Source organism: Bos indicus x Bos taurus, chromosome X (assembly GCF_003369695.1).
Source record: "Bos indicus x Bos taurus breed Angus x Brahman F1 hybrid chromosome X, Bos_hybrid_MaternalHap_v2.0, whole genome shotgun sequence".
Classification (NCBI taxonomy): Eukaryota; Metazoa; Chordata; class Mammalia; order Artiodactyla; family Bovidae; genus Bos; species Bos indicus x Bos taurus.
Window position 1 is genome coordinate 963,197 of NC_040105.1, and position 576,187 is coordinate 1,539,383.

The 576,187-nt window shown below is 48.7% G+C and overlaps 10 protein-coding genes, 2 long non-coding RNA genes and 1 other non-coding gene across 50 annotated transcripts; 6 read left to right on the forward strand and 7 right to left on the reverse strand.

The window, feature by feature from the left end:
• Nucleotides 1-38,018: 38,018 nt before the first annotated feature.
• On the reverse strand, nucleotides 38,019-261,332 carry DHRSX (dehydrogenase/reductase X-linked). Of its 6 annotated transcripts, XR_003509863.1 has the most exons (10): nucleotides 261,141-261,272; nucleotides 220,316-220,423; nucleotides 213,286-213,354; nucleotides 155,825-155,926; nucleotides 143,123-143,330; nucleotides 133,740-133,947; nucleotides 119,791-120,034; nucleotides 80,293-80,382; nucleotides 44,750-44,834; nucleotides 38,019-38,230 (listed from the first exon to the last, which is right to left on the reverse strand). XR_003509863.1 is itself a non-coding variant. In XM_027535274.1 (8 exons), exons 1-7 carry the CDS (start codon nucleotides 261,247-261,249, stop codon nucleotides 119,810-119,812), a joined length of 1,029 nt encoding a protein of 342 aa, XP_027391075.1. In that variant the 5' UTR covers nucleotides 261,250-261,272; the 3' UTR covers nucleotides 112,401-113,879; nucleotides 119,791-119,809. The 6 variants fall into 6 exon arrangements, 4 of the variants coding, with proteins under 4 accessions (XP_027391075.1, XP_027391072.1, XP_027391074.1 ...); XR_003509864.1 differs by lacking the exon at nucleotides 44,750-44,834 and having other exon boundaries at nucleotides 38,020-38,230; XM_027535274.1 differs by lacking the exons at nucleotides 38,019-38,230; nucleotides 44,750-44,834; nucleotides 80,293-80,382 and adding an exon at nucleotides 112,401-113,879.
• ZBED1 (zinc finger BED-type containing 1) lies at nucleotides 244,222-261,335 on the reverse strand. Of its 2 annotated transcripts, none has more exons than XM_027535269.1 (2): nucleotides 261,141-261,335; nucleotides 244,222-248,471 (listed from the first exon to the last, which is right to left on the reverse strand). In XM_027535269.1, exon 2 carries the CDS (start codon nucleotides 248,459-248,461, stop codon nucleotides 246,338-246,340), a length of 2,124 nt encoding a protein of 707 aa, XP_027391070.1. In that variant the 5' UTR covers nucleotides 248,462-248,471; nucleotides 261,141-261,335; the 3' UTR covers nucleotides 244,222-246,337. The 2 variants fall into 2 exon arrangements, with proteins under 2 accessions (XP_027391070.1, XP_027391071.1); XM_027535270.1 differs by lacking the exon at nucleotides 261,141-261,335 and adding an exon at nucleotides 260,832-260,851.
• Nucleotides 254,752-254,880, forward strand: LOC113888302. Its single transcript, XR_003509938.1, has one exon. It is a non-coding gene; the product is annotated as a small nucleolar RNA U109 (small nucleolar RNA).
• A 13,085-nt stretch (nucleotides 261,336-274,420) lies between the features above and the next one.
• Nucleotides 274,421-276,344, forward strand: LOC113887515 (adhesive plaque matrix protein-like). The gene is made up of 2 exons (XM_027534686.1): nucleotides 274,421-275,170; nucleotides 275,301-276,344. Exons 1-2 carry the CDS (start codon nucleotides 274,421-274,423, stop codon nucleotides 276,342-276,344), a joined length of 1,794 nt encoding a protein of 597 aa, XP_027390487.1.
• Nucleotides 276,345-291,469: 15,125 nt separating this feature from the next.
• Nucleotides 291,470-308,353, reverse strand: LOC113887517 (basic proline-rich protein-like). Its single transcript, XM_027534689.1, has 5 exons — nucleotides 308,345-308,353; nucleotides 307,961-308,065; nucleotides 306,830-306,945; nucleotides 305,942-306,707; nucleotides 291,470-292,815 (listed from the first exon to the last, which is right to left on the reverse strand). Exons 1-5 carry the CDS (start codon nucleotides 308,351-308,353, stop codon nucleotides 292,732-292,734), a joined length of 1,080 nt encoding a protein of 359 aa, XP_027390490.1. The 3' UTR covers nucleotides 291,470-292,731.
• Nucleotides 308,354-318,557: 10,204 nt separating this feature from the next.
• On the reverse strand, nucleotides 318,558-334,202 carry LOC113886707. 2 transcript variants are annotated; one of them, XR_003509533.1, is made up of 3 exons: nucleotides 333,024-334,202; nucleotides 330,668-330,809; nucleotides 318,558-318,953 (listed from the first exon to the last, which is right to left on the reverse strand). It is a non-coding gene; the product is annotated as an uncharacterized LOC113886707 (long non-coding RNA). The 2 variants fall into 2 exon arrangements; XR_003509534.1 differs by lacking the exon at nucleotides 318,558-318,953 and adding an exon at nucleotides 319,423-319,677.
• On the forward strand, nucleotides 332,519-362,811 carry CD99 (CD99 molecule (Xg blood group)). 2 transcript variants are annotated; one of them, XM_027533050.1, is made up of 10 exons: nucleotides 332,519-332,806; nucleotides 344,026-344,055; nucleotides 346,167-346,205; nucleotides 347,907-347,954; nucleotides 348,806-348,871; nucleotides 350,232-350,279; nucleotides 351,172-351,240; nucleotides 353,772-353,885; nucleotides 359,191-359,244; nucleotides 359,437-362,811. In XM_027533050.1, the coding sequence occupies exons 1-10, from the start codon at nucleotides 332,740-332,742 to the stop codon at nucleotides 359,460-359,462; spliced, it is 561 nt and encodes a 186-aa protein (XP_027388851.1). In that variant the 5' UTR covers nucleotides 332,519-332,739; the 3' UTR covers nucleotides 359,463-362,811. The 2 variants fall into 2 exon arrangements, with proteins under 2 accessions (XP_027388851.1, XP_027388852.1); XM_027533051.1 differs by lacking the exons at nucleotides 359,191-359,244; nucleotides 359,437-362,811 and adding an exon at nucleotides 356,660-356,782 and having other exon boundaries at nucleotides 332,645-332,806.
• Nucleotides 362,812-365,641: 2,830 nt separating this feature from the next.
• XG (Xg glycoprotein (Xg blood group)) lies at nucleotides 365,642-396,675 on the forward strand. Of its 10 annotated transcripts, XM_027534666.1 has the most exons (15): nucleotides 365,644-365,919; nucleotides 373,473-373,517; nucleotides 373,908-373,931; nucleotides 374,914-374,976; nucleotides 376,563-376,619; nucleotides 376,961-377,020; nucleotides 379,011-379,052; nucleotides 380,342-380,386; nucleotides 382,556-382,597; nucleotides 383,897-383,941; nucleotides 386,125-386,166; nucleotides 387,447-387,491; nucleotides 389,651-389,686; nucleotides 391,933-392,043; nucleotides 393,199-396,675. In XM_027534666.1, the coding sequence occupies exons 1-15, from the start codon at nucleotides 365,859-365,861 to the stop codon at nucleotides 393,213-393,215; spliced, it is 735 nt and encodes a 244-aa protein (XP_027390467.1). In that variant the 5' UTR covers nucleotides 365,644-365,858; the 3' UTR covers nucleotides 393,216-396,675. The 10 variants fall into 10 exon arrangements, with proteins under 10 accessions (XP_027390472.1, XP_027390471.1, XP_027390467.1 ...); XM_027534671.1 differs by lacking the exon at nucleotides 374,914-374,976 and having other exon boundaries at nucleotides 365,642-365,919; XM_027534670.1 differs by lacking the exon at nucleotides 387,447-387,491 and having other exon boundaries at nucleotides 365,643-365,919.
• Nucleotides 391,688-393,004, reverse strand: LOC113887506. The gene is made up of 2 exons (XR_003509750.1): nucleotides 392,904-393,004; nucleotides 391,688-392,008 (listed from the first exon to the last, which is right to left on the reverse strand). It is a non-coding gene; the product is annotated as an uncharacterized LOC113887506 (long non-coding RNA).
• A 6,181-nt stretch (nucleotides 396,676-402,856) lies between the features above and the next one.
• On the forward strand, nucleotides 402,857-429,199 carry GYG2 (glycogenin 2). 11 transcript variants are annotated; one of them, XM_027534663.1, is made up of 12 exons: nucleotides 402,857-403,252; nucleotides 403,807-403,957; nucleotides 407,988-408,022; nucleotides 408,623-408,764; nucleotides 410,804-410,978; nucleotides 413,943-414,105; nucleotides 414,335-414,461; nucleotides 415,795-416,017; nucleotides 418,823-418,993; nucleotides 423,399-423,503; nucleotides 425,001-425,108; nucleotides 426,224-426,659. In XM_027534663.1, coding segments are annotated over exons 3-12 (1,377 nt in total). In that variant the 5' UTR covers nucleotides 402,857-403,252; nucleotides 403,807-403,957; nucleotides 407,988-408,021; the 3' UTR covers nucleotides 426,386-426,659. The 11 variants fall into 11 exon arrangements, with proteins under 11 accessions (XP_027390464.1, XP_027390463.1, XP_027390460.1 ...); XM_027534665.1 differs by lacking the exon at nucleotides 402,857-403,252 and adding an exon at nucleotides 403,281-403,394; XM_027534662.1 differs by lacking the exon at nucleotides 407,988-408,022 and having other exon boundaries at nucleotides 402,857-402,984; nucleotides 426,224-429,199.
• A 270-nt stretch (nucleotides 429,200-429,469) lies between these two features.
• LOC113887500 (arylsulfatase D-like) lies at nucleotides 429,470-449,344 on the reverse strand. Of its 2 annotated transcripts, none has more exons than XM_027534641.1 (10): nucleotides 449,238-449,344; nucleotides 446,209-446,358; nucleotides 445,161-445,282; nucleotides 443,541-443,663; nucleotides 441,218-441,641; nucleotides 440,213-440,349; nucleotides 439,404-439,538; nucleotides 438,570-438,732; nucleotides 436,556-436,677; nucleotides 429,470-429,615 (listed from the first exon to the last, which is right to left on the reverse strand). In XM_027534641.1, the coding sequence occupies exons 1-10, from the start codon at nucleotides 449,279-449,281 to the stop codon at nucleotides 429,485-429,487; spliced, it is 1,551 nt and encodes a 516-aa protein (XP_027390442.1). In that variant the 5' UTR covers nucleotides 449,282-449,344; the 3' UTR covers nucleotides 429,470-429,484. The 2 variants fall into 2 exon arrangements, with proteins under 2 accessions (XP_027390442.1, XP_027390441.1); XM_027534640.1 differs by lacking the exon at nucleotides 429,470-429,615 and adding an exon at nucleotides 434,100-434,709.
• ARSH (arylsulfatase family member H) lies at nucleotides 448,524-501,459 on the forward strand. Of its 4 annotated transcripts, none has more exons than XM_027534644.1 (12): nucleotides 448,524-448,617; nucleotides 478,214-478,303; nucleotides 482,391-482,429; nucleotides 485,162-485,311; nucleotides 485,997-486,118; nucleotides 487,205-487,330; nucleotides 488,524-488,947; nucleotides 489,577-489,713; nucleotides 491,674-491,808; nucleotides 493,263-493,425; nucleotides 495,213-495,334; nucleotides 500,032-501,459. In XM_027534644.1, exons 3-12 carry the CDS (start codon nucleotides 482,407-482,409, stop codon nucleotides 500,397-500,399), a joined length of 1,770 nt encoding a protein of 589 aa, XP_027390445.1. In that variant the 5' UTR covers nucleotides 448,524-448,617; nucleotides 478,214-478,303; nucleotides 482,391-482,406; the 3' UTR covers nucleotides 500,400-501,459. The 4 variants fall into 4 exon arrangements, with proteins under 4 accessions (XP_027390445.1, XP_027390446.1, XP_027390444.1 ...); XM_027534645.1 differs by having other exon boundaries at nucleotides 478,219-478,303; XM_027534643.1 differs by lacking the exon at nucleotides 478,214-478,303.
• Nucleotides 451,648-473,042, reverse strand: ARSE (arylsulfatase E). Of its 7 annotated transcripts, none has more exons than XM_027534648.1 (11): nucleotides 472,812-473,042; nucleotides 465,157-465,200; nucleotides 462,126-462,275; nucleotides 460,816-460,937; nucleotides 459,596-459,718; nucleotides 457,178-457,604; nucleotides 456,445-456,581; nucleotides 455,506-455,640; nucleotides 454,883-455,045; nucleotides 452,612-452,733; nucleotides 451,648-452,070 (listed from the first exon to the last, which is right to left on the reverse strand). In XM_027534648.1, the coding sequence occupies exons 2-11, from the start codon at nucleotides 465,177-465,179 to the stop codon at nucleotides 451,712-451,714; spliced, it is 1,761 nt and encodes a 586-aa protein (XP_027390449.1). In that variant the 5' UTR covers nucleotides 465,180-465,200; nucleotides 472,812-473,042; the 3' UTR covers nucleotides 451,648-451,711. The 7 variants fall into 7 exon arrangements, with proteins under 7 accessions (XP_027390449.1, XP_027390451.1, XP_027390448.1 ...); XM_027534650.1 differs by lacking the exon at nucleotides 472,812-473,042 and adding an exon at nucleotides 466,252-467,002 and having other exon boundaries at nucleotides 451,648-452,061; XM_027534647.1 differs by lacking the exon at nucleotides 472,812-473,042 and adding an exon at nucleotides 466,252-467,002.
• Nucleotides 501,460-576,187: the final 74,728 nt, after the last annotated feature.

Below are 576,187 nucleotides of genomic sequence, written 5' to 3' on the forward strand. Positions count from 1 at the left end.
CTTTGAAATATATGTATCACTTTGTATGGATGTGAGAGCTGGACTATATCATTTTGTACCGCTATGAGAGTTGGACTATAAAGAAAGCTGAGCGCCGAAGAATTGATGCTTCTGAACTGTGGTGTTGGAGAAGACTCTTGAGAGTCCCTTGGACTGCAAGGGGATCCAACCAGTCCATTCTGAAGGAGATCAGTGCTGAATATTCATTGGAAGGACTGATGCTGAAGCTGAAACCCTAATACTTTGGGCACCTGATGCGAAGAGTTGACTCACTGGAAAAGACCCCAATGCTGGGAGGGATTGGGGGCAGGAGGAGAAGGGGATGACAGAGGATGAGATGGTTGGATGGCATCACCGACTCGATGGACATGAGTTTGAGTAAACTCCGGGAGTTGGTGATGGACAGGGAGGCCTGCGTGCTGCAGTCCATGGGGTGGCAGAGTCGGAAACGACTGAGTGACTGAACTGAACTGTATTATTTTTAATACCACCAACAAACACATTCTTCAGGGCATGGGGGCTTTAGCAGATCCTCTGTACAAATGGCTGTCTTTGGTTCCACCAGACGCCCAGCAAGCTTGTGGGGTCGCTCACACCTTCCCGCATCCACTCCTTCGACACAAAGCTAAGTCACAAAACCAAAGCCCTTGCAGGGTCTGCTCTGGGGCCTCTCTCATCTCCACACCATCTGTGAGTACGCCTCATCTTCCAGAACGTTCTCTTAAGCGCTCAACCCAGTTGCAAAGCTCTGATCGCTAATGATCAGGTTGTTCTTTTTTTATTTTTAAATAAGGGGAATTTGCTGTAGGGCCCAGGAAAGTCAAACAGGGGCTCTGTATAAACCTAGAGGGGTGGGTTGGGTCGGGAGATAGGAGGGAGGTTCAAAGGGGAGGGGATATATGTTTACCTATGGCTGATTCATGTTGAGGTTTGACCAAAAACAGCAAAATTCTGTAAAGCAATTATCCTTCAATCAGAAAATAATTTTTTTTAAAAAAGAACATAAATGCAAAAAAGAAAGAAAACAATAAAATTCTGTAAAGCAATTTTCCTTTGATAAAAAAATAAAGAACATAAATGTAAAAAGAAAAAAAAAATCGATGCGTTCTCTGGCAGGTGCTGAGGGGACGCAGTTTCACGTCCCCATGTGGCTGCATTTTTTTTTTCCCCGTCTCGGGGAGCTCTGGGTTTCAGCTTTTGCCTCCCTCTGTCTGTCGGCTTCTTTATCTCTGCATGTATCTCCGGCTCTGTCAGGTTCTGTCTGCTGGTCTCCGTATCTCCCTGTCTGACTGTGTCTCTCTGGATCCCTGTTTCTCTGTGTCTCTGACTGTGTGTCTGTCTCTCAGCTTCTCCGTCTCTCTTCTCCTGTGAGTGTCTCTGCTTCTGTCTCTGCTTCCCTCTCCGCAGAGAACGGTCCCTCTACCTCTGTGCTTCCGTCCGTCACTCTGCTCACGCCTCGGTCTCTCTGCTTCTGTGTCTCTCTCTGCATCTCGCTCACTGCTGTTCTGTCTGACTCTTGCCTCCTCTGTCTGTCTCACTGTGTCCATCTCTGTTTCTCCCTTCTGACCCCCTGTCTCCTTCACTGTCTGTGTCTCTCTCTGACTCTGTCTCTCTGCATGTCTTTTCCGTCTGTCTGTCTGCTTCTCTAACTCTCCGTCTGCCTGTCTGTCTCCCCCCGTCTTTAGCTCTGCTCTTCGGCCCTCTCTGTCTTGCGAGATTACACTTCTCTCGCTCGGTCCCTCTGACTCTGTCTCTCCGCTCGCCTCCGTCATTCTGTTCACATGTCTGTCTGTCTCTCTGCTTCTCTGTCTCTGCCGGCATCTGACTCACTGTCTCTGCATCTCGCTCACCTTCTGTCCCTCTGACTCTCTGTCTCTCCGCTCGCCTCTCTCCCCTCTGCTCTGTCTCTCCCCGATTCTCTCCATTGGTCTCGATGCCTCTGAGTCTCTGCTGCCTCTAGCCTTTCCTCTCTGCGTCTCTGTGTCTGGCTGTCCTCCTCTCTCTGTTTATCTCGCTCTCTCCGCTCTCCTGTCTGTCTGTCTGTCTGCCTCTCTGCATCTCTCTCTCTCTGCGTCTGTGTGTCTGGCTCTCCTCTCTCTGTTTATCTCGCTCTCTCCGCTCTCCTGTCTGTCTGTCTGTCTGCCTCTCTGCATCTCTCTCTCTCTGCGTCTGTGTGTCTGGCTCTCCTCTCTCTGTTTATCTCGCTCTCTCCGCTCTCCTGTCTGTCTGTCTGCCTCTCTGCATCTCTCTCTCTGGGTCTGTGGATGGCTCCTTTCTCCGCTGTGTCTCCTTGCTTCTGTGTGTCTGTCCCCATCTCTCTGCTTCTCTGTCTGTCTCTCTGCTCGCCTCTCTCCCCTCTGCTCCATCTCCCCCCGATTCCCTCGCTCTGCCTCGATGCCTCTGAGTCTCTGCTCCTGTTCCTCTAGCCTCTTTTCCGCCATCTGCGTGGCTGTCTCTGTCTCTCCTCGCCTCTCTGCGTCTCTGCCCCTGCCAGATCTCTCTGATGCTCAGTCTTCTCCGTCTCTGCGTCTCTCTCTCTCTGAGTCTTCCATCTCCCTCTCTCTGTGTCTCTCTCTGCACTCCGTGGTCTGTGTCTCTTGTGTCTGCTTTTGCTTCCGTCTTTCTGTCTCTCTGTCAGTCTCTGTCTCTGCTTCTCTGTCTCTCCGCATCTCTCTCTGTCTCCCCTGACGTCTGTCTATGCTTCTCTTTTCCGTCTGACATTCTCCTGCATCTCTGCCCTGTCTCTCTCAAATACTCTGCTGCCTGCCTCTCTGTCTCTCTGTCTGTACCCCCTCTCTCTCTGCCTCTCCCTGTCTCTCTGTGTGCTGTCTGTATGCCTGCCTGTCTCTGCCTTGCTGCTTGTGACTCTGTCTCTCTCTCTCATTTCCCTCACTCTCTGTTTCTCTTTCTGCTCCTCTGTTTGTCCGGGTCTCTCTCCTTCTCTCTCTCTGCCTCTCTCTGTCTTTCTCTTGTCTCCCTGACTCTCCGCCTCTCTTCTCACACCTCTGATTGTCTGGGTCTCTCTCTCGTCTCCCTGGTTCTCCGGGTCTCTCTCTCCTTCTCCGTCCAACTGCGTCTCTCCCACCTTTTCCTCCTGTCTCTCCGCTTTGTCTCTCTGACGCGCTCTCTCCCCCTCTTGGGCTGTCTCTGTGCTTCTCTCAGTCTCTCTGCGTCTCCCCCTGTGTCTCTGTCTCTGCTTCTCTCTCTGTGTCCATCGCTGCCTCTTTATCTCGGTTTCTCCCCGCCTCTCGGGGACTCTCCGTCTGCCCGTGTCTGCCTCTGGCTCCTTCTGTCACTCTCTGTCTCTCCACTCCAACCTCTCCATCTCTCTCTCTGCTTGCCTGTCTCTCAGCTTCTCTGTCTCTCTCTCTGCCTGTCTCCTCTCCCCGCCTCTCTGCCTCTCTCCGTCTCCTCCTCTGTCTGACTCTCTCTCTCTCTGTATATATATCTGTGTGTCTGTATATAATTTATTTAGGCCTGTTTCCCTGATTCCTTCTCTCTCTGCTTTTCTCCATCTCTCTCTCTCTCTGCCTGTCTGCTCTCCCTGCCTCTCTGCCTCTCTCCGTCTCCTCCTCTGTCTGACTCTCTCTCTCTCTCTCTGTATATATGTCTGTGTGTCTGTATATAATTTATTTAGGCCTGGTCCCCTGATTCCTTCTCTCTCTGCTTTTCTGCATCTCTCTCTCTCTGCTTGTCTTTCTGTCTCTGCGTCTCTCTCTACTGCTCTACCCACCCGCTGTCCATCCGTCTCTTCTCTGCATCTCCCTCTATTTCCCCTTCTCTTACTCTCTGTTTCTCCACCTCTGTCTCTTGATCTCTGCCTCTCTCTCACTGTCTCCATCGCTCCTCCCATCTCTCTGTCTCTGCCAGGCTCAGTTTCCATGTGCATCTGTCTGTCCTTGGCGTCCTTGTCTCTCTCCGTCTCTGCTTCTCTCTGACTCTCCAATTCTCTCTCTCTCTCTCTCTCCAGACTTCTCTCTCTCTCCCCATGCCCCTCTGTCTCTGGTTCTCTGTCTCTCTCAATGCCGTATCAGGACACAGAGACCAGGCGGCATCTCGCAGCCCCCGACCCAGTCCCACCTGGGATACCTGTGCCCCCGTGGGGTGTCTGTCCGGGCCGCCTCTGCTGACGAATGCCCACACCTGTGCGTTCTCAGATGATGAAGCTGCTGGGAAGTCAGAGACGCTTGGAGAGAAAGGAGGATCTCACTGACCGAGGAGGGAACGCACAGTGATATTAATATAACGTTGCAACTACATGGAGGCTGACATTTTTACGTGTTGTATGTGTTTCTCTTGGAATTAGAGCATCTTTTAAGTTCGCCCAGAGCATACCCTACTAACTCTCATGATTTCTCTGGCTCCCTGTCTGTAATTATACAATAAAGCTCTCGCACTGGTGGCTCAGATGGTAAAGCGTCTGCCTGCAATGCAGGAGACCCAGGTTTGATCCCTGGGTAGGGAAGATCCCCTAGAGAAGGAAATGACAACCCACTCCAATGTTCCTGCCTGGAGAATCCCACAAACAGAGGAGCCGGCGGGCTACAGTCCATAGGGCCGCAACGACTCAGACACGACTGAGTGACTCACGCTTTCACTTTCACACATGCCCCTCATCACACTCCTATAAAAGCATCTATTCAAAGGATTATGCTGAGCCTTCTGGACTTTTTTTCCAGTAGCATTTTCTGAAATGCTTTTCCCTTCTTAATCTCATTTTCTATGGGAGTGATTCAATTCCTGGTCTTGGAAAGACTGATTTGAGTTTTTGGCGTAGAGACCCAGATATCTTCTTAAAAGATGGAGCTGGCTTTGCTCACAGCCCTGTCAGAAGTCAGCCCATACCCAGCTCCTCCTATGTGTCTGATGAGCCTTCCTGGCTCCTTGGAAGGTCAAGGGCAGAACCATCTTCACATGCTTCCCAGGTAGCTTTGGCATAAGCATCCTACCCCCAAGGGCTTTGCTTGTCCGGTAACCTCAGCTCTGCACTTTCTCTGAATTCCAGGGACAAGTTCCGGGTCACGGACAGAGTGCAGCTCAGCTCGGGGATGCTCAAGACGGTCCCTTCCAGGGCGGGGAGCGAAGGGAGCCCTCCTGCAGAGTCGGTGGGAATGGAAATTGGTGCCGCCATGAGGCAGAGAACAGCACGGAGGTTCCTTAAAAAAACTAAACAGAGAGGCACCACGTGACCCTGCCAGCCCACTCCTCGGCACAGACCCAGACGAAACTGATTCAAAAACAGATACACGCACCCCAGCTGTTCACAGGAGAGCTATTTACAATAGCCAGGACATGCAAAACAAGCTACGTGCCCATCAGCAGGTGAATGCAAGAGAGGTGGTACATAAAGACAATGGAATATTACTCAGCCATAAAAAAGAATGGCCATAATAGCTTTCGCAGCACCATGCTGGATCTAGAGACTGTCACACTGAGTAAGACAAGGACAAAAGTGATGATGTTACTTATGTGTGGAATGCAGAATATGAGAGACATTCTTACTTACATGTGGAATGTAAAATATGAGACCAAGGAACTGACTCACATAGCAGAAAAAGAGTCAGAGGCACAGGAAAGACACTTATGATTGCTAAAGGGATAAATGAGGAGCTTGGGATTAACAGATTTAATCTAGTATATATATACACCAGATTGCCAACAAGGACCTAGTGTACAGCTCACGGCACTCTGCCCAATGCTATGTAACAACCTAAATGGGAAAGGAATTTGAGACAGATTAGATACATATGTATACGTCTAACTGAATCACTGGGCTGTCCATCTGAAACCAGCAACACTGTAAATCGACTCTGTTCAATAAAAAAGTTAAAAATAAGTAACAAACGCTGAGTGGATTACAGATTAATGTCCATGAGAAGATTCTTAGGTCTCTATGGGCCTAGGGATGGTCATACTAAGTGAAGTAAGCCAGACAGACTAATACCATGTGATATGACTTACAAGTAGACTCTGAAAAAAAAATGATACAAATGAACTTATTTACAAAACAGACTCAGAGACACAGAAAACAAGCTTATGGTTATCAACCAGGAAGCATACATTAGGAAGCTGGGGTTAACAGATACAAACTACTCTATGTAAAGTAGATAAGCAACAAGGCCTTTCTGCATAGCACAGGGACTGTATATTCAGTTCAGTTCAGTCGCTCAGTCGTGTCCAGCTCTTTGCGACCCCATGAATCGCAGCACACCAGGCCTCCCTGTCCATCACCAACTCCCGGAGTTCACCCAGACTCACGTCCATCGAGTCGGTGATGCCATCCAGCCATGTCATCCTCTGTCATCCCCTTCTCCTCCTGCCCCCAATCCCTCCCAGCATCAGAGTCTTTTCCAATGAGTCAACTCTTCGCATGAGGTGGTCAAAGTACTGGAGTTTCAGCTTTAGCATCATTCCTTCCAAAGAAATCCCAGGGCTGATCTCCTTCAGAATGGACTGGTTGGATCTCCTTGCAGTCCAAGGGATTCTCAAGAGTCTTCTCCAACACCACAGTTCAAAAGCATCCACTCTTCGGCGCTCAGCTTTCTTCACAATCCAAGTCTCACATCCATACATGACCACAGGAAAAACCATAGCCTTGACTAGACAGACCTTTGTTGGCAAAGTAATGTCTCTGCTTTTGAATATGCTATCTAGGTCACAACTTTCCTTCTAAGGAGTAAGCGTCTTTTAATTTCATGGCTTCAACAGAAAAAGTAAATACACATACCGAAAGCGGAGTGGATTACAGAGAAATGTTCATGGGCAGATTCTTATGTGTCCATGGACCTAGGGATGGTCACACTAAGTGACATAAGCCAGACAGAGAAAGACAAATACCATGTCAGACCACTTATATGTGGAAATATAAGTGGAAAGTAATACCCACGAACTTATTTGTGAAGCAGAAACAGACTTGGTGAAACAGCAAACAAACGCGTGGTTACCAAAGTGGAAATGGGGAGGGAAAACTTAGGAGTCTGAGATTAACATACACACTCTACTCCAATCCTTTGGCCATGTGATGCGAAGAACTGACTCCTTGGAAACGACCCTGATGCTGGGAAAGACTGAAGGCGGGAGGAGAAGGGGATGACAGAGGATGAGCTGGTTGGATGGCATCACCGACGCAATGGACGTGAGTTTGAGTAAGCTCCAGGAGTTGGTGATGGACAGGGAAGCCTGGCGTGCTGCAGTCCATGGGGTCGCAAAGAGTCAGACACGACTGAGCCACTGAACAAGAACATACATACACAATAAGCAGTAAGGACCTGCTGTATGGCACAGCGAACTCCACTCAGTATCTTGTCATGACATATAATGGAAAAAAGAATCTGAAAATATATATATGTATCTGTATTCCTGATGTACTTAGCTGTACACTTGAAACTAGCCACGCTGTAAATTACGCTTCCATAAGAAAGTAAAATAAGGAATACCAGACTCTGGGTGGCCTGCAGAGGAACGTCCACCAGGAGTCCCCCCGTCTGTGAGCAGAGAGTGGACAGGGAGTCCAGGCGGTGGAGAGCGCGATGGAGACAGCAAGCGGGTTCTCATCAGCTGCTCCGCCTTCCGTGTTCACCCCCATCCCTGCCCCACAGAGCTCACCTCGGGCGGGCGACGGTGGACGTCAGCCCCGCGGGAAGGCAGAGAGAGACAGTGAGGGGATGGAGGTGGGGCTGTGTCTCCCCCGCGGCCCCATCTCCCGGGTCGCCAGGGCCCCTGCGCCTAAACCCGCCCCCGCCGCCTCCGGCCCCAGGAGCCTCGGACGTCCCGGGATGACCCGTGCGCGCGCGTGCTGTGGTCCTGGGCGCTGGCCCTCAGGCGCTGGGCCCCGTGAGCCCTGAGCAGCCCGGGTCCTTCCCCGATGCTGTGTCCTTGGCTGTCCTGTCGGCGTGCTTTCTGCTGGCCGCTCACCTGGTTCACGCGCAAGCAGCAGCGTCTGTGAGTCAAGGGGGCAGGAGGCAGCAAGATGGAAGGAGCATAAAAGTTTGATTTCAGGGAGGCGGGCGTGCAGGGCTTGAGGAGGGGGAAGAATCGCGGTGCGGGGGCGCTGTTCTTCCTTCTCTGCTGCACTGTTAGCCTCCTCATGCTGCACTTCGGCACAAATGATACAGAGTGATGCAATAAATTGACTCGTCAACTGATGCATCACTTTAGTTATTGATTCCCAAACGATGATGCAAAATAATATACGTGCAAAACTGATAACAATGATGTTTAAACGATAAGGCTCTTTAAAGGACAAGAAGGAATCAAAAATGACAAATTGGTAAGATGATTTTTAAATGATTTAAAAAATACAAAAAGAATAAAAGGAACTGGTAAGGGTAAGAACAACTTTCTAACACCATACACAAAAATACACTCAAAATGGATTAAAGATCTAAACGTAAGACCAGAAACTATAAAAGTCCTAGAGGAGAACATAGGCAAAACACTCTCTGACATAAATCACAGCAGGATCCTCTATGACCCGCCTCCCAGAGTAAAGGAAATAAAAGCAAAAATTAACAAATGGGACCTAATTAAACTTAAAAACTTTTGCACAACGAAGGAAACTATAAGCCAGGTGAAAAGACAGCCTTCAGAAAAGGAGGAAATAATAGCAAATGAAGCAACTGATGAAGAATTAATCTCAAAAATATACAAGCAGCTGCTGCAGCTCAATTCCAGAAAAATAAATGACCCAATCAAAAAACGGGCCAAAGAACTAAGCAGACATTTCTCCAAAGAAGACATACAGATGGCTAACAAACACATGAAAAGATGCTCAACATTACTCATTATCAGAGAAATACAAATCAAAACCACAATGAGGTACCATTTCACACCAGTCAGAATGGCTGCTATCCAAAAGTCTACAAGCAATAAATGCTGGAGAGGGTGTGGAGACAAGGGAACCCTCTTACACTGTTGGTGGGAATGCAAACTAGTACAGCCACTATGGAGAAGTGTGGAGATTCCTTGCAAAACTGGAAATAGAACTGCCTTATGATCCAGCAATCCCACTGCTGGTCATACACACTGAGGAAACCAGAAGGGAAAGAGACACGTGTACCCCAGTGTTCATCGCAGCACTGTTTATAATAGCCAGGACATGGAAGCAACCTAGATGTCCATCAGCAGATGAATGGATAAGCTGTGGTGCATATACACAATGGAGTATTACTCAGCCATTGAAAAGAATACATTTGAATTAGTTCTAATGAGGTGGATGAAACTGGAACCTATTATACAGAGTGAAGTAAGCCAGAAAGAAAAACACCAATACAGTATACTAACACATATATATGGAATTTAGAAAGATGGTAACGATGACCCTGTATGCGAGACCACAAAAGAGACACAGATGTATAGAACAGTCTTTTGGACTCTGTGGGAGAGGGAGAGGGTGGGATGATTTGGGAGAATGGCATTGAAAGTTGTATATTATCATATGTGAAACGAATCGCCAGTCCAGGTTCGACGCATGAGACAAGGTGCTCGGGGCTGGAGCACTGGGATGACCCAGAGGGATGGGATGGGGAGGGAGGAGGGAGGAGGGTTCAGGATGGGGAACACGTGTACACCCGTGGCAGATTCATGTCAATGTATGGCAAAACCAATACAATATTGTAAAGTAACTGCCTCCAATTAAAGAAATTAATTGTTTAAAAAAGAACAATTTTAAAATATTACTGTGACTCAAAATGATAAAAATGACAAAAAATATGGTTAGACTGTGAACTGGAATGATAAAAATATCAATACAAAAAGATGAAACAAACAATTAGCTGTTGCCAAACATGATTTAAAAATCAGAATCATTCAAAAATTAGTAAGATGACAAAAGACGCTAAAATGACATTAAAATGGTAATGATTTAAAGTGGGAAAAAAAAACAAAAAAAGTTTAAAAATAATATATAAGACATAAAAATGATTTAAAAATAGGAATGGGGTCTTCCCTGGCGTTCAAGTGGTTAGCACTCTGAGCTTTCACTGTAGTTGCCAGGGGTTTTATCCCCGGTAGGGGAAGCAAGACCCCACAAGCCACGTGGTTGGCAAAAAAAAATTAGAAATAAATGAGTATTTAAAAAATAAAGATTTAATATGATAAAAATGACAAATGTTGATAAAATTATTTTTTAAAAAATGATTTGAAATGACAATACAAAGATTTAAAGGAATTTTTAAGCGATAAAATGACTGAAAATGATTATGAGAAAAAGACTGTAAAAAGATTTTGATAGAAATAGGCTTTAAAAATAGATTTAATACGATAAAAATGACAAATGTGACAAAACGATGTTTAAAAAGTAATTTGAAATGATGATACAGTAAAGATGAAAAGAAATGTTTAAGTGATAAAATGACTTTGAAAAATGATTATAATGAGAAAAATACTGTAGAACGATTTTTAAATAATTAAAAATAATAAAAATGCCAGACGGAGGGATGTATGTACACCGTGTGGCCGAGTCACATTTTGCTGTACAGCAGGAGCTAACACATATTAACAGAAGAGGGGAGACTGAGGGAACTGCGCGACATCATTTCATTCATATGAAGCTGAAAACTTGGAAACCTACGTGACCTGTTTAGGGCTCAATATATAAGTCATCACAGTAGCTCAGGCCACATTTTTAAAACATAACAGCATGAAGTAAAATCCTTACACATTATTAAGTGAAAGAAACACAATAAGAAATTCATGCTTACAAAGAAAAACTGCATATCTCTTATTTGTAAAATGTATATGCTTCCCTCATTATAACAGCATGTAAATAAAACCAAATACTAATTTTTTACTCAAAAAAATATTTTGAAAGGGTTGAGAAGCAGCAAATCTGCTCAATCCGTTTAGGCTTCAATAAACACGTGATCACAGTAGCTAAGGCAACACTTTTTAAAATATAACAGGATAGAGAGAAAAACCTAATGTATAGTTAAGTTAAAGGAACAGAATCAGAAATGCACGCTTACAAAGAAAAAGTATTGTCATATTTCTTATCTGTAAAATGTATATGCTTTCTTCACTGTAGTAGAATATAAATAAAACCAGATACACATTTTTTAATTAAAAGATAAATCAATAAAAATGAGTAAATGATGCTAAAATTTATAATCATCCCCCAATAAATAAAGCAAACAGAAATAGATACTAAAATGATTTTTAAGGGACTGAATTAGACATTTTGCATCCTGTATTCCTGTGGACAGTGATAGTCATATAATAATATTTATTACATTTATTATTAATATAATTATTAATATCACATATTAATAAATAATAAGCAATTACAGAGTAAACCCCCAAAAGAAGAGAAAATCACCCCCAGCTCAAGACTTACCTGCATTTCCTTTGAACAAGATAAAAAACACAAGGAGAGGCCGGGGAAATTCACTCACAGGGCAATCTCACAGTTGGTTTTTGTTAACACATGGTAATGTATCTGTTTCAATGCCACGCTCTCAAACCGTCACAGCCTCTCCTCCAAATCCACCAGAATTGAAAAAGACACATCTGTGCTTGAGCTCAGTCGTGTCTGACTCTGTGAGACCCCCCCCCCGACTGTAGCCCCCACTGGACTGCTCTGTGCATGGAGATTCCCCAAGGCAATCATACTGGACTGAGTTGCCATGCCCTCCTCCAGGGGATCTTCCCGACCCAGGGATCGAACCCAGGTCTTCTATCATTGCAGGAAGATTCTTTACCATTGGAGCCACCCGGGAAGCTGAAAAGAGAGACACGGCCTGCAACGTTCAATGCACCTCTGTTTGCAACAGCTGTGACGTGGAGGCAACTTTTTCTTTCTGTACACTTTTCTTAATACAGCTGCCTTTGCTCATGGGTGCTGAGTGGATGGAGTTTGACGTCCCAGTGTGCTTGCCTTTTTTTTTTTTCTCCTCTTGGGTATCTATCCAGGGCACGTTTGATTTTTCTAGGAGCTCTATGGATGGTCTTGGGCTGGGAGGTTTCCCAGGAGGCAGAATGTGGGCTGGGATTCAGCGGGTATTTGGGGAGGGGGCTGCAGACAGCCCAGGCAGCTCAGTGGGGCGGGTTAGACTTTACTGCTCAGGAAACGCAGCGTTCTGTAAAGCCAGTGGGAGCAGCTGGCCGTGGGGCCAGGGGACTCCTCGTCCACCTCCCCTGGGGGGCTGGTGGGCCTGGATTCCAATCTGCACTGACCTCCTGCTTCCACGGTAGCCAGTGGGCTTAAGGAGGTAGCTTCAGTCACCAAATTGACTGTCACTCACTCGTGTCTGCCTCTTTTCAGATCCCATGGACTGCAGCCCGCCAGGCCCCTCCGTCCATGGGGATTCTCCAGGCAAGGATACTGAAGTGGGGTGCTGCTTCCTCTTCCAGGTCATCTTCCCAGACCAGGGATTGAACCCAGGTCTCTCACACTGCAGGCAGATTTTTTACCGACTGACCCACTGGGGAAGCCCAGTCACCAAAGCCAGAGTCAAGTACAAACTGCCCCTTACCACAGATGCTGGCCATCTAACTTCACAAGGATTAGACCAAGTGTTGCTGCAGCTGTTGACCTTCCACACCCCCTGAAGGGACCTCAGGGCGGACAGTAGAAGGCCAGGTCCTCAGATAGATATTTTCAGGAGCCCATTCTTTCAGAAGCCAGTTCTCATATCTCCTCCTACCTAGAGAAGCCCTGAAACCATTAATAGTGATAACTATTCCTCGGGACTAGAAGAAGTCCCTGTTCAGGCACCACTTGTCGGGGTCCAGCCCCGGGGGATCCAGGGAAATTTGAAGGAGAGACGGCTTCCGCGATCAGGATACAATAGCTTTAATTAAATATTAATTAGAGATATAAAGAGTAATAGAATAAAGATAGCTCAGTAGGAAAATTCAGTGGAGAAAAGAGGCCGAATAACTTGCTTTATGTGGAAAGCTAATAAAATTCTAAGGCAAAGAATTTACATCACCTACGTAGGCCGCAGGTGTCCTCCCGTTCTCCCAAAGGAGAGGAGACACTAAGGCCTCCTCGGTCAGATCTTAGAAGCCCAGACATAATTAGTAGGCTTGACGAGCCTCCAAGTTTCAGATGCAGATTCAGCCAAAAGGTGAGAGAAAAAACGACATGGAGAGACCAGTCTTTTGAGGAACTGATCCCATTTTTTATTTTTTCAGGCTGTTTTTATACACTGAGATGTTATACAAAAGTCATGTGGGGTCAACAGTCCTGACTTTTATCAAAGTCAGGTGCTTCAAACAAATGCATACAGAGGTCTTAGGGGTGTTACATCATCTTCTGGCCAGGGGGCCTGCTGACAATTTATGACCCTCTCCTTGTGACAGCGGTCAGTCAACCAAAACACTTATTTTTCCAGGGGTGATTATTTTTAAAACAGATGCCACCTTCCGAAGGTACCAGATTAAGTTACATTCCTATAAGGTGGGGGTGTAGTGGGTTTTATTTAAAGAAAAAAATTGCTTAGCTTAAGGTCCAACGTGATTAATATCAAAGATTAATACTTATTTTTTCCATATATTCATTAATGTGTATAAAAACAGGGGATGTAGAGATTTAACAGTAAACATTGGCTCAACAAATAAAAAACCCTTCACCAATACAATTTTTAATCAGCCCACTATACTTATACTAATAGTTTTCTAACTTCTCTAAAAAACCTATTTTTAAAAGGTTTAAAACATCTCATGCCTCTCATGGTTGAGAGGCTGTGAACAATCACATGTGGCCGGACAAGCCTGTCAGGAAGGCTAGAGAACCTTCAGAGAAGTTTGTAGGTTAAAACACTCTTGTCATGCCCAGGAGTTTTGATTAACTGGAGCTCTAAGTTAACTCCTTCTCCGAAAGAGGTGGTGGGGGACAGCCCCCCGGAAAGTCAGAGGTGTAGGTGAGAGCACAAAGTAGTAAAGTAGGCAGACTCTGGTTTTGGGGGTAGGTGCTCGAAAATTTCCAAGGGGACTCCTGAGGCTCGATCCCACCTTTGCGTATGTCAAGCCTCCTTCCTCATGACCTTTGCCATGGGCAGAGGTCCTCACGCTAGCGCCCGACAGTCGATGAGATCAGCAGAAACCTTTTTGCAAAATATTACCCCTTTGATTGCACAAACTCCCCATTTGGCTTCCCTGGTAGCTCAGACGGTAGAGAATCCACCTGCAATGCAGGAGACACGCGTTCGATCCCTGGGTTGGGAAGATCCCTTGGAGAAGGGCATGGCAACCCACTCCAGTCTTCTTGCCTGGAGAATCCCATGGACAGAGGAGCCTGGCGGGCTGCAGTCCAGGGGATCGCAAAGAGTCAGACATGACAGAGTGACTAAACCACCCCCGTTTACCAAAATCACATCTGTATTAACTTTTCCCCTCCCTGCCTCTTTGGAGCAGTTTCTCAGAGCTGTCTGAGGTGCTGTCTCCCCGGCCGCAGTCCTCATTTCGTACCCAAGTCAAACTTAACTCACAGCTCTCACGTTGCACTTGTTTTTTTAAAGTCCATGCCAGGTCCTGGCAGCTGGGATCTGGGTGGCGAGGCTGGGGACCGGGGCTGAGGGGCACAGCAGGGCAGTGGACCTGAGAGGCATGAAGGCTCTGCAGACACGGGGAGGGGCTGGGTTGGCTCCTAGAGACAGCAGGTTCCCAGCGGGCTGGGCGAGCTTCCCACTGAGTCACGGAATGAGGTCGGAGCTGAGCTTCGCGTGCTGGGCTCTGACAGTCCTGCATGGCTCTCTCAAGCCTGCTGCTACGGACAGCTTCAGTTCAGTCCAGTAGCTCAGTCATGTCTGACTCTCTGCGACCCCATGGACCGCTACGGACAGCTTCAGTTCAGTCCAGTAGCTCAGTCATGTCTGACTCTCTGCGACCCCATGGACCGCAGCATGCCAGGCCTCCTTGTTCATCCCCAACTCCCGGAGCTTGCTCAAACTCACGTCCATCGGTCCAGGTCCCTTCAAAGTTCATATGTTGAAGCCCAAACCCCCAGAGCAGCTGTATGTGGGGCAAACAATACATTCAAGTGAAAAGAGGGAATGCCTCTTACACTGTTGGAGGGGTTGTAAATTGGTTGCAGCCACTATGCAGAACACGATGGAGGTTCCTTAAAAAACTGAAGACAGAACTACTGTGTGAGCCAGCCATCCCACTCCTGGGCAGGTACCCAGAGAAGAATCATAATTTGAAAAGACACATGCACCCTAGTGTTCATAGCAGCCAGGACATGGAAGCAACCCAAGTGTCCATCAACAGAGGAATGGACAAAGAAGATGTGGTACATTGACACAATGGAATATTACGCAGCCATGAAAAGGAATGAATGCCCTTTGCAGCAATGTGGATGGAACTAGAGATGATCATATGAAGTGAGGTCCAATAAGTCAGAGAGAGAAGCGGAAGTATTGCGTGACATCACTTATACGGGGAATCTAAGAAGAAATGGAGAAGGGAATGGCAACCCACTCCAGTATGCTTGCCTGGAGAACCCCATGGGCAGAGGAGCCCGGCAGGCTACAATTCATGGGGTCGCAACTAAGCCATCACCAAGAACAAATAATACAGATGAACTTACAAAAAAGAAACAGACTCACAGATGTAGAAAATGAACATATGGGGGTAAGGATATGGGGAAGGGATAGTCACGGAGTTTGGGATGGACATGGACACACATCTGTATTTAACATGGAGAACCAGAAAGGACCTGCTGGACAGCACAGGGAACTCTGCTCAATCCTCTGTAATAACCTTACGGTTCCCAGGGGGGAAGGATGGGGAAGGGATAGTTAGGGAGTCTGGGATGGACATGGACACACTGCTGTGTTTAACATGGAGAACCAGCAAGGACCTGCTGGACAGCACAGGGAACTCTGCTCAATGTCATGTGGCAGCTTGGATGGGAGGGGAGTTTGGGCAGAATGGATCCATGTATACATATGGCTGAGTCCCTTTGCTGTCTACTTGCAACTGTCACAACATTTTTTAAATCAGCTGTACCCTAATATAAAATAAAACATCCACATAAAAAATAAATACAAGGATTGTGCTCCATCTTCTGAAATTTTTTCCAGTAGCATTTTCTGAAATGCTATTCCCTTAATCCCATTTTCTTTGGGCAGGATTAAATCCTTGCTGTTTGCAAGACTAATTTGAATTTTTGGCAGAAAGACCCAGATGTCTCTTTCTGGTCAACACTGAGCCGGCTTTGCACACAGCCCTTGCTAGGAGTCAATGCAGAGCCAGCTCTCCAGGCATTTCTGATGAGCCGTCCTGGCCACTGGAAGGTCAGTGACAGAACTGTTTCCATGTATTTCCCAGCTGGCATTTTGCATAAACATCCTACAAACTGAGGGTTTTGTTTCTCCAACAACATCAGCTCTGCGCTTTCTCAGAATTTCAGGGCCGTGTTCTGGGTCACAGATAGACTGCAGCTCGCCTTGGTGATATCAAGATGGTCCCTCCCAGGGTGTGGGGAGAAGGCAGTCCTCCTGCAGTGTTGTGGGAATCTAAACTGGTGCAGCCATGATGGAGAAAATCATGAAGGTTCCTCCAAAAACTAAAAACGGAGCTACAATACGGCCCAGCAATCCCACTTCTGGGCATATTTGTGGAGAAAACTATGGTTCAAAAAGACACACGCACCCCTATTTCCACAGCAGCACTATTTGCAATAGCCAGGACATAGAAGTGACCTAAGTGTACACCAGTAGAGGAACGGATAAAGAAAATGTGGTACATATATACAGAGTGGAATATTACGCAGTCATAAAAAAGGACTAAATGGTGCCACTTGCAGCGATGTAGATGAGCCTAGACAGAGTCACAGTAAGTGAAGTAAGTCAGACAGAGAAAGACAAATACACATTATCACTCATGTAGAATCTAAAATAAGACAAATCTACCAAACAGAAGCAAGCTCGTAGATATAGAGAACAAATATGATTACCAAAGGGGAAAGGGCTGAGGAAGAGGTAAATCAGGATTTGGGGATGAACAGAGACTTAATATAGTGGAAGGAACACTGCTGTATACGAAATATGCAATCAACAAGGACTGACTGGGGTTCCTAGGGGTCCAGTGGTTAAGACTCTGCACGTCTACTTCAGGGCGCTGGGGTTCCATCCCTGGGCAGGGAACTAAGATCCCACCCACTGACAGTGAGCAAAAATGTTTGTTCCTTCAGTAGCTAAGTCGTGTCCATCTCTTTTGTGACCCCGTGGACTGCAGCCCGCCAGGCTCCTCTGTCCATGGGATTCCCCAGGCAAGAATACTGGAGTGGGTTGCCATGCCCTCCTCCAGGGGATCTTCCCGACCCAGGGATCAAACCTGAGTCTGTTATGTCTCCTGCACTGGCAGCCTGGTTCTTTACCACTAGCATCACCAGGGAAGCCACAGGGAACAACAACAGTATTTTATAAAAACATGTAAGGAAAATAATCTGCAAACAATAACTGAGTCCCTCTGCTGGACACATGGAGCTAACACACGATTGCAAATCAACTATACTTCAACTGAAGAAAAGAACCTCTCCCTGGGACAGACACCACTGTCCAGCCCTGAGCCCTGAAAGGTAAAAGGCTTACTCACTCAGTTGTCTCTCTTTGCGACCCTGTGGAATGTATAGCCCACCAGGCTCCTCTGTCCATGGGACTCTCCAGGGAAGAAAACTGGAGTGAGTTGCCCTCCTCCAGGGGGTCTTCCAGACCCAGGGATTGAACCGGCGTCTACTGTATTGCAGGCAGATTCTTTGCTGTATAGTTCAAAAAATATAGAGAAAAGCTTGTCTCTGGGACAGAAACCACTCTCGAGCCCTGAGCCTTACTATCTCTGACAATCAGCATCTCGTTGTGTCAGAAAAATGCCCCGCGATGCTAGACTCACTCCTAGGATCACTGTTCCTCCTAGAGCTGTGTCTCCCAAGCCACATGCAAGGACTGTGAAATCCTGGCAGGGCAAGGCTGAAAGGCAGTGATGCCCCTGTGACACTGAGCTGTCCATGCTGACATCCAGCTGCACTCTGATGATGGCTCAACACTCACTTTCCCAGAAGGCTCTAAGACATGAGGGTCTGGAAGCTTTGATCTCATTTATCGGTGATGATCAGTTTGGGATGAAGGATCAAAGAGGAAAGACCTCCCTTATTTGCTGGCTGGATCTGCGCCAGAGGTGCAAAGAGGTACACTTTAGAGTATATTAGGTTTTTACAAAATCCTGTGTTAAGAGCTGTCCCAGACATCTCTCACGATGAGCCAACACTTTTCAAACATGTATCCTCAGCGATTTCACCTGATGCACCTTGATGGTTCTGGTCCAGGTCTGCCCTGGGAACCCACTGCTTTTATTCTTCCTGACATCGATCAAAAGCAAATCAGATTACGAAAATGGCTGAGCTGCCTGCAGAGTAGTTAGGATGGAGGGTTGGGCACGTGTGCAGGAATGCGGAGGGGGACCGGGGGGTGGTTTACAGGGTCTGTGGAGCTTGAAGGCTGCAGCAGGATTCGGGCTGGCAGGAGGAGAAGGCTGAAAACAGCAGTGCTGGAAAATGGGGGGAATGTGACGTTGTCGCATGTAAAGGTCACCCGAGGAGCAGTCCAGGGCTGGTGTCAGTCCTCAGAAAGCAGGGTTCTTGCATTTCCCTGCTCCCACACCCTGAGTTATGGTCCGTATCCTTGTGGTCCAGGGGGTGGATCCCCATTCCAGGGGCAAGTAGGGAGAAGACGAGGAGAGGAAAGGGCACGCTGCGTCTGTCTTTGAAGGACGGCTTCTGGCACGTGGTACGCGGATGGGAAGAGAGAGCCTTGCGTTGGAAGGTCTGTGTGTGAGTGACGGTGTCAGCTCCGTGACCGTGAGCGAGGCTCAACTTCTGTAACGCGATGATGGTGTCGGTGCTGCTGGTGATGACGGTGGAGGAGGTGACGGTGGACGTGATGACGCTGACGGTGGTGGTGGGGACGACGGTGAGCGTGACGGGGGGGACGACGGTGAGCGCGGTGCTGGTGGCAACGTGGAGGGCGGCGGTGAGCCTGCTGGTGACGGTGGCGATCATGATGTGAGTCATCACGGAGGTGACGATGCTGACGGAGGCGACGGTGGCCTCACTGATGGCGAACCTCGTGATGACGGCCGTGACGGCGCGGATGGGCAGGGTGACGGGGATGAAGATGGTGAGCGTCATGACGACGACGAGCGTCATGACGACACAGACGTCGTGACGTCATGACGTCATGATGGTGGGCGTCATGGCGGCGACGCTGACGACGATGGTGGTGAGGATGACGGCGGTGATAATGATGATGGTGGTGAATGTAATGGTGATAATACTGATGCCGGTGAGGCTGGTGATGGTGATGAAAGTGGTAATGGTTGTAAACGTTGATGATGGTGATGAACACGGCACAGCCACTATGCAGAAGAGTACAGAGGTTCTTCCAAACACTAAAAATCCATCAAGCAAGTCCGCTCCTGGACACACATGCAGAGGAAACGCTAATTCAAAACGATGCACGCACCCCACTGCTCACTGCAGCACTATTTACAACAGCCAGGACGTGGAAGCAACCCAAGTGTCCAGCGACAGACGATGGATCAAGGAGATGTGGTACATATACGCAATGGAATATTACGCAGCCATAAAAAGGGGAAGGAAGCCATGCCATTTGCAGCAGCATGCCTGCACCCAGGGATGATCCCACTGACTGAAGTGACTCAGAGGAAGGCAAATGTATCACTTATATGTAGACTCTAAAAAGCAGTACAAGTGAGCTGACTTACAAAACACAAACAGACTCACAGACATAGAAAACAAACTTATGGTCCCCAGAGGGGCAGGAGGGGGTGACTTTAGGAGGTTGGATTTAGCAGATACACACTAGTATATGTAAAATAAACAACAACCTACTAGTAAAGCACAGGGAACTTTATTAATAATCGATAATGGAAAAGAACCAAAAAATATACGTATATATTCATGTATAGACTGAAGGTGGGAAGAGAAGGGGATGGCAGAGGATGAGATGTTTGCATGGCATCACCGACTCGATGGACATGAGTCTGAGTGAACTCCGGGAGTTGGTGATGGACAGGGAGGCCTGGCGTGCTGCGATTCATGGGGTCACAAAGATACGGAGACCACTGAGCGACTGGACTGAACTGATTCACATATAACTAAATCATTTTGCTGCACACCTGAGACTAAGAATATTTTAAGTGAACCATACTTCAAACAGGCCAGTGGGAGTTTGATATATGAAGCAGAGCACCCAAATCTGGTGCTCTCAGACAACCTGGAAGGGTGGGGTGGGAAGGGAGATGGGGGAAGTTAGGAGGGAGGGGACATGTGTATGCTTATGGCCGATTCATGCTGACGTACAGCAAAAACCATCACTATACTATAAAGCCCTTATTGTAAAATTAAAAATTAAAAAAAACTACTCATAAAGGCAGACAGAGAAGGAGAAATATCACATAAAATCCCTTATATGTGGACTGTAAAAATAAATGAGACAAATGAACTTACAAAACATAAAGAGACTCACAGACTTATTAGAGAACGAACTTACGGTTGCCAGCGGGGAAAGACACGGTAAATGGATAGGGAGTGTGGGCTGGACATGGACACACTGCTGTATTTCACGTGGAGAACCAGCAAGGACCTCCTGGGCAGCACAGGGAAGTCTGCTCAATACTCTGTAATAACCTTCTGGTCACCAGGGGGAAGGATGGGGGAAGGGATAGTCAGGGAGTCTGGGATGGACATGGACACACTGCTGTATTTAACATGGAGAACCAGCAAGGACCTGCTGTCCAGCACCGGGAACTCTGCTCAGTGTCACGTGGCAGCCTGGATGTGAGGGGAGTTTGGGGGAGAATGGAAGTGTGACATTGAGAGTGTTAGTCGGTCAGTCGTGTCCGACTCTTTGCGACCCCATGTAGCCCACCAGGCTCCTCCGTCCATGGGATTCTCCAGGCCAGAATATTGCAGCACCTACCCATTTCCTTCTCCCCCAATACAAAATAAAAAGTTCAAAAAACAAAAACAAACCCCACTCCTCAGCAAAGACTGACAAGTTCTGTTTCCCCAAACTCACGCTCACAGGAGACAGACTTGGTACCATTTTACTGCACATCCCGATGATCTCTGGCATCTGTTCATCACACCTTGGGGCTCCGGCAAGGGCTCATTTCTGTCTGCCCGGTGCCTGGCTGAGTGTCTGACGCCTCCGCCACGCTCCACAAAAGCCTTCAATGGTGAGATGGTGTCAGTGAGCCAGACCGCGGTGACGGGTGTCAAGGCGGAGAAGCGGAGATGGCAAAGTGAGAAGACACGGAGTCATCGGGAACCGGAGAAGCTCCGGGGGGGGGGGGGGGGGAGGAGAAGGCCAGACAAGCACACATACTCCTTCCGTGTATGCATGTGGCTCATCAAAGCCCCAGAGAGGGTGCTTCTCCCTACCCGCCTCCATCTCCGGGATGCTCAAAGTACCAGCCTCTCTGCTCAGACGTCCTCTGTACGCAACACGGGCCATCTCCGTCTCCAGCATCATCATAGACTGTTCTCGACACAGCAGGTGGACGCATCCCGTCTCCACCGTCCTGCTTCCAGAAACTCAGCCTGGGTTGTGAGCTGCATGCAGGCTGGGACAGGGGGCTCTAGCAGAGTAGGTACGGAGGTCGTTTGCTGTTCGGTCAGCAAGTCGTGATCGACTCTTCGCGACCGCCGAGGGCCGAAGCACACCAGGCTTCCCTGTCCCTTTGCCATCTCCCGGAGTTAGCCCAAATATCACACCTGACTCACTGGAAAAGACCCTGATGCTGGGAAAGATTACAGGCAGGAGAAGGGGGCGACAGAGGATGAGATGGTTGGATGGCATCACAGACTCGATGGGCGTGAACTTGGGCAAATTTGGGCAAAGTCCGGGGAGGTCACACAAGGACAGAAACTGGCCAAGGAGCGGGAGGAATTACCGAGCCAGCCCCGTCAAGGTGACTGGGGAGGGTAATATCGTGGTGATGTTATGAGAAACAGTGTAAATGATTTCCCAGGGTGATCTGGGGACAGGTGTGGGAGGTGGGGTATTTATACTCCGTGTGCATTGGCAGGGCTTCCCACGTGGTTCCGACGGTGAAGAATTTGCCTGCCAATGCTGGAGACCCAGGTTCCATCCCTGGGTCGGGAAGATCCCCTGGAGGAGAGCATGGCAACCCACTCCAGTATTCTTGCCTGGAGACACCCTGGATGGAGGAGCCTGGTGGGGCTACCCTCTATGGGGTCCCACTGAGTCGGACACGACTGAAGTGACTTAGCACGCACAGATCAAATCTGGACTTGACACAGGAATTCAGTTCAAGAAGCTCTTGCAGGCTTCTACTGACGAGGCATATCGTAAGCTGCTCTGAACAGAACTCGGGTCCTACCACACCATCTGGTGAGAGAACCACCTTCATTCTCACGGAGAGCCCCTGAGACTGCCCGCCAACTGCGGTCCCAAATGCCTGCAGCTGTCACAGTGAGGAACGCTTTACGTTCGAAAGGACAAGTGATAAATCGATTAGAAAAGATGCTATGTAAGCAGTAGTGCTGGAGAAGACTCTTGAGGGTCTCGTGGACAGCTAGGAGATCCAGCCAGTCCATTCTAAAGACATCAGGCCTGCATATTCATTGGAAGGACTGATGCTGAAGCTGAAACTCCAATACTTTGGCCCCCTGATGCGAAGAGCTGACTCATTGGAAAAGACCCTGCTGCTGGGAAAGATTGAAGGCAGGAGGAGAAGGGGACGACAGAGGATGAGATGGCTGGATGGTATCACCGACTCGATGGACATGAGTTTCAGTAAACTCCGGGAGTTGGTGATGGACAGGGAGGCCTGGTGTGCTGGAGTCCATGGGGTCACAAAGAGTCGGATACGACTGAAGGACAGAACAAGGAAAATGTTAAGTCACAACTCTCAGGCTGTGCTTTTTTTGTTTGCTTCAGTTGACACTTCCTAAGAGGAATATTAGTGAATGAGCATAGAACGCAAAAGAAAAAGAGGTTTGTGCCCGCTGCGGGGTATGCGGGCTTCTCCCCTTGCTTTGTGTGGTAAGCACCCTCCAGCCGTCTTTTGGGCATGGGTCCAGTGGGATCCAGGTAAGGGCTCCCCGTTTCCTTAGACTTAACAGTTAACATGTGCGGCTTGCATAGCTCTGGAGCCATCTGGAATCACAGCACCATTTCCCCGCCAGCTTCGAAGTCCGGGTTAGGCTTTCTTGGAGAGGTTTGGAAACCACGCCCGAAAGGCTTCCAAAGCAAACCTGCCCGGACACGCCCGTCCCCCTCGCCTCCTGCTGCAAGCAGCTCCCAGGAAACACAGAGAAATCTGTATTCGGACTGTTCTGTTTCTCCTCACAAGCACTTAAATCACCAACGTATATTCTATTAGGCAGCTACGCCTGAGTTGTTGCTTAGTCGTGTCCAAGTCTTTGCGACCCGATGGACTTCAGCCTGCCAGGCTCCTCTGTCCGTGGGATTCTCCAGGCAAGAATACTGGAGTAGGTTGCCATGCCCTCCTGCAGGGGATCTTCCCGACCCGGGGATCGAATACGTGTCTCCTGCATTGACAGACATGTTCTTTACCGCTGAGCCATTGGGGAACTCATAGCTTATGCGTGTATTTCTGTGAGATTTCTCTCTGCTAAAATGTCTAGGTGGGGTGTTTGTTTCCAGGGGCTGTTGTAATAAAACACCCCAAAGCTGGTAGTTTAAAACAGCAGGAATTGACACTTCCTGATGGTCCAGGAGTTAACAGTTCGCCTTTCAATGCAGGGGGAGTGCGACTTTGGGGAACTAAGATCTGACATGTTATGGAAGACAAAACAGCAGGAATTGATTCTATCTCAGTTTTGGAGCAATGTGTGAAGTCATATATATTTATTCTCTCTTAGTTTCTAAAATCATATATATATATTTATATGTTTTTATATAAATATAACCAAATGTATTCAATATACATAATTATACATGTCAGTTGCTCAGTCCTGTCTGACTCTCTGCAACCCCATGGACTGTAGCCCGCTAGGCTCCTCTGTCCATGGGATTCTCCAGATAAGAATACTGGAGTGGGTTGCTATGCCCTCCTCCAGGGGATCTTCCCGACCCAGGGATCGAACCCATGTCTCTTGCATTGGCAGGATTCTTTACCACTGGGCCACTGGGGAAACCCTATTATCCTATACAACTAATATAATTTAATTTTCATGTGCATTATTTTGGAAAATAGAGGAATAGGAAGTGGGATAAATATTAGAACTCTTCATTTATCTCTTCAGTTTATCTGTACCAGGTACATGGGCTCAGAACTCAGGTCTGGCCATGACCTGGTCCATATAAACCTAGATAGATTTCCATGCAGCCCACCAAATTCCGATTTGTTTTTCCTCCTTTGAATTTGGTCATGGCTCTGTGCCATCCGCAGTCGATTGAAAAAACAGAACGCACAACTCAAAAGTAGAAAAATCTGTTTTATTTAATGACTTTGTTGTTGCAGTTCAGTCGCCAAATCGTATCTGACTCTTGCCAGGCTTCCCTGTCCTTCACCATCTCCCGGGGTTTGTTCAAACTCAGGTCCATCGAGTCTGTGATGCCATCCAACCATCTCATCCTGTCGTCCCCTTCTCCTCCCGCCTTCAATCTTTCCCAGCATCAGGGTCTTTTCTAGTGAGTTGGCTCTTTGCATCAGGTGGGCAAAGGATTGGAGTTTCAGCATCAGTCCTTCCAATGAATATTTACGATGGATTTCCTTTACGATGCACTGGTTTGATCTCCTTTGGTGACTTTACTGAGGACTATAGCCTAGGAAACAGCCTCTCAGAGAGCTTGGAGGGTCTGTCCCAAAGAGGTATGGGAGGGGCCAGGATGTATACGAATTTTTGCAAAAACAGGCAAACCTAAAACGCATGTAATCGAAATCAAAAGATTACTGTGCAGGTCACAAAATAGCAACATCTCAAGTGAATGGGTTTAGGGCTTTTCTGTGTCTAGGAAGCTGCAAGAATCTGGGCTCATTGAAATCATTCCTTTGATGGGCACCTCAGCGCTCTGGGGCCAGTCTCCTGTTTTCTCCACCCTGAGTCCCCCGAGGGTGCACCCTTGGGGGCGGCTGCAGTGGCTGAGAGTCTGACCCCTGCAGCTTCCTTTCTTTACTGAAAAGGCAGGTGGCCTTTGTCTGTGCACAGAGCGAAGCCTCCAGCTTTGCTCTTCCATGCGCCACCCCCCCCTTCAAAACCAATGCAACTGAAATCGTTCTGTAGGCTTCCCTGGTGGTGGAGTGGATAAGAACCTGTCTGCCAATGCAGGGAAGGGACCCGGCTTCAATCACTGGTCCGGGAAGATCCCACAGGCCTCGGAGAAACTAAGCCCGTGTGCCACAACTACTGAGCCTGTGCTCTAGAGGCCCGAAAAAGCTGCAAACAGGAGAAGCCACCACAATGAAAAGCCCGTGCAAGACAACTAGAGAGAAGCCCACGCTCAACACCAATGAGAGAAAGCCCGCACTCAGCAATGAAGACCCAACGCAGCCCCGCAAAGAAAGGAATGCAATACAGAAATCGTTCTGCAGAAACAGGAGTGGAGGACATGCTGGAGCCCTCTGGTTGGTTGTCAATGGACTGGAGTGGAAGCTGGGTGCTATGAGGGGTTCTGTGTACCTGGACCTTGAGTGTCGGTGGGAATCTGTCTACCTAAGCTGAGTGCCCCTCCTGGCTACCTTGCTTCTGGCTTTTTACGCTGCAATATGTGCCGGGAGCAGGAGCTCCACCCGTGGCAAAGGTCATGAGGAAGGAGGCTGGGCATACGCAAAGGCGGGATTGAGCCTCAGGAGTCCCCCTGGAAATTCTCGAGCATCTACCCCCAAAACCAGAGTCTGCCTACTTTCTGCTTTGTGCTCTCACCTACACCTCTGACTTTACGGGGGGGCTGTCCCCCACTACCTCTCTCTGAAAAAAGAGTTAACTTATAGCTCCAGTTAATAATATTTCTGGGTGTGATAGTGTTTCAACCTACAAACTCCTTTGGAAGTCCTCTAGCCTGCCTGAATAGGTTTTTCCAGCCACATGTGATTGTTCAGAGCCTCCCAACTGTGAGAGGCAGGAGATGTTCTAAACTGTCTAAACACAGATTCCTTTGAGTAGTTAAAAGATTGATTAGAAATTGTATTGGTGAAGGGTTTTTCACTTGTTGGGCCAATGTTTGCTGCTAAGTCTCCATATCCCTTACCTGCTGTGTCCCTGGCAATATTTGTAACCTTGGACCCTTGAGTTAATTCTTTGTCTTGATATAGCCCATCACACCTTTGCTCCGTAGGAATGCAACTTTATCTAATGCTTCTGGAGGGTGGCGCTTGACTAATCACCTTTAGAGAAAAATAAGTTTTCTGAAGAAAGGGTCTTAAAATGTTAACAGGCCTCTTGGCCAGAAGATGACGCAAATCACCTAAACTTTTGCATATGATAAGTTTGCAGGAAGAAAGCCTGGCTTACTGCATGACTCTACCCCTTCCCCCATTATCCTCTATGCACAACTTAAGGTATAAAAACTACTTTGGAAAATAAAGTGCGGGCCTTGTTCACCCCCATGTCGTTTCTTCTCTCACCTTCTGGCTGAATTATTCAGCCTCTTTTTTCCACTGAATTTCCTCACTGAGCTATCCTTATTCTATTACTCTTTATATCTTTAATTAACGTTTAAATAAGCTGTTGTTTCCTGATCGCCGATTCCATCTCCCCTTCGAAACCCCTGACTCCACCAGGGCTGGACCCCGGCAAATATGAGTACGTTTGAATAGCGTGAAAGCGTGAGTTGCTCAGTCACGTCTGACTCTTTGCAACCCCATGGACTGTAGCCCCACCATGCTCCTCTGTCTGTGGGCAAGGATACTGGATTGGGTTGCTATGACCTCCTCCAGGGGATCTTCCTGACCCAGGGATTGAACCTGGGTCTCCTGCATTGCAGGCGGATTCTTTACTGTCTGAGCTACCAGCATTTGAATAGGAGTGAATAATTTTGTTGAAGCCTTGGGAGTCAGCACCCACGGGTCACAACATTATCTCATGTGGTGAATGAGCTTCTTGGCTCATGACAGGAAGCTAACATCCCAGAGACTCGCCGTGGCTGACCGCAACCTTCCCGAGTACCAGGCCTCCGGCTGTAGGGCCAACACCTTGCTTTGATGATACCTAAAGACTTACAGAAGCTCAGGTGATGAGGTCTCATAGAAACAAGACATCAAGAGACTTGTTTGTGCCCAGTTTGGGTCCTGGTTTTCTAAATGTGTCTGGGCTTCCCTGGTGGCTCAGCTGGTAAAGAATCCACCTGCAATGTGGGAGACCCGGGTTCGGTCCCTGGGTTGGGAAGATCGCCTGGAGAAGGGAATGGCTACCCACTCCAGTATTGTGGCTTGGAGAATCCCATGGACTGGGGTTCAAAAAGAGTTGGACACGACTCAGTGACTTTCACATCCCTTTCTAAATGTGAAGATCTGTTTGTTGTTGCTTAGTTACTAAGTCGTGTCTGACTGTGACCCCAGGGATTGCAGCCCACCGGGCTCCTCTGTCCATAGGATTCTCCGGGCAAGAATACTGGAGGGGGTTGCCATTTCCTTCTCGGGGAGATCTTCCTGACCCAGAGATTGAACCCATATCTCCTGCTTCCTGACGCAGAGTGAATGCACACCTCCTGCTTGGCAGGCGGATTCTTTACTGCTGAGCCACATGGGAACCCAAAGGTCTATACGTTGATGGTATCACTGCGGTTCATGGACCACCATCAATGGTTTCACCCGAGAGCTCGTTTAAAATGTGAAAACCTCAGTTCCACCCAGACCTGCTGGATTACAATCTGTATTTTCACAAGGTTCCCAGGGAATCAAGTACCCAGTCAAGTGTGAGAAGCCTCAAAGTCTCTCATATCTTTTGCCCTGATTGTCCAAAAATAACCAACTGATGAAAAGTATTTGTGCCCCGAAACGCACCAGGATGTCATCATATTTTTTCAGACTTTGTAAGGAAGGCTGAACCCTGCGTCCATGAGGATAAACAACAGGCAGTGAGGGGTATACCTTGAAGCAGCTCGAAAATGCCAGGTAGATGAGGCAGAAAGGTGGGGAAATTCTACCTAACATTTAGCTTGGCAAGGAAACTTTAGTCAGTGAGGCAGACCCCTGTCGAGTGAGGAAGGCACAGCTGTGAAGTTTCTGTTTGAGAGGTGTTAGCTCCTATCCCCAGGTAAGACTTTAGTCATTCTATCATGGGTCTCTCTCTCTTTCTTTCCCTGAATTGGGCGTAGATTCAGGCTGTGTGAATGGCCTGTGATGGCTGGTTTTATTGGTAAATGTGGCTGAGCTGCAGTCCCCAGAGGCAATCAAACATAATTCTGGATGTTTCTGTGAGTTTTTTTTTTTTTTTTTGGTACAAGATGAATATTTTACTCAGTGAGCTCTGAGTAAAGCAGACTTCCCTCCTTGATGTGGGTGGGCCTCGTCTAGTCAGTTGAAGGCATCAATAGCCTAAGGGTTGATCTGCCCTGAGCAAAAAAAGGAATTCTGCCAGCAGATGGTCTCTGGGCTTCTTCAGCTGCAACATCAGCTCTTTCCTGGGGTCTTCAGCCTGCTGGTCTACCCTGAAGGTGATGGACTTGTCAGCTCCCACGACTGCATGAGCTAATTCCTTAAAAATAAAGCTTTCTTTGGAAATTAAGCCTGAATATTCACTGGAAGGACTGATGATAAATCTGAAGCTCCAATCCTTGAGCCACCTGATGCAAAGAGTTGATTCATTGGAAAAGACTCTGGTGCTGGGAAAGGTTGAAGGCAGGAGGAGAAGGGGATGACAGAGGATGAGATGGTTGGATTGCATCACCGACTTGATGGACGTGAGTTTGAGCAGGCTCTGGGAGTTGGTGATGGACAGGGAGGCCTGGCGTGCTGCGGTCCATGGGGTCGCAAAGAGTTGGATGCGACTCAGAAAATGAACAACAATAGGTAAAGATATAGACAGATGACTGATGGTAGGTAGATAATAGATACAGATAGGTAAACAGATGGAGGTATTGATATAGATGGACAGATGATTGATAGATATGGAGACAGATAATAGACATAGACAGATAGGTTGACAGAGATAGATAGATGATAGGCAGATGGATGGATGGATGGATGGATGACAGATATAGGTATAGGTACAGATACAGATAGATGGTTAATAGGTAGATACTATATATACAGATAAAATTATACATATTGATATAGATGAATAGACAATTGACGGATAATAGAGATAGATGTAGACAGTTAATACATAGATGGATGATACATAGATGATTGACAGGTAGATAATAGACATGGATGGATAGATGGGCAGACAGATATGATGGATGGATGGATAGATGGATATGATGGATGGATATATACATATGATGGATGGATGGATGGATAGATATGTGGGATGGATGGATGGATGGATAGATATGATGGATGGATGGATAGATGGATATGATGGATGGATGGATAGATAGATATGATGGATGGATGGATGGATGGATAGATAGACAGATACAATGGATGGATGGGTAGCCAAATAGATATGATTGATGGATGGATAGATATACAGACAGATATCACTGATGGATAGATGGATAGACAGACAAATAAATATTAAGGATGGATGGATAGACGCAGACAGATATGATTGATGGATGATGGATAGAGATATGATAGATAGATGGATAGATAGAGATAATATAATGCATGCATGGATGGATAGAGATGATGGATGGATGGATACATATGATGGATGCATGGATAGATATGACTGAGGGATGGATAGATGGATTGATATGATGGATGGATGGATAGATAGATATGATGGATGGATAGATATGACTGACGGATGGACGGGTGGATGGACACACAGGTAGATAAGTAGATACGATGGATGGATAGATAGATGGGTGAATGGATGGATCCTACCGACTGTGTTTCCCTGCAGAACCCTGGCAGACATAACACCCGCATCTACCACAGGCTGACATGAGGCAGTATACCTGAAGGGGTGACAGGTGACCCAACTGTCAGGATTCCAGCCCAGAACCACTCCCAGGTACAGCTAGAAGCTCAACATCTGTCACTTGGCAAGTTAGGACTAAAGGATTTTCCGGCTTAACACGGGCAATCAGCCACTGGGTGACCGAATGCCTGCCTTTTGCCCGAATTTCCTGTCTCTCTTTCCCCAGCTATTACTCTTCCCACACCCCTTCCTCCCCAACCCCAGACTCTTCCATGAATCCACCCTGAACCAGTCTGAACTTCTTCAGATTCTTAACAGAGGGGACCGGTATTCCTCCCTGGAATACCCTCCAGCTCGTGGCTGGCTATGTCCATGTCCCCTTCACGTGTTACGTTAGATGTCTCCAGATGGCCTCTTCTGACCTCTGAGTGCAGGGGAGTGATCTTGTAGACACCTGGACCCTTATTTCAAACATAAAAATCCATTGACTGATAATTCATTTTTCCAGAATTTTAAAGCAAGCAAAAGATGAGAACAAAATCAACCCACCGAAGATTCACTAGCCTTTTCAGGACAGGAAGAAAAAAAAAAAACAAACCCTAAATAGAATACCTGGGACGTCCCTGGTGGCCCAGCAGTGAGGGATCTGCCTTCTCTCTGGGGGCTCAGATGGTAAAGAAGCTGCCCACGATGGCGGAGACCTCGTTTCGATCCCTAAGTCATCAAGATGCTCTGGAGGAGGGAAGATCCCCTGGAGGAGGGAACAGCAACCCATTCCAGCATTCCTGCCTGCAGAATCTCATGGACAGAGGAGCCTGGTGGGCTACAGTCCATGGGATCACAAGAGTTTGGACACGACTTAGCAACTAAACCACCAACAAAGAAAAAGAATGCCCGCCGATGTTTTCTCCTTATCCTTAATGTCTGACTTGTCTCACTTTTTCCAAGAACCCATCTTTCTCACAGATTAGAGGGAAAAGGAAATTGTAGAAGACCCACGTGGGTTAATTTCGTGTTTCAACTCGAGAAGTCATGGGCAGCCTGGATGTTTGAGTCAAGTTCATTCTGAATGTGTGATGCCTAAAGGCATCTGTCTCTCATCCCAGGGGGCTGTGGACGGGGGTCCAGGGCAAAGGAAGAGAAAGACATTACATTAGTGATGGTACCAAATGCAAGAATCTTGTCCTTTGGGGGTGGTGGGGGTTTAGTCGCTGACTCATGTTTGACCCTTGTGATCTCATGGGCTGTAGCCCACCAGGCTCCTCTCTCCAGGGAATTCTCCCGGCCACAATACTGGCGTGGGTGGCCATTTCCTTCTCCAGGGGATCTTCCTGACCCAGGGATCGAAACCATGTCTCCTGAATTGCAGGCAGTCTCCTGCATGGCAAGCAGATTCTTTTACCGCTGAGTCATGGTCCTATGGGGAGCATGTGATAACTGATCATTGTCTTCTGAATGTCCCCACTTTTCCTACGTTGGAACACAAAGGGACAAGCTTTCTGATCCTACGTGTCTGGGGAAACGTGTATATATAATGAAATAGCATCAATATTTCAAAATGTGAAACAGGTTGTCCAGTGATTTCAGAAGACATCAAGACAGGTTGTCCAATGAGCAGATGCAAAATATACTTCTACTGACTGTAATGGTTATGCCTTTTTAAGAAAAGATTTATTTTATTGTTTAATTTTTGGCTGTGGTGGGTCTTTATTTCTGCACAGGGGCTGTCTCTCATTGCAGAAAATGGGGAGGGCTACTCTCCAGCTGAGGGGCATGGACGTCTCATGGCGGTAACTTGCTGTGAAGCATGGGCTCCAGCCGTGTGGGCTTTAGTAATTCTGAATGAGCTTAGCTGCATTGTGGCAGGCAGGATCTAACTGGACCAGGGGTGGAAATCTGTGTCCCCTGCATTGCAAGGCAGATTCTTAACCACTGGACCACAGGGGAAGCCCCAATAGTTATGCTTTTAATAAAGCTGAATAGACATAAAGTGCATTCATACATGTGTCTATGTCTGTGTGTACGTGTGGTGATGGGCACGTATGTTTCTATATGTCTGTATGTGTTATACAAGAGACCTCACTTTGGCAACGAGAGGTCCATCTAGTGAAAGCTATGGTTTTTCCAGTGGTCATGCACGGATGTGAGAGTTGGACCATACAGAAGGCTGAGTGCCCAAGAATTGATGCTTTCTAAGTGTGGTGTTGGAGAAGACTCTTGAGAGTCCCTTGGACTGCACGGAGATCCAACCAGTCCATCCTAAAGCAAATCAGTCCTGAATATTCATTGGAAGGACTGATGCTGAAGCTGAAGTTCCACTGGCCATCTGATGGGAAGAACTGCCTCATTTGAAAAGACCCTGATGCTGGGAAAGATTGAAGGCAGGAGGAGAAGGGGACGGCAGAGAATGAGACGGTTGGATGGCATCACTGACTCAATGGACATGAGTTTGAGTAAACTCTGGGGGTTGGTGATGGACAGGGAAGCCTGGTGTGCTGCAGTCCATGGGGTCACAAAGAGTCAGACACGACTGAGTGACTGAACTGAACTCAAGCCTTTATCAAGGGTAGTAGAAAAGCTTTTGCATATTACAGATAAATATGTATAATATGTGTGCTGCGATTCATGGGGTCACAAAGAGTCGGACACGACTGAGCGATTGAACTGAACTGAACTGATATGTTTTAGAAAACTTATAAATTTTTGCCTAACTAAAAACTCAAGACATTTTGATTCCACTCATTTGATTTAGTATGAATAGAATGCCAGATTTCTCATTAAAAATAGCTTTGCAGCAAGCAACAGAGGTTTAGTGTATAGCACAGGGAACTATAGGCAATATCTTATAATAACTTATGATGGAAAATAATTTCAAAAATAATATATGTGTGTATTTGTACAACTGAATCACCTGGCTGGGCACCTGAATCATTGTAAGTCAACTGCACTTCAATAATATGTATCTATTTTACAAAACAAACAGAAAAAAGCACAGCTTGGCTTGCCTGAAAATGGTGCTCCCCAAAGTCCCGTGAAGGTCACAGCACCTGCCATCCCGGTGGAAACCAGAGACAGGATCTAAGTCATAACGACCTGCACTAAGAAGATGCAAGCTCTGTCAGGGAGGCGGCCCCACAGAAGAGACAGCGCTGGGCACAAAGCGATGGGGCTGCCGTGTGCCAGCCTGCATGGGTGGGACTGGGAATTCCACCCCTGGGCTGGTTGTACACGCCGGGTACCAAATGGGGATGCAAGTGGGTTTTCCGTTAAGTTCTGAAGACGAGCTCTGATCCCAGAGATGCTGTGACTACTGGAGTCCCCGGCCTCCAGGATCCAATGCCTGATGCTCTGAGCTGACGTCCTAACAACAGAAATACAGTGCATGGAAGAAATGCCATGTGCTTGAATCCCAAAACCATCCCCCAACTCCCCGATCTGCGGAAACGTTCATCTGCTGTGAAACTGGTCCCTGACGCCAAAAAAAGGTTGGGGACCTCGGCTTTAAAGCATCATCAAGCCAAAAAGCTCCCCGGAGCTCCGTAACTGCAGTCACTGTGGTCAGGACAGCTGTGCAGGGGTGAAGGAAGAAATTGCCAAGCTGTGCCGAGTCCCATCTGGACAAGAGTCCGGTCCTAATGAGAAATGGAGTTTGGTGGCAAGGTGCCCCATGTTTAAACCGTCTTCTCAATGGTTTGTCACAAGCCTTCCCTTCGAGTATCTCTTCCATGGCAAAGAAAAACTCTAGACTTTTCTCCTGGACGAGCTCTAAATATAGACCCACGTGCGTCATCTCGAAGGTGCATGTCTTTGGAGGTAACCTCTTGGCTTGTTGTTCCGGGACATGATGGACCTCAGGGTTGGAGATTTTTTTTTTTAATTTGTTTTTAATTGGAGGACAACTGCTTTACAGTGTTGTGTTTCCAGGAGAATTCTTTGAGGACAGGAAGAATACCCCCTCCTTTTGTGTGGCTTTGGGTTTTTCTGTTTATTTTGTGGAAAGTGTGTTTTTGTTCCTTATCTCTGCTAAGTCTGGCAAAGCACAGAAGATGCAGGGGTGAGCCTCTGCGGGGTATGAGCTGTGCGAGCGTGGACAGGTCCCGAAGCCGCTCAGAGGAGGCGACGGGTCACACAGTCATCGTGAGGGTCCACCGAGCTTGTGCAGGGAAACTTCCTACAGCCAGACCCCACCCTCAGTACCGTTTACATGGAGGACCGTTGTCAGTGATACTGGCGTGGAAACCACTGTACGAGCACAGAGACTACTGCAGCTGGTGCTAGAGCAGTCACTTCTACAACGGTCAGCTTGACGACTACAACGGTAACAGTTACCGTGACGACTAGTGCTATGGCTGGTACAAGAGTGACCACTGCTACAATGACTATGCCAACTGGTACTAGAGCAGTCACTACTACAACCGTCAGCTTGACGACTACGACGGTAACAGTTACCGTGATGACTACTGCTATGGCTGGTATCATAGTGACTACTGTTACAACGACTATGCCAACTGGTACTAGAGCAATGACCACTACAACCGTCAGCTTTACGACTACAACCGTAACAGTTACCATGACGACTACTGCTATGACTGGTACAAGAGTGACCACTGCGACAACGACTATGCCAACTAGTACTAGTACAGTTACTACTACAACTGTTAGCTTTATGACTACAACCGTAACAGTTACCGTGATGACTGGCCTAGTGAAATTACTACTCTAACTGTTAGCTTTATGACTACACTTGTAACATTTCCCATGACAGCTACTGCTATGACTGTTATCATAGTAACTACTCGACTACGCCAGCTGGTACTAGTGCAGTGACTACTACTACTCTTAGCTTTCTGACTACAATGGTAACAGTTGTCATGACGACCACTGCTATGGCTGGTATCATAGTGACTACTGTTACAACGACTATGCCAACTGGTAGTAGAGCAATGACTACTACAACCGTCAGCTTGACGACTACAACGGTAACAGTTACCGTGACGACTAGTGCTATGGCTGGTACAAGAGTGACCACTTCGACAATGACTATGCCAACTAGTACTAGTACAGTTACTACTACAACCATCAGCTTTACGACTACAACCGTAAGTTACCATGACGACCAGTGCTATGAGTGGTATCATAGTGACTACTGTTACAATGACTGCCAACTAGGCCTAGTGAAATTACTACTCTAACTGTTAGCTTTATGACTACAACTATAACATTTCCCATGACAGCTACTGCTATGACTGGTATCATAGTAACTACTCGACTACGCCAGCTGGCACTAGTTCAATGACTACTACTACTCTTAGCTTTCCGACTACAATGGTAGCAGTTGCCATGACGACCACTGCTATGACTGGTATCATAGTAACTACTCGACTACGCCAGCTGGTACTAGTGCAATGACTACTACAACTCTTAGCTTTCCGACTACAATGGTAGCAGTTGCCATGACGACCACTGCTATGACTGGTATCATAGTAACGACTGTTACAACTAAGCCAACCAGTCCTAGTGTGATTACCACTATAATGATACGATTAGCTTTACTACGACAACTGTAACATTTACAGCAACTGCTACTGGTCCTGGTCCACCCAGTACTACTGCTGCAATGAGCATGGCCAAGAGCCCCACTATACTTACAAATCTTACTACCACAACTGTGATACTTACTGCTACATCAATTGCTGCTACCGCTGCTGCCGCTGTGATGATTACTACTACTACAGTGACTGCATAATTTGTACTACTACAACTGCCACTACTATCATTCCAAGTACAGCAATTCCAATGACAACAATGACAACTACTACAGTTATTGCTAGTGCTACAACTTACGCTACAGCAAATGATACTACGGTGGCCATGAGTATTAGACACTACTGTAGTAGACGTGACTTTCACAACTCTACTTTTTGCCACTGCTACACCTAAAGCTACAACAATTAGCACGGCTCCAACTGTTACTATCCCCACTTCCTATTACAACCACAACTTCGTCAATTGCTACTGCTACAGAAACCACTATTACAACCACTACCACAACTATTGCGTTTGCTCCTACAGTTGTAACCATTACGATAACTAACGTGCTTATAAAAGCTACTAAAAACATTCCTCGTGCTGCAACTGCGACAGCATTTGTTGTTTTTGTGAAGTGGCTCAGTCGTGTCCGACTCTTTGCGACCCCGTGGACTGTAGACCCCTGCCAGGCTCCTCCGTCCGTGGGATTTCCCAGGCAAGAATACTGGAATGGGTGGCCATTTCCTTCTCCAGAGGATCTTCCCGACCCAGGGATCGAACCTGGGTCTCACGCTTTGCAGGCAGACGCTTTTACCGTCCGAGCCACCAGGGAAGTGACAGCGTGAGTACTAATACAGTTACTACTACACGTACTGGGCTTTCCATGACAACTGTAACATCTCCCACTATGACCACTACTAACAACGTTACTGCTGCTACGATTGTGAGCACGGCTACAATGACTACAGAAATCAGGACTACTGCAATTACTGCTCCAACTATTATGGTTACTCCTGCTACAGTAATATTGACTGCTCTAACGACTATTGCTGCTTCTACAAGGATTACTGCCGCTACAGTAACTATAGCAATTAGTACTAGTACAACTGTTACTATCACCACTACAAGCACAGCATTTGTGGTGACTAAGACAACGATGACCACCAAAATTACTGCTGTGCTATGGCTATAACAACTGCTACCCCAGATACTACTGTGATTATCACAATTGCTGTGATAATAAACTTTTGCTACTGCTACACCTACTGCTGTCACAATTAGTGCTGCTACAGCTATAACTATCGCAACTCCTGTTACTCCCCTAACGACAGCAATGGCTACTGTGACAAAAACGTCTATTACAACCACTACTGCAATTATTACTCCTTCAACAACAATTGTTACGATTGTACCGCTACAACCACTAGTGCAACCATCACACTTACCAGGAGTGCAATTATAACAGTTACTACAACTACAAACACTACTACAATTATTACTAGTGCGACAACTGCAATTACTATAAGTAGTAGTATTGTAATTACCATGATAACTGTCAGATTTACTACAATTTGGGCTTCCCTGGAAGCTCAGTGCTAAAGAATCTATCTGCCAATGAAGGAGATGCAGAAAATAGTAGGTTCAATCCCTGGGTGGGGAAGATCCCCTGGAGGAGGGCACGACAACCCACTCCAATATTCTTGCCTAGAAAACTCCATAGACAGAGGAGCCTGGTGGGCTACATTCCACAGGGTCACAAAGACTCGGACAGGACTGAATCGACTTAGCATGCATCACAATAGTGCAAAAGAGACTTTTGATGGATCCAGACTCACCTCCCAAGTTGGCATGGGCAAGAGAGCATTTATAGCCAACGAGCAAGTGGGGGTCAGCGGATGGAGAAATCACTGGTTGGGGATTGTGCCTCAACTGACCTCACAGGTTTCCCGCTGAGGGCTGGGCAGGGTGATGAGATACCATTTGGGGTTGGTGGAGAACGAGGAACTCGATCAGATATTGAGACAAACTGATACAGATGCGGACTCTTCCACCCGTATGAACTGTGTGACTTGCGGGACACCTGACTCAGGCATTCTGCCTCAGTGTTCTCAGGTATAATTAACGGCCAGGGACTTCCCTGGTGGTCCAGTGGTGAAGACTCTGCTTGCCAATGCAGGGGACACAGGTCCCATCCCTGGTCTGGGAAGATCCCACATGCCGAGGGGCAGCTAAGCCTGTGCGCCCCAACCACAGAAGCCCACATGTGCCCCAACTACAGAAGCCCACGTGCGCTAGTGGCTCACAACAACAGAAGCCACTGCAACGAGAAGGCCGTACACGGCAACTACAGCGTAGCCACCACTCTCCTTTGCAACTAGAGAAAAGCCGGCACAGCAGGACAGACTCAGCACGGCCAAAAATACATAAAAATTATTTTTTAAAAAGTTCTTGAGAGAGGAAATCCTGAGTTCTCATCACAAGGGAAAAAAAAAAAATATATATATATATATAAAGAATCATGTCTTCCCACAAAGTAGTTCATGGAATGCACACAAATGTTAGTCACATGGACAAGCACACTCAGCAGGAGCTGATTCACCGATTCTAGAGATGGCGTGCGAATTTAGTCTCTTGCCGATTTGGATCACTCCACTTCCATTTTTGGGCTATCCACAAGGGCTGTCCGTAAAGTCAAGGGACTCTCCCGAGTTTCTGAAATTATGAAAAGGATAAAAACATTTCAGTAGAGGCATGGATGGTTGGAACTCTTTCCCAAACTGTAATTTTTTTTATTTTTGTAGTACATGCCAGTTAAGGGGATTTTAGCAAATACTGTAATGATGATGATGATGATGATGATGATGATGATTTTACTTATTTATTTGGTTGTGCTATGTCTTACTTGCAGCATGTGGAATATAACCCCCTGACCAGGGATAAAACCTGGGCTCCCAGGTATTGGGAGTGCGGAGCGTTACCCACTGGAGCACCAAGGAAGTCTCCGAATACTTTCATTCTTAAAATGGATTTCAATTCCACATTTTCATGTGAGAAGACCTGCCCCTCTTTCTGTTGTTTTTAGTCATCAAGTTGTGCCCAAGTCTTCGCAATCCCATGTACTGCAGCCCGCCAGGCTCCTCTGTCCATGGGATTCTCCAGGCAAGAATTCTGGACTGGGTTGCCATTTCTTTCTCCTGGGGTCTTCCTGACCCAGGAATAGAACCCCCATCTCCTGCTTAGCACGTAGACTCTTTACCACTGAGCCACCTGGGAAGTTCCATCCCACTTTTCAAGGCCACTAATTTACAGAGGAAAGTATCAAAGACATAATGATCAACTTTTTTTGATTTTTGTCCCTCAGAGAAGAATATGCAAACTATTTTGTCATTATTAGAAAATCCTATTAAAGACATTTTATCCGCGTTCCAGGGCTTGAAGGATCTGAAGGCAAGGATGACTTGGCTGTGACCTGATTATTGCAAAAATTTAGTAAATCATAATCTGTTTCGCTTCCTGTTTTTTTGATATTTTTTGAAGTGTGGATTAAGAACCAAACCCTCTTTACTCTTTCTAACTGCTCTGTAGGCAAAAAATTTGCATAATGCAAAGAATGTTCGATTTAGGGCATAAATCTATTTGGCTGTATATTCATTTGTTTATTTAGAAACTGGTTGCCTCTCTACACCCCAAGTCTGTAGCACTGGATGGTTGCTGACTGCAATACACTGCTGTTCATTCACTAAGTTATATCCGACTCTTTGCAACCCCATGGACTGCAGCACGCCAGGCCTGCCTGTCCATCACCAACTCCCGGAGTTTACTCAAGCTCATGTCCATCGAGTCAGTGATGGCACCCAACCATCTCATCCTCTGTTGTCCCCTTCTCCTCCCGCCTTCAATCTCTCCCAGCATCAGGGTCTTTTCCAAAGAGCTGGCTCTTCACCTCAGGTGGCCAAAGGATTGGAGCTTCAGCTTCAACATCAGTCCTTCCAATGAATATCCAGAACCGATTTCCTTTAGGATGGACTGGTTGGATCTCCTTGCAGTCCAAGGGACTCTCAAGAGTCTTCTCCAGCACCGCAGTTCAAAAGCATCAATTCTTTGGCACTCAGTCTTCTTTATGGTCCAACTCTCACGTTCATACATGACCACTGGGAAAACCATGGCTTTGATTATACGCACGTTTGTTAGCAAAGTGAGGTGTCTGTTTTTAACACGCTGTCTAGGTTTGTCTTCGCTTTCCTTCCAAGGAGCAAGCGTCTTAATTTCATGGCTGCAGTCACCATCCACAGTGATAGTGAGTACAATACTGTGAATTGTATGAACTGTACTGAAATTTATTTGAAAACTACTTTGGAAGTAAAAGATAATTCTACAGTACCTTCACTGTGGAATTTTTAATAATGATTTTTTTCCCCCTCATCAATGCTTGGCAGTCCAATATCATTGTGTCATTTCTTGCAGCTGAGATGAAATGAAGCCAAACCAATATTGGTTCTTCTGCTACTCTTTTCTTTCCATGAGCACTTGTAGAGGTTTTTTTTTTTTTTTAAGCGTTTGGACAGTGCTACCAGAACATGTGTAGAATTGGTTTTCTTTCAAATTTTCACTGAGAACTCAGCATGTAGTCGTTTTTCTATTGCTTGGCTTGCAACATTCATCTTTCATCATTTCTATAGTTAGTGTTTCTGGTCGATATAGCCCATATTCCTTTGTAGGAAATCCGGTTTCCAGTTTGGCTTTGGTGAGTGTTCTCAGTGTCTCTAAGTTGATGTTTTATCCCCATAAGCATTTTCAACTCTCCGCTGCATGCTGGAAACATTTTTTTTTTCCGCCTCAGTTTTCTATTTCACCAAAAATTGATTTCTCACCATACAAACTGCCTGCATTCACACTTTAAACTCTGAGGTTACGTTTATCTATTTCGTGCACACTATTGCATCTCTGCTTATTTCTCAGGATCAAATACCCCAATTTTCTCTGAATCCCAAAGGTTTTTAAATCACATTTTTGTTACGAAAATCTTTTCTTCTCACAGTTGGAATATACTCAGCTTACAGTGTTGTGTTGGTTTTGGGTTTATAGCAAAGTGACTCTATTACACATACATTTCTCAGATTCTTTTCCCTTATACATTATTACAAGACACTGAATATAATTTCTTGTTCTATATAGAAAGACCTTGTTAGTTGGTCAGTAGTGTCCAACCTTTGTGACCCCATGGACAGTAGCCATTCAAGGTTCCTCTGTCCATGGGATTCTCCAGGCAGCAATACTGGAGTGGGTTGCCATTCCCTTCTCCAGGGGATCTTCCCAACACAGGGACTGAACCTGGGTCTCCTGCATTGCAGGCAGATTTATCATCTGAGCAACCAGGGAAGCCCCTATATTTATCGGTGTGTATTATCTATCTTACATACAGTAGTGTGTATATCAGAGAAGGCAATGGCACCCCACACCAGTACTCTTGCCTGGGAAACCCCATGGATGGAGGAGCCTGGTAGGCTGCAGTCCATGGGGTCGCTAGGAGTCGGACACGACTGAGCGACTTCACTTTCACTTTTCACTTTCATGCATTGGAGAAGGAAACGGCAACCCACTCCAGTGTTCTTGCCTGGAGAATCCCAGGGACGGGGAGCCTGGTGGGCTGCCATCTATGGGGTCACCCAGAGTCGGACACGACTGAAGCGACTTAGCAGCAGCAGCAGCAGTGTGTATATGTCAATCCCAAACTCCAAATTTACCCCTTCCTCCTTTTTTCCTTCTTTTTCAATTATTCTTGTTTGTATTTTATTTGGTTTTGGGTCAGGAAGATCCCCAGGAGAACAGAATGGCCACCTACTCCAGTATTCCTACCTGGAGCATCCCATGGACAGAGGAGCCTGATGGGCTACAGTCCATGGGGTGTCAAGAGTCAGAGATGACTGAGCGACTGACACTTCTTTTTGCTTTCCTACTTAGCAATATGTATAGCAAAGTGTCTTCTGTAATTTTGGTATCAGAGTGCCGCCTAGACCATTTATTTAAGGCATGGATGACATTGACTTGTCCCTCTTTGAAACCCTTATTAGAGATTTTAATTGGAGATTGAATGTGAAGGAGGGAGTTACCGTCTGGATTAAAATTTGCTCTATGAAATCAGCCTTGGGGGATGGACTGTTACTCAGGGAGAGGAGCAGAAGGAAGACATCCTGGTTGGGGGTGGGAGAGGGCGAGATTCTGCTGATAGAGACGGGAGGCAGGTGAGACCGGTCACCCCGTCCCCCTCGTCACCCCCTCCCTCATCCATCTAACAAACTGCTCACTTGAGACGCAGGTCCTGGGAGGTGCAGACAGACTCCCAGCGGGGACAGTTCTTGCTCCCACGGAACCTCTATTGCAATAGGAGGAATCAGCAGTGAATAACAATAATAAGGGGCTTCCCTGGCAGCTCAGCAGTGAAGAATTCCCCTGCCAGTGTCAGAGACCCGGGTTTGACCCCTGGGTGGGGAAGATCCCCTGGAGGAGGGCATGGCAACCCACTGCAGTATCCTTGCCTGGAGAATCCCATGGACAGAGGAGCCTGTTGTGGCTACAGTCCACAGGGTCGCAGAAGAGTCGGACACAACTCAGCAACTAAACAACAACAACAAAAAGAAATTAAAGGCTAAAGAATGTGATGTGTGTATTAAGGAATTAAAAAGATGGTGAGAAAGGTCCCTGTGAATGGAAAGGTCAGGGGCGACCTAAGGGGGTGATATTCATCTTTAAAAAAAATTTTTTTTTATTGGAGAATAATTGCTTTACAATGTGTTGGCTTTTGCTGAACAATGAAGTGAACAGCCGTACGTGTACAGATACCCCTCCCTCCTAAGCCTCCCCCCGCCCCATCCACCCCTCTAGGTCATCACAGAGCAGCGAGCTGAGCTCCCCGAGCTACGAAGCACCTTCCCACTAGCTGTCGATTTTACACACGCTTGTGTATAGATGGGGAAACAATGAAACAGTGACCGACTTTATTTTCTTTGGCTCCAAAATTACTGCAGATGCTGACTGCACCCATGAAATTAAAAAACACTTACTCCTTGGATGAAAAGCTATGACAACCTAGATAGCATTTTAAAAAGCAGAGACATTACTTTGGCAACAAAGGTCCATGTAGTCAGAGCTATGGTTTTTCCAGTGGTCATGTATGGATGTGAGAGTTGGACTGTGAAGAAAGCTGAGTGCCGAAAAATGGATGGTTTTGAACTGTGGTGTTGGAGAAGACTCTTGAGAGTCCCTTGGACTGCAAGGAGATCCAACCAGTCCATCCTAAAGGAAATTGGTTCTGAATATTCATTGGAAGGACTGAGGCTGAAACTCCAATACTCTGTCCACCTGATGGGAAGAACTGACTCATTGGAAAAGACCCTGATGCTGGGAAAGATTGAGGGCAGGAGGAGATGGGGACGACAGAGGATGAGATGGTTGGATGGCATCACCGACTTGATGGACATGACTTTGAGCAAGCTCCAGGAGATTGTGAAGGACTGGGAAGCCTGGCGTGCTGTGGTCCATGGGGTCACAAAGAGTCGGACACGACTTAGCCACTGACCAACAACAAAAGTTAGGATGCCTAGGACACTCAAGGCTCTGGTCCACATGCACGATGGCGGCTGGGTCTCAGCTGGTGGCTGCCAGGGTGGTGACAAGTGGACACACAGCAACCGTATGTGATGGTCAGAACTGGCAAGGCTTGGAAACGTATTGAGTCTGGTGGAGAAGGAAGAATCAAGCTTCCGTCTTGTTTTGACCAGCTGAACGATGCTATTTACAAGGATAGGAAAGTCTGCATTGTACGGACCAAACGGTGTCCCTCACCTAAAATTCGTACGTTGAAGGCCTTGACCCTCAGTGCAATGGTGTTAGAAGCTGGGCGGTGATGAGATGTAGATGACCTCTTGAGGGTGGGGCTCCCATGATCGCCTTGGAGAAGGACATGGCAAACCCAGTCCAGTATTCGTGCCTGGAGAATCCCATGAACAGAGGAGCCTGGTGGGCTACAGTCCAGTGGGTCTTAAGAGTCTAACACAACGGACAGACTTCACACATACACACACATAAGGAGAGAAAGAGACCACATCTCTCTTCTCTGCACCACGTGAGGATGTGGTGAGAAGGCAGCCACGTGCCTACCAGGAAGAGAGCCTGCGTCGGGACTTTATCAGCCCACGCTGTGATCTTGAACTTCCAGAGCTTCCAGAACTGTGAGAGAATGAATTCCTGTCATTTAGCCTGGTCTCTGACGTTTTGTTACAGCATCTGGAGCTAAGGCACTGAGTCTGGTGGACTTTTGCTGGTCTTGCCTCTTCCAAAGTCCACACAGTTGCCTTTGTTTTGGGGAACTAACCCTCTTTTTCTATGCAGAGCGTTCTTCCATCACCAATGACGTTAGTCACGGATGGGTTACGGTGGATGACTCCGGTTTTCTGACCAGCTTTTGTTCGGAAAATGGGATTGGGACTGTTCATCCCAATTTGTTCCCACTGTTTAGTCGCTACCTCATGTCTGACTCTTTTGTAACCCCACGGACTAGGCTGCTGGGCTCCTCTGTCCATGGAATTCTCCAGGTAGCAATACTAGAGTGGATACCCATGCCCTTCTCCAAAGGGATCTTCCCAACCCAGGGATCGAACCTAGGTCTGTTGCGTTGCAGGCAGATTCTTTACCAGCTGAGCCACCAGGGAAGCCCAAGAATACAGGAGTGGGTTGCCTGTCCCTTCTCCAGGGGAATCTTCCTGACTCAGGAATCGAACTGAGGCCTCCTGCATTGCAGGCGGATTCCTTACCAGTTGAACTATCAGGGAAACCCCCAACCTCCACACAAAGGGGCTTTTTCTAAACCTGTTAAAATAATGCCACACATGTGCTGGTGACCACTGGTGCCTGATGCTTCTGTTACGTCGAGAAAAGAAGTGAGGATGAGGTGAATGGACCAGGTCAATCAACAGGATGTTCCCCTCACCTGCAGACCCCGCCCGTGTGAAGGTGGACTTGCTGAAGTTGTCTAATCGCCACGTGGGTTCATTCAGGGAATCTCCCTGCATGTGAACTGCCGTATCTGAATACTGAAGAGGCAACCTCCACTGTGAAATACCCCGGCTCTGAGACACACCAGAGACCTCAGTGGCACTTAACCCTGAACCGCTTTCTGCAGCCTCATGAGACCCATACCCAGGGTGGGGGAAGTGATCATGCTTCTGCACTCACCTGCTGTCCTGTTATTTCAGCTGCACACAGACACGTGCTGCCTGATTCAGACAGGTTTCCAGGGTCAGAGTATTACGTGTTTCACCTACGGACCATTGGGTTGAAATCCAATAGAAGAGTTAGCAGAGTCGATCGTGTTCGATATTTTAACCAGCTGTTAAGATCCATATTTTCCCCTGAAGGTCGAGTTTCTCTTGCACTTGGAAGAGAATTCTGCCTTCTAGCTGGCAGAATTCACCTTCTTTTAAATGTGGTGTGTGTGTGTGTGTGTGTATATGTATATATTTATAGGAGGTATAAGAGACGTGGGTTCAATCCCTGGGTAGGGAACATCCCCTGGAGAAGGAAATGGCAAGTTCCTTCTAGTTGGCAGAATTTACCTTCTTATAAATGTGCTGTGTGTGTGTGTGTGTGTGCATGTGTATATATATATGTGTGTGTGTATGTGTATGTGTATATGTGTGTGTCTGTGTGTGTATATGTGTGTGTGTATATTTGTGTGTATGTGTGTGTATATATGTGTATGTGTGTGTATATGTGTGTGTATATTTGTGTGTATGTGTGTGTATATATGTGTATGTGTGTATATGTGTGTGTGTATATATGTGTGTGTGTGTATATGTGTGTGTGTGTGTGTGTGTGTGTGTGTGTATGTGTGTGTGTGTATGTGCTGTGTGTGTGTGTGTGTATATGTGTGTGTGTGTGTGCTGAGTCACTCAGTCCTGTCCGACTCTCTGGGACCCCATGGACTGTAGCCCACTAGGCTCCTCCGTCCATGGGATTTCCTAGGCAAGAATCCTGGAGTGAGTTGCCATTTCCTCCTCCAGGGGATCTTCCTGATTCAGGGATCAAACCCATTTTTCCTGTGGCTTCTGCACTGGCAGGCAGATTCTTTATCACTGAGCCATCTGGGAAGCCCCGAGTGTGTGTGTATAAATATAAGCATAGAGACAGACAGACAGTGGTGTATTATTTAGCCATAAGAAAAACATGAAATAGTGCCATTTGGAACAATACGGATAGCCTTAGACAGTGTCATACTGAGTGAAGTAAGCCAGACAGCAAAAGACAAATATCATGTGGTATCACTTACATGTGGATCTATTTCTGTTTTGTACATAAGTTCATTTTTTGTCATTTTAGGTCCCACATGTAAGTGATACCACATGAACTTATGTACAAAACAGAAATAGATCCACTGACTAAAAAACAAACTTAGGGTTACCACGGACCTTGGTGGGCTGCCGTCTATGGGGTCTGATAGTCGGACACGACTGAAGCGACTTAGCAGCAGCAGCAGCAGCAGGGTTACCAAAGGGGAAGCAGGGGAGGGAATAAATTAGGACGTTGGGATTAGCATACAGACAGTACTGTATATAAAGTAGATAAGCAAGAAGGACCTACTGAATGGCACAGTATCGAGTCAATATTCTGTAACAACCTATAAGGGAAAAGACTCTTAGGATACACATTGTATGTATGTATGTGTGTGTGTGTATACACACAGGCGTGAGAGATGCAGGTCTGATCCCTGGGGTGGGGAAGAGCCCCTGGTGAAGGGATGGCAGCCCACTCCAGGGTTCTTGCCTGGAGAATAGATGCACAAAGGAATCTGGCGGGCTACGGTCCATGGGGCCGCAAAGCCCTGGACACAACTGATGGTGACTTAGCAGGCATGCATGTGTATATGTATGTATATGTATATAAAGCTAAATCCCTTTACCGTACATCTGGAACAAATACCACACTGTCAATCAACTCTACCTCAATTAATAAAAAAAAAAAAAACAACAGACAAAGCATTAAAAAAAAAAAAGAAGAAGCCATCATCCTTTAAAGGGCATTTCTGATGAGGTCAGGCCCACCACCACCCCTCTCCTTTTGATGGGCTCAACTTCACCCACTGCAACATGGTCACGGGGCGGGGGGTGGGGGCTGACACCCGCCGTGCTCACACTCCAGGGGAGGAGATTATACAGGGTGTGCGCACTGGGGAACAGACATCTTGAGGCCGCTTCAGAATCCTGCCTCCCACTGCTCCCTCCTACACAGCCTCTGCCTCCAGGGCCGCAGCGTGCCTCCTGGTGAACACACCTGAGATCTGACAGGGGCCTCATCAGATTTCCTGGGCAATTTCCGGTCCACTCACAGGGATATCCTGCCTGGTCTGTAAAGGGGTTCCACATACTCAATTGGGGAGGCAAGGTTGCACAGAGCAGTCGAATTTTCATGACATTGGATTGCTCTATGTTTGCAAAACAGTGCTTGCCTGGTGGCTCGGGGGGGCAAGGAATCTGTCTGAAGGGCAGGAGTCCCAGGCTCAATCCCTGGATCAGAAATATCCCCTGGACAAGGGCATGCTTCGCAACTCACTCCAGGACTCTTGCCTGGAGAATCCAATGGACAGACCAGCCTGGTGGGCTATAGTCCATCGGCTCTCAAAGACTCTTTATTTTTTTTCCTCCCCAGACTAGTTTTCAAAATATCCCTTATAACACAACACGAGTCTGTGTTAGGTTTAGAAAAGCATGTCTCCTCGGTTTCTCCCCACTGTGGGCTCAAGAATTGAGTCCCGACCATCTGCCCTGTTCCCCCCAAAACATACTCTTCCAATTACGAGGCCATTTTCTCTGCTTTCTCCCGAGAAGAAACAAGAGCCCGTCAATGCATTTGGCCGACTGGCACGAAGAAATCCTCATTTACCCGTCACAGCTTGGCAAGCTGTACGTCACTCAGTGGAAGCTGGCTGTACTGGCTTCTGCCCACCTGCTGGGCAGCCTCACGGAGGCTCTGAGGAACATGGGATCCACTTAAGGCTGACTTTTCTAGGAAAGACTGAGTCTCTGCCTTCTAGGAACTAGCCAGTGAGCTCCGAAGAACTTGGACAGCTTTATTGAGCCATTTTGAGTCCCCTCCCCACTTCTGTAAAACACACACACACACACACACACAAAACTTACTGTGGTGAACCATTTATAAAATAAAATATATAATTTTCACCATTTAAAAACATACAGTTCAGTAGCATTAAGTACATTCACAGGGTTCTGGAACTCACAGCACCACCCATCTCCAGGACTCACTGTTCTCGGAAAATGGAAAGGGTTGCGGTTAAACTGTAGCCCCATAGCCCCCGTCAACCAGCATCTTCCTGTCCTTTAAATCTGACTTCTCCAGGGAGCACACGAGTGGAACCATATAGTATGTGCCCCCTGCGTCTGGTTTATTTCACTGAGCATAATTCCGAGATGGCTCAGCAGTAAACAACACGCCTGCCAATGCAGGAGGTGAGGGTTGGATCCCTGGGTCGGAAAGACCCCCTGGAGGAGGGCGTGGCCACCCGCTCCAGTATTCTCGCCAGGAGAATCCCGTGGACAGAGGAGCCTGGCGGGCTGCAGTCCGTGGAGTCGCTGGGCTGGACACGACTGAGCGACTGAACAATCACAAAGTTCTCGAGGTTCCTCCACATCGTTAGCCTCTGCCGGAATTTCCTTCCTCTTTAAATGTAAAACCCTATCACTTGTGTCTGACTCTTTCCAGTCCCACAGACTGTATGTAACCCACCAGGCTCCTCTATCCATGGGATTCTCCAGGCAAGAATACTGGAGTGGGTGGCGGGGTCTCCCACATTGCAAGCAAATTCTTTATCATCTGAGCCACCAGGAAAGCCTGTTTAAAGGCTGAGTAATATTCCCTTTATGGGTGGATCACCTTTTCCTTATAAATTCATCCCTCCTTGGAATCTTGGTTTATTGGCACACTTCAGCAGTTGTGAACGGCACTGCTATGAACACAGGTGTGCAAATCTTTCTATAAGACCCTGCTTTTTGTTTTACTGCAGGCTCAGTACGCTCTCTGTTTTGGGATGGAGTCGATACGGCTCAAAAGGAGAACGTGGAGTTCATATCTCCTCACAGGGCCTCATCTCAGCACAGAGGCCCAGCTGCACCCAACTGCCCACAAGCCACACCACTGGACGCCTCAGGACAGACAACCAGCAAGACAGAACGATGTACACCAAGACGCAATGACTGAGAAATATGTTAAGATGAAAGAACATGGTCAAAACCTACAAGACCAAATCCATGCAGAGAAAATAGGTAATTTTCTACCTGAAAAAGCATTCACAGGACTGCTACTGAATTAACCAAAATTTCACAAATAGAATGGAGGGGTTTTGGAGAACATATAAGAAATGTCTCAAAGGACCTAGAAGAAAAAGAGAAAAACAGTGATGAACAGCACAATAACTGCAATGAAAAAAATATACTGAAAGGAACCAACAGCGGAATAACTGAGGCAGAAGAACAGGTAAGTGAGCTGGAAGAGAGAAAGATTCTGTATTCTTCTCAGGAGAATATGCTTGTCCTCGGAACATTCTTCTGAGGAGCAGAATACAGGAAAAAGAATGAAGAGAAATGAGGAGAGCCTCAGAGACGCCCAGGACGACATTCAAACGCACCAACACTCAAATGATAGGGGTCCCAGAAGGAGGAGAGAAAGGGTCTGAGAACATACTTGAAGAGATTATGGTTGAAAGCTTCCCTAACATGAGAGAGGAAATAGCTACCCAAGTCCAGAAGTGCTGAGAGGCCCACAGAGCATAAACCCAAAGAAAAAAGCGCTCAGACGCATATTAATCGAACTAACAAAAATGAAATTCAAAGGAAAAAAATATTAAAAGCAGCAAGGGAAAAACAGCCACACACAAAGCGATCTCCGTAAGTTTACCAGCTGATTTTTCGGCAGAAACTGTAGGCTAGAAGCGACTGGCAGGAAGCATTTAAACTGATGAAAGGGAGTAACCAACAAGCAAGATGACTCTACCCAGCAAGGGTCTCTAAGTCAGAGTCCACAGAGAAACAAAAAGCTTCCCGGACCAGCAAACGCTCAGAGAATTCAGCTCCACCAGAGCAGCTTTATAAAACTCTCTGCGACCCCGTGGACTATATCGAGTCCATGGGATGCTCCAGGCCGAATACTGGAGTGGGGAGCCTTTCCCTTCTCCAGGCGATCTTCCCAACCCAGGGATCCAACCCACGTCTCCCGCATTGCAGGCGGATTCTTCACTAGCTGAGCCACCACGGAAGCCCATGTGCATATCCAGATATTGCTAAGGGGACAGGCATACATATATATGTATATGTGAGTATGTGTGTGTGTGTATATGTACATGTATATGTGTATGTATATGTGCGTGTGTGTGTATATGTGTGTGGGTGTATCTCCAACAGTAACAGGCAACGTTCAAAGATACAGCACGGAAAGAGCAAGCTACTCCTGCAAGTATTGGAAAATTGCTCCAATTTAAATGCCCCCAAAAGGCAGAAGATCCACCTTTAGGAAAACTTGGTCAATGCATCTCAGAGAAAAGGGTGACGACCAGCCAACACCCACGACAGAGCTCCCCCTGTGCGCCATCTTGAATCCGTCCAAGAGCTCCCCCCGTGCGCCATTTTGAATCTGCCCAAGAGCTCCCCTACCCCGTGCGCCATCTTGAACCCGTCCAAGAGCTCCCCCCATGCACCATCTTCAATCCGTCCAAGAGCTCCCCCTGTGCGCCATCTTGAATCCGTCCAAGAGCTCCCCCCGTGCGCCATTTTGAATCCGCCCAAGAGCTCCCCTACCCCGTGCGCCATCTTGAACCCGTCCAAGAGCTCCCCCCGTGCGCCATTTTCAATCCGCCCAAGAGCTCCCCTACCCCGTGCGCCATCTTGAACCTGTCCAAGAGCTCCCCCCGTGCGCCATCTTGAATCCTTCCAAGAGCTCTGCCTGGGTGCCATTTTGAATCCGTCCAAGAGTTCCCCACCCCTGTGCGCCATTTTGAATCCATCCAAGAGCTCCCCCCGTGCACCATCTTCAATCCGTCCAAGAGCTCCCCTGGTGCGCCATCTTGAACCCTTCCAAGAGTTTCCCCCGTGCGCCATCTTGAACCCTCCCAAGAGCTCCCCCCGTGCGCCATCTTGAATCCTTCCAAGAGCTCTGCCTGGGTGCCATTTTGAATCCGTCCAAGAGTTCCCCACCCCCGTGCGCCATTTTGAATCCATCCAAGAGCTCCCCCCGTGCACCATCTTCAATCCGTCCAAGAGCTCCCCTGGTGCGCCATCTTGAACCCGCCCAAGAGCTCCCCCATGCGCCATCTTGAATCTTTCCAAGAGCTCCCCCCCCCACCCCGCCCTGTGTGCCATCTTGAGTCCGCCCAAGAGCTCCTCCCATGCGCCATCTTGAATCCTTCCAAGAGCTTGCCCCACCCCCGCCGTGCACCATCTTGATCCACCAAGAGCTCCCCCTGTTCGCCATCTTGAACCTGTCCAAGAGCTTTACAGACAAGCAAATGCTAAGATAATTCAGCACCACCAAACCAGCTTTATAAAACTCTTTGCAACCCCATGGACTGTAGGTAGATTCTCCAGGCCAGAATACTGGAGTGGGTAGCCTTTCCCTTCTGCAGGGGATCTTCCCAACCCAGGGGTCTAACCCAGGTCTCCTGCATTGCAGGAGGATTCTCTACCAGCTGAGCTGCAAGAGAAGCCCAAGAATGTTTTATAAAACAACAGATGCTGGAAGAAGTTCTCTATGCAGAAAATACAAGAAAAAGATCTACAAAAATAAGCATAAAACAATTAAGAAAACAGCAATAAGTACATCAGATCAGATCAGTCGCTCAGTCATGTCCGACTCTTCGCGACCCCATGAATCGCAGCATGCCAGGCCTCCCTGTCCATCACCAACTCCCGGAGTTCACTGAGACTCACGTCCATCGAGTCAGTGATGCCATCCAGCCATCTCATCCTCTGTCGTCCCCTTCTCCTCCTGCCCCCAATCCCTCCCAGCATCAGAGTCTTTTCCAATGAGTCAACTCTTCGCATCAGGTGGCCAAAGTACTGGAGTTTCAGCTTTAGCATCATTCCTTCCAAAGAAATCCCAGGGCTGATCTCCTTCAGAATGGACTGGTTGGATCTCCTTGCAGTCCAAGGGACTCTCAAGAGCCTTCTCCAACACCACAGTGCAAAAGCATCAATTCTTCGGTGCTCAGCCTTCTTCACAGTCCAACTCTCACATCCATACATGACCACAGGAAAATCCATAGCCTTGACTAGACGGACCTTTGTTGGCAAAGTAATATCTCTGCTTTTCAACATGCTATCTAGGTTGGTCATAACTTTCCTTCCAAGGAGTAAGCGTCTTTTAATTTCATGGCTGCAGTCACCATCTGCAGTGATTTTGGAGCCCCCCAAAATAAAGTCTGACACTGTTTCCACTGTTTCCCCATCTATTTCCCATGAAGTGGTGGGACCGGATGCCATGATCTTCGTTTTCTGAATGTTGAGCTTTAAGCCAACTTTTTCACTCTCCACTTTCACTTTCATCAGGAGGCTTTTTAGTTGCTCTTCACTTTCTGCCATAAGGGTGGTGTCATCTGCATATCTGAGGTTATTGATATTTCTCCCGGCAATCTTGATTCCAGCTTGTGCTTCTTCCAGTCCAGTGTTTCTCATGATGCACTCTGCATATAAGTTAAATAAACAGGGTGACAGTATACAGCCTTGACGAACTCCTTTTCCCATTTGGAACCAGTCTGTTGTTCCATGTCCAGTTCTAACTGTTGCTTCCTGACTTGCGTACAAATTTCTCAAGAGGCAGATCAGGTGGTCTGGTATTCCCATCTTTTCAGAATTTTCCACAGTTTATTGTGATCCACACAGTCAAAGGCTTTGGCATAGTCAATAAAGCAGAAATAGATGCTTTTCTGGAACTCTCTTGCTTTTTTCATGATCCAGCGGCTGTTGGCAATTTGATCTCTGGTTCCTCTGCCTTTTCTAAAACCAGCTTGAACATCTAGAAGTTCACGGTTCACATATTGCTGAAGCCTGGCTTGGAGAATTTTGAGCATTACTTTACTAGCGTGTGAGATGACTGCAACTGTGCGGTAGTTTGAGCATTCTTTGGCATTGCCTTTCTTTGGGATTGGAATGAAAACTGACCTTTTCCAGTCCTGTGGCCACTGCTGAGTTTTCCAAATTTGCTGGCATATTGAGTGTAGCACTTTCACAGCATCATCTTTCAAGATTTGAAAGAGCTCAACTGGAATTCCATCACCTCCACTAGCTTTGTTGGTAGTGCTGCTTCCTAAGGCCCACTTGACTTCACATTCCAGGATGTCTGGCTCTAGGTCAGTGATCACACCATCGTGATTATCTGGGTCGTGAAGATCTTTTTTGTACAGTTCGTCTGTGTATTCTTGCCACCTCTTCTTCATATCTTCTGCTTCCATACCATTTCTGTCCTTTATCGAGCCCATCTTTGCATGAAATGTTCCTTTGGTATCTCTGATTTTCTTGAAGAGATCTCTAGTCTTTCCCATTCTGTTGTTTTCCTCTATTTCTTTGCATTGATCGCTGAATAAGGCTTTCTTATCTCTTCTTGCTATTCTTTGGAACTCTGCATTCAGATGTTTATATCTTTCCTTTTCTCCTTTGCTTTTCGCTTCTCTTCTTTTCACAGCTATTTGTAAGGCCTCCCCAGACAGCCATTTTGCTTTTTTGCATTTCTTTTCTATGGGGATGGTCTTGATTCCTGTCTCCTGTACAATGTCACGAACCTCATTCCATAGTTCATCAGGCACTCTATCTATCAGATCTAGGCCCTTAAATCTATTTCTCACTTCCACTGTATAATCATAAGGGATTACCTTAAAGGTAAATGGATTAAATGCCCCAGTCTAGACACTAGACTGGCTGAATGGATACAAAAAATGGATACAAAACATAAATATGCTTCCTACAAGAGACTCATCTCAGAACTACAGACCAAAAGTGAGGAGATGGAAAAGATATTCCATACAAATGGAAATCAAAAGAAAGCTGCAGTAGCAATACTCGTATCAGATAAAGTAGACTTTAAAATCAACCCGATTACAAAAGAGAAGGAAGGGCACTACATAAAGAACAAGGGGTTATTCTAAGAAGAAGATATAATAGTTATAAATATTTATGGCCCCAACATATTAACATATATTCAATACAAAAAGCAAATGCTAACAGCCATAAAAGGGGACGTCAACAGTAACACAATTATAGTGGGGGGACTTTAACATCCCATTTACACCAATGAACTCATCATTCAGGCAGAAAATAGAGAAATACAAGCTTTAAATGACGCAACAGACGTGACAGATTTAGTCAACGTGAGTCAGTCAGTCATGTCCAGCTCTTTGCGACTCCACGGACTGTAACCCACCAGGGTTCTCTGTCTATGGGACGTCCCAGGCAAGAATACTGGAGTGGGTTGCCTTTTAGTTCTCCACAGACAGATTAATTGATATTTATAGACATTCCACCCGAAAGCAGCAGAATATATTTTCTTCTCAAGCGCACAGAGAACATTCTGCAGGATAGATGGCATCTTAGGTCACAAATCAAGCCTTGGTAACTTTAAGAAAACTGAAATCACATCAAGCATTTTTTCCAACCACAATCCTATGAGATTAGAAATCAATTACAGGGGGAAAATTATAAAAAACAGAAACACATGGAGGCTAAATAATACTTAATAACAAAAAGATCATTGAAGAAATCAGAGGAAATTTAAAAAATACCTAGAAACAAATGACAACAAAACCATGATGACCCAAAACCTATGGGATGCAGCATAAGCAGCTCTAAGCGTAAGTTTATAGCAATTCAGTCTCACCTCGAGGAACAGGGAAAGCCTCACATAAACAATCTAACCACAAACCTAAAGCTACTAGAAAGTGAAGAACAAACAAAATCCAAAGTTAGTAGAGGGAAGAAATCATAAAGCCCAGAATAGAAATAAATGAAATAGAGCCAAAGGAAACAATAGCAAAGATCGATGGGAGTAAAAGCTGGTTCCTTGAGAAGATAAACAGGATTAATAAACCCTTTAGCCAGACTCATCAAGAAAATAAAGGGAGAAGATTCAAATCAACAAAGTTAGAAATGCAGAAGGAGAAGTTACAGCTGACACCACAGAAATACGAAGAATCCTAACAGACGACTGCAAACAAGTGTATACCGATACAATGCACAACTGGAAGAAATCGAGCGATTCTCAGACAGATACAGCTTGTACGAACACACCAATCACAAGAAATGAAATAATAACTGTTCTAAAAGAAAAGAAAAAAAAAAACAAAAACCTTGCAACAAAGGTACAGGACCTGATGGCTTCAGAGGCAAATTCTATCAAGCACTTAGAGAAGAGCTAACACCTGTCTGTTTCTGCTTTATTGACTATGCCAAAGCCTTTGACTGTGTGGATCACCACAAACTATGGAATATTCTTAAAGAGGTAGGAATACCAGACCACTCGACCTGCCTCTTGTGAAATCTGTATGCAGGTCAGGAAGCAACAGTTAGAACTGCACATGGAACAACAGACTGGTTCCAAATAGGAAAAGGAGGACATCAAGGCTGTATACTGTCACCCTGCTTATTTAACTTATATGCAGAGTACATCATGAGAAACGCTGGACTGGAAGAAGCACAAGCTGGAATCAAGATTGCTGGGAGAAATATCAGTGACCTCAGATATGCAGATGACACCACCCTTATGGCAGAAACTGAAGAAGAACTAAAGAGCCTCTTGATGAATGTGAAAGAGGAGAGTGAAAAAGCTGGCTTAAAGCTCAACATTCAGAAAACTAAGATCATGGCATCTGGTCCCATCACTTCATGGCCAATAGATGGGGAAACAGTGGAAACAGTGTCAGACTTTATTTTGGGGGGCTCCAAAATCACTGCAGATGGTGATTGCAGCCATGAAATTAAAAGATGCTTGCTCCTTGGAAGAAAAGCTATGACCAACTTAGACAGCTTATTAAAAAGCAGACACATTACTTTGCCAACAAAGTATAATTATTATAATGACTTGTAATATGGAATTCTCCAGGCAAGAATACTCGAGTGGGTTGCCATGTCCTTCTCCAGGGGATCTTCCTGACCAGGAATCAAACCCGTAGTCTCTTAAGATCTCCTGTATTTGCATGCAGGTTCCTTACCACTATCGCCACCTGGGAAACCCCAACAATATATTAGTACCTGATATTAATACAACAATGTTTTATTTATTAATTTTAAATTAATAATTAATTGCTAATCAATTTTATTAATACAACAATACTTTATGGTGTATTCCTCAATATGCAAGTTGACAGGAAATGCCAGCCTGGTTTGATTACAACCCAAATGGACTTTTCAGCTTCAATTAGGGATTGGAGAAGGGCATGGCAACCCACTCCGTATTCTTGCCTGGAGAATCCCCTGGACAGAAGAGCCTGGTGGGCTGCAGTTCATAGGGTCACAAAGAGTCAGACACGACTGACTAAGACTTGGTGTAGGAGTTTTCTGCACGGATTTAATGACCTGGAAATGGGCCTCATCTCCTGTTTTTCTACTGCACTCAGACTCATGTCGGCTGTCAGCGGGGAGCTTCCCCTCCATGTGACACCAGGGTGATGGGGAGCAGCTGTTTACAACTGTCTAGTGCTGTTCTGGGTGGGTGCAAATGCAGAACTGAGCCCCACCGCTCCCGGAAAATGAACCCTGTGTCCGCCAACCTCATTTACAACCAGAACAGCGTGCCAACTGCCTACTGCAAGTTCCCTGAGTGTGAATGTGGTGCAGGCCGGCACAAACTTGTGTGCAGATTTTAAAAGGAAATGAGATGAAACGCAGAAAAACCCTGAAGAGCCCTAGACAGCTCTCCAGAACAGAATCTGAGCTGCATAGCTCGGAGGAGGCAGCATATTAGCTTCAAGAGGGCTGTGTATTACATAGAGAACAAAGAATATTTGGATTTTTCCACATAGGAGCATAGATATGAAGGGCCCTTCAGAGAATGAATGAAATCCCATCAACCATTTGAAAAATAAAAAAGAAGAAATTCAGCCAATTTGTTAGAGCCATGTTTATACTCCCAGGAAACCACAAATCCCATAATAATACAGCTTGCATCTTTCACTAAGAAGTAACATTCCGTTAACTTATTTGCATAATTAAGACACATTGTTGGATCTGAAGAGATGAACCAGAAATCCAGAACTCCGGAATAAAAGCAGAACGTCCCAATCCACTGTACAGTCAGTGAAGTTTTTAACGGGTGAGTCCTCTTGCCCCAACAGTCTATATGATGAGATATACAGTGTGCAAATATTTTTTCACGCATTCTGCAGAGATACAGAAAATGTCTCTTTGCTGTATTCATTGTTTCCCTTGCTATGCAGAAGTCGTGTTTTTTTTTTTTAATTGGTGCAAACCCATTTGTGTATTTATTTGCTTCTGTTGCTAAAGTTTTCATATCCGTTCTGTGAGGTCATTGCTGCTGCCTCTGTCAAGAAACCCTTTTAATGTGTTTTCGGTGTTTGAGGGTTTTCATATGGAGTGCTGAAGCTTTTACTGCATTTTGAGTTAATTTTTTAAAAACACTTTTGTCATATACAGCCTGCTGTATTCAAAATGGAGAACCAGCAAGGACCTGCTGTCCAGCACAGGGAGCTCTGCTCAGTACTCTGTAATCACCTTATGGTTCCCAGGGGGGAAGGATGGGGGAAGGGATAGTCAGGGAGTCTGGGATGGACAAGGACACACGGCTGTGTTTTACATGGAGAACCAGCAAGGACCTGCTGGACAGCACAGGGAGCTCTGCTCCATGTCACGTGGCAGCCTGGCTGGGAGGGGAGTTTGGGGAACAGTGGTTACATGCATATGCCTGAGTCCCTTTGCTGTCCACCTGAAGCCATCACTAAGTTTCAGGGATGGTTTGAAATTGGCTATGGAAAACTGGAAGTCTTGCAGTCCTGTCCGACTCTTTGCAACTATACTGTCCATGGGATTCTCCAGGCCAGAAAACTGCAGTGGGTTGCAATGCCCTCCTCCAGGGGATCTTCCCCACCCAGGGGTCAAACCCGTGTCTCCTGCATCGGCAGGCGGGATTCTTTATCCTCTGAGCCACCCGGACGCGCCGTCCCTCATCGATAGCTCACGGCTGACTGGGGAGCTGCAGGAATTCAGGAAGCACTTGGGAACCCTTCAGCAAGCCCGTGGCCACGGCCCGGTTGTCAGTCTGTTCTTTCTTAGTGCTTCCGTCTCCTTATCCTTCCGGGGAGGTTCTCGATTCTTCCGTGGAATTTATACTAACGTGTGAGTGTCTCTGTTTCCCCTTTTTCTCCTCTTTGCTTCTGTCTTCTCTCTCACTCCCACACAACCTATAAAACATGCAGACGAGCACACAGGGATGCTCACATACAGCTGATTTAAATGTTGTGATGGTTTCAGGCGTCCAGCAAAGCGATTCAGTTATACATGTTACTGTTTTAGTCACTAGGTCGTGTCCGACTCTTTTGTGACCCCCCATGGACTGTAGCCCACCAGTCTCCTCTGTCCATGGGATTCTCCAGGCAAGGATACTTGAGTGGGTTGCCATTTCCCAACTCCAGGGGATTTTCCCGACCCACGGATTGAACCCACGTCTCCTGCATCAGCAGGTCGATTCTTTATCCACTGAGCCAACAGGAAAGCCCTCAGTTATAGATATATGTGCACATCTGTTTGTTTCTACAGTCGTTTCCATTATAGGTTATTACACGATTCCCCTTCACTTTTAAACCTGGTCCTTGGGGGTCCCAGTCCTGGGTGGGGAGGGTCTCCTGTGAGCTCCCCCGTCCAGCTATGGGACTCAGGGGGAAGGGTCACAAATGCCCACCGTGGTTTCCCAACATCCTCACAGCAAAATGCGGAGACCGCTGTCTCCTGACCCTCATGGGTCCTCCCGTCCAGGTCCTCTCTGACTTTAGCTGAGTGCTTGATGGTTTCTGTCTGTTTCGGGTTGTTTTATTTTCTGTTCCCCAGCCCGGGATGGATTCCGTGGCCCCTGCAGTGGAAGTGTGGAGCCATAACCACTGGACCGCTCGGGAAGTCTCTGTCTTTAAATCCGGAATGATATGCCACGGTGTGTACACACAGAACAGGGCGTGTTGATGAACGTTCCGGAGCTAAGAAGCCCTCAAGATCCCAGTGGGCGTCTGAGCTTTGACAGAAGACTTCCCTGGTGGCTCAGACAGTAAAGCATCTGTCTGCAGTGCGGGAGACCCGGGTTTGATCCCTGGGTCGGGAAGCTCCCCTGCAGAAGGAAATGGCAATCCACTCCAGTACTATTGCCTGGAAAATCCCATTGACAGAGGAGCCTGGTAGGCTACAGTCCATGGAGTTGCAAAGAGTCAGACACGACTGAGCGACTTCACTTTCCCCTTTATCCAGGACATTCTTTCTGGAAGAGTCCCTCATCCTTCACTTCAATTGTCTGCCCTCACTTGACTCTTTCTTCTCATTCAGAACTCAGACTACATACTTTTTTAAATAGGGAAGCCCCTTATCTATTCCGTATCTAGCTAGCTATCAGATCTACCTACTTGTCATATCTATCAATCCATCCATCTACCCACCCACCGCTCCATCCATCCATCCATCATATCTATTAATCATGTCTATCTATCCATCCCCCCACCCCTCCATCCATCCATATGTATCTATCTGTCCATCCATCCAGCCATCCACCACCTAAAGGAGATCAGTCCTGGGTGTTCATTGGAAGGACTGATGTTGAAGCTGAAACTCCAATCCTTTGGCCACCTGATGCAAAGAGCTGATGCACTGGAAAAGACCCTGAAGCTGGGAAAGATTGAGGGCAGGAGGAGAAGGGGACGACAGAGGATGAGATGGCTGGATGGCATCACTGACTCGATGGACATGAGTTTGAGCAAACTCTGGGAGTTGGTGATTGACAGGGAGGCCTGGCGTGCTTCGGTCCACGGGGTCACAAAGAGTCGGACACGACTGAGTGGCTGAACAACAAGGATGTACCCCCGATTGCAATCACACACAGAGCCACGCGGTGGCCACTTCCACAGCACAGCCTTGGCCTGCATCCAAGGGCCTGGAGAGACTTGGACTTGGCGTCGGATACACTGGCACTCTGGGCTGCTGGCAAATGACCGTGACATCCGGGTGAGGAGGGAAGGGGAACAGAGGCTGCTGTTCCAACATCAGTGGGTGTTTAAAATTCGGAAATGCATTTGCCAGGGGGGAGGGCGGGCATTTCTTCCTGAGGACCGGCAACTGCAGGCGTGGATGAGCTCCATTATTATCGCCGATGCAGGGGTGAGAGGGTGCGAACTGCTGGGGGCGTGGGAAGCACCGGGGGTGGTGGGGAACGCAGGGGAGGGCAGCATGCGCTGCCCAGATGAGCCCTGGGGTACGACAACAGCCTTGCCATGCCAGGGAGATCCTTTCCTGGAAGTCGGCCGGCATTTCTCTAACATCGATCATCTCCGCTAAGTTGCACATACTGTGTAGTGCTGCTGGGGGGTGTCATTACAGATAATCGGCGGCCTCTGATGAGCTGAAGGTTTTGGAGGATGTCAACGGAAGATGAGATCATGGAAATGTGGTATCTGACTCTGAATGATACAAAATGCAGACTGCAGAGCCAAGACGGCAACAAAGAGAGAGCTTTCGTTCGCATAGGAGATCCCGGAACCAAATCTAACTTTGCCAAACAAATGAGCAAATCTGGCTAGGTAAAGCAATGTTGGTTTTCCCCCCTCTCCTAAGGATGTATGCTGTTGTTCAGTCACTCAGTTGTGTCCGACTCTGCGACCTCTGCTGGACTGCAGCACGCCAGGCCTCCCTGTCCATCACCATCTCCCGGAGCTTGCCCAAACTCATGTCCATGGAGACGGTGATGCCATCCAACCATCTCATCCTCTGTCATCCCCTTCTCCTCCTGCCCTGAATTTTCCCAGCATCAGGGTCTTTTCCAATGAGTCAGTTCTCCGCATCAGGTGGCCAAAGGATTGGAGTTTCAGCTTCAGCATCAATCCTTCCAATGAACACCCAGGACTGATCCCCTTTAGGATGGTCTGGTTGGATCTCCTTGCAGTCCAAGGGACTCTCAAGAGTTTTCTCCAACAACACAGTTCAAAAGCGTCGATTCTTTGGCGCTCGGCTTTCTTCATAGTCCAACTCTCACATCCATACATGACCACTGGAAAAACCATAGCCTTGACTAGACGGACCTTTGTTGGCAAAGTAACGTCTCTGCTTTTTAATATGCTGTCTAGGTCTGTTATAGCTTTTCTTCCAAGGAGCAAGTATCTTTTAATTTCATGGCTGCAGTCACTATCTGCAGTGATTTTGGAGCCCAAGGAAATAAAAATCTGTCACTTTTTCTATTGTTTCCCCATCTATTTGCCGTGAAGTGATGTGACTGGATATCTTGATCTTAATATTTTGCATGTTGAGAATTAAGCCAACTTTTAGCAAACGCAACTGTGTCATATTCAAGTCAACCCACTCATTAAAGGAAAATCTGTATATGGAATTAAAACCAATATACAGATTAGTCCAAGAAAGCAAAGTTAAAAATTTCACAACCAAGATTTTGGCAAACTCTCCATGACTCAGATTGTTTGAGGCACGTCCATTATTTTTATATTCTCCTCCATTTCTCAAATCTGTCCACTCAAAAAAAAGCATCTTGAAGGCTTATCCGTGAACAACTAGGCGTGATATATGAGGATTTTTTTGTTTCCTTTGTGGCTAATCTTATATTGAAAAGAATGTTCAAACTGCCTAAATCCAGTAACTTCAGATAAAGTGATGTTTAAATTAAAAAATGTTTTGCTAAGATCCGGGATTATGTTTTTGGGCTCCAACATCACCACAGATGGTGACTGCAGCCATGAAATTAAAAGACACTTGCTCCTTGGAAGAAAAGTTATGACCAACCCAGACAGCATATTCAAAAGCAGAGACATTACTTTGCCGACAAAGGTCCGTCTAGTGAAGGCTATGGTTTTTCCAGTAGTCATGTATGGATGTGAGACTTGGACTATAAAAAAAGCTGAGCACCAAAGAATTGATGCTTTTGAACTGTGGCAAATTCTTCTATCATTTTCTCCCTGGATCTTCAGTCAGTCAGTTCAGTTGCTCAGTCGAGTCTGACTTTTGGCGACCCCATGGACTGCAACACGCCAGGCCTCTCTGTCCATCACCACCTCCCAGAGTTTACTCAAATTCATGTCCATCGAGTCAGTGATGCCATCCAACCGTCTCATCCTCTGACGTCTCCTTCTCCTCCCACCTTCAATCTCTCCCAGCATCAGGGTTTTTCCAATGAGCCAGCTCTTCCCAGCAGTTGGCCAAAGGATTGCAGTTTCAGCTTCAGCATCAGTCCTTCCAATGAACAGTCAGGACTGATTTCCTTTAGGATGGACTGGATGGATCTCCTTGCAGCCCAAGGGACTCTCAAGAGTCTTCTCCAGCATCAGGGCTCGAGATTCCCAATGGATGGAATCTTGGGCAAATGCCAGGCTCTGTACTTCTTAGTTTATTCAGCCGGAGACCCTCATGTGCTGAGTTACACTGTAGCGGTTATCATGCAACGGGAATACACAGACATATACATACAGACGCCCACACTCATGTACATAGCTGCACAGAGGCTCTGTTATTTTGCAGGATGCTTCTGCTTCATTTCTTTCTGTGTTGAATACACTCCTAAAGTGTATCCAGTTCAGAACTAGAGAAAGTCAGTGGTGTGGAAAGTTGATGGTGTGCAAAGACCATGCCTCAGTGAGTAAGACTCAAAGTCCAGTGTCTTTTCCTTCTTCTCTTTTTATTACTGTCTTTTTAGGTTTGAAACTGTGTGAGTTATCAAAAACCACGCCTTCTGCCCACAGAGCCTGTGTGTGTGTGTGTGTGTGTTAGTTGCTCAGTCATGCCCGACTCTCTGTGACCCCACAGACAGTAGCCCGTCAGGCTCCTCTGTCCATGGGATTCTCCAGGCAAGAACACTGGGGTGGGTGGCCATTTGCAGATTTATGTTAATATCTTAATGGGCAAAAGGAGAAGAAGGTGGCAGAGGATAAGACAGTTAGAGGGCATCACCAACTCAATGGACATGAGTTTGAGCAAACTCCAGGAGCTGGTGATGGACAGGGAAGCCTGGCGTGCCGCACTCCATGGGGTCGCACAGAGTCGGACACGACTGAGCCACTGGACAACACCAATAACAGATCTGGAAGAAAACAGTTAAGTTTTAGGAACGCCTCTGAATGCATTGAAAATGTTGGATCGTGGATGATATTTCCAGTGGGTTTCTAATCAAATCCATAAAGTCTGCTTTGGCTGTTTGTTGGCAAGCTGCATGTGATGCTTCCTCAGCAAGACGGGATGTTTGGAGGCTGAACCTGGGGATCTGTGTTATTCCTCAAGGATGTGTGAGTTTCACTTGGTCACATGTCACATTCACCCTAGCTTAAAGGCAGCCCTGGGCCCAAATGTATACACACTGATCTCAGCTTGCCTGGCGGAGTAGACTGCTAACCCGTTTCTGAGGTTTCATTCACCATCCTGTTATCCGTAAAACGTAAAGGCTGGACTCGGTCATGCTTCTGGTTCTTGTCAGATCTGCCATTCTTTTCCCCTTCCTTTCCTCCTTTTCTTTATTCTCAATAAACAGCATTGCACTCTTCTTAAATAGGTGCTAGCTATCAGGGCAATTTGGAGAAGGCAATGGCACCCCACTCCAGTACTCTTGCCTGGAAAATCCCATGGATGGAGGAGCCTGGTAGGCTGCAGTCCATGGGGTCTCGAAGAGTCGGACACGACTGAGCGACTTCCCTTTCACTTTTCACTTTCACGCATTGGAGAAGGAAATGGCAACCCACTCCAGTGTTCTTGCCTGGAGAATCCCAGGGACAGGGGAGCCTGTTGGGCTGCCGTCTATGGGGTCGCAGAGAGTCGGACACGACTGAAGCGACTTAGCAGCAGCAGCAGCATCAGGGCAATTGACCCTTAAGTGTGCCTATATGCATGTCTTGGAGATGTTGCTAAAATGTGGATTCTGCTTGAGTAATTTGGGGTGCACGCATGGGCGCTTAGTCACTCAGGCATGTCCGAGTCTTTGCAACCCTGTGGACTGTAATCCGCCAGGCTCCTCTGTCCATGGGATTCTCCAGGCAAGAACACTGGAGTGGGTCACCATGCCCTCCTCCAGGGGAATCTTCCTGACGGAGCGATTGAACCTGAGCCTCCTGCATCGGCAGGACAGTTCTTTACCACTGAGCCACTTGGGAAGCCCCCCTGGACAACTGGGGCTCCACGCTTCTGGCAAGGCGACAGACGGCATGAGGCCGGGTTAACTGTTTCTTTTTATATTTCAGCTTCCTTTTAAAAAACGATTTAACTAATTTAATTCTCTCTGTAATCTTGTGAGACCATTTTTCAAGCGGAGAATGGAGTGACATCAAGTACCTTCCCACTGTTGCGGAAGCGTTCTTGGTGTTTGTGTTCAGAACATTTTTCATCCTCCCAAACTGAAACTTAAAAAAAAAATTTTTTTTTTAGATTAACTTTTTCATGGTGAATAAAAATAACACGTGATGGACAAAAACATATTCACAGGACAGGAAACTTCGGGTAGGGAAAGAATGCAATAATATTGTAATTGGGTAATAGGAGATACCACTAACATTACAGATACTTTCGTCTTAAAAATCCTAGGTAGTAGAAACAGCCTAGAAGGTGAATAAAACATGAACTGTGTCTCACCGCAGCCAACGACAAGCATGAGTCAGACTTTCTCTGTTATTATGAAACACTCCAAAGTGGTTAAGACTCAGAATTCTTTGTCATAAATATTTTTCAAGGATGGCATAGTCACTTCTAGAAATACACTGTTTATGCACACAATGCTTTTTACAGAGAGACTAAAATTTTCCTGTTCACTAGAGCATCGCATCCCAAACTTTTCAGCCCTAGGGTCCACTTTCACGGGAGACCATTTTTCCACAGACCATGGCTGGGGTGAGTTCAGTTCAGTTGCTCAGTCGTGTCCGACTCTGCGACCCCATGGGCTGCGGCACGCCAGGCCTCCCTGTCCATCACCAACTCCCAGAGCTTGCCTAAAGTCGTGTCCATGGAGTTGGTGATGCCATCCAACCATCTCATCCTCTGTCATCTCCTTCTCCTCCTGCCTTCAATCTTTCCCAGCATCAGGGTCTTTTCTAAGGACTCAGTTCTTCGCATCAGGTGGCCAAAGTTTCAGCTTCAGCATCAGTCCTTCCAGTGAATATTCAAGAATGATTTCCTTTAGGTGGTGGTGGGGGTGGGGTGGGGATAGTTTCGGGATGATTCAAGCACACTACATTATTTTGCACTTTATTGCTAATCTAATGTCGCTGCTCATCTGACAGGACATATTTGTCCCCAGCCTGGAGGTTGGGGATCCCTGCACCAGAGTCCCTGGGGAACCCAAAACACTTCCCTTTGCCCTAACCCTCAAGAGATTTTAATTCAATGGCCAGGGAAGATAATACAGGTATTGGGATTTTTGCAAGCTCTCTGGATTCTAAAGCCTGCAGCCCAGTTTCAGAATGACTGCTTCTTGGGGTCAAGCGAGATTCTAAAACTCTCCCTGGGGTCATCTCATAAAACCCAGAGCCTAGAATTATTATTTTTTTTTCAAAAGCAAATGTATTTTCTGTTGTCTCTCCAGCAAGCAGGAATGAACAAATTCAGATGGTTCTGTCCTTGTCCGCAGTGAACGGTGTTTGCCAGCGACTGAATGACAACAAGGGCGATTGCTGTCTGCCTCTCGGGAGACTGAACCCCGAGCTGCTGCAGCTTCTGACCTTCGACACCCCAAGAAGGAGTTCACGGTGGACAGCGAGGCACTCTGTGGCCCAGGGAACCTGGAGGAACAGGTCTCGGTGTTGTTCTTCAGTCGCTCAGTCGTGTCCGACTCTCTGTGACCCCCTGGACTGCAGCACGCCAGGCTTCCCTGTCCATCACCAACTCCCGGAGTTTGCTCAAACTCAAGCCCATCGAGTCGGTGATGGACCTGGAAATTTATGCTCCATGTCCCGGAGGGTTGACTGTCTACGTAAATTACCTATCTGAGTTTCTTCTCCTTCAAGGAAGATTTATCTATCCTCCCCATTATGGATTTATCTAATCACTTATTTATGTCCGCAGAAATGAATGGTTATTTGTTTTATACTTTGGGTTATAATCAAACCTTCCTTTATCTATTCTGTTGCACACACAAAAAAGTATCAATCACGACTCCCAAAACCCCACTGCACATTGCATAAGCCATTCTGGATTTTTACAGCTCAGGACTGTGATGGGGAAAAAAAAAGACAACGGGCATAGACTGCACAGTGTCCCACAGCCTCTATGCAGTGCTCCGTAATTAAAATAGGATGGGACATTGTTTGTCATTTATACTGAAATAATAATAAGGAAAAAAAAATAAACCATGCTGTGACAAACTGAGTCAGTGGGAACACATCTGATGAACAGTATTATCATGGGAACTTTCTAACACTCACGGTTAAGATCAGACTCTAAGAATGTTGGTGATGAAACAAAGACATATAACAGAAATATCTCCAAGACATCGAAAAAAAAAATTAGCTCTGGACATATTAGAGAACCAAGAGCGAAAAAAAATTAAATAATAAGAATTAAAAAAAACAAACAAACAGGTTTTCTAAGTCTTCTGGGTAGAACAGAAGTCACTGCCTTGAGCTTTCTCTGATGAGTGAATTCAGTTGCAAATTTAGCAAAGACTGAGTTATTTTATAAGAAACCTCTTAACCTACCAGGGGAAAAAAAAAACAAACTCACTCTAAGAATAAGATTGGAATCTATGTAAATAGAAACATATTTTCATGTTTGGTGGTTTAGTTGCTAAGTTGTGTCCGACTCTTTGCCACCCCATGGACTGTAGCCCGCCAGGCTCCTCTTCCCTGGGATTCTCCAGGCAAGGATATTACACTGGGTGGCCATGCCCTCCTCCAGGGGATCTTCCCAACCCAGGGATCGAAGCCACGTGTCCTGCATTGCAGGAAGATTCTTTACTGACTGAGATACATTTTTTTTTTTAATTGAAGTGTAGTTGATTTACAATATCATGTTCATTTCTGCTGAGCAACATCAAAACAAACCATGCAGTCAAAAAACGTGCAGAAAACCTAAATAGACATTTCTTCAAAGAAGACACACAGATGGCCAAGAGACACATGAGATGTTGAACACCAGTGAACATTAGAGAAACACAAATCAAAACTCCAATGAGGTTATCACCTCACACCAGCCAGCATGACCATCATCAAAAAAATCTACAAACAGTGAATGCTGGAGAGGGTGTGGAGAAAAGGGAACGCTCCTACACTGTTGGTGGGAATGGAAATCGGGAAACCATTATGGAGAACGGTATGGAGATTCCTTAAAAAACTAAAAACAGGACTATGACGTGACTCTGCAATCCCACTCCTGGGCATACACCCACCCGGAGAAAATCATGAGCCGGAAGGATACGTGCACCCCAGTGTTCACTGCAGCCAGGACGTGGAAGCAACCTACGTGTCCACCAACAGAAGAACGGATAAAGAAGATGTGGTACATTTACACAACGGAATACTACGCGGCCACGAAAAGACTGAAAGCATGCCATTGGCGGCAGCATGGTTGAACCTAGAAACGATCACACTAAATGAAGTAAGCCACAGAGAGAAGGAGAAATACCACGTGATGTCACCGATACGTGGAATCTACTTTCAGAAGAGGATACGAATGGACGATCTAAATGGGAAGGCAATCCAAAGAGGAGGGGGTCGGTGTGTCCGTACAGCGGATTCACTTTGTTGACGGCAGAAAGTAACACGGCACTGTAAAACATCTATACTCCAATAAATTTGTTTTTTAATGATACCAATGAACTTATTTGTGAAACAGAAAGACACTCACAGAGACAGAAAACAAACTGATGGTGACCAAAGGGGAAAGGGCAGAGGAGGGGAAAATTAGCAGTTTGGGATTAAAAGATACACACTGTGCTTAGTCGCTCAATCGTGTCCAACTCTGAGACCCCATGGACTGTAGCCCGCCAGGCTCCTCTGCCCATGGGGATTCTCCAGGCAAGAATACTGGAGAGGGTTGCCATGCCCTCCTCCAGGGGATCTTCCCGACCCAGGGATTGAACCCGGGTCTCCTGCATTGCAGGGGGATCCTTTATGGTCTGAACCACCAGGCTTCCCTGTCCATCACCAACTCCCGGAGTTTACTCAAACTCATGTCCATCAAGTCAGTGACGCCATCCAACCATCTCATCCTCTGTCATCCCCTTCTCCTCCCGCCTTCAATCTTTTTCAGCCTCAAGGTCTTTTCCAATTAGTTACGTCTTTGAATCAAGCTCCAGAGGATTGGAGCTTCAGCTTTAGCATCAGTCCTTCCAATGAACACTCAGGACTGATTTCCTTTAGGATGGACTGGTTGGATCTCCTTGCAGTGCAAGGAACTCTCAAGAGTCTTCTCCAACACCACAGTTCGAAAGTATCCATTCTTCAGCACCTACTATTCTTTATGGTCCAACTCTCACATCCATACATGACTACTGGGAAAACCATAGCTTTGACTAGATGGATGTTTGTTATTGCCCGTGAGCATCTCTGCTGGATGAGATCAAAGGGTTGCTGGCATCATCAAAGGTCTTCTCTCTTTTAACAAGTTAGCCTTGCTTCCCAGTGATCTTCATGCATCTTCACTTCCATCCAAAGGAGGCGATGTGGAAAATGCTTTCCTGTCCGCAAAGCTCACTGGACACACGCCCAGACCAGCTTTACTCAGGTTACTGAGGAAAGGAGGAAATGGACACAGAATTCTTTCTGACGGTGGCCAGGGATGAAGTTGGGATCTGAAACCTCCAGACAAGAGCCAGCGGTCGATGCGTGAAACCAGCAAAATCAGACAGACTGAGCAAGTCTAATCGAATCCTTCCCCCCAGCAACAAAACAAATAAAAAATCACCAAGGAAGCAACAGTGAGCAAAATACAGCCATGAATTATCTTTAGGAGAGAATTCTCATAAAGCCTCATGTTTTAAGATGACATTAAGATGACTTTAAGATGATTTTAAGATACTTTTAAGATGATATTAAGACAAGCCTCATATTTTAAGATGATAAATGCAAAGAAATAGTTTATTTTTAGAACAAAAAACTAGGGTAAGTTTCCTTGGAGATGTACTGTGGGTACCACCTTGGGGAAACGAACACCCCTGGCAACAAACATCGAGACTCCTGCACGCACATGTCCGGCCGGGCATGGAGAACAAACTCAGAACCAAATGCTTCGTCTCCGACCTCCACACTTGCGCGGATGATGAGACTCAACTCGCAAGGGCTTTGTCTCACTGGGGAGGCGTCGACCAACAGCTAAAATTACGGGTTTCCGCAGGCCCGGTGTTGTGCTCTATTTTTTTTTTTGCTTCTGGGAGATGAGGGATAGGCGTGCATAAATTAACCCAAAGGTTCATGGCAGACAATAATTAGCCACGGGCTCAGTGGAAATAGTAGGGGCCTGATGGCACGTGTCACAGAACATACAATTTTCTCTCCATCTAGCGCAGAGAACGCCTTGATTCACACTGCTGCTCCACTGTTGCGTCAGTCATGATGAGACGCAAAATCTACACCACCCCCTCCACCAAAAAAAAAGGAAAAGACACCAAACAAGAAAAGCTGGGCGTTGATTACATGTCCAGACGCATACCTGTTTGCACGGCCACCTCTTATTATTTCCGCGCGATGGGGATTTCGGTCTCTGGGTTAATTGATGGCGGGGAGGTGGACCTTCTTACTTCCAGGCTCTCCTTTAATACAAGAGCCCTGAAAAATGTGTAAAAGCGGTTTGGTCCCTGCAGGCTGAGCAGTTCTTGGATACGCTGATCGGGCTACGGGTTTCACTTGAAATTAATAAGAAAATGTGTCCATTGAGAACATTTGTTGTTCAGTCACTGAGTTGTGTGTGATTCTTTGCGACCCCATGGACTGCAGGATGCCAGGCTTCCCTGTCCTTCACTGTCTCCCGGAGCTTGCTCAAACTCATGTCCATTGAGTAGTGATGCCATCCAGCCATCTCATCCTCTGTCGTCCCCTTCTCCTCCCGCCCTCAATTTTTCCCAGCATCAGGGAAAGTGAGTCAGCTCTTCACCTCAGGTGGCCACAGTATTGGAGCTTCAGCTTCAGCATAAGTCCTCCCAGTGAATATTTGGGTTAATTTCCTTTAGGATGGTCTGCTTTGATCTCTTTGCTGTCCACGAGACTCTCAAGAGTCTTCTCCAGCACCATAGTTCAAAAGTACACATTCTTTGGCACTCAGCTTTCTTTGCAAAGGCTATAAGTAGCTTTCCCAGGTGGCTCAGATGTAAAGAAGCTGCCTGCAATGCAAGGGACCCGGGTTTGATCCCTAAGTCATGACAATCCCCTGGGGGAGGGCCATGGCAACCCACTCCAGTGCTCTTGTCTGCAGAATCCCGTGGACAGAGGAGCCTGTGAACTAGAGTCCATGGGGTCGCAAACAGTCGGACACGGCTGAAATGACTTGGCACAGCACCGCAGTGCCTAACATTAACCTCGCCTTTCCGTGTGTATTCTTCTTCTGATGTAGTGAACCCTGCTATCTGCTGCATTGATTTTCATGTTATTTGCAACCATATTCATATCACTTTGGAGTCTCTTTGCCTTGTACTACTTTTTTTTTCCTTTTTTAAAATTTAAAGATACATTTGTATTGGGGTATAACTGCTCTACGATGCTGTTAGTGTCTGCTGTACAGCAGCTGAACCAGCCATATGTCTACATAGATCCCCTCCCTCTGGAGCCTCCGTCCCCCCACCCAGCCCTCTAGGTCATCACAGAGCCCCGAGCCGAGCTCCCTGTGCTACGGAGCAGCTTCCCACCAGCTGTCTATTTCACACGACAGCCTATAGATCTCAGTGTGCTTTTTAAGTCAAATTTCAGAATGATTCTGAGACGTCGCTCACAAAATTACTTGGAAGCATTCCTCCTCAACGCAGTCTCTGAATAATATAAATACCTCGAGAATGACTCGCAGGTTTCAGAGAACCCGGTTCGGAATTCTGTGACCTTGAACGTTCTTATGCCGATAGCTCTTATTCAGCTTCTTCCTTAAAGCTGATATACGGACGCTTACTTTGTTTTTCTAGCTGTGGTAATGCATATTTTCCCTAGAAGCACCCCTTTTTATTCTATTTTTCAAAAATATCTGTATAAACCTCTGTCAGTCACACTGATTTTTGTGACGCGTGTACTGTTTTGGGGTTGATTGGGGGTTGATTTGGGGTATGTGCACTTCAATGTTCTTTTTCATACGCTTTGTAGTAGTGTAAGTCTAAGTGGCTCTGATGGTAAAGAATCCACCTGCGATGCAGGAGATCCTGGTTCGATTCCTGGTTTGGGAAGATCCGCTGGAGAAGGGATAGGCTACCCACTCCAGTATTCTTGGGCTTCCCTGGTGGCTCAGCTGGTAGAGAATCTGCCTGCAATGCAGGAGACCTGGGTTCAATCCCTGGGTTTGGAAGATCCTCCTGGAGAAGGGAATGGCTACCCACTCCAGTATTCTTGGGCGTCCCTGGTGGCTCAGCTGGTAAAGAATCCGCCTGCAATGCAGGAGACCTGGGTTCAATCCCTGGGTTTGGAGGATCTGCTGGAGAAGGGAATGGCTACCCAGCCCAGTATTCTTGGTCTTCCCTGGTGGCTCAGCTGGTAAAGAATCCACCTGCAATGCAGAGGACCCTGGTTTGATTCCTGGGTTGGGAAGATCCGCTGGAAAAGGGATAGACTACCCACTCCAGTATTCTTGGGCTTCCCTGGTGGCTCAGCTGGTAAAGAATCTGCCTGCAATGTGGGAGACCTGGGTTCAATGCCTGGGTTTGGAAGATCCGCTGGAGAAGGGAACTGGCTACCCACTCCAGTATTCTGGCCTGGAGAATTCCATGGACTGTATAGTCCATGGGGTTGCAAAGAGTGGGACACAACTGAGCGACTTTCACTTCACTTTCTATATGGATCCATGATCTCAGTTATTCAATTCCTCCATCAGTAACTGAAAAGTTTCATTTATTACTTTCTCGCGATGGATGCTTCTCTTTATCCACTTCCCAACTGAATGCTTAATTCATTATTTTAAAAGTAAACTCATTCCAGAAAAGGTCAGTCCCCTCACCCCACCCCACTCCAAGAGTACTTTTTGCCATACCCACAGAGTTCTGAAATGGTGATGAGTTTAAATCTTCTTCTTCCAAAAAGATATGTAAAAGAGAGTTTAAAACTATTCCGGTTGGAAACTATACTTCAAAAATATATTCATAGCAGAACTATGGACAATAGCCAAGACTCAGAAACAATGTAAGTGGCCAGTGAGAGATGAATGGATAAAGAAGAGGTGGTATAATGCAATGGAATATTACTCGGTCATCAAAAAGAATGAGCCAATGGCGCACAGCATCGACGGACCTGGGCAGTGTCGTACCAAGTCAGTCAGATCAAGAATGACAAGTGTATGACATTGCTCTTGTGTAGAATCTTCAAAAAGCGTACAGATGAACTCGTCTACAAAACAGAGTGACAGACACTTATGGAATAGTTACGGAAAACTCCCGTACGCCGTTGGTGGGGAGGTAAGCTGGTGCAGCCACTGTGGAGAGCAGTATCGTGGCTCCTCAGAAAACAAAGATAGAGCTAACATACGACCCAGTAATCCCACTCCCGGGCATATTCCCAGAGGAAACCATAATTCATAAAGATACACGTGCCCCAGTGGTCCCAGCAGTGCTGTTCACAACAGCTGAGATATGGAAGCAACCTAAGTGTTCGTCGACAGATGAATAGATAAAGAAGACGTGCTACCTACAGAGTGTGGAATATTACTTGGCCATAAGGAAGGTTGGAACAGTGCCATCTGCAACTACGTGGATGGACCTAGAGATGATCTTGAGAGTGAAAGTGTTAGTCACTCTATCACGTTCGACTCTTTGCAACCCCACTTTGCAAATGCATGGACTGTAGCCCACCAGGCTCCTGTGTTCATGGAATTCTCCAGGTAAGAATACCAGAGTGGGTTGCCATCCCCTTCTCCAGGGAACCTTCCTGACCCGGGGGTTGAACCTGGGTCTCCTACATTTCAGGCAGATGCTTTACCACTGAGCCACCTGTGAAGTCACAGAGATGATCTTACTAACTGAAGTAAGTCAGACAGAGAAAGATAAATGCCACATGATATCCCTTACTTGCAGAATCTGAAAATATGGTATAAATAAAGTTACCTACACAATGCAAGAGACCCAGGATGGATCCCTGCGTTAGGAAGATCCGCTAGAGAAAGAAATGACAAGCCACTGCAGTCTTCTTGCCTGGAGAATTGCAGACAGAGGAGCCGGGTGGGGTACAGCCCATGGGGTCGCGACGAGTCAGACATGACTGAGCACACACACACACACACACACACACAAACAGAAATAGATTTACAGATGCAGAGAATAGATTTCTGGTTGCCAGAGGAGACAGCAGTGAAGGAAGGATGGATGGGAGTTTGGAGTTAGCTGATGCCAACAATTGTATACAGGATGGATAAAACACCAAGGTCCTACTGCAGAGCTCAGGGAGCTAGAGTCGATATCCTGGCATAAACCAGCATGGGAAGCAATGTTTTAAAAAAGAATGTATAGATGTGTGTACAACGGAAGGGCTTTGCTCTACAGCGGACCTTGGCACAGCATTGACCATCAACTGCACTTCAGTAAAAACGTTCCAGTTGGACGATCGCGTTTCTTTGCAAATATTCTTGTTTTCAAATGTTGTCTTCATGACAGTATGGCCCCGAATATGGTTGACCTATTTATACCACTTGGAATTTTTTTTCCTTTCTGAGCTAATAGTTGATTTATCTATTTTTAACTGCAGGATAATGGCTTTATAATACCGTGTTGGTCTCTGCCATGCACCAGCACGAATCAGCCATAAATATACGCATGTTCCCCTCCCTCTTGAACCTCCCTCCCACCTCCCTCCCCACCCCAATGCTCCAGGTTGTCTCAGAGCACTGGTGTGAGTTCCCTGAGTCATAGAGCAGACGCTCACCGGCATCTATTCTTATATACAGCAGCGTATACGTATCCATGCTTCTCTCTCCTTCTGTCCCGTAGCTCAGCTGGTAAAGAATCCACCTGCAGTGGGGGGAGACCCTGGTTCGATTCCTGGGTCAGGAAGACCCCCTGGAAAAGGGATAGGCTATCTACTCCAGTATTCTAAGGCTTCCCTAGTGGCTCAGCTGGTAAAGAATCCACTTGCAATGCTGGGAGAACTGGGTTCGATCCCTGGGTTGCGAAGATTCCCCTGGAGAAGGGAAAGGCTACCCACTCCAGTTTTCTGGTCTGGAGAATTCCAAGGACTGTATAGTCCATGGGGTCACAAAGAGTCAGACACGACTGAGTGAGTTTCACTTTCACATTCTCCTCCTCCCACTGTGCCCACAAGTCTGCATCTCCATTCCTCTGCAAATGAACCGTATTATAGAGACTGACGTAAGTCAGAAAGATAAAACAAGGACTGGATATTAATGCGTATATGTGGAATATAGCAAGATGGAACTGACAGTTTGAAAGGTCATTTCTGTTTTATGGATATGGACTTTGTTACACACCCGTGAAATTTTCCTTCTGTTACATAACTTAAATCCTTAATTCCGATTTTCTTCTTGTCTTCTTAATCTGTCATGCTGCACTCGTTTAATATGCTTGCTATTTCTGGTAACATGGAAGGTTAACTCACTTGACCCACCATTCCTGCTGAAAGACACTGAAAAATGCCGGATGCTTGTATTTGTAAAGACTCTCACTACAAGCATCTCAAGACTGACGGGATAACAGAGCATCACGCCAGGATCTCGAAGGCAGCATAAACACGCAGAGCCCTGAAGCCACTTTTTCTTCAGAGAATAGTCGGCGAACTGGTCAGACTTGAGCCACACTTTGGATGTATCCTCTGATATCTCCCGAAACAGAAGACAAAGGTTTTCATGTCTTTGTTAAGGTCAGGAGTCTAGTGAGACATTTCCCTCCAATACTCTGGCCACCTGATGCAAAGAACCGACTCACTGGAAAAGACCCTGATGCTGGGGGAGATTGAAGGCAGGAGGAGAAGGGGGCGACAGAGGATGAGATGGCTGGATGGCATCACCGACTCAACGGACATGGGTTTGGGTGGACTGGGGAGTTGGTGATGGACAGGGAGGCCTGGCGTGCTGCGGTTCATGGGGTCTCAGAGAGTCAGACACGACTGAACTGAACTGAACTGAATAATACTGAGAGGATATGTGTCTTTTTCACCTTTAGTCTCTTACAAGAGTCCAGGGGAGTTTTCCAGCAGCTATATGCTGGATGAGAACACAAGAGACTGAACACAGAAGCAGATAGAGGAATCTAGCTGGACTTACAAGTATCCATTCTCCCCCAAACTCCCCTCCCATCCAGGCTGCCACCTGACACTGAGCAGAGTGCCCTGTGCTGTCCAGCAGGTCCTTCCTGGTTCTCCATGTTAAATACAGCAGTGTGTCCGTGTCCATCCCAGACTCCCTGACTACCCCTTCCCCCATCCCTCCCCCTGGTGACCATAAGGTTATTACAGAGTATTGAGCACAGTTCCCTGAGGTGTCCAGCAGGTCCTTGCTGGTTCTCCATGTTAAGTATAGCTATACTTGTTAATTTTAAGCTAAGCAGTCTTGGTTGGCTCTCTCCTAGCTTGATACACACCCACACTCAATATATGTTCCCAAGTTATTGATCTATGCTTCCTCAAGGGGTTCTCTGCTGCTGTTGCTGCTAAGTCGCTTCAGTCGTGCCCGACTCTGTGCGACCCCATAGACGGCAGCCCACCAGGCTCCCCCGTCCCTGGGATTCTCCAGGCAAGAACACTGGAGTGGGTTGCTATTGCCCTCTCCGCAAGGGGTTCTCAGCGGCGCTCAAAAAATGCTAGCCCTTGAGTTCACTCACTCCAAAGATTCCATCAAAGGTCAGATTGCAAAGTGCTGAGCAGTATGGAATATTCTGATTGTAACAGTTTCATCAGCCTGGTCCTAGGTCTTAGACAAATGTTTCAAACAGGGTTGCCAGCTTTAGCAAATTGAAACACAGGACTCATAGTTACATTTGAATTTCGGATTAAAAAAACAAATATGTGTTCTTTGGTATAAGTAAGTCACACCATAGCATGGGACATACTTTTACTAGATAAACTACTTGTCTGAAATATTGTATGGGAGTACTCTTGCCTGGAAAATCCCATGGGCGGAGGAGCCTGGTGGACTGCAGTCCATGGGGTCGCTAAGAGTCGGACATGACTGAGTGACTTCACTTTCACTTTTCACTTTCATGCATTGGAGAAGGAAATGGCAACCCACTCCAGTGTTCTTGCCTGGAGGATCCCAGGGATGGGGGAGCCTGGTGGGCTGCCGTCTATGGGGTCGCACAGAGTCAAACACGACTGAAGTGACTTAGCAACAGCAACACTTATACTAAATAAACTATTTGTCTCAAATATTACATGGGACATGCTTATACTAAGTTAACTGTTTAAATGGCTCAAATATTGCGTGAGATGTACTTAGACTAAATAAACTACCTGTCTCAAATATTGCATGGGATACTCCAACAGTAAATTAATTCTTTGTCTCAAATATCACATGAGACATACTTAATAAATTACTTGTCTCAAATATTGCACGGGACATACTTATAACTAAATGAACTGGAGAAGGGGATCTTCCCGACTCACGGACTGAACCCGAGTGCCCTGCACTGACAGGCAGATTCTTTACCGTCCGAGCCACTGCGGAGGCCCATTCAATGCAATACTTGTGTCAAATATTCCATGGGATCTACGTATATTAGGCTCCTGTGTATTGTTTCGGAGAAGGCAATGGCACCCCACTCCAGTACTCTTGCCTGGAAAATCCTATGGACGGAGGAGCCTGGTGGGCTGCAGTCCATGGGGTCGATAGGAGTCGAACACGACTGAGCGACTTCACTTTCACTTTTCACTTTCATGCATTGGAGAAGGAAATGGCAACCCACTCCAGTGTTCTTGCCTGGAGAATCCCAGGGACGGGGGAGCCTGGTGGGCTGCTGTCTATGGGGTCGCACAGAGTCAGACACGACTGAAGCGACTTAGCAGCAGCAGCAGCAGCATGTATTGTTTATTATACAATATTTGATATGTACTTATACTAAAAAAACTGTTATTTATATAAAAAGTTCAGGGACTTCCCTTGTAGTCCTCGAGCTTGATTCCTGGTCAGGGAACTGGATCCCGCACGGTGCAACTTAAGAGTCCATGTGCTGCAATTAACTCCAGCACAGCCAAATAAATAAACAAATGTTTTTTTTTTTTTAATAAAATATAAAAACTAAAAAAATGCAAATTTAACTGGTGCCTTGTAATTTAAGGGCTTCCCTGGTGGCTCAGATGGTAAGGAATCTGCATATAATGCAGGAGACCTGGGTTTGATCCCTGGGTCGGGAAGATACCCTGGAGGAGCGAATAGCTACCCACTCCAGTGTTCTCGCCTGGACAATCCCATAGACAGAGGAGCCCGGTGGGCTACGGTCCATGGAGTCGCAAAGACTCAGAAACGACTGAGCGACTGACACTTAACTCTCGATGTAGCGGGGCAACTCCACTTCCAAAGGCATAGCTTGATTTCTAGCAGCGGAAAAGAAGGGGACAAAGACAGTTGGTGTCAACAAAATGCCAAATGTCCATACCGTGTGACCAACAAGTCCTGTCAATGGGGTTTATTCTGAGCAAATAATACAATTATGAGGAGGAGGAAAGCACAAAGGTGGCGACCACAGCACGTTTTTATAGGCGGCTGGATACAGAGCACGTTGCATTGGATAAGACGCTAGGCTGTCAGCACAACTAATGGGCAAAGCCATACGCAAAATTTTCACGAATGAATACCAAATTAAATATTAGAACGCTATAATTACAAACACATTTGCACATCATAATTACTAAACAAAAGACTCAGAATGGCGGGGCAATTAGATTGTGCGTGGGAGATGTTTTATTTTAATATTCATGTTGCAGTGATCGTATTAGAGTTCTCCAGAGAAAAGGAATGAACAGAATGTGCATGGGTACATATGTGTGTATACAGTATACCTATGTATATGTGTGCACATAATGTACATGTGTGTGTGTATATACAGTATATGTAGGTATACATGAATATGCAGTACATGTATATGCATATCCGGTGTATGTATGTATGCGTGTATATGTGTATACATAGGATTTGTGTATATATGTACATATGCACACGCACATACAGCATACGTGCACACACTATATGTATGTATACATATATGCGTGCATAGTGTGCACACATGTGTACATATGTACGTGCACACACAACATGCGTGTGCATGTATGTACACGCGTATGTGTGCACACGGTGTGTGTGTGTGTGTGTGTGTGTGTGTGTGTGTGTGTAGCGCGTGTGTATATAGGTACACATGCACGTGCACATACAGCCCACGTGTGTATATGTGTGTGTATATATGCATATGTGTTCACAGTATATGTATATATGTTTATATACAGTACATGCATATGTGTGTGTGTGTGTATGTGTGTGTGTGCGGTATGTCATGTGTGTGTGTATATGTGTCTATACAGTATATGTATATATACATAAGTGTATATGCAGGATTTGTACGTGTGTATATATGTACGTGCATGTATACGTGTGTGTGTACATGTGTGTATATATGTGTTTGTGTGTGTTTACATATGCATGTGTGCCTGCTAAGTTGCTTCAGCTGTTTTTGACTCTTTGCAACCCTTTGTAGCCCACTGGACTCCTCTGTGTGTGGGATTCTTCAGCCAAGAATACTGGAGTGGGTTCCCATGGCCTCCTTCAGGGGGATCTTTCCTACCCAGGGATCAAACCTACATCTCTTATATCTCCTGTATTGGTGGGCGTGTTCTTTACAACCTGGGAAGCCCCTGTATAAAGACCCTGATGCTCAGCAAGATTGAAGGCAGAAGGAGAAGAGGGCGACAGAGGATATGGCTGGATGGCATCACCAACCAATGGACATGGACTTGGGCAAACTCTGGGAGATGGTGAAGGACTGGGAAGCCTGGTGTGCTGCAGTCCATGGGGTTGCAAAGAGTCAGACATGACTGGGCGACTGAACAACAACAACATATATATATGTGTGTGTGTGTGTGTGTATAGGGAGAGATTTTTTTAAGGAATTGACTCATGCAATTACATGCAGTTACAGAAGCTGGCAAGTTCAAAATCTGCAGGGTAGATCAGCAAGCTGGAGACCCAGGAAGGAGATGACGTTTCAGGTCAAGTCCAAAGGACGTCTGCTTACAAATTCCACGTTTCTCTGGGGAGAGCACTCTTTTCTTCTATTCATGCCTTCAACCGATTTGACCAGGCCCACCCATGTTATGGAGGGGCAATCTGCTCTACTCAAAGTCTAACAATTTAAAGGTTAATCTCGTCCATTAAACACCCCCATAGAAACATCCAGAATAATGTCTGACCACATAGCCAGACATGATGGTCAAGACAAGTAGACACAAAATTGACACAAGTACTAGGGCTAAAATAAATACTTAGAAATAAAAAAGCAAGAGTGAATGTAAGGTGGGAAACTGGAAGTAGCCAGAATATAGTTTTTACTTTTTTTATTTTGGGGGGGGATTTCCCTGCTTGTCCAATGACTAAGACTCCCTGCTCCCCATGCAGAGGGCCCAGGTTTGATCCCAGGTCAGGGAACCGGATCCCACATGCTGCAACTGAGAGTTAGCTTCCATAATTAAAGACCCCCACATGCTACAACTAAAGATAGCCTTAAGTCATGTTAAATAAGACCAAGGAGATCCTTGATGAAAACCCAAACTCAACTGTGTATGATCTGATGCTCTGAGCGTCATAGCTTATTAGCAAAAGCATCATCATCATCACCATCATGTGAACATCGCGGCCATTATTGTGTGAGAAACATCATCATCTTCATGCTGTTATCACCATCCCATCATCATCGCCACCATCACCATCATCGTCACACCATCATCATCAAGTCACCGTCAACACCATCATCACTAACGTCACCACCATCATGTCATCATCCGCACCATCACCTTCATCCCTTCATCACCAAGACCATCGTCACTATCACAGGACATCCATCACCATTGTCAGATCATCATCAACACCATGACCTTCATCCCTTCATCACCAGCATCATCATCGTCACTACCAGATGACATCATGACCATTATCGTATCATCAACACTATCACCTTCATCCCGTCATCCCCAAGATCACCATCGTCATTATCACAGGACAGCATCACCATTATCGTCTCATCAGCACCATCACGCTCATCCTGTCATCAGCAACATCACTATTATCATCACCATCACCTGACATCATCACCACTGTGTGTCATCACCACCATCACCTTCATCCTCTTATCCCCATCCCCATCACCACCACCATCAGCACCACCACCATTATCCACGAGGTTCTGAATCCCCATGGCGAGTCGTCAGAGCCTATTCAACTGACCTGAAAGGACTGTCTTCCTCTTTTCTTCATCCCAGAAGGACAGTCATCTGACGGATGTTTTCCTCCGGGCGGTGGAGCATCCTTGGTGGCCTGAAAACAAGGAAAAGTGATGATCGCATGTCCTTGTGAGACAGCCTCTAAGTGGCCTCAAAACAAATTGGTCTGGCTTGAGCCTCCTACATGATTTCTGTGCAGTTTCACCTCCCTACCCTCATTTGTCGTGTGTCACAGTGTGGTTCCTTAGGAATCAATTAAGAGAAATTGAAGACAATAAGGTCTCTTTGTGTCCTTTACGTTCCCTTCAACAGATACTGGTTTCTTTCTGGAGGAACTGACTGTCCTGAATAAGCAGAGGCAGAGAAATGTTCATTTCTGTTATGTTGCTCTTCTGAGAAAAATGACAGGCATGAGCCATCTCTGATGTGTCCACATTGAAGGTAAAACACTCTTGTGGCCCCATGCACTGATTTTTAAACAGTAGCTTTAGAAGTAGGGCTTCCCTGGTAGCTCAGCTGGTAAAGAATCCACCTGCAATCCAGGAGACCCAGGTTTGATTCCTGGATCAGGAAGATCCCCTGGAGAAGGGATAGGCTATCCATTCTAGTCTTCTTGGGCTTTCCTGATGGCTCAGCTGGTAAAGAACCCGCCTGCAATGTGGGAGACCTGGCTTCGATCCCTAGGTTGGGAAGATCCCCTGGAGAAGGGAAAGGCTCCCCACTCCAGAAGTAGGGTGTGCCTGTGTGACACTGAACTCAAATAGAAGTCAGAGAAAGGGTCACCCAAACAGTGCGAGGAAAACGTGCTGGGGAAAAGTGTTGGAAGAGAAACTTAAAAACAGTGCTGTTGCTTAGATCAGACATGGTTGCTCAGATAAGACATGGCTGCTCAGATCAGACACGGTTGCTCAGATCAAATGTGGTTGCTTAGATTAGATATGGTTGCTCAGATCAGACATGGCTACATGGGACTGAAGTTTTCCCTTGCCCATGGGACCCATGGAGGCACAACAGAAAATCAAAGACTCTAAATATGTCAGTATTTGAGCTGCTGTGGTGGATGGTTGCACTATGGCCTCATTAATGAGGGCTGGGCAGGGTATTGTTGGCCAAGCTAGACCCCAAGACCCAAATGTTAGTGAATCTGGAAGTACAGCAAGGGATCAACAAGGCCAGCTGGAGACTCCATGGGTCCGAACAGCTATTCAAGCAGACGAATGGCCCAGACTGCCAAGGTGACATGGCCAGCTGCCTGTTCAAGGCGGATGGAGCCTGGTGAACACCTCAGAGAGGAAAACTTTGGAAAATGAGGCGAGAGGCTTGTGCCATTGGAATGAGCCACCATCCACACACCCAACCACTCGCCATCCACTCATCTATTTATACATTCATTCCTCATCCATTCACTTACGCACCCATCCACAAATCCATCTAAGCCTCTAACCATCCATCCATCCACCTACCCAACCACTCGCCATCCACTCATCTATTTATCCATTCATTCCTCATCCATTCACTTACGCACCCATCCACAAATCCATCTAAGCCTCTAACCATCCATCCATCCACCTACCCAACCACTCACCATCCATTCATCTATTTATCCATGCATTCATCCATCCATTCACTTATGCAGCCACCCACAAATCCATCTAACCATCCACCCACCCATCCAACCACTCACTATCATTCATCTATTTATCCACCCATCCATTCATCCATATATTCATTCATCATCACTCACTTATGCAGCCATCCACAAACCCATCAAAGCATCTAACCATCCATCAATCCACCCACCCAGCTACTCACCATCCCTTCATCTATTTATCCATCCGTTCATTCATCCATGCATCCATTCATCATCCATTAACTTATGCAGCCATCCACAAATCCACCTAACCATCCATCCACCCATCCAACCACTCACTATCCACTCATCTATTTGTCCATCCATTCATTCATCCATCCATTCATTCACCATCATTCACTTATGCATCCATCCACAAATCCATCCATCCATCCATCCACTCACCCAACCATCCCCTCACCATCCATTCATCTACGTATCCATCCACTCATCTATTTATACATCTGTCCATTCATCCATGCCTTCATTCATCCATTCATTCATTATCCATTCATTTATGCATCCACCCACCCATCCACTCACCATCCATTCATCTACCTATCCATCCATTCATCTATTTATCCATCATTCATTCATCCATTCACTTATGCATCCATCCACTACTCCAGTGTTCTTGCCTGGAGAATCCCAGGGACGGCGGAGCCTGGTGGGCTGCCATCTCTGGGGTCGCACAGAGTCAGACATGACTGAAGCGCCTTAGCAGCAGCCACAAATCCATCCAAACATCTAACCATCCATCCATCCATCCACCCAACCACTCACCATCCATTCATCTATTTATCCATCCATTCATCCATCCATCCATTCATTCATCTATCCATTGATCATCCATTCACTTACACATCCATCCAGAAATCCATCTAACCATCCATCCATGTACCCATCCACCCACCCACCCACTCATCATCCATTCATCTATTTATCCATCCATTCATTAATCCATTCACTTATGCATCCATCCACAAATCCATCTAAGCATCTAACCATCCATCCATCCACCTACCCAACCACTCACCATCCATTCATCTATTTATCCATCCATTCATTCATCCACTCACTTATGCATTCATCCACAAACCCATCTAAGCATCTAACCATCCATCCACCCACCCAGCTACTCACCATCCATTCATCTATTTATCCATCCATTCATTCATCCATTCACTTATGCATCCATCCACAAACCCATCTAAGCATCTAACCATCCATCCATCCACCCACCCAGCTACTCACCATCCATTCATCTATTTATCCATCTGTTCATTCATCCATGTATCCATTCATCATCCATTAACTTATGCACCCATCCACAAATCCATCTAACCATCCATCCACCCACCCAACCACTCATCATCCATTCATCTATTTATCCAACCATTCATCCATCCATCCATTCATCATCCATTCACTTACACATCCATCCACAAATCCATCTAACCATCCATCCACCCATCTGTCCATTTGCCATCCATCCATCTACATATCCATTCACCACGCATCTATCTATTCATTCACCCAACCATCCACCCACTGATCCATCATCCATCCACTTGGACATTCATCTACTAATCCATCCATCCATTCATTTAACAAGCAAGCATGATATATGAGGAAATTCCCCAGCCTTGGGGCCTCAAAGGCATAAAGACGCAGTCGTCAGCAGAACTCCAGGCTCCCAGTCAAGGCTGAGGCTCCAAGAAGAAAGAGCCTGGAGACACAGGGGAAGGAGATGAGCTTGAGTGAGTCAAAGCCTAGGCTGTAGCAATCTCTCGCTGCAGAGGAACAAAGGCTCACAAGGACCGGGATGGACCGCGTCGTCGGGCTCAACCCAGCCTCCAGCGATCGGCACCAAGGCACCTCCTTCTCGGGCAGCTTCATGGGAATGCGGACCACAAAAGTGCTGCTTCAGAAAGGGCTTCCTCCATGGGGAGCTTTCAAACTCACTCGCGGTTTTTCCAGGACTCATTGGAAAAGACCCTGAGGCTGGGAAAGACTGAGGACAAGTGGAGAAGAGGACAACAGAGGATGAGATGGTTGGACGGCGTCACTGATTCAATAGACATGAGTTCGAGCAAACTCCGGGAGACAGTGAAAACTCAGAGAGATACTTACTGATGGGGAAAAATTAGCTCTGTGATTTGAGCTGTTAGGATGCAATCTCTGTGATCCAAAGCTCTTTGGAATGAATAACTGTGAACTGTCAGGCTTGGATAAGGGCAAGGTCAGAAAGGGAGAAGAGACATGTCTGGCTGACTCTCTTTGTCCATAAATATTTATGTAGACGGAGACAAGGAAATAAACTGTTTCTCACTTCCCAGGTGGCTCAGCGGGTAAAGAATCTGCCTGCCAAAAAGGAGATGAGGGTTCGATTTCTGGGTCAGGAAGATCCCCTGGAGAAGGAAATGCCTATCCACTCCAGTATTCATGCCTGGAGAATCCCATGGTCAGAGGAGCCTGGGGGGCTGCAGACTATGGGGTCACAAAAAGCTGGACACGACTGAGTGACTGAGTATGCACACGTGGTCAGGGGTTGGGGGTGGGCTTCCCAGGTGGCTCACTGGTTAAGAATCTGCCTACCCATGCAGGAGATGCAGGTTTGATCCCTGGGTCGGGAAGATCTCCTGGAGAAGGAAATGCCTATCCACTCCAGTATTCCTGCCTGGAGAATCCCAGGGACAGAGGAGCCTGGCGGGCTACAGTCCATACAGTCACAAAAGAGCTGGACACGACTTAGTGACTGAACAACAACACAGGCTAGGGAGAGTGTGAAAAACCTCCATCAACCTAGGAGAGGACGCGAGAAACATTAGTAGCTTCTCTCATGCTTCCTTCTAAAAACGGTGTTTCAGATGGGGCTATCGCAAGCCATCTTCGCTGTACAACCTTGACGGCACAAAGAGTAAGGCTGCCTGAGAATCAAAGCAGTGAGATCAGAGCTTCGTCGGTGCTCTGTGATGGCCTGGTGGAGCGGGATGGAGGGGCGGGACGGAGGCTCAAGAGGGAGAGGGTATATGTATACGTACGGTTGAATCACTGAGGAAGGCTTTCTGTTAAAATAGTCCAACTCTCACAGACGTATCCAAAATCACTGCAGATGGCGACTGCAGCCGTGAAATTAAAAGACGCTTGCTCCTTGGAAGAAAAGCTATCACCAACCTAGACAGCGTATTCAAAAGCAGAGGCTTTACGTTGCCAACAAAAGTTCATCTAGTCAAGGCTATGGTTTTTCCAGTGCTCATGTATGGATGTGAGAGTTGGACTGTAAAGAAAGCTGAGCGCTGAAGAATTGATGCTCTTGAACTGTAGTGTTGGAGAAGACTCTTGAGAGTCCCTTGGGCTGCAAGGAGATCCAACCTGTCCATCCTAAAGGAGATCAGTCCTGAATATTCATTGGAAGGACTGATACTGAAGCTGAAACTGCAATCCTTTGGGAAGAACTGACTCACTGGAAAAGACCCTGATGCTGGGAAAGATTGAAGGCGGGAGGAGAAGGGGATGACAGAGGACGAGATGGTTGGATGGCATCATTGACTTGATGGACAGGAGTTTGACCAAGATCAGGAGTTGGTGATGGACAGGGAGGCCTGGCGTTTTGCAGTCCATGGGGATGCAAAGAGTGGGACACGACTGAGCGACTGAACTGAACTGATCGCTGAATCACTTTGCCCTACAGCAGAAACTAACACAACATTGTAAATTAATTGTACTCCAATTTACAAAAAAACCCTGAAATCTATGCTCATCTCTTACTCCAGGGATGTAACCAGCCATCTGTTGAATGCAAACCAAGAGTCTGCCCAGAACTGCTTAATTGCAGAGCTGGGGAACACCCAAAAGTCTGATTAATGGAACCTGGCTCAGTTCTACTGCAGGCAGATGGAAACATGACTGAGACTTAATAAGCGGGAATCCAGTTAATCGTATTTTCCCGGGTGTGTAGAGAGACTGAGCTAATGTGAGAAGAAGCCGTCGGCTTCAGTGAACCCTGCCCAGAGTGTGTACTGGACAATGGAACAGGCATCTGATGGGTGCTGGTAGGTGGCGGACACAACTCACCATCCTCAGAGTCTCAAGTTAACGAGAGGGTCAATTCTTAGGCAGGTTGATGAGAAGTCCGGACTCCCAGAGGAGGAGGAGGAGGAGGAGGAGGAGGAGGAGGAGGAGGAGGAGGGAGGGGCCTGGGGATCTTGAAAAAGAGACAGGGGTCTGGAATTCTCAAAGAGGAGGAAAGGACAAACGTGTTTTTCTCTCTGCATTCCTTAGCCTACATTCCTTGGCATCACCAACTCGATGGACATGAGTTTGAGTAAACTCCGGGAGTTGGTGATGGACAGGGAGGCCCGGTGTGCTGCAGTCTATGGGGTCGCAAGGAATCAGACACGATTGAGTGACTGGACTGAACTGAACTTCCGTAGTCTTAGTCACATAAGTTTTTTTTTTTTTTTCTTTGATGATTATACAACAAAAAACTCAGCTTAAACTCTGTACTGGGGATTATATAAAAACAATGTATCCTGCTTGAGGACAGTTTCTCCTTCTGACTAAACCTGATGTCTTAAAATGTATATTATGGGAGTGGGTCTGGTAAGATCTTTCTACTGTTAAGTTCTAACCCTGCTATCTTAAAATGTAAATTGTGGGACTGGGTCTAGTAAGATCTTTACAACCTTGAGACATGCTTTTGATTTATTATATAACCAATTTGAAAAGTATATAGCTCCCTTGCTTAGATTAGGGAGGGGGCACGCTCTGTCTTCCTTCTGATGTCTCTGTCAGATGCTTTCTCTGACCCTTTTCACTGTAATAAAACTTCTGCCACACAAGAGCCCTTGAGAGATCAAGCCTGGTCCCTGGTCCTGAAGCTAAATCTTGTTCTTCAGAGATCACGAATCCAATACCATTCACTGTAAGCTATCATTAATACATGCAGAGCCAAAGTAGAATCATCCGTTGATAGGGGCTTCTGTGCTGCACCAGTGGTTAAGAATCTGCCTTGCAATGCAAGGGATGCAGATTCGATCCGTGGTGTGGGAAGATCCCACATGCAGTGGCGGCAGCTGAGCCCGCCAGCCACAGCTGTTGACCTGAGCTCTAGAGCCTGGGTCTCCAAGAACAGAAGCTACCAAAACGAGAGGCTTGTGCACCAAAGCCAGAGAGGAGGCCCCGCTCACCACAGCCAGAGAAAGCCCACACGCAGCACCAAGGACTCAGCACAGACAAAAATAAATGCTTTTAAAAACCACCAATTATAACAAATCTAGCCTTTTGGTGTGGGGTGTGTTTATAATGGAAGAGACAGTATATGCTTTGTTGAAAGTGAAAGTCGCTCAGTCGTTTTGCGACCCCATGGACTACACAGTCCGTGGGATTCTCCAGGCCAGAATACCAGACTGGGTAGCCTTTCCCTTCTCCAGGGGATCTTCCCAACCCAGGGATCGAACCCAGGTCTCCCGCATTGCAGGTGGGTTCTTTACCAGCTGAGACACCAGAGCAGCCCCTTGTACATGGTAGGTGTCTTCAAACTTGCTGTGAACCAAAACCAGCTCTAAAACATAGTCTGTTTAAAAAATAAGCAAGTAACAAATGGCATTAAGGACAAAAAAGCATGCATAACATCATATATATTAGTATTTGTATATGTACAAAGAGTGTATCAATAATATCGATAATAGTATCTATAATACCTATGTTATAAACATATATAGTAGTATAGAATATAAATCTTATATTAATATATCAGATCAGATCAGTCGCTCAGTCATGTCCGACTCTTTACGACCCCATGAATTGCAGCACGCCAGGCCTCCCTGTCCATCACCAACTCCCAGAGTTCACTCAGACTCACGTCCATCGAGTCAGTGATGCCATCCAGCCATCTCATCCTCTGTCGTCCCTTCTCCTCCTGCCCCCAATCCCTCCCAGCATCAGAGTCTTTTCCAATGAGTCAACTCTTCAAATGAGGTGGCCAAAGTACTGGAGTTTCAGCTTTAGCATCATTTCTTCCAAAGAAATCCCAGGGCTGATCTCCTTTAGAATGGACTGGTTGGACCTCCTTGCAGTCCAAGGGACTCTCAAGAGCCTTCTCCAACACCACAGTTCAAAAGCATCAATTCTTCGGCGCTCAGCCTTCTTCACAGTCCAACTCTCACATCCATACATGACCACAGGAAAAACCATAGCCTTGACTAGACGAACCTTTGTTGGCAAAGTAACGTCTCTGCTTTTTAATATGCTATCTACGTTGGTCATAACTTTCCTTCCAAGGAGTAAGCATCTTTTAATTTCATGGCTGCAGTCACCATCTGCAGTGATTTTGGAGCCCAGAAAAATAAAGTCTGACACTGTTTCCACTGTTTCCCCATCTATTTCCCATGAAGTGGTGGGACCAGATGCCATGATCTTCGTTTTCTGAATGTTGAGCTTTAAGCCAACTTTTTCACTCTCCACTTTCACTTTCATCAAGAGGCTTTTTACTTCCTCTTCACTTTCTGCCATAAGGGTGGTGTCATCTGCATATCTGAGGTTATTGATATTTCTCCTGGCAGTCTTGATTCCAGCTTGTGCTTCCTCCAGCCCAGCATTTCTCATGATGTACTCTGCATATAAGTTAAATAAGCAGGGTGACAATATACAGCCTTTATGTACTCCTTTTCCTATTTGAACCAGTCTGTTGTTCCATGTCCAGTTTTAACTGTTGCTTCCTGACCTGCATACAGGTTTCTCAAGAGGCAGGTCAGGTGGTCTGGTATTCCCATCTCTTTCAGAATTTTCCACAGTTTATTGTGATCCACACAGTCAAAGGCTTTGGCATAGTCAATAAAGCAGAAATAGATGTTTTTCTGAAACTCTCTTGCTTTTTCCATGATCCAGCGGCTGTTGGCAATTTGATATCTGGTTCCTCTGCCTTTTCTAAAACCAGCTTGAACATCTGGAAGTTCACAGTTCACATATTGCTGAAGCCTGGCTTGGAGAATTTTGAGCATTACTTTACTAGCGTGTGAGATGACTGCAACTGTGCGGTAGTTTGAGCATTCTTTGGCATTGCCTTTCTTCGGGATTGGAATGAAAACTGACCTTTTCCAGTCCTGTGGCCACTGCTGAGTTTTCCAAATTTGCTGGCATACTGAGTGCAGCACTTTCACAGCATCATCTTTCAGTATTTGAAATAGCTCAACTGGAATTCCATCACCTCCACTAGCTTTGTTCGTAGTGACGCTTTCTAAGGCACTCTTGACTTCACATTCCAGGATGTCTGGCTCTAGGTCAGTGATCACACCAACGTGATTATCTTGGTCGTGAAGATCTTTTTTGTACAGTTTATACATATTATATATATTAATATATAGCATAGTACATACTGGGCTTTCCTGACAGCTCAGCTGGTAAAGAATCTGCCTGCAATGCAGCAGACCCTGGTTTGATTCCTGGGTTGGGAAGATTCCCTGGAGAAGGGATAGGCTACCCATTCCAGTATTCTTGGGCTTCCATGGTGGCTCAGCTGGTAAAAAATCCACCTGCAATGCGGGAGACCTGGGTTTGATCCCTTGGTTGGGAAGATCCCTGCAGGAGGGCATGGCAACCCGGTCCTGTACTCTTGCCTGGAGAACTCCATGGACAGAGGAGCCTGGCCGGCTACAGTCCACGGGGTTGCAAAGAGTTGGACATGACTGAGTGACTGAAGACAGCACAGCACATCATGTACACCACTGTCACGGCAAAAAGGTAACAGGAATTAAAGAGCCTCTTGATGAGAGTGAAAGAGGAGAATGAAAAAGCTGGCTTGAAATTCAACATTAAAAAACCTAAGATCGTGGCATCCAGTCCCATCACTTCATGGCAAATAGATGCAGAAGCAGTGAAAGCAGTGACAGCTTTATATTGGGGGCTCCCAAATCACTATGGACAGTGCCTGCAGCCATGAAATCAAAAGACGCTTGCTCCTTGGAAGAAAAGCTATGACAAAGCTAGACAGCATATTAAAAAGCAGAGACATCACTTTGCCAACAAAGGTCTGTCTAGTCAAAGTTACGGTTTTTCCAGTGGTCATGTACGGATGTGAGAGCTGGGCCGTGAAGAAGGCTGAGCACTGAAGAATTGATGCTTTTGAACTGTGGTTTTGGAGAAGACTCTTGAGAGTCCCTTGGACTGCAAGGAGATTCAACTAGTCAGTGATACAGGAAATCAGTCCTGAGTATTCATCGGAAGGACTGATGCCGAAACTCCAATCCTTTGGCCACTTGATGTGAAGAGCCGTTGTACTAGAAAAGACCCGGATGCTGGGAAAGACTGAAGGCGGGAGGAGAAGGGGACGACAGAGGATGAGATGGTTGGATGGCCTCACCGACTCAGTGGACAGGGGTTTCAGCAAGCTCCAGGAGATGGTGATGGACAGAGAAGCCTGGTGTGCTGCAGTCCGTGGGGGTCAGAAGGAGTCGGATACGGCTTAGCTGAGCAACACTGAGGAACATCAACAAGTCCACCCCAGACTCCCGAACTATACTTCCTCCCACCCATCCCCATTAGGAACCACAAGTTCTTTCTCTAAGTCTGTGAGTCTGTTTCTGTTTTGTAAATAAGCTCCTTTGTACCATTTCTTTTTAGATTCTGCATATAAGTCATAGGAGCTCTGGGAGTCGGTGATGGATGGGCAGGCGTGGCGTGCTGCCGTCCACGGGGTCACAAATACTCAGACACGACTGAACTAACTGACCGATACGGTGTTTGTCTTTCTTTCTCTACCCTAGTTCCCTCAGCGTGACGATTTCCAGCTCCATCCACATTGCTGAAGATCAAATGCTGTTTTCTTTTTTAATGTGTGTGTCTCGAGTGTCTCTTGACTCCCGCCATCAGCATGGGGGCACGAGAGAGCCTTCCGAGCTTCCATGGCAACCACAATGTGTCAGCTTCACTCAGCATCCTCGGGTCTCCCCGGGGAATGGGGCGGGGGGGTCCATATCCATCAGCCACAAGAACCCGGCTGCCAAGGATGATTAACGGGCTGAGCGTGCCAGCCTCCACGTAGCCAGGTCCTGCCAAGAACCATAAGGCAGAGCCTGAAGGAGGCAGACACATCTGATCTGGCAAGAGAGCATGGAGGACATTAAAATTAACCTTGGGCCAGTCCCGGCAAGAATTAATTGCTTGTGACTGCGAGATTCCTGTCCGTGCCAGAGGCTGGCAACCGAACAGGACACATCACGGCTCTGAGCTTTGGCCGATCCGTTCCCTCCATGGACATTTGTGCAAATCTTGCTGGTTTTTTTTTTTTTGTCTGCTCAACATGAAGGATCTGAGTTCCCTGACCTGGGATTGAATCGACATCCCCTGCATTGCAAGGGGAAGTATTATTCACTGGACCACCAGGCAAGTCGCTGCAAATTTTTCCACACGCAAGAAAAAGTAAGCTTCAGGAACATCTCCAGTCATGTCCAACGGTCTGCAACCCCATGGACTTTAGCCTGCTATGCTCCTCTGTCCATGGGTTTCTCCTGGCAAGAATACTGGGCTGGGTTGCCATGCCCTTCTCCAGGGGATCTTCCTGACCCAGGGATCGAACCTGGGTCTCTTGCATTGCAAGGCACATTCTTTTTCAACCGAGCCACCAGGAAGTGCACTCAATTCGTGAGGAAGGCCAAGAATGTAGCTCTGTTTGTAGGATCATGGAAGAAAAGTCTATCTAGAAAATGCCAGCAAGACGCCAAATGGACAGAAGATTTAAACAGATGTTTCTCCAAACAAGACATACAGAGACGGACAACAGACACATGAAAAGATGCTCAACATCGCTCATGATATACAAGCAGCTCTTACAGCTCAATTCCAGAAAAATAAATGACCCAATCAAAAAATGGGCCAAAGAACTAAACACACGTTTCTCCAAAGAAGACATACAGATGGCTAACAAATGCATGAAAAGATGCTCAACATCACTCATTATCAGAGGAATGCAAATCAAAACCACAATGAGGTACCATTTCACGCCAGTCAGAATGGCTGCGATCCAAAAGTCTACAAGCAATAATTGCTGGAGAGGGTGTGGAGACAAGGGAACCCTCTTACACTGTTGGTGGGAATGCAAACTAGTACAGCCACTATGGAGAACAGTGTGGAGATTCCTTAAAAAACTGGAAATAGAACTGCCTTATGATCCAGCAATCCCACTGCTGGGCATACACACCGAGGAAACCAGAATTGAAAGAGACACGTGTACCCCAATGTTCATCGCAGCACTGTTTATAATAGCCAGGACATGGAAGCAACCTAGATGTCCATCAGCAGATGAATGGATAAGAAAGCTGTGGTACATATACACAATGGAGTATTACTCAGCCATTAAAAAGAATACCTTTGAGTCAGTTCTGATGAGGTGGATGAAACTGGAGCCTATTATACAGAGTGAAGTAAGCCAGAAAGAAAAACACCAATACAGTATACTAACGCATATACATGGAATTTAGAAAGATGGTAACAATAACCCTGTATGCGAGACAGCAAAAGAGACACTGATGTATAGAACAGTCTTTTGGACTCTGTGGGAGAGGGAGAGGGTGGGATGGTTTGGGAGAATGGCATTGAAACATGTATAATATCATATATGAAGGGAGTCGCCAGTCTAGGCTCGATGCACGATACTGGCTGCTTGGGGCTGGTGCACTGGGACGACCCAGAGGGATGGTATGGGGAGGGAGGAGGGAGGAGGGTTCAGGATGGGGAACACATGTATACCTGTGGTGGATTCATTTTGATATATGGCAAAACCAATACAATATTGTAAAGTTTAAAAAAAAAGAAAAATGCCCATCCAGACTACAGAGAGGTATTAACTCACACCAATCAGAATGGCCATCACCAAAAAGTCTACAAACCATAAGTGCTGGAGAGGGTGTGGAGAGAAGGGGACCCTGTGGCATTACCGGTGGGAATGGAAATTGGTGCATCTACTGTGGACAACATCACGGAGGGTCCTTAAAAAATTAAAAAGTAGAGCAACCATATGACCCAGCAATCCCACTCCCAGGGAATATATCCAGAGAGAAACATGGCCCCCAAAAGATGCGTGCACCCCAGAGTTCACTGCAGCGATATTTACTATAGCCAGGACGTGGAACCCACCTAAATGTCCATCAGCAGAAGAATGGGTAAAGAAGACGTGGAACATATACACAACGGAATATTACTGAGCCGTGAAAAAGAATGAGATAAAACGGGAACTCCGGCAACACAGATGGACCTAGAGGTTGTCATCCTAAGTGAGGTAAGTCGGACAGAGAAAGATAAATATCATATGATACCCCTTATATGGGGAATCTAAAAAAAAAAAAAAAAGGATACAAATGAACTTAATCGTGAAACAGAAGTAGACTCCTAGACATAGAGAACAAATTTATGATGACCAAGTGGGGGAAAGGAAGAAAGATAAGTTAGGAGCTTGGGATGAAAATGCACACACTTCTGGGTAGTAGATAAAGGGCAAGGACCTACTGCACAGCAGAAGACTCGGGGCTCAGTAGTAACCTATGTATGTAACTGACTCGCTTTGCTATACACCTGGAACTAACAACATTGTTGGTCAACTGTGTGTGTGCTCAGACGCTCAGTCGTGTCTGACTCTTTGAGACCCCATGGACTGCAGCCCACCAGGCTCCTCTGTCCATGGGGATTCTCCAGTCCAGAGTACTGGAGTGGGTTGCCATTTCCTTCTCCAAGGGATCTTCCCCACCCAGGGATCGAACCCATGTCTCCCAAATTGCAAGCAAATTCTTTACCACCTGAGAGAGACGCCCAAGAATACTAGAGTGGGTAGCCTATCTCTTCTCCAGGGGATCTTCCCAACCCAGGGACGGAACCCATGTCTCCCGCACTGCAGGCAGATTCTTTTCTGTCTGAGCCCCCAGGGAAGCCCTCAACAACTATACACTCCAATATAAAAATTAAAAAAAACTTTTTAAAGATGCCAAATGAGGCAGTGGGATGCTTTTTCGTATTTCACTCAAGTGTGATTTCTGCCTAGCTTACATCTGTCTCCTCCTCACCTCTCAGGTGGATGAATTCTGTGTTCCTTGCCCTCCTGTTCACTTTCCGGGGCTCCCTTCCCATTTCTGGGTCCTGACTGCTTAGGGACTGTCAACTCGCTCTGCCTCTGGGGGTCCTGAGGTTTCTGAACATCTCACGCAATGGACTCACATGGAGTGCTGCTCTTTGGTTTGCTGGGTTTTCAAATATCATTTATTTATTTATTGGCCATAACATGTGGCTTGTGGGATCTTGCTTCCCAGACCAGGGATTGAACCAGAGCCCTTCGAAAATGAACTCATAGAGTCCTAACCACTGGGCTTCCAGGGAAGTCCCACGTGGAGTCTTTTTTTTTTTTTTTGGCTCCTCAGCTCTGAGTAGATATTCCCAGGAGGCTCAGCGGTAAAGAATGTGCCTACCAAATCAAGAGACGCTAGGTTCAGTCCCTGGGTTGGGAAGATCCCCTGGAGGACGAATGGCAACCCACTCTGGTATTCTTGTCTGCAGAATCTCATGGACAGAGGAGCCTGGTGGGCTACAGTCCATTGGGCTGCAAAGAGTCAGACACGAGTAGCACACTCAGACACATCTGAGTAGATACAGTTAAAGGACTCCACAGATGGACAGGAATCCAGCCATTTTCTAGTTGAACCTCTGTGGCTTCCCTGGTAGCTCAGTTTATAAAGAATCCACCTGCAATGCAGGAGACCTGGCTTCAATCCCTGAGGTGGGAAGATTCCCTGGAGAAGGAAATGCAACCCGCTCCAGTTTCCTTGCCTGGAGAATCGCATGGACAGAGGAGCCTGGTGGGCTACAAGTCCATTGGGGTTGCAAAGATTCAGGCACAACTGAGCTACTAAGCACAGCACAGCACAGTTGAACCTCCACGCTCTGCAGAGATGGAGAAATCCATGCACCGCTTTGAGGAAAGAATTCTGACCTTGAAAAATGAAAGTTTTGTTGAAGAGCCTGGGGTGAGGGGGATGAGAGACGAGATGTCAAGAAGCAGAGCTGGGCAGCCGCCCGGGCTGCAGACACGTGGGGGCTGAGAGGTGCCAAGTTCAGAGCGGATGAACTGCTTCCATTCCAATGTGGAATTTCTGAGTTCGCAAATCCGATTACTGAATGTGGAGTAAAAACCCTTTTCCGTTTTCTGCCTTTAACGTAAGAGTGAGGGATGCTCAGTGAGACAGGACTCTGCAAAACGCAGGCTGTGCTGTTCTGATCTTCCCCTCTGGGTTTTGCGTATGTCTCTGTTTTTGCTTTGCCGACAAAGGTCCGTCTAGTCAAGGATATGGTTTTTCCAGGAGTCATGTATGGATGTGAGAGTTGGACTGTGAAGAAAGCTGAGCAGCAAAGAATTGATGCTTTTGAACTGTGGAGTTGGAGAAGACTCTTGAGCGTCCCGTGGAGTGCAAGGAGATCCAACCAGGCCATCCTAAAGGAGATCAGTCCTGGGTGTTCATTGGAAGGATTGATATTGAAGCTGAAACTCCAATCCTTTGGCCACCTCATGCGAAGAGTTGACTCATTGGAAAAGACCCTGATGCTGGGAAAGATTGAAGGCGGGAGGAGAAGGGGGTGACAGAGGATGAGATGGTTGGATGGCATCACTGTCTCGATGGACATGATTTTGGGTAGACTCTGGGACTCGGTGATGGACAGGGAAGCCTGGCGTGCTGCAGTCCATGGGGTCTCAAAGCGTCGGACGTGACTGAGCAAGTGGACGACAACATATACCTTGCAGTAAATTTTTTCCAACTTACTCTAGCTCAAATAGGGTCAGTTCTCTACTACTGAACACCGCTTACACACTTTTTCCTGTAAAGTGCACGAACAAAAGCCCGTTGATTGCACAAAGCAGTGTGCTGTCAGAGAAGGTCTCCACCCCTAGAAACGAATGTCCCCCAGGAACCTCCACTGTAAAGGGCACAGAAGCAAGTTCGCGGGTAAATATCCTAGAATGTCACCGTGCTTCTGATTTCATCTCTGAGGTGTCAACCAAGGCTCTGGGACTTAGGCTGCATAGCACAGAAAAATTACAGTTTTTCCACAAGAATATAAAATCCATCTCTCTAAGGGAACCATGTACACAGATGAAGGATTTCAGGACATTTCTGTTTGGAGATAACCGGGCTGGCTCGTTTCACTGTGGACATAAAACCCCTTTTCTTGGAAACTGCCTGGCAGAAAGCTGCTTCATAGACCCAGAGACTGTTGGCATATTTATAATATTCTATTTCCCCCCGAACAGGGCTGTTCAATTTGTGTCCAAAAGTTCCTAAGACCGTGTGGCTACAACCAGATGCTATCCATCTTGTTTTTTTTTTTTTTTTAACTTAAAAAATTTTTTCTTTAGTTTTTATTTTATATTGGAGTAAGGTTGATATTGGCATCCCTGGGGGCTCAGTCAGTAAAGAATCTGCCTGCAATGCAGGAGATGCAGGTTCCGTCCATCGTTTGAGAAAATTCCCTGGAGGAGGGCATGGCAACCCACCCCAGTCTTTTTGCCTGGAGAATCCCATGGACAGAGGAGCCTGGTGGGCTACAGTCCACAGGGTCACAGAGAGGCGGATGCGATTAAGCAGCTAACACTTGAAGATCGCAGTTGATGTACAATGTTTCCATAGTTTTAGGTATAGAGCAAAGTCATTCAGTTACACATGTACCTATTCTTTTTCAAATTCTTTTCCCATTTAGGTTGTTACATAATATTGAGCAGGGTTCCCTGTGGGGCACAGTTCAGTTCAGTTCAGTTTAGTCGCTCAGTCGTGTCCGACTCTTTGCGACCCCATGAATCGCAGCACGCCAGGCCTCCCTGTCCATCACCAACTCCCAGAGTTCACTCAGACTCACGTCCATCGAGTCAGTGATGCCATCCAGCCATCTCATCCTCTGTCATCCCGTTCTCCTCCTGCCCTCAATCCCTCCCAGCATCAGAGTCTTTTGCAATGAGTCAACTCTTCACATGAGGTGGCCAAAGTACTGGAGTTTCAGCTTCAGCGTCATTCCTTCCAAAGAAATCCCAGGGCTCATCTCCTTTAGGATGGACTGGTTAGATCTCCTTGTAGTCCAAGGGACTCTCAAGAGTCTTCTCCAACACCACAATTCAAAAGCATCAATTCCTCTGCGCTCAGCTTTCTTCACAGCCCAACTCTCACATCCATACATGACCACAGGAAAAACCATAGCCTTGACTAGATGGAGTAGGTCCTTGTTAATGATCTATCTTGTATGGAGTGGTGTGCACATGTTAACCCCAAACTCCTTGTCTATTCCTCCCCCCAGGTTTCCCATTTGCTAACCATGAGGCTGTTTTCTGTGCCTGCAAGTCTGTTTCCGTTTTGCAAATAAGTTCCTTTACATAGAACGTCATCTGATTTCCCTGTAGACGGGGAACACTGGGTGACAGTGAACGGGTTTCAATGTTTTCAAAAATCAAAAAAACAAGGCATAAGAAAGCCTTTATTCAAAGTCAGGGATCATTTCAGAAATTCTCCTTTTTAAATCATTATTTTTCTAAAAAATTTTATTGACGTATAGTTGATCTGCATTGTTGTTGCGGCTGCTGCCAAGCCACTTCAGTCGTGTCCGACTCTGTGCAACCCCATAGACGGCAGCCCACCGGGCTCCCCCATCCCTGGGATTCTCCAGGCAAGAACACTGGAGTGGGTTGCCGTTTCCTTCTCCAATGCACGAAAGGGAAAATGAAAGTGAAGTTGCTCAGTTGTGTCCGACTCTTCGCGACCCCATGGACTGCAGCCTACCAGGCTCCTCCGTCCCTGGGATTTTCCAGGCAAGAGTACTGGAGTGGGTGGCCGTTGTATTGTTGTTAATTTCTGTTAATAAGCAAAGTGACTGAGTTGTGTGTGTATTGGAAGGACTGGAATACATTCGTATATTTCAATTTATGTATACTGGAAATACATACACATAAATATATATATATATTTCCTTTTTCAGAGAAGTCCATGGCGGGGGTGGGGGAAATATATATATATATATACATCGCCCGGAGAAGGAAATGGCAACCCACTCCAGTATGCTTGCCTAGGAAATCCCACTGGCAGAGGAGCCTGGCAGACTACAGTTCATGCAGTTGCAAAGAGTTGGATACGACTAACACCTTCACTGCTTTTTCGTATTCTTTTCCATTGTGGTTCATCACAGGATACTGAATGCAGTTCCCTGGGCTCCACAGTAGAACCTTGTTGTTTAACCATCGTATATATAGTGCTGGTGGTGGTGGTTTAGTCGCCAAGTCGTGTCTGACTCTTGCGACTCTGTGAACTGTAGCCCGCCAGGCTCCTCTGTCCGTGGGATTGTCCAGGCAAGAACACTGGAGTGGGTTGCCATTTCCTTCTCCGTCCCGTATATACTAGTTTGCATCGCATTATTTTTTAAATTGAAGTAGCGTTTACTCGCAATATAGAAATTCTTCTTTTAATGACTTCTCAGACAACCACAGTAAGCAGAGAGATTTAAAAAAAAAAAAGAAAAGTACACATCTGCCGGACTCGCAGCAACCACGATAATGTGAGTCAGATACTTAAATTATCTATCGATCTATCTGTGTGACCCCATGGATTAGAGCCCACCCTGCTCCTCTGTCATGGGATTCTCTAGGGCAGAACACTGGAGTGAGCAGACATTCCCTTCTCCAGGGGATCTTCCTGACCCAGGGAGTGAAGCCAGGTCTCCTGCACTGCAGGTGGATTCTTTACCAGCTGAGCCACCAGGGAAGCCATCTATCTATCTATGATTTGTCTTTTCATTTATCTGTTATCCAATCTATCTATCCATCTACCATTTATCTATTCATTTGTCTATCACCCAGCCATCCATCTAACTGCCCATCCATCCATTATATCCACCAAGCATCGATTCACCTTATCTATTTATCTATAATTTACGCATCTTTATCCATCTAGCATTTATCTAAGATCTATTCATCTGTCTACCATCTGTGTATGTATCCATCCACCCATCTAATTTTCCATCCATCCCTTGTATCTATCAAACATCTTCACCTTATCTATTATCTATATATCTACGTTATCTACATATCTATGTCTATCTATCTCTATATTTTCCATTCACTTATCTATCATCTAATCTATCGATATATTTATCTATCACGTATCTATCAATGTTTCTATCTACCTACCTATCTATATTCATTTCTCTAATCACCTATCAATCTTTCTATCTAAATTCTTACAGAAAAACCTGAACAAACTTTGTAGCCAACTATCTGTCCATCCATCTGTCTATCCATCTATCTATACATCTACCCATCCATCCATCTAATCCATCCATCCATCAGTCTAATCCATCTATCCATTCATCTATCCTTTTATCTAATCCATCCATCCATCCATCCATCCATCTATAACCATCTATCCATCAATCCATCTATATCCATCCACCCACACATCCATCCATCCATCCATCTAATCCATCCATCCATCTATCCATCTATTTATATCCATCTACCTAATCCATATACCCATTTATCCATCTATCCATCCATCCATCTATCAATCTAATCCACCCATCCATTCATCTATCCTTTTATCTAATCCATCCATCTATCTATCCATCCATCTATATCCATCTATCCATCCATTCATCCATCCCTCCATCCACCCATCCATCCACCCATCTATCCATCCATCCATCCATCTATAACCATCTATCCATCAATCCATCTATATCCATCCACCCACACATCCATCCATCCATCCATCTATGTATATCCATCTGTCCATCCATCCATCTGTTTATCATCTATCTATACATCTACCCATCCATCCATCTAATCCATCCATTCATTCATCTATCCTTTTATCTAATCCATCCATTTATTTATCCATCCATCTATATCCATCTATCCATCCATCCATCCATCCATCTATCCCTCCATCCACCCATCCACCCATCTATCCATCCATCCATCCATCCATCTATAACCATCTATCCATCAATCCATCTATCTATATCCATCCACCCACCCATCCACCCACCCATCCATCCATCCATCTAATCCATCCATCTATGTATATCCATCTATCCATCCATCCATCCAGTTATCCATGTATCTAATCCATCCATCCATCTATCCATCCATCTACCTATATCCATCTATCCATCCACCCATCCATCCATCTATCTATCCACCTATCTTTCTATCTCTAGCTGGGGTTCTCAACCAGGGATGACTTTGCCAACAGGGGACATATGACAGCATCCAGAGACTGTTCTGGTTGTCACAGTTGGGGGGGCAGGGTGTTGTCCACGGCACGTGGTGGGTGGAGACCAGGGCTGCTGCTCCCCTCCCCAAGTGCACGAGACAACCCACAGCCCAGGGTCATCCAGCCGCAGATGAGAGGGGGGTGAGGCTGAGAAACCCAGGTGTAGAAGATGAAGCCATCTTAAAAGACGCAATTTCTGATGCAGAAGCAGCAGGCTGGCAGACAGCTCGCCAACAATCCGGGCTCCTGCACAGAACCACCTTGGAATCTGCCTGTCGGCCTCGCTTCCTTAGCATCACTCAGCCCTCCAGGGAACACACTGTTTGCCAGGTTCCTGGTGCTGGCTCACGGTCGTGTCTCACCCAACAGGGTCTTTGCAGGACCCTGACTTTTACCAAAATGCCTCCATTCCCCTGATGCTGAGAAAGGCTTCAGGCAAAAGGAGAAGAGGACAGCAGAGGATATGGTTGGACGGCATCACCGACTCGATGGACGTGAGTTTGAGCAGACTCTGGGAGATGGTGAAGGACAGGGAGGCCTGGCTTGCTGCAGTCCATGGGGCCACAAAGAGCCGGACACAACTGAGCAACTGACCAACCAACCAGCAACCATTTAAAAATTCATCTCGCAGATGACCTCAGGATGTAAGAAGCCTCTATTCCCCGGGGTTGAGATGGAAACATCAGAGAGAGACAGAGATCTTAAGAGTTCCCCCAAGGAAATGGCAACCCACTCCAGTATTCTTCCCTGGAGAATCCCACAGACAGAGGAGGCTGGTGAGCTACAGTCCATGGGGTCACAGAGTTGGACACAACTGAGGTGCCATTGCACCCACGTCCCCACCAGGCAACCAAGAGACCCAACACGGAAAAGCCAGTGATGCAGGCAGAAAAAGATGATAAAGCTGCACAGGGGTACCCACGCGTGGGCAAGCTTCCACCTACAGCTCCCTCATCTACAACCCTTCTGTCTCATTCCAAGGAAAACATCTTTTTTTTTCCTTTTCCTTCTCTGTGCTCTAGTTCATCCTTCACACGGACAAACACACGGACCCAGGATGACTTGCAGAATTTCCGAAGGACCCGGCTGGCATCTCCGCCCGGGGATGCTGGCTCGAAGCATCAATTACTAATGTGGTCTGCGGCACAGCCCTGGAGCCGGGGGGGCACTCGGAGTGCTCGGCGGGCGGCTGTGCCCTTGACCGCAGGCTAACCCTCTCCACCCGCCTCACCGTCGGGTACTTTAAAGTCAGAAGCAAAGTCTCCCTGTGAAGGTAACTAAATTAATTCCCAAGGGATGGGCGGAGATCCCGGTGCAGCTGTTATTAAATGGGTAGGAATTTGAAATGAATAGCTGAAGTGGAGACAGAGGACTTGATTGCGAAGAGAGGGAGAGACCAGGTCAGCAAAGGGAGCTTCAGAGGAGGCAAAAAAAAAAAAAGAGAGAGAGACAGACAGAGAGGGACCAATTTGCAATGACCAACTAAATAAAGGTTGCAGTTGACTCTGTGTGTGTGTGTGTTTTAACTGGAGGAGAATTGCTTTGCAATGTTGTGTTGCTTTCTGCTGCACACCAATGTGAGTCTGCGGAAGGCATACATAAACCCCCTCCCTCTTGAACCATGCCCCCTCCACTCCCCACATCATCCCCCAGCATCGCTCATTATTCCAGAAATGCAAATCAAAGCCTCAATGAGCTATCTGCTCATAAAAGTCAGAATAGCCATCATCGAAAAGCCTACAAACAATAAATGCTGGAGAGGGTGTGGAGAAAGGGGTACCCTCCTACACTCTGGGTGTGAATGCAAATTGGTTCAATCACTATGCAGAACAGTAGAGATATTCCTTCAAAAACTAGTAATAAAATGACCATATGACCCAGCAATCCCACTACTGGGCATATATATACCCTGGGGAAACCATAATTCAAAAAGACACCTGCAGCCCAATGTCCACCACATCGCTATTCACAGTAGGTAGGACATGGAAAAGACCCTGATGCAGGGAAAGATGGAGGGCAAAAGGAGAAGGGGGCAACAGAGGACGAGATGGCTGGATGGCATCACTGGCTCAATGGACATGAGTTTGAGCAAACTCCGGGAGCTGGTGAAGGACAGGGAAGCCTGGTGTGCTGGAGTCTGTGGAGCTGCAAGGAGTTGGACACGACTGAGCGACTAAACAAGCATAAAGGACATGGAAGCAATGCAGATGTCTGCTGACCGAGGAATGGATAAGGAAGCTGTGGCAGATGTATACAATGGAATATTACTCAGCCATGAAAAAGGAACGGGCTTGCATCAGCTCTAGTGAGGTGGATGAACCTGTGTGTGTTTTGACTGATTTCAATGCTGGGCTTCAGGAAGAAAGAGCAAGAAGTTCAGAAGTCGTAGGAGCTGTCCAGCATCAGGAGAGACGGACGACTGCTTCTCCATGCTCAGCAAAGATGGGCATGGCACGGGGTCAGTGAGTGCTGGGGGCCTGCTGGAACCGATGATGCCGACACAAGACACGGTGGCTGTCTTACAATTCTGCAGGCAAGATGTCTGAAGTAGGTCACTCGGGGCTACGACAGAGGTGTCGGCAGGACTTGGCAGGGAGGAATCTATTTCTGGGTCTCTTTCAGCTTCTGAGTTGCATCTGTGGTTCCTGGCTTCTTCCTCCAAAAAGAAGGGTACCATCTTGAATCCTCTCTTCTGTCACGTGCTTGCTTGCCTCCCTGCCTATCTGATCCTCTTCGTCCCTCAGATCAAAACCTTTATGACTGAGGCTTCACTGGTGGCCCAGTGCTTAGGAATCCGCCTTCCACTGCAGGGGACATGGGTTAGATACCTGCTCAGGGAACTAAGATCTCATATGCCTCAGGGCAATAAAGCCTGCCTGCCAAGCAACGAAAGATCCCGCGCGCCACAACCGAGACCCAGGGCAGCCCAAAATAAAGACATATTAAAACTTTTTAAAAACCTTAATAAATACTAAATTTTAAAAAAGCTTTATAATTACAGGGCTTCCCTGGTGGCTCAGACAGTAAAGAATCTGCGTGCAGTGCAGGAGACCTAGGTTTGATACCTGGGTTGGGAAGATCCCCTGGAGTAGGGGAAGGGTACTCACTCCAGTATTCTTGGGCTTCCATGGTGGCTCAGGCAATAAAGAATCTGCCTGCAATGCGGGAGACCTGGGTTCAATCCCTGGGTAGGGAAGATCTCCTGTTGTTTAAGTCGCTAAATCTGACTCTTTTGCAGCCCCAGGGACTGTAGCCCACCAGGCTCCTTGTCCATGGGATTCTCCAGGCAACAACACTGGAGTGGGTTGCCATGCCCTCCTCCAGGGGATCTTCCTGACCAAAGATCCCCTGGAGTAGTCTGAAATGATAATATCTCCGGCCGTAACAATAAGCAAGAAATGTCACAGCCACCAGTGACTTCCAGCCTCCAAATGTGAACGTTGAGTGAATGCAGCTCAGTCATGTCAGACTCTCTGTGACCCCGTGGACTGTAGCCCACCAGGCTCCTCCATCCATGGGATTCTTCAGGCAAGAATACTGGAGTGGGTTGCCATTTCCTTCTCCAGGGGATCTTCCCAACCCTGGGATCAAACCTGGGTCTCCTGCATGGGAGGCGGATTCTTTACTGTCTGGGCCATGAGACTGGCAAAATTTGGATCCACCACCCCCACAGTGATTGCAGAGGAGCTGGGAGAATATAAGAATCAGCCAACCGTGACCTCCACCTTTCCTGAAGGTGAACAAGGAAACAGGCTCGGGCCCCAGACAGCCGAGGTGCATTTGAAAGGACAGGGTGCACCTTCCCTTACATAGAATCCTCAATTCCTTCACTGATATCTGATCTTTGCTGTGCAGACCGCCTACTCCCTTTGTTGCAAACTTGTATACAGCCTGACTCCCCCTCCCGCCTCCTTGGAGCGGTTTTCTCAGAGCTACTGTGATGCTGTCTCCCGGGCTCCGAGTCCTCAACACGCCCACCCAATAAAACACCTCTGATACCAGGTGGTGACTGTATTTTTTGGTCGACAGCATCAACCTACTTCAACACACGTCTTGCTGACTTGTTGGCTTCCCTGATAGCTCAGTTGATAAAGAATCTGCCTGCAATGCAGGAGACCCTGGTTCAATTCCTGGGTTGGGAAGATATGCTGGAGAAGGGATAGGCTACCTGCTCCAGTATTCTTGGGCTTCCCTGGTGGCTCAGCTGGTAAAAAGTCTGCCTTCAATGCGGAAGACCTGGGTTGGGAAGATCTGCTGGAGAAGGGAAAGGCTACCCACTCCAGTATTCTGGCCTGGAGAATCCCATGGATATACAGTCCATGGGGTCACAAAGAGTGAGACACAGCTGAGCCACTTTCAATTTCACTGGCTTGAGTTCTCGTCTCTTATTTTGCTATCATTTTTTACTCCGTGGGGATTAGAAATGGCTTGAGAATTATTTTAGGCTGAAAACATTTGAGATTCATCAGATGCTGCGGAGAGAAAAAAAAAAAAGCCTGTGCTGTTAGTGGTAAAGAACTCCCCTGTCAATGCAGGAGATGCAGCAGACATGGGTTTGATCCCTGGGTAGGGGAGATCCCCTGGAGGAGGGCATGGCAACCTGCTCCAGTATTCTTGCCTGGAGAATCCCATGGACAGAGGAGCCTGGTGGGCTGCAGTCCATGGGTTTGCAAAAGACTCAGAGATGACTGAGTTACTGAGCGCGCGTGAGAATGAAAGGGGACGTGGGGTAGCTTTTGCTTCATTTCTAGAATGTCTACAATTCTTATTAATAGCGTTGTAAATGAGCCGACTCTGCGGGTCCTTCCCTGGGCAGAACACCCACTGCCTCTTGTTCTCCTCCTGCCTGTTGTTGAGAAGAAAGCTTTCGCCTCCTAGGACTTTGCCGAGTGCCAAAGAATAAACTGAATCAGAGAAGTGAGCAAGAGCAGAAACAAAGGGAAACAGTCAAAGAAGGCCAAGGGCAATCAGCTCAGCCACTAAACACAGCCAAGGGCCTCCAGCTCCTCCTCAAGGGCTGGAGGAGGGGGAAAGAGGCAACGGAGACCAAGGGCAATCAGCTTAGCCATTAAGCAAAGCCAAGGACCTCCACTTCCTCCTCAAGGGCTGGAGGTAATATTCTGAGCTGTGTCCTTTGAGCTGTATTGCAGACACTGAAGCCCCTAGGAGGTGGAAGAAGTTAACCGTGTGCCCCGCCCACCACCACGGGGACCCCAGACGGCTGGAAGCAGAAGGTGGGTCATGCTGGCTCCCCATGACATCACCACCAGCCAATCAGAAGATGGTCAGCAGTTGATCACACACCCTGGGATCATCTGCCACACTCTGTCTTTAAAAAAAAGCGATTCCCAGAAGGTCTTCAGGGACCTTGAAATGAACCTGAAATGAACTCTTCCGGGTGTTCAGGTCTTCTGACCATGAGCTGCTTGTCTGTTTACTTGGACCTACACGGGGTGCCTTGCAGAGAAACCCACCTCTCTCTGCTTCTCTCTCTTTCTGCATCCATCTTTACCTCTCTGTCTCCTTCTCTCAACAAAGGTCCATCTACTCAAAGCTATAGTTTTTCCAGGAGTCACGTACGGATGTGAGAGTTGGACTGTAAAGAAAGCTGAGTGCCCAAGAATGGATGCTTTTGAACTGTGGTGTTGGAAAAGGCTCTTGACAGTCTCTTGGACTTCAAGGAGATCCAACCAGTCCATCCTAAAGGAGACCAGTCCTAGGTATTCATGGGAAGGACTGATGCTGAAGATGAAACTCCAATACTCTGACCACCTGATGCAAAGAGCTGGCTCATTTGAAAAGACCCTGATGCTGGGAAAGATTGAGGGCAGGAGGAGAAGGGGATGACAAAGGATGAGATGGTTGGATGGCATCACCGACTCGATGGACATGAGTTTGAGCAAACTCCGGGAGGTGGCGATGGACACGGAGGCCTGGCGTGCTGCAGGCCATAGGGTTGCAAAGAGTCGGACACAACTGAGCGAGTGAACTGAACTAAAATGAACTGTTTGTCTCTCTCTCTGTCGGCTTCCATCTCTTTCTGCTTCTCTCTCTCTCTGTTTCTCTCTGTCTCTCTCTGCTTCTGTCTCCTTCCCTTTTCCTCCTCCCCTCCTGCCCACACAGGTCCAGAGCGGAGCTGGAAGTGGTACCACGACCCCACGATCCCAAAGAAGGCAAGCACGTCACTGCTGCTTGGCAGTGGCAAGACTCCTTGCTTGGATCCTCTTAACATCCCCAGTCTCTGGCCACGCCATTGGGCTGGGTACCAGCTCCGTCCAGCTGCTGAGGCTGCGTCTCGGGGAGGGGCCCCTGGACCAGGCAGGCGGGCAGGCAGGTGTTGGGGGGAACGGATGTTCTGAGACGCACATCCACCAGCTTCTCCCCGCTCCCAGACCCCGAGTGCTCTGAGAAAGGGTAGCCGGGGACACCTCTGCCTGAGAAGTAAACAACAGAGCTCAAGGGCTTGGTGGATCTCAGCAGCTCTGTTATTTATTACTTTTTAAAAAGTTTCGTCTGGAACACACGGATGACTCACTTGGAATTTTAGCGCGCACCCCAGCTCTGCTGCTCTAAAGCTAGTTGCACGCGGCTTTGAATGGTTTAGTCTTTGGAGCGGGGCCTCGGGATCCACAAAGGACCCTGGTCTCCAGGGGACCCTGGCAATGTCTGGGGACGTTGGGACACAGACACCCAGCGTCTGGGGTGTTACCACGGTGGTGGGGCTCCCGACGTGTGGTGGGGGGTGACCAGGGACGCTGCCCCATCCCCACGGTGCCCAGGACACCCCACGGCAGAGCCCAGCCCCAGACGTCAGTAGGGCTGAGGCTGAGAAAACTTGACTTAGCTTAAGAGACGCAGTCTGTCTGTCTGTGTATCCATCACCGACCTCTTATCTACCATCACCTAGCACCTATTTTTGTTTTGTGTTTTCATCCTTCCTTCTACTAGCGCCACCTGGGAAGCCCAGGAGATGCAGGTTCCGTTCCTGGGTCAGGAAGATCCCCTAGAGGAGGAAATAGCAACCCACTCCAGTGTTCTCGCCTGGAGAATCCCACGGACAGAGCAGCCTGGTGGGCTACAGTCCACGAGGTCACAGAGAGTCAGACACGACTGAAGCGACCGAGCAACAGGGTCTGTTTCTATTACGAAGGTTGTTGGAACTCTTCCTATTGTTGCTCCTTCCTCCCCTTCAGAGATGGAGTTTTGAAAGGAAGCAGGGTTTCCGCTACAAGGGAGCATTAAAGCCTGCTTGTGTTTGCCAAGGACACCTTGCATGCTCAGTCACTCCATCGTGCTCGACTCTTGAGACCCCATGGACTGCAGCCCACCAGGCTCCTCTGTCCATGGGATCCTCCAGGCAAGAATACTGGAGTGGGTTGCCATTCCCTTCTCCAGGGGATCTCTTCCTGACCCAGGGATGGAACCCAGGGCTCCCACATTGGCAGGCAGATTTTTACCACTGAGCCACTAGGAAGTCCACAAGTGACCATTTTATGGTTTCTTCCCCTCAGGATATCCTTGAATGAAAAATTCTCAATGCATCTACACATCTGGCAGCGTGGTAGACCAGAAGTCCCGAAGGCCCTTGAAGGACAATTTAAGCCCATTCTGGGTAAATGCATTCCTGAACTCACGACAGTAAAATGATTATAAACCCATTTCAGTTACCCATGAGGGTTAAAAGGAGCCATGCAAATAAGACTGCATCTGTGAGATCCACCCAAGTGTCAGAAATGAGGACACTGTGACCAGAAATATGAAAAGTCAAAAATTAAGGGCAGGTGTCAAACACGGGAAGTTCGACATGACCTCCTAGGAGGAAGGCTAAGAATTATAAAGAAAAAAGGGAAGAAATAGATGCAGTTCATATCACCAGAAGTTGTAAGTCAGCAATAAACTCAAAGAGTGCTAGAAGTTAGTGAACCTCAGAAAATGCTTTGTTGAAAGTGAAAGTCACTCAGTCGTGTCTGACTCTTTGTGACCTCGTGGACTATACAGTCCATGGCATTCTCCAGGCCAGAATACTGGAGTGGGTAGCCTTTCCCTTCTCCAGCAGATCTTCCCAACCCAGGGATCGAACTCCGCATCACAGGCAGATTCTTTACCAGCTCAGCCACCAGGGAAGCCTAAGAATACTGGAGTGGGTAGCCTATCCCTTCTCCAGGTATCTTCCCAACCCAGGAATCAAACCTGGGGTCTCCTGCATTGCAGGCGGATTCTTAACCAACTGAGCTATCAGGGAAGCCCTAAAAACAAAGGTTGCTAAGGTGAGTTATAATTCTGTGCCATGACTCACTTCATTGAAGAGAGCCTCAGAGACTGGAGAGTTCTCAAGCTTATTACTACGCATGCATACTCCCCTACCACACATGCAGAGACCCAGGACATTGTTATGTCTGGGATAATGTTTATGCTCTTGTGCCCTTTGTTAAACAAACCCGTAGGATAGCGGTACCCAGACAACACCACACACACAACTTCAACAGATTTCTTAAATGACAAATTTAGTGACTATAGAGCCGGGATGGAAAACCATGCCTGGCATGGATTTGCCCCTAAGCGTCCCTCAGACAGAATGCATAGGTCTCACTGTCCATTCGGCAAACCCGGGTATAGACAGGGCACATGTTAGCAGCATCAGTTGATGGAAGAAGAGTCAGCAAGACAGACACCAAAAAGCTTAATGACAGCGCTCATTGTGAGACCTGACCCATCCTGAGGACCAGGCCACTTGGGAAACAGGCATGGCGCTACCTCCCTGACCCGTCCTGTGGGTCTTCAGAGAAGCTTCCTCAATCAGCCTCCCAAACCCTCTAGCCTTGGTGCACCTCCTATGGTTGTATTTCCTAAAAGCCAAGGTGAGAGGTGTTTATGAAATAGACACCCTCAACATTCAGTTGGTATCAAGACAGAGGAACTGGGTCACATTTGACACAGACCTGCATTTGCAGAGCTCACTTCCATGAAAAGTGCCTCTTATCATATCCAGTACATCCCCGGTTTCTGGGCATTGGGACTTTATATCCTTGGGGCTATTACTCATCCCACTGTAGATGGCTAGCTCCTTTAGGACAAGAGCTCTGTGGCACTCAACGGGGAGCTCCATCCAGTGTTTGCTCAGAGCCTGGCTGGGTAGCCCTTCTCTACACACGGTTGCTGGAAGGATGGATGGATGGATGTGTGAGTGGATGGATGGATAGATCAGCAGTTGATTTATGGATGGATGGATGCGGGGGTGGATGGATGAAGGATGGATGGATGAAAACATGGAAGGATGCTGGATGGATAGATGAATGAAAGCATGGACGGATGAATAGGTGAAAGGATGGATGGGTGAATGGACACATAGATGGATGGACTGGTAGATGGATAGATGGGAGGACAGATGGATGGATAGGTGGGTGGGTAGATGGATGGAGAGATAGATGATGGATGGATGGATTGATGCATGGATGGATGGATGGGTGGATGGATGGATGGATGTGTGGATGGATGGAGAGATAGATGATGGGTGGATGGATGGATAAGTGGATGGATGGAGAGATAGATGATGGATGGATTGATGGGTGGGTGGATGGATGGATGGATGGGTGGATGGATGGAGAGATAGATGATGGATGGATGGATGGGTGGATGGATGGAGAGATAGATGATGGGTGGATGGATGGACAGATGGATGAATGGAGAGAGATGGATGGATGGGTAGATGGATAGATGAAGGATGGATAGATGAAAGGTTGGATGGATGAATGGACACGTAGATGGATGGATAGGTAGATGGGTGGATGGATGGATGGATGGGTGGATGGATGGATGGATGGGTGGATGGATGGATGGATAGGTGGGTGGGTGGATGGATAGATGGATAGATGGATGGGTGGATGGATGGAGAGATAGATGATGGGTGGATGGATGGGTGGATGGACAGATGGATGAATGGAGAGAGATGGATGGATGGGTAGATGGATAGATGAAAGATGGATAGATGAAGGATGGATAGATGAAAGGTTGGATGGATGAATGGACACATAGATGGATGGATAGGTAGATGGGTGGATGGATGGATGGATGGGTGGATGGATGGATGGATAGGTGGGTGGGTGGATGGATAGATGGGTAGATGGATGGGTGGATGGATGGAGAGATAGATGATGGATGGATGGATAGATGGGTGGATGGATGGAGAGATAGATGATGGGTGGATGGATGGGTGGATGGACAGATGGATGAATGGAGAGAGATGGATGGATGGGTAGATGGATAGATGAAAGATGGATAGATGAAGGATGGATAGATGAAAGGTTGGATGGATGAATGGACACATAGATGGATGGATGGGTAGATGGATAGATGGGTGGATGGGTGGATAGATGGGTGGGTGGATGGATGGATGGGTGGATAGATGGGTGGGTGGATGGATAGATGGATGGGTGGATGGATGGAGAGATAGATGATGGATGGATGGATGGATGGATGGATAGATGGGTGGATGGATGGATGGATAGGTGGGTGGGTGGATGGATAGATGGATGGGTGGATGGATGGAGAGATAGATGATGGATGGATTGATGGATGGATGGGTGGATGGATGAAAAGATAGATGATGGATAGATGGGTGGGTGGATGGATGGATTGATGGATGGAGAGATAGATGATGGGTGGATGGATGGGTGGATGGGTGGATGGATGAGGCGGTCATTCCCATTGGTGAGCAGAACTCACTGATGCTACATGGAAGGGATGAACAGGCAGCCTTACTGACAAATGCACACACTGTGGGTCCACCTACTGAATCATTTTGCCCAGGGGCAAAAGGTCCTCCATCGCTGTGCATGTCCACACCACCCCCTCCCAGGCTCCCCGAACATCACTGCCAGGCTCAAACCCAGAATCCCAGTGCTCATGATGCCTCAGATTCAGCCGTACTCACCCGATGGTGCACAGGACCTCTCCAGGTACTGGACAGTGTCTCCAAGCTCTGAGGAATGTTCCACAGTCAGGTGTGGAGGGAACACGGTAACTTCTCCAGAACCGAGTTCTCTCTCTCCCCTGGTGAACAAGGGCTTCCCGGGTGGCTCAGGGGTATAGAATCTGCCTGCCAATGCAGGAGACGTGGGTTAGATATCCTAGGGTCAGGAAGAGCCCCTGAAGAAGGGACTGGCTATCCACACTCCTGGCTATCCATTCTTGCCTGGAGAATCCCATGGACAGAGGAGCCTGGAGGGCTACAGTCCACGGGGTGGCAAAGAGTCAGACACAACTGAGCGACTGAGCACGCACACCCGCCCACCCAGTGGATGAATGACATAAAGGCAGTCGTGAGATGAGACGGGGCCATCTGAGGCCAGGGTCCTGCAACGTTCCACTTGACCTTGGAGCCTCTCTTTGCTCAAGGATTACGGAATGTCCCAGGGATTCTCAAGAGACTCAGCAAGAACAAGAACTCAGCAAGCTTGTTCTCTCAATGACAAAGGATGGCAGCTTGGCCAACTTCCCCATCCTGAGCCTGTACTTAGGAACCACCTTTGTAACGATGGGGAAGAGTAGCTGGTGCCTCAAGCCATGCAATGACTCTCTGGTGACACACAAACCTCAAAGGCTGGGGTCTTCCTATAAGTCAAGATTCTACTTCTTGGAACATCATTCTGGCTGTTTGGAAATATTAGATGAGGCATGTCTCCATCTTGGTTTCAACACAGGAAGTAATCCTAGTTCTCAAACAGGACAGTCATGGCTATAGGACTTAGCAGAATATCTGAGCAGTTCTGGGAGGTGCCAGCGTTCAGGGCTGAAAGCTGCATCTCTGTGGGTCTCAAACTTGTCTGAGCAAGACGATGGCTTGAGGAGGTCTAATAAATACTGATGCTCCGAGGGATGAGTTTGGGAATTCTGTTGAAGGCGCGGCTGAGCATTAATTGTTTTCAGAGGCTCCCCTAGTGTGCACCCAAAACCCACTAGCCTTACCAGACCTTATCATCATTCAGTCTCCAAGTCATGTCCGACTCTTTGTGACTCCATGGACTGCAACATGCTAGGCTTCCTTATCCCTCGCTGTCTCCTGGAGCTTGCCCAAGTTCATGTCCACCAAATCGGTGATGCCATCCAACCCTCTCATCCTCTGTCACCCTCTTCTCCTCCTGCCCTCAATCTTTCCCAGCATCATGTCTTTTCCAATGAGTTGGTTCTTCACATCAGGTGGCCAAAGTATTGGAGCTTCAGCTTCAGTCCTTCCAATGAGTATTCAGGGCTGGACCTTGGGGATGGTCTTCACCACCCCCGACAGGCTCGAGCACATGGATGCTTTGATGGCTGAGGATATGCTGGGGGTGGGGGTGTCCTTATCGGCTGTAGACTTGTTTCTCTTTCTTGAGGTTGGAAGGAACGTGAGCAAAGAAGGCTATAGCATTTGCAGTTCCGGTGCAAAATGAAACTGTGTATTCCTTGTTTTCACTTCATTAAGAACTTCAAGATGGTGGCCACAGAGCATTAAGGCAATAGACGTTCTTCTGAACCCAGGGTCCTGTGTAGCTACACGGGTCAGTCAACCAAGAAAGTAACTTTACATATGTATACAGGAAACTGTGATCTCCATGGTTTTCCAGGTCATCAGAGAATGAACAAATGTTTTCTGAGTTTTCAAGCTTTCTGGTTCATGTAGGATGTAGTGGATTGAATACTGTCTACCAAAAATTATGAGCATGTCTTAATCCCTATTATTGGTGGATAGGACTGTTGGCAAAAGGGTCTTGGCAGATGTAACTAATGAGGGATCTTGAGCTGAAGAGATCATTCTTGACTATCCAGATAGAAGTTAAGGGTCTGAGATGAGGTTCCTCCTGGATGGAGGTGGCCCTAAACCCAGAGACAGGGTCTTTATAAGACACAGAAGAGGAGAGACATGGACACAGAGGAGAAGTCACGTGGAGATGGAGGCAGAGACGGGAGGGAGGTGGCCACCAGCCCAGGGACGGATGCCTGGAGCCCCCAGAAGCTGGAAGAGGCAGGGAGGACCCTCCCCTGGAGCCTCTGGACGGAGCTCAGCCTTGGGACACAATGACCATTTGAGGACCATCTCCAGGGCTAGGGGAGGATGGATGTCTGTTGTTTTTAGCCACGTGTTTGGGGTCCTTAGTTACAGCTGTCCCAGGACCGTCGTGTAGACAGCACAAGAGTGAGCTGGGTGAATCAGCAGGGTAGTCCACGGGGACCACTGGCCCCCATCACACAGAGATCCAAGTGATGAGTCACTGGGACCCACCAGTTGTCTTGTGGGCTCACACAGTGCTTGTCACTTCTGCAGCAGGGAGGAAGGAGGTCAGGGATCTCTGACCCTTGGCTTCCACTGTCTCTATGACCTCTGTCTGCTCTCTTCCTGGTGCCGGTCCCTGGTTCCCGGGAGACTCCTTGTCACACCATGGCTCTCATGGGAAGGGTGTCAGGATGTCTCTTATCCAAGGAGACGTCCTGCAGAATCAGGGCACCTACAGAAGTCTCTGGCTTGTTCTTCTTGGGCCACCACGTGGATAGTCCTGTGAGCTGATGTCTCATCTCTGCCAACCACAGCCGCACATGGGCGAGACGGTGAGAACCTCAAATGCACACGTCCTCATCTCCTGCTCGTTTACACTAACACCTCCTGGTCCCGTGACACTGAATCGGTTGCATCCTGTTCATCTGTAATGAAAACATGGTCTCTGGAGTTAGACACACCTCAGGGTCCCACCCAAGGGCCACCAGGACCTTGAAATGAGGTCAGACATTGAGTCTTTTGGGGGCAATTTCCCACCCACTTGATGGATTTACAATTCTCCCCACGGCACACAGGGAGACGACACCCGGTGTCCACATACTATGGACCTTGGATAAGTCTGACCGTCCTCCCTTTTTGTAAATAAAGTTTTATTAGAACACAGCCACACATGTTAGCATTGTGTCTGTAGCTCCTTGTGTGTTGTATGGAAGAGCTGAATAGTTGTAAGAGAAAACATATAGCCCTGCCATAGGAAGATATCTATTAACTGGTCATTTACGTAAAAAGTTGGCTCTCTTGGAATGCTATCTATCTGAATATCATCACTCATGAATATCTATCCATCCATTCATCATATCTACCTATCCACTCACCCATCCATCATCTGTATCATCCATCCAGCATATCTATCCATCCACCCATCCATCACATCTATCATCAACCCTGAATATCTGTCTATCCATCCATCCTATCTCTCTGTCTGTCCGTCCATCCATACATCCATCCACCCATCATGTCTATCATCAATCTTGAATATCTATCATATCTATCTGTCTATGCAACCATCATATCCATCCATCCATCCATCCATCACACCAATCATCAGTCCTGAATATCTATCCATCCATTCTATATATCTATCTATCCATTCATCATATCTACCTATCCAGCCATCCATCATATCTGTCAATCCATCATATCTATCCATCCATCCATCCATCCATTCATCACAGCTATCTATCATCAATCCTGAATATCTATCCATCCATCCTATCTGTATGTCCATCCATCCATCCATGTCTATCATCAGTCCTGAATATCATCATATCTGTCTACCCAACCATCATATCTACCCATCCATCCATCCATGTATCCATCATACCTATCATCAATCCTGAATATCTATTTATCCATCTGTTCTATCCATATATCTACCCAGCCATCATATCTACCCATCCATCCATCACACCTATAATCCTAACATCTATTTATCCGTGCATTCTATCCACATATCTATCCAACCATCACATCTATCTATCCATCCATCTACCCATCATGTCCATCAATCCTGAATATCTATCCTATCTGTCTATCCAACCATCATATCTATCCATCCATTACACCTATCATCAGTCCAGAATACCTATCCATCCATTCTGTCTATCTACCCAACCATCTTATCTAACCATCCATCCATCCATCATCTCTATCATAAGTCCTGAATATCTATCATATCTATCCATCCATCTAGCATATCTATCTATCCTGTGTATCTATCAATCAATTGGTGTCTACCTATCTCTATAATGTATCTATCTTTCTATCCATCTCTTTCCATCTATCATTCTATATGTCTACCTAAATATCATCTAGCCAGCATCTATCTACCTATCCATCTGTCTGAATATCATGCCTAATATACATCTATCTACCTACCTATCCATCTATCTACCTAAACCATAACATCCAGGTACCTGATACTCTTTTAGAACAGAGAGCTGAATGAATGAACAGATGAACCGATGAGTAAATGATGTCCATGAAAGGCTCTTGCACTATATCTTAGAACACAAATCTCTAGAATCTTTTCCTGTCTTTTGCTTCTAAAGAGAAGCAGAGCTACCGAGGAGAGGTGGAAGCAAAGCCCCCATGAGCACGCCATTCTCCAGGCAGATGGCGACAAGCAGACAGGGGAATGAAAACTCACACGTCCTGGGAGGGTACCATCTGTGGCGGTGCTCCTACACCAGGGGCCATGTGCGTGATGAGGATGCGGTGAGTTTCTGGGGACAGTGTCAGGACAGCTGTGTCCTGTGACTCAAAGCTGTGCCGGGGACCCCTATGGGAGCTTCCTCTTGTGCAGTGCCACCAGGTGAATGGCATTGCCACAACACCCAACACCATGTGCCCAGAAGACCCATCACCAGAAATAAAGTTTGGGCAGTGTGCCTGCAGCCCCATCCACGCTGAAGAAGCAGGTATTAGATGCCAAGACACAGCTTCGGCATCTTTGCTTAGAAGCAGATTTGTTTCAAGTTGAACACCTTTGCCGAGAAGCGCGCCCTGCCCCAGAGGCAGGAGACTGAGAGAGAATCCATTCTTGGTTGTCTTGAGTATTCCCAAGTGAGAGTTGTGCTGTTCCTTCATGGTTTCATTAAGTGACCGTTGGATAAACACTTTGTCCCAGCAAAATGAACCCTCCTTCACTGCTGGTGAGAATGTAAATGGTGTACACTCTATGGAGAACAGGATGGAGGTTTCGCAAAAAATTAAAAAGAAGAGTTGCCGTATGATCTAGCAATTCCACTTCTGGTTGTTATACGCAGAAGAGGGGAAAACTCCAACTTGAAAAGATACACGGACCCCACTGATCACACCAGCACTATTTACAACAGTCAAAACATGGAAGCAACCTAAGCGCCCATCGACAGGTGAATGGGTCAGAAAGATGTGGTGCACACACACAATGGAATAATGCTCAGCCATGAAAAGGAATAAAATAATGACATCGACAGCAACACGGATGAACCCAGAGATTATCGCACTAAGTGAAGGAAATCAGACCCAGAAAGACAAGTACCATATGATACTCACTTATATGTGAAATCTAAAAAACCAAAAAATGATACAAATGAATTTATTTACGAAACAGAAGGAGACTCACAGATATGGAGATCAGACTTGTGGTTGGCAGAGAGGAGAAGGTGGGGAAGGAATACATTAGGGATTTGGAATTAACACATGCAGACTACTGTATCTGTACAGCACAGGGAGTTAGATTCAATATCTCGTACTAACCAGTAACGGAAAAGAATCTGAAAAAGAATATGTGTGTATATATAGGGTTGGGCAAAAAGTTCCCTTGGGTTTTTTCATGACGTCTTCAGTTCAGTTCATTCACTCAGTCGTGTCCGAATCTGTGACCCCATGGACTGCAGCACTTCCCTGTCCATCACCAACTCCGGGAGCTTGCTCAAACTCATGTCCGTCGAGTCAATGATGCCATCCAACCAGCTGGTGATGCCATCCAACCATAACATCTTATGGAACCTCAAACAAACGTTCTGGCTCACCCAAGGTATTTATAACTGAAATACTTTGCTGTCTACCTGAAAACTAACACAATATTGCAAATTAAGTATAGTTAAAGAAAATGTTTAAAAAAATAAACACTCCATTCTGGAAGCACACTCTATCATCTTATACTCATGAAGTATAAACCCAACTCTGGAAGAGCTGCTGGTTACAACCCCAAGCCTAGTGTGCTGGAAGCCCGATGTCAGGTCTGGGGCCTCCATAGGATTCCATCTGTCGAGGGAATATGGCTAGCTAAGCAGCAGTCACTGGTCTTGAAATCTAGGGTGCGGTCTGGCAGGAAACACATACAGTCATTTTGTTAGGATCCCACATGTCCGAACTCTCCACGCTAGACTCTGAGAACCCAAGAGCCGTTCTCAGAGACAGGATGGAGCCTTCATTGACCTGACTGGTGGGCATGGGTCCAGGCAAGAGTCTACCACCCTGTATGAGATGTTCATACGGGTCAACAACTGTGTAAGTTTCTCGTATCAAATCATGATCGTGGTATTGGTGTTCTGTTTGTCTTTTTAGCTGCTGTGTCTGGCTTTTTGCAACCCCATGGACTGTAGCCCGCCAGGCTCCTCTGTTCATGGGATTTTCCAGGTAAGAAGACTAGAGTGGATTGCCATGCCCTTCTCCAGGGGATCTTCCTGACTCAGGGACTGAACCCCGGTCTCCTACAATGGCAGACAGCTTCTGAGCCACCAAGGAAGCCTTTTGGTGTTGTTTAAAAAATGGAAATTTATTCTCAGTTTTTTATAATTTATTTATTTCACATTAAAATAATTTTTCTTTTGGCTGCACCACGTAGCATGTGGGATCTTAGTTCCCTGATCAGGGATCAAACCCACATCCCTGGCACTGGAAGCCTGGAGTCTGAACCACTGGACCACCAGCAGGGAAGACTATTGTCTCTCACTTCTGCAGATGCAGGGCTGAGCTCCCTGCAGAGGCTCCAAGGGAGGGTCCTCCCCGCCTCTTCCGGCTTCTGGAGGCTCTGGGCGTCTGTCCCTGGGCTGGTGGCCACCTCCTTCCCGTCTCTGCCTCCGTCTCCACGTGGCTTCTCCTCTGCATCCGTGTCTCTCCTCTTCTGTGTCTTATAAGGACCCTGTCCCTGGGTTTAGGGCCACCCCCGTTCAAGAGGACCTCATCTCAGACCCTTCACTTCACCACATCTGCAGAGAACGTATATTCACATAAGGCCCCACTTCTAGGCTCCACCCATCAGAACCCACTATCCTCCAGGAACATTTTCAGGCTAACGCAGGCTTCTCATTGATTGACTTAAAACCTTAGGAATCCATCCTCTCCCAGTCCTGACAACCAACCATCCATCGTCCCCCAGTCCTGGAGACCAGACGTCTGAGGTCAAGGGGTCCCAGGGCTGAGCTCCCTCCAGAGTCTCCAGGAGAGGGTCCTTCCTGCCTCTTCCAGCTTCTGGGGGCTCCAGGTGTCCGTCCTGGGGCTGGTGGCCGCCTCCCTCCCGTCTCTGCCTCCATAGTCCCATAACCCCCTCCTCTTCCGTAATCAAATCTCCCTCTACCTATCTCTGATAAACAACCTCATGAGCACACTGGTAAGCAAGAACAACATCCTATCTGAAGACCTCCATTATTATTGGCAGTGATTCTTGCCCCAAATATGAACACATCTGCACGTTCCCAGGTGGCAAAGTGGGAAAGAATCTGCCTGCCAATGCGAGAGACACAAGAGACTGGGTTCAGTCCCTGTGCCGGGAAGGCCCCCTGGAGAAGGCAATGGCAACCCACTCCAGTATTCTTGCCTGGAGACTACCCATGGACAGAGGAGCCTGGGGGGCTACAGTTCAGGGGGTCGCAAAGAGTCAGACATGACTGAGCGACTAAAAAATGACAACCATATTCTGGCTTGAAGGATAACCCACGTCCTGCGGTATAACCCATATTCCAGGAGAGGGACGTGCCCATATTGACAGATGACGAACGGAAGGGCAGAGAGCAGGAGAGAGGTTTCGTGTGCCCACTGAAGGGTGAGGGGACAGCAAAGCTGCCGTTCTATGACTGAGACCCGAAAAGGTGGTGGAGGTGGTCCAGACGCCCACGTCCTGTCCACATCTGCATCCTAGAGAGCCCCATGGGGACTGTGTCCCGGGCTCCCCTGGCATCACGTGTCCTACAGAATTACCTACCTCTCAGGAGATGGTCCTTGCATGAGTCGTGGGGTGAGACCCTTGGTGGGAGCCTTGGGGGCCACATATTAGCCCCTAGGAGCCGGTCCTCCTGAAGACGGTGCAGGGTCACATGACCCTTGATCAAGGCAGTAAAGAAGGAAGGCTCAAAGCGTCTGCCTTTCTGGGAGCCAGGAATCAGAGACGCATCTCTGGCATGATTTGTGTGTGAGAGAGACAGGAACGCAGGACATCCTCAAAGCTTCCAGACTTCCCTTGAAAGTGTGTGTTTCACCCAAAACGTGTCTATCTACCCCAGGGTCCCACATCGCCTCTGCGCTTTAAGGAAGGAACACCGCCCATGAGGCTTGCAGGATTTAATGACTCAGAGCAGCCAGTACAATTGGACACGTAGTGGGGGATCACAGGATTCATGGCTGAGAACCACACCAGCTCAGGGGTCCACTCAGCATTCTCTGTTTCCCGTGAGTTCCCACCCGGGTCCCGACGGGAGACCCTGGGGGGATACAGAGCCCGGAGGGTCGGGGGGATGAGGGTGATGGAGAGACGCGGTTCAGTACAAACAGACCTGTGAGGGTGGCACTGACCGTGGTGTTCCCCGTCAGATCATGCTCTTCCCGGCAGACCGCTCCCGCTGAAGGTCTCCCAGGTCACATCAGCAATGCCCGTCAGCTGGCAGCTTCTGGCCCAGAGCTGCCGCTGAAGCTCTGGGTCGTACGTGGCCTCCAGAGACCGGGTCTCCTTCTCGTTGTAGAGATAGCGGCCACCGAGACCTTCCAGGGCCGGGGTGACCGCGGCATAGACGGAAGTCCAGGCTCCCTCATCTGGGGTCTGCAGGAAGAAGGAACGCAGAGGAAGATGCCAACTGTCAGAGCAGGTACACGGGGGTCTCGGGAGCCCACAGATGTCGAGAAGGAGACACAGGGCCCCTTACCGGGGGCCCATCGACTCATCAACTCAAGCCTGGCTGGCCAAGGCTAGGTGAGCTGGCACTCCAAGACCTCGAAATGGTGCGCCCTTGTGGGTTGCACATCCACATCGCTCTCATGCATCCCCACACACATGCACAAAGGGCCCCCATTCCTCTGGACGACCCAAAGGAAGCAGCCTCTAAAGAGAAGGCTGGATACATCTCAAGAGAGCGGAGCCCTGTGGCTACAATGAGAAGGTCTTTTTTTTTAATGAAGGTGACTCACTCCAGGGCTGAGACAAAGTGCGGGTTCTGGGCACAGACCCTGAGTTTAAATACTCAGGTCTCCAGTCTTTTATTTTTTTTTAAATTCATTTTATTGACATATAGTTGATTTACGAGGCTTCCCAGGCAGTACTAGTGGTAAAGAACCTGCCGGCGATTGTGGGAGACTAGAAGAGATGCAGGTTCGATCCCTGGGTTGGGAAGATCCCCTGCAGAAGGGCATGGCTACCGACTCCAGTGGGCTGTACCAAGTCCTGTGTCCTTGCCTGGAGAATTCCACGGACAGAGGAGCCTGGGAGGTTACAGTCCATGGGGTCGTAAGGAGTTGGACCCACCTGAAGTGACTTAGCATGCGTGCAGAGTTGATTTACAAGGTTGGGTTAATTCCTGCCATGCAGGGCAGGCTCTATGAAACCAGAATGCCAGCTCACTGGGTCAAAGCAGATGGCGGTTCAGCCTCGGGGTTGAACACGTGCTATCTAGCAATTTTAGAGGAAACGTCCAGACGGCAGAGACGTTCTCGCTTTCCAAGCAGGGGAGGAGATACGGCACGAGAACCGGAAAGTCTGAAAAGGAGCTTGAAAGGCATTAGGGTGACAGGAGAAAAGTGGACGCTGGGTGGGAGGCAGAAGGTTGGAATGTAACACATGCTGAGCTTCTGGGCTTAGGGCTGGTGCCTGGGCGTGATCACTGGATTACAAGATGTGATGTGTGTGTGTGTGTGTGTCTCCACATATACAATGGAACACCACTCAGGCATCAAAAAGGAGGAAATGATGCCATCTGCAGCAACATGGATGCACCCAGACAATATCACGCTTAGAAACATAAGTCAGAGAAAAGCAGATACGGGATGACGTTACTTATATGTGGGATCTAACAGAGATGATACAAATGTACTGGTTTACAAAACGTACCTAGACTCATGGACACAGAAAACAAATTTATGGCTCCCAAAGGGGAAACGGGTGGGGGACTGTAGCCCACCAGGCTCCTCTGTCCACGGGGATTCTCCAGGCAAGAATACGGGAGTGGGCTGCTATTTTCTTATCCAGGGGACCTTCCCGACTCAGGGATAGAACCTCCATCTCCTATGTTAGAAGGCAGATTCTTTACCGCTGAGCCACCTAGGAATCAAGGAAACTCCTTTATCTTATTGTCAAGATAACGGTCGTTCTGGAGCTTGTCATTTTAAATAAACTTGTGGAAATCCACTCAACTCCCCCTACCCTGGTCCTTCTCCTGTGCCTGCATGAGTCTGTCTTTGGAAGCATGACCAGAAACAGATTCAGGCCAGGAGACAAGCCCATGGTCACATTTTCTAGATGGAGATAGGCTCAGAACATCTCCTGGGTAGTCATGCTGATAAATATCCTGTTGTTCTTGGTCAGATGGATTGACGTGGAGTGCTGCATTTCCATGGCAAAAACATGGTTAAATCAGCTCGTGGAGTGAGGCTGCTTCCTAAGTCGGTCATTCTCCAGGCTGAGATCCCAGGGGTCTGTGCCAAGAACCCCCACTTTGTCTCGTCCCTGGAGTGAGTCACCCCCACGGGAAAGACCCTCCTTAATGTAGCCACAGGGCTCCACTGTCTTGAGAGGCATCCATTCCTGTCTTTAGAGGCTGCCTCCTTTGGGTCATCCAGCGGGCATTGTCTGGGGAGGAAGGGGTCCACTTCCCCTACACCTCGAAAATCCTCTTATCCGGGTAACAGTCCTTGTGATCGGCATGTCCAACGGAACACAAGGACGGCTGTTTTAGGAGATGGTGCCTGTGGTGTCCTGGACATGAACTTGGGATGCACACTTTGCCAGAAACTCAGGTACGGTCCGGAGGGACGAGATGTCGTGGGATTCTGTCTGGTGATGTGACTCCCAAGCACAAACACACTGCACCCTCATGCGTACACACTCACATATACCCAGGCACAGACATTCACGGGCACACACACCCCCATGCACACACCGATATTCACATGCTCACACACTCACACACCCCCATGCACACAAATGCATCTATATGGATACACAAATATTCACATGCACACACATATACCACCAGGCACATACATGCATTTACACACACATATATTCACATGCACACACTCACATGCACACAAATGCATACGGACGCACAAATATACACATGCACAGATATACTCAATGCACACACACCCAAGTACACACATGTATTCACATGCACACACAAATATTCACAGGCACACACACTCAGAGCACACACACCCATGCACACAAATGCATTTATGAGCACAGGCACACACACCCAGGCACAGACATTCACATGGATACACATACCCTCAGGCACACACATGCATTTACACAGATGCACACAGACTCACAGGCACACACACCCATGCACACAAATGCACTTATATGCATGCAAACACATCCAGGCGCACACATTCACAAGTCTGCACATACATACACCCAGGCAGACACACGCATTTGTATGGATACACAAATATTCACATGCACACACACACACATTCACATGCATACCTTCACACACACACACATATCCCCAGGCACACACAGGCACTTAGATTCACAAATACAAATATTCACATGCACACAGATATATATTCAATGCACACACACATTCCCCCAGGCACACACATGCATTTTCACACACATACAACTATTCATATGCACACACACACAAAACACACAAGTATTTACATACAGACATACACATTCACATTTACACACATATATCTCTGGGAGTTGGTGATGGACAGGGAGGCCTGGCGTGCTGCAATTCATGGGGTTGCAAAGAGTTGGACACGACTGAGCGACTGAACTGAACTGATGTCCTCATGTACACACGTTCACACACACACATGCATACCCTTGCACGCACACACACAACATTCACCCAAGGTGGTCTTGACCATCCAGAGAGTCCTCTGACATAGAAAAGGGACATTTTTTTGAAAAGGAGCCATTCTCGGCACGCACACATCTCGTGGAGGATTAATCACATCCACTTATCCCACTTAAGCACATGATAGATGCCGGGCTAAAAACAGCCGCCCTCGATCACCTACAGAACATTTCCAGGCCTCAGGCAGATGACAGAGAGGAAGGAAATGAGATTTCATTTGTAATGTTTTAATTCCCAAATGTTTTGACAGCTCATGAAACGGACGGTTTTATGCATTTCTTCTTCCCCGCGTCTGACGTCACAGTCCTAAGTCTCAGCCACGAGGATCGTGAGACATCATGCCTGCCTGAAAGGAAGGAGGTCTGAGACGCTGAGAGCCACCAGTGTCAACATAAAGAAGGCAGAACGCTGACGAGTTAATACTTTTGAATTGTAGTGCTGGAGCTGCAGAAGACTCTTGAGAGCCCCTTGGACTGCAAAGAAATCCAACCAGTCTCTCCTAAAGGAAATCAGTCCTGAATATTCATTGGAAGGACTGATGCTGAAGCTGAAACTCCAATACTTTGGCCACCTGATGCGAAGAACGGACTCATTAGAAAAGACCCTGATGCTGGGGAAAGATTGAAGGCAGGAGGAGAAGGGGGCGACAGAGGATGAGATGGTTGGATGGCATCACCGATTCAATGGACATGAATTTCAGCAAACTCCAGGAGATGGTGAAGGACAGGAAAGCCTGGCATGCTGCAGCCCATGGGGTCATCAAGAGCCAGACGTGACTGAGCAACTGTATGAGAACAACAATATTTTTGTGGCCCCGAATACCAAGAAAGATAGTTTAGATAAGAGCTCCCACAACAGGAAGGGGCATTGGGTCAATGGCTGGGTACACACGCATGGAAAAAAGAAACCAAAATAAAAAGCAAAGAGAGCAGAGAGTGGGATTGAAACTGTGCTCAACAGAGCTGGGAGCTGTGTGCTGCAGAGAAAGATGAATGTGTTATAATTACATAATTACACAGCCCTCTGCAGCATTGGAAACGCTTTCCCACATATTATGTCAGCGCCGCTCACAACAATCTTAGGAGATGCCATTATCCAGAATTAAGAAATTACAAAGGTGAGGGGCAGAGTAGAGGGAGGGCAAGGGAGCAGCAGGGTGCACAGGATGGCCAGATCTTGGTTCTTCCAGAGATCCCAACCCTCCCCACCGTCCTCCTGAATCAGGATGGGCATGTCCCCCAAGCTCATGGCCTGACAAGTCCCTTGCGTCTCTGCCAGAATCCCTGAAAGCTGCACTTTCTGTGTGTTCCTCTGAGTTGTGGACACACACTCTCAGCAGCCCAGCTGGCACTGGAGGCAGAGACCCCATGGACACACCTCAGGGTCAAACCATCTTTCCTTCTCACCTGCCTGGTACCCCATCCCAGACAGTCACTGATACACAGCCTGGTGTTCCTGCATCAGAAACCCCAAATGCCTCCTGAGACTTCCTTGTTTCACCTTCCGAGGTCAATTAGTCAAGACATTATGATGTGCTCTCTGGAATGGTCTTTTTTTTTTCTTCATACTTATATATTTGGCCTTCCCCATGGCTCAGTGCTAAAGAATCCACCTGCCAGTGCAGGAGACGTGGGCTCAATCCCTGGGTCAGCAAGATGCCGTTGAGAAAGAAATGGCAACCCACTCCTGTATTCTTGCCTGGAGAATCCCATGGACAGAGGAGCCTGGCGGGCTACAGTCCACGGGGTAGTGAAGAGTCGGACACACACACATTTATTTATTTATCTGTGCCAGGTCTTACTTGTGGCACGGGGCATCTTTTGTTTTGGCACATGAATTAGGCTGTGGTATGTGAAATATAATTGCCTGACCAGGGATTGAACCCAGGGCCCCTGGACTAGGAGTGTGGAATCTTGACCACTGGACCACCAGGGAAGTCCTGGAGTTGTCCTCAAAACAATCTCCTTCTGTCTCTCTCCACACTTTCAATGGCCTCTAACCAGACCCTGGGTTCACCCCCTGTGGATCATGCCCTCTGGTCCATGGGACGCTCCGTGGGCTGTGCTCCATGGATGCTCCGTGGGCTGTGGCCCTTGGGAGGCTCCATGGACTGTGGCCCATGGGATGCTCTGTAGACTGTGGTCCATGGGATGGTCCAGAGGCTGGAAGCTTCTGATTCTACATCACTGTTGACATCGAGCATCTGGCATCCCTGGATAGGATGCAGCCCCCAAAATCTAAGACACTCACTGCAAGTGGGCAATGACAAGCTTGGGCTTGGGCCAATGACAAGCTCCCGTGTCCAGTCTGGAGCTGGAACCAGGTGTCCTGAGGAGACTTGAGAAAGGGGGAGCTGAGGTCACTTTGAAGGGGTCTGGGGTTCGGATGGGGACCCAGTGAGAAGCGGGCAGTGACAGTATGACCACCCCCATCTTGAGCTGTTTCTGCATCACCAATGGTCCGAGCCTAACTCAGGCTCCTTGGACCCTTGGATTGTTCTTCAGTCACTCAGTTGTTTCCGACTCTTTGTGACCCCATGGGCTGCAGCATGCCAGGCTTCCCTGTCCTTCACGGTCTCCCGGAGTTTACTCCTGTCCATTGAGTTGATGATGCCATCCAACCACCTCATCCTCTGTTGCCCCCTTCTCCTCCCGCCTTCGATCCTTCCCAGCATCAGGGTCTTTTCCAATGAGTTGGCTTTTCACATGAGGTGGCCAAAGTATTGGAGCTTCAGCATCAGTCCTTCCAGTGAACATTCATGCTTGATCTCCTTTAGGATGGACTGGTTGGATCTCCTTGCCGTCCAAGGGACTCTCAAGCGTCTTCTCCAGCACCACAGCTCAAAAGTGTCAAATCTTTGGCACTCAGCCTCCTTTGTGGTCCAAGCTAAACCTTCAGCTCAGCTCCGAGGGCTGCACTGTCTGCGTTCTGCCCTCAACACAAGAGCAGATCATCACCACCATATTCCTCCTCTTAGGGCTCGAGAGAATGGCTGAGGAAGCAACAGAGTCAGGAGCAGGGGAGTTTCTGCCTGGTACAGTCATGGGACATGCCTCCTCCATGCTTTATTAAATGTCTTCAGAGCTCTGTGCAGAGGGCGTGTGTGAGACGTCACCCAGCTGCAGACACTGATTGATGGAACGGTCTCGATTCGCTCATGGAAAGAACCATTTAAGGGCTACCCTGGTGTCTCGGTGGTAAATAATCCACCTGCCAATGCAGGATATTCATGTTCCATCCCCGGTCTCGGAAGATCCCGCATGCCACAGAGCGACTAAGACACTGCAACTACTGAACCTGTGTCTCAGAGCCTGTGCTCGGCAGTAACAGAAGATACCACCTTGAGAAGTCCTCAAGAACCGCAACTAGAGAGTTACCCTGCTCTGTGCAGCTGCAGAAAAGTCCACACAGGAATGAAGACCCAGTGTGGCCAATAAATAAAGAAAACTGTTGTTTTTTTTTAAACATCTCATCTTCATAAATGTATCAACCTGTAATTTTTTTTCTCAAGGGAAAAACTGCCGTGCTCCGGAAACTGGCTCTGAACTTGGAATCAAGTCCACGGTTTTTGGTAAGGTGCGGAATAGAGGTTTCAGAGTGGTGTACCAGGAAGTCCTCTACACGCAAACTCTCAAGTTGCAAACTCGCAAAGATGTGAAGGTGCGTTCCATCAACATGATTGACACCACAGCTCGCCCTCCGTCTACTATTGCTGACAATTCTTCAGCTCTGCCGTCTCCCACCTCCTCTGCCTGCTCAGTCAGTAACTCTTCTGGCCTGATTCCGTCGATGCCAGCCGTTGCCCTGGACGACTGTACTTGTCACGGTACTGCACTGGGAGATTGAAAATGTTTATCTTGTGTTTGCTTTTTGTGCATTCTTTGTGTGAAAAGTACTATACACCTAAAACAGTACAGAACTGTACAGCCGATTGGGTTAGTTGGGTACCCAGGCTAACTCTGTCGGACCCACAAATAGGACTTACGCACGTGCTCCTGGAATGGAACTCGTTTGTACGCAGGGGACTGACTAAAAAGAATGTCACTAAATGATGTAAAGGGACACAAAGACACATTAATCCTACAGACTCTCCCCACCGCCCAGGGATCAAGGGCACACCCTTGCGAGAATTCACACAAGTCACATACACACACATCCATCTAAGGAAGTAATTCGTATAATGTATGGTTGCGTGCATGTCCAGCTGTGTCTGACTCTCTATGTGACCCCACAGACTGTGGCCTACCAGGCTCCTCTGTCCACGGGATTCTCCAGGCGGGAATAATAGAGTGGGTTGCCATTTCCTTCTCCTGGGGATCTTTGTGACACACAGTTTGAATCTGCGTCTCTTGCACTGCAGGCAGATTCTTTACCATCTGAGCCACCAGGGAACCTTAAATATATACATATGTCCATGTGCTAAGTGGCTTTAGTCGTATCTGACTCTTTGAGACTGTATGGACCACAGCCCACCAGGCTCATCTGTCCATGGGATTCTCCAGGCAAGAACACTGGAGTGGGTTGCCATTTCCTTCTCCAGGGGATCTCCCCAACTTAGGGATCAAACCCAAGTCTCGTGCATTGGCTGGTGGATTTTTTAACCACTGTGCCACCTGCGAAGGCCCTTTTCCATGTACATATGTATATTTATGCATGTGTCTCTAGATACAGATACAGATAAATATTAGTATATCTATTTTTCGGTTTCTCCGTCTCCAAAATATTTTCCTCCTGTGTTCTAATATCATTGGTTATGACTGTCCAATGTTACTTCTTTGTATCTTCTTGAAACATAAAATACAGTGGAAAAGAGTATCGGCAACCTATGTAAAAGACACAAATCAGCAGTCAGAATGAACACACAGGCGTGAGTCCAGAAGAGAAAGCCTAATATTTACAACCGCCACATCCATGGAGACGACCTGGATATCAGCAGATGAATGGATAAAGATGTGGTGCATGCATACAAGTGGAATATTAGTCAGCCGCGAAAAAGAACGAGATCATGCCATTTGCACCAACATGGATATCCATCAGCAGATGAATGGATAAAGGACCCACTGTATGGCACAGGGAACCCCACTCACTATTCTGCAACGATCTAGATGGCCAAACAAGCTAAACAGAGAGTGGACACACGCATATTCACAAATGGTTCACCTTGTCGTACTCCTGAAACTAACTCAACGCTGTCAATCAACTTACAGCTCCAAAATTTTAAAAAATACATAAAATTGTATAAAAAAAAAAAGAAGAGAAAGGCTAAACATCACCAACTCACTGGACCTGAGTTTGAGCAAAGTCCGGGAGACAGTGAAGGACAGGGAAGCCTGGTGTGCTGCCATTCCTTAGGGTCATGATGAGTCGGACATGGCTCAGTGACTGAACAACAACAAAAGCTAACACCGCCTACAGAAAAGGGGAAATGAGACAACCAGACATTTCCAAAAAGGCAACGTTCACATGCCAAGTAATCCCACGGAGACTGTTGAGCCACAGGATACTTTGGAAAATGCTAATTAAAACACAGCAAACCCCACTTCCTGCTCCAGGATGCAAGCGTCCAGCAGTTCACTCAAGTTGGCAAAGACTCCATAGTCCAACGCTTAATGTGCATAAAGAAGATGCAAACCATCTGGAAACAGTGACAGATTTTATTTCCTTGGGCTCCAAAACCCCTGCAGATGGTGACTGCAGCCATAAAATTAAAAGACGCTTGCTCCTTGGAAGGAAACCTATGACCAACTTAGGCAGCATATTAAAAACAGAGACATTACTTTGCCAACAAAGGTCCATCTAGTCAAGGCTATGGTTATTTCTAATGTATGGATGTGAGAGTTGGACTATAAAGAAAGCTGAGCACCGAAGAAAGGATGCTTTTGAACTGTGGTGTCTTCTCAAGGAGAAGACTCTTGAGAGTCCCTTAGACTGCAAGGAGATCCAACCAGTCCATCCTAGAGGAAATCAGTCCTGAATATTCGTTGGAAGGACTGATGTTGAAGGTGAAACTCCAACCCTTTGGCCACCTGATGCAAAGAACTGACTCAGTGGAAAAGACCCTGATGCTGGGAAAGATTGAAGGCAGGAGAAGGGGCGACAGAGGATGAGACGGTTGGATGGCATCACTGACTTTAAACGGACATGAGTTTGAGAAAGCTCTGCGCGTTGGTGAAGGACGGTGAAGGACACAGAAGCCTGGCGTGCTGCAGTCCATGGGGTCGCAGAGAGTCGGACACGATTGAGCAAATGAAAAACAAAATCATGTTGAATTCTCAGCACTGAGACTGTACACTGGAAAACCTGTCTTTTAAAACCAAATGGAATTCCCAGGCAGCGTTGACATAGGAGGCCCTTCTAGTCATAATGCCCCTGCCTTTGATGTTCCCAACAGAAAGTGAGAAATGGCGGTCTGCGGAAGACCGAACCTGCAGGGAACAGCAAAAAACCAGAAAGAACCCACGTAGTCTTACCCCAGAGAAAGGATCTGAACCGCGTCATATGTGCGGGTGGATGAGTTCACAAGGACAGGAGTCAATGATGCACTTTGACATACATCAACGTGGGCAGCTCTCAACATTTAATACCACATGTAGTGAGATAAAGTGTGACCTCCCCCAAGAGACAGATCTAAGTGTGTGAATGCACTCGTGCTGAGTCGATTCAGCCGTGTCTGACTCTTTGCGACCCCATGGACTGTAGCCCGCCAGGCTCCTCTGTCCATGGGATTCTCCAGGCAAGAACACTGGAGTGGGTTGCCATGCCCTCCTCCAAAGGATCTTCCAGATTCAGGGATGAACCCCCGTCTGCTGCACTAAAGGCGGAGCCACCTGGGGAAGCCCCAAAACACCGGGCATTGGTGATGAATTCAGCCTCCAGCCCCCCTCTCCCTTGAGGTCAGAAGGTTAAGACTGAAAAGTCCCACCCCTTAATGGCCAGTTGGTTGCGCTGGCAACCAGCCCCTCCCCACCCTAGGGCAAGTTCCAAAGGTCACACATTTACACAGCAAGGGGAGCCTTTCGGGATCTCAGCACTTGGGAAATTCCAAGGGTTTTAGGAGCTCTGAGCCAGAAAAGGGGACAAAGAAAAAAAAAAACAAATACACTTCTTATCATAGACCACAAGATCGCAACCATCAAGAAAGATGTGAGCAAAATGAAAGACTACTTGCTTTCAGACAGAAAACAGCAGCATCTGAAATCTCGACGCTCTCTAAAGTTAAAAATTCCCCCTCCTGTTAGATTTGTTCAGGTGAGATGATTATAGTATAATCATATTATTATATGACTATATACATATTACTGTATTACTATAATCATATAAGCATCCAGTCATATATACTTATAAGTTAGCATACTGATACTTATATAGTCATATAACATATTACAGCATTTTATAGTCATATAAGTATAGTGTACTATAGTCAAGGCTATGGTTTTTCCCGTAGTCATGTATGGATGTGAGAGTTGGACTATAAAGAAAGCTGAGTGCCCAAGAATTGATGCTTTTGAAGTGTGGTGTTGCAGAAGACTCTTGAGAGTTTCTTGGACCGCAAGGAGATCCAACCAGTCCATCCTAAAGGAAATCAGTCCTAAATATTCACTGGAAGGACTGATGCTGAAGCTGAAACTCCATTCCTTTGACCATCTGATGCAAAGAGCTGACATTTGAAAAGACCCTGATGCTGGGAAAGATTGAAGGCGGGAGAAGGGGACAACAGAGGATGAGATGGCTGGATGGCATCACTGACTTGATGGACGTGAGTCTGAGTGAACTCCGGGAGTTGGTGATGGACAGGGAGGCCTGGCGTGCTGCAGTCCATGGGGTCACAAAGAGTCAGACACGACTGAGCGACTGAACAACAATAAGATACAAGTTGTAAAAACCTAACCATCACCTGAATACAGAAATACGAGCAAATGATTAAACAGAAGGAGACCTCTTCATCCTAAAATGTTTTTTTTTCCGTATTTGTAAAAATCATCTAAAAGGTGGTTTAGAAATATAATCTGGTCAGTCAAGAAGCGCTCAATTCAAAAAAAAAAAATTAATGCACAATGTGAGAACTGGTAGTTAAGCTTTCTTTCGGTCAAAATGAGGACTGCAGACTGGCAGACAGCCCTTCAGATAGCTCTGAGAGACTGCTCCAAAGAGCCAAGAGGGGGAAGGTCAGTATATAAGTGATTTTGTTGAAGGGGAAGTGCGTGCAGTCAGACACGTATTATTCTACGAAAGGTTTCTGCTGGGCACAGGGAGCGGTCATCACCATCAGGACTTTTGGTGATTATCTAGATATGAAGAGATGAAATAATCGGGCTCATGAAATGGGCTCCTGAAAATACCTGGCCATCTGAAGACCTGTCCTGCCGGTCGTTCGCGGAGCACAGATGTCTCCTGTCTGCTGTCCACGCTGAGCCCCCTGCAGGGAATGTGGAAGGTGTGGAGCTGTATCAGAGATTGATTGAATCCTTGCAGAGGTGGACACAAGATGCCCATGGCAACTGCCAGTGTGTTGTTGACAAAGGGTAATACCAGAGACTGGGGCTTCCCTGGTGGCTCAGCGGTAAAGACTCCGCCTGCAGTGCGAGAGACCCAGGTTCGATCCCTGGGTCGGGAAGATCCCTTGGAGAAGGACATGGCAACCCACTCCAGTATTTTTGCCTGGAGAATCCACATGGACAGAGCCTGGCGGGCTACAGTCCACAGGGTCACAAAGAGTCCGACACAGCTGAGCAACATAACACAGCACCCACGTCTCATTCACAAGAGGAAATGAGATTTTAAATGGAACCAGAGAGGGGAACCAGGTGATAGAGGAGAGGTGGGTTTTGATATCCCGGTGACGGACATGTGATCACAGCTGCTGTTGGCTGCTTGCTGGGGACGGTCACCTCTGCTTGTTCACATCTGCCAGAATCTGGGTTCCGTGGGTGGTCCCAGAATTCCGGACCGAGGGGAACCCAGAGGCGGAGAACTGGCGACAATCACGGCTGTTGACGGTGTCCACCCCGCCCCTCCAGAGCTCTGGCCATCACGGTTGCTAATCTCCGAGATCCCACAGAGACGACGAAATGAATTCTGCACACCTGCCAAGACTGTGGAGGTGGGTGATTTACCCGACTCCCATTGGGCAGTCAGCACCTCCCACGGAAAAGATTACGGCTAGAGGAGCGATGTAATTCCAGCAAGAAGCCAGATGACTATGCAGCAAAGACAATCTGACAGGTAACAGCAACAAAATGCAGACTTACATGAACTGCATTTGGGCTAGGGACACCGTTCTACATCAGCACACGTGTGTTGTGGGAGGTTGGGGTCCACATTTTCCATGTCTGTGTCCTGAAGCCTAGGGGCTTGGTGGCTCACTTGGTAGAGAATCTGCCTGCCATGCAGGAGACCCAGCTTCGATCCCCGGGGTAGGGAAGATCCCCTGGAGGAGGAAATGGCAACCGCCTCCAATATTCCTGCCTGGAAAATCCCATGGACAGAGGAGCCTGGCAGGCTACTGTCCATGGGGTTGCGAAGAGTCAGACACGACTGAGCCTCTAACACACAGAGCGCATCCTCTAGCTAAACAAACTCCTTCTCCAGAATTTATCCTAAAGAGAAAATCACACAAAGATCCCAACAGACATCTCTCCAAAGAAAGACATACAGACGGCCCTCGGGTCCACGAAAAGATACTCAACGTTGCTGGTTATTAAAGAAACGCAAATCAAAACTCCAATGAAGGGACTCCTCACATCGGTCAGACAGAAATAAAGCAAAAGTCACTCAGCTGTGTCTGACTCTTTGTGACCCCATGAATATACAGTCCACAGAATTCTCCAGGCCAGAGTAGTGGAATGGGTAGCCTTTCCCTTCTCCAGGGGCTCTTCCTGACCCAGGAATCTAACCCAGGTCTCCTGCATTGCAGGCGGATTCTTTACGAGCCGATTCTTTACCAGAATGGTATGGAAATTCCTTTAAAAAAAAAAAAAAAAACCTAAAAATAGATCTACTATCTGACCCTGCAGTCTTACTGCTAGGAATGTATCTGAAGAAAGCCAAGCTTAGAAAAGATACCTGCAACTCAACCTTCAGAGCGGTTTTGGTGGGAATGTATACTTGGGTAGGCATTATGGGAAATGGTATGGAATGTTCTCAAAAAACCAGAAACAGATACGATCTGTTTCATACGATCCTGTGATCCCGCTACTGGGGGATATACCTGGAGAAAATGATAATTAGAAAAGACACGTGCCCCCCCCACCCCCGCCCCAGGATTTATCGCAGCAATATTTACAATCACCGAGACATGGAAGCAACCTCAGTATCCATCAACAAATGAACGGAGAAAGAAGACGTGGAGCCTGGAAACGGTAACACAGCAGCATCGAGGAGGGTAAAGTCAGATCTGCCCGCGGACCGTAGCAACACCCCCAGCGTCGGGGCCTTTACCTTGAAGACCCACCAGCCCAGGAGCTTCTTGACAAGCCGCGTGCCCCAGAAGACGTATCTGTAGAGGTCAGTGTCCACCACGCCGGGGTCGGCCACGCTGGCGGTCACGGGCATGCCCTGGGCAGTCAGCAGCGCCTGCAGATGGTAGGTGAACAGCACCAGGGCCAGCTTGCTCTGGGCGTAGGCTGCGTGCGCTGAGTAGTAGGTACTGCAAGAGCAAAGAGGAGAGGCCATGAGACCCGGGCATCTGGATGTTGACGCTGCCCTCGCCAGGCACGGGTTGACGGCGTCTAGAGACATGCCCGAGGTCAAGCGGGCTGTGCTGAGTCGCTCAGTCGTGTCCGACTCTTTGCAACCCTGTGGACTGCACCCCACCAGGCTCCTCCGTCCGTGGGATTCTCCAGGCGAGAAGACTGGAGTGGGTTGCCATGCCCTCCTCCAGGGGGATCTTCCCGACCCAGGGATGGAACCCAGGTCTCCTGCACTGCAGGCAGATTCTTTACCGAATGAGTCACCAGGGGAGCCCATGTGTGTTACCTGCACTGTGGCGATCTCCTGGGATGCTACAGGGTGATTACTAGGATGGAGATTTCACCTAATATAGGGTCAGGGACCTGGTTGCTTTAGATCCAGAGGCTCGTGGCAGCAGTTGCTAGAGGGCTTGGTCAGTTCCAGAGATGTCTGTCCTGTGATTCTGGAGCAGGGCTCCACACCTGTGACCATTTTTTTTTTTTTTTTCTCCTTGGAATGTTCAACGCTTGGGGAAGATGCTATGACGGATGTACTCCTCTAGCGCACAATGACCACCTCCGTCCACTCCTTTTTTGGCTTCCTACCATCAGGGACTATGTTATGAGGTTGGACGTGGGCACCACTTAATGAAAACCACAGGGCTTTCCTCTGACAGTCCAGTGGTTAAGACTTCTTCACCTTCCAATGCAAGAGGTGTGGGTTTGATCCCTGGTCAGGGAGCTAAGATCCCACATGCCTTGTGGCCAAAATACCAAAGCATAAAACAAGCAATATGGCATTAATAAGAAATTCAATAAAGACTTTAAAAACAGTCCCCATCAAAAAAAAAAAAATTCTTTAAATAAATAAAACCATAATGGTTGGTCCCTTATACCTATCCTTTCCCAGAAAGTAGCGTTCCTGGAATGTAGAAGAGAATTCACTGCAGAGAAAATATCACTCCAGGCAAACTAACTGTGGTGTCTTCAGTTCAGTTCAGTCCAGACGCTCAGTCGTGTCTGACTCTTTGCGACCCCGTGAATTGCAGCACGCCAGGCCTCCCTGTCCATCACCAACTCCCGCAGTCTACTCGAACTCACGTCCGTTAGGTCGGTGATGCCATCCAGCCACCTCATCCTCTGTCATCCCCTTCTCCTCCTGCCCCCAGCCCCTCCCAGCATCAGAGTCTTTTAGCTAGTAATTTTATGCAGAGCTACACAGCCTGCGTAAAATGAAGAGCTCGTTACTATCTCTACTGGGGACTTTGCTGGCAGTCCAGTGGCTAAGAATCTACCTGCCAACGCAGGGGCTATGTGTTTGATCCCTGGTCAGGGAGACAAGATCCCACATGCCTCATGGTTAAAAAAACCAATACATAAGAGACAATGGTGTAAAGCATTCCAATGAAATTTAAAAGAATAAATAACAAAGACCAGTTTTGAGGCTTTTATCCTTTTTTTTTTTTGTCATCAACAATAAATCCACAAATAAAAAACCCAAGTGATTTGTGCTTAAAAAGAAAAGCTAGCACTTGAAATTGTGAAAGTTACATTAAAACGTGAGAATTCAACTATCCACAGGAAAGAACAGAAGCTACATTATAACACATTCAATACCGACTTCAGAAATGGCCCACGTGGAAAAAAGAACAAGTCTGAAACATAAAGAAAACCAAGGAAGTCTTCCTGGCAAAATACTTCATGTCTGATTCATGGGGGATCGGTCATTGTCTTCCCGTCCGGACTTCTTTTTCTGTAATTTTGTGGATGTGAACGCAGCCCCACTCGTGTTTCTTCTCCTGGTTCAACGTGCCCCAGATTCTACATTATTCTCCATTTTCAACTCCAGTGGTGACTCTTAACATTCGGAGAAAATCCATCCACGGAATTCACCCTTGTGGGAACTTAAGGCAGTCAAAGATGAAAAAGAAAGAAATCCATCCTGACATGAGAAGCAAAAAAAAAAAAAAGCACTCGCTGGAGTTCAATGCCTCTTACTCACAAAGGCTCTTACTAAACAGGAATTGAAAATTGCATTAAATGAACTAAATGGACTCAATGATTCAGAAAAGCAAAATCGGGAAACATGACCGAGGAAAAGCACACAAGAGGGAAAAAAATGAGAAAAGGGAAATACTTAGATGTAGAAAACAGGACAAGCAATGATAAGACTGAGAAATGAAGTCACGTAAGTGTCATTGACTAGTGAGGCTTTCTGGAAAAAAAAAAAAAAAAAAACGACCTCAAGCTGTTTTGTAAATTGCACACGTGGGCTCTCGGCTGTCAGAATGTGACAACCACGCCAACACCCTCGGGGACTCCGTCCCACCTCCTGCCGTCTCCCCGGGCAGCAACTTTCTTCCTTGTCAGCAGGCTCCCACGGCGTCGCGGGCAGCCAGCCCCTTGTCACAAGAGGCCACCTGCAGACTCTGAGGTTCTGCCAGGGGGGCCCTGCAATTTAAGCTGGAGAATAAGCCCCGAGTCCTTTGTCTCAGCGATGAGTAAAAGGGCAGGTCGGCCAAGGGTGACGCAGGACAAGCTTCGGCAGAGCATTTGCCAGAGGAACTCCAAACGCATCTTTTGTTGGAGGGAGTAACGGAGACGATAATACAGCAGAGTTGCAAGCACAAATGCCCTCCCCCGGATCCACGACAACCCCCCAATTATAGTTAAGATGCCTGTTTCTGGCAAGTTGTTCCTCTCTTCCCAGCAGGGGAGGAGAAAGCTCCAGGAATGAGGGGGTTATGAAGTACAGGGAGGTAAAGGCTCAACTTTGCTGTTGGCATTTGACTGTTTTTACAGCACACACATCCGTTTGCTCCTGAATCAACAGGGCTGTTTGGGAGAGAAGGACAGTCGTCAAGTTGAGAAAGAAGAGAAGACGCCGGAAATGTCCAGGTTCCTTAAAGGAAAACTGATCCATTGACAGAATTATGGCTTACCTCTATGGAGACTACTATGCAGATTCTTTAAAAAAAAAAAAAACAAAAAATAAAACTAAGCTATGACTAGCAACCCCACTCCTGAGTATATTTCCCGAGAAAAAGCACACTTCAAAAATGCACGAGAATACCAATGTTCACTGCAGCTCTATTGACAGTAGCCGGGACCTGGAAGCAACCTAGACGTCCATCAGCAGGTGAATGGATAAAGAGAATGCCGTAATATGTACATGGAATATTACTAAGCCATAAAGAAGGGAAGACATTGGGTCATTTCTCACAATGTGGATGGACCGAGAGTATCTGTCACACAGATTGCAGTGACTCAGAAAGGGAAAGACAATTACTGTATATTAATGCATGTATAGGGAATTTGGATGGAGAAGGCAATGGCAACCCACTCCAGCACTCTTGCCTGGCAAATCCCATGGACGGAGGAGCCTGGTCGGCTGCAGTCCGTGGGGTCGCTAGGAGTCAGACATGACTGAGCGACTTCCCTTTCACTTTTCACTTTCATTCATTGGAGAAGGAAATGGCAACCCACTCCAGTGTTCTTGCCTGGAGAATCCCAGAGATGGGGGAGCCTGGTGGGCTGCCGTCTCTGGGGTCGCACAGAGTCGGACACGACTGAAGCGACTTAGCAGCAGCAGCAGTAGCAGGGAATTTGGAAAGTTGGTACCGAGGAACCCATTTGCAGGGCAAGAATACAGAAACTGATGTAGAGACAGACATGCAGACATGGGGTGTGGTGGGGAGAGCAGAGGGTGGGACAAACTGAGAGAGTAGCACTTACATCTATCCACCACCACGCGTAACATAGCTAGCTAGTGGGGAGCTGCTGTGCAGCACGGGGAGCTCAGCGTTGTGGTCTGAGATGACCTAATGGGGTGGGATGAGGGGTGCAAAGGAACGTCAGGAGGGAAGGGATTATACGTATGCACATAGCTGATTCACTTCATTGCACAGCAGAAACACAACCTTATAAGGCATTCATACTGCAGTGAAACAATAAATATGCTAAAACTTTGAGTTTACGGGCTATGGTTTAAGAGTTTATGAGTTTAAGAGTTATGGTTCTCTACAATACCACAGACAAGAGACAATGGAAAAAGTCAATACTTTTCTCTAAAGGAGTTTTTTTTTAAAAAAAAGAAGAAAAACAAAGAGTACAAGTAATTTCAGGAGTGGTTCCCTCGTGCTTTGAAAGATAAAGAAACATCCACAGTGGAAATGGAGAAGAATCAGAGCTGAGATACTAGAGAACAGGATTCCCATTAGAGTTTCTAAGTAAAGCCCCGAGGGACAGCAGACGCCCTAGGTATTGAAAACAATGAAGAGATGATTACAAGGTTAACAGCCAGCAGGCAGCCAAAAGGAAAAGTCAACCCACACACTAAAGCAGAAGATATTCATACAATGTCTACACAACTTGCTCCGAAACATGAGGCTTTTACTAAGTGCCCTTTGTAATACACGGTCTCAAAACCTTAAACTGAAACCATAAATACACCTTTGTTTTCAGTAAACAGTAACTTATTAATATAACTACCTCATAAATAATTTGAAGGCCAATCGAAAACAGAAGTAGAGATATTACTGTGGTAGCCTTTTTGTTGGAAAGGAAAAAAAAAAAATGTTTCTTCCATACTTTTATGTTCTGTGACGAAGGCATGCAAATTAAAGCAACAACGGTCAGATTAACAAGGGAAACACATAAATTTCACTTCTAATTTCACAGGTATGGGGGATTTCATAGAAAAGAAATGCCAAAGACTTGGGAAGTCCTCACTTCTCATAAGTTTCTGTTTTTAGTTCAATAAGGGAAGTTCTAGAAAGGCATCTTTCTGCATCTGTCGCTTCGCAATGGCCTTCAGCTCAAAATAATCTGTATATCAAAATGGCACATATGAGTTGGCATGTTCAGATCCCTGTCACTTTCTCTATCTTAAAGCCAAGAGAAGGAAAGGTGAAGGATTGTATTTTAAACACAATACTCGCAAATCTGTGTACTGAAGCAAAGACGCGATAATTCTCTAAAGGGTTGGTTCTTGATGAACAACCTAGGAAAGCATTCCTTAGAGATGGGAAATCTTATCCTAAATTGCAGCAGCGTGGTTTTCTCGGTTGAGAAGAGGACACTGGGCTTTGATACCTGCGTTTCATGTAAGTGGTGTTTACAAGGCTGAGTGTTATATTTGGTCTGGGTCTGGCACTGAACTCAGAGCCAATCTAAGCCCACCGCAGTAAGGATATTGAGTCACCAGAGACCAGGTGTTAAGTGGGCACAGTGAGGAAGGGCATTCATTGCTAGCAAGACGCTAGGAATGCAGTAGATCATACATTTGCACTAAAAAAAAAAAAAAAAAAAAGAGTTTTTCAAGTTCTCATCAGAGAAAAAATAGGTACTGTCTAAAGGGCTTCCCCCGTGGCTCAGTGGTAAAGAATCTGCCTGTGATGCAGGAGGCATGGGTTCGATCCCTGAGTCCGGAAGCTCCCCCGGAGGAGCGAACGGCAACCCACTCCAGTTTTCTTGCCTGGAGAATCCCATGGACAGAGGAGCCTGGTGGGCTACACTCCTTGGGGTCATAGAGAGTCGGACACGACTGAGCCACTAAACAACATCAACAGCATAAAATAAGCTGCAGAAACGGGACCAGAGGGCTTCCCTGGTGTTCTAGTCATTAAGACTTTACCTCCCAGCCAACGGATGTGAGTTTGATCCCTGGTCAGGGAACTAAGACCCCTGCATGCAGCAGGGCGTGTCCACAAAGTAACAAAGTTAAATAAGGAACAAGGATATGTTTTACAGCACGAGGAATATAGCCAATGTTAGACAATAAATACAATATAATCTTTAAATTTATATACTATATATTAATATGGAAATTATTATATATATATACTATATATTAATACAGAAATGGGAAATATATTTCCCATTATATATCGGAAATGGTAAATTTATATACTATATATTAATATGGAAATGATTTTATATATATATACTATATATTAATACGGAAATGGGAAATGTATATATACTATATATTTATATATATATACTATATATTATATGGAAATGGAAAATATATATATACTATATATTAATACGGAAATGGGAAATTAATACCCACTCCAGTATTCTTGCCTGGAGAATCCCACGGATGGAGGAGCCTGGTGGGCTACGGTCCATGGGGTCGCAAAGAGTCCTGACCAACTAACACACATGCAAATGATGATATGAATATGATAATATATGTGACTATGCTAGTATAATTATGCTTATACATACAATTATATAAATATTAACACAATTATTTAAGTTAAATAAGTTTAACTGTTCAAGTTTAAAAGTTATATATTCAATATATTTAACAATTATATGTTTAATATATATTATATAATATACGCAGTATTATACAATATTACATTTACATGTTATTACATAAATATAGTAAATATAAATATATTAAGATTAGCTATATATTAGCTATATACTTATATAAATATTGTTGTATATATAAATTAATATATGTCATATATAATGATATAATACTGGCTGGGTTGCCATTTCCCTCCTCCAGAGGCTCTTCCCAACCCAGGGATCGAACCCAGTCTCTCATATCGTAGGCAGATTCTTTACCATCTGAGCCACCAGGGAAGCTCCATATATTAAATGTATACCATATATGATTATATATAATAACATATAATATGTGTATGTAGAAGCCTTTCCCTGCTCCAGAGGATCTTCCCAGACCCAGGCACCGAACCGGGGTCTCCTGCGCTGCAGGCGGATTCTTTCCCAGCTGAGCTACCAGGGAAGCCCTGATAAGCCATCACGGAAAAGAATCAAAAAGAAGAGAAAGGACATACGTGTATACAGACGGCACTTCACTCTAAGGTGGAAATTACAACACTGTACATCAGCTGTGCCTCATAGACTAAATTTGAACTATGCTTCACGGTTTTCTCACGTGTTGAAGAATGTAATAGGGTTTGCCTCAAAGTGTAAATATAAATAGTCTGATATGCAGACAGTGCTTACATGTATGACCGCAAAACAGCAAACAGTTCCTAACCCGGGCAGATCTCATTTTCCTGCAGGTCATCGATATTGGTTTTTTGTGCACACTGAAGGGTCTGGGTGAGCTCCGTGTGGACTAAATCTACTGGCGCCATGTTTAAAAACAGCGTCTGTCCACCTGATGTCTCTGTGTCACATTTCTGTCATTCTTGCCGTATCCTTTTTTTAAATTTGACAGAATTTTTATTTCACAGTGCCCTAATCCCAAATAGAAGTGAAGGGCCAGTTGAAAATGGTGCTCTGAAGTTCTGACATGACACTTAACAGCTGTGAGTTGCTAGGTTATAAGCAAGGTGTACATGAGATCAGAGATCAGATCAGATCAGTCGCTCAGTCGTGTCCAACTCTTTGCGACCCCATGAATCGCAGCACGCCAGGCCTCCCTGTCCATCACCAACTCCCGGAGTTCACTCAGACTCACGTCCATCGAGTCGGTGATGCCATCCAGCCATCTCATCCTCTGTCGTCCCCTTCTCCTTCTGCCCCCAATCCCTCCCAGCATCAGAGTCTTTTCCAATGAGTCAACTCTTCACATGAGGTGGCCAAAGTACTGGAGTTTCAGCTTTAGCATCATTCCTTCCAAAGAAATCCCAGGGCTGATCTCCTTCAGAATGGACTGGTTGGAGCTCCTTGCAGTCCAAGGGACTCTCAAGAGTCTTCTCCAACACCACAGTTCAAAAGCATCAATTCTTTGGCGCTCAGCTTTCTTCACAGTCCAACTCTCACATCCATACATGACCACAGGAAAAACCATAGCCTTGACTAGACGGACCTTTGTCGGCAAAGTAATGTCTCTGCTTTTCAATATGCTATCTAGGTTGGTCATAACTTTCCTTCCAAGGAGTAAGCGTCTTTTAATTTCATGGCTGCAGTCACCATCTGCAGTGATTTTGGAGCCCAGAAAAATAAAGTCTGACACTGTTTCCACTGTTTCCCCATCTATTTCCCATGAAGCGATGGGACCGGATGCCATGATCTTCGTTTTCTGAATGTTGAGCTTCGTTTTGTGAATGTACACGAGATGGAAACAAGTAATATAAAAAATGTAGGCTGCCAGGAGATTCGTATTATCATTTCTTCAGGGACATATTTCCAGCTGAATCTAAATTAAAGGTCTGCTTTCTCACAGTCTTTTAAACCTTTGCATGAGGATCATATTTGTCATGCTGAGCTGTGATGAGTGACCTGTGATGTGACTACTGCAAAAAGGTTGTGACTTTCATGCAGAGTGAAGTCAGAAAGAGAAAAACAAATACCATGTATTAACACTTAGGCGAAACGTAGAGAAACAGTAGGTTTGCAGTAGCTAAGTCATGTCCGACTTTTTGCAACCCCACGGACTGCAGCCCGCCAGGCTCCCCCGTCCATGGGATTCTCCGGGCAAGAGTACTTGAGCAGGTTGCCATTCCCTTCTCCAGGGAGAGAAATGGTATAGACGCTCTTATTTGCAAAACAGAAAGACACGCAGACCTGGAGGACAACCATATGGACACCAAAGGGGGATGTCCGGGTGGGATGAGTTGAGAGACAGCGATTGATACACATGCACGGTTGATACTATGCATAAAATAGACCACTAGAGAAGTACTGACCACACAAGAACTCTTACAAACAGATTACAGGTCGCTGAGATGAGACGGTTGGATGGCATCACGGACTCGACGGACATGAGTTTGAGCACGCTCCGGGAGTTGGTGATGGACAGGGAGGCCTGGCGTGCTGCAGTCCACGGGATCGCACAGAGTCGGACACGACTGAGCGACTGAACTGAACACTCAAGGCTCAGGGGACGGTTGGCATTCTTCAGCAATAAAGGATTTTTTTAAATGAAGGTCTGCACCCTGTTATTTTAGTCACAATGCTATTTATTGCACATCTAAGAAATTACAGGCTAGAGTAAGCATCCCTTTCAGATGTAGTAGAAAGAAAAGCCAATTTGTGCGCCTCGCTTTCATGCGATATGTGCTTTATCACTGCAGTCTGGAACCAAAACGCACAGCCTCTCCCAGGTCTGCCTGTGTTGGTCGCTGCAGATTTTTGCCACGAGAGAGGCTGAGCTGCAGACCAGGAGGTGGGAAGCGACGTCGCCTGGGACAAGTGACGTCCCTTGCCTCCCCGACTCACCTGCTCTGGAGGTCGTCCAGGTTCAGCTCCCCCACGTAGTGAGTGGCCGAGGACACGGTCACCACCCGGGCGCTGTGGCCAGGGGCGCCCGACTCCTGCAGGGTGTCCAGGAGGAGGTTGGTCAGCAGGAAGTGCCCCAGATAGTTGACGCCGAAGTGCTCCTCAAAGCCGTCCTCTGTGGTCCTCTGGGGCACCATCATCACACCGGCTGGGGACAAAGGGGGCCTCAGGACAGTCAGAAAGGAGTGGGGGCGGGGTGGGGAGAGATGAGATTCTACGCTGTCCCCCAGACAATGGGGAAGCCATCAAGCTCCAGGACAGTGACTCTGGTCCTAACTCCCAGCACTCCTTCCTGCCTCAGTGTCCAGCCCTGTCCACGGCAAATAGATGAGAGCAAAGTGGAAGCGGTGACAGACTTTTTTTCCTTGGGCTCCAAAATCACCAAGGCCGGTGACTGCAGCCACAAAACTAAAAGACGCTTGCTCCTTGGAAGGAAAGTTATGGCCAACCTAGACGGCATTTTGAAAAGCAGAGACATCGCTTTGCAGACAAAGTTCCGTCTAGTCAAAGCTATGGTTTTTCCTGTGGTCATTATGGATGTGAGGGTTGGACTATAAAGACAGCTGAGCGCCGAAGAATGGATGCTTTTGAACTGTGGTGTTGGAGAAGACTCTTGGGAGTCGCTTGGACTGCAAGGAGATCCAACCAGTCCATCCTAAAGGAAATCAGTCCTGAAGATTCATTGGAAGGACTGAAGCTGAAGCTCCAATACTGTGGCCACCTCATGTGAAGAGGTGACTCACTGGAAAAGACCCTGATGCTGGGAAAGATTGAAGGTGGGAAGAGAAGGTGTGACAGAGGATGAGATGCTGGGATGGCATCGCCGACTCAATGGACATGGCTTTGAGTAAACTCCAGGAGTTGTTGATGGACAGGGAGGCCTGGCGTGCTGCGGCTCATGGGGTCGCAGTGTCGGATACGACATAGCCACTGAAGAACAGCAATAAAGTGCTCAATCAATGCAACTGCACTTGGGTCTTCCCGAAACCCTCACCACTCCCCTCTACCTTCAGTCTCCGGAAAACTGGCTTATGTGAAATCTGTCCCTGGTGCCAAACGGGCTGGGGAACACTCATATAGCACCTAAAATCCAATGAACAAAATATTGGGTTTCCAAAGAGACTGTTTACATTTCCTGTAAGATCTTCCAGAAAATTTCAAAAGAATGTTTTGGCCAACCCAATAGATTGGGAGTTTGGGGCTGATGTATACGCATAGCTATAGTTAAAATAAAATGTGCTTTAAACTGTGCTCAGTTGCTCAGTCATCTCTGACTATTTCACTGCAGCCCACCAGGCTCCTCTGTCCATGGGATTTCTCCAGGCAAGAGTATGGGAGTGGGTTGCCATTCCCTTCTCCAGGGGAATCTTTCCAACCAAGGGATTGAACCTGCATCTCCTGCATTGGCAGGCAGAATCTTTACCACCTGAAGGTGACAAGTGAAAGTGAATGCCGATCAGTTGTCTCTGACTTTACGACCCCATGGATTATACAGTCAGTGGGATTCTCCAGGCCAGAATACAGGAGTGGGGAGCCTTTCCCTTCTCCAGGGGACCTTCCCAACCCAGGGATCGAACCCAGGTCTCCTGCATTGCAGGCAGATTCTTTACCAGCTGAGCCACAGGGGGAGCCCTGAAAAGCCCCTTAAAATAAAATGCCTTTTAAATATTAAAAAAAAAAAAGTCAAGGGGCTTGGCAAAGTTCACACCAGTAAATTACATAGAACCAATATCCATTATTTTAAGACTACACCCACTCATCGTCTTTCTTCCCAAAACCTCTATATAAACAGAACAGGTTTCCTCAACTAGAGACATTTTCTGCACAGTGGTCAGGGGTCTAGACATGTGTGGTTCTGAAATGAGAAACTTTGCTACGAGTTTCACATATCAACTGAGTTTGCTGTTATTATATGATGTTAAGCTCAAAGATGTTTTAAAATGTTGTCCTGTATTAAACCATAGTCTATAAAAAGTAACATATATACAATAGAATGTCTAATGAATGTGTCTCTCAGTCGTGTCCAACTCTTTGCAACCCCATGGACTGTAGCCCCACCAGGCTCCTCTGTCCATGGGATTCTCCAGGCAAGAGTACGGGAGTGGGTTGTCATGCCCTCCTCCAGGGGATCTTACAGACTGAGGGATTGAACCGGGGTCTCCTGCATCAAAGGCAGATTCATAATCCAGCAAGCCACCTGGAAAGCCCACCATGGAATATTCTGCTGCTGCTAAGGCGCTTCAGTCGTGTCGGACTCTGTGCGACCCCATAGACGGCAGCCCACCAGCCTCCTCCCTCCCTGGGATTCTCCAGGCAAGAGCACTGGAGTGGGTTGCCATTTCCTTCTCCAATGCATGAAAAGTGAAAAGTGAAAGTGAAGTCGCTCAGTCGTGTCCGACTCTATGCGACCCCATAGACAGCAGCCTACCAGGCTCCTCTGTCCATGGGATTTTCCAGGCAAGAGTACTGGAGTGGGTTTACTTGGCCATAAAAAGGAATAAAATTGTGTCAGTTGCAGAGATGTGGATGGACCTAGAGTCTGTCATACAAAGCGAAGTAAGTCACGAAAACAAGTACCCTACATTCACGCATATATGCGGAATCTAGAAAAACGGTTAAGAGGAACCTAATTTCAGGGCAGTAATAGAGATGCAGACGCAGAGAACAGTTTGGGGGACGCTTGGGGAAGGAGAGGATGGGAAGAATAGAAGAGAAAAGGGCCGGCGTAAAGGACTGATATACACACGACCACGTGTGAAGCAGACAGCTAGTGGGAAGCTCTGTATAGCCCAGGGAGCTCAGCTCGGGGCTCTGTGATGACCTAGAGGGGTGGGTGGGGGCTGGGAGGGAGGCTCACGAGGGAGGGGATATATGCACACGTCTAGCTCATTTGGGCTTCCCTGGGGGCTCAGCTGGTAAAGAATCTGCCTGCAATGCAGGAGACCTGTGTTCCATCCCTGGTTTGGAAAGATGCGCCTGGAGAAGGGAAAGGCTACCCACTCCAGTATCCTTTCCCGGAGAATGCCATGGACAGAGGAGCCTGGCGGGCTGCAGTCCACGGGGTCGCAAAGAGTCGGACACAACTGAGAGACTAAAGCCAGCACACGGCTGGTTCACTTTATTCTACAGCAGAAACAAACACAACGTTGGAAAATCAATTATAGCCCAACAAAAAAATTGTTAAGAATACACCAAACTCGCACTGGATATCTGTTTTACATGTGATGAAAAGTAAGGTGTGTGATAAGAACGTTTCTGAAGAGTGTGTCGGGGATGCCCTTCAGAAGCTGTCTGGAAGAATCCAGGCAGAGGTGGTCAAGAGGCATCTTGGAGACAATGTGGACAGTTCCCTGGAGATAAGTTCCCTGGATGTCGAAGGTGGATGGGACGAAGCTGCGTTCAATAAGCTGTGTGCATGCCCGCAGAAGGGAGGGTACTCAGCGTACATTCCAGGGGCACGCGGCTCACGTGAGGCTGGTCGGGAAAGGACCCAGGGCTCCAGGCAGAGGGACAGCCAGCCTGCTCAGTGTCTGGACACGCGTTCCCTCGGGAGACAGAGTCTGCAGCACATTTCCTGAGTCGAGGTGGCCTCCTGAACTCTGCTGTCATGAGTGGAACTTGGCGGTGGTGACAAGGTCGTAGAGCATCCGAGGGCATGTTCAGAAAAGACCCCAGCTTTCAGAATTCTGTCTCTCGGGGCAGAGCTAGCCTCCCGAGAGAAGGCTGGCACTCCTAAGACCTCTGTTCTGGCGCAGAGACCACACGTGGGGATCTCGTCAACCAGCCCAGCGGAGGCCAGGAGCCAGGCAGGACTAACTTCATCCCTGGAGAAGACTCTTGAGAGTCCCTTGGACTGCAAAGAGAGCATACCAGTCCATCCTAAAGGAAATCAACCCTGAGTATTCACTGGAAGGACTGATGCTGAAGCTGAAGCTCCAATACTTTGGCCACCTGATGCAAAGAACTGAGTCATTTGAAAAGACCCTGATGCTGGGAACGATTGAAGGCAGGAGGAGAAGGGGCCGACAGAGGATGAGATGGTTGGATGGCATCACCAGCTCGATGGACATGAGTTTGAGCAAGCTCCAGAAGTTGGTGATGGACAGGGAGGCCTGGCGTGCTGCAGTCCATGGGGTCGCAAAGAGTCGGACACGACTGAGTGACTGAACAAGACAACTTCATACCACAGGAGAAAGCCACTCTGGACGTGAGACCCTTGTGGCACGTTCAGATAACAGCAGCTCCGGGTGCAACCCCACGGGAGGACCAGAGGGACAGTGGTCCAAAATGCAGGCAAAGGACTGTGGTTATTTCAATATGTCTGTAGGCTTGCTTGCTCACTCGTGTCCAATTCTCTGAGGCCCTATGGACTGTAGCCCACCAAGTTCTTTTTGTCCATGGGATTTTCCAGCCACAAATACTGGAGCAGGTTGCTAGCAGTGTTAATCACAACAGACAAGACGTGGAAATAACCTAAGTGTCCATAGACACTGAATGGACATGGAAGATGTGGGGGGGGGAGGTGTGTGTGTGTGTTCCCTCATTCCTTTTTTATGACTGAGTGATATTCCATTTGACTGAGTAATATTCCATATATTCCATGGGCTTCCCTGGTGGCTCAGCTGGTAAAGAATCCGCCTGCAATGTGGGAGACCATTATATACATATATACACATACATACATACATACACACACACACACACACACACATATATATATATATATATATATATATATATATATATATATATATATAATGGAATATTACTCAGCCATGAAAAAGAATGAAATAACGCCATTTGCAGAGACATGGCTGGACCCAGAGATGATCATACTAAGCTAAGTAAGGTATAAACAGAAAGACAAATAGCGCTTAGTATCACTTATATGTCAAATCTAAAATCTCCACCTCTAATCCAGCATTCCCACACCTGGGCATATATCTAGAGAAAACCATTTCAAAAGACACATGCACCCCAATGCTCAGTGCAGACAAGACAGGGAAGCAACCTCAGTGTCTATCGACAGATGAATGGATATAGAAGATGTGGACATAGATACAACAGGATATTGAGTGAGTGAGTGAAAGTCGCTCAGTCGTGTCCGACTCTCTGTGACCCCATGGGCTATGCAGTCCATGAGATTCTCCAGGCCAGAATACTCGAGTGGGTAGCCCTTTCTCTTCTCCAGGGGATCTTCCTAACACAGGGACGGAACCCTGGTCTCCCGCATTGCAGGCGGATTCTTTACCAGTTGAGCCACCAGGGAAGCCCATTACTCGGAATATTACTCAGTCAAATGGAATATCACTCAGTCACAAAAAAAGGAATGAAATAATCCCATTTGCTGAAACACAGATGGACTTGAAGGTATTATGCTACCAGAAATAAGTCAGGGAAAGATAAAACACTACATCATATCACTTGTACGTGGAATCTTAAAAATACCACAAAGTAGTGAATATAACCACAAAGAAACAGACTCAGATGTACAAGGAGCAAACTGGTGGTGACTAGCAGAAGAGAAGGAAGGGGTGGGGGCAAGAAGGGGGGGAGAAGGTTAAGAGGTACAAACCAGTATGTATTAGTATAAAATTCCCTCATAGCTCAGCTGGTAAAGAACCCGCCTGCAATGCAGGAGACCCCAGTTCAATTCCTGGGTTGGGAAAATCTGCTGGAGAAGGGATAGGCTACCCACTCCAGTATTCTTGGGCTTCCCTGGTGGCTCAGCTGGTACAGAACCCGCCTGCAACGCAGGAGACCCCAGTTTAATTCCTGGGTCGGGAAAATCTGCTGGAGAAGGGATAGGCTACCCACTCCAGTATTCTTGGGCTTCCCTGGTGGCTCAGCTGGTAAAGAATCGGCCTGCAAAGCAAGAGACCTGGGTTCAACCACTGGATTAGGAAGATCTCCCTGGAGAAGGGAAAGGCTACCCACTCCAGTCTTCTGGCCTGGAGAATTCCATGGACTGTACGGTCCATGGGGTCGCAGAGAGTCGGACACAGCTGAGCGACTTTCACTTCATTTCACATTGGTATAAAATAAAGTACAAGGATATATTTTACAGCACAGGGAACAGAGCCAACATTTTATAATAACTATCCATGGACTACAAGTTTACCAATTGTGAATCACTACCCCCTACATTGTGGGTCAGCTGGTAAAGAGTCGGCCTGCAATGCAGGACACCCAGGTACAATCCCTGGGTGGGGAAGATCCCCTGGAAGAGGAAATGGCAACCCACCCCAGTGTTCTTGCCTGGGGAATCCCATGGACAGAGGAGCCTGGCAGGCTACAGTCCCTGGGGTCAGAAAGAGTCAGACACAGTTGAGGGATGAAGAGTTTCACTTTCATACTGTATACCTGCAACATATAACACTGTATACCCATTGTACTTCATAAAAGATGATTATTAACAAGAAAGCAGGTATTTATGAACCAGTTGTGCTGTGCTGTGCTTAGTCACTCATTTGTGTCTGACTCTTTGTGACCCCCGTGGATTGCAGCCCGCCAGGCTCCTCTGTCCATGGGATTCTCCAGGCAAGAATTCTGGAGTGGGTTGCCATTTCCTCCTCCGGGGGATCTTCCCGACCCAGGGATCGAACCTGCATCTCCTGCTTGGCAGGTGGATTCTTGCCCACGGAGCCACCAGGGAAGCCCTTTGCTGTATCCGCATCCATCGGAAAACACGCCACGTCGTGGAACAGGGGCGCTGAAGGGGACACGGGGGTCGGCAGGAATTGCGGGTTGAATTTGAAGGTGTCTCCAGCGCTTCAGCCTGTGGAGTTGAGGACCAGGTTATAAAAAAGCTGGTGCTGCTTCTCACATCCTCAAGATGCTCTTGGGGGACTTCCACCGTGGTCCAGTGGTTAGGAGTCCGCGCTTGCAATGCAGGGGGTCTGGGTTCCATCCCTGTTGATGAAGCTGAGGGGAAAATGGTCTTTGATTTCTTGGATACTGGCAGCAGAGAAAGCACCCAGGAGAGTGTGGACGGCCAGACCTCGGCCCAGCTGATGGGCTCTGGAGCTAACGCTACTGGACAGACCCACTGGACTCATTCGTGTTCTTTTTTTTTTTTGGCTGGGGCACTTGCGGTCAGGTGCACAGTGATCTGAGCTGAAGGACAACCCCCTGAGCCATCTCTTTAAGGCTGGACCTATTCACTCAGTCCGTTCGGATTATGCATTTCCCAGCGATCACGGACGAGACAGGTCCCGTGCAGCCTGAGGGCTGTGCCAGCTCGGATGGTCTCCGCACACAAACCCCGCTGACAGATTCGAGCAGAAACTCTCTGACTCCAGTCGACAGCGAGGAAGCTCCGGGTGCAGGGGGAGTTCAAGGTGACCTGGGAAATCTTCAAGGGTCATCTGAGCAAGCCCTGGGCAAGAGCATTGTGGGCATAAATATGTTTTTACAGCGGTGGCCCGGGCATCACTGTCGTGCCTACAGCCCCACAACCCACCACGTTCCAGACGCATCAGATCATCTGGGGATTCATCTACTGGGGGAGCCAGGTGTGGACGGCAGCACCCTGGATGCTGGGTTCAAAACTCCCAGGGTCCCCACTCATGACTAAACCCATGATTAAGTGAGCTGCTGCTTGGCTTTCCAGGTGGTTCAGGAGTCAGGAACCCGCCTGCCAGTGCAGGAGGTGTAAAAGATGCCGGTCTGATCCCTGGATCAGGAAGATGCCCTGGAGGAGGAAATGGCAACCCACTCCAGTATCCTTGCCTGGAGAATCCCACGGACAGAGGAGCCTGGAGGGCTACAGTCCGTGGGGTCACCCAGAGTCAGACACGACTGAGCGACTTCACACACACACACACACACACACACACACACACGCTATAAATGGAGAGAAAGCGTGTGACACGAGTCAGGACCAGGGGGGGTGACCGTGACCCCAGATCCTCGTCACACAAGCAGGACCCAGGGGGTGGGCGGCTGAGGGACCCCAGGGTTGGGGGTAGTAGACACACGGTCTCACCATGGACCAGGGAAAATGTAGACGTTCAAAGAGCAAACGACGGTGATCAGAATCTACCTTAAGTCAATGGGGAAATCATTAATGAGAGCACCGTGTGGAGGGGTCCACGGCTCAGTGCATCCACCGTGCTCCCCATAACATCATCTGCCTGTCACCACGGAGGGAAGACCACCATGCCTGCCCCATGCCCCAGGAGCAGGGCAGACGTGCTTCAACCAGCAGCAATTCTTGGCTGGAAGCACCTCCCAGCCTCTGATGTACGTACACCCAGGACGCCTGGGGTTGGTGGGATCGGAAATACCCAGTTCTGTGAACAGCTTTTGCATTGCACAATTTACAAGAGCCGAGACGTGGATGCAACCTAAATGTTGCAGAAAAATGGATAAAGAAGGTGTGGTACATATATACAGTGGAATATTACTCGGCCATGAAAAAGAATGACATATGCTTTTTGCAGCAACACGGAACTAGAGATTATCGTATTAAGTGAAGTAAGTCAGACAGAGGAAGACAAATATCCTGTGGTATCAGTTATACATGGAATCTAAAAACACAGTCAAACGAACCTATTTACAAAACAAAGTCACAGATGTAGAGAACAAGATGATGATTACCAAAGCTGAAAGATCCAGCCAGTCCATCCTAAAAGAAATCAGTCCTGAATATTAGTTGGAAGGACTGATGCTGAAGTGCCAATCCTTTGGCCACCTGATGAGAAGAGCTGACTCATTGGAAAAGACCCTGATGCTGGGAAAGAATGAAGGCAGGAGGAGAAGGGGGCAACAGAGGATGAGATGGTTGGATGGCATCACCGACTCAACGGACACGAGTTTGAGCAAACTCTGGGAGGTGGTGAAGGACAGGGAAGCCTGACATGCTGCAGTCCATGGGGTCACACAGAGTCAGACACAACTGAGCGACTGAACAACGACAACATTTGGGCACTTGCTCCTCAAGAATCAGACCCCAGTCCCCGCTTTCCTGACTGCTCTGGACACCGAGGCCCCCCGGGGCCAGTGCCCGGAAGGCCAGCTCTAACGGTCCTTGGTCCATGAGCTGATTTATGCTATGAGTTCCTAAACTAATGAAGATCAACAGTGAAAACTGGGTTACTGTGTATCTGGCCAGGCAAGCCATCTCTGTTCTTTCTCAGGGTTACCACTGACACATTTATTTGGCGGGGGGAACACACAGTTTTTAGTAATCCTTGATGTTGGGAGATTCATCTGGGAGAGTGATGGGATGTATTCCTGCAAGGACAAAGCATAAATTCTGAGCAGTGAACACAAACCTGTCCAAGTTCCGGCACAAGGATGGGAAACGAGATCCATCAAATTTGGACGGGAATAAATGATAAATATTGACCGGCTCTGCAGGACGTCCACTATTAATCATTCTCGGGGTGGACGAAGCCCCAGCCTCGATCACGAGTTCCCCCACCGGCGGAGAGAGGCAGTCTCCTTCCATTTGTGTGCACAAATATTCCCCGACTGGAATGCCGAACATCTGCAAAATCCTGATTGCTCTCTTTAATAATAAATTTTAGGGACTTTCCTTGCACTGTGGCCTTCCCTGGTGGCTCAGTTTGTAAAGAATCTGCCTGCAATGCAGGAGACCTGGGTTCGATCCCTGGGTTGGAAAGATTCCCCTGGAGAAGGGAAAGGCTACCCACTCCAGTATTCTTGGGCTTCCCTGGTAGCTCAGCTGGTAAAAAATCTGCCTGCAATGCGAGAGACCCGAGTTTGATCCCTGGGTCGGGAAGATTCCCCTGGAGAAGGGAAAGGTTACCCACTCAAGTATTCTGGCCTGGAGAATTCCACGGACTGTACAGTCCATGGGGGTCACAAAGAGTCGGACACGACTGAATGACTTTCACTTCACCAACTGTCATGGACATAATTTACAGCTTCAGAACATGACTGCTTTCTTTAGAACATGAAACTTTGCTCTGACAGATACTGCCGAAGCAACACTGTAACAAATTCAAGAAAGACTAGAAGAGTAATCTCCATCAAGAATGGTAATAAAAATAAATAAATTTTAAACATGCAAAGCTAGCGAGGACCACCAGCTAGCCATGACCCTCAGAAAGCTTTCCCGTGGGACGCAGCTGGGGGTGTTCTCCATGAGACCTGATGCCTGGGGTGGTTTAACAGGAGTTGGTCCTACAAACACAAGCTCCACCCACCTTTTTAAAAATTTCATTTATTGATTTTTTGCTGCACAGGGTTTTTGCTGCTGCTTGGCTCTCTCTCGCTACACTGAGCGGGGATTACTCTCTGCAACTCTCAGGCTTATTGCGGATCACAGGCTCTAGGGAATAAGGGCTTCAGTACTGGTAGCACACGGGCTTAGTGGCTCCAGGGTGTGTGAAACTTTTCCCAGACCAGGAATCAAACCTGTGTGCTCAGCACTGGGTTCGGGGTGAGGGGGATTGGTAACCACTGGACCACCAGGGGAGTCTGAATCCAACTCCTTTGAACCAATCGCCTTGCGAGGAGGAGTTGCTATCCCAGAGGAGGGTCCTGGGCAAATAGCTTTGGTTAACTCAGCGGATTCTATTGAACACCATCAGTACCATGGACAGGGCCTTGGTCCCAGAACTCAGGAAATGGGTTTGCAGCTGCTGACTCAGAATATTCCCAGTATCGTTCCCTTTAGAGTTGTGGTTTGACCTAAATGTCCATCGGCATGGGGTACATATGTGCATTGGAGGAGTATTCAGCCGTGAAAAAAAGGATGAAAGAAAGCCATTGGAAGTAACAAGCATTAACCTCCAGATCGTCATACTGGGTGAAGTTAGTCAGACAGAGAAGGAGAAACAGCATATGATATCCCTTATATGCAGAGTCTAAAGAGAAATGATACAATTGAACTTAGTCATGAAGCAGAAACTGACTCACGGGTATAGAGGAGGAGGAAATGGCAACACACTCCAGGGTTCTTGCCTGGAGAATTCCCTGGACAGAGGAGCCTGGTGGGCTGCAGTCCATGGGGCCACAAAGCGTCGCACACGACTGACCAGTTAACACACACACACACACACACACACACACACACAGGCTTAAAGAAAAAATTTATGGTTACTGGGAGGAAGGATGTGTGAAAAGGATAGTTAGGAAGTTTGGGATGGACATGCACATACTGCTATACTTAAAAGGGAAAGAGGGAACACTTCCAAACTCATTCTACGAGGCCACCATCACGCTGATACCAAAACCAGACAAAGACCTCACAAAAAAAGAAAATTATAGGCCAGTGTCACTGATGAACCTCAATGCAAAATTCCTCCATAAAATTGTAGTGAACAGAATCCAAGAACACATTAAAAGGATCATACACCATCACCACGCTCCTAGGGGAGACAGGAAGGAAGGTACCGGAAGACAGGGAAGCCTGGCGTGCTGTAGTCCACAGGCTCGCAAAGAGTCAGACCTGACTGTCCGTGGCGTTCTCCAGGCAAGAACACTGGAGTGGGTTGCCATTTCCTTCTCCAGGGCATCTTCCCAACCCAGGGACTGAACCCACGTCTCCTGCACTGCATGCAGATTCTTTACCGTCTGAGTCACCAGGGAAGCCCTGAGCACACTTTACCTCATTTTAAAGCAACACCCTAAAATTGATTATCCTGATAGCAAAGGCCAAACACATCAGTGGAACACAGCTTCAGCAATAACTGAAACTATATCTCCATGGTAATCCCGCTTTCCCCAAGCACTGCCAGAGCTCCTGTCTGTGCCCGAATTAACCTCTGGAGTTCACCAGACCTCACCATCATTTTTCCAATTTACTGTTTCAGTTCAGTTCAGTTGCTCAGTCGTTCCTGACTCTTTGTGACCCCATGGACTTCTGCACACCAGGCTTCCCTGTCCGTCACCAACTCCTGGAGCTTGCTCAAACTCACGTCCATCGAGTCGGTGATGCCATCCAACCATCTCATCCTCTGTCGCCCCCTTGTCCTCCCACCTTCAATCTCTCCCAGCATCAGGGTCTTTTCCAATGAGTCAGCTCTTCCCATCAGGTGGCCAAAGCATTGGAGCTTCAGCTTCAGCATCCGTCCTTCCAATGAATATTCAGGACTGATTTCCTTTAGGATGGACTGGTTGGATCTCCTTGCAGTCCAAGGGGCTCTCAAGAGTCTTCTCTAACACCACAGTTCAAAAACATCAATTCTCCTGAGCTCAGCTTTCTTTACAGTCCAACTCTCACATCCATACATGACCACTGGAAAAACCATAGCTTCGAGTAGACGGACCTTTGTTGGCAAAAACATTTATTGTTTACTTGGAGGAAAATTACTTTACGATGCTGCTTTTTTTCTGTAAACACTGTGAATCAGCCATAAATATACATTCAGCCCTCCTGAGCCTCCCCCCACCCCACGCCATTCCACCCTCTCGATCATCAGCCTCTTATTCAGAGTGAAGAATTGGGGACATATCACTCAGTCACGAAAAGGAATGAAACTGACTCAGCTGTAGGGATGTGGACGAACCTAGAGTCTGTTACACAGAGTAAAGGAAGTCTGAAGGAGTGAAATAAACATCATATATGAACACATATATATGGGCTCTATAAAAACAGTACCAATGAATCTATTTGCAGGGAAGACACAGAGGTGCACACGCGAAGAACAGCCTTGCATCATCACTCACCGTTATTCACCAGGACGTGGAGGGGCAGTTTCTTCATTTTGAACGTCTGGACGAACTCCCGGATAGACCTCATGGACGCCAGGTCGCAATACAGAAACTCCACTGGAGGAAGACAAAGAAGCGAGGTCAGCTTTCAATGCACCACACACGATACAGTCCATCAGCGTTCACTCGGGAGGGACATGTTAGGATACTCTGGAGTACAGACAGAGGAAGCTGTGTGTGCCACGTCACCCAGCCCCTGAGAACAAGGGAGTGCGTGTTTTCAATGCTTTCCCTAAAAAAAATAACAAAGGGAGCCTGCGTAAGGGGTGGGCGTAGTCCAGGATCAGTTACTCAGCACGGTCATCGTCCTGCGAATCGTGGGTGACCCCTCCGCCGGACACCCTGGGAAGGTGAGGATGCATTTGAAAAGTTGAAGTGTTAGCCGCTCAGTCCTGTCCTGCTCTATGCGACCCCGTGGACTGTAGCTCACCAGGCTTCCTCTCTCCATGGGGAGGCTCCAGGAGACCCCGGTTCGATCCCTGAGTCCAGAAGACCCCCTGGAAAAGGGCATGGCAACCCACTCCAGTACTCTTGCCTGGAGAATCCCATGGACAGAGGAAGCCTGGTGAGCTACAGTCCATGGGGTTGCAAAGAGCAGGACCCATCTCCTGCACTGCAGGCAGACTCTTTACTGTATGCATTTAGAAATTTAAAAAACAAATAAAAATCAATAGTTGCTGTATGTCGGCTGAGCCCAGGGGTTTAAAAAAAAAAAAAGCAACATTAGGCACTTATCTTTTGCATGTTTCCTTTTTTAACATTTTTTTAAAATGTGGGCCATCTTTTAAAGTCTTTATGACCTTGTTACAATACTGTTTCTGGTTTATGCTTTGGCTTTTTGGCCAAGAGGTATGTGGGATCTTACCTCCCCAATCAGGGATGAAACCCATACCCCTTGCCTTGTAAAGCAGTCCCTTGCATGTTTTTTAAATGCATTTTTTGGTTTTTTTTTTTTTTTTTTTTTTGCTCTTTTGATTCTGTTCTCCATGGCAGCAGGCTGTGGCAGATTGGGGAAGACGGAGCTTTGCCGCAGGGAGTTGGGAATTTCTGCTCTAGAAGTCGGTGCCATCTGCACAGGAATTCCCAACACGCTGTTCTAATTTCCCCCTGAAACACTCCCAAGAATGTTAAAAAAAAAAAAAAAAAAAGAGGAAAACCCACACGATTGCTAATAACTACAACCGATGGTAAAAAAAAAAAAAAGGATGCGTGGACCCACACACTCAGCTTCCAGTCCTGTCCAACTCTCTGCAACCCCGTGGACTTCGGCCCGCCAGGCTCCTCCGTCCATGGGATTCTCCGGGCAAGAGTACTGGAGTGGCGTGCCATGCCCTCCCCCAGGGGATCTTCCTGACTCGGGGATCAAATTCGCGTCTCCTGAGTGTGCTGCATTGGCAGGCAGGTTCTTTACCACGAGCGCCTTGTGGGAAGCCCCAGAAGGGACATAATTGACAAGCAACACCGACACTGATGCCTCGTGCTGAGAGCACTGCCCTGTGAGCGGGTCACTGCATCTTGCTTGCTTTCTACCCGCTGGTTCGAATCTTTTCATTTTTTATCGCCGTGCTGCACAGCTTGCAAGATCTTAGTTCCTCAACCAGGAATCGAATGAGGGCCCTGGCAGTGAATGCGCCAAGTCCTAACCACAGGAATGCCCGGAAATTCCTTACGCCCAGTCTCGTCATCAGCACCAGTTTCCACATCCACTTGGGAGCTGCCCCGTCTCTCACCTCTACAACAGCATCACTGGAAGGAGTGGGGGATACGGCACAGGGGGTCTGTCATTCAGTCGCTCAGTTGTGTCTGACTTTCTGTGACCCCATGGACTGCAGCATGCCAGGCCTCCCTGTCCTCCACTGTCTCCCGGAGCTTGCTCGTACTCATGTCCATCGCGTCGGTGATGCCATCCAACCATCTCATCCTCTGTCATCCCCTTCTCCTGCCGCCTGCAATCTTTCCCAGCATCGGGGTCTTTTCCAGTGAGGAAGAGGAGCCCCTAAATCAAGTCCTGCTGCTGGGGAGGGCAGACTGCTCCCCGCAGAGCAGAATGCTTGAAGAGCTCCGTCTTTGAGAAGAGCAGTACAGAAGACAGGTTACACAGTGTGACCCCTGCCTCCATCCAGCAGAGGCAGCAGGACTGACCACTGAGAGGGCAAGGCACTCAGGGGCGTTAGGGCTTCACCTAACATGCAGCTAGGGGTTGCATACCCGCAGCGATGGACACAGTGAGAGGCGCTGGAGTAACTGATGCAGCAGGGCTCTTGGCGGAGACAACATGTGACAGTTAAACAATATTTTTGCCTTTTTGTTTATTTGGTTGAAAGTGAAGCCGCTCAGTCGTGTCCGACTCTTTGCGACCCCACGGACTGTAGCCTACCAGGCTCCTCTGTCCATGGGATGCTCCAGGCAAGGAGACTGGAGTGGGTTGCCATTTCCTTCTCCAATTATTTATTTGGTTACTGTGGGTCTTTCTTGCAGCACACAGGATCTTTAAGTCGTGGGCATGGGGCATCTAGCTCCCCCACCAGGGGCTGAACCCAAGCGCCCTGCATTGGACACTCAGAGTCTTAACCACTGCACCACCAGGGAAGCCCTGTAGCTGACATTTTTCACTTGATCTGGGGTGCCTTTAACCTAACCTTTCATTTCTAGCTACATGATTATAGAGAAACGAAGGCTGCCGTGCTCTGAGAATATTCAGGGCACCCCCTGATGCTGCTGCTGCTGCTGCTAAGTCACTTCAGTCGTGTCCGAATCTGTGCGACCCCATAGATGGCATCCTACCAGGCTCCTCTGTCTCTGGGATTCTCCAGGCAAGAACACTGGAGCAGGTTGCCATTTCCTTCTCCGATGCATGAAAGTGAAAAGTGAAAGTGAAGTCACTCACTCGTGTCTGACTCTAAGCCACCTCATGGACTGCAGCCCACCAGGCTCCTCCGTCCCCTAGGGGACAAGAAAGAGAACATCTGTCATGCAGGCGGCTGGAACACAGAAGGTATACCAGTTGTCTGGGTAGCGAAATATAGCCAGAAACTCAGATAACAGGTAGGGGGTGGAGTTTGAAAGACTTAAGAGTTAAGTCAAGGGTCTGATCCTGATGCAGGAAAGAGTGAGACTGAATGATAAGGGGCTGGTCATGATACAAAACCAAGATGGTGGCCTCCCACTGGGAGACCACGTTGAAGGCAGGACACAGGAGGATTCTTCTGTAAGCTCATGATGGAGTTTTTTAAGGCAGGGATTAAAAGTTAAAAGGCTGAAAAGTGTCAGGCTAACAAGGAAACACCAGGCAGGGCTGGCCCTTTTGAGACAAGGAGGAAGTGGTTCAGGGCTAAAATACCAATGGGACAATGCAGATCGTTACCTGTGGGTCCAGTGTTCAGGCAACGCGAAGGCATGACACAGATGTAGAGAACACGTGTGTGGACACCAAGGTGGGGAGAGAAGGTGGGAAGAACTTGCGAGATTCGGATTGACACATATGCACTCTGTGTGAAATACTCTGTGTAAAATAGATAAGTAACAAGCACAACTGTATACCTCAGGGAAGTCTACTCAGTGCTCCGTAAAGACCTAAATGGGAAGGGAAGCCAAAAAGGGACGCTCTGTGTATACATACGGCTGACACCTTGCTGTGCAGCAGAAGCCCACAGAACATTGTGAAGCAACTATATCCCAACAAAGATCAATAAAAAATGTTGAAGCCATGATGGTTATAGTTAAGCAGCGAAATCCTCTGCTGCCATTTCTTCATCAGAAGATTTCTAACAATGCAACATCACAGGCTCTTTGGAAAAACCCATTAGAAACGCAGGAAGAGGTGGGCAGAACCGAAATGGTTCTGGGAGAACGCCATGTATATCTTTGAGCATCTGAGGAATCGACAGATTAAAAAAAAAAAAAAAACAAGGACCCAGAGAAGACTGTGGATAATACATCTGACAAGGTTGGGAATACAAATTAGCACACAGGGACGAGTCTATGATAGGAAGAAGATTTTAAAATGATAGGTGTGTACTTCTAACCGAATGAATAATAGGCTCGATTTACAAGTAAAATAGGAACATCTCAAGGAAATGAGTACTTTAATCGGGAAAAGGACTGACTGTTACGATCTAATCAAGCAAATTAGGACTAATCAGGCCAACAAATATGGGATAAATAGGAAAAAAATTCATGAAGGAAAGACACTCAGAAAAAACAGGGGAGGGCATCAGACGGTATTTTATCAAATCCTTTCCTACTTTCAAAAACCAGACAACCCCAGCTCTAAACTGACTGACTTAGAACACAGCGGGTGGAGGGGAGCCTGAACTGATTCTCCTTATGACGTGTGCATGTTTCTGATACAAAAAGCTGCCAAGAAATCGCATCAGAGGATCTCACTGCTGTTCAGTCGTTAAGACTTCGCCTTCCAATGCAAGAGGTGCAGTTTCGACCCCTGCTTGGGGAGCCAAGATCCCATATGCCTCACGACCGAAAAAATGAAAACATAAAGCAGAAGGAGTATTGTAACAAATTCAATAAAGACTTTAAAAATGGGGAGAGGGGAAGACAATGAAAAAAAAAAAAAAAAAACACCAGAATGGGAAGCTCACATTAATAACTACAGATGAAAAAAGAAAACCATGAATGAAAAGGCAAATTAAAACGTTTCCACTGGGATAAAAAGAACAGTGAAAAGTCCAAGTTAATATGTTAGTTACTCAGTCGTGTCTGACTCTTTGCGACCCCGTGGACTGTAGCCTGCCAGGCTCCTCTGTCCATGGGATTCTCCAGGCAAGAAGACTGGAGTGGGCTGCCATGCCCTCCTCCAGGGGATCTTCCCCACCCAGGGATCGAACGCGGGTCTCCTGAGTCTCCTGCATTGGCAGGCAGGTTCTTTACCAATGAGCCACCTGGGAAAACCTCTCTTACAACGTCACTCTGTGCCCACCTGAGCCTCAAGCTTATCCCTATCAAGCAACGACCGGGTCCTCAGAATCACACAGACCCCTCGCTGCAGAGCGATATGGTCAGGACACACGTGTCGACCTCCAGGAAAGTTCATTTCTGTAAGGCTCCCACTGCCTCACCCCCACCGCAGAGCCATCTCAGGAAAGCGTTACAGTAAAGCTCAAGCCCTAGAGCCTCAAGCATAAAACCACCACCACCACCACCAAAATGGCAACCCACTCCAGTATCCTTGCCTGGAGAATCCCATGGACAGAGGAGCCTGGACGGCTACAGTTCACTGGGGTCGCAGAGAGTCGGGCATGACTGAGTGACTGAGCACACATACAGTATTCCACTGTGGGCTTTGCACGTGGCTCAGGGGTAACGAATCCGTCTGCCAGTGCAGGAGATGTGGGTTCGATCGCTGGGTGGGGACGATCCCCTGGAGGAGAGAATGGCAACTTACACCAGTATCCTTGCCTAGAGAATCCCATGGACAGAGGAGCCCGGTGGGCTACAGTCCATGGGGTCACAGAGACTCAAACACGACTCACCAATTAAACAACCACCATCACCCAAAAAGCCAACAGTACAGGTAAAAAAAACTTTGGTAAAAGTTGCTAACATCTGTGCAACTTTCAGATTACAGACCATTCAAATGTTTCTGACCCCCAAGTGTGTTTGGAAGATGAAATTAAAACAAGAACATTCTCGACGGACGCTAACTGACCCCAAGGCACCTAACAGATGTCCCCAAAGCACTTCGCAACTAAAGAGAAAAGAGTGTCATTGGACTGACTCAGAAGCCAGCCACTTAGAAAGCAATCAGAGTCATGCTTGGAAACAGTGATGTTTAAAGAGCTTCAAAAGCAATTCCTACTCCCGGGAGGTAAATGGTTCTCCTGGGGATCTTATTTACTTCTTCCATCAACAGGGCAGGGCCAAAAGAAGCTTCCGCCCAGCCCAGATGATCAGAGCCCCTAATTAGCGTGGGTTTAATGTGTTCCCCCCACTGTGTATGGATGACACCACCCAGATGAAGTCAGCACGGCCCCACCATCAACCCCGGTGAGCTTGCATAGGGAATCACGGGAGAAATGCAAATTTAACTGCCTTGACGTATCACCTCGCACCTGTCAGAGCGCTACGCTCAAAAAGGTAACATAAAACAAAGGCGGGAAGAGGGTGGAGAGAAGGGAAGCCGCCTACGCCGCGGGTGGGATACACGTGGGCGCATCCACTACGGAGAACAGCGTGGAGGTTCCGTAAGAGGCTAAAAATAGAGTGACCCGGATGACCCTGTAATCCCACTCCTGGGTGTTTGTCCGGAGAAAACGCAAAAGGAAACGCGCATCCCAGAGTCCATGGCAGCGCTGTGTACAATAGCCGAGACGTGAAACAACCCGTCGTCAGATGAGTACGCGAAGAAGACGTGGTACATAAATAAAATGCGGTACTGCTCTTCTCTACTCGCTGCTGCCGCTGCTGCTGAGTCGCTTCAGTCGTGTCCGACTCTGTGCGGCCCCAGAGACGGCAGCCCACCAGGCTCCCCCGTCCCTGGGATTCTCCAGGCACGAACACTGGAGCGGGTTGCCATGTCCTTCTCCCATACATGAAAGTGAAAAGGGAAAGGGAAGTCGCTCAGTCGTGCCCGACTCTTAACGACCCCATGGACTGCAGCCTTCCAACCAGGCTCCTCCGTCCGTGGGATTTTCCAGGCAAGAACGCTGGAGTGGGGAGCCACCTCTGACCCTATGAACTGTAGCCCGCCAGGCTGTTCTATTCATGGGATTCTCCGGGCCAGAACACTGGAGTGGGTTGCCATTTCATACTCCAGGGGATCTTCTCAACCCAGGGATCCAACCTGCATCTCTTGCATGGGGAGGCAGACTCTTTATCACTGAGCCACCTGGGAAGCCAGTGGTGGAATATTACACAGCCATAAAAAAGAATGAAATCATGCCAGTTGCAGCAAGATGGATGTACCCAGAGATGATCATAGTAAGACACACAGACAGAGAAAGACAAACACCATATGATATCACTTATATGTGGCATCTGGTTTTTCGAAATATACAAATGAACTTATTTTCAAAACAGAGACAGACTCACAGATATAGAAGACAAACTTATGGTTACCAAAGGAAAAAGTGGAGATGGGACAAAGTAGGCATTTGGGATGCACACTAATATTGTTGTTTAATCACTCAGTTCACTCCAACTCTTTGCGACCCCATGGACTGCAGGACGCCAGGCCTCCCTGTCCATCACCAGCTCCTGGAGCTTGCTCAGATTCATGTCCATCAAGTCGGTGATGCCATCCAACCATCTCATCCTCTGCCGTCCCCTTCTCCTCTCGCCTTCACTCAAGAATCCCGTGAACAACATACATGGTCCTCTAAATTAAATATACTAGATAACCAACAAGGACTTATTGTATAGCACAGGAAACTCTACTGAACATGCTGTGATAACCGACCTGGGAAAAGACTGGAATGAAGCCCTCTAAATAGCTCAGTATTTATAAAAAATGCTTTGGGCATCAAGCAAAGCTGTAGAACTCTGTGGCCTCATAAACAGTGTCTGTGGCCTACCACAGCTGCACTTTTGGAAAGTTCTTGCGCGGATCTCCTAAAAACTGGAGTTGGGACCGACTCAATAAAAGGTTTTCATGTTTCTACATTACCCAAGAACAGGAACTGGAGAAGGAAATGGTAACCCACTCTGGTACTCTTGCCTGGAGAATCCCATGGACAGAGGAGCCTGGTGGGCTGCAGTCCATGGGGTCGCAGACAGTCGGACACGACTGAGTGAGTAACAGAACAAGGAGGTTTCTGGTTCGTTTTGTCTCCGGCTACACTCGTCCCTCCAGTAACAGACAGGAGACACCCAAGGCATGTGTTACTCACTGTTCTTTTTTTATTTTTAAAAAAATTTTATTGGGGTACTACTTGATTTACAATGCTGTTGTTCCATTCATTTTTTTTTAAATATAACTTTATATTTTGGCCATGCCGCGTGGCTTGCACAAGTTTAGTTATCTGACCAGGGATCAAACCCGGGCGCCTGCAGTGGAAGAACAGAGTCTTAACAACTGGACTGCCAGGGAAGTCTGTCCATTCTATTGTAAAGAATATTTGTTTTCAAAAAAAAAAAAAAGGAAGCAAGGAAGGGAGACAGGGAAGCAAGGAAAGGAGACAGAGAAGAAAGAAGACAGGAGACAGAAGAGGGAAATGTGTCATTACTGTGGTTCTACTTCGAACAGGAACCCCCTGGGCTTGGATTCTTTTTAATACAGAAGAATTCTTTTCATCCGCTCACATTTTGATGATGGTGATTGCGGAGGAGGGTGCCAGTGTTTTCTGTCCGTTCATTCACCTTGTTTTTGTTTTATCAAATAAACTAGTAAAAATTAAATTACTTTTTTTTTTTTTAACGGTCCTGTGATTCTCTTTTCCTCCGTGGATGTTGTCAAATGAAAATGTCTCCAGCCGTATCAATAAACGAGAAATGTCAAAGCCATCAGCAGCGAGGTCTGGCCTCCAGACATGGAGGGCTCCCAAAGCTGTGATCCAGAAGGTGCTCCCTCCCCCGACAGTGACTGCCGAGGGCTGCGAGGACGCAAGAATCAGACATCTATCTCTCCTTAAGGTGAACAACGAAATGAGTTTGACCCCAGACAACCGAGGTGCATAGTAAAGGAGTGAATTCAGTGAGCCCAGAGGCTTGCATCCTCCCCTGCGTAGAATGCTCAATTCCTTCACTGATATCTGATCTTTGCTCTTCAGACCACCTGCTCCCTTTGTTGCAAACTTGTATACAGCCTGACTCCCCCTCCCGCCTCCTTGGAGCAGATTTCTCAGAGCTACCGAGATGCTGTTCCCGGGCTCAGAGTCCTCAACATGCCCACCCAATAAAACACCTCTCTGCTTTCAGGAGGTGACTGCACTTTCTTTAATCGACAGTCTGATTGGTTTGCATATGTTGAAGCATCTCTGTGACTCTGGCATGAATCCAGCACAGCAGTGGTACACCATCTTTTTGATGTGATCTTGGATTCAGTGTGCTGGTATCTGGTTGAGAATTTTTGCATCTATACTCGTCAAAAATATAGGTTTGATGGGGAAAGACCCTGATGCTGGGAAAGACAGAAGGCAGGAGGAGGCAGAAGATTCAGATGGCATCACCGACTCAACGTAATGAGTTTGAGCAAGCTCTGGGAGTTGGTGAAGGACAGGGAGGATTGGTGTGCTGCAGTCCATGGAGTCGCAAAGAGTCAGATACGACTTAGCGACTGAAAAATAACAATACTCATCAAAGATGTTAGCCTGCAATTTTCTCTTCTGGCAGTATCTCAAGACTTTTCCCAGGCTCCAAAATCACTGCAGATGGTGACTGAAGCCATGATACTAAGAGACACTTGCTCCTTGGAAGGAAAGCTGTGACCAACCTAGACAGCATATTGAAAAGCAGAGACATCACTTTAGTAACTAAGGTCCATCTAGTCAAGGCTATGGTTTTTCCAGTAGTCAGGTATGGATGTGAGAGCTGGACTATTAACAAAGCTGAGCACCGAAGAATTGATGCTTTTGAACTGTGGTGTTGGAGAAGACTCTTGAGAGTCCCTTGGACTGCAAGGAGATCCAACCAGTCCATCCTAAAGGAAATCAGTCCTGGATATTCATTGGAAGGACTGATGCTAAAGCTGAAGCTCCAATATTCGGCCACCTGATGTGAAGGACTGACTCATCAGAAAAGACCCTGATGCTGGGAAAGATTGAAGGCAGGAGGAGAAGGGGATGACAGAGGATGAGATGGTTGGATGGCATCACCGACTCGATGGACATGGGTTTGAGTAAACTCCGGGAGTTGGTGATGAACAGGGAAGCCTGGCATGCTGCAGTCCATGGGGTCGCAAAGAGTTGGGCATGACTGAGCAACTGAAAAGCAACAAGACCATTTCTTGAAGGAAGTGAGCACAGTTCTTGTCTCTTCAGCCAGTATGTGTCCCGTGGAGGGAAAGAGGGAATGCCCCCGCTTTATCCTGCTCCAAACCCCGCCCCCCCAGCGCCCCAGTCCTCATCGGACGCCTCCCCCCGCCTCCATGAGCAGAGCCCGAAGCTGCAGTCACGACCGAGGTCTCAGCATCCTCTCGGTAATGACTATCATCTTCCTGGGGATGTCACAGTGATTTTCTGCACCATTTCCCTCCTGCGGTCGTAAAGAACACATTACGGATTTGGCAGAACCTGTTCATCAAGGCTGTTAAACCTCCCCAAAGAACAAGCAGCATCAAGATGGAAAAATGTGCTTTCATCTTCTCTGGATGTCTGCGGTTCTGCTTTTAAACGGACTTAAAAAAAAAAGAAAAGTCTCCGGCTCTTTGCGACCCCACAGTCCATGGAATTCTCCAGGCCAGAATACTGAAGTGGGTAGCCTTTCCCTTCTCCAGGGACATTTTCCAAACCCAGGGATCAAACCCAGGTCTCCCGCATTGAGGTGGATTCTTTACCAGCTGAGCCACTAGGGAAGGCCTTTAATTAATTATTTTAATTGGAGGATAATTACAATATTCAAACAGTGGATTTTTTTTTTTTATAGGCAGACAGTTGCCTTCCACAATTCTTTCTTTGCCCTCACTGTTTTGGGGGTTGTTTTTTTAAGAGACAGTTTCCTTCTGCATAACATCACAGAGACATGCCCACAGATGACAGACAAGTCCGGACATACGGTGACACATACATTGTTCAGTAAACAAGGCCTCCTGCGCTGGGCCACACGGAACACAGTCCTGTCGTCCAAGCGTGCTTACTCACAGAAGCCCTGCTTTCTTCTCCTCGGAGATTAAGACACAAAGAAGACAGCGCATCAGTGAGACCGAACCCTTTCTTACGACCGAGTCACAAACACTCAGAGCTTCCCAGGTGGCTCAGATGGTAAAGGATCTGCCTGGAAGTCAGGATACCCTGGGGTTCCCTGGATTCGATCCCTGGGTCGGGAAGAGGGAGGAGGAAATGGCAACCCAGCCTGGAGAATCCCACGGATAGAGGAGCCTGGTGAGGCTACAGTCCATGGCGACTCAAAGAGCCAGACACGATTTAGACGCGACTTTGTTGACTCGAACGATAACCAGCACCACCAACACTTGAAAAACTAAAAGATAGAGATTATTTTGTTAGAGTAATGAATTTTTTTTTTTTGCCTTGAAGTGCGTGAGAGTTTAGTTCTCCAACCAGTGGGGATCAAACCCATGCCGTCGGCACTGGGAGCGAGGAGTTTTAACCTCTGGACCTCCAGGGAACTTCCAGACTTATGAGTATTTGAAAAGCGAAAACAGAGCTGAGATGGTTGGATGGCGTCACTGACTCGATGGACATGAGTTTGAGCAAGCTCTGGGAGTTGATGATGGACAGGGAGGCCTGGCGTGCTGCAGTCCATGGGGTCGCAAAGAGTCGGATACAACTGACCAGAATTGAAAAGCAAAGAAATACACATTTCAGGACGTTCGTTGAAATAACAAATATATATATATATATATTTATATCAGGATATTCAAAGAACTCCATAACTGGCCTAGAGACTCCAGAAGGACTTCAACTTTAGACTCCAGGAGAGCTAAGACCTCCAGCCCAGGGACCTTCCGGCATGTACTCATTAGCCACGAACGGTGGTCACTCCGAAGTCCAAAAGATCCAGGGCAGACGTGCACCCCCATGGTGGCTGGAGAGGGTAACCTGGCCTCCTTGCCTGAGGGGACTGAATACCTATGGTCGCACCAGCATCAATGTAACAGCAGTGAAGACCTCCCGGGGGGTCCTGTGGCTAAGACTCCACACTCCCAGTGCAGGGGACCTGGGTTCCATCCCTGGTTGGGGAACTAGATCGCACTAGAGTTGGCATACTGAAACGAAAGATCGCACGTGCTGCAGTGAAGACCCAGCCCAGCCAAATAAGTAAATATTAAAAAAAAAAAAAAAAAAGCATAAAGAAAGACAGCAGGACAGAAGACACACACCACAGATGTCGAGAAAGTTGGCCAAGCAAACGGGCAGATCCCGTCTGCTCTGACGCAGGCGATCGTCCTGATGGGGTGGGAGGTGGGACCCCTGCTTCGGTTCCCCCAGCTGCCGAGGGCAGGTCCAGTCCCACTAACACTCTTGTCCCGCCCGCCCCGCCGTTCCTCCGTTCTACGGAGTCTTGCGTGCGTCTCTAGATTCCTCCGCGGGCGTCAGGGACTGACTGCTGTCAGCTCTGAGCTGGGGTTCTGCAAGCACTTGTGTGTCTGAAGGCATATCCCTGATGTGTCCGTGGAGAGACGTGTAGTCCACGGGCAGCTACTCCTCTGCCATCTTGTTCCTCCCTCGGGCAGATTCCTTCTGCTGGCAGAAAACCCCACCAGGATCTCTCCGATTTGTGCATTTCTTGCCCCGTGAGGCACTGACCACCCTTTGTTTTGAATTTCCATTTCAAGCATTTATCTAGCAAAACACCTCGAAGATGGAGCTACCATCTTACTCCAGACCAACAAAACAAACCAAAAAAAAAAAAAGAAAAAGAGGTCGCCTTATTCATTTCTTCTTCTCAGATGCAATCAACATAACACAGTACCCTGGAAAAAAAATGTTCTCTTGAGACCCCCCTGGCAGTTCAGCGGTTAGGACTGGACCTGCCAATGCAGGGAGTAGGAGGTTCAATTCCTGGGCAGGGAGTTGAGATCCCACCTGCCTCCTGGCCAAAAAAAAAAAAAAAATCAAGACACAAAACAGAAGCAATATTGAGACAAATTCAATAACAACTTTAAAAGTGGTCCAGATCAAAAAAATATTCTTTAATCACATCAAAAAAAAAATCTGAAAAAGAACAGAAGTGCTCTCTCATTTAGGAAAAAAAAAGTCTTAGTTTTTAGAAATTAATTTGCAATAAGTCCTTCTTTTATAAAAGTCTTCCCTGGTGGCTCAGGTGGTAAAGAATCTACCTGCAATGCAGGAGACATAGGTTCAATCCCTGGGTTGGGAAGATCCCCTAGAGGAGGAAATCGTTCAATCCCTGGGTTGGGAAGATCCCCTAGAGGAGGAAATCGCAACCCACTCTAGAAAGGCATCTAGAAAGGTCTCGGTGCTAAATGTGACTTGTCATCACTTATCTGGGCAGTCAAAGGTACGGTTTTTCCAGTCGTCAGGTATGGATGTGACAGTTGGACTATAAAGAAAGCTGAGCGCTGAAGAATGGATGCTTCTGAACTGTGGTGTTGGAGAAGACTCTTGAGACTCCCTTGGACTGCAAGGAGATCCAACTACTCCATCCTAAAGGAAATCAGTCCTGAATATTCATTGGAAGGACTGATGCTGAAGCTGAAACTCCAATACTTTGGCCTCCTGATGCGAAGAGCTGACTTATTTGAAAAGACCTTGATGCTGAGAAAGATTGAGGGCAGGAGGAGAAGGGGGCGACAGAGGATGGTTGGATGGCATGTGGACTCAATGGACATGAGTTTGAGCAAACTCCGGGAGTTGGTGATGGACAGGGAGGCCTGGCGCGCTGCAGTCCATGGGGTCCCCAAAGAGTCGGACACAACTGAGCGACTCTGAACAACCACAAATGAAGCTCTGTGCTGACCAGCAGGGCAGCGCCAGACTTACGCCGCTTCTTTTTAGAAGTGCTTCCGTCAGTCTGACGGGAGGACAGACCTCGCACCCCTCCTCCCCAGCTGCAGCCACGCCTCGAACACAAGGGTGGGAGCAAGCCGGGTCTCTAGGCTGTCCCGGCGAGTTCAGCGGACGCGACCCTGCAGCCGTCCACGTTGTGTTTAAACGACGGGTCCCAGCCGCAGGGTTGAGTAACTGCGTGTGTGCCGCACCCAAGGCAGAGCTGACGGTGCACTGCCCGCCTTTTCCCCCCAGGGCCTCGGGTCTCTCCCGCAACCTGGCCGTGTGCCCACGGGTCCCTGACGGCTCCTTCCACTCATCCTATTTTTCCTTAGAGCCCGCCTCTGCACCTGCCTGCAATTTCAACCTAACGACGATCCACGCAGGGCCTCCCGGGGACTGCCGCTGATGGTGTAAGCAAGTGTCGCCACATCCATCCGCCCTGTCAATGCTCAGGTGCACGCTTGGAAAAAAGAAAAAAAAAAAAAGAACATTGGAATAAACATCGCCTCCTGTCTCCTGCAGTCACGACCCCAGGAAATCATGTTTGAAAGGGCTTCGGGGCAAAGAAATCCTATCAAGATGCATTTTTCAGGGAATTTCTCGGTAGTTCTGTGGCTAAGACTCCGAGCTCCCAATGCAGGGGACCCAAGTTCGATACCTGGTCAGAGATCTACATCGCACATACTACAGCTAAACAGCTCCCATGTCGTGGGTAAAGAAACGCGTAGAAACCTTGTGACCCGGTGCAGCCAAATAATTAAATAAATACATATGAAGAGCTGACTCATTGGAAAAGACCCTGATGCTGGGAAAGATTGAAGGCAGGAGGAGAAGGGGACGACAGAGGATGAGATGGTTGGATGGCATGATCGACTCAATGGACATGGGTTTGGGTAAACTCCAGGAGTTGGTCATGGACAGGGAGGCCTGGCGTGCTGCGGTTCATGGGTCGCAAAGAGAACTGAACTGATATATATATATATTTTTTTCCATTCCATTTACTTAAGAGAAATGACAGCATCCATCTACAAAAAAAGACTAGTGCAAAAAATGTTCACGACGGCTTAAAAAGCCAAAGTGAAAGTGCAAGCTTTAATCGCTTAGTCGTGTCCGACTCTTGTGACCCCATGGACTGTAGCCCACCAGGCTCCTCTGTCCATGGGATTCTCCAGACAAGGATACTGCAGTGGGTTGCCATTTCCTCCTCCAAGGGGTTCTTCCCAACCCGGGGATCGAACCCATGTCTCCTGCATTGGCAGGCGGATTCTTTACTTGCTGAGCCACCTGGGAAGCTGCTGCCTGGTATTTTTGGGGCCCCCTATCTAGGGCAGGAATTGTCTAAGGCACTGGGGTCCAGGTACCACGTGGGGGTCACTCAGAGCCACCTCAGGCAACCTCGGATACCGCAGGACAATGAGCTCCTTCGAAGACCACGGGCTCACAGTGAAGGCATTGAGGAATCCGGAAGAAAATTCACCACCAGACAACCGATGGACCACAGCTCCCATGATGCATTTGGGTCTCTCATCCTAAGCGCCATGATGCTTTCCACCCAGCTCCCATGATGCCTTTGGGTCTCTCGTCCCAAGCGCCATGATGCTTTCCACCCAGCTCCCATGATGCCTTTGGGTCTCTCGTCCCAAGCGCCATGATGCTTTGCACCCAGCTCCCATGATGCCTTTGGGTCTCTCATCCCAGGCGCCATGATGCTTTCCACCCAGCTCCCATGATGCCTTTGGGTCTCTCGTCCCAAGCGCCATGATGCTTTCCACCCAGCTCCCATGATGCCTTTGGGTCTCTCGTCCCAAGCGCCATGATGCTTTCCACCCAGCTCCCATGATGCCTTTGGGTCTCTCGTCCCAAGCGCCATGATGGTTTCTACCCAGCTCCCCCAGTCGGCAGCCCTAAGGCCGACCTGAGACTCAAAGACGAACCTACGGCCAGCAAGACAGCAGTGGGGACAGTGATGCTTGTGGAGTCTAGCTCGGACCACTGGCTGGGGATTACGGATGTGGGTGCCCCCCTCAGCTTGCCAGGGTCACCATCTGTTACCCGGATGGACAGGGAGATACACAGACACACCCCGCTACCTTTGGAAAACCACTGGGTTGGTGGAGAAGTTCGTTTGGGGTTTTCCGTAAGATGTAAGTGAAGTAACTTTTTGGCAGACCCAATACTTCGAGCTTCCCTGGAGGCTATGTGGTAAAGTATCCGCCTATCAATGCAAGAGACACATATTCGATCCCTGGGTCGGGAAGATCCCCTGGAGAAGGACATGGCAACCCACTTCAGTATTCTTACTGGCTTCTCTGCTGGCTCAGATGGTAAAGAATCTGCCTGCAATGCAGCAGACTGAGGTTCGATCCCTGGATCAGAAAGATCCCCTGGAGAAGGAAATGGCAACCCACTCCAGTATTCTTGCCTGGAGAATCCCATGGACAGAGGAGCCTGGTGGGCCACAGTCCACGGGGTCGCAAAGAGTTGGACACGACATATTGACTAAACAAATACTTAGAGATGCTCCTGAAAACTATTCTCCACCTGGCCTGCTTTGAGTGTCCTGGCTACTGTTGGGATCACTGAAAAGAAGCCTGTAATGTGACAAATCATTTGACACCATCGCCCTTTTGTTATAGAAACAGAGTGCAGTGACACCAATTCTTCACAGTTAACCGCTTTAGTGACCTTCAAATTCTAGACCCCAAGGAAGCATCTTTTAGTTTGTGTGTGTGTGTGTGTGTGGTGTGTGTTCTGGGGTGTCATTCTTATAACCCACTAAGCAAATGCTTCAGATTCACCTCATAAAAAATGTCCTTGGTCACAGGAATGGGCGATAGGAATGGATAAAGAAGACGTGGTAACGCATATGTGATGGAATACTACACGGCCACGAAAAGGGATGAAGCCATGCCATTTGTGGCTACCTGGGTGGACCCAGAGATGATCACGCTAAAGTCAACGCGACAGAGGAAGACAAATATCATGTTATAATTTACATGTGGAATTTATATGTAGATAAATATCACGTGATAAATTTATACATGGATATTTAATTATGGGATGTAAACTATGATACAAATGAACCTATCGATGAAACAGAGACTCACAGTCACACAGAACAGACCTGTGGTTGCCAGAAAAGGAGGTGGCGGGCGGAGGAGGGAGGGATTGGGAGTTTGGGGTTATCAGAGGCAAACGATTATATACAGGATAGATAAACACAAAAAACTACTGCACTGAACAGGGAACTATATTCAATAAGCTGAGATAAATCATAATGGAAAAGAATATGAAAAACTGTGTGTGTGTGTGTGTGTGTGTGTGTGTATGACTGAATCGCTTTGCTGTACACCAGAAATTAACACAACACTGCAAATCAACTGCAATTAAGCAAATAAAAATAAATTTTTAAATGTCCTTAGTAACCTATGGACCACACCAAAATCAGCTCACAGTTTGCCATCACAGAGAGAACACACTTGTTGATGCCAACGACTCACCCAGTCAAAACAGACAGAAAAGGCAGAGCAAACCCAAGGGCAAGAGGCAGCGTCTATACAACCATCGAAGAGGGCACCATGTTGCTCCCTTTAGTGTTGATTGGGAGGTCAACCAGAAAGGAGACAAGGAAAGCTTCGATGTCACCTAGACGAAGGAGGAAGGGACATAGTCCAGGACGCTCTAAGTGTCTCCAATGGGGGACTTCCCTGGCAGTCCAGTGCTTAGGACTTTCCCTTCCAACGCAGGGTGGTGTGGGTTCAACCCGTGATCAGGGAGTTAACATCCTACACACCTTGCAGCCAAAACCAAAAGAGAACATAAAACAGTAAGAAGGACTTGCCTGGTGGCCCAGCGGATAAGAATCCTCCTGCCAATGCAGGGGACAAGGGTTCCATCCCTGGTCCGGGAAGATCCCACATGCTGCGGAGCAGGTAAGCCCGAGTACCAGAAGTACTGAGCCCAAAGGACGTCAAGCTGATGATGGAGGAGCCAGCGGGGCACAGCAGATGGGAGGAGAGGCTTGAGAGATGGCCAGAAGTGGGCTTGCAGTCCATGCCTCTACCCTAGGTGGCTGGACCCCTTCGTCTCAGAAAGCCTTGGTTTTCTCATCTGTGAGATGGAGCTTAGGATCACATCTACCATCAGGATGTTGTATGGATAAGCCATGCAATGTTCTCAGCATCACATCCAACATATGCTACATACCCAGTAACCACTTCATTCATATAACAAAGGTCCTTCTAGTCAAAGCTATGCTTCTTCCAGCAGTCATGCATGGATGTGAGAGTTGGACTATAAAGAAGGCTGAGTGCCGAAGAATTGATGCTTATGAACTGTGCTATTGGAGAAGACTCTTGAGAGTCCCTTGGACTGCAAGGAGATCCAAGCAGTCCATCCTAAAGGAAACCAGTCGTGGGTTTTCATTGAAAGGACTGATGCTGAAGCTCCAGTGCTACAGCCACCTGATGCAAAGAGTTGACTCACTGGAAAAGCCCCTAATGCTGGGAAAGATTGAAGGTGGGAGGAGAAGGGGGGCAGGAGAGGACGACATGGTTGGATGGCATCTGTGACTCAATGGACATGGGTTTCAGCAAATTCCGGGACATAGCAGAGGACATGGAAGCCTGGCATGCTGCAGTCCATGGGGTCCCCAAAGGGTCAGACACAACTGAACAACTTCATTCATGGTGCAAGTCCTGTTTTCATTACCTAGGAGGGCGAGGGGCTCCTCAGAGAGGTGAGACAGGCATTGCAGAAGGACAGGGAGGAAAAGAACAGACGGATGGACTGAACAGCTAACTCGAGGCCCCGGGGAGTGAGTAAGTCATGAGAAACCCAAGATGCGAAGGAAAAACTGCTCTGGAGAAACGTGTCAGGACGGGAAGAGACAGGCCAGAACGTGTGCAGTGATATTTTCCTAGAGCTTTTAAAATTAGGTTTCTAACTGGCTAAATCAGACCTTGATTCGGGCCATAGTGTGGGCAGATAACCCGCCCTGTTCCAGCCAGGATTCCGGGTAAACAGACCCCGCCGGACACTTGGAGCTTCTCACGTGAGCAGAGAAGAGATGGCTGCACTGTGAATATGAATCGAAAACTCTGTTGGCCTCCAGCTTCTCCTTTCTGGGACATGACCACCCCCTGGTACCAGCCCACCCCAGTCCAGCCCCAAATCATCAGACTCCCAATTTCATACGGTAGCAAAAGTACGTCAAGTTTTTTCCTTCAAATTCTAGCCAGATTATTCAATAGGGGCTTCCCTGGTGGCTCAGACCGTAAAGAAACTGCCTGCAGTGTAGGAGACCCGGGTTCAATCCTTGTGTTGGGAAGATCCCCTGGAGGAGGGCATGGCGACCCACTCCAGTCTTCTTGCCTGGAGAATCCCATGGACAGAGGAGCCTGGCGGGCTACAGTCCAGGGGGTCACAAAGAGTCAGACAGGACTGAAGTGACTTAGCAGGCAGACTTGTAGGGTTTTCTATTAACTCAGATTGCCACAGACCTCTTAGCATCTGGAAGGCTGCCATACATCATTTTAAAGGCAAGTGTTTCCAACAATATCTACTGACCTCATAACTCTTCTGCGTTCAGTATTAATAGAGTCACTTAAATTGAACTCCATTCGATTAATAGGCTGGGGCTTCCCACATAGCTCAGTCAGTAAAGAAGCCACCTGCAATGCTGGACTCTGCCTGAAAACGAGGAGACCCGGGTTTGATCCCTGAGTCAGGAAGATGCCCTGGAGGAGGGCATGGCAACCCACTCCAGTGTTCTTGCCTGGAGAATCCCATGGACAGAGGAGTCTGGCGGGCTGCAGTCCATGGGGTCACAAAGAGTCTGACATGACAGAGCAACTAAAAAACCAAACCCAGATTAACTGGCTATTGGGTACTTAGGGTCCCATTGCAAACCATGCCCACCAAAACGCATACCTCCTGACGTGAAGACCCCATAGCTCCTTCTATGCAAACCCACAAAAGCAAAGTGTAGCCTCGCTCTTAAACGAAGCCTTCATTATGCACACACAAGCTCACGCACAAGCAGTGTCGTTCGATTCCGAGAGATGAGGTTTTTAATTGTAGATAATTTGATATAATTATCTTCAATTCACTACGTGCAAAGAAGCGTGCATGCTAAGTCGCTTTGGTCGTGTCTCAGTCTTCAAGACCCCAGGGACTGTAGCCCACCAGGCTCCTCTGTCCCTGGGATTCTCCAGGCAAGAAGACTGGAGTGTTCGACCCAGGGACTGAACAGGCATTGAACCCACGTCTCTTAAGTCTCCTGCGTTTGGAGGTGGGTTTTTTACCACTAGTGAAACCTGGGAAGCCTCATAAGAGCCACACAAAATCTACTTTTACATTTTTTAAGAAACACAATTTTTTAAAAATTCTGGGAGGGAGGGCGGTATTCTTTCTGAGAGGAGTTTTATTCTATTTCTTTATTTTGGCTGGGGGGGGCGGGCATGTGGAATCTTAATTTACTGACAGGGAATAGAACGCATTCCACCTGCATTGGAAGCACAGAGTCTTAACCACTGGACCACCAGAGAGATCTTCCTTTTAATATTTTTTTAATATTTTTTTTTTTGGCAAATCAAAAAGGAGAGCTAGGTTTCCCAGGCAGCATACTGGTTTCCCCGGCAAAGGAGATGCACTATTTTAAGAGAATTTAAAACAGACTGTGAGATGCTCGAGCACTGGGGTCTAGAGTCCTCGTGCCTTCAGCTGGAGATGGTGACATTCAGTGACATTCAATGAGCTGGAAAGAAAAGCCTTAACGTCACTTGGAAGCTGCAGCATGACTCCCCCGCATGAATGTCTAATGAAGGTCTGGACAACGGCTGCTGTTTTTCACTCATGAATGTTTAATGCGTATGTGATGTTTCCCTAGGCTCAGGGAGACTCCCTCCTCCTTCAGAAGCAGGGAGGTGATGGCCACGCAAGATTCCGTAGGCATGAAGCTCCAGCTTTCAACACGGACCGGGAGAGGGTTGTGCAATGATGCTGACGATCAGCGGTGGCCTTCCAGGTCCTCGACAGACCCAGTGGCAAGTGGACAATAATAAGCCACGGGCGAGGGACTCCCCTGGTGATCCAGAGGCTAAGACTCCCAGCTCCTCATGGAGGGGGTGCGGGTTCGCTCCCTGGTCAGGAAACTGGATCCCAAATGCTGCAACTAAGAGGTTGCTGTTGCTGCTGCTGCTGCTAAGTTGCTTCAGTCGTGTCCGACTCTGTGCGACCCCATAGACGGCAGCCCACTAGCCTCCCCCGTCCCTGGGATTCTCCAGGCAAGAACACTGGAGTGGGTTGCCATTTCCTTCTCCAATGCATGAAAGTGAAAAGTGAAAGTGAAGTTGCACAGTCGTGTCCGACTCATTGCGACCCCATGGACGGCAGCCTGCCAGGCTCCTCCATCCATGGGATTTTCCAGGCAAGAGTACTGGAAACAGAGACTGAGGATGCTCCACGATACAATTAGCACCCGTGAAGCCAAATTAATTATTTTTTAAAGTGAGCGATGGTTTACGTAGACAAAACCATGGGTCCCATGGAGTTGGGCCAGAACGAACCTGCAGCTGTCTGAAAGGAGCCATCATGACTTCTCCGTGGGTGGCATGGTCACACAGACCACAGCGGACCCTCAAACGGTCTGCATTTTGCTGCAACACCCAAAGCCATCCCTGTGTTTAGTGGCTCAGTCGTATCCAACTCTTTGTGACCCCAAGGACTGTATAGCACGCTAAGGGGATTCTCCATGCAAGAATACTGGAGTGGGTCACCATGCCCTTCTCCAGGGGATCTTCCCAACCCAAGGATCAAACCCAGATCTCCTGCACTGCAGGCAGATTCTTTACCATCTGAGCCACCAGGGAAGCCCTGTCTACAACAATTTATTTATTCAGCTACTTATGTTCTTGCCAGGGTCAGGAAGATCCCCTGGAGAAGATCTACCCACTCCAGGCCACACAGTCCAGTATTCTGGCCTGGAGAATTCCATGGACTGTATAATCCATGGGGTCACAAAGAGTCAGACACGACTGAGCGACTTTCACTTCTTGCTTCCGTGGTGGCTCAGACAGTAAAGAATCCACCTGCAATGCAGGAGACCCGGGTTCGATCCGAGGGTCTGTGAAGATCCCCTGGAGGAGGGCATGGCAACCCACTGCAGTATTCTGGCCTGGAGAATCCCATGGACAGAGGAGCCTGATGGGCTACAGTCCACAGGGTCTCAAACACTCGGACACGAATGAGTGACTAAGTCACAAACTCATAAGGTGACTCTAAGACAATGATACTGAAAGTTGCTCAGTCGCGTCTGACTCTTTGAGACCATGAGGACTGTAGCTCACCAGGCTCCTCCGTCCACGGGATTCTCCAGGCACGAATACTGGAGTGGGTTGCTATTTCCTTCTCCAGGGGATCTTTCCAACCCAGGGATCGAACCCATGTCTCCTACGTTGGCAGGCAGATTCGTTACCAACTGAGCCACAGGGAAGCCCCATTGGTTAAGTATACTTCAGTTTTCAACAAATGGTTAAAACGTTAAGATAATGAGCAACCCCAAGGAAATGAACCGCAGAATAGAAGAATGGAAAACTAGGGAAGGATTCAGTGTAAAAGAAAAAGTCCTGTGATACTGACTCAAATATGCAACAAAAAGAGCTACTACAGACTGGAAACATTATTTTTAAAGGCCCATACGTCTAGCAACCACATCCTGGTGAACCGATTGTGCATTAAAAAGAGACTGAGTTCTCCAAGCATCCGTGGAGCAGACGGCAGGCCATCTCACAAAGGGAAAATCAAATACGGACAAGACGCCGCTTCCCTGCTATTAGGTTTCAGTCAATAGAGAAGCGACATCAACAAGAGTCTTGAATCGCAAGCGGTTCTGCAAATACTTGAAGATCCAGGTGACGGATCATGCAGGCAGGAGAGCAAGAGATAGCGTCAGATAACTTCAAGAATCAGGAAATAAAAATGGGTCAGCGTTTGTTTCCCAGAAACTGTAACGAGACATGTGGCTCAAACTCCCTGGGACTCCCAGGCCAACCAAAAAAACTCAGCCTCACTAGAGGATTAAGAGGAATCAATCACTGTGTATAAAAGAAAAAAGCTTTAAAGACTCTGCCTGAAATGCTGGAGAGCTGGGTTCGATCCCTAGGTGAGGAAGATCCCCTGGAGGAGGGCATGGCAACCCACTCCTGTATTCTTGTCTGGAGAATCCCATGGACAGAGGAGCCTGGGGGCTACAGTCCAGCGGGTTGAAAGGGATCGGACACGACCGAGCACTCAACACTACTCCATCTCTTTATTTCCATCTTACAATGTGTCTGTTGAAGAAACAGGGTCTTTTCCCCTCATATAACTCTGCAGTCTGAGTGTATACTCATGACATCCATTAAGTGTTATATATTAGACTCTCCCATGGTCTTTGGACTGTGGTGTTGGAGAAGACTCTTGAGAGTCCCTTGGATTGCGAGGAGATCAAACCAGTCCATCCTAAAGGAAATCAGTCCTGAATATTCACTGGAAGGACTGATGCGGAAGCTCCAATTCCACCTGATGCAAAGAGCTGACTCACTGCATAAGGCCCTGATGCTGGGAGGGATTGGGGGCAGGAGGAGAAGGGGACGACAGAGGATGAGATGGCTGGATGGCATCACTGACTCAATAGACATGAGTCTGAGTAAACTCCGGGAGTTGGTGATGGACAGGGAGGCCTGTGGTCCATGCGGTCGCACATGAGTTAGCAACTTAGCACACAGTGCAGAGCCATTATACTCCAATTAAAAATAAATTTTAAACAAGAAATATCTATAGTCAGTAATACCGGGCTCCTTGGCTTGTCTATGAGAAGGATGGAGCTGAAATCTGGGGATGGATTTGGTGATTATAACGACAAGACCAGTGATTAAAACCCCTCCCTGCCGAGTTCCACATGCTAGAAGAAAATCTATTTTCAGTTGGCGCAAATGCATGACTTAGAAGAGACCCTTTTCATACACATTTTAAGAGAACTTTTCAGAAGACCGCTAGAGACACTAACAGAGATGATTACGACAGCTGAAGACATGTATGCGTTGCAGAGTCTGCTAGCGTTAACAAAGGTCTTACAAAGACCCTAATCTGTGATTTATCAAGGACTTTAAAAGATGTTTCCATTTTTATTGAATTCTCAATGAGGGACAAAAACTGCCCAAATCTCAACAGGGATCTGGAGATATCAGTCGCTAGATCGTGTCCAATTCTTTGTGAACCCTTGGACTGTAACCCACCAGGCACTTTTGTCCATGGGATTCTCCAGGCAAGAAGACTGGAGTGGGTTGCCATGCCCCCCTCCAGGGGATCTTCCCGACCCAGGGATGGAACCCACATCTCCTGCACTGGCAGGCAGATCCTTTATCATCTGAGCCCTACGGGAAGCTTTCCCAAAGGAGGAGGTGGCCTTGGGGATACACCACACATTCCACCCTGTCTTCTTGGTAGCGTCCCGGGCTCACTCCTGAGCAGATCAGGGGACGGTTCCTGAACTACAGAGACAAGCTGGGATTCCTACTTTTGAATGACGGGACGGCGAGAACCATTTTCGTCAAACACGCCAGCTCTAATCAGGATGCTGGAAATGGTTTGCCAGCAGCAAAGCACCTCATTTTCTTCCCTTCAAAACTAAATTACAGGGTGGGATTGCATTTTTGTGAATTCAGGGCATCTCGGTCTTCCTTCAATTAGTGCGTAATTTCCTTCCCTGGGAGACATCTCGGATTCACAACGCGGGCTCCAGTTCACCACACTTCCTGGGATCCCATATCCCAGAGGGCGGGGTTACAGGAGTGCGGATACTGGGGGTCATTCTGGCATATTCTTTTTTTTTTTAATTTATTTTTTATTGAAGGGTAATTGCCTTACAGAATTTTGCTGTGTTCTGTCAAACCTCAACATGAATCAGCCATAGGTATACATATATCCCCTCCCTTTTGAAACTCCCTCCCATCTCCCTCCCCATCCCACCCCTCTAGGTTGACACAGAGCCCCTGTTTGAGTTTCCCAAGACATACAGCAAATTCCACTAGCCTCTCTATTTGACATATGGTGATAGAAGTTTCCATGTTACTATCCCCATACATCTCACCATCTCCTCCCCTCTCCCCATGCCCATAAGTCTATTCTCTGTCTGTTTCTCCACTGTTGCCCTGCAAAGAGATTCTTCAGTACCATTTTTCTAGATTCCATACAGATGTGTTAGAATACGGTATGTATCTTTCTCTTTCTGACTCACTTCACTCTCTATAATAGGTTCTAGGTTCATCCGCCTTATTAGAACTCAAAGGCATTCCTTTTCATGGCTGAGTAATATTCCATTGTGTATCTGTACCACAACTTCTTTCTCCATTCATCTGTCGATGGGCATCTAGGTCGCGTCCATGTTCTAGCTACCGTAAATAGTGCTCCAACGAACAATGGGATACATGTGTCTCTTTCAATTTTGGTTTCCTCGGGGTATATGCCTGGGAGTGGGATTGCTCGGTCATACAGTGGTTTTATTCCTAGTGTTTTAAGCAATCTCCATACCATCTTCCATAGTGGCTGTATCAATTTACATTCCCACCAACAGTGCAAGAGCGTGCCCTTTTTCTCCACACCCCCGGCAAATTCTCGATGCCCTTTGGGAAAGAGCTTAAGAATACTCGCTGTGGTGGCTTGCTTGCATCAGCATGAATTTCCAAAATCCATCCCAGAGTCAAAGAAAGAAAGGTTAGGGGAAGACAGGGGAAGGGTGTGTGGAAAGAAGGACTTTGAAAAGACACAAGAGGGAACATATGCTTCAGAAGAATTGATGCTTTTGAACTGTGGTGTTGGAGCAAACTCTTGACAGTCCCTTGGACGGCAAGGAGATCAAACCAGTGAATTCTAAAGGAAATCAGTCCTGAATACTCACTGGAAGCACTGATGCTGAAGCTGACACTCCAATCCTTTGGCCACCTGATGTGAAGTAAAAGTGTAGGGTGTCCAGACTTCTGGACTCACGTCTCCTTGCCAGAAAGTCACCGAAGAATGACTAAGGCAAGAGAACATAAGAGACAGAGACAGTGCTGCCAGCCAACCTCCTCCACCGCAAATGTCTCACCCTCAACACGCCTCACTCAACACAGGTGTCGCTCATGAACTCCCGGAAGCTTCTCCACCACCAGTGACCGTGACTCACCGTGCTGAACGTCCAGCACGTCCCATGCCATCTGTCTCCACAATCCTCCCCCGCCCGCTGTGTGCGCCCTAATCACTCAACAAGGTTCTGACTCATCCTTCATTCTGGAATATTTCATCATTGCTACTGCCTGTCTGCTTGCAGTCTGGGCAGTTGCGATGCATGTCTCCAGCTTTGTAGGAACCCAGGTCTGTTCTCTTCTCCAGGAGCATACTGGGCACCTACCGACCTGGGGAGTTCATCTTTCAGTGTCATATCTTTCTGCCTTTTCATACTGTTTATGGGGTTCTCAAGGCAAGAATGCTGGAGTGGTTTGCCATTGCCTTCTCCAGTGGACCATGTTTTGTCAAAACTCTCCACCATGACTGTCCGTCTTGGGTGGCCCTACGTGGCATGGCTCCTAGTTTCAATTGAGTTACAGAAGGCTGTGGTCCATGTGATCAGTTTGATTAGTTTTCTGTGATTGTGGTTTTCAATTCTGTCTGCCCTCCAAGGGATAAGGGTAAGAGATTTATGGAAGCTTTCTGACAGCATATTAAAAAGCAGAGACATTACCTTGCAAACAAAGGTCTGTCTAGTCAAAGCTATGGTTTTCTCAGTAGTCACATATGGATATTAGAGTTGGACCATAAAGAAGGCTGAGCACCAAGAATTGATGCTTTTGAACTGTGGTGTTGGAGAAGACTCTTGAGAGTCCCTTGGACTGCAAGGAGATCCAACCAGCCCATCCTAAAGGAAATCAGTCCTGAATGTTCATTGGAAGGACTGAGGCTGAAGCTGAAACTCCAATCCTTTGGCCACCTGATGGGAAGAGCTGACTCATTGGAAAAGACCCCGATGCTGGGAAATATTGAAGGCGGGAGGAGAAGAGGGCAAAAGAGGATGAGATGGTTGGATGGCATCACCAACTCAATGGACATGAGTTTGAGCAAGCTCCGGGAGTTGGTGAAGGACAGAGGCCTGGTGCGCTGCAGTCCATGGGGTCACAAAGAGTCAAACACGACTGAGCAGCTAAACTGAACTGAGCTCTACTCTTGACGTCATGACAACTGTAGTGTCTGTGTTTTACAAAACAGCGCTCAGCCATGGTGCGTCCTGTTTAGGGTGGAGCTGGGGCGTCTTGTGGGGACACTGTAGGTGTCTATGCTCACTGCAGCCCCACCATTGACTATCTGGGGGCGTCCTGGGCTCCTGGGCATCTCAATACTTTCATTTCCTCATCTGTGAACTATGGATCACAGATGCGCCTGCCGCAAAGAATACCTGTGGAGTGAAATGGCTCCCATCGTGAGATACTAGCAACAGAGCCTGGGAGGTAAGAAGCTCTCGGGCCTTATTAGCTTGTGTGTGTGTGTGATAAAGTGGTACACAATGTAAAATTCACCATTATAAAATGATTTATTTAAACTGGAAACTAATCAAATGTATGTCAATAGATGGATGGGTGGGTGGGTGGGTGGATGGATATATGGATGAATGGATGAATAGATGGATGGTGGATGGATGGATGGGTAGGTGGACGGATGAGTAGATGGATGGATGGATGAATGGATGGATGGGTGGATGGATGAATGGATGATGGATGTATGGATGAGTAGATGGATGGATTGATGGATGGATGTGTGGATGGATGCATGCATGGGTGGGTGGATGGATAGATGGATGTATGATGGATGGATGGATGAATAGATGGATGGATGGCTGGGATGGGTGGGTGGATGGGTGGGTGGATGGATGAATGGATGATGGATGGATGGATGGATGGATGTGTAGATAGATGAATGGATGATGGATGGATGGATGAGTGGATGGATGGATGGCTGGATGGGTGGGTGAGTGGATGGATGGATGGATGGGTGGGTGGGTGGATGAATGGATGATGGATGGATGGATAAGTAGATGGATGTGTGGATGGATGCATGCATGCATGGGTGAGTGGATGGATAGATGGATGGATGAATAGATGGATGGATGGCTGGATGGGTGGGTGAGTGGATGGATGGATGGATGGATGGGTGGGTGGATGGATGAAAGGATGATGGATGGATGGATAAGTAGATGGATGCGTGGATGGATGCATGCATGCATGGGTGGGTGGATGGATAGATGGATGGATGATGGATGGATGGATGGATGAATAGATGGATGGATGGCTGGATGGGTGGGTGGATGGGTGGGTGGATGGATGAATGGATGATGGATGGATGGATAAGTAGATGGATGCGTGGATGGATGCATGCATGCATGGGTGGGTGGATGGATAGATGGATGGATGATGGATGGATGGATGAATAGATGGATGGATGGATGGATGGGTGGGTGGATGGATGAATGGGTGATGGATGGATGGATGGATGGATGTGTAGATAGATGAATGGATGGGTGGATGAGTGGATGGATGGATGGATGGATGGGTTGGTGGATGGATGAATGGATGATGGATGGATAGATAAATAGATGGATACGTGGATGGATGCATGCGTGCATGGGTGGGTGGACGGACATATGCATGCCTGGGTGGATGGATGGATAGATGGATGACAGAGGATGGATGGGTGGATGGATCATGGATAATCACAGCATCCATCCACTCAGTGGAATATTACGCAGGTGTGAAAAGGAGTGAAGTCCTGACTTGGGGTACAACATGGATGGACCCTGAACGACGACGGTCAGTGAGAGCAGCAGACACAGAAGGACACACGGCGTGCCCTTCCATTGACAGGAAACATCCAGGCAAATCCACAGAGACAGGAAGCAGATTCAAGGCTGCCAACATCATGAGTGTCTAGATTAACGGAGTGACTGCTGGTGAGCACACAAGTTTCTTTCTAGCGCCGTGAACATACTCTGAAATCAAACAGTGCTGATGGTTATGCAACTCTGTAAACATACTGAAGACAACTAAATTGTATGCTTTAAGGGCTGATGTTTATGGTATAGGATTATATCTCAACAAAGCTGCATCAAAAATTATCATTTAAAAAATTGTTACATTTTTAATACTTTGGTGACATTTAGCACCATGACAGTTCTGTACAACCCACACTTCAACATAGCTCCACAACATTTTTGTCATCTACAAATGAAACCACCAGTCCTATGGGTATTACCCTGTATTCCTTCCTCTCTCCCCATTCTTACTCATCAATGATCTGTCTCCATGGAGCTGCCTGATCCGGACATTTCCTGTCAATGGAATCAATGTGTGTCCTTTTGTTTCTGCTTGTCTCTCTGAGCATCATGTGTTCAAGGTCCATCCACATTGTAGGCTATGTCAGAGCTTCACTCCTTTCATTCCACGGTATGGACTCCATTCTGCTTCTCCATCCATCCACCCACCTATCCATGCATCCATCCATGCATCTATCCATCATCCACCTATCCATTCATCCATCCATCCACCCAACCATCCATCTATCCATCCATCCACCATCCATCCACCCATCTATACATTGATCCACCCATCCATCCATCCACTATCCATCATCCACCCACCCATCCATCCACCTATCCATTCATCCATCCATGCATGTATCCAACATCCATCCACCCATCCACTATCCATTTATCCATCCATCCATCCACCATCTACTTTTCCAATCATCCACCCACCCATCCATTCATCCATACTTCTATCTACCCATCCTTCCATCCACCTACCCATTCATCCATCCAACCATCCACCCATCCATCCATCCATCCACCCACCCATCCATCCATCCAACCATCCACCCATCCATCCATCCATCCATCTACCCATCCATCCATTCACTCATCCATCCATCTATCCATCCATTTATCCATTATTCATCCATCTATCCACCATCCACCCATCCACCCACTCATCCATCCATCCACCCACCCACCCAGTATCCACTCATCCATCCATCCACCCACCCAGCCATACACCCATCCATCCATTCATCCATCCATGTACTCATCCACTTGCCTCCTCCAGTCCCTGGCAACCACGAACCCACTTCCTGTCTCTGTGGATTTGCCTATTCTGGACGTTTCCCATCAATGAAGTCACACACCATGTGTCCTTCTGTGTCTGCCTCTCTCTCTGAGCATCATGTGTTCAGGGTCCACCCACATCGTAGCCTGTGTCGGAGCTTCACTCCTTTTCATTCCACTGTGGGGACCACATTCTGTGTATCCAGCCATCCCTGGATGGATGCTCGAATTGCTTCCATCTTTAGGTGATTGTGAGCAGCACTGCTATGAACAGTCAGGCACAAGTTTTCCTGTGGACACCTGTTTTCAGTTCTCTTGTGTAAATACCAAGAGATGCTCAAATGGTAACATATGTTCAACTCTTCTGTTGATGTGTTAACTCACTTGTTTAACTTGTAGAAGAACCAGCTTCTGCGATCGCTTTGACAATCTCCTTCAGCTTGGGGACTCCTGAAAGCTCTCTTCCTCTCCATTCACACTCAAATCCACATGCACACAGAATGTTCAGTCCCTTTGCTGGGATTTCACTGAACTCAAACAGCACACTCTCGATGCTCAGACACCAACCTGCCCAGGACGCCATGGGGCAATGCCTCGTCGTACCAAACTCCAACCTCTGTCTTTACAGCAAACCCCAGAGATTATGCACACAACCGGGGAAACTGCTCAGCAGGAAAGTTCATTTTTCCTTTTTTTTTTCCCCCAAATACCCCTTGTCGGGGCTCAGACAGTACAGAATCCACCTGCATTGCAGGAGACCCGGGTTCGATCCCTGGGGCAGGAAGATCCTCTGGAGGAAGGCGTGGCAACCCACTCCAGTATTCTTGCCTGGAGAATCCCATGGACAGAGGAGCCTGGTGGGCTACAGTCCACGGGGTCACAAAGAGTTGGACACGACTGACTTTCACTTTCACTTTTCACTCTCAAACAGCGTGGGGCTTCTGTCTGGGAAGCTTATAACCCCAACTGTGTTCCTCTTCCAAGGTTACGTACTTTTCTGCAGTGAAGATGTTGTAGAAAGAGAAGAGACGCTCCCTAGAACAAGCTTATCACAGCACAAACAGTGAAAGAAATAAGAGGGGAGAGAGACTCAACCCCAGCAATGTCATTTACATAAATACCACAAGGAAGCAGATCCCATTTTCTATTGCCCCCTGCTCCTGCTTATTCACTCAGTCATGTCCGACTCTCTGCGACCCCAGGAGTGTAGCCAACGAGGCTTCTCTGTCCATGGGATTCTCCAGGCAAGAACAGTGGAGTGGATTTCCATTTCCTCCTCCAGGGAATCCTCCTGACCCAGGGACGGAACCCAGGTCTGCTGCACTGCAGTCGGATTCTTTACCATCTGAGCCGCCAGGGAAGCCCTCGTGCTTTCCCTTTTTCTTGGTGAGAACACTGAGAATGTGAGCAAATAAAATCTGAAATGTCATGATGCAGTTGACTTCACACACATTGTACTGTCTGGTGGGGTATTGGGTCTGTGGACACTTGTGTCTGGGGGGCAGCTGTGTCTGGGGGCACTGGTATCTGGGGGCACTGGTGTCTGGAGGACACTGGTATCTGGGGGCACTGGTATCTGGGGGCACTGGTGTCTGGGGGCACTGGTATCTGGGGGCACTGGTATCTGGGGGCACTGGTGTCTGGGGGACACTTGTGTCTGGGAGCATTTGTGTCTGGGGGACACTGGTATCTGGGGGGACATCTGTGTCTGGGGTCTCTGGTGTCTGGGGACACTTGTGTCTGGGAGCATTTGTGTCTGGGGGGACACTTAACTCTGGGGTGCACTTGTATCTGGGGGACACTCGTGTCTGGGGGACCCTGGTGTCTGTGACACCTGTGCCCTGGGGGGCACACACAGCCGGCAGGGCATGGCAGCACAGCAAACCTCCATCCCCAGCCCCCAGCGAGGCCTGCGCTTCCGCTCTGTGTGCAAAGACAGCGCCCCCACCTCGGGCAGTCCGCCCGCTCCTTGTTCACTGCAGTCCAAGGAGGTGGACCCAGGGCTGAGGATGGATTCTGCGGGGAGAGGCTGTGCGTGGAAACATCTCCCTCACCTCCGTCCACATCACCCTCCGTGGCACCTCTCGAGAAAGCACCTCCTCCGTTTCCAAGGAGAAAGAATGTGAGAGAAGTCCATGAGGTTCTCAGGTTCAAGGTCACCTCACAACCCTGCCAAGAGGTCAGTGAGTCTATGTCCATATTTAGCTTCGAACTCAAGTTTAGACGGCTGAGTTAACCCAGTCCGAGCTTCTCAGAACTTCCCCAACTGCTGGCGCCTGGGGAGACCCTCCCTCCTTTCCTTCCTGACTTCCACCTGTGCCTCTTCCTTCCAACACTAAACCCCACGCCACTTGGACCCCTAACCACAGCCATCGCTCTCATATTTGACATCCAACCTTCCTTTCCACTCTCCTTATCCTGTTTTCCACACGCTAGCGTGTCAGTCATGTCCAACTCTCTGCGACCCCGTGGACTGTAGCCCACCAGGCTCCTCTGTCCATGGGGATTGTCCAGGCGAGAACACTGGAGTGGGTTGCCATTTCCTCCTCCAGGGGATCTTCCCCACCCAGGGATGGAGCCCACGTCTCCCATATCGCAGGCAAATTCATTACCACTGCACCACCCAGGAAGCCCATGGTATGTGAACAGTCAGTTCTAAATTCCCATCAGTGGTCCAGAACCACAGCCTGCCTTCTTCATCCATCTTCCTTCGTCCATGCCTTCTACTTGCTGGACACACTTCCCCAATTTACGTTTTGATCTCCACCCTTCGGACCTGTCAATAGCGGCACCATCTTCCTTCCTCCATGCCTTCTACTTGCTGGACACACTTCCCCAATTTACGTTTTGATCTCCACCCTTCGGACCTGTCAATAGCGGCAAGGCTGAGAAACCCTTCGTCTCAAGCAATCAGGATCTCAGCTGGACCAGCCATGCAAACCAGAGAGTTATGTTTGCTTCAGAAACACCTACCATTATGACTCATGCGCCCTGTATAAGTTTGGGCAAAGGGGTTTTCGGTGGGCACCTCAAGCTGCAAAGGCACACAGCTCACCCACCACCAAGGACTTTTAGCTGTTCTTCAGTCTCCAAGTTGTGTCCAATTCTTTGCACGCGACCCCATGGACTGCAGCACGCCGGGCTTCCCTGTCCTTCAGGATCTCTTGGATGTGACACAAACTCATGCCCACTGGGGCTTTCCCGGTGGCTCAGGTGGTAAAGGATCTACCTGCAATGCAGGAGACTGCAGACCAGGGTTCAATCCCTGGGTCGGGAAGATTCCCCAGGAAGGTGTGGCAACCCACTCCAGTATTTTTGCCTGGAGAATCCAATGGACAGAGGAGCCTGGTGGGCTATAGTCCATGGGGGTGACAGAGAGTCAGACACGACTGAGCGACAAAAATGTCCATTGAGTTGGTGATGCCATCCAACCGTCTCATCCTCTGTCGTCCCCTTCTCCTCCTGCCCTCAATCTTTCCCAGCATCAGGGTCTTTTCCAGTGAGTCAGCTGTTCGTATCAGGTGGCCAAAGGACTGATCTCAAACAGTAAGTCTCCTTGTTGTTTTAAAAATAAAAATGAGAGCAATCTTGCTAGCAAGATCAGCTGAATCCCTTACTTACTCTGCTCTTGTCTGAAAGGGAGGTGCAGCCTCTGTCTGTCGGCCACCCAAGTGACCTTGTCAACCCTCCTGAGCACCATGACGGATTGCAATTCCGCAAATTCCCCAAGCATCAGCAACATCCTGAGATACGCCCGGGGCACCCTGGGAGCTCTGCAATGAACGAACAGCAGGTGCTGATACTGCAAAGTCACCATCAGCTGGTACTTGCATCTCCTCATTGAGACGCACCATCATTCTCCATCAGCTGAGCCCTTGCTGACTCAGAACCCAAGGACCCTGCATCTTTCCTTGAACCCCTGGACTGCTTCCCTGCATGCATGTCCAAGTCTGCCCTCTCCAAATCCCACAGGACACCCAATGGGTTTTCTGGACCCAAGCCCTCATCAGAGACGTTTCAGGATGGGGGTGACCCTCAGACTTGACTCTCAAGAGTCAGGTCCACATTTTCTCCCACTGCATACAAGTCCAGAGCATGGTCTGCAAGAGCTCCAGCAGACAAGGACCCCAGAGGTGGGCTGACTGAGCCAAAGCTGGAAAGCAGACAGCCACTCCGGCGCCTCTGACTAGCTGGTAGCACTTCAAACAAGGCGATGGGTCTACAGGAGACGCCCAAGGTCTCCTAGCCAAGCTCTGCCTATTTTTAAACTCACCCAAGACTAGCATGTGGACTTTACGAATTGATGCACTTTCGAAAAGCACTCAGGGCTCCCCTGGGGGCTCAGATGGCAAAGAATCTGCCTACAGTGCGGGAGATGTGGGTTCGATCCCTGGGTGGGGAAGATCCCCTGTTGAAGGGCACGGCAACCCACTCCAGTATTCTCGCCTGGAGAATCCCGTGGACAGAGGAGCCTGGCGGGACTGCAGTCCACGGGCTGCAAAGAGTGGGACATGACGACTGAGTAACTAACGCACACGACATTTCTGCAAATGTCTTGACGTTTTTGCCAAAGTCTGGCTTACGAGGAAGACAGCCCAATCCTCCTATCGATGTCTGCATTCCATCTGTGGCCATATGGCGTTTCTATCGAAGAAAATGCAAGCTCACAGAGACGTGTCGCTGGAAAACGGAGGGCTGTTTGGAGAGCTTTCCTAGACAACTGCAGATTATCTTTGGCAGTATCTTCCCCCCTCCCCCACCTTCAAGGCAACAGGGGTCTTTGCATGATGGCCAGCTGCAATGCGGCAACTGGAGCCATCAACGTGCTCAGGCGCTCAGTCGTGTCCGACTCTCTGCCACCCCGTGGGCTGTAGCCCCCCAGGCTCCTCTGTCCATGGGGATTCCCCAGGCAAGGACACTGGAGTGGGTTGCCATGCCCTCCTCAAGGGGACCTTCCTGATGGAGGGATTGAACCTGCGTCTCCTCAACTGGCAGTTGAAATATTTTGGCATGAGCGCCACCTGGGAAGCCCTCAGTAGAATTTCATTATTCTGCCCATCTTGGATTGACTGGTACAGAGAAGTCTGCAGAATGAATCACGTGTCCATGGAAATAGCATCGCAGAGGGAAAGACAGTGGACCCCGCTCGAGACCACGCAGGGCCACTACCCCACGTTCCACGGACATGTCCTTCCTTCCGCCTAAGAGCTGGTTCCCATAACGCTCCTGAGACAGGCAACCTTCCACCCTCCTCCACACTTCAGAGAATCCCGAGGGCCACCAAGCTCTTAGGACAGACCTAGGATTTCCACAAACTGGGTGCAAACAGAAAAATCCCAGCAGGCGTGATCCTGAACCCAGAGTGATTTAAGGAATCGTGAGCTCCCGGGACCATTCTAGAGGGTCAGGTCCGAGGTGGGAAGTGGGTGGACCTCGTTGCCCCACCGGCCAAGCCTGAGAGGAAGGCTGGGGGCCCCATGACAGCCCTCCCATCTACCAGCATCCTCCCTGGATCGGGGTCTCTTCACCCAACGCTGTCCTCAGCATCACAGACCAGCTGACTATCCCCTTGGAATCTCCAGGGCATCTCGCGTGCCTGCCGTCACCGACCGTAGACCAGGAAAGCATGAATTCCTACACACGAGGAAGGGATTTGCCTGGTGGTCCAGTGGTGAAGACTCCAGGCTCCCAAAGCAGGGGGCCCTGGGTTCGATGCCTGGTCAGGGAACTATACCCCACATGCTGCAAGGAAGAGTCCACACGGGGGGCTTCCCTGGGGGTCTGGTGGGTAAGAATCCCGCCTCAAAAGGCAGGAGGCACAGGGTCTCCATCCACGGTCCGAGCAGATCAAATGCGGCAAGGAGCAACTAAAGGGGCGAGGCAGAAAGTATGAGCCCGTGAGCCCGCGAGCCCGCGAGCCCGCGCTCTGCATCTCGACAAGCCCCCGCGATGAGAAGCTGGGCCCTGCTGGTGAGAGCAGCCCGCCTCGACGACAGAGAGCTCGCGGGCGGCCGTGAGCGCCCAGCGCAGCCGCCAGTAAGTGAACGCAACCAGAAGCCGTCACGGGCCACGACGAAAGCGCTCGCACGCCGCATCCAAGACCCAGCACGGCCGCATAAATAAACACATACATGAAAACATTAAAATACAAAAAAAAATAAAACACAGTTACGATAATGCCCTAAAACTGTATTTCTACGTGCCGTAAGGAGATTATAAGTATTCTCTACATAGGAGGGGAATCTGGAGTGTCATCACGCGATCCCACGGGTCTTTGCCAACATCCTGGGTCATTTTCACGTCTGATTTTTTACCCCCATCGTTTGCTGGGGTTGTTCAAACGCTCAGTCGCGTCCGACTCCTGGCGACCCCACGGATTGCAGCACACCAGGCTTCCCTGTCCATCGCCATCACCCGGAGTTTGGCAGAGCCTCCAAATGGCTCTTGGTGATTCTATTATTACACGAAAAAAAAAAAATCCGTTCTTTGCCCGGAGAATCCCACGGACAGAGGAGCCTCGTGGGCTACAGTCCAAGGGGTCGCAAAGAGTCGGACACGACCGAGCAAACACTCACTCACTCACTCCTGCACTGCAGGCAGATTGTTTACCGTCTGAGCAAACGAGAAAACCCGTCTTATCTTTTGTACCGCGTGGCAAAGTACAGAGGGACTCAGAGTAAAACAGTACCCAAAAGAGCTGAGATCGGAGGTTTGCTGAAGAGGCTCGTGACCCCGCTTCTGGTACGAATGGGGCCGCTTTCAAAGACTCCTAGGCTGTGCCCGAACTCTGCATCAAGGTGACCCAGGAGGGGATGACAGGACTCGCCCTAGAGACACCCAGAAACCGCTGACACCGGGAGCCCAGTTTTCACAGCACAGCTTCCTTTGGCGGAGAGATGCTACCTCCTTAGATAATGAGTTTTAAATGGAAGCACCAGCGGGGAAATGGAAAGTAAGAACTGGAAAGTGACACCTTTCTCTTCTAGGCTCTCAATGAACAGGAGATGAAAAGCTTTTAAGGCATGCAAAAGTACTTTTGAAGTTGGTCTTATCGTTGTTTGGTCTTATTTGAAATTGGTCTTATTTGTCGTTGTCCAGTCACTCAGTCATGTCTGACTCTTTGCAACCCCACGGACTGCAGCTCACCAGGCTTCCCTGTCCTTCACCATCTCCTGGAGTTGGCCCATGTCCATCGAGTCGGTGATGCCATCCAACCATCTCATCCTCTGTCGTCCCCTTCTCCTCCCGCCTTCAATCTTTCCCAGCGTCAGGGTCTTTTCCAATGCGTCAGCTCTTCGCATCAGGTGGCCAGAGTATTGGAGTTCCAGCTTAAGCATCAATCTTTCCAGTGAATATTCAGGGTTGATTTCCTAGCAGGGTTTTTTTTTTTTTCGTGTAATAATAGAATCCCCAAGAGGGATATATATAGTAGCAGAATGGTTTCTGAAATGTTTCATTTCTCAGACACACACATACACACAAAGGATCTGAAACTGATGTGGCCAAATGTGGATGTTTGATAAACCTGCATGTCGGGTCCCCAGCCTTTCTTTATACGCTTCTCTGTGTCTTTTGTACCTGTATACGCTCAGCTGCTTCAGCCGCCTCCGACTCCTGGCGACCCCATCTTTTGTATGCATGAAGTATTTTATAATAGAATTATTTTAAAGGCACATTGAAATTCAAATCGCTGCTACAAAATGAACAGGCTAATTTGTCCGGATCAAACGCTTGATGGGAATTTGCAGGCACAGCTCGTTTTACTGGGCTTCGAAAATGCTGTGATTTCTTTTTTAGAAAAACCTGAAGGCTCGGGGCAACCTTGCATTGAGCAAGTCGTCTATGCATGCTGTGGTTTCAACGGCATCTGCTCACTTCCTGTCTCTGGGTCCCATTTTGGTCATGCTCGAAATATCTGAAACTTTTTCATCGTGACTCAATTTGTGACGGTGTCTGTGACCCTTGATGTCACGACTATGACTCCCTGAAGGCTCGACAATGATGAGCCATTTTTCAGCCACAAAGTATTCTGAATGAACGAATGAATGTTGGTTGTTGTGATATGATGGCATGATACACTTGCATGCCTGCATGCTAAGTTGCTTCCATCATGTCCGCCTCTCTGCGACCCCGTGGACTGTAGCCCACCAGGCTCCTCTGTCCATGGGATTCTCCAGGGAAGAACACTGGAGTGGGTGGCCATGCCCTCCTCCAGGGGATCTTCCTGACCCAGGGATGAAACCCAGGTCTCCTGCATGGCAGATTCTTTACCACTGACCCACTGGGGAGGCTTCATCATCCACTTAACAGACCACAGTCTACTGCAAACATAACTCTTAAAGTCACTGGGAAGCCAAAACATTTGTGTGATTCCATTTACAGTCAAGGACGGGGAGGCCTGGCGTGCTACAGTCCACAGGGTCGCAAAGAGGCAGACACGACCAAGCGACCGAACAACATCAATTTATTGCGATGTCTCCTTCATTGTGGAGGTCTGGAAACCGAACCCCACGGCATTATTACCAAGGTCTGCCTTCAGTCTCTAAGGGTAATTTGAGAAGTCAGACGGAGAAAGACAGATACATCGCTTATATGTGGAAGCTAAAACGTAATGCAAACGAATGACTCTGTGAAAACAGACTGACTTGCAGACACAGAGAGCAGCCAGCTGGCTGCCAAGTGGGAGAGGTTCAGGACTAGGACCTTGAGGCAATCCACGTTAGGATATTCTGCTCCGTCTTCCTTTTTTTGTTTTTTAGTTACTCATGAAATGGAAACGAAACTATAATGTATAGGATGGATGAACAAGGTCCTCCTGGTTTGCACGGGAAACTGTTCGCTATCCTGTGATACACCACCATGGAAGGGAATACAAAAAGAATATAAATATATATAACTGAATCACGTTGGTGTACTGCCGAAATTAACACAGCACCGTAAATCAACTCTACTTCCATAAAAGAAATTTTTCCAAAAAAAAAAAAAAGAATAATTTGACAGGCATGTTGCCTCTGTATAAACGAAAACCCCATGGAAGCTTTCCGCTCTGCACCGGGTCTAACTGCCCTCTGTTGAGGCATAACCCACCATCGCCTTCGAGAGACTCCACCAACCTCCTGAGTGGGGAACATTTCACTTTCCGATGAGTTTATCAGAATCTGAGTCAGCCGTTCCTAAATCCTCCAGCGTTCCAGCTGAAGAGACGGTGGTTAAATTTGTTTAGAACGAGAAAAATGAATCCCGTCTGAGGGCGAACGTTGCCTCCGTGAGAATTGCAAGCAGAGGGTGGTGGGTTTGAGCCAAAAGATTATACAGAAGACTCAAAGAAAGAAAGAAAAAAAGAATGAAATGAGGAAATGAACTGCCCTTTAGAAGAATTTCATTTTACTATGGTTTCATTTCACTTTTATAAAGATTTCCACTTTCAGTTTTTATTAAACCATTTTAACAAAAGGTTCATTTTTAGAAAACTTCAATTTACTAAAAAAAAAAAAAGGCAGCAATAAATCAAGGTCTGTGTGTAAATTCTCAGAAGCATTTGTTTTTCAGTCGCTCAGTCGTGTCCGACTCCCGTTCTAGGGCACACTAGAGCCTTAGCAGCAGCAGCTCGCCATCAGCTCTGGGGACCCTGCCTCCACTGTCTCGTCTAACCCTAATCACCACCACCGCCCCTGACAAAGGTCCTAACACCAACTGGAAGGGTCACAGTTCCCAGCTATGAACATTGGTGATGCACACACACGCAATCCATAACACTCTATGCTGCTGGAAAACTACAGCCAAATACCCCCATCTCTTTGTGTGTTCCAGAAACCGCTGTGCTTCAGAGAACCTCTGTCCCTCCATCACTTACTCCCTGCATCCCTCAGCCAAGGTTCAGAGTGCTGGGCCTTAGCTGCTGAGTCGTGTCCATCTCTTTGCGACCCCGTGGACCGCAGCCCGCCAGGCTCCTCTGTCCGTGGGATTCTCCAGGCAAGGCTACGGGAGTGGGTTGCCCTGCCCTCCTCCAGGGGATCTTCCCAACCACAGGGATGGAACCCGGGTCTGTCTCCTGCATTGCAGGCAGATTCTTTAGCATCTGAGCCACCAGGGAAGCCCCTTGGTTTTGGAGAACAAGGCCACATACATGCAGACCCTTCACTCCCTGGTCTCAGGCTCCCAAAGGCTGAGCTGGAGCGTGTGCACACACAGAGACCTAGCCCAACCAAATGCCTGCTGTCTGGACTGGCTGGCCGTTTGTTCAGCTCCTGTCCTGTCCACCCCCGCAGCCCCCAGGCCGCTGGACGGCTGACTTGGCATCAGAAGGCAGAACAACCCATCTGGAAACCAGCTGCTCGCAAGGGGAGACGCGGGCGGCTCTCACATTCCCACGCCAACAATGCCCTTGTGAAGATTCTGCTGCACGGCTGCGCCCTGCGGTCCCTAAGACGAGAGCCATCCTTCCTCCTATTTCTACAGGTGCTTTCCAACACCCTCTGATCGTTACCGTCATCAGCACAGTTCCCAAAGGGGAGAGGGGTTGGGGGGACACAGTGGAAGTCTGCGGTTGACATACAAGAGAATTTTTTTTCCTATCCACCTATAGTTGATTTAGCAGGGTTGCTAGCTTCAGGGCTCCAGCAAAGAGGTTCGTTTATACACACATATATACATACTCTTTTCCAGATTCTTTTCCATCATAGGTTATTAAAATGAAAGTGTCAGTGTTTGAGTCTTGGCGACCCCCTGGACTGTAGCCCGCCAGGCTCCTCTGTCCATGGGATTCTCCAGGCAGGAATACTGGAGCGGGTAGCCATGCCCTCCTCCAGGGGGTCTTCCCGACCCAGGGATCGAACCCGGGTCTCCCACACGGCAGGTGGATTGTTTACTCTCTGAGTAACCAGGGAAGCCCATGTGGTCTGGACACGTTATACTTCTAAAATGCATTTCTGGGCTTCCAGTTTGAGAGACTGCATGAGGGGAGGGAAAAAAATAATAGAATAAATGAAAGCTATTTCTCCCGCAGAGCGCCTGCCATTTCCCATAATCGCATCCCGCTTCTCTCCATCTATTTCTATTTGTCTGGAAAACCCCAGCAACGTCCCTACTTTCTTTTCCGTGCCCCCCTCCCACCCCCGCAGGGACCGGCCTCGGCTATTGTGCAATCTTTGTCTGTCTGTTTGATTTTCGGTTAGTTCGTCTTGGTTCAGGAAGCACAGGGCTCCGTGGCTTTTCAAAGAATCCCCAGGGTTCCCCGGACACAGAATTGGCCTCACTGTAGTTTTGTTATTTTCTTCTTTTACTGAGCTGCCCAGGGCTGTGACTGTCGTTACAGTGTTGTCACGAAAACACAAATAAAAACGGCAATTTTCCCAGGATCTCATTTTTTTCTTGTAGAAAAAAAGAGTCCTGGCTGCTTCTACACAGGCGCCGGTAAACCAGGTGGAAAGATGGAATTAGGTGACTCATGCCAACGCCGAGATTCTATGGAGCTGCGGGGCTGAAGGCAGTGTGTATTGGAGGCTTAGTAAGCTGTAGAGTGTGTGTGTGTGTGTGTGAGCATGTGTGCGTGGTCTTACATTAACCAGGGCACTAAAGGGTATTGTGTGTGTGTGTGTGTGTGTCTGCTCTTGACAATAACCAAAGCACAAAAGGGAATTGTCAGTATGCATGTGTGTGTGTGTTTCTCTGCTCTTAACGCTGACCAAGGCACTGAAGGGAATTGTCAGAAGGAAGGATGCCAGCCCAGAGTCAGCTGCAAGGCTGGTGTCTGTCATGTAAACAAGATGCTGTGTTGACTATAAATATGGTGGCCACGGAGAAAGGCTTGCACCCCACAACTGCCGACGAGAGCTGTCTAATGTCCACCCTGGTTCTTCTCTGCTAGCTCAGTCGATAAAGAATCCGCCTGCAATGCAGGAGACGCAGGTTCGATCCCCGAGTCGGGAAGATCCCCTGGAGGAGGGCATGGCAACCCACTCCAGTACCCTTGCCTGGAGAATCCCAGGGACAGAGGAGCTTGGCAGGCGATAGTCCCTGGGGTTGCAAAGAGCTGGACACGACAGACCCTTTCACTTTAACAACCTATAATGGAAAAGAATATGCCTATATAAACGTATAAATGAATCTCTTTGCTGTACAGCTGAAACTAACAACACTGTAAAATCAACTACAGGTTAATAGTAAATAAAAAATCTCTCATATGTCAACCTCCAGCTTTCAGTGTTCACCCCTCCCCACCCCTTGCCCCCTGCTAGCCACAGGTTTCTTTTCGATGTCTGTGAGTGAGTTTCTGTTTTGCACACATGGTTATATGTATCACTTTTTTAAGATGCTGCAAAAAAAAAACAATATAAACACCACTAATACTGTATGTAAAACACATCACCAGGGACTGCCCTGGTCGCCTACTGGTTAAGACTCCACGTTCCCAATGCAGGTGATGGGGGTTCGACCCTTGGTTGGGGAACTAAGATCCCACATGCCTTGCAGTCAGACCAAAAAAAACCAAAACACTATGGATAACCAGCAAGGACCTGCTGGACAGCCCAGGGAACTCTGCTCAATACTCTGTAATAGCATTATGGTCACCATGGGGAAGGATGGGGGAAGGGATAGTCAGGGAGTCTGGGATGGACATGGACACACTGCTGTATTTAACATGGAGAACCAGCAAGGACCTGCTGGACAGCACAGGGAAGTCTGCTCAATACTCTGTAATAAGCAAAACGGGAAAAGAATTTGATAAAGAATAGGTCCATGCATATGTGTAACTGAGTCACTTCACCACACTGTTAATCAACGCTACTCCAATATAAAATCAATAATTTAAAAAAATAAACTAACGCATAGAAGACTATCAGAACAGCACCTGACACCTTGTAGAGACTTAACAAATGGAAGTTGCTGATGTTAATTTTCTTTCTGGCAGAATTAGAAACGGGAGAAATTTCAGTAACAAGGCAGAGCTTATTTCAAAAATTTTAAGCAATTATTCAGACATGTTTCAGATTTTCGCACTCATTATTCAGTTAGTCAGCAGAGCTCTTACGGAGTTTCTGGTCATTGGAAATATTCTGACTTCTTGAGGTGAGCTGCCATGTCATCAAGTTAATCCCATCAACATAGGATCACAACAATAATATTGCTTCACCTAGTTGAATTTCTTTAATTGTATCTTATAAGTCTTAACTGTATCGCATAAACGGACTCTTTTCTACCCCATGGACTGCAGCACGCCAGGCCTCCTTGTCCATCACCAACTCCCGGAGTTGACTCAGACTCACATCCATCGAGTCAGTGATGCCATCCAACCATCTCATCCTCTGTCGTCCCCTTGTCCTCCCGCCTTCAATCTTTCCCAGCATCAGGGTCTTTTCCAATGAATCAGCTCTTCCCATCATGTGGCCAAAGTATTGGAGCTTCAGCTTCAGCATCAGTCCTTCCAATGAACACTCAGGACTGATTTCTTTTAGGATGGGCTGGTTGGATCTCCTTGCACTTCAGAGGACTCTCAAGAGTCTTCTCCAGCAACACAGTTTGAAAGCATCAAACATTTACAAAGGGAAAAAAAAAATATCTGAGCCTGCCGGAATAACCCTGGAACGCTGCCGACCTCCTTGAAAGACCATCATAAAGAGACCAACGGGATGATGCAGGACTGTGCGGAACGGCACCTCGGAGAACACTTTCCTGGACTAGGAATTTATTTCCAAGCATAAAGAGAGTAACAGAGAAACTGGTGCCAGGGGGCGAGGCGGCGGGGGGCAATCTGCTAGCCCGTGCTGTTTCTTAGAACAAGCTTTGACGTTCCCCATCCGGCTGTCAGAGGCAACCTCTGATACCACCCCCATCGGTGAGCAGAAGAATACAAAGCAGAATCTTGCAAGACAGAAAAGCCCCCTTGGGCTGAATAAAAACGATGCCGGCCACCTCCACCCCGCGTGTGTCCTGCGTCGCTAACTCATGTCCAAAACTCTGCCACCCCGTGGACTGTAGCCCACCAGGCTCCTCTGCCCATGGGATGCTCCAGGCAAGAATATCGGAGTGGGTTGCCATGCCCTCCTCCAGGGGATCTTCCCGACCCAGGGATCGAATCTGTGTCTCCTGCCTCTCTTGCATTGGCAGGTGGATTCTTCACCACTGAGCCACCTGGGAAGCCCAACCACCTCCAGGCACTTCCTTAAATCAACTTCAGAGAAACCGGCATTGCAAAGCTATATGAATCCAGAGGAATATTTGCAGAATAAAAGCAAATAGACCCATTATGAGGCTAATTAACTGAGAAAGCACAGCGTGATCCCATCCAAGCGAGACAGGCTGGAGCCCACGACCGCAAAGGCTGTGTTTCCTCTTGGTTTTGAAATCACAGGTGGATGTCCCTTCGAATCCAGCGGCCCCCAACCTTCCTGGTTTCGTGGATGAGGATTTTTCCATGGACCAGGCTTAAGGGAGATGGTTTGGGGATGTCTCAAGCACGTGACACTTGTCATAGGCGTTGTTTTGAATATTATTATCACACACAAAAAAAAAAAACGCACAATGTGCGTTACCTTTTATTTGGGGGAAAAACAAGGACTGTAGCCCAGGAGACAGCACCTCACATAGCTCTGAGAGATGGCTCCAGAGAGGCGGGGGAGGCAAGGTCAGGATATAAGATTTTGGTGAAGGACGCATTCATGCCATCAAGCACTGACTTTACAAAAGGTTTCCTGCTAGTAACTGAGTAGCTGACGTCACCATGAAGGGATTTAGTGCCTTTCTAGATAAATGGCAACCCACTCCAGTGTTCTTGCCTGGAGAATCCAGGGACAGGGAAGCCTGCTGGGCTGCCGTCTATGGGGTCGCACAGAATCGGACATGACTGAAGCGACTTAGCAGCAGCAGCAGATATGACTCTAATGGCAGAAAGTGAAGAGGAACTAAAGAGCTTCTTGATGAAGGCGAAAGAGGAGACTGAAAAAGCTCGTTTAAAATTCATCATTCAAAAAACTAAGATCGTGGCCTCTGGTCCCATCACTGCACGGCAGATAGATGGGGAAACAATGGAATCAGTGACAGACTTCATTTTGGGGGGCTCCAAAATCACTGCAGATGGTGACTGCAGCCATGAAATTAAAGGATACTTGCTCCTTGGAAGGAAAGCTATAACAAACAGAGACAGCATATTAAACAGCAGAGACATCAATTTGCCAACAAAGGTCTATACAGTCAAAGATATGGTTTTTTCCAGTAGTCATGGATCATCAAGAAGGCTGAGCACAGAAGAATTGATGCTTTTGAGTTGTGGTGTTGGAGAAGACTCTTGAGAATCCCTTGGACTGCAAGGAGATCCAACCAGTCCATCCTAAAGGAGACCAGTCCTGGGTGTTCATTGGAAGGACTGATGCTGAAGCTGAAACTCCAATCCCTTGGCCACCTCATGTGAAGAGTTGACTCAATGGAAAAGACTCTGATGCTGGGACGGATTGCGGGCAGGAGGAGAAGGGGACGACAGAGGATGAGATGGCTGGATGGCATCACTGACTCAATGGACATGAGTTTGAGTGAACTCCGGGAGTTGGTGATGGACAGGGAGGCCTGGTGTGCTGCAGTCCATGGGGTCACAAAGAATCGAACACGACTGAGCCACTGAACAACAACAAGAAATATATGAGACAGATGACCAGCAAGGTCCTCCTGTATAGCACAAAGAAGAATATTCAGTATCCTGAAATAACCTGCAATGTAAAAGAGTCTGAGAAAGAATCTATGCATACATATAAGAGTCCCTTTGCCGTACACCCGAAGCTAACACAGCATTGTAAACCAGCTATCCTTCCTTCAAAGAAAAGAAATAAGACGAGATACAATATGAAACAGAAGAGAATGAAGATCTCGCAGCGAAACCATAGAGAACTCTGGCAGGCATGAGTGATCAGACCTCCCAGCATGTTCGTCCTGAAATCACCTTTCCAGGTTTCGTGCAGAGGCGGCTGTGATCGACTCGGGTAAGTGAGATGCTAGAGGGGAATTTGAACAGATTAACTGTTCTTGTTTTGGAAAATCATCAAGATACACAGAGGCCGTGTAGGTGGCAGGACGTGGGATGGATGTAGGCGGATTTCTGTGTCCAGGGAAAAACAGGTGAAAACCCAGCTTTCCAAACCACCGATCAACCAGGCACGAAGACGGGCTGCAGGTAAGGGTACTCACCCCTCAGCTTTCTCGGGGGCTCAGTGATGAAAAACCCACCTACTGATGCAGGGAATCCGAGTTCAAATCCCTGGGTCGGGAAGACCCCCTGGAGGAGGAAATGGCAGGCCACTCCAGTATTCTGGCCTGGAAAATCCCACGGACAGAGGAGCCTGGCGGGCTACAGTCCACGGGGCTGAAAGACTGTCAGACATGCCTGAGCAACTACACGGCCACGATCAACAAGTCATTCTCTGTCTTAACCACCTCGGCCTCCGTGTCTGTTCAAGAAAGCTCATCCAAACCACCGTTCTCTTTCTTCAGCTTCTCTGTACAAACCGGGCAAAGCTAAGAACCTAAACAACTCAAATAAAGCGACCTAAGTGTCCATCCACAGATGACTGGATAGGAAGCCATGGTGCACATGTACAAGGGAATATTATCCATCAGAAACAGCCACATGATGCCATTTGCAGCAACAGAGATGAACCTGGATATTATCATACTGAGCGAAGGAAGTCAGAGAAAGACAAACGTCATATACTATTACTTAAATGTCGGTTTTTAAAATATTACCCAAATGAACTTATTTACAAAAAAAAAAAAAAGAAGCATAGTCACAGACTTAGAAAACAAACTTAAGGTTAGCAAAGGGTAAAATGGGAAGGCATAAATTAGGAGGTTGGGATAAAATACAGAAACTACAATATATAAAACAGATAATCAACAAAGACCTCCTGTATAGCACCGGTTAACTCTAGTCAATATTCTGTGATAGAATTAACACTGAAAAAAAAAAAAAAAATCCTGTAATACCCTAAATGGGAAAAGAATTTGAAAAAAGAATAGATACATACATTCAGATTCATGCATTCAGTATAACTGAATCACTCCGCTATATACCTGAAAATAACACAATATTGTGAATCAGCTATGGAAGTGAAAGCTGCTCAGTTGTGTGTGACTCTTTGGGACCCCATGGACAGAATACTGGAGTGGGGAGCCTTTCCCTTCTCCAGGGGATCTTCCCAACCCACGGATCGAACCCAGGTCTCCTGCATTACAGGCGGATTCTTTACCAGCTGAGCTACAAGTGAATCAGCTATACTGTAATATAAAATACAAATGTTCAAAAAAAATGTTAGAATAAAAATATACACAGAATAATCACTGCATCTGTTTACAAACAGATATCTACAAGTACCATGTATAGATACAATTTAAATACCTATTTATACTTAATAGACACCTATTTAGCTTGAATAGATATTATAATCTATAGATAGATACAAGTAAAAAGAGAAATATATAGATACATACACACAGAAACTCACAGATACAGACGCACAGACACACTTTCATTAAATTGAATTTTCAATTTTCGCGCTGATAACATTCTAAAACAAAAATGTCTTCAACCGTAATGAAAATTAAGTCTGTTATTTTACAAAAACATCATCAGAATATGTGAGCTCACTGCCGAAGGCAGAAGGAGGAGAAGGCAGGGAGAGAATTATCTGTAAATCTGAAAAAACAGTTCTCCGTCACTGGCGGAGGCAGAGGAGCCGTGTTGCCCCGCGTACCTGGTGACAGACACAGGCTGTGTCTCCATCAACTTTATATCAGTGCCCAGAATCAACAGCATATGGAATGTGGGAAGGTGCAATCCTTTGGCCACCTGATGTTGAGAACTGACTCATGGGAAAAGACCCTGATGCTGGGAAAGATTGAGGGCGGGAGAAGAAGGGGACGACAGAGGATGAGATGGCTGGATGGCATCACGGACTCGATGGACGTGAGTTTGAGTAAGTTCCGGGAGTTGGTGATGGACAGGGAGGCCTGGCGTGCTGCAGTGCATGGGGTTGCAAAGAGTCGAACACGACTGAGCGACTGAACGGAACAGGCGATGAACACTGTCGTGATGGTTTCAGGGGGACAGCAGGGTGCCGGGGTCCAGCCCCGGTGGAGTCAGGGGTTTCGAAGGGGAGACGGCATCGGCAATCAGGAAACCACAGCTTATTTAAACGTTAATTAAGGATATAAAGAGCAATAGAATAGAATAAGGATAGCTCAGTGAGGAAATTCAGTGGAGAAAAGAGGCTGAATAATTCAGCCAGAAGGTGAGAGAAAGAACGACATGGGGAGACCAAGTTTCTGTGAACAAGGCCCGCACTTTATTTTCCAAAGTAGTTTTTATACCTTAAGTTATGCATAGAGGATAATGGGGGAAGGGGTAGAGTCATGCAGTAAGCCAGGCTTTCTTCCTGCAAACTTATCATATGCAAAAGCTTAGGTGATTTGCATCATCTTCTGGCCCGGAGACCTGTTAACATTTTAAGAAACTTATTTTTCTCTAAAGGTGATTATTCTAAAGTCAGGCGCCACCCTCCAAAAGCATTAGATAAAGTTGCATTCCTATAGGGCAAAGGTGTGGTGGGCTATAACAAGAAAAAGAATTAACTCAAGGGTCCAAGGTTACAAACATTAAAGCTACTATTTACACCAATTATATTAATCAATACACTGCCAGGGACACAGCAGGTAAGGGATATGGAGACTCAGCAGCAAACATTGGCCCAACAAGTGAAAAACCCCTCACCAATACAATTTCTAATCAATCTTTTAACTACTCAAAGGAATCTGTATTTAGACAGTTTAGAACATCTCATGCCTCTCACAGTTGGGAGGCTCTGAGCAATCACATGTGGCCAGAAAAACCTATTCAGGCAGGCTAGAGGACTTCCAAAGGAGTTTGTAGGTTGAAACATTATCACACCCAGGAACTTTATTAACTGGAGCTGTAAGTGAACTCTTTTTTCAGAGAGAGGTAGTGGGGGACAGCCCCCCGTAAAGTTAGAGGTGTAGGTGAGAGCACAAAGCAGAAAGTAGGCAGACTCTGGTTTTGGGGGTAAATGCTCAAGAATTTCCAGGGGGACTCCTGAGGTTCGATCCCACCTTTGCGTATGCCCAGCCTCCTTCCTCATGACCTTTGCAGGGGCGGAGCTCCTGCTCCGGGCAGCAGGGGGACTCAGCCGTCCATATACGAGGATCCCTTCTCCCGCAAACTCCCCTCCCATCCAGGCTGCCACGTGACATGGAGCAGAGTTCCCTGTGCTGTCCAGCAGCAACTTGCTGGTTCTCCATGTTAAACACAGCAGTGTGTCCACGTCCATCCCAAACTCCCTGACTATCCCTTCCCCCATCCTTCCCCCTGGGAACCATAAGGTTATTACAGAGTATTGAGCAGAGTTCCCTGTGCTGTCCAGCAGGTCCTTGCTGGTTCTCCATATTAAATACAGCAGTGTGTCCATGTCCATCCCAGACTCCCTGACTATCCCTGCTCCCATCCTTCCCCTCGACAACCATAAAATCCTTCTCTAAGTCTGTGACTCTGTTTCTGTTTTATAAGTAAGTCCATTTGGGCAAGTCAGTCTGATGGGGAAGCATAACCACGTTTCTGTACGGCCACATTGCCTTCAAAGCATTGCCTTCAAAGGCGAAACGTGGCCCAGAGGATATAGAAAAAGGTTGTCCATGGGCCCTCCGGGCTCAGCGGGCCGAATTAAAACATTCAAGGGGCTTCCCTGGTGCCTCAGCGGTTGCGTATCCACCTGCCAATGCAGGAGACGCTGGATCAGTGCCCGATCCGGGAAGATCCCACAGGAAGCAGGGCGACTAAGGCCGTGTACCACAACAAGTGAGTCTGTGCTCTTCAGCCCGGGAGCCACAACTCCTGACACCCTCAACAGGCAGTGAGAAGCCGTGCGCCACAGCTAGAGAGGAGCCCTGCTCACCCACAGCTAGGGAGCAGCCCATGCAACAGTGAAGACCCAGCACAGCAGAGAATAAAATAAATACATAATAAAATATATATATATTGCTGCACTCGCCCTCTGCAATGGTCCACACTCTGTGCAGTGCACTTCTCTCTGCATCTGAGTAAATACACTTCTTACAGACCACTTTGTCTCTCCCTGAATTCTTTCTGTGATGAGATATCAAGAACCTGAGCTGCATTAGCTCCCAAAAGCAGGTAACCGGGGGTTTGGGCTGGGTTTGAGTCCCAGCCACGTGGGCTCAAGTCCCAGTCTGCGGTAAACGGATTCACTTTGATGTCTCTCTGGAAAAAAAACAAACACTTAAGTTTCCTTAACGTAGGTCTCTTCATTAACCTAGTATTGAGTGTGAAAAAATTTGGAGCCCAAAAAAATAAAGTCTGACACTGTTTCCACTGTTTCCCCATCTATTTGCCATGAAGTGATGGGACCAGATGCCATGATCTTCATTTTCTGAATGTTGAGCTTTAAGCCAACATTTTCACTCTCCTCTTTCACTTTCACCAAGAGGCTTTTTAGTTCCTCTTTACTTTCTGCCATAAGGGTGATGTCATCAGCATATCTGAGGTTATTGATATTTCTCCCGGCAATCTTGATTCCAACTTGTGCTTCTTCCAGCCCAGCGTTTCTCATGATATACTCTGCATATCTAGCAGGCTTTAAAAAAAATTTTTTTTTTAATTCATAAACACAACCTCTAAGTCCTGGAGAACTGTTCTCAAGTTCCATCAGCCATGGTCTCTGTCTGGCTGAGCACGGCCACTGAACTCAAGCGGGTGTCGGGTCTGTGGGCTGGAGGGTGGGGTCAGCCATGGAGGGAGAGTAGGAAGGACACCGTCGGATGGGACCGGCTTCCTGAGACTCCCGGGACAGCGGGACAGCAGAGAAGAGTCTCCGATGACAAGGAAGACAATTCAGGAGGGTAAGACGTCTCCTTTGAAAAGCTGACCTCACGATTTCTCCCGAGAATGCGTCAGTTGTTAGCTCTGCCCATACCACGGCAGCGATAACCCTGAATCAAGCTACCACTGAAGAGGTGCTCGCCCTAGGATGCACGAGAGCAAAGTCGCTCAGTCGCGTCCGACTCTTTGCGACCCCAGGAGAGAAGACTGGCGTCGATTTATATTCCCTCCTCCAGGGGATCTTTCCGACCCAGGGATGGAACCCGTGTCTCCGGCATTGGCAGGGAAGTCCTTGCCACCGAGCCTCCTAAGAAGATGGGATTCCCTGGTGGCTCAGTTGGTAAAGAGTCTGCCTGCAACGTGGCAGACCCGGGTTCGATCCCTGGGTGGGGAAGACCCCCTGGAGAAGGGAATGGCAATCCACTCCAGTATTCTTGCCTGGAAAATCCCATACACGGAGGAGCCTGGTGGGGGCTACAGTCCATGGGGTCGCAAAGAGTCAGACACGACAGAGCGACTTCACTTTCTTTTCTCCTAAGAAGCCCACATGTACTAGAAACGTGGACAAAGTTTCTTTCCCTGTCGAACACTCTCCACGTAGCTGGGAAGGGACGCCAGACAGGAGGTATTTTCTTATCAGAATTCATGTCCTTCAGATTTGGACAAAATAGGACTCGGAAAAGAATAAAAAGAGAAGAGCGACCATCCCTCCCTGAATTTGTCTCTGCAACCTTCAGATGGTTCTTTAGGGAACAGACTAAAGAAGAAATTGATTCTTTTTTTCTGCCTTACATTTCCTGGGAGGAAATGTCCTGTCTCAGTAACCATGTATCCACATGAAGAAGTTATCTGGGGTGCAATTGATTTCATCGAGAAAGGTCTTTCAAAAGAAGCTTTTTATACCCTGCAAATTCCAGCCTTGAGATGGACGGAAGGATAAGGTTACAATTGCAGCTGTAAAATAAGAAAATTGAGAAGTAAAGGAGGAGTTTCTACTTTTATATTATCCTGAAAGGCGTATTTTAATCAACACAAACCATATCCAACGGCCACAGTTGACTAGAAATAAGTCTGATAAATGCTTTATGCAAAAGCAAGGCTGAAATGCCACAAATGTGAGACGAGATCACATTTCTCAGCAGTAAGCCCTTCATCCAGGGACAAAGGTTTCAACGAACAGAAGACGAACATGAATTCATTCATTCTGGGGGGTATCAGAGGAAAAGCTGGTTCTCGCAGTTGAACAAAAGTTGCAAAATTTCAGCTCAGGAGAGAAGACCCGAAAATTAAGGAAGTGCTGCGTGCAAGGTCAAACAGACAGCTCCAATCAGCTCCTGCTGATGTCGCTTCTGACAATTAAATTAAGCATGTCACCACACAGGACACCGGGAATCCACTGAAATAATGAGTCTCTGGCATAACGTAGCGGAAAAAGCAAATTGTGGAGGACAGACACAAATCAGATAGAATCAGCAGCTACCCTGGCATCCCCGGGGAGCCCATTAATGTCTCTGGGCATCACCTCCAGAATTAACTGATTTTACGTGATAATAACTGCGGTGGACAAGAGAGCCGTAATGATCATCATTTATATCAGCATCACCATGTCATCATTACCGCTATCCCCACCGCCACCAGCAGCAGCAACAGCACCATCGTCGTCATCACTGACATTCTGTCATCAGCACCATCAGCACCATCCTCAGCTCCACCATCCTCAGCGCATCCCCACCCCCATCATCCCCGTCATGGCCACTCTGTCATCAGCACCATCATCCTCAGTCCATGGGGTCAGAAAGAGTCAGACACGACTGAGCACCTAAAACTTTCATTTTCCTTACCCTCTTAGATTAGGCAAGCACTTCTGTTTCTTATTCGAATGTTCTTTCTTTTTTTTTTTTTTTTGGCAATCTTCTGGAAAAAGAATGGGCTTTCCTAAAACTTGATACCTCATATTGTTAAAGGCTGTGTGGTTACGGAAATTAAATTAAATCCAAGTAAAAGGTAAAGATTGTAAATTCGGTGAAAGTGAAAATGAAGTCTCTCAGCCGTGTCTGACTCTTTGTGACCCCACAGAATGTAGCCTGCAAGGCTCCTCTGTCCATGGGATTCTCCACGCAAGAATACTGGAGTAGGGTGCCATGCCTTCATCCAGGGCATCTTCCCCACCCAGGCATCAAACCCACGTCTCTTTTACCACTCGAACTCCCACGCTTCTCTGCTGCTGCTGCTGCTGCTGCTAAGTCACGTCAGTCGTGTCCGATTCTGTGCGACCCCACAGATAGCAGCCCACCAGGCTCCCCCATCTCTGGGATTCTCCAGGCAAGAACACTGGAGTGGGTTGCCATTTCCTTCTCCAATGCATGAAAGTGAAAAGTGAAGTCACTCAGTTGTGTCTGACTCCCCGTGACCCCATCATGGACGGCAGCCTACCAGGCTCCTCCGCCTATGGGATTTTCCAGGCTCCTCTAGGGATGTCCTAACAGTGGAAATCCTACAGGACTTGTCCTCTGGGTCTGGCTTAGTTCATTCATCATCATGACTTCGAGCTTCACCCACGCAGAAGCAGGTGTCAGAATTCCCTTCCTCGTTATGGCTGATTCCCTTGTACGCGTGGACCCATGTTTCATTTACTGTCTCATCCATGGATGATATTTTTTGAAGGGACCCACCACCACCATGTAACCCATAACGGTGTCTCTATGAATTTAGCAGTTAGTCGCTCAGCTCTTGGCAACCCTATGGACTGTAACCCCATGTAGCCCATCAGGCTCCTCTGTCTGTGGGGTTCTCCAGGTAAGAATACTGGAGCAGGTTGCCATTTCTGTCTCTGGAGCTTAGGATCCACTCAAATGCATCAGCCTCCCGCACACACCCAGAATTTGCTGAGCGCCGAAGAACTGATGCTTTTGAACTGTGGTGTTGGAGAAGAGTGTTGAGAATCCCTTGGACTGACAGGAGATCAAACCAGTTAGGGTTAGTCCTGAATATTCGTTGGAAGGACTGATGCTGAAGCTGAAACTCCAATATTTGGCTACCTGATGCGAAGAGCTGACTCATTGCAAAAGACCCTGATGCTGGAAAAGATTGAAGGTGGGAGGAGAAGGGGGTGACAGAGGATGAGATGGTTGGATGGCATCACTGACTCGATGCATATCAATTTGAACAAGTTCTGGGAGATGGTGATGGACAGGGAGGCCTGGCATGCTGCAGTCCACAGGGCTGCAAAGAGCCAGACACGATTAGCGACTGAACAACTCCTAAAGGAATCTTAACATAATCTCGAGTACCATTTTATGAGCAGGTGATCATGCAATTTGCTCCGAACGGGAGACATCTTTCTGTAGGGAGGGTTTCCAAGGATAAGTCCAGCCCAGAAAACCCATGACGGGCATCATTTAGATATGGCTTGCCATCCCAGGCTGCCACGTGGACTCCTTCCGAAGGTCTCCAATGTGGATGCCTTTAAAGGCACGTCAATCAAGCACTCGAAACGAGAACCCTCCAAGGGCACGTCAGGGCAGGCGTCTGACAGGCACGCGCCCACGCCTAGGACAAGGATCAGGCAGATGGCCAAGGCAGCGATGCACCAACCCTGGAAACCCCACGGCCTGCCCTCCCTGTCCACGCCCCCGCTTATCCGCAGGCACGGAGCGGAGGACTGATGTCAATATGAGGCTGGAACAAGGGGAGAGCTGAAAACTCTCCCGAGTGTAAGCCAGCGAGTCCTAGAAGGCAGATTGCAGGCGAGGAGGGCGGTTCAGGACACACACAGGTGGGCGGCCCGTTGCCCAGACAGAGAGACCACCGCACCTGGAGCTCCAAGACGGAGGTGTGGCAACGCCTGCCTCTGAGCACGTGGCATCCTTGCCAGACCCCTTCCGGCCGGCCGGCTTCACCCAGCGGGCGAACCATGGCCCAGAAGAATCGCTCCATGTGGAACACACAGCAGAGGAGAACCGGAGGGGGTCCACTCGGAACCAGATTCCTGGAGACCTTTTCTGGGGACCTGCATTCAAACCCTTTGGACTCCTCCTCCTGCCTTTCAGAAGCTGTCTTTGGCCTTCTGAGCTCTCAATGTTGCTTAGTCACTAAGTCGCGTCTGATTCTTTGCAACCCCATGGACTATGGCCCACCGGACTCCTCTGTCCATGGGATTCTCCAAGGCCAGAATACTGGAGTGGGTTGCCATTTCCCTACTCCAGGCGATCTTCCCGACCCAGGAATCAAACCTGCGTCTCCTGCATTGCAGGCGGGTTATCATTAGTACCGCCTAGAAAGCCCACACACGACTATATAGAGAAGAGATACACAGCCAGGACCTATTACATAGCACAGGGAATTCTACTCAACATTCTCTCAGAAACCAACATGGGGCAAGAACCTGAAAAGAAATACATGTATATGTATCACTGAGTCGCTGGGTTGTATCGCTGAAACTAACATGATAATCTTTAATTCTAAAACATTTTTAAGAAAGAATAGGAGGACAGGTGTGAAATTGATCGGGAAGACCCTCTTGATGGTGAAACATGCAGAACTGTGATGGAAAGCAAGGGACGCCTTCTTCCCTTTCAAATCAAAGGACAGGGGACTTCCCTGGTGCTCCAGCAGCTGAGAGTCCGAGCTCCCCAAGCTGGGGGCCCGGGTTCCATCCCTGGTCAGGGAACTAGAATCCCACACGCTGCAAGAAAAGCTCCCGCACCCTTCAGCGAGGGTCCAAGATCCCATGGGCCCCAACTAAGATCCACAGGGACAAACAAGAAATATTAAAAAAAAAAAAAAACAAAGCACAGAAACCACATTTCCTGGGATTCGCGACCAGGGAACTCCACCGTGGCTTGTGTGAGTCACCAGTGAAATGCTCAAAAGCAAAGCCGACCTTCCGGGGTTTGCTTGGAAGACTATGTCACTTATCTATTTCCATTTGAGTCCGTCTGAATAGTAGCAAACCATTTTGCTGTTTGTTTTCTAGCGCTAGGGGTTTTATTGGTATTTTAGGGGTGGCTCTTTTTTTTTTTTTCCTTGGTAAATTAGCACGACTGTTTGCTCCAAATGAGAGAGCTTTTCTCAGCATGTAATTACTCAAAACCAGTATCTATTTCCACTTGGGTTCATTTGAACATTGTTAAGTCATTTTCCTGTTTGTTTTGTGGAGTTGGGTTTTTTTCATTGGTATTGTGGTGTGGCGTGGGTTTTTTTTTTTATTGTTAAATGAGCATGACTATTTGGAGAAGGCAATGGCACCCCACTCCAGTACTCTTGCCTGGAAAAATCCCATGGGCGGAGGAGACTGGCAGGCTGCAGTCCATGGAGTGTCTAAGAGTCGGATATGACTGACCGACTTCACTTTTACTTTTCACTTTCATGCATTGAAGACAGAAATGGCAACCCACTCCAGTGTTCTTGCCTGGAGAATCCCAGGGACAGGGGAGCCTGGTGGGCTGCCGTCTATGGGGTCGCACAGAGTCGGACACGACTGAAACGACTTAGCGGCAGCATGACTATTTGGTCCAAATAAGAGAGGTTTTATTAGCATGTAATTACCGACAACCAATATCCATTTAGGCTTCCCTCATAGCTCAGTTGGTAAAGAATCCTCCTGCAATGCAGGAGACCCTGGTTCGATTCCTGGGTCAAGAAGATCCCCTGGAGAAGGGATAGGGTACCCACTCCAGGATTGTTGGGCTTCCCTGGTGGCTCAGTTGGTAAAGAATCCTCCTGCAATGCGGGAGACGTGGCTTCAATCCCTGGGTTGAGAAGATGCCCCGGAGAGAAGGGAGAGGCTACCCACTCCAGTATTCTGGCCTGAAGAATCCCATACAGAGCATGGGGTCACAAAGAGTCGGACAAAACTGACCGACTTTCACTTTCACTTTCCATACCTACTTCCGTTTGGATTCCTTTGAACATTCTTAGAGGCATCTTGCTGCTTGTTTACCTCACGTTGGGGGTTTATTGGCATTTTGGGGTGGCATGGGTTTGTCTTTTTTCTTTTTTCTGGTAAGCTGTTGTTGTTCAGCCACTCAGTCGTGCCTGACTCTCTGCGACCCCATGGACTGCAGCACGCCAGGCCTCCCTGGCCATCACCAACTCCCGGAGTTCACTCAAACTCACGTCCATCGAGTTGGTGATGCCATCCAGCCATGTCATCCTCTGTCGCCCCCTTCTCCTCGGGCCTTCAGTCTCTCCCAGCATCAGGGTCTTTTCTAATGCGGGGGACAGAGGTTCAATCCCTCATCCAGGACGATCCCACGTGCCGTGGGAGACAACTAAGCCCGTGAACCACAACTTCTAGAACCTGAGCTCCAAAACAACAGAAGGCAGCGCAGAAGAAGCTGGAACTCGGCAACTACACAGGAGCCCCCACCCGCCACAACCAGAGAAAAACCCGGAGCAGCAGCAAAGACCCAGCACGGCCAAAACACATGAATAAATAAATAACATTATTTAAAAAAAAAACAAGAAGCGGAAGGAGGCAGATGCACCTGCCATTAGGCACATCCAAAGAGTCCTGAGTGGACACGGGCCTCGGAGGACCCTGGGGATGGACAAGGAATGAAAACACGGCCCGATCTCACCAGGAACACTCTCCCTCATGGGGGGTACCGTGCTTGCTGCTGCCTTGCACCGGCCAAGGAGGACCAGAGGCCCTCAGAGAGATGCTCCAGAGCAGAGACATGGCCCCTCCCCGAAGCTGCTTCCATGAGCCCCACCAGGAACCTGGACCCAGAGCAAAGCAGAAGCGCCATCTGTCTGGGGGAGATCAGTCAGGTACCTTGGTCGTTGAGCGTGTCCTCTTTTATCCTCCTCACGGCCTCCTGGGCTTTGCTGTCGTTATTTCCGGCTAGAAGGGAAAGAAAGACACACGACTCAGAGGAAGAAAACCGCTCCACGTGGAACAACGTTTCCTCGAGACGGTGAACAGAGAAGCCTACCAAGTGTCTGCTTCCATTTCTGCTGTTGGGACTCGGCCAACAGCTCAGAGCAACTGTGGCTGATTCAATGTATCTGCTGAAGATACGCTTTCTCCAGCCTGCATTGGCCAAAAGCATGCTTGTCTGGGGGACTTCCCTGGTGGCTCAAAGAATCCGCTTGCAATGCAATCCGCCTGCAAAGATGCCCTGGAGAAGGGTGAGGCAACCCACTCCAGTGTCCTTGCCTGGAGAATCCAATGGACAGAGGAGCTGGGCGGGCTATGGTCCATGGGATTGCAGAGAATCTGACACGACTGAGCGACTGAGCACACACACACACACACACACACACCCGTATGCATTTCTGGGGCATCCTACTTTTCATTGATTCCACACACGCATGTCAGCTTATGGCATGAGAACCACGCTGAAGCCAAGAAGACTATGGGCCTGAAATTGTCGAAGGACATGTCCCACAGGACATAGAACTTTCAAAACCCTTGTGGTCCAGGGAACCCCTCCGCTCACGGGTGGCTGGAGTTGTGAAAAGCATCATGAGGGAATGCGTGCAGCCCAGTGGCAAGGACTCCACATGTTCGCTGCCTGGGTTCAATCCCTGCTGGGGGGAATCTAAGATCCCGAAAGCCACTGCGAGGCCAACCAGAAAAATACACAAAACAGATCAAAGGAAAGGGTTAGTCGCTCTGTCGTGTCCGACTCTCTGTGACCCTGTGGACTGTAGCCCCGCCAGGTTTCCCTGTCCTTCAGCATCTCCCAGAGTGTTGGGAGCCAGCGTGAGGACCTCCACCCGTGGCAAAGGTCGTGAGGAAGGAGGCTCGACATACGCAAAGGCGGGATCGAGCCTCAGGAGTCCCCCTGGAAATCCTCGAGCATCTACCCCATAACCAGAGCCTGCCTGCTTTACTACTTTGTGCTCTTACCTACACCTCTGACTTTACGGGGGGCTGTCCCCCACCACCTCTTTCGGAGAAGGAGTTAACTTAGAGCTCCAGTTAATAATAATTCCTGGGCATGACAAGAGTGTTTTAACCTACAAACTCCTCTGAATGTTCTCTAGCCTGCCTGACAGGCTTGTCCGGCCACATGTGATTGCTCATAGCCTCCCAACCATGAGAGGCACGAGATGCTTTAAACCTTCTAAAAACAGGTTCTTTAGAGAAGTTAGAAAACTATTAGCATAAGTATAGTGGGCTGATTAGAAATTGTATTGGTGAAGGGTTTTTCATTTGTTGAGCCAATGTTTGTTGCTAAGTCTCCACATCCCCTGCCTTTACACACATTAATGAATATATAGAAGAAATAAGTATTAACCTTTGATATAAATCACGTTAGACCTTAGGCTAAGTAAATTCTTTCCTTAACTAAAACCCACTACACCCTCACCCTATAGGAATCTAACTTTATCTGGTACCTTCGGAAGGTGGAGTCTTTTTTAAGAATAATCACCCCTGGAGAAATAAGTGTCCTGGTTGACTGACCGCTGTCACAAGGAGAGGGTCATAAATTGTCAGCAGGCCCCCTGGCCAGAAGATGATGTAACACCCCTAAGACCTCTGTATACATTTGTATGAAGCACCTGACTTTGATAAAAGTCAGGACTGCTGACCCCACGTGACTTTTGCATAACATCTCAGTGTATAAAAGTAGACCATGGAAAATAAAGAATTGGGATCAGTTCCTCGAAATACTGGTCTCCCCATATCTCTCTCTCTCTCTCACTCTGGCTGAGTCTCCACCTGGAGCACGGAGCCCGCCAAGCTTACTAATTTTGCCTGGGCTTCTAAGATCCGACCGGGGAGGCCTCAGTGTCTCCTCTCCTTCTGGAGAACGGAAGGACGCCTGCGGCCTACGTAAGTGGTGCAAACTTCTTGTCTTGAAGTTTTATTGGTCTCCCGCGTAAACCAAGCTACTCAGCCTCTTTTCTCCACTGAATTTTCCTGCTGAGCTATCCTCATTCTATTACTCTTTATATCTCTATTTAATATCTAATTGAAGCTATTGTATCCTGATCCTCGCCGACGCCATCCCCGCTTCGAACTCTCTGGATCAGCCGGGGCTGGACCTCGGCACCAGAGTTTCTGCAAATTCCCATCCCTTGGGTCGGCGATGCCATCCAACCATCTCATCCTCTGTCACCCCCTTCTCTTCCTGCCCTCAGTCTTTCCCAGCGTAAGGGTGGTGAACTCAGGGAAAACAGAAATAGTTTTAGCTCCAGTTGGAGACAGAGAAGTGAACAGTGGCAGAGGACACCTTTGGGGGAGGTGAACGAAAGGGATTTAGAAACTGCTGCCGCCCTTAGAGAAGTTCAAAGCCGCGGACATCAAGGTGACGCAGCTGCAAAAGTGATTTGCACCTCAGCCGCCTTAAAGACATCATTGTTGTGTGGTCATGACCGGTTTGCTCAGAGATTCTTCCTGCAAGCGGGGGGCCAGGGGCACGAAGGGAAAGAACGCATGTCTTCCATCTCTAAACACTGGACACATCAAAGACCGCCACCTCCGAAAAAGAGAATTCACGGCTGAGCGGGGATGTGGGCATGTATGAGCTTGCTTCTGAAATCGGTGAGAATTTTTTTTTAAGTGTATTTATTTTAAATGAAACAAAGATGAATATTTTTAACAATACAAGAGACAACATAAGGAAGACAGACATCATAAACCATTTAGACACCTTAACGGCAAAGAAACGAAGACACATAAAGCGAAAATCAGAAGGAATGGACGGGAAAAGAAAAAAGTAAACCATCATAGTGAGACGTGCTATTAAAATGCCATCTGCTGCCAGGCTGCCTGGCGGGGTCCGGCCACGTTGGCATTGAGAGCTGGTACAGCGGAGGCTCCAGTGAAGGAAGAAAGAAGCCCCGAGTTCCTAAAAAACACACAGGGGGTCCTGAGACACCTGGGGTGGGGAGGGGGCAGGCAGTGAACCCGCAGCGCAGACTAGACCCAGGGCAACGCACGTGCCCCCCGCAACGGAGAGCTCACTCAGAGATCAGGCAGCCACGGCAGGCAGCGTATGCCCCTGACTGTACGTACAAGCTAAAAAACACAAAAGACACAAAGGGACTCATTCACAAAAGAGACACGCACTGAAAGACATAGAAAACACACTCACTGTTACCAAAAGGGAACGGGGTTGGGAGAGAGAAACTAGCAGCTTGGAATCAGTATATATTAACTGCGATATATAAAACAGATAGCCAGCAAGGACCTGCTGTTCAGCACAGGGAGCTCTGCTCAATACTCTGTAATAACCTTATAGTTCCCTGGTGGAAGGGATAGCCAGGGAGTCTGGGATGGACACGGACACACTGCTGTGTTTAACTTGGAGAACCAGCAAGGACCTGCTGGACAGCACAGGGCACTCTGCTCAATACTCTGTAACAACCTTATGGTCACCAGGGGGAAGGATGGGGGAAGCGATAGTCAGGGAGTCTGGGATGGACATGGACACACTGCTGTGTTTAACTTGGAGAACCAGCAAGGACCTGCTGGACAGCACAGGGCACTCTGCTCAGTGTCACGTGGCAGCCGGGATGGGAGGGGAGTTTAGGGAAGAATGTGTACACATATAAGTACAGCTGAGTCCCTTTGCTGTCCGCCTGAGACTATCACAACATTGTTAATCCGCTGAACCCCAATAAAAAATATTTTTGGTGTTAAAAAAAAATGTAAAGAAAAAAATCAAAACACGATACAAATGAACTTACTTGCAAAACAAAAATAGACTCACACATAGAGAACAAACTTACGGTTAGCAAAGGGGAACGCTCAGGAGGGGCAAATTAGGAGTTCGTGATGAACGTAGAGACACGACTATATTTAAAGCAGATATACAGCAAGGACCCACTGCATGGCACAGGTAACTAAATGCAGTATCTTGCAATAGCTTATCCTGGGAGAAGAGTTTGATGAAAGAAGACACAAATGCACAAATACAACTCTATGGCTGCTGTTCAGCTGAATCTAAGACAACACTGTGTATCAGCTATGTATGTGTATGCATGAACACGCTTCAGTCGTGTCTGACTCTCTGCGACCCTGTGGACTGTAGCCCTCCAGGCTCCTCTGTCCATGGGATTCTCCAGGCGAGAATACTGGAGTGGGTTGCCACGCCCTTCTCCAGGGGATCTTCCCGACCCAGGGATCGAACTCGGGTCTCCCGCATTGCAGGTGGGTTCTCTACAGTCTGAGCCACCAGGGAAGCCCATGCCTGACCTTAGACGGTTGCTAATGTTGCGTCTACATCTACTGGGGATCCACTGGCATATCCAGAAACACTCCCCTAAAGGAAGCAGGTCACAGACACGGTGGGTCTACCTTGCCATCAAGCTCTGTTCCGTGGAGGTTGTTATGTATAAAACAAAGCAAGGGTTCAACGGCACCAAGTCATGGGGGAAGGGCAAACTCCCACGTTCAGATTTGCTCTGGGAAGGATGAACCCTGCTCACCAGATTGTAAAGGTCTGCAGGAAGGAAGGAAAGTACCACTTGTTAGGAACGGAGGAGCCTGGTGGGCTGCAGTCCATGGGGTCGCTAAGAGTTGGACTCGACTGAGCAACTTCACTTTCTCTTTTCACTTTCATGCATTGGAGAAGGAAATGGCAACCCACTCCAGTGTTCTTGCCTGGAGAATCCCAGGGACGGGGGAGCCTGGTGGGCTGCCATCTATGGGGTCGCACAGAGTCAGACACGACTGAAGCGACTTAGCAGCAGCAGCAGCAGCAGGAAGGAAGGAGAGTACCACTTGTTAGGGGAAAAAAAAAAGATTTTGACCCAAATTAGGGCCAGTGAACAATGGGCCTGAAGCTTAACCTGGTTCATCTCCTGCTGTAAAAAAAAAATAACTTTTATTGGAACACAAGCCCTGGTCATCGCTAGTCCATCCTAAAGGAGATCAGTCCTGAATGTTCGTTGGAAAGACTGATGCTGAAGCAGAAACTCCAATCCTTTCACCACCTGATGCAAAGAGCTGACTCATCTGAAAAGACTCTGATGCTGGGAAAGATTGAAGGTGGGAGGAGAAGGGGACGGCAGAGGGTCAGATGCTTGGATGGCATCACCGACTCGATGGACGTGCGTTTGAGCAAGCTCCAACAGATGGTGAAGGACAGGGAAGGAGTTGCTTTCCTGCAGTCCGTGGGGTTGCAAAGAGTCAGACATGAGTGAACAGCAACAGTTGAAAGAGGTAAAACCAGACCTATAGTACAATTTTTATCAAAACGGACAGGATAAAAAGGATTAATTACATGCAGAGGATGTCCGGGAAAATGTGATCAATATTATATTTTGTTTTGTTTTTTTCAAAGCTCATCTCCCTGTATCTTTTCTTCCAGCTGATTTAAACAGCTGCAATATTCACAAATGTAAATTGAGTTGACTTGAAGTGTCTCCACTTTCCTAGCAGAAGAAAGTCCCTTCATTTCCAAAGTTGATTTAGGGACCAACTGGTCTGATCTGATCTGATAAGCCACTAGGGCTTTATGGGCTTCCCTGGCAGCTCAGAGGTTAAAGCGTCTGCCTCCAGTGTGGGAAACCTGGGTTCGATCCCTGGGTTGGGAAGATCCCCTGGAGAAGGAAATGGCAACCCACTCCAGTATTCTTGCCTGAAGAATCCCATGGACGGAGGAGCTTGGTAGGCTACAGTCCACAGGGTCGCAAAGAGTCGGACAGGACTGAGCGACTTCCCGTTCACTTTCATAAGCCACTAGAAAGCTTCAGAAAGAAGGGAAAATTGAGAGCGTCTTCAGTGGGCAGCTAACAGAAGATGCTTGAAATCGGCTAGGAACTGATTCCGTGACATCCCAAAGGCACATATTGAAGTCCTCACCCCCAGGACCTGAGAATCAGGCTGTATTAGGAGATGAGAGTCTTTGAAGAGGGGATGACGCTGAAACAGGATCAGTAGGGTGAGTCCTGATCCCGTAGGACTGGGGTCCTCGTAAGAAGGGGTCAGGGCACAGAGATACACACAGGGACGGCCACGTGAGGACTCGGGGAGGAGACGGCCGTCCACGCACCCAGCAGAGAGGCCTCGGGAGGGACCAGGCCTGCCCATACCTCGCTTTCAGACTCCAGCCTCCAGGACTGTGGGAGGGTGAATGTGCGTCGTTTCACCTATCCAGTCTGTGCAGTAATTTGTTATGACAGGTCTGGGAGGCTAACCCACACTTATTGTCACATTTATTGCAGTGAGTCACACAGGTAAAAAAAATATATGATCCACATTAAAGGAGAAGCTAGCCTCCTGTCCAAAAAGAAAGAAAGAGTATCACAATCTGCTGTCTGTTTCAGGTTTTCAGGTTGACCGTTGACGCCTTCTGCACCTGCTGGCTCCATTATTTAGTTGCTAAGTCGAGTCCAACTCTTGGTAACCCCCTGGACCGAAGCCCACCAGGCTCCTCTGTCCACGGGGTTTCCCAGTCGACAAAAGTGGGTTGCAATTTCCTCCTCCCAGGGGTCTTCTCAACCCAGGGATCGAACCCAGGTCTCTTGCACTGGCGGGACGGTGCTCTACCACTGAGTCACTTGGGAAGCCCATAGTGGAATACGTTGTTCGGTCACTAACTCGTGTCAGACTCTTCGAGAACCCAGAGACTGCAGCCCACCAGGCTCCTCTGTCCGTGGGATTCTCCAGGCAAGAACACTGGAGTGGGTTGCCATGCCCTCCTCCAGGGCATCTTCCCGACCCAGGGATCAAACCCAGGTCTCTTGTGTCTCCTACACTGGCAGGCGGATTCTCTTAACACCGGGCCTCCTGGGAAACCCCCCTGGATCTGTAACCACACCAATATCTGCATCGCACAGAGGCAGACGACAGCGTGTCTCCCAGTCACCCTAACATGTAAGGTCCTGAACAAAGGAAACATCACCTATGATGACGTGCATGCCCAGCTTCGCCAGGTACTTGGCGGTCGAGTATCCGATGCCATCGGTCCCTCCGGTCACTATGGCAACACGTTCGGGTTGCGGAGAGAAGACTGCGGAAGAAGAAAGAAAGAAAAAGAAAACAAGGGTTAGAAGCAGAGGACGTGTCGGTCCTAATGACGTCACAAAAGAGGGCGGGATGCCAACAGGAGCTGTGGTTTGATACGTGTGGTTTTGTTCCTGTGAGTTATCTACAGGCTCAGGATGGGAGAGGGTAACACAGGACCGTCGCCCTGACTGATGACTGCCTGGGCTTGCCAGGGGGCCCTAGGGGTAAAGCAGCCGTCGACACAGATTCTATCCCTGACTCCAGACCCCCTGGAGGTGGAAATGCAGCCCACTGCAGTATTCTTGCCTGGAGAATCCCACAGACAGAGGAGCCTGGTGGGCTACAGTGCACGGGGTCTACAGAGAGTCGGACATGACTGCGCGGCAGAGCACACTTGCATTGTGACAGCCTGGTGTACACACCTCACAAAGCCTTGCTCAACCCCCACAGACACCTCCGCAAGAATGAACGCTGCCAACGTGATGTGCAGAAAGGGTGAGACGAGGGGTATAGCCCAGGACCCTGGGTGGGGAGTCCTAGATGAATCCTCTCGGGCCAGGCTGTCTGTGTTGTGAACTGGAGGTCTTACACACAGCGGTTGATGTTTCGACCTAAAGCTTGCTGTGTCCGATTCACGGGCAGAGAGAACACATGTGGGGTGGTCTAGAGGGGGAGACGGGGCGGGGGAGGGAAGGGCTGGTCGCTTGGGGTTAGAGAATGCAAACTGTTATATATCGGATGGGGCAACAACAAGTTCCTACTATACAGAGCAGGGGACAGTATTCAATACCCTGTAATAACCATCACGGAAAAGGATATGTAACAAGATGTGTGTGTGTGTGTGTGTGTGTGTGTGGATTATATATATGGGGCTTCCCTAGTGGCTCAGATGGTAAAGAATCTGCCTGCAATGCAGGAGACCCGGGTTCGATCCCTGGGTCAGGAAGATCCCCTGGAGGAGGGCATGGCAACCCACTCCAGGATTCTTGCCTGGAGAATCCCGTGGACAGAGGAGCCTGGAGGGCTACAGTCCAAGGGAGGGGGGTGGGTGCAGGTGGATGGAGGCCCAGAGTCTGGGAGCCCCTGCCAGGAAGGCACAGGGCTGAGACCTGGATGGACGGGTCACTTTGCATCTGAGCGGTAGGCTTCTAGGTGAGTGAGTTGCTATGTGTAGGAAGTGGCTGGTCCTAGGAGGTTTACTATAGGATCAACGCCGGTCAGTTCAGTTCAGTCACTCAGTCGTGTCTGACTTTTTGCGATGCCATGGACCGCAGCACGCCAGGCCTCCCTGTCCATCACCAACTCCCGGAGTCCACCCAAACCCATGTCCATTGAGTCGCTGAAGCCATCCAACCATCTCATCCTGTGTCGTCCCCTTCTCCTCCCGCCTTCAATCTTTCCCAGCATCAGGGTCTTTTCAAATGAGTCAGCTCTTCGAATCAGGGGGCCAAAGTACTGGAGCTTCACCTTCAGCATCAGTCCTGCCAATGAACACCCAGGACTGATCTCCTCTAGGATGGGCTGGTCTCACTGATTTCCTTTAGGATCAACGTAGCGAACATGAATTTGGTATCTTCCCTGTCTCCTGTATTTTATGTTACAAAATTCCTTTTCTTCAGCAAAGTACACTTGATTTACGATATTTTTATAAGTTTCAGCGATACAACAGAGTCACTGTTTCTAAAAGCTATACTCCATTTCTCTGTGTGTTCGTCACTATCTCATGTCCGACTCTTTGCGACCCCATGGACGGTAGCCCACCAGGCTCCTCCATCCACGGATTCTCTAGGCAAGAGTACCGGAGTCGGTTGCCATTTCCTCCTCCAGGGGTCTTCCCAACCCAGGGGTCAAACCTGTGTCTCCTGCATTGTAGGCAGATTCTTTACCACTGATCCACCAGAGAAGCCATAATAAATACTGTTAGGACATTGAAATAGAGGCTTTGAAAACATAAAATTAGATCCATAACTCCTAAGACACATCTAAATAGACTCCAAGACGAAAAATACTAAACACTGAAAATATTCAAAGAACGCAAAAATGTACCTTTAACCTCAGACCAGGAAACTCTTTGCTAATTCTAAGGCAAAACACCAATTTCACTCCAAAAAAAAAAAAAAAGTACATTGTTGACCAAAAAAAAAAAAAAAAATACCAAGGGCTTAAGAATCTGTGCTTCCATTCCAGGGAACAAAGGTTCAATCCTTGCTCAGGGAACTAAGATCCCACATGCCTGGCAGCAGGGCCCCCTAAAATTAATTATTTAAAATAAATGTGTACAAAAACACCATAAGCAAAATCAGACAGAAACGATGAACTGGGACAAAGTCTGCAACTCTCGTTGCATTCAAAGAAGTATTTTCCTAAAATGCAAAGAGTTCTGAAAAGCCAAGAAATAAAAGTCTCTACAGAGAAGAAGGACAAAAGCGTCTGTTGACATAAAAACATATTTAAGAAACTTCCCTGGTGGTGCACTGATGAAGACTTCGCCTTCCAATACAGGGGTTGTGGGTTTGATCCCTGGTCAGGGGGCTAAGTTCCCACCTTAGGGTCAAGACACGGAAACTTAAATTAGAAACAATACTGCAACAAATTCAACAAAGATTTAAAAACAAAAACTTGTGACCACCCCGCCATGGACTGCAGCCACCAGGCTCCTCTGTCAATGGGATTCTCCAGGCAAGAATACTGGAGTGGGTTGCTTCCTGCAGATCTTCCTGACCCAGGGATCAAACCCGCGTCTCTTACATCTCGTGCGCTGCAGACATATTCTTTAATGCTTGAGCCATCGGGAAAGCCCCAGAAACAATACTGTAACAAAATCAGTAAACACTTAAAAAAAAGCTTAAGACAGAAACAGTATTATAACAAACACAATGAAGTGAAGTGAAAGTCACTCAGTCGTGTCTGACTCTTTGCAACCCCATGGACTGACTATACAGTCCACTGAATTCTGCAGGTCAGAATACTGGAGTGAGTAGCCTTTCCCTTCTCCATGGTAATCTTCCCAACCCCAGGGATCGAACCCAGGTCTCCCTCATTGCAGGCAGATTCTTTACCATCTGAGCCACCAGGGAAGCCCAAGAATACTGGAGTGGGTAGCCTTTTCCAGGGGATCTTCCCAACCCAGGAATCGAACCGGGGTCTCCTGCATTGCAGGAGGATTCTTTACCAACTGAGATATCAGGGAAGCCCAAAACAAATACAGTAAAGGCTTTAAAACAATAAAAATATATTTAAAAAATTCTAAATGCCTAAAAAATAAAAAACAAAAAAATACTGAAATGGCCCTTCAAATCACAGGTCCAACTTTACACCCAGTGAGGGACATGTTAATAGCTAATGAAAACTGCAAGGTACCATCTGACCCAGCAGGTTGGTGAGAGTTCAAAGACTTCAACATCACGTTCTCCGGTGTGGCCACGGGGACAACGCTCTGACCCACAAAGTGGATAGGAGTGCAAAACGCCTCAGTCCCCGTGGGGGAAAACTCTGTAATATCTACCCCAATTACATGTGATTCTATCGTTTGATCTTGCAAAGTCACTTCTAGGAATCGGCTGTGAAGAGGCCAGGTCAGGTGCCAACTCAGAGCTCTTTGCAACAGCACTGCGTCTCCATGCAGAAACCATGTATCAGCCAGCTGCCGTTGTAGTCGTTCGCTCTCCAAGTCGTGTCTGACTCTCTGTGACCCCACGGACCATCATGAATTTACAAAGATTAAACCCTACACATTCTTGCAAGAGCTTTGTATTTTTAAACTCCCTTTTTGAGGTCTTTGACCCATTGAGAGTTGATGTAAGGGTCTATTCATAATAGTGGAGTATGTGGTATTCTGTTTAGTCGCTCAGTCGTGTCTGATTCTATGCGACCCCGTGGACTGTAGCCGGCCAGGCTCCTCTGTCCATGGGTTTCTCTAGGTTTGTGTCCAACTCTTATGACCCCGTGGATGGCAGCCCACCAGGCTCCTCTGTCCATGGGTTTCTGTAGGTTTGTGTCTGACTCTTGTGACCCCGTGGACTGCAGCCGGCCAGGCTCCTCTGTCCATGGGTTTCTGTAGGTTTGTGTCCGACCCTTGTGACCCTGTGGATGGCAGCCCACCAGGCTCCTCTGTCCATGGGATTCTCCAGGCCAGAATCCTGGACTGGGTTGCCATGCCCTCCTCCAGGACAGCTTCCCGATGCAGGGATCACACCCAAGTCTTACGTCTCCAGGGCTCTGTAAATTCAGGATGCTAACCTGACCCCAACGGCGCCAGCTGCCCATCCCGGAAGGAAGCGTACCAGCCGCCCTGTCAAAGCTCTCACCTGCTCCTCTAATTCTAAAACCATTCAGTTTTGCAGCCTCCTGGTCCGACACTGCAAGAGACAACTGCTTGCCCCAGGGTTTGGGTCTGGACAGCCAGGCGCTCATGAAGAAAGGCAACCGTGGGTTCCCAGCTGGCTCAGAGGTAAAGGACTGGCCGGGCCAAGGCAGGAGACACGGGTTCCAGCCCTTACCTGGGGACGATCTCACACGCCACAGGGGCAACAACTGTGCTCCAGGACCCGGAACCCACAACTCCTGAAGCCCGTGTTCCACAAACCAGGAAGTCACCGCAATGATAAGTCCACACACTCCAACTAGACACCAGCCCCCTCTCTCTGCAACGAGAGAAAGCCCACGTGTAGCAACCAAGACCCAGCACAGCCAAAAGTAAATCAATCAATAAAAAGCAATTAAAAAAAAAAAAAGGCAGTTCAGATCTTGGCAAATGAACGGTTGGCGAAGGCATAGCATTTGCAGAGCACGCCGAGCGCTCCCTTGCCAGCTATGTTTAGACGATCCGCGGTCATGCTTCTGTCTAACTCGGAGGGCTGACCTCACGGCTCGGGGATGGGCAGCAGCTTGGGAAAATAGCAGCATGACAGGGCTCCGTACGCCGAGCTCGCGACACGTGAGAGCCGCCCCTAAAGTCACAGGGAAGAACAAATCTGACTCCGTCTCTTGGTGTCGCTCGCTCGTGTCCGACTCTTTGCGACCCCGTGGACTGCAGCACGCCAGGCTTCCCTATCCTTCACCACCTCCTCCTGGAACTTGCTCAAAATCATCCCTATTGGATCTTTCTTCTACTTTAACCTTTGTACTCTTTGGCTTTGCATTACAAATGTTGCCCATAGCCTGAAATAGGGACAGTTCACCCTCTGGTTCTGATCTTTAAGGGCGTGACCCTTTTCCACTCACAGAGAGATTTAAAAAGTTGCAGAAGAGAGAATAACCTTTGTTTGGTTGGAGATTTATAGTAACATTGTAGACAGGATAGTTCATTGTTAGGTTCTGACCTTTAAGGGTATCACATTCATAGATAAAAAGTTGCAGAATGGAAAATAACATTTGTCTTCTTGGAGGGTCATCAGTTCAGTTCAGTCCCTCAGTCCTGTCCGATTCTAACACCAAAAACACATTCTCAGTGTCAGATCTGTAGGAGTATAACCCTTTTCCATTCACAGAGAGATTTAAAAAGTTGCAGAATAGAGAATAACCTTTGTCTGCTTGGAGGTTTAGAGTAACATTATAAACAGACACGATAGTCCATTCTCAAGGCTCTGACCTTTAAGGGGAGGACACTTCCATTCACAGGGAGACAGGAGGTTGCAGAACAGAGAAAAACACTTGCGTTGTTGGAGGTTAAGATGAACATCGCAATGGACACGGATTGCTGAACCAAGAAGTTTGCAACCACTAACCTCATCCCCTCCCTCACCTGCCCATTAACAAGGCTTGCTGAAACATTCAGGAGGTTCAGCATTTGAGGACACAAGACACCTGACTCCTTGCATGAGCCTGCAGTAAAGCTTTCTCTGCTCCAAACTCGCAACATTTCGGCTTGTTCATCTTCACTGTGCACTGAGCAGACAGACTTGTATTCAGTAACAGAAGAGGAAGGTGTGTGTGTAATTCACTCATAAAAACAGCAGAAGATGTGGTGATGCTGGTTGTTTTTTCGCGAATGATGAGAAAAAAAAAAAACAACAACCAGGAAAGCAAGGACGGCTTTTCTAAGCAAGACACAGACAGTGTGCAGGAAATAATCTATCACTCGGACCACGAAAAGACTGCTTCATCCCAGGGAACCAAATATGCCTCAGAAGACAGCAAAAGGAAAAACAGAAACGGTGCCATGTGGGAAGAAGGTCACGTTCTTTGTCTACAAAGAGTTCTTGCAAAATAATCTGAAACCATTTAACAACTCTCCGGAAAAGAGAAAAGGAAACGAACAAGAAATTCACTGAGACTGAAAAAGACACAGATGCAGACAAGGATGTTGGAACTGGCTCAGTCCGGTCTGACTCTCTGTGACCCCCATGGGCTGTAGCCCATCAGGCTCCTCTGTCTATGGGATTCTCCAGGCAAGAATCCTGGAGTGGGTTGCCATGCCCTCCTCCAGCGGGTCTTTTCCAACCCAGGGATCAAACGTGGGGTTCCTGCACTGCAGGGAGATTCTTTACCACTGAGAACCATGATGGGGAATTTTCTAACCCTCACGCACACATAAATCGCAAGGATCACACAGACACAGGAGCGAACACAAGTTAGGGCAGGAGATGCGGCCGAAAGCACTGCATTGCGTCAAAGTCAGCCTGCTGGTCTGGGATATGGTACCTGTAACCGTCATGATACAAGAGGGCTCCTCTTGCAGAAAAGCAGGAACACTGTTGCTCCACTGAATTCTTTATAACTGTACCTGAATCTAAAACTATCTCAAACTAGCTGCTTTTATTTATATGTGTATTTTGGCCACTACACCCAGCCTGCAGTTCCCCAACCAGGGATCGAACCCGGGGTCCCGGCAGTGAGAACACCAAGTCCTAACGGCTGGTCCGCCCGCCAGGGAAGTCCCAGGAACTTTTTGTAAAAAGCCTAAACTCATGCCTTCAAAAAAAAAAAAAAAAAGAATGTAGCCTTCTTAAAGTATAAAGCAAGGAGATCCAACCCGTCCATCCTAAAGGAAATCAGTCCTGAATATTCACTGGAAGGACTGATGCTGAAGCTGAAACTCCAATCCTTTGGCCACCTGATGTGAAGAGCTGATTCACTGGAAAAGACCCTGATGCTAGGAAAGATTGAAGGCAGGAGGAGAAGGGGACGACAGAGGATGAGATGGTTGGATGGCATCACCAACTCGATGGACATGAGTTTGAGCAAGCTCTGGGAGATGGTGATGGACAGGGAGGCCTGGCGTGCTGTGATCCGTGGAGTCGCAGAGAGTCGGACATGACTCAACGACTGAACTGAACTGACAGTATAAAGCAAAACGCGGCTTCCCTGGTGGCTCAGCAGTAAAGAATCCGCCTTGCAATGCAGGAGACACGGGTTCAGTCTCTGGTCCACGAGGATACCACATGCCAGGGAGTAACTAAGCCCAGTGAGCCACAACTCCTGAGTCTGAGATCTAGAGCCTGGGAGCCAAACTACTGAAGCTTGCATGCCCTGGAGCCCGGGCTCCGCAACAAGAGAAGCCCCCACAGTGAGAGGCCCCCGCTCGCCTCAACTAGAGAAAAAGCCCACGTGTAGCGACAAAGACCCAGTGCTGTCAAAAATAAATACACATGAAATACATGAAATTTAAAAAAAAACAAAAAACTCAAAACCAAGAACTCTGCCATCTTGGCCCCTGTCCAGCTATGTTGAAAGGACCCGAGCCTTGTGGCCACTTTTAGAATTGGGGGCCTACTGCATGCCTGGCCCCTTTTTTATCAGATACCGGCGGCTGGACGCCCAGCCGAGGCTCCTCGCTGTCATGAGACAGGAGTGGGCGCCAGGTACAGGGGTTTTGAAAGCCCAGCACAGTGGCAACACCGTCTCCCCTCTGTTATCTATGAGGTTCCTGGACTTTGATTTATGTTCCGCGTTTCCTATCTTCTGCAGACACGTGTAAGCCGCTGTGAATTCTCTGTGAGAGCACGTGGGTCGCCTATTCACTGCTTCACCCCTTAAATCTTTGCTCCTGTGCTCTCCTGGGAAACAACAGATATCTGCTAGGAGAGCATCAGGGAAAGAGAAATCAAAGCCACAGTGAGTCACTGGTTCACAACTGTGTGGATGGCGGCTATGTTAAAAGGAGGAGGGAGAAGGGAGGACGGGAGGGGAGAGAGAGAGGAAAAAGAAAGAGGAAAAAAGAAGGAGAAAATGGAGAAAGAGGTAAAATAAGAAAGGGAGACAGGAGGAAAGAAAGGAGAGACAAAGAAAGGGAGGGAGAAAGGAAGAGACTATAAAGTCAGCGAGGAGGTACAGAAATCAGAACCAACGCAAGGTTGACGCGAACGTAAGCTGGAGTGGCCACTTTGGCAAAGAGTCTGACAGTGGCTCTTCAAGAGGTTAAACATGGAGATACAAGAGCCCAGCTGTGCCACACCGAGGTATCAGTCTATCCCAGAGAAATGAAACCATGCATCCGCTCACACACATATGATGAAGCTTGATTCAGAGGAGCTTGATTCACAATAGCCAGAAAAGTGAGAACAGCCCAAGTGTTGATGGATTGATGGATGGATGTTGGATGGATGGCTGGGTGGGTGGATGGATGTTGGATGGATGGGTGGGTGGGTGGATGGATGATAGATGAATGATGGACTAATGGAAGGATCAATGATGGATGATGGATGGATGGACGGACGGAGGAATGATGGATGATGCATGGATGATGGATGGATGGATGGATGAGTGGATGGATAGATGGCTGGCTGGATGGATGAGTGGATGGATGGATGGATGATGGATGGATGGTTGGGTGGATGATGGGTGGATGGGTGGATGGTGGATGATGGATAGATGGGTAGATGGATGATGGATTGATGGATGGATAGACGGATGGATGATGGATGGATGGATGAGTGGGTGGATGATGGGTGTACAGATGATGGATAGATGGATGATGGATGAGTAGATGGATGGATGATGGATGGATGAGGGGTGATGGATGTATGGGTGGATGATAGATGGATGTATGGATGATAGATGGGTGGGTGGATGGACAGATCGATGGATGGATGGATGGATGGGTACATGGACGATGGATGGATCAATGGATATGTGGATGGATGGATGCATGCATGCTGTATGATGGATGGATGATGGGTGGATGGGTGGATGGATGATGGATGGATGGTTGGTTGATGGATGAGTGGATGGATGGATGGACAGATGGATGGATGATAAGATAGTATATGATGGATGGATGGATGGGTGGATGGATGGTTAAACAGCATGAGGTCCACCCACACGGTGGAATATGATGCAGCCATGAAAAGGAGTGAAGCTCTGACACAGGCTACAATGTAGATGGAGACCCCGAACACACGATGTTCAGAGACAGAAATCACACGTGAAAGGCCATATATTTCATGATCCAATTTATACAAAATGCAGAAATAGGCAAACATATGGAGACAGAGTGCACACTGGTGGTTTCCAGGGGCTGGAGAGGAGGGAGAAAAGTGAGGAACATACAGCTAATATGTACAGGAATCTTTTTGTGGTTGCTGGTGTTTAGTTGCTAAGTCATTTCCGACTCTTTTGCGACCCCGTGGACTGTAGCCCCACCAGGTTCCTCCGTCCATGAGACTTTCCAGGCAATGACACTGCAGTGGGTGGCCATTTCCTCCTCCAGGGGAATCTTCCCGACCCAGGGGTCGAACCTGCGTCTCCTGCATTGCCAGGAGGATTCCTTACCACTGAGCCACGTGGGAAGGAGGTGATAAAAAGAAGTTCAAAAATGACGTAGGGGTGGTGCTTGTCCAACTCTGCAAATACCCTAAGAAGTCCCGAATTGCACCATAGAAAGGGTGCATTGTATGGTGAATACAGTCTCGATTTAAAATGGGGGAGACGCCATGTTTAATCATGAATAATGGGGGTGAGTGGGTACTTGGAAGCTCTGGCATTCTTCTCAAAGATGAATAATAACCTACATTACCCACCCTTTCCTGCTGCTGTTACCAACACTGTCTACTTTTCATGTCTGACTCTTTGCAACCCCATAGACTGTAGCCCACCAGGCTCCTCTGACTGTGGGGACTCTCTGGGCAGGAATACTGGAGTGGGCTGCCAGTCTCAAGAGTCCTCAAAATTGAGAGGAAATAATGTTAAAGTGATGCGTGTCTGCCTTTCTAACTCAACTGGCTGCAGGATTCTGTTTTCCCGAAACACAGCATCACTGAGAAAGGCTGTGTCGATAAACCATGACAATTAAGAAGCTTACACATCTCACTAGTGAGAATCTTCTGATAGATGCGCCGTGAGAAGCGGACTTGAAGGATAAAGTGTCCATTTCGGACACTGCACCCGCCTGTGACCCGTCTTGTGATCACGGAAGAGGAACATGACAGTCATTCATTCTGGGGACAGACTAATCTCCAGGCCTTAAGGCGGGAGAGCAAAGCGGGGACAGAGATGGGAAGGCTTAGGGCACGGTTAGATCACATCATCTATCCATCAACCCTCAAAGGAGGCTGGCAGAAAAGGAAACAGCCCACAGAGTTGTCCGGACCTTATGTTAAAAAGTTCCTTTGTCCTCAAACATCTCTACCCATGCCCTGATTTTGTCCTTTCTCGTGAGTGAGTAATATTCCACTGTATGTATGTACCACATTCTTTTCCATTCATCTGTTGACGGCCGTCTACATTGCTTCTACATCCTGGCTATTGTAACGCAGCACTGCTGTGAGCACTGGGGCACGTGTATCTTTTTAAATGAGGGTTTTGTCTGGCTGTGTGCCTAGGAGTGAGACTGCGGAATCACACGGTAATAATGTGTTTAGCTTTCTAAGGAACCTCCATGCTCTTGAGCCTACATCAATGGACATTGCCACCAACGGTGGAGGAGGGCTCCCTTTTCTCCACACCCTCTCCAGCATTTATTGGGTGTAGATTATTTTGACGATGGCCATTCTGACCAGTGGTACCTCATGGTCGTTTTGAGGTGAATTTCGGTTCATTGTATAGCAGACATTAACACAAGGTACTGAAGCAAGTATACCCCAATTTAAAAAATAATAACATTAAATTGAATATTAAAAAAACAATTTAAATTACTCAGTGCTGTGAGCAGTGGTCTGAGGAATGATAGTCTCAATGTGTTACACGTATCACATTTTCCAGTGAATTTTGCCAACAGACCCACGTCTCCCTGGTCACCCCGAGGACAAGGCTTGTTGATCTCCACCCCCATCTTCCAAAAGAAGAGAGGACAAGAGAAAAACAGTGTCAGTGGCGGTGTCTACAGGAAAATTCTACAACCTCCCTAGCCGTATGCCACATAACACCAAAGGAATGGTTTTCACAGGCAAGAACACTCTTCAGAATTCTTTTGTAATGAATACATCGCAGGCATATTTTCTAAACCCTAAATAAGCCCAAGTCCACAGGATATTCCAAGTGATCAGGAAACTTGCTTTGGGGGGAACACAACCATAATCTGAAGGACCAGATGGCAGGGCCCCCAGAAAATTTTACTGAACTATGCGATTTAATGGGTGGATTATTTGCCAGTAATCCTAACGGAAGTCAACACTGCACATTCATTGGAAGGACTGAAGTTGAAGCTGAAGTTGCAATACTTTGGCCACTGGATGCAAAGAGCCGACTCATTGGAAAAGACCCTGATGCTGGGAAAGATGGAAGGTGGGAGGAGAAGGGGGTGACACAGGATGAGATGGCTGGATGGCATCACCGACGCGATGGACATGAGTTTGGGTGAACTCCGGGAGTTGCTGATGGACACGGAGGCCTGGGGTTCTGTGATTCATGGGGTTGTAAAGAGTCGGACACGACTGAGCGACTGAACAGACACGCATTCACAGCTGACAGGGACTCAGCTTCTATAATACTGGCATCCCTAATTGGCTTTCTTGTAGTACAACCTATGCACATAAAGTATGTAGTGCTTACAGGTCTCTCCAGAGACACAGATCAAGAGCACACACAGAGAGCAAGACAGAGAGAGACACAGACATGTCTGGACGTGAGAGCTGGGCCCTAAAGAACGCTGAGAACCAAAAATGGATGCTTTGGGACTGTGGTGTTGAAGAAGACTCTTGAGAGTCCCTTGGACTGCAAGGAGAGCCAACCAGTCCATTCTAAAGGAGACCAGTCCTGGGTGTTCATTGGAAGGACTGATGCTGAAGCTGAAACTCCAGTACTTTGGCCACCTGATGCAAAGAGTTGACTCATTGGAAAAGACCCTGATGCTGGGAGGGATTGGGGGCAGGAGGAGAAGGGGACGACAGAGGATGAGATGGCTGGCATCACCGACTCAATGCACATGAGTTGAGTGAACCCCGGGAGTTGGTGACGGACAGGGAGGCCTAGTGTGCTGTGATTCATGGGGTCACAAGGAGTCGGATACAACTGAGGGACTTCACTTTCACTTAGGGAACCGCAGTCTTTTTTCAAATTGACATCGTCAACTGATAAAATGAGGCCCGCCCACATTATGGCAGATAATCCAGTTAACTCAAAGTCTACTAACTTCAAATTTTTAATGTGGGGCCATTTTTATAGTGTTTATTGAATTTGTTACAATACTGCTTCTGGTTTTTTTTTTGGGGGGGGGGTGGTTTCTTGCAACAAGGCAAATGCTGGTTGCTATAACAAAGTTACTGAAACTAGGTGCTTTAAACCACAGGCGTGATTCTCAGAGTCCTGCCCGCTGTGGGTCTGAGATCACAGTGAGAGTAGATTTGTTGCCAGGAGGCAAAGCTCTCCTCCTGGTCCATACACCTGCACACTTGCTGTATCCTCGTGTGATGGAGAGACAGCTCTGATTTCTCTTCCCCGCCCTCACAAGGCCACTCATCCCATCATGGGGACCCCACCCTCATGGCTTCATCTAACCCTCATCACCTCCCAAAGATGCCCCTCCACATCCCAGCACATCCCCTTCGGGGGCCAGGGTTTCCACATATGAATTCCAGGGGGATACAGAGACTCAGTCCACAGCAAGCTCACACCGTCTCAGCTGGAGGTGTGGACCTCGGAAGGCTGGAGGTGAAGGAGGAAAGGCAGGGCTGGGGGCTACCTGGTAGGGCTTCTCTTGAGCCGTCAGCAGATCCCTACCTACGTGCCGTCACCCCTGACTGTGGCTGTGCTCCTCCCGTTATCCCACCTTCCCAGCCCCGATACACACCAACCCCCCACTAGGGTGATCAGGTCAAAACCAGGCAGGGATACCACCAGTGCTTCCCAGGGACGTCCGTCCTGCAAGACGCCAGGCACACAGCCTCGCTGCTGGCTCGGGCACCACACCCACACCCTCTCTGAGATCCCAGGCCGGGTTCCTTCCCGAGGCCAAGCACGCTGCGGCAGCCTGGGCACGTCTGACCACACCCCTGGGTCTGGCCACCGAGGACCCAGGCGTGAGATCCTAGACGCGAGCAGAAAAGGAGGTGACCCAGTTACTGCTTCCCAGAGCTGGTCCTCACACATGACACTCTGCCACCTGGAGACCCTGATCTGGGAACAACCTGGAGACCCCCATCATTTGAGTCCCACCTGGAGACCCTCATTATCTGACACCCTCATCATCTGAGACCCTGATCTGGGAACAACCTGGAGAGGCCATCATCTGAGCACCATGCAGAGACCATCCTCTCTGAGCCCCACCTGGAGACCCACACCATCTGAGCCCCCCCTGGAGACCCCCACCATCTGAGCCCCACCTGGAGACTCCCACCATCTGAGCCCCCCCTGGAGATCTCTTATCATCTGAGCCGCACCTGGAGACCCTCGTCATCTGAGCCCCACCTGGAGACCCTCATCATCTGAGCCCCACCTAGAGACCCCCATCATCTGAGTCCCACCTGGACACCCCCATCATCTGAGTCCCACCTGGAGACCCTCATCATCTGAGCCCCACCTGGAGACCCCCATCATCTGAGCCCCACCTGGAGACCTCCATCATCTGAGTCCCACCTGAAGACCCTCATCATCCGAGCCCCACCTGGAGACCCCCATCATCTGAGCCCCACCTGGAGACCCTCGTCATCTGAGCCCCACCTGGAGATCCCCATCATTTGAGTCCCATCTGGAGACCCTCATCATCTGACACCCTCATCATCTGAGACCCTGATCTGGGAACAACCTGGAGAACCTCATCATCTGAGCACCATGCAGAGACCATCCTCTCCGAGCCTCACCTGAAGACCTTCATCATCTGAGCTCCCCCAGAGATCCTCATCATCTGAGCCCCACCTGTAGACCTTCATCATCTGAGCCTCACCTGAAGACCTTCATCATCTGAGCCCCCCTGGAAACCCTCATCATCTGAGCGCCACCCTGAGACCCTCATCATCTGAGCACCCCCTGGAGACCTCCACCATATGAGCCCCCCCGGAGACCCCCATCTGAACTTCACCACCCACAGCCCAGGAGACTCTCCGTCATCTGAGCCCCACCTGGAGACTCTCATCATCTGACTCCCACCTGGAGACCTTCATCATATGAGTCCCACCTGACACCCTCATCATCTGAGCCCCTCTGGAGACTCTCTGTCACCTGAGCCCCCCAGAGACCCTCATCATCTGAGCCCCACCTGGAGACCCTCATCATCTGAGCCCTGCCTGGAGACCCCCATCATCTGAGCCCTACCTGGAGACCTTCATCATCTGAGCCCACCTGGAAACCCTCATCATTGGAGCCCCACCTGGAGACCTTCATTATCCAAGCCCCACCTGGAGACCCCCACCATCTGAGTCCCACCTGGAGACCCTCATCATCTGAGCCCCACCTGAAGACCCTCATCATCTGACTCCCACCTGGAGACCCCCATCTGAGCCCCGCCTGGAGACCCTCATCATCTGAGCCCCACCTGGAGACCCTCATCATCTGAGCCCACCTGGAGACCCCCATCGTCTGAGTCCCACCTGGAGACCCTCATCATCTGAGCCCACCTGGAGACCCTCATCATCTGAGCCCACCTGGAAACCCTCATCATTGGAGCCCCACCTGGAGACCTTCATTATCCAAGCCCCACCTGGAGACCCCCACCATCTGAGTCCCACCTGGAGACCCTCATCATCTGAGCCTCACCTGGAGACCCTCGTCATCTGAGCCCCACCTGAAGACCCTCATCATCTGACTCCCACCTGGAGACCCCCATCTGAGCCCCGCCTGGAGACCCTCATCATCTGAGCCCCACCTGGAGACCCTCGTCATCTGAGCCCCACCTGAAGACCCTCATCATCTGACTCCCACCTGGAGACCCCCATCTGAGCCCCGCCTGGAGACCCTCATCATCTGAGCCCCACCTGGAGACCCTCATCATCTGACACCCTCATCTGAGACCCTGATCTGGGAACAACCTGGAGAGGCCATCATCTGAGCACCATGCAGAGACCATCCTCTCTGAGCCCCACGTGGAGACCCCCACCATCTGAGCCCCACCTTGAGACCCCCACCATCTGAGGCCCCCCTGGAGATCTCTCATCATCTGAGCCTCACCTGGAGACCCTCGTCATCTGAGCCCCATCTGAAGACCCCCATCATCGGAGCCCCACCTGGAGACCCTCATCATCTGAGCCCCATCTGGAGACTCTCCGTCATCTGAGCCCCGCTGAGACCCTCATCATCTGAGCCCCACCTGGAGACCCCCACCATCTGAGCCCCACCTGGAGACCCCCATCATTTGAGTCCCATCTGGAGACCCTCATCATCTGACACCCTCATCATCTGAGACCCTGATCTGGGAACAACCTGGAGAACCTCATCATCTGAGAACCATGCAGAGACCGTCCTCTCCGAGCCTCACCTGAAGACCTTCATCATCTGAGCCCCACCTGGAGACCCTCATCATCTGAGCCCACCTGGAGACCCTCATCATCTGAGCCTACCTGGAGACCCCTATCATCTGAGCCCCACCTGGAGACCCCCATCTGAGCCCCGCCTGGAGACCCTCATCATCTGAGTCCCACCTGGAGACCCTCATCATCTGAGTCCCACTTGGAGACCCCCATCATCTGAGTCCCACCTGGAGACCCTCATCATCTGAACCCCACCTGGAGACCCCCATCTGAGCTTCACCACCCACAGCCCAGGAATGGGGTCCTCATCTGAGACCCCACGCTCCCCCAGGCAGGCCCATGTCCACTCAACCCCACTGTACAGAGCCCTGCCTTAGCGTCCACTTTGGACTACCGGCTCCAGGGTCTGTTGTCTTGGCCCTGAGGGGTGCTCCCTGCTCTCTGGCCAAGTCCGTGTGAAAGAGGGGATGCCACACCAGCCTAGGAGACAGGGGACCGGGCACTGAGCTCAGAGGGGTCGACACCCACCCCACAACTCTTCTGGGTGAGAAACTTGAAATGTCGAGTGCTCAGCGGTTCCCAGGCACACAAGCAGAGTGCACTACAGGAACCCCATGGTTCCTGCCAAACCGTCTTACGCAGCAGGGAAATGTGTAAACCCATGACGAGTGAACCAACGACAGCTTCCCTTTAAGGAGAAATGTACGGCTTCATCCAATTTCCTGCAGAGAAAATCAAAGCTGCTCAACATGCCTTCAGTTTAACCATTCAAATACAGGATGGATGGATGGATGGTGGAGATGTGAGACAGAGAGACAGATGAATGGATAGACAGATATAGATAGATGTCCATCCACAGATGGAAAGATGGACAAACTCAGAGACAGAGGGACAGACAGGTAGGTAAAGACAGATAGAGGGATGGAGGGAAATAAATATAGAGATGACAACACAAACTACATCTGTGTGTTGGTTGCTCAGCTGTGTCCAACTCTTTGCGACCCCATGGACTGTAGCCCACCAGGCTCCTCTGTCCATGGGATTTCCCAGGCAACATTTCTACAGTGGGTTACCATTTGCTATTCTAAAGCAGCTACATATAATGAATAGCTAATAAGGACCTACTGTATAGCACAGGGAATTCTATTCATACTCTGTAAAAACCTATATGGGAAAAGAATTTTAACAAAAAGAGTGGTTATGTGTGTGTTAGTCTGTCAGTCATGCCCACCTCTGTGCAACCCCATGGGCTGTAGCCCGCCAGGCTCCTCTGTCCAGAAATTCCAGGCCAGAATACTGCAGTGGGTAGCCATTCCCTTCCCCAGGGGATCTTCCCTGACCCAGAGATTGAACCTGGATCTCCTGCGTGGTAGGCAGATTCTTTACCATCTGAGCCACCAGGAAAGCCATCAAGGAAGAAAATACACAGATACACATAAAAGATGAATTAACAATAAATATATAAATGATATATTGGCATTGGATGGCATCACCGACTCCATGGACGTGAGTCTGAGCAAACTCCAGAAGATGGTCAAGGATACGGAAGCCTGGCATGCTGCAGTCCATGGGGTCAGAGAGTCAGACACGACTGAGTGAATAAACAGCAATAACAATACAGATGACAAGTAACAGATACATAGAAAGATGATAGACACCAAGAGAGAGATGATTAACTGACAGATCACAGATACAGACACAAAATTACATACATGATACAGATATTAGATACAAATGATAAAAAGGTCAATAGATGTTCAATCACAGATACATAGACACAAAATTACATAGATGATAAAGATATCAGATACAAATGATAAAAAGGTAAATAGATGTTCAATAAATAGAAAAGAGATATATGCATCAGTTCAGTTCAGTTCAGTTCAGTGGCTCACTCGTGTCTGACTCTTTGCGACCCCATGGACTGCAGCACGCCAGGCCTCCCTGTCCATCACCAACTCCTGGAGCTTGCTCAAACTCATGTCCGTCGAGTCAGTGATGCCATCCAACCATCTCATCCTCTGTTGTCCCCTTCTCCTCCTGCCCTCAATCTTTCCCAGCATCAGGGTCTTTTCCAATGAGTCAGCTCTTCGCATGAGGTGGCCAAAGGATTGGAGTTTCAGCTTCAACATCAGTCCTTCCAATGAATAGATGAAAGATAATAGATGCATAGATTTACTAGTAAGTAGATGATAAGCAAGAGAAGGGGACGACAGAGGATGAGATGGCTGGATGGCATCACAGACACCATGGACGTGAGTCTGAGTGAACTCCGGGAGTTGGTGATGGACAGGGAGGCCTGGCGTGCTGCAATTCATGGGGTTGCAGAGAGTCAGACACGACTGAGTGACCGAACTGAACTGAGATGATAAAAATGTGCATAGACAGATATGTAATACATAGATGATAAATAATTGACTATAAAAAATACATAGAATATAAAAGTGCACATATTCATATGTATAAATATGTATACTTACATTTATATATGTTTATAATTATGTTCTTTTGAGCAAGCTCCAGGAGTTGGTGATGGACAGGGAACCCTGGCGTGCCGCAGCTCACAGGGTCGCAAAGAGTCGGACACGACTGAGCAACTGAACTGAACTGATAATTATATTTTATATATTTGTATCGTGAAATGAAAATATCTCCTGTCACAGCAATAAACAAGAAAAGTCCCAGCCATCAGCAATTTCTGGCCTCCAAATGTGAATGAAAGTGTGTTAGTCACTCAGTCCGACTGTTTGCAACCCCACGGGCTGTAGCCCACCAGGCTCCTCTGTCCATGGGATTTTCCAGGCAAGAACACTGGAGTGGGTTGCCATGCCCTCCTCCAGGGGATCTTCCCCACCCAGGGATCGAACCCGCATCTCTGAAGTCTCCTGCATTGGCAGGCAGGTTCTTTACCACTAGCACCACCTGGAAGTGTCACCAGCAGCAAGCAGGAGACGCCTCTCACTCATGTGGGACCACAGGGTGGCAGCCGCCAGAGCTCAGAAGATGGCCAATGGCACCCCACCATGTACAGCTCCCAGCCACGCGTTTGCAGGATGAGGCACAGAAGGGCTTGTATGTCCGTAACAGCTGCAGAACATGCAGCATTGTGTCTGAATTCTGTATAATTTATAGGATAGGGACCCACAGGGCTGCACATTCCCAAGGAGAAGGATTCTAGTTAAGCGTCAGGGTTGGTCCGCCCTGCTCCGGGAACCCAGGAACACAAGCTGTCAGAGCAATGGCTGTGGTGATTTCAGAAGCTTGTAGACTCCCCACCTTCTCAGAGGTTCAGGTCCTGCTCACAGGGCGGCCGAGACCGAGACCATCAGGGTCTCTTTCCAAATCCGCCCAGCACTGCCCTCCTTCCCGAGTGGAGGTGAGAGCGGAACTCCGAAGGTAGCCTGAGTTAGGGAAGTCCCAACATCGTTTGGAATTCAAAGAAACAATCAAGGAAGAAGTAACTGCTGAAATGGGCTTTGCTGATGGCTCAGTGGTAAAGAACCTGTCTGCCGATGCAGGAAACGTGGGTTCTATCCCTGGGCTGCGAAGATCCCCTGGAGAAGGGAATGGCAACCCACTCCAGTATCCTGGTCTGGACAATCCCCTGGAACGAGGAGCCTGGCTGGCTATAGTCCATGGGATCGCAGAGAGTCGGACACGACTGAGCGACTCACACACAGATGCTTAAACTCCCATCAGAGAGGAAGACGTTACCTATTTGATGATCACGAGCCCTCAGAGCTACCGGTGCCCGAGGGTGGGTAACGTCAACCCCTGTGACCCCACCCTGTCACCTCACCCTCAGTCAGAGGCCCCATGCACGAGCCGACCGCAGACCCCAGAACGTCCCTCCACCACCTGGCCTTTCAAGATGCTTTCCTGGGGCGTCCCTGGTGGCTCAGCAGTAAAGAGGCCACCTGCCATAAAAATGCAAGAGACAACGGGTTTGATCTCTGACCCGGGAGGATCCCTTGGAGCAACTAAAGCCTATGGGCCACAACTGCTGAGCCCAGGGGCTGCGACTACTGAAGGCCACACACCCTAGAGCCCGCGGTCCACAAGAGAAGAGGGTAACTGGCAGGACGGCCAGGGGTCTCCAGACGGAGGAAGTAGGCCGCAAGTGTCGGGCGTTTTTTTCTCTCTCTCTTAAGTGGCAGGAGCAAACAAACTACATGTGTCAGATTATTTTTTTCCCTTTTCTGTACAAAATTTAAAGGTTTCTTTTAAAATTCGGTGTTGCCATGATGACACCTGGTTCCACCTGAACTTAACTTTTCTCAAACCTTGAGCTAACCGATGCATTTTCTTAGGGAAATGTTTCTCTTAAGCTATGTGAATGAACTATTAGACTCTGATTTATTCAGGTCGGTTCTGCCTAGGATTCAGAACCGATAAGGGCTCAGCAAACCAGTATGTTTTATTCACACATTGTCCTCCTAATCTATGTTAATGAAACTATCTATTTGCTTGGAAACCTGCCCTTCTTCATGATTCAGGTCAACCGTTTAATGGCCCGGGATGACTCACCTGGTCCCAATGTTACCTCAAAGTGTGGGTTGCGGGTGAGGGGCCTGGTGCCTCTCTGAGTTTTGAGACAGCTCCTTTCTCTAATTAGCAGACTGCTAGTAGCTGTATAAGATCCAGCTAGAGACTAGCAGGGGGGCACTCTCTCTGCCCCCTTCTGATGTCTATGTCAGATGCTTTCTCTATCTCTTTATACTTTAATAAAACTATATTACACAAAAGCTCTGAGCAATCAAACCTCGTCACTGGGCCCGGATTGAATTCGTCTCCGCCACAGGCCAAGAATCCCGGCGTCTTTCACAGCTCAGCAGCAACCTTTCAAAGAGAAGCCACAGCAATGAGAAGCCTCCAAACCACGGGTAGAGCAGAGCCCGCTCACAGCCCGCAGAAGCACCCTCTGTGCAGCAAAGATGACCCAGTGCAGCCAGACATTAATAAATAAATATAAATTAAAAAAATTTAAAACGCTTTGCCAAAATCCAGCAGGGAGTTCACAGTCTTTTGAGCGTACACTGACCATCCTCCTTGCCTGGGGCCTCCAATAAACACTACACTTTCTTCACTATGGCCTGGGCTCTGCAGACTCACTTAACCACATGTAGGGGAAAAAGACTCAGGTTTGGTTCAGTGACAGTTACAGCCTTGCTGCCCAAAGCAACTGGAAGGGAAAGCTCTCCCCTCTCTTGGAAAGACTGCCGACAGAGAACGCATAACCTGGTGAGCTCGGCTCAACTTGAGGGAAAGGACGTTGGAGGGACCTGAATCAGACCTCAACTGACGTGGGCTCAGCCCAGTGGCTTTTTGACTGAGCTGTGCTTACAAGCCACGGGACCTTTCTGGTGGCTCCAATGGTAAAAGAATCTGCTTACAACACAGGAGGCCTCGGTTGGATCCCTGGGTCGGGAAGATTCCCCTTGGAGAAGGGCATGGCAACCCGCTCCAGTGTTCTTGCCTGCAGAATGCCATGGACAGACAAGCCTGGCGGGCTACAGTCCATGCGGTTGCAGGCAGTTGGACACAAGTGAGCAACTGATGCTATTACTACTTCTAGGAGCCCATAGACGGCACCCGGCCAGATGGTTAAGCATCGGCGTACAGGACAGAATCAACGGTCAAAGGGAGCAGGCTATACAGATGCAGAAACAAGATGTGTCTGGACAGAGACGCAGGCTGCTTCTCCAACCAGATGAACTGCACGGACTCAGATTTTTGTCCCAGAAAAGAAGGAAAACAGCAGAAAAAGCTCATGCTGGGGGAGGATGGGGAAGCTCCGGGCCTTGGGGCTTACCACCCTTCTTGGTCAGATGGCGAGTATGTTCATCAATGCATTTCATGTTTCTCAACAACAGAAACACGATCAAAAAGAAGAGGAAGACCCTCTCACACTAGTTGACAGGAATGTAAACGGATTCGGCCACCACAGAGAACAGTATGCAAGTTCCTCAAAAAAAACCCTAAAAATAGAGCTACCGTATGGCCCTGCAATCCCACTCCTGGGCGTATATATCTGGAGAAAACTATAATTCTAAAAGATACATGCGTCCCAATGTTCACTGAAGCACTCGTCACAATAGCCAAGACATGGAAGCAATGTCCATCCGTAGAGGAAGGGATGAAAAAGAGGCGGTACTTATTATGTGCGATGGAACATTACTCAGCCGTGAAAAGGAATGAAATAATACACACTTGCAGGCAAGACGGACGAACCTAGAGACGATCACATTGAGTGAACTAGATCAGAAAGACAAATACCATATGGGATCATTTACACGTGAAGTCTAAAAAACGATACAAATGAACTGAGTTACAAGACAGAAATAGATGTAGGAAACAAACTTTTGGTTCCCAGGGGACAGGGGAGCAGGGACACACGAGGAATTTGGGACTAACAGATACATACTGCTGTATATAAAATAAGAAACAAGGAGCTACCATATAGCACAGGGGACTAGATTCAGTATCTTGCGATAACCTACAGTGGGAAGGAATATGAAAAAGGAATATGGACATATGGATAGACGATAGGTCAGTTCAGTTCAGTCGCTCAGTCGTGTCCGACTCTTTGCGACCCCATGAATCGCAGCACGCCAGGCCTCCCTGTCCATCACCAACTCCCGGAGTTCACCTCAGACTCACATCCATCGAGTCGGTGATGCCATCCAGCCATCTCATCCTCTGTCGTCCCCTTCTCCTCCTGCCCCCAATCCCTCCCAGCATCACGGTCTTTTCCAATGAGTCAACTCTTTGCATGAGGTGGCCAAAGTAGGTACATGTTAAACTGAATCAGAAAGCATCACAGAATGATGTAGCACTTCACTGTATTTGAAGAATTACACATAAGTAATTTGAGTACACACACACACACACACACACACAATGGAATATTACTCAGCCATAAACAAGAACAAATCTTTTGCGACCTGTGACAACACACATGGACTCGGAGGGTGTTACATCAAGTGAAATAAATCACAAACAGAGAAATAGCATGTTACCACCTGTATCCAGAATCTAAAACATTTAATGAATAAATATATCAAAAAAAAACAGACTCCCAGATGGAGAGAAGTAACTAGTGATTACCACTGGAGGAAGGGTACCCTGGAGGGTCAGGATGAGGGGAGGGGATTAAGATATACAAACTACTACATTAGTAGTATACAACGTGTCCGACTCTTTAGGACTCCAAGGACTATACAGTCTGTGGGATTCTCCAGGCCAGAATACTGCAGTAGGTAGACGTTCCTTTCTCCAGGGGAGCTTCCCAACCCAGGGATTGAACTCAGGTCTCCTGCATTATGGGCGGATTCTTTACGAGCTGAGCCACCAGGGAAGCCCATCCGAAAAGCAGCACAAAGCTGTGAAAACCGACCCTGTTCTCCACACGCTCGGCTGTTTGCTACCCCGAGCCTCGGTGAGAAGCAGCCGTGTCCCTCGGACCCAAAATGACATTGATAGGGATCAAGGGAGCATGGAGATTTGATCAAGACTCAAAACGTGAATGCCCGCCCCTTCCCACCCCCCGCAAGTCACACCCCCGTGGGGGGAAGGACGGGAAGAGAAAGCGGGCGTGATGAGCTGAGGCGGTCCTCGGGGGAAGCCGGATGGACAGCTCCCCTGTTCTCTGTCCAGAGGCTGGCCATAGTGAGATGCTACCACAGGACTCCACTGATCCCCAGCCGGAGGACCACTCAGGGAAGACTTCCCACCCTCTCCCCTCCAGATCACAACTGTTGTGACCACCTCACTTTACAAGGGCTTCAAGACACAGCTCCCAGGGCTCCCTGGCTACCACCACCCAGGTTGTCAACCCGCAAATCAGCCCGACATCCCACGACAAGGGGCCGGGAGCACATCCTCAGCCCCTTCACTCAAAACAAACATGTACAACCATCATCCATGCTTCCTTTCAGCCCAGTCCTGCCATCCTCCTAGGGGCTGCTCGGAATAAAGGGAACAGTACCCTTCCGCACACAAGGAAAAAAAAAAGGAACATCTGAGAATCGTGACGTCATTGTGACTTTACTGAGCATGGAACAAACACCACTTAGACGAAGCAGAGAATCAGGATTTTGACGACAAGACCTGAGCGCAAAACACACTCCATTTCCTGGAAGCAGAGTCCCGGGCAGACCCAGATAAGACACGTGAGTGACAGTTAGCGGCCATGTCTTTACGAGAAGTTCTGGATGCCGGCAATGACCTCTTATCTGAGACGTTTACGGACACGTTCCACTTTCGTGTTCAATGGAGAAAGCTCTGAAAGTGGCAGGTTTTCACGACTGAAAAATGGCCTAGTTAAGCTCAAAACGTCTGTGTAGATGTGGCATCCCTGAGCCACCCTGGAATAGAGGCAACCCATAAAACACAGAAAAGGAAAAAGACGACGGATGCTAACCTCCGAGGCTGTTTCTGGGGTAGCTTGCTTTCTTAAAAGAAAGGAGAGCGAGGGAGGGAGCAGGGAAAGATAGGAAATGGAAAAACCCTGGATGCCCTGGTGGTACACATGGTCCGTCGTCACTCAGGACGGACATGGACACACTGCTGTGTTTAACATGGAGAACCAGCCAGGACCTGCTGGACAGCACAGGGAACTCTGCTCAATACTCTGTAATAACCTTATGGTTCCCAGGGGGAAGGGTGGGGGAAGGGATAGTCAGGGAGTCTGGGATGGACATGGACACACTGCTGTATTTAACATGGAGAACCAGCAAGGACCTGCTGGACAGCACAGGGAACTCTGCTCAATGTCATGTGGCAGCCTGGCTGGGAGGGGAGTTTGGGGGAGAAGGGATACATGTCTATGTGTGGCTGAGTCTCTTTGCTGTCCACCTAAAACTGTCCAACATTGTTAATTGGCTATTGTTGTAGAGCTGCTCAGTCATCTCTCTCTGCAACCCCATGGACTGTAGCCCCACCAGGCTCCTCTGTCCATGGGATTCTCCAGGCAAGAATATTGGAGTGGGCTGCCATTCCCTCCTGCAGCGGATCTTCCCAACCCAGGGGTCGAACCCAGGTCTCCTGCATTGGCAGGCAGGTTCTTTACCATGGAGGCCCCTGGGAAGCGTCTTTGAAGCATCGGGACGCACGAACACCACCTGGAGAACACAAGAGCTAGAGAACCTGGCAAGGACCGTGAATTCGGGCAAGGGCGGGGAGGAAAAAAAAAAAAAAAAACACTCGTGGGTGGGAGAAAACAAACCACACCCAATATTTCTTCTTCGGCTTTTTTATAAGCGATGGCACTACGGGCTCAAGGGTAACATGTTGCATCACGCCTTGAAAACAGGGCGGGTGGCTAAAGCGTGTCTCCAGGTTCCCTGGTAATTGACAAGGTAGTCGTGTTCCTTTACGGACCGACGGGGCTAACAGCCGCGGATGGTGCCCCGGGGGGGGGGGGGCGTGCAAATAGTGCTCACAGGGAGGTGGGCTTTGGGGAACACAGAAGGGGCTTTTGTCCTCAGCGGCCCCCTGATTTCCATGTTTCTGGTTCACCCCAAACCCTCCCTGGCGTGAGGACATGGACACTGTAGGTACGGAATTAGCAGAGGGAGTCAGAACACCCCCGCCGGCCATGCTAGCGTCAGGGGCGTTGAGGATTGGTAATCCGATGGGCGGACGCCTCCGGTTTTTACAAGTCCTTTCTTTCCCGGTTCCTGGAATACAAGGGGGTTCCCCACCACAGCCGCCGCCCCCCGCAGAGGAAACACTTGTTTTCACCAGGTTTGCACCACTCAAGAGCCTCGTGTCTCTTCTCTGTGGACCACCCAGAGTCTGTCTCTCTTCTCTGTGGACCATGCAGCGTCCATCTCAGTCCTCTGGGGTCATCCAGAGTCCGTCTCTCTTGTCTGAGACACCCAAAGTCCGTCTCCCTTCTCTGGACCACCCAGAGTCCGCGTCTCCCCTCTGGGGCACGCACACACCCACACACACACCCACACCCACAAAGATCCGTGTCTTCCGCTCGATTCCCGCATTCCCAGCAGCAGTGCGCCCATCCGCGCTGGGGTGGCGGGGCCGTTAGTCCCAACAGCCGAGCATCCAGAAGGGTACCGCCCCCCAGCGCGCGGCTGTGCACCCGCCCCCGCCCTGCCGGTGCCCGCCAGCCCCAGCCCCGGCTACACGAAGCTGCCGTCCCTGACGCCGAAGAAGCCGGCGTGGGCCGCCTCGCCGGGCGCGAAGGCCTGCTCGTGGTCCAGGCCCCACTCGCCCTCGTCTTCGTCCTCCAGCTCGGCGTCGGCGCCGCCGCGCGCGTTCTCGTACAGGAAGACCTGTTCGTCCACGTGCGCGGGGGCCAGGCGGTTGCGCTTGGCGCTCACCACGGTGGCGCACGAGCCGAAGAGGCGCTCGGGGCCGACGCGCGTGGCCGCCACGGCCCAGTACTTCTGGAGCACCTTGGGCAGCACGGGGAACAGCGCCAGGCGGTCCGACCACCACTTGAGCGGGTCCTCGTTGAGCCCCAGCGGCTTCTGCGACTTGAAGTTGCTGAGCTCCTCCACCACCTGGGCATGCCACTCCTCCTGATCCTCCACGCCCCCGGTGGGGCAGAAGATCTCGGCCAGCATGTCGTTGATGACGCTGGCTGGGGGCGGGGTGGGCGAGGGCGCCGGCTTCTTGGCCGGCGGCGGCTCCTCGGGCGGCGCGGCCGCCTTGTCCTCGGAAGCGCGGTAGGCGCCCTCTTTGACCTTCTCCAGGAGGCCCTTGGCCTCCTCCAGCACGCGGTTCTCCACCTGCTGCCGCTCGAAAGTGGAGAGGAACGGCAGCCTCTTGTAGCGCGGGTCCAGGAAGGTGGCCACGTTGAGGAACAGGTCGATCTCGGGGCTCTCCTGGTAGGTCTTGGCGAGCTCCTTGGCGATCACCTCCTTGGCCATGCTGATCTCCTTGGGGTCCGTCTCCTTGGGGTTGAGAGTCGTGTTCAGCAGCATGTGCAGCAGCGGCTTGACCATGCTGATGGTGGGGTACTTGGAGGCCGACAGCATCTCGGCCACCTGCTTGAAGGGCTGCAGCAGCTCCACCAGGCCCTCGATGGTGGCCCACTCGGCGGCCTCCAGCATGAGATGGTGGTTGTTGGTGTCTTCCAGCAGGACCCCAGCGATGGCAAACTGCTGCTCCTTGAGCCGCTGCAGCATTGCCAGCGTGCTGCCCCACCAGGCCACGCGGTTGCTCACCAGCATGCAGGGGGCCGCGTTCTGCTGTCTCTGCTTTTCGTGGAGCATGACCATGGCCACGGATGACTGCTGGAAGTAGGCCACCAGCTTGGCGCAGCGGCCCAGCAGCGCGCCGAGCTTGGGCAGCCGGAAGGCCTGGCGGATGGCCACGTCGAAGGTATGGCCCAGGCACGGCATGTGCACCGGGATGTCGAGCAGCGAGCAGGCCTGGGCCAAGTCCTTGCTACGGTCCGTGGTGGCGCCGAAGACCTTGGTGTGGACGCCCCACTCGATGAACGCTTCGTAGAGGACGCGCGTGATGGTCTCGGCAGCGTTCTCCTCGGGCACCTCGAAGGTCTTGAGGCAGCGGGAGCCCACCGCCAGCCCGTGGGGGGCCGCGCGGCCCAGGAAGTGCGCCGACAGCGTCACGTAGGTGCGGTTCTGGGTCTGGCTGCGCCACAGGTCGGTGGAGACGCCGCACCAGGCGGCGTCCGCCAGCTCCTTGAGCACCGCCTCGCGCACGGTGCCGTAGCGCTCGGGGATGGCCTTGCCGCAGAAGAACTTGCGGCTCGGCAGCTCGTAGCGCGGCTCAGCGGCCTTCAGCAGCGCCCTGAATGTGGGCTCGTCCACAATGGAGGCCGGGTAGAGGCCCTCGCAGATGAGGCCCATGACGGCGGTGGTCAGCTCCTGCTGCTTGCGGCTCTCGTGGCCGTGCGTGCCGGCCTTGGCGGCCAGCGGCTCAGGCGTGCCGCCGGGCTGCGCGGGGTCCGGCTTCAGCTTGGAGAAGGCGCTGGCGAAGGCTTCGCGCATCTGTTCCGTGTTGCTCTTGACGAACTCGCAGAACTCGTCGGGGTGGTTCTTCTCCAGGTGGTAGGACAGGTTGGAGGTGTTGCCCGAGTAGGCGATCTGGGCCATGCAGATGCGACAGTAGATCTTCTTCCACTGCAGGATGCAGCCCTCGGCGTTCGTGTCGAAGCCGAAGTAGCGCCACACTTTGCTCTTGGCGCGCGGGTGCGCCACCAGCTTGAGGTCGCTCTGCCCGCCCTCCAGGCTCTTGCACTCCATCGCGCCGCCCCCGGCTGGGCCTCCGCTCATTCGGGACGACCTGCCGAGAAGCAGCAGAACAAAGAGCGTGAGAAGACGGCCCGGCTCCGCCCGGCCAGCTGGCGGGCGGGGGGAGCGGGGTGGCTCTGGAAACGAGGGCGCACGGAGGTGGGGACCACCCCAAGGCCGCCGCTCCAGCTGGTGGCAAAGCAGCAAGGGCTCAGTCTGAAAAGCGAGCAGCTGTTCCATCCAGGTGCCTCGGAGACATGCATTTATTGATTGCTTTTTTTTTTTTTTTTAAGTGTTTCCATCCTCTTTGGAATCCTCATGACAGCTCTTTCATCACCTGAGCTGGTGTATTACATCCTGTTCTGGGAAATAAACCAGCCCCGCAAATAAGCAGGCAAGCAGGTGGGTCTGTTCCCCAGCAGACCCCACGGTTCCCAAACACCCCCTTGCCAGGCCAAGAGGACCCACGTCCCCCACTCCTAAAGACTCCTGGTCAGGACGCAGGCGTGTCAAAGGCCACCAAGAAAACTGGCTCAGATAAGAGCAGCACATGTGGGGGTTCTCAAGCAGGCCTGTGCGGCCCTTGTGGCTCACCTGGTAAAGAATCCGCCTGCAATGCAGGAGACCCCTGGTTGCATGCCTGGGTTTGGAAGATCCCCTAGAGAAGGGATAGGCTGCCCACTGCAGTATGCTTGAGCTTCCCTGGTAGCTCAGCTGGTAAAGAACCTGCCTGCAATGCAGGTGGGGAAGATCCCCTGGAGAAGGGACAGGCTACCCACTCCAGTGTTCTTGGGCTTCCCTGTGGCTTAGATGGTAAAGAATCCGCTTGCAATGTGGGAGAATCCTAATTGGATGCCTTGGTCGGGAAGATCCCATAGAGAAGGGACAGGCTACCCACTCCGGTATTCTTGAGGTTCCCTGGTAGCTCAGCTAGTAAAGAACCTGCCTGCAATGCAGGAGACCCCTGGGTCGGGAAGATCCCCTGGAGAAGCAATAGGTTACCCACTCCAGTATTCTTGGGCTTCCCTGGTGGCTCAGATAGTAAAGAATCGGCCTGCAATGCAGGAGACCTGGCTTCAATCCCTGGGTTGGGAAGACACCCTGGGGAGCGGGGCATGGCAACCCACTCCAGTATTCTGGCCTGGACAATCCCCATGGACAGAGGAGTTTGGCAAGCTGATGTTCACGGGGTCCCAAAGAGTCAGACACGACTGAGTGACTGAGCATGCACAAGCAGATACTAGGCTGGCCGACCAGCATTCAAGTGTTTTTTTTTTTCAAATTTTACGTTTTTCAGTGATGCCTTTTTGCCCACAATGAGGTATCACCTCACTCCTGTCACAATGGCTTTCATGAAAAAAAAAAAAAACCACAAGTAACAAATGTTGACAAGGATGTGGAGAAAAGGGACCCCTTCCTACACTTGGTGGGGATGTGAACTGATGCAGCCACTATGGAGAACAGTACGGACGTTCTTTGAGAAACTAAAATCAGCTACCATACGATCCTGCCGTCCCATTCCTGGGCATAATATGCAGACAAAACGACAATTCAAAAAGATACGTGCACTTCAGCGTTCATTCCAACACTATTCAAAACAGCCAAGACACGGAAGCAACCTAAGTGTCCGTCAACAGAGGAATGGATAAAGAGGTGGTACGTGTACACCACGGAAGACTACTCAGCCACGGAAAGGAATTAACTGATGCCCCCTGCTGCGACATGGACGGACCTAGAGATTATCGTACTGAGTGAAGTTAAGAAAGTGGACGACAAATGGCGATCCAATAAAAAATATTATTTAAAACCAGTGCATATGGAGACTTTGCTGGTGGCCCCAGTGGCTGAGACTCCCAGCTTCCAATGCAGGGGGCCTGGCTTCCATCCTTGGTCAGGGAACCGGATCCCACATGTCACAGCTGAAGACGCTGCATATTCCAACGAAGACACAAAGCAGCCAAATACATACATGTATATATATATACACACACACACACGTATACGAAACTAGTGAAGATAACAAAACAGAAGCAGACTCACAGATCTAGAGAACTGCCTCACTGGAAAATCGTTCCTGATGCTGGGAAAGACTGAGGGCAGGAGGAGAAGGGGACGACAGAGGATGAGATGGTGGGATGGCATCACCGACTCAATGGACATAAGTTTAAGCGAGCTCCAGGAGATGGTGAAGGATGGAGAAGCCTGGTGTGCTGCAGTCTATGAGGTCGCAAAGAGTCAGGCATTACTGAACAACAACGACATCAATGATAACTCATGAAAAAATTAGAAAGAGGACTTTGGTACTTCACAGGCTCTATTTTTCTCCCCAGGAGCATCTGGGAATGGATGCCAGACTGGGGCAGGAAGGGAATTCTCCATCCCTGGAATGTCTCAGAATGCCCCCCGCCTCGTGGCCACAAACATCTGGACACTGAGAAGCCAACCAGCCGTGGTGCAGCGTCCCTGGATTCTCAGAGCTCAGCCCCCAGGCTCCCACTGCTGGCGATGCTCACACGCTCAGCTCTGTGGAGCTGCCAGTCAGAGGGCCAGGACACCCGAAAGGCTAGCTGAGTTTTCTTAAGAGGTGTCAGGGGAGGGACCTCCCTGGTCGGCCAGTGGTTAAGGCTCCATGCTCCCAGGGGGAACTTGTTAGTCACCTACTTTATAGATGGCAGCTCCACAGCTATTTTATGCATGGCAGGGGGCACAGGTGGATCCCTGCGTGCGGAACTAGGATCCTGCATGCAGTCCAAGAGCATACAAACAAAAAAAGACTATATCAAGAAAAGAATTGAAGGTGTCTGTTACTCACAGACATAGAAAACGTATGGCCACCAAAGCGGAAGGATGAGAGATATATTAGGAGTTTGGGATTAACAGATACACACGACTATATATAAAATAGATAACTAACAAGGACCTATGTACCATATGTAATAGGAAACTATATTCATTACGGGCTTCCCTGGTGGCTCAGCTGGTAAAGAATCCACCTGCAATGTGGGAGACCTGGGTGCAATCCCCGAGTTGGAAGATCCCCTGGAGAAGGGATAGGCTACCCACTCCAGTATTCTTGGGCTTCCCTGGGGGCTCAGCTGGTAAAGAATCTGCCTGCAGTGTGGGAGACCTGGGTTCAACCCCTGGGTTGGGAAGATTCCCCTGGAGAAGGGAAAGGTTACCCACTCCAGTATTCTGGCCTGGAGAATCCCATGGGGTCGCAAAGAGTCAGACACGACTGAGCGACTCTCACTTTCTGACTATATATAAACTAGATGACCGACAGGGACCTAGTTACTGTATATAACAGGAAACTACATTCATTATACGATTATACACCCAGATAACTATATAATACACTATCATCTTGCTGTAATGGAAAAGAATATGAATATGTATGTGTGTGCCCAACTGAATCACTTTGCTGTGCGCCTGAAACTAACACAGCCCTGTAAATCAAACATCAATTTGTTAAAAAAAATTCTTTAATTAAAACAAATTTAAAAACGTGTCTGTTAAATCTGCAAGCCTTCAATCTCCTGTTGTCGTTTGGTCGCTCATTCGTGTCCGACTCTCTGCGACCGCACAGACCACAGCACGCCAGGCTTCCCTGTCCTTCCCCGTCTCCCGGACTTTGCTCAGCCTACTGTACAGCACTCACAGTTAAATCACACACTGCAGCCACCAGGCATTTTCTGAGTGTGGGGGCAAATATTCAAAACTCAGTAACGACAGTGGGCTGAAAATCACCCTCCACTGAAAATTCATGTCCTCCCAAAACCTCAGAAGAGGACATTACATGGAAATAAGTTCTCTGCAGACATGATGGAGTGAAGGTCTGAGATGAGGTCCTCTTGGATGGGGGTGGCCCTAAACCCAGGGACAGGGTCCTTATAAGACACAGAAGAGGGGAGACACGGACGCAGAGAAGCAGCCACGTGGAGACAGGGGCAGAGACGGGAGGGAGGCGGCCACCAGCCCAGGGACGGATGCCTGGAGCCCCCAGAAGCTGGGAGAGGCGGGAAAGACCCTCCCCTGGAGCCTCTGCAGGGAGCCCAGCCCTGGGACCCCTGGACCTCAGACGCCTGGTCCCCAGGAAGAGACAGGATGCCTTCGTGTGATTTCAAATGCTCTGCTCGGGCCAGAGGGCTCAGAGGTGGGGCCCTGGGGGTGGCGATCCAACAAGGCCAGGATGTGTAGAGAAAGAAAGGACCCTAGGATCACAGCTCCTGCAGATGGACTAGGAGTGGGGGGGTGCCTGGGCATGGGAAAGGCCGTCCCCTAAAGCGAGGGGAACCTCGCAGCAGGCACCACAGCTGGGCTCTGGCATGGAGCTCTTCCGTCCTACATGGGCAACGCAATTCAGTCTCATCAGAGTTTCCTACTACATGGTCGTCGTGATGCCAACCACGATGAACGATCAGTGCTGTTGGGCTGAAGGCAGCCTGAGGTCTGTGGTCCTGCAGGAAGCATCGTGACAAAGCCACAGCTTAAGGAGGCACCGCCCGTGGGGAGTCTCCCCCTTGCAGTTTCACAACCAATGGACAAATGATGGCAGGATTTCCCGAGGCCCCCTAAGGAGACGGGGACACAGGAAGGCAGTTTATTTGTTTGTTTTTCCACTCTGCTTTTAACTGGCCTTTCTCTGAGGTCAACCAGGCTGAGCATCTTTTCAAGTTTATCTGTTGGCCACCTGTCTGTCTTCTTGGAAGAAATGTCAACTCAAAATGTCCACTGAGGTCCTCTGGCTATTTTTAATTGGGTTGCATGCTAAGTCGCTTCAGTCATGTCCAACTCTCTGCAACCCCACGGACTGTAGCCCGCCAGGCTCCTCTGTCCATGGGGATTCTCCAGGCAAGAAGACTGGAGTGGGTTGCTATTTCCTCCTCCAGGGGAATCTTCCCGACCCAGGGATCGAACCCAGGTCTCCTGGATCTCCTGCACTGCAGACAGATTCTTTACCCCTGAGCCACCTGGGCAGCCCATCATCGGTCACATTGTTTGTAAACACTTTCTCCCTTTCCACTGGCTGGCCTTCTGTTTTGTCCCAGTTTAATTCGGTCCCATTTGGTTACTTCTGCTTTTATTTCCCTTGCCGCAAGACACAGGACCAAAAAGCTACTGCTAAGAATTAAGTCAAATTACTCTCTTCCTGTGTTTTCTCCTACGAGTCTCATGGTTTCCAGAGTCTTACGTTTAGGTCTTTAATCCGTTTTGAGTTTTGGGGGTTTTGTGCTTTTTTCTGGCTGCCCTGGGTCTTCACTGCCACATGAAAGCTTTTTCCAGTCGTGAGTGGCAGCTGCTGTCCAGCTGCGGCACGTGGGCTGACATGCTACGCAGAGTGATCCCCAGAGCAGGGATCGAACTGGTGTCCCCCCGAGTGGCAAGGCAGATTCTTAACCACTGGCCCATCAGCGAAGCCCCTAGAGTTTATGTCTGCATATGGCGTTAGCGCGTATTCCACTTCCATTCTTTTCTCTGGAGCTGTCCAGTCGCGTGTGATGGGTTGGAGCGTATACACTAACCACGGCGGGGCACAGCAAGCCTTGCATGGTCCACGGCCGCTTTCAGAGTCAGGAATGAAGGTTCTGTCCAAGCAGCCTCCACGCCAAGTGGGCAACCCTAGCATCTCTCGGGGGGAAACCATCGCCAAGATGCTACCCGGGGCCTGGCGGGGTCTTGCCTTTGCTCACAGCAGTGGCACCAGCCAGATCATCCACAAACATAATGACCGTGTCCCGAGAAAAAGGATGAAGTCAGCAAGTGGAGGGCCAGCATCACTCTGCTCCACTGGGACTTCCAGGAGCCGGCAAGGACCAAAAACAGCCACTATGCTCCCTGATTTGGTATTTGTTTGGGGAGAATATAGTTGTCTTTTTGTTGGGTGGAAAAAAATGTTACTAGGGATCACACGTAAGTGGCTTCTGATTTTTCGCTGGGTAAAAAAAAAAAAAGTGTTACTGGGAATAACATGTAAGCAGTTTGTTACTTTTCGATGGGTAAAAGGAATAAAAATTAAAGTGTTGGGCTTCCCAGGTGGCTCAGTGGTAACGAACCCACCTGCTAATATGCAGGAGATGTGGGATGGATCCCTGGGTCAGGAAGATCCCTTGGAGGAGGAAACGGCAGCCCACTCCAGGATTCTTGCCTGGAGAATCCCATGGACAGAGGAGCCTGGCGGGCTACACTCCACGGGGTCACAAAGACTTGGTTATGACTCAGCAACAACTGCAAAGAAAGGTTACTGGGAATCACATGTAAGTGTCTCGTTAATGTGATCTGAAATTCACGTTGTAGATTTCCGTGTTGACCATTTAAAGTTCTTTTTTCATTTCTTGCATGTGAATGTCGGCTCCTCATTCCTTTGCAAGATGGAATCTATAATGTGCTAGAATAATAAAGGAGTTCTCAGGGCTGGCAATGTTACAATAGCTGTTGAGTAGTTCTATCTTTCTCTTACATTTCAAAAAAAAAAAAAAAAAACTGTGGCCCCTCCCTGGGAGAAAACTGTATTTCCCGATAAAAGATAAAAAACATAACCACAATACCATGACCACAGCTAAGCAACTGTGACAAGAATTTCTCAACATCATCGAAAAAAAATTTTAAGTTTTTACTTTATTAACATGGAACTGAATAGGATCAATGCAGACAAGAAAAAGCCACACAAACCAAAGCCTTGGGGGAAGGGGGAGTCCTCATTTCTTTTTAAGACTAAAAAGAGCCAAAGGTCAACCGAACTATGGTTTTGCCTCCCTGGAGTGACAGCTCCCAACTATTCATATGTACACAAAACCAGCCAGATGTTACTTCCTCTTGACAGACTTTTTAAAAAATCCTACAGTTTGAAAACTAGAATCCGCCCTAAAATGGCTTTGTAAATGGGCCAGCTGACCTCTGTTCTTGAGCTGGACAGTCAGTCCATCAGCAGAAGTCCATTTTCCAGACCAAAGTCCATTTTCCAGATCACAAGGCCTGACTCCTATTTGCAACAGAGCTTTTTTTTTTTTTTTTAATTTTTTGTGGTTATTGTTCATCATGGATTTTTTTTTCTTCATCAAGTTTAAAAAAAAAAAAAATTGGGGGGGCCATGTCTGAGGCATGGAAGACCAGAGTTCCCCAACCACAGATGGAACCTGAGCCCCCTGCAGTGGAAGCAAGGAGCCTTAACCATGGGGCCCCCAAGGGGGTCCCTGAAACAGAATTCTTACAGGAAAATCTGCATGGTACCTTTATTTTCTTGGGCTCCAAAATCACCACAAACGGTGACTGCAGCCATGAAATTAAGAGACTCTTGCTCCTTGAAAGAAAAGCTAAGACAAACCCAGACTGTGTATTAAAAAGCAGAGACATCACTTTGCTGACAAAGGTAAGTCTGGTCAAAGCAATGGTTTGACTAAAGAATTGATGCTTTTGAACTATGGTGTTGGAGAGGACTCTTGAGAGTCCCTTGGACAGCAGGGAGATCCAACCAGTCCATCCTAAAGGAAATCAATCCTGAGTGTTCATTGGAAGGATTGATGTTGAAGCTGAAACTCCAATTCTTTGACCACCTGATGCAAAGAACTGACTCATGGGAAAAGACCCTGATGCTGGGAAAGACTGAAGGCGGGAGGAGAAGGGGACGACAGAGGAGGAGATGGTTGGATGGCATCACGGACTCAATGGACAAGAGTTTGAATAAACTCCCGGAGTTGGTGATGGACAGGGAGGTCTGGTGTGCTGTGGTCCATGGGACTGCAGACTCCGACATGACTTAGCAACTGGACAAGTTGTAACAGACAATGACCATAGAGAATGTGGAGGTCAGACTCTATTAGAGGAATTCTTCTAACTCCTCTATTAGAGGAATTCTTCTAACTCCTCTATTAGAGGAATTCTTCATTTGCCCACATAGGTCTCTAGCCACGCACAGACCTCCAACTGCTGTGAGTTTGTCACCCTCTTGTCTGTAGTAATACATTTTAAGAAAACGTCCCCTTCAGGAGTCAGCTCCTGTTTGAAGCATCTTCTTCCACCTTTTCACAGAATCCACGGGCACTCACACGGCACGCCTGCCCCAGTGGATAAAATGTGCAGGGTCATGCACAATTCCAAAGGGAGGGTCATAAACGTGGGAGAGAAACCTCCATCTTATCGCAGTCACACCGGGAGAAGGTATTCAAGTGCAATGAATATGTGCTGCGAGTTTTCCCCCACGAAAAAGACGAGAAACAGCTCACCTCCAGAAAACTCCACATTTGCCCAAGCAAGCCACCGTTGAGGGGCTGAGATGATCCACAGACAGATTCACCCAATATTCAATACCTGACGTGCAAACATTAGCAATGGGCGTAAGCAAAGAAGTTTTAAGTCTGATGTGTGATCTGACTTCTCCGGGTGGGTGATCAGAGACCAGAGCAGGAACCGAGACACAGGGACAGAGAATGGGCTTGTGAACATATAGTGGGGGAAGGAGACGGTGGGACGAATTGAGAGAGTGGCGTTGTTATATATACACACACGACCATGCGTAAAACAGACAGCTAGTGCGAAGCTGCTCTGTAGCACAGGGAGCTCAGCTCAGGGCTCTGTGATGACCTAGAGGGGTGGATGGGGGTGGAGGGAGGCTCAAGAGGGAGCAGATGTATGTAAACCTATAGCTGATTCAAGCTGGCTTAAAACTCAACACTCAGAAAAACTAAGATCATGGCATCCGGTCCCATCACTTCATGGCAAACAGATGGGGAAACCGTGGAAACAGTGGCTGACTTTATTTTTCTGGGCTCCAAAATCACTGCAGATGGTGACTGCAGCTGTGACATTAAAAGATGCTTACTCTTTGGAAGAAAAGTTATGACCAACCTAGACAGTGTATTAAAAAGCACAGATATTACTTGGCCAACAAAGGTCCATCTAGTCAAGGCTATGGTTTTTCCAGTCATCATGTATGGATGTGAGAGCTGGACCGTAAAGCTGAGCGCCAAAGAATGGATGCTTTTGAACCGTGGTGTTGGAGAAGACTTGAGAGTCCCTTGGACTGCAAGATCCAAGCAGTCCATCCTAAAGGAAATCAGTCCTGAATGTTCACTGCAAAGACTGATGCTGAAGCTGAAACTCCAATACTCTGGCCACCCGATGCGAAGAACTGACTCACTGGAAAAGACCCTGATGCTGGGAGGGATTGGGGGCAGGAGGAGAAGGGGATGACAGAGGATGAGATGGTTGGATGGCATCACTGACTCGATGGACATGAGTTTGAGCAAGCTCCAGGAGTTGGTGATGGACAGGGAGGCCTGTCCTGTGCTGCGGTCCATGGGGTCGCAAACAGTCGGACACGACTGAGCGACTGCACTGAACTACAGCTGATTCACACTGTTTTACATCAAAACCCAACACAACACTGTAAAGCAATTATCATTCAATTAACAATATTAAAAAAAAAAAAAAGACCTTTCACAACCAAACGCACTTCAGCAATCATTGCTGTGGTTTGTTGTTATCACTTTAAAATACGTAAATAAGAAAGTGTTTCTGTCACTGAGACCATGCTTGCTCCACTCTCCACACCACAGGCCACGAATCCGAGAGACAAACTGTTGAGGCAAGAAAGAGACTTTAATCAGGGAGCCTGCAGACCGAGAAGATGGCAGGCTAGCACCTCAAAGCAAGTATCTTACTGGGGTCTGGATGCCAGGTTCTTATATAGATCTGAGAGGAAGAAGCCATGTGGAACTGAAGTCAAAAGGCTGCATCCAGAGGGAGAGACAGTGCGGAAGTCACGTGAAAGGGTCTGCACTCTTGCTAAACATCTCCCACGAAATGTCCAGCCTTCCTAAGCGCTGTGTTAAACTCATCTATTCACAGGTGGGCAGGGACAAACTCTCTCTCCAGAGCTAAATAAATGCACTTTAAGTGAAAATCACTCATTCGTTTAGGACTCTTTGCGACCCCATGGACTATACACTCCATGGAATTCTGCAGGCCAGAATACTGGAGTGGGTAGCCTTTCCCTTCTCCAGGAGATCTTCCCAACCCAGGGATGGAACCCAGCTCTCCAGCTCTGCAGGTGGATTCTTTATCAGCTGAGCCACCAGGGAAGCCCCCAAAAGGCACTTTACTTGACAGTCAGAGAGGCAGGGTCCTCCAGGCAAGCCACTGAGTACGATTATAATAATAAAGGGGCTTCCCTGGTGGCTTAGACGGTAAAGAATCTCCCTGCAATGCAGGGGACCTGGGTTTGATCCCTGGGTCAAGCAGATGCCCTGGAGAAGGGAATGGCAACCACTCCAGTATTCTTGCCTAGAAAATCCCATGGGCAGAGGTGCCTGGTGGGCTACAGTCTGTGGGGTCGCAAAGAGTCAGACAGGACTGAGCGACTTTCTTTTTTTTTCTTTATAATAATAAAAAGCAAGTCAAAGAAACAGCTTCCAATATGGAGTTAGAATTGGTGACTTTCTCCCTGTAACATTTCCACATTAATTATTTTATACTTTGTACATATTTATATAGCCCATACATACTATTAAAAAAGAAAACATCTGATGTCTAAAGGCAAAAAACCAGGACTCCCCTGGAGGTCCAATGGTTACAACTTGGCCGTTTCAATACCGGGTTCAATCCTGGGTGGGGTTGCTAAGATCCGTTATGACTCAGTGAACAAAAAACCCAGAAACAAAAACAGAAGCAACACTGTGACCAATTCAATAAAGACAAAACAAAACAAAAAATCCCAGCTACTCTGCATCTGAACTGGGCCTCTGGGGTACAGTTTATTTAGCTGCATACCTGGGCAAAGTTCAACGTCTGGCCCGCCAGGATCCTCAGTCTGTGGGATTCTCCAGGCAAGAATACTGGAGTGGGTGGCCATTCCCTTCTCCAGGGGATCTTCCCCTCCGGGATAGAACCCTGGTCTCCTGCACTGCAAGCAGATTGTTCACTGTCTGAGTCACCAGGGAAGCCCACAACCTCCCCTGCTACTGCTAAGTCGCTTCAGTCGTGTCCGACTCTGTGCGACCCCACAGACGGCAGCCCACCAGGCTCCCCCGTCCCTGGGATTCTCCAGGCAAGAACACTGGAGTGGGTTGCCATTTCCTTCTCCAATGCATGCAAGTGAAAAGTGAAAGTGAAGCCGCTCAGTCGTGTCCGACTCTTAGTGACCCCATGGACTGCAGCCCACCAGGCTCCTCCGTCCATGGGATTTTCCAGGCAAGAGTACTGGAGTGGGGTGCCATTGCCTTCTCCACCCCTGGGTGCACTGCAATTTCGGGCCAGTTTGGGGCGAACACGGGACTGCTCTGCACAGTCCTTCACTGTTGACAAGTCAGCCCAGACGTCAAAGCTGTCCTCTGCCTTCCACTGCAGTCTTTTCCGGTCACGCTTGATGTGCTTTTTAAAAAAGCACCAAAATGCAGTTGATCAGAAAACTAAACGCTTAGCTCACATAAACCTGGGAAGATGTATCTCCCTGGGTGAAGACCCAGGGAGGGGAGAAAAAGAAGTCCTTGTGCTCAGAGCTGCAGGTGTGCAAGGCCTGGGCCCTGCAGGGCCTTCCTGGGGGTGCTGGAGGCACGGGAAGGCATTTGCACAAGCCTAGTAACAGCCTCTCTGTTTCTCCAGCCCAATCTCCTGGGGGTGGTCAGGGGCGTTACCCACAGGCTGCCCTGGGAGAGGGGGGTGTGGGGGTGCTATGCCAACACCCCGAAAACACAGTTGGACTTAAGAATCTCTCTTACGCCAGACGATAAAGAGAGTCGTTACAAGGTAACAGGGCACCACGCTTCCCAGAGAATACTTTGTTTTCACCTAAAAAAATTGATATGTCATTTACGGCTCACAGACCCTAGAGTTATTTTGATATCCTGCAAGTCAAGAGCAGACAGAAACAACACCGGTTTCCTCGATCGAAGTCCTGAGAACACCGAGGTGGCCAGACAGCCAGAGAGCCCCCCAGATTGGTGGGAAAGGGAGTCGGGGGGCGGGGGGTCCCTAATATGCGTGAAGACGCGAATGGGTCCCCGCACCGCCAAGTTTGGGCCCCGAGGCTCCGCGCAGGTGGTGCAGGCCAGAGAAACCGGCGGCCCCTAAACGGGAGCTCTCCTCTCTAGGGCTCCTAGAAGCCCTAGAAGCCGCCGCCGGCCCCTTGGCGCGCCCCCGCCCCCGCCCCAGCTCCCCGGTCCCTGCAAACCCGGGCAGGCCCCGTTCTACTGGAGCCTGCGCGGGGCCGGGATGGCGGGCGCCCTCCGCCTCCCTCCGGGACGCGGGTCTGCAGAGCGCAGGGACCCGGGGGGGGGCTGCCGCCGTGGTTGGGGAGCGCACGGATCCCCTGGAGAGACCCCAGCCCCCGGGGCGCTGGGGAGGGCGCGCCTTCCCCCAAGCCAACCCCCCAGGCCGCCCGGCCCGGCTTCCGGGAGCGCCCGACGCGGCGCGTACGAACCTGCGACCCCCAGGCCAGGGCGCGCGGGACCCCCTGGCTACCCCGGCCCCCGGGGCGCGCGGAGCGGGCGGGGCGGTGGGGAGGCCGCGCCTCCTCCCACCGCCAAGGCCGCCCGGCCCTGCTTCCGGGAGCGCCCGACGCGCCCGCCTCCCCGCGCCCCTTCCCAGCTCCGCCCCAAACCTGGGGTCCTCTCCACGGGCGGAGGGCGCGCCCCGGGCCCGGCGGCGCGGTCCCCGGCCAGCCCCACGCCGCAGCCCCGCCCGGCCCCGGCCCCTCGCCGCCTCCCCGCGCCCCTCCCCGGCCGCTGACCTGGCTCCACGAAGCCCCGGACGCAGCGGCGCAGCAGCTGCGCCACGATCAGCGCCGCGCCCACCGCGTACACCCGCAGGGCCGCCCGCGCCGCGGACAAAGGCGACATGGCTGCCCCTCCGCCGCCGCTTCCGCGCCGCCCGCCGGACTCGGAGCCCCGGGCCGGACGGCGGAAACGCGCCCGCGGCGGCCCGCCCCGCGCCGCGCCCGCGCCCCGCCCCCCGCGCGCGCCCGACTCCCGCCCCGAGCGCGCCCCCGCGCCCCGCCCCCCCCGCGCGCGCGCCCCCGACTCCCGCCCCCCGCGCGTGCCCCCAGCCCCTCCTGCGCGCGCCCCGACTCCCGCCTCGCGCGCGCGCGCCCCCGACTCGTGCCCCGCGCGCGTTCTCCCAGCGCTTCCTGCGCGCGCCCCCAGCGCCTCCTGCGCGTGCCCCGGACTCCCGCCCCGCGCGCACCCCCAGCCCCTCCTGCACGCGCCCCCGACTCCCGCCCCGCGCGCGCGTGCCCCCAGCCCCTCCCGGACCCCCGTCCGATCCCTGCGGCCGAGCACCCCCGCCACAAACGGGGACCCCGGAACCACCCCCCCCCCGCCGTGGATCATAGACCCAAAGGACCCCTGACCAGACCCCGGGATCCCCCCGCGGATCATAGACCCCAGGGACCCCCACCCGGACTCTAGGAGCACCACAGCCCCCAGGATCATGGACCCCAGGGACCCCCTCCCAGAACCGGGGACATCCCCCCCCATCATAGACCCCAGGGACCCCCCACCTGGACGCCAGGACCACCACAGCCCCCAGGATCATGGATCCCAAGGACCCCTTCCCAGACCCAGGGACCCCCACTCCCAGATCATAGACCCCAGGGACCCCTGACCGGACCCTGGGACCCCTCTCCAATCATAGAACCCAAGGACCCCAGTCCAGGCCAGAGACTGCCTCATACATGTCCACTGTCTGGATCACAGTCCCCAGTCACGCACGCACACACACACACACACACACACACACACACACCCCACACACACACACACACCCTCTGTCTGGACCATAGTCCCCAAGGACACACACATACACCAAGGTCCCCTATCTGTCTGGACCACAGTCCCCAGGGACACGCACACACACACACACACACACACACACACACACAAGTCCTCTGGACCAGTCCCCAGGGACATGCACACAAACACACCCTCTGTCTAGACCACAGTCCCCACAGTCCCCAAGGACACACACACACACACACACACACACACGCACACACACAAGTCCTCTGGACCAGTCCCCAGGGACATGCACACAAACACACCCTCTGTCTAGACCACAGTCCCCAAGGACACACACACACACACACACACACACACACACACCCTCTGTCTGCACCACAGTCCCCAGGGACACACACACTCACACACACACACGTCCCCTGTCTGGACCAGTCCCCAGGGACACACACACACACACACACACACACACACACACACACACACACACACACACACACACATTCCCTGTCTGGACCACAGTCCCCAGGGACACAGCCCCTGAGGTCCCAAAGCCCTTTCACCCCTGGGACCACACTCAGACCCCCAGGACTCCATCTGACTGCACGACCTGCCACCCAGAGGTGGACCCAACCCCTACCTTGGACTCCTGCCCCAGGGCCCCTCTCCTGGCTCGAAGACCCTGAGAGCCTAACCTGGACCACAAACCATCCATTCTGACCACGGACTCCTGATACACTAACCACCCCCACTCTCAACGCCCACCCTCCAGCCTAGAGCACTGAACCTCCCACAGACTGGAGGATCCTGCCCAGATGGTGGGACCCCCTCCCAGTCCACCCAGACTGGACGTGGACTCCCAGCTGGGACTCTCCAGGAGCCGGGGAACCCCACCCAGATCACAGCTGGGACCCCACTCTCGACAACTCCCCCTAACCCAGACCCCCAAGGAGACCTCACACAGACCCCTACCCAGAACGTTGCAGAAATCCTAACCTGGCAGCCCCAGAGGCTGAGATGGTTGCATGGCATCACCGACTTGACGGGCATGAGTTTTTGCAAGCTCCGGGAGATGGTGATGAACACAGAAGGCCTGGCGTGCTGCGGTCCATGGGGTCGCAAAGAGCCGAACACGACTGAGTGACTGAACAACAATAGGTGACCCCACGTGTACCCAGGGCAGCATCACCAATATCTGATCCATCTCACTGCCCTGTGGGTGAGAAGTCTCTCCTGTGATCCCAGGCTCGAGGTCTAACACGGTCAAGGCAGAGCCATCTACCCACTGGGCTCCCCTGGCAGTGACATGGAAGAGCCTGTTTCTCAGCTTGTTTGGGTTGGTGGATGGCAGGACCCCCACTTCCTTGGGGCTGTAAGGCTGAATTCCCCGCTTCTGAACTGGTGGTCAGTGGTGGGGAGGGAAGGGCATCCATCCCACCCTCGGCATCTCTAGCACCTCCTGCCTTCCCTTCTCTGCTGTTCCAGCCCAACAACGTTCTCTGCTTTTGAAGGCTCATGGGATTAGAGTGGACCCACCAGGCTAATCCAGGATCATCTCCCTATTTTAAGCTCCATAACCTGGAGAAGGGATCGGCTACCCACTCCAGTATTCTCGGGCTTCCCTGGTGCCTCAGCGGGTAAAGAATCCGCCTGCAGTGCAGGAGACCTGTGTTCGATCCCTGGGTTGGGAAGATTCCCCCCGGAGAAAAGGTAAAGGCTACCCACTCCAGTATTCTGGCCTGGAGGATTAATTCCATGGACTGAAATCAAATGGGCCTTAGAAAGCATCACTACGAACAAAGCTAGTGGAGGTGATGGAATTCCAGTTGAGCTATTCCAAATCCTGAAAGATGATGCTGTGAAAGTGCTTCTTCACTCAATATGCCAGCAAATTTTGAAAACTCAGCAGTGGCCACAGGACTGGAAAAGGTCAGTTTTCATTCCAAACCCAAAGAAAGGCAATGCCAAAGAATGCTCAAAATACCACACAATTGCACTCATCTCACACACTAGTAAAGTAATGCTCAAAATTCTCCAAGCCAGGCTTCAGCAATATGTGAACTGTTAACTTCCTGATGTTCAAGCTGGTTTTAGAAAAGGCAGAGGAACCAGAGATCAAATTGCCAACATCCGCTGGATCATGGAAAAAGCAAGAGAGTTCCAGAAAAACATCTATTTCTGCTTTATTGACTATGCCAAAGCCTTTGACTGTGTGGATCACAATAAACTGTGGGAAATTCTGAAAGAGATGGGAATACCAGACCACCTGACCTGCCTCTTGAGAAATTTGTATGCAGGTCAGGAAGCAACAGTTAGAACTGGACATGGAACAACAGACTGGTTCCAAATAGGAAAAGGAGTACGTCAAGTCTGTATATTGTCACCCTGCTTATTTAACTTCTATGCAGAGTACATCATGAGAAACGCTGGGCTGGAAGAAGCACAAGCTGGAATCAAGATTGCCGGGAGAAATATCAATAACCTCAGATATGCAGATGACACCACCCTTATGGCAGAAAGTGAAGAGGAACTAAAAAGCCTCCTGATGAAAGTGAAAGAGGAGAGCGAAAAAGTTGGCTTAAAGCTCAACATTCAGAAAACGAAGATCATGGCATCTGGTCCCGTCACTTCATGGGAAATAGATGGGGAAACAGTGGAAACAGTGTCAGACTTTATTTTGGGGGGCTCCAAAATCACTGCAGATGGTGACTGCAGCCATGAAATTAAAAGATGCTTATTCCTTGGAAGGAGGGTTATGACCAACCTAGATAGCATATTGAAAAGCAGAGACATTACTTTGCCAATAAAGGTCCATCTAGTCAAGGCTATGGTTTTTCCTGTGGTCATGTATGGATGTGAGAGTTGGACTGTGAAGAAAGCTGAGCACCGAAGAATGGATGCTTTTGAACTGTGGTGCTGGAGAAGACTCTTGAGAGTCCCTTGGACTGCAAGGAGATCCAACCAGTCCATTCTAAATATCAGTCCTGGGTGTTTTGGAAGGAATGATGCTAAAGCTGAAACTCCAGTATTTTGGCCACCTCATTCGAAGAGTTGACTCATTGGAAAAGACTCTGATGCTGGGAGGGATTGGGGGCGGGAGGAGAAGGGGATGACAGAGGATGAGATGGCTGGATGGCATCACCGACTTGATGGACATGAGTTTGAGTAAACTCCAGGAGTTGGTGATAGACAGAGATGCCTGGCATGCTGCAGTTCATGGGGTTGCAAAGAGTCGGACACGACTGAGCGACTTTCACTTTTCAACCTTAATTATATCTGCAAGGTCCCTTGGGCTCCCTGGTGGCTCAGTGGTAAAAAAAAAAAAAAAAGTCCGCCGGCCCGTGCAGGAGATGCAGGTTTGATCCCTGCGTCAGGAAGATCCCCTGGAGAAGGGAATGGCAACCCACTTCAGTATTCTTGCCTGGAGAATCCCACGGACAGAGGAGCCTGGTGGGCTACAGTCCATGGGGTCGCAGAGAGTCAGACACTACTGAGCGACTAAACGGCAACAGGATAATCAGTAACCCAGGACAAAGAAAGTCACACCTGGTTGTCTTTCTTGGGACCTGCTACCTTAAGAGGTGAGAGGGTCCCAGGGAAACACTCTTTTCCTAATGAAAGTGTTAGCTGTTATTTTGGGGGTCTCCAAAGAGCTCTGGAACCACAGTCCTTAACGTCAGCCCAGAGAAGAATTCGGTGAGAGCAAAGTGATGGATACAAAATGATTTATTAGAATAGGAAGCTGTGAGTCTAAGAAGCAGGTGGGTTTTACAGGGTGCCGGACCCTGCGAACTTACTGAGCCGTATACTTAGTCGTTCAGTTGTTTCCGACTCTACGACCCCGTGGACTGTAGCCCGCCAGGCTCCTCTGTTCCTGGGATTCTCCAGGCAAGAATACTGGAGTGGGTTGCCATGCACTCCTCCCCAGGGGATCTTCCCGACCCAGGGATCGAACCTGCATCTCTTGCGTATCCTGCATTGGCAGGCGGATTCTTTACCACTGGGCCACCTGGGAAGCCCCTTACTGGGCTACAGTTTTAGAATCGAAGGAAAAGTAGGAAAAGGAAAGAAGATCTTCTCTGTCTTTCTCGAGTGGACACGGCGCTTCCATCATCAGCTCCTCCTGCACGTTGAGCAGGGGGGTTTTCCTGTGCCTGTGTGGTTCAGCTAGTCCACAGATAATTGTCTTTCATGTGTGCAGAGGGCATGTCTGAGGGGTCATTAACCCACTGAACTCACCGGATAGGGTATAGGGCTCACATCATCATTGTTTTATCGTTCACAGGCAGGTCTTGTGTTTTCTTCTTGGTTTTCTGATTCAGCAAACCTGCTGGCTTGAGTGATCGTTCCTACAGATGAGGCGTTTCCCCTCAGTCATGTCGGACTCTCTGAGACCCCACGGACTGTAGCCCACCAGGCTCCTCTGTCCATGGGTTGCTCCAGGCGAGAATACTGGATGGGTTGCCATGCCCTCCTCCAATTAACTCACAGAGGTCTCACATATTTTTCCTACTTACTTTGTGGGATTAACTATTTAATCACCCACTTTATCCCTTTTTCGTTGTTGTTCAGCCACTCAGTTGTGTCTGATTCTTTGCAGTCCCTGTCCATCACCAACTCCCGGAGCTTGCTCAAACTCATGCCCATCGAGTCGGTGATGCCATCCAACCATCTCATCCTCTGTTGCCCCCTTCTCCTCCCGCCTTCAATCTTTCCCAGCGTCAAGGTCTTTTCCAGTGAGCTGGCTCTTTGCCATCAGGTGGCCAAATCTGTCCCTAGCTGGTGTTAGGAGGACACTGTCAGATGTCCGGAGGAGCATCAAGGTTCTCTTCTGAACACAGAGAGTATCCTGGTGTTTCCCACGGGGACGCTGTGCTGACTGTGTTCCCAAGGAACTGCTTAGAAAACTGCTTAGAACACTTCAGACTAGGGGCGTCGTCAAGATGTTTGGTGGTTTGTGTTTTGTTTTGGTTTGTTTGTATTTTTTTTTTTTTTGGCATTTTGCGGTACCTCTTTCTAGAAGCAGCTGTGAGGATTGTCAATGCCCTTTGTGGGCGTGCAACGCAGTATTGTATGTCTCTGGGGGGAAGGCGCGAGATAGGGCGTCTTTAAATTCCGCTTCTAAATTTGCTGCCCTGTTTTATCTCCTGCTATTGTGTCCCACAGGACAAAGAAGGCAGGTGCAGCTAGCTGGCTGGGCTCCTTCCCCAGAGTGGGCTGTTCCCCGAGTTTCCTTGTAGCCTCGGATGCCCCCAGACACCACGTCCGGGGTCTCTGCCACGTGTTCAATCGCCAGAGATGGTTTCACGTGTGTTTTATCCACAGTTCAAGTTTGGCTTCTCTCTCTCTTTTTTTTTTTTTAAATGGAAGCCGTATGATTCCTAACAAGCCCCTTTCTACTGCAGCTGGGTTTATGGTAACAGACTGACTTTTTTTTTTTCCCCTGTCTGCACTTAAAGGCTTGTCAGTTGGGATTGAATCAGGTCCACCACACTGACAGGGCAGACTCCTAACCAGCGGACCGCTGGGGAAGACCCCAAGGATGAGGATTTTTATTGTGATCCTGCTGTCCCTTTAAAAGCCATTAAAAAAAAAAGTTCAGAAAAGTAAAATGCTGGGAAGATATTCCTTTACATACTTAGATGTTCAGCGTATAGACTGCGTTTTGGTCGCTCAGGCGTGTCCGACTCTTTGCGACCCCATGGACTGCAGCCCGCCAGGCTCCTCTGTCCGTGGGATTCTCCAGGCAAGGATACTGCAGTGGGCTGCCATGCCTTCCTCCAGGGAGTCTTCCCCACCCCAGGGACTGAACCCTTATCTCCTCCATCTCCTGCATTGCAGGCAGATTCTTTACCACTGAGTCAGCAGGGAAGCCCACACACGTGTAGGAAGACTTAACAAATCTGCTTGTTAGTGGACATTGTTTTTTTTTTTTTTTAAATAATCTAAGCCGTGTTCTTTGCTAAAAAAAAAAAAAATGTAAGGGTGGTTATGCCGTTGAGAAAACATGTGGGCAGCCAACAGAGTCTCTGCTGAGATGCACAGGAGAGGAAGGGGTAAGCGAACCATTTCTGGGTAGCATCGGAGGTCCCTGGGGAGTATTACTAGACCCATCCTTGGTCTGCATGTCCCAGGACACATGGGGGTCTCAGCTATTTAAAGGCAATAATAAAGAGCGTCGTGGGGATCATTGAACGCATTTTTGAGGAATCTGATGGTTCAAATCTCAGGAGCCATGATCTTGATCGTTACTGAACTTTTACATGGTCCTTCCTTCCTTCATCAAGGATGACTTAGAGCCAAATGGACCCAGAGTTTCTGCTGGATCCCAGAACAATGATCAGCAGAACAAAGCTCAGTTCAGTTCAGTTCAGGTGCTCAGTCGTGCCCCACTCTGTGGGACCCCATGGTCACACGCCAGGCTTCCCTGTTCTTCACCATCTCCCAGAGTTTACTCAAACCCATGTCCATCGAGTCAGTGATGCCATCCAACCATCTCATCCTCTGTCGTCCCCTTCTCCTCCTGCCTTCAATCTTTCCCCAGCATCAGGGTCTTTTCCAATGAGTCAGCTCTTCGCATCAGGTGGCCAAAGGACTGGAGTTTCAGCTTCAGCATCTAAGCTCGTTTGTTCCCAAATGCCATGGACTCCAGTTGACTCTGACGATTTCATCATTTTTAGAAAGATACACTGGCATCTGTTCTCAAGGCCTTTGTCCAAACACATTTTTAGAAAGTAAGCATTTTTCCTCTTTGGATTCCTACACTAAAAAAAAAAAAAAAATACTTGGAAACAGATAGCAAGGGTGGTTGTACAATAGGTTAAGAGTCCTTCCTGCCACTGAATGTTGCACTTTAAAATGGTTAAAATGGGGATGTCCCTGGTGGTCTGGTGGTTGAGACTTCACCCTCCAGGGCAGGGGCTGGCAGGTTCGATCTCTGGTCGGGGAGTGAAGATCCCACACAAGTCGTGGCCAAAACACCAAAACATTAAACAGAAGCAATGTTGTAACAAGTTCAATAAAGACTTTAAAAATGGTGCATGTAAAAAAAAATTTTAAGTGGTTAAAATCACAAAATTATCTTTCTTGATTGTATATATAAATAAAAATTATTGTGATAATATGCATAATGTTATAAATATATTGCTATAAATATATAATATATAATATAATGTAAATATATTTATAATATACATTTATAATATACATATAATAAATATAATGTAGATATATTTATAGTGTATATAATATGTATGTTTATAACACCATGTATATTATCACAATAAAAAGTTTTTTGGTATTGTTTCTCAATAGGTGATGTTATACTTTTTACAAGGGATGTTTTTATTCAGGTATGGTTGATTTACAAAATTGCAATTTTATTTAATAAAATTTGATCCACAATATTATATTGGTTTCAGGTGGACATAGAGTAAAATTTTTAAATATATATACTGCTGTTTAGTCGGTAAGTTCTGTCTGACTCTTTGTCACCCCATGGACTGTGACCCACCAGGCTCCTCTGTCCATGGGACTCTCTGGGCAAGAATACTGGAGTGGGTTGCCATTTCCTTTTCTAGGGGGTATTCCCTGACCCAGGGATCAAAACTGTGTCTTCTGCATTGGCAGGTGGATTCCTAACCACCGTGCCGCCTGGGAATCCCCACCACATCTTTTTACAGATGTTGTTTTTATTGAGGTATGGCTGATTTAAAATATTACATTAGTTTCAAATGTATGCACAGGAAAGCTTTTAAAAATATGGGCTTCCCTGTTAGTTCACAGGGTAAAAAAAATCTATCTGCAATGCAGGAGATGTGGGTTCAACCCCTGGGTCGGGAGGATCCCCTGGAGAAGGAAATGGCAACCCCCTCCAGTATTCTTGCTGGAGAATCCCATGGACAGAGGAGCCTGGAGGGCTACAGTCCCTGGGGTCACAAAGAGTCGGACACGACTGAGCGACTTCACTTTAAAAATACATATATATTGCATTTTAGCATTTCGTATCTCACCGCCAAAGGGCAACACAACAGAGTGAGCAGACACACACACACACACACACCACACATACACACACACACACCACACACACACTCAAGGATCCAGTGATTCTGTATTTTTTTTGGCTCTGAGTTTGCTATTCCTCAGAGCAGGGTCTTCATCTTCAGCGAAATTAAACACGCTCTCACCTTTTCCGGAAGCTTCACACTGTCTGAGAGCTGTGTTTTCAACGCGAGCATGAAAAGAAGATTCCGCCCCACCGTCTCTAACCTGATGCCAGATATCCAGCTTGAAGCCGAGGTGTTTTTCCTGAGGCAGTTAAAGTCACAAAAGGGTTTTCATTTGTTGACGTGTTTATATATAGCTCCCGTCCCACTTTCGACTGAAACGGCCGAGGCATTGATAGCTGGAAATAACATCTGGACTATTTCTTTTTTTAAAGTCCTTTCCGAGTAGCCTCTGTAGCCTGAGGATCTAAAGGCTCTGTGGACAGGTTTGGTGTAGGTTAATCTTCTGTCTCAACTCACACCCACGTCTGGTCCACTTTGCAGGGGTTTCTTTTCAAGAGAACGGCTGGCATTTTTCACATTTTCTTCTACAAGGCAGTACTTACCATAGTCAGGATATGGAAGCAACCTAAGTGTCCATGGACAGAGAAATGAGTAAAGAAGAAGTGCTACACAGATACAATGGAATATCACTCGGCCGTGAAAAATGAGGAAATTACATCATTTGGAGCAATGTGGATGCCCAGGTCACCCTAGTGGTAAGTAACCTGCCTGCCGATGTCTTGGAGACATAAGAGACGCGGGTTTGATCCCTGGGTTGGACAGATCCCCTGGAGAAGGGAACGGCTACCCACTCCAGTATTCTGGTCTGGAGAATTCCATGGGCTGTATAGTCCATGGGGTGGCAAAGAGTCAGACACAGCTGGTCAACTTTCACTTTATATATAAAATGGATAACCACCCAGGACCCACTGTACCGCACAGGGGGCTATATTCAATATCTTGTAATAACCTGGAAAAGCGTGTGTGTGTGTGTGTGTGTGTAACTAAGTCGCTTGTTAAAAACTAGTGAATATGACAAAACAGAATCAGACTCACAGATACAGAGAAGAAACTCGTGGTGACCAGTAGGGAAGGCGGCCAGTGGGAGAGGCAAGATAGGGGTGGGGTTCTTAAGAGGGACAAGCTGTTATGCATAAAACTAAATAAAAATCACAAGGATACATTCTACCACCAAGGCAACTTTGTATTACAACTTTGTAATAACCGCAAACCTTTAAACACTGGAGCAAAACCTTTAAATGTTGAATAAGAAATTTAAAAAGTAAAAATAATATTTCCTAGAAACAGCACTGACAAGAAAGAGAGTTACACAAAACCTTTGGCTTCCCAGTGTGTATAAAAGTCACGTTCGAGGGAGCTCAAACCCGGGGCTCTGCGACTGCCTAGCTGAGTGGGATGGGGTGGCAGGTGGAGGGGGGGGTTCAAGAGGAAGGGGACGTGTGTCTAGCTGTGGCCGATTCAGCTGCATGTATGGCAGAGACGAACACAATACTGCAACGCAATTACCCTCCGATTAAAAATAAATGTATCACTTTGAATATTTTGAAATTTGCCTATTTTGAATAAAGTTAGGTACATGTTGGATTGTAGTGGGTTAAACGTACAGTAAGCATTGAGTCTTATCAAAATAATGTGTCTACCTTAATTTAAAAAAAAAATACGTCATGGCTAAAAAATGCTGATCGTTATGTGAGAAGGCAGGGTTGCGACAACGCTGTTGTAAAAAGCGCAATGTGTGTAAAGCACACACAATAAAGCAAATTTCAGCAAGTGCTTGCCGTTCCTAGCATCTGTGAAAGCTTCAGGGGCCCGTGAAAACGCTTTCACTTCTTTCGTTTACTTACTTTTAATTTTTGGTCCCGCATGGCATGCGGGACCTTGTAGTTTTGAGACCAGGGATTGAGGTCCCGTTCCATATGTTCGTAATGCAGCGTCTTAACCACTCGACCGCCGGGGGAAGTCCTCTTTTCATCTCTTTTACAATGAAAAGGAAAAGATGTGAATGGAATCCAGCCCGGATGATACTCGTATTTACAGCAACCCAGTTATAAAACACAATGCTGAATGCATTTTTTAAGTTTTATTATGATTTTTAAATTTTTTATTTTATATCGGCACATATAGTTGATTAACAAGGTTATCAGGTATACAGCAAAGTATATGTATATATGTATCCCTTATATTCTTGCCTGGAAAATCCCATGGATGGAGGAGCCTGGTAGGCTACAGTCCACGGGGCCACAAAGAGTCAGACACGACGGAGCAACTTCACTTCACTGACTTTACATGTATATATGTATCCATTCTTTTTCAAATTATTTTCCTAGTTAGGTTGTGACATTATATTGAGCAGAGCTCCTTGAACTACTATATATATATATATATATATATATATATATATATATATATATATAGTTGTTTTTTAGCTGCTAAGTCATGTCCTCCCTCCTTCAGTCTTTCCCAGCATCAGGGTCTTTTCCAGTGAGTCAGCTCTTCGAATCAGGTGAAAGTATTGGAGCTTCAGCATCAGTCCTTCCAGTGAATATTCAGGGTTGATTTCCTCTAGATCCTCTTTCCTGGGGAAAATGCAGAATCTGAAAGCAACGTGCATGGAAATTAAAAATCCAGGAGTCATTGAGAGACATGGTCTTCATTCAACCTTGAAGTGTGGACCAATATCACCCTTAAGAAGCAGGAAGCTTGTTGACTGAGAATCTAAAATTCCATCACTGGAGTCTGTGTGTATGTAAACCACTCTTTTTTTTTTTCTTCACATGATATCTGACTTTTTATTGCCGTGTTAATTATTTGAGCTTGGTCTCCAGGGCATGTGTGTGAAGGGGCCAATCTTTTTAATTGAACAAATAAATTATTCATCTGAGCCGATTTCCTGTTTTTACGGAGACAGATGAAAGTGATTTATATAACACATCTGACTGCCAAATCGGTAGTCTTTCCACGCCCCGGCTCCCGCTGAAAGCTGCAAGTCCAAACTCGATCTTTCACCCTTGGCTTTGTGCATTGAAATCTCCTGATTTGAAAAGGTATATTTGAAAAAAAAAAATTAAAAAGGGTTAGACAACTGCAAACAGACTTCAGTGTAACTGGGTAGTCTCAGTCCTGGCTCTCTGAAGCATTTTCAGGCTCTCGAAACGAGAAAGAGACAGCGACGAAGAAATCGCGGAAGTGTACTAGCCAAGGTGGCAGAACCCCAGCTAAAGATTTTTCAAAAAAGGTTCCCTGGCTCCTAGGAAAGCTACAAAAAATATTTTGACATCCTGAAAGCTGCGCTCTGTTGGTGTAGCTCCTTCTGTGAAAGAAAAGAGAGGGAGGCAAAAAAAAAAGGCAAGTCTGTCTTGAAAGCCACCCTTGATTTTCGAAACAGAGCATCTCCTGGGCCAATTACTCATCTCCCGGCTCTCCCGGGGAGGATGCTGCTGAGTCATCACAGCGGATCCGGCGGCCTGTTGTGATCCAAGGGCCTTGAGGAAGCCTCACCTTTGCAGGGCGATGTGCTGCGTCCTGGGTGGGCATTTTGGAAAGATGCTGGTGGCGGAAGAACCGAAGACTGTAGGCTTGAGTGGGGGTAGGGGGTCCCCAGGCGAGGACCGAAGGAGCAGAGAGGAGGGCGTCGCTCACCCGGCCAAGGCTGGATCTAGAGACTGGGGTGGTCGTCTTCCGAGGCTGTGGGCACCTCCACACAAGGGACCAGGCACTCCTGGGTCCCTGGCTTCCAACCCAGTGGCAGGCATCCAGGTGCAGATGAGACCACGTTCCCCCCACCGACCCCAGGTGTTTAAGATTCAGCAGCTCAGGATGGACAGGAGGGAGTGGAAGAAAATGACGAAACCCTCCGGCGTCCTGGGCTCTGATGGGTAATAGGGTATCTGGGACCCAGGTCGTCCGACCTCCAGGTCAGCCCCTCCCCCCTGCAGCCGTGACTCCCACAGCCCAGGACTCCTCTGGTCTGGAGGACCCCCAGTGGGAGCCCCCTCCCGTCTGCCCCACGGGCCAAGAGACCCTCCAGGCCCCACCAAGGAGCCGTCTAGCCCACCCTCACCGCGATGCGGGGCCTGCCCTGCCCAGCGGGCTGGCTGACCCCTCCTCTCCACTCTGCTGATTTTCAGTCTTGGCTGTCTTGAGAGGTGTGTCTAGTCACACATCAATGCCGACATCTGGACACCCCTACCTGTCCACCTGCACCTATGCACCCCTACCTGTCCAACTGCACCTACACACCCCTACCTGTCCACCCGCACCTACACACCCCTACCTGTCCACCTGCACCTACGCACCCCTACCTGTCCACCTGCACCTACGCACCCCTACCTGTCCATCTGTACCTACACACCCCTAGCTGTCCACCTGCACCTACACACCCCTACGTGTCCACCCGCACCTACACACCCCTACGTGTCCACCCGCACCTACGCACCCCTACCTGTCCACCTGCACCTACGCACCCCTACGTGTCCACCTGTACCTACGCACCCCTACCTCTCCACCTGCACCTACACACCCCTACCTGTCCACCCGCACCTATGCACCCCTACGTGTCCACCCACACCTACGCACCCCTACCTGTCCATCTGTACCTACACACCCCTAGCTGTCCACCCGCACCTACACACCTCTACGTGTCCACCCGCACCTACACACCCCTACCTGTCCACCCGCACCTACGCACCCCTACCTGTCCATCTGTACCTACACACCCCTACCTGTCCACCTGCACCTACGCACCCCTACCTGTCCATCTGTACCTACACACCCCTACCTGTCCACCCGCACCTACGCACCCCTACCTGTCCACCTGCACCTACACACCCCTACGTGTCCACCCGTACCTATGCACCCCTACCTCTCCACCTGCACCTACACACCCCTACCTGTCCACCCGCACCTACGCACCCCTACCTGTCCACCTGCACCTACACACCCCTACGTGTCCACCCGTACCTACGCATCCCTACCTCTCCACCTGCACCTACACACCCCTACCTGTCCACCCGCACCTATGCACCCCTACGTGTCCACCCACACCTACACACCCCTACCTGTCCATCTGTACCTACACACCCCTAGCTGTCCACCCACACCTACACACCCCTACCTGTCCACCCGCACCTATGCACCCCTACCTGTCCATCTGTACCTACACACCCCTACCTGTCCATCTGTACCTACACACCCCTACCTGTCCACCTGCACCTACGCACCCCTACCTGTCCACCCGCACCTATGCACCCCTACATGTCCACCCACACCTACACACCCCTACCTGTCCATCTGTACCTACACACCCCTACCTGTCCACCCGCACCTACACACCCCTACCTGTCCATCTGTACCTACACACCCCTAGCTGTCCACCCGCACCTACACACCCCTACTTGTCCACCCGCACCTATGCACCCCTACCTGTCCATCTGTACCTACACACCCCTACCTGTCCATCTGTACCTACACACCCCTACCTGTCCACCTGCACCTACGTACCCCTACCTGTCCATCTGTACCTACACACCCCTACCTGTCCACCCGCACCTACGCACCCCTACCTGTCCATCTGTACCTACACACCCCTACCTGTCCATCTGTACCTACACACCCCTACCTGTCCACCCGCACCTATGCACCCCTACCTGTCCATCTGTACCTACACACCCCTACCTGTCCACCCGCACCTACGCACCCCTACCTGTCCACCTGCACCTACACACCCCTACGTGTCCACCCGTACCTACGCACCCCTACCTCTCCACCTGCACCTACACACCCCTACCTGTCCACCCGCACCTATGCACCCCTACCTGTCCATCTGTACCTACACACCCCTACCTGTCCACCCGCACCTACGCACCCTTACCTGTCCACCTGCACCTACACACCCCTACCTGTCCACCCGCACCTATGCACCCCTACGTGTCCACCCACACCTACGCACCCCTACCTGTCCATCTGTACCTACACACCCCTAGCTGTCCACCTGCACCTACACACCCCTACGTGTCCACCCGCACCTACACACCCCTACCTGTCCACCCGCACCTATGCACCCCTACCTGTCCACCTGCACCTACACACCCCTCCCTCTCCACCCGCACATATACCAACTATAATGAGTGATGCTGAGCGTCTTCTCATGTGCCTCTTAGCCATCTGTGTGTCTTCTTTGGCAAAATGTCTATTTAGGTCTTCTGCCCATTTTTGTGATTTACAAGAAGCGAGAGATTTTAGATGCTCTGACTTAGCTCCTTAGGAAATAAATCAGTGTGCTTCATTAGAACGAGATACTATTTGAAAAGCTAATTATAACGCATTTTATTTTACTAACTAAATCAGGTCCCTGTAGGTCTACTACCCATCAGTACTTTAGTAGTGTATTACCTTTATTTAAAAAAAATTTTTTTTCCAGTCTATGAAGGTGTAATTTTTAAAATATAAATTAATTTAAAAATAAAGGAACAAGCCCCTGACACACTCCGCCACACAGAAGAAGCTGAAAAGCACCAAGTGAAGTGAAAGAAACCAGTCTCAGAAGGTCACACAGCATGTCACCTTTACTTTTTTTAATATTTATGTTTCTTTATTTGGCTTCACTGGGTGTTAGTTAGGGCACGTAGGCCTAGTTCCCCAACCAGGGATCTAACCTGGGCCCCTGCACTGGAAGCACAGTCTTAGCCAGTGGATCACTGAGGCCCTTCGTGTTCCCTTTCTAATGCGATAATAGTTCAGTTTTTAAAACCTTCATAATATACAGCTTGGCATAAAATAAAGTGCAATTCAAAAACCATGAAACTCTGCTGCAAGATGTTCATGTCTTTCCCTTCAAATAAGAGGAATTTTTGTATGTAATTGCCTTCTCCTCTTTTAAAATAAAAAAATTTATAAAGAGTAATTCCTGCACTGACCATGTATGACTTAAAATTTCTTCATCTCCCCCTGTAGTGGCAGCTTTGACACCTCGGGCTTTGTTTTTGCTTTTCGTCTTATCCAGTTTTCTCCTATTCAATTCGCCTCACAGTCTGCGTGTGTGCTCAGTCGCTCAGTCATGTCCGACTCTCTGAGACCCCCTGGACTGTAGCCCACCAGGCTTCTGTGTACATGGATGCTCCAGGCAAGAATACTGGAGTGGGTTGCCATGCCCTCCTCCAGGGGATCTTCTCGCCTCAGGGATGGAACCTGGGTCTCCCTCATTGCAGGCGGATTCTTTACCATCTGAGCCGCCTAGGAAGCCCTACAGATTTTTATTTCATGAACATCCATCCCTTTGAAGCCCCACTTTCCCCAGCCTCCTCCAGTGCTGAATCTCTTCTTGCAACGTCGTACACACCCCGCTGTGTCCGCAGAGGTTGGCCTAGGACTCTTCGCTGCCGGTTCCCAGAGGAGGGTTCCGCCTTTGCGTCTGGCGGGTCTGCCTCTGATGGCGTCTAAGACCTGTTCTTCTGTTCCACTTGCAACTTTCCACACTGCCTCTTTTTTTTTTTGTTTTGGGCTGTGACACCTTCGAGTCAGCCCTTTTTTAAAAAGAAAATATTTTTAAACAGAAAACAGCGCCATGCACGTGGACTTAGAAATTCAGGTTACCTCTGTGTAAATATTTGATCTGAATGCACACAAGACACAGGTGTGCGGGCCTTCTCGTTTATTTTTCACTCGGGCAATTCTTTTTATGTTTCCCTTAATGATTTTGTTTGTCAAAAGGAAGAGGCATACAGAACAATGGGCTGCCGTCTCTTTTTTTCTTCTCTACTGCGCCTGCCCGGGTGGTAAAGAACCTGCCTCCCAAGGCGTGAGATGTAAGAGATGCAGGTTCCATCCCTGGGTCGGGAAGATGCCCTGGAGGAGGGCATGGAAACCCACTCCAGTATTCTTGCCTGAAGCATCCCATGGACAGAGGGGCCTGGAGGGCTACAGCCCATGGGGTCGCAAAGAGTCGGACACGCCTGAAATTACTTAGCGCACACCTGCCCTGGAGTGTTTGACCAGCCTGCCTTACCGGTTCATTAATATGGATAGAATCAACCTCATGGGCTATTGATCGATAGTCATCATGGATTGGGTCTTAAGAGACAGCTGTTAATTCTTGAAAGATAAAGCAAGTTTATTTCTTTTATTTATTTATTTATTTGTTTATTTGTTTGTGGGCTGCACTGGGCCTTTCTTGGGGGCTTCACTCATAGCGCAGTTGGTAAAGAATCCTCCTGCAATGCGGCAGACCTGGGTTCGATCCCTGGGTTGGGAAGATCCCCTGGAGAAGGGATAGGCTACCCCACTCCAGTATTCTTGGGCTTCCCTGGTGGCTCAGCTGGTGGGGAATCCGCCTGCCATGTGGGAGACCTGGGTTCGATCCCTGGGTTGGGAAGGTCACCCGGAGAAGGGAAAGGCCACCCACCCCAGCGCTCTGGCCTGGGTCTTTCCTGCTGTCTACGGGCTTTCTCTAGCTGCATGAGGGGTGCTACTCTGCAGTTTCGGTGTACAGTCTTCAAGCTGCAACGGGTTCTCTTGTTTCGGGACCCCGGGCTCAGTTGCCTCACAGCACGTGGAACCTTCCTGGACTGAACCCACGTCTCCATGGATTGGACCCATGTCTCCTGCGGTGGCAGGCGGATTCTTAACCACTGGACCACCAGGGAAGCCCTGCACTAGTCTTTTAAGTTTTTTTTATTACTTGGTTTGATTTGATTTATTATTGATTTATTTATGTTCTTCTGTTATTATGATTATTATCTGGCTGTGCCATGTGGCACGGAAGTCTGTCTCTTTTTAAAATGACTCTCAGGACATTATAGTATGCAAAGTAGATCGCCAGGGTGAGTTTGATGAAGCAAAGGCACCCGAAGTCCCTGCTGTGTGACAGCTTAGAGGGAAAATCTGGGTAGCGATTCAGGATGCATGGGACACTTGTACACCTGTGGGCGACTCATACTGATGTTGGCAAAAACCATCACAATGTTGGAAAGTAATTACCCTCCAATCAATATCAATAAATTTTAAAAAAAGACAATTCAGACATACAAATAATAAATAAAAAATAAAATAAGAAATAAAATGACGTGTCCAACTCTCTGTGACCCCACGGACTGTAGCCCACCAGGCTCCTCTGTCCATGGGACTCTCCAGGCCTGAATACTGGAATGGGGAGCCTTTCCCTCCTCCAGGGGATCTTCCCAACCCAGGGATTGAACCCAGGTCTCCCGCCTTGCAGGCGCATTCTTTACCAGCTGAGCCACCAGGGAAGCCCAAGAACACTGGAGTGGGTAGCCTATCCCTTCTGCGGGGGATCTTCCCAAAGCAGGGATCAAACCCAGGTCTCCTGCATTGCAGGCAGATTTTTTACCATCTGAGCCATCAGGGCAGCTTAGTGTCTGAATAACTTGAAAAAAAAACCACCATACAAATGACTGCCATGAAACGAGCCCTGTCTCTGAGTTTTCACACTCTGTTTGCCAATAGCCAGACATCCCTCAAGATGTGGGTGTCATGGGGTGTCCTGACCCGGCCTTAATAATTGAGTGTCCTGCCTGGGGCACTAAGTCTCTGCCAACTCCTCTTCCCTCTGTGCCCAGGAAGACACAGATTTCTCTGGAGCAGGAAAATTGAGTTTGGCATCCCATTAACATTTCACGGCTAGGAATTTTTTTTTTTTTTCCCTGTCGTTAGCTTAAAAAGATTATGCAGCAGAGATGGTCTGTTTCGCAAGTGGAAAAATACTGTCCAGGCACACACACACACACGCACTCACACAGAGCTTGGTGCTGTATCCGTAGGTGTTAAGGGATTCGATAAAGCGACAGCTCAGCTCACCTCTTTTTCACCTCCAAAGTCACTGCGGATGGTGACTGCAGCCACGAAATTAAAAGAAGCTTGCTCCTTGGAAGGAAAGTTATGACCAACCTAGGCAGCATATTAAAAAGCAGAGACACTACTTTGCCAACAAAGGTCCGTCTAGTCAAGATTATGGTTTTTCCTGTGGTCATGTATATATGTGAGAGTTGGACTGTGAAGAAAGCTGAGCACTGAAGAATTGATGCTTTTGAACTGTGCTGTTGGAGAAGACTTTTGAGAGGTCCTTGGACTGCAAGGAGCTCCAACCAGTCCATCCTAAAAGAAATCAGTCCTGGGTGTTCATTGGAAGGACGCATGATGGAGCTGAAACTCCAATCCTTTGGCCACCTGATGCGAAGAACTGATTCATTGGAAAAAACTCTGATGCTGGGAAAGATTGAGGTCAGAAGGAGAAGAGGACAACAGAGGATGAGATGGTTGGATGGCATCACAGACTCAATGGACATGAATGTGAGTAAACTCCAGGAGTTGGTGATGGACAGGGAGGCCTGGCGTGCTGCAGTCCGTGGGGTTGCAAACAGTCGGACACGACTGAGCGACTGAACAACAGCACACACACACACAGACTGCAAGGCTATATCCGTAGGTGTTAAGGGATTCAGTCAAGTGACAGCTCGGCTCACCTGAGCCCCAGATCGAGGGCTCCTTCTGCAGGTCAGGAGTCAGCAGAGCTGTGTGGACACGTGCTGCAGCTTCAGACTGGAAACTGCTACTGCATTCGGCGTTGTCTGCAATGCAGGTGCAAAGCGCCCCTCACTGCAGAGGCTGGTCACATGCCTTCCTTGATGGCTTTCATGTCCCCTGACCTCTGGGTTGCTGGGAGTTTCACGGAGAGCAGGGTGGGAGGGACAGTCCAGCAAAAAAAAAAAACACCATGATTTCTGCAGCATGATCCCGCGGGTGTTCCGGAGCCTGGTTTGCACCACCGAGCTGCTCTTTTGCACAATGGGTCATTCATAGCTGGCTGGCTGCCCCAGGGTGGGGACGTGTGGGGTGACCTCTCGGGCCAGGCAGCTGGAGCCCATTGCAAGGACGGACGGAAAGGTGTTTTTTCTATTTCTTTCATCTGGAGAATTTGAATCATCTGTATGAAAAGAGGAGTCTTCACTAAACAATTTGATGTGAGTCACATCGCTATGCCGTACGCGTTCAGCTCCGCCGGTGGTGTATGTCCGTTCTCTCAGTAAAACTGGAAGAAGGAATTTTTAAAAATGTAAAAAAAAACTTTTTAAAAAAGAAAATGAAGCCATTTAGGAACGTGAAAGGTGTTCTTAGCTTAGCGGCTGTTTGGGAGCCATAAAGACATTTTCTATTTTATTATTATTTTTTTTTATCGGAGCATTTATTGGAGTAGCTCATTCCCTGGTAGCTCAGCTGGTAAAGAATCCGCTTGCAATGCAGGATTTGATTCCTGGGTCAGGAAGAGCTGCTGGAGAATGGATAGGCTACCCACTCCAGTATTCTTGGGCTTCCCTGGTGGCTCAGCTGGTTAAGAGTCTGCCTGCAGAGCAGGAGACCCAGGTTTGATCCTTGGGTTGGGAAGATTCCCTTGGAAGAGGAAATGGCAACCCACACCAGTATTCTTGCCTGGGGAATCCCAGGGACAGAGGGGCCTGGTGGGCTACAGTCCAGGGGCAGGGAGGTAAAGAGTCAGACACGACTGAACGACTGAGAGACACACATACATAGTAACTTTACAATGTTGGGCTAGTTTCTGCTGCACGATGAAGTGAATCAGGTCTCCCCCCTCCCTCTTGAGTCGATCAGTCATGTCCGACTCTTTGCAACCCCATGAATCGCAGCACGCCAGGCCTCCCTGTCTATCACCAACTCCCGGAGCTTGCTCAAACTCACGTCCATTGAGTCAGTGATGCCATCCAACCATCTCATCCTCTGTCATCCCCTTCTCCTCCTACCTTCAATCTTTCCCAGCATCAGGATCTTTTCCAGTGAGTCAGCTCTTCGCATCAGGTGGCCAAAGGATTGGAGTTTCAGCTTCAACATCAGTCCTTCCAATGAACACCCAGGACTGATCTCCTTTAGGATGGACTGGTTGGATCTCCTTGCAGTCCAAGGGACTCTCAAGAGTCTTCTCCAACACCACAGTTCAAAAGCATCAGTTCTTCAGTGCTCAGCTTTCTTTATAGTCCAACTCTCACATCCATACATGACCACTGGAAAAAGCATAGCCTTGACTAGACGGACCTTTGTTGGCAAAGTAATATCTCTGCTTTTGAATATGCTGTCTAGGTTGGTCATAATTTTTCTTCCAAGGAGTAAGTGTCTCTTAAATTCATGGCTGCAATCACCATCTGCAGTGATTTTGGAGCTCCTTAAAAATAAAGTCAGCCACTGTTTCCACCGTTTCTCCATCTATTTGCCATGAAGTGATGGGACCAGATGCCATGATCTTTCTTTTCTGAATGTTGAGCTTTAAGCCAACTTTTTCACTCTCATCATTCAATTTCATCACGAGGCTCTTTAGTTCTTCTTCACCCACCCCTCTAGGTCATCTCAGAGAACTGAGCTGAGCTTCCTATGCTTACATTCTCACAGGGAAGGGTGGGACAAAGTGGGAGATCGGGGTTGGCATACATATGTGCCATGTGTAAAAGGATCCTTTTTAGATTTCACCTCCCGCCAGAACACTTAGAAATAAACCCTCCCTGATTCAATCTCGTTTACCCCTAATGTATTTGGTGTTGAGGCTGTAGCTTGCGCTACACTGATTTTTTTTCTTCTTTATCGTGAGAAATTTTGTATCAAGTCGATTGCAAGTCACCCGAAACAGGCTGTATGATGCAGGCTCTCCACCGCTTGTACAGAATATTCAGAAAATTTGGTTTCACTGTCTTGCATATTTTCTAGACATAAATCCTAAGGAGCTGGATGAGGAGGATAAAAATTGCCAAGTGCAAACGCAGCGCTAAATACCCAACCCACTCTGCACACTTACTTAATTTGCATGCCCTCTTCCCCTCATCTGTCAGGTTGTCTGGTTGAGACAATCAGTCATGGAATTCAAACTCCGATAACAGCGCCTAAAATGTAATTTGTGTTGTAGGTCCGAGTCGGAGGATCCTACGCGTCCATTCTAAAAGGCAGGCGAGTTTTTATTAGTCCCTGCTTTGAATTAGTTACTCCTCCCTTTAATTAGAATTGAGGAATGAGGCTTTAGATCAGCATGGACGTCTCTGGCTTAAAGTAAATTAAATAGAAACTGAAACAAGTGTGTATCTTTCTGATCCCCAGAACCCGTTACAATCTGCTTTCCTTACGCCCTTGAACCACACTGGATACAGGCTTCCAGATATGTCTGGAAAATAATTTATCCATTTGAATCATGTATTGCTAATAAACTCCTTGGGGGAAAAATGCACATTTCCCGGGACTCTGTCTTCATGGTTGCAGATCTGTTTTCCCTGCAGTTCATTGAAAGTGAAGCTGCGATGATAAAGGATTTTTCCATCATATTTTTCCCACCTAGAATCCTCCCTTGTTTTCCTTCTTTCAGTTTTTCTAAGATAGAATTGACGGGCAGCACTGTCCAAGCTTCAAGGATACAGCTCAGGATAAGGCTTCACTTACATATGTCATGAAATGATGGCCATGATACCTTGGCTCACCATCCATCACTTCAGATACATACCAAAGAAAAGAAAGAGAAAAAAATTTTTCTTAAATTTTCTTGTGATGAAAACTCTTAGGGTTTACTCTCTTAACAAGTTTTGTATATAATGTGAGGCAGTGTTGATTATCTTTATCATGTTGTACAGAATATCCTCTCAGTTCAGTTCAGTTCAGTCGCTCAGTCGTGTCTGACTCTTTGCGACCCCGTGGACGGCAGCACGCCAGCCCTCCCTGTCCATCACCAACTCCCAGAGTTCACTCAAACTCATGTCCATTGAGTCGGTGATGCCATCCAGCCATCTCATCCTCTGTCGTCCCCTTCGCCTCCTGCCTTCAATCTTTCCCAGCATCAGGGTCTTTCCCAATGAGTCAATTCTTCGAATCAGGTGGCCAAAGGATTGGAGTGTCCCCTAGGACTTATCTAACTTATAACTGGATGTTTGCATCTTTGGACGATCATCCTGCAATGACCCCTTCCCCTTCATCCCTCGCCTCTGTGCCCACCAATCTGATCTTTTCTTTTTTTTCCCCCTAAGTTATTGCTTGCTTTTGAAGTATAACTGACCAACAACACTGAGTTCTTGGTGTACAGTGCAGTGATCCGATAATTCTGTACACTGGCCCAGTTTTGCTTTTAAAAATTTATTTACTTGGCTATTGCCAGACCTTAACTGGGGCACACAGAATTTTCAGTTGTGGATGTGAACTCTTACCTGCAACATATGGGATCTAACTCACACCCGCCCCCCACCCCCGAACCCAGGGATGGAACCCAAGTTCCCTGTACTGAGAGTGCAGCGTCTTAGCCACTGAACCACTTGGGAAGCTCGTGGTCCACTTTCTAAGCTACCCAGCTATAACATTTTCCCATGTTTCTGGGTTTATTGGAGCGACAATTTCATTGGGGAATGATCGTTCCCCAAACTGGTTTATTTTATTACATCTGCCCGTTTACCAATGGGTGGTTAATCACCGCCAATTAATTATACAACCTCCTCATGTTCCTTCAGATAGAGGATCGATAAAAATCAACCCATGGGACCCATACTTCAGTGTATGGGCATTTATAGTCAGCGTACTTGCTTTTTCCAACATTTAAAAATATCCTCCCAGCCACGTTTCTAACTCAGCCCTTTTTTTTAATCCCCTAAGCTATATTTTGAAATAAATTTATAACACTCGATGCCACATTGTGTCAAACTTAAACCCACTCCAGTCTCCTTTCCTGGAGAATCTCATGCACAGAGGAGCCTGGTGGGCTACAGTCCATGGGTCACAAAGAGCTGGACATGACTGAGTGACTTTCACCTGCACTAAATAACCTCTCTGTGAAACGTCCATAGCTCCACCCTCCCCCACCTCCTCCAAATATTTTGAAATCCAAATTGTGCATTTTACTCCACATGTTTTAATCAAATGCATTCATTTTTAGTGGAAAGACTTTTTGGTGGCCAAAAATAAATTTTTTTTTCTTTTGGAAATAGACCAACCCACGCACTGCCAAAGTTGTGCTCCAGCTTGATAAGGCATTCAGGTGTTTGCAAAATACTCTCTAGCCTTTCGGAGATGGGATATTTGGCACCTGAGCCAGCATGACATTTCTGAGCGTGGGAACGCTCTCTTTTGAAAGATGCCTGGATGCGGCACACCTGCAGATCCTAGAGTGTCTGCTGATAGCACTGGGGGGGGCCTCCCTGAAAACCCGCCGAGATGGGGGATTCCGTGGAAAGTCTGCAAGTGGACCTGACCTGGCTCCATAAGTTGCTGAATTCTTTACCACCTGAGCCGGCTTCACTGAAACTGATGCTTTTGAACTGTGGTGCTGGAAAAGAGTCTTGAGATGAAACCAGTCCATCTTGAAGGAAATCAACTCTGAATATTCATTAGAAGGACGGATGCTGAAGCTGAAGCTCCAATACTCTGGCCACCTGATGCGAAGACCTCACTCTTTGGAAAAGACCCTGATGCTGGGAAATATTGAGGGCAGGAGGAGAAGGGGACGACAGAGGATGAGATGGTTGGATGGCATCACCGACTCGACGGACATGAGTTTGAGCGAGCTCCGGGAGTTGGCGAAGGACAGGGAAGCCTGGCGTGGCTGCAGTCCAGGGGTCACAAAGAGTTGGACGTGACTTAGTGACCAAACAACGACAACAGTGAAATTTAGCAGCGGGGTCTGAGGATCCTGGTTGGTCTCGCACTGGGTCCACCTTCAACCAAAACTCACAGATAAGCTTCATCACTAACTATCGCTGTACAGTCGGTGCCTGGACCCCATACAAGTCATCAGCAGCTCCCTTGGAAAGCTCTTCTCCCTGCCAGAAAATGTCATTTTTTTTTGAAAAAGTCTATAATGTGTATATCTGGTCAACCAGATGAATAAGCTAATTATGTGAGAAGATGCTGTCAAAACAGAAATTGCTTTTTATTGTAGAGACACGGGGAATGTTTGGGCAAGAATTAAAAAAAAAAAAAAAAGACAGCACTTATTTTGATTGGGAGATTCAGAGACTGCCAGATTGCAGAAAAAAAAATAATAAATGCAGAAAATAAATCGCTTTTGCACGGGTCTGAGAAAAGCAGGTCGTGGGCTTGGGAAAGGAGAGATACGCTGAAACTCAGGCTAAGGGTGATTTTTTTTTTTAAAAGGATGTTGATCAATTAAATGTTTTAACATATATTTACCTGGCATCAGTGGCAGACAACTTCAGAAAATGAAACAGCAAATATTTATAGAATGCAGGTGTAGGAGTCTTCTCACCATACAGAGGTCAGGGTGAGGCAAGGGGTCTGTGAGACCGAAGCACAGTCAGAAGCAGAAAGCTGGCTTCATTGCTCACACGAACCATCACATTCTTCTCTCTGCGTTCTTAAGTGCTTTCTCAACTATGCCAAGCAATTCCTTCCAAGAGAAATGTAAGTCAGGACACTCACCGCAGGAACAGGGTCTCTGGGGATCAAAACATGTAGGAAACTCTGGTCTGCAAAAACTGAGCGTTTTGTTTTGGCACAATCTGTTTGTCTTCCCAGGGAGCTCAAGTTCGGTGGGGGCCGGGGGTGGGTGCTCTGGGACAACCTAGAGGGGTGGGAGGGAGGTTCAAGAGGGAGGGGACATGTATACGAATATTCAGGACTGATTTCCTTTAGGATGGACTTGGTTGGATCTCCTTGCAGTCCGAGGGATTCTCAAGAGTCTCCTCCAGCACCATAGTTCAAAAGCATCAATTCTTTGGCGCTCAGCTTTCTTTTAAGTTCCCTGCTGCTGCTGCTGCTGCTGCTGCTAAGTCGTTTCAGTCGTGTCCGACTCTGTGTGACCCCTTAGACGGCAGCCCACTAGGCTCCTCTGCCCCTGGGATTCTCCAGGCAAGAATACTGGAGTGACCAGGGATCAAACCCAGTTCGCCCCACAGTGGGAGGCAGACCCTTAGCCACTGCACCAGCGGGGAAGTCCCCAGTTGGTTTTAAAGAGTCCTTTATTGGGTACAGAGCAAATGAAGATTGAAAGGGATTTAAAATAAATAATAAATTTTTTTTATTAAGTTTTAAAAATGAGTCTTGCTACATGCATGCTTTTAGAATTCACTGTTGAAAGAGGCCAAGTCTGCACAGGGGGAGCTCCCTGTGGACTCCCTTAAAAAAAACAAAAAGATTTCCGAGCTTTATCCTACACTGAGCAAAGTGCATTTTCCTGGGGGCGGGGCGGTGCTCAGGGCTGTGCTTTAAAAAGGGGAGTGCAGAGGTGTGCGCTCGCCCAGACTACTCGGGGGAAGATGGAATTCTCTAGGGTCTAGATGCTACAAGGCCAGCTTTCATTGTCTCTCTGCTCCGCTGGTGCGGAACGATTCATTTAATCCCGGATAATTGGCTATTTAAACTTATCTGGCTGGCCCTGCTCAGAGATACACGGAGGTGGAGATTCCAAAAACAAACATGTTGTGCTGGAGAGGTGCCTTTGATTTAAAAAATAAAAGAGGGAGGGAAAGACGTGGGCCTTCCGGGCGTTACGAAATGAGCAACGCGTGGACCTTCAGGCATTCCATCCGCGTTCCAACCACTTGTCCACACGCCGGGGAATACATGTTAGTCCTGCATTTTTTCCAGCTTCTAGAGCTGACGGGTGCTGGAGAAGACTCTCGAGAGCCCCCTGGACTGCAAGGAGATCCAACCAGTCCACAGTAAAGGACATCAGTGCTGAATATTCATCGGAAGGACTGATGCTAAAGCTGAAACTCCACTACGGCCACCTGATGGGAAGCGCTGACTCGTAAGACACCCCGACGCTGGGAAAGACTGAAGGCGGGAGGGGACGACAGAGGATGAGATGGTTGGGTGGCATCACCGACTTGATGGACGTGGCGTCAACTCAGACTGGGGCTGAGTTGGACTGGTAGGACACTTTTCCTACCCTGCGTGACCCCCAGTGAGGAAGATAAATAGCCCCATTTCACACACGAGAAGAACCGTGAGCTGTCCCCACTGAGATGGATGAAGAGAAGGAGCCAAATAAGGAAGTGAGAGTGTCTGGGGATTAATGCATGGGCCCAGCGGTTCGGACACGTGGAGCTTGAGTGGGGCTGGCTCCTGGCTTGTGATAACGGGGCCAAATGGCTCACATATATCAGCTCCCCAATCTATAAAAGATCAGCGGCATCTCTTCCCGGCTGGCAAGGCTGAGCTGGCGCTGTGACTCGGGTGATGCATTTTCGCTTTCACTTTCTGCAACAACAGACGCTGTGGTGATAGCAAACGCAGGGGCCAGATGCATGCCCTGTTTCCTCTTTTACAATCGATCCCAGAAAGCGGCTCCGTCTCCTTCTTCCAGACGTGTTCATACTATTGTTTTTTTTTTTTAACTGATGTCTAGTTGGGACTTCCCTGGTGGTCCAGTGGCTAAGACTCTGGACTCCCAATGCAGGGGCCCAGGGTTTGATTCCTAGTCGGGAAACTAGATTCTTCACACTGCAGCTAAAGATCACAGGTATGACTACTAAGGCCCCGGAGGCAGCCAAATATATAAACATACACCAGCTTCTAGAGTAGATGGCTGCTGGAGCAGGCTCTTGAGAGTCGCTTGGACTGCAAGGAGATCCAACCAGTCCATCCTAAAGGAGATCAGTCCTGAATATTCATTGGAAGGACTGATGCTGAAGCTGAAACTCCAATCCTTTGGCCTCCTGACGTGAAGAACTGACTCATTGGAAAAGACGCTGATGCTGAGAAAGACTGAAGGCGGGAGGAGAAGGAGATGTCTACTCTACTGTAGAAACTAGAGTCGATGTTTGTTATTTCAAAAAAAAAAAAAAAGACGTTAGTTAATTGACGCTGTTGTCTGCATTTCTCCTACACAGCAACTCTACATGAGTGAATCTGACTTCAGAGTTGTGTTTCTGAGTCCTCCTCCCCGCCCAGCATATAATGGATGATACATAAGTGTCTTTGTTATTATTACATGCAAAGGCATAATCGTGCGTCTATGACCTGTTGTTCAGTCGCTCAGTCGTGTCTGACTCTTTTCGACCCCGTGGGCTGCAGCACGCCAGGCTTCCCCGTCCTTCACCGTCTCCCAGAATTTGCTCAAATTCCTGTCCTTTGAGTCAGCGATGCGATCCAGGAATGTCTATACATACGCATGTGTGTTTGTATCCCAGTTATCTCAGCTGATTTAAATGCTTCCATTTCCGGCAGAGACATAATTGTGTATATACAACACACGCAGGTTTCACATCCAAAGTACACCGTGGGTTAGGCTGGCGAATTTCTTTTAAACCAGTGAGAACCGTGTTCACATTTTTTATAATTTCTTCCTGTTTTGTTTTTTAGGTCTTTATTGAATTTGTTATAATACTGCTGCTGGTTTATATTTTATTTTCTGGCTACAGTGTATGTGAGATCTTAGCTCCCAAACCAGGGATTGAACCCTTGGCCCCTCAGTTGGCAGGTGAAATCTTAACCACTGGACCATCTGATTAGTCTCCAACAGTGAGAAATTGTTTTCATTAAAGTACAGTTGCTTAATACAATGTTGTATTAATTTCTGCTATACAGCAAATGAATTGTTACATCGTATATATATATATATATATGTATATATGTGTGTGTGTAATGTATATTCTTTTTTTGTATTCTTTTCCATTTATCACAGCATATTGAATTAGGACCTTATCATTCCTTATGTTTTCTCTTATGTTTCCCCACAACACCACGATCTTTCAAAACGTATGAATATTCCTGATCTAATACCTTTTTTTCCTCCAAACTACCAATATGGGCCACCTCATGCGAAGAACTGACTCACTGGAAAAGACCCTGATGCTGGGAAAGATTGAAGGTGGGAGAAGGGGACGACAGAGGATGAGATGGTTGGATGGCATCACCGACTCGATGCAGCAAACTCGGGGAGTTGGTGATGGACAAGGAGGCCTGGCGTGCTGCAGTCCATGGGGTCGCAAAGAGCCAGACAGGACTGAGCGACCAAACTGAACTGAACCACTATGAGCACCAAACACTTATCAATAATCATCTTAATGATGTTTTTTTTTTCCTCTGGACTGAGACTTTTAGCAAGAATAGTGAGGATGCTGGATTCACGTGGATGTGGGTGTCCCCAAAATACAGAGTTTCTCACTGGGGCTGTTTGTGGATGAGGATGCGGTTTCTGCCAGTCCCTTTGATAACCTGTGCAGCACTGGGTTGGGTATGAGAGCCTGTGTTTTCCATTCATGTCCAGACTTTTCACGTGACCGTTAAAGACGACTGTCATGCCGCCTTATCAGCGCCGCCCCAGGACACACAACTCCGACCTATAACCAACTCTTTACAGCCGCTGTGCAGAGTTCCCCAAGAGGGGCAAGATCATTTTTTTTTTTTCAACATAATAATGTTTGAAAGAACAGTGTAAATTCTTATCTTCTTCACTAGCCTTCCAGGATAAACGGACAGGCTGCGACTTAATTAGACTTAATTAGTCGGACACGACTGAAGCAACTGAGCAGCAGCAGCAGCAGCAGCCCCCTTTGCTTTCAAAAAGGTTCGTTCTCAAGGTTATTTGGCAGGCTGGCGGCTCCGAGTGCAAAGAATCTGCCTGCAATGCAGGAGACGGGGGTTCCATCCCTGGATCGGGAAGATCCCCTGCAGGAGGGCATGGCAACCCACTCCAGTATTCTTGCCTGGAGAGTCCCATGGACAGAGGAGCCTGGCGGGCTACAGTCCATAGGGTTGCAAAGAGTCGGACAGGACTGAGCGACTTCCACGGGACGGGAGGCTGTTTGAGGGGGAATGGCTGAGTTGCTTTGCTATTCACCTGAAATCATCACAACATTGTAAACTGGCTAAACCCCAGCAATATTCCTTGCAAGAACTGATGCTGAAGCCCCAATCCTCTGGCCACCTGATGTGAAGAGCTGACTCAGTGGAAAAGACCCTGATGCTGGAAAAGTTTGAAGGTGGGAAGAGAAGGGGGACGACAGAGGATGAGATGGTTGGATGGCATCACCGGCTCCATGGACATGAGTTTGAGCGAACTCCGGGAGTTGGTGATGGACAGGGAAGCCTGGCGTGCTGCAGTCCATGGGGTTGCAAAGAGTTGGACATGACTGATTGACCGAACAACAACAACCCTAATACAAGATGAAAATTTTAAAGTTTGGGGGGGGGGGGGGAGAAAAGAAACACCTTCCCTTGATCGTCTACAGAATAAATGAATTCTCCATGCATCTTCCAAGGGTTAGCAGCCCACTAGCCCACCACGAGACAAAAGAGCCATAGCCCTGATGTGCGGTTTCAAAAATATTTTATTTTCTGGAATAGCCATAATGTCTGGAATAGCTTTTCTCTTTATTGCCCGTCTCCACGCAGGGGGCAGGCAGAAGCCACGAGACGAGATAAAACAGAGGCGCCACAGACCACACCCGCGGGACAGAAAGACGGAGCGCTTGGGGGGCGGGGGGTGGGTGGGGGGTAGACGTAGAAAACGCTCATCAGCAGCTTGAGAACGGGTCAGTGGGGGCTGGGGGTCGGCATCGGCGGGGACATTCACAGACACACACGCACCCCCCAGGGCGGGGGGCCCACCTCCACCGTCAACCTGGATCCCTCTCGGTTTAAACAGAGCAGACAGGAAAAAAAATAATAACAATAAATGCTCCGGAGTCCTCCGTGGCTGCCTGGAAGGGCTCCCACAAGTCTTATCCATGGTGCAACGTGGAAAGATCACTGAGGCATCCTTGAGAGTCCCAGAGAGAGACGACGCTACCGGGTGCGTTTTGGGGGAGGTCCCAGAACCCTCTTGTCCCGGTTGCAAAGTCCCCAGCATCTTGTATTTTCCAGGGTCACTCTCTTTTCTTCCCCATCCGGGTGTCTTCTCGCGGCAGACGGGTTAAAACCCCTCAGAGTGGGGAGCGTCGGCAAGGAGAGCAGCTGGGATCCCTTGGGCGTCTTTCTCCTGCACGTACGGGACGAAGCCGAAGAGCTCCGGGCGCGCGTCGCGTTTGTCAAGACGAACGGGGCTGCATCTGAGACGTGAGGAGGGTCGGACCGCAGCGGCGCCTGCCGGAAACGGTGATGGTGCGATCTGAAGCTGCTTGTCCTCCGGACGCGTCAAGCCGGGAGTAAGCGGAGAGCCTTCCCGTGGGAGGCCCCGCTGGGCGGCAGGGTCCCCACCCGGAGAGTTATCACTGCGCGCGGGGCGAGGCGGATGAAACTCCCCAGGAGGCACGGGGCCAGGTGGGCGGGGCTGGGGTGGGAACGCCCCCACCCCGGGGGGATGGATGGAGGTTGTAGATGCCAGCATGGCCCCCCGCCCCGGGGGAAGGTTGACACCGGCTCGTGGGTCCTGACCGCCTCGTGATGGCTTCGCAAGACGGGTGATGGGGAGATGGGCTGGATCCTCGCAGGGGGTCCCCCCTCCACCCTGCACCCCTGGGATGGCATGCCGGTTTCGCAAAGGAGGGCCCATCCAGGGACCCTCAGGCATTGGATCTTGCTTCCAGCCACATCAGAGTCGCGGCCACGCCCGTGGTCCACGCAGGGAATCTGCTCACGGCATCTTGTCTTCTACTTGGAAGACAGGAGGAACGGAAGAGTCCAGGACGACCAGGGTTTCTCTGTCCCTTCGGAGGCCCTAAGGGGGTTGTGAAGAGAAAAGAAAGAAGAGAAAGTGAAGTCGCTCAGTCGTGTCCGACTCTTTGCAACCCCACGGACTGTAGCCCACCAGGCTTCTCCTCCGTCCATGAGATTTTCCAGGCAAGAGTACCCGAGTGGGTTGCCAGTTCCTTCTCTAGGGGATCTTCCCAACAAGCGTGAGGCGAGGGCTTCCCTGGTAGCTCCGCTGTAAAGACACCACCTTCCGATGCAGGAGATGCGGGTCTGATCCTGGGGTGATCAAACCAACTAACATTTAACACAGCAGACACTTTTTTTTTTTTTTTTTTGTAATGATAAAAACGAAGAAAGAAGACAGGATGCTGAGCTTCTTACTGATGGTTAGACGGAGAGTTCTAAGTGCACGTACAGAAGTATGGAATTTCAAAATATAACTCTAGTAAATTATGTATGTCTGGATATTACTTGTACATGATGGTTAGACAATTCTAAGTGCATGTACATAACTACAGAATTTTAAAATATAGCTTTAGTAAATTACATACGGAAGGTACGTACATGCCTATAAAATTTATACTTCACAGTCTGTGTATGTGTCTGACTCTCTGTGACCCCATGAACGGTAGCCTGCCAGGCTCCTTTGTCTGTGGGATTCTCCAGGCAAGAATACTGGAGTGGGTTGCCATGTCCTTCTCCAGGGCATCTTCCTGACCCAGGGATCGAACCCACGTCTCCTCGGTCTCCTGCATTGGCAGGCAAGTTTTTTACCACCATGCCACCTAGGAAACCCAAAGAATATAGATGCTTTCATAAATTTCTATAAATGTTGTGTGTTAAAAAATAGAAACACATACCTCTACTACTATGTAAATTGACATGTTTGTTTTTGTATACCTACACACACATGCGTGTGTGTGTGTGTGTGTGTGTGTGTGTGTGTGTGTGTGTGTGTATAATGATACTATTTTGATATAGAGATCAGGTCAAATACATTGTTTCAATTGACTTCATCATTACCATTCTAGTTTCTTTTTCATGGCTACCAGACAAATGTTTCTCTTAGCACACCAATGTTTCTCTTCCACATTTATTGATACAGTTGGCACACAGGATAGTATAAGATGTCCACAATAAAGGTCTGATTCACATACATCATGAAATGATGACCACACGTTTCGTCAACATCCATCATCTTGTACAAATACAAAATTAAAGAAACGGATACAAATGTCTTTCTTGGGAAGAGGACTCTCAGGATTTCCTCTTAACGGCTTCCGTATAAGTCATATTATAATCTTTATCGTGTTTGCATAAAAGTCTTAGTACTTATTTATTTTTCAACTTATTTATTTTTCAACTGGAAGTTTGGACCTCGCCGGCTGCCAGAAAATTGCAAACGACTTCAGTGGCTCGTATTTGTTTTTCCTTTGGACAGCCCTGTTCTAGATCCTGTAAATATGGGGTTTCCGGGGGAAAAAAATGCAGAAATGGGGCGCTAGGCACCCCAGCAATTCTGTGCATGCGTGTGTGTGAGTACTATCTCCCCAGCCGTCTCTGGAGAACTCCTCTTTTTCCTTGAGACCTCGGGCAAGGGTCCCCGAGAAGGCTCCCCAGCCCCACACAGCAGTTACACATATTTCCTGGCTCCTTGCCCAGACGTCTGATCCAGCACAGACCAGGCTGTCCCTTCATCCAATCACCTTGCCATCTCCCCAGCCAAGGGTTTACACTCAGAGCCGGTACCAGCCACGGCCAGCAAAGACTGCAGCCTCCGGGGGTCGTGAGGAAGCTCTTGGAAGTTGTCTTTGCTGAGCACCATGGGCTGACCTGTCAGTTTGCACGTGTGCTTGGGCACCTCTGACTCTTTGCGACCCCATGGACTGTAGCCCGCCGGGCTCCTCCATCCATGGGATTCTGCAGGCAAGAAGACTGGCGTGGGTTGCCATTTCTTTCTCCACAGGATCGTTCTGATCCAGGGATCAAACCTGCATCTCCTGCGTTGCAGGCAGATGCTTTATCGTCTGCTTCCAGCTGGAAAGCTTGGGCTGAACTAAGTCTTCCCCAAAACTCAGACGTTGAAAGCGTCACCCAAGGACCTAAGGATGGGGCTGTGTTTGGAGACGGTCCTTAAAGAGAGAATGAAGGTGAAATGAGGTCACTAGGCTGGTCCTGATCCCGTAGGACTGGGGTCCTCATGAGAAGAGGAGGTTGGGACACAGACACACACAGGGAGGACCATGTGAGGACTCAGGGAGGAGACGGCCGTCCACACGCCCGGAGAGAGGCCTCAGGAGGAAACGGCCCTGACCACACCTGGCTCTCAGACTCCAGCCTTCAGAATGTCATTGCTCACTCATTCAGTCGTGTCCGACTCTGCAACCCCATGGACTGCAGCACGCCAGGCCTCCCTGTCCATCACCAACTCCTGGAGCTTGCTCAAACTCATGTCCATTGAGCTGGTGATGCCATCCAACCATCTCATCCTCTGTCGTCCCCTTCTCCTCCTGCCCTCAATCTTTGCCAGCATCAGGGTCTCTTCCAATGAGTCAGCTCTTCGCATCGGGTGACCAAAGGACTGGAGTTTCAGCTTCAGCATCAGTTCTCCAAATGAACATTCAGGACTGATCTCCTTTAGGATGGACTGGTTGGATCTCCTTGCAGTCCAAGGGACTCTCAAGCATTGATGCTACAGGCCTGATGGAAGGGAGTGGATGATGTGAGAGAAAGAGAGACAGACAGACAGACAGTCAGTGAAGGAGAGACACGGGGGAAGAGCCAGACAGGGAGACAGAGAGTGATGGGAAACAGGGCCATGGGGAAAAAACGACAGCGAGAGAAACAGGAGGACAGAGATAGAGACAGAGAGAAAGAGCCACAGAGACAGGCAGACGAGGAGATACAGAGAGACAGACAGACGGAGACAGACAAGGAGAGACGGAGAGAAAGAAACAGACAGAGAATCACAGAGAGAGAGGCCTAGAAAGAGCCAGGGAGACAGACAAGCAGAGACAGAGAGCCAGACAGACAGACAGGAAGAGACAGACAGGGAGAGAGAGAGACAGAGACAAATAGACAAAGATGGACAGAGAGCCAGAGAGACAGACAGACAAGGAGAGACAGAGAGGCAGACAGAGAGACAGACAGCGAGCGCGTCCCAGGGCCGGGTCGGGCGCCCGTCTCAGCTCTGCGGCCCGGTGAACACGAGCCTCGGGGAACGTGGAGGCTGCGGTCGGCCGGGTCCCTGCCCCACGGGGGGTGTGAGGTCCCGACTCCCCCGACGCTGCTTCCAGAAGGGACCCCTGAGACGGGAGGCAGGGAAGGATCTGCAGCCCGGGAGACCACGCGGGGGCATCGGGTCGCGTAGGAGGCATCGCAAAGCTCCTCCCACGAAGGAGGCGGGGCTGGGGACCCAGCAGAGGCAGTGCCGCTGTGCGCTCGAGGCTGGGGAGCCGAGCGGGCCCCCGTCGAGCAGGCCGGGAAGGAGCCCTTATCAGCGCTCCCACCAGCGCCTTCACCTCATTGCCAGAAGACGCCTGGGGGCACCCAGCCTCCAGGGCCGCAAGAGGGACACGTTTCTGAGGTTTTGAGCTCCGCCGCTGCCCCAGACACAGCACTGCTTACTTCAGCTTTTGCAAGGAGGCTCACCTGTCAGTCCCAACCAGACACTCCACCATTCACAACCCCGTAAAGTCCAGCTTCCCTGGTGGCTCTGACGGTAAAGAATCTGCCTGCAGGGCAAGAGACGTGGGTTCGATCCCTGGGTCAGGAAGATCCCCTGCAGGAGGGCATGGCAACCCACTGGAGTGTTCTTGCCTGAAGAATCCCATGGACAGAGGAGCCTGGTGGGCTGCAGTCCCTGGGGTCACAAAGAGTCAGACACGACTCTGAGCAACCACATACCTTCACTGCAAGGACCGATGCTGAAGCTGAGACTCCAATCCTTTGGCCACCTGATGCGAAGAGCTGACACATTGGAAAAGACCCTGATGCTGGGGAAGATTGAAGGCGGGAGGAGAAGCGGACGACAGAGGATGAGATGATTGGATGGCATCACTGACTCGATGGCCGTGAGTCTGGGTGAACTCTGGGAGTTGGTGATGGACAGGGAGGCCTGGCATGCTGCAGTTCATGGGGTCGCAAAGAGTTGGACGTGACTGAGTGATTGCACCACAGCAATTCAGAAGCCTGGGGCTTTGTGCTAGTGATGGAAGCTGACATCCTGGTTTCCAGGCCAACTCCGGGCCTCCCCTGGTTTCACCTCATTCTCTTACAGAGAGGAGGCTGGCTGGGCACGCCAAACAGGACGGGCAAATATAGGCCCTGAAACAGGTCACCCAGCTCTGGCAGAAAGTGGCCTCTCTTTATAGCTCAGCAGACTAAATAAAGCCCTGAGCACTGAAGAAGAGACAGGGGAGAGGCTTTCATTCCAGGAGACGAATAATTATTTCCTAAATAGAATTCCTTTGGTTGTTTTTATTTAAAAAAAAAAAAAAAAAGAAAGAAAAAAAAAAACAGGTCTTCCCTGGTGAGTCAGACAGTAAAGAATCTGCCTGCCAATGCAGGAGACCAGGGTTCGATCCCTGGATTGGGAAGATCCCCTGGACAAGGGAATGACAACCCACTCCAGTACTCTTGCCTGGAGAATCCCATGGACAGAGGAGCCTGGTGGGCTGTGGTCCGTGGGGTTGCAAAGAGTTGGACAGGACTCAGAGACTTTCACTCTAGAAACATTTCAAGGAAAAAAAAAAGAAAAAGATGACAGAGAACAAAATGAACTTCAAACAGAGTAAAACTTTAGGATGCTTGTTCCTTAAAAAAAAAAAAAACACAGTGAAATTTTACTTTTCACGAGCAGATGGATCCCAAACTCTTTCCAATCTGCCTGAAGAAGTCACGGGAAATTTCAAAGTAAGTCAATAAAGGGATTTCCCTGGTGGTGCTGTGGTTAAATGCAGGATATGTGGATTTGATCCCTGGTCGGGGAAGAAAGATCCCACGTGCCTTGAAATGTGGCCACATTTTTTTTTTTAAGTTAATAAAAACTAAAAAACAAGGAAGGCTTAAGGACAGATGGTTCTTTGATGAGGCGACCCACGTCTCTCAAAATCGCGGTGCTGGCCAAATCACAGTGCTGATAAAAATCAAAGGATTTCAGGAGATTTCGAGATGATCAAGTTACCTCAAGTGGTAACACTTGAGGGCTTTGTCATGCACACATCAAAAAACAAGGATGACAAAAGAGAGAGAGACAGAGAGAGGGAAGAATGGAATTCTCACCTGGGAAACCCCACGGACAGAGAAGCCTGGCGGGCTACAGTCCACGGGGTCGCAAAGAGTCAGACACGACTGCAGCGACTTAGCACGCACGCAGGTGTTTATAACTGAATCATTCTGCCGTATGCCTGAAACTATTGTTAACACTGTGAACAAAGTATGTTTCAGTAAAAATTGTAGGAAAGCGTAAGGTGTGACACAGCAAGCTGCTCAGAGTGTCCTGAACAGATAGAGTCAAGGGTGTGTTTGACCTTTTATAAATGTTATCACCCCATCCCGGCCATGGACACCCCGGGCGACTGGTCAACCCAGGTCTTCAACCGTCCTCACACTCACGCAAACACCAGTACCTCCGGGCATGCTCAGGCATCGAAGGAGCCACCGGGAGGCAAATGAGGGGCGGGACAGGCTTTCATCTGGTCCCATGGAGACTGAGGCCCAGATGGCCCTTCCTCAGCCACTGCTGACCCTGGCAGGCTGCCCTTCAGATTCCCACAGACCACGTGCCTGGACTCTCGTTTTCACCACGCAGAGGAAAACCCAACAGCACCTCCCGGGGATTTGTAAGGAGCACATGAACCAACCTTAAACCTACAGGAGATGCTTAATGAATTGTGATCCCTGCTCTCAGCCCCTTAAAAGCCAATCATTGGTGGGGAGGAACTTCCCAGGTGGTCTTAAGTGGTTAAGACTATGAGTGCAAATGCAGACGCCATGGGTTCGATCCCTGGTCTGGGCAGATTCCATATCAGTTCAGTTCAGTCGCTCAGTCGTGTCCGGCTCTTTGCGACCCCGTGGACTTCAGCACGCCAGGCTTCCGTGTCCATCACCAACTCCCGGAGCTTGCTCACACTCACGTCCATCAAGTCGGTGATGCCGTCCAACCATCTCATCCTCTGTCGCCCCCGATATCCCACAGGCCCCAGACCAACTAAGGCCATGCTCCGTAACCGCAGGACCTGCGTTCTGGACTCCGGGAGCCCCAGCTAGAGAAGCCACCGCAATGAAAATACAAACATTCCAACTCAAGAGAGGAGTCCCCAATCGCCGCAATTAGACAAACAACGGGCTCAGCAACCAAGACCCCCAGTGCAGCCAGAAATAAGGAAATACGTTAATTAAAAAGAAAAAAATTCCAACTGCGGAGAGAAGGTGTGAATGCCTCGCTGAGAACAACCAGTGTACCGGACTTCTCCACACACATACGTCTGACCCCTCGCCCCACCAGCGGAGAAGGCTCCTGTCTGCTTTGGACTATCTGGGGCATCCTTATGGAATTGCCTCCGAGGGGCCCATCCAGCTGTCGCCTTCTGCTCTCGCTATTTTGAGCTAAAAGCCGCATTTGCCAAATTGGCGTCCCGAGTCATTTCCCTGGATTGGCTCCGGAAGAAAGCTGAGCTCTTCTCCAAAAGTCCCGGTCGTGGTGGGAGTCGAGGGCAGGCTGGGCGTTGCTGGAAAGAACAGTGGTGGGTCGATGTCTGTCGAATCAGGGTGGGGACGTGGGTTTTGGGGAAAAGACACCCCTCCCAGCGAGAAACGGGGAAGGGTGTAGACCCCGTGCGGCCAGAAGGTCAAGTTTTAGATTCCATTTGGGATGCACAGACTCAGCCTGTGTTGGCGTTGGAGGTGGGGGAGGGGTGTGACTTATGGAAACACTGCCTTTTAGAGACAAATTGATTCCAAAGGCACAGTAGGGGTCTAGAACATTCCATGTATGCTAAGTTGGTTCAGTTGTGTTCGACTCTGTGTGATTCCATGGACTGTAACCCTGCCAGACTCCTCTGTCCATGGGATTCTCCAGGCAAGAATACTGGAGTGGGTTGCCATGCCCTCCTCCAGGAGATCTTCCCGACCCAGGGATTGAACCTGGGTCTCCCCCATTGCAGGTGGATTGTTTACCATCTGAGCCACTCGGGGAGTCCCGGGACATTCCACGGGGCTGTTCACCTCTTCGAATGAACTGTCTTATCCCTGTGTGCACAGCCCAGCATCTGAGCCTGGACTGCGGGCTTCAGACACTGATTCGGGGCCCCACCAGCCATGTGGCCTCCGCCCCTGACGAGAACTCTCCCCTGCACCTTCCAGGTTCGGATCCATTTCACTCCGCAATCTCAGTGTAGGCTGACACACAGAGAATACAGCGTCTTGAAACTTACAGGTGAGATGTTCTTATCTTCATTTGTTTTTGTTCAGTCGCTCAGTCGTGTCTGACTCTTTGCGACCCCATGGACTGCAGCACGCCAGGCCTCCCTGTCCATCACCAACTCCGGGAGTTCACCCAAACCCATGTCCACTGAGTCGATGATGCCATCCAACCATCTCATCCTCTGTCGTCCCCTTCTCCTCCCACCCTCAATCTTTCCCAGCATCGGGGTCCTTTCCGATGAGTCAGATCTTTGCATCAGGTGGCCAAAGTTATTGGAGTTTCAGCATCAATCCTCCAATGAATATTCAGGACTGATTTCCTTTAGGACTGAGTATCTTCATTACCTGCCAAGTATTACCTCTTCGTGCCCACGTCTTTTAGGAGCATCTGCAACTCAGACCATTTTAAGGGTGAACATCTGTGAAGTGAAGCAAAAATGGGAACCACAGCTACGGTACGAGGCATCGTGATGGTTTGACAAACATTCTCTGCCTCCTTTGTTTTTTTTTTTTTAAGCTGAAAATAGCTAGACGAGCAAGAATCAGATTCCATACCCAATTCTTTCCTGCCCCGAAGTCACTTATCTGGAGTTATGACACGCTTACTTCTCCCATAGACTCTAGCTTTTCAGGGATACGGCATGCCGTGGGAGGCCGGCTGGTGTGTGGCCCAGCTAATGGGGTATGAAACCCCTGCAGCCAAAGTTTTTAGCTGAGACCACGCCCCCGCCCCCCACACCCTGGGTCACACATCCTGAGCAAACGTAACCGCCCAGACGGAAAAAAAAAAAAACACCGAAAAAGTTGAGCACAGCTTAGCAACTGAACGCCAACAATAAAACAAAGACCTCTAGCCACTTCTGGGCCTGTCTGCTCCTGTGCTGCTTGAGCTTAAGTGTTAGGAAGCTCTTTCTTTTTCTTAAAGAAAATCTATTTTTATAGTTGGCAGCGTGAGAGCCCTGTGGCATATGGAATCTTAGCTCCTTGACCAGACCCGGGACTGAACGTCTGTTTCCTGCATTGGCCGGCTGATTCTTTACCTCTGGATCCCCAGGGAAGTCCCAGGAAAGCGTTAGTTGCTCAGTCGTGTCTGACCCTTCGAGACCCCGTGGACTGCAGCCCGCCAGGCTCCTCTGTCCGTGGGATTCTCCAGGCAAGAAGACTGGAGTGGGTTGCCAGGCCCTCCTGCAGGGGATCTTCCCAACCCGGGGATCGAACCTCGGTCTGAGCCTGCAAGGAAGTCCCAGAAAGTTCTTTCCTCTCTGATTGACAAACCGCCTCCTTATCCGTGTCATCGACACGCCCTGCTTGTAGGTCCTGCAGGCTCTGTTTCTGTTTTCTGTGACGCTTATCTGCAGACTCAAGGAGCTCACTTCCAACAGCTAACTGATCTTCGAAAGAAGCTGAGATTTCTCTTTGCCTCTGTGGAGACCCTCCAGTTTGAGGAATGGGGGGAGAGAAGCTGCAGATGGGAAGTCTGGAGGTGTCTCAACACAATCTCTGGTGGATCGAAACCGTTAAGAATCTTGTCTGCAGTTCGGGAAAACTGGGTTCGATCCCTGGAGGAGAAGATGGCGACCCACTCCAGCGTTTTTGCCTGGAGAATCCCATGGACAGAGGAGCCTGGCGGGCTACAGTCCATAGGATCACAAAGAGTCTGACACAACTTAAGAGACTGAAAAACAGCACCTAGAAATATGCATTAAGCAGTTAATTTGTAGTGTATCCAAAAAAAAAAACCGTAACAGAACAATATTATTCTTAAACCGTAAGGAATAGGTTAAGATAGAAACACAATTTAAAACTGTTTTGAATGGAAATGCAACCAATGCAGGTTTTGGCTTTTTTTAAACAACAAGAAACATTTTGTACTGGGGAATAGCTGATTAACAATGATGTGATGGTTTCTGGTGGACAGCAAAGGGACTCAGCCAGACATGTACATGTATCCCTTCTCCCCCAAACTCCCCTCCCATCCAGGCTGCCACGTGACACTGAGCAGAGTTCCCTGTGCTGTCCAGCAGGTCCTTGCTGGTTCTCCATGTTAAATACAGCAGTGTGTCCATCCCAGACTCCCTAACTATGCCTTCCCCCATCCTTCCCCTGGGAACCATAAGGTTATTATAGAGTACTGAGCAGAGTTCCGTGGGCTGTCCAGCAGGTCCTTGCTGGTTCTCCATCTGAAATACAGCAGTGTGTCCATGTCCATCTCAGACTCCCTGACTATACCTTCCCCGATTCTTCCCCCTGGGAACCATAAGGTGATTACAGAGTATTGAGCAGACTTCCGTGTGCTGGACAGCAGGTCCTTGCTGGTTCTCCGTGTTAAATACAGCAGTGCGTCCACGTCCATCCCCAACTCCCTGACTCTCCCTCCCATAAGTTCGTTCTCTAAGTCTGTGAGTCTCTGTTTTGCAAATAAGTTCGTGTGCATCATTTCTTTTTAAGATTCCGCACTTAAGGGATGTCACAGGATATTTTTCCTTCTCTGTCTGACTTCCATCACTCAGGACCGACACAGCTTTTGTTTACAAACACAGGTGCGTGTGCACGCAGGTCCGCGGGGAGAAGAGCGTGGAGACTGTTGGTGACTGATCCTGTTTTCCTTGTGATCTTAGGAAAGTTACGTAACCATTTTCTTTTTAGCCTGTCTCTTTTTTTTTTTCTTTCTTCTGTTCTGTGTAATTGAGATAATCATTGGGCTCATGTTACTGTCAGGAGCATAAAACGCGATGTAAATAATAATCCTTCTTCACTGTCTGGAACTTTGTAACACGCTCTCGGGGACTATTAGATGCAAGTGCTATTTATAGGAATCCACATTCTTTTTTTTTTTTTCTTTTCTTTCTGGCAAGCACTCTGCATTCCTTGCCCACCCCGGAGAAAGTTCAGAAGGAGACAGGGCACCCTGTCACACTCTCTCCCCAGCCCTTGCAGACCAGCGACCTGGGTGGGCTTGCGATTCATCTGTCTGGACCCCCCGAGAACGATCCTTGGCAGAGGCTGCATTTTCTTTAGACAGATTACAGCCACAGGGTCCGCAGACCTCCACCTCCAGGTCTCAGAGCTCCCGTGGAGAAGGGGTGGAGGAGTGGACAGATATACTGATGGATGTAGCAGGGGACAGGTCTCCCGAGTGGACCCCGTCTGCTGCCAGGGTGACTCTGTCCTTTGCCGGGGACTCCGAACTTCCCAGCCCTGTGACCTTGGGCGGCAAACCACCTTGCTTTCTGTACCTGAAATGGGGCTCTTGGCAGCGATCCCGAAGCCCATTTGGGAAGGTCTTCTGTAGATCACAGAGGCCACGGCAAACAGGAAGGCCAAGGTTTCATTTTGTCTAAAGCGCTGTCCTTGTACCCTGGTCTTTTTTTTTTTTTTTAATTTGGAAGGGAGAGGTGTCTATGTACTGTGACAATTCCTATCTGACAGCAAGAGCATTTACTTTATCGGGGGCAGCGTGGCTTTACCACAGTGTGCTAATTTCTGCTGTACCACAAAGGGAATGAGCTCTGCACCTCTGCACATGCCCCTTCCTCTGACCTCCCTCTCACCCGCCAAGCCACCACGGGGCAGCTGCCTTTATACCCGCCAGCCTGTCTGAATCCTGGGTTCCTGCCCTGATTTTTGCCGTGCCCCGCTCTGCAGACACTCGGGGACGGCAGTGCAGGAGACACGTCTCCTGGGTCGTGGAGGTGACATGCAGGTGGATGGGAAGGCTTTTCTGGGAAACGGAAGGGACAGCCATCTGCTGGGATTGAAGAGGCCTGAGAGGAAAAGAACCCACAGAGAGGCCAACAGTGTATCAACCAGATGGGAACGGGGCCCCGGGGCTCTGGGGTGCGTGCGTGGCCGCGGGGACCGACACTCCACCGTCAGGAAACCCCCCCAAGGATGGTCATGGTTACATAATTTGGGTTCTTTTCCCCATCGACTGTGTTTTCCTCCCAGAAAGGAGGGGGGGCTTCCCACGAGGGACGCCCCTCAATCCCAGCAACCTTCTCCAGGCTCGTCTCAGATTCGGGTATCTAATCTTTTTTTTTTTTTCCCTTAGATTTAGATTTTAGAATTTAGGCGTCTGAACGACGTCTAGATGTTGGAGTATCTCTGCTTGTCCCACTGTGACCTCCTGCAGAGCGTGTGTTTGTTATCATTTGAGCCGCGTGCCGTGTGTGAGGCTCGGACGTGTGAGGTCCTTTCTCCGATGATGAGGAGGGGGAGGAATAGTTTTTCAAGGTATCCGGAACACCTTTTCATCCTGTTTCTGCCCAGCTCATGTCACCTGATAGCTAGAGCACCGGAGAGCTTCAGAAATTGACATGCTGCTTCAGACATTGACAAGTATTAGCCTGGTCTGTTTAGAGTCTGTCCTAGGCTTTGGTTCTTGAGCTGGGGACGTTGTGGGGGCGGGGGGCGGGCAGGGGAAGGGACTGGGGGTCTTGGGAAGCTGGGACAGGCCATTTACAGGTGTAGGAGATAAACATCTTAGTAGACAGGTTCCCCGAGCCAGCTCCACGGAACGCCTTTAGGACGGCTTTACAAGGTGTGTGTGTGTGTGTTTGGGGAGGGGAGGCTGGGTTTCCTGGGGTCTTTCTTGAGTCCTCCCCCACCCAAAACCCAACAGTGCTTTTGTTTACTTAAAAATGGGTCTCCCTTCCTCTCCCTCCTGGGGCCCAGACACTGGATCCTGGCGGATACACAGCGTGAAAAGCCGCAGAGCGCTAGACGCTGGACTAGGGTGACACCAATTTTAACCACAGGAGAAAACCCAGAGGACCCAGGAGAGAACGCACAGCACACGGCTGATGGCCCCAAACCAGACGCTCTGGCTCCTGTCGGGGGGTTTGTCCAACCATTCCTGGGGAGCAGGAGACACTGTCTGCCTTTTCGGTCTCCTTAACCCTCAGGGGGCTGGAAACGGCTTAGAGGCAGAGAAACACCCCGGAGCGCGAATTGCACAGAGCAGAACTGGTTGAGGGTTGAGGCAGCTCGCACATGACCGCCAGGACCCAAAACATTTCCCCCCACCCGCGGCTCATCCCCCCGCCGCCGCCCCCACTCCTGCCCTGATTACCCCAGGAAGACGACCTAGCTCTCTGCGGATGCATAAATTGGCAGTCTATTTCAGCTGGGTGTTTTTGCTCACACGTTCTTTTTGTAGAGGAACGCTCCGGAGGAATGCTATCTTTTTTTTTTTTTTTGTAATGTTCTTGCTAACAAGATCTTTATTTAAGTCACAAACTTGCTCCCGGAGCCCTGGTGTGGGGCAAAGCTTTCCCTTCTCTCCGTCTCCTCTGGGGTGGGGATAGGGAGGTGGACGCGGGAGGAAGCCCCGAGCCAGCGGGGTGGCACCCACCTTGGGAGTGCCCGGGAACGCGAGGAGGGCGATCCGCGGGCTTTCGAGCGCTTTTCCCGCGAGCCACGGGCTGGGGGAGGGGGGACCCCGGGCGCTCGGTACCGCTCGGACCGGGCCGCTGCGCAGGGGGTGACCGATGGCGGGAGCGCCCAGCCTCTCGGAGGGACCCAAGGCGCCCCAGTGCGTTCCCCGCCTAGCGCCTCCCGCTGGCCGGCGAGTCCCGGGGCGCAGCGCCCCACCGGGGACGGTCCCGCGCCCGGCTCCCGCGCCCTGCGCGAAGTTGTGGCTCCTCTCCGTACCCCCCCAACACCCCCTCAGCCGCCAACCCCCGCCCCTGGCTGGCCCCGCAGGGCGGCCGCCCGAGCGCGCTCACCCGCTCCGTCCGGTCCGTCGTGAAGGTCACGGGCAGGGGGCGCGGGCGGCGGGCGCCGCGCGGCGGGGCCCGGGGCCGGGCTGGGGGCGCGCGCCGGCTGGCCCCGCGGCCCCCATGCCGGGCGCCCGGGCGCCCTTCAGCGCGGCGGGGCACAGGGCCGGCGGCGCTCAGATGCCGTGGTCGCAGTCCACATCGCGGCAGATGTACCAGAGGATCACGTACAGGATGAGCAGAATGGCGAAGATGAACAGCGCCACCAGGATGGCCTTGGTCACGGGCGAGATGAGCGACTGCATGGCCCCGGCGGGGCGCGCGGGCGGGGGCGCGGGGCGCGGCGCTCACGACCCCCGAGCGCGCCCGGAGCCCCGCGCCGGCCCCGCGCCGCATCCGCAATGCTCCGTGCCGGGGCTCCGGCGGGGGGGCGGCCGGCGGCAGCGAGGCAGGGCCCCCGCCGCTCGGCCGCGGCAGCTCCCGGGGCGGCTGCGCGCGGGGAGACCCCCACCCCGCAGCGCCCACCCCGGGCTCGGCCCTGCGCTCACCGCGCCCGGCGTCCACCGGGCTGGGCGGGCGGCGGGCGGGCGGGGGCCGCGGCCATGGGCGAGGACGCGGACGGCCGCGAGGAGGCGGCGCGCCCCGGCAAGTCCCCGCAAAGTTGGGCGGCGGCGGCGGCGGCGGGCGCGCACTGACAGGTGGATGGAAGCCCGGCCCCTCGCGGGGCGCAGCGCGCGGCCGTGCGGGGCGCGCGGGGGCGCGCTCGCGGGAGGGGCTGCGGAGCGGGGTGGGGGGTGGTCGGGGGTAGTCGGGGGGCGACGCCTGCCGCGTCCCCTGCCCAGCGCCCCCGCGCACGCGCGCTCCCGCGCGCCCCTGGTGCCTGTGCGCCCCGGTCACCTCGCGCCCGCGGTCTCAGCCTTGGCGAACTCCCTCTGCTTGCCTCTCCGCAGGGTGGGGTGATGTGGTGAGGGGGAGCGCCCGCCGCAGACCCGGAGATGGGAGGCCGCGGCACCCTAGTCTCGCCCACCCCCCGCACACGTGCCCCCTCGCGCCCCTTGCGCCTGTGCGCTCTGGTCTCCTAGCGCGCTGTCTCGGCCTTGGCTGTCTCCCCATCTTGCGTCTCCGCGTGGCCTCCCCCCTCCCCCGTCTTTCTATGTGTCTTCCCCGAGTCCACACCTCTCCGCGTGACCCCTCCGTCCTTAATTCTCTCCGTCCCAAACCCCTAACTCTCCACCAGGCCCCCTGCCCCATCCGACACTGACAGCTGGTGCCCTGAGCTGTAATGACAGGAATGTGGGATTCAGGGTTGTGTCCGGGGGAGGGGGAGGGTCAGCTGATGGAGAAAGACAGCCCCTTCCTCCTCTTTTCTCGCCTGTGGTTGAACTGGGGTGGGGGGCTTTGGGTTCAACCAGAGCGTCCTTACATAGAGGGTGGTGGGGTGGGGAGCACACTGCACGGGCTGCAGCTCTTGGAATAGCCATGTGGGTTTTGCCCTGCCGGGCTGGAAACCTCCCTCCATAGACGTGTGTCTCCCAGTCTCCTGGGCGCCGTGTGGGTGAGGAACCGGATGCTGTCCCGGAACACACACACACCCCTTTCTTTAGGCCACAAGGCGCAGGCCCAAGGAAAGGAGAAGGAATTCACTAAGGCAGGAGGAGAAGGGGCCGACAGAGGATGAGATGGCTGGATGGCATCACTGACTCGATGGACGTGAGTTTGGGTGAACTCTGGGAGTTGGTGATGGACAGGGAGGCCTGGCGTGCTGCAGTCCATACAGTCACAGGGAGTCGGATGTGACTGAAGCGACAGGCAGCCGTGGCCTCCAGAGCCTGGCGGGCAGGACGCAGGACCTGACCTCTCCAGGAGCAGCATCTCCTGTGATGAGACCTTAGTGGGGATGCAGGCAGGACGTGTGGGGTGACTGCACGGCGAGGCTCTGGTCTGGTGTGAACCCAGGGCAGGAAAGACTCCCCTGTGGATTGCAGAGAGACCCTGGACCCCTTGCTGAAGCCGCGCCTCTCCCACTACGGTCTCCCCATCAGGACGGTATAAGGTGGGGGGCAGAGGGTGCCTGCTGGAGCCAAAGACGGAGCCCTCGATGATGGCTCCGGGAGGCCAGGATGGGTCTGCCGTCTGTGCAGGAAGTAGGAGATGGGCGCACCTGGATGGGCAGGATTTACAAGTAGGGGGACGTCTCAAGCCCACCTGGAAGGAGGAATACTAAGTATCTGTACACACAGTCGCCCCCAGGAAGGATCCGGTGAGCAGGAATTTGTTGTTGTCGTTCAGTCGCTCGGTCGTGTCCAACTGTCTTTGACCCCATGGACTGCAGCACACCAGGCCTCCCTGTTCATCACCAATTCCCAGAGCTCTCTCAGACTCACGTCCATCGAGTCAGCGATGCCATCCAACCGTCTCCATCTGCGTACGTTTGCCTAACACCTTTTCTTGCCCCCGAGTGTAAAATCCAATCTGGAAATCCTGGCCAGAGCCTCCCTGGAGGGAAACTTGAAGTTTAGAAGGAAATCGTGGGTGGACAGACGTGCCCTCCTCCTGGCTTTGCTGCGATGGTTTTCAAACTGCAGGTCGCCACTGCTGACACGGTCCTGAGTTTGACTGGGTGGATGCGATGGGCATCCTTAAGAAATCCGGTGGGTTATAATATGGCAGAAGGCGCCGCCTGCAGTGAGCAGCCACCTTGTGAGGAAACTCTAATGTGTGTGTGTGTGTGATTGTGTGCGCATGCACACACATGCTGGCTGGTGAAGCAGATTATATGTCAAACAGGCTAAAGGCTTACATGGTAAAGAATCTCCCTTCCAATACAAGAGACCAGGGTTCAATCTCTGGGTTGGGAAGATCCCCTGGAGAAGGGAATGGCAACCCACTCCAGTGCTTGTCTGGAGAACCCCACGGACAGAGGAGCCTGCCAGACTTCAGTCTATGGGGTCACAAAGAGTCAGGCACGGCTGACCGGCTAACACGTTCACTTTTTCACCCCCTGGATGGGGGCGTTGAAAGATGCTGAAATGACTAGCTGAGGAGTTTAGATGCAAAGTTAAGAAAAAAAAAAAAAAAAACTTTTTTTTTTTTACTCTTATTGAGCTATAGTTGATTTACAATATCATGTTCCTTTCTGCTATAGAGGAAAATGATGCAGTTATATGTCTATATAGCTCTTCATATTCCTTCCATGATGGTTGGCCACAGGGTACTAAATATAGCTTCCTTTCCTCTGCAGTAGAACCTTGTTTATGAATCCTAAATTTATTAGTCTGGGCTTCTACTAGTGGAGAATCCACCCGCCAATGCATGGTACGTAAGAGATGTGGATTCCATCCCTGGGTTGGGAAGATTCCCCTGGAGGAGGGCATGGCAACCCACCCCAGTATTCTTGCCTGGAGAATCCCAAAGACAGAGGAGCCTGGCGGACTACAGTCCATGAGGTCACAAAGAGTCAGACACGACTAAAGCGACTTAGCACGCGTGCATATATTAATTTGCATGTACGAACCCCAAATCCCCACTACATCCCTCCAAAGGTTCTTGACAAGCAAAGTGATGAGTGGACATCCTTTAAGCGACAGGCGCGTCCCCTGGGTGGGTTCTCACTGGAGCTGGCAGTAGCATTTGGGAAGTCAGGGGCGAGGACAGCCCCAGGGGCTTGGGGCAGGTGGCCGAGACCAGGAAGGGTCCCCCCGACCCTGTGATGCAGGGCTCCCAGGTGACTAACAGAATGAAGCATCCAAGTCTCTCCTTCCTCGTCGTCTGGCTTCACGTGTCTGAGCAAAGCATTTGGCTGTGGTCCAACCAGAGACGCCGTGGATGTCCTGGCAAGCTGCTCTGTGTCTACATGGGCTTATGGAACAGGTGTGTGTGTGCATGCCTTTCTAAACGCACTGCAGATCTTCGGGGGTGGTGGTGGGGCGGTAATCCTAGAGCAAGCTGGAAGCCGGCCAGCATTTCATAATACAAGACAGAGCATCCTTCTTGGGAGTTTTTGGACGCTGTCTTTCTCTGGCTTGACTCAGTTGCCTGAATGACTTCAACACTCACTGCCCGCCACCTCGACATCCCTTTGAACGCCCGAACATGTGTTTTTATCATTGAACGCCCGAATGTGCGTTTTTATCATAGGGAGCTCACCTGAACGCGCCCCCTCTCTCCCCCGACCACGTCTATCTCCTGCGGACGGTGATGGATCTGGGGGCCCCGTCTCCCGGAGCTGCATGTGAAGTCACAAGTGTTCAAAAGCCCTGAAGCTTGGTCACGGGTCCCGTTCCTGGATCCCAGAATTCTTGCTCAGAAAAGCCGATCTGAAAAACCGTCCGTTTGCTGTCTGGGTCTGTGGCAGCTGGTTGAGCGTGGTTTTCAGTGTGTGTGTGTCTTTGGGTGATGTTGAAGTTCGCGTAAGTATCCTTCTTGGTAGGTTCCTGTGATTATAGGTTGAGCCCACGTGTTAGTCTATGAGCAAACAGAATTGCTCATTTGGGGGGGCCAAAAAAAAAGATAAAGCAAAGGATAAAAAGCGAGAAGAGCCAACGAACTAAAACGGGAAGTTTCCAGAGTAGCAAGGTGTCGCCTTAGGACCCGGCTGGCATTTCGTCTTTTCAGTGGGTGGTTTCTTGCTTTGCTCTCTCAGCTTTCTTATGGTTGTGGCTGTTCGGTCGCTCAGTCGTGTCTGACCCTTGGCAACCCCGTGGACTGCAGCACGAAGGGCTCCTCTGTCCTTCATTATCTCCCGGGAGTTTGCTCAGATTCACGTCCATCGAGTCGGTGACGCCATCCAACCATCTCATCCTCTGTCGTCCCCTTCTCCTCCCGCCTTCAATCTTTCCCAGCATCAGGGTCTTTTCCAATGAGTCAGTCCTTCGTATCAGGTGGCCCAAGCACTGGAGCTTCAGCTTCAGTCCTTCCAATGAATATTAAGCGTTGATTTCCTCTAGGATTGCCTGGTGCTTATCTTTAGGGTGTGCCTTTTTCTAATTTATCCAGATGCTTTCAAAGTTTCGTATGGGTAACCTCAGTGGAAAATAGGTAAGGTTTTCCTGTGGATGATCCTAATAAATTTAAACTAATATTTTAGACGTACTGAATTTCTGGGCTTGCCTGCTGGCTCAGACGGTCAGGTATCCGCCTGCAGTGCAGGAGACCGGGGTCTGGAAGATACCCTGGAGGAGGGCATGGCAACCCACTCCAGTCTTCTTGCCTGGAGAATCCCCATGGACAGAGGAGCCTGGAGGGCTACATTCTGTGGGGTCACAGAAAGTCACACACGACTGAGTGACTAAGCACAGAGCACGCTGCATTTCTGCCTGAACAGAAGCACTGATCCTAAAAGACTTGCATGGAAAGATCAGAAGCTGTGGTCTGCCTGCCTCTTAGAAGGGGGTCGCTTTACAAGGAAACATTGCTGACATTCCTGGGATAACGTCTTTGTTCCACAAGACAGCCGTGTTCACTTCAGCGCTTTTGGAAAGATGGTCATCAGGCAATAAAGTAACAAACACAGCTCCCAGGAGGAGTTGAGACTTTTGCACTTGCAAAAACCTTTGTTGCAGCAACTGTCAGCCAATGACAGGACTACAGGAACCACAGGAAAAGAAACAGTGTATTTTTGAATGGTTGGGTTTATAAGTCTTCATTTAAAAAAAAAAAAAAGTGTCGATTCAGGTGGATAAAATTTCACCTAATTCCTGCATCAGGGGACTGCTGATGAAATGTGGACTCTGATAAGTGGCTTGCAGACCTGAGGCTTCCAATTGACGTTTGAAACCCTGCTCAGCTAGGAGATGCTGAGACCCGAGTTCAACCGGTATCGATGCCCTCTGTGTAGAGGCGGAAGTCCTTGCTCCCTGCACGGTGGGGCTTGATAAAAATTGATGGTCTCGGTACTTCCCTGCCCATCCAGTGGTTAAGACTTCATCTTCCGATGCAGGGAGTGCGGGTTCGATCCCTGGTCTGGGAGGTAAGATCCTACGTGCTTTGCAGTCTAATAAATGAAAATGTGAAACAGAAGCGATATAGTAGCAAATTCAATAAAGACTTTAAAAATGAGCTACATCAAAAGAAAAAAAAAACCTTAAAAAATACATGAGGGTTTGTTTATCAGTTGGGGGAGGAAGTGATGAAATCTCTGTGTGTCTTGGCAGGACCTGGGGGGTTCATGGGTCCCAGATGTTCAGTTCAGTTCAGTCGCTCAGTCGTATCCGACTCTTTGTGACCCCGTGGACTGCAGCACGCCAGGCCTCCCTGTCCATCACCAACTCCCGGAGTTTGCTCAAACTCCTGTCCATCGAGTCTGTGATGCCATCCAGCCATCTCATCCTCTGTCGGCCCCTTCTCCTCCTGTTCCAGGTGTGTGTGAGGGGGTGGAATCCATTAATTCCTACAATAGATATATGCAGTAGTTCTCCAGCAGACTGAAAACTGGGGGAAGTCCTAGCAAAGTTAGATGGCTTGTAAGAAAAGGCTCACATGTGAGACAAGCTCACCACCATCACCTCCATCATTCCAAAGAGATGGAGGAAGCCTAGGAGCACAGAGCGAGGCAGGAAACAGATGGGACCCTCCTCTCCCATCCCAGGATAAAACAGCTGGAGACTCACTCCCTGCAGATATAGACTCCAAGATGAGACCAGCAGAACAATGAAGGCAGGAGGCTGGGGCCAGGCCAGGTCCCTGATTTCTCCTTCTCTTAAGTCAGGAGACCCCTCTCTGACCACACGTGCATAAAGAAGTCTTTTGGAGATCAACAGGGAGTGATGCAAAATTAATGCCAGGCTACCCACAGGCCTCTTTGGTAAAATCAGCTTGGCTAAGAGATGGTCTGAGCTCACACTTGGGGGGATCCTGGTGCTGGTGGTTTAGTGGCTCAGTCGTGTCCAACTCTTTGTGACCCCATGGACTGTAGCCCCACCAGGCTCCTCTGCCTATGGGATTCTCCAGGCAAGAGTACTGGCGTGGGTTGCCATGCCCTCCTCCAGGGGATCTTCCTGACCCAGGGATCGAACTCAGGTCTCCTGCATCTATTGCGTTGCAGAGAGATTCTTTACCAGTAGTGTGTACACGTTAATCCCAAACTCTTAAGGGATATCTCCTCCACTTTGCCGCTCTCCATGTCTGGGAGTCTAGTTCAGATATTTCAGTGTTTAATCCCCCTCTGACTTTGTGGGACACCCGCCTCCCAGGCTTGGGCTCAGGCTGGCTTTCGACAGCCTGGCTAGATTTCCTCTGGGGACAGCAATGGTCCTTGGACTATGGCTGCGTCAGATTATGAATCTCACAGGACATCAGTCCTGAATATTCATTGGAAGGACGGATGCTGAAGCTGAAACTCCAATGCTTTGGCCACCTGATGGGAAGAGCTGACTCACTGGAAAAGACCCTGATGCTGGCAAAGATTGAGGGCAGGAGGAGAAGGGGGTGACAAGGAGGAGATGGTTGGATGGCATCACCAACTCGATGGACATGAGTCTGAGTAAACTCCGGGAGTTGGTGATGGACAGGGAGGCCTGGCGCGCTGCAGTCCATGGGGTCGCAGAGTCGGACACGACCTAGGAGTGGACAGCAACAATGATGCGGTCTTATGGCGCCACCTAGTGGTCACATCGGGTATTGCACTGCCCTCCTGGTCAATTTCTACCCACAGTTTCCCAAAGCCTGGTCCAGCCCTGGGTCCACAGGACGACCTGGCCCTGGGATGCTGGGCGCGTGTCACCTACCGTCCTGGGACCCCCTGGGAGACTGAAACTGCCAGTTCTGTTGGGGTTTTCGAGAGTGCTCATCTCATTTTACTATTGTTTAGTTGCTCGGTCGTGTCTACGCTTTGCGACCCCGTGGACTGTAGCCCCGCCTCGCTCCTCTGTCCATGGGTATTCTCCAGGCCAGAATACTGGAGTGGGTTGCCATTCCCTTCTCGAGGGGATCTTCCCCACCCAGGGATTGAACCCAGGTCTCCTGCATTGGCAGGCGGACTCTTTACCACTGAGCCACTCTTAATTTCTCTCTTAATTTATCTCTCCTTCATTTTCCTGTTTTCCACGTCTGTGAGTCTATGTTAGATTTTGTTATTCTTGAAATACCCTGTGACCTTGTGGGATGCCCGCCTCCCAGGGTTTGGCTGGGGCTGGCTTGTGACAACCCTGCTGGGCTGCCTCTGGGGATGGCGGTGGTCCTGGTTGGGGAGAAGACTCTTGAGAGTCCCTTGGACTGCAAGGAGATCCAACCAGTCCATCCTAAAGGAGATCAGGCCTGAAGGACTGATGCTGAAGCTCCAATCCTTTGGCCACTTGATGCAAAGACTTGACTACATTGGGAAAGACCCTGATGCAGGGAAAGATTGAAGGCGGGAAGAGAAGGGGACGAAAGAGGATGGGATGGTTGGATGGCATCACCGACTTGATGGACATGAGTTTGAGCAAGCTCCGGGAGTTGGTGATGGACAGGGAGGCCTGGCGTGCTGCAGTCCAGGAGGTCGCAGAGTCGGACACGACCTAGAACCGAACCACAACAGCGACACGGTCTTATGACACCACCTAGTGGCCAGATTGGGGCATTGCACTGCCTTCCTGGTCAATTTCCAGCCAGTTTCCCAAAGCCTGGTCCAGCCCTGAGTCCACAGGACGAGCTGGCCCTGGGATGCTGGGCACCTGCTGTCCTGGGAGCCCTGGGAGACTGAAGTGCAGGATGTTCCCATTCTGTTGGGGGTTTTGAGATTGCTCATCTCATTTTGCCGCTGTTTAGTTGCTCAGTCGTGTCCGACTCTTTGGGACCCCATGGACTGTAGCTCCTCCAGGCTTCTCTGTCCATGGGATTCTCCAGGCAAGAATACTGGAATAGGTAGCCGTTCCCTTCTCCAGGGGATCTTCCTGACCCAGGGATCGAACCTGCATCGTTGATGTTTCCTGCATTGGGAAGCGGGTTCTTCACCACTAGCGACAGCTGGGAAGACCCCCCAGTGCCCGTGTCCCAGCATGGCCTCTGGGTTTCCCTGCTTCCCGGTCTTGGCACAGATTTCCAGCATCCCACACTCATCACCAGGGATGCTGGCAGCGTATGTAGGGGGCTAGGAAGGTGACGCTCAGAGGGCAGGCTCGGACGGCCCACTTTTCAAGTCGTCCGAAGCAGAGCATGACCCATATTCTGGTGAGCCTCCCAGGAGTGAGGGCACCACGGTAATTTGCGGGGTTACAAGTCCCAGGGTGGCTGAGTCCAGGAGTGGGATTTAAGGGCACTTAAGTTGAAGTGAAAGGGGGGCCGATATGCAGCAGCTTGGCAGCTCCTCGGAAGATTCAGCTAGGCTTACCATGGAACCCGGCAATGCCTCTCCTAGCTGCAGACACACAGGAGCCGTGAAAACGTGTCCACGTGAAGATGTGTGCACTGGTGTGGTTGGTGTTTATAGAACTGTGGGCGAGCGCTGTAACTGCGGAGGCAAGCTAAGTGTCCATGGGTGGATGGGTGGATGAGTGGATGGATGCATGGATGGGTGATGGATGGATGGATGGATGGATGGGTGGATGATGGATAGATGATGGATGGGTGATGGATGGATGGTGGATGGATTGGTGGATGGATGATGGATGGATTGATGATGGATGGATGATGGATGGATAGGTGGATGGATGTATGAATGAATGGGTGGGTAGATGGATGGAAGAGTTTGTGGACGGATGTATGGATGGGTGAATGGACAGGTTTGCAAAGAGCAGACACTCACGACTTAGCAGCTGAACAACAGCAGCAGTGGCTGGAAGTGGGCGCATCGTGAGAAGCATGTGGTGGAGCTTTGTCAGCAGGACCACTTTAGTCCCACACCTTGTCCTTCGCCTACCTCCAACCGCAGGGTGAAGAGTCTCTTTCTTCATTTATAGAGTCCCAGGGAGGGAAATGGTGCCCCTGTCAAAACCCAGAATGCCTTCGACCGTGATGGCTGTTGCCTGGATCTGTCTAGGATCACGGAGGATCTAGCGTTGGTTTTCCAGAGAAAGTTCCCCCCACCCCCAAACGCAGGCTTCCCTGGTGGCTCAGTGGTAACAAATCCGCCTGCCAATGCAGGAGACCGGGGTTTGATCCCCTGGGTGGGGAAGATCCCCTGGAGAAGGAAATGACAACCCACTCCAGTCTTCTTGCCTGGAGAATCCCATGGACAGAGGAGGCTGGTGGGCTACAGTCCCTGGGGTCGCAAAGAGTCAGAACCGACTGAGCGACTGACCCTTGCACTTTTCACCCCCGACCGCTGCATCGTCCAAGTTCTGTGTGCCCATCAACTAGGAAAATCGGGCTCGCTGTCAATTACAGCAAAATGGTAGAAAGTCATCAACGGCCCCCACACGTCCAAACTGGCTCTAGCCCAGCCTGGGTGGTGGGGTGAGGGGAGCAGGAGGGGGTGAAAAAGGACGTTTTCGAAGTGTGGCCTCTCTCGTGATGAGTTTCAAAGAACTGCTCGTTTATTTTTCAAGAAGCATTTTCACATGGGAGAAAGACACAGTAACTGGTGATGTTGCACAGATCATGCGTTGTGGGTGAGACTTGGCGATCAGGAACGAAAACTGGCATTTAGCATGTGCTCGTGGTAGATGAAATTAATTGATACGGAAAGTTTTGACTGTGGAGGCGGTGACTTTATGGGCTTTAGGGGCTCAAGCGGTAAACAATCTGCCTGCAATGTGGGAGACCCGGTTTCCATCCCTGGGTCGGGAAGACCCCCTGGAGGAGGAAATGGCAACCCCCTCCAGTATTCCTGCCTGGAGCATCCCATGGACAGAGGAGCCTGGCGGGCTACAATCCACGGGGTTGCAGAGAGTTGGACAGGACCGAGCGACTAAGTTTTCTCTAAGATGCTTTGAAGAGGTGGGCTTTGGAGAGCCACGTAAATCAGAGATTGGGTCCCCGGAAGAGGTTGGCGGACTCTCAGAACATTTATGTTCGTGTGCTCTTAAATATGTACATGTTCATTTCGCTGCACCAGGGGTGAGTTGCGGCCCACGCGAACCAGTTCCCTGACCAGAGACGGAACCCGGGCGTTCGGACCTCAGGGTCTTAGCCCCTCACCACCAGGAAAATCCTTATTCTCTGCATATGTGCCCAGGAGCAGCCTTCCTCCTCCGTTTGTGCTTTAGCTTTTTCACTTTTTTTTTTTTCCGGGAAAGTGAATCTCTCTATGACCAGGGCTTTAAATATTTTAATCAGTCAGTGCTCCACACAAACAGGAGAATCCAAAGGAAAATGGAAAGGAAACGTGACTCTTTAATTCGCCCAGGTTCCTGCTAATTACGTTCCCTGGGGAGGCAGACAAAGCTCTCTTTTATATTAAACATAAAGAACCTCTTGACTTCTCATTCAGTTCAGTTCAGTCGCTCAGTCGTATCCAACTCTTTGCGACCCCATGAATCGCAGCACGCCAGGCCTCCCTGTCCATCACCAACTCCCGGAGTTCACTGAGACTCACGTCCATCGAGTCGGTGATGCCATCCAGCCATCTCATCCTCTGTCGTCCCCTTCTCCTCCTGCCCCCAATCCCTCCCAGCATCAGAGTCTTTTCCAATGAGTCAACTCTTTGCGTGAGGTGGCCAAAGTATTGGAGTTTCAGCTTTAGCATCATTCCTTCCAAAGAACACCTGGGACCGATCTCCTTTAGAATGGACTGGTTGGATCTCCTTGCAGTCCAAGGGACTTTCAAGAGTCTTCTCCAACACCACAGTTCAAAAGCATCAATTCTTTGGTACTCAGCTTTCTTCACAGTCCAACTCTCACATCCATACATAATGTCATACATACATAAAGTCATACATAATGACTTCCCATTAGCCCCTTGAAAATATCGTGGTGATTTCTGTGATATTAAAAATGCAAACTTGGAATACATACTGATTGTCGGGGAGCACAGAGAGACAGAGAAGAAGGCTTAGCTTACCTGTGGTCAGGATGGCTCGCTATTGATCTCACTGTATTCTTTAATTCTTCAGATCATACTTTTAACTGAGTGCTAAAACTCAGATTCAGCGGTGCCTTCAGGGGCTTGAAGTGTTTCAGAAAAGTTTTCTCTTACCAGTGAAATATGCAATTGAAATAGGACACTTCTCTACCAAGGGGTAGCTGAAAATCCAAAGAGACCTCAGAGAGCTTCCTTATTCCCTTAACGTAGAATTAAATTTTGACACGGATGCTTCAAGTTTGTGGAGGAGCTGGGTAAAAGACCGCACACTCATTTAAGGGCTTTAAAAATGCTCTTCTAAGAAAAATATTGTAGAACACTACTTATATGTGGAATCTGGGCTTCCCTGACGGCTTAAACGGTGAAGAATCCCCCTGCAATGCAGGAGATGTGGGTTTGACCCCTGGGTGGGGAAGATCCCCTGGAGGAGGGCATGGCAACTCACTCCAGTATTCCTGCCTGGAGAATCCCCTGGACAGAGGAGCCTGGTGGGCTACAGTCCATGGGATCGCAAAGAGCTAGAATCGAGTGAACAACTTTTGCTTTCACTTTCCCTTTATATGTGGAATCTAAAAATAAACGATACAAATGAACTTCCTTGCAAAACACAAAGAGACTCACAGACTTAGAGAAAAAAATTAGGGTTACTAGGGGGAAGGGATAGTCAGGGAGTCTGGGATGGACATGGACACACTGCTGTATTTAACATGGAGAACCAGCAAGGACCTGCTGTCCAGCGCAGGGAACTCTGCTCAACATTCTGTAATCACCTTATGGTCAGCAGGGGGAAGGATGGGGGAAGGGGTAGTCAGGGAGTCTGGCATGGACATGTCCACATAGTCTGCACTGATTGGATTGTCAGGTAGTTTCCGACGAAACCAGAAGGCCCTGGGCGGGGCACCCGGGGAGTCTTCTTTCTTAAAAACCAAATAACACAGGCACTTCTGGGAAGGAGCAGGGCGTGTTCGGAAGGCACAGCTGAGCGCTCCGCCCGCTTCCATTCATCTTGCAGATCTGACAATGATTTTTGAGGACTCACCCTGGCCGAGGTGGCTCCCAGCCCTGTCTTCGTGATCCAAGGATCTGAAAAAAGAAAAAAAAAAAAAAAAACTCACCAAAGTCAGAGGTCTCCTCCTGCCCTGAAATTCTGATGTGTCGGGGGGTCTTGTACAAGCTTCACTGCTGGCCAGAATCTTCACTTTCTCTGCCCACTGAAGCCGAATGAAAAATACGGAGACAGAGGTTGGAAGAAATAGAAAGGGGGCTTTTATTCTCAGCTGGCAGAGAGGGGAACCCAGTATACTCATGCCTCAAGGACTGTTCCCTGCCCCTTGATGGGGAGTCTTGTTCAGTCGCTCAGTCGTGTCCAACTCTCTGTGACCCCATGGACTGCAGCACACCAGGCCTCCCTGTCCTTCACCAACTCCCAGAGTTCACTCAGACTCATGTCCATCGAGTCAGTGATGCCATCCAGCCATCTCATCCTCTGTCGTCCCCTTCTCCTCCCGCCTTCAGTCTTTCCCAGCATCGGGGTCTTTTCCAGTGAGACAGTTCTTCGCATCAGGTGGCCAAAGGATTGAAGTTTCAGCTTCAGCATCAGCGTCAGGACTGATTTCCTTTAGGACAGATGAGGTGTCTAGGGGCTTATACAAGACAAGGGCTTGCAGTCAGGAGTCGGTGATGAGGAACAAAGGTCTTCATTTCTTCCTCTTTGCGTTCTCGCCAAGACAGTCATAAGCTGGCATCAGTAACCTGCTAACTGACTCCGGCAGTCCGCTGACCCTGCCGCCCTCTTTCTGCTGTATAACTGCAAGAGGAAGGGTGTTTTAAGGGTAAACACCAGATACAGGAAGTACTTAGCACAGAGTCAAAGGAAAACTACATGTGAGGTGTAGGAGCTGCAGACTCAGAGGGCATAAAAGGAAACTTAGATACAGATGTGCAGACTTAGGAGCAGCTAAGTAACAACAGCAACCAAAAAACCCGATACTAGAAATGTCCAGGCCTCCTCAGTTTTCTTTCACTTCTTTGTTCTTAGGAAAGAGAAAGAAAAAAAAAAACAAAAACTCATTCCTTTTTTTTTTAATCTCCTTTTCACTGCAACAGCCTCTGCATTGCAAGCTCAGGGCTTGTGTGAAACTTGGAGACGGAACTCTTGGCTATACTCAGGGCCAAAGCTGACTGGCCTCACGGGACCACCTGCGTGCTCAGTCATGTCGAACTCTTTGTGACCCCACGGACTGCAGCCCGCCAGGCTCCTCTGCGCATGGGATCCTCCAGGCGAGAAGACTGGAGTGGGTTGCCGTTTCCTCCTCCAGGGGATCTTCCCCACCCAGGGATCGAACCCAGGTCTTCTGCATTTGCAGGCAGAGTCTTTACCATCTGAGCCACCGGGGACACCCAAGGAAGGACGAACTATCAGCAAGTCCACTCCAGCCAAGACATTCTATGCAAATCTTTTAATGACAATAGGGTCTTATCTAATTCTGCGTGCATGGGGAAGTTTAGGCTCAAGAAGATGACTGTGAGAAAGACCTCTGCTTTCCTTCAAGGGCAACCATGTTTTCTTTTCCTTTTCCTGTATTCTTTTAGTTTTTCTGCTTGTAATGAGCAGACTACTTTTAAGATGGAGAAAAGACCTTTGCACTTTGATGCCTGCAGAAAGGCTATTAGTAAGGTGATCCCCAGTAGAAGCAGCTTAAGAGCAAAGCCCGGGACTTCCCATGTGGTCCCAGTGGAGAAGAAACTGCCTACCACAGCCTGGCGGGGCCTCCCTGGTGGCTCAGGCGGAAAAGAACCTGCCCGCAGTGTGGGAGACCTGGGTTCAATCCCTGCATAGGGAAGACACCACGGGTCCCCGGGGGCCCGTGCTCTGCAAGAGAAGCCACGGCAAGGAGCAGCCCTCAGACCACGGCTGCAGGGCAGCCCCCGCCCGCCACAATGCGAGGATGCCTGCTTGCAGCAGCCAAGACCCCGTCCATCCAAAAATAATCTTTTTATAAAAGAGTGCAAGCCCAGGGCACAGGGCGGCGGCAGGCCCGGGGCAAGGAGGGGGATGCCTCGGGGAGCAAGCCTCTGAGGGGGTCGCCAGAAGAGGAGAACGGAAGCGTGATGCCTGGGGACACTCCAGGGCTGCTTTCGGATTGGGCGGTCCCAATCCGAAAGCAGCCCTGGAGTCCTCTTTTTCTGCACCCTGAGCTGGTCACAACACACAGCATCCTCTTGAGGGCTTCCCTGGCAGCTCAGCTAGTAAAGAATCTGCCTGCAACGCAGGAGACCTAGGTTCCACCTCTGGGTTGGGAAGACCCCCTGGAGGAGGAAATGGCAACCCACTCCAGTATCCTGGCCTGGAGAATCCCATGTACAGAGGAGCCTGGCGGGCTAGTCCCTGGGGTCACAGAGAGTTGGACACGACCGATCGACTAACACACGTGCACCCTCTTTGAGCCATGAATCCTGCTTCCTCTTCAATGGTCAATGCAAACTCTCACTTTTCCTCTGGGGAACGGCTTTGATCAACACCTGGGCCTCTGCCGGAGCCCCCAGGAAGCAAAGAGCCCCCGACAACTCAACAAGTGCTCGTCACCTCAGTTCAGTTCAGCCGCTCAGTCGTGTCCGACTCTGCGACCCCATGGACAGCAGCATGCCAGGCCTCCCTGTCCATCACCAACTCCTGGAGCTTGCTCAAACTCGTGTCCATCAAGTCAGTGATGCCATCCAACCATCTCATCCTCTGTCGTCCCCTTCTTCTCCTGCCCTCAATCTTTCCCAGCATCAGGGTCTTTTCAAATGAGTCAGCTCTTTGCATCAAGTGGCCAAAATACTGAAGTTTCACCTTCAGCATCAGTCCTTTCAACGAATATTCAGGACTGATTTCCTTTAAGGTGGACGGGTTGGATCTCCTTGCAGTCCAAGGGACTCTCAAGAGTCTTCAACACAACAATTCAAAAGCATCCATTCTTTGGCATTCAGCTTTCAGTTGCTCCTTAGAAGAAAAGCTATGACCAAGCTAGACAGCATATTAAAAAGCAGAGACATCACTTAGCCGACAAAGGTCCTTCTAGTCAAAGCTCTGGTTTTTCCAGGAGTCATGTATGGATGTGAGAGTTGGACTGTAAAGAAAGCTCACCACACAGAGATGCCTTATATTCTTTTGAAGATTTGGTCCTCTGCTGTCTCTTCCACGGGATTCGAAGTCCCCGCTGTGTCCAGAAAAAAATCTAGTCCTGATGTAAAGCAGCCCTGGGCACTGAGCCCAGCGGTCTCTTATGTGGGGTGACCTTCCCCAGATCTGTGAACGGATCTACTCAGTTCTACCTCCCTTCCCTTTATCAACCGGCAGCTTGTGGGGTCCCCCTCCTCTGTGTCCCGTCGGCGTCCACTAGGGCAGCCTGAGTCTCCTTGGGAGCCCCTTCCTGCCCGCAGCCCCGCTCTGCCTCTTTGGTTGACACTGAAAAACTCCGGAATGGGCTCAGGTTCCTCTGTCAGGGCTGTGTGGGGAGCGCTCCCCCCCACACACAGTTTAAAAGGTCCTTGAAGAATCAGAGGTGGGACTGTTATCCGCTCGGTCATCTCTGACTCTCTGCGACCCCGAGGACTGCAGCCCGCCAGGCTCCTCTGTCCATGAGATTCTCCAGACAAGAATACAGGAGTGGGTTGCCATTTCCTCCTCCAGGGGATCTTCCCAACCCAGGGATCGAACCCAGGTCTCCCACATTGCAGGCAGATTCTTTAGCAGCTGAGCCACCCGGGAAGCCCAAGAATACTGGAATGGATAGCCTTTCCCTTCTCCAGCAGATCTTCCCAACCCAGGAATGGAACCCAGGTCTCCCACACTGCAGACAGATTCTTAACCAGCTGAGCCACCAGGGGAGCCGAACCACCACGCAAATGCCTCTCGGGTCATCGCCCATTGCATTCTCTTCTTCCTGCCAGTGAGTCACCCCTGCCGGCTGCAACCACTTCCTGAGACACAGATCCTGGCCTTGCTGATGAGGCGCTGTCTCCTGCGTGGGGTTTCCCCCTCCCACCCTGCCGGGCTCAGCCTACGGCATGACATTTTTGCACGAGTCACTCAAATTCCTGGGCCTTTACATTCCTGTCTGCAAACACACACTTGTACATTCCCTTCCAAACCCCAACCCAGCCACCGGGCACACGACTTCTCGACCTTTGATTGCCGAAGTGGGGTGGGTGTGGTGGTGGGGAGCTGGTTGTCTATGCTGCTCTCAGGATGTCCACAGACATGCCCTAACTGTCCCTGAAAAAGAATTCAAAGAGTTTGGTGTCTCCTAGAAGCTGGGCATTTGGAGCCATGCCCACTGAGTTTGCCCAGTGGCTGGCAGGGCAGCTGAATGGGCCACTGACGCCAGGAGGCTCTGGGAGAGTTGAAAGGGGAGGGGCTGGGATGGCATTGCCCCTGCCCCGGGAAACTGCATTTTCATGCCCTAGTTCTGGAGTGTCGCAGCTCTTTTTTTCCATCATCCAGTGGACACAGGGGTGTGTTGGCCTCTAGTCTGTCCCCAGGGTATCACCCCACCATGAACAAAGAGAGACAGTCCACGGGCCAGGGGACCCACTTTTTCAGAAAAGCGTGTGTATTCTCTTTTTCCCCATGGTGCCCGTTAACTTAGAGACACAAGCCACAGAACACAGCACTATTGAGTTTGCTTGTAGATAGGTCAGCAGTTACAATCACAGACTGTTTGCTCCTTGGAAGGAAAGCTATGACCAGGATAGCGGATTCAAAAGCAGAGACATCACTTTGCCGACCAAGGTCTGTAGACTCAAAGATACCCTTTTTCCAGTGCTCACATATGGATGTGAGAGTTGGACCGTAAAGAAAGCTGAGCGCCAAAGAAGTCATGCTTTTGAACGGTGAGAGACTTTTGAACTGGAGAAGACTCTTGAGAGTCCCTTGGCTTGCAAGGACATCCAACCAGTCCATCCTAAAGGAGATCAGTCCTGAATATTCATTGGAAGGACTGTTGCTGAAGCTGAAACTCCAATACTTTGGTCACCTGATGGGAAGAGCCGACTCATTGGAAAAGACCCTGATGCTGGGAAAGATTGAGGGCAGGAGGAGAAGGGGATGACAGAGGATGAGATGGTTGGATGGCATCAGCGACTCAATGGACATGATTTTGGGTGGACTCCAGGAGTTGGTGATGGACAGGGAGGCCTGGTGTGCTGTGGTCCATGGGGTTGCAAAGAGTCGGACACGACTGAGCGACTGAACAACAACATCTCATCTATTTGGGAAACCTGTAGCTACAGATACATGTCTCTGCGGTGGGCAGAGACTTAAAAGACGGTATGAGAGAGAGAGACAGAACTGCTACAGAGGGCGGAACACACATATTATTTTTTCATCTCCGGGGCGTGTGTTGCGTTTTTTTCAAAATATCCATGGCAATGACAAGTAGCTTTCACAATATGAATGTGCTACCCGATCTAAGCTGTTTGAGTGCCATCCCCTCACTTTACAGAACTTGCTGCAGTGCTGGAAATCTTAACTGATCTTCAAGACTTTGTTCTTTGCGGTTACAGAAAAGCCAGATTTAGGGCCGCAGGAAGTCTCCATGGAGAAGGCGAAAACAAAACAGCTCAAACCAGAGGACTCAGCAGTCAGTCTCGCTGCTGAGCCACGCGCGGATACTGGGTGTCTGCCAGGGTGGGGGCGGTGGGGAGGCCGCTGGGCGTGTCCTTTTTTACCTTCTTTTTTGTTTGTTTGTCTCTCTGCTGCTTTTGTAAGCTTTGTTTTGCTTTCCACTTAGTTCTGAAGCAAACAAAGCCCTGCAGTATAATCTCCGTTTGTCCCGACCCTAAGAGAAGGGTGTTCCTCTTAGAGCAATCAATATGTTATTTTCACGCCAGGATCGGAGTGACGAAACTAGCATTTTCCCCTGAGGCACGCTGACTTAATTTACAGTTTTAAACTTTCCTTAAAAAAATATTTATAGTCTATTGGAGTGTAGTTGATTGACAATGCTGTTAGTTTCTGCTGTACAGAAAAGTGACTCAGTTATAGGTACACATGAATCTATTTTTTTTTTTAAGATTCTTTTACCATGTAGCTTATTACAGATCATTGACTCGACGTGCGTATGATATACAGTAGCTCCTTGCGTACGTGCTCAGTCGCTTCAGCTGTGTCCGACTCTCTGTGACCCCATGGACTGTAGACGGCAGGCTCCTCTGTCCAGGGGATTCTCCAGGCAAGAATACTGGAGTGGGTTGACATGCCCTTCTCCAGGGGATCTTCCCAACCCAGGGATCAAACCCGAGTCTCTTACGTCTCCTCAGTTGGCAGGCGGGTTCTTTATTGCTCGTACCACCTGGAAAGCCCACATTAGGTCCTTGTTGATTATTTTCTATATATAGTGAAGGATGGGCTTCCCTGGTGGCTCAGCTGGTAAAGAATCCACCTGCAATGCAGGAGACTTGGGTTCTATCCTTGGGTTGGGAAGATCCCTTGGAGGAGGGAAAGGCTACCCACTCCAGTGTTCTGGTCTGGAGAATTCCATGGACTGTATAGTCGACGGGGTCGCAGAGAGTCGGACACAACAGAGCGACTTTCAACTTTCACACCTTCCCTGGTGGCTCAGACGGTAAAGACTCTGCCTGCAATGAGGGAGACCCAGGTTCCATCCCAGAGTCAGGAAGATCCCCTGGAGAAGGGCATGGCAACCCACTCCAGTATTCTTGCCTGAAGAATCCCACGGACAGAGGAGCCGGGCAGGCTACAGTCCATGGGGCCACAAAGAGCCGGACATGACTGAGCAACTGAACAGCCGCAACGGCAGAAGCCAGCAGGATCCTGTAAAGCAATTAAACTCCAATTAAAACTAAAATTAAAAAAAATATATATTGTACCTAACCCCATTTGAGATGTCAATAAATATTTGCATTAATGTAGAAGAAAAACATCAGGGTTCTCCAAGCGAGGAAGACAGGGGGTGTGTGGGGTTGGACACCCCCCAGAAGCAGACACTGAGGCTCGATCTCCAGGGAGGACTACGTGTGGGGTCAGGACCTGCCAGTGGGGACTTCTGGGTGATGAGTCACTCCTGGGGAGGTCAGCAGACATGCCCACAGCCGCCAAGGTGACGGCAGTTCACAGGGCGTTCAGGCCCATCCAGCTGACTGCCCAGAAGGACGCAGCATTCCAGCAACGCCAGCCTCTGGGAGCAGTCGCCAGGGTCTCCCAAGTGAGGCACCCAGACACCGGGATGACAGAGCTGTAAAATGCGGAAGGGAGCCCAGGAGAGCTGCAGGAGCCAAGCTGACGGTCGGCCGGGTCCTGCAAGACAGTCCCCCTAACTCCTGATCTCAGTGCAAGTCCCAGCGGATGCCGGGGCTTCCGACTGAGCAGTTACTGGGTCTGAGGTTCCGAGACCCCTCCTTGCTGTTGAGTTCAGTCACTTGGTCGTGTCCGACTCTTTGTGACCCCGTGGACTGTAGCCCTCCAGGCTCCTCTGTCCGGGGGATTCTCCAGGTGAGAACGCTGCAGTGGGTTGCCACGCCCTTCTCCACCTTTGCCCTCACTGTGGATAAACTAAATCTCGAAGTCCCCCAGCCCTGTCCCCCCAACTCCTTGACTTGGCTGGTGGGTTTTTTTTTTTTCCCTTGAAGGTGTCACTGCCCAGGGACGTCCTGATCGGAGCAGGCAGACTAGCTCCAGACGATGAAGGACTCGTGATTTTGACGTGACTGGTGACTCCAAATGTCTTCCAGATGCTGAACGATCCATGTTTGTTGTGTGTTTTTTTTTAATCTAATCCATCCCTTGGAAAATGAAAAAATCTACGGCTGTGGTTCTCACTTTTGTGGGATTTGCTTTCTTAGGTCATCAGTTGGTTGCAACTTGGGGACCCTTCAAAGATGTGTGGGAGCCTCCTGATTGTTCTCAGGCCAGGGGATGTTGAGTTGGGAAAGGGAATTTCAGGACAAATACGGAGAGAGATCTCCATGTGTGACTATTAAGGAACGCTTCCCAGCCAGCTGTCTGCTGCAGACATTGACAGATTAGGTTCTCTTTGTCTCGGGAAACAAAGAACCTATTTTATACACTTTATTTTTCTAGTTTTTAACGTTTCTCTTCTATTAATGCTGTTTTATTCTATTTATTCTATTCTATTCTGTTGTTCTACTAATGCTGTACTTTATTTCGTTTTATTTAATTCTATTCTATTGTTGTTGTTTAGTCACTAAGTCGTGTCCGACTCTCTGGGACCCCATGGACTGTAGCCCACCAGGCTCCTCCGTCCATGGGATTCTCCAGACAACAATACTGGAGTGGGTTGCCATTCCCTCCTCCAGGGGATCTTCCCGACCTACGGATGGAACCCAGGTCTCCTGCATTTGCAGGCAGATTCTTTGCCTACTCAGCTATGAGGGAAGCCTGTAATATGTTTACATCCTGTTCAAAAATAATACAGTGCAGAAAATTTAAAAAACAGATACTAAAACCTTTCTCAGCATATACTAACTAATCAAGGAAAGGTTTCATTTGCCTTCGCTATTTTCTCTCCGTCCTCTCGGGAGAGTTTCTGTAGAATATGCATTGGCTTAGGCTGTGCCTTTAGGGATTTACAAGTATTTGCAAACCATTAAACGATCTTCTGAGAAGCTTTCAAACGGCTGCAGTTTCCAAGTATAGACTGATTTCCTGCAGTTCCGATAGCTGCTTTGTGTGTGTGTGTGTGTCTGTTTTTATCTTTTTACTATTCTGCTGTTGTAAAGAATACTCTCGATAGATGGAGGTTGTCATGGAGTGAATGAGTGTGTGTCTTTCCCAGAATTCACATATGAAAGCCCTGATTCCAAAGGTGACCGTATTAGGAGATGTAGTTAGACGAGGAGGCGGGGTTAGACGAGGAGGCCGGGTTTAAGGAGATTATAGGCCGGTCCCCGGGATAGGATTAATGTCCTTATAAGAGGAAGAGTGACCTTTGAGAGTGTGGATCACAATAAACTATGGAAAATTCTGAAAGAGATGGGAATACCAGGCCACCTGACCTGCCTGTTGAGAAACCTGCATGCAGGTCAGGAAGTAACAGTTAGAACGGACATGGAACAACAGACTGGTTCCAAATAGGAAAAGGAGCACGTCAAGACTGTATATTGTCACCCTGCTTATTTAACTTCTATGCAGAGTACATCATGAGAAACGCTGGACTGGAGGAAGCACAAGCTGGAATCAAGATTGCCAGAAGAAATATCAATAACCTCAGAAATGCAGATGACACCACCCTTATGGCAGAAAGTGAAGAACTAAAGAGCCTCTTGAAAGTGAAAGAGGAGAGTGAAAAAGTTGGCTTAAAGCTCAACATTCAGAAAACTAAGATTATGGCATCCGGTGGCTGACTTCATTTACTTGGGCTCCAAAATCACTGCAGATGATGACTGCAGCCAAGAAATTAAGAGACGCTTACTCCTTGGGAGAAAAGTTATGACCAACCTAGACAGCATATTAAAAAGCAGAGACGTTAATTTGCCAACAAAGGTCTGCCTAGTCAAGGCTACGGTTTTTCCAGTAGCCATGTATGGATGTGAGAGTTGAACTATAAAGAAAGCTGAGCGCCAAAGAATTGATGCTTTGGGACTGTGGTGTTGGGGAAGACTCTTGAGAGTCCCTTGGACTGCAAGGAGATGCAACCAGTCCATTTTAAAGGAGATCAGTCCTGGATGTTCATTGGAAGGACTGATGTTGAAGCTGAAACTCCAATCCTTTGTCCACCTGATGCGAAGAGCTGCCCTGATGCTGGGAAAGATTGAAGGCGGGAGAAGGGGACAACAGAGGATGAGATGGTTGGATGGCAACACTGACTCGATGGATGTGAGGTTGAGTGAACTCCGGGAGTTGGTGATGGACAGGGAGGCCTGGCGTGCTGCAGTCCACGGGGTCACAGAGAGTCGGGCACGACTGAGCAACTGAACTGAACTGAATTGAAGAGACACCAGAGCTGTGTCTCCAACAGGTGAGGTCACAGAAGGAAGGTGGTCACCCACAAGCCAGGAAGCTGGCCCCACCGGACACAGAATCTGCCCACTGCGAGATCTCAGACTTCCAGCCTCCAGGGCTGTGGGAATAAGCGTCTGTTGTTTAACCTGTGTGCACACGTGTGTTTTACAGCTTATATATATATATATGGGCTTCCCAGGCGGCGCTAGTGGTAAAGAACCCGCCTGCCAAAGGAAGAGACAAAAGAGACCCAGGTTTCATCCCTGGGTTGCAAAGATCCCCTGGAGGAGGGCATGGCAACCGACTCCAGTGTTCTTGCCTGGAGAATCCCATGGACAGAGGAGCCTGGTGGGTTACAGTCCATGGGGTTGCAAAGAGTCGGACACGACTGAAGTCACTTAACATGCATACATATACACAAAGGTCTGGCTGGGACGGCAGATTACAAATGGACCAAAGTCAGATGAACTAGCCATTAAAAAACTGAAGAAATAGATTAGGTCCCAGAATAAGACTGGGAGACACCGAGGGTAACAGTAAAATGTAGAATTGCCTTTTGCATCCATCAAAAATGGTCCAACCTTGGTCACGTCCTGTGGTCCAACCGGTATGTATATATTGAAGCTGTTGCTGGAGTAGCTTCATTTGCTTGACACCCAGTCAAGCAGTCAATCCTAAAGGAAATCAACCCTGAATACTCACCGGAAGGACTGAAACTGAAGAGCCAATACTTTCGGCACCTGATGCAAAGAGCTGACTCATTGGGAAAAAAAAAACCCAGATGCTGGGAAAGACTGAAGGCGGGAGGAGAAGGGGATGACAGAGGATGAGATGGCTGGATGGCATCACTGACTCAGTGGACATGAATTGGAAGCAAACTCCGGGAGAAAGTCAAGGACCGATGACCCTCACAGGCTATAGTCCATGAGGTCACAAAGAATTGAACACGACTTAGATCCTGAACACGATCAGCAAAAGCAAACACTGCAGTGCTGAGATCTGCAGCAGAGAAAGAGATTATTCACAGGAGTTGGATGATAAAGACAGCTGAGCAATGAAGAATTGATGCTTTTGAACCGAGGTGTTGGAGAAGCCTCTTGGGAGTCCCTTGGACTGCAAGGAGTTCCAACCAGTCCGTCCTAAAGCAGATCAGTCCTGAATATTCATTGGAAGGACTGATGCTGAAGCTGAAGCTTCAAGCAATACATGTAGTCAAAGACTTAGCAACTGAAGGACAGCGTTAGCTGAATGCATTGACCTGATGAGACCCGTTGCTCGCCTGTTCCCAAATGTGCTCAGTCCCACTCCCGGTCTGGCTAATGAACTTCACTCCAGTTCCGTGGTGTTTGGATACAAGTCAGGAAGATTTTTCAACTAACTTAATTTTCATTCTGGAAGTTAGGGCCTCTTGGAGCCAAAGCATCTGCATGATGTTATGGAAATTTTTTTGTTTGGAACCAAGGAAATCAGCACTGGAAAAAGAAAAGCAAAGTCATCATAATGAATCAGAGAAGTCTTCAGAATGTCTCTCTGGAGAGACATAAAGAAAAAAAAAAAAACTCCAAGCCTGCCATCCAGAGAGCAATGCTGCCAAAGATGATGGCTGAGGATGGGGACTCAGTCGCTCAGTGATCAAATGCGCCCAGCTTCCAGAAGCTTCCAAAAAGAGAAACATGTCAGCCATGGTGCAGTGCAGTTGTCAGAGGTTGGAGAAACACCCAGGTAGGGTGTTTCTTTTGAAGGTACATGGGATGAAGTGGAAAGTTCCCAGGGAAGGGTCTTTGGAATTTGGCAGGAAGCACATGGTTTCTTCACTGAGAGTCTGACTTACCTCAAGGTGCCAAAATGGCTGCAGCAGCTCCAGCATCCGTTTCCTCCCTAAGAAGGGTCCCAGAAGTCCTCTTCTTTACAACCGCCCAAGGTGCACACCCTCTACTGGCCTCAAGACTGCGATAACTGGCAGAGTGAAAAGCCTGAAAAGTGAGAGGCAGAAAAAGATGCAGAGAGAAGTTTGCAAGGAGGTGCGGGTCTCTCTGGCCTTCCCAGGCGGCTCAGTGGTAAAGAACTCGCCTGCCAACATAGGAGAGGCAGGTTCGATGCCTGGGTCGGGAAGATGCCCTGGAGAAGGGCATGGCAACCCACTCCAGTATTCTTGCCTGGAGAGTCCCATGAACAGAGAAGTCTGGTGGGCTACAGAGTCGGACACGGCTGAAGCGACTTAACAGCGGCAGCAGTCCCTGGGGTCACAGAGTCAGACAAGACTGAAGGGACTTAGCATGCATGCATTGCAGGAGAGGGGAGGTGGGGTGGGGGGGAGCAGTCAATCCACAAAAGTAACACTTTGACAGGCCGTTTTTCTGTCCCCTCCCCCCCCCCATGCTTACATTATGTAACTGCAATCTTGTGTGTGTTGGGGTTTCCGTTGGCCAAGAAAAAAGAACCACTGTTCTCCACGCCTTGGAAGTGTGTTTGTCTAGCTGTCGAGGAGCCCTGGGGTGTGTGTGGGTCACTGCATCTCTCCAGCCAGGTTTGTGTCCCACCCAGGGGAACACATGTCTGCTGTGTGTACGGGCAGAAGGTAGCAGCAGGCAGCGGTGTGCGTGCGTATGTGTGTGTGTGTGTGTGTGTAGCGGGTGGGGTGGAATGGGAGGAGGGTTCTGAGTCATCCTGAGTGGAAAGGTGTGTGATGGGGAGGGTCTGAGCCGGGGGGCAGGGTGGAATGATGGAACTGTGACTCAGGGCTATTTCTCGGTCTAACCCGCTGTTCCAGGGCCCTGAAGGCAGGCAGAGAGCATTTCAAGCTCAGAGCTTCACTTCCCCAGGTGGTGCCAGTGGTAAAGAACCTGCCAATGCAGGAGACGTGGGTTCGATCCCTGGGTCGGGAAGATTCCCCTGGAGGAGGGCATGGCCACCCACTCCAGTATCCTTGCCAGGAGCATCCCATGGGCAGGGGAGCCTGGCGGGCCACAGTCCATGGGGTGGCAGAGAGTCGGACACGACTGAAGCTTCTTAGCACCCACCTAAGCCTGGGACAGGGCCAAAGGGCCATGCTGCGGCTGTGGCTGGCGACTGTCCCCAGAAAGGTCGCTCCCCACCCCCAACCTGGGCGCCAGCCAGCTGCCTCGAATGGGTAAGAAGTCGAGGTGGCCTGCACCTCCCCATTCCTGCCTTTGGGGAGAAGATGTTTAGGGAGTGCAAAGAACCTGCAAAGGAGGTTCTTGGCCAGTCTGGGAAGTAAGCATCAAGTCCTGTCCGACTCTGTGTGACCCCATGGGCTGTAGCCCCACCAGGCTCCTCTGTCCATGGGATTCTCCAGGCAAAAACACTGGAGTGGGTTGCCATGCCCTCCTCCAAGGGATCTTCCCGACCCAGGGATCGAACCCACGTCTCCTGCAGAGGTAGGCGGGTTCTTTACCGCTAAGGCCACCTGGGAAGCCCCAGGGGCCTCGCCCTGCGCCCTTAAAAGCCTCACCCACGCTCTGCAGTGTGCTGGTCCAGGCTGGACGCGGGCCCGCGGGCTGCGGCGTCCAAGGCAGAGAGGAGCACAATTAACAGAGAAGGGGAGGAGAATGGAGTCTGTCTAGGGGTTCCCAAGAAGAGAGGAGTGGAAGCGGGGCGGGGAGACCCGGCCCGAGCCGGAGAGGGTTGGGTTCCAGCCCGCGCGCCCCTCCCCGGCGGCTCGCTCCCCGGGGGCCCAGGGTTTGGGGTGGCGCCCGCGGGCGGGGAGAGTTCAGGCCGGGGCGGGGCGATCGCGCTGCACCCCACCCGGGTTCCGCCCGCCTGCCTGCCCCGCCCCGGAGGTGGGGGCGGGTGGGGTTGTCCTGCCCACCCGCCGCCGCCCGCGCCCCAGCCCGCGCGCGCGCGACACTCCCGGGACGCTCCCTGCGCGGCTAGGGGCGCACCATGGCGCGTCGGGCCGCCCTAACGCTGCTCCTCTTCGCCCTGCTTGGAAGCCTGGTGTCCACCCAGGGTGAGTGAGCGCCGGCCGGTGGGCACCCACCAACCCCCACCCGACCACGACCAGGGGCGCGCGGATCGGACTTGGCGACCCGCGTTGGGACGCCAGGAAAGGGGGGCGGGGGCGGCGAACCTTAAGAGGCGGTCCGTGGGGGCTGGGCATCGTTTGGCACGCACTTCGGGGGGCGCACTTGGGGAGGGTACCTGGGGGCGGCGGTGCCTGGGCTCACCTGCCTGGTGGGGGCGCACGATGCCTGGAGACGCGCCTCGGTGGGAGGCTTACTTTGTGTGGCTGGAGCGGGGCGCGCGGGGCTCTGCTCCCCACGACAAGGATCCGCCGTGCCAGCGGTGGCCGGACGCCCCAAGGAGGCAGGCTCCCTCTTTCCGCTCGCTTTCTCCCCGTGCGCCTTTGGAGGCGGACCCTCTCAAAGTTTTTTTTGTTGTTGTTTGTTTGCTTTCAAATCCACAAAGTCTTCAAGTTGGAGGCACCCAATGGGCATTGGCGGCGGCCTCAGACCCCCTCCCCGAGACCCCCACCTCCCGCCCCGTCCGGGTTCCCCTTTCGTTCCGGGGCGCACCGGTGCGCCCCTGCGGCCGCCCCCGGGCCCGGCTGCTCGCGGGCCCGGCCTGGTGACGGCCGCTTCCCCGGAGCCACGCCCTACGGCCCCGGCCTAAATTTGGAGTCGGCCCGGGAGCCTGAAACCCGGGAGAGGGGGAGGGAGGCAGGAAGAACTCGGAGGCCTGGAAACCATCAAGTTGTGTGTGTGTGTGTGTCTTAGGGCCGCGGGGACTTGATGAGCGCGCCGCTCGGGTGGAGGGCTCCGCATCCAAGAGACGCGAACTGATCAACCATGTGGCCCAGGAGATAATTGGGAAAAACCTTGGAAAAATAAAATAAAATAAAGGACGCCCAGGCCGACCACCCTCCACACCCAGCCTGCCTGCCTGTTGCCTGCATTTTCCTTTCTCGTCTTAAAATGGAAGTTCAGATCCTGGTTTCCAGTCTAATCTGTCCTTTTAAAAGGAAAGTTGCTGGGTGTGGCTTAAAAAAAAAAACCTGTTTGTCCAATTAACGGTTGCTTTCTCTCCTTTATATATGGTTGTTTTTTAAGGAGACAGAGACGTGGGCTGTGTCCAGTCTTCAGGACTGGTTGGATCGGTGGTACGCACGGTTTAGGAACCAGACTTCGGCACCCCAAGGACCTAAAAAAATGTTGATGTGGAAATTTCCAGCTCAGGCTATGAAGGTTGCATTTTTTAAGCCCTGGCTCCCGACTGCTGTTTGGTTTAGGGAGGGTTTGCTAATTAATGTGTGAACTTTTAAACTGTGTGCCTTCCCTGGCGGCTCAGCTGCTAAAGAATCCGCATGCCATGCAGGAGACCCCGTTTGGATCCCTGGGTCGAGAAGATTCCCCTGGAGGAGGGCATGGCAACCCACTCCGGTACTCTGGCCTGGAGAATCCCATGGACAGAGGAGCCTGGTGGGCTGCACTCCAAGGCGTCGCAAAAGCGGCTTTCAGTTGAAAACACGTTCAAGAGCTTGTGCTTTTCGCGAGGAGGCTTTAGAAGACATTCAGCCTGATCCGTGGGGACTTGTTGGAATACTTGATAGCTTGGTGGGGAGGGCCCGGATTGGATTTCCTGTTTCTCTCTTTCCTGCCTTAAAACCTGCTTGGTTTGCTTCAGTAAAAAGTTCTTCGTGAAAGCGTTTTGCTGTCTGTTGCTGTGTGAGTCACACCTGCTCGCGAGAGTTTTTCTAGCCCCCATGAGGCTGCACTGCAGTGAGCCGCCGGAGAACCCCGCATACGGCATCTGCCCACCAGCTCTCTCTCCTACCTGTGGTAGTATGCACATGTCCGAGCTGCTCTGCTCGTTCATCCCGCCTTCTCCTTCCCCCGTTCTGTCCACCCAATCCATCCTCCACATCTGCTTCTCTGTTCCTGCCCTGCAGAGAGAGGGGTGCGTCTCTACCATTTTTTCCTAGATTCCACATACACGGAAGCCTAGAGTCTTAACCCCCCAGACGGCCAGGCAAGTCTTCCTGCACCAATTCTTATGATTAATAAGGCATTGTGTGTTTATGGATCTCCGGAAGTCCTTTTGTGGGTATATAACAGGCTTCCCTAGGGGCTCAGATGGTAAAGAGTCCATCTGCCTGCCAATGCAGGAGACCCGGGTTCGATTCCTGGGCCAGATAGATCCCCTGGAGGAGGGCATGGCAACCCACTCCAGTATTCTTGCCTGGAGAATCACATGGATGGAGGAACCTGGAGGGCTACAGTTTATGGGGTCACAGAAGAGTCGGACACGACTGAGCAACTAACCCTTCATGGACTTCCCTGGTGGCCCAGTGGCTAAGACTTTGGGCTGCCAATACAGAGGGCTTGGTTTAGATTCCTAGTCGGGGAATTATTTCCGCATGCTGCAAAGAAGACCCAGGGATCAAACCCGGGTCTCCTGAACTGCAGGCAAAGTCTTTACCCTCTGAGTCACCGGGGGGCCCCAGCAAGCACCTGGTGTCGCCAAATAAAAAAATATATATATATAAAAAAAGTAAAAGCAGCTAAGTGAATGTCATCCCTTCTGTACAGGTTGTCAAAACAGGTTCCTTTAGCCATGCAAAATATTTACCCACCTTTGAAAAGGGCAGAGAAAGGACTTTGGCCTTGACTAGACAGACCTTTGTTGGCAAAGTAACGTCTCTGCTTTTCAATACGCTGTCTAGGTTGGTCATAGCTTTTCTTCCAAGGAGCGAGTGTCTTTTAATTTCATGGCTGCAGTCACCGTCCACCGTGATTTTGGAGCGCAAGAAAACGAAGTCTGTCACTGTTTCCATTTTTCCCCATCTGTTCGCTGGGAAGGGTTGGGACCGGATGCCATGACTGCATGTGTAATCATAATGAAAAGAGTGAGGGAAGAGACGTCTATACCTGTTTCCAACGGAGCTTTGTGGATTTTTTTTTTTTTTTTAATTTTCTTTTTGGCTGCACTGGGTCTTTGTTAGACTTCCCGGATGGCTCAGCCGTAAAGAATCCACCTACCAGTGCAAGAGACGCAAGAGACCTGGGTTCGATCCCTGGGTCGGGAAGATCCCCTGGAGAAGGGCATGGCAACCCACTCCAGTCTTCTTGCCTGGAGAATCCCATGGACAGAGGAGCCTGGGGGGCTGCAGTCCACAGGGTCGCCAAGAGTCAGACAGGACTGAGCACTGTTGCAAAGGGTCTGTCTCTTGATGTGGCGAGTGTGGGTTACTCTCCAGTTGCAGAGCAGCGGGTCTGGGCATGGGGCTTCCCGGACTGCGGCTCCCGGACTCTGGAGTCCAGGCTCGGTAGCTGCAGTGCCTGGACTTGGTTGCTCTGACACATTTGGGATCTTCCCGGACAGGGGATCGAACCTCTGTTCTCCTGCATTGACAGGTGGATTCTTAACCACTGAACCACCAAGGAAGTCCCAATCCTAATTTATAATCACCCTTAAAACCATATGGGACAAAGACACACACACACACACACACAAGCTTCTAGCACACTCAACAGTTGTGAGTAGTTTTTTATGCGCGTGTCCTCCTGGGAGAATGGCCTGGTTGTACGGGACACGCAAATGGTTTGTTGTGTCTGACTCGCTGCGACCCCATGGAGCATGGCACCCCAGGCCTCCCTGTCCATCGCCAACTCCCAGAGCTTGCTCAAGCTCATGTCCATTGAGTGGGTGATGCCATCCAACCATGTCATCGTCTGTCGTCCCCTTCTCCTCCTGCCCCCAATCCCTCCGAGCATCAGAGTCTTTTCCAATGAGTCAACTCTTCGCATGAGGTGGCCAAAGTACTGGAGTTCCAGCTTCAGCATCAGTCCTTCCATCGAACACCCAGGGCTCATCTCCTTTGGGATGGACTGGTTGGATGTCCTTGCAGTCCAAGGGACTCTCAAGAGTCTTCTCCAGCACCACAGTTCAAAAGCATCACTTCTTTGGCGCTCAGCATTCTTTATGGTCCAACTCTCACATCCGTACATGCCCACTGGAAAAACCATAGCCTTGACTAGACGGACCTTTGTTGGCAAAGTAATGTCTCTGCTTTTTAATATGCTGTCTAGGTGGGTCACAGCTTTTCTTCCAAGAAGCAAGCGTCTCTTAATTTCATGGCCGCAGTCACCGTCTGCTGTGATTTTGGAGCCCACCCCCCCCTCCGCCCCGCACCTAAGAGAAAGTCTCTGACTCTTTCCATTGTTTCCCCATCTATTTTCTATGAAGGGTGGGGACCAGGTGACATGACTGCACATATAATCATAATGAAAAAGTTTGAAAGGTCGCAGGAATCAGCAAAATATGGCACACAGCCAGGAAGTGAGCCCAAGTTATGGTGAAAACAGAGCCTGTAAATTTGGTGGCGTTGGAGCGGGATTGCCCCAAACCCTTCATTTGTTAAAATAAATAAATAAGTGTAAAGGAAAACACAGGAAAACCAGGTCTGCCCCTGCCTTTGACAGCTGAAGTTGTATCTCTTCATGTAGGGAAACAGCAGTTCCTTTTGGTTTTTTTTTCAATTTCCTGTTCTTATTCTTTGCCAAGTTCGTATAACAGTTTTGGGAGTTGCCGTATGGGTGTGTGAGTTTCAGCTTTGTCTTAGAATGACTGGGTGCCCCCACCGTTTGGCTAACTCAAATTATTTTTTTTAAAGTCCTGTAAACAGGAAACCAAAAAGTTCCTCTTTTTTTTTTTTTTAATTCCCCAGTGTTTCTCCATGGGGTGGTGGGGTGGGGGGTTCGAGACCTCCGATGTGCTGTGAGTTGAGAGCAATCAAAGAAGAAAATCATCAAACAAGTCAGAGGAGCAAACAGCAGCTTGCTTCTGCCCACGCATTGCTAAGTAAGCCCCGGTGTGGTTTCAGGCCTGTTCGTGCCTCTGGGTGGACCTGGCTTCCTAGTGAAACCTGTTTGTTCCTGAGGGTCGCAGGCTGGGGACTTTGACATGCGTTTGCCAGTCTGAAGCCTCTGTTCTTTCCGCTTTGCGTTCTGCCTGTGAAACTGTTTGATAGAATCTCTTTATTTTCCAGAAGAGCCAGTTAGGACGTCAGCGACTTTTCAAAGAGTCAAGTAATGACTCCTTAGGGTGCTTTTGAGAGGAAAAAAAGATTACTTAAAAAAATATATTTTTAATTGATGATTGCTTTACATATTGGCTTGATTTCTGTCATGCAGCAACATGAATTAACCATCACTTCAGTTCAGTCGCTCATTCGTGTTCGACTCTTTGCGACCCCATGCACTGCAGCACGCCAGCCCTCCCTGTCCATCACCAACTCCCGGAGTTCACCCAAACTCATGTCCATTGAATCAGTGATGCCATCCAACCATCTCATCCTCTGTCATCCCCATAAGGGTACATGTGTCTGGGATTCCCCAGGTGATGCTAGTGGTGAAAAAAAAAACAAACCCACCTGCCAAATGTTAACAGACCTGGGTTCAGTACCTGGGTGGGGAAGATCCCCTGGAGGAGGGGATGGCAACCCACTCCAGTATCCTAGCCTGCAGCATCCCATGGACAGAGGAGCCTGGTGGGCTACAGTCCAGTGGGGTCACAAAGATTCGGACACGACTTAGCACGCACAGGCATACATGTCCCCTGACTCTTGAATCCCACCTCTGAGTTTGTCTAACAGCTAATCTTTCAGCAGAAACTCTGCAGGCCAGAAGGGAATGGCAGGATATCTTTAAAGTACTGAAGTAAAAAAAAGTAATCTACAACCAAGATTACCTGGCAAGGATCTCATTCAACGTTGACGGGGAAGTCAAAAGGTTTACAGATAAGCAGACACTGAAAAGAGTTTAACACCAGCAAACCAGCTTTCCAGCAAATACTAAAGGGACTTCCGTAGGGCAGTACCCACAGGAGGGAGGAAAGACCTACAAAAAAACCCGACCCAGAACGGTGAAGAATCCGCCAGGAGGAACATACGCGTGTCAATCACTGATTTTCCAGTGTCTGCAGAGAGTTAGGGTGAATTCCGCTTGTTCACCGCCCTTCCTTGAGCACGCGGCTAAAGTCAGGAGGGTTGCATTCCAGAGCTTGGAAGGTATTAGTCATCCCCAGACCGCGTAGCCAGAACATTGTGACCACTTCTTTTTCTCAGCGTCCCTCCCCTTCTCCCACCCACCACCCACACCCCACACCCCCACCCCACCCCCAGCCTTGTCTGATCGCACTCTGCCCCTTTGCAAACCGACCAGAAGCCTCGTGGTGGTGTGACCGCAAGGGCGCGGTGAACCTCATCAGGGATAGACAGACAGCAAGCAGATGCTGCTGCCTCTGGGGCGGGCGGGGAGGTGTGCAGATTTCTCTCTGCAGGTCGAGAATTCCAGTATTGCCCGTCACCATCTGCTGTGGCCGGCTATCTTGTCTTAGAGGTCAGTGCTCCATGGAGGATCAAGATGCCCTCATCTTGGGCACAGAATGAAGCCTTGCTGGACAAAGGGAGCCAGGGAGGTGAAGGCTTCAGTGCTCGAACAAGGGGTCACACGATGTAGGAGGAAGAGAAAGGGCCTGGGTGGATCTGAGACTGGGCGGGAGGGTCATAGGGGGTGAGGTCACGGGGATGGGGTGCTTGCCTGACCCATGAGGGCAGCCCCGACCCCACCCCACCCCTGCCACTGTGCTGAGGACTGAGTTAAGGACCACTGGCCTGATTGGGGCTTCCCTGGTGGCTCAGCTGGTAAAGAATCTGCCTGCAATGCGGGAGACCCGGGTTCAATCCCTGGGTCAGGAAGATCCCCTGGAGGAGGGCGTGGCAACCCACTCCAGTCTTCTTGCCTGGAGAATCCCCATTGACAGAGGAGCCTGGCGGGCTACAGTCCACGGGGTTGCAAAAAGTTGGACACGACTAGAACGACTTAGCACAGCACTCAGGGCCTGGCTGGACTGAGCCAGCCCTTGGTAGATGGGATTGATGATTGATGGATGGACGATGGGTTATAGATTTATAGATGATGGACAGGATGCATGCCTAGCTAGACACATGATAGATAATAGATAAGGCCGGTAGATGGAATGATTATGCAGTTAGATGGATGGATGTAAGGATTGGACAGTTGGATGGATGGATGAATATAGATGGATAGATCTTGAAGTTGTGCAGTGGTCATGTATGGATGTGAGAGTTGGACTATAGAGAAAGCTGAGCACCGAAGAATTGATGCTTTTGAACTGTGGTGTTGGAGAAGACTCTTGAGAGCCCCTTGGACTGCAAGGAGATCCAACCAGTCCATTCTAAAGGAGATCAGCCCTGGGTCTCTTTTGGAACGACTGATGCTAAAGCTGAAACTCCAGTACTTTGGCCACCTCATGCAAAGAGTTGACTCATTGGAAAAGACCCTGATGCTGGGAAAGATTGAAGGTGGGATAAGAAGGGGACAACAGAGGATGAGATAGCTGGATGGCATCTGTGACTCGATGGACATGAGTTTGAGTAGACTCCGGGAGTTGGTGATGGACAGGGAGGCCTGGCGTGCTGCCGTCCATGGCGTCGCAAAGAACTAAACTGAGATCTTGAAAGTGAAAGTCGCTCAGTCGTGTCCGCCTCTTTGCGACCCCCATGGACTTTTCAGTCCAAGGAACTCCCCAGGCCAGAATCCTGGGAGTGGGTAGCTTTTCCCTTCTGCAGGGGATAGATCTTAGATGAATGATCACACATAAATGATACATAGATTATACATAAGGTGAATAGATCAGTCAGACTCCTTATAAGCTTATCACCAGGCCGTGGCTTGTCATCTCTGCATTCCTACAAGATAAGGGGACTCAGTGCTGGGGAAGAAGGTGAGTGTCGCCTGGGGTGTGGACTGCGCACTCTGTCCGGCTGCAGGAAGCAAGCTTTCCTGTCCGCCTCTGCGAAGGCTGATGCTGGCTTCCCCCGAGATCTCACCTGCCCCCCCAAAACTTCTCTCCAGCTTATGCTTCACCTCTGTAACCACTGATGGATATAATCCATTGTAATCACGCCCGCGGCGTCTACACCATGCAGAAAGAGGGCTGAGCGCCGGAGAACAAAACTTGACATCCATGGTGCTAGAGAAGGGCTTTCTAAGAGGGGTCCCTCGGACAGCCAGGAGATGCTGCCATGGAGGTGGTTCGGTGTCCCGCACCCACGGGGAGAGTGATCATTGCTGTGACTCGGTGTTTATGGTCTTCCTGTCCTCCCGTTGGGGCGTGTCCAAGTATCACCCTGGTGGGACTCCAGAGAAGCTGGACCATGGCCTCGAGCTCGGTGCTGGGCACCCGGAGGCTCAGTGGTTATTAGGGGCACGGACTCATGGTTTTTGCGGCAGGTGAAGCCCCAGGTGGTGCCCCCCATGAGGAGCCCAGCATGCAGGCCTTGGGGACGCCCGGGGTCTCGGGAGGATGGGATGACGGAAGGAAGGAAACCAGCTGGCCGAGCGCGATGGGGAGGATGCTGGGTGATGATTCATGGCCCGTGTCCCCTCCGGGGCCTGCCTCGCCCCATCTGAGTCATGGGGTGCCCCCCCCGTCCCCTCCTCCAGCATATCTGGAGGCTTGAGGGGGCACCGCCTGCAAACCACAGACGCTTCGAAGGCTTCCGGCCCAGGGGCTGGGGTCCTGCCACGCTCTGCAGCGAGTGAACCACCTTGAAGGTCTCTGCCTCCGAGGTCTGCAGCGGGCACTCAGCTTCTGGCCGTGTGGACAGTCCGCCCCACCTCCACGACTGCTGGGGTGGGGCTGGGGGTGGGTCTGTGTGTGGGCACCCCCCCCAACTCCCCGCCGAGGTGGGAGGCACTCAGGGGAGCCGTCAGCTTCTCGAAGTCGGGGTGGGGACACAGGAGGCAGCCTCTGGGGAGAGCGGGGCCCTGGTCAGTGTGGAGACGCTGCCCAGGTGATGGGTAGAGAACCATCCCGGCTGGGTGGGTACCAGAGTCTGCAGTGAGGACCGCTAAGCAGGGAGGCAGTGTGTGCACAGCCACTCAGACAGAAGGCGCGTGCACTGGTTCAATACGTATTCACACACACACACACACACAGCACTTGTTCAATACGTATTCACGCGCGGGCACAGACACACACATATACGCACCCGTGAGAGTGTACCTGCAGAGCACACATATGCACACATATGCATCTGTCGCTCAGTCATGTCCTGCTCTCTGCGACCCCGTGGACTATAACCCTGCCAGGCTCCTCTGTCCGTGGGATTCTCCAGGCAGGAACACTGGAGTGGGTCGCCCTGCCCTCCTCCAAGGGGGTCTTCCCGACCCAGGGATCGAGCCTGTGTCGCCTACGTTGGCAGACGGGTTCTTTACTGTCCGAGCCGCCTCGCAAGCCCCAGATGTAGGCGTGTGTGCGTCTGAGTCTTAAACTCCTTATTCATTGCGCCATCACCACTTCTGCCTTTTGGGAACCACAAGTTTCTTCTCTGTGTCTCTGAACCTGTTTTGGTTTTATAAATAGCCTCACTGGTATAATATTTTTTTACATCCTACACGTCAGTGATACATGATATCTGGCTTTCTCTGTCTGACTGACTTCACTGAGTATAATCGTCTCCAAGTCCACTCATGTGGCCGCAAATGGCATTATTGCGTTCTTTTTTTACAAATAGGATCTGCCTGCCTGTTCTTATGGGAAGGAAAATCACACACAGAGACACACTGCCCCAAACTCTACACTTGCACATGTGCACACACCCAAACTGCACACATCGGCATAGGAAACCCCACCTGTACACACACCACACATCCACACACCCACACTGCACTTAGACGCACACTTGGGCACACGCACAAGGCAAGCACACATACCTATACGCATACACACACACAAACAGCCCAAACCACACACCTACACACCAACCCCTGTGGGTCCCAAGTGAGTGAAAGTCGCTCAGTCGTGTCTGACTCTTCGCGACCCCATGGACTGTAGTCCCGCCAGGCTCCTCCGTCCGTGGGATTCTCCAGGCAAGAATACTGGAGTGTTGCCATGCCCTCTTCCTGATACAGGGATGGAACCCAGGTCTCCTGCATTGCAGGCAGATTCTTTACCATCTGAGCCACCAGGGAAGCCCAAGCCACTCTGTAAATGGGCACAGACACACACACACACACACACACACTCAGTCACTCAACACACACAGCTGCACGCCCGTCCACATACACACAGAGAGGAAGGGGGTTCTAGTCTTTCTGTGTGACATTCCGCAGGACAGAGCATATCGTGACCATCTGGAGCTTCCCGGGGATGAAGGCAGCTTGTTAGATGCCCGGCAGTTCCTGAGGTTGGGGGAGCTGCGTGTCATCTTTGATTTGCGCACATTTGCAAAGACCCTGATGCTGGGAAAGATTGAAGGCGGGAGGAGAAGGGGGCGACGGAGGATGAGATGGTTGGATGGCATCACCGACGCGATGGACATGAGTTGGGTAAACTCCGGCAGTTGGTGATGGACAGGGAGGCCTGGCGTGCTGCTGTCCATGGGGTCGCAAAGAGTTGGACACGACTGAGCGACCTTTAGTCGGCCACCATTCTCCTTTCTGCTGACCGGACACTCAGCAGAATTCCCTTTGCTTTTCTTCAATTCATCATTAATTGGGAATAGAAATAGTATTGATGTCGTTTCAATAAAGCAGTCAGCAACTGGATCGAAGAACCGTGGAATAAAGGCAGTTTCCGCCTTCTCGGCAGCAGTTAAGAAAGAAAAGGAAAAGTTATGCTTTCCTGGATCGTCTGGTGTTTCTACAGGAAGTACGTTTGGGTTGTTTAGTTATGGATAGGTTGCTATTCGAAGGGTTTTCCTCTCCACGTTTTCTCCGTCGTGTGTTGGAAACTGGGCTTCTCCGGTAACTCAGATGGTGAAGAATCCACCTGCCAATGCAGGAGACGCGGGTTGGATCCCTGGGGCGTGAAGAACCCCCTGGAGAAGGGAATGGGTACCCAGCTCAGTCCTGGAAGTTGTTCCTTGTCGATTTCGAAAGACCTGCTTTTTTTAGAATAACTCACGTGCAGAATTATCCTGGTTTCCTGCTAGTTTAGTTGTTGCTAAACACTGAGATCGTCGACAGTCTAAAAGATAAGCTGACATGTTCTTACTTTTAGGCTTGAGGGTGAATATTGCAAAAGAGAACTCAACACGTGATCCACCTTCCAAAACCATGCCCCTTTTTTTATTGTTTTCTTAAATTCCCAATTTAATTTTTAGTAACTAACTGGACTCTTTTTTTTTTTTTTTTTTTCCAGAGGATTTCGATTTATCACACGCCCTTGATGGTAAGTAATATTGCAAGCATTTTATAGACTTGGAACATAGTAAATCTTTTGAAACACGTCTTAATGGCGATCACCAGACTCACAATTGTTGAGGAAAATGGAGATGCTCTCATCAGGATACGTTAATCCTTTTTTTGGTGCAGTAACTTCCATACTCCGTGGAGGTCAGGAGGCCACACAGGATTGCCAGGCGCTTGGAGAAGTGGGTGGTCCCCCGTGGGCTGGTCCTCGCTGAGCTGATTTCCTGTGGACTGATCTCTCATGGGCTGATTCCCTGTGGACTGGTCCCCCGTGGGCTGGTTTTCTATGGGCTGGTCTCCGGTGGGCTCATCCCTCGTGGGCTGATTTTCCGTGGACTGGCCCCACCGTGGGCTGGTTTCCTGGGGGCTGGTCCCTCGTGGGCTGGTTTTCCGTGGGCTGATTCCCTGTGGACTGGTCCCTCATGGGCTGGTTTTCCATGGGCTTGTTTCCTGTGGGCTTGTCCTTTGTGGGCTGGTTTTCCGTGGACTGGTCTCCTGGGGGCTGGTCCCTCGTGGGCTGGTTTTCCGTGGACTGGACCCCCGTGGGCTGGTCTGTGGGCTTGTCCCTTGTGGGCTGGTTTTCCGTGGACTGGTCCCCCATGGGCTGGTTTTCCGTGGGCTGTTTCCTGTGGGCTTGTCCTTCGTAGGCTGGTTTTCCGTGGACTGGTCTCCTGTGGGCTGGTCCCTTGTGGGCTGATTTTCTGTGGGCTTGTCCCCCGTGGGCTGGTTTCCTGTGGACTGGTCCCTCGTGGGCTGGTTTTCCAGCGACTGGTTCCCTGTGGGCTGGTCTCCCGTGGGCTGGTTTCCTGGGGGCTGGTCCTCTGTGGGATGATTTCTCATGGGCTGATTTCCCATCAACTGGTCTCCTATAGGCTGATCTGTCCTGGTGGCTTCCCATGGCCTGGTCTCTTGTGGGCTGGACTTTTGTGAGCTGGTCTTCTGTGGTCTGGTCTCCCGTGGGCTGGTCCCCCGTGGGCTGCTCCCCCAGGGTCACACTGACTCCATATCTCATCCTGTGGCTGCATCTCACCATCTCCGCCTCCTCCCACGCGGCCACTTGGCATCAGCACCTCTGTGTCTCCCAGTCTCCTTTTCATAAGGGCCCTCGTCTATAAGGGTCTGTGCTAACGCACTGTGACCACCCCCCACCACCAACATTACTTGCAAAGACCCTGTTTGTAAAGGTCAGATTCTGAGGCTCCGGTTGAATTTGGGGGCCCAGGATCCATCCCAGGACATCTTTTTTTAACTCCTGGGGTCCGATGCGGAGGCCTCAGTGAAACCCACGAGAGCAGCAGCGTTCCCAAAAGCCAATGGTTGTGGGTGGGGGGATAGTCTTATTCTTGATGGTGGAAGCCTTCTCCTGCTTGGCTGCTGGGAAGAGATGCCCTGGAGGTGTCCATGGTCCAGATGATCTCAGCTCCACTCTGCCTTGGTGCCCAGAGGGTCAGCCTCGGTGGGAGTCCCAGGTGGCCAAAAGATTGCTCCGCCTAAGAAACCCGAACAGCCTTTTAGCCAGGGGTTGCTAAAGGCTGCTCCCCTGCTCCTGCAAAGGCCCCGAGCTCTGCCCCATGTCCTGCTGCTAAACAGCTGTTCTCCGGGCTTCCTCTTTTACTCCTTGGCCGCTGGCTGAGCTGTCTGGAAAACATGATGCTTCAGACATTTTCTGACTCTTTTTTTTTTCCTTCTCTTAAATGTATTTATTTGGCTCCTCTGGGTCCTTGTGGCTGAGCCTGGACTTTCTCTAGTTTTGGCGAGTGGGGGTTACTCTCTCATTGGGGTACACGGGCTTCTCATTGTGGAGGCTCCGCTTGTTACAGAGGAAGGGCTCTAGGCCATGCAGGATTCAAGAGTTGGATCTTGAATTGATTCAAGAGTTGTGGGAGCGTGGGCTTACTGGCCTTGTGGGATCTTCCCGGATCAGAGGTTGAATCCGTGTCCCCTGCGTTAGCAGGGGGATCCTTAAGCCCTGGATCCACCAAGGGAAGACCCCCCTCTCTGACTCTTTTTAAGGAAACAGGAGTGCGTGGAGGGCTGAGTGTGTTTCCCAGCCGCCAGGTTTCTGACTGAAATGTCTTTTCTCTTCCACAGATGACAAGAAACCCACTGTTACACCAAAACCGGCACCCGGTAAGAAGCAGAGGTGCTCAGCGTCCATAAACACAGCACAGTCGTGCACCCCACTTTCGCCAGGATCTGGGGGAGATGCAGACGGCTAGATGCCCGCAATGGATACGGCCTGGTTTTTATTTGAACCATGCTGTGAGGTCTCACGTCCAGCAGTGGCCGTAAGCGAGCAGACGCTGACACTTTGGCGAGGTGCTCTGGGGGTCCCGTGGGAAGCGTCTCTTTATGCCGAGTGTCTCTTACTGGGTTTCAATACTCATCTCTTGGGAGGAGCAATTTTAGAAGCTGGGACCCTCTTTTAACCCGTGAGCAGAGTCAGATCTCAGTGTCCACGAGGAGCATACCTGATGTCACTCACCCTTTCTGGAAAAATCTCAAGATTCAGGCCAATGACAGAACCGCGCAAGGATCAGATACAGTGGGGTGTGGGGGCGGCTTCCCAAGTGGCGCTGGTGGTAAAGAACCCGCCTGCCAATGCAGGAGACGTGAGAGACGCAGGTTCGAGCCAAGGGTCGGGAAGATCCCATGGTAGAGGGCATGGCAACCGACTCCAGTCCAGTATTCTTGCCTGGAGAATCCCACGGACAGAGGAGCCTGGTAGGGTACAGTCCATGGGGTCGCACGGAGGTGGACACAACTGAAGTGACTTAGTGCACACACGCACGCACGCACGCACGCATAGATTCACTGGGAGTTAGCCACCCAGCATGCAATTAATGCCCTAAGTTAACCGAGCTCTTATCGCCTATTTTAATATATATATGTATATATAATAGCTCAGTTTAATTATTGGGTTTCTCACCTGAAAAGGTGAAAGTGTTAGTTGCTCCGTCGTGTCTGGCTCTCTGCAAGCCCGTGAACTGTGTAGCCCGCCAGGCTCCTCCATCCGTGGGACTGTCCAGGCAAGAATGCTGGAGCGGGTTGCCATTGCCTTCTCCAGGGGATCTTCCTGACCCAGGGATCGAACCCGGGTCTCCCGCATTGTGGGCCACTTCTTTACCATCTGAGCTACCAGGGAAGTGTTGTTGAGTAAAGGATAGCGTTGCTCATATTACTGAGTTGGATCCACCCGCGTGTGCAGAACACGCTGGCTGAGTCACTGTTGAACAGCAGAAATGTGTACCATCACGAGCTCCCTGGAACGTTGATGGTGTTTCCTACTTATGACTCACGATGGCTCCGAACCTTGTGTTGGGTGGGCACAGAAGCTCTCCTGGGTGTGTCTCTGGGACTTGAGTCCTTAAGACAGAGAAGGCCACCTCTAAAATCTCCAACCCTCTAAAACGTCACATCATTTTATCGAGCACGCCTGGGTCAGCCGAATCACTTTTTCACTGGGTGTGAACCCGAATCAGGCCACAGGTTTCTGCTGTTGTATTATAACATCTACGTTGCCGAAGTCACGGGCATCTTGGGAGAGTTGGTTTCAGGGTGGACAGTCGACAGGGAAAGAATCGTCTGCAGACAGAAGTCGGAATTCCAGCTCGGTCCATGGGGGCCATAATTGATTTATAGATACCCTTCATGATTTTGATCTTTCCTTTTGTTCTTTTCCTTGAAGAGAAGAAGGGTGTGAAAACGGTCAGGAGTTTGGTATTGCGGTTGATACAGACTGATACTCTGTACTGTCTGCGTCGAAAGCCATTTTCTGCTCTTCATTTCATGCATTTTAAGTTCTGTTGACACAGTTTTTTTCTCCTTTAGGGAACGATGGCTTCGATTTAAACGATGCCATTGGTGGTGGAGGAAACGGTAAGTAGTCTTGTCTTTAATCTCCTGTGGGTCTAACCTGGTTATTTTATCATTTCAAGGAGGCTTTTTCTCTTCTAACTAAATCAAATGGGTTTGCACCCGGAAAAGCCTAAGGAAACGGTGTTGTTGTTTGTTGGTTTTGAGCTTTTGGCTTTTGTCTGCGTGTCTTCTTTTGATTTAGACCTCTGATGGTGTCTGAGGTGACATGAGAGAAAATGAAAACACCCTTGGCAGGGCTGGCCTCGTGGGTTCGTGGGGTCACGCCGAGTAGGTCTTCGATCCTTGGTCGAACGAATGCTGTGTGGCCGCTGAAAATGGTAGCATAGTTTGAGCAAGGACATGCAAAATGCATTCTCACTTTGGACTGGACCCCACAAATTCTGTAGTGGGCCCAGCCATCTCCTTTATTTGCTGCTGGAAGTTAAGTATTACAGCTGGATGCTGACGGACAGAAATCCGCAGCTGGCTGCGCGTACGTATCCCCGCCATGACAAGGTGTCCCCGGCTCTGACAAAGGGCACACTTCCATTTCCCACAGTCCAGTTAACCATCTGTGTGCGAGTTCTTCCCAGATGGTACTTAGTGGTAAAGAACCCGCCTGCCTGTGCAGCAGACACAAGAGACGGGGGTTTGATCCCCGGGTCTGGGAGATTCACTGGAGGAGGGCGTGGCACCCTACTCCAGGGTCCTTGCCTGGAGAATCGCACGGACAGAGGAGCCTGGCGGGCCCCAGTCCATGGGGTCGCAGAGAGTTGGACACGACTGGAGTGACTTAGCACCCACTCGTGCAAACGCATGTTCTGTTTTTTTGACCTCAAAGTGCTCATAACTGCAACTGTCCTCTTTCACAGACCGAGTGTCACCCAACCCACCGAAGCCAAAACCTCAGCCAAAGCCCAAGCAGCCTGGCACTTCTGGTAAGACCGTGGGGCTCCTGTGGCTCCTGTATGTGTTTCAGAGTTCGGTGACCTCTGTGTCAGCTGAAAGGAGGTCATTCCAGAGTTAGCGTGATCCTACAGTGAACGCTCTGTGCAAGGGAATTCCAGTTTTCCAGTCCTGGAAAGCAGTATTCAAAAAGATTTTTCTTTTTTTGGATTTGATGTGTAGTTTGCTGATTTTACTTCCAAGATTGCAATGGAAATAAAAACGAGAAAAACAGTGTAAGATTTTAAATATAGAGAATCAATATGGGAAAACATGGGCTTCCCTAGAAGCTCAGCTGGTAAAGAATCTGTCTGCAATGCAAGAGACCCCAGTTCGATTACTGGATCTTAAAGATCCCCTAGAGAAGGGATAGGCTACCCACCTCCAGTATTCCTGGGGTTCCCTGGTGGCTCCGATGGTGAAGAATCTGCCTGTAATGCGGGAGACCTGGGTTCCATTCCTGGGTCGGCACGATCCCCCGGAGGAGGGCGTGGCAGTCCACTCTAGTATTCTTGCGTGGAGAATCCCACAGACAGAGGAGCCACTCATCCGTACACAGACACGAGCATGCATACACATCGATGGAAAGACGATCAAGTCTGCTGCTGTTGCTGGCAACATTCCAGAGAGCCTTCTCCACGTGTTCTTTTCGTATTCCCCGTTTCCCACTGAAACTCTGCATGGTCCAGTCCTGGAAACCCCTCTCTGTTGCGGGCAGCTTGCCCAGAGGATGGTGGATAATTTGAACAATGGAATTTGTATCATCACGGGCTCCCTGGGGCAGGAACACTTCCCCACTAGCATCTCATAATAACTCAGTAAGTTGGGTAGATGCACAAGCTGTCCCAGATGTGTCTGGGACTCGAAAAAGAGTCTTGAAGAAGGCAGCATCTGAAACCATCAGGAGTCTTTTATTTTATGGGCATAAAACATCCTTTTACGGAGCACAGCTGGGTCAGTTGAATCCCTCTTTCAGTGCGCACTAGCCCAGATTTGGCCACAGATATCCTGCTTACATTGTAACATCTGTATTGCGGAAGTCGTTGGCAACTTGGGAGGGTTGGTTATAGGGTGGACAGTCAATGGGAAAGAATTGTGTGCAGGCAGAATGTGGAATTCCAACTCGGCCCATGGGGCATAATGGATTTATAAGTTGCTTTCATTATTTTGATTTAGTTTTTCCTTTTATTTTTTCTTCTTGACCCGAGAAGAAGAATGTGAAAACGGTCGGAGTTTGGTTTTCCTATTGAGTCTTTGGTCAGACTGATACTCGATACTGTCTGTATAGAAAGTCATTTCTGGTCTTGATTTCACGCAGAACTTCAGTATTCATTCACTATCTTTCTCCTTTAGAGAATGAGAACTGGGATTTAAACGATGCCCTTGATGGTGGAGGAAATGGTAAGTAGGCTGTCTTAAATGTCCTACCTGTCTGAATTGATTATTTATCATTTCAAAGGAGTGCGTCTGTCTTAAAGACGTCGAATTAGTTTTCGCCAGGAAACCCTGAGGAATAGGTGTATGGTTTGTGTGCTTGAGTTTTTGGCTTTTATCTGTACGCCTACTTTTGTTTTAGAACTCTTAGAGTCTTTGGGGTGAATAAGGCACTTTGAATACCATTGGTAGGGCTGGGCCTCACAGGCATGTGTGAACACACAGGACCCCACGCTCACGAGGGCCTGCGTTTTGGTTTGAACAAACAGAGGCCACGCTTTCATTTCTCACGGTAATTCCTGGTACAGTCTGGAGCAAGGACATGCAAAATGCATTTTTCACTTCGCACTGGACCCCCACACGTTCTGCAACTGGCCCAGCCATCTGCTTTATTTTCTATGGGAGATACACGAAGTGAAAGATGATGGCTGGATGCCGACGGACAGAAATCCACAGGTGGCTGTGTGTACGGGGATCCCCAGCACGACGAGGTGTCCCCGGCCGTGACAAAGGGCACACTTGCATTTCCCACTTAACTATCTGTATGCAACTGCTTCGAAGGTCGTGCTAGTGGTAAAAAAAAAAAAAAAAAAAAGCAAACCTGCCTGCCAAGTCAGCAGACGTAAGAGACGTGGGTTTGATCTCCGGGTCGGGAAGATCCCCTGGAGGAGGGCATGGCAAGCCACTCCAGTATTCTTGCCCGGAGAATCCCCTGGACAGAGGAGCCTGGCGGGGCTACAGTCCACAGGGTCGCAGAAGAGTCGGACACGACTGAGTGACTCAGCACCCACAGATGCAAACACATGTTCTGCTTTCTTGACCTCAGAGTGCTCACAAGTGCAACTGTCCTCTTTCGCAGGTGGCGGAGCGTCACCCGACTCACCAAAGTCAAAACCTCAGCCAGACCCCAATCAGCCTGAGTCTAACGGTGAGACCCTGGGGCTCCTGTGGTTCCTTATGTGTGTTTCAGGCTTCGGTGATCCCTGTGTCGGCTGAAAGGAGGTCATTCCAGGGGTGGCGTGATCATACAGTGAACGCTCTGTGCAAGGGAATTCCAGTTTTCCAGTCCTGGAAAGCAGTATGCAAAAAGATTGTTTTGTTTTGTTTTGTTTTGGATTTGATGTTTAGTTTGCTGACTTGACTTACCAGGTTTTAATGAAAGCTCAGAATTATTCAATGGGATTTTTAATACCGAGAATCAATCTGGAGAAAGATGAGGTTCAGTAAAAGCTCTTTGTTTTTCCTTGATGCTTTCTGCTTTTTCTCACCCATCTTCGTGTTCTCAGAGTCATTAGACTGCCATCAGTTTTCTGAGTTGAAGAGCTGTTGAAACTTCCCATTTTGAGTGGACTTTTTTTGTTCATTGAAATATATTATTTGTTTGTATACTTTGTACATTTATGTATTTGTTTGATGGCATCACCGACTCAGTGGATGTTGAGTTTGAGTAAACTCTGCGAGATGCTGATGGACAGGGAGGCCTGGCGTGGTGCAGTCCGTGGGGTCGCAAAGAGTCAGTCAAGACTGAGTGACTGGCTGAACTGATTTATTTGTTTAATTTTTCATATGGAAAAATAGGAATAGCGTCCATCTTCTAACACAGTGAAGGTGATTATTCTATAGTATTTTATATCAGTTTAAATGCAAGCAATGTTAAGTGAAACTGTCGGTCTTTAAGTCATACTGCGTCATAATGTTGCTCAGCCGCCAAGTCGTGTCCGGCTCTCCGTGACCCCGTGGACTGCAGCACGCCAGGCCTCCCTGTCCATCACCGACTCCCGGAGCTTACTCAAACTCAGGTCCATCGAGTCGGTGATGCCATCCAGCCATCTCATCCTCTGTCGTTCCCTTCTCCTCCTGCATTCAGTGTTTCCAAGCATCCGAGTCTTTTCCAGTGAGTCGGGTCTTTGTATCAGGTGGCCAAAGTATTGGAGTTTCAGCTTTAGCATCAGTCCTTCCAGTGAACACCCAGGACTGATCTCCTTTAGAATGGACTGGTTGGATCTCCTTGCAGTCCAAGGGACTGTCAAGAGTCTTCTCCAGCACTACAGTTCAAAAGCATCCATTCTTCGGTGCTCAGCTTTCTTGATGGTCCAACTCTCACATCCATACATGACTACTGGAAAAACCATGGCTTTGAGTATACAGATCTTTGTCCGCAAAGTGATGTTTGCTTTTTAATACGCTGTTTAAGCTTGTCACAGACTTCCTTCCATATCGTCAGACTTTTCCCTAACTAGTTCCAGGAGCATTTTCTGATGTTATTTACAAGTTTTAATCGTATGAATTTTCTTGGCAGTTAGATAGGATCACACCTGATGCCTAATTCTGAAGATGGTGTGTGTCTTCTGATCGTTTAGAATGATGGGTCTGCTAGTTTATGATAGTTTAGAACGTGGGTCCCAGGGGGTCAGCCTGGGGGTAGGAGGCGGCCTCTTAGGAGGGTGGGGTGGGCTGGGGGGCGCTCAGCACTGCCGAAGAGCCCACGTGATGGGGGAGAATCAACCAGGCTGGGGGGTACCTGGACACAGAGCTCAAAGCAGACAGACTGTGCACACACACTCAGGCTCAGATGCAAGGCACACGCGCCCAGGTACGTGTGCAGTGCTCGTTCAGTACATACTCATGCACGCAGACACACGTGTGCACTCGTGAGCACTTGCCCGCACCACTCGTGCACTAGCACACTGAACATGTGTGCACTCACGCACCTCTGGGCACTGGTGCAGTATGCCCCTCTGCAGTGTGCATGCTCTGGGATGCACACACAGACATGTACACGTGCATATCCGTACACACACACGAGCGTGCACACACCCGTTAGCTGGAAAAACCTGCATGTGATGATCAAGTCTGTTGCTGTCGGTGGCAGCCTTCCAGAGAGCCTTCTCCACGTGTTCTTTCCGTATTCCCCGCTTTCCCACCCAAACTGGGCGTCGCTGAGTCCTGGAATCCCTCTGCTTTGGGCAGCTTGCCCAGAGGATGTTGTGTAAATCAAGCTGTGGAATTTGTACCGCAGCAACAATGTTTCCCGCTAGGGACTCCTATTAGCCGGGTGGGTGGATACATCACAAGCTCTGCTAGCTGTTGCTGGAACTTGAAAAGGCGTCCTCAAAACGAAGAAGGCAGCCTCTGAAACCATCAGCAGTGGTCGCATCGTTTCTGTCCAGCACGACGGGGTTTGTAACACCCACATCGCGGAAGTTGCCGGCAGCGTGGGAGAGGGCGTGGGAGAGGATGGTTATACGTTGGACAGTCAGAGGCAACAAATGCCCTGTAGGCGGAAGCTGACATCCTGGCTCAGTCCTCGGGGCCTAATTGATTTATAAATTACTTTCATTACTTTGGTTTGGCTTCCTCTAGGCGGGGCCACCAGCCCGCCCCCCTACCCCCACTCCGTGGTCTCCCCCGTGAGCGTTCCCTCCTGCCCATCGCGGCGCTCTGTGCTTCTCCCCACAGAAGAATCGCCAGGCGTGATCCCGGGCATCGTGGGTGCTATCGTGGTGGCCTTGGGAGGAGCCATCTCCAGCTTCATCGCCTACCAGAAGAAAAAGCTGTGCTTCAAAGAGAACGGTGAGGGCGCTCACCGCCACCTCCTTTCCGTGGGGTCTGGGTACCGTATATTAAAAAAAAGCTAAAAGAGAAGCAGAGCTCCGGTTGGCACGAACCGTGGGGACAGTGGCTGAGAGTTCCTAACACGCTAGAAAACCGGGATCTGACTTTGCCGCTTCGATTTGGGCGCTTCCTGCGTCTAGCCGTGTGAGCTTGTGCAAGTTACTAACCATGCCACTTTGGGAGGTTTTTATGTAACGAGGACAGGAGAGGCGATGGTCTGTGCTTTAGACTTTTGGTGATGCCCAGGTCACCTGGGCGGGTTTGATCCCTGGGTTGGGAAGATCCCAGAGAAGGGAATGGCAACCCACTCCAGTATTCTTGCCTGGAAAATCCCCATAGACTGGAGCATGGGGTCACAGAGAATCGGACGCGACTGAGTGACTCACACACTTCGTCGTCTTTAGGATAACAGCCATAGCCATGGGGCCACCATATTATTTTCTCAACCCAAGGGAATCACAGGGGAAACACCGGGCAGGTGGTCCCCTTTTTGCTGGAACCTGGTACCAGGGGGTACTCAAAACAGTTGGACGGCCCAGACAGTTTGTAGCGGGAATGTGGAGAATGCCACAGCCAGCAGTGTGGTGATGGGAACTCCATCACCGGCATTTGGGCCCTTGTCCTCAAGTCCTGTTAACTTGGGATTTGTGTTGATATCAGCGAACTCTACTGCTTTGAACACAACTGACCTTTGTGGGTCTCTGGAAGGTTCTTGTCTAGGTCTTGTTTCAGAACCACTAGAGGAGCGGGTCGTGATATGGTTTGTGGGCAGCCCCGTGGGCTGTGGTTACCCCTCTTCCCGGGAGGAGACTTGAGGTATTTGAACTTCTCATCCTATGTAAGATCCTGAGTCCTTACTCAGCCGTCTGCCAACTGATGTTGTCTGCCTAAGGGCCTGCCTCCTGAGGGATCTTGGGAAACTCCCAAGGAGACTTGAGTTGATGCTGACGGAGGCACAGTCACCCCCGAGGGTTGGAATTTGACCCTCCGTCTTCCAGCATTTCAGGCTCGCAGACACGGTTTGTAGCCCGAAATTGACAGTCCGACGCGGGCGTTTGGATGCGGAAATCTAAAGTAAGCGGCTCTTTTTATAGCCCTCTGTTTGCCAGAGGAGGGTAAGGGCTGCCTGAGGGCATCTTATTTCCCATGTGGGAGTGGGAGCCCTCCATCTGGCCGCTCTCAGGAAGGTGCGCTACATTGGCAGAAGGGTGAGCATCCAGCAAAGCCCAAATGGACAGATGACCGAGTTCCAGGAGATACTGGTAAAAGATCTACAGTTAGAATCTAGGTGAGGCTAGAGGGGAACAGAAGCCAAATATATAGATATATATTTTTTTCTTTTGTTTCTCCTGCTGCTGCTGCTAAGTCGCTTCAGTCGTGTCCGACTCTGTGCGACCCCATAGACGGCAGCCCACCAGGCTTCCCCATCCCTGGGATTCTCCAGGCAAGACACTGGAGTGGGTTGCCATTTCCTTCTCCTAGAACTAGCAAAAAGAGCTTCAAAGAGGAAGCCTTCGATGGAAGCGAAACAGTGTTTCCTCTTCCTTTTTTATTTTACTTGGCTGTAGGAGGTCGTGGTTTGGCCTGTAGGATCTAATTCCCTGGTCAGGGATTGAACCCAGGCGCCCTGCATTGGGAGGGCAGGGTCTTGGCCATGAGACCACCAGGGAAGTCCCGGTGTCTTTCTTTCAATTACATTTTCCCCTTGTCTGAAGACGCTTAAACTCAGAGCTTGGCACTCAAGCGGGGAGACGAGGAAGGCGCTCCATAGGGAAAGCACTGGGGTACGAGCCCCAGGCTTTTCTGAAAAAAAAAAACGGAATGTATGTGAGCGACTGGCACACACACATTCTCATATGAACACCAGAGTCGAATGCAGAGCGGTGAGGCATCTTTCTGGCTCGGTGGGTAAGACGCTCCGCGTGGAACACAGGCCTTCCAGAATGAGTTTACTGCCTGTTACCAAGTTACGTGTATTTCATGAACCGTGATGGTATGGAAACGTCGAAACCCGGTCCATCGGGCGTGGGAAGACCCCAGGGGACCCTTTTTCGGCGTTCTCTGCACACGGGGCCGTTCTAGGAGAGTTGTCTTTTCTGGGGTGTTCCTTGTGAGTCGTGTGGCACCCACGTGGAGCTGCGAGTCTGTAGTTTCGGTTTTGGAAGGACGTGGCCACCACGGTGGGCCCTGGTGTGTGGCTGTTCTGTTGCTGGACGTGGTGGGTGGCTGACAGCTTGTTTGCTCACGGCGCATCTCCAGGCTGCTCCCTTGGTGCCCCTGGTAGCAGGGGATTCTGGAGGCTTGGGTGACAATGAGCCATGGGCACGTGCCCCCCCATTCTCCCCTCTTGTCCTGGCCTCCTTCTTCCAGCCTTCCTCTGTCTGCCTACCGATCCGTCCTTTCTTCTTTCTCTGCATTGCTTCCTTTCTGTCTCTCCCTTTCTCCCTTCCTCTTGGTCTGTCTTCCTTTTTCTTTCTTTTCCTGCCTCCCCTCCCCATCCCCCCACCATCCCCCTCCCCCTTAACCCCAGCATCCACTCCAGTGATTCTCTTGCCGTATCAACCCGTCTCCTTAACTTCTGAGCCCAGCAGACGTATCTCTTAACAGCTTGCTGCTACATGCACCTGTGGGCTCTTGCACCTGAAGCCAAGCTCTCAGACATTTATTTCCGGTTGATTCTGATTTTCTTTTTATTTTTTTTTTCATTGTCCTTTTCCGGTCTTCCTTTGCAGATGAGTCGAAGATCTAGGGGACGCATGGAGAATCCTGGGCAGGGGCGTGGAGATGATCCTTTCTGATCTGCATCTGTCTCGAAAAGCAAACCTTGTCTGTCCCTTTTTTTTTTTTTCCTCCTTGCTACTAAGACGTTTCCCCAGGGATGTTTCTCCGTGACCCCGCTGGCTGTACTGTGAAGTCTCTATGTTTTCTGCCTTGTCGAAGCACAGAAGCTTGGGATGCTATATTCGAAGGCGCAGTTTGCCTTCGAATGTAGAAGAAGTGAAGACAAATGCAGACGTGGTCCCTTTTAAAGTGGAAACCGACCACCGGGGCTGGGGGGCTTCCGTGAACAAAAACGGCTTTGTCAATCACCTTCCATCCTTGCCCGTTGGGTGGACCATCCTGTCTGCAGAGACCCCCCTCCCCTCCCCGGGGCAAAGCCAGCCCTAAGGCATAGGATATGATCTTTCACACTAATGATGGAATTTGTAACTTTATGACTCCGTAGCGCCTGGATTTTTACAGCCCATTTCCATGAAGTGTTTTTTTTTTTTTTTCCCCAACTCTTTCTCTAATTGGTTTTTGCCAATTACATGAATTTCGCAGTTCTCAGTGAAAAAAGGAGAACCCACATGCTTAGGAATAACCTGAAAAATCTCACCATCCTCAATTGATTTTTTTAAAAGTTATTTTTAATTGGAAGATAATCGCTTTACATTTGTGATGTTAGTATCTGCTGTACAGCAGTGTGAATCAGCCATATGTATACATATATTGCCTCCCTCTTGAGCCTCCCTCACACCCTCCCCTTAACTTCCTTCCCAACCCCGACTTAAAATTTCTGAAATGTCAAGTGCAGAAGTCCACGACGGACAGGGTCTATGACCGCCTAGAATTCGTGCATCCTCGCACCCCTCCATAAACACGGAAGTCAACGCCGGATCTTTCTTTCCCTTTTTTCGCATCAGACCATCTCCTTCTTGCGTGTAAATACGAGTTTTCTTTTTCCAACCTCGTGCTGAGGGTCAGGGTCGTGTCCCTTCCCAGGGTGGAACGGCCGGTACTGGTCTGGAGGCCGAGTTGCAGGATTTGGGATTAGTAACGGGGGGTGGCTTGAGAACCCTGCAACGGGGTGTCTCTCAATGCTCTTGCCGTGGGCCCATCACCCTCTACCAGTCACCCTGATGGCTTTCACCCTGGTCACTCCCGTGGCCATCTGTGTCTTTGAAGGGAGTAATCTTGGTTTTGATGAAATGAAGCCTGCGTCCTAGTTAGCATGCACGCACGATCTGTTGTTCAGCTGTGTCCAACTCTTTGTGACCTCATCAACTGTAACCCACCAGGCTTGTCTATCCACGGGGATTCTCCAGGCGACAATACTGGAGTGGGTTGCCTTTTCCTCCTCCAGGGGATCTTCCTGACCCACGGATCAAACCCACATCTCCTGCATTGCATTCGACTTAAACAAGCTTTATTGTTATTATTTTAATTCACTTTCTTCCACCTTAACTTTTTTAAAGAGTTTATTTTTAGTTGGAGGATAATTGCCTTACAATACTGCGTTGCTCTCTGCTGTACATCAACAAAGGCTTCCCTGGTAGCCCAGATGGTAAAGAATCTGCCTGCAATGCGGGAGACCTGGGTTCGATCCCTGGGTGGGGAAGATCCCCCCCTGGAGAAGGAAATGGCAACCACTCCAGTATTCTTGCCTGGAGAATCCCATGGACAGAGGAGCCTTGGCAGGACTACAGTCCATGGGGTCGAAAAGAGTCAGACTCGACTGACCGACTAACACTATATGCATTAATATACGGTAGTTAGCTTTCTCTTTCTGTCTTACTTCACTCTGTATGGCAGAGTTCATCCACCTCATTTGAACCGACTCTGATACAAATAAATGTGTTTTGGCTGGGAATATCATGTGTGTTTTTTTGTTCACTTTGCATTATATCGAAGCATCGTTGACAGTGTTGTGTTGCCAAGTGACTCAGTCATATGTACGTTCCTCTGTTATATTTTATTTTTTGGTGCTGCTTTATCCCACGGTATTCAATAGACGCTCCCTGGGCTCTATAGTCTGACTTTGTTCTTCATTCATCTTGTATATAAGAGTTGGCATCTGCTGACCTCAAACTCCCAGGCTGTCCCTTCTCCATCCCCTCTCCCTCTCCTGTATTTCGAATTCTGTCTCCTCACACTTGAATTCAAAGGATGCTATGCTCACAGATCCTTTCTGGGGACGGTTGGGGGTGGGTGGCAAGCATGTTGATCCTCTTGGTGTCGATGTGTGTGTGCGAAATCGAGGAATAGAAATTTGGAAATAAAAAGACAGACTCAGAAAAGCAAAGGAGCAAACAAGCAGGACCCCAATGAAGCCCTTCACACCCTGATGACCGGGGCTGTTCCTCTGCTTTCCGGGAGGGGCTGGGTAGGCAGCTGAGTGGGGCGATGCCGATTCACCCTGAGAATGATGACGGGGTGTGTTGTCTTTGTATTCACTGCCGCCCCCCGCCCCAACTCGGGCCCGTTTTGTTCTTGCTTTCAGCCGAAGAAGGACAGGTGAATATGGAGAACCATCGCACCACCGCTGAGCCAGCAGGTGAGACAGGCTGGGAGTGTCATCCGCCATCATCACCAACTGTCATGCCCACCTGCGTCCCCACCATGGCTATTTCACCTCTTCCAACTGCTGCCCTGCCCTCCCACTCAGAGGGTGTTGGGGAGGGGAGGGCGCCTGGAGACGCCTTGAAAAGAAAAAATAAATCTGTTCTTGTGTCTTTGTTCTCTGCAGTTCAACAGACTCTTCTGGAGAAATAAAGACCTTTGGCAGCCAAGTAACTCGCAGCGGGCTTGCAAGCTTGCCTGCCGAGCCGCTCCAGAGATGGGCTGGAGGAGCAGAGACGACCCACTGGGACCGCGCCCCGGCTTGTCCGTGCCTGCCTTCAAGTTGGATTCCTCGTTTTAACGCTGGGATGCTTTATTCCCCACTCCCCTCTCCACCACGACCCCCTCCGCCGTGCTGGGCAGGTGAAACTTGACTTGTGGTGAGTTTTCCATCCACGGGAGCGGGAAATCACACTCGCCTTCTCCACGACCCTGAGGGGGTTTTCCCATGAGTGCAGGAACGTCCGACCGACTGAAACGCCAAGTCCCATCCAGGTTGCCAAGTTCCCGACCATCATCGTTCCTATGCCACCGAGGTTCCCCGAGCAGAAACTCTGGACCGTTTACAAACTGCCTGTAAATGGAATGTGTCTGAAACCTCTCCTGACCATTGACTCTTTAACGCAGTGGGCGTTAAGCCTCAAGCGAGTTTCCTCAAGAGTTCTTTCATTTCTAGTGAATTTTTTTTCCCCCACACCAGACTAATAAAAAGAAATTTTAGAAATCAAGTCCTATTTACGTAAATGTCTTGCCGGGAGGTGCCTTTTAAAGAAGGCTGTTGGAAATTTACTGACAGTAGTGACATGGATTCCCAATTCCTTTTTCTGTAAGATGGAGATCACCCTAAGCACTAGCTCTTATTTCTGGCATTTGCTTTTGTGTTTTCTTTCCCTTCTTGGCTCACATTGGTGGTGGCGCTTTACTTGCTAAGTCGCGTCCGACTCTTTGCGGCCCCGTGGACTGTAGCCCGCCAGGCTCCTCTGTCCGTGGGATTTCGCAGGCAAGAATACCAGAGTGGGTTGCCATTTCCTCCTCCAGTTGATGACATCGTGGGGAAAATACTTGTTAGCAGCCCTTCTGCCCTGCGTCAGATTCTTTCCTGCGTCTTCCGTGTAGGTAAATGGCCAGGAATTTGTTTTTTATGATCTTTGTAACACATTTATCAGCCTCCACGGGAGGGCTTGGTTTAACTGGGGGGGCCACACTGTTTTGTGAGAGACAGTCTCCTATATTTTCTAACATCTTAGAGTGTGGACTGAGTGCCTGCTCTTCTCTTGGCTATTAGCAATGACTTCTCCGCCTTTAAAAGCAGTTCCTCCGCTCACAACAAGGCATACGCCGCACGGCTTCCAAAATGCAGGCTTTTATGTGCTGAGTTGGCCAAAACGTTCGTTTGGTTTTAAGTAAAAATAAAAGACATGTTCGTTTTCATCTGCAGCTGTAGGGAGCAACGTGTTCGTTGAACGAACCTTTTGGCCAACCCCATACAAGGGCTTTGCTTGGGTTTTTGTGTTTATCTCGGAAAGCGTGGAAGCCTTGATGTTGCAGATGGGCTGGACCCCACCCATAGACTTCCCTCTCCAGAAATATGAGGTTGTTTCCCTAATTTTCTTGTAGCGCAGGCCTGCTCACATAAAGCTCTTAGGGTAGTTATCCAGGGTAGCAGCATTTACCCAAGTGAAGACGTAATCTCATTACTGATGATGGTGTGAAGAACTGTTGTGTGCCCCACATCGGTCAACGTGGATTCAAAGGTATGATGTCAGCACACCTGTGCGGGTGGCCCTCACAAACCACCCGACCTGGGAAGCGGCTGCCATCAAGGTATTGACTGGTCACTCTTGTCGCGTCCGACTCTCTGCAACCCCATGGACTGTAGCCCCACCAGGCTCCTCAGTCCATGGGATTCTCCAGGCAAGAATCCTGGAGTGGGTTGCCATTTCCTTCTCCGTCCAAAAGTTCCTTTGGGTTTTTCTGAAACATCTCACGAAAAGTGCAGAATTGACTTTTTGGCCAACCCCATATCGGTCATGAATTCTGGGTCTTTCCTGCTTGGAAGCTCAGAGAGACTCTTTCAGTTGTTTTGTGGGGTGGTTTGCAACTGAGCCATCTCCCTACTGAAGGCTCAACCCCCCTCTCTCCACGACCCCTCCTCCCGTCATTGTTGAAAAGCATTGGGAGTTTCCTTCTCAAGGTATTACCAGAGACCGCCACCAGTCTATTGAACTTGCTCTGTCTTGGACACTATGATAATTTTTGCATGTATGAAATGATTTTAAAAAATGAAGATTAAGTATTTATCATATCCATTCATCACTTCATATGAGGAATACCTGTGGCCCGGGTGTGTATAAGGGTGGACATGACATCTCGGTTCTACAGGACAGAACACAAATAAATGTCTTCAGTCAATGGAAGGGGTCGACCAGTTGTCAAGAGCTGAGGCCTGGATTAATCAATATGCTCGGGTCCTCTTGCTAACTAGCTCAGGTCATCGGGTTACAAAGGGACCAGAGAGTGTCCACATTCACCCCCAATGAGTCACCAGAGTCTGTGCTTTGATTTGCTTTATAAAAAAATGTGTAAAGTCTTTTTGTAACTCTATGAATAATGTCAACATTTTTGTAAGCATCACAATCATAGGATAAGCATAAACGTCTCATTAAACAACAGACTGGTGAAGTGGTTAGGTTTAGGAAATTGTGACTCATTCCTGAACCTCTACCTGTAAGAAAGAAGTCACCTAGGCTTTTATTATGGACGGTGTATGTACATGGTTGTAGATTCAGCTCAATGTCTTGTTGAGATTAAAATAGGACTTTATCAAAGGTGGGGCCTTTTGAAAAATTGAGTTTAAATTGGGTGGTTTGATGATTAAATGCTTGCGTAATGATTGCTTTTAAAACTCATTTAGGAAGTCCTGTATAAAGAAATCGCAGTCCAACAGGTTTTGAAATTGATGTCAAGATTTTATTTGAGGACATACCGGCAAAGGATTTGTTACAAGTCTTGGTCATAATGGATTTGATCAACCCGTGTAAACTGTGGTCAAGGTTTTGCTATGAGATGCTGCAGTGAATAGCTTTGGAAGCAGAGTTTTGTGGCTCCATGGAAGTGCAATGTGTGTGTTACATTAATGCCTGAAGTTGGCTTTGTGAGGGGGGAAAAAAAAAAGCATGTGTATATTTAATTTTTATGGACATTGCCCAAACACCCCCTACAGAAGTTCTGCAAATTCACGATACACCCCAGTGATGTCAGATTTGTTTCCCCACTGCTGAGCAAGCTTTCCGATCGGTGCCAGTGTCTGAAGAATGATATCCCGTCAACTGTATTTATGCTGCATTTATCTTAACACAAGTGAGATTGAGAATCTGTGTGCGGGAGACCCATTGACGTTCTGTTTTTGAAGGAAATGAATATGCTGTTTGCCTGTATGTGTTATTTTGTTATTGATTTGTAGGAACTCTTCACATATTAAAGGTTTGACTTGACATAAGTAGCAAATGTGCTTTTTCACTTTATGCCTCACCTTTTAACTCTGAAGTGATGTTTCCCCCATTCACATTTATTATTTTTGTGTAGTGAACTTGGTTTCTGGGCTTGTTGTCATACCTAGAAAAAGCACCAACCATACTGGTATTAGGGCTTCCCAGGTGGCGCGGGTGGTAAAGAACCCACTTGCCAATGAAGGAGACATAAGAGACCTGGGTTTCATCCCTGGGTCAGGAAGATCCCCTGGAGGAGGAAATGGCAACCCACTCCAGTGTCCTTGCCTGGAGCATCCCATGGACAGAGGAGCCTGGTGAGCTGCAGTCCATAGGGTCGTACAGAGTCGCACACGACTGAGTGACTCACACTGCCATCTGCGAGGATTTCCCAAGAGTCCTGTCTCAGCTCAACGCTTTCCTCTCCTGCCGCCCAGACCTGAGAACTGGTTCCTGCATCCGGCATTCTCTTGCCTGCGATATTCCCCAGGAACGGCCGGACGCACCGTTGTGCACTCACGGTCAGGCTCGGCTCTGGGCTTAGGCAGGCCCTCCTGGGGACCAAGGGCCACCTGCTGCTGAGTCTCCTGCTCTCATCACACGTCACCCTAGGTCCCTGTCCCTCCTTACGACCCACCTTCTCCCGAGCATGCCCTGAGCTCTACTGGCAGCAAGTTAATCTGGGGATGCTCCCCTGCCCACGTCACACCCTGGAGGCTCCTGGGAGCTCCCTAACGCACCCCATCTCCACCAGCGGGCTTCCAGGTCTCGGGGGTGCTAGCACGTCAGGAAGTCCCCGAACCTCCTGGCATACACAGCACCTCCCCCCTTAACCGAGCATATCTTTCCCATCTGAGACCCCGCGCTTCCTCCAAGTCAGCCTGGAGGGGGCTTGCAGCAGATGCGTTTGGGGAATTTTTTTTAATTTTAAATTCCCCCTGCTGTCCCTCCTTCCAGCCCACTTCATGGGGCCTGATGCTGCTCTGCACACCCCTCGGTGGATGTGGGTCCTCCTCCGACATACTTGGGGTGGGACAGTGGTGGGTGGGAGCGTGGTGGTGGGGGGGTCCTCCCTGCCACTTGGTGCGCTGGCCAAGCCCAACCTCGAAGCCAGAGCTGGCTTGTCGGTCTCCCGTCTGATGGCTTTCGCAGTGTCGTGCAACCAGGGCCTCTGTCTGGTTCGAAGGAATTTCTTCTGAAGCCCGGAGGATGCTCCAGCAAGAATACTGGAGTAGGTTGCCATGGCCTCCTCCAGGGGCATCTTCCACACCCAGGGATCGAACCCGCGTCTCTTATATGTTTTCTGCATTGCCAGACGGGTGGCTCAGATGGTAAAGCGTCTGCCTGCAAGGCAGGAGACCTGGGTTCAATCCCTTGGTCGGGAAGATCTCCTGGAGGAGGAAATGGCAACCCACTCCAGTACGCTTGCCTGGAAAATCCTATGGACGGAGGAACCTGGCGGGCTACAGTCCATAGGGTCACAAAGAGTCGGACGCGACTGAGCGACTTCACTTCACTTCCACCTGGGCAGGCAGGCGGGGCAGAGCAGTTAATTCTTTGCCAAATCACGTCCGAGACCCATTGAGTCGCTCTTCCGAGGTAACAAAACAGTGATGGCCGTGTTCACCTCATCTGATGCCCGTGCTTCGACTTGAAAATCCTCAAAATCGTCTGCCTCTCCGTGACCACCAGACTACCTGGTTTTGGGTTCCCAGAGTCGCTCTCAAAGAGAATGCATTTTTCTTTTTTTCCCCCTGCAGGTCAGCGACAAGGTCCTAATATAGACCACAAGGAACTACATTCAGTAAAATAATGTAGGATGGGAAAGAATCTGGGAAAGAATATAAACATACTTGTATAACTGAATCACTTTGCTGCACGCCTGAAATTAAAACCACATTGTCAACCAACTCTATACTTCAACTGAAGGAAAAAAAAGAAGGAATTTGCCCCCGTCTATAACCACCTCCAAGGCCCACAGTGCGTTTTGTTGTCCTTCAGTAGCTCAGTCGTGTCTGATTCTCTGCTACACCACGGACTGCAGGCCCTCCAGGCTCCTCTGTCCATGAGATTCTCCAGGCAAGAAAACTGGAGTGGCTTGCTATGTCCTTCTCCAGGGGATCTTCCCGACCCAGGGATTGAACCCACGTCTCCTGCATGGCAGGTTCGTTCTTTACCACTGATCAGGGGACAGAGCAAGTGAAGTCGGGTTGTCTGGCCCCCCATCATCCCCGCTGCTGACCCTCACTGCCCCTCCACCTGCATCGATAACTGAGATTCAGGGGCGCAGTGTGACTCTTTAAGGGCACAGGGTCTGCAAGTTGCAAAAAAAAAAAAAATGCAGAGATTAAACGGGGGCTTCCCTGGTGGCTCAGACGGTAAAGAATCTGCTTGCAATGAGGGAGACCTGGGTTCGGTTCTCAGATTGGGAAGATCCCCTGGAGGAGGGCAAGACGACCCACTCCTGTATTCTTGCCTGGAGAATCCCCAAGGACAGAGGAGCCTGGCGAGCTACCGTCGGACACGGCTGAGCGACTGAGACACATGTCTCACTCTCTGCGCTGCTCTAGGCTTTGGGTCTGGCGTCTCCCTGCACGAGGGTCTTGGGAATGACCCCTGTCTGTGGGGCGAGGCAGCTCTTGCTTACACACGAGCTTGGCACCTTTGATCCTGGGGCTCTTCCCACGCCTGCAGGGCGCAGAGCTGCCAAGCCAGTGTGCCAGCTTCCCTACAACCCAAGATGCCCAGTGGCATCAGGCGGTCGCCTATTTCCCCACCTTCGTAGGGTGTTTGGCCGGCGTAGCTGAGGGAGGTGCCTTCCCCGCAGCAGGCATGTAAGAGCTGGTCCCCACGGGCGGGCTTCCGGCTGGGAGGTTCGGCACCGCCCTGCTCATCACTAGCCCGCAGAGAGGCTGTAGAGGCAGAGAGGCTGGTTCATCCTTTTTTTTCTTTTCTTTCCTGTTTTCCTCTCGACAACAGAAGTCAGCACGGCGTCGCCCGTCGAGGGTGGGGTGGCCAGATCGCCCAGCTCGCCCACCTGCCCACTCGCTGGAGACCAAGGATGGAGGCATGGCGGGGTCTCTCCTGCCTCACGCTCCTGTGTGTTCTGCTGCATGTCCGAGGTAAGGGAGGGCTGGCTCCCAGAGAAAGAGGTGCTCAGGTGTGCATTTCTATCTGCTTGCTGAAAAAAATAAACACTCCGTCCCAAACCACTTCCTCCCAGGAAACGGCTGCAAACTGCCAGAGTGTAGAAAAGAAAAACAGACTCCGATCTGATGGCACTGGACAGCAAACCAGGGGACCGGGTACCACGTTCGGGGTTCTGGGGGGAACGGACCCAGATCTGTAGGGCTGGGAACACACTTAGAAGCCAGCTGTGGTTTTTTTTTTTTTTTTTTTTTCCCCGGTTCTCGGATTTTGATCTCTGGGTGTGGCACGCATGGAAAAAGTGATCCGTGTCCCTGGGGTGGGTTGAGATTTTCTTTACTTCTGCGCTTTCTATCAACAGTCCGAGTGGCTCGTGTAGTTCTGTAGGGCGACCAAGGAGCTGAGATGCGGCTGGGTTCAGTGGGACGAGTCACTGTCGCCAGAGACGGGGTTTTGCAGGGACAGCCTCGGTTCACGTTTTTTAGATATGTTTTTCCTCAATGTCAGCCCTCCGGTTGGCAAATTAAAAGCACGCGAGTTGTTTACGCCCGAAACTCCAATACAGGCTCTTCCCCATCTTGGCATGTTGAGGAACAGAGGCAGGGAGGGGCCTCACTCAGGAAACTATAATTAACCCATGAAGGGCAAGATTTAATAGCAACTGGAGACACATATTTGGTCCTTTGGATATTGAAATTCTAAGGCATTGAGGATTGGGAGGGGCTGAAGAGTAAGTAGTGTTGTAGGTTAGAAATTAAAAGATTTTCTTTCAATGTCACTCATTGCTGTTCGGTTGCTCAGTGGTGTCTGAGTCTTTTTTGACCCCATGGACTGCAGCAAACCAGGCCTCCCTGTCCATCACAAACTCCCAGAGTTTGCTGAGACTCATGTCCATTGAGTCGATGATGCCATCCAACCATCTCATCCTCTGTCGTCCCCTTGTCCTCCCGCCTTCAATCTTTCCCAGCATCAGGATCTTTTCCAATGAGTCAGTTCTTTGCATCAGGAGCCAAAGGATTGGAGCTTCAGCTTCAACATCAGTCCTTCCAATGAACACCCAGGACTGATCTCCTTTAGGATGGACTGGTTGGATCTCCTTGCAGTCCAAGGGACTCTCAAGAGTCTTCTTACCGGGGTCCAGCCCCAGCAGGATCCAGGGGTACCCTCAGGATGACGGCTTAGGCGATAAGGATAACAAAGCGGAGAGCAGGGCTTGATCTTCCTTGATAAACACAGAAAGCCAATAAAGCTCCTGTGTTCCAAGGAGTCATCCTGAAAGAAGAACAGAGAGAGAAAAGGAAGGAAAAGGATAAAAGAACGACACAGGGAGACCAAGCTTCGGTGAGCGAGGCCCATAACTTTATTTTCAAAAGGAACTTTTATACCTTGACTTGTACATAGCGGGAAATGAAAGATGCAAAGTCACACAGAGTCAGCCCAAACATTACATCTCTTTTGTCTTTATCGAAACCAGGATTTTTCCTGCATAGCTTTCCCACAAACAATGTTGTGTACGTTATCTTCTGGCCTTGGAGGCCTGTGGGCGTTTTGTGACCCTTTTTTGATAAAGGCTGCTCGGCCAGAAAACTTAATTTCCCTTAAAGTGTTTCTTCTTTATTTCTCCCAGGCTCAGAAAGTACTAAACACAGTTACATTCTCACGGAGCAAAGGTGCAGTGAGTCACAACAAAGAAAGAACCAATTAGCTCAAAGGTCTGAGGTGGTTAATTCCAAGGCTGCTGCTTGTTTTTCTTACATTCCAACTATGTTAACCAATGCACTCCCAGGTGCACAATGGATAAGGGACACGGGCACTTGGCAGCAAGCATTGGCCGAAAAATGAAGCCCTTTACCAGTACTACCCTAATACTTTCTCATCCCTTAAAGGACTTTATGCTCATTAGGACCTTTAGAATGCTTTGGCTTCCCGTGCCTTTCAAGGTTGGGGAGTTGTGAACAATCATGTGTGTTAATTGCAAGAGTACGGATAAACCCGTCGGGCAAGCTAGAAAGCCATCGGAGGGGTTAAAATAGAAATATTCCTTTCATGCCCATTAACTAAAGCCCTACGTTGACTTTTTCCAGAGAAAGGTGGTCGGAGATAGCCCCCTGTTAATGTCAGAAGAGTTGGTGAGAGGCACAAAATAGTAAGACAGACTTTGGTTTTGGGGTGGGTGCTCGAGCAGATTCAGGGGGTCCCTTGAGGCCTGATCCGCCTTTGCCTGTCAGGTGTCTTCTGCATGACCTTTCTCATGCGTGGGATCTCCCGTGGTGGCTCCCGGCACTCCAACACCACCGTTCAAAAGCATCACTTCTTCGGCGCTCAGCCTTCTTTATCGTCCGACTCTCCCGTGCATAAATGACTAGGTTAGGAGTGCAGAGATTTGGTTTGGATGTAACTCTTGTGGCACATCCTGTGTGACCTGTTTGAGGACGGGTATTGAAACAGGTGTGGTTTTGTGAGCCATCCCGGCACCCAGAGCCCAAGGTCTTCCTAGAGACCCTTCCACGAATCCGCACGGTCTGAGCGTCTTCCCGCACGTGGGGCATGCAGAAACGAGGTCGGGAGCTTTTGTGTGCAGGGAGATGTGAGTTCTCTGTGAACCGACACCAGGGCTAAAGGAAGAGCGTTGAGGCCAAGCTCTGTCTTTCTGCAGTCCCGCCCAGCAGCGGAGCCAGCAAAACCTGTCTGAGCCTTTATTCCCTTGGCAGTGACACCAAACTCTGGGCTCACCTGCGGCTACAGGCGACTCAGCCTCCTAACCGGCCCAGTTGGTCTGATCTGTCGGGAGTCACTGGATGGCAGATGCCTTCAGCTCGTCACGTGGCTCAGGGGTTAGAATTCCGGGCTTTCACTGCCGCAGCTCACAGTTCAATCTCTGGTCAGGGAACTGAGATCTTGAAGCTCTTCGGGGCAGCCAAAGAGAAATAAATGAAGGCACCACTCCAATTGCAGCTGTGCAAGAGCTTCATTAGGTAGGTGGGTGAGGCGCTGGAGTGACTGTGGTTCTTGTTGTTTTCAGTCATGTCCGACTCTTTGAGAGTCTGTGGACTGCGGCACGCCAGGCCTCCCCGTCCATCACCAACTCTCAGAGTTCACCCAAACCCACGTCCATCGAGTCGGTGATGTCATCCAACCACCTCATCCTCTGTCGTCCCCTTCTCCCGCCTTCCATTTTTCCCAACATCAGGGGCTTTTCCAATGAGTCAGTTTTTTGCATCAGGTGGCCAAAGGATTGGCGCTTCAGCTTCAGCGTCAGTCCTTCCCATGAATATTCAGGGTTGATCTCCTTTAGGATGGACTGGTTGGATCTCCTTGCAGTCCAAGGGACTCTCAAGAGTTTTCTCCAACACCACAGTTCGAAAGCATCGATTCAAGCGCTCAGCTTGCTTTATAGTCCAATTCTCACGTCTCTACATGACTACTGGACAAACCATGACAGGGCAGCTGCATTGTGGGAAACACCCTGGCCATGCTCATGGAGTCAGGATGCCCTTTGAGAGGTGATGTCTGAGCTCCCGGCCATCTGATTAACCAACGGGTTGAGCCTCAAGGATCTCTGCCAGAGGGAGAATGTCTGTTCTGTGGTTCCCGTAGTACTGACGCGTCTCTCACCCAGGAGGTGCAGAAATCACAGCTCCAGGTGTTGCTTCATGCGGCCAGCCATACTCAACCATGGTGACACTGCCCCCTGGGCAACACTTGGCCCTGTCTCGAGTCATTTTTGGTGGTCACCACTGGGGCCTTGGGCTTCCCCCGTAGCTCAGTTGGTAAAGAATCCGCCTGCAGGGCGGGAGACCTGGGTTCGATTCCTGGGTTGGAAAGATCTGCTGGAGAAGGGATAGGCTGCCCACTCCAGTATTCTTGGGCTTCCCTGGTGGCTCAGACGGTGAAAGATCCGCCTGCAATGTGGGGAGACCTGGGTTCAATCCCTGGGTTGGGAAGATCCCCTGGAGAAGGGATGCAGCTCAATGTTTTCTGATGCACAAGACTCCCTACAGAGCAGGCTGACTGTCATCCAGGTTCAAATGTCACCACTGCTGAGGTTGAGAAATCCTGCCTGAGCGCTAGAGACGGCATTTACCTGTGTACCTGTCGTATCTATCCGTGTGTCTGTCAATGCTCTTGTCAGCTTAGCAGTGTATTATCACTGTATCTATCATCTATTTTTACATATCCTATCTTCTATTTCTCTATATAATTATTATCAATCCTATACCTATTTTTCTAACATCTAAGTGTATCTCTCATCTTTCTAATTATCATCTATTCCCTATGATCCATGAATCGAATTATCATCAATCATCTATCCATCTGTTGCATGCTAAGTCTCTCAGTTGTGTCTGACTCTTTGAGACTTTTTGAGACTCTTTGTGACTACGGGCTATGGACCGTAGCCCGCCAGACTCCTCTGTCAATGTGGTTGCCCAGGCAAAAATACTAAAGTGGGGAGCCATCCACTTTTCCCAGGGGATTTTTCCCAACCCAGGCTAGTTTTGTCTTGAAAATCCCTCTGGGACGTCCCTGGCGGTCCAGTGGCTAAGACTCTAAGCTGCCAATGCAAGGGGCCCCAGTCCCATCCCTGGTCAGAGAACTAGATCCCATGTGCCAACTATCTGGCACAGCCATAAATAAAAATATATACATATATATATATATTAAATCCGTCCTAAATAGCTCTTTTCGGAGGGTAAGGGGGTATGGGGTTTGACGCTAAGACCTCCCACCCACCAGCCCGAGTCCTTTTAAACCCAGGTTTCCAGGAGGTCAGCCATGGGGACCCGCGTGGTGAGCCCAGAGCACATGTGGGGTTGATTAGAAACTGCCGGGCCTTCTAAAGGAACCAGATGGGAAACAGATCTTGTGTTCCAAGCCCCGTCCTCAGGCTCTGAGGGGAAAAACAAAGCTGGTGGAAATAACTGCTCCGGGAGAGCTGCGTCTCCCACACCCCATCCCCCCTGACATTGAGCCCCTGGAATCGGTATCTTCGGAGTGACGTGAACCTCGGAGGGCGGAGCTATAGTAATGGGGCGGGGCTATAGAGTGGCGGGGGCAGGCCTAGACCGTGGACAGACCGTGATGGGGCGGGACTAGAACGTGGCAGGGGCGGGGCTAGACTGTGACGGGGCGGGGCTAGAAAGATGTGAAGGCGGGGCTACACAATGGCAGGGGTGGGGCTAGACCGTGATGGGAGGGGCTAGACCAGGATGGGGTGGAGTTAGACTGTGACGGGGTGGGACTAGAACGTGACAGGGCGGGACTAGAACGTGGCAGGGGCAGGGCTAGGACGTACCGGGCGGGGCTAGACTGTGACGGGGCGGGGCTAGAAAGTGGTGGAGGCGGGGCTACACAATGGCGGGGGTGGGGCTAAACCACAGTGGGACCGGGCTAGACCGTGGTGGGGGCGGGACTAAATCATGACGGGGCGGGGCTAGACCGCGATGCGCTTGGCAGCGGGTCGAGGAGGTAGGTTCTTGGCTGCAGCCCCTCCGGAGACCAGAGGGAGGATGGTAGACTCCAGCCAGGCCTGCAGGACACGATCGGCTCCATGCCAAGGGGGCGGGGGGCCCCTGGGTGGAATCCGCCTTGTCTGTGAGTCATACGCAGGGCTCTGCAAAGAGCGCCTCACCCATGACAACCAGAGGCCACTTCCCCCGTGACCTTGAGTCATCGTCAGATGTTATTCGTTCGCTCAGTCCTGTCCGACTATCTGCGACCCCATGGACTGTAGCACACCAGGCCTCCCTGTCCATCATCAACTCCCAGAGTTTACTCAAACTCATGTCCATTGCGTTGGTGATGCCATCCAACCATCTCATCCTCTGTCGTCCCCTTCTCCTCCCGCCTTCAATCTTTCCCAGCATCAGTGTCTTTTCCAGTGAGTCAGTTCTTTGCCTCAGGTGGCCAAAATATTGGAGTTTCAGCTTCAACATCACTCCTTCCATTGAACACCCAGGACTGATATCCCTTAGGATGGACTGGTTGGATCTCCTTGCTGACCAAGGGACTCTCAGGAGTCGTCTCCAACACCACAGTTGAAAAGCATCTGTTCTTTGGCACTCAGCATTGTTTATCATGAGAAACATCTGCAAATGGAAGGAGATCACTGGAATGAGAAGTGGACACGGAATGGGGTGGGGCAGTTGGTTTGTTTCCAGAGCCAGTGGGAGAGGGGGCGCACCCTGGCTTCCTACTGCCAGCAGCCTGGCTCTGGAGGCTTCTAGTCCCCAGACGCAGCCAGATGCCCTTTTTGGAAAATGCCCAGTTGCTGCCCAGTCTGTTGTGCAATGGATTAGGGAGAGACTAGGACGAGATAAGTAGCAGAGGCTCAGAACAGGGAGTGGCTGGACGCTCCGGTTTGAGAAGATTGTTGAGGGGTTTGCCTCGAGCTTCAGGGACGAGCCTGGTGAGAGACGCTTATAAGCTGTCAGGGGCTGATTGCATGGGCTTCCTTGGTGGCTCAGATGGTAAAGAGACAGCCTGCAAGGCAGGAGACTGGGTTTGATCCCTGGGTCTGGAAGATCCCCTGGAGAAGGGCATGACCACCCACTCCAATATTCTTGCCTGGAGAATCCCCATGGACAGAGGAACCTGGTGGGCTATAGTCTATGGGGTCGTAAAGAGTCAGACACAACCGAGGGACTAACACTTTCACTTCAATAACCTATAATTGAACAGTGTGTGAAAAAAGAACAGATACATGTATGTGTATAGAAAAATAATTTATATATATGTATAACTGAATCAGTTTTCTGTACACTGTCCCCAGGGATCAAACCCAGGTCTGCTGCCTCGCAGGCTGACTCTTTACCATCCGAGCCACCAGGGAAGCTAACAACATCGTAAATCAACTGTGAAAGTATTAGTCACTCAGTTCAGTTTGGTTCAGTTCAGTCACTCAGTTGGGTCCAACTCTTTGTAACCCCATGGACTGCAGCACTGCAGGCTTCCCTGTCCGTCACCAACTCCCAGAGTTTACTCAAACTCATGTCCATCAAGTCGCTGATGCCATCCAACCATCTTACCCTCCGTCGGCCCCTTCTCCTCACTTGTGTCCAACTCTTTGCGACCCCGTGGACCATAGCCCACCAGGCTTCTCTGTCCAGGGGGTTCTCCAGGCTAGAATACTGGAGTGGGTTGCTGTTTCCTTCTCCGGGGGAATCTTCTGGACCCAGGGATCAAACCGGGGTCTCCTTCATCTCAGGCAGATTCTTTACCAGCTGAGCTACCAGGGAAGCCCAGAAATCAACTATAGTTTGATTTAAAAAAGGATGAGGGTACAGTTATCTTCCTTCACGGATCTCTTTTGCTGTGGGCAGAGCCTGCCGGGAAAGCTAGGAATAGGAGGTTGTTTGGACAGACACACTACTGGGGAGCTGGAGAGAGGGGTGGAACTCCTCTTCTCTGCTGAGCTCGGGGTGGTGGGAGTGGGGTTGGGCAGGGGGGAGATATCTGGGCAGCTGGGGCAAAGGAAAGCCGGGTGGCCAGTTACATCCCGCTGTGACTGATCCCCTGTGTGTTCTTGCAGGTGAGAATGGGGACTTTGATTTGGCTGATGCTCTCGATGACCCCAGTAAGTGCTTCTGGCAGCCTGCCTCAGCTACTGGAAGGCTCCGGGTTGGGTGGGGCCGGGATTCCTTCCTAAGGACAACTTCCTAACGAGAAAAGGAACACTGGTGGGCTTGCATTTGCTCCAGGGGCCAATGCTGGGCTTGCATGTGAAGGGACCTTTTGTCCTTTGAGTCCCCCTCCCCCTCGAACACGGAATGGAATTTGTGTTGGTACCTGGCGTGGGGTCGCAAAGAGTCGGACACGACTGAGCGACTGAACTGAACTGATCCTATCTTTGTTAGTGCCTTGAGATTTTCATTTTTTTTTTTTTTAAATTGGGACTTTAATGATTGTTTCTTTGAGCCTCACAAAACCCCTCAGGGCTTATTGCACATATGTTCTCTGTCCACAGAGCCCACCAAGAAGCCAAGCTCAGGTGAGTGACTACCTGATTCAGGTGAGTGGACAGAAACCAGGCTGCCCCACTGCAAGCTGAGGTTTTGGAAGGAGTTTATCACATCTTCCCAGGATGCTCCGTGGTGAAGAATCCGCCTGCCAGTGCAGGAGACGAGAGTTCCACCCCCAGGGTCAGGAAGATGCCCTGGATGAGGAAACGGCAACCCACTCCAGTGTTCTGGCCTGGAGAATCCCATGGACGGAGGAGCCTGGCGGGCTACAGTCTATAGTGTTGCAAAGGGTCAGACTGAGCGACTAAATCACAGCAACGATAGGGTCGTGGAGGGTGTGACTGATGGACAGATGTTTAAAGCCCAAGTCCTTCACGAAATGGATCGCAAAATCACAGTGAGCTGTTATTCCCCTTGGGATGGCTAAAATTGAAATATGGATGATAACAAGTGTTGATGGCGGTGTGGGGACTTTGGAACGTTTACATGTTCCCAGTAGGGATAGAAAATTGTGCAGCCTCCACAGAAAACAGTCTTGCATTTCCTCAGAAAGCTGCACGTAGAATTTCCCTGTGTGTGTGCTAGTCACTCAGTCGTGTCCAACTCTTTGCGACCGCATGTACTGTAGCCCACCAGACTCCTCTGTCCATGGGAGTCTCCAGGCAAGAATACTGGAGTGGGCTGCCATTTCCTCCTCTAGGGGACCTTCCCAACTCAGGGATCAAACCCAAGCCTTCAGGGAATAAGCAGTTTTTGTTTGCTTTTTACATACCTTATAAATGCTAGACAGTTTTGTAAGTGTGTGTATGTAGTCTTTTCAACTTCTAAATGTTCAGGTTCAGCTTCTAGTGTCTAAGTCGTTTTAAGCTGATCAATGGTAATTATTTCATGAGCACCAACTGTGAATAAAATATAAAATCTATTGTCAAGCTTATATTCTTGTTTTATAAGCTGCTTCTGATGGAAGGACATTTTTCTCTTCTTAACATGCAATGTCGTTTTCCCCAATAGGTATCTACCCCAACCCGAGGCCCCCCTACCAGCCACAGCCTGGAAATCCCAACAACGGTGGAAGTAAGAATGGTCATTCATTTCAAAACAGCTTTGAACCTGCCCACTGGAACTCAGGGAAGGTCATGGAGGCTGAATGAAGCCTTTGTCATTGTTCTGTTGCTAAATTGTGTCTGACCCTTTGCAACCCCGCAGACTGCAGCACGCCAGGCCTCCCTGTCCATCACCAACTCCTGGAGCTTTCTCAAACTCATGTCCATTTAGTCGGTGATGCCATCCAACCATCTCATCCTCTGTCATCCCCTTCTCCTCGTGTCCTCAATCTTTCCCAGCATCAGGGTCTTTTCCAACAAATCAGCTCTTTGCATCAGGTGGACAAAGTATTGGAGTTTCAGCTTCAGCATCAGTCCTTCCAATGACTATTCAGGACCAATCTCCTTTAGGATGGACTGGTTGGATCTCCTTGCAGTCCAAGGGACTCTCAAGAGTCTTCTCCAACACCAAAGTTCAAAAGCATCAATTCATTGGCGCTCAGCCTTCTTTATGGTCCAACTCTCACACCCTTACCTGACCATTAGAAGAACCAGAGCTTTGAGTATATAGACTTTTGTCGGCAAAGTGATGTCTCTGCTTGTCTAGTGGGGGGATGTTTCTTGCTCCAGTGTTTTTGGGAAACATGAGTTGAACATATTTTCATGGGCTTCCCGCCTGTGGGCCCCAGAGAATCATAGATGCCGGCCATCCCGTAAGATGAGTCACTGCCCAGGAGACTCATCTACCAGGCAGCATGCAGGGGCCAGCCTCAGGTTTGGGGGTGTGTGACTCAGGACTCCAGCGGCTGGCACATTTCAGAACAGAGGAAGGTTGCTTTCCGGCTTTTGTTTTTAAAGCCTGCTAGAATCTCGTGCCTTTAAAATGATGGTGGTGCCCCTGAGTAATGAATTTCTATTTCCTGTAAGTTACATGGGCTTCCCAGGCGGGTAAAGAACCCGCCTGCCAACACAGGAGACTTAAGAGATGAGGGTTCGATCCCTGGGTCCAGAACAATCCCCTGGAGGAGGGCGTGGCAACCCACTCTAGTATTCCTGCCTGGAGAATCCCCAAGGACAGAGGAGCCTGGCGGGCTACAGTCCATGGGGTCGCAAAGAGTCAGACATGACTGAAAGGATTTAGCACATACGCATAGTAGATTCATTTTGCCATACAGCAGAAACGAGCTCAACACGGTGAAGTAACTGTGTGTGTGTGTGTTCGTCACTCAGTCGTGTCCGGCTCTCTGTGACCCCGTGGAATGTAGCCTGCTAGGCTCCTCCGTCCATGGGATTCCCCAGGCCAGAATACTGGAGTGGGTTGCCATGCCCTCCTCCAGGAGATCTTCCCAGCCCAGGGATCAAACCTGGGTCTCCTTCATTGCAGGCATATGCTTTACCGTCTGAGCCACCAGGGATGCAATTATACTCCAATAAAAACTAATGCTTAAAAAGAGCTTTATGCTTGGGGATTCTGAGCACCAGAGATTCCGTGGAAGCGATAAACAGCAAACATGAATTAGCCAGAACGTCGTTTTGTATACCGGCCTCTTGTGTTGTGTGAATGGTTCGTCGCTGGAAGCTGTCCCTCTTTTCCTAAAATCACGTGTTTCCCGACAGATATCTACCCAAGGACAAAGCCACCGCCTCCTCGCCCGCAGCCTGGTAACAGTGGAGGTGAGTCCTCAGGAGTAAGATGACTTTCAGAAGCATCTTTGGAAGGACTGAAATGCCTTCCGGAATATGTTTTGGAGAATTTGGTCCTCGATGGTGAAAGACGGGTTGCATTTAAAATATGCAGAACCTTTTTTTTTTAGCAATTCTTTTTAGAATCCTATATTTATTTTTATGTTGGCTGTATCAGGTCTTGGTTTCGGCTCGTGGATCTTTCGGCACAGGTTCTCCAATTGTGGAACCCTCCCTCTGCATAAGCTGTCCATGCGCCCCGATACGTGGGCTTGGGTGTGCAGGGGGCTCCCCAGACCGCGGGCTCTGACCACCCTCTGCTCTGTCCACAGGCTTCCTGAGCGACTCGGACCTCATCGACGGCGGCCGCTACCCGCCCAGGCGTCCCGCAGGTACGTGCGGGCTTCCATGACTCCGCCCCAGCCCCTGCGAGGAAGGTGGTGGGCTGTGGACTCTCCCCTCCAACCTCTGAGGGGCGGGAGGGAGGCGCATCCCTGAAGCTGTCCACTCCTGCGGTCTGCAAGGTGGACGGAACCGGCCATAGGGCCGATGCTGCTTAGAAGTGGGGGTCGTCTCCATGTAAATATGTGTGTGTGCACATGTGTGTGTATACACATACACATACCTCCACTGACATGCGGACTTATGTACATGTCTGTGTACAGGTGTCTGTCTGTAGACACATATCTCTATGTATAGCTATATTTGTATCTAGATGCACATCTATCTATATCTGTATCTATAACTTTATCCATGTGTATCTATATGAATCTGTATCTATACCTATGTTGATCTCTATGCATACGTATATCTATGTCTATATATATTTATATCTATAGCTGTATGCATATCTATCTTTATCTATACCTATATGTACATCGATCTATCTCTATGTTTACCTGTATGTATATCTGAATATATATTTATATATATATGTTTACCTACAGGTATATGTACATCTATGTCTGTATATATGCACATGTATATCTGTGCTGTGCTCAGTCACTCAGTCGTGTCCAACTCTTTGCAACCCCATGGACTCTAGCCCACCAGGCTCCTTTCTGTCCATTTGATGCTGGACAGAGTATCCCAGGCAAGCATTCTTGTCCAGGAAAAAATACTGAAATGCGTTGCCATGCCCTCCTCCAGGGGATCTTCCCAACCCAGGGATCGATCCCAAGTCTCCCGCATTGCAGGCAGATTCTTCACCAGCTGAGCCACCAGGGAAGCCCAAGAATACTGGAGTGGGTAGCCTATCCCTTCTCCAGCAGATCTTCCTGAACCAAGAATCAAACCAGGGTCTCCTACATTGCAGGCGGATCCTTTACCAATTGAGATATCAAGGAAGCCCAGCTATATATCTATATCTGTACCTATTTGTATATCGATATCTGTCTACAGCTATACCTGCATCCATATCTGTATCTTTATCTATCTCTGTATCTATATCTGTCTACTCCTCTACCTGCATCCATATCTGTATCTTTATCTATATCTACCTATAGTCCTAAGTTGCTATCTTTGGGCTTCCCAGGGGGCTCAGGAGTAGAGAATCCGCCTGCAGTGCAGTAGACCTGAGTTCCATCCCTGGGTCGGGAAGATCCCCTGGACGAGGACATGACAACCCACTCCAGGATTCTTGCCTGGAGAATCCCATTGACTGAGGAGCCTACCAGGCTGTACTCCACGGGGTCACAGAGAGTCGGACACGAATGAGTGCCTGTCACGCACACACACCTCTATTTACACAGATGTTGTGTCTATACCAACCTTTGCAGAAGTGTCTCTGTGTATCTTCCCCCCCCAAAATGTATATTTAATGTGATCCACTTGACATCTAGCATGATAGACCTGGGTCCCTTGAGGTGGGGGTAAGCCTGTGTTACCTTGAAGCCCTAGATCGGCATGGGGGGAGGCATGCGTAATCTCTGAAAACACACAGCTTTCTGAAGGGCTCTCTGTGGCATGAGTTTTTCCATCCAGAAGCCATGCCTTTTGGGGAGGGACTCCTTAGAGCATTTTCTGGAAGGTCCTGAGCTTTTCCACCACACAGGGCTCCAGACGACTCAATGGACAAGACCCTGATGCTGGGAAAGATTGAGGGCAGGAGAAGGGGGAGACAGGGGATGAGATGGGTGGGTGGCATCACCGACTCGATGGACATGAGTTTGAGCAAGCTCCGGGAGTTGGTGATGGACAGGGAAGCCTGGCGTGCTGCGGTCCATGGGGTCGCAAAGAGTTGGACACGACTGAGCCACTGGACAGCAAGCAGTCTTTATGGGGTGACTGTTGGGTCCGGCTTTGGTGCCAGCCAGGCGGATGCCTGCTGGACCCCAAGGTCCACGCTGCGAATGGCTGTCACATCCCTCTTCTCTCCTGCAGGAGGCGGCGGTGGCGGGTTCCAGCCGGGGCACGACGGCTACGGTAACAGGCTCGCTTCATGCAGCGCTGGGGCCCGTGGGGCTGGCGGGGCTGGGTGGGCTTTGCCGGGGCTCCCATTAGAGCTTCCTCCTGGGTCTCGGGTGTGGGCTGCTTCACTGCTGACCGTCAGCTTGGTTTCGTCCAGGTGTCCAGGGGCTGACCCAACACCCCTCTATCCAGGAAACAAGACACAGAGCCCCGGGCTGCAAGCTCATTAGGCAGAGAACAGCCCAGGAATTGTGGATTCTTAAGTGAATAGTGCATCATCCCAAGAAAGAAAGGAATTTTCCGCGGGAGTAAGAAACTCCATTCTCGTCTATTCCGAGCTTTTCTCAAAGCGAGGGCTGGATCTAGAAATCTCCAGAGGGTCTCTGGTGCTGTAAAGTGAACTTGGGAGCTAATTGAGCCAGAAAAGCAAAAGGCACTGGATCCATGTTTCTAAACTGAGATAGAATCCCCATGAAACATTGTACAAAGTAGTCATGTGATACTTTGTCAATGTAGATGTTGGTGCTGTTTAGTCGCTAAGTCGTCTCTGACTCTTTGCGACCCCGTGGACTGTAGCCCTCCAGGCTCCTCTGTCCGTGGGATACTCCAGGCAAGAATACTGCCGTCGGTTGCCATGCCCTCCTCCAGGGGAATCTTTCTGTACCAGGGATCGAACCTGGGTCTCCTGCATTGCAGGCAGATTCTTTACCATGTTGAGACCCCAGGGAATCGCTTTTTAAAAATTACTCCTTGGGGACTTCCCTGGTGATCCACTCACTAGGATGATGGGCTCTCACTGGCAGGATCTGAGATCAGTGACTGGTCAGGGAATTAAAATCCTGCATATCCTGCATGCAGCTAAAAACAGAAAGAAAAAGCAAATTGCCCTCTGGACAGAAGAAGGTGTGGAGAAAGTCCTTTATTGCTCAGTTGCTAAGATGATGGTGTGATGCCTGTGAAGCATGCTTCCTGGCCTTGGGGACTGGACTTTTCCCTGGACACGCTGAGAAGTGGGGTTTTGTGCTCAGGCAAGCCCCCTCTCTCTGTAGCTGGGGGTCAACGTGCCCCTGGCATTAGCAGACCTGCTGAACTTGCAAGGTGAGCTCAGCCCGCCTCGGTGCAGCCAGCGAATGTCCGGGGTACACTTGTCTCTTCCTCTGGCTCGGGGACAATCTGGGTGGGGCTTTTGCCCAGATGTCACAGCCTCTGCTTCAAGGTCCTGTCTTGCTCAAAGCTTCCTTTGGGGATGTCTCCAGTGATTCCGGGCCTTACCTTCCTCTTCACGTGGCCTTTCTTTCCTGCAGGGCGAGGAGGGCGCAACATACCCGGCTTACCTGGCATTAATTATGGTAAAGGAGGTCTTTCATAAAAGCCAGACCAGGAGAAGCTCTCCTGCTGAGGAGCTAACCCCCGCGTGGGCGCTGCCTGACCGCCTGGGTCTCTGATCGGCGTCCTCAATGGGCACCGAAGCTGGGGAGGGGTTTGCATGGGACGCGGGACACAATCCGTCCAAGAAATGAAGGCTCGCTCATGCGTGTTACTGCCTGTGCACACGTGTGTGGCATGTGTGTGTGCCTGCACGTGGATGTGTGCGTGTGTGGCTGGGAGGGCACTTGCTTTTATACATGTGGACATATGTTCACATGTGCCTTCGCACTGTGTGTCTGTGCATGCGTGAGTATGAATTTGCACGTGTGTGCGCGCTGTGGGTGTGCGGGTCAGGGCGTAGCTATATCTGTATCTATGTGCATCTCTGTCTATATCTGTATCTAGACCTCGATCCATGTGTATCTGTATGTATATGTACCTATATCTATATTTATCTATATGCAGAAATATATCCATACCTGCATATATATTTCTATCTACATCTATATGTTACCTGGATCTATATGTGTATCTGTATGTATTTATATGTATATCTATCTATATGCATATCTATATCTATATCTGTATATTTATATGTATAGCTGCATGTATATCTATCTATATCTTTATCTATATCTACATGTACATCGATCTATCTCTATGTTTACCTGTATGTATATCTGAATATATATTTATATATATATGTTTACCTACAGGTATATGTACATCTATGTCTGTATATATGCACATGTATATCTGTGCTGTGCTCAGTCACTCAGTCGTATCCAACTCTTAGCAACCCCATGGACTCTAGCCCACCAGGCTCCTTTCTGTCCATTTGATGCTGGACAGAGTATCCCAGGCAAGCATTCTTGTCCAGGAAAAAATACTGAAATGCGTTGCCATGCCCTCCTCCAGGGGATCTTTCTAACCCAGGGATCGATCCCAGGTCTCCCGCATTTCAGGCAGATTCTTCACCAGCTGAGCCACCAGGGAAGCCCAAGAATACTGAAGTGGGTAGCCTATCCCTTCTCCAGCAGATCTTCCTGAACCAAGAATCAAACCAGGGTCTCCTACATTGCAGGCGGATCCTTTACCAATTGAGCTATCAAGGAAGCCCACCTATATATCTATATCTGTACCTATTTGTATATCGATATCTGTCTACTCCTCTACCTGCATCCATATCTGTTCTTTATCTATCTCTGTATCTATATCTGTCTACTCCTCTACCTGCATCCATATCTGTTCTTTATCTATATCTAGCTATAGTCCTAAGTTGCTATCTTTGGGCTTCCCAGGGGGCTCAGGAGTAGAGAATCCGCCTGCAGTGCAGTAGACCTGAGTTCCATCCCTGGGTCGGGAAGATCCCCTGGACGAGGACATGACAACCCACTCCAGGATTCTTGCATGGAGAATCCCACGGACTGAGGAGCCTACCAGGCTGTAGTCCATGGGGTCACAGAGAGTCGGACACGAATGAGTGACTGTCACGCACACACACCTCTATTTACACAGATGTTGTGTCTATACCAGCCTTTGCAGAAGCGTCTCTGTGTATCTTCCCCCCAAAAAATGTATGTTTAATGTGATGCAGTTGACTTCTAGCATGATAGAACTGCGTCCCTTGAGGTGGGGGTAAGCCTGTGTTACCTTGAAGCCCTAGATCGGCATAGGTGGGGGGCATGAGTAATCTCTGAAAACACACCGCTTTTTGAAGGGCTCTCTGTGGCATGAGTTTTTCCATCCAGAAGCCATGCCTCCAGGGGAGGGACTCCTTAGAGCATTTTCTGGAAGGTCCTGAGCTTTTCCACTACATAGGGCTCCAGACGACTCAGTGGACAAGACCCTGATGCTGGGAGAGATTGAGGGCAGGAGAAGGGGGCGACAGGGAATGAGATGGGTGGGTGGCATCACCAACTCGATGGACATGAGTTTGAGCAAGCTCCGGGAGTTGGTGATGGACAGGGAAGCCTGGCGTGCTGCGGTCCATGGGGTTGCAAAGAGTCGGACATGACTGAGCCACTGGAGAGCAAGCACTCTTTTGGGGGTGACTGTTGGGTCCGGCTTTGGTGCCAGCCAGGCGGATGCCTGCTGGACCCCAAGGTCCACGCTGCGAATGGCTGTCACATCCCTCTTCTCTCCTGCAGGAGGCGGCGGTGGCGGGTTCCAGCCGGGGCACGACGGCTACGGTAACAGGCTCGCTTCATGCAGCGCTGGGGCCCGTGGGGCTGGCGGGGCTGGGTGGGCTTTGCCGGGGCTCCCATTAGAGCTTCCTCCTGGGTCTCGGGTGTGGGCTGCTTCACTGCTGACCGTCAGCTTGGTTTCGTCCAGGTGTCCAGGGGCTGACCCTACACCCCTCTGTCCAGGTAACAAGACACAGAGCCCCGGGCTGCAAGCTCATTAGGCAGAGAACAGCCCAGGAATTGTGGATTCTTTATGTAGATAGTACATCATGCCAAGAAAGAAAGGAATTTACCGCGGGAGTAAGAAACTCCATTCTTGTCTATACCGAGCTTTTCGCAAAGCAAGGGGTGGATCTAGAAATCTCCAGAGGGTCTCTGGTGCTGTAAAGTGAACTTGGGAGCTAATTGAGCCAGAAAAGCAAAAGGCACTGGATCCATGTTTCTAAACTGAGATAGAATCCCCATGAAACATTGTACAAAGTAGTCTTGTGATACTTTGTCAATATAGTTGTTGGTGCTCTTTAGTTGCTAAGTCGTCTCTAACTCTTTGCTGCCCCATGGACTGTAGCCCTCCAGGCTCCTCTGTCCATGGGAATCTCCAGGCAAGAAGACTGGAGTGGGTTGCCATGCCCTCCTCCAGGGGAATCTTTCTGACCCAGGGATCGAACCTGGGTCTCCTGCATTGCAGGAGGATTCTTTACCATGTTGAGCACCCAGGGAATCGCTTTTTAAAAATTACTCCCTGGGGACTTCCCTGGTGATCCAGTCATTAGGACGGTGGGCTCTCACTGGCAGGATCTGAGATCAGTGCCTGGTCGGGGAATTAAAATCCTGCATATCCTGCATGCAGCCAAAAACACGAAAAAACAAACAAACAAACAAATTGCCCTCTGGACAGAAGAAGGTGTGGAGAAAGGTCCTTTATTTCTCAGTCGCTAGATGACTGTCTGCTGCCTGTGGGGCATGCTTCCTGGCCTTGGGGACCGGACTTCTCCCTGGACGCGCTGAGAAGTGGGGTTTTGCACTCAGGCAAGCCCCCTCTCTCTGCAGCTGGGGGTCAACGTGCCCCTGGCATTAGCAGACCTGCTGAACTTGCAAGGTGAGCTCAGCCCGACTCGGTGCGGCCAGGGAATGTCCGGGGTACGCTTGTCTCTTCCTCTGGCTTGGGGACAATCTGGGTGGGGCTTTTGCCCGGCTGTCACAGCCTCTGCTTCGGGGTCCTGTCTTTCTCGAAGCTTACTTTGGGGATGTCTCCGGCATTTCCGGGCCTTCCCTTCCTCTTCACGTGGCCTTTCTTTCCTGCAGGGCGAGGAGGGCGCAACATACCCGGCTTACCTGGCATTAATTATGGTAAAGGAGGTTTTTCATAAAGCAAACCAGGAGAAGCTCTCCTTCTGAGGAGCTAACCCCCGCGTGGGCACTGCCTGACCGCCTGGGTCTGATCGGCATCCTCAATGGGCACCGAAGCTGGGGAGGGGTTTGCATGGGACGCGGGACACAATCCGTCCAAGAAATGAAGGCTTGCTCATGCGTGTTACTGCCTGTGCACACGTGTGTGGCATGTGTGTGTGCCTGCACGTGGATGTGTGCGTGTGTGGCTGGGAGGGCGCTTGCTTTTATACATGTGGACATATGTTCACATGTGCCTTCGCACTGTGTGTCTGTGCATGCGTGAGTATGAATTTGCACGTGTGTGTGCGCTGTGGGTGTGCGGGTCAGGGCGTAGCTATATCTGTATCTATGTGCATCTCTGTCTATATCTGTATCTAGACCTCGATCCATGTGTATCTGTATGTATATGTACCTATATCTATATTTATCTATATGCAGAAATATATCCATACCTGCATATATATTTCTATCTACAGCTATATGTTACCTGGATCTATATGTGTATCTATATGTATTTATATGTATATCTATGTTTATCTATATGCATATCTGTATCTATATCTGTATATATATTTATATGTATAGCTGCATGTATATCTATCTATATCTTTATCTATATCTACATGTACATCGATCTATCTCTATGTTTACCTGTATGTATATCTGAATATATATTTATATATATATATATGTTTACCTACAGGTATATGTACATCTATGTCTGTATATATGCACATGTATATCTGTGCTGTGCTCAGTCACTCAGTCGTATCCAACTCTTAGCAACCCCATGGACTCTAGCCCACCAGGCTCCTTTCTGTCCATTTGATGCTGGACAGAGTATCCCAGGCAAGCATTCTTGTCCAGGAAAAAATACTGAAATGCGTTGCCATGCCCTCCTCCAGGGGATCTTCCTAACCCAGGGATCGATCCCAGGTCTCCTGCATTTCAGGCACATTCTTCACCAGCTGAGCCACCAGGGAAGCCCAAGAATACTGGAGTGGGTAGCCTATCCCTTCTCTAGCAGATCTTCCTGAACCAAGAATCAAACCGGGGTCTCCTACATTGCAGGCGGATCCTTTACCAATTGAGATATCAAGGAAGCCCACCTATATATCTATATCTGTACCTATTTGTATATCGATATCTGTCTATAGCTATACCAGCATCTGTATCTGTATCTTTCTCTATTTCAGTATCTATATCTGTCTACTCCTCTACCTGCATCCATATCTGTTCTTTATCTACATCCAGCTATAGTCCTAAGTTGCTATCTTTGGGCTTCCCAGGGGGCTCAGGAGTAGAGAATCCGCCTGCAGTGCAGTAGACCTGAGTTCCATCCCTGGGTCGGGAAGATCCCCTGGACGAGGACATGACAACCCACTGCAGGATTCTTGCCTGGAGAATCCCACGGACTGAGGAGCCTACCAGGCTGTAGTCCACGGGGTCACAGAGAGTCGGACACGAATGAGTGCCTGTCACGCACACACACCTATCTTTACACAGATGTTGTGTCTATACCAGCCTTTGCAGAAGCGTCTCTGTGTATCTTCCCCCCAAAAAATGTATGTTTAATGTGATGCAGTTGACTTCTAGCATGATAGAACTGCGTCCCTTGAGGTGGGGGTAAGCCTGTGTTACCTTGAAGCCCTAGATCGGCATAGGTGGGGGGGCATGAGTAATCTCTGAAAACACACAGCTTTCTGAAGGGCTGTCTGTGGCATGAGTTTTTCCATCCAGAAGCCATGCCTCCGGGGGAGGGACTCCTTAGAGCATTTTCTGGAAGGTCCTGAGGTTTTCCACTATATAGGGCTCCAGACGACTCACTGGACAAGACCCTGATGCTGGGAGAGATTGAGGGCAGGAGGAGAAGGGGGCCACAGGGGATGAGAGGGGTGGGTGGCATCACCGACTCGATGGACATGACTTTGAGCAAGCTCCAGGAGTTGGTGATGGACAGGGAGGCCTGGCGTGCTGCGGTCCATGGGGTCGAAAGAGTCGGACAAGACTGAGCCACTGGACAACAAGCACTCTTTTGGGGGTGACTATTGGGTCTGGCTTTGGTGCCAGCCAGGCGGATGCCTGCTGGACCCCAAGGTCCACGCTGCGAATGGCTGTCACATCCCTCTTCTCTCCTGCAGGAGGCGGCGGTGGCGGGTTCCAGCCGGGGCACGACGGCTACGGTAACAGGCTCGCTTCATGCAGCGCTGGGGCCCGTGGGGCTGGCGGGGCTGGGTGGGCTTTGCCGGGGCTCCCATTAGAGCTTCCTCCTGGGTCTTGGGTGTGGGCTGCTTCACTGCTGACCATCAGCTTGGTTTCATCCAGGTTCCAGGGGCTGACCCCACAACCCTCTGTCCAGGAAACAAGACACAGAGCCCCGGGCAACAAGCTCCTTAGCAGAGAACAGCCCAGGAATTGCGGATTCTTTATGTAGATAGTACATCATGCCAAGAAAGAAAGGAATTTACCCTGGGATAAATCCATTCTTGTCTATACCGAGCTTTTCTCAAAGCGAGGGGTGGATCTAGAAGTCTCCAGAGGGTCTCTGGTGCTGTAAAGTGAACTTGGGAGCTAATTGAGCCCGAAAAGCAAAAGGCACTGGATCCATGTTTCTAAACTGAGATAGAATCCACATGAAACATTGTACAAAGTAGTCACGTGATACTTTGTCAATGTAGATGTTGGTGCTGTTTAGTCGCTAAGTCGTCTCTAACTCTTTGCTGCCCCGTGGACTGTAGCCCTCCAGGCTCCTCTGTCCGTGGGATTCTCCAGGCAAGAATACTGCAGTCGGTTGCCATGCCCTCCTCCAGGGGAATCTTTCTGACCCAGGGATCGAACCTGGCTCCTGCATTGCAGGCGGATTCTTTACCATGTTGAGACCCCAGGGAATCGCTTTTTAAAAATTACTCCCTGGGGACGTCCCTGGTGGTCCAGTCATTAGGGCGGTGGGCTCTCACTGGCAGGACCTGAGATTGGTGCCTGGTCAGGGAATTAACATCCTGCATATCCTGCATGCAGCTAAAAACCGGAAAAAAAAAATTGCCCCCTGGACATAAGAAGGTGTGGAGAAAGGTCCTTTTATTGCTCAGTCACTGAGATGGCTGTTTACTGCCCTTGGGGCATGCTTCTTGGCCTTGGGGACTGGACTTTTCCCTGGCAGCACCAGGAAGTGGGGTTTTGAGCTCAGGCAAGCCCCCTCTCTCGCAGCTGGGGGTCAGCGTGCCCCTGGCATTAGCAGACCTGCTGAACTTGCAAGGTGAGCTCAGCCCGACTCGGTGCAGCCAGCGAATGTCCCGGGGTACGCTTGTCTCTTCCTCTGGCTCGGGGACAATCCGGGTGGGGCTTTTGCCCGGATGTCACAGCCTCTGCTTCAGGGTCCTGTCTTTCTTGAAACTTCCTTTGGGGATGTCTCCGGCATTTCTGGGCCTTACCTTCCTCTTCACGTGGCCTTTCTTTCCTGCAGGGCAAGGAGGGCGCAACAGACTCCGCTTCCCTGGCATTAATTATGGTAAAGGAGGTCTTTCATAAAAGCCAAAGCAGGAGAAGCTCTCCTGCTGAGGAGCTAACCCCCGCGTGGGCGCTGCCTGACCGCCTGGGTTTCTGATCGGCGTCCTCACTGCGCACCGAAGCTGGGGAGGGGTTTGCATGGGACGCGGGTCGCAATCCGTCCAAGAAATGAAGGCTCGCTCACACATGTTACTGCCTGTGCACACGCGTGTGGCATGTGTGTGTCCCTGCACATGCATGTGTGTGCGTGTGGCTGGGAGGGCGCTTGCTTTTATGCATGTGGACATACGTTCACATGTGCCTTCATGCTGTGTGTCTGTGCATGTGTGAGTATGAATTTCAGACACACGTGCCTGTGTGTGTGCTGTGGGTGTGCGGGTCAGGGCGGATGTGTGCGTGTGGAAATATGTGCAGCTCTTGTGTCTTCATGTGTACATGTGCGGGCGTGTACTGCGCACACACATGTGGAGATATGCACGTGTGTGTCCACGGTCATGTCCACACAGGCACAGTGCCTGTGATGCTAGTGTGCACGCCTGCCTGTGTGCACACACGGCTGTGCCGATGTGTGTGTGTGGACGTGTGCTTGTGTTGTACATGTGTGCATATGTGTATACGCAGATGTGCATGTATGCATATGGGTGTGTCCGTGTGTTGTATGTGCGTGTCTGTATGTATGTGGGTTGTTGCATGTGTGGTGGTGTGTTTTGTGTGTGTGCATGTATGTGTGGGGGGGTTGCATGTATGTTCATGTGTGTGGGCTGTGTGTATGTGTATGGATGTGTGTTGTGGGGTGTTGTGTGTGTTGAGTGTATGTACATGTGTGTATATGGGTGTGGTGTGTGCATGTGTGTATAAGTGTGTGTTGTATGTGGGATATGTGTGCATGTGTGTATATGGGTGTGTGTTGTGTGTGGTGTTGCATGTATGTACATTCGTGCATATGGGTGTGTCAATGCGTTGTGTGTGTGTATGGGATGTATGTGTATTGCATGTATGAACACACATGTATATGGGTGTGTGTTGTGTGTGTGGGATGTTGTGTGTGTGTGCATGTGTGTATATGGGTGTATGTGTGGGGATGTTTGTGCACACGTGTATATGGGTGTGTGTTGTGTGTGGGGGATATTGTGTGTGGGGGTGATGTTTGTGCGCATATGTGTATATGGGTGTGTATTGTGTGTGTGTGATATGTGTGCGCACATGTGTGTATATGGGTGTGTGTGTGTGTGCACGTGTGTGTATATGGGGGTGTGTGTGCATGTGTGTATATCTGTGTGTGCGCGTGTGTGTATATGGGGGTGGGTGTGTGTGCGTGTGTGTATATGGGTGTGTGTGTGCGCGTGTGTGTATATGGGTGTGTGTGTGTGCGCGTGTGTGTATATGGGTGTGTGTGTGTGCGTGTGTGTGTATATGGGTGTGTGTGTGTGTGCATGTGTGTATATGGGTGTGTGTGTGTGTGTGCGCGTGTGTGTATATGGGGGTGGGTGTGTGGGTGTGTGTGCATGTGTGTATATCGGTGTGTGTGCGCGTGTGTGTATATGGGTGTGTGTGTGTGCGTGTGTGTATATGGGTGTGTGTGTGCGCGTGTGTGTATATGGGTGTGTGTGTGTGTGTGCACGTGTGTGTATATGGGGGTGGGTGTGTGGGTGCGCGTGTGTGTATATGGGGGTGGGTGTGTGCGTGTGTGTGCATGTGTGTATATGGGTGTGTGTGCGCGTGTGTGTATATGGGTGTGTGTGTGTGCGTGTGTGTATATGAGTGTGTGTGTGCGTATGTGTATATGGGTGTGTGTGTGTGCATGTGTGTATATGGGTGTGTGTGTGTGCATGTGTGTATATGGGTGTGTGTGTGTGCATGTGTGTATATGGGTGTGTGTGCGCGCGTGTGTATATGGGTGTGTGTGTGCATGTGTGTATATGGGTGTGTGTGCATATGTGTATATGGGTGTGGGTGTGGGTGTGTATGTGCGCGTGTGTGTATATGGGTGTGTGTGCATGCTTCTTGTGTACGCCTTTGTGTGTATCCCTACACCCTGAGGTGACAGCCTCACCCCCGTCCCCTCCCCTGCTTGGACGTGTAATGCCCGCCTCCCAGCAGTAGGCAGCCCGTGACCAGCTCTTCCGAATACCATGTGACTGTGCGCTTGTCCCCTTCCAGGTGGAGCCGGCCACTCCACAGCAGGCAACCAGCAAGGTACGGCCCAGGGGCGGGGCTCCCGGCCTTCTGAGGGGCGGGCTCCCCATGTGGCTGCAGAGGGGCCCGGGCAGGCGAGGTATTGTTTCCACGGAGGGCTTTCAGGGACCACCTTCTCTCTGTGTGTGGGCGTGCAGAAGCTCCTTCCAGGCGGGGTCTGTCCCACGGGGGTCAGAGAAGGAGACGTGGGGACTGACTCGGAGCTGCAAGATGCCTGATGCTCTGGGGACTGACTCGGAGCTGCAAGATGCCTGATGCTCTGGGGACCGACTCAGAGCTGAAAGATGCCTGGAGCTGTGGGGACCGACTCGGAGCTGCAAGATGCCTGATGCTCTGGGGACCGACTCAGAGCTGAAAGATGCCTGGAGCTGTGGGGACCAACTTGGAGCTGGAAGATGTCTGGGGCTCTGGCGACCGACTTGGAGCTGACAGATGCCTGATGCTCTGGGGACCAACTCGGAGCTGAAAGACGCCTGAGGCTCTGCGAGGGCGGCTGCTGTGCTTGGAGCTCCTGCTGCCCACCGCCGGTGCCCATTTCGTTGACCACAGCTGACCTCAAGCCTCAAAGGAGAGCAGCAGAGCAAACACGGCCTTCACTCCCTGAGAAGCCCCCAGCGGGGCTCCGCCCGCCCCATCACGGGTCCGCGGGGCAGGCCTGGGGTCCGGCCAGCGAGGGTATGCCGTGTGTCGCTGGGACGGCGGAGGCCAGCCTCTTGGGGATCTGGAGGCTGACATGAGTGCAGGGCGATGCTGGAGCCGCACGGCCGACCCCAAGGCTTTGGGGGAGAAAGAAGGGACAGAGCTGTCTTTCTAACCCATCAGGCCCAGGACCCGGGCGGGGCCATGGTATTGCCGTTTGCAGGACGTATTGCCGTTTCCCCGGGGGCCTGGGTGTTTACGGGACGTTTGTGAAGGCCACGGATGCTTTCCTTCTCGTGGACTGGAGGTAGGGGAGGAGAGGTGCTCCCCAGACAAGATTCAGGTCTGACACACAGATTCATGGAGTCCGTGGCAAGACAGGGGGCTTCCCTGATAGCTCAGTTGGTAAAGAATCCGCCTGCAATACAGGAGACCAGAGTTCGATTCCTGAGTTGGGAAGATTCCCTGGAGAATGGAAGGGCTACCCACTCCGGTATTCTCAGTCTTCCCTGGTGGCTTAGCTGGTAAAGAATCTGTCTGCAATGCAGGAGACCCTGGTTTGATTCCATTGTTGGGAAGATCCGTTGGAGAAGGGAAAGGCTACCCACTCCAGTATTCTGGCCTGGAGAATCCCATGGACAGAGGAAGCCTGGTGGGGCTACAGTCCGTGGAGTCACAGAGAGTTGGACACAAATGAAGCGGCTAAGACTTTTTCACTTTCGCCAGGACAGAGGACTCACCCAAGATTGGGGTGGGCTGGAAGACAGAATGACTGCTCCTGGATGGGACATCTCCAAGGTACAGTCTACGGATGTGTGGGCGTCGGGCAGGACAGGAGACAGAGGTGTTGTGCTAGCTTTGACTGAACGGAGCCCCAGGAACTGTATTATCTGTGGGGCCAGAGTATGGAATGGAACGGATGTGGGGGCTACAGGGGTAACTGACCGGGTGACCCCTGGGCTGCTCTGAACTTTCTACACGCATTTCCCTGGACTGTAAGGAGACCCAACCAGTCCATCCTAAAGGAAATCAGTCCTGAATATTCATTGGAAAGACTGATGTTGAAGCTGAAACTCCAATACTTTGGCCACTTGATGCGAAGAGCTGACTCACTGGAAAAGACCCTGATGCTGGGAAAGATGGAAGGCAGGAGGAGAACGGGACGACACAGGATGAGATGGTTGGGTGGCATCACCCACTCAATGGACATGAGTCTGAGCAAACTCTGGGAGATGGTGATGGACAGGGAGGCCTTGCATGCTGCGGTCCATGGTCACACAGAGTCGGATATGACTGAGCGACTGAAGAACATGAGTCAAGCTTTTCTGTCCCCAAAGATACAAATTCATCCAAACACACCCATTAAATTAAATATATATATATTTTCTGTACAAAACCGTTGGATGCCCCAGACTGATCAGATGTGGTTAGTAAGTGCCCCTTACATAAAGCAGGATGCCTCCCTTGGGCTTCTTCGATGAATTCCATCTTTTTCCCGTGAATAGGAGGGCGGGGAGGGCCAGGGGCGGAGGTGAGTGGGGAGTTGCTGGGAATACACGCTGGCGCTGTTTTTCCTGAGACCGTCTTGTTCCCTTGCATTCCCACAGGCAACATGATAGCGAAAATTGTATCTCCCATCGTCTCCATGGTGGTGGTGACGCTGATCGGGCTGGCGGTCAGGTACTATAACCAGAGGAGAAACTCTCTCAGGACAAACGGCAAGTCCTCCCCCCGCCCCCGCCCCCGCCCCCGCCCCCAATTGTGTCTGCCTTAACTGGTAAAGCCCGATTTTAAAAAGATATATAGATACGTGAATGAATGAAAAAGAGGCAGACTCACAGATACAGACAACAAGTTAGTCGTTCCCAGTGGGGAGATGGTAGAGGGCAGCGGTTAGACGGAGGGGAGGGGATTAAAAAGAACCAGCTAAACGGGAACCCACTCCAGTCTCCTTGCCTGGAAAACCTCATGGACAGAGGAGCCTGCTGGGCTGCAGTCCACGGGGTCGCAAAGAGTCAGACGTTACTGAACGACCCCGCACACACACACGACCTCCAGGGAAATGAGTTTATGCAGGGGGTGGTGGGGTGCGAGGTAGGGCTTCTACTTCAACTTTGGGTCCAAGCTCCTGGGTTTGCAGAATTACAAGCGCAGGGAGCTGCCCTTGGGAGCAGAGATCCTGGCTGCTGATCCAGGAAATTCCTAGAGACGTCGCTAAAGAGGTGGCTGGGGCAGAGACGCTTTCTTGCAGAAGAAGCAACAGCTCAGACGTTAATCTAGATTCTCTCAAGCTTTGGTCCTGAGACCACTCATGTCGGGATCTATCTGGGTTTTGCCAGAGTGAGGTTTCCACTGCCCCTGAGGGAAGCTATGAAACAGAAGTCTATACCAATCGTGTTTTTGTTCTGGATTTGGGAAACTTCAACATCTCAGTAGCTGCCCTCTGCCTCCCTCTGCTGGTGGTTAGGTGGTTTTGACTTACACCCTGGCCAGGAAGCGCCTTGGTCTATACAACACCCCAGCCTGAAAGTTTGGGAGGGGGGAAGCAAGAGTTTCTGAAAAAAATAAAACCACTTACATTCTGGACCACATGCCTCATCACAGATGTTGTTGTTGAGTCACTCAGTTGTGTCCGACTCTTTGCGACCCCGTGGGCTGCAGCATGCCAGGCTTCCCTGTCCATCACCAACTCCCAGAGTTTACTGAGACTCATGTCCATTGAGTCAGTGATGCCATCCAACCATCTCATCCTCTGCCGCCTGTACAGTGAAAAAAATTAACAGTGCTTGAAGATCAGTCCACTGAAGTGTGTGTATGGTTTTTTTTTTTTTTTTTTATAAGTATGACGTCTTGCTTTCAATGTTTCCTTGCAGAACCACGGACCATCTGAGGTCTTCAAAATCCACCCACCACTCTGAGAAAACCTCTCTTCAGATGACAACCCTGTCGATTCTGTGGAACGTTCCTTTTCATTCTTGGCTTCACTCGCTGCCCTGGAGGGTCTTCTCTTCTGTTTGCAATAGACGTGCTGCCCCACAAAGAAGGGGGTTCCTAATTCCTCAGATACACCCATGGGAACGAGGTGGACAGCTGGATCTTGGATTGTAAAGAGATTGCTTGATCTGTGGGTTCCATCAGCCATGCGGGCTGAGAGGTTCCGACTCTGGTCTGAGCTCTAGAGTATGTCCTGCTGAGACCACGGGCCACTGACATGGTCAGAGAACACAGGAGCCAGGAGAATAGCTGGGGGTCTCGGGTGGGGCTGCCGTGGAGGACTTCCAAAGGATGGATGCTGCTTGGGTTTCTAGCAAGCTGGGGAGACAAGCTTAGCTCATGCTACAGCTTCCTTGCAAAAGTGAAAGTGTTAGTCACTCAGTGGCAACTGACTCTTTGCGACCCCCTGGACTGTAGCCCACCAGGCTGCTCTGTCCATGGGGATTCTCCAGATGAGAATCCTGGAGTAGGTTACCATGCCCTCCTCCAGGGGATCTTTCCTGACCCAGGTATCCAGCCTGGGTCTCCCGCATTGCAGGCATATGCTTTACCATTTGAGCCACCAGGGGAAACTAAGCACCTTTAGTTAACGTCAGGAATCCGGACCAGTTCACCACCGCCTGTGAATCAGGAATGAATGTGTTTCTACCCTAGGGGCAGCATTTAACTTTATCTCAGCTCACAAAAGTATTATCACCTGCAGAGGATGAGGCTGGATTTCTAGAAATTTAAGTGCAAGGCCCATGATGTGGCAACCTGCTTGGGGAGAGATCTTGGGGTGTTTTTTTTTTGGTGGTTTTTTTTTGCCATGAAATTGTATGGTTTCTACTTTTTTTTTTTTCAGAACGTGGGATAGAGATTTTGAAATGTTGAGACCTTTTTGTATTATTTTTGGCCTTGGATCCTCTGTGGGTACCAGTTCTTAACACAACGTCAGCGCTTTCCTTGGTGTATACTTTTCTTTGTCCTGGACTAACTGTCTACCCTCAGCATCTAAAAAGTAGACCAGCTGCTTGCTTGGGTTTCAGTCATTTTTTAGGGGAGAGGAGAGAATGGGTAGTTTGGGCAGACTAGTGTAGTCTGATGGACTGAGATCAACGCTGATAGAACGTTTAGGGTTTGAGTATCGGAACCAGAGAGGAAGATGGTCATTAGAGTCTGGAACGCAGAAAGATGATGCACGGAAATCCTAGATATTCATGTGAGGGTGCTCCCCCTTAGATACCTGCACCCCGGTGTTCACTGCAGCACTATCTCCAGTAGCCAAGGCATGGGACGCCTAAGAGCCCATTGATGGAGGAATGGCTCAAGACGATGTGGTACGTGTGTACAGATGGAATATTACTCGGCCGTGAACAAGAATGAACCCATGGCATTTGCAGCAACATGGGTGGGCCTGGAGAGTATTGCCGCAAGTGAAGTAAGTCTGCAGAACACAAAATACCCTATGATATCGCTGACGTGTGGAATCTAAGAAAACGGATACAAATGAACTTATTTACAAAACAGGGATAGACTCATGGACATACAAAACGAACTCCTGGTCACCAAAGGGGAGAGCGTGGAGGCATAAATTAGGAGTTTGGGATGAAGAGATACGCGATACCATATGTAGAATAAACAGCAAGGTCTTACTTGATAGCACAGGGAACTCTACTCAAAATGTGGTAATAAATGATACTGGAAAAGAATATATGTATATCTCCATGAATAACTGAAATTGCCTTATGTGTCAGTCGGTCAGTCATATCGGGCTCTTTGTGACCTCAGGGACCGTAGCCCACCACACTCCTCTGTCCATGGGATTCCCCAGGCAAGAATACTGGAGTGGGTTGCCACGCCCTCCTCCGGGGGATCTTCCTGATCAGTGATGGAACCTGGGTCTCCTGCATTGGCATTTGATTGTTTACCAACTGAGCCACCAGGGAAGACGACACCGGAAACGAACACAGCATTGTAAACCAGCTACAGTGAAACAGAAGAGAGAAGAGAACACCGTTTCTCCAAGGATAAACCACTGTATGCAAGGGCTGCTGACCCGCCTCCAGCTCCTAATGCAGGGAAAGCAAGTCTCTCTCTCTCTCATACACACACACACACACACAGGTATCAAAATTCATGCACTGATGTCCTGACCCTTGGCATCTCAGAGTGGAACCTTATGTGTCAAAAGATCGGGGACAGTTGTGATCAGTTAAGACGATGAGTCAGAACAGGAGGATGGCTTCTGAGGCAATATGAGCTGTGTCTGTATAAGAGGGGAAATTCAGAGACACACAGAGAGACACCAGGAAAGGAACCTGAGTGGCTTGGAGTGGCCCAGCCACAAGGCAAAGAGCTATCGCAAGCCGGGACAGAGCCCCGTATAACCTTCAGAGGGCAGGCCCGCCTGCCCACCGCTTGGACTTGGACTTCCAGACTCTGAAACTGGGAGAAGATACATATTTCTTATTTCATCTGCCCAGTTTGTGGGATTCTGTTAAAGGCATCCTTAAAAAGTCATACAGAGATGAATATATTTGGGGTACATAGTGGTGAGGGATTTTTTTTTCTAATTTAAACGCGAGAATGAGGAATGCATCTAGCTTGTCTGTACAGGTGGTACGGGAAGCCAGGCATGATTAAACTCTGGACTCAGGCCCAAAGCGTGAGATCACAGTCTGGCTTCTCCAGGTCAAGCTGTGTGACGCTAGGCAAGTTGGGCAACCTCTCTGGGTGTCCGTCATCTCATCTGAAAAACGAGTGTTTTGGAAATCTTGAACGTGGATCACAAGAAGTTTCAAGGAAACTGACTTCTGGCATCTGTCTTCCAAAACAGTGGTGAGGCTGTGGTTGTTCAGCCGCTAAGTTGTGTGCAGCTCTTTGCAGCCCCATGGGTTGTAGCCCTCCAGGGGCCCCAGTCCATTGAAATTTCCAGGCAAGAACACTGGAGTGGGCTGCCATCTCCTTCTCCAGGGGATCTTCCCAACCCAGGGATTTGAACTGCAGTCTCCTGCATGGGCAGGCGGATTCTTTACCCCTGGAGCCACCAAGGAACTGTATCCTATATTTTGAAAGATTTTAAATAGTCTCACCTCAGAAAGAAAGAATTATGTCACACGGTGGAGGCGTCAGACAAGGCTACCGTGATCATCCCACTGAAAAGTAGCCGCCACGGTCATCCCACTGAAGCATAGCTGCGATGGTCATCCCACTGAAGCATAGCTGCGATGGTCATCCCACTGAAATGTATCATCATCCCACTGAAATGTATCCTCGTCCCCCTGAAATGTATCATCGTCCCAATGTACACCTTAACCTTCTACAATGCTACGTGTACATTATGTCTCAGTAAAGCTGGGGGGAAGAATTCTTTGTGAATTTTTCTGTGAGTATTTTTGCTTGGATTCTGTAGGCGTGTGGCATGCCACGAGCACAGTTGATCCATACAGTGGCTCTGGCGAGACTTTCCTCTTTCTTTCCACGGAAAATTAACTAGACATTGAATATTCTGTGACAGCACATTGTATACACACGTATATATCTGGGACAGAGCAGCTGTCTTAGTGACCATATGTTTCTGCTGACGTGATAGAATCTCACTTCCAAATTGTGTTTTCTTCTGACTGCCGCGGGTCTTGTTCATTTTGAGGACTGTTTCAGAGGATATGTGCGTGCATCTGTTCTTTTATCTTCCTTCGGGTAATTTAGTGTAGATTTGGTGGCTGTTTCTTGCGTAGGTTTGGAGGACTCCTTTATCTGTGCTCAGAAGTCAATTTCCTTTAAATTTCTTGTGATCCACGTTCAAGATTTCCAGCATCTTCGGTATTTCACATTGAAGGAGCCACCATGTGTAGCAGAATTATCTTTACTTTCAGCAAATGTTTCTTAACATTTTGTTGTTTAATTCTCTGTTTCTTTGTACCCTCTAGCTTCTTTTATCCCCCCCTCCAAAAAAAACATTAGCTTCATTATTTTTTAAAAAAAACTTTTGTATTAGAGTATAGCTAATTAACAAACAATGTTGTGATAGTTTCAGGCGGACAGCAAAGAGACTCAACTATATACATATACATGTATCCATTCTCCCCAAACTCCCCTTCCATCCAGGCTGCCACATGAAATTGAGCAGAGTTCCCTGTGCTGTCCAGCAGGTCCTTGCTGGTTCTCCATGTTAAATACAGCAGTGTGTCCATGTCCACCCCAAACTCCCTGACTATCCCTTTCCCCATCCTTACCACGCCTCAACCATAAGTTCACTCTCTAAGTCTCTGAGTCTGTTTCTGTTTTCTAAGTAAGTTCTTTTGTATCATATCTTTTCAGATTCCACGTGTAAGGGATGTCATATGCTATTTCTCCTTCTCTGTCTGACTCACGTCACTCAGCATGACACACTCTAGGCCCATCCATTTCACTGCAAACAGCATTAACCGTCTGGCTTCTTATAAAAACTCCTTTGAAAGTGAAAGTATTAGCCATTCAGTCGTGTTCGACTCTTTGAGACCCCATGGACTGTAGCCCGCCAGGTTCCTCTGTCCATGAGATTCTCCAGGCAAGAATACTGGAGTGGGTTGCTGTTTCCTCCTCCAGGGGATCATCCCGACCCAGGGATCGAACCTGTGTCTCCTGAGTCTCCTACATTGCAGGCAAATTCTTTACCGCGGAGCCACCTGGGAAGCCCATACATCTGGAAACAGTCACCACCTGCCATGTGGTTTTAGAATAAGCGTTAATCTTGGTGGGGTAATTCAGTGCCTTTTCTGCTTTGTTTCTTTGAAATTAAAAAATATATATTTTTTCAACTTTTGGCTGCTGTGAGTCTTTGTTGCAGTGCTCAGCCTTTCTCTAGCTGTGGCACTCGGGCCATCTGGTTGTTCCACGGCATGTAGCGTCTTAGTTCCCTGACCAGGGATCGAACCTGCGTCCTCTCCATTAGAGATCGCTAAGCACTGGGCAACCCTTTTGCTTTTCTTGGAGTCACAATGTGCTCAAACGCAAGTTCTGTCTGAGCCACAAGAAGCCCACTCTCACTGGTGAAAAGTCTCCCGAGATTTCCTAGCACAGAAGATGCAGCAAAAAGTGAAAAAAGGATCAAGGTGTCCAAGAGCCAGTCCCCTCCCATGAGTGCTTATTTGCAGGTCAGACTCCAGAGGGAATGGTAGAATTAGCTTGTCTGATTTCATATCGCGTACTATTCTGGGCCTGGGTGTTGACAGGCTTCAGTGGGTGTGGGTTGGCGTCCACCCAAGCCCCGCCTTCCTAACGGAGGCTTGTCCCCAGGAGTTCCAAATATAAACGCAGCGCGTTCCCCGGAATCCAGCAGAGCTGTGAGCACATCTGCGCTTTGCAGCCGTCTCTCCTTTATCCTGGCCACCTCCCTCCCCGCCCTTCTAGAACAGGTGTGCGGCAAAGATAGCTGCCTGTCCACAAATAGCTGGGGCTCCATAAATGGTCCATGGTTGGACAGATGCCCCAAACTCCCCTCAGCCGAAAATAAAAGCAGTGCTTGGATGTGATGCTTTTGAACCGTGGTGTTGGAGAAGACTCTTGAGAGTCCCTTGGACTGCAAGGAGATCCAACCAGTCCATCCTAAAGGAGATCAGTCCTGGATGTTCATTGGAAGAACTGATGTTGAAGCTGAAGTTCCAATCCTTTGGCCACCTGATGGGAAGAGCTGACTCATTGGATAAGACCCTGATGCTGGGAAAGATTGAAGGCGGGAGGAGAAGGGGACGACAGAGGATGAGATGGTTGGATGGCATCACCGACTCGATGGACATGAGTTTGAGCAAACTCCGGGAGTTGGAGATGGACAGGGAGGCCTGGCAGGCTGCAGTCTGTAGGGTCTCAAAGAGACGTACACGACTGAGCGACTGAACAAGTTGGACTGACAAGCAGAGAACATTTTGCCACTGGAGTGGAGGGCTGGGGGCACCAGCTGGCTCTCTCACCTTTGGCTATAAACCAGAGGGGCATTAATTAGAGATGAGACCATTGCAATCATAGCCAAGGGCACTTTCTTGCCCACCTCCTCTGCTCAGACTTTTGTTCTCTCTCTCTGTCTCCCATATCCACTTCCAACACCGTATAAAGTGTGACTTTCAATTGTTTATTGCCTGGCTTCTCCCCACCTCCCCGACTAGAATATACATTTGGAAAAACATGGATGTATCTGTAACTCCTAGAACCATGAGTGGCAAACAGCAGTGAAGTGAAAGTCGCTCAGTCAAGTCTGAATCTCTGCGACCCCATGGACTGTAACCCTGCCAGGCTCCTCTGTCCATGGGATTCTCCAGGCAAGAAGACTGGAGCGTTGCCATGCCCTCCTCCAGGGCATCTTCCCGACCCAGGGATTGAACCTGCGTCTCCTGAGTCTGCATTGCGGGTGGATTCTTTACTACTGACCCACCGGGGAAGCCCTAAAATGTGGATATATTATTGCAATCGTGATGCACACAGAAGGATGCATTTATAGATATACTGCAGAATCTGTTCTCATTGTCTTGCTTGCCTTTCAAGATTCCTCACAAGGCTTTAGTCACAAAAATGTGGCAAGCAATCCAGCCGGTTGGCATACTTTTCTAGCTTGTGGGCTTGAACTATGTCTCACAAAGGGCCCTGTAACTTGCTAACAACATTGCATCTGATGTAGCAACCAAAGACTCATTTTCTCCAAACAACGTCTTGGGAGAAGGCAGGCTCAGTTTTGCAATAGACAAACATCCTTTGTGAGGCACCCGAGAGCAGAGACCGCCTTGGGCTCACGGCGCCCACAGGTCACCTGGCTTCCTGGCTAGCGCCCCACACCCCCAAAGGAACCCAGTTGCGCCCATGGCAGGATGTCTGCTCTTGGTTTAAAAATGGACCTAGCTTTTGCCCGGAGATCCGGGAGGATGGCCTGTGGCTGACCGCCTTCGGCTCTGTTTGCTGTTGTTGTTCAGTCGCTCAGTCGTGCCCGACTCTTTGAGACCCCATGAACCACAGTACGCCAGGCCTCCCTGTCCATCACCAACTCCTGGAGTTTACTCAAACTCATATCCATTGAGTCGGTGATGCCATCCAACCATTGCATCCTCTGTCGTCCCCTTCTCCTCCTGCCCCCAATCTTTCCCAGCATCAGGGTCTTATCCAGTGAGTCAGTCAGTGCTTCCCATCAGATGGCCAAAGGATTGGAGCTTCAGCTTCAGCATCAGTCCTTCCAGTGAATATTCAGGGTTAATTTCCTTTTGGATGGACTAAATACCTCTGCCATAATAAGGAATGAAATTGTGCCATTTGCAGAGATGTGGGTGCACCCAGAGATGGTCTATACAGAGTGAAGTCAGAAAGACAGATATCATATGTTGATGCATATATGTGGAATCCAGAAAAATGGCAGAGATGAACATATTTGCAAAGCAGAAATCCAGAGTGGGGTAAAATGTGAAACTGAGACTGATTCTACACACTGGGCTTCCCTGGTGGTTTAGACGGTAAACAATCTGCCTGCCATGGAGGAAACGGGGGTTCAATCCCTGGGTCAGGAAGATCCCCTGGAGGAGGGCATGGCAACCCACTCCAGTATTCTTGCCTGGAGAATCCCATGGACAGAGGAGCCTGGCGGGCTACAGTCCACGGGGTTGCAGACAGTCAGACATGACTGAAACCACTCAGTACACTCGCAGGTAATATGAAATAAACATGAGAACTGGAAAAAAGAACAGACACAAACATTTCTCCAGTTTCCCTCAGTTGCTTCTCTGGCTCCCACCTACTTCCCCCGCTCTCTAGCCACAGGGTGCTCCAGCCATCCCAAGCCCACAAGTCAGCAATCAGAACCCACCAGGGGGAGGGAAGCTTGGTACCAGAGGGAAGACCCCAACACGCAGTTTCCTGAGGCTAGGGGTGTAACGAGACCTGGGACTGTTTGTCAGAACGCCCTGGAAGATGCTGTGACCCGCAGAAGCAAAAGCTGGGGGAGGAGGACTTGGAGTGCAGCACAGGTTAGGGTGTCCAGCTCCTGCGGGTGGGAGGGGGTGATATCTACTTCCTCCAAACCTATCAGCCCGCCTCGTGGTGTTTCCTGGACTTCCCGAGGGTTGGGTAGAGCGTGGAATTCCTAGGATGCTTTCTGAACAGTAATGAAAGGGTGGGTTCAGGGATGAGGCAGGAAGGAATCTGCCTTCTCCGGGACTGCGTTTGCATTTGGCCTGGAAGGGTCTCATTTTCTACCCCAAGGCAGGAGAAAGTGCCAGGAACCACCCCGCAACCCCTTCCCCAGCCCGGAATGTGGCTTCTTTAACCCTCTCTTTCCCTCTGGGCCAAAGCAATCTGCTTCCTCCCTCCTGTGTGCTTACTTCGTTAATGCATGCACTCAGGCATCCGTGAATTATTAATTCACTCATTCACCCACTCCAGCAGACCAGCGCTCGTTCACGAATTCACAGACTCACCCATTCTTGCAGGCATTCATTCATTCATTCAGGCAGGCAGGCATGCACACAGGAACTCATTCATTCATTCAGGTACACACTCGGGAGCTCATTCACTCATTCACTCGGGCACGCACAGGGAGCTCATTCACTCATTCACTCAGGCACGCACACGGGAACTCATTCATTCATTCACTCGGGCACACACACGGGTGCTCATTCATTCATTCACTCGGGCACACACACGGGTGCTCATTCATTCATTCACTCAGGCATGTACAGGGGACTCATTCATTCACTCAGGTCTGCACACAGGAGCTCATTCATTCATTCACTCAGGCCTGCAAGCGGGAGCTCATTCATTGATTCACTCGGGCCTGTACGCGGGAACTCATTCATTCCTTCACTCAGGCATGTACAGGAGAACTCATTCATTCACTCAGGTCTGTACACAGGAACTCATTCACTCAGGCACGCACTCGGGAGCTCATTCATTCATTCACTCGGGCCTGCACACAGGAACTCATTCACTCAGGCACGCACTCGGGAGTTCATTTATTCATTCACTCAGGCCTGCACGCGGGAACTCATTCATTCATTCACTTAGGCCTGCACATGGGAACTCATTCATTCCTTCACTCGGGCACACATGGAACTCACTCATTCATTCACTCAGGGACGCACTCGGGAGCTCATCCATTCATTCACTGAGGCAGGCACGCAGGAACTCATTCATTCATTCACTCAGGCATGTACAGGGGAACTCATTCATTCACTCAGGTCTGCACACAGGAACTCATTCACTCAGGCACGCACTCGGGAGTTCATTTATTCATTCACTCAGGCCTGCACGCGGGAACTCATTCATTCCTTCACTCGGGCACACATGGAACTCACTCATTCATTCACTCAGGGACGCACTCGGGAGCTCATCCATTCATTCACTCAGGCCTGCACGCGGGAACTCATTCATTCATTCTCTCGGGCATGCATTCACTCATAACTGTGTTCTCCCCTTCGTCTACTCAGGTTCATCCGCCCGCATTACGCTTCTCTCCATCACCGAGTCTGATCAGTCCCTCCCTCCTGCGCCCAAGCACCGTGCACGCCGCACGCACCCACGCACTGTCCACGCCCCGCGCGCACTCCTCCTCCGCTCACCACACGTTCCCGCCGTACGATCACGTTTCCAGCGTGGCCTCTGCCCCGGGCCGCGCGCTGGCCTGGGGCCCTGAGGCCAGTGCAAACATTGACTTTGGGGGCGGCGTGTTAAAGGTTAGAGGTTTTAGAGCCAGGACGCCCCAGACGCCTGGATTCCGCGGGGAGGGGCCCGAGGGAGCGGGGCGGGGAGTCCGAGGTGCCCGCCTCCAGGCACTCCCTTCCGAGGGGCCTCAGCCGGGGCACCAGGCCCGGCGCGCGGCTGGGGCGGGCCGTGCGGGAGACCCCCGCCCGGGGGCGGAGCTGACCGTCTGGAGAGCCGCCCATCTTTGGGCCGCGCGCCGCCCCGCCCACCCGGGCCAGCAACTACGGGAGCGTGGAGAAGGTGGGGGGCGCCGCCGGCGATCCGGGGCCGGGGAGGGGGGCGCAGGCCTGGGCCGGGGCTGCCCCAGCGCATCACGTGGGGGCGGCCTGGGCGCGGCGGAGACCGGAGCTCCCGGAGCTCGGAGGAGGAGCGGGCCGCGGGGGTGTGGAAGGCTCGGGGGTGGGAGGTGTAGGAAGCTTCCGGAGGCGTGGTGGCAGCCTGGGCGCTCGAGGGGAGGGGGCACCCGGGAGCGGATTTGGGGCGCACTTGGGCTGCTGGAGCGCAGAGACTCAGAGAGGCGCGGGGCGCAGGGCTAGACACGCGGTGAAAGGAGTGATCGGGTGGGGGGCGCAGCGAGGCCGCTGAAGTCTCGGCCGTGGATGGGGGTGTGTGCGGGCGGGGGGCGCCTGGAGCCTGTGCCGGGCGCGGCGGGGGGACCCTGAGGACACCCGGGGGCGCCCCGGCGGCGGGAGGGCCCGCGGCTGCCCCTGCGCGCGGCGGAGACGTGGGCTGACTCGGGAGGGGCCGGGGCGTGGGGCGGTGCGGGTATCCGGAACGCCCAGCTGTCTCCGCAGGCCTTGAACTCGGAGCGGGTGGGGCCCCTGGAGACGCAGCCGACGCCTCCGCTCGGCTGGGCGGCTGGAGCCCGGGAGAGAGGCAGCCCGCCGCGCCTGGGCGCCCTCGGCCACGTGGTGCCCATCGCGCGCTGCGCCCACACCATGCCTGGTAAGCGGAGAACCCTCCTGGCGGCCAGCCTCCGTAGCCTGGGTGAGATGGACTGCGCTGGGGGCGGGGGGACCCCCACCTCCCCGCTGTGCCCGCACAAAGTGGTCCCCAAACTCTTCAGCGCCCACCATGCTGTATCCGCCCAGCCCCTCGCTCACCCCGGGGGCTGGAGAGCTTGGTGACCTTTGGTGCGACTGGCGGGACAGTGGGTCTCAGCGGCTGGGAAGGGCTGAGCTTTAGGGACCTGTGTGGCTGTTGTTCAGTGGCTCAGTCGTGTCTGACTCTTGGCGACTCCACGAACTGCAGCGCGCCAGGCCTCCCTGTCCATCACCATCTGCCCGAGTTTGCTCAAATTCACATCCGTTGAGTCTGTGCTGCCATCCAAGGGGCTCGTCCTGGGTCGCCCCCTTCTCCTCCTGCCCTCAAAAACAGATGGTCAAGGGGCACTGAGATTTGGTAATTTTCCTTCTGTGAAAGCTTAGCCCTTGGAGGTTGGGCGGACCATTTTCTTGGCAGGCACGGAACTGTGTGAGAGGCTTACCGACGTGCAAAACCATGGGAAGTTCGCGGTCGTAAAACTCTGGGAACACAGAGCGTCTTTGGTCCTCAGCAAGATCAGACCAGAGACAGAGTTGCTTATTCCCGTATAAAGATCTGGGGTTAATCCCCGCTGCAGGGCAGCAGGCTGCCTTTGGTGGGATGGCTGGGACTGTGGTGAGCCCTGACTCCCAAGGGCTTCAACTGCATCCTCTCCGCCTGCCCTCGGGTTGGCGGGGACATCCATTTGGGACAGTGGACCTCAGAGGCTTAGAAATGGGATGATAAAATGTAGCCTTCACCCATGGGAAAGATGTCTGTCCTGTTCTGTTTGTTTGGGTTTTTTTGTGTGTCTGGGGAAGAGGGCTGGTTTGGCCAGCTCACCCGGCATGTGGGATTTTGCCTTGCTGACTACGAGTGGAATCTGGGCCCCCAGCAGGGAGAGCTTGACATCCTAACTGCTTCCCCGCATACATGCCAAGTGTCTGAGTCGTAACCGACTCTTTGCTCCCATGGACCGTAGCCCTGCCAGGCTCCTCTGTCCATGGGGGTTCTCCAGGCAAGAATACCAGAGTGGGTTGCCATTCCCTTCTCCAGGGGATCTTCCCGGACCAGGGATTGAACCCCCATCTCCTGCATTGGCAGGCGAATTCCTTACCACTGAGCCACCTGGGGAGCCACACCTAACCACTTGCCTGCTGGGAAATTCCCGCCTGTTCCTGTTTTTTTTTTGTTGTTCTTTTTATCATGAAGACAATCTCTACTTGCACCCAAGTCAGGCCTGATCATTCATGAGAGCATTAACAACAACAAAAAAAAGTTTCAGGTTGCTTTTTATTCAGAGGAGCGATTTGGTAATAAGTCGCCAGGCGGCTTCTCAACTGTTTCCCACCTCTGTGCCTTAGAGAGGCAAAGTTGTTTGGGCCGATTTCCTGCTGTAGGCTGCAAGGTTCTGTTGATGTGTGTTCCAGGGAGCGGCTTGGAGCTCTCCAAAAAAAAAAAAATACGCGTTTTCTGGAAACCGGCGAGGGTCTGTATAAATGGTAGCATTCAGGAGGGACGTTCGGACACATGGCCGTCGGGCTGGGCAGCGTGCTGGAGAGACCCCACTGGGGATTCAGCGCTCTCAGCCGGGAACAAAACGCGCCTTTGAGTGAAAGAGGAGGGCCCCCCCACCCCGCCAAGGAAGCCAGGGGTGTTATTTTGGGGGAGTGGTTGTTAGGTGGGTGGAAGGGGAAGGAGGCGAGGAATCGGAGTAAACATTTCTTCCCGACCCCTCATAAAACCAGCAGCTGCCGCTGTCTGCAGGGTGAAGTAGACTTTGGGAGATGTATTTTTTTTTCTTTTTCATCCTGGGGTTGGAGGACAGCCACCAGTCCTGTTTGTGTTCCATGCCAGACGTCCCCACCCTCACATCCCGTCAAGTGGAAACTCGGCCTTTCAGCGTGGCTGCGTACGTGCTCAGTGGCTCAGTCATGTCCAACTCTTTGCCACCCCACGGACTGTAGCCGGCTAGGCTCCTCTGTCCGTGGAATTCTGCAGGCAAGAATACTGGAGGGGGTTGCCATGCCCTCCTCCAGGGGATCTTCCCCACCCAGGGATCGAACCCATGTCTCTTATGTCTCCTGCATTGGCAGGCGGGTTCTTTACCACCAGCGCCACCTGCCAAGCCCTAAATAGATGGATAGATAGATGTTGTTAATATTAATAGATAATAATAGATGCACAGAGCATACATAAATATAGGTGATAGCTAAGTAGATGATAAATACGTGGATAGATAGATGTCATTAATATTAATAGATAATGATAAGATGCATAGAGGATACGTGGGTATCAAGATACGTAAGTAAGTAGATATATAGATGGACAAAGAAAGGTAAAGAAAGTAAAGTCCTTCAGTCGTGTCCGACTCTTTGCGACCCCCTGGACTGTAGCCCACCAGACTCCTCCGTCCATGGGATTTTTCCAGGCAAGACTACTGGAGTGGGGTGCCATTTCCTAGACAGATGTTATTAATGTTAATAGATGATGATAGCTAGGTAGATGATTAGATAGACAGCCATCTCTGGAGCTGCAGACGCATTCTGAGTTTTCCCTGTCAGTAATAACTCATGGCCGAGATGCCAGGAATCCTCATCTTCTCCTTAATCCAAGAAGAACCCCAGCCAGGGGTAGACAGGAGGCCCTTGGGCAGGTGGGCACTCACCCCAGCAGAATGTCAAGGTTAAAACAGGAAAACGGGCCCAGGAATGCTGGGTCCTGCGATTCTTTCCGGGGTGACTTTGTCTTTGGAGGCGGGGAGGGCGCGGGGGCCCCAGGGGAGCGCCATCTGGCCTTTGAGAACTGAGCTGTGTGTGTTCCAGCCCCAGACCAAACGCTGCGAATGTTAATTTCTGTGGCTGTGGCCAGCTCGGGAGCCAAGGCCCGGATCTCCTGATCCCCTTGGTTTCGTCCTGGCGAAATCAGAATCAAGCTGTTTAAAATTCCTTGTGAACATCCACATCACGCGTTCTTCGAACTTGGAACTGCAGTCAGTCTCATCAGCTGTTGGAGTTTCTTTCCCTGCTGCGGAGACCCTGGGGAAACGGGATTTTTGGTGAATGAAACAGTCTTCCTTTCTCTTCTGAAGCCCGTCTCCTTGGCTTCATACACCCTTGAGTTGAAGTCTTGCCAACGACTGGGGTGTGTGCGATTTAACTAATGGGTCTGGCGGTTCCCTTTTGAGAGCCCGGTTCTTTTGGCAAAGTGGGGGGGAATCCTCGTGGTAACTCGGATCAATCCGAGTGTTGTTTCTACCTTGGCTTTGTGTTCACCCGAGACCTAAAAGTTTTGGGTGAGTTTTTGAGACTTGAATGGAGAATCAAATAAGCAGTCTGAGCTAGGCACGTGTGTCGTTCTGGAGCAAAAGGATATTTTATTGTTTTAACTGAAGGATGGTTAATTTACAATATCGTGTTGTTTTCAGCAAAGTGATTCAGTTATAAATATGCACGAAAGTGGAAAATTCTTGTTGGGCTTTCCAGGTGGTGCTAGTGGTAAAGAATCTGCCTGCCAGTGCAGGAGACCTGGGCTTGATTCCTGAGTCAGGAAGATCCCCTGGAGAAGGAAATGGCAACCCACTCCAGTATTCTTGCCTCGAGAATCCCAGGGACAGAGGAGCCTGGTGGGCTACAGTCCATGGGGTCGCAAGAATTGGACATGGCTGAGCATATATTCATTTATATATTGTGTATATGTCTATATCTACATATACTTGGTTATAGATGTTTTTATACATATATGTATATATTCGTATATTTTAATTTTTATATATGTGTGTATTTTTTTTTTTTTTATTTTGGAGATAGGGGCATTGCATGTGAGATCTTAGATCCCCAGACCAGGGATTGAAGCCATGTCCCCTGCAAAGCGAAGAACATAGTCTTAACTGCTAGACTACTAGGGAAGTCCCTCCGTATTCTTTTTTTTTTTTAATTCTTTTCCATTATAGGTTATTAGAAGATATAGAGTTCCCTGTGCTGTACAGTAGGTCTTTGTTACTTGTTTATTTTATATGCAGTGTCTGTTTGTATATAAGCAGAGTATATGATTAAAATTTCCTGGTGTATATAAACAGATACAGTGTATAAACTTAGATCTGTTCATCAGCACCAGGAAATTTTAATCACACTTTGCTTGACTTAGTCTCATATTTAGTGTTTCCTGCGTGCACGTGGGTTTTCTTTTCTTTTTGAAGAATTTTCTTTTTTAATTTTTCAATGAAAGAATGCACGTGAAATGTCCCTGAAGCGTATTTTGGAATATGCACGCATGCATGCTAAGTCGCCTCAGTCGTGCCTGACTCTTCACGACCCCGTGGACTGTCCTCCGTCCATGGGATTCTCTGGGCAAGAACTCTGGAGTGGGTGGCCACGCCCTCCTCCAGGGGATCTTCCCCACCCAGGGATCGAACCCGCGTCTCTCACGTCTGCTGAATGGGCAGGCGGGTTCTTCACCACTGGCGCCAGCTGGGAAAGTCTTGTCCAGTCCCGGTCGTGAAGCTCGAGAGAGTCAGAGGTGGCGCTCAGCCGCACCGCTGAGCCCCGAGGCCGGGCGGGAACGTAACCCGGCTGTCCCCGTCCACAGTGTCCGACCAGGCGTTTGTCACGCTGGCCACCAACGACGTCTACTGCCAGGGGGCCCTGGTGCTGGGGCAGTCGCTGCGGGAGCACAGGGCCACCAGGAGGCTGGTGGTGCTCGTCACGCCTCAGGTGTCCAACCCGCTCAGGTAAGACTCGCGCACGCACACCCGGCTCTGCCGACCGTAGAAGCTGGGGGAGGTTCTGGGCCGTGGTCCGTGAGCTCGGACCGGCGCACGCGTGGTGGGGCTGGGATGCTTGCAGAAGGGCTTGCGGTTGTTACTAGAGGAAGGGGTCCTGTTTCAGAATCCTGACACGCAACGCCACGCGTGTGTAGAGCAGCTCCTTGCCTCAAATATGGGGATCCACGTCATTGATTCGGGGGCGGGGGGGCGTGGGGGACTTGAGGAGCGACCGTCCCACTAGTCCACATGCATGCACACTCCTTAAGTCGTGTGACAATCTCTGCGACCCCCGTGGACTGTAACCTGCCAGGCTCCTCTGTCCATGGGATTCTCCAGGCAAGAACACTGGAGTGGGTAGCCATTGCCTCCTCCAGGCGACCTTCCCAACCTCGGGATGGAACCGGTGTCTTCTGCATAAGCAGGTGGGTTCTTTACCATTGAGACATCTGGGAAGCCCACATCGTGAGCTAAGTTAAAGCATTTTTATTTTCCTTACATTTTTATTGAAATATAGCTGAGAGACTGAGGCAAAATCTGACAGACTGGGGTGGGGCATGTACCTGAGCTATTATGTGACAGAAAGATGAACGTTGGAAGGGAAAATCTGATAGAAACTAGGGGGTTCTGAGGCAAATTCTGACAGACACTCAGGGGTTCTGACATAAAATCTGACAGAAACTAAGGGATTCTGAGGTAAAATCTGACACACGAGGTTCTGAGGTAAAATCTGGCAGGACACAGAGGGTTCAGGGGTACAATCTGACAGAAACATGGAACTTCTGGGGTGAGATCTGACAGAAAGATGAACATTCTAAGGTAAAATGTGATAGAAACGAGGGGGTTCTGAGGCAAATTCTGACAGACACTCAGGGGTTCTGACATAAAATCTGACAGAAACTAAGGGGTTCTGAGGTAAAATCTGACACACGAGGTTCTGAGGTAAAATCTGGCAGGACACAGAGGGTTCAGGGGTACAATCTGACAGAAACATGGAACTTCTGGGGTGAGATCTGACAGAAAGATGAACATTCTAAGGTAAAATCTGATAGAAACGAGGGGGTTCTGAGGCAAATTCTGACAGACACTCAGGGGTTCTGACATAAAATCTGACGTAAACTAAGGGGTTCTGAGGTAAAATCTGACACACGAGGTTCTGAGGTAAAATCTGGCAGGACACAGAGGGTTCAGGGGTACAATCTGACAGAAACATGAACCTTCTAAGGTAAAATCTGATAGAAACGAGGGGGTTCTGAGGCAAATTCTGACAGACACTCAGGGGTTCTGACATAAAATCTGACAGAAACGATGGGGTTCTGAGGAAAATCTGACAGGACATAGTGGGTTCAGGGGTAAAATCTGACAGAAACATGAACCTTCTGGGGTGAGATCTGACAGAAAGATGAACATTGTAAGGTAAAATCTGACAGAAGCTAGAGGTCTCTGTGGTGAAATCTGACATAAAGTAGGGGTTTCTTAGGCAAAAATCTGACAGCCAATAGGAGGATCTGAGATAAAAATCTGACAGAAGGAGTTTCTGAGATGAAATCTGGCAGGAAGAAGGAACTTCTGAGGTAAAATTTGACAGAAAGACAGTCTTTCTGAGGTAAAATGCTTGCAGAAAAAAATCTTGTTTTTTTCCCCCAACTTCCTGGTTGGCATTAGTTGTAAAGAAGCTGCCTGCCATTGGAGGAGACATAAGCAATGTAGGTTCAATCCCTGGGTTTGGAAGATCCCCTGGAGGAGAAAATGGCAACCCACTCCAGTATCCTCGGTGGAGAATCCCATGGACAGAGGAGCCTGATGGGCTGCAGTCCATGGTGTCGCCAAGAGAGGGACACGACTGAGCACATATATTTGTACAAAGATTTTTATCCCTCCAGAACCTTTTAGAGAAAAACACTTCAGCATATACTCCCACAAAATGAAATGTGAGCACCAAGGGACAGAGTATCTTGTGTGAAACGGTCTCCTGGTCTCCTAGAACTCGGCCTGTCTTTTCCCAGGGTTATCCTCTCAAGGGTGTTCGATGAGGTCATCGAGGTGAACCTAATAGACAGTGCGGACTACGTCCACCTGGCCTTTCTGAAGAGACCCGACCTCGGGATCACCCTCACCAAGCTCCACTGCTGGACGCTCACCCGTTACAGCAAATGCGTCTTCCTGGATGCAGACACACTGGTGAGTGTGCAGGAGGGGGAGGTCCAGACCTTCTGCCTGGCGAGGAGCCGCCCACTCAAAGATCACGCCCCTCTCTCCATCAGCAGGCTGCTAGCCCGTGCTGGTGGGTCCCCACCTGTTGAGCTCCTTTAATGGACCGGAACCTGGTGGTCCGGAGTCGACGATAAGGAAGTAAAGGATGGAAAGAGGCTGATATTCCTTGGTTTACACAGAAAGCCAATAAATCCCCTGATACGGGGCTTGCTCTGTTGACAAAGCCCTCAGGCGCCCTCTCGATGGGGGGAAGGTGCAGAGCCCCTTCTCGAGAGGGTCTTAGAAGCCCAGGCAGGAAAGTGAACTCAGAGAGCCTCTGCGCTCCAGGGGATCAGCCTGAAAAAGAGAGGGAAAGAAAGAGAGAAAGAAAGACGTGGAGACCAGAGCTCTGATGGAGCAAAGGTGTTTTATTCAACATTGTGTATGTATTTATACTGTCTTCCCTTGTGGCTCAGAGGTTAAAGCGTCTGCCTGCAATGCGGGAGACCCAGGTTCGATCCCTGGGTCGGGAAGATCCCCTGGAGCAGGAAATGGCAACCCACTCCAGTATTCTTGCCTGGAGAATCCCATGAACGGAGGAGCCTGGTAGGCTACAGTCCACGGGATTGCAAAGAGTCAGACACGACTGAGGGACTTCACTTCACTTATACTGTCTTACACGATAGCTATTTTCAGCAGAGATAAAATCAAAACTTACAAGTTATCAAGAAAACATGAGGTCACCCATATGAAAGAGAGAGTTGTAAATAACCACTTGTACCATATGGTTCATAAGAAGGAAGAGGGTGCTTATCACTGTATGGAAAAGCTAACGAAGGAAATGCCTGGATTTCTTAGTCCCGGGAGAGGCTTGCCTCTCCTCTTAATTAAGGAACAGAGGATTCCCGACAGATCGAAAGCAGCACCCAGGAAGCCTCCTGTTAAATGCTTCCTGACACCCACCGGGTAAAGTTCATCTCTACTACCAACATTTAGTCAGTCAACATCGGGTAGAAGACACCCAATAGTGTTGCTGAGAACACTGGGTTAGTTGAAGGCCCGTCCCTTCCCTAGGACGAGTGATTTCATTATGTCATCTGCACAAAATAAAATATTGGAAAAATACTCTTCTTTGATTGTACCGTGAATTATACAGTCCTGGTGGGACTGGAAACCTGGCTTCTTAGGCTATAGCATCTCCACTGTAGTCATCTGGGGTAGTGACCCTCGGTGTTGGAGCCAAGGTCAGGTACTTTCACAAATAGCCATTGGAACGTCGAAATGTGAAATGAGATTGGAGTGTTGGAGATCCATTCTGGGTTGTCCTGGTTGTGCAAAGGTGGTCTAGAAAGATGGAGGCGTGGAGAGGAAAATCAGAATAGAGGAACAATCAGAGTAATATTTTTTTTTCCCAAACAGAGCACAATTTATAAAGCCAATAGGTGTGCTGGAGAGGAGTACTGTTAGTGGTCAAGCTCTCGCAGGCTGATATGCTATTGACTTGCAAACCTCCGTGTTTGTGGATTTCCAGTCTCGTAGGTCATGTTTGCTGGATAGAAGAGAATAAATACAATTAAGAGCAATACAGTTAAGAGCATATCATCAATATACTGGGGCTTCCCTGGCGACTCAGACGGTAAAGAACATTCCTGCAGTGCAGGAGACCCAGGTTCGATCCCTGGGTTGGGAAGATCCCCTGGAGGAGGAAATGACAACCCACTCCAGTACTCTTGCTTGGAGAATCCCATGGACAGAAGAGCCTGGTGGGCTACAGTCCATGGGGTTGCAAAGAGTCTGGCACAACTGAGCGACTAACGCATCAATGTACTGACTTGCAAACCACTATGTTCATGGATTTCCAGGCTTACTGGTTACATTTGCTAGATGAAAGAGAATAAATACAATTAGTTAAATGTTTAAGTGTTCCACAGAGGATCTTAAGAACCTGGAGATGATAATTTTGCTTAATAGATGGTGTTGCTTCAATGGTGTCTCCTGAAATGAAACCAGGGAGCAATCTGATACACACATTCTTCTCTTTGGAATATAAGCTTCAAAGAAGAGGGTCACTCAAAAATTCGGTATAACTGTCCCATCACAGACCATTGTCTGGTTCATCATGAAGTTCCTGTTGCATTTCTCACTTGTATGTTAATACACGACTGACCGGGGAATTTTTGCAGAAAGTAATGCCTGTGGATGGTGATTTGTTAAGTAAGTGAATACCAAAACACTTCCATCAGGAATGTTCGGGTAACAGAAGACGTGGTTCAATCTCTTGGGAAGATCCCCTGGAGAAGAGCATGGCAACCCACTCCAGTATTCTTGCCTGGAGAACCCCATGGACAGAGGAGCCTGGTGGGCTACAGTCTACGGGGGCTCAAAGAGTTGGGCACGACTTGGTGACTAAGCAACCAGAAGCTTCCAGGCAAATTCCCTTTTGTGATCAACTTGTCCTTGTCTGGATATTTCCTGGGAGCTAAACAAAGGAATTTTAGCTTAAGGCTCATTCCATTGGAGGCAGGCAGTTCCTGGAGACAAGAGATGGGCCATTGTGTAGCATTTAAGCTCAAGTGCAACATCCCTTTAGGGATATGTGTGCTCAGTCCTGTCTGACTCTTTGTGACCCCATGAACTGCAACCCCAGGCTCCTCTGTCCATGGGATTCTCCAGGCAAGACGACTGGAGTGGGTTGCCATTTCCTTCTCCAGGGGATCTTCCCAACCCAGGGGATCGAACCCATGTCACGTCTCCTGCGTCTGCTGCATTGGCAGATCGGTTGTTTCCCCCCAAGCCACCTGGGAAGCCGTCTGCTTCATCCCTTTAGTGATGAACTTGTAGCAGAAGCAGTTGAGCACAGAAGTTCAAGTCACAGACACAGATTCAATATGGAGTCAGACTGGTTCTCTCCCGTCACGTCGTACGGGGGGGCCCCACGCTCTGTCTCCCCAGGTGCTGTCCAACATCGATGAGCTGTTCGACAGGAGGGAGTTTTCTGCGGCCCCGGATCCCGGGTGGCCGGATTGCTTCAATAGCGGGGTGTTTGTCTTCCAACCCTCGCTGGAGACGCACAGCCTCCTGTTACAGCACGCCACCGACCACGGCAGCTTTGATGGTACGTTGAGGGGCAGCTGGACGTTTGTGGACCGGAGTGGGGCTGTGGCCATCCCTTTGACCCACCGGCACTTCCTCCCCGCCACCTTGAATCTGTGAATAGCAAGTTAAAGATGGGGATTGAGGGACTTGCCTGCTGGTCCGGTGGCTAAGACGTCAAGCTCCCAGTGCAGGGGGCGAAAACTACACCATTCGTTATTCACTTCTTTGGCTATGCTGTAACTCTCTAGGGGCAGACCAAGGCTTGCTGAACAGTTTCTTCAGTAACTGGTCCACCGCCGACATCCAGAAGCACTTGCCCTTCATCTATAACTTGAGCAGCAACACCACGTACACCTACAGTCCTGCTTTTAAACAGTGAGTTTCATAAGTAGTTATACTTTATGAAAAAATGTCACAGATGTGTCCCTTTTTACACATTTTAAAAATAATAGGTTTTATATATAGTTTCAGTTAGATTTTCTTATAAAATATGAAAGGTATACCTATAACTACAAATTTTTTGAAAATGTAGTTATTATGTAGAGTATATATTTTTATTAATTCATTTTTTTATTGAAGGATAACTGCTTTCAGATTTTTATTGTTTTCTGTGAAACCTCAATATGAATTATGAGTATAAGGGCTTCCCTGGTGACTCACACGGTAAAGGATGTGCCTGCCAGTGCCGGAGATGCATGTTCCACCCCTGGGTTGGGAAGATCCCCTGGAGAAGGGAATGGCAACCCACTCCAGTCTCCGTGCCTGGAGAATCCCATGGACAGAGGAGCCCGACGGGCTACAGTCCATGGAGTCGCAAAGAGTTAGACGCTAAATAACCAGGGATGGCACCCACACTTCCTGCGTTAGAATGCAAAATACTAACTCCTGGACCATCAGGAGAGTCCCAGAGTGGGCACAGTGGGCCATACAGAACACACAGATCTCTGGGGAGAATATGATATCAAAATTTCATAAGAAAGCAATGAATTAAGAAAAAAATGTTTTCAAAGCTGTGAGGTTGGTGCGAGTGGCGATAACAATCAGTTCAGTTCAGTTCAGTCGCTCAGTCGTGTCCAACTCTTTGCGACCCCATGAATCGCAGCACGCCAGGCCTCCCTGTCCATCACCAACTCCCGGAGTCCACTCAGACTCAACGTCCATCGAGTCAGTGATGCCATCCAGCCATCTCATCCTCTGTCGTCCCCTTCTCCTCCTACCCCCAATCCCTCCCAGCATCAGAGTCTTTTCCAATGAGTCAACTCTTCGCGTGATAACCATAAAAAGACAAAAATGAAGAGGGGAAAATTTCCCGTCTTGCCCAAGATGCCAGTTTTCAGGTCTGCAGCTTTCATTCTCTGCTATGAAATCTATTTTTTTTAAAAATCTGTCATCGTTTTCAGGGTGAGATGATTTGGGCTACGAAACCACCCACCTTTCTAAGACTCCTGATTTATTCTTTCTGTTGTGGGGAGCATCCCAGTGGGTTCTGATTATGTTTCTTGGTCTACAGAAATATGAAAGACTGCCAACGTGGACTGACTGTAAACAATTTTTCTTTTTCAATGCAAGTCTAAGTGGCTGTCACGAGAGGATCATCCCTGAGCCGTCGAGGTGCATCTTACTGTCTGTGACGAGTCCTGCGGTGATCACTGGCTTTCTGTTTTTTTTTTTTTAACTTTATTAATTTGTGTCTGTGTTTCTTCCTCAGATTTGGCTCCAGTGCGAAGGTGGTCCACTTTCTGGGGTCCTCAAAGCCTTGGGACTGCAAGTACAATCCCCAGACGGGCTCCGTTTTGGAGGAGGGCTCCGGGCGGGCCGACCAGCATCAGACGTCCTTCCTTAACCAGTGGTGGGGAATTTACCACCGTAGCATCTTGCCCCTTTGTGAAGATATCCGGAACAAGGACCACCACGCGCCCCCAGGTCACACGGTAAGGTCCTGAAACCCCAGAGTTGAAACCGGGGATTAGAAACAGACAGAAACCGGGGATCAGTTCTCTATGATCTACACTTGGGCATTTTCTTCAAAGGCAGACTCCCCACGTTCTTGTGTTGAATCTCTTCTCATTGTTAATTTTTTTTTTTTAAAGACAGATATAGGATGTGTGTGAGTCGCTCAGTCGTGTCCGACTCTCTACGACCCCATGGACTGTAGCCTGGCAGGCTCCTCCGTCCATGGGATTTTCCAGGCAAGGATACTGGAGTGGGTTGCCATTTCGTTCTCCAAGATATAGGCTATTATAAGCAATCACCAAGTTACATTAAAAAAAAAAAAAAATCTGTCAATGTTTCAGAGGCAGATTTTCTAGGTAAATTTTTGTTTTTTATAATACACTACATTTTTATTTCCAAGAAAGGCACTTTCAAAGGGGTACTTGAAGGATGTTGCGTCTTTAACCTATCGGCCACTTTTGTGCTGATCAAGTCCATTAAAAATTTGACAACTGTAAATGCATTTTTGTTTCCAATATCCAAATACTTATTTTCTTATTTTAACTATGAGCCTCTTTCTGAGAAGAAGAAGTTGGACTTCAAATTATAACATAGTTCTACGACCTCACAAATAGTTTTCAGTTAAATTAGGGTGTTGGCTCTTGGACAGTTCTCCATTCCAATAAAGTAAATTACATCCCCCCCAAAAAACATCAAGTGGTAAACAATTTGCATAATATAATTGTATCAAATACCATGTTATATACCTAAAACTTACACAATATTATATATTAATTATATCTCAAGACAGTTTGGGGGAAAAACAAAGAAAAATATAAAAACCTTTCCCTTTAGAAGAGAACAAAAAAATCTGTCAAGGACTACAGTCATGGAAGAAATAAGAATTTTTAAGTTCAATTTTAAAAAATATTTATGTATGTGGTCGCACCAGGTCTTCACTGGGGCATGTGGTTATCTAGTTCTCCGCCCAGGGATCAAACCGGAGTCCCCGCTCACGGGAAGCCCAGAGTCTTAACCACTGCACCCCCAGGGAAGTTCAGGAATAGTTCACCGTTTATAGACATGTTTATTTAAAAATGAGGGAATTAGAAGATATTAAATAATGCCGACGCACACCAGAAAGGAATTAGACGAGGAAAGATGCGTTATTTCACCCCAAGAAATAAAGGCCATAGTTGGAGGTTAAGGACCTGCCAAAGCTTTAGATCCTGCACCACTGTCATCTGTATGCATGCCCTGTATTTCATGTAGGAAGATGCTGAAAGAGGCGGGCATTTTTTTTCTTTTTTTTGGTGCAAAATCGTGAATGTTTCATGAGCAGAACTGTGGCTGCGGTTTACCAAACTGACGCAGAAATAATCATTTAAATTAGCCGGCTTCATCAGGGAAAGAGCCACTCATTGATTAAGTGGCTGGAAATGACTGATTATAGATGTCATTGGAGCGGGCATTCTCCACTTGCTGTCCTTGATTGAAGAGGCCGTTGAAGGTGGTGTCTGAAGAGGGCTTTTCAGGTTCTGGAATGGGCACCCATTTGATTTTTTTTTTTAAACTATAATGCTGCACGCTCTCCGTACTGGAGTTTCTGCAGTGAATTTCAACAGGTAGACAAAAGACCTTTTAAGGTAAGGTCCCAGTAAATTATATTTCTCAGTTTGTTTTTAACGGGAACATTTACTGGTACAGTGTAGTCCAGTGTCTGCAAATACATGCATTGGGACCTTGAAAAGAATTCACTTTTTAGTGTTTTTACTGCGGTTTTTTTTTGGTGGAGCTGGGTGCTATTTTGCAGTCAGAACCAAAACTTTCTTGCAACATCTCAGATGGTCCAGTGGTTAAGAAGGTCCATTCACCTTCCAATGCAGAGAGCAGGGGTTTGATCCCTGGTCGGGGAACTAAGACTCCCCATGCTGTGCATTGTGGCCAAAAGATTGAGGAGAAGAAAAAAAAAAAACAAAACTTTCTCTGACCATCGGAGACAATCAAATAGGAGTTTATTCAGACCTTGTCGCTGATAGCAAAGTGCTGTTCCTTTCTGCCAAGCAGTCTGCTTAGGCTGTCTTTTTTTTTTTTAATGGAGTCGCTCAGTTCTGTCAGACTCTTTGCGACCCCATGGACTGTAGCCCACCAGGCTCCTCTGTCCGTGAGATTCTCCAGGCAAGAATACTGGAATGGGTTGCTATTCCCTTCTCCGAGGGATCTTCCCAACCCAGGGTTGGAACCCACGTCTCTTGCATTGCAGGCGAGTTCTTTGCTGCTGGGTACTGGGTTGTATATGAAGAAAGATAAAGCAGATTCAGGTGGTTCTAAGAAATGAAACATTGAGAGCCATGTGGGGAGCCTGTGCCATGGGGTCCTTCTTACCTAGAGCAATAATGTGAATGTGGATGTTAGTGAGATTGGCAGAAAGGTCAGGAGTCCCTTGGACTGCAAGGAGATCCAACCAGTCCATCCTAAAGGAGATCAGTCCTGAATATTCATTGGAAAGACTGATGCTGAAGCTGAAGCTCTGATACTTTGGCCACCTGATGGGAAGAACTGCCTCATTGGGAAAGACCCTGATGCTGGGAAAGACTGAAGGTGGGAGGAGAAGGGGGCGACAGAGGATGAGATGGTTGGATGGCATCGCCCACTCGATGGACATGAGTTTGAGCAAGCTCTGGGAGATGGTGAATGACAGGGAGGCCTGGCGTGCTGCGGTCCACGGGGTCGCAGAGAGTGGGACACGACTGAGCGACTGAACAACACGGGCAACTTTGCTGAGTGTGAACGTTTTCACGCAGGCTCACCTCGGAGGCGCTGGGGTGCCGTGTTCCAGTGCAGCGGCCGCGGCAGAGGGGTCGTGTGCGAATCCAGCAGAGGGGCCCAGGCAGGCTTGCTCTGCTGACGCCTCGGAGAGGATCATGGGGGTGGAGGAAGACATCCCTACTCGGGCAGCGTGCCCTTCCGAAGAGGTCAGTCCATTTGCTCTACGCACGGGCAATGAAGGCTCAGTCTCACTGGTTACCATGGAGATGGGGGATGCTCCCTGGAACCCCCGGACGTGGGGCGTGGGGAGGAGGATGGGAGGAACCCGTCTTCAGGTTGCTCTGGCACCAGTGTGAAAGGGTCTGTCACCCAGTCACGTCCGAGGAGTGCATCTAGCTTGTCTATGCAGGTGGTACTGGAAGCCGGTCCTGATTAATCTCTGGCCTCAGCCCCAAGGTGTGAGATCAGAGTCTGGCTCCTCCAGCCCGAGCTGTGTGAGCTCAGACAAGTTGTGCCAACCTCTCTGGGCGCCTGTCAGCTCATCTGAGTGATAATAATAATACCGCTGTCTCACAAAAGGGTGGTGAGGCTGTTGTTGTCCAGCCGGTCCGTCATGGCCGACTCTCTGCAACCCCATGGGCTGTAGCCCGCCAGGCTCCTCTGTCCGCGGGATTCTCCAGGCAAGAAGACTGCAGTGGGTTGCCTTGCCCTCCTGCAGGGGATCGTCCCGAGCCAGGGATCGAACCCGCGTCTCTTAAGTCTCCTGCACTGGCAGACGGGTTCTTTACGACAGCCGCCTGGGAAGCCCCGTAACAATGCTGTCATGGTTTCAGCGGCAGAGGGTGGGGACTCAGGCATTCACATACATGCATCCATTCTCCCCCAAACTCCCCTCCCATCCAGGCTGCCACATAAAAGCCATTTTCAAGCCCCTCTGTCTCTCGCGAGACTTAGCATGACTTCACTGATGGGGGTGGGATTTGGGGGCCCCATGGAAAGGACGTTGTCCTTTCCGGTATCTCGCGAATAGCTTTCCGGGGTCTGTTTCTCGCTTATGGTAAGACAATGGACGTTTCGATTTTAGCCGACGTTTCTATGGGACGTTTCTCTTCTGTAACTTTAACATGGGATCAGTGATGGGCAGGCAACTTCCGTGCATTAGCAATTTTTGAGTTGTGAATTCATAACCACCCAAACAAATTGAAAAAAAGAAAAAGACACCGGTTTGCACCATGGAGGTGGCTGGGAAGTGAGCTTATTTCTAATTTTTTTTTTTTTTTTTCATTTCTTCTGCTGTACCCTGGGGTTTTCCCAGCACCTGCCTCTGGGCCCAGGAAACGCCTCATGTGGGTTAAGCAGAAAGCGTCCGCCTTGCAGGAATGTGAACACTCTGTGGATTAAGCCCTTAGGTTCCTGTAGAACCGCCTCCCTGCTCTGCCAGCAGGAGCCACCCCCGCAATGGGAATTTAAAATAAGAAAAACTGAAGTGTACTCGATTTACCACACTGTGGTGAGTCTCGCGTGTCCAGCAGAGTGCTTCAGTCATTTATTTTTTTTCAGATTGTTTTCCATGACAGGTTACATTACAACATACTGAATATAATAACCTCTGCCATACAGGAGGTCCTTTGCGTCCTGGTTTTTGATAAGAGTTGGCAAACATTTAAATCGCGTTAAGTGTTTGACAGTCAGACTCTATGGGGAATCTCTCAGAAATAAATAAATGAAAGGAAATAATTATATAAATGATTATATACTTTAAATAATAAATATAAGTATTAATATAAATGTATTATATTAATGTATTAACATAATTAGAAATAAAATATAATAATTTTATATTTATAAATAAAAACAAATACAATATAAAGTAATGTAAATATACTGCTGCTACTGCTAAGTCGCGTCAGTCGTGTCCGACTCTTCGTGACCCCATAGACGGCAGCCCACCAGGCTCCCCCGTCCCTGGGATTCTCCAGGCAAGAACACTGGAGTGGGCTGACATTTCCCTCTCCAATGCATCAAAGTGAAAAGTGAACGTGAAGTCGCTCAGTCGTGTCCGACCCTCAGCGACCCCATGGACTGCAGCGCACCAGGCTCCTCTGTCCATGGGATTTTCCAGGCAAGAGTACTGGAGTGGAGTGCCATTGCCTTCTCCTAATGTAAATATAGATAAATATAAATAATATATTTATATTATAATTCAATATAGTATTAATCGATATATTAATATGATTAACAAATTAATCTATACAAACATAATTTATATAAATAATATAGTATAATTGATCAATGTAATTAAACAATATATTAATTATAAAACATTAATATAGTCATATCGATATATTATAAACATAAATAAAATAGAAATAATTTTATTCAAATGAGTATAAATTAATATGAATATATGTTATATTAATATATTAATGTAAATAAATAAAATTAATAAATAAAAAACTTTCCAACTGCAATGGTTAGTTTTATGAGTCAAGTTGAGCAGAGTAACAGATGCACAGATAGCTGGTGAAACATTATTTCGGGGTGTGTTTCTGGAAGAGATTAGCATTTAAGGAAGTGTCTATCAGGACTTCCCTGATGGTCTAGTGGTTAGGACTCCCTGGTTTCAGTGCAGAGGACCCTGGGTTCAATCCCTGGGTGGGGAGATCCTGCATGTTGTGAGGCGTGGCCGGAGAAAAAACAAAACACAAGAAAGAAAGTCTGTATTGACCATTTTCCGATGGGCACGTGTGTCTAAAATTGAGAAAGTCATGGCCCTTCTATACGTGAATGTCACTCAGTCGAGTCCGAAAGTAAATAAAATAAAAAATGTTTAAAAAATAAACTTTGGGGGAAGAAGTGGGCAGAAGACCTAACTAAACATTGAGGTCCCAAGAAGACATGAAAGTGAAATTTGCTCAGTCGTGTCCGACACTTTGAGACCCCACGGACTTCACAGTCCATGGAATTCTCCAGGCCAGAATGCTGGAGTGCACGGCCTTTACTTTCTCCAGGGTGTCTGCCCGACCCAGGGATGGAACCCGGGTCTCCCGCATTGCAGGCGGATTCTTTACCAGCTGAGCCACTAGGGAAGCCCAAGAATACTGGAGTGTTTAGCCGTTCCCTTCTCCAGCAGATCTTCCCAACCCAGGGATTGAATCCGGGTCTCCTGCATTGCAGGCAGATTCTTAACCAGCTGAGCTATAAGGAAGGTGTCCTTTTTACCGTGTATGTGCCTATATTTCATTATTTTACACTCCAAGATCATCTTTCTGGAGAAGGGAATAGCAACCCACTCTGGTATTCTTGCCTGGAGAATCCCATGGATAGAGGAGCCTCGCAGGCTGCAGTCCATGGGGTCACAAAGAGTCAGACGCAACTTAGGGACCGAACAACACAGCAGACGTCTTTGCAATTAATTTTTCTGCTTTGCTGCCATCTACTGACCATCGAGTGAATGACCCACGCTGGGTTCTTTAGGGAATTTGGAACCCAAATTGGCAACCCCTCACTGCCCTCCCCCCAAAAAAGAGAGAGAGGTTATTTTCATAAATCCTGTAAATATGCAAGAGACAGGTCTGGAATGCTTATTTCAGCAGCCTTTGTATGGCCGACTTTCTGCGACCCCGTGGACTGTAGCCCGCCAGGCTCCTCTGTCCATGGGATTCTGCAGGCAAGAATTACTGGAATGGGTCACCATGCCCTCCTCCAGGGGATCTTCCCGACCCAAGGATTGAAGCCACATGGCTGCATTGCAGGGGGATTCTTTACAGTCTGAGCCACCAGGGAAGCCCAAGAATACTGGAGTGTGTAGCCGTGCCCTCCTCCAGGGGACCTTCGTCACCCAGGGATGGAAACCAGGTCTCCTGCAGCTGCTGCCTTCCTGGCAGATTCTTTACTGTTGAGCCCCCACGGAAGTCCCAGCCCCAGTACACGCAGGTCAGCTTCTGGTCTGCGTCACGGCCAGCCGACGAAGTCATCTAATGACCCAGGATTCCTGCCGTTCCTCTGCTCCATGCCCTTCCAAAGCGGCTCCTTGAGAAACAGTTTTCGCTTCCACGCTGAAGCCACCCGATGATGCTCGTGACGTGTTCAGTTGTCTCCTGCCCGCTGGGATGGTCTTCACCATGTGCCACCCCGGGTAGAGTCGAGAAGAGCCGCTTGCATGGTTTTCTGTGGGGTTTTGTCTTCCTGTGGCGTTCCAGCTGAAATCAGAAGAGGTCCTCATGGGACGGGACCTTCACCCGACCTGTGGGGACACGGGAGAAAAACTGTCTGCCACCTGACCACCCAGTCTGAGTCGGTGATGCCACCCAGCCATCTCATCCTCTGTCGTCCCCTTCTCCCGCCTTCAATCTTTCCCAGCATCAGGGCCTTTTCCAATGAGTCAGCTCTTCTTATTAGGTGGCCAAAGGATTGGAGTTTCAACTTCAGCCTCAGTCCTTCCAATGAATATTCAGGACTGACTTCCTTTAGGATGGACTGGTTTGAACCTCCTTGACCGGCTTCTAGTCCGGCTGTATTTGTACTCGTGGAGGCAGACGAACGCAGATGAGGCATTTTTCGTTATCTGCATGAAGTATTGTCCTAACTTTGCTTTTTTTTTGTTTTTAGACGGTAGGTTGGCGGGAAATAGAGACTCGAGCTGAAGTGCGACGCAACGTGTTTTCAGCACCCTCCCCCCAGTTTGCAGACCTCTCAGAGATCCAAACCAGTTCGGTATAACTCGCTTCCTTTTTTTTTTTTTTGAAATGGCTGTACCACGCAACACAGGGGATCTGAGTTCCCTCAGCAGGGATCGAACACACAGCGCCTGCAGGGGCAGACTTTTTTTCTTTTTTTAAAATTTTTTTTATTATTATTTTTTTTACTTTACAATCTTCTTAAACGGCGCCTGTTTCTCTGTTTGCCTATGTCGGTCGGCCACCAAAGGAGACACCCCACGTGTTTCTCCTCTATCCCGTGACATTTCTGAATGGTTTCCCCCTGGTGGTGGTCATGAATCGCTTTACTTTCCAGGTGGATAAGACACCTGGGTTTTTGCCCGCCTGAATCCCTGAGGTTCTCTTCTATCTTGCTTTAGGAAGAAATACAAAAGTGTTAGACGTTCAGTTGTGCCCCCGACTCTTTGCGACCCCATGGACTGCAGCCCACCAGGCTCCTCTGTCCATGGGATTCTCCAGGCAAGAATACTGGAGTGGGCTGCCATGCCTTCCTCCACGGGATCTTCCCGACCCAGGGATGAAACCCGAATCCTTTATGTCTCCTGCGTTGGCAGGCAGATTCTTTACCACTGAGCCTCCAGGGAAGCCCATACATATACACAGACCTATTTCAGATTCTTTGGCCAGGTAGGTCATTACAGAGTACTGAGCAGAGGTCCCTGTGCTGTCCAGCAGGTCCTTGCTGGTTCTCCATGTTGAACACAGCAGTGTGTCCATGTCCATCCCAGACTCCCTGACTATCCCTTCCCCATCCTTCCCCCTGGGAACCCTAAGGTTATTATAGCGTATTGAGCAGAGTGCCCTGTGCTGGTCAGCAGGTCCTTCTTAGTTATCTATTTTATATATAGCATCAATAGTGTATATATGTCAATCCCAATGTCCTCATTTGAAAAATTAACCCTTACATCACATAACAAATGTCAGCCTCTCGCCTTTTGCAAAAAGTAACAGGGAGAAGTTCAGAGTAGTAAATCACACCAAATGACTTTAAAAAATTGTTTTTGTTGTTTGTTTATTGACTGTGCTGTGCAGCTTGTGAGATTTGAGTTTCCCCATCAGAAATTGAGCCAGGGCCCTCGGCAGTGAAATTGAGGAGTTCCAACCAGTGAACCGGGGCTCAGTGGGTAAAGAATCCGCCTGCAATGCAGGAGACACAGGTTGGATCCTTGGGTCGGGAAGATCCCCTGGAGAAGGGAACGGCAACCCACTCCAGTATTCTCACCTGGAGAATTCCATGAACAGAGGAGCCTGGCGGGCTACAGTCCATGGGGTCGCAAAGAGCAGAACACGAATGATTGACTAAACCACTGCCATACTACCCACTGGACCACTGGGGCGGGGTGGTTGCCCTAAATTGCTTACTTTTTTTTTTCTTTTTTTTGCACAAACCATTTGTTTGATCCTAAGGAGAAAGAGTTCTCTGTCGTTCTGGTTCAGGCTGTGGTTCTGGGAAGCCCCCTGCAGACTAACGATGCAATGATTCTGTTTGCAGCGGCGGGCGGAGAAGGCGGGAGGTGCCCCACCCGAGGACGCCTTGGAACCCAGCCGGGAGCCCCCTGCGGATGTCAGCAGGGACCCCAGTCCCCAGGACGCTCTGGAGGTGGTGTCCCCTGTCCCGACCGTTCACCTCGTGCAGCTCCCATGATGGGCGCTGTGGGCTCTTGCAGCAGCCACCTGTGTACACGCACGGGCCTTACCGCGGTTTCAGCCTTGCTTGTTGAGATGAGAACCTTCATCTCCCGCTGTCTCGGATTCACCTGGCTTTTCTCTGGCCTTTGCCCTTGGCGGGCAGTACACCCGCTTTCCTGTCCTCAGCTCTGATCATCCCGCCCGTTTTCTCTTGCAACGCTGTTCTGCAGGGGCTGGGCTGTGTTTTCTGCACCCTGAGCTTGGGAGGTGATGCACAGACATAAAACCTGGGAAATTTGAGGGGTGGGTGGGGGGGGTGTTTTGATCTAATCAAGCATGCATGGATTTCTTCTTGCAGAAGTAAATGAAAGATGCTTTCTTCCTAAGTCTACCTCTTACGGACGCTCTGGTCTTACATTTCAGTCGCTCTGATGATGCATTTAAGGAAGTGGATGGCTCATGTCTCTAATACGATGTAGTAACACTTTTGTTGCTGGTGCTGTTGTCCAGTCGCTAAGTCGTGTGCACGCCCTGCAGCACGCCAGGGGTTTCCTTGCAGTGACGACTGACAATAGTGAAGAAAAGGGGTGTCCTTCACCATTTCCCAGCGTGTGCCCAAACTCAGGTCCATCGAGTGATGTCCACTCAGTGATGCCATCCAACCATCTCGTCCTCTGTTGCCCCCTTCTCCTCCTGCCCTCAGTCTTTCCCAGCATCAGGGTGTTTTCTTATGAGTCGGCTCTTCACATCAGATGGCCAAAGTATCGGACCTTCAGCTTCAGCATCAGTCGTTCCCAGTGAATATTCAGGGTTGATAATAGTCGGAGGAAATCTAGCTCAAGACCTGACTCATGGCTGGGCGGAGGATAAAATTGGTATTGATGTTTTTTGTTGTGCCTTGGTCTGCAGAGGCCGCTGTAACAAAAAAAGACCAGAGTCTGGGTGGCTTCTGAATAACATGAAATGTTACTTCTCGCAGCTCTGGAGGTTGGGTGCCCAAGTTTCAGGCACCAGCAGGTCTGGGGTCTGGTGAGAACCCCTCTTCCTGGCTCACAAGCGTCTCCCTGTGGGCTTGTCTTTCCCCAGGTGGGCCTGACCATTTCCGTCTCCCAGATCTCCATCGAAGAGAAGCTCAAGGTCCTGAGTCCCGAAGAGGAGCGGAGGAAGTGGGAGGAGGGACGGATGGATTACCTGGGGAAGGACGCCTTCGCCCGCATTCAGGAAAAGCTGGACCGCTTCCTGCAGTGACCACACTGTTCTGACGAGCGGTCCTGTTCCATCAACGTCCCAACGTTCCGAGGAGGAGCTCTTCACCCACGTGCCTCTGTTTACGGTCAACCCACCTGAGTGCCTTCTGCCCACCCCGTGGTCCATCCAAAACCCAGCTTGAAGCCCCTGTGACCCAAGCTCCCCACGCCTCTCAGGCTTCCCCAGGGACGTCCTGTCTCCTTTATGTCTTGTTAGCAAATCACTGAGGATGGTGCCTGCAGCCATGAAATTAAAACACACTTTCTCCTTGGAAGAACAGCTTTGACCAACCTAGACAGCGTATTAAAAAGCAGAGACATCACTTTGCCCACAAAAGTCCGTCTAAGTCAAAGCTATGGTTTTTCCAGTAGTCATGTATGGATGTGAGAGTTGGACCATAAAGAAGGCTGAGCGCCAAATTGATGCATTGAATGATGGTGTTGGAGAAGACTCTTGAGAGTCCCTTGGACTGCAAGGAGATCCAACCAGTCCATCCTAAAGGAAATCAGTCCTGAATATTCATTGGAAAGACTGATGCTGAAGCTGAAGCTCTAATACTTTGGCCACCTAATGGGAAGAGCTGACTCATTGGAAAAGACCCTGATGCTGGGAAAGATTGAAGGCAGGAGGAGAAGGGGATGACAGAGGATGAGATGGTTGGATGCCATCACTGACTCGATGGACATGAGTTTGGGTAAACTCCAGGAGTTGGTGATGGACAGGGAGGCCTGGCGTGCTGCAGTCCATGGGGTCGCAAAGAGTCAGACACGACTGAACAAGTGAACAACAGCAGCGAAAGAGAACATGAGTATAGCTTTCTGGTCAACCCTGGGTCTCTGGACTTGCTTGAAGGAGCTCAGGATTTTCTCCTGGACTGATAAAACCACGTCTGTCCTCTGTAGGATTAGCTTGAAGCACTGCAGAGCTTCAAATGCATAGCACTCAGAAAGGTACTGAGCTACCTGAGAACCTTCCAGAATGATTAAGTGCTTTTCTTGAAGATGGGGTCAACGTTCGGATGTCTTGAGTGTGACTGTGGTGTGAATTTTGCCAAGAGTGGCTGACAGACACCACGGCTGTGCTTTCTCTTCTGCAGAAATACTCAGGGGGACTTCAAAGTGTCTTGACATACTCCCCGTGGCGACACGTCAGAAATATTTGGAAGGAGATTCTAGCTGGCTTGGGAGAGATGACCTCTTCCAAACTGGTTTACCTACTGGTGTAGAAGACGTCCCAGATGGCGCTAGTGGTAAAGAACTCTCCTGCTAACGCAGGAGATATGGGTTCGATCCCTGGGTCTGGAAGATCCCCTGGAGAAGGAAATGGCAACCCACTCCAGTTTTTTTTCTTTTTTTCCATTTTGAACTTTTTATTTTGTATTAGGATGTAGCCGACCAACAATGTTATGATGGTTTCAGATGGACAGTGAAGGGACTCAGCCTGACACATAGGGGTATCCATTCTCCCCCAAACTCCCCTCCCATCCAGGCTGCCACGTGGCACTGAGCACGCAGGAATAAGCACCCAGGGTTTACGCCCAAGGGTCATGTGCTCATGGCGACTGGATCTGGGGAGGCTGTTTCTCTGGAGGCGAATCCGCGCGGGGTCGAGGACACTGGACTGCCCTTGGCTGGGTCTCACTACCTCACCTCACAGCTGCACTCGAGGGCCTCGGTGAGCCAATGCAACTCAGCTATATGGGGACAATCCTCTGTTTTGTGACCCTAGACGCTGTAATTCCACGGGAAAGCCTTACTTCAGAAGCATCCAAGTTCTGGAAATGAATGCAGTGTGTCAGACCCTCTCAGGGAGTCAGTGTTTGTGGCCACCGCAAGGATAATTAAAGCCAGGTGTCAGCTGCTGTCCTAAGAGGAGGAGATGCTGGCCACCACAAAGATGATTAAAGCCGGACATGGGTCGCTGTACTAAAGACAAGATGTGGGTTTTAAATGTTTGAGTGGTTTATTTATAGCTTCCCCAGGTGGCTGAGTGGTAAAGAATCTGCAGGAGGTCTCAGGTTTGATCCCTGGCTCGGGCAGATCCTTGGGAGGAGGAACTGGCAACCCACTCCAGTGTTATTGCCTGGAGAATCCCGTGGACAGAGCAGCCTGGGGGGCTACAGTCCATGAGGTCGCAGAGTCAGACATCACTGAATGGCTGAGTACGTCCTATTGAAAATTGTGACATGGGTTTGTAAGAAGGTTGAGAGGGCTTTGTTTAAATCCACGTGGGATCCGAGTGGGCTTCTGGGGTTTGTTGTAGCGTTTGCTGTGAGAGGCGCCCGCTATGGAGGGGCTTTTATTTCTTCTCTGTGGATGAATGGTCTGGCGTCTTGGTTGGTCTCCTACATATGATGCTTCAGGGGCTACTACCAAAGAGCCGTGGGGACGAACTCCTTGGGTGGGCTGGGTGGGGGGCAGGCGGTGGTTGCCAACCATCACAGTAATCCCTTAGGCTTGTTTTGGGGAAACATGATGTTGGACTGTAAGATACAAAAGGCCAATTCTATGTCCGTGAGAGGAGAACCCCGGATGGTGAACATCGGAGTCCAGCTTCTCCGAAGAGGACCCTCCGTACGAATGCTCCGACAGCTCACTGGCTTCAAGTCTAGACTCAACTCAGATCTCTCTCCCATATTATGAAGTCTGTCCGTCTGGATGAAGGCTAGCGCATGGCAATTAAAATCCTAGGACGGCAACGCGGTCTCCTTCTTGGGTTTTTGGATGTGTTCTGAGTCTTCAGAACGCCATTTATAGGAATGTGACTGGCTTCGTTTGTCTTACTATCAATTAAAATAACCAAATGGGTTTTTCAGAATTGATAGTAACCTAAATGGGAAGGAAATCCAAAAGAACAGGGGATACATGTATTCATTGCTCAGTCACGAAGTCGTGTCTGAGTCTCTGTGACCCCATGGATTGCAGCATGACAGGCTTCCCTGTCCTTCACCATCTCCCAGAGTTTGCTTCAACTCATGTCTGTTGAGTCGGTGATGCCATCCAACCATCTCATCCTCTGTCTCCCTCTTCTGATCTCAATCTTTCCTAGTATCAGGGTCTTTTCCAGTGAGTCGGCTCTTCCCATTAGGTGGCCAAAGTATTAGAGCGTCAGCTTCAGCATCCGTCCTTCCAGTGAATATTCAGGGTTGATTTCCTTTAGGATGGACTGGTTGTATCTCCCTGCAGTCCAAGGGACTCGTATAGCTGATTGACTTTGCTGTACGGTAGAAACTAAACACCAAAAATAAAAATAATTTTTTAACTTAAGAAAACGTAGCGGTGGGCTGACCCAAGAATACGTTGCTAATGGTAGAAACAAAGGTGGGATTTGGTGTCATGTAGACACGGCCTGTGGGTGAGGATGGACATTCAGAACATAGAACAAGGTGAATTAACATACAGCATGGTGATCAAAGCTAATGAGAGAGTAGATTTAAAAATTTCTCATCACCGAAAAGAGAGGGTAGCTGATACGATGGCGGTGTCAGCTAACGTTTGGTGATGACCCTTTGGTGACATGCCAGCCATGGGACTCTCCAGGCAAGAATACTGGAATGGGTTGCCACGCCCTCCTCCAGCGGATCTTTCTGACTCAGGGATCCAACCCACGTCTCCTGAATTGGCAGGTGGATTCCTTACCAGTAGCGCCACCCCTTTATACGTATTTGAGATCTTTGTGTTGCAACCGTAAATTTACACCATGGAGTATGTCAGTTACACCTCTATGAATCTGGGAAAAGGAACTTCCCTGGTCGTCCACTGATTCAGATTCCTCTCTTCCACTGCAGGGAGGCATGGGTTCAATCCCTGAGTGGGGAACTAAGATCCCCCATGTTGCAGGGCACAGCCAAAAAAATAAAGCTAAGGGAAGAAAGAAAAAAAGTCACACATCTTTTCCTCCAGTGGGTCCCTCCAACTCCAGTCTGCCACATGCATGTACAGATTTCTGGGTGGGGCTAGTTAACAACTCTGACAACCTATTGCTGCTTGTCATACCAAATAGTATTTCTGGAAAGCCACTCCTTGGTATCAACAACGGCTCACAAATATTTCTCTGGCTGAGTAGTTTGTAGCAAATGTTGAAAGACGTGCCCTTTTAGAGCAATTTCTCAAGGACATTTTTACCCTCCCCCATGACCTTTTCCTTTTAAGTTCTTGGAATGAGTCATGTACTAATTCATCCAAGAACTATTTTTTGATTGTTTACTGTTCAAGGAACCAGGAGTCTCTGCAAGATGTTTGTAAAAATATAACCATGGCAGCTTGAGACAAGAAAAGAAAATGGTAGGAAAACAAGTTTTGAGAAAACCCTGGTACTGGTTTGTTTTCAAAGCCTTGTATAAGGTGTGCTTAGGTAAGACAGAAAAGAGACAGGGACACAGCGGAGAAGCCACGTGGAGATGGAGGCAGAGACGGGAGGGAGGCGGCCACCAGCCCAGGGACTGACGCCTGGAGCCCCCAGAAGCTGGAAGAGGTGGGAAGGATCCTCCCCTGGAGACTCTGCAGGGTGCTCTGCCCTGGGACCCTTGACCTCAGACGTCTGGTCTCCAGGGCTGGGGGAAGATGGATGTCTGTTGTTTTAAGTCCCCTGGTTTGTGGTCATTTGTTGTAATCAGTCCAGAACTAATACACACACTCTCTGTAAGCTTGTCTAGATCTCAGCTTTTCATCAAGACCATGTCCTTCTCCAGGAGACCTTTTATAGACTTTCCAGGCTTCAGTAGTGGTCAAAGACCAGTCTAGAAAACTCCCAGTATTGCAGATTAAGTGCATGATGTCCCAATCATTTAATCTTTCAATACCCTGAGAGTGGGCATCTATTATTGATCTCATCAAGGCAGCAGTGGGTTTTCCCAGGGGACCAGCGCTCAAAAATCTGCCTTCAACGCAGGAGCCACAGGAGACATGGGTTTGATCCCCAGGTCAGGAAGATCCCTTGCGGGAGGGCATGGCAACCCACTCCAGTACTCTTGCCTGAACAATCCCCATGGACAGAGGAGCCTGGAGGGTCCATGGGGTCACACAGAGTCAGACACGAGTGAAGTGACTTGAGCACGCACCCAAGGCAAGCGAGATCTTAATTCCCTGCCCAGGGATGGGCATCCTGGATGAGAACCAGGAATCCTAGCCAACACACCCGCAAAGGGCCAGGAGGCTAAGAGCTGTTTCTCCCTGAAACGTTGCCCCCAGTGAAAAATGCATTTATCTCGGAGGTAGAAACTGTAAATGCAGGTATAAAAATCTTGTTATTGCAAATACAGCATGGCAAGTGACAGAGTACACAGAGAAATGCTTCGTTTAGTTACGACAGAAGCAAGACAGAGACGCTCAAGGGGAGACAGAGGGGTGGGCGTCCCCCTCCCAGAGAGGAGGAGCCCAGGACCGAGTTAAGGTATTTTTATAAGGCAGTTGTTCCGAGCCTTTGTCTTCCTTCAGGTCGATTACCTGGTTTATTTTCCCACACCTGACCTACCCCGGGACCCTCCCCTGCAGTGGGCACACGCACCCCTCAGGCAAGATGGATTGAGAAGTGAAGGCTTCTGGGAGGAGCAAGACTCATTATGGTCTGGCCCCATAGCCTGACTTTGGACCCCAGCCCCCCAAAGGAGACTTCCTGAGCATGTGTAGTATTTCGCTGGTCCCCAAAGAGGGGCGAACGGACATCCCTTAACCCTTTAGTCACACGGGGTTTCGTCCCTCTGTGCCCTTGCCTTGACTCTTCCCTTGAGATGTTTACAAGGGCCAAACACTGGCGAGTTGCCCCGTTTCTGAGGCCAACTGTACATCCCTCCACTGGAGCCCAGCCTATCTCCGTGTCTCGGGAACTGCACACAGGACACAGGTTTTAAGTTTGCAGCCTGAAGCCCGTGTCTTCCGGCCCCACGAAATGCAAACAGGAGGCTAGTCGTAAATGCCTGACTTGGAGACCATCCACCTCTGACATCACTGTTCCCCATACGTGAAGGCAAGGGTTCACCCAGGTGCAGAAGCAAGGCCCAGAGAAAGGGTGGTCTTTCCCACAAACAGCGCTGAGACCAGTGGACATCCACAGGCAGAAAGACACATGTTGATAGAGACCTCTCGGAACGCTTGTGCTGTGTGTTGATGAGAACTGACTCGTTGGAAAAGACCCTGGTGCTGGGAAAGACTGAAGGCAGGAGGAGAAGGGGCCGACAGAGGATAAGACGGTTGGATGGCATCACCGACTTGATGGACATGAGTTTGAGTAAACTCCGGGAGTTGGTGATGGACAGGGAGGCCTGGTGTGCTGCAGTCCCTGGGGTCGCCAAGAGTCGGACACGACTGAGCGACTGAACAGAATACATATCCCGCTGGAGATACAAACACACGCACAGACACTGGAGGGGAGGGGCCGGCCAAGCCTCCGCAGTCGCCCCTTTGCGACAGCCCGCCTAACCGGTTGGGCCAGTTGTTACCATGGAAATTCTTAAGAAGTAGACTCTTGGGTCCTCAGGGACACTCCTGAACTTTGACCTGATCACAGTAAATCCCTTTGTCCAGAGTTAAAGACCAGACTTACAGGCGCCCTGGACACAAAGACCGAGTTTGTTCAATTCAGCCGTGCCTCAGCTCCGGGCCCCAAGTCCTGGGAGACCCCTCCGAGCTTTCCACACTCCTGGGGCTCAAGGCTGTTTCTTTGCACTTGGGGTCTGCAGGGGAAGCCCCCTTCTCCTGGAGGGGGGGGTCTTTCCCCACTTTCCTGCCAGGCACCAGTCTGCTGAGAAAATGCTTGTTTATTCTCAGAGCCACTTTTACAACAGATCACCACGTTAATGTGTAACATTTAAAAGCTGCGGGAGTTAAAGCCTGTTTTCCCGCAAAGGGTGGTGGGGGTGAAGGTCTGACGCAAAATGAATGTAATTCACAAGGAGTGCGTCAGAAAGTTGTAACAGAGGAAAAGAAGAAAAAGACCCAAAGAAGGTGAAAATGCATAAACTTAAAACAGTGTTCAACAAAGCCAGGTGGAACCTCTAAATTAGAAGCATTCCCGTTTGAATCGTTGGTTTTATAGGTGGCATGACAGTTCGGAGGTTTTCAACCTCATATATATATATATATAAGATGTATAAGCATCTTATAGATGGAAGTGTCTCCCCATCACCACCCCACCCCCACAGTTTGTGACACACCAGTCTGCTCTCTGCATCTAAAACTTTATTGTTTTTACTTCCACACAGATGTGAGATCACATTGTCTTTCTCTGCCTGACTTAGTCCACTTAGCATAACGCCCTCAGGGTTCACCTGTTGTCTGCCCAGTGTCTCAGTCGTGTAGGACTCTTTGCGACCCGTGGACTGTAGCCCAGCAGGCCCCTCCATCCATGGGATTCTCCAGGTAAGAATCCTGGAGTGGGTTGTCATTGCCCTCCTCCAGGGGGTCTTGCCCACCCAGGGACTGAACTCAGCTCTCCCTCATTGCAGGCAGAGACACCAGGGCAGCCCGTTGCTGCAAGTGACAAGATTTCGTTTTTATGGCCAAGTAATATTCCAGTGTGTGTGTGTGTGTGTGTGTGTGTGTGTGTGTCTAGGCTTCACAAGTGGCTCCGTGGTAAAGAACCTGCCTGCCAATGCAGGAGATGTGGGTTTGATCTCCAGGTCGGGAAGATTCCCCTGGTGGAGGAAATGGCAACCCACTGCAGTATCCTTGTCTGGAGAATCCCATGGACAGAGGAGCCTGGAGGGCTGCAGTCCATGGGGTCTCATAGAGTTGGACATGACTGAGCGAGACACACACACATACACACACACACACACACACACACACACACAGGGCTGGCATTGCTGCATCCTAGGGTCGTTCCATTTTTTGGTGGCTGGAGGACCGTCCACCCCGTTGCCCACAGCGGCTGCTGCAGTTCTCCATTCCTGACAGCACACAAGGCTCCCGTTCTCCCCGCCTCCTCGCCCACCCCCGTGCTGTAACTTGGGGAGCAGCGAGGTCAGGTCTCCCCGGGGTCCGCGTCCCGGGAGCATGCGCAGAACGGGAAGGGCCCGCAGCAGGGCTGCAGCCATGGCTTCCAGGCCACGTTCTGGAAGGAGAGCTGCTCAGGCACCGGGTGCACCGACCGGCGGTGCTCCCGGACCGCCCGGCCCACGCGGGCCACCACCTCGCGGTACACGGGCCCGGCGTCGGGGGACAGGGGCCGGGCCTCGGACGGGTCCCCGGACAGGTCGAAGAGCAGGGGAGGGTCGTGGTGGGTCACGCCGGCTCCTGAGCAGGGGCACATGCTGCTGCCGCGGCAGGCCCCTGCGCCCTCGGGGTGGAAGTCGGGCGTGGTGTAATGCACCTTCCAGAGCCTTCCGCCTAGGGGCAAATGGAGTCCGTCCCCCGTCAGCGGCGCGGACACTGCACCTCTCATCGCTCACCTTTCTGTCTTCTTCTGTCATCTGTTAGCTACCTGTATCTCTTCCTCTCTATGGAGCTGTGTCCTCTATATGCAGCTGTGTCTGACTGTGACCCCGTGGACTGCAGCCCGCCAGGCTCCTCTGTCCATGGGATTCTCCAGGCAAGGATACTGGAGTTGGCTGCCATGACTTCCTCCAGGGGATCTTCCTGACCCAGGGATCGAACCCAGATCTCCTGCACCTGAGGCAGATTCTTTACCAGCTGAGCCACCAGGGACGCCCCTCTGTATGTAACTATTTATTATCTACCTATTCATCTATTATCTCTGTGTACATCTATTTTTCTATTTGCCTATCAATTCATCTTTTCCATCTGTTATCTATTTATCTACCACCGTTCTATCCATCCATCCATTCATCCACCTATCCATCTATCCACTTATCAGTCCATGGATTCATCCACCTATCCACCTATATCCACCCATCATCTATGTATCCCTGCATCCATCCCTTATCCATCCCTCTACACATCCATCCATCATCCATCAACCCATCCATCCATCCATTCATCATCTATATATCGATTCATCCATCCACTATCCACCCACCCACCCACCTATCTATCTACCCATTCATCCATCAGTCGGTCTATCCATCCACCCACCCACCATCCATCCACCCACCGATCCATCCATCCATCCATCATCTACATATCCATTCATCTATCCACCCATCTATCCATCCACCCATCCACCTGTTCATCTACTAATCTGTCCATTCACTCATCCATCTACCCATCCACACATCCATCCATCATCCATCCACCCATCAATCTATCCATGCATCCATCATCTATGTATTCATCCATCCACCCATCAACCATCAACCAACCCACTCATCTATCCACCCATTCATCCATCAGTCTATCTATCCATCCATTCATCCACCCACCCATCCATCATCTATCCATCCACCCACCCATCCATCATTTATCCATCCATCATCTATCCATCACCCACCCATCATCTATCCATCCACCCATTCATCCATCATCTATCCATCACCCATCTATCATCTATCCATCCACCCATTCATCCATCAGTCTATCTATCCATCCATCCATTCATCATCCATCAACCCATCCATCATCTATCCATCACCCATCCATCATCTATCCATTACCCATCTATCATCTATCCATCACCCATCCATCATCTATCCATCCCTCATCTATCCATCATCCATCCATCATCTATCCATCCACCCATTCATCCATCAGTCTATCTATCCATCCATCCATTCATCATCCACCCACCCATCCATCATCTATCCATCACCCATCCATCATCTATGCATCCATCATCTATCCATCACCCATCCATCATCTATCCATCCACCCACCCATCCATCATCTATCCATCACCCATCCATCATCTATCCATGACCCATCTATCATCTATCCATCACCCATCCATCATCTATCCATCACCCATCCATCATTTATCCATCCATCATCCATCCATCATCTATCCATCCACCCATTCATCCATCATCTATCCATCACCCATCCATCATCTATCCATCCACCCATTCATCCATCAGTCTGTCTATCCATCCATCCATTCATCATCCACCCACCCATCCATCATCTATCCATGACCCATCTATCATCTATCCATCATCCATCCATCATCCATCCACCCAGCCATCCACCCGGGCACCCACACATCCTCTGGGTTCCATTTCTCTGGAGGACCCTGACTAAGACGCAGCACCCGCCGAGTCGTGGGGAGGCGTGAACTCACTGTCCTTCTCGTGCCAGCGGGCGGCGTGGAGATACTGCCCACAGTAATGAAACAGGAACTCATGTGCCGAGCGCTCAGCATCTCCCCGCAGCAGGGGCAGCAGGCTCCGGCCGTCGATGACCCTGATTCAGGGAAGAGACCACAGGAGGGACTGAGACTGAGGCTGTGTGGGCTGCACTGTGGACCTGGGACCTTGGAAACCCCAAGGCTGCCAGGACCCCAGATAACACACAGTGGATCAGACACGCCCCGTCTCCCCGAGGCTGTCTAGACTGCATGTAGCATGTCATAAATAGAAAACACACAGACACACCCAGACACAACAACACACACCACGCTGACCGCAGATATTAACACCAAGTCTTCTTAAATTCCAGCTGGGCTGCCCGTGCCCCTAGGCTGAAGTCTAGGGCAGCAGAGACCTTTTATTTATATTTTTCATTTTATGTCTACAGTTTTGAATTCTTACTTTCTATTACAGTATAGTTGATGACCAACGGTATGATAGTTTTACGTATATGGCAAAGTGAATCAGTGATTCGTAAAACAGGTATGTATTCTTTTTCAAATGCTTTTCCTATTTAGGTGATCACAGAGCACTGAGCAGAGTTCCCTGTGCAGTACCGAAAGGCCTTGTTGCTATCTATTTTATATATAGTAGGTGAGGTTAACATCTACAATCAGCAAGACTTTGAGTAAAGCAGATCACCCTGGGCTTAAAGGGGTGAGCCTGGTCAAATCAGTTGAAGGCTGTCAACAAATCTGAGTTTTGCTGGAGCAGAGAAAACTCTCCCTCAACACAATGATACAGAAATACTCCTGAACTTGTGGCTTTTGGCCTTCCCAACATCAAATTTCAATTTGCCAGTCTCTACCACTGCGTGAGCCAATTCCTTATGATAAATGTCTTATTTTGACCCCACAGACTCTAGCCTGCCAGGCTCCTCTGTCCATGGGATTTTCCAGGCAAGAATATTGGGGTGAGTCGCCATGTCCTCCTCCAGGGGATCGTCCCAACCCAGGGGCTGAACCTGCGTCTCCTGCATTGCAGGCAGGCGCGCCTTACCATCCGAGCCACGAGCGGAGCCCTTATTGCTTACACACACACACACACACACACACACACACACACCTGCAGGTGTACTGTTGGCTCTCTCTCTCCAGAGAAACCTGCTGAACTAAAAATACTACTAAACTTAAAAATTAATAAGATGGCTTTTTTTTTTTTTTGGCAGTAAGAACTAGGGGATAAAGTACCTTATATTATTATCCATCATACACAAGTATTTATTGGTAACCTTTTTTCCAGGCTTTTTTTTGGGGGGCGGGGGTTGTGACAGGTAGAATCCTCATTCCCCAAGCAGGGATCGAACCCATGGCCCCTGTGAGTGGAAACGTGGATTCCTAACCACTGGAGCTCTAGGGAAGTCCCTTATTGGTTATCCTAAACAAAGTAAAATCCAATCTTGTATGAAAATATTTACTTCTATTTTTTCTCATGTATGAGAGGGACTTTTTGGGTGTGTATTGAGGTACATAATCATTTTTAAATCATATTTTCAAGGGACTTCCCTGGTGGTGCAGCAAGGTTAAGACTCTGAACTTTCAGTTCATGGAGGACACAGGTTCAATCCCTGGTCAGGGAACCAGTCCACATGCTGTGTGGCACAGCCTAAAAATAAATAAAATAAACTTAAAATTTTTTTTTCAATTTTCATAGCTGCACGAACATGTGGGCAAGATTGCATTTCAGAAGATTAATAGGAGATGTCGCATTCTGACGACTGGATCTCCAGATTGTGATGCCAAAATGTAAAATCTTGCCAAAAAAAACCCCAAAACAAGTCACTGGACCCAACAGTTCGTTTAGCCTTGTTTTCCTGGGTGTGGTCATTTCACATCAGCCTGTCCCCTACATGGGAGACTGTTTTAAACGTTCTCCTATTGTGGAATGTATTCCCCAAAAACTTGGACGAGGGCAGGGGGCTCTCCCAGGACGCAGGGAGGAGTGTACCTGTCCTGGGGCACCTGGCCGCCCGCCAGGTGGACCACGGTGGGGAAGACGTCCATCAGGCTGGTGGGCTCGTGGATCACGTGACCGGCCGGCAGGACCCCGGGCCAGCGAAATATCCCTGGGACCCGGATCCCGCCTTCCCAGCCGGCCATGCCTTTGCCACCTGGAAGGGAACGACACCGTTGCCTTCTCAGGAGACGCACCAGCCTGGAGACACACCCGATGGACCTGTGCGTGTCTGTATCCAGCGTGTGCGCTCACTCGCTCAGTGGTGTCCGACTCTTGGCCACCCCATCACTATAGCCCACGGGCGCTAGCGGTAAAGCACCCACCTCCCAATGCAGGGGATGTACGAGATGTTGGTTTGATCCCTGGGTCGGGAAGATCCCCTGGAGGAGGGCAAGGCGACCCACTCCAGTATCCTTGCCTAGAGCATCCCATGGACAGAGGAGCCTGCCGGGCTACAGTCCGTGGGGTCGCAAAGAGTCAGACACGACTGAGTGACTGGCCACGCACACATGGACTGTAGCCCACAAGCTCCTCTGGCCATGGGATTCTCCAGGCGAGAATACTGGAGTGGGCTGCCATTTCCATCTCCAGAATAATTCAGATGGACCGTATCAAATTTTATTTTATTCATTTTATTAAAAAACTTTTTTTTGGCCATGCTGAAAGGCATGTGGGATCTTGACCAGGGATCGAACCCATGCCCCCTGCAATGGAAGTGCAGAGTCTTAAACCAGTGGACCATCAGGGAAGTCCCTCATGTCAGGTATTTAAAAGGACCAGTGTACAGAGATTTTCCCCTGGAACCCCAGTGCCCACGGGCCTTACCTCTGTATATTCCATTCCACCCGCCCAGCTGGACATGTCCATCTCTTGCCTGCAAGTGTCCCCCGTGATCAGAGGTGAAGTACGTGAGAGTCATGTTTTTCAGGCCGTGTTCTTCAACGGCGTTCAGAATCTCCCCTTTAGGAAAGACACAGCATTTCAGGGCGACGTAAATGAAACAGCATCTGAGGGTTCAACACGATGTCTCCTTTCTGAGGGTTTCCCAGGTGGCTCAGTGGTAAAAGAACCCACCCGTCTGCCAACGCAGGCAACACAGGTTTGATCCCTGGGTCGGGAAGATCCCCTGGAGGAGGGCATGGTAACCCACTCCAGTGTTCTTGCCTGGAGAAGCCCATGGACAGAGGAACCTGGCAGACTGCAGTCCACAGGAAGCAAAGAGTCGGACACGACTGAGCGACTAACACTTAATTTTTAAGCTCTTTATTGAATGTACTACAATACGGTTTCTGTTTTATGTTTGGTTTTTTGGCCACGAGGCACGTGGGATCTCAGCTCCCCGACCAGGGATCGAACCCACACCCCCTGCATTGGAAGGTGAAGTGGTAACCACCGGCCCACCTGGGAAGTCCCTTCGTGACAGCATTCAATCACAGACTTTAGAAGGATGTCTTTGTGCAAAAATAGACAAAAGAAATCGGAAAGGCAGAAGGAATCTGTGGATGATGGGGGAGAATCTTCCTCTTCATCTCTGATTCTTTACTGAAGGCTGGCTCCGGGGAGGTCACCCACCTGTGACCCCGCCATCAAGGGAAGGCCGGGAACAGATGAAGCCTGGCCGGGGGCTGACTCACCCACAAGCCAGTCCATCTCCTCAACGTTGTCGCCGTACAAGCCATGCCGACTCTTCCCAAGGAACCTTTCTGTGGTCACCAGGGGGATATGGACATGCAGCAGAGATACAAAGAGCAGGAATGGACCCTGCTTATTTCTGAAAGAAGAAAAAACATCCTTTGGCTACAAGAGCATCTCTATGATCCAGGACTTCAAAGTAGAGACTGAAGGCTCGTGGGCATCAACTAGTTAACATCTTCTGTTTGTTGGGGCTTTTAGCATCTGTAAATCAACTGAAGAAGTCTGCATCAGATACTATGCTCTACGTACTTCAGACAGGAGCTGGAGCAGAGGACAGGGGTAGGGGTCTGTCCCAGGAACGCCCCGTAGGGTCGTGTCAGCTGCATTTCTGGATCAGCACACACAGCCCCCTTACTCTTTTAAGTTGCTGTGCAGTACTCTAGACACCCCAAGTGGCTGAGTGGTAAAGAATCCAGCTGCCAGTGCAAGAGACCCGGGTTCATATCCCTGGATTGGGAAGATCCCCTGGACGAGGGCATGGCAACCCACTCCAGTATGCCTGCCTGGAGAATCCCCATGGACGGAGGAGCCTGGCGGGCTACAGTCCATGGGGGTCGCCAAGAGTCGGACTCAACTGAGCAACTGAGCATGCACACAGAGAACATTTATATTAACAAAAACAAAACAGAGCCCAAAACAAGAAAGAAGAGACTGGAGTTTTGGAAACCAATCCGTGTGTAACTGTTGAAGTCTTCAAACCCACCTGCTCATTTCAACCCACTCCAGTCTTCTTGCCTGGAGAATCCCATGGACAGAGGAGCCTGGTGGGCTACCGTCCACGGGGTCACAAAGAGTCGGACACGACTGAGCGACTAAGACACACACACACACACACACACACACGCATCTGTCTATTCATAGAGCTGGCAGATTCCCACCGGTGGTAAACAGACTCAGATGCACCCAGAACTCACCTCCGATTTCCAAGGGGACGGCGCCATTACCTTGCAATAAAGGAAACAGCTTCCTTGAGCACGAGGCTCGCAGCTCTTTCCAAAACCATGGGCTGCTCAGTGACTTCGTGGTTTCTCATCAGGATGCAGTTCCAGCGGCGGACGAAGCCAAAGCTGGCGTACCAGGACGTGAAAAACAGCAGGACCAGGGTGGCCACACTCAAGACCAGTTTCCAGGAAATGGAGATCAGCCTGCAGGCTTTGCCGGCCACGATGGTCAACACGCCCAGGGCCATGATCTGGGTGTAAAGCCACAGCCTGGCCCTCAAGCCCGAGTCCAGTGAAGGGGGCCTGTCTGGGTGGCAGTCATTGACCAGCGTGAAGGGCATGCCGTAGAAATAGTCAAAGCCGTGGTGCAGAGGGTGGTGGCAGTGGTCATTGCGTGAGGCACAGTTTACACCTTGATGCCATTTTCCTGAAGATAGAAGCAAGAACTTTAAAAAAAAAAAGAAAGAAAGAAACATAAAAAACAGCATAGGTCTAAGGGATTCTGGCTGAAATTACTTTCTGAGGGTAATTTGGAGGTTCATCACGACTCAGTGGTCGTGACTTTGAGCAAACTCCCGGAGACGGTGAAGGACAGGGAAGCCTGGCGTGCTGCAGTCCATGGGGTCGCAGAGAGTCAGACACGACTGAGCGACTGAACAACAACACCCAAAAAGCAGTAGGGGCTTCCGAGGTGTCTCAATGGTAAAGAATATGCCTGCCACTGCAGGAGAGACAAGAGATGAGGGTTTAAACCTTGGGTTTGGGAAATCTCCTGAATAGGAAAAGGCAACTCACTCCAGTATTCTTTCCTGGAGAATCCCATGGATAGAGGAGCCTGGCAGTTGCCAAAAATTCCATGTGGAGAAGTGACACTTATTCCCTTGTTCCCTTGGTCTCCCCACGACTCACAGGCTATCTTCAGAACCTATCAGACTCCGTCCTGGATCCCAACCCAGGAATCTGCCGTTTTACATTTAAGGAAACAAAAACAGCAGGCTGCAGTGAGGATGGTGGAGAATAAAACCATACAGAAGGATCCAGCCTCCAAAGCTTCCCACCATCTCATGTGTTAACACTGAGTTTTGAGATGAGGTGTGGCCATTTAAACCAATATAATGTCTAGAAGATTCTGACCAGTGCCGTGAGGAAAAGATGGATTCCTCCAGCAAAGAGGCTAATGGAGAAAGATTGTAAAGTTACCAGGACTCCCTGAGAAAACCGTAATTGTAAAAGGCTGATGTACTCCAATGTTCACTGCAGCACGATTTACAAGAGCCAAGACATAGAAACAACCTAACTGTCCACTGACAGATGAATGGACACAGATGTGGTACATATATACAACAGAATATTACTCAGCGATAAAGAAAAGAACGAATTTGAGTGACTGGTAGTGAGGGTGGATTAACCTAGAACCTGCTGTACAGAGTGCAGTAAGTCAGAAAGAGACAAACAAGTATCCTATGTTAACGCGTATGCATGGAATTTAGAAAGACGGAACAGATGATATTCGCTGGGCAGGAATAAAGAGGGCGTGGAGAAAGGACTTGTGGACACAGCAGGGTAAGGAGATGGAGGGATGAACTGAGAGAGCAGCACGGACATCTGTACTCGACCATGTGTGAACAGACGGCTAGTGGAAAGCTGCTGCAGAGCACAGGGGGCTCAGCCAGGGCTCTGTGATGACCTGGGGGTGGGGTTGGGGGTGAGGTGAGCAAGAGGCCCAAGAGGGAGCATTCTTCATGGCTGACTGACTTCACTGTAAAGCAGAGACCAAGACAACATTGTAAAACAACTAACCTCAAAAAAGAAAAAAAGAAGTCTAGAAAAAAAAGAAAATAAGGATGAATATTATTAAAAGAAAATTACTGGGTTAAAAAAAAAAGACTCTTCAATTCCAACATGATGAACCATTCAAGAGACATGAGAGCAAGCAGGAACTAAACCTGGGTTCTGATATTTCAACATTTTCTAGGAACATGCTGCTGCTAAGTCGCTTCAGTCGTGTCCCACTCTGTGCGACCCCATAGACGGCAGCCCACCAGGCTCCCCCGTCCCTGGGATGCTCCAGGCAAGAACACGGGAGTGGGTTGCCCTTTCCTTCTCCAATGCATGAAAGTGAAAAGTGGAAGTGAAGCCGCTCAGTCGTGCCTGACCCTCAGCGACCCCATGGACGGCAGCCTTCCAGGCTCCTCCGTCCATGGGATTCTCCAGGCAAGAGTACTGGAGCGGGGTGCCATTGCCTTCTAGGAACATAGGGTCTTGCAATCCCTGACCTTCACCATCACGGAAAAAAAGCAGAAAAATAACACGCGTCAGCACATACCGATGAGGCCCGTGGTGTACCCTTGCCCCTGAAGGATCCTCGCAAATGTGGTTTCATTCTGTGGGAGTCCCCCCGAACCCGCGTTCCACTGCAGGGCCCGGTAGCGATCCGTGGCGTCCATGCCTGCGGAGTGGAGCAGAGCCGAGAGGAAATGTTGGTTTCCGGTACACAGCCGGAAGTACCGTACTTCCGTTAACTACCGTACTTCCGGGAAGGACCCTACTTCCGTTAACTACCGTACTTCCGGGAAGGACCCTACTTCCGTTAACTACCGTACTTCCGGGAAGGACCCTACTTCCGTTAACTACCGTACTTCCGGGAAGGACCCTACTTCCGTTAACTACCGTACTTCCGGGAAGGACCCTACTTCCGTTAACTACCGTACTTCCGGGAAGGACCCTACTTCCGTTAACTACCGTACTTCCGGGAAGGACCCTACTTCCGTTAACTACCGTACTTCTGGTAAGTACGCCAAGGGTCTCCGCTGGGGACTGAGGTTCTCCACCACGGATGACCCTGTGAGGAACCATCTGAAACTGCAACGTGACCTCGAGACTGACTCAAAGATTCTGGACAAAGAACATGGAATACAGTCAGTTACCTTGAAGACTTTGAGCTTTCTGAGTTCTCAGTAATTACAGAGCTTTCTTGGTGGCTCAGATGGTAAAGAAACTGCCTGCAATGGAGGAGACGGGGGTTCTATCCCTGGGTTGGGAAGATCCCCTGGAGAAGGAAATGGCAACCAACTCCAGTATTCCTGGCAGGAGAATCCCATGGACAGAGGAGCCTGGCAGGCCACAGCCCATGGGGTCGCAAAGACTCTGGAGACGACTGAGCAACTTGGCAGCACCAAAGCACAATATTTACATAATTCCAGGAAAGTGAATTTGCAGATTGTATTTTAACCATCTATCAACTATTGACACCTGATTTCTTTTTCTTTTTTGGCTATTTTCAGGATCTTAGTTCCCAAACCAGGGATCGAACCCATGCTCCCTGCACTGGAAGCTCAGAGTCTCAATCACGTGACCACCAGGGAAGTCCCACTACCTGATTCTTTTTTTTTTTTTTTAAATATATATTTATTTATTTGTCTGTGCAGGATCTGAGTAGTGTCAAGTAGGATCTAGTTCCTTGACCGGGGATTGAACCCATGCTCCCTGCATTGGAGGAAGAGTCCCAACCACTGGGCTGCCAGGGAAGTCCCATCACCTGATTTTTTTTTTTTTTTTAAGATATATATATATCTTTGGCTGTGCAGGGTCTTAGTTATGGCATGTGGAATCTGGTTCCCTGACCAAGGATTGAACCTATGACCCGTGCAGTGGAAGAGCATGGAGTGTCAACCACTGGGCCACCAGGGAAGTCCTACCACCTAATTCTTTTTGTTTGTATTTTGTGTTAGCCTTTTTTTTAAATTTGTATCAAAGTCCCCTTGTCTTTTTATACAGCAGTTCATGGGGTTCTCACTGGGAAATATACTGAAGTGGTTTGCCTCCTCACCGATGCAATGGACATGAACTTGGGCTAACTCCGGGAGATGACCACCACCCCATTTTTTAGGACAGTCAATGGGCGGACGAGGCCAGCCGTTTCCCCAGCCGCCCTGAAAACACCCACCTGATCTGAAGGCATGTCTCCCTGTGAGGAAGGCGGCCCTGCTTGGGGTGCACAGCGGGGCGGCCGCCAGGTGCTGGGTGAGCCTCACGCCTTCCTCCGCAAGTTGGTCGATGTTCGGCGTCCTGGGCAAAGCACACAAAGGTCACCGTTAGGATGGGTCGAGCGAGCTGAGTCAGGTCCCCATGCTGAAAGGTATATGGATGAGTTCTCTATTTGAGGAATTTCCTTTGCTTTACACGTGATTGCATTTTGCCCCCTGCAAGACCTCCCTGGTGGCTCGGATGGTAAAGCAACCTGCCTGCAGTTTGGTATAACCGGGTTCAATCCCTGCATAGGGAAGATCCCCTGGGGGAGGAAATGGCAACCCACTCCAGTATTCTTGCCTGGGAAATCCCATGGACAGAGGAGCCTGGAGGGCTACAGTCCATGAGGTCACAGTCGGACACAACTGAACGACTAACACACACAGACATCTGCAGAGGCAGTTCCTACACCTTCTGTTCAGAGGTGGCGGCTGATGGTATCATTCACACGCACTCCAAAAAAGGTTTCCGTGCATACTCAGTTGTGTCTGACGCTTGGAGACCCCATGGACTGCAGCAGCATCTCCTGGAGCTTGCTCAAAGTCATGTCCATCGAGTCAGTGATGCCATCCAACCATCTCATCCTCTGTCACCCCCTTCTCCTCCTGCCCATAGTCTTTCTCAGCATCAGGGTGTCTTCCAGTGAGTTGGCAGTTTGCATCAGGTGGCCAAAGTACTGGAGCTTCCGAATCACTTGCCTGATCTTAGGAATTCTTCTCACCTTACTAGTCTCAGATTTCCCTCTAACTCTCCTTCTTTCCCTCCGAAGTCCCTTGTGCTCTCTTCTTCCCCTCAGAAAGGTTGATAACTCACTTTTGCTCCAAAAATAACTTTTGCTGTGGAAATTTGATGCCTTAAGGAATTTCCTAATTTCTGCGGGCAGATTTGAAGTCTGCTTCATTCATCCAAACACGCACACACGCCCCGAGAACTGCCTCCCCGCTCCCCCTATCCCCAGCTGGTACCTTAGTGTGTCGTTTCCATAGCAACCGAGATCCCCAATGCCCAGATCGTCCGCCATTATCAGCAGAATATTTGGTTTAGACGTATTTGCTGATTTTAATTCGCAGGTCTTCAGAAGCAAACACATGATGAGCAACAGATTTAAAGAGTCCCTAAAGAGAAGAAAGAAAAAAGCCAAAAACGAAATAAACGTCTCCTTTGGAATGAAAAAGTCAGCATTTCAAACCAGGTTGCGGAGAAGGTGCGGGCATTTCCATTCCACTGCACGTGTGCTCCATCCATAGGTCCAGTCCGCCTCTCGGCAACCCCACTGGCAGGAGCCCACCAGGCTCCTCTGTCCATAGGATTCTCCAGGCAAGAGTAACTAGAATGCATTGTCATTTCCTTCTGCAGGGGATCTCCCCCACCCAGAGACTGAACCGGTGTTAGCTACACTGGCAGAGCGATTCTTTACCACTGAGCCTCCTGGGAAGCTCTTCCTTTATATGAGGATTTAACAAAGAAAGGCCTGCAGCCCTTGTATATTTTTATCCCAAAGGCTTGACCAATCCGTTCCACGTGCCGCACAAAACTTGAACGCACTACTTTTTGCTTTTGAAAGTCGTGATCCACCCAAATTCAGTTTCTTTCACTGAATTCACCCAGGGCCCCCACCTTGCACTACTTTGTAATTAATTCTCGCTGCACCCCGGGCACGCCTTTCCCTGGGCCTCGGAGCTGCCTTCCGCCCAGGGTCGGGAGGCCCAGGGTGAGGGGAACCCAAGGTGAGGGGGGCCCAGGCTCCGCTAGGAGGGAAACGGGGCCAGGTCGGATCAGAAGGGGACTTACGTTTTTAAAGGATCAATAGGGGATTAAACGGAGAAGGCAATGGCACCCCACTCCAGTACTCTTGCCTGGAAAATCCCATGGATGGAGGAGCCTGGTGGGCTGCAGTCCATGGGGTCGCTAAGAGTCGGACACGACTCAGCGACTTCACTTTCACTTTTCACTTTTCATGCATTGGAGAAGGAAATGGCAACCCACTCCAGTGTTCTTGCCTGGAGAATCCCAGGGACGGGGGAGCCTGGTGGGCTGCCGTCTATGGGGTCGCACTCGGACACGACTGAAGCGATTTAGCAGCAGCAGCAGCAGGGGATTTAAGTACCCTAGACAGCACAGCTGTTTTGATCAAATGATCACTGCTCGGATTTGAAAAGCCCGCGGTCAGCGAGCGTTGGGGGCGTACTCCGCGTGCGCGCGCGCCACCGAGGTTTGGGCGGTCCTGGGTGGTGGACCTACTCAGGCTCTCCCCGCCCCCCAAAACCCAGAGGCACTCGGGGGCTAGACGCTCCAGCGGATCCCCGAGTCCCCAACAGGGCCCCGGTGCCATCCACGTTCTCCGATCGCGTCCCGGTGGACGTTTCCCGATCGCGTCCGGATGCGCCAAGCAGTCCGGAGACCGGGGGCTGCGTCTCCGCGGTGCTCGGGGTTGGGGACCTCCTGGGGGATAAAAGTCCCCTAGACAGTACAACTGTTTTGATCAATCTCTGCTCCGATTTGCAAGGCGCGCCGCCAGCGAGTGCCGGGCGCCGCCCCGGCGTGTGGGCGTCTACACTGCCTAAGGGAGGTTTGGGCGGTCCTGGGGGTGGACCTACCGAGGCTCTCCCCGCCTCCCAAGCCCTGCGGCCCTAGGGGCTAGAAGCTCCAGCGGAACCCAGAGTCCCCAGCAGGGCCCCTCGGTGCCAACAGCATCCCCCTGTTGGGCCCCGATGCGCCAAGCAGTCCGGAAACTGGAGGCGGCGTTTCTGCCTCCAGAAAGTGGGGTTAACCTTGGAGGAATTTGTTGTGGTGAAAAGGAAAACAGAGGAATGAGTTTTTCTTTCCCTTTCCTGAGAATAAAGAATAGAAAGTGAACAGTGAGCAGGCCTGATCATTCCTAGTTTTGTATTTTTTTTTTTTTTTTCCACTTTAACTGCTCGGAACTCTGCGTGTCTGTAACTAAAGTTTGTTTTTTCTGCCCCCTAACTCTGCAGGAGCCACAATTCACTTTTTTTCTCCCTTGGACTCTATGCTAAATGTACCCCCTACCTAGTGTTCACGCTTGCAACACCCTTCCCCTTGAAGTTACGTATCAGAAAGAAGCCCTCAGAGCTACCAAACTGCCAGACTCGGTTTTGGGTTACTGACGACAGTGTAAGACTGTTTTTAAACAGTGCAAGAGGAAGAAATCAAGATTCTATCACCTCTTTTGGGGGCTTGCCTGGTGGCTCAGAAGGTAAAGAATCTGCCTGCCCTTTGGAGACCTGGGTTCGATCCCTGAGTCGGGAAGATCCCCTGGAGAAGGAAATGACAACCCAGTCCAGTTTTCTTGAGTGGAGAATCCCATGGACAGAGGAGCCTGGCGGGCTACAGTCTCGCCAAGAGTCCAGAAGGTAAGGCAGACCGATTGCATCCTAGTGGGTTTCAGGCACACGGCCACGCTTGTGGGGTGTGTGGGGAGGTGGCCAGTGTGCAGAACAGGGGTGTGTCTTAATTTGGGGATGGAGGGCGCGCGGCGAGAGAGGGCTGGAAGAAGGCTCCGGGGCGTGGGCTTTTCCAAGAGGGAGCCTGGGAGGGTCGCGCCCTAGTGAGTGGCTGGTGTGGACGCGGAGGCGCTAGGGGACCGGGACCTCTGGGGCGCGACAGGAAGTCTTTGGAGGGCGGGGGAGGGGCTGCACCACCTCTACCGGGGCGTGGCCTGCCTGCCTCCCCTTCCTCCCCGCCTCCTACCCCCACTCCCGGTCCCTTTCCTTCCGCTCCCTCTCGTCCCCCGCAGTCCCCCGACGCCCCCAACCCAGCTCTCTCGTCCCGCCGGCGTCTAGGAAGGCGAACAGGCCTCCAGCTGCGTTTTGGAGACTCCGAGGCTCAAGCGCAGGCCGGCCTTTGGCTGGGGCGGGGGGGGGGGGGGGGGCGGTCCACGCTCACCCTAGACGCCCCTCCCCAGTCTATTCCCCTGTTTCCACGCCCCCAGCCCCAGGATCGGGGAAGGACCGGGGCCCAGGGTCCCGCGCACCTGGCGGCGTGCGCCGCGCGTCTCCTCTGCGCTGTGGGCGCCATGGCGGAGCGGGGCACGGAGCGGGGGACCTTGCCCCGTGCGCGGGACCTTGCCCCGTGCGCTCTGTGTCCCGCCCACCGAGCGGCGAGACCTGGGGGGTGGGTTCCCCCTCCTGCTCGAATCCTCTTAAAGTCCTAGGGCCTCAGGGGGAACTGAGCTTCTAAACAGGTTTTCCTGGGTGGCTTTCTTGGTGGCGGGCATTCCCATGAGACAGGGGCCAAAGTGGGGGTGCAGCAGAACGGCCAGGCTTCCCTGTCCTTCACCAGCTCCCGGAGTTTGCTCAAACTCATATCCATCCAGCCCTGTCATCCTCTGTCACCCACCTCTCCTCCCGCCTTCAGTCTTTCCCAGCACCAGGGTCTTTCCCAGTGAGTCAGCTCTTCGCATCATGTGGCCAGAGTATTGGAGCTTCAGCTTCAGCATCACTCCTTCCAATGGGTATTCAGGGTTGATTTCCTTTAGGATGGACTGGTTGGATCTCCTTGCTGTCCACAGGACTCTGAAGAGTCTTCTGTTATTGGACTAGAGTTGATGTACAATCTTGTGTAGGTTTTCACAGGTTATCTGTTTAATATATGTGTGCTAAATTGCTTTGATTGTGTCCGACACTGCGACCCTGTGGACTGTATAGCCCGCCAGGCTCCTGTGTCCATGGGGTTCTCCAGGCAGCAATACTGGATGGAGTAGCTTGCCACTTCCTTCTCCAGGGAATCTTCCCCACCCAGGGACTGAACGTGCATCTCTTATGTCTCCTGCATCGGCAGGCAGGTTATTCACCACCACTGACACACAGAAAGCCATTTAACAACAGTTCCTCCGAATGTGCGTATTAATTCCAAAAACTTAGATCTAGATTCTTTTGGCCTTTCAAAATATACTATTATATCTGAATAGCAAAAAAGAAAAAGAAAGCCATGTAATACATCGTAGTCTGTATGTGTCCATTCCAATCTCCCAGTATGTCCTGTCCACCCCTTACCCGCTGGTAAGCATAAGTTTGTTCTCTACACCTGTGACTCTGTTTCTGTGTGTGGGTGTGTGAGTTCATCGCTCAGTCGTGTCCGACTCTTTTCGACCCCGTGGACTGTAGCCCACCAGGCTCCTCTGTCTGTGGGATTCTCCAGGCAAGAATCCTGGAGTGGGTTGCCATTTCCTCCTCCAGGGGGTCTTCCTGACCCAGGCATCAGACCCAGGTTTCTGTTGAGTAGATAAGTTCATTTGTATATTTTAGCGTTGGAGTCTTAGACTTTATTGGAGAGTCATTACTTCCCAGTATTGTGTTGGGTTTTTGCCACACATCAACATGAGTCAGCAGTAGGTATACATATATCCCCTTCGTCTTGAACTTCCCTCCCTATCCTACCCCCAGAGCGCTAGAGCTTTGGCTTCCTAACGTCGTACAGCAAATTCCAACTGGCTCTCTACCTTACAAAGGATAGGACATATGTCTCAAGGCTACCCTATCCGTCTGTCCCACCCCGTCCTTCCCCCGCTGTGTCTGCAATTATGTCTTTTATGTCTCATCTCCTTTGCAGCTCTGCAGTTAGGATCATCAGGACCACCTTTCTAGATTCCACGTACGTGCATTCAGTTCAGTCACTCAGTCGTGTTCGAGTCTTTATGACCCTGTGGACAGCAGCACGCCAGGCCTCCTTGTCCATCACCAGCTCTGGAGTTTGCTCAAACTTATGTCCATTGAGTCGGTGATGCCATCCAACTATCTCATCCTCTGTCGTCCCCTTCTCCTATATACATTAATATACGATATTTGTCTTTCTCAGTGTCAAAACAGAAAGACAAGTACTGGATTCTTTTTTTTAAATTGATTTATCTTTTTAATTGAAGGATAATTGCTTTACAGAATTTGGTTGGCTTCTGCTAAACCTCAACATGAATCAGCCATAGGTATACATATGTCCCCTCCCTCTTGAACCTCCTTCCCATCTGCCTCCCCATCCCACCCGTCGAGGTTGTCACCGAACCCGTTTGAGTTCCCTGAGTCATATGGCGAATTCCCTTTGCTTATGTAATTTACATATGGTCGTGTAAGTTTCCAGGCTTCCCTGGTGGCTCAGCTGGTAAAGAATCCGCCTGCAACGCGGTTGGATCTCTGGGTCGGGAAGATCCCCTATAGGAGGGCTTGGCAACCCGCTCCTGTATTCTTGCCTGGAGAATCCCATGGACAGAGGAGCCTGGTGGGGCTACAGTCCATGGGGTCGCAAAGAGTCTGGCACGACGCAGCCGCAATGTGAATTTCCATGTTACTCTTCATATATCTCAGCCTTTCCTTCCCGCCACCCCACCGCCCTGCACCAACCCCAAGCCTGGATTCTAGGTGAAAGCATTCACGCCCACACAGGCAGGCAACTTGACTTCACACCGATGTTTTATATTTGTTTGACCCCAGTGAGCCGGTTATCACAGGCGGGCTCCTACCGGGGGTCCGCGTCCCGATCGCACCAGCAGAAGGGAAACCGACCACAGCAGGGCTGCAGCCACGGCTTCCACGTGTTGTCCGCCGCGTCCAGCTGCAGCGGAACCGGGATGAGCGTCTGGCGATGGGCCGCCACGGCCCGGGCCACGGTCTCCACCACCTGGTGAAACGAGGGCTCCGTGTCCGGCGTGAGGGCGTGGGCCTCGGAAGGGTCTCGGGACAGGTCGAAGAGCAGCGGTGGGGCGTGGTGGGTCACCCTGTTCCCCGAGCAGGGGCACACTATCTGCCCGTAACAGGCGCCCGCGCCGTCTGGCTGGAAGATGGGGGTTGTGAAGTGGACTTTCCACACTGCGCCCCCTGGAGGAAGGGGGAGAATTAGTGAACTTAACTGAATTAGTGGATTCAATTAGTGGACTTACTGAAGGTTAAGGATGGATGGTGGCCAGTCTTCTGAGCATGTTTGGGGTGGATGGGACAGCTGTAGGCTTCCCTAGTGGCTCAGACAGTACAAAATCTGGCTGCAACACGGGACACCCGTGTTCGATCCCTGGGTCGGGAAGATTCCCTGGAGGAGAAGGGCATGGCAACCCACTCCAGTATTCTTGCCCAGAGAATCCCATGGACAGAGGAGCCTGGCGGGGTTGGGGGGAGCTTCACAGTCCATGGGGTCACCAAAGAGTTTGACACGACTTAGTGACTCAACAACCACGAAACCATAGGCAAGCATTCCCATCCCACCAGGGCAGGATGACTGACAGCTAAAGGATGCTCCTGGGATCGGAAGAAAAATACCACCAAGAAGGAAGTAAAGACAATCACGTGGAAATAAAAGAAAGGCGTGAGGCAGCAGAAAAGGAGAGCAGAGGCCAAGCCGGGCCCCCGCGTGCGGCGGACTCACGGTCACGCTGGTGCCACCGGGCGGCGTGCAGAAAGCTCTCGCAGTAGTGCATGAGGAACTCGTGGTCCGAGTGCCGCGCGGTCCCCTGGAGCAGGGCCAGCAGGTCCCGGCCGTCCACCACCCTGCAGGTGGGAGCGAGGGGCGCGGACTCAGGGCGGGGCCACTGGGAGGTGGGCAAGACCCTTGAGCGAGCCCCGCCGGCAACTGGTATACCATCTGCCTGCAGGCAGGACCTTTGTTTAGAAGAGCCTGGCGGGTCCCCGCCCCCTGCTGGGGGCTGACACAAAGGTCTGCCCAGCCTTATTCTGAATGCACGGATGAGCTAATGTCTGGGAAACAGCTGCTTGGTTTTATACAGATTGGACCTTTAACTCGTCACAGAATATGTGCTGTGCATCATCCATAAGACCTGGAATCATTCCATAAATATATATAATAAAATACATATGCGTATATACAGTATATATGGGGCTTCCCTGGTGGCTCAGCTGATAAAGAATCCTCCTGCAGTGCAGGAGACCTGAGTTCGATCCCTGGGTTGGGAAGATGCCCTGAAGAAGGGAAAGGCTACCCACTGGCCTGGAGAATTCCATGGGCTGTATAGTCCATGGGGTTGCAAAGAGTTGGACACGATGGAGCGACTTGCACTTCACTCAAGATATATATGGGGCTTCCCAGTTGGTGCTCATGGTAAAGAACCTCCCTGCCAATGCAGGAGGAGTAGGTTCAATCCCTGGGTCAGGAAGATCCCTCGGAGAAGGGAATGGCAACCCACTCCAGTATCCTTGCCTGGGAAATCCTATGGACAGAGGAGCCTGGCGGGCTACAGTCCATGGGGTCCCAAAGAGTGGGACACAACTGAATGACTAACACACATACACACACTACATGTATGTATATGTACATATATGTACACACACTAACAACATATATTAGTACATAAAAACATACAATATATATCATATACACAAATATACATATATATTCTATAGGCCATATATAACACATTTACAAAATATATCAAGAAATTTACCTGTAAATGGCACAGGCTATGACCCAGAAATTCAACTTGTAGGGATTTTTACTAAAAAGATAATTACGACAGACAGTAAAATGACAAAGCCAGGTTTTGCTTTTTTTTTTTTTTTAAGGAACAAGGCTAATGTCCACCTGTAAGAGGTTATTTGAAAGAATACTGTAAAGCCATTAAAATTTTTGTCCATGCATTAAGATGTCTAAATATACATAGATATGTACATGTATATCTACAGAGATATATTTAGACATATTTTATACAAATACTTAAATATATATATATATATATATATATATATATGAATAGCCCACTCCAGTGTTCTTGCCTGGAGACAGACAGGAGCCTGGCGGCTATAGTCCATAGCATCGCAAACAGTCAGACACAATTGAAGGGACTTAGCATGCACACATATACAAGTATATAATATGTATATATAAGTATATTAAATACATCTAAATACATATAGTATACAGGTATCATATAATATGGGGCTTCCTTGGTGGCTCAGACAGTAAAGACTCTGCCTGCAATGTAGGAGACTGGGGCTCGATCCGTGGGTTGGGAAGATCCACTGGAGAAGGGCAAGGCAACCCACTCCAGTATTCCTACCCGGAAAATCCCATGGACAGAGGAGCCTGGCGGGGGACAGTACATGGGGTTGCAAAGAGTCACACATGACTGGGAGACTAATCCTTTCACTTTCATTGTATAAATTAATTATGTATTCATCTGTATGTTAGCAAGCTTAAATTATTTTCTTTTCTTTATTTTACTCCCAAATTTTCTATGATTTTGGGGGGTGCCATATTGTACTGCATGCAGGATCTTAGTTTCCTGACTAGGGATTGAACCCACAACCCCTGCATTGGAAGTACGGAGTCTCAACCACCAGACTTCCAGGGAAGTCTCTGTAATATTTAAAGTGGAAAAAAAAAAAAAACCGGAAACATCAAAAGTCCCCACCAGGCTACGTGAAAAGGACTCTTGTGACGAACTGTCAGTAAATGTACTGGAGCGTTTCAGGGACCATCGTCCTTATACTCAAAAGGCTCCACTTTTAACTCAGGAGAAGGACATGTGTCCTCCGTAAAGCAAATACTGGAGGCCCTAATGATGAATGCTTTTCCAGGTACTGATCTCATGGGTGTTTTAGGCCCGACGAAAGGGACGGTGATGTTTGATGCACATGTTGCCTCCAGGCAACACGGAATTGCCTTCTCTGGGCCGGTCTTTACCTGTCCTGGGGCACCTGGCCGCCTGCGAGGTGCACCACAGTGGGGAAGATGTCCATCAAGCTGGTGGGCTCGTGGATCACGCGGCCGGCCGGCAGGACCCCGGGCCACCGGAATATCCCCGGGACCCGGATCCCGCCTTCCCAGCCGGCCATTCCTTTGCCTCCTGTGTTTAAACGTGAACAGGAAAGAATGCGATTCAAAATCAGGGGTTGCTTCCCTGGGTAACTAGACCCTTCTGTTCATTGCAAATCACTCTTTCTGTCCCTCTCTGTTTAAGGACATGATGACATTTAGCTCCTACACGGTCAGATTTTATTTTCCTTATTAATCTGGGTGTGGGTTTTCTACCATACTGGGGTCAGGATGTGAATGTCTCGGGAGACATTATTCTGTCCACCACTCGGGGGTCAGTATGTGGACGTCTCTGGGGACATCATTCTGTCTATCAACCACGTGTCTATAAAGGATGTGGACGTCTTTGGGGACATGATTCTGTCCACCACGGTGATCATTTGAGTTTTTCTGACTTTTATGACTTTGCTTTTGTAAACTCACATTCCGGAGGAAGGGTTGAGAATTATTGGGACGAGATGAAGACACATCCAGGAATGCTTCAGTCTCACCTTTATATATCCCATTCCAGCCACCGTATTGGTTGTTTCCAAACCGAGCCTCTAAGGATCCCCCGTGATCCGATGTAAAGTAAACGAGGGTACTGTTGGTCAACCCTTCTGTATCCAAAGTCTCAAGGATCTGGCCTGCAAGGAACAGATGTGTCTGAGGTGGTCAAAACACAAGACAGTCTTTCACCAAATTTTTGGACTGCTGCATGAAAAGGAGTCTTTAGTATGAAAGCATAGCGAGTGACCAGTAATAGAAGTGTGGTACTCTAGTCTCTGTAGTCAAAGCTGTGGTTTTTCCAGTAGTCATGTACGGATGTGAGACTTGGGCCATAAAGAAGGCTGAGCGCAAAAGAACGGATGCTTTCGAACTGTGGTGCTGGAGAAGATTCTCAGGGTTCTTTGGACTGCAAGGTAAAACCAGTCCATCCTAAAGGAAGCCAACCCTGAATATTCATTGGAAGGACTGATGCTAAAACTCCAGTCCTGTGGCCACCTGATGGGAAGAGCTGACTCACTGGAAAAGACTCTGACGCTGGGGAAAGATTGAAGGCAAAAGGAGAAAAGGGCAGCAAAGGATAAGGTGATCAGGTATCATCACCAACTCAATGGGCATGAATTTGAGCAAACTCTAGGAGATGGTGACGGACAGAGGAGCCTGGAGTGATGCAGTCCGTGGGGTCGCAAAGAGTCGGACACGACTTGGAGACTGAACAATCAGAAAGCATCTTTGATCTAAGAGTCATACATCTCTTTGTATATGCCCCATTCAGCCTCCAAAAAATTTCAGGAGCAGTACAAGGGTGCATGAGACATAGGACAATGTAGAGAACACTTAAAAGTGAGGGAAAAGAAGGTTATAGAGAAGAAAGGAGGGGGGGCAGAGGTGAGTATGAACCAGGCGTTAAAGTGTCCGCACAGCAACGAAGAAAAGCTACTCACCCACCATCCAGTCCATCTCTTCTGTGTTGTCCCCGTAAAGCCCGTGGGGACTCCTCCCTCGGAAGTTCTCCGTCGTGACCAGAGGGGTGTGGACGTGCAGAAAGGACACAAAAAGGAGGAAAGGTCCTTGCTTGTGTCTGAAAACCGATACAACACACCTGGCCTTATTTCTTGGCCACTTGTTTCACGGGACCCAGTTGGGTTCCAGGGAATGTCACTCAGCCTCCATTTCACCAAAATGGTCTTTCTGAGCCAGAACGATTTCACCATGCGGGCTTCCCTGGTGGCTCAGTTGGTAAAGAATCTGCTTGCAACACAGGAGACCTGGGTTTGATGCCTGGGTGGGGAAGATCCCCTGGAGGAGGAAATGGCAACCCAGTCCAGTATTCTTGCCTGGAGAATCCCATAGATAAAGGAGCCTGGTGGGCTATAGTCCATGAGGTTGTAAAGCGTCAGATATGACTCAGCGACTACAGTTTCACTTTTTTTATACCTATTAACAAGAGGGGAAGGGGGCAGCAGAGGATGAGATGGTTGGATGGCATTGCCAACGTGATGGACGTGAGTTTGAGTAAGCTCCAGGAGTTGGTGATGGACAGGGAGGCCTGGTCTGATGCAGTCCATCGGGCCCCGAAGAGTCAGACATGACTGAGTGACCGAACAACAACCTACCCATTTTGGAAGAAGGAGACTCGGGATGCGTCTTCACCCTGAAGCGCCTTTCTGCACTCACCTTTTGACGAAGGATGAGACCTCCTGGAGCATGAGTGGCGTCGTCCTCTGAGAGCGCATGGGCTGCTCTGCAATGGAGTGATTCCGCATCAGAAAGCAGTCCGCGTGCATGATCAGGGCGCCCACCAAACAGGAAGTGGCGAAGAGCAGGAGGCACACGACGGCCGACCAGATGACCAGAGTCCAGGAGGCGCCCGGTATCAGGTGGGTGAGTTTCCCGATTGTGAGTGTGAGCGTGGCCAAGGCCACGAGCTGGAAGCAGACGTCGAGTCGACTCTCCAGGACCGCACGCTTCTCGGATAGTTCCCAGCGCTCGCAGTCTGCCATCATGCTGAACGGCATTCCGTAGAAATGGTCGAAGCCGTGATTGAGCGGGTGGTGGCAGTGATCGTCGGGAGACGCACAGCTGAGACCCAAATGCCATTTTCCTGGAAAATAGGCAAAAAAAAAAAAAAAAAAAAGTGTGCAGATGTGACAATGTTCCTTTCATCTTTTGGTGAGTGGGTATGACGTGCTTGCCACATCGTGGGATGAGGTCAGGATGCAGGCAGCTGGGCAGGGGAAAGTGTTTGCTGTTATTTCCCAAGGAACCTGGCCAGGTTGGGTCAAGGCAAGATGTTCCTGTGCCCGCGTTTCTGGTGCCCGTTAAAGCTAATCACCATCTCCATCTTCCCAGAGTCTGATCGTCCTTTGAAACACTCATGAGTTGCCTGCATCTTGCTGTTTCTCAGTTGAGAACTCCATAACCAAGCCAGCAAAGGTCCATCTAGTCAAAGCTATGGTTTTTCCAGTGGTCATGTATGGATGTGAGAGTTGGACCAGAAAGAAAGCTGAGCATCAAAGAATTGATGCTTTTGAACTGAGGTGTTGAAGAAGGCTCTTGAGAACCCCTTGGACTGGATGGAGATCCAAGCAGTCCATCCTAAAGGAAATCAGTCCTGAATATTCATTAGAAGGACTGATGCTGAAGCTGAGGCTCCAATATTTTGGCCACCTGATGCAAAGAACGGACTCATTTGAAAAGACCCCTGATGCTGGAAAAGACTGAAGCCAGGAGAAGGGGGCAACAGAGGAGGAGATGGTTGGATGGCATCACCAACTCAATGGACACGAGTTTCAGCAAACTCTGGGAGATGGTGAAGGGCAGGGAGGCCTGGTGTGCTGCAGTCCATGGGGTCTCGAAGAGTCGGACACGACTGAGTGACTGAGCAACAGCAACAGATTAGAACTCCATGTGGGCTTGAGTGGGAACCTTAGAGAGATTTTGCATGCTGTTGAAAATTTGTTACTGTCACATCTGTGATGCCTCCAATGCTGTCTTGCAGATGATTTGCAGTTATATTTTTATTTGTTTAGTTTTTATTTCATATTGGAGTATTATTAACAGAGTTCTGTTAGTTTCAGATGTAGAGCAAAGTGAATCAGTGATACATATGCACGTTCTCTCTTCTTTTTCAAAATTTTTCCTCACTTAGATTATTACAGACTATTGAGCAGAGTCCCCTGTGCTGTCCAGCAGGTCCTTGCTGGTTCTCCATGTTAAACACAGCAGTGCGTCCATGTCCATCCCAGACTCCCTGACTATCCCTTCCCCCATCCTTCCCCCCGGGAACCATAAGGTTATTACAGAGTATTGAGCAGAGTTCCCTGTGCTGTCCAGCAGGTCCTTGCTGGTTCTCCTTGTTAAATACAGCAGTGTGTCCATGTCCATCCCAAACTCCCACTCTGACCCCAGCCCAATTTCTAAGCTTTTAAATCATAACGTATCAGAAATTTGCATGAAATGGCAAATATCTCATTCAGCTGATATTTCTGGCACATCTACTTCGCATGAAGCAACCTGGGTAGCACCATTCCACCATGCGTGGAGCTTTATGTCCAGTGAGAAATTCTACTGTGTTTCCCAACTATTTCATTTGCAAACTTTTTAGTTGAAGTGAAAGTGAAAGTCGCTCCGTCATGTCCAACTCTTTTCGACCCCATGGACTGTAGTCCATGGAATCCCCCAGGCCAGAATACTGGAGTGGGTAGCCATTCCCTTCTCCGGGAGAATCTTCCCAACCCAGGGATCAAACCCAGGTCTCTCGCATTGCAGGCGGATTGTTTACCAGCTGAGCCACAAGTGAAGCCCAAGAATACTGGAGTGGGCAGCCTATCCCTTCTCCAGCGGATCTTCCTAACCCGGGATTGAACCGGGGTCTCCTGTATTGCAGGCGGATTCCTTACAACTGAGCTGTCAGGGAAGCCCATAGGTGAATTAAATGTCCCTATAAAAATAATGTGCCCAATACTGTTGGGCTCCTGACTATGGTTCTTTGGATCCTGCCAACAAAATTGGGATCGTCTAAACCGAGTCCAGTATAAAAGTCTTCAGAAGAAACAAATAGTAATGTGCTTAATCCTTAGAAAGTGTACATACCTATGAGTCCAGTGGTATAGCCTTTAGCTTTCAGTATTTTTGCAAAAGTTATTTCGCTGGGCGGAAGTCCTCCAGAGACCGCTGTCCACTGAAGAACACGGAGACCTTGACTGGAAACCATACCTTTGATGAAAGGTGTTCAGAGAGACGCTACAGTCAGACATCGAGTTGTATCATCACTGCTGTTGTTAAATGTTAGTCACTCAGTCCTGTCTGAGTCTTTGTGAGCCATGGAAGTAACACAGCAGGCTCCTCTGTCTATAGGATTTTAAAGGAAAAAATACTGGAGTGGGTAGTCAGTCCCTTCTCCAGGGGATCTTCCCTTCCCAGGGATTGAACCTGGGTCTCCTGCATTGCAGGCAGATTCTTTATGGTCTGAGTCCCCTACTTAATATTTTCCTTTTACCTACTTGGCTGCGCTGGGTCTTAGGCAGGCCCACAGGATCTGTTAACTGTGTGTGTGAACTCCTAGTTTCTGCATGTGGGGGTCTCAGTTTTGTGAGCAAGGATTGGACTCAGGGCCCCTGCGTTGGGTGCACAGTCAGCCACTGCACCACCAGGGAAGTCTCTGCTTTTATTATTTCAACTCAGAGTATTTGGTGGAAATCTCCACGACTCAATATGCGATGGAAAATTTAACCTTCCAACATGAGTTGACCTCATGGGCTTTATTTCTCTGCATTTTCACCCAGTATAGTTTCTTTAAAAAAAATTTTTTTTTTTATGTCTGTTTTATTTTTTGGCTACTCTGGGTCTTCATGGCTGACGTTGGGCTTTTCTCTAGTTATGGCAACTTTGTCTTTAATGGAGACAACGGTTTCAGTTTGTGGGTGAAAGGCGCTCAGTCATGTCCCAGTCTCTGCGACCACACGGACTGTAGAGTCCATGGGATTCTCCAGGCCAGAACTGCTGGAGTGGGTAGCCCTGCCCTTCTCCAGGGGAATCTCCCCAACCCAGGGACCGAACCCAGGTCTCTTGCATTGGAGGCAGATTCTTTACCGTCTGAGCCACCAGGAAAGCCCTTGAAATGTGTGGTTAAATATGGTTAAGATAGGATGTTGCATATTATGTGACTTTGACCACAATTAAATAAAAACACTTAAAAAAAAATACAGGGGGACTTGGAGCATTCTCCCGACCCTGTACCGAACAATTCATGCCTGAAGAGTTACAGAGAGCGTGTTCCTGTGCAGTGTGATTAGACAGACGGATGGACCAACCTGATCGGAGTGGGTATCTGCCCGTTAAAAATGCTGCCCTACTCGGGGTGCACAAAGGGGCAGCGGCCAGATGCTGGGTGAGCCTCACGCCATCCGCCGCGAGGCGGTCGATGTTTGGAGTCCTGAGGAAGGAAACATTAACTCTCTTAATCCTCAGCAAACCAACACATGGCTTATTTTCCTTTCCGTAAGGCAGAGTGACATCCTACTTGATAGAAAACCTGGCAATTACCAGTGAATAACTCCCTGATTTCCTGTGCGGGCTCATTCAATCATGTCCAACTCTTTGTGACCCCGGGGGACTGTAGCCCGCCAGGAGATGACTGAAGCGACTTAGCATGATACTACGTATAAAATAGGTAACTAGTCAGAACCTACAGTACAGCATGGAGAACTCTGCTCAGTGCTCCATGGTGACCTAAATGGGAAAGAAAATGCCAAAAGAGAGGGGATACAGGTATACATATGGTGATTCACTGTACAGCAGAAACTAATACAACATCGTAAAGCAACTATACTCCGTTGAAAATTAATAACAACAAAGAAAAAAACAGGGCTAAACTTCAAATGTCTTCCGAACCATCAAAGAAACATCAACTGCAAAACTGTTTATCAATGTTTGGCCACACCTTGCTACCCGCAGGGTCTTAGTTCCCAGAGCGGGTATCGAACCCGGGTCCCTTGCATTGGAAGGCAGAGTCTTAACCACTGGGCCACCAGGGAAATCCCATCCAACTGCATTGTTTATCAAAAGCTTCCACATTGTACTGCTGAGGCTGAGATGGACTCAACAGAACATCCAGAATTGAGAGTCCAGGGTGACTCTTCACTTAGGACTCTCAGTCTTTTTCAATTTAAAATTTTTTATATGGGTGTATCATTGATTCACCATATTACATTAGTCTCTGGTGTACAGTAGAGTGATTCAGCTATTCTACACCTTTGAGCCGGCCTGAGTGCAGACGTGGGAAGAATGCAAGACTGAAGTGTTTTTAGTGGCTCAGTCGTGTCTGACTCTTTGCGACCCCACGGACTGTAGCCCACCAGGCTCCTCTGTCCATGGGATTCTCCAGGCAAGAATACTGGAGTGAGTTGCCAAGCCCTCCCCCCAGGGATCTTCCCGACACAGGGATCGAACCCGCATTTCCTGCATTGGCAGGCAAACTCCTTACCACTGAGCCACCTGGGAAGCCCCACACAATACAAAGAATGGATGTGACACAGCTCTGTTCAAGTTTGAATTGCCGACACCAAAGGTCAGATGGCTTATCGTGGACCTCTGCACCCATAAGCCGTTCTCCCGTCCTTGCCTGATGGTGGTGTTGCCATAGCAACCGACGTCTCCAATGCCGAGATCGTCCGCCATCAGAAGGAGGATGTTTGGCCGGGGACCAGGTGGAGGGCCGCAGGCTGAGGGTTTCGCACCCAGAAGCACAGCGAGTGCGAGAGCCAGCCAGCTCCTGAAAGACAAGGACCAGACAAGGCTGCGTGCGGGGTTCCATCTAAGTACACAGCCTCTGTGAGCCGGAAAGCTGGGGGCACTCGTTCAGGGGACTCTGAGAGGGGCATCCCCTTACAGGAGAGTTTGAATACATCTCTTAGGCATTTGAATCCTTTTTCTTCTTTTTAAACCTGTATGTTATATTACATTAAATATAACATATTAATTAAATGTATATTATATATATATATATATATATATATATATAATCATCCCATTTCAGAAGAGTTTGAATACAGCTCTTAGGCACTTGATTCTATTTTCTTCTTTTTAAAACTGTACATTACATTAAATATATATTAATTAATTGTATATTATATTTTATTATATATAATATATATATTATCATCCCATTTCAGAAGAGTTTGAATACATCTCTCTGGCATTTGATTCTTTTTTCTTCTTTTTAAAAAATGCTATATTATATTAGATATAACATATATTAATTAAATATATATTCAGAGAAGGCAATGCCACCCCAGTCCAGTACTCTTGCCTGGAAAATCCCATGGACAGAGGAGCCTGGTAGGCTGCAGTCCATGGGGTCGGTAAGAGTCGGACACGACTGAGCGACTTCCCTTTCACTTTTCCCTTTCATGCATTGGAGAAGGAAATATTATACTTTCTTAAATATAATATATATATTATCATCCCATTTCAGAAGAGTTTGAATACATCTCTCAGGCATTCAATATTTTTTCTTCTTTTTTTAGTTAAATATATATTATATTAAATATAATATATATGCTATCATCCCATTTCAGATGAAAACATCTTTTGCGCATTTTCTTTTTGTTCAAAGCAACTCGTACTTTTTTTAGATATTAGCATTGAATTTCAGAAGAGGTTGGTTACGTGTCTTAAGCATTTGATTTTTCTTCTTTTTTTTTTCTCTTTGCGACCCCATGGACTATACAGTCCATGGAATTCTCCAAGCCAGAATACTGGAGTGGGTAGCTGTTTCCTTCTCCAGGGGATCTTCCCAACCCAGGGATCGAACCCAGGTCTCCCGCATTGCAGGCAGATTCTTTACCCGCTGAGCCACAAGGGAAGCCCAATAAAACTGGAGTGGGTAGCTGTTCCCTTCGCCAGGGGCTCTTCCCGACCCAGGAATCGAACTGGGGTCTCCTGCATTGCAGCTGGATTCTTTACCAGCTGAGCCACCAGGGAAGCCCTAAATATATGTTATATTAAATTATCATCCCATTTCAGAAGAGTTTGGATACATCTCTTAGGCATTTTCTTTTTTGTTAAAAGAAACTCATACTTTTTTTTTTAATATTAGTTTCGAATTTCAGAAGAGCCTGAATACATGTCTTAAGCATTTGATTTTTCTTTTTTTTTAGTTAAAATGACTCACACTTTTTTTTTTAAAATACTATCATCCCATTTCAGAAGAATTTGAATACATCCTTTAGGCATTTGATTTTTTTTTTTCCTTTTTTAGTTTAAAAAAAACTCACACTTTGTTAATATTATGATCTCATTTCAGAAGAGCCTGAGTATACCGCTTAGGCATTTAATTTTTTTCTTTTTTAGTGAAAGACAACTCACACTTTTTAAAATGTATATTATCATCCCATTTCACAAGAGTTTGAATATATCTCTTAGGCATTTGACTTTTTTTCCCTTTCTTTCTTTTTTTTTTTTTAGTTAAAAACAACTCACACTCTTAAAAAGAAAAATTATCATCCCATTTCATAAAAGTTTGCAAACCTCTCTTAGGCATTTTTTTCCTTTTTTTTTTTTTTTGAGTTAAAAACACTCATACTCTTTTTTATTTGTTTAAATATTATCAACCTATTTCAGATTTCAGATAGTTAAAAATAACTCACACTTTAAAAATATATATTATCATCCCATTTCAGAAGAGTTTGAATACATCTCTTGTGGCTCAAATACATTCCCTTGTGACTCAGCTGGTAAAGAATCCGCCTGCAATTCCGGAGACCTGGGTTCGATCCCTGGGTTGGGAAGATCCCCTGGAGAAGGGAAAGGCCACCCACTCCAGTATTCTGGCCTGGAGAATTCCATGGACTGTATACTCCATGGGGTTGCAAAGAGTCGGACACGACTGAGCGACTTTCACTTTCACAGGCATTTGATTTTTTTTTTTAATTAAAACAACTCACACTTTTAAAATATACAGTATCAATACCATTTCAGAAGAGTTTGAATACATCTCATGTAGGCATTTGAATTTTTTGTTTTTGTCTTTTTTTTTTCTTCCCAGGCAGTCCAGCAGTTAAGATTTTGCCTTCCAATGCAGGGAGGACAGGTTTGATCCCTGATTGGGAAGCTAAGAAGGAAATGGCAACCCACTCCAGTGTTCTTGCCTGGAGAATCCCAGGGACGGCGGAGCCTGGTGGGCTGCCGTCCATGGGGTCGCACAGAGTCGGACACGACTGAAGTGACTCAGCAGCAGCAGCAGCTGGAAGCTGAGGTCCTACATGCCTGGGGGCCAAAAACCCAAAACATAAAGCAGAAGCAGTGCTGTCGCACATTTATTAACATGCACTCAGCTGCTCAGTCGCGTCTGACTCTTTGCAACCCGGGGACTGTAGCCCACCAGGCTCCTCTGCCCATGGGATTCTCCAGGCAGGAATACTGGAGTGGGTTGCCATGCCTCCAGGGGATCTTCCCCACCCAGGGATCAAACCCAGGTCTCCTGCATCGCAGGCAAATTCTTTACCATCTGAGCCCCCAGGGAACTCCAAGGGGCATTGATCAGTGACTAACTGAGAAAGACCACTTTACTATCAAGGGATTCTGAAAAACTGACCGGAAAAGACGCAGGGGCAGACAGAGAAGATGACCGATCGCCCACAGCCCTGTCTTACCAAGAGTGTTCCAGACGTAACATGGCCTCTCTTCCTTGTATTTCCTGTAAGAAATAAAGAGGTGTGTACTAACATGGGGAGTAGAAACAGAACTATTGATAATGCAGTATGTAATATAATAATAATGCTGTAAGTAATACAACGGCTCAGTGGTTAAAAAAAGAAAGAAAGAAAGAACCTGCCTGCAATGCAGGGCATGTGGGTTCAATCCCTGGGTCGGGAAGATCCCCTGGAGGAGGAAAGAGTCGGACACGACTGAGCACACAGGCAGTCCTGTGAGGCCAGTCAGCTTCGGACGCTGAGTTGCCCTAAGGCAACGGGGGCAATCCTGTGAGGCAGAGCATAGGGCACTCTTGTATACTCAAGAGTTTCAACAACAAGAGGGAAAAATTTGATTCTGCCAATACCCTGCGAAAGTTACTAAAAACCCACAAAGGATGGCTTTTCCTGGAATTTCCTAGCAATCGAGTAGTTAAGACTCTGTACTTCCAGTGCAAAGGGCGTGGGTTCAATTCGTGGTTGGAGAAACTAACATCCCGCACGCTGGCCAGTGTGGCCAAAACAAGAACAGCAACAAAAAAAGCAAACAGGGGCTTCCCTGGTGGCTCGGCGGTAAAGAATCCACCTGCCAAAGCAGGGGACGCCGGTTCCATCCCTGGGTTGGGAAGATCCCTCTTGCGGATGAACAGGGAAGCCTGTGAGTCACAAATACTGAAGTCTGTGAGCCCTAGAGCCTGTGATCTAGGATACGGCAAAGAAGACACAGCACAGCCATAAGTAGTAAAGCAATTAATCTGGAAACAAAGAACCAAAGCAGTGCTCTTCCCTACAGAAGAAGCTTTACAGACACTGGACCCTGTCTCCAGAATGCAGAACGTGGACTTCGTTAGATGTAGCTCAGGACAGAGGGGGTGATTGCTTTTGAGACCCCAAAACAAACCGCGTTTTCTCCCTTGCGGTGAAACTCCCCGAGGTGTTCTGGATTCAGGCGTGGCTGCTGGAAACCTGGTTCGGTCCAGATGGACCTTGAGGCTCACATATGGAGCCTCAAGGAAGCAAGGTTCTCCCTGGTGGCTCAGTAGTTAAAGAACCCACCTGGTAATGAGGAGACACAGGTTCGATCGCTGGGTCAGGAAGATCCCCTGGAGGAGGAAATGGCAACCATCTGCAGTCTTCTCGCCTGAAGAATCCCACAGACAGAGGAGCCTGGCCTGGCTACAGTCCACGAGGTCCCAGGCGTCGGACCTGACTCAGAGAGTGAACGACAACAGCTGGCAAAGCTGCGTTTCCCCCGAAGGTTCTAGAATCCTCGGACCTCACCCAGGTTGTGGTTTACCGGTCCTGTTTACACAAACTCCGGGACGAAGTGGATGTTCCAGTCCCGAGGCAGGCTGGTGGCGTGTTGTTTGACGAGGTCCTGGATGCCCTCGAGGTAGGTCCTTGGATCAGATGGGGCCAGTGTGCAAACAACGTGAGTGCTCACTCTGTCCTACTCCAGTCTCTGCAATCCCACAGACTGCAGCCCACCGAGCTCCTCCGTCCCTGGGATTCTCCAGGCAAGAATACTGCTCTGGGTGGCCGTGCCCTCCTCCAAGGGGATCTTCCCGACCCAGGGATTGAACCCAGGACGCCTGCGTCTCTTGCCCTGCAGGCAGGTTGGTTACCACTGAGCCTCCTGGCAAGCCTGTCCGAGCAATATCCTTGGGGCCAGACTGCAGGAAGTAGGCTAGAGTGGGTATGTCCTGGGTGGAACTCTCCTTCATCTTGACCAGGAAAAAATAAACCAGCTGGTTTGGGGTTTCTACCTTTTGTGTCTGAGTCCTGATGTGACTCGAAAAAAAAAAAAAAAAAAGAATGTAAGGCCTTTCCCAGTGGCCCAGTCGTAAAGAATCCACCTGCCGGAGAGGGAGACACGGGTTCTCTAGTCCAGGAAGATCCCAGGTGCCGAGGAGCAGCAACTAACTGAGCTGGTGCTCTTGAGGCCACGAGCTGCAGCTGCAGAAGCTTGGAGCCCGTGCTGGGCAACAAGACAAACCACTGCAGTGAGAAGCCCGCAGACCACAGCTAGAGAGGAGCCCCTGCTCGGTGGCACTAGAGAAAACTCCTTGAGCAGTAATGAAGACCCACCACAGTCCAATCAATAAATAACATTTAAAAAAAAAAAAAAAGTATACAAACATGTACCCCCACCTCCGGTGGTCCAGTGGTTAGGATTCCATGCTGCTAATTCTGGGTCCAGTTTCAATCCCTGGTCAGGGACCGAAGATCCTGCGAGACTTGAGGTGTGAGCAAAAAAAAAAAAGAAAAAGAGAGGAAAAAAAAAAAAAAGTAGAACACGTGTTTATCAAGAACGTGATAATTAATATTTTGGGCTTTTCTGCCAAGGTGGTCTTGTCGCTGCCACTTCTTTCTGCCGTTGCAGCGGGACGTGGCCCTCGACCATCCAGACAGCTGAGCTTGTTCGTCAATAAAACTGGATTTCTAAAGACAGGCTGAGTTGGTGGAAGGCACCAGAGGTTTCTGATCCCTGACATAAAGGAAGCAGGATAAAGGAAGATGCAAAATGAAGTGATAAGACATCGATACGACATGATCTCTAATACATATTTTTTATTTTTAATTCTGGTGAAAGTGAAAGTCGCTCAGTCGTGTCCGACTCTTTGCGACCCCATGGACTATACATAAGTCCCTGGAATTCTCCAGGCCAGAACACTTTAGTGGGTAGGCTTTCCCTTCTCCAGGGGAATCTTCCCAATCCAGAGATAGAACCCAGGTCTCCTGCATTGCAGGCGGATTCTTTAGCAGCTGAGATACCAGGGAAGCCCAAGAATACTGGAGTAGGTAGCTTATCCCTTCTCCAGGTCATCTTCCCACCCCAGGGATCGAACCCAGGTCTCCTGCATTGCAGGTGGATTATTTACCAGCTGAGCCATCAGGGAAGCCCTGATTGCCTTTGAATTGTGGTAAACACACACTAATTAAAAATAAAAAAGATTTGTATGGAAGAGCATGTCATATCAATCTGAAATCCCTTCCCAGGAGGCACTAGTAGTAACGAAACCGCCTGCCAATGCAGGAGACCTGAGTTCCATCCCTGGCTCGGGACGATCCCCTGGAGGAGGAAACGGCAACCCTCTCCAGGATTCTTGCCTGCAGAATCCCACGGACAAGAGGAGCCTGGCGGGGCTACAGTGCATGAAGTTGGAAAAAGAGTCGGACAGGACCTGGAGACTAAACAGCAAGAAGCAGACATCTCAGAATTTCCCGTCTCCATCGTTACACGCAGAGCACCGTGGCAGTGAGCACAACTATACACCCTTGTGCAGACGTCCCCACTGCCCACATTCGGAACTAGTTCATCTCGCAGACCGAGACTCTGTCCCCATTAACCACCCTCTTGCCCACCCTGCTCCCCCAGCCCACGGAGCCCACCCTCCTGCTTTCTGTCTCCATGAATTGGACGAGTCTAGGCTGCTTATATCCGTGCTGCTGCTGCTGCTAAGTCGCTTCAGTCGTGTCCGACTCTGTGCGACCCCATAGACGGCAGCCCACCGGGCTTCCCCGTCCCTGGGATTCTCCAGGCAAGAACACTGGAGTGGGTTGCCATTTCCTTCTCCAAAGCATGAAGGTGAAAAATGAAAGTGAAGTTGCTCAGCCGTGTCCGACTCTTCGAGACCCCATGGACTGCAGCCCACCAGGCTCCTCCGTCCATGGGATTTTCCAGGCAAGAGTACTGGACTGTACAATATTTGTCCTTTCCTGTCCAGCGTATCTCACATAGCCAAATGTCCTCATGGTTCGCCCACGTTGTAGCCTGCGTCAGAATCCCGAGACATGGCTAAATGGTATTCGGTTCTGTGGATGGACCACGTCATCTACATATGCAATATTTTGTTATTGCTTAGTTGCTCAGTCGTGTCCCACACTTTGCGACCCTGTAGGGGCTGAAGCCTGCTAAGCTCCTCTGCGCACAGGATTCTCCAGGCAAGAATCCTAGAGTGGGTTGCCATTTCTTTCTCCAGGGGATCTTCCAGACCCAGGGATCAAACCTGGGTCTCCTGCATTGGCAGGTGGATTCTTTACCGCTGAGCCACCAGGGAAGCCCATATATCCAGTATTTTTTTATTTTTTAATGAAAAAGGTTTCATGGAAACTTATTTACTATATGTAACATAGACAACCAACGGGAATTTGCTGTATGGCTCAGGAAACTCAAACAGGGGCTCTGTGTTCAACCTAGAGGGCTGGGATGGGGAGGGAGATAGGAGGGAGTTTCAAAAGGGAGGGGACATGTGTATACCTATGCCTGATTCATGTTGAGGTTTGACAGAAAACAGCAAATTTCTGTAAAGCAATCATTCTTCAATAAAAATGAATTAAAAAAAAGAGAGACAGCATCAGGATAGCACGTGGTATGCTACTATCTGTAGCAAACAACAGGAAGAAAAGGGAAGTGTTGCATTGGTAGCTCAGTCGTGTCTGACTCTTTGCGACCCTGTGGACTGTAGCCCACCAAGCTCCCCTGTCCCTGGGATTCTCCAGGCAAGAACACTGGAGTGGGTTGCCACTTCCTCTTCCGTGAAAAGGGAGGAACACGTTTATTTGTTTGTCCACAACCTAATCTGGTGACAAGAGATGCTTTGTACAGATGAGTGGCAATCATGTCCCTTGGTGCGAGGATCACTCCTTGGGCTAACCTTCTACTTCTTTCCCTGGATACCCAATAAAGACGGAGTGTCACCAAGTGACTGGGTGACATTATGTGCAATGAAAATGCTGGTCCCTGGCAGCCTCTTTGTGGCCATGAGGAAACATAAAGCCACGCTGCTAAGTCACGTCAGTCATGTCCAACTCTGTGTGACCCCACAGACGGCAGCCCACCAGGCTCCCCCGTCCCTGGGATTCTCCAGGCAAGAACACTGGAGAGGGTTGCCATTTCCTTCTCCAATGCACGAAAGTGAAAAGTGAAAGTGAAGTCGCCCAGTCAACTCTTAGCGACCCCATGGACTGCAGCCCACCAGGCTCCTCCATCCTTTCGACCCTCCAGGCAAGAGGACTGGAGTGGGGTGCCACTGCCTTCTCTGATAAAGACATGAGGGAAGCCCAATTTTGGCTCTTGGGGGAGTCAGTGACCCTTGACATGGCATGGCTTTTGCAGTGACCCTGAGCTCTGCTTATGAGTGGACAGATTGGCTTATGTGGCCTGTGTGGTGGGGTGGGCTTCTGAGCTGGGGGCATCGTCCTTCTCCCAGCTGAGCTGTCCCGGGGGGAACCGGAAGATGTTTACGGAGGCAACCTCACACTTTGTAGGTGAATACGTTCCAGAGGTAATACCAGGGTCAAAGTTATTAAGCGACTAGACCTTAATTGTTCTGAACACACAAAAAACCATGGAGACTATGCTACGCTAGAGCAGTGTTGGCTCACACTATCGCTGTTGACGCAAACATAGTGCAACACAGATCAGAGCAGATCAGTCGATCAGTCGTGTCCGACTCTTTGCGACCCCATGAATCGCAGCACGCCAGGCCTCCTTGTCCATCACCAACTCCCGGAGACTCACGTCCATCAAGTCAGTGACGCCATCAAGTCATCTCATCCTCTGTCGTCCCCTTCTCCTCCTGCCCCCAATCCCTCCCAGCATCAGAGTCTTTTCCAATGAGTCAACTCTTTGCATGAGGTGGCCAAAGTACTGGACTTTCAGCTTTAGCATCATTCCTTCTAAAGAAATCCCAGGGCTGATCTCCTTCAGAATGGACTGGTTGGATCTCCTTGCAGTCCAAGGGACTCTCAAGAGTCTTCTCCAACACCACAGTTCAAAAGCATCAATTCTTCAGCGCTCAGCCTTCTTCACAGTCCAACTCTCACATCCATACATGACCACAGGAAAAACCATAGCCTTGACTAGACGAACCTTTGTTGGCAAAGTAATGTCTCTGCTTTTGAATATGCTATCTAGGTTGGTCATAACTTTCCTTCCAAGGAGTAAGTGTCTTTTAATTTCATGGCTGCAGTCACCATCTGCAGTGATTTTGGAGCCCAGAAAAATAAAGTCTGACACTGTTTCCACTGTTTCCCCATCTATTTCCCATGAAGTGGTGGGACCGGATGCCATGATCTTTGTTTTCTGAATGTTGGGCTTTAAGCCAACTTTTACACTCTCCACTTTCACTTTCATCAAGAGGCTTTTGAGTTCCTCTTCACTTTCTGCCATAAGGGTGGTGTCATCTGCATATCTGAGGTTATTGATATTTCTCCCAGCAATATTGATTCCAGTTTGTGTTTCTTCCAGTCCAGCGTTTCTCATGATGTACTCTGCATATAAGTTAAATAAGCAGGGTGACAATATACAGCCTTGACAAACTCCTTTTCCTATTTGGAACCAGTCTGTTGTTCCATGTCCAGTTCTAACTGTTGCTTCCTGACCTGCATACCAATTTCTCAAGAGGCAGATCAGGTGGTCTGGTATTCCCATCTCTTTCAGAATTTTCCACAGTTTATTGTGATCCACACAGTCAAAGGCTTTGGCATAGTCAATAAAGCAAAAATAGATGTTTTCCTGGAACTCTCTTGCTTTTTCCATGATCCAGTGGATGTTGGTAATTTGATCTCTGGTTCCTCTGCCTTTTCTAAAACCAGCTTGAACATCAGGAAGTTCATGGTTCACATATTGCTGAAGCCTGGCTTGGAGAATTTTGAGCAATACTTTACTAGCATGTAAGATGAGTGCAATTGTGCAGTAGTTTGAGCATTCTTTGGCATTGCCTTTCTTTAGCATTGGAATGAAAACTGACCTTTTCCAGTCCTGTGGCCACTGCTGAGTTTTCCAAATGTGCTGGCATATTGAGTGCAGCACTTTCACAGCATCATCTTTCAGGATTTGGAATAGCTCAACTGGAATTCCATCACCTCCACTAGCTTTTGCGTGTATCAAACTGTCCCCTTTGTACACGGCAGACTCTCACAATGTTATCTGCTATTTATATCTCCATTAAAAAAAAAGATACAGAAAAAGAGAAAGACAGCCCTTCAGTGAAGTAATACCTATAATTTAGCCTTTGATGCGCTTCCAGGGCAGAAGGAATTGCAAGCCCCTGGCTTTCTGGCCACCCTCCAGAGCCCGGGCAGCACGCTTCGCTTCTCCACTACGCTCCGGGCTCCGTTCCCAGACCCGCTTCGGTTTTGAATCTCAGCATCTCTTCAGTGCTCAGTCCTCTGTGCTCCGAAATCTCTTAGCATCTGAGATCTACTCTGCAGAGCATTCCTCTGTTCGCGACCCCGTGGACTGTAGCCCACCAGACTCCTCTGCCCATGGAGTTCTCCAGGCAATGATTCTGGACTGGGTTGCCATGCCCTCCTCCAGGGGATCTTCCCGACCCAGGGATCTAACCCAGGTCTGGCAGAATCTTTACCGTCTGAGCCACCAGGGAAGCCCTCTCTTTCGCTATTTAATTCTGCAGTCCTTCCAGAAACCCCGCCTGGAGGCAACATCTGACATGGATATCTCTGTTTTCTTTTTTCTTTTTTTTTTTAAAGAAAATTTGCCTGCCAAGTACAGCCAGACTCCGGAGGGGTGCCAGGCAGCCACGTGTGGGCTGAGGGTCACCAGCCTGGCTGGCTGCTGCTTGGAGAACAAATTAAGAAAAGCGGGTTACCTGCAAGACAGTCTCGGAGCCCGGGCAGCCGAGGTCAGCGGGCAGCAGGGACGTGATCTCAGGCTCTGACCCCGGGAGGTCCGTGCGGTCCACGCATGTGCGGCTGATTCACTCTCCGGAGTAACAGTGGTCCCGCCTCAACCAAGTTAGGCTGTGCGCGTAATCAGCAAATCTTACGCTCTGCAAAATAGCACAGAAGATCAGTCGGGAGGGCCTGTCGTCCGTCCTTTTTTTTTTTTTTTTTTTTGCCTGTCGAACAGAAAATCTTCTGTGCTCCTTGAGAAGATGGTAACGCTTGCCAAGGGATCTCCGACAGCTGCAAACACTGAGCCTTTTCATTCACAAGTAGGGCTGGACCGCGTCTGGCACACCGCTCAAGACACTGGGGGCGTTTGCTGGGCCCTGTCCCAAAGCAGGGAGGCGGTTGCCTTGAAAATGCCCCCTTGCACAAGTCCTGAAATGTCATGTGCTTTCCCTCAAGACAGAGGACGGCTCCAAGAAGGCTTTAACTCCTTCTGTGCGTGCGAACAACGCTTGATCACCTGAAACGAAAACGTTGTTGCTGAGCCCTGAAACACGCGGGGATTCTGGGCCTCCGGACGAGAGGATCTCAATTCCGGGGGCAGTGATGAGGCTTGATCGCTCAGAGCTTTTCTTTGTTAAAGGTTTATTCAAGTATACAAGAGACAGACAAAGCTTCTGTCACAGACATCAGAAAGGGGCAGAAGGAGTGCCCCCTACCCTTTGCTGGTTTTTAGCAAGCCATTCTATGTCTCTTAGAAAGCTATTAATCAGATAAGAGAGACACCTCAAAGCTGAAGAGGAGTTTCATCACACCGCTCTCCCACAATATGCATTTTTGAGATAGCTTAGCACAGGGTGTGGTATCCCTTAGCCACAGAACAATTGACACCAGAACTGGTTTGTTGAGCTATTATCAGCCCAAGGTTTGAGAAAAGAAAAAAAAAGTCTTAGGTGGAATCATTTTGAAGAAAGGCAAATCTCAAAGCAAAGGCATAGTTTCATTCGAATATCTTAAGAAAAACATTTCCATAAGAAAAATGCATTGCTTAGCTCAAGGTTGGAGAAAAGTTAAGTTCCGGTGGAACCAGGTGTCGGCATGGCAACAGAGAATTTTAAGAGAAACCTCCTTTTAATTTTGTATAGAGAAGGAAGAAAAAATCTGACACTTGAACTTTGTCTCCTCCTGCCCCTTAAGGGAGAGATAAAAAGTGTCTGACACTTGCAGCCTATTTCCTCCCTTTGGAGACCCCTGGCCTGTTACCCTCTCAATAGCATGACCATCTGTGTAAACTGCTTTTCAGCATCATGCCTTTTTTTTTTTTTTCCTTTTCTGTTGGCTAGGGGAAACATTTTTCCATACGGTGGCAGAACATCCATTTCTTTTTTTAAATTAATTTTATTGGAGTAGAGTTGCTTGACCACGAGGGGTTAGTTTCTGCTGTACAGCAAAGTGAATCACTTATTTTGTTGCTGTTCAGATGCTCAGTCATGTCCTCTTTGCGACCCCATGGACTGCAGCCCACCAGGCTCCCCTGTCCATGGGGATTCTCCAGGCAAGAATACTGGCGCGGATAGCCCTTACCTTCTCCAGGGGATCCTCTGACCCAGGGATCGAACCCGCCTCTCTTATGTTGCCTGCACTGGCGGGCAGGTTCTTTACCACGAATGCTGCCTGGGAAGCCCAATGTCACTGTTCTCACACCCCAGAATGGGTGAAAACTGGGACGGTTGGGGACTGAAATTCCTTATAGCTGGTTGGTCCGCTTTGGTCACAGGTTTCTGGAACCAAAAACAAAAAACAACCCCACAATCTGGAAAAGGTGGGGTCACGACAAGAATGGACGTGCCCTGAGTTGCTCATTCAAACCCCTGGATCAGCCTTTCTCCTGACCTTTCTGGAAGGTGTCGGCAGAGAGTTTAGGCAGAAATAGATAGTGACTGCCACCTGGCTGCCAAGTGCAGTAAAACGCACGTTAAATTCAGAGATAGCAACACGCAGGATGCTGCGAGTAAAATCTCTTGTGCTGACGGCTGTCTTCGCACTCTGCTGATTACCGTCTGAGCCACCAGGAAAGTCCTGATTGTGGACATACCCGTTTTTAATTCCGATGAGGCAAAACCTACCTATTTCCCCTTTCTTGTGTTGTTTGCACTTTCAAAGTCATAGATAGTTCCGTTCAGTCGCTCAGTCGAGTCTGACTCTGCGACGCCATGGCCTGCAGCACGCCAGGCCTCCCTGTCCATCACCAACTCCTGGAGTTCACCCAAACTCATGTCTATCGAGTCAGTGATGCCATCTAACCATCTCATCCTCTGTCATCCCCTTCTCCTCCAGCCTCCAATCTTTCCCAGCATCAGAGTCTTTTCCAACAAGTCAATTCTTCGCATCAGGTGGCCAAAGGATTGGAGTTTCAGCTTCAGCATCAGTCCTTCCAATGAATATTCAGGCTTGATGTTATAGCTAGGGAATCACCGAATCAAAAGTCATGAAGATTTAACCCTCTGTTTTCTTGTAAGAGTTTTGTATATTGAAGGCAACTGTTTAAGGTCTTTGATGCATTTGTAGTTAATTTAGAAATCTATCCATGTAGTGGAATATGTGGTGTGGTGTTTAGTCGCTCAGTCGTGTCTGACTCTTTGTGACCCCGTGGACTGCAGCCCCCCATGCTCCTCTGTCCATGGGGATTCTCCAGGCAAGCATACTGGAGAGGGTCGCCATTTCCTTCTCCAGGGGATCTTCCTGGCCCAGGGATCGAACCCATGTCTCTTGCATTGGCAGGCAGATTCTTTACCACTGAGACTCCTGGGAGGTTTTTGTTAGGTATATTTTTCAGTAAAAAAAAAAAAAAATGAAAAAAATAAGCTGAGGATAAAAACATATATTTTAGAGCAGATAAAAATAGAGTTTGCAACCTGCCCCAAATTCCATTTCTAGTACATGGTGTGACCCACAGCAGTGCTTAACCTGAGCTTGTCCACTTAACCTCCCTGGAGAGAACAGATTGAATTTGACTCCCTCCTTTTGTAAACTTAGGCTTCTCCGGTGGCTCAGATGCTAAAGAATCTGCCTGCAATGCACGAGACCTGGGTTCAATCCCTGGGTCAGGAAGATCCCCTGGAGAAGGAAATGGCAACCCACTCCAGTATTCTTGCCTGGAGAATCCCATGGACAGAAGAGCCTGGCGGGCTACAGTCCATGGGGTCGCAAAGCGTTGGACACAGCTGAATGACTAACACTTTCATTTTTACTTTTTAAAATAAACATGTCAGGACATCTTTCCCAGTGTCAGTGAGTGTGCGAGTGTGAAAGCCGGTCAGTCCTGTCTGACTCTTGGCGATTCCATGGGCTGTCCATGGAATTCTCTAGGACAGAATACTGGAGTGGGTGGCCTTTCCCTTCTCCAGGGGATCTTCCCAACCCAGGGATCGAACCCAGGGATTTCCCACATTGCAGGGGACTCTTTACCAGCTGAGCCACCAGGGAAGCCCATCTTTCCCACGAAGGGACTCAAATCTAATCTTCATCAGCAGATACAAATTTTCTCCCCAGCAGTTGAAAAACAAACATCAATATAAAAATAAAAGGAACTTCTACCTCAGGGTCAAAAATCCAGAAGACTGAAGGTTCTACTTATGATAGCTCAGAGTCGGACACGACTGAAGTGACTTAGCAGCAGCAGCAGGGCATGGAAGCAACCTAGATGTCCATCGGAAAGTGAATGGATAAAGAAGCTGTGCTACATGTATACAGTGGAATATTACTCAGCCATGAACAGGGACGCATTTGAGTCAGTCCTAATAAGATGGATGAACGTAGAGCCTATTATACAGAGTAAAGTAAGTCAGAAACAGAAAGACAATTATCATTGAGTCTGAGTGAACTCTGGGATTTGGTGATGGACAGGGAGCCCTGGCGTGCTTCGATTCATGGGGTCGCAAAGAGTCGGACATGACTGAGCGACTGAACTGAACTGAACTGAACTGAATGCGTATATATGGCATATACATGTATATATATATAAAGATGGTACTGATGAATCTATTTGCAGGGTAGCAATGGAGATGTAGACACGGAGAACAGACTTAGGGCCACTGTGGGTGGCTGGGAGGAGAAGGAGAGGGTGGGAGGTATGGAGAGAGTAACATGGAAAATGCATACATCACTATATGTAACATAGACAGCCAGTGGGAATTTGCTGTGTGACTCAGGGAACTCAAAGCCCGGCTCTGGGACAACCTAGAGGGGTGGGATGGGGATGGAGGTGGGAGGGAGGGGTTCAAGTGGGAGGGGACCTTGGTAAACCTATGGCCGATTCATGTGGATGTCTGGTAGAAACCAATGCAACTATAAAGCAGTTATCTTTCAATTAAAAATAAATAGATTTTACAGAAAATGCAGAAGAGGGAAGGAACAGACCCTGTATGAAAAGCTGGGCAATTCAGCACGATCAAGACTTTTGAAGCCTCCTCACATGAGCATCTCTTCTTTCCCTAACCCCTGGCTTCTCACCAACATCGGTTCAGTTCAGTCGCTGTCGGGTCTGACTCTTTGCGACCCCATGGACCGAACATCCCAGGACTCCCTGTCCATCACCAACTCCCGGAGCTTGCTCAAACTCATGTCTGTCGAGTCGGTGATGCCATCCAACCATCTCATCCTCTGTGTCACCAACATAATAAGACTTTGAGCAAGGCTGGAGATGCCCAGGAGTAAGTGCAGTGATGGCATTCCTAGAGGGATGTGTGGCTGACCCTAGCAGAAAGGGTGTCTGGGTGCCGTGAAACCACCGTCTATGTATTGCAGCCCGGGGCACTCAGCATCCACAGAGCCAAGAAAGGTCCACAAGATGCTTGAGGACCGGAAGAGGCCGAAGCTCTCCTTATTACACATCTGCCCTCTCCTCCCCGCTTTGAACGTCTGGCTGGAGTCCTTGCTTAAGTTTTACGAAAAAAAAAAAAAAAAAATTCAGTGTGCTGAATTCCACTTTCTTAGCTGTGTATGTTTGGTACCATGCAAAGGGCTTCCCTGGTGGCTCAGTGGGAAAGAATCTCCTGCAGTGAAAAAGACAGAGGTTCGATCCCTGGGTCAGGAAGATTCCCCTCGAGGAGGAAATGGCAACCCCCTCCAGTATTCTTGCCTGGCGAATCCCTACAGACAGAGGACCCCTGCGGGCTACAGCCCATGGTGTCGCAAAGAGTTGGACAGGACTAAGGGACTGAATAGCAGCACCACTTGAAGGTCAACGATGCCTGATTGCTTCCGTAAATAACTATGTTCGCAGCAGTCTCCACAGGTCATGTTTAGATATAAAACTAATTGGCGGATTTGAGCAAAGCCCAGCCTGGGCACTTAATATGTGTTTAATTATAATCATGAGGACAGGAGCTCGGGGCCGAGAGAGGAATTTGGACTTGCAGGAGCGGCGTTCACAAATGCAAGGAGCTTCGGGGGTAACAAGTCGTCTCAAGTGAGTAAAACAGTTTAACTCTACGATACTTCAGCTTGGGGGATGCTCATATTTTTGTCTGGTCAAGGGAGAGGGGAGAGACTTGAGTGTTAGTTTCATCACATTCTCTGTCTGTCTTCTCTCTCTCTCTAATTTTGTGTCTCCATCTCTCAGTCTCTCTCTTTCCTCTCTCCACCTCTCTGTCTCTCTCCATCTCGCTCTGCCCTTCACATCTTCTGCAATTTTAAACGTGTGTAGATACGGGATCATTAATATACACTACTTTCTCTGACTTCTTTCACCCAGCGTATTTATCTTTCAATCCATCAATACTGTTATCTCTATGAATGGTTTGCTCCTTAAAAAAAAAAAGGTAATATCTGAGTACTACGCATTCTAAGAATTTCTGGCTTCACCAGAGTTGACTGAGTCATTCACCTGTGGGTAGATACAGGGGTGCAATCCTATTTTTCTGTAATGGAGTTTACGCATTTAGTAATTTTTTCAGGGGTGCTCTTAATGAAGGAGGTGACTTTGAACACCTCTTTAAAGACTGCTGAAAGAGAACGATGGTTTTATAAGACTATATTTGTGTGTGATGTGTCAAGCTGCTTGAGCCTTTCTTGGTGGCTCAGATGGTAAACAATCTGCCTGCGGGAGACCTGGGTTCGATCCCTAGGTTGGGGAAGGTCTCCTGGAGAAGGGCATGGCAACCCACTCCAGTATTCTTGCCTGGAGAATCACATGGACAGAGGAGCCTGGTGGGCTACAGTCCATGGGGTCGCAAAGAGTCAGACACAACTGAGAGACTGACATGTTCAGCTTGTCGGCTTCATGCATTTATAGATCTGAAGTCCAATTGCCTCTTGCCCATGTACCTACCTTTAATAACATTCTGTGTTAAAATTTGAAAAAAGTAGCAGGCTATCGAGGTGGGGTGGGGTGAGGAATACAGGCTTAATTGCAGCAGCTTCTTGCTGGACAGGATCTTTTTCATATTTATTAAAATCTGGAGTTGATAAGCACAGTATTTTGAGGCAACAGACATTCCCTTAAATCGTGAAGACAAGTTTCCTTCCTGTCTATTTAACAAATAGATTTTGTTCCTTGCCTATTAGGAAGGACTTTGCAGTGTTGCCTACAACCACCGATTATAATTGTTTTTTTTTTTATTACTTATTTATTTTCGATACATTGGGTCTTTGATGCTGTTCAGTTCAGTCACTCAGTCACGTCCAACTCTTTGCGACCCCATGGACTGCAGCACACCAGGCCTCCCTGTCCATCACCAGCTCCCAGAGTTCACTCAAACTCATGTCCGTTGAGTCAGTGATGCCATCCAACCATCTCATCCTCTGTCGTCCCCTTCTCCTCCTGTCCTCAATCTTCCCCAGCATCAGGGTCTTTTCCAACGAGTCAGCTCTTCACATCAGGTGGCCAAAGGATTGGAGTTTCAGCTTCAGCATCAGCCCTCCCAATGGTTATTCAGGACTGATCTCCTTTAGGATGGACTGGTTGGATCTCCTCGCAGTCCAAGGGACTCGCAATGGTCTTCTCCAACACCACAGTTCAAAACCATCAATCCTTTGGAGATCCTTACTGGAGGTCAAAGGTGGCAAGATGGCCCTAGGAATTGGATGCACACACACACAGACACCCACAGGATTGCCTCAGACACCTCACACCGCACGCTGATCTTCAATTTACCAGCCTCGTCAAAAGTCTTTTCAACCCTGTGATTCCCCAGGCCCCTCTCCCATAAAACAGAGCAGCTATCATTAACCCCTCGAGGCGAGCCGGGGAAGGTATTTTGAGGACCCAGTGGGAAGCCCTGTGTAGCAATGCCTTGGGGTTGAGAAAACCCTATAAACTTTTTGGCAGAGTCATTAATCTTTACTACCTGTCATTTGGTCTGTGGGGTGGGTGCTCAGCTGACAGAACCTCGTTGACACGGGGAATTTAAAGCATCCCAAGGCAAGGGGATACCAGGCTGTATCATTGTTGGGACTCTCATAAAACGGCCCTAATTACAGCTGCCCCACACGCTGGTCTGTGGGAAATGAGTCTGGCCGCCATAACCCCCAGGTCTACACTGGTGATCCGTGCACTCTTCAAGGTGAGAGGCATGGGTGGTCCACCATGCTCAACCATCTTCCTTCGTAGAGGAGCACACAGTAGGTCTCACACAAACACTTCCTGGGCGGTTGCCTGCTCATGGGTGACCTTTATTTTAGAGGCTCCACATTGAAGGGTTTTGTTGCTGGTGTTACTTGAGAAAGTTCTTTTATTGGCGTTCTTGTCTACGAACCACAGGGTGTCTTTCTCATCTTTTTATTGTGTGACATTCAGAAGGTGACTGAGCCGTAAAGGAAGTCGTTACTACTAACTGGTGAAGAGTATTTAGAATGGAACCGATGATTTAAGTTAGAGGGCTTCCCGGCTGTGGTGTTCAAGAAGATTCTTGAGAGTCCCTTGGAGTGCAAGGAGATCCAACCAGTCCATCCTAAAGGACATTAGTCCTGAGTGTTCATTGGAAGGACTGATGCTGAAGCTGAAACTCCAATATTTTGGCCACCTGATGCAAAAAACTGACTCATTTGAAAAGACCCTGATGTTGGGAAAGATTGAAGGTGGGAGGACAAGGGGACGACAGAAGATGAGATGGTTGGATGGTATCACCGACTCAATGGACATGAGTCTGAGTAAGCTCTGGGAGTTGGTGATGGACAGGGAAGCCTGGCGTGATGTGGCCCATGGGGTCACAAAGAGTCGGACACGACTGAGCGACTGAACTAAACTGAACTGGTGGCTCGGATGGTAAAGAATCTGCCTGCAATGCGGGAGACCTGGGTTCGATCGTTGGGTCGGGAAAATCCCCTGGAGAAGGACGTGGCCACCCACACAAGTATTCCTGCTTGGAGAATCCCATGGACAGAGAATGCTGGTGGGCTACAGTCAATGAGGTTGCAAAGAGTCAGACACGACTGAGCACACGTATTTAAATTAGACCTGAATCTTTGTGCCCACATCCTCCCCCTTGCCCTGAAACCTATAATTTAGAGTTGCAAATGAAAACCAGAAAGAAGCTATGCTACTTTAAAAAAACAAAAACAAAAAAAACAAAAACAAAAAAAACCTCATCTACACTCCTCAGGAAATTGCAATAAAATATGCTCTAATGAAAGTATATCTTTACTTTATCGTTCAGTTCAGTTCAGTTCAGTCGCTCAGTCACGTCTGACTCTTTGCAACCCCATGAATTGCAGCACACTAGGCCTCCCTGTCCATCACCAACTCCCAGAGTTCTCCCAAACTCATGTCCATCAAGTCGGTGATGCCATCCAGCCATCTCATCCTCTATGGTCCCCTTGTCCTCCTGCCCACAGTCGTTGGGGGAAAAAAGACACAGGGCTTAGAATGTTGAAAAAAAAAATCAGTCACATGAAAAATGCAATGTCTGGGTTAGATATCTAAGGGGCAGCAACACCTTCTTCCAACAACCCAGGAGAGTGTGGTCTGATTTAACATTGCTTTTCGTTCTCAAAGGTCTCAGGACGCTAGAAGACAATTAATACAGTCCTTAAAAATGCGTATCAGACGTTTTATTGTAGTCCTTCACCTTGATTGCTCAGGACCCTCAGAATGAAGAGTTTTGGTTGTTGCACCTACATAAAGGGTGGGAACTATGCCATCGGAGTGAGCCGCAAATGAAGGGATCGTGCACGACGCTGCCATGTTCTGTCTGCACCGACATCATTTGTGTGCAATTCAGTATAAAGAATTCAGCGGTTGTTTTCATCCCGTCACCAAGTCGTGTGAGACTCTCTGAGACCCCATGAATCACAGCTCGCCAGGCCTCCCTGTCCATCACCATCTCCCGGAGTTTTCTCAAACTCACGTCCGTCGAGTCGGTGATGCCATCCAGCCATCTCCTCCTCTTTCGTCCCCTTCTCCTCCCGCCGTCAATCTTTCCCAGCATCAGGGTCTTTTCAGTGGGTCGCTGTAAAAAAGACAAAACAGGCTCCTTTGCACTTTGGAGCGTAACTGCCTAGTTATAAGAAAAATAACCGCTTTGCAGAAGTTCATCCTTTATCTGTTTCTCTTCTAGGTAACAGTAAGAAGCCATGAAGCAGCCGTTCTGTGGCTGGTAAGTAGGAAAACTTATAAACCTTCATTATTTTCTGTCTCTAGAGAGAAGGGTGCTTTGTCCAAGTCTTCCTCAATCCTGTGGATGTTTTGTCTGTTTATACGTGATAAGCGCAGTGGGGAGAGTGGTGGGTGCTGTAGGGGTTGGTGGAGTCAAATAGAAGGGTTTTCTAAGGGGCTTGCCTGGCGGCTCAATCGGTAAAATATCCACCCGCCAATGCAAGAGATGTGGGCTTGATCCCTGGAGAGGGAAATGGCAACCGACTCCAGTGTTAAAGTTAAGTCCCTCAGTCATGTCCGACTCTCTGTGACCCCATGGACTGTAGTCCACCAGGCTCCTCTGTCCGTGGGATTGTCCAGGCAAGAATACTCGAGTGGGCTGCCACTTCCTTCTCCAGGGGATCTTCCCAACCGAGGGATCAAACCCGGGTCTGCTGCATTGCAGGCAGACGCTTTACTGTCTGCGCCACCAGGGAAGCTCCAGTGTTCTTGCCTGAGAAATCCCATGGACAGAGGAGCCTGGTGGGCTACACTCCATGGGGGTTGCAAAGAGTTGGACTCGACTTAGCAGCTAAACCATCACCACCACCGTACTAACTTGGTAGGAATGAGAGCGTGTTTGGAAATTCACGGGGTGAGAGGCAAGACCTTTTAGAGATGGAAACAGCAGAGCAGCAAACATTGTGAACCACCCTTAAGGATTTTTAAGGAGGGTCGTCTGTGGTCCGGGGCTTCCCAGGTGGCATTCGTGGTAAAGAACCCGCCTGCCAATGCAGGAGATGTAAGAGAGACAAGTTCGATCCCTGGGTCGGGAAGATCCCCTGGAGGAGGAAATGGCAACCCACTCCAGTACTTTTGCCTGGAGAATCCCACAGACAGAGGAGCCTGGCGGGGCTACAGTCCACGGGGTCGCAGAGAGTTGGCCACAACTGAGCTGCTAACACATGGATGACTCCACAGTCCAAAATTTAATAGCATATATAGATATGTTAAATTTCATTTTTCAAACGTTAGAGGAATTCCTAGCATTTATTATTATTTCTGGCAGCTGAGCTCCCCCACCTGATTTCTTTTACAGACATACTTTTCTGATGAAGGAAAAGGAAGAGTCATGTTATGTGCACACATGCAGTTCACCCTGAAAAACCAGTTTTTCATCATTTATTCCTGGGCTCAGAGCCAAGAAGTTAGTACAGTCTCTGCTTTCCCATCTGTGTGGCTGAAAGCAAAGTTATGAAGTTATAAAGTGTATTAAAACATACAGTTGAGCATGAAAGAAAAGCAAGCCTGATGAGCTGGCTATCAACCTCTGATTTTCCATTTTGTTTATACTAAGAAATTAAGTTGTTAGGCTTTTTTCTTAAACCTCTGTTCTTATTTCAGAGGCCTCCTGTCACTAACGCAGTTGGAAAATTATGAGGAATTTAATGTCACAATGCATGTAAAATTTATTTGTAAACTGTAAGACCTCAGGGCTTCCCAGGTGGGGCTAGTGGTAAAGAATCTCCCTGACGATGCGGAAGAGGCGTGAGACTCCGGTTCGATCCCTGGATCGGGAAGATCCCCTGGAGGAGGGCATGGCAACGCACTCCAGTGTTCTTGCTTAGAGAATCCCATGGACGGAGGAGCCTGGCGGGCTACAGCCCACGGGGTCGCAGAGTACACCCACACACACAGATCTGATTAACATAAATCATGGCCTAAAATGTTTTTGTGTGGTTTCTGAGTAAGGCAGCTCCAGGGACACTGTAGAAATACCATTATTTCCTATTTATTTAGCTTTTGATCACACTGTACCTACCGCTTGCAGGATCTCAGTTTCCCAACCAGGGATTAAACCCAGGCCGTGGCCTTGAAAGCCTGGAATCTTAACCAGTAAGTCACCAGGGTCCTCCCTATGAATTCCTATTTTGCATAGGTGCTCAGTCGTGTCCGACTCTGCGACCCCATGGACTGTAGCCACGCACCCCCCACCCCCACCCCAGGCTACTCTGTCCATGGGATTCTCCAGGCAAGAACACTGGAGTGGGTTGCCATTCCCTTCTCTGGGGGATCTTTTTGACGCAGGGATTGAATCCGGGTCTTCTGCGTTGGAAGCAGATTCTTTACCATCTGAGCCACCAGGGAAGCCAGTCAGAACACTGGAGTGGGTTGCCATTTCCTCCTGCAGGGGGATCTTCCCGACCCAGGGATCCAACCCACATCTCCAGCATCTCCTACACTGTGGGTGGATTCTCTACCGCTCAGCCACTGGGGAAGCCTCAGTTCCTGTTTTAAGTTACAGTGAAGTGAAGTCGCTCAGTCGTGTCCGACTCTTTGCGACCCCATGGACTGTAGCCTATCAGGCTCCTCCATCCATGGGATTTTCCAGGCAAGAGTGCTGGAGTTGATTGCCATTTCCTTCTCCAGGGGATCTTCCCGACCCAGGAATCGAACCCGGGTCTCCCGCATTGCAGGCAGACGCTTTACCGTCTGAGCCACCAGGGAAGTTTTAAGTTACCTGCAAAGCAAAATTGAACTGATGGTTTCTGGGTGGGTTTTTTTTAAATTAATTTTTTTTAATTGGAGGCTAATTACAATATTGTAGTGGGTTTTGCCATACATTGACATGAATCAGCCATGGGTGTACATGTGTTCCCCATCCTGAACCCCCCTCCCACCTCCCTCCCCATCAGTTGCTTGTGTTTGAGCTTTTTTTTTTTTTCTCCCCCGCACCGCCCCCCGCCCTTCCAGGCACTGCTGGCTGTCAGCATCCCTGTGGTGCTTCTTTGGGAGCCTTCAGGGAATGTTCGTCACCAGGAACTCGAGGCCCAACATCGTCCTCTTGATGGCGGATGACCTTGGGGTGGGAGATTTATGCTGCTACGGGAATAACTCAGTGAGGTAAAGAAACCATCAGGTAAATCAATAAATGAAAGGAACAGAAAAGGAAAAAAGAAAGAAAGTCCCTGTGGATGGCCGTGCCCCGCCAGCCACGTCTCTTGTGTTGGAGGAGAATGACCTTCAGGGAGCAGGTTTCCGTCAGAACAGCAGAAGGCTTTGTCTTATGAAAGCTGCAAAACATCAGGAGAGCCTTTGGCTTCATTCGCAGCTTAGTGTGGGGGCTTCCCGGGCGGCTCAGCAGTAAAGAACCCACCTGCCAATGCAGGAGATCCCTGGGTGGGGAAGATCCCCTGGACTAGGAAATGGCAACCCACTCCAGACTTCTTGCCTGGAGCACCCCACGGACAGAGGAGTCTGGTGGGCTGCAGTCCACTTGGTCTCCGAGAGTCGGACACGACTGAGCGGCTAACACACTTTCGCTTTTCACCCGATGATATCTGACGATGCGCTGTGTTGGACTGTCATCATCTCGCCTGGAGATGCGTTGTTTGGTTCTCTGGTTCCCATCTGTGTCTAACCAGGGATGGAGTAGATCGGTGGATTGATGTGTAAAAAAGGACGTCTTTCAGGTGGACTGGAAACAGAGTCAGGGTGACTTCCCAGACAGGATGCCTCTGAATCTTGCTCGCTTTGTGGGGCGGAGGGATTCAGAAACTCGCCTGCCAACTTCCCCATCTATTCACAGCACGCCCAACATCGACCGGCTGGCCAGCGAGGGCGTGAGGCTCACCCAGCACTTGGCGGCCGCCTCCATGTGTACCCCGAGCAGGGCCGCCTTCCTGACCGGCCGCTACCCCGTCAGATCAGGTGGGGCACGGGAAAGGGACAGCGGATGGTCTCTTTAAACAAAAGGGGGGGGTCTTTTTTTGTTTAGCGTTGGATTGCTCCAGGTCTTAGGGGCAGCAAGCAGGATCCTGCATCTTCCCTGTGGCAGGCGGGGCTTTTCATTGCGACATGTGAATTGTTAGTTCTGGCCTGGGGGTTCCAGTTCCCTGACCAGGGGTGGAACCCGTGACCCTCTCCCCACACCGTCCCCCCCACCACTGGCCACCACTCCCCCCATCCCCGCCCTGCACGGGGAAACATGGAGTCTTAGCCACTGGACTGCCAGGGAGGTCTCCTGCAACCCTTCATGCAAACTCTCCAAAGGTCACTTGGAAATGTTAACAATCTAAATTCACATGGGAATTGTGTTCCTATAGCTGGACATCTGAAAGAGGTGTGTGTCTTGGCCAGGGGCCATCAAGCCTGCTTACCCGTGTGCATATAGGGACATGGTTTGATCCCCTGGTGGGCAACTTCCAGATGACCTTGAACGTGCCCTTTTCCAGAAACTCGTAGTAACAGCCCCCAGGAGGCTCCTTGTGTCTTAAAGCTAGCAGAGATTTTTTTTTTTTTTTTTTTAAAGACAAGTGGGTTTTCATGAAAGCAGATGTGTCCAGTCTCTGGGGATGAGATTGGAACATCAGAAGAACCAGTTGAGAAGAAAGTCTGGCAGAGAAAATGGAAAGGAAATGATGAATTCCTTTTGATGAGTTCCTACTCTTCCCTGCCTCACATTCCTCCTCTCCCCCCAACCCCTAATCACAGTTTCAACATGTAGACTTAAGCAAGTTGAGGGTCATGATCCCAACTTAATTTTTTTTTCATCATTAGTTTGGAATTGGGTGGCTTCCCTGATGGCTCAGTGGGTAAAGAATCCACCCGGCAGTGCAGGAGACACAGGAGATGTGAGTTCCATCCCTGGGTGGGGAAGATCCCCTGGAGGAGGGCATGGCCACCCACTCCCAGGATTCTTGCCTGCATAGACAGAGGAGCCTGGCCGGCTGCAGTCCGTGGGGTCGCCACAATGAGACCGCGGTCCTCACCCGCTGTCTGTTTCTGTGAACATAGGAATGGCGTCCTCCTCCAACCTGAATCGTGATGTGGTCTGGCTCGGAGGGTCGGGCGGGCTGCCCCCCAACGAGACGACCTTCGCCAAGCTCCTGCAGCATCGAGGTTACCGCACGGGACTCATAGGTATGGCCTTGACCTTGAAACCTAGCTCGTTCGGGTTCCCTTTCCTTGTGGTCATCCTTCCCAGGGAGGCTGGCTGAGTACACGGGAGTTGGCACTTCTTTGAGATGATACACGGTCGGTGGGGGGGGGGGGGAAGGAATTTAAGACAATTTTTAGGGCCTTTGGTATTGAAAACCAACTGTGCCAAGGATCTCAAGAAGGCAAAGTAAGTATGCTGAGTGTTCGTTGCTCCTGAAATGGAATAGTTTGCAGAAAGGGTGCTACTCTTGTGGTAGCACCGGTAGCAATGTTTAAGCGTGTCCCCTTGAACTTGAGAACCGAAGGCTGAAGCGGTGATCAAATTCAGGTAATACTTGCTCTGTGGACTTAGGTCGCCTGACATTCTACAACCTCATGGGGGTGTGTGTGTGTGATGAGTGAGACAGGATGACCCCAAGGAACTTTACCCCAAAGAATTCTGGTCTGATGAGTGATTCCTCTAAGATGAGACTCTGTGAGCAAAGAATTAGGAGACAGGCTGCTGGCTTGGTATGTGTGTGTGTTAGTTGCTCAGTCATGTCTGACTCTTTGTGACCAGACTCCTCTGTCCATGGGATTCTCCAGGCAAGAATACTGGAGTGGGTTGCCATTCCCTTCTTTAGGGGATCTTCCCAATCCACGGATCAAACCTGGATGTCCTGCCTTGCAGGCGGATTCTTTACCGTCTGAGCCCCCAGCGAAGCCTGCTTGCTTGGTATAGCCACTGCTCTTAGGATTCTCAACGTGAATTGCAGGACTATTAAGTCATCAGAGATGTTCTCAAAAAAAAAAAAAAAAAAAGGAATGACTTTGCATCCTTCATAAATGACAGAGGTAGTTCATTCCTGTAAAATTCTTGGTAGCATCGTGTGAATGGAGTTTCCGAAAGCATGTTTCAGGGAACACTCTAGGGCACCTCCAAATCTGGGGTCAAATTCGCCTCTGCTGTAACCAAGTAATGAATAAGATGTCGGCTAATTAATAAATCTACATGATGAATCTTCTCCCTGTTAGTAAAAGCTTCCCCCGGTGGCTCTGGGGTAAAGAATCCACCTGCCAATGCAGGAGACTCGGGTTCCATCCCTCGGTTCGGGAAGATCCCCGGGAGGAGGCAAAGGCCGTTGTTGCCATGGCAACGTCTCTGTGTCTCCACCGCCCCCCCCCCCCCCCCCCAGGAAAGTGGCACCAGGGTCTGAGCTGTGCGTCCCGCGACGACCACTGCTACCACCCGCTCAACCATGGCTTCGACTACTTCTACGGGATGCCCTTCGAGCTCCTGAGCGACTGCCAGGCGTTCCGCACTCCGGAGCTGCACCGCTGGGTGAGGGTCCGGCTCTGGGTGTCCACGGTGGTGCTGGGCCTCATCCCCCTGCTCCTGCTCGTCCCCACCTGCGCCCGCTGGTTCCTGGTCCCCTGGCCGGTGATCCTGGCCTTCGCCCTGCTGGCCCTCCTCTTCTTCGTGTGCTGGTTCTCCAGCTATGGCTTTACCCGCCGCTGGAACTGCGTGCTCATGCGGAACCACGAGATCGTTCAGCAGCCGGTCAGACTGGAGAGGCTCGCCTCGCACATGCTCAAGGAGGCGCTGGCCTTCATCGACAGGTAGGCCGTCTCTTTTTGGCTCGAAGCCCACCCCCGCCCCCCACCAACCCCTCACCCCGGTCAGAGACTCGCGATTTTTTTTTTTTTTCCAGAGAAGTTGGGTACCGCTTGGTGATAGGTCCGTTGTGTGTGTGTGATATTTGTGCTACACTGAACTCTCTCCTTAAAATAAATGCGTTAACTTTCTTTTAAAAAAAGATGCATTTAAAAAAATGTTTTGATTTATTTTGGGCTGCGCGGGGTTTTCAGTGTTGCTGTGGGTGGGATTCCCAGGAGGCGCTTAAGTGGTGAAGAACCTGCCTGTCAAGGTAGTAGACCCAAGTTCGATCCCTGGGTTGGGAAGATCCCCTGGAGGAGGGCATGGCGACCGACTCCAGTATGCTTGCCTGGAGAATCCCATGGACAGACGAGCCTGGTGGGCTACAGTCCATGTGGTCGCAAAGAGTCAGGCACGACCAAGTGACTCATGCTTCTTCATACCACTGGGCCACCAAGGAAGCCCAACAGCTAAATGTCCTGCAAAATTTGAACACTGAAAAGGGAAAGAAATATGTTTAGCTCCCTTAAAAGAAAAAAACATAATTACTCTGTTTTAATCAATACTGTTTCTTATTCGTATACCCCCTTAGGTATAAGCGTGGACCATTTCTGCTTTTCATTTCCTTTCTGCATGTCCACACGCCTCTGGTCACCAAGGAGAAATTCGTCGGGCACAGTAAATTCGGCTTGTATGGCGACAACGTAGAAGAGATGGATTGGATGGTGGGTAGGTGATCACTCTCTGGTTTTGAAGCATCTTATTTACAGACTAGAGGAAAACGAGTCTCCGTGAATGGCATCAAATAAGGTACAACCCCCTGCATGTTTTGGGATGTGGATGTATATTTGTTGTGAAATACAGGTTCTCCGGTTTAAAGAGAAGCACTTTCCTGAAAAACTCATTCGGGGGACGAATAATGTTGTGCTGTAGAGCTGACTCATTGGAAGACCTTGATGCTGAGAATAAATACGTAATGTTTATGTATTAGATATTATACAGTCTCATATCTCCTGCTTGTACTCTGTCCTGTCCAACTCTCTGCGACCCCATGGACTGTAGGCCGCCAGGCTCCTCTGTCCATGGGATTCTCCAGGCAAGAATGCTGTAGTGGGTTGCCATTCCCTGCTCCAGGGGATCTTCTTGACCCAGGGATCAAACCTGAGACTCCTGCATTGGCAGATGGATTCTTTACCACTGAGCCACCTGGGAAACCCTATATATAAGATATAACATAGTATATAATACTCAGAATATTATCAAAAATATATGGAATAATTATATAAATATATTTACACATAAATAATATATTATAAACCACCTATATGGTTTATTGGAGGCTTTCTTGGTGGTTCGGGTGGTAAAGAATCCACCTGAAATTCAGGAGACCCAGGCTTGATCCCTGGGTCGGGAAGATCCCCTGGAGAAGGAAATAGCTACCCATTCCAGTATTCTTGCCTGGAGAATTCCATATTACAAGTCATTATAATAATTAATTTAGTGCATTATGAAGTATAAACTGTTTATATTTATTATATAATAAAGCTATATATGCTCTATTATTACATATGTATATAGAGTATAATTTACAAATAAACATTAAATTTTTATATGTTACAGCCTTCATTATGCATTAGTTATCATTGGTGATTTAACATGCTATAACACATAGACCTTTTATACTATTATAGGGCTTCCCTCAGAGCTCAGTTGGTAAAGAATCTGCCTGCAATGCAGGAGAATGAGTTGGGAAGATCTCCTGGAGAAGAAAATGGCAATCCACTCCAGTATTCTTGCCTGGAAAATCCCATGGGGAGAGGAGCCTGGTGGGCTGCACTCCATGGGGTCTCAGAGAGTCAGACACGACTTAGTGACTAAACCACCACCACCGTACTTATTATATAATAATACATTACATATCATCTTCTTATATATATTTGTATTAAATATATGCTTAGCATAAATCCATTACATGTGTCATGCTGCTGGTGCTGCTGCTAAGTCGCTTCAGTCGTGTCCGACTCTGTGCGACCCCATAGACGGCAGCCCACCAGGCTCCCCCGTCCCTGGGATTCTCCAGGCAAGAACACTGGAGTGGGCTGCCATTTCCTTCTCCAAGGCATGAAAGTGGAAAGTGAAAAGTGAAAGGGAAGTCGCTCAGTCGTGTCCGACTCTTCACGACCCCGTGGACTGCAGCCCACCAGGCTCCTCCGTCCATGGGATTTTCCAGGCAAGAGTACTGGAGTGGGGTGCCATTGCCTTCTCTGACATGTGTCATATGGTTTCATAAATATATAATAAATAATTATACATATATAAAAATATCATCTTATGCTGTATCATATATACGGTATATTACAAATATATATATATCATATATGTGGTATATTACATATATATGGTATATAATGTATAATGGTATATTACTTATATATGGTATATTACAAATAGTATCTCTTGCAGACCTACCATATTACACATAGTGTATTATCCTATATATACGAGTGTCTACAATGGTGATTTAGTGCATATTATACAACATAAAGTAGGATAACAGTTATAGCGCTACATGGAACCGTGTTGCACGGTTACAGAGAACCACATAGCGTTACACGCGCAATACTAGACACGCACCGGAAGACCGTCGGTGCAGTGAAACGTGACAGCTTCCGTCTCCCCCCTCCACCAGGAAAGGTCCTGGAGGCCCTGGACCGGGAGCGCCTGGCCAACCACACGCTGGTCTACTTCACCTCGGACAACGGGGGCCGCCTGGAGGCGCAGGACCGCAGCGGGCAGCTGGGCGGCTGGAACGGGCGCTACAGAGGTAATGCGTGCGGGTGGGCGTGGTCTCCGCGCAGCGCGCGGTGGGCGTGGTCTCCGCGCAGCGCGCGGTGGGCGTGGTCTCCGCGCAGCGCGCGGTGGGCGTGGTCTCCGCGCAGCGCGCGGTGGGCGTGGTCTCCGCGCAGCGCGCGGTGGGCGTGGTCTCCGCGCAGCGCGCGGTGGGCGTGGTCTCCGCGCAGCGCGCGGTGGGCGTGGTCTCCGCGCAGCGCGCGGTGGGCGTGGTCTCCGCGCAGCGCTGGGGCGGGACCCGCCTGGCTTTGTGCCTGCGAGTTCAGGCGCTTCCGTCATCTCTGACCCTTGGGTCTCAGCATCTCTGCAATGTCCAGTCCCCCACGCTCCGAAATCTCATCGCTTCTAAGAGATTTAATCTCTGGAGCCTTCCTCTCTTTGTTGACCCCATGGACGGTAGCCCGCCAAGGCTCCTCTGTCCATGAGATTGTCCAGGCAAGAACACTGCAGTGGGTTGCCATTCCCTTCTCCAGGGGATCTTCCCAGCCCAGGGGTCGAACCCCGGTCTCCTGCATTGGCAGGTGGATTATTGACCCACTGAGCCACCTGGGAAGCCCTCAACCTGGCTTTGCTTTGTGTTAACTCCTTTGCAAAGATTGTTGGCGGAGTTTTGTGTGCATTATACTCGCTTAGGAAGCTAGATGGGAAAAGACTGCATGTTTGGGGAGACTCCCAAGAGTCTACGACAAAAAATTTCTTGAGTCATGAAAGCTTCCTGAGAGTAAGGGCCCAGGACCTCAGTGACTGTCTCAAAGACAGTCTTGCTTTTAGCCCTCTATGACGTCAGCAGTACTGACTTCATTATATACCTATCAGGACGGCGCTTCTTTTTTAATGATCATTACTGGGTTTGTTGCCTAGACGCTAGAAGTCCGCAGCTGGAGTTTTCAAGTCTTGAAAGCAAGAACTTGGCCTCCATATCTCTCTGCGAATATATCATACTGGTTTGTTGTTTTTAAGTGACTTCGGAAGGGTATGGCAACCCACTCCAGTATTCTTGCCTCGAGAATTCCACGGACAGAGGAACCTGGCAGGCTACCGTCCATGGGGTTGCAAAAGAGAGGAATGCTCCGTAGATTAAATCTTTTAGAAGCGAAGAGATTTCAGAGCCTGGAGACTGGATGTTGAATAGATGCTGAGATTCAGAACTGAACTGGGTTTGGGAACAGAGCCCAAGCGTTTTCTGAATGTCAAGTTTTAAGCCAGCCTTTTTCACTCTCCTCTTTCACTTTCATCAAGATGCTCTTTAGTTCCTCTTCGCTTTCTGCCGTAAGGGTGGTGTCATCTGCATATCTGAGGTTATTGATATTTTCTGCCTACGATCTTGATTCCAACTTGTCACTGGCATGGCCAGTGGCGATTTTCAGATACACAGAGAATGAATCTGTGGGGTTGAATGCCCCTTCGGTTTTTCATCTTTGGTTTCAGGAGGCAGAGGCATGGCTGGATGGGAAGGAGGCATCCGGGTGCCTGGAATTTTCCGGTGGCCAACAGTCCTGGAGGCGGGGAAGGTCATCGACGAACCTACAAGCCTCATGGACATTTTCCCGACACTGTCTTATATTGGAGGAGGCATTCTGCCACTGGGCAGGTACAAGAGCATGCTTGCCCCTCGTGGGGGGAGATATACTTGCCCGCCAGGCTCCTCTGTCCATGCGGGTTCTCCAGACAAGAATACTGGAGTGGGTTGCAATTTCCTTCTCTAGGGGGATCTTCCTGACCCAGGGATTGAACCTGGGTCTCCCGCCTTGCCGGCAGACTGTTTACCATCTGAGTCACCAGGGAAGCACATATTCGGCACCTATGCAGATGTAGTAGAAAATTGTATATGTGTGTGAAGTGTGTTACTGAAGCCTCAGTATTCTGCTATGATGGCCAGATGACTTCTTTCTCCTCACAGTTCATGGTAGCATTGCTTGTCCATTTTCCTCTTAGAACATGTTCTTACTTTCCCTCTCATATTATATACTTATTTAGGCCCATCTCTGGCTGGTGGCCCTCGGGGTGGGAGCTAAGCCTCCTTCATTTTTATATCCCTTGCAGCATCTAGATACTTGGTCACTTCAGTCGTGTCTGACTCTTTGGGACCCCGTGGACTGTAGCCCCGCCAGGCTCCTCTGTCCATGGGATGCTCCAGGCAAGAATCCTGGAGTGGGTTGTCATGCCCTCCTCTGGGGGATCTTCCCGACCCAGGGATTGAACCCAGGTCTCCTGCACTGCAGGCAGATTCTTTACCATCTGAGCCACCAGGGAAGCCTGCAGTCTATAGACAATTAAGTAAATATTTGCTACATGAATTCCCAAATAAAAGTAGGTATGTGTCAATCTATATGTGATGAAGTTTGCTGCATTTCTCTATGGGATTTGAAATGAACAAATGAAGTAGAAATATCGACTCAATGGACGTGAATCTGAGCAAACTCTAGGAGATATTGGAGAACAAAAGGGCCTGGAAGGATGCAGTCCACGGGGTCGCAAAGAGTGAGACACGACTGAGCAACTGAATAACATGTCTGTTTATGTGAGGCAGGGTTTCTGTTGAATCAAATGAGTGTTGTTGTTCAGTCGCTCAGTCGTGTCTGACTCTTTGTGACCCCATGGACTGTAGCTCGCCAGGCTTCCCTGTCCTTCACCATCTCCTGGAGTTTGCTCAAACTCATGTCTACTGAGTGAGTGATGCCATCCAACCTTCTCATCCTCTGTCATCCCCTTCTCCTCCCGCCTTCAATCTTTCCCAGCATCAGGGTCTTTTCCAATGAGTTGGCTCTTTGCATCAGGTGGCCAAAGTCTTGGAGCTTCAGTTTCTGCATCAGTCCTTCCAATGAATATTCAGGACTGATCTCCTTTAGGATGGACTGGTTGGATCTCCTTGCAGTCCAAGGGACTCTCAAGAGTCTTCCCCAGCTTCACCATTCAAAAGCATCAATTCTTGGGCACTCAGTCTTGTTTATGGTCCAACTCTCACATCCATGCATGACTCCTGGAAAAACCACAGCTCTGACTATGAGTGTAAAGCGCTCAATTGTCTAATCCATGGGACTCGTTCATGGTGTCTGACAAGGGACCAGAGTCATATTTCCAGCTGCTCACCTCTCCCACTGTCTTAGAAACTGTGTAACGCGTTACAGTTCTTCTTCATCTTTATTAACTGAGAAATAAGTGAAAATGCGTGTTGAGTTTTCAACGGGATTTTCCTAGTCCTTGTCTGCTCCTGCCCCCTCCTGCCTCCCCTTCCCACCCCTCCTCCTCTGCCTTCTGCTTCTTTTTCTTGTTCTTCCAGCTCGCTTCTCTCTTCCTCCTCCTCCTCTTGTGTCGTAAAATGGCGAGACTCGACCATGCCTCTCTCACCGCTCTCTGCGTCTCCGCTTCTCTCCCCAGAGTGATTGACGGCCGGAACCTCATGCCACTCTTGGAAGGCAGGGTCTCCCGCTCGGAACACGAGTTCCTCTTCCACTACTGCGGGGTCTCCCTGCACACGGCCAGGTGGTATCAGAAGGACTGTGAGTATGAGGGTGACCAACATGTGGGGACACGGCAAGGACACCTCCTTGTCTCTTTCGTCCCCTGGGGGAGGGCGCACTCTGTGCAGTGAATATCCCTTGTCACGATCGTTCTACATCCTGTAGAAAGTGATCTACAGGTAGATCTATGGTAGAAATCACAGTAGGATTTTAGAGGTATGTCTGTGCATGTGTGTCTCTAAGCCCTTGTGCATAATTATGACAAAAGGAGGAAGAAAGCCAGGCAGAGACAGAGAGAAAATGAATTCCCATAACAGAGGACAGTGAGATAATTAGCAACAAAAGCTACCGTCTTCGGTCGAACCCAGACATCAGTCACGAACTCCCACCTTCTGAGTCATTGCCTGAGTTCCATGTTTAGTCTGGTAAGTTCACGCAAAACAGATAGAAATGGACAAACAGCATCGATTTCCTCACACCTGTAAAAAAAGAGCCCTTGCGGAGACATTCCAGATTTTTGACTAGATTTGGCGATTTGCTGAAAAGATACTGATGTTCGCACGTATGATCCATCCTTCGTGCTGTGATCTGTTCTTTGAGTCCATGTGGATGAGTTTTCCGTGTAAAATAAAAACAAGGAAAAGTCTCTTCCTTTTAGACTATGGATCAGTTAGAGTTAGTTCAGTGGTGAAACTGAAAGTGAAGTCGCTCAGTCGTGTCCGACTCTTTGCAACCCCCTGGACTGTAGCCCATCAGGCTCCTCCGTCCATGGGATTTTCCAGGCAAGAGTGCTGGAGTGGATAGCCATTTCATTGTGCAGGGAATTCAGTGGTAAGGAACAACAAAAAAAACACCCTCTGACCCTGAGAAATAAAGCCTCCCAAATTTTACTAGTGAGGGTTAAACAAATAGAATTTGATTCATTTGTTTCTTAATAAGGATTCTAGAAATTGAGAGCAGAGGACTGACACAGTGTTCACGGCCATTATCAGGGACCTGTGGTGGTGGTTTGTGTTCCCATTAAACCACTTTTGTCACGTCAGCTTCCATGCTCATGTTTCTGACCCCATGGCTGCAAAACGGCTGCTGTTCCTCCAGCCATCACATTTACGCTTCACCCAGGAAGTAGAGAGAAGAGCAAAAGGGGGGAAGGATTCAGCCAGGGTATTTAGTCTAATTTAATTCAAAAAACACAGCTGTCCCAGAAGAGCCTAGCAGAGGACTTCCGTAGAAGTCTGGTTGATCAGAGATTAGGGTGTGGTTATGTTTTCTGTTTGAAACCGGCCTCTGGAAATGGAATTGCTAAGCAATGACATGCAAGACAGAGAGAGAGAGAAAGAAGACAAGGGAGAAAGTGAGGAAAGAGGGAAGGAAGGAGAGGGGATAGATGACAGACAAATATATATATATATATTTTTTTTTTAGTAAGCAGTCTCTTTTTTAAAAAAAATTAAATAAAAAAATTTATAGCTTATACAAGATTTTTCTTTACGCAACAAGTATTTTCTTTTTTTTTTTTTTTTACTTCAGTTGTAGATACAAATACATTCTATTCCTTATCAGTGTCATGACATCTGCATATTTCTTACTGAATTCTCCAGACTGATAATGATATCTACAAACTCTAGTTAATTTTTTTTTGCACATTTTTAATTTTTAATGTCAAGCTTAAAGAAAAGTTCCAAAAATAATACAAATAATATCCATATAACCTCTGCCCAGATTTTTCACTTGTTCTTATCATTTCACCCCATTTCTTTATTATTTGTCTGCTCCCCACCCAAAAAGTTTTTTTCTAAACTCTTGGAAGGCCTGCTGCAGATATCATGGTTTTTATTCCCATGAAGTATCCCACATACTTCAGTACATATTTCTGAATTTCCTAAGAATAGGGATATTCGGTTAATAACTGTAATAGTACAGTTGTCAACTTCAGTGATTTAACATGGATAAAATACTTTTTATTAAATCTACTGTCTGTATTCTAATACTGTTAACTGACCCTCAGTGTCCTTTTTAGCACTTTTTCCTTCTAGTACAAGATCTAGTCCAGGATCAGATATTGCATTTCATTGTCATGTTGATAAAGTCTCTTTTAATCTGGAACACTTTTACAGCCTTTCTTTGTTTTTTATGATATTGTCATTGTTAAAGAATACTGCCCCTACTTTGTTTTTTTTTTTTTTTTGACAGCTTTAATTTTTCAGCACTTTATTTATTTATTTTTTTTATTTGATAAATTTAACGCCTTTTATTGCCATACCTCATTTTACTGTGCTTTGCTTTAGTGAGCTTTATAGATACATGTTTTTTTTTTTTTTTTCCTTGTTAATTTTCTGTTTAGTTGATCTATCTATAAGTGTGAGTGGGGTATTAAAGTCTCCCACTATTATTGTGTTATTGTTAATTTCTCCTTTCATACTTGTTAGGATTTGTCTTACATACTGCGGTGCTCCCATGTTGGGTGGATATATATTTATAATTGTTATATCTTCTTCTTGGATTGATCCTTTGATCATTATGTAGTGACCTTCTTTGTCTCTTTTCACAGCCTTTGTTTTAAAGTCTAATTTATCTAATTTATCTGATACGAGTATTGTGACTCCTGCTTTCTTTTGGTGTGTGTGTGTTCAACATGAGTGAGCATCCCAACAAGTCAACACTGTGGTTACGAAGTTTTACAAGTTTAACTGTAGTAACATAGTTTCACAGTCTTGTGAAGGAAACACTGTGTGAGTTATCAGAAGCAGTAAGTGTGAAAGCCTTCCTTCTAGAATCGTGCAGTCCTTAAACAGTTCCATATGCATGTGTATCAGAGCTCCTTGTGACATTTAACGGATCCCTTGCATGGGAAGGTTCTGAGAACTCTCGAGACAAATGGGGACTGAGCCCACACAATTTCTGGGCAAAGCTCAATGGATCTCCACTAGTCTATTGCTAGTAGTCTCAGCTGTTCCCAGGCAATGCAGGAAACCTGCCTTTGAAATGAGAAACATTAAAAACCCCTGAGGTGCATGGCCAGGCTCAGGACTGCCGCCTCTATCTAAGGACAGTACTTCTTTTACTTTAGTACAGAGTTTCTAACATCAGCACTATTGACCTTTTAGCTGAATAATTCTTTGCTGTAGGGAAGGAAATGGCAGCCCACTCCAGTGTTCTTGCCTGGAGAATCCCAGGGATGGGGGAGCCTGGTGGGCTGCTGTCTATGGGGTCGCACAGAGTCGGAAACGACTGAAGTGACTTAGCATACTGTTCTGGAAGGTATAGAATGTTGACCACCATCCCTGAGTTCTACTTGCTACATACAAGTAGTACCTCTTTTTCCCCAAATGTGATAACCAAAAATGTTTTCATACATTACTGAAGATGTTATGCAAAGGTAGAACCATGCCTTATTGAGAAACGCTGTTTCAGATTTCACTTAATTCTACTAATAAAGTATAACCCTTCTAGTGTTTCTACTGAAAAAAAAAAAAAAGCAAGGATCTCATTCAAGTATGAAGGAGAAATCAAAAGCTTTTCAGACAAGCAAAAGCTGGGAGAATTCTGCACCACCAAACCAGCTCTCCAACAAATACTAAAGGATATTCTCTAGACAGGAAACACAAAAATAGTGTATAAACTCGAACCCAAAACAATAAAGTAAATGGCGACGGGATCATACTTATTAGTAATTACCTTAAACGTAAATGGGTTGAATGCCCCAACCAAAAGACAAAGACTGGCTGAATGGATACAAAAACAAGACCCCTACATATGTTGTCTACAAGAGACCCACCTCAAAACAGGGGACACATACAGACTGAAAGTGAAGGGCTGGAAAAAGATTTTCCATGCAAATTGGGAACAAAAGAAAGCAGGAGTCACAAATATATTTATATATATAATATTATATATATTATATAGATATATATAATAAATATATAAATATATATTATATATAATAAATAAATATATATAATAAAATATATAATATAATATTATATAAAATAAATATATAAAATACTATTATATATATTATATAGATCTATAGATGTATGATAGAATAGACAGTTGGATAGATAGATGATAGAAAAGAAGAAAAAGAGGAAGGGAAGACAGAGAAAGAGGAGGGAAGGAGAGAGGGAAGAAAAAAGGAAGGAAGTAAGAGAGAAAGAAAGGGAGAAGGAAAGAAGAAAGAACAAGGAAGGATTGATCTTACCAAATGACTTTTGCGAGCTTAAGATCTGCAAGTGCTATTAAGCCTTAGAAAAGTTTGCATTGGCCCATGCCAAGCCGAACTGAGTTAGTTTGAATGATCGTTTCTGCGATGAAAGCAGCCATTCAGGTCGTAACTATTGTCTCCCAAGGCTCTCAGGGTGAGATAAAAAGTCTTCAAGTTGCCCGTGAAATTGTGCATCGTTCTTACAGTCAAAGAAATACAACCCTGCTGTGTGATGCTGTGCAAAAGATTTTCAGTTGCTAGCAAAAGCATTGGCTATAAATATATATAATTTTGTTGGAGTGTGATTGCTTTGCAATTTTACGTTAGTTTCTGCTGTACAACAAGTGAATCAACCATACGTTTACATATCTCCCCTCCCTCTTAAGCCTTCCTCCTTCCCTAGGTCATGACAGAGCCCCGAGCTGAGCTCCCTGTGCTATATAGCAGCTTGCCACTAGCTATTGATTTTTAATGAAAAAAAAATCGTAAAATAATAACAAAGACAGCATCCCAGTGGGGCTGTGTCTTGCAGGTGCAACCGTGTGGAAGGTGCATTTCGTGACGCCCAAGTTCTCCCCGGAGGGAGCGGGCGCCTGCTACGGGAGTGGAGTGTGTCCGTGTTCGGGCGACGTCACCTACCACGACCCTCCTCTGCTCTTCGACATCTCGAGAGACCCTTCCGAGTCGAGACCTCTCAACCCCGACAACGAAGCCCTGTTTGACGCCGTGGTCAAGAAGGTCGAAGCGGCCGTAAGACGGCACCGTGGGACCCTCACGCCGGTCCCCCAGCAGCTCTCCATGTTCAACGCCCTTTGGAAACCGTGGCTGCAGCCCTGCTGCGGCAGCTTCCCCTTCTGTGGCTGCGACAGGGCGGATGACATCGTATCCGCAGCGTGGTGAGCAGAGAGGGGCTGCTTCGTGCCAACCCGCAACACGCTGTTACCACAGAGCTCTCAGCTGCCTCGGGCATTCCGCTGGGGATCAGACACGATGCCCCTCTGTCACTTCCTGTTTAAACCCTCAGGTTTCAGATCTTTCCTCAAGTCATCATTTTACCTTTTTTTTCCCGTATGATTGTGTCCTTGTTCAAGGACGAAGACAGATCGAGAGGGCCTTCTGCGGAGTTACAAGAATCTCGATGATACCTTCCACAAACAATGATTAGAAGCAGCCCTTTTGACCTCACTCTCTTCACTTTCTTGGTGTTGTTAGAAACGTCTACACGCAGACCCTAAACCCAGAGACACTGTTTTCACATCCGAGCTTAGACGAATTTGGCAAGCTTCTTGTTCTGCATCATGGAGACTATGAAAATTCTCAAAACAGGCAGAGAAGACCAGAAACGCTATGATACTGTGGATATGTGTCTTTAAAACACTTTGCGAAACTTAGAGGAGGCAAGTCGTCTTAGCTCCGTTTCCACACGAGGAAAGTGGTTTTCATCATATTTAAGTCATTGCACAAGATTGTATACATGTTATGGGAAAAAGAGTATTTACGTTATATTTCTTTTCGAAACACACTGCAGTTATGATGGCATCAGGTAGCAAAGTCTTGTCTGTGTTCCTTAGCTTTTCTTCATCCTACTGGGAGAATAGGGAAGTCCTTGGCTTTTAGGGCATTGTTGATGTTCAGTTACTCAGTCATGTCTGACTCTTGGCGATATCCGTGGACTAACACACACCCGGCTTCCCTGTCCCCCACCATCTCCCAGAACTCGCTTTAACTCATGTCCAAAGAGTCCGTGAGGCTGTCTAACCATCTCATCTTCAATGGCCTCCTTCTCCTCCTGCCCTCAGTATTTCCCAGCATCAGGGTCTTTTCCGGTGAGTTGACTCTTCCCATAAGGTGGCCAAAGTATTCGAGCCTCAGCTTCAGCATCAGTCCTTCCAATGAATATTCACAGCTGATTTCCTTTAATGATGCATCATGTAATAAATACAGGTATTTACAGATAAAACTGTTTTACCAGTGCTTCTAAACATATTCATTGCAGTAAATTGAGTGTAATGTGAAATTCAATCTCATGTTAAAAGAAAAAAAAAGGAATCAGAGTACGTTCTTACTACTACTACTAAGTCGCTTCAGTCGTGTCCGACTCTGTGCAGCCCCGAAGACGGCCGCCCACCAGGCTCCGCCATCCCTGGGATTCTCCAGGCAAGAACACTGGAGTGGGTTGCCATTGCCTTCTATTAACAGTGTACCAGGTCCAGAGAATTTTCTCCGAGTACTTTCACCTTAAATTCTTCTAGACGTGAAATTTATTATGCTCTTTAAACAAAGTTTAAATTAAAAGGTAAAATCTGAAAGAAAGTGGAGGTTTCTGAGGCAGAATCTGGGCAAAACCCAGGGGTTCTGAGGCAAAATATGAGAGAAACCAGGGGACTCTGAGGAAGAAAATCTGAGAGAAACCAGAGAGTTTGGAGGCAAAATCTGACAGAAAGAAGGATCTCCTGAGGTAAAATTTGACAGAAAGACAGTCTTTCTGAGGTAAAATCTGACGGGAAGAAGGATCTCCTGAGGTAAAATTTGACAGAAAGACAGTCTTTCTGAGGTAAAATCTGACAGGAAGAAGGATCTCCTGAGGTAAAATTTGACAGAAAGACAGTCTTTCTGAGGTAAAATCTGACAGGAAGAAGGATCTCCTGAGGTAAAATTTGACAGAAAGACAGTCTTTCTGAGGTAAAATCTGACAGGAAGAAGACACTTCTGAAAGACAGTCTTTCTGAAGCAAAATATGATGAAAACTAGCACCTGCTGAGGTAGGCCTGACACAAACGTGAGTTCCTGAGCCTAAATCTGATAGGAACTAGGGCATCCTGAGTTACATGTTTCATAAACCTTGTGCTCCTGAGGCAACATCCGACAGAATCCTTGCAGTCCTGGCACCAAAATCTCACAGAAACTAGGGTCTCCAGAGGCAAAAACTGACCGAAGGTGGATGGACCTGAGGCAAATCTCACCGAAACTAGAGGGTCGTGAGGGAACAATCTCACCAGAACTAAAGGGTTCTCAGATGAAACCTGACGTTAGGTAGGGATTTTGAGTCAAATCTGAGAGAAAGTAGGGCTTTCAGAGAGGAATATGGCAGAAACTGGGGGGTTCTTTGTTAACATGTGACGCGTCTCGGCAACTCACACTTTTTGGGCTTCCCTTATGGCTCATAGACTTCCCTGGTGGCTCAGACGGTAAAGCGTCTGCCAACAATGCAGGAGGCCTGGATTCAATCCCTGGGTCAGGAAGATCTCCTGGAGAAGGAAATGGCAATCCACTCCAGTATTCTTGCTTGGAAAATCCCATGGATGGAGGAGCCTGGTAGGCTATAGTCCATGGGGTCGCAAAGAGTCGGACACCACTGAGCAACTTCACTTTCACTTACGGCTCATCGTGTAAGCAATCTGCTTGCAATGCTTGAGACCTTTGTTCAATTCCTTCAGTTCAGTTCAGTTCAGTCGCTCAGTGTGTCCGACTCTTTGCGACTCCACGGACCGCAGCACGCCAGGCCTTCCTGTCCATCACCAACTCCCGGAGATTGCTCAAACTCATGTCCGTTGAGTCAGTGATGCCATCCAACCATCTCATCCTCTGTCATCCCCTTCTCCTCCCGCCTTCAATCTTTTCCCGGCATCGGGGTCTGTTCAAATGAGTCAGGAAGACCAAGTCAGGAATTGACCAAGTCAACTCCTTCATCAGGAAGAATTTCTGGAGAATGAAAAGACATTCGTCTCCAGTATTCTTGCCTAGAGAATCCCATGGACAGAGGAGCCCGGTGGATTTCAGTCCCAGAGTTAACTGAGCGACTTAACACTCTCGGTGTAGCTATGAGAACATTGTAAATCAACTCTACTCCAATACCAATTTAAAAAATTTTAAATGGACGGTGTATCACATGTTCAACTGATAGAAACCTGTGCCATTCATCAAAGCACTCTAAACTGCATAACAGACTAACCGTTTTACCAAAGCGAGGGTATAAATGATGAGATTCTGTCTATACTTAAAGTCTGTGCGTGCATACTCAGTCGCTTAAGTCGTGTCCGACTCTTGCGATCCTATTGACTGTAGCCTGCCGGGCTCCTCTGTCCATGGGGTTTTCCAAGCAAGAATGCTGGAGTGGGATGCCACTTCCTCCTCCAGGGGATCTTCCTGACCCAGGGATTGAACCCGAGCCTCCTGTGTCTCCTGCATATGCAGGTGGATTCTTTACCGCTTAAACACCATCACGCATATATAGTGGCAAACATTTATTCTGGCCACACTGTGTAACATGTGGGATCTTAATTCCTCAACCAGGGGTTGAACCTGCATCACATGATGTGGAAAGACAGAGTGTTAACCACTGGATCTCTGCCAGAGTCCAACTCCAGCAACCAGGGATTCAGCCCGAAGAGATGGACGCTATCGGCCAATGAGACAGCCTCTCACTTTTCTATGGACTGCCTGTTTATTCCAAGTTTAAGATTCTCTTTTATACTTTTACAAAAACATTAGGCCAGAGGTTTGACATTTTCAGTTCCCCCCTCTCCCGGATTTATTATCTCCATAAATCATTGTTGCTCTTCAAACAGTGTTCCTGCTTCAGTGATTCTCTCGGAATCAGCCTTATCATCTATTATCTACCTCCTCTAATGTGTCCTGTAGTTAACTTGTGATTACATTGTAGCTCATGCTACATTCCTCAGTTTAGGACTTATCTTCCTAAATCCTGTTTGCCCCTAACTTCAAGAGCTCACTATCTCTTAAAAAGGCTTCTGGCTATAGTGTCTCTAAAAGTTCCTAACTTCTATAAGCTATAGTAAAATATGCTAACTTTACAACATTCCTTAAATCTTTAACTTCTAACTATTTTAATTATTTCTAAGCCCTAAATTCAGTAAACTCCTTTGCCATAAACATTCTCCTCACAAGAAAGCTTCAGATATCAATCCCTCCCGCGGCCTCAAGCTATGGCCTATGTGCTCATCCTGGAACACTCTTTTGTAAAAGTCCTTGAACAAATGTCAATGATTAACTTTATGAATTATTTTCTGAGCACAATTGCAGAAGGCTTTGTGCCTTCTCATGCTCCTCTCAAGACCAAGAAGCACCTTAATATTCCTTTTCAGTCAACTCAGCCGAGGAGAGGAAAAGACAAGTCAGAATTACAAGGCCTAACTCCTTCATCCCGGGATCCGTGCCTGCGGATGAGGAGAGGGGGCTGGGGACCGTGCCTCCTTTTTGTCAGTAATGCCTAACGCGGCTCCCAACACATCTCCAAGGAACTCCCTATTAACATTTTTTTTAATGTTGACACTGAGGAAAGCGATGCATAAATGAGTCAAATAGTCTATGAGAAATCTCTCTACCTTCCTCTCAATATTGCTGTGAACCAAAAACTTCTCTTAAAAGTATCTATATTCTTGTAAAAAAAATTCTTTTTTCCCGTCCCCAATAGCTAATAATCTGACTTATTGGGCAACATATTTTTATTACATATAGTCATCTTATATATATCTTCATTCATTGTTCAGTCACTAAGTTGTCTCTGACTCTTTGCGACCCCATGGACTGCAGCACGCCAGGCCTCCCTGTCCTTCAGTATCTCCCAGAGTTTGCTCAGACTCACGTCCGCTGAGTCAGTGATGCCATCCAACCGGCTCATCCTCTATGTATCTTATATATAATAATCCTAGATGGGTGTATCCACTAGGGGGCGCACGCATATTGCTGGGAACACGACTGATTAAAAACCTGGAAGAAACAAGCTTTTAAACGTATACATTTCTTTCCTTTTCCTAAAAGTAGCCCAAGTTTTCTTTTTTCTTTCTCTTTATGGATCGTGATTTAAAATCCAGAACCACCGCAGGCTTTATGGGGGTCACACAGCTGATCATAAGTAGATTTAAAGTTCCTTCTGAAAAGAGGAATTCTCAAGGCACAGACAACTCTTTTCAATGCATCACCTGCAATTTTGAAGAATTTGAATCAAGAAATTCACTTCCATGTGCTTTGTGTGCACTAAAGAATAACATGTAGATGCCCCTCAAGCTGGTGGGATGGGATGTGTTACTTCTGAGTTCTCAGCCCCAGAATCAAGCCTTCTGGCAAAAAATAAGTCAGAGTTATGGCTCAGTTGCTGGTTTGACCTGAGTATGTACCGATCTCAATTACTGACAAATAGAAATGAGAAACATGGTGATACATTCCATACTTTAGGTTTTTTTTTTTTTTTTTTACTCTTCTGACTGTACATTGACTTCTTTTATCTGTAACCTGACCTAAAACTTGAACTGTGACAGGAAAACAGAAGTATGACAGCAAGCATTATCTTCATCCGCTGCTCATTGCTCCATTCCAAAGTAATGATTGGGAGAAAATACGAAAGTACAAAATATAAATATGTCCGTGATAGTTCAGATTGGCTCCTGTCTTCTGAGGACTTGATTTCAGCAAATTCACTGTCGTGAAGGGTCTCTGATATTTTCAATATTTCCCTTTCTTCCTTGTCGCAGACCATCTCTGAGAAAGACGTCACAGTTTCAGGAAGGGTCTTCAATAATTCCCATTCTTCTTTGTTCTGGCCCATCTTTGACAAAGAAGCTGTATTCTCATGAAGGGTCTTCTCTGAGCTTTTGATAAAGGGTTGTAATGGAAACCACGTCAAGGCTGAGTTAGGAGCTAATCCTCGCCTCAGTATTTTATGGGGCTGCTGTAGGAAAGTCATGTGATCAGATGAAGCCTATGGTCAACCAGCAAAGTGCAGAGAAATAGCTCCCAGATCCGGGGGTTGTCCTTTCACGGGGAATTTCCTTGGGGAGAAGTGGACGAAACTTCTGGCTTAGACAGGTGGCTAGTATAATCTGGACCATATTTCTTTTCTGAATATTAAGTCAAAGGCCGCCACTGTGTCCTGTAACACACGGCTAACTGGACTCTGGGGGACTGTGAATGCCAGTCCTGGCTGTGTCTCCGACTGATTTTATGACTTGAGGGAAGTTCATGAAAGTGGTTGATAGGGATGTTTCTATAGATCTTACTGCTTATCACTTTTTTCCTTCCAGTTTTACTGAGGTATAATTTGCATATAACACAGTGTGAGTTTCAGGTACGCACTGTAACGATTTACATCTGTCCCTGTTGGCATCATTCGGTCACTCAGTCACGTCCAGCTCTTTGCAACCCCATGGACTGCAGCACATCAGGCTTCCCTGGCCTTCACCAAGTCCTGGAGTTTACTCAGACTCATGTCCATCGAGTCGGTGATGCCATCCAACCATCTCATCCTCTGTCGTCCCCGTCTCCTTCCTCCTTCAATCTTTCCCAGCATCAGGGTCTTTCCCAATGAGTTGGCTCTTAGCATCAGGTGGCCAAAGTATTGGAGCTTCAGCTTCAGCATCAGTCCTTCCAATGAGTATTCAGGGTTGATTTCCTTTAGGACTGACTGGCTTGATCTCCTTGCTATCCGGGGAACTCTCAAGAATCTTCTCCAGCACCCCAGTTCAGAAGCATCAATTCTTCGGTGCTCAGCTTCTTTATGGTTCAACTCTCACATGACTATTGAAAAAACCATAGCTTTGACTATACGGACCTTTGTCAGCAAAGTGATGTCTCTGCTTTTTTTTAATACCCCATCTAGGTTTCTCATAGTTTTCATTCCATTACATGTTTAAAGAAAAGATTACCACAATAACTTTAGTGAACTTCACAATCATCTCACAGATAAAAAATAAGGTGGAAAAAATACAGTGTTCCTTGTGATGATAAGTCTTAGAATTTATTTTCTTAAACGTTCATATATAAGCTCAGCAGCGTTCATTAAATGTATCACATTGTACATCACATCCTTAGTATTTCATTTATCCAGTAACTGGAAGTTTGTACCTTTAAAAAAAATTGAAACACGGCTGATTTACCATATTATGTTAGTTTCAGGTAAACAGTGTAGTGATTCAACCTTTTTATAGATTATATTCCATTTATAGTTATGATAAAACATAGGCTACAGTCTCTGTGCTGGACAATATATCCTTGATATCTTGGTAGCTTATTTATTTTTTACACAGTCCTTTGTTCCTCTAAGTGCCCTCCCCCGATCGTGCCCCTTCCCCCTTCACTCTCCCCAGATATATCAGGAAAGCAAGATTAGGTTGCTTGAGAGGCAGTAGCATGTTGCAGAGGAAATCCAAACCCACACAGCCCCACTTCAAAACAGCCACAAAGCCCGTCTCCTCTGCCGGAGTGGTTTCTGCACCAAGGAACCAAGGATACGGATAGGAGTTGCTAAAGTCTTAGAAGGAAGGAGTTGCAAGAAAGGGTCCTCATGATAAGTTTCCTGTGGCCATTGCATCGAAAGACCACGAACTTAGGGCTTAAATCAACAAGCATTCATCTTCCCTCACTCCGGCCCCTGGTCCTAGAGAACAGACATTTGAGGTCATGGTGTCCTTCCTGCCTCTTCCAGCTTCTGGGGGCTCCAGGCGTCCATCCCTGGGCTGGTGGCCGCCTCCCTCCCGTCTCTGCCTCCATCTCCACGTGGCTTCTGCTCTGTGTCCGCGTCTCTCCTGTGTCTTAATTAAGGACCCTGTCAGTGGATTTAAGGTCACCTTCATCCAAAAGACCTCATTTTAAAATCCTTTTTTTCATTCCATCTGCAAAAATATTTTTCTTCAAAATAAAGTTACTCTCAAAAGTTCTGGGCTTAGAACCTGGACTTATTTTGTAGGAGTCACCATTGAAACCATTGGAAGAAAGGCTATGACCAACCTAGACAGCGTATTTAAAAGCAGAGATGTTACTTTGCCAACAAAAGTCTGTCTAGTCAAAGCTGTGGTTTTTCCAGTAGTCATGTATGGATGTGAGAGTTGGACTATAATGAAAGCTGAGCGCCGATTAATGGATGCTTTTGAACTGCAGTGTTGGAGAAGACTCTTGAGAATCCCTTGGACTGCAAGGAGATCCAACCATTCAATCCCAAAGGAAATCAGCCCTGAATTTTCATTGGAAGGACTGATATTGAAGCTGAAACTCCAATTCTTTGGCCACCTGATGCAAAGAGCCGATTTATTAAAAGACCCTGTTGCTGGGAAAGATTGAAGGCACGAGGAGAAGGGGATGACAGAGGATGAGATGGTTGGATGGCATCACGGACTTGATGGACATGAGTTTGAGCAAGCTCCGGGAGATGGTGATGGACAGGAGGCCTGGCGTGCTGCAGTCCAAGGGTCACACATGACTGAGCAACTGAACTGAACGGAACTGATTGAAACCACTACAGTTTCCATACTGGGTGTTTGCCTGGCAGAAGGTTAAGCGTGGTTTCTGTGTGTTTTTAAAGGTTGAAGAGGAAGCGATAATTAGCTGTCATTCCTGACAGACCACTTGGTATTTTAGCCAAATAAAAATTCCCTAGATTTGCTTCATGAATCTTAACAATAAGCAACAAGGAATTGACTGTTACAGATTTGAGTCCCAGTGTGTTAAGTACAGTGTTAGTCACTCAGTCATGCCTAATTCTTAGTGACCCCGTAGACTGTAGCCCACCAGGCTCCTCTGTCCATGGGATTCCCCAGGCAAGAGTACTGGAGTGGGTTGCCATTCCCTTCTCAAGAGGATCTTCCTGACCCAGGGATCGAACCCAAGTCTCCTGCACTGCAGGCATATTCCTTACTGTCTGAGCCACCAGGAGGGGCATGTTTAAAGTTGTTAAAAAATCTCACTACTTTCTTCCAACTCAGCAGACATCTTTCATGCTTCAGAAGCAGCAAAAGAAATATAATTTCCGAGAGAGAGAGAGACAGAAGAATGCCACGTAGACATCTACCTCAATGGAAAATGTCGCTGGGTGGAACAGGGCAGGGAAAAACAAAGAGAGAGTGATTTTTAAGATTTCTTTTCATTAAAAGCAAAGCTTTTTGGTTCAGAGATAAAAGAGAGCAAAGTGCTTTTTTTTTTTTTTTTTTTTTGGTAAGGGAAAGAATTCTAAAATGTGGAGCGAAGCATTTGACATTGGCAGGAAAAGGATGGCTGGATATGTAAGAGTGGCATCTCAGTGGAAGCTGTGTCTGAAATGGCCCTGTGAAACTCCTGTTCTGTCTCGTGTGCATCTGATTGATGTATGAAATATTTCAGCAGGGATAGCACACAGGAACCCATGCTTCACACACCCACGAGGCATTCTGTGTGTAAAGGAACGTGCCTGTCCAGGCAGGCTCTCGGTAAAGTCAAATAAACCTTCTGGATCGCCATGCATTTCTGAGTTTGCAAATGCTTGGTATACACCCAACTTCCGTTTTTTTTGAGGATGTGTATATTATCCCTCATGTCATGCATCAGAACAGTTTTTCAAAGGCCATGTGGAAATTCCACTCCCATGGGGAAAAAAAAAATATTCCACTTCAAACAGTACAAGCCCAAGTAACTGTTCTAAAAAAAAAAAAAAGAGCAGGATCAACTCAGAGACTAAACTCTTTAGTTCTCTAATCATCTACTGTAGAGTTGAAATATTAACAGAGTTTGTGAAAATGTTGGGAAAACTCTGATCAGACGGATATACCATAAACCATAAGGTCTCCCGGAGCCTTACCCAAGGCAGGAGAGAGTCATTTTAAAAATTGATGATGAAACTACAGTTAGATTTTAAAAAACAAAAAAAGATCTGTGGCAAAATTTATTTATACCAGATGAATGTTATGGTCATCATTGCCTCTGGTTAATGCATATCCCAGATCTGGTGACATTGTACATGAAACCTGGTCTCACTGGCTGTTTTTTCTTTTTTCTTTTTGCAGAGTTACATGGAATTGTTTGTTGAGTCCAAATGGAATGACACCCTCGCCGGCTCCCATGCTGAAGTGCCCTGATCACTTCCTAAAGGGAAAGGAACGTGAACTCTTTGCAAGGTCATCCTACTCGGCACATTTGGGTTTGGAAATGTGGTGGCTATTCAGGTTCCTGTGTGTGGTTCTGTGTGTTCGCTTGGAAAAGTGGAGAAAACTGTTACAGGTACGTAGATGAGTGAGAGAAACAGACAGATGATAGATAGATGGGATACATAAGTGGAATGGAAGAACGGTTGGACGAATAGATAAAAAGACGGATGAGATAGATAGATTGATGGGTAGATAGGTGGATAGGTAGGTAGGCAGATGATTGATAGATACGATAGATGGATAGGACAGATAAATGGATAGATAAGACGGATGGGAGGGTGGATCAATGGATAGAGAGACAGAGAAATAGATGAGAGAGATGTAGATAGAGGAGATGTGGAAAGATAGATTAGATGCTAGATTGGATATAAAAGTGGATAAGTAAGTGGAATGGAAGAACGTATGGCGAAATATACAGAAAGACAGATGGAAGATGGAGAAATAAGTGAAAGGTAGGTAGATAGATGTGATGGGTAGGTGGATGGATGGACAGATGATCAATAGGATAGATCAGTGGATAGATATGAGGGACGGGAGGGTGGATCGATGGAGAGAGACAGAGAAATAGATGAGAGAGATGTAGATAGAGGAGACAGATAGATGGATAGATATGGATGGTAGATGGGATACCTAGATGGATAGATGAGTGGAATGGAAGAATGGGTGGATGAATAGATAAAAAGGCAGATGAGAATAGAGATAATAGGTAGGTAGGTAAAGGATGAGTGGATAGCTGATTGATAGACAGGAGAGATAAATGGATAGATATGAGGGATGGAAGGGTGGATGAATGGAGAGAGAGACAGAGAAATAGATGACAGAGAAATAGCTAGATAGAAAGACAGATACATGATGGGTAGATAGATGATATGGAGATGGATAAGTGAGGTCCTGCTTTGTTCTCAGTCATCGTACCTCCCACCTCTCTCCTGCGAATTCACATCCGCAAAGCCTAAGCTTCAAGGTAATGGTATCAGGAAGCAGGTCATTGAGGAGGTGATTCGTCTACGGCCGTGGAGGCCTCATGCCCCAGATCAGTCTCTTCTGCGAGAAGAGACCCCAGAGAGCTCCGTCTCTTTCCCACCAGTGGGGGTCACAGCAAGCAGGGCTTGGTGGTGAACCAGAAGAGCACGCTCGTCAGACTGGACGCGTCCTCGATCCTGGATTTTGGACTTCCAGCCTCCAGAATTCTCAAAATAAATTTCTGTAGTCTGTAAGCCAGCCTGTCTGTGGCATTTAGTTATAGCAGCTGAATGGACAAGCGCCGAGATTCAACAGACGGAAGATAGACAAAGACGCACATAGGTAGATGGCTACATAGATAGATAGACACATAAATGGATGGATACATAGACACAGAGATAGATAGATAATAGATACGTAGACACATAAATAGGTTGACACACAGATAGACACATAATAGACGTGTAAACGGATGCATAGATAGATGATAGATGAATTTGAACAGATAGATGGATGCATGAAAAGATGGATGGATGATTGGTTGGATAAATATAATAGAAAACTCATAGATGATAGATACAATAAACAGATGATTTTTAAAATTTATTTATTTATTTTAATTGGAGGCTAATTACTTTACAATATCGTGGTGGTTTTTGCCATACATTCACATGAATCCTCCATGGGTGTACATCTGTAGCCCATCCTGAACCCCCCTTCCCAACCTCCCTCTCCATCCCATCCCTCAGGGTCATCCCAGTGCACCAGCCCTGAGCGCCCTGTCTCATGCATCGAACCTGGACTGGCGATCTGTTTCACATATGATAATATGTATGTTTCAATGCTGTTCCCTCAAGTCATCGCACCTTTGCCTTCTCCCACAGTCCAAAAGTCTGTTCTTTACATCTCTGTCTCTTTTGCTGTCTTCCTTTCTAAATTCCATATATTGGCATTAATATACTGTATTGGTCTTTTTCTTTCTGACTTCACAGGCTCCAGTTCCATCCACCTCATTAGAACTGATTCAAATGTATTCTTTCTAATGGCTGAGTAATACTCCATTGTGTATATGTACCACAGCTTTCTTATCCATTCGTCTGCTGATGGACATCTAGGTTGCTTCCATGTCCTGGCTGTTATCAACAGTGCTGTGATGAACATTGGGGTACACGTATCTCTTTCAATTCTGGTTTCCTTGGTGTGTATGCCCAGCAGTGGGATTGCTGGGTCATATGGCAGTTCTATTTCCAGTTTTTTAAGGAATCTCCACACTGTTCTCCATAGTGGCTGTACTAGTTTGCATTCCCACCAACAGTGTAAGAGGGTTCCCTTTTCTCCACACCCTCCCCAGCATTTACTTAAACAGATGATTTTGATAGATACATTTGAACAGATGAATGGATGAAATGTCTGTATATTCTGTGGGTTTGGAGCATTGCGCAACGACACTAGAGTATCAGAGTACTTTCATTGAAAATTCCCCTGTGGTCCACCTCTTGCTGCCTCTTCCCTCTGTAACCCCTGGCAAGCACGGATCTTTTTACAGTCTCCATAGTTCTGCCGTTCCCAGAATGTCATTGAGTTGGAATCAGTTCGTGGCTGATAATCAATTTTTAAAGTAATACCCCTAATTCCTTTCTTGGAAAGGAAACGGTCCTTTCTTTGATCAAAGCAGTGCCTGAAAGGCGGCCATATGTTGGATGTTCTATTGACATGACCTCATTTAATTACTCCAACATCCTCCTGAATGAGGTCATAACATCCGAGTTTTGCCGGGTAGCTCAGAGGTTCCAAGTTCAGGCAGGATGTGAGATGCAGGAGAGCCTTGAAATACAACCCTTTGTCATCCACTTCATCCTGGCTTAAGGAGACCCTGGAGTCTGCTGCTCACTTTCAGGGCCAATGACCTTACACTTGGGTTTCCTTGGTGGCTCAGTGGTAAAGAATCCACCTGCCAACTCAGGAGACGCGGGTCCCATCCCTGGGTCGGGAAGATCCCCTGGAGGAGGGCATGGCAACCCACTCCAGTATTCTGGCCTGGGAGAATCCCATGGGCGGAGGGACCCGGCGGGCTACAGCCCATGGGGTTGCAAAGAGTCAGAGATGACTTAGTTACTAAAAAACAACAACAGTCATGATACCCACTCTATTTCTGTCCAACCACTGGGCTCTTAGACACATTAACATGTGTGCAGAGCTGAGATATCCTGAGAGAAATGTCCTTCCATGAGGGATCTTTTTTCTTTTAATCTTGTTGATTTGGCTGCATTGGGTCTTCATTGCAACTCACAGGCTTGGTTGCCCCGAGGCATGTAGGATCTTTGTTCCCCGACCATGGATTGAACCGGCATCCCTTGCATTGAAAGGTGAAGTCTTAACCAACAGACCACCAGGGAAGTTCCCCTTACATGAGTGATCTTATTTAAGAGATAAGACTAAGGCTGCTTGTGTACACAGTTCATAGTTTCCTGTCTCCGCTCTTCTGCCTGACTGAATTTCCTATGTAGAAAACCAAAATAACTTTGGACAAATGCCTCGTGCAGACAGAGTTCCTAGTTGGAGAAATCAGAGGAAACAGGCATTAATTGAATAAGCTAAATGTTCAGCCCAGTCCTCTGCACACACAGGCAATGTCTTGCATTTTAATTGGGTCTGATAGCTCAGCTGGTAGAGAATCCGCCTGCAGTGCAGGAGACCTGGGTTCGAACCCTGGGTTGGGAAGATTCCCCTGGAGAAGGGAAAAGCTACCCACTCCAGTATTCTGGCCTGGAGAATCCCATGGACTATACAGGCCATGGGATCGCAAAGAGTAGGTCACTACTGAGCGACTTTCACTTTCACTTTTCAACATTGTTGTGAAGAATTCTTTCCTCTCCCTTAGACACTGTAGGTGGATTTTACCCTGTAGATTCACCATCAAATTGATGCTGTTGTTAAGTTACTAACTTATGTCTGATTCTTTGCGACTCCATGGACTGCAGCCCACCAGGCTTCCCTGTCCATCACCATCTCCCAGAGTTTGCTCAAACTCATGTCCATCGAGTTAGTGATGCCATCCAACCATCTCATCCTCTGTTGTCCCCTTCTCCTTCCGCCTTCAATCTTCCCCAGCATCAGGGTCTTTTCAAATGAGGCAGCTCTTTGCATCAGGTGCCTAAAGGACTGGAGTTTCAGCTTTAGCATCATTCCTTCCAAAGAACACCCAGGACATATCTCCTTCAGAATGGGCTGGTTGGATCTCCTTGCAGTCCAAGAGACTCTTAAGAGTCTTCTCCAATACCACCATTCAAAAACATCAATTCTTCGGCACTCAGCTTTCTTTATGGTCCAGCTCTCACATCCATATGTGACTACTGGAAAAACCATAGCCTTGACTAGACGGACCTTTGTTGGCAAAGTAACGTCTCTGCTTTTTAATATGGTTTGGACTCCTTGCTATGCAAGGAGCTCTCAAGAGTCCTCTCTAGCACTCCTTGGGCCATCAAATGAAACACAGCAACGTTATGGGTCTTGTCATATCCTGCCTAAATTAAACAGTAGAGTGATTCAGAAATCTGTGAGGGGATCTGTGGGGATGCGTTGGGTCTGTCCTGGATGTGTGAATTTTTATGGAATCTCAGTTTCTCCTTTCTTCCAAAGCCCTTCCATTCAGTTTTCTGGGACCCCTTCTCATTAATTCATTCGTTCAGTTGCTAAGTCGTGCCTGACCCTTTGCGACCCCATGGACTGTAGCCCACCAGACTGCTCTGTCCATGGGATTTCCCAGGCAAGAATGGGCTGCCAGCGAACCGGAGTGGGTTGCCATTTCCTCCTCCAGGGGATTTTCCTGACCCAAGATTGAACTTTCATCTCCTGCAGGCTGGTTCTTTACCACTGAGCCACCTGGGAAGCCCATAATCAAGGGTTAGGAGAAAGAAATCCAGATAACAAATGTGTGTGCAGGATCTCTGAAAGGGACTTCAGATTGAAATAGCCACAGGCAACCAAGAAAGAGCACAGATGCGAAGTTGCTGAGTTGTGTCCGACTCTTTGCGACCCCATGGACTGTAGCCTGCCAGGCTCCTCTGTCCATGGGCTTCTCCAGGCAAGAGTACTGGAGTGGGTTGCCAGTCCCTTTTCCAGGGGACCTTTCTGGCTTAGGGATCTAACTCCTGTCTCCTGCATCGGCAGGTGCGTTCTTCACCACTAGCACCACTTGAGATGGATGACAGAGCTGAGACTGTTTTCACCCTGGGAGGGATCATGCTTCTACACGTAGAAACCAGATAGGTCTTCGTGTTGTCATCCTGGGAAGGGCGAAGACAAGAGGAACAGGAGCCAGCTCCTCACCTGTCTTGCAATCCCACACTCTCGCTCTCAGATGTTTGCGGAAAATAAAGGCGTCAACGTGCATTCGTGATATCCATGTGTTTCCCAGCATGAACTGTGATTTTTTGCTATCAAAAGTCTGTTCGCGAGCTCTCAGATTCCACCACCGGCGCGCCGCCAAATGCTGAGTTATGCAAACGGGGCGGCTCCTCTGCAAAGAGTGGAAATCAGTCTTGACTTGTTTGAAAACCTTTCTGATTAGATTGATTCGATTACGCTTTGTGCCTTGGAGCTATTTTGAAAGCTCAGTTAGCTCAACGTGAAAGAAATAGAGCGAGTGTCCCATATTCATTACTAATGGATTCATGGCCCACCCAGGAATGGGGGGGTGGGGTCGGGTGGGGGGTTAGTATCTAACCTTTGACATTTGAATCCAATCAACACGGTCTTGCTACATCATCCATAAAGACTGATATCTAGAATATTTTTAAACATATAAAAAAGAGAAATTTACTTCTGTCAGGCTTTTTTGTGTGTGTGTGTGTTTGTTTGTTTGTTTGTTTGAGCTTGTCTGCATTTAAGTCCTGTAAAGACAGAAGTAACCAGAAAGATTATTTATAAATAATGTAAGTATGATGTTAAATCCTAGGATAATCTCCTTCGCTTGAACAAAAATGATGCCTTGTCTCCAGGGCTTAGGAAGTGTCTTGTCGGACACTGTAGACAGACGGATGCATAGAGAGATGTGATGGATTGATGGATGGATGGATGGATGGATAGATAGATATGATGGATGAATGGATTACTAGATAGATGGGTAGATAGATTTTCAGGACTGATGATAGGTAAATATGATAGATAGATGGATGGATGGCTAGGTAGATAGATATTCAGGGTTGATGATAGACAGACAGATAGATATGATGAATGGATGACCAGATAGATAGATGGATAGATAGATATTCAGGATTAATGATGGCTAGATAGATATGATGGATGGATGGATGGATGGCTAGATAGGTAGATGGATAGATAGATATGATTGATGAATGGATAGATAGATATTCAGGACTGATGATAGATAGACAGATAGATATGATGGATGGATGGGTGGATGGATGGCTAGATAGATGATGGATGGATTACTAGATAGATGGGTAGATAGATTTTCAGGATTGGATGGATAGATACATATGATAGAGAGATGGTAGATGGATGGCTGGCTAGATAGATATTCAGGACTGATGATAGATAGATATGATGGACGGATGGGTGGATGGATGGCTAGATAGATATGATGGATGGATGACTAGGTAGACAGATATTCTGACTTGATGATAGAGGGATATGATGGATGAGTGGATTGATGGCTAGATAGATAGATAGTCAGGATTGATGGATACATAGGTAGATAAATAGATATGATGAATGGATGACTAGATAGATGGATAGATAGATATTCAGGATTAATGATGGATAGATTGATATGATGGATGGATGGATGACTAGAAAGATATGATGGATAAATAGATAGATATGATGGATGGATGGCTAGATAGATAGAATTGATATAGATAGATCAATATGATGGATGAATGGATAGATATGATGTATGGATGGCTACATAGATAGGATTGATTTGGATAGATCGATCAATCAAGGCTACCACAAGTCTTTATCGTTACCAGTGGTTATCTGAAGAGTTTCATGGGGATTAGGGACACTCACGTGTCCTTCCCATCCCTTTCCATGCCATCTGGCTATTCACTTTTTCCCAACAGTTCACCCCTGTGTCTCACTGCTTCTGACCTCTGGGGAGGCTTTGCAACATCAGAGCATGATGCAATATTCCTGCCACGGTGGTTAAGATAACAGACATGTCTGTTTGCAGAGATGCTTAGCGGCTTATTCCTCTCAAACCAAGTTCTGAGGCTGTCATCCTCGGGAGGTGCTAAGTGTCTGGCGCGAAGATGCCCTCAGTAAATCAGTCGTGGAAGAACACACTTTTTCTTTAAGAAAGAAAGACAGTGAAGTTGCTCAGTCGTGTCCAACTCTGAAACCCCTTGAACTGTAGCCTACCAGGCTCCTCCATCTATGGAATTTTCCAGGCAAGAGTACTGGAGTGGGTTGCCATTTCTTTCTGCAGGAGATCTTCCTGACCCAGGATTGAACCTGGGTCTCCTGCATTGCAGGCAGTCCCTTTACAGTCTTTAAAGCTTTCTTCAAAGAGAATAGGGTGGGGTGGGGGGACTTACCTGGGGGCCCAGTGGTTAAGACTTCGCCTTCCAATGAAGAGCGTGAGTGTTCGATCCCTGATTGGGGAGGAACTAAGATCCCACATGCCTCCTGGCCAAAAAAGAAAGAAAGAAAAATCTATCTTGTCTCCACCTCTTCTGCCACACATATAATCTGTTGGTTTCTTGACAGTAGCCCTTCTGACAGGTGGGAAGCTGTCTCCACTTCCACACATATAATCTGTTGGTTTCTTGACAGTAGCCCTTCTGACAGGTGGGAAGCGTTACCTCATTGCGGTTTTGATTTCCATTTCCCTGGTCATGAGCTATGTTGACGACCTTTTCAGGTACCCGTCGGTCATCACCTGAGTGTCTTCTTTTTGTCCGTGGAGGTCTCATCAAAGAGGGAGATGGAAAGACTCATCCGTCTGCTAGGTGATCACCCACCCTGGGGTGATCAAAGGTATTTGCCCTTCCTAAAATTCTCACAGGAGGCCTTACTTTATATATTACTTTTTAAATTGTTAATTGGAGGATAATTGCTTTATGATGTTGTGCTAGTGTCTGCTGTACAGCAGCGTGAATCAGCCATGTGTCTATATAGATCCCCTCCCTCTTGAGCCTCCGTCCCACCGCCCACATCCACCGCTCTGGGTCATCACAGAGCCCAGAGCGGAGCTCCCTGTCTACACAGCAGCTCCCACTCGCTGTCTGTTTTACACACCGTCGTGTACAGAGCTCAGGGCTTCTCTCTCAATTCATCCTGCCCTCTTCTTCCCCTGCTGGGTCCACAGATTCATTCCCTATGCGTGCGTCTCGGCAATTAGGTTCGTCTGTACCATTTCGTAGATTTCATATATATGCCTTGACATACGTGGTTTGTTTTTCTCTTCATCGCTTGCTTGACTCCGTTATAACAGGCCCATCTGCCTCGGACTTGGTTTTCAGTCTGAGAGTTGAGTGCTGGCTAGCCATGTGGGAAACCTTGAGAAACCTCTCAGTGGACGCGCTTTACAGGAACTGCTGGCTGTGTGGCATTGCTATTCTAGCCACCCAGAAGGCGGGCTGTCCACAGACGGGACGTTTGCAGAAACAAGCTTCCTGCTCAGAACATCCAAGCATATGTTTTGTGTGCATGATGATTCTGTTTACCTTAGGTTTGTTAAAAAGATGGTTTGACCCAAGGATCCAGTGGTAGATCGTTACACGTCATTATTCAACAGTCTTTCCAAACGCAGCTGTTTTGTCAATTACGAGCGTGGTAAGTCGCTTCAGTCCTGTCTGACTCTTTGCGACCCCGTGGACTGTAGCCCTGCCAGGCTCCTCTGTCCATGGGGATTCTCCAGGCAAGAAGACTGGAGTGGGTTGCCATTTCCTCCTGCAGGGCATCTTTCCGACCCAGGGGTCAAACGTCGTCTCTTATGTCTCCTGCATTGACAGGTGGGTTTTCTACCACTGGTACCACCTGGGAAACACAAATCAACGCAAAACCATAAACAGGCATCACCTGTGGAAATGCACAGCCGCAGCCAACGATCTTTTCCTTTTCATGCTTAAGGAAGTGTCTGCTACCTGTTCATAAAACACTGGGCTTCTAGCTCCTCGAAGAGATTTTTATAGCTTTGAGAGAACCTGAAGGGCAGTCTTGAGTTACAGAGCTCTGGATCAAACCCAAAGTCTTAGGAAGGTGAATCTTTGATGAGACTCGCAGACCCCAGGTTATAACACACGGTTCATTTAATTGGTTGAGATTTATCTGTGTGTTTACAACGCACCCAGGGAAAGCAGAAATGTGTCGGTCACTCAGTCGTGTCCGACTCTTTGCAACCCCGTGGACTGTAGCCCACCAGGCTCTTCTGTCCATGGGATTTTCCAGGTGAGGATACTGGGATGGATTGCTGTTTCCTCCTCCAGGGGATCTTCCTAACCCAGGGATCAAAACCCAGGTCTCCTGCATTGCAGGCAGGTTCTTTACCATCTGAGCCGCCAGGTTCATAGGATTGTAATAAAGAGCAGTATTATAAATGTTTACCCATGGGAGATTTGATAAATCTGTGACAATAAATATATTTGATAGACTATTATACGGCAGTTTAAAATGATCAGGCAGGTATTTATGTGATAAATTGAAAAAAAAACTATGAAATATCATCGAGTCGAAAAAAGAAGTTACAAAGAGTCCCTGTTGTGGAATGCAGTTTGTGTTCATAAATAAATAAGTAAAATATTTATTTTTAATATATTAAAAGATCTGTTTTAGATCTGCCAGGTCTTAGTTGCGACACAGGGGATCTTTAGTTGCTGTGTTATGACCAACCTAGACAGCATATTGAAAAGCAGAGACATTACTTTGCCAACAAAGGTCCGTCTAGTCAAGGCTATGGTTTTTCCAGTGGTCGTGTATGGATGTGAGAGTTGGACTGTGAAGAAAGCTGAGTGCCAAAGAATTGATGCTTTTGAACTGTGGTGTTGGAGAAGACTCTTGAGAGTCCCTTGGACTGCAAGGAGATCCAGCCAGTCCATTCTGAAGGAGATCAGCCCTAGGATTTCTTTGGAGGGAATGATGCCGAAGCTGAAACTTTGGCTATCTCATGCGAACAGTTGACTCATTGGAAAAGACTCTGATGCTGGGAGGGATTGGGGGCAGGAGGAGAAGGGGACGACAGAGGATGCGATGGCTGGATGGCATCACTGACTCGATGGACGTGAGTCTGAGTGAACTCCGGGAGCTGGTGATGGACAGGGAGGCCTGGCGTGCTGCGATTCATGGGGTCGCAAAGAATTGGACATGACTGAGCAACTTCACTTTCACTTTAAGAACACATGGGTAGTCCAATAATGCTTGCAAAAACAGGCGTGAATCTGTTGTGAGACCTCTTTAAATGTGACGAAATGATTGCCTGTGTTTTCGTGTGTTTGATACGTCAGGTGTCCAACGCTGCAGGTGGATTCTTTACTGTCTGGGCCAGCAGGGAAGCCCTCGCAATTACTGGAGGAGGAAGACACTGCCCCTGTACCCTTCTAGGGTCTTCAGGCAATCTAAATTAAATTAACATGAGACAGACGAACAGGAGAAAATCAGACGTTTAAGTACATGTATACAGAGAGCAAAGAACTTCGCTGGTGGCTCAGCGGTAAACAGTCTGCCTGCCAATGCAGGAGACGTGGGTTCGATCCCCGGCTCGGGAAGCTCCCCTGGAGGAGGGCATGGCAACCCGCTCCAGCATTCTTGCCTGAGAAATCGCACGGACAGAGGAGCCTGGTTGGTTACAATCCAGGGGGTCACAAAGAGTCGGCATATGACTGAGCAACTCAGCCTGTCTGTTGGGGATCTTCAGACATGCTGTCACCCAGAGGCAAGACAGGAAAAAAAAAATTTTTTTAAAGATGGTGGTGACTTGCTGGGTTGAGTTACTTCCTACTCACACCCAAGACTCCAACTTTCATTTTGGAGAATCTCACCAAAGACAAGCATTTTCGTAGCAAGGATCATTTTTAATGCAAACCATCTGCTCAGCTAGAAAAGCAAACAGAGGAAAAGAAAAAAAAAAAAGAGCATGGCCTCAGTTTGCTGCAAAAGAGACGAGTCTTTGCTTTTTCACCAAGAGGCGGTGCACTAATTAATTTTTTAAACGCTGACCTCGTTTGAATTATTTCAGGCCTCTCGATGAAAACCATATGTCGGGAGGGTGTGTGTCTTTAATTCTATAGGCTGGAAACTCTGTGTGTTTTTGGAAGGTTTCTATCCGTTCATACCTTGTGGTGAACAGGAGAGTCGGGTTACTTTCAGAACAAAGACTCCCAGTGTGAACTCGAGGGGCAGGCGTGGGTTTTTAAGGAGTAAAACTGAGGCCACAGAGTAGGAGCACTGGGCGAATTACAGAGAAACGTTGCTCAGCGTGTAAACCTGTTTAGAGCTGGCCAACCTATGCAGATTATGTGTACGATCCACTCACAGATCAGACCTGGAAAGTGGGGGAAGGGAAAACGTGAATGAACTCCTGGGAGAGTGAAATGGAAAACTGACCCTGATGAAACAGGAGCCACAGTGGAGCTTGGGAGTGCATGTGTGCGTGTCTGTAATTGATGGTTAAAAGTTTGCTGGTTCTTAAAGAGAATGCCGATTCAAAACCTAATAGGTTTGAATAAAGAGACTGAGGCTTTTGAACCATGGTGTTGGAGACGACTCTTGAGAGTCCCTTGGACTGCAAGGAGATCAAACCAGTCAATTAAAAAAAAAAAAAATCAACCCTGGAGATTCATTGGAGGGACTATGAATCGCATCGTCTAGATTCATTGGAGGGATTACCAGTGGTAAAGCTGAAGCTCCAGTCCTTTGGCCACCTGATGCGAAGAGCTGACTTATCTGAAAATACCCCGATGCTGCAAAAGATTGAGGGCAGGAGGAGAAGGGGACGACAGAGGATGAGATGGTTGGATGGCATCACCGACTCGATGCACATGAGTTTGAGCAAGCTCTGGGAGATGGTGATGGACAGGGAAGCCTGGTGTGCTGCAGTCCATGGGATCGCAGAGTCAGACACGACTGAGCGAGTGAACAGCGACAAGAGGTATATGACTCACTGGCTTATCCTTATGCCTGTCAGTCAAATGCTTTTCTGAAAATCCCCGCACCCCAAAAGAAAAGAAAAGAAAGTAGAGATATTTCAGAATAAGGAGGAAGAATAAAAATAGAGCCTTGGGGGTGGGGGGTGGGTCCATGCCCCCCTGGAACCCTAAGTGTCAATCATGTTTCCATGGTAACAATAGTTTCCTTATAAGGAATTAAATGAGAAGGACATCATGGACCACTGTGCCCGTATAACTGACTTTTTAAGATTTCAATATCTTCTTTCTGCAACTTTGGTAGTGTTTTTTTTTTTTCTTAACGGCATATATAGGACCCGTGAGCTAGATGTATCAAGGTCCATGAAAAGGAACCCGTAGGGAAAAATGGTCTTAATGACATGACATAAACTATGATGTTATGTCTTCCACACCATAATGAATGCTTAAATGCTGCAACAAATGTACTGAGTTCTGATGACTTAGAAATCCGTCTACTTCTTGTCAGGGCACGATAAAGCCCAGATATGAGGCCAGGCAAAAGATGACTGCTCAAAATTTTTGAATAAGGAACTCCAACACATAATGATGTAATGTTTGGTTTTCTCACAAGCCTTTTTTTTTTTTGATAAATGAGGAAAAGTATGGACAAAGATATTCATAAATTTATTAGTGCCAGCATCAAAGTTGAAAATATTCAGAGTTCTAAATTTTCACTTACGTTATATCCCAGGGGTGAACACTGCTGCTTCAAAAGTGAATTAAGAAGATATAAATCACTTAAGAAAATAAAAGTGAGATGAGATTTGGGGAAAGTGCCATATTCAGCAAAGATTGCAAAATGTTCTTATTCTAAATGCTCTCATAATTTAATTGCTAAAACCCTCAAGGGTGATTTCAAATAGACAGTGATATAAATTGTCTATATAAGCAATAGGATGCATAAATATGTATGCATATATAACCGATATAATGTGTGACATCTTATATATATATTTATATATATGTGTATATCTATCTGCTCAGTCTCTCAGTCGTGTCTGACTCTTTGGGACCCCATGGACTGTAACCCACCAGGCTCCTCTGTCCATGGGATTCTCCAGGCAAGAATACTGGAGTGGGTTGCCATTTCCTTCTCCTGGAGATCTTCCCCACCAAGGATCGAACTCGAGTCTCTTACGACTCCTGCCTTGGCAGCAGGCTTTTTACCACTGGAGGCAACTGGGAAGTCCCATATGCCCACATACGATGCTGGGAAATGTTGAAGGTAGGAGGAGAAGGGGATGGCATTTTGTCTTTTTGACAAAATGATGACGGCCTGAATAATGAGAGGTTAATGTGAGGAGGCAATGTGAGGCCACCATACTCCTGTATTTTTTGCCTGGGAAATTCCACAGACAGAGGAGCCTGGCGGGTCTACAGTCCATGGGGTTGCAAAGAGTCAGACAGGCCTGACCGCACAGGCCATCTGTGCATTCATCATGTGGCAATGATTGTGCTCACCCTCCTACGGTAAATCCTCCTATTAACACAGAAAATACAGACATACACAAAAGTATATACATACTGCTGATACAAAGATATAACACGTATTTATACAATGTGTGTTGCATAATATAGATTTGCATAATATATCTCCTAATTACATATTACTGCTGTGAAACTTCTATCAGTCAGCTCAGTCATTCAGTCGTGTCTGACTCTTTGCGACCTCACGGACTGCATCACGTCAGGCCTCCCTGTCCATCACCAACTCCCAGAGCTTAGTCAAACTCATGTCTGTTGAGTAAGTGATGCCATCCAACCATCTCATCCTCTGTCGTCCCCTTCTCCTCCTGCCCTCAATCTTTCCCAGCATCAGGGTCTTTTTCAATGAGTCAGCTCTTTGCATCAGGTGGCCAAAGTATTGGAATTTCAGCATCAGTCCTTCCAGTGAACATTCAGGACTGATCTCCTTTAGGATGGACTGGTTGGATCTCCTTGCAGTCCAAGGGACTCTCAAGAGTCTTCTCCAACACCACAGTTCAAAAGCATCAATTCTTCGGCACTCAGCTAGAATGGTCCAACTCTCACATCCATACATGACCACTGGAAAAACCATAGCCTTGACTAGATGGACGTTTGTTGTCAAAGCAACGTCTCTGCTTTTTAATTTGCTGTCCGGGGCTGCTGTCCACGGGGGTTGTGGAGAGTCGGACATGACTGAGCAGAGCACTCACACAGCCCCAGCTCACTTATAATGCAGGCCCTGGGTTAAACCCTTAGAAGCTCCAGCTGGCGTGAGCCACAGAGGCCTGGGAGGCTGGTGTCATGGTTACGAATCCCATTTTGCAAATGAAGAGACTGAGGTTTTGTAGAGAAGGCAAGCATCTGGAGAGGCCACCCTCAGGCTGGGAATCGGTCCCAGCGTCACCACCCGAGTTTATTCTTTGAGCTCCGCTGTGACTCTTCTCAAGCAATGGTTTCCCTTTTATTATGCACATGAAGGAAGAAAGATGTTTGGGCCTGCCTTGGAAATTCACCTTGGGTTTGGTTTCCTGAACAGGGAATAAGACACCCAGTAAGGGGCACCCTGCCCCTTAAAAGATGTTGAAGGCAGGAGGAGAAGGGGATGACAGAGGATGAGATGGTTGGATGGCATCACCGACTCGATGGACATGAGTTTGAGTGAGCTCCGGGAGACGGTGATGGACAGGCAGGCCTGGCTTGCTGCGATTCAGGCTGTCAGACAGAGTCAGACTCGACTGAGTGACTGAACTACGACGAGGGGGACCTGGCCTCTCGGAGGGCAGACAAACTTGCTGGGGAGGATTTCTGTATGTAAACAAGCTTCAGTCAAGCGGCCCCAAAGCAGTGTTCCTAACTGTAGCAGGTTAGTGCCAAATGGCCCAAACGGAGCTCCAGGGGAGGCTCAGAGCCTCGGGGCTGCTTTCCTGCAGCTGCCTGACCTCCCGGGATCTCAGAGGCGGCCCCCTGGGAGTGGGGTGCGGAAGGGAAACAGGCTTAATCCCCCAGGAAAGCCTGCAGGACAGGGGCTCAGGCCTGCCGTTTGTCTGTGGCGGGGGAGGGAGATGTGGGAGACTGTTTGTAGGCAGAGCATGCTTTAAGTAGAGATGGATGAAAGAAAGCCGGATGAAAGAAAGTCAGCCAGCATGGACACATGTCTATGCATACACAGACACACACAATAATACACACACACACACACACACACACACACACACATGCATATACACGCGTTAAATATATACACACTATATATACACGTGCATTATACTTATATATGCACACATTATATCTATACACACATACACACATGCACACACATGTACAAACACACAGTACATCTATACACATATGCAGTCCATGAGGTCGCAAAGAGTTGGACACGACTGAATGGCAAATTTGGGAAACTCAGCAGTGGCCACAGGACTGGAAAAGGTCAGTTTTCATTCCAATCCCAAAGAAAGGCAATGCCAAAGAATGCTCAAACTACCGCACAATTGCACTCATCTCACACGCTAGTAAAGTAAAGCTCAAAATTCTCCAAGCCAGGCTTCAGCAGTACATGAACCGTGAACTTCCAGATGTTCAAGCTGGTTTTAGAAAAGGCAGAGGAACCAGAGATCAAATTGCCAACATCCGCTGGATCATGGAAAAAGCAAGAGAGTTCCAGAAAAACATATATTTTTGCTTTATTGATTATGCCAAATCCTTTGACTGTGTGGATCACAATAAACTGTGGAAAATTCTGAAAGAGATGGGAATACCAGACCACCTGACTGGCCTCTTGAGAAACCTATATTAGGTCAAGAAGCAACAGTTAGAACTGGACATGGAACAACAGACTGGTTCCAAATAGGAAAAGGAGTACGTCAAGGCTGTATATTGTCACCCTGCTTATTTAACTTATATGCAGAGTACATCATGAGAAACACTGAGCTGGAAGAAGCACAAGCTGGAATCAATATTGCTGGGAGAAATATCAATCACCTCAGATATGCAGATGACACCACCCTTATGGCAGAAAGTGAAGAAGAACTAAAGAGCCTCTTGATGAAAGTGAAAGAGGAGAGTGAAAACTTTGGCTTAAAGCTCAACATTCAGAAACTAAGATCATTGTATCCAGTCCCATCACTTCATGGGAAATAGATGGGGAAACAATGGAAACAGTGTCAGACTTTGTTTTTCTGGGCTCCAAAATCACTGCAGATGGTGAATGTAGCCATGAAATTAAAAGAGTCCTTGGAAGGAAAGTTATGACCAACCTAGATAGCATATTCAAAAGCAGAGACATTACTTTGCCAACAAAGGTCCGTCTAGTCAAGGGTATGGTTTTTCCAGTAGTCATGTGTGGATGTGAGAGTTGGACTGTGAAGAAAGCTGAGCACCGAAGAATTGATGCTTTTGAACTGTGGTGTTGGAGAAGACTCTTGAGAGTCACTTGGACTGCAAGGAGATCCAACCAGTCCATCCTAAAGGGGATAAGTCCTGGGTGTTCATTGGAAGGACTGATGTTGAAGCTGAAAGTCCAATACTTTTCATTGGAAAAGACCCTGATGCTGAGAAAGATTGAGGGCGGGAGGAGAAGGGGACGACAGAGGATGAGATGTTTGGATGACATCACTGACTCGATGGATATGGTTTGGGTGGACTCCAGGAGTTGGTGATGGACAGGGAGGCCTGGCGTGCTGAGGTACATGGGGTCACAAAGAGTCAGACACGACTGAGCGACTGAACTGAACTGAATACAAACATTAAATATATACACATGCATTATATACATATATACACAGACATTATATAAACATACACACATATACATTCACTATATATATACACACGCACACACATCTGTATACTCACAGTGTATATATACACATATATACACACATTTATATATACACACAGATATATTTATACACACATTTTATCTATATGCTGCTGTTGTTCAGTCACTCAGTCATGTCTCACCCTGCAACCCCATGGACTGCAGCACGCCAGGGGGGTGTCCATCACCGACTCCTGGAGCTTACTCAAAGTCATGTCTGTTAAGTCAGTGACGCCATCCAACCATCTCATCCTCTGTCGTCCCCTTCTCCTCCCACCTTCCATCTTTCCCAGCATCGGGGTCTTCTCCACATGAGTCTGTTCTTCACATCCGGTGGCCAAAGTTCTGGAGCTTGAGCTTCAGCTTCAGCATCCGTCTTTCCTGTGAATATTGAGGGTTGATTCATGAAACGGAAGGAGACTCGGAGACATAGAGGACAGACCGGTGCTTGTTGAGGTAGGGGGCAGAGAGGGATGGACTGAGAGCTTGGAGTTCGCATATGCAAACTGTTGTCTACAGGATGGGTAAGCACCGTGTCTACTGGAGAGCACAGGGAGCTAGATTCAATATCCTGGGATGAAGCACAATGGAAAGGAGCTTGAGAAAGAATGTACGTATGTGTGGAACCAAATCACTGTTCTGTAAAGCAGGAATTAACACAACATTGTAAACTAACTGTTCATCAATGAAATAAAGCACAGCCAAGAAGTAGGGCTTCCCTGACAGCTCAGCTGGTAAAGAACCCGCCTGCAATGCAGGAGACCCCGGTTTTGATTCCTGGGTCAGGAAGATCTCGGAGAAGGGATTAGGCTACCGACTCCAGTATTCTTGGGCTTCCCTTGTGGCTCAGCCAGTAAAGAACCCGCCTGCAATGCAGGAGACCCTGGTTTTGATTCCTGGGTCAGGAAGATCTCCTGGAGAAGGGATTAGGCTACCCACTCCAGTATTCTTGGGCTTCCTTTGTGGCTCAGCTGGTAAAGAATCCGCCTGCAATGCAGGAGACCCCGGTTTTGATTCCTGGGTCAGGAAGATCTCCTGGAGAAGGGATTAGACTACCCACTCCAGTATTCTTGGGCTTCCCTGGTGGCTCAGCCAGTAAAGAACCTGCCTGCAATGCGGGAGACCTGGCTTTGATCCCTGGGTCGGGAAGATCCCCTGGAGAAAGGAAAGGCTACAAGAACTTCCAGGCAGAAACAAGTTTCAATGTAAAAAGAGGGGAAAAAGGAGTAACCTGGAATGCTATCTGTGTATTGCACAAAGTGGGTCTTGCTCAGAGAAGGAAGAAATCCCACCTGGAAAGTCTGATTGAAGGATAAGAGGCTATGTTGTAAATAATCAGTAATGACTGACTCGTTAAGTGCTAGGAATTTCATGTTGCTTACGAGTCCCTAGTCCCAGAACCAAGCCTTCTGCCAATAAATAAATAAATAAGGCAGAATTATGACTCAGTTGCTGGTTTGGCCTAAGCGTGTACTGATCTCTATTGCTAACGAATAAAAGGAAGGAGAAGGATGCTAATACATTCCATATTTTAGCAATGGGTGGTTTGTTTGTTTTTATACTCTTCTGACTGTATCTTGACCTCAGTTACCCTGCAGCCTGACCTCATTCTTTCCTTGAAACATGACAGTATGAAAAAAAAAATGAAATAAGACAGTTTGCATTATCCTCATTCACTTATAATTGCTCCATTTCAAAGTGATTATCGAGAGAAAACATGAAAATATAACTGTGGTTGTTTCCTGCCAAGGATTTTGTCATTGGCAGGCATAGGAAATGATTAGAGCTATGTCTTCATATCTGATGTTCTTTTCTCTTTTAGTTCATCCATTAATGTTTTCACAACTGATTTTCCTTTCTCTTTGAATCCGTCTATTCTTTTTGAATAGATCCTATCCGTCTTAGGGAATAATTTTTCATGGAGTTACAACTGGGATTTGTTCCTAACCACGGTGCCGTTTTATATAGAATGTCGACGAAAGACTACTCCAAGGCTCTTGGAGAAATTACACTTTTAACAAATATTGTATGTTGCTGTTGTTTAATCACTAAGATGTGTCTGACTCTTTGCGACCCCAAGGACAGTAGAGTATTGTCAAAGATGTCTATCTCTTTAGGTTCTGAGATTTTTCCATCTTGCAAATATTTAATTTCCAAGTGTGTGTGTGTCTGGCCCACGGATTGCTAGTCGCTCAGTCATGTCCAACTCTTCACAACCCCATGACCTGTAGCCCACCAGGCTCCTCTGTCCATGGCATTCTCCAGGCCAGAATACTGCAGTGGGTAGCCATTGCCTTCTCCAGGCGATCTCTCCGACCCAGTGATCGAACCCAGGATCGAACCGCATTGCAGGCGGATTCTTTACCATCTGAGCCACCAGGGAAAGGAGAAAGTGGGGTGTATTGAAAGAGTATCACTGACATACATACACACCACCTCGTGTAAAACAGATGGCTAGTGGGAAGCCGCTGTATAGCACAGCGAGTTCAGCTCGGGGCTCTGTGATGACCAGGGTGGTGGATGGGCGTGGGAGGGCGGCTCAAGAGGGAGGGGATCTCTATGTACTTACAGTTGATTCATTTTGCTGTACAGCAGAGACCAACACAACACTGCAAACCAATCATCCTCCAATTAAAAAGTAAAAGTAAAAAACTATTTATAAAAAACAGGGCACACGATTGAAATGGCATGAATGCTTTCTGGCTTGAGATGCCACAGGATTAGAGCGTTGACCTCTGTTTTTAAAACGGGTGCTTCTCCTGAGAAGCGTGGGCTTGACCTCAGCTGTCAGCGTGATCCCCCGCAGGCACGGTAATGCGTGATTTGTGACCTCGGTCTCTCTGAATTTATCTTCCTTTGTTTTATTTCACCACATTCCTCGGATGACACACCGTCTCTTCTGAGATATGTTAATGCCTGCTTTCAAGTTTTGTTCTCTTCTGTGAGTCACTTTATCTCCTCAAGTCAAAGATGTCTATCTCTTTTGGTTCTGAGATTTTTCCATATTCCAAATACTTTATTTCCAACTGCATGTGTGTCTGGCCCAAGGAGTGCTAGTTGCTCAGTCGTGTCCAACTCTTCACGACCCCATGGACGTAGCCCACCAGGCTCCTCTGTCCATGGGATTCTCCAGGCAAAGACACTGGAGTGGGTTGCCATTTCCTTCTCCAGGGGACCTTCCCAACCCAGGGATAGAACCTGGGTCTCCCGCATTGCAGGCAGATTCTTTACAACCTAAACCACGAGGGAAGAAGCATCTGGCCCATGGAGCCATCTTCAAAAAAAGCCAATAAACTCACAGATGCTCGGTCTGATTCCAAATGATGACAGCCACCTGTTCAAGAGTTCGCAGAAGACTTTTCTACACAGAAATGAGGTTTTGTATGTATTTATTGTGAGAATTGGACTATAAAGAAAACTGAGCACTGATGAATTGATGCTTTTGAACTGTGGTGTTGGAGAAGATTCTTGAGCGTCCCTTGGACTGCAAGGAGATCCAACCAGTCCATCTTAAAGGAGATCAGTCCTGGGTGTTTATTGGAAGGACTGATGTTGAAGCTGAAATGCCAGTACTTTGGCCACCTAATGTGAAGAGCTGACTCATTTGAAAAGACCTTGATGCTGGGAAAGATTGAAGGCAGGAGGAGAAGGGGACGACAGAGGATGAGATGGTTGGATGGCATCACCAACTCCATGAACATGAGTTTGGGTAAACTCGGGGAGTTGTTGATGGACAGGGAGGCCTGGTGTGCTGCAAAGAGTCGGGCACGACTGAGCAACTGAACTGATGTATTTATTGGGTCGTTTCCTTACGAGGGCATCTCTCAAATCAGGGATGATCTGAACATTAATAATGGGAGTAGGGGCTTCCCTGGTGGCTCAATGGATAGGAATCCGCCTGCCAGTGCAAGAAACACGGGTTCGATCCTTTGTGTGGGAAGATCCCACATGCCCTGGAGCAACTAATCCTGGGCCCCGAAACTACTGAAGCCCGAATACCCTAGAGTCCTTGCTCCACCATGAGAGAAGGCACTGCAATGAGAAGCCTCAAAGCCCATTTGCAGCAACCAAGACCCAGTGCAGCCATTAGTAAATATGATCCATCTATTATTTTTTTAATTATTTTAATTTTAAAATCATTAGTTTCAATAATTATTTATAATATTATATTGATTGATAATTAACGGCTAATAAATTATTAATTAATTAGCGTAATTAATTAAATTTAAAAACAATGGGGATAGAGCTATGACCGAGATATAGGAGCAGAGATCTAAAGATCCCAGGAAGAATAATCGATGGCAGAGATGTTGAGTGATGGTCCCGTCTGCCCAGGGAACACAATCAATGACCGAGACGGTGAGCCTTGACCGCTGCGCTCACCTCAGTCCAGGAGAAACAGTCCTCGGACTGAGACGGTGGGTGGGGATCGTCTTTTTCCAAGTTTTATTACAAGCAGAGTTTGAAATGCGGGACTTTCCATTCCACCCTCTGGCCCAGGAATGCTTTGCTGGCCCAGAGAGTCAAGATTTCCTGGCAGAGGGAGCTCCTGAGAATATGGTTGAGCAGGGAATAGATCAAGCTTGTTTTGTTTGGCGCGGGGGTTGGGGGGGCGGTGGGCTCCTATAATTCCCTTCATAGCTCGGTGGTAAAGAAACCTCGTGCAATGCAGGAGGCCCGGGTTCGATCCCTGGGTCGGGAAGATGCCCTGGAGGAGGGCATGGCAACCCACTGCAGTATCCTTGTCTGGAGAATCCCAGGGAGAGCGGAGCCTGGCGGGGCTACAGCCCATGGGGTCGCACAATCGGACGCGACCGAGCACACACTCCTGGTATGGAAACAAACGGGTGCTTTGTGCAGCCTGTATGGTCTTTTACGAAGCTCCTCCCCTGAGACCTTGTATCCCTCTAAGATCGCCGGCTCTGATGATGCGGTTGCCCGGCAGTTTGCTAACGCTGGGTGTGTTTACACTGCTGGATTTCCCGTCCAGGGTCCTCAAACTCCACACGTGGCGACAGGCCTCTGACAGGACCCCACCTCTGACGGCAGGACAGCTGCTTTGCAGACTTGAAACGAAGCACCACCGCCCGAGGTTAATCAGCGCAGAGGGGTAACGCCCCTGAGATCAGAGAGACGCGAGGGAAGCGAAGGAGGATTTAAGAAGCTGCAGAGGCGTCTCTGGGCGGAGGCCCTGGGCGGGGTTGGGCGGCGGGGCGGAGGGGGGGACTTTGACGCGCGTTGCCACATGCACTTCAGGAGTGAGGAGGCGACGGACCAGCCCCGCTGTTTCCATGGAAACGGGGCAGCTGCACTCCTCAGGCTGCAAACCGCTTCCCTCTTTGTGAAGCCAGGAGGAGAGGAGCTAGCTCAACTCAGAGACGACCTTAGCTCCCAGACCGGGGATAGAACCAGCACGCCCTGCCGTGGAAGGCGACGTCTTAACCACTGGACCACCAGAGAAGACCCAGCCCCAGGGCTCCTTTGACAGAGGCAGTGGTCTTGCAATAGACAACCCCCCACCCCGAAATTCATAAAAAAAAAATATAGTGCTTGCAAAAACTGACACTCGGGCTGATGGAAAGCAGATGGCCCCAAGGATTCTGCTTTGAGAGCTTCACTTGGTTTTTGAGCGATAAGAGAGCCGGAGGTTGAAAATTCCTCCCTCTTGTGTCTTGAGCAAAGGAGTGTGGGGTTCCAAGGTTGCCAGCTGGGTGGTTCCCCTTTCTGGTTTGAATCTCTAGGATTGCATAGATCCGAGGAGAATTCCATTTTAGGGGAGCCTCAGGCTCGGGGAGCCTAACCTCGGTTTGTCTCTGGAGCCAGCAGCCCGATCATTATGGTTCTCATCTGGTCAATTATTGGGGAGGTTTTGTTGGTGGTTGATGACTCAGCGTCCCATTTCAGAGGAACCTAATGCAATTGGCAAGAAAACTGTGCTCTTTTTTGTGTGTGTGTGTAAACTTAAGAGTTCTTCTTATTAATTTTTTTTTTTTTTTAACCAGAGTCTGTTCACGTCCTATGAATGAAGCATCGCTGTGATTTCAAAAATGAAGACCCGTTCACGACATCCTCACCTGGTGTCTTTCTCGTCCTCCCGGGGAGCCTGAGGCAGTTCTTATGATGACCAGCTGCTCTGGAGACAGCATCCGCCAGTAATCTCATCGTTATGGGAGTAACTCAAGTTTTCCATACTCGGGAAAACAATGCAGTGATTCAGCTTTCCCAGCAAAATCGAATAAGACCCAAAGACAAACGGTGATCCATTAAAAAAAAAACAACTTAGATGTCCTAAGGAGCTTTTAGTAAAACTACTGAAAAAGTTGAAAGTGATGCATAAAAATTCTAGAAATATTAGCTTTAAATTTGATCGATTTAAAATGGTGGTTTAGTTGCTAAGTCGTGTCTGACTCTGGGGATCCCATGGACTGTAGCCCACCAGGCTCCTCTGCCCAAGGGATTCTCCAAGCAAAAATACTGGAGTGGGTTGCCATTTCCTTCACTAGGGGATCTTCTTGTCCTAGGGATTGAACCCGGGTCTCCCTGCATTGCAGGCCGATTCTTTACAGTCTGAGCCACCAAGGAAGTTGGAATGTCCATTAATGTATGTAGTTCACGGAGTGGCAAAGAGTTGGACACAACTTAGTCACTGAACCACAAAATTAATGTAAGTTATATTTATTTTCATACTTTAGTTTTCACTAAAGTTTTGCTTCTAGGCAAAAGGCAAAACAAACTTTTCACCATCAAGGAAATTTTGTTTTTAAAAGGGAAGGCTGAGAAGAGGAGTTTATGGGATACTTCCAAAATATGGTGTATATAATTAAATGTGATTGTTTAGAGGGTATTAGGTCGTGCTTACGGGAAAAAGGATCAGCTTTCTCATAGTTTGTTACATAGAAAACCCACAAATAAGTAAACACACATGTTGCATGGGAATTCTGTTTGGCAGAGAGATGTCCTTGGGGGTTACTCTTTGCCAAGAGAAGAGCCCTTTTGGCTGGAAGGATTTCCCGTTGAAGGGTGTTCAAGGACAGATAGGCTGCTGTGCTCCTCTTCGGATTCTTTGCGGGGAAGTAATTCTTCACACTCAGGGTCACGGCTGGGTTACCTCTCAGGAGCCAAGAAATGGTTGTTTCTGCAGAGGAGTTCCTAATAGCGCTGGCTTTGGGTGGTTTGGGTACCTGGTAGGTGTATTTGCTACACTGAGCATGAGTGCACTTGCATTATCAAATGAGGAAAGGGAGTGTCCGTGTGTAATTCAGCGGAATCCCTTGCGGCTTTGGGGGAGGGGCACAACCCCTCCCCCATATGCTCTGCCTCAGTTCCTCTCTGAAGTACCTTGTATAGTCGCTCAGTCGTGTCCGACTCTTGTGACCCCATGGACTGTAGCCTGCCAGGCTCCTATATCCATGGGATTCTCCAGGCAAGGATACTGGAGTGGGTTGCCGTGTGCTCCTCCGGGGGATCTTCCTGACCCAGGGTCTAACCTGCATCTCCTGCATTGGCAGGCAGATTCTTTACCACTGCATGTAGCCTATTCAGTATGCAGAAGCATTATTTCCTTAAAAAAAAAAAAAAAGATCAATGCACACACCTTCATGGCAAAATATATCACTACGAAAAAATGCTAACCATCCTCTGAGCCTGTATCGAGTTGTGGAAAACCTCAAAACTCCCTGACCGCAGATCTTTTTAACGCATATGATCAAAATGAAAAAAAGCTTGAACTACTGGACAAATTACCAAAACGTAGGCCAGGGACACAGTGAGCAGATGCTGCCGGGAAAATGGTGTCAACGGACTTGCCCAACTCAGCGTTGCCGTGAAGCCTCAATTTCTTAAAAAAAAAAAAAATAGCTGAAGTACAAGAAAATGAGATACGGCTGTAACTTTTCATGGAGGGATTAGGAAGGGCTTGAACATTGACCTCGGTGGATTATAAAGTACATGTGAATTTCTCAAGCTTGTAGCACCCCCATAGGCAATTTTTTTTTTTTTTTTTTAATGATCTGTCAACTTAAAACTGCACTGCGTGAGAGTTTCGAGTTGAGTTTTATTTGGGGGCAACATAAGGACTGCCGCCTGAGAGACATCGCGTCAGGTAGCTCTGAGAGGCTGCTCCAAAGAGGCGGGCGGCGGGGGGGAAGGTCAGGATATATGTGACTTTGGTGAACCAGGAATCGATGCAGGCAAGCACGTATTTTTTTTTTTTTTTTAAGTTGTTAGTCTCGGGAAACAGATGTCAGCATGAATCATTTTCGTACTTGTCTAGATAGAGGAGATCTGAGAATTGGGCTCATAAAATCAGCTTCTGAAAATCTCTCTCTGAAGGCCTGTCCTGCCAGTTTTGAACCCAGACCACAGATGTCTCCTGTCTGCTGTCCACCCTGAGCTCCTTTCACGGGGTGTTGAATGTCAGGAGCTACAGCAGCAGCTGATTGGATCCTTGTCGAGGTGGATGGAAGATGCCCTCGGCAACTGCCAATGTGTAGTTGGCAGATCCACTTTACTTCCAAGTCAGCTTCAATCCTGTCCTGGCTGGGAGGTTTTACAAAGACAGGCAATTCACTGCTAACAGGCTTCCCATCTTCTGGGGCAAGCGCTTATGAACGGTTGAAAAGCTTAGGAGCGAAGGAGCTGGTTGTACTGGAAGCAAACCATTTTGCAGGGTCCACGTGCAGACCCGTTTTTCTCTCTGAGCGACTTAGCTTCGCACTTGGTGAAATTGGAAATGAGTTATAAGGCATGGCCATGGCTCCGACTTTCCAAGTAAAACAGCGGATGAAAACCTAGATGACTTCTGCAGATGCAGGGGTTTGGTGGCTGAACTAGGATGGCAGCCTGTGGATTGAACCCACGGTCTGGGATGTCAAGAAATGGGTTCTCCCAGGAACACCTAAGCCCACATGCCATGTGGCTGCTCAAGCTACAGCTTAGTGATATGAAACATACTCTAACACGCAGAGCTGAATTTGCTGAAGCTGAATCTCCAGTACTGTAGCTACCTGATGCGAAGAGCTGACTCATTGCAAAAGACTCTGATGCTGGGAGAGATTGAGGGCAGGAGGAGAAGGGGGCGACAGAGGATGAGATGGTTGGATGGCATCACTGACTCAATGGACCTGAGTTTGAGCAAGCTCTGGGAGATGGTGAAGAACAGGGAAGCCTGGCATGCTGCAGTGCATGGGGTTGCAAAGAGTGAAACACGGTTGAGCAACTGAACAGCCACAATTTTCAGAGCAGAGACAGACGCAAGCATCCATTCCAACACAGCCACTTTTATGGACCCAGGCAAATAGTTCCGAAGTGCGTGGTGAGTAGGTGACAAGCTACGTTTACGGCTGAATCATAATCTTTTAAAAGAACTGGTGTTGACTTGGCAGGCTCTATAAACACGACCTGTTTTACCTAAAAGGTGAATTTCCCCAAGGCTGCAGGAAATTTTGGCCTGCGGGAACCTGTTAGATGAGTGAAGCCATGGTACTCCCGAATTGAGACAGTCTTGGAGATTTCGAAACCGTTGCTGCTGCTAAGTCGCTTCAGTCGTGTCCGACTCTGTGCAACCCCATAGCAAAACCGTTAAGATATGACTATTTTTATGAATTCAGAAGGGGCTTCCCGGTTGACTTGAGTATAAAGAATCTGCCTGCAATGCAGGAGATGAAGGAGACACAGGTTCCATCCTGGGTTGGGAAGATCCCCTGGAGAAGAAAGGATAACCCATTCAAGTATTCTTGCCTGGAGAATCCCATGGACAGAGGAGCCTGGCAGGCTGCAGTCCGTGGAGTCACAAAGAGTTGGACACAACTGAGCAACTGAGCCACGCACGTGAGTTCAAAAAATATTGGATGTGGTTAAAAAACAAAAAAATCATGGGACACTCTTTGCCTTCACGAAGGTGCTGCACACATTCCCAAGTCAGCATGTATCTTTCATATTCGTACTGGCTTCTGTGTTTCCCTTGCAACAAAGGCCTCTTGTGAGATTTCAAAGTTATAAAAGTATATTATGCCTGAAAGCGTGCCCTTGGGACCGTTCACAGCTGTGTGACTAAAGGAAGAATTTATTGCAGTTTCTGTAATTCCTCCAACCTCACCGAACACAGTGGTTCCCCAGGAATATGCAAGTTCATAGACGCTGAGCAAGCATTTCTATACGACTGTTTATTTTTCAACCAGAGGAGGAGAGGGCTTACGTGTTGGCACCAAGTCAGCGCCCCTGTTTAAATCACCGACTCCGCATTTTGACATTCAACGCCGAAAGGATCGTGGAATTTTCCGTGAATACGTTTGGAAAGGAATTTTTTTTTTTTTTACAGCGCATCTGAAAAGTTAACAGTGGTTTGGAATCAGAAAGTATTTGTTGCTCACTCGTGTTTGCCTCTTTGCAACCCCATGGACTACAGCCCTCCAGGCTCCTCTGTCCTTGGGATTCTCCAGGCAAGAATACTGGAGCGGGTTGCCATGCCCTTCTCCAGGGGATCTTCCCGACCCAGGGATCAAACCCCACTCTCTTATGTCTCCTCAATTGTCTGACAAGTTTTTTTTGTTGGTGGTGGTGGTGGTGGTGTTTTTTTTAGCCACTAGCACCACCTGGGCAGGTTTGGAATCAACTTACCCACAAATACGATTGATTTTTATCACAACCTGAAGAAGTCAGAAGAAAAACAACATACCTCTTTCAAAAATGATAGCACGATTTGAAAGGAAATGAAGCCCAGCAGATTTCATCAATCACCTGAAGCTCTGCATGGCTTCGTAAAGGTTGACATCTTTGTCAGGGTGTTGCCAGCATTGGCAACGGGTCAGATCAGATTTGCCTGCGAGTTAATGGCTTCTACGTGTTAAAATGGGAAAGACTGAGGGCAGGAGGAGAAGGGGACGACAGAGGATGAGATGGCTGGATGGCATCGCCGACTCGATGGACATGGGTTTGGGTGGACTCCGGGAGTTGGTGACGGACAGGGAGGCCTGGCGTGCTGCGGTTCATGGGGTTGCAAAGAGTCGGACACGACTGAGCGACTGAACTGAACTGAAGTGAATGTTGGGTTTACAGAGCCAGGACAGGTACATTTGGGATTTCCCCTCTGTCTGAAGGGGGAAAAAAAGTTAATTTTTTGATCTGAAATGAAAGCATTGAGCCTTTCAGCTCAAGAGGAAAAATATACATGGAGTGAGCCAGACGTCTTTACCGTTGGTCCAGTTCATCCTTGAGCCCTTTGCAGCAATAGGCTGGCCATATTTTCCTAACCGGATGCACCCACACAGAGCAGGAGGAAGCGGGGGCAGACACGGAGAGAAGAATGGACTTTGAGGCCAGGAAAAACCGTCCTCAAACTGACCATTTCTGTCTTGTCCACTCTCTGCTCACCAACCCATGTCGCCTCGGCAATGGAGTGGACACCATTCTGTCTCCTTTCTCCTTTCTGTCGTAAGGCTGCTGTGAGTTTGGGTTCAATAAATATGTGTCTCTGCTCTTGAGAATAGATTGGGAGTTTGGGATGGACACGCACACAGTGCTGTATTTAACATGGAGAGCCAGCAAGGACCTGCTGTCCAGCACAGGGAACTCTGCTCAATCCTCTGTAATAACCTTATGGTCACCAGGGGGAAGGATCGGGGAAGGGATAGTCAGGGAGTTTGGGATGGACATGGACACACTGCTGTATTTAACATGGAGAACCAGCGAGGACCTGCTGTCCAGCACAGGGAACTCTGCTCAGTGTCGTGTGGCAGCCTGGCTGGGAGGGGAGTTTGGGGGAGAATGGATACATGTGTATGTATGGCTGAGTCCCTTTTCTGTCCCCCCTGAGGTTTTCACAACATTGTTAACTGGCTATATCTCAAAGCAAAATAAAAAGTCTTAATTTGGGGGGGTAAAAAGAAACAGAAGACAGACCCAGTGGAAGTACCATCAGGTGAAGAAAGGAAGCTTGGCCAGCCACACTGGACTCTCCTCTGTGCATCCCACCGCAGTCCATTTAGGAATATAAATAGGCCGTTGATGGTGTCGGGGCGCATGTCACGCCTCACCCCAGATTCCTGAGCAAGTGTCCTGCTCATATGTCACGTTCATGGATTGAAGATTTTTTGGCAGATCTTTGTAAAAGGAGTTTGGAGATGATGCCTCTTCTTGATGCGTGAAAATCCTTCCCAATGTTTTTTAATGAATATAGACATCTTCATGGTCTTCCTTAATGACTCAGATGGTAAAAAAAAAAAAAAGAAAGAAAGAAAGAAAAAAAAAAAAAAATCTGCCTGCCTATGCAGAAGATGCAGTTTTGATCCCTGGGTCAGAAACACCCCTTTGGAGGCGGAAATGGCAACCCACTCCAGTATTCTTGCCTGGAGAATCCCATGGACAGGGGAGCCTGGTGGGCTACAGCCCAGGGGGTTACAAAGAGTCGGACAGGACGGAATGACCAACACTTTCACTTTTTAACTTGATAAAAAGAAGTCGGACACGACTGAGCGGCTGAACTGAACTGAACTGTAAGTTTGGTCAAATGCATCCTCTCTTGTTCTGTCATTAAGTCGTGTCCAACTCTTGGCAGCATGCCTGGCTTCCCTGTCCATCACCATCTCCTGGAGCTTACTCAGACTCATATCTATCCAGTCAGCGATGCCATCCAACCATCTCATCCTCTGTTGCCCCCTTCTCCTCCTGCACTCAATCTTTCCCAGCATCAGGGTCTTTTCTAGTGAGTCAGGTCTTCACATCAGGTGGCCAGCATATTTAATGGTTCACATTTTTGTGTCTTCTTTTTTTTTTTTAACAAAAATCTCCTTGGACTAGAAAGAGTGAAACAAACATTTTTTTCTTGCAGAAGTTAACTTCAGTCCATCTGAAAGTGTATGAGTGTGTGTGTATCCAGATGGTTTTCATCTTTTTTCCATACAGGAAGCCAGCAATTCCAGCGCTTTTTATCAAAAGCTCTTCTCTTACTAAGCGGTGAGTAATCGCTCCTCTCCTGATAAGTTAGCATGTGCTGACCCAACCGTTCCCAGCCGTAGGTCTTGCGTCTGTTTTTCTGGGGTCTTTATCTGACCGCTACAGCCAGATGGACATGTTGGAGGCCGGCCACAGCAGGCTGCAGCTGTGTGAGTGGTCTCGGTGGTCAACACTGCACTTCCCTCACCCCGCAGCAGGGAGGCTTCTGGGGCGTTTCCCACAGCCTCTCCAAAGCTCACAGCGGGATTAAACCCAGTTGTCCATGGTGGCTTGCTATTGTTTGTGGTTTCAATAGCTAAGTCATGGCCATCTCTTTTGGGACCCTGTGGACTGTAGCCCACTGGGCTCCTCCATCCATAGGATTCTCCAGGCAGGGATACTGGAGTGGGTTGCCATTCCCTTCTCCAGGGGATCTTCCCAACACAAGGATCGAACCCGTGTCTCCTGTACTGGCAGGTGGATTCTTTACCACTGAGCCCAGTGGAAAGCCCCGTGCGTGGCTGGAACATGCTTGATAAACACCCCAGTCATTGGCCTCGTCATTTCCCTGCTTTTGTTTTATTGCTGATGTTTGTCTGGTTTTAGATTTCGTACCTGAGTGACAACCCAGAAATTCATCATTGTCTTATTACTGCTGTTTTGTATTTTTGTATTTTTATTTTTTGACATGGACCTTTTAAAAAAGTCTATTAAATTAAATTTTTTATGAAATTAAAAGACGCTTGGGCCTTGGAAGAAAAGCTATAACAAACCTATACAGTGTATTAAAAAGCAGAGACATCACGTTTCTGGCAAAGGTCTGTATAGTCAAAGCTATGCTTTTTCCACTAATCATGTATGGATGTGAGAGTTGGACCATAAAGAAGGCTGAGCCTCCCAAAACTGATGCCTTCAAAGTGTGCTGGAGAAGACTCTTGAGAGTCTCTTGGACAGCAACGAGATCAAACCAGTCAATCCTAAAGGAAATCAATCACAACTGAATATTCATTGGAAGGACTGATGCTGAAAATGATATTTTGGGCAGCTGATGTGAAGAGCCGACTCTCCGGAAAAGATTCTGATGCTGGGAAAGATTGAAGGCAAAAGGAGAAAAGAGTTGAGAGAGGATGAGATGGTTGGATGACATCATTGACTCAATGGAGTTGAATTTGAGCAAACTCTGAGAGAAAGTAACGGACACGGCAGCCTGGAGTGCTGCAGTCTTTGGGATCACAAAGAGTCAGACGCAACTTAGCCCCTGAACGACAACAAATTCAACCCAACGATAATACAACAATCCAATGTATAGAAGAAGGATCACCCTGGTATTGGAGTCCATCAGGTTAACCTCAATGCTGAGACATACCACATGCGTGTGTGATAAGTCGTCTCTGACTCTTTGCAACCCCATGGACTGTAGCCTGCCAGGCTCCTCTGTCCATGAGGATTCTCCAGGCAAGAACACTGGAGTGGGATGCCATGCCCTCCTCCAGGGGATCTTCCCGACCCAGGGATGGAAACGAACAATGTAAACTCAGTTCCTGAGTGTTTAGAGCATCTCGGAGCACTGGATACGCGCTGAGTGAATCTGAAGCACTTAGACCTTTTCAGACCAGCACAAGCGTGTCGCTGGAGTATGAACTGCTTCTTGGATCAAGTTCAAGCCCGGTACCCAGCCAAGTCACGTCATCAGGGCTCTCGCAGACTCCGGCATTATCTCTGGTGTCCTCAGATCCCAGATTCCAAGACGCCCCGGCTTTGTAGACGCACAGCTGAGAGACAGGCGTGAGCCAGCTGAGACCTGGAGAGGTTGGGTTGGCGGGGGTGGATTCCAGGGAGAGATGGAAAATGATGCAAGTCTTGCCCAAAAGGCTACGTCGAAAGAGAAATAAAAAACAACCTTCAGGGGACGTGGAGCTGATTAACGGAGTAGCCTTTCGTCCAAAGTCATCTGAGCGAGTTGAGCGGAGTCGGGAGTAATGTGCCATATGATTGCAGATTAAAAGACACACACACACAAAAAGTCTCAGGAGCTCCATGAACCTCTCCTGGCCTGGAAAAGATGGAAGCATGTCTACTGGCTGTGGATCGTCTGTCCTGGACTTGGTGACGGTGTGGAGGACGATGAAGATGAGACACTGAGGAAGACGAAAGGGTGGGTGTCAGAGGATTAGAGACTCGCACGGGATGCGGCTCCAGCTGCTGGACCTGAGAACCCAGACGGGGCGGCTTATTCACCAGACACTTGGGATTTTTCCATTCCTGGAGTCTGTTCCCTCTGAGGTCAAGGGTGTCATCACGGTTGGTTTCTGGGGACAGGGTCCTTCCTGGCTTGCAGGTAGCATCGTCTCCCTGGGTCCTCACGTGGCCGTCCGTCTGGGTACATGCAGAGAGACAGAGTCTGAGACGGAGGGAGGGAGACAGTGACAGAAGCAGATACACGGGCCTGGCGCCGGGGAGCTAGAAAGCGACTGAGGCCCCTGCATGTTGCTGGTGGGGATACAAACTCTGAACACAGCTTGGCAAAATCTTAAAAAAAAAAAAAATTTTTTTTTGAGTATCGTTGCTTCATTTTCAATGCTGTGTTAGTTGCTGCTGTAAAGCAAAGTGAATCAGCCATACGTATGCACATGGGTGTGCCTGTGTGCTCAGGAGCTTCAGTTGTGTCTTTGTGACCCCATGGACTGTACGTAGCCCTCCAGGCTCCTCTGTCCATGGGATTCCCCAGGCAAGAACAGTCGGGAGCCACATTAGGCATTACTGACAAAATGGAGGCACGGTCCCCAGCCCCCTCTCCTCATTCCGCAGGCACGGATCCCGGGATGAAGGAGTTAGGCCTTGTAATTCTGACTTGTCTTTTCTTCTCCTCGGCTGAGTTGACTGAAAGGGAATATTAAGGTGCTTATTGTTCTTGAGAGGAGCATGAGAAGGCGCAAAGCCTTCTGCAGCATTGCTCAGAAAATAATTCATAAAGTTAATCATTGACATTTGTTCAAGGACTTTTACAAAAGAGTGTTCCAGGATGAGCACATAGGCCATAGCTTGAGGCCATGGGAGGGATTGATATCTGAAGCCTATTTGTGAGGAGAATGTTTATGGCAAAGGAGTTTACTGAATTTAGGGCTTAGAAATAATTAAAATAGAAGTTAAAGATTTAAGGAATGTTGTAAAGTTAGCATATTTTACTATAGCTTATAGAAGTTAGGAATCTTTAGAGACACTATAGCCAGAAGCCTTTTTAAGAGATAGTGAGCTCAGCATGTTAGGGGCAAACAGGATTTAGGAAGATAAGTAGTAAACTGAGGAATGTAGCATGAGCTACAATGTAATCACAAGTTAACTACAGGACACATTAGAGGAAGTAGATAATAGATGATAAGGCTGATTCCGAGAGAATCACTGAAGCAGGAACTCTGAAGAGCAACAGTGATTTATGGAGATAACAAATCTGGGAGAGGGGGGACCTGAAAATGTCAAACCTCTGGCCTAATGTTTTTGTAAAAGTATAAAAGAGAATCTTAAACTTGAAATAAACAGGCAGTCCATAGAAAAATGAGAGGCTGTCTCGTCGCTGACACTGTCCATCTCTTCAGGTTGAATCCCTGGGTGCTGGAGTTGGATTCTGGCAGAGAATACTGGGGAGGTTGCCATGCCCTCTTCCAGGGGATATTCCCGACCCAGGGATGGAACCCGCGTCTCTTCTATCTCCTGCATTGGCAGGCAGCTTCTTTTACCACTGGGCTTCCCTGGTGGCTCAGAAGGTAAAGAATCTGCCTGCAATGCAGGAGACCTCAGTTTGATCCTTGGGTCGGGAAGGTTCCCTGGAGGAGGGCATGCATGGCAACCCACTCCAATATTCTTGCCTGGAGAATCCTATGGACAGAGGAGCCTGGCAGGCTACAGTCCATGGGGTCGCAGAGAGTCGGACAGCGCCACGTAGGAAGCCCACATGGATACATGTATTCTGTTTTTTTTTTTTTTTTAATTTCCTTCCCATTTAAGTGACCACAGAGCACTGAGTAGCCCTGAGCTATACACTAGCTTCTCATTAGTTATCTATTTTGCACATGGTATCAATGTATCATGATCCCATATCTACCATACACAATGTATCATCTATACACATACAGTGTATATATGTCAATCCCAATTGGCCAGTTCATCTCATCCCCTTCTCTCTTGGTGTCCCTACGTTTGTTCTCTCTGTTTCATGCCTTCAAATGACCACAGACCAAGTGGATCCAAACTATGGAAATGCATCGTCGCCCAGCCCTGGAGACCAGATGTCTGAGGTCAAGGGGTCCCAGGGCTGAGCTCCGTCCGGAGGCTCCAGGGGAGGGTCCTTCCCGCCTCTTCCGGCTCCTGGGGGTGCCAGGCGTCCATCCCTGGGCTGGTGGCCGCCTCCCTGCAGTCTCCGCCTCCGTCTCCACGTGGCTTCTCCTCTGTGTCCCTGTCTCTCCTCTTGTGTGTCTTATAAGGACCCTCACATTGGGTTTAGGGCCACCCCCATCCAGGAGGAACCTCATCTCAGACCTTCACTCCATCACCTCTGCAGAGACATTGTATCCAAATAAGGTCCTGTACTGAGGTTCTAGCTATTTGAAGTAGATGCATCTTATCCAACTCAATCCAGTAAGTAAAAGCAGAAAGAGACAAATACTCAAAAACATTATTAATAAGGGTCTGTTTGTAGCAAGTTTTTTCTCCACACGGATCCTTTTCTGAAAAACAGTGCATATAAAATACCTTAACCAGGATAAGCAGATATAAATTGTGTGTCTTATTTCTACCCCCAAAACATGAGTTTGTTTGCACAAATATAACTTTGCAGGGGGAAGAACTTTTCTTGGAGTCAGATCATCAGACTTAGGTGTACTTCAGATGACTTGGCATGGTTCAGCGGTAAAGAATCCATCGGCCAAGCAGAAGACACAGGTTTGATCCCTGGGTCAGAAATATCCCCTGGAGGAGGAAATGGCAACCCACTGCATTATTCTTGCCTGGAGAATCTCATGGACAGAGGAGCCTGGTGAGCTACAGCCCATGGGGTCGCAAAGAGTCGGACACGACTGAAGCAACTTAGAATGCACACACACAAATCTGAATTTTACCTATATTCTTAGCCTGCATTTGTCATCCATTTGTGATGTTTGATGTTGGGGACTGTTATTCAAGGCAGCAAGCCAGTGGGTCAGGATGGTGACCTTCTCAAAAGCCCTCATTCTCCAGGAGGCTCTGAAAACAGAATCTGTATCCCATCTCACGGCATTCCTATGGTGTGCATGGATGAAGTCAGCATGTCATCACGAACGGAGATGCTTCTTTGCAGACATGGGTTGCAAACAGCTTCTCCTGACAGAGAAAACCTGTGTTTGGAATTTTCCTTGCAGTACGAGGGGATGTTATTGGGCTGGCGGCTTAAGCCATGTGTGAGGTTTGTCTTTAAAGAGCTTTTGGTTCATTTGAAACAGGAAATGGAGACCCCTGCCCCCAGCTTGAGGGAGTGAGAACAGGTTGTTTTTGGAGGGGTGGGGGAGATGAATCTTTATTGCAGTTGGGGAAAGAGGAGGCTGACCATGGTGTCCGAGCTCACCCGTGAATTGGGTTTGAGAAAAAGCAAGTCACTGAACTTGTACCAGGAGACTTGGTGTAACTGAGATATTGCTGCATATGTGGAAGGTGTTCTTAGGCATCCAGAGAATTGAGAAGGAACATCTGTGCGTTCCCACAGACAGACACCCCATTACTTCACGCCGAAGACATCATTCAGTTCAGTCATTCAGTCGTGTCCGACCCCATGGGCCGCAGCATGCCAGGCCTCCCTGTCCATCACCAACTCCCGGAGCTAAGTCAGACTCATGTCCATCGAGTCGGTGATGCCATCCAACCATCTCATCCTCTGTCATCCCCTTCTCCTCCCGCCTTCAATCTCTCCCAGCATCAGGGTCTTTTCCAATGAGTCAGCTCTTTGCATCAGGTGGCCAAAGTACTGGAGCTTCAGCTTCAGCATCAGTCCTTCCAATGAGTGTTCAGGGTTGAATTCCCTTAGGATGGACTGGTTTCACCACTTTCTGGAACAGAATCTTTGGAAGGAGCCACCGTTCTGACTTCATATCCGGCTAATACATCATGTCTAGATTAAGCTGTTGATACATCGTCTCTAGACTATGCTAGACTGCCCACTTATCACAGAAGCCAGAGTGCGTTTCTGCAATAATTCTTTCTCGTCTTGTTCTACTGTATTTTATTTTCACTGTTGAAAAGAAAAATTGCACACTATGAGAGTTGTGAGTTGAGTTTGATTTGGGGCAAAAATGTAGAGGGCAGCCCAGGAGACGGGGTTTCAGACAGCTATGAGAGAGACTGCTTTGAGAAGGCGAGGGGGTCTGGGGTGGGCAGGGCACCAGGTTACACAGAAGTTTTGCAACAAAGGGCAGGTAGTCGGAATGTCAAAATGTTCCTGTGAATTCAAGAAAACCAGGTATCCCAAGTTAAGGAATTGAGTGCTTTCCTGTGTATGGGGAAGACGCAAGAATCTGAACTTTCTGAGATCATTCCTTTCATATTCATTTCAGCTATCTGGGGCCAGCAGCCCATGTGTCCACATCCTGAGTGTCCTCAGGGCTCTCCAGCGCACCATCTGCCGTGGCTGCAGTCGCTGAGGACTCTAGCGTCCTTTCTTTACTGATGTGGCAGGAAATATTCCATTTCTTGGGCTTCCCTGGTGGCTCAGTTAGTAAAGAATCCGCCTGCAATGCAGGAGACTCTGGTTCGATTCCTGGATCAGGAAGATCCGCTGGAAAAGGGATAGGCTACCCACTTCAGCATTCTTGGGCTTCTCTGGTGGCTCTCAGTTGGTAGAGAATCCACCTGCAATGTGGGAGACCTGGGATCCATCCCTGGGTTTCGGAGATCCCCTGAAGAAGGAAAAGGCTACCAACTCCAGTTTTCTGGCCTGGAGAATTCCATGGACTGTGCAGTTCATGGGATTGATGACAGTTGGACACAACCAAGTGACTTTCACTTTCATTCCATGTCTCAAGACACAAATAAAGATGTACATCCAAAAAAAGGGGAGATATACAAACATAGCTGATTTTTCATATAGTGAAAAAGTGGGCTTAAAGCTCAACATTCAGAAAACTAAGATCATGGCATGTGGTCCCATCACTTCATGGCAAATAGATGGGGAAACAGTGGAAACAGTGGCTGACTTTATTTTTGGGGGGCTCCAAAATCACTGCAGATGGTGATTGCAGCCATGAAATTCAAAGACACTTACTCCTTGGGAGAAAAGTTATGGCCAACCTAGACAGCATATTAAAAAGAAAAGACATTACTTTGTCAACTAAGGTCCGTCTAGTCAAGGCTATGGTTTTTCCAGTGGCCATGTATGGATGTGAGAGTTGGACTATAAAGAAAGCTGAGCACTGAAGAATTGATGTTTTTGAACTGTGGTGTTGGAGAAGACTCTTGAGAGTCCCTTGGACTGCAAGGAGATCCAACCAGTCCATCCTAAAGGAAATCAGTCCTGAATGTTCATTGGAAGGACTGATGTTGAAGCTGAAACTCCAATACTTTGGCCACCGGATGCGAAGAACTGACTCATTTGAAAAGACTCTGATGCTGGGAAAGATTGAGGGCAGGAGGAGAAGGGGACAACAGAGGATGAGATGGTTGGATGGCATCACCGACTTTATGGGCATGGGTTTGGGTGAACTCCAGGAGTTGCAGGGAGGCCTGGCGTACTGTGGTTCAATGGGGTCGCAAAGAGCTGGACACGACTGAGCGACTGAACTGAACTGAACTTATAGCTGATTCACTTTGCTGTACAGCATAAACTAATAAATATCATAAAGCAAGTATACTCCAATAAAAATAAATTTAAAGAAATGCTAAAAACAGAGGTTAAAAAAAGATATGGAATTAATTGGAGGGCTTTTGATCACATGAAACACTGCTCCTGTATTATTATGTCTAAAGTGACTATTTCTACCCCTCAACAGGGATTGTCAAGTAGAGAATTCTTTTAACTTTGAAAAAACAAATTTCCCCCCATTTTCATCCAAATATTCCATTTCTCACCACCATGTGACCCCAGGCTTATGAACAAGATTCAGGACATGCTGACCTGCTCTTTAAAAATTTTTATGTTAAACACCTTTTCCTATTAAGCAAGTGTACTATAGTGAGATTTGTTACTTTCAAATTGCAGTGCTAGAGAAGACTCTTGGGAGTCCCTTGGACTGCAAGGACATCAAACCAGACCATCCTAAAGGAAATCAACCCTGAATATTCACTGGAAGACTGATGCTGAAGCTGAAAGTCCAATACTTTGGCCACTTGATGTGAAGAGACAACTAATTGGAAAAGACCCTGATGCTGGGAAAGATTGAGGGCGGGAGGAGAAGGGGACGACAAAGGATGAGATGGCTGGATGGCATCACTGACTTGATGGACATGAGTTTGAGCAAGCTCTGGGAGTTGGTGATGGACAGGAAAGCCTGGCCTGCTGCGGTTCATGGGGGCACAAACAGTCGGACATGACTGAGCAACAGAACAGCAGAATTGTAGCGAAACATACAAACTGAAGCGCTGCAAGCTGACGTTTGGCTTCAAGGCAGCTCAGAAGATGAAATCTCCCTCATTTCTTGCCTCGAAACTCAGAGGGCTGTGTTCTGCCAAATATGTAATGTAGGCAGATAAAAATAAATTCAGTGTTTCAGACATTTGTCCTCAGACTTTGGAACCAGATAAGTTAAAAAAAAAAAAAAAAACACTAACGCACAGCAGAAGATCAAGCAAGCATTACTTGTTGGAGACAAATTCTGAAATCCTTCCCTCTTATCTGTCCAAGAGGTCAGTCAACAAGCAAGGGCTCATTTGGGAAGAGAGAGTGAACTGAGATGGAAAGAAGGGGAAGAATAGTTCTGTAGAAGAGAGGATGATTTTCATTTTTTACTTTTTTTCAAGATTCAGTGGTTTTAATTTTTTTTTCTTACTATTTTAATTGGAGGCAATTACTTTACAATATTGCAGTGGTTTTTGCCATAGACTGACATGAATCAGCCACGGGTGTACACGTGTTCCCCATCCTGAACCCCCCTCCCACCTCCCTCCCCATCCCATCTCCCAGGGTCATCCCAGTGCACCAGCCCTGAGCACCCTGTCTCATGCATGGAACCTGGACTGGCAATCTATTTCACATATGGTAATATACATGTTTCAATGCTATTCTCTCAAATCATCCCACCCTTGCCTTCTCCCACAGAGTCCAAAAGACTGTTCTATACATCTGTGTCTCTTTTGCTGTCTCGCATATGGGGTCATCGTTACCATGTTTCTAAATTCCATATATATGCGTTAATATCCTGTATTGGTGTTTTCTGACTGACTTTGCTCTGTATAACAGGCTCCACTTCCATCCACATCATTAGAACTGATTCAAATGTGTTCTTTTTAATGGCTGAGTAATACTCCATTGTGTATAGAAACAGCGTGCTCCCTTAGAGAGACTTGTCTCAGCATCTTTGCAGATGGACGTGAGGACTTTCCTGGGGGTCCAGTGGATACGAATCTGCCTGCCAATGCAGGGGATGTGGGTCCAATCCCTGGTCCGAGAAGATCCCACACGCCGCAGGGCGACAAAGCCACGCATCACAGCTACTGAGCCCGCGTGTCCTAGAGCCTGGGAGCCCCAAGAGAGAAGTGAGAAGCCCGCCCACCGCCACCGGAGAGTCGTCCCCGGCTCGCTGCAACAGAGTGCAAGCAAAAATAAAATAAATAAAACTAAAAACAAAAAAAAAGATGGACTCAAGTTTTCTTTCTTGGCTCTTCTGAGTTCTCACGGGGCCAGGAAACCTCACCAAGGCACTGGGTGTATCTCTCGCTTTGGGTCTAGGCGGTACCCTTCTCTGCCTCAAGGCCGCCGGCACCAGCAGCTCAGAGGTGCTGTGGGAGTCGAACCCAGCGTCCCAACCCCCATGGCCACGGAGAACTGCAAGCCAGAGAGCGTCTCTGGACGCAGAGAGGGTCCCCGCCCGGCACACGTGTGCCCGAGAATGAGCTCCGGTACACCGGAGAGTAACACAGCTTGTAAATCAACTGTGTGTTAGTCGCTCAGCCGCCTCCAACTCTTTACCACACCAGGGACTGTAGCCCGCAAGGCTCCTCTGTCCACGGGATTCTCCAGGCAAGAAAACTGGAGTAGGTTGCCATGCCCTCCTCCAGGGGATCTCCCCCAGAAAAGCCGTATATCCCCATCAGCTCAGTTCAGTTTAGGCGGTCAGTCGTGTCTGATTCTTTGCGACCCCATGGACTGCAGCACGCCAAGCCTCCCTGTCCATCACCAACTCCCAGAGTTTACTCAAAATGAAGTCCATCGAGTCGGTGATGCCATCCAACCAGCTCATCCTCTGTCGTCCCCTTCTCCTCCTGCCTTCAGTCTCTCCCGGCATCAGGGTCTTTTCCAATGAGTCAGTTCTTTGAATCAGGGGGCCAAAGTATCGCAGTTTTCAGCTTCAGCATCAGTCCTTCCAATGAATACTCACGACATATCCCCCTGGATTCTCATAAGATACCCAGGGGTTCCCTGAAAAGTAGATGACTATGGCGGAATCTGGCCTTCCTTGGTGGTTCAGATGGTAAAGAATCCACCTGCAATGTGGGAGAGCTGGGTACAGTCCCTGGGGTCGGGAAGATGCCCTGGAGGAGGGCATGGCCACCCACCCCAGTATTCTTTCCTGGAGACTCCCATGGATAGAGGACTCCATGGGATCGCAAAGACTGGCATTTGACTTAGGTACTAAATCCACCAACACATCATGGATAAATCTAACCAATTAACCTTAAGGAGACAATGCTTTGCTTCCTGCACATTCCTTCTTGTTTTCTTCCTAGTAAAATCCTAATTTTTTTTTGTATGTTTACACATATACGAGTGATTCCAAATGGAAGGCAAGACGGTCTTTCTTTTTTTTCCTTAATGATTAGCATTATTTTATATTTTAAATCACAGACCCAGGTTGTGAAATGTCGCCTCTCAACAGTGCTTTTCCTTGGCATTAGGGAAAGGTCCTTTGAAGTTTGTTTATTCTGAAAAAGACGCCCAGCGTTTGGACAGAACCTCATTTACCACAAAGGAGCTCTTTTCTCCTTTGCTGGAAAGCCTGTTTCCTGCATGGTTTCTCTTTAGCTGAAGTTGAAAGCAGTTCTGTGAACATTTGCGATTAAAAAAAAACAACAACAAAAAAACGCTTTGCATCATCCTTCAGGCTGAGTCCTTGCAGAGTCTGTGGTCTTGCTGGCAGGCGGGCTGAGTCTCTTGTCTCTCCTGTACTCTGATAACCTCGAGCTAAGTTTCCAGGTCCGGGTGCCAGGAAACCAGCCACGTTGTTCAAAGACGTCTGGGCGACTGATTGCAAGATTCCTGACCTCTGAGTGCCGCTCAGTGTCTCTCTCCTTCTTTCAACGGGGTGACGTCTGTGTCATATCTAAGGATAGGATACGATTAACCTAGACGTTTCTACGTGTGCTTTAAGTAACTGAAGAGAGGTGACTCTGATCATTGATAGACACGGTCCTACTGAGTGAAGCAAGACAGAAAAAGAAAGACGAACATCATATGATATCGCTTATGTGTGGAGTGTAGAAAAGAATGACGCAAATGAGCTTACTTACAAAACGGAAACAGACTCACAGACATAGAGAATGGAGTTATAGTTGCGAAAAGGGAAGGAGGGGGATAAAGCAGGACTGTGGGATTAACAGACACACAAACTAGATACAAAGTAGGCAAACGACAAGAAGTTACTGTACAGCACAGATATTATGTATCTTGTAAGAACCTCTATGACAGAAGAGTCTAAAAAAATACTTACATGTACGAATTACATATATATATATATATAAACTATATATGGGCTCATATATAGTTTATATGTAGAACTGACTCATTGGAAAAGACCCTGATGCTGGGAAAGATTGAAGGCGGGAGGAGAAGGGGACGACAGAGGATGAGATGGTTGGATGGCATCACCGACTCAATGGACATGAGTTTCATCAAGCTCTGGGAGTTGGTGATGGACAGGGAGGCCTGGCGTGCTGCACTCCATGGGGTCGCAAAGAGTCGGACACCACTGAGAGACTGAACTGATAAATGGACTTCCCAGGTGGCTCAGTGGTAAAGAATCTGCCTGCCAATGCAGGAGACATGGGTTTGATTCCTGAGTTGGGACAATCCTCTGGAGAAGGGCATGGCAACCCACTCCAGTATTCTTGCCTGGAGAATCCCATGGACAGAGGAGCCTGGTGGGCTACAGTCCGTGGGGGTTGCAAAGAGTTGGACACGACTGAGCGATTAACAATATCCATTTTTATATATACCTACATTATGAATCACTTTGCTGCACACCTGAAATTAACACACCATTGTAAATCAACTGTATTTCAATACAAATAAATGCAGTTCAGTTCAGTCGCTCAGTCGTGTCCGACTCTTTGTGACCCCATGGAACACAGCACGCCAGGCTTCCCTGTCCATCACCAACTCCCGGAGCTTGCTCAAACTCATGTCCATTGAGTCGGTGATGCTTAAACACAGACATAAGACTAGCAGTTGAGAGCTCTTGTTTAAGCTGAGGTTTCTCCCCCACACCTAACATTCCCAAGGGAAGAAATACTTAGGCGTGAACTCATTGATAATTTTTGTGACACAGAAGGCTGATCTGACATTCTGTTTCCCGCAAAGACCTGCATTTGTTACTACCTGTTGGGGAGAGTTGTGTGAGGTTTGTGGACAGAGCGCGCTTGCATTTCTGGGGAGGGTTTCATAGGCCTGGCTGAGTCCCTTCGCCATACATCTGCAACTATCCCAACACTGTTAATCAGCTATGTGTAGCATACACGTGCTAAGTCACTTCTGTTTGTGTCTGACTCTTTGCGACCCCGTGGACTGTAGCCCACCAGGCTCCTCGGTCCATGGGATTCTCCAGGCAAGAATACTGGAGTGAGTTGCCATTCCTTTCTCCAGGGGATCGTCCCAACTCAAGAGATCGAACACCCATCTCTTATACCTCCTGTGTTGGTAGGCGGGTTCTTTACCACTAGAGCCACCTGGGAAGTGGCTTTTCATAGCTATACCTCAATACAAAATTAAAAGTTAAAAAGCAAAATGAACATTTAAAAATATATGTATAGATCGAACACTTGTAAACATACAGATTGGGTTTTAAGGGCATTTTTATACATTGCACGATGAAGAACAGAAGATTCCAGCAGGAAAAAAATAAAACTCTTCAGAGCCCCTAAGGATATGGGAGGAATCCCCAGGGTTTCAGATGTGTGCCTTTTAAGAGATTTTAAAAGACTGAGATGCAAATTCCTCCAGGCGCCTGGGCAGCTCAGGGGGTCTCTCTGGTCTCACACCTGCTGGGCATTGCCCTGTCTTTAGCTGAAGGACCAGGCGGGGCTGTGATTTCATCGGAAGCCAGCTCAAATCCCTTGATCCCGTGGGGGAGTAAGTTGGAGTACAAATCCCGTCTAAAGTGGCTGGCATTTGTCTGTCACAGGCAGTATGTTGGTTTGCAGATAAGAACGGCAGCGTGTGTGTGTCTGTGTGTGTGTGTGTGTGTGCGTGTGTGTGTGTGTGTGTGAGGTTGTGAGTATGCAGGAGCGGGCATACAGCCTGGGATGTGGCATGACTGTGTCTTTAGCGTTGGGACCTTGCGAAGATATGATTCGACTGTAGAAGGTGTTAGGACAAAGAAGAAGATGCAAGAGAAAAAAAAAAAAGGCCAGCAAGAAAAAGTCAGGAGACCACCTGTGATTCCCTCCAGATGTCTCCAAAAAAGCCCCTTCTCACCCTCCGAATATATTTGAAAGGGAGGGTTGTTGTTGTACAGTCTAAGTCATGTCGGACTCTCTGCGACCACATGGATGTAGCCTTGCCAGGCTACCCTGTCCATGGGATGCTCCAGGCGAGAATCCTGGAGTGGGTCTCCATTCCCTCCTCCAGGGGGATCTTCCCGACCCCGGATTGTCAGTATCGTCAGGCAGGTTCTTTACCCCTGAGCCACCTGGGAAGCTCAGAAAGCGATACTAGGAGATGAAACAGAATTGCTTTCTGCTTTCACCCCCGTGAATCATGCTTGTCCAACACGCCGGTTACATACACCGCCCCCAGAAGAGTCCTCAGGACATACCAGGCGTATGCTGTAATAAGTTGGATTTCACAGAGAGTAGTGTTGGGGCGGGAAAAAGAATCATAGGAGATTTCCCCATGCCCTACTCCCTCCACCCAGGCACTGTGATGAAACGGCCGTGGTGAAAGCTCGTCTGGGAGGACAAAAAAGTGAGAAGCTCAAATCTGGTGGCCTTCAGAACCCGTTTCTGTTTTATTCGGGGCAGGCAACGTTAGCTGGGCACATTCCTAGTGGCTCAGTGGTAAAGAACTCGCCTGCCATTGCAGGAGACGCTGTGGGTTCAATTCCTGGGTGGGGAAGATCCCCCTGGAGGAGGGCAAAGTAACCCACTGCGGTATTCTTGCCTGGAGAATCCCATGGACAGAGGAGCCTGATGGGCTACAGTCTCTGGAGTCGCTAAAGAGTCAGACACGACTGAGCGATTAAACCACAATAGACCTTGCTGGGGTCACCTTTGTTTGGGAGGAAATGGAAGAGGCTTCAGAGATGATTTCGACCCTGCGGTGGTGGGTGTGGGTTAATGGTTGGGTTCCGTTGAGGTGGTGTTCCTGCTGACTGTGGGTGGTGATTAAGGGTTTATCCCTGCGTGAAGGCGATCCAAAGGATGCTATTCATGAGATTAACCTGGCGACCAGCAGACAGGATGGTCTGTGGTCTAGTACTGATGCTGGGCATATATTAGATTCCTGAGGGACCCATTCAGGTGGAAGCTATGCAGGCAAGATGATATTTTAATCACCCGTCGCAGAGTAAATATAACCCAGAGGAGGCCAAACTTCCTTGGGACACGCACCGAGAACCTGAAACCTTTGCACACCCTTCTTGTTTTACGCCATTCCTTTGTACCCTGAGAGCTATTTTGCTTACGTTTCACTAAATCACATACTCTGATTTAGTGTATCTGAATCTGTAACATGCAGATGCTACAGATCTGAACATTAGATCTGTAACATTAGAAGTGTGTGTCTGTAACATTAGAAGCAATGCTTTCTCAGGGAACAGTGTTCATTTTTTCAGGGCCATGTAGAGACGTTTCCCCGAACAGAAGAAGAGCACGCTGCATTTTTGACGACCCGTGGTCGCCTTCACCTCTGGAGATCACGCTTCGTTTGTTGTTTCAGACACAGCCGAATCTGTAACCCATCTGAGACTTCCTGTCCGTAAAAGCAGATTCAAGTTCCTTGCTTCCTCAACTACTAAATGGCTTGTAACATACAAGCTGGATTTTTTTCTTAAAAAAAAAAAAAAAAAAGCAAAACCCATATTGAAATCGTGTTGTGGTTTTCAAAACAGAGAATAAAGAGAGATGTGATTTTTTTTTTTTGCAATTTGAGACACCCCATTATATCTGTCATCTATGTATTATCTCTATCTTTCCATAATCTCTATCTATTGTCTGTATCTGTGTATCTACCTATGTTTGGATACAGATCTATCATCTATCTTTTTATCTATCTATCATGTATTTCTATCTTTGTATCTTCTGGATCTTTCTACCTATGTATCTACCTTCCTATTTACTATCTGTATCTAGCAACCTACATTTCTATTATTTATATCTTTCTACCAATCACCTCCCACTCCAGTACTCTTGCCTGGAAAATCCCATGGACGGAGGAGCCTGGTAGGCTGCCGTCCATGGGGTCGCTAAGAGTCGGGCATGACTGGGCGACTTCACTTTCACTTTTCACTTTCACGCATTGGAGAAGGAAAGGGCAACCCACTCCAGTGTTCTTGCCTGGAGAATCCCAGGGACGGGGGCGCCTGGTGGGCTGCCGTCTCCGGGGTCGCATGGAGTCGGACACGACTGAAACGACTTAGCAGCAGCAACAGCAACAATCATCTATATCTACCTGTCTATCTAAATATACTGGAGTGGGTGGCCTTTCTCTTCTCCAGGGGATCTTCCTGATCCAGGGGATCGAACCAGGGTCTCCTGCATTGCAGGCAGATTCTTTACCGACTGAGCTGTCAGGGAAGCCTGACTATCTACCTACTAAATATATACGAGAGTATATTTTTTTTCTTGCATTAAAAAAAGAAAAGCATAGCAAAAGCATTGGCCATGTGATTAGGGGTAGAAAAATGATTTAATTTGATGGAATAATGACCTGCTGGGGATCATGGGCTTTTAAAGAAACAACACACCAGTTTTCTGAGGATCAATTGCTTTTATCAGCTTATGGAGCATCAGAGTAACCCAATGTAAAAAAAAAATGATTTTTTTCCCTGTTGGGTAGATTCTCAACGGATGCTTCTTCACTTAAGTTAAATTTGTAGAGATATAATGAGGAAGGGTTGTTTCTCACCCACAGCCCCTGAATTATCAATACATCCATATTGTAGACTTCGTTTGTGAAAGAGTAAGTGTAAGTCGCTCAGCCGTGTCTGACTCTTTGCGACCCTATGGACTATACAGTCCATGGAATTCTCCAGGCCAGAATACTGGAGTGGGGAGCCTTTCCCTTCTCCAGGGGGATCTTCCCAACCCAGGGATCGAACCCAGGTCTCCTGCATTGCAGGCGGCTTCCTTACCAGCTGAGTCACCAGGGGAAGCGAAAAAATAATCAGACTGCTATTAAAACTCAGATTCAGATCCATAAAATGGAGATCACACACATGGGCATTTGAGAAGAAAAAGGCCAAGCTGTTAAACTGTAACGGGAATTCACTCTGGCCTTATTATTCAGTTTGGTGAATCATTCAGTTCTGTGGCCCAGGGTGGGTTACTTGGAAAACTGCCGACTCGCCAATGCCCTCATTGCTCAGGGGTTTGGTAGAGGTGTTGCCCTCTGGGTTTAACCATAGGGTTGAGGCAGATCCTGTGCATTTCTTTCATCCTGGCAGAAAGGAGTTCAGTTTCAGGGCTGAGTCAACATCTGGACTTGGGTTTGTTTAGCTCTCCTGAAAGCCTGTTCTCCTGGCAGGCAAAGAGAGGAGCTATATAATGAGTCTGAAAATCTTAAGGAACTTGGATCACGCTGCACGGCCGTGTCTTGCTTGTGGGCTTTGTCCGATGCGGTGAGGCAAAGCGTTCTTAATCCCCTCAGAGACACACATGCAAAGGCGAGCCCTGTTTAGACGTGTTTGTGGTCACGTGCGTGCAAGCTCAGTCGTGTCCGACTCTTTGTGACCCCCGTAGACTGTAGCCCAACAGGCTTCTCTGTCCACGGGGATTCTCCAGACAAGAATACTGGAGTGGGTTTGCCATTTCCTCCTTCCAAGGGGATCTTCCAGACCCAGGGATCGAACTGGCATCTCCTGCATTGGCAGGCAGATTCTTGACCACTGAGCCCCGTCTGTGGTCAAACAGAATCAAAATAGGGGACCCAGAAAGCTTTAAGGAGGGGCGAGAGTTCACCCCGTATCAGCCTTAGGACGGTGGGCGTGTGAAACCCTCACGAGGACTCTGATGAGCTCCATGCAGCCCGTGGGGTTGAGCCGGTCCAGGTTGCAGTTCTGAGCAATAGAATGGAGACAGTCAGGCGGAGCGTGTCTACGGCTGCGGGAAGAGTTCTCTGGCGTCTCAGAGAGCAGCCGTCAAACAGGAGTGGTTCCGTGGCATTTCCACGTCCCTGAGGCCTTTGACTATCTGTGGACGCTCTTGGCTGTCGCCGCTGCGGGAAGGGGCTCCCGGGGGGAGACCTGGGATGCTGTTCCACACCCACAATGCACAGGACGCCCCACTTCAGAGAGTCGTCCGGCACCCAGATGCCAGCAGTGCAGAGGCTGAGAATCCCTGACTTAGCGTCAGAGATCACATCTGTCTGTCTATCTCTTATCCATCTATGTCTCTCTGGCTATATCATCTACCTATATTCACCTATTTATCTATCATCTATCTCTATGTGTACCTATCAATGTCAACTATCGATCGCCTATCTTTTTATCATCTCTGTATATATCATCCGAGTCTCAGCACTCTTATCTGCCTCTGTCTTATCATCTATCTACCTACATCATCACAGAAATAACAGCAACCTCAGATACGTAGATGACACCACGCTTACGGCAGAAGGCGAAGACTAACTAAAGAGCCTCTTGATGAGGGTGAAAGAGGAGAGTGAAGAAGCTGGCTGAAAACTCAACTTTCAAAAAACAGAGATCATGGCATCCGGTCCCATCCCTTTATGGCAAATAGATGGGGAAACAGTGGAAACAGTGAGAGACTATTTTTTTGGGCTCCAAAATCACTGCAGATGGTGACTGCAGCCATGAAATTAAAAGACGCTTGCTCCTTGGGAGGAAAGCTATGATGAACCTAGACAGCCTATTAAAAAGTGGAGACATCACTTTGCCAACAAAGATCCATCTAGTCAAAGCTGTGGTTTTTCCAGTAGTCACATACAGATGTGAGAGTTGGACCATAAAGAAGGCTGAGTGCTAAAGAACTGATGCTTTTGAACTGTGGTGTTGGAAAAGACTCTCGAGAGTCCCTTGGACTGCAAGGAGATCCAACCAGTCCATCCTAAAGGGGATCAGTCCTGGGCGTTCTTTGGAAGGACTGATGCTGAAGCTGAAGCTCCAATGCTTTGGCCACCTGATGGGAAGAGCTGACTCATTGGAAAAGACCCTGATGCTGGGAACGATTGAAGGCAGGAGGAGAAGGGGACGACAGAGGATGAGATGGTTGAATGACATCACCGACTCGATGGATGTGAGTTTGAGCAAGCTCCGGGAGTTGGTGATGGACAAGGAAGCCTGGCGTGCTGCGGTCCATGGGGTCCCAAAGAGTTGGACACGACTGAGCGACCAAACTACAACAGCAACGATGAGAGGGTCATTGACCTGTGTCTGCTTTGGTGGGTTTCCCGCGGCTTTCCCCCGTCTCGTGTCTGCAAGTCCTCCGGGTCTGTCTGCTTTTCCCCCTCATCCCCTGCCTCTCTCTGACCACACTCTTGCCTCCGACCCCCTCTCTGCCTTCTCTGGGTGACGGACTACTTCAATGAGAAGCCCCCAGCTTCCAAGAGTCATTTTGCCCCTGACACCTTACTAAGTTCCCCCACCCCAAATGCAACTTCCCCTCCTCCTTCCTGCGTATGCATCACTCACATGTTATTACCTGCTGTTTCCCAGTCTCTCTGCCAGTTACCTGCCTGCTGGGGACTACATCTTCGGCAACCAAGTGTCTACAGAGACCCTTGTTGTGTTGTCTAGGCTTGTATATGTTTGCACACATCACCATGCACCTCCAGCCCTGCACACTTGTTGCGTTAATTGAAACCCAATGTCATAAAGTAAAACGTTCAGTCGCTTCAGTCATGTCCGACTCTGTGACCCTGTGGACTGTAGCCCACCAGGCTCCTCTCTCTGTCCATGGGGATTCTCCAGGCAAGAATACCGCAGTGGGTTGCCATATCCTTCTCCAGGGGATCTTCCCCAACCCAGGGATCCAACCTGGGTCTCCTGCACTGGTAAGCAGATTCTTTACTGACTGAGCCACCAGGGAAGCCTCAGGATATTTGAAGTCTTGATAGGTTTGATTTTGATGCAAGTTTTTGTCTGAATAATGCCAGTGTATTCCTTTTTTCCCCCATTTTTTTTTTTTTTGGATGTGAATTGTTTTTTGAAGTCTTTCTTGAATTTATTACAATATTGTTTCTGTTTTGGGCTTCCCAGGAGGCTCAGTGGTAACGAATCCGCCTGCTAATGCAGGAGACCCGGGTTCGAGCCCTGGGTCAGGAAGATCCCCTGGAGGAGGAAACGGCAACCCGTTCCAATATTTTTGTCTGCAGAGTGCCATGCACAGAGGAGCCAGGCGGGGCTACAGTCCACGGGGTCACAGGGAGTCAGACACGCCTGAGCCTGCACGCACACATTGCTCCTGTTTTATGCCTTGTTTTTTTTTTTTTTTTCCTTGGAGGTATATGAGATCTTAGCTTCCTTACCAGGGATCAAATCTACATCCCTCACATCGGAAGGCAGAGTCTTAACCACTGGAGCCCCAGCCAAGCCCCACCCCCCTGCCCCAGGTAGCCCTTTAATGACAGAATTCCTTTTATGCCGCACTTAATCTCCCCACGCTGTGCCCCAGGACCTTGGTTTGAATGTTTCTGCATCCCTGGCGTATCTGACTTCTGCTATTTTTGCACCACGTTACTCTCAGAGTAAAACAAAACCAAACCGAATTATAATGGAGGGTTTCCCGTAACTGACGGCAGTCTTAGCAGTTCTGCCTGACCCTTCCTTTTGGGTTTCCATGGTTACAGTCCATGAAAAAGAAAATACAAACCTACCAGTCTTCACTGGTGCTGCCCACCCACATAATTCACGCCGTTCCTCTCTCTGCCGGTGCGTTTATCGAGATTCTGGCCTCAGCGTGATTCATTCTATAGGCATGTGGCTTCAGTGAGCTCTTGGTCAAAGCCCAAGCTTTCCTAGGCACCACCCTTAGCAGAAAAGTGGTTCTCCAAGCCAGGAGGGGTCCAGCCGGCTTTATTTATCCTGGCAAATTGGCTGGCAGTCAGCAACAGCTTTGTTGGCTTGGAGATGGCATCGAAAGTCGCTGAAACGTTTAGACTAATGAGATTTCCATTCATCGCATTGAACATTCGCACTTTGAGAGTCTTCTGTGTGTACCCACAGGGTCTTTCCAGGAGTCGTGTACAGATGTGGGAGTTGGACCATAAAGAAAGCTGAGCGCCGAAGAATTGATGCTTTTGAACTGTGGTGTTGGAGAAGATTCTTGAGAGCTCCTTAGACTGCAAGGAGATCCAACCAGTCCATCCTAAAAGAAATCAGTCCTGGGTGTTCATTGGAAGGACTGATGCTGAAACTGAAGCTCCAATACTCTGGCCACCTGATGAGAAGAACTGACGCATTTGAGAAGACTCTGATGCTGGGAAAGATTGAGGGCGGGAGGAGAGGGGGGCGACAGAGGATGAGATGGTTGGACGGCATCACCAACCTGATGGATGTGAATTTGAGCACACTCCGAGAGTTGGTGACGGACAGGGAGGCCTGGCGTGCTGCGGTCCATGGGGTCGCAAAGAGTTGCACGTGATGGAGTGACAGAACAACTGCAACGGGGTCTTTTCTCTTTTGCCTGGTTTTGCAAGGAAACCTGTGCCTTTTTTTCTTTCACATCTCCTGCCTGTTTCCTCTTGCTGGCTTCTACGGTCAGGAGCAACAGCAGCATCGTGTGAATCACTGCCCTGTTCTCTGTGCTCTAGAGTTGTTGTTTTCTGCGTCTGTGATTCTTGCTGACTCCCGGGTGGGGTGCGGCGGGCTCTGTCTCTGGCTGTCCTTGGTGGAGAGCCAAGGTCCTCCCGGGTAGCCACCTCTGTGAGCAATCCCTCTGGGTCCCCCCACGTCCAGATGCATAGCTTTGCAGGCCAGCCAGGACTTTGCTTCTGGATATTCCTGGCTTTTGTAGCAACGGACAGTTTTTCTGGGTGGGGGTCTTTATGGCCTCCACTCGGGCCAAGTGAGAAAGATTTTATAGGAGGCTAATAAACCTTTCCCCAGTCTGCAAGCAGCACATGTTTGGGGTTGCCCCAAAGCATCTTGAAATCAAAATAAGAATCTCTGGTCTATGCCTCTGTATGTATCAGCCAGCCTGGAGGAGGGCATGCAACCCACTCCAGTCTTCTTGCCTGGAGAATCCCACGGACAGAGGAGCCTGGAGGGCTACAGTCCATGGAGTCGCAAAGAGTCAGGCACGACTGAGCGACAGAGCACGCACACATGTATCCATTTTATAACTGAAACTTTTTTTTTTGTTGGCTGTACTACAAAGCATATAGGATCATGTTCCCCAAGCAGGGCTCAGACCCTCAGCCCGACCCCCTGCATTTGAAGTGCAGAGTCTTAACCACTGGACCGCCAGGCAAGGCCTTGAAAACATTTTTATTGTGTTAAAACGCAGCATACAATTTACCATTTTAAGCATTTTTTTTTAAAGCACACAGTTCAGTAACATTTAGTGTGTTCGTATTGCCGAATCATCACCACCATCCATCTCAAGAGCCTTTTCATCTTCTTGAGCTGAAACTTGGTACCCACTAAACAATCCATCCCCATTCCTCTCTACCCTCAGCCCCTGGCAACCACTGTTTGACTTTCTGTCTATGAATATGACTGGCATGTTTTTAAGGTGGAGTACAGTTGATTCCAGTTTAGCTCAGCCGCTCAGTCGTGTCTGACTCTTTGCGACCCCATGGACTGCAGCATGCCAGGCTTACTTTACAGTAGAAATGTAACACTGTTCATTTCCACTCTATGGCAAAGTGATTCAGTTTATATGTATGTTTTCTTCTCGAGGATGTTTTACCATAGGGTATTAAATATAGTTCCCTATGCTCTGTAATAAGGCCTTGTTGTGTATCCATTATTCTTTAGGTGTCTTTAGCTCAAATGAAAGTTGCCCAGTCATATCCAACTCTTTGTGACCCCATGGACTATGCCGTCCGTGGAATTCTCCAGGCCAGAATCCTGGAGAGGGTAGCCTTTCCCTTCTCCAGGGGATCTTCCCAACCCAGGGATCAAACCCAGGTCTCCCACATTGCAGGTGGATTCTTTACCAGCTGAGCCACCAAGGGAGCCCAAGAATACTGGAGTGGCTACCTTCTCCAGTGGATCTTTCAGATCATATCTATAAGTATCTAATAGTCAAAAAAGTTAAACTTTGAAATAACAGAAGAGATACATTTTTTTAAAAACATGCAATTATTTCTGAATCTGGTGACGGTGAATAGAATCCAGTTCATTTCTAATGAAATCAGCCTGATGGTTTCAGTTCAACATCTGGAAAAGAAATAACGACTTCATCTTTCAACTTCCCCCTTCTTACTAAAGGACGTGCCTGTGTGTACAGGCTAAGTCGATTCAGTGGTGTCTCTTTCTGACTCCATGAACTGTATGTAGCCCACCAGGCTCCTCTGTCCATGGGATTCTCCTGGCAAGAATACTGAAGTGGGTTGCCATGCCCTCCTCCAGGGGATCTTCCCCACCCAGGGATCAAACCCGTGAACCCCATTAATTTTTCCCAAATGGGAATCAATCCAATTTATCATGTTCACATTAATGTTCTTTCTTTTTTTTTTAAAGTTTTTTTTTTTGATGTGGGCTGTTTTAAATTGTTTATTAAATTTTGTTACAATGGCCTTTATTGAATTTGTTACAATACCGTTTCTGTTTCCTGTTTTTTTTGGCCACAAGGCAAGTGGGATCTTAGCTCCCGGACCATGGATTGAACCCACACCCCCTGCATTGGAAAGCGAAATCTTAGCTCCCTGACCAGGGATTGAACCCACACCCCCTGCATTGGAAAGCGAAGTCTTAACCACTGGGCCACCAGGGAAGTCCCTCCCCATCCAATTAATTTCCTTGAAGGCTCTTAGTTGGCAAATAATTGATGACATGAAGTCTAAAGCAAACGGAAAAGCCCACAGCTATTCCATACCGACTATGCACTTCTTCCTATCAGGGCAATTTGCCGAAACGCAGCACGAGGGCTCCATCAGAGTCCTCTTCCACCCCACGCTCCGTGAGACTCAGCTCTAAGCTAAACTGAAACACTCACTGTTTCTCAAAGACCCAGGATCCACATCATGTCTCTTTCTCAAGATAATGTTCTGGCAGGGATGTTTGCCCGCCGTCTGTACTTCTTGTGTTTAGTCGCTCAGGGGTCTCCAACTCTTTGCAACCCCATGGACTATAGACTGCCAAGGTCCTCTGTCCATGGGATTCTCCAGGCAAGGACACTGGAGTGGGTTGCCATTTCCCACTCCCGGGGAATCTTCCTACCCCTCAGGGGATTGAACCTGCATCTCTTGCATCTCCTGTGTTGGTGGATTCTTTACCACTGAGCCACCTGGGAAGCCCCATCTCTGCTTGACCAAATCACAACCCTCTGGGACTGACCCTTCTTCCAAGAATCTTTTCTCACCCCATTTGATTCCCACTTTTAGTCTGGGACTAGGAGACACAAACTTGTTGAAGCTGAAACTCCAATCCTTTGGCCACTTGATACAAAGAACTGACTCACTGGAAAAGAGCCTGATGCTGGGAAAGATTGAAGGCGGGAGGAGAAGGGGACGGCAGAGGATGAGACGGCTGGATGGCATCACAGACTCGATGGACGTGAGTTTGAGCAAACTCCAGGAGTTGGTGATGGACAGAGAGGCCTGGCGTGCTGCAGTCCATGGGGTCACACAGTCAGACACAACTGAGCGACTGAACTGAACATACGCAGCATGGATAAATAGCAAGGTTCTCCTGTATAGCACAAGGGACTCCGTCCGACATTATGATAAACCATCATGGATAAGAATATGAAAGAGGATGTTTATATGTGCATAAGTGAGTCACTTTGCTGCAGGGCAGAAATGCACACAAGTGTAGATCAACTGTACTTCAGTAAAATAAAGATTATAAATTCTTTCAGGAGTCTGGGGGAGAAAGGATCTGTGTATATGTATGCCTGAGTCCCTTTGCTGTCCACTTGAAACTATCAAAACACTATTAACTGGCTATACTCCACTATAAAATAAAAAGTCTTTTAAGAAAAAGAAAACGCAACTACTCCTCTTAATGAACGCTCAGTTGGTGGTCTATTTCATCCCTGGGGTCACTGGTATATCTCACTCATTCTTGCCCCCACATTGTGAATTGATCACCAATAGTAAATCTTCACAAAGCATGAGAGGATGCAAATGAGGGAATCTGATGTATACGTAAGGACACAAAATTCTCCTAAGAACTCCATGCAAAGCGGACTACTGTTGGAACTCTGCAGCTAAGAATTTGTAACTCAGTTTCTAAACATGCGGGCATGCCGTCTCCTCAGCTATTTTAACAGCAAACGCGATAAAAACGGCACTTCAGTCGCAGGAGCTAACATAAACAACGCTGGATAAGAGCAAAACCCATTGCTACCTTGTACCTTATAAACCCAAGCCATTAAGAGCCAGAGAGGAAGAGAAAAGTTTCCAAGTTCCTAAACAGGCACATATGCAGGGTTTGGGTGGGAAGTGAGAGGCTCTGAATTATTCCAAGTTTTGCTTTTATTACTTTCTCTTCAAACCCATGTGGAACTCGTTAAGAGTTCTTTTCCATTGGCGTTCTCTTCTACACAGAAACAATAATATAATCTGGAAACCAAAAGGCCCGGAATGGGAGGAAAAAACAGAACCTGGGAAGTTTCGACCCAGAGAATGTTTCTGATGAGATTGGTGGGTTCAGAGGCTCGACTGTAGATTCCACTATAAATCATATATCCTGCGCTTTCATCTCAGGCTTCTCTCGTACGAGTGATTCTTTATTACTCAATTCTGAGGCTTGGCTGTTCTTCCTGAAGCGGCTTCTGTTTACTGTGGCATGCTAGCGGTTTAAAGAAAAAGTGGTCTCTCTGCATTCGATGTAGGGAATTCCACTTAGGAAGCAGTTGTTTATATTTTCACAGGGTCTGTGGAGAGTCCTGGGTGGGTGACTCGGTCACGGCTGAGGTTTCACGGCCTCGGGGAAATCTTGGAAAATCAGGTCTTTAGAGACGGCTCCCTTAGAGACTCTGATCCCATCTAATTCCAAACTCCCAACCCCTGCATGCTCCAGCTCCCACCCCTTCGGCAAACACACGTCTGTTCTGGGAGTCATCTGTTTCATAGATAACTTTATTTGTGTCATATTCTAGATTCCACATATAAGTGATATCATAAGTATTTGTATTTTTCTGTCTGAATTACTTCGCTCAGTATGACCATCTTTAGTTCCATCTGTGTTGCTGCAGATACACATCCTTTTATTCTTTTTCATGGCTGAGTAATAGTCCATTGCATATATGTACCACAGCTTTGTTATCCATTGTTCTCTTGCTGGACACTTGGGTTGGTTCCACGTCTTGGCTATTGCGAATAGTGCGGCTAAGAACATTGGGGTGCATGGATCTTTTGCATTAAGAGTTTTATCTGGATATATGCCCAGGAATAGGATTGCTGAATCATATGGTAGTTCTCTTTTCACTTTTATTTTTGTGTGCAGAACCTTCATACTGGGCTTCTCTGGTGGCTCAAGACAGTAAAGCGTCTGCCTACAATGTGGGAGACCTGGGTTCAATCCCCAGGTTGGGAAGATCCCCCTGGAGAAGGAAATGGCAATCCACTCCACTATTCTCGCCTGGAGAATCCCATGGACAGAGGAGCTTGGTGGGCTACAGTCCACGGGGTTGCAAAGACTCGGACATGACTGAGAGATTTCACTTTCACTTTTCATACTGTTTACCATAGCAGCTGCACCAATTAACATTCCTACCAACAGTATAAGAGGGGTCCCTTCTCTCCACACTCTCTTCAGTATTTGTTATATGTAGCCTTGTTTTAAAAAATGATGGCCATTCTGACTGGTGTGAGGTGATATTTCACTGTTTTTTTCTTTTTCTCTCATTGTAGTTCTGATTTGCATTTCCCTAATAATTAGCGAAGTTGAGCATCTTTTCCTGTGCTTATCAGCCATTTATATTTCCAGAAAGATTCTTCTTAATATTTGCTTTGTGGGGCCAGAGGCAAATTTTCTTGAGTAGAAAAGTCCTTGTTTCTTTTTTGAGAGCATCAGACAGATTGAGAAGCAGAAGCAGAATTCTGAGCTCCACGTAGGCAATGCTCCTCCAGGCACATTATCCTCCTATTAACCCTAAGAATTTTTGTTGTCAGCCACGATTTTGGGATGAATAGCCAGTACTGCCTGTGTGGGAAGTTGCTTCAGGCGTGTCCGTCTCTCTGTGACCCCGTGGACTGTAGCCCGCCAGGCTCCTCTGTCCATGGGATTCTCCAGACGAGAATACTGGAGTAGGTTGCATGCCATGCTCCAGGGGATCTTCCCGACCCAGGGCTCAAACCCGAGTCTCTTATGTCTCCTGCATTGGCAGGCAGGTTCTTTACCACTGACACCCATCTGGGACAACCAGTGGAGTGGAACATGAAACACACATAAGAAATCGAACAACTGAGGAAGAGAATAAGCTACATTTTGTCACAGACCATCTGATCGATGAAGTAGCTACGCTGAAAACGATGTATGTAAAAAAGACCTCAATGAGAAGACTTAGCAGAAGTGTTTGAGACTTCCAGGAAGAATAGGTTCTGGTAGATATGCTGCTGCTGCAGCTGCTAAGCCACCTCAGTCATGTCTGACTCTGTGCGACCCCATAGACGGTAGTCCACCAGGCTCCCCCGTCCCTGGGATTCTCCAGGCAAGAATACTGGAGTGGGTTGCCATTTCCTTCTCCAATGCATGAAAGTGAAAAGTGAAAGTGAAGTCACCCAGTCGTGTCCAACTCTTAGCGACCCCATGGACTGCAGCCTACCAGGCTCCTCTGTCCATGGGATTTTCCAGGCAAGAGTACTGGAGTGGGGTGCCATCTGGTAGATATGAAGATACTTACTATCCGCTTCTATGGATACCAACACATCAAAGACATGTAACATCAACACATCACTCTACTTAAATTTTTAGCTGCTCACTTGTTGAATTAGCTCAGTGATTTTTTTTTTTCGTTTATTAGCCTGCATCTGGCTTTAGTTGGGGCATAAGGTATCTCTCCTTGCAGTATGCTGCTTAGTTTTGGAACACGGGCTTAGCTGCTCCACAGTATGTGAGAGCTTAGTTCCTCGATCAAACTGGCATCCCCGGCATTGCAAAGTGGATCCTTAGCCACTGTACCACCAGGGAAGTCCCTTAGTAATTCTCTCATAAATAATTTTTAATTCTTTAATAAAGGAAGAAACTTAAAGATTGAAAAAATTTTTTAATGTTTTTAAAAATATGGAAGGTGCAACTCATGTCCTTCTGTGGAAAGATTCAACCTCAAAACACACACACAAATATTGGAAAACTAATCTGTATTTTCAAAAAATTCCAATTGAAATGCTGATGACTTTTTGTTGTGAAATCTTTGTCCTTGAAATTTATCTCCAAGAAAAATTGGACAACAATGCAGATGACAGTGTGGAAAATATTGAGAGACTTGTACTGCCATATTAACAGATGAGGTTTGCACTGTCATTAAAATATGGTATAAAACACTCTACAATAAGCCAGAGAACAGACATCTGCGGGTGTATTTAATGTGAGAAGAACTTCTGATTGCTGGGGAAATAACACATCAATACCTGGTGTTAGAAAAAATGGTTAAATTATGCTGACAGCTGAATATTATGGAGACAAAATAAAGATTGAAACCCTAAAAAAAAAAAAAAAAGAAAAAATGGTTAAATTGGTCAAAAAAATTAGATTTTTCATCTCATACCTTAGCGCTAAGTGAGTTACAAATGTTCTCAGTTTTTATATTTGAAAGTGAAAAATATCTTAAAAGCTCGGAGGAGAATATTTAATCTCAGAACGAAGCACTTTCAAAACATAGCAAAAGAATTTTTTAAAAATGAATGCAAGAGGAAAAAAATGAGAGATATTTTCTTATTTCTCAACCTACAATTTAAAAATGCTGTCGTTTCAAAAACTGCCATTCTACAAACAAAACTGGAAAACATGATGAATTAAAAAAAAAAAAAACAAGTAATAGAAACGAATGAAAATGAAAACACAACAACCCAAAACCTGTGGGACACTGTAAAAGCAGTCCTAAGGGGAAAGTTCATAGCAATACAGGCATACCTCAAGAAACAAGAAAAAAGTCAAATAAATAACCTAACTCTACATCTAAAGCAACTAGAAAAGGAAGAAATGAAGAACCCCAGGGTTAGTAGAAGGAAAGAAATCTTAAAAATTAGGGCAGAAATAAATGCAAAAGAAACAAAGAGACCATAGCAAAAATCAACAAAGCCAAAAGCTGGTTCTTTGAAAGGATAAATAAAATGGACAAACCATTAGCCAGACTCATCAAGAAACAAAGGAAGAAAAATCAAATCAATAAAATTAGAAATGAAAATGGAGAGATCACAACAGACAACACAGAAATACAAAGGATCATAAGAGACTACTATCAGCAATTATATGCCAATAAAATGGACAACGTGGAAGAAATGGACAAATTCTTAGAAAAGTACAACTTTCCAAAACTGGACCAGGAAGAAATAGAAAATCTTAACAGACCCATCACAAGCACAGAAATTGAAACTGTAATCAGAAATCTTCCAGCAAACAAAAGCCCAGGTCCAGACGGCTTCACAGCTGAATTCTACCAAAAATTTAGAGAAGAGCTAACACCTATCCTGCTCAAACTCTTCCAGAAAATTGCAGAGGAAGGTAAACTTCCAAACTCATTCTATGAGGCCACCATCACCCTAAATACCGAAACCTGACAAAGATGCCACAAGAAAAGAAAACTACAGGCCAATATCACTGATGAACATAGATGCAAAAATCCTTAACAAAATTCTAGCAATCAGAATCCAACAACACATTAAAAAGATAATACACCATGACCAAGTGGGCTTTATCCCAGGGATGCAAGGATTCTTCAATATCTGCAAATCAATCAATGTAATACACCACATTAACAAATTGAAAAATAAAAACCATATGATTATCTCAATAGATGCAGAGAAAGCCTTTGACAAAATTCAACATCCATTTATGATAAAAAAAACTCTCCAGAAAGCAGGAATAGAAGGAACATACCTCAACATAATAAAAGCTATATATGACAAACCCACAGCAAACATTATCCTCAATGGTGAAAAACTGAAAGCATTTCCTCTAAAGTCAGGAACAAGACAAGGGTGCCCACTTTCACCATTACTATTCAACAGAGTTTTGGAAGTTTTGGCCACAGCAATCAGAGCAGAAAAAGAAATAAAAGGAATCCAAATTGGAAAAGAAGAAGTAAAACTCTCACTGTTTGTAGATGACATGATCCTCTACATAGAAAACCCTAAAGACTCCACCAGAAAATTACTAGAACTAATCAGTGAATATAGTAAAGTTGCAGGATATAAAATCAACACACAGAAATCCCTTGCATTCCTATACACTAATAATGAGAAAACAGAAAGAGAAATTAAGGAAACAATTCCATTCACCATTGCAACAGAAAGAATAAAATACTTAGGAATATATCTACCTAAAGAAACTAAAGACCTATATATAGAAAACTATAAAACACTGGTGAAAGAAATCAAAGAGGACACTAATAGATGGAGAAATATACCATGTTCATGGATTGGAAGAATCAATATAGTGAAAATGAGTATACTACCCAAAGCAATTTATAGATTCAATGCAATCCCTATCAAGCTACCAACGGTATTCTTCACAGACCTAGAACAAATAATTTCACAATTTGTATGGAAATACAAAAAACCTCAAATAGCCAAAGCAATCTTGAGAAAGAAGAATGGAACTGGAGGAATCAACCTGCCTGATTTCAGGCTCTACTACAAAGCCACAGTCATCCAGACAGTATGGTACTGGCACAAAGACAGAAATATAGATCAATGGAACAAAATAGAAAGCCCAGAGATAAACCCACGCACATATGGACACCTTATCTTTGACAAAGGAGGCAAGAATATACAATGGATTAAAGACAATCTCTTTAACAAGTGGTGCTGGGAAAACTGGTCAACCACTTGTAGAAGAATGAAACTAGAACACTTTCTAACACCATACACAAAAATAAACTCAAAATGGATTAAAGATCTCAACATAAGACCAGAAACTATAAAACTCCTAGAGGAGAACATAGGCAAAACACTCTCCGACATACATCACAGCAGGATCCTCTATGACCCACCTCCCAGAATATTGGAAATAAAAGCAAAAATAAACAAATGGGACCTAATTAAACTTAAAAGCTTCTGCACATGAAAGGAAACTATTAGCAAGGTGAAAAGACAGCCTTCAGAATGGGAGAAAATAATAGCAAATGAAGCAACTGACAAACAACTAATCTCGAAAATATACAAGCAACTCCTACAGCTCAACTCCAGAAAAATAAATGACCCAATCAAAAAATGGGCCAAAGAACTAAATAGACATTTCTCCAAAGAAGACATACAGATGGCTAACAAACACATGAAAAGATGCTCAACATCACTCATTATCAGAGAAATGCAAATCAAAACCACTATGAGGTACCATTTCACGCCAGTCAGAATGGCTGCGATCCAAAAGTCTACAAGCAATAAATGCTAGAGAGGGTGTGGAGAAAAGGGAACCCTCTTACACTGTTGGTGGGAATGCAAACTAGTACAGCCACTATGGAGAACAGTGTGGGGATTCCTTAAAAAACTGGAAATAGAACTGCCATTGCTGGGCATACACACTGAGGAAACCAGAATTGAAAGGGACATGTGTACCCCAATGTTCATCGCAGCACTGTTTATAATAGCCAGGACATGGAAGCAACCTAGATGTCCATCAGCAGATGAATGGATAAGAAAGCAGTGGTACATATACACAATGGAGTATTACTCAGCCATTAAAAAGAATACATTTGAATCAGTTCTAATGAGGTGGATGAAACTGGAGCCTATTATACAAAGTGAAGTAAGACAGAAGGAAAAACACCAATACAGTATACTAACGCATATATATGGAATTTAGAAAGATGGTAACAATAACGCTGTATATGAGACAGCAAAAGAGACACCAATGTATAGAACAGTCTTTTGGACTCTGTGGGAGAGGGAGAGGGTGGGATGATTTGGGAGAATGGCATTGAAACATGTATAATATCATATATGAAGCGAGTCGCCAGTCCAGGCTCGATGCACGATACTGGCTGCTTGGGGCTGGTGCACTGGGACGACCCAGAGGGATGGTATGGGGAGGGAGGAGGGCGGAGGGTTCAGGATGGGGAACACATGTATACCTGTGGCGGATTCATTTTGATATATGGCAAAACCAATACAATATGTAAAGTTTAAAAATAAAATCAAATTAAAAAAAACAAATAAACAGTATTTGTGATGCTTAGAACAAGTATTAATGCCTTGTTGTGTATTTGCGGCATTTAGGACATTCAGATGCCTTGTTACGTAAATTACTGTCATTGCTCAGACATCGTGTAAACAGCTCAAAAGCTCATAAATAATTCTGTCGTGAAATGGACAGGTTATGTATTTTGACTTGTTAATGAAGAAGCATGAAAGACAGAAAATACACGGGTATCTTTGAATATGACATTAGGGGTTCTAAAAATGGGAGCAGCTCTTGGGCAGAACATGTGGAAACACAATATCTTTCTATGCCAGTACAGTGGCAGCAGAGATTGGAAAGCCGTGTACGGTTTTGTAAGGCAATTCCAGAATGCTTGGCAAGAACTTTAAAAATGTTCACACCCTTCACGGTTGCAGTGATCTATCTCGGGATTCAGAGATTTATGGGAGAGCCTTTGCAGAGATGGCCAAACGTGGAAAATACCATGAATGGCCACCAAGAGAGGATTCAACTCTTAACGGCATGTGCATTGAATGGGGTCTTAGTCTGACTGACGACATGGGGAAACGCATTCATATTGTTAATGTGGGAAAGAAACGCATCGATCACTACACATACTTGCTGAATTGCTTCAGGCGTGTCCGACTCTCTGTGACCCCATGGACTGTGGCCCACCAGGCTCCTCTGTCCATGGGATTCTCCAGGCAAGAATATTGGAGTGGGTTGCCATTCCTTTCTCCAGGGGATCTTCCTGCTCTAGGGATCAAACCCAGGTCTCTTATGTCTCTTGCATTGGCAGGTGGGTTCTTTACCCCTCCTGCCACCCGAGAAGCCCTAACACCATATAGTTTGGTTTATAAACAGAACATATGTGTGTATATGTGTGTCTGTGTGTGAATACATGAAATAATTGTTGCTGTTGCTCAGTCATGTCTGACTCTTTGCGACCCCATGAACCACAGCACGCCCGGCCTCCCTGTCTATCACCAACTCCTGGAGTTCACCCAAACTCACGTCCACTGAGTCAGTGATGGAATCCAACCATCTCATCCTCTGTCACCTTCTTCTCCTTCTGCTTTCAATCTTTCCCAGCATCAGGGTCTTTTCCAATGTGTGTCTGTTTGTGTGTGTATAATTTTTGCATACATTTACCAAAATCTGAGCCTGTTCAGAGTATTTTTTTCCCTTGGTCCCTGGTAGCTCACACGGTAAAGAATCTGTCTGCAATGCAGGAGACCCCGGTTTGATCCCTGGGTTGAGAATATGCCCTGGAAGAGGGCATGGCAACCCACTCCAGTATCCTTGCCTGGAGAATCCAATCCCATGGACAGAGGAGCCTGGCGGGCTGCAGCCCACGGGGTTGCAGAGTCGCACACGACTGAGCGACTAACACACAGCCCAGTGCGATTGGGAATTTTTGTGTTTTATGCTTTCCATTTTTCCCTATATTTGTTATTATAGTTATTTATACAACGTGTACTACAGAATAAGGATTTACAAAAACTCAGGAGAGTGCGAGCTTGCTGTGTGAAAACATTAGAAACTTGGTCTTCTCCTCCCCAAAGGCCCCTCACCCCCGATCAGATCTGTGTTTCACTGTTATTCTTGCCTAGTTGCTAAGTCCTTTCCGAGTCTTTGCGACCCTGTGGACTGTAGCCCACCAGGCTCCTCTGTCTGTGGGATTTGTCATTTCTGGCTAATTCTTTTAGTCTCTCCAGCAACCTGGCCTCATGGTGGGTGGCCTTGTGAGCACTTTCCTGGTTTCTGCTGGAAAGACGTCAAGAAAGATCACTTTCCCCCCCATTTTGAAATGGACTCAGCGCGGTATTTTCTGTAGGAAAAATCTCGGCGGTTATTTTTTCTTTTTTTAATTATTAGTTTTAAATCCCGGCTTTGACAAAGAGTCTCACTTTCCAGAATCAACAAAAAGAAAACGAAATAGTGGTGGATAGTAATCCTGTCCCCTGAAAATTGTACTTTTAAGCTCCTCTTTTAACTAGTAATTTAAAATAGACCTCTGGCTCCTGCCATTGTCCAGGAAGAAAAATAAAAATAATAAAAAAAAGCTTTTACACAGAATCTATTTTTATAATCATCGAGAAAAAGATCTTGAGGAAGCCCATAAACTCCCAGCCTTCATCCAGACCCAGAAAAAGTATCATTGAATTATCCTGACATATTTTGCGGATGCTTATATACCATAAAGCAATAAAAAAAAAGAGAGAGAGAGACTGCAGGAACCTTCAGGGTACACAGGAAGTCTCTTGGATTTGTTTTCCTTTATCATTATTTTTAAAATCACGTTGCCAGATCTTAATGGAGAAAATGTGTCAGTTGCTCAGTCCTGTCTGACTCTTTGAGACCCCATAGACCGTAGCCCGCCAGGCTTCTCTGTCCATGGGATGCTCCAGGCAAGAATCCTGGAGTGGGTTGCCATTTCCTTCTCCAAATGGAGAAAATAGCCTTGTTTTTTTTTCTTCCAAAAAGCCATGTGTGTGTGTTTATTTTTTAAATAATGGAAAGTTGAATGAGGTTTCTCCCTAGCAGTGCTCTCTGCTCCCAACCTTTTTATGACTGTAAAAATCAAAATACAGTTTGTTCGTTGTATTCTTTTAAAAATATTTGTGTATCTGGCTGCACGGGGTCTTAGCCGTGGCACATGGGATCTTGACTTGCAGCACTCAAACTCTTAGTGGCAGCACGCGGAACCCAGTTCCCTGACCACGGATGGAACCCGGGGGCCCCTTCTTGGGGAGCGTGGAGCGTCAGCCTTTCCAAGGGCACTGTGGAAGTCTCAGTGGTATATAGTGCCTGAAAGTGCTTTGCAAACCATAGCCATTTTAAAACCGGAGGGGAATAACAGCAAGAATTCTGGAAATAGCAATGCATACTTGCATACGCATGCATGTGTGTTAGTCGATTCAGTCATGTCTCTTTGCGACCCCGTGGACTGTAGCCCCCACCAGGCTCCTCTGTCTGTGGGATTCTCCAGGCAACAATACTGGAGTGGGTTGCCATGCCCTTCTCCAGGAGATTGATCCTGACCCAGGGATCAAACTCACATCTCCTGTATCTCCTGCATTACAGGCGAATTCTTTATCTGCTGATTCAGTGTTGAAGTATCTAAGTATGTCTCACTATGACTGTCTTTACTAGAAAATTTTTAAGAGCTGAGTTGTTCAGGAATGCTATAACCAATTACACCAGACTGGGTGGCTTAAAACAAGGAATTCATCCGTCCTTGATAATAGATACCCGTATATCTATTTTCATTGTCATGCAGCTAGTTAGCTAGCTGGTATCTATCTACTGTATAGGTATGTTATCAATCATCTGTCTACATAGCTATTTCCATAATTCATCCATCCATCCATCCACACATCTGTATCTATGTATCAGATATTGTCTATGAATCATATGTATCACCTACTATATATTTATGTATTACCTTTCTATACATTCATCTATCCACATGCCTATTTATTTCATCTATCATTTAGCTATCTTACCTATTCGCTCTACCTATTTTCCATCATCTCCTTTATCATCATCTAGCTAGCTAGCTGTTACCTACTATATATTTATGTATCCGAGCTTCCCCGGTGGCTCACCTGGTGAAGAACCCGTCTGCAATGCAGCAGCCGCAGGAACTGTGAGTTCGATCCCTGGGTGGGGGAAGATCCCCTGGAGGAGGGCACGGCAACCCATTCCAGTATTGTTGCCTGGAGAACTGTCATGGACAGAGGAGCCTGGAAGGCTACAGATTGTAGGGTCACAAAGAGCCGGACACGAATGAAGTGACTTGGCACACAGGCACGCCTTTATGTATCCAGCAATCATTTGTCCACCCATCCATCCACCTATCCACACATCTATCTATTTTATGTATCATCTATGTCTCTATGTCTCATCC

Bases quoted from the DNA above. Each gene is read 5' to 3' on its own strand.
- XG (XM_027534666.1), top strand. From the start codon at position 365,859: ATGGAGGCATGGCGGGGTCTCTCCTGCCTCACGCTCCTGTGTGTTCTG. The intron at 377,021-379,010 runs GTACGTGCGGGC...TCTCTCCTGCAG, and splicing joins CCCGCCCAGGCGTCCCGCAG to GAGGCGGCGGTGGCGGGTTC. The intron at 389,687-391,932 runs GTACGGCCCAGG...GCATTCCCACAG, and splicing joins CACAGCAGGCAACCAGCAAG to GCAACATGATAGCGAAAATT.
- LOC113887517 (XM_027534689.1), bottom strand. The intron at 306,946-307,960 runs GTAGTGGGAGAG...GGGCGAGACTAG, and splicing joins ACCGTCCTGATGGGGAGACC to GGTGCCGCGGCCTCCCATCT. The intron at 306,708-306,829 runs GTGACCGGGGCG...CCCGCTCCGCAG, and splicing joins GCTGAGACCGCGGGCGCGAG to CCCCTCCCGCGAGCGCGCCC.
- DHRSX (XM_027535274.1), bottom strand. From the start codon at position 261,249: ATGTCGCCTTTGTCCGCGGCGCGGGCGGCCCTGCGGGTGTACGCGGTG. The intron at 155,927-213,285 runs GTACCTGACTGA...GTCTTCCTCCAG, and splicing joins GGACACGCTCAACGACCAAG to TGGAGTTTCTGTATTGCGAC. The intron at 133,948-143,122 runs GTGAGTCGGGGA...TTGCTCTTGCAG, and splicing joins CTGGACGACCTCCAGAGCAG to TACCTACTACTCAGCGCACG.
- CD99 (XM_027533050.1), top strand. From the start codon at position 332,740: ATGGCGCGTCGGGCCGCCCTAACGCTGCTCCTCTTCGCCCTGCTTGGA. The intron at 346,206-347,906 runs GTAAGAAGCAGA...TTTCTCCTTTAG, and splicing joins TACACCAAAACCGGCACCCG to GGAACGATGGCTTCGATTTA. The intron at 348,872-350,231 runs GTAAGACCGTGG...TTTCTCCTTTAG, and splicing joins CAAGCAGCCTGGCACTTCTG to AGAATGAGAACTGGGATTTA.
- ZBED1 (XM_027535269.1), bottom strand. From the start codon at position 248,461: ATGAGCGGAGGCCCAGCCGGGGGCGGCGCGATGGAGTGCAAGAGCCTG.
- ARSH (XM_027534644.1), top strand. From the start codon at position 482,407: ATGAAGCAGCCGTTCTGTGGCTG. The intron at 487,331-488,523 runs GTATGGCCTTGA...CCCCCCCCCCAG, and splicing joins TTACCGCACGGGACTCATAG to GAAAGTGGCACCAGGGTCTG. The intron at 495,335-500,031 runs GTGAGTATGAGG...TGTGTCTTGCAG, and splicing joins CAGGTGGTATCAGAAGGACT to GTGCAACCGTGTGGAAGGTG.
- ARSE (XM_027534648.1), bottom strand. From the start codon at position 465,179: ATGTTACGTCTGGAACACTCTTG. The intron at 462,276-465,156 runs GTAAGACAGGGC...CTTGTCTTTCAG, and splicing joins TTACGTCTGGAACACTCTTG to GAGCTGGCTGGCTCTCGCAC. The intron at 455,641-456,444 runs GTGAGTAGCTTT...TGTTCCTTGCAG, and splicing joins AGAGATGGACTGGATGGTGG to GCCAGATCCTTGAGACTTTG.
- LOC113887500 (XM_027534640.1), bottom strand. From the start codon at position 449,281: ATGGCGCCCACAGCGCAGAGGAGACGCGCGGCGCACGCCGCCAG. The intron at 441,642-443,540 runs GTATGTGCTGAC...TTCTATCTTCAG, and splicing joins GTACACCACGGGCCTCATCG to GAAAATGGCATCAAGGTGTA. The intron at 436,678-438,569 runs GTACACTCCTCC...TCCCTGAATCAG, and splicing joins GGCCAGGTGCCCCAGGACAG to GGTCATCGACGGCCGGAGCC.
- LOC113887515 (XM_027534686.1), top strand. From the start codon at position 274,421: ATGCACCCCTACCTGTCCAACTGCACCTACACACCCCTACCTGTCCAC. The intron at 275,171-275,300 runs GTACCTACGCAT...ACACACCCCTAG, and splicing joins ACACCCCTACGTGTCCACCC to CTGTCCACCCACACCTACAC.
- GYG2 (XM_027534654.1), top strand. The intron at 414,106-414,334 runs GTACGTTGAGGG...GTAACTCTCTAG, and splicing joins CGACCACGGCAGCTTTGATG to GGGCAGACCAAGGCTTGCTG. The intron at 414,462-415,794 runs GTGAGTTTCATA...TTTCTTCCTCAG, and splicing joins TACAGTCCTGCTTTTAAACA to ATTTGGCTCCAGTGCGAAGG.